Below are 526,372 nucleotides of genomic sequence, written 5' to 3'. Positions count from 1 at the left end.
CACATGCGCGCGTACACACACACACACGGCGCTTACACATATGCGCGCGTACACACACACACACACACACACACACTGGTCTGCAGGGCTTCAGCCTGGCCTTCATTCCCGCCTCGGCCTTATTTTCAATTAAGAAGTGATGCCACTTTAGGCAGAGTCTGCATGATCACTTCTGGGGTTGGAGTTTGAAAGCTGCCATCCCTGCAACTGCCCAGGGCCTGTATGTTTGGACCAAAACCAAACACCGCTGTCCTCCAGGTGGCTTTAGGCCTAGGGCAGGGTCCCAAGCGCCAGCCTTACAAATCCGACCATGACTGACATTTCTGCCTCTCCCCGGGCGGGCTGGGCCTGCCGGTAGAGGGCGCCCGCGTCCTCCGCAGCCGGCGCCGGCCTCCAACGCCCCAGACTCCCGAGCGGCCCCCCGAGCCTGAGGTTTCTCACGGCGTTCGGGATTCTCACCTCGGAAACTGGGAACAAAGAAGCAAGCAGCACCCCTTTAGAAACAGTGTTCTCGCTCTTCCAGCAGCTGCCTGGCCCGAACCTGGAGTCTGGTGCCAGGAGAAGGCAGAAGAACCCGGGCAGCTGGAGTGGGCTGTGGGGTTCAGGCTCTCACACAATGGACAAATTCAGCTTGCCTCTTGGGCCTTTGTCCCCGCTGTCTTCAGACAGGGGTCCCCTGTCCCAGCTCCCCTAGGAGGAGGGAGGGGAGGCAGGCAGGGATCCAGAGCCCGGAGGGGGACGCTTGGTGGCCGTTGCGTTTACATAACAATGGGATGCTTTTGTACCGTGGACCTTGTTCTAGCAGGACCCTTTCGGAATTGCATTTTTACATGTTGGGCGAATTTGTTTCCGTGCTGAAGTTGATTGAAGGAAAACAGATGGAGCCTTGGAGTTGCACGTGTGCATCCCTGCCTGGGAACTAGAGGAAGGGGGGCCACATACTCTGGGTCCAGATCAACGGACCCGAACGTCAGAGAAGCTGCATATGCATATGTGTCTATTGGAATCTTCTGAGTAAGCCAGAACTGCTGAGCCAGCCTATATAGGCTGTTCTGGTTTTTAATCATTTCCAGAGATTGAAAAGCCCAGACTACTATCCTTCCAAATAACTGCAGTGCTAACTCAAACCTCATATTTACCATTCGCTTTCTGGCAGCTTAGAACCTGCTGGGGCACAGGACCTAGTTTTCATCTTTACCAGAGTGGGTGGCCGGGCGCGGTGGCTCACGCCCGTAATCCCAGCACTTTGGGAGGCTGAGGCGAGTGGATCGCCTGAGGGCAGGAGTTCAAGACCAGGCTGGCCAACATGGTGAAACCCTGTCTCTACTAAAAGTACAAAAATTAGCCAGGTGTGGTGGTGGGCGCCTGTAGTCCCAGCTACTCGGGAGGCTGAGGCAGGAGAATCGACTGAACCGGGAGGTGGAGGTTGCAGTGAGCCAAGATCATGCCACTGCACTCCAGCCTGGGCGACAGAGTGAGACTGTCTCAAAAAAAAAAAAAAAAAGAAAAGAAAAAAAAGATAGGAGGACAAAACAGAGGTGCATATTCCCATTTTATAGATGACATAACTGAGGCCCAAAGAGGGGAAGTGAGTCACTCAGTGTCACAGTAAATCCAGGGCAGAACAAAATCTCCTGAGTAGCACTCTTCACTATCACATTACACTGTGGCTCGCAGCAGCCCTGGAAGCAAAGCCAGTTGGGGTCGCCAGGCACCTAGACCCTCACTGTTTGTCTGCTGGCAGAGAGCCGCTCCTTCTCGTCAGAGTAAGGGGTAGGGAGGAGGCCTTTGCCTGTGTGGACCATGGTCTGGTGACTCCAGCCAGCACAAACCCTTCCCTTGATGGTTGGAGGCTGGGCAAGGGCTTTTTGTGAGAGGCTCCTGACAATGTCTTGTTGTTACAGAGCACCTGCTGTGCCTAGCATTCCACCTGGGGCCAAGAGGCTGTGTGAGCAGGTGACAGCCACACAGGCTGTCCCCACACAGGTGGCTGGCCCCGCCTGTCACAAGCTGCTAGGGCTGCCCCCTTGCCACCCATGACAGGAGGTCTGACAAAGACTCCCCACTTGTGAGGTCTGTTCACTGCCTGTATTTCGAACAAGGCCTGGCTCTGCAAACCTGTGCGAACCGTTTTGATACAGGAGCCGACATGAGTGAGCAGAGGCTCCCCCGGCTCAGGCAGCCCCAGGCAGGGTTGGTCAGACAGCAGCCAGGCACGGGTACCCAGTGCAGGTCCTGCTACCCAGCACTGCTGCTGCCTCTCACCTGATTCTCACAGCAACCCTGGCAGGTGGGCAGGGTGGGGTTATCTTATTTTACGGAAACAGGCTTCCCCAAGTCTGTCACCAAGTAACGGGGAGAGCTGGGTGTCAAGCCAGATCTAACCTCCAGCCCAGAGCTGGTGATGTGGAAAATCAGGGCAGATGGCACCAGGATCTAAAATAGGGAGGGAAAAAGACCTCAGTTACGTAACAGCGAGGAGACTCTCAGCCTACGCACAGCGGCAGCCACAGGGTCCTGCCACTAGAGCCAGCCCCTCCTTCCCTTCCTTTTTGGGCTCTGAGCACTGCCCCCTGCAAGAGAATGTGCTGGAGGAGCCCCAGTATCTTTCCGGCGGGAAGTCTGCTCCGTCAAGGCCGAGGGCAGGCTCTAGAAATGCAGAGACCAAGCAGGCAGAGCCGGATTCTGGAGCTGCCCTCAGAGGGCTCGAAGGTTATATGAGCGCAGCGCTTGAGAAGTGAGTGATGATTTCTGCTCAAAGAGACAGAGCAAGAGGGCTGAGGGCTCTGGTGCTCTGGGGGAGATGAAACAATCCCACAGCATGAGGTCACTGTGGTGTTTGCGGGCACTAAGGAAGGGTGACCTGTGAGTGGCGCGTTCAGAGGCACAGGGTGGGCAGCTGTTGGGCAAGGGGCCAGGGCTGGGACAGGCTGCCAGGACCCCCACAACCCCAGGGGAGAAAGGCCACTCAGCCATCATTGTGCCTGACTCCCAGGCTCCCGCATGAGGCACCTGCTAGCCAGGGCTTGAAGCCCTCCAGTGACAGGGAGTGCATTACTTCCTGAGGCCATTTCCTTGGCTCAGAAACATTTATCCGAAGACTGAGCTGAAATCTACCACCTCACTTAATGTTTTTGGCACCTGGTTATGACCCAGACATGCACAGAATAATTTAACCCTTCTGATATAGACTTCCAGATATTTGGAAAGGCCAAGTCAGGTTTAAGAGCGCAGGTCTCCCATTTGACAAGATTTCCATCTCCTCGCTATCAGAACAGAAGGTTTCAGCTGTGGTTATCTAATCCCTCATTCTTGATGACACACACCGGGCTGAATGGTCATTAGAGTCCTCCTCAAGCAGCCAAGCGCTTTGAAACAGGTTTATTACCTTTGGTGAGATGCTGACGCTCCTCACATGCACGTGCCCCTCCCAACTACCCAAGTGAGTTCACGGCAAATCTCTCACCTGGTCCTCATAAACAGCTTATATATGTAAGGCAGTACTGTTGTCTGCATTTTACAAATAAAGAAACTGAGCCTCAGGGAGGTGAAGCAATTTGCCCAAAATCACAGAGCCAGGAAACGAGGGAGCCAAGATTCAGACCCTGCAAGATCCAGACCCCACAAGATCCAGACCCCGGCCATCTGGCTTCTCTTTTTTTTTTTTTTGAGATAGAGTCTTGATCTGTCACTCAGGCTGGAGCGCAGTGGTGCGATCTCAGCTCACTGCAACCTCTGCCTCCCAAGTTCAAATGATTCTCCTGCCTCAGCCGCTCGAGTAGCTGGGATCACAGGTGTGCACCACCATGACTGGCTAATTTTTTTTTTTTTTTTTTTTTTTGTATTTTTAGTAGAGATGGGATTTCTTCATGTTGGCCAGGCTGGTCTCGACTCCTGATCTCAGGTGATCCACCCGCCTCGACCTCTCAGAGTGCTGGGATTACAGGCATGAGCCACTGCGCCTGGCCCCATCTGACTTCTATACCCGCAGCCCCTTCCTTTACCCTCAGGCTGCCTCAGTCTCACACTGGGGCCCAGAGCTGGGCCGGACTGAGCACAGTCAGAACCTGGCCCTGTGTGTGGTGAAGGAGCGGCCGGCAGGTGGGGAGGAGTACCGCCAGCTTCCTCCTAGTCCACAGTTTTGCATAACAGCCTGGAAAGGGAGGCCCAGGCTTCCCTGTCTTGTTGCACGTGCGTCTGCAGTGTCTGTGCCGTCTCCCAGGGGCCTGGACGTCGATGGAAGGCCTGAGAGTGGAGAGAGCAGGGGTGCGAAGCATTTCCGGGGCTGTGGCTGCGGCCCACCCTGGCCTCAGCAGCTGTGGAGATGTGTAGACGGGAAGAGTGAATGGGGCCAACCTCAGGAGACGCTGGGTCCCAGAAGCGCCACGTGCTGCTCCTTTGGTGAGACTTAATTACTCTCTAAAATGTGAGGCTACTCCCACTTATCAAATTACAGATGAGTTTAATTACAGCGCACTGAGTAACCACACTGGGCTCCTTCAGAAATGGCGGCAGGCGGGGCTGCTCTTCTCAGCTTCAGCTGTAGCCACCCCAGTGTCAGGAGGAAGTGCCCGGGTTCCTGGGGCCTGGGAGTGCCGCCCAGCTCTGCTGCCAGACAAGAGTGGGTGTGGTGGGCTGCACTGGGTACACTGCTGTACCGGCCACCACCCTCCGGCCACGCTCAGCCAGTGAGTACTCTGCGGGGCCATCTGGCCACGTGTTCTGTGACTGGGTCATTTACTCTGCTGCAGCCTCTTTTTCTCCTGCCTACATTGTGTTCTGGACAAAGGTTTTGGGTCACAGTGTCCGACCAGAGGTGGACAAAGCGGCGTGGGACCTGCCGTAAGAAACAGAGAGGGGGCGTGGCGCGGGCTGAGAAACCTGTGCTTTATGGAGGCTCGGGGCACCCTCAGGAAGGGGGACCAAGAACAGCAGGCCACTAGGGAGTGGGGAGAGCTCGGGGGCATCACGAGGGGCATCAGACTCTTCCCTGCAGGCCGGCGGGACTGACAGGCTGTCGTTCCAATGGAGGTACAGTGGGACTCCCGGGGCTGTGATGGGCAGGGCGGAGGAGCTGCCCTTGGTCCCAGTGCTGGATTAGTGTCACATTCTGAGGTGTGGCCCTGTGTTGGACAGCAGCTGCTACCTCTCCCTCTGCCCCTTTATTACTTGCATCTCTGTGCCAGGCCCTGTCTAGGCACGGGCGTCCAACAGCAGGCAGCCGACTGCCCTCTCAGAGCTCACAGTCTAGCCCAGGGTGACCCAGGGGAACCGTGGCCATGACTTGGGCCAGGAAATGAGAGGCTCGATTCTGTCACATGTAAATACAAATAGTCGTTTTCAATCTACACACAGTCTGTCTTCTTCCCCGCACAGCCTAGGAGCCCCTCACGGACAGCTGATGCGAGCGGCGTGCATGGGCAGGGATCTCTGCTTACTTACGGAGTCCCATGACTTTGTCAAAGGAATAATAAACTATGAGGGCCCCTGGAAACCCAGACGCCAACAACCTGAGGCTGCCAAGCAAAGAGTACTGGGACTGCTTGGAGAGTAACCAGGCGGGGGGCTCTGGATATGTGGGACTGGGCACGTGGTGTGGAGGCTGAGGGCGGAACCAGACAAGAGGCTCAGGCGGCACCCAGATGTGAAAAACGCACAGCACTGCCGGCCTCACGACAAATCAGAGTTTTCAGCCTCAGGGCTTATTTTCCGTGCGGTTAAGTGTACAACAAAAGAAAACAGCAGAGCATTAAAAAGAGATAGATAGACTCTTGGTTTTCTGCAGCAGAGAAAGATGGGGCACATCTGGAGGGTCTGTGCTTCTCCTCCCCTCACCCCCTGAGGCCCTCCAATTCCCTCCCCTTCCCAGCCTCCCCGGGCCTTGCAGCTGGCAAACGCCTCCTGCTGCTGTGTGCTTAGTGACAGTGGGGCTCTGGTCACTGGGGGTTAGTGACAGAGCTGTGCGTCTGGCTTTAGTGCCTGCTGGTCCTCTCCTTGCCTGTGTGGATTGTACCTAGGTGGTCCCCGGGAAAGACATCCCACAGGCGATGCCCTGTTAGAGAAGAAAGGGACCTCAGAGACCCTGCAGCCAGAGGGATGGGACAGAAACAGGCCTTGCTGGCAACTGTCTGGGTGAGGTCAGGTAGAAAGAACAGAAGTTTTGGAGCCAGACGCACCTAACTTTGATCCTGCTCTGCAACTTCCTGGTTGCATAATGCTGCCAAGTTAGCTACTTTCTCTGAGCCTTAGTTTCTTTTTTTGGGGCAGGGTGGGGAGGGTCACTAACACTAACACTAGGGCTGCAGCCGGCAAGCATTGCAAGCCTCGGTTTCTTTATGTCTATGGTGGGGATAGCCATCTGTACCTTGCAGAGTTGTCGTGTAGACAGGCGAGTGGGTAAGTTCTCCAGCACAACGCCTGGCACAGCAGGGGGACACAGTAGGTGCCCCGGCTGGTGCAGTCACAGCCTAAAAAATCCTTTCCTGTCCCCACCCCAGCCTTTCTGAGAAATGCAGACACTATAGCCCAAGGGTGTTCTAGAGGCACAGACAGAAATGGGGACACATTCAAGGTTGAACCACAGCACCCAGAGCCCACTTTCCGGCTCATCCTAGAGGCCTAGGGCAGAGGAGACTAAGGCCTTCTGCAGGGCCCCTTCCTGACTGCTAAATGCAGAACAGACTCCACAACCCTGCAACACCGCCTCACGGGCAATCCCTGAAGATTTCCTGAGTGGATTAAGAAATGATTAGCCAGAAGGCCTTAAGCCTAAAAGCCTAGACAAGACTCTGTCCCAGACAAAGAAGGGGTTTTCTGTCTTTCTTTTTTCTGGAATACAAACCCTCAAAATCATCTGGGGAATCAGCCCTTTCATTCATTCAGCTTAGGGGAGGGGAATGGACCAGTTCTTCCTGCCCTGGCTACCTGTGTTTGGACTATTTATTTATTTATTTATTTGAGATGGAGTTTCGCTCTTGTTGCCCAGGCTGGAGTGCAATGGTGCAATCTCGGCTCACCACAACCTCCACCTCCTGGGTTCAAGCAATTCTCTGCCTCAGCCTCCCAAGTAGCTGGGATTACAGGTGCCCACCACCATGCCTGGCTAATTTTTTGTGTTTTTAGTAGAGATGAAGTTTCACCATCTTGGTCAGGCTGGTCTTGAACTCCTGATCTTGTGAACCACCCACCTCAGCCTCCCAAAATGCCAGCATTACAGGTGTGAGCCACCGCGCCCGGCCTGGACTCTTTCTGTTAGCACTCAGTTTGTCCTACCCAGGCCCTGGCTTCCTATGTTTTCTCTTTAAGCATTCAGGGTTAAGAGTGATCTATCATCAGGCTCAGGATGTCTATGGTAAGATTTGATTCCCAGCCTGGAGGAGTTCCCAGTCCTGTGGGGCTGAGGGTGTGAGGGGGTGGAGCAGATAGGATGCACCAACCTGGAGAACTCACTGTCACTCAGGACAGCCTGGGCTATAGTGGATGTACGAGCAAAGTTCATGGCAGCCCAGGAAAGGAGCAGGAAATTCTCACTGGGTAGGTTGCAGATGCTCCCTAAAGGAGGTTGTGTTTCAGCTGAGACTTGACAAGTGAAGAGGGTTCTGACAGATAGAAACAGGAGGTGGGGCACCCGACAGGACATTTCACAGTCAACAGAGCAGGCTGAGAATGGCTTAGCATCTCAGGAGGACAGAATCTGAAAGGAAAGTGAATAATTTGGGGGAGGTTTGAAGAACGCCAGCCCCTGGGAAGAAAGGGCTGGCAAAAGGTGTCCCCATCCTACGGGGCACTGCTCAGACAGCTCTGACTCTGTCAGAACCAGATCACTCTAAGTTGGACTGCAAAAGTCATCCAGCCCCTTGGATCCTAAATGCACTGCACATGAATCTCCTGGGAAACTGGTTCAAAAACAGAACGAGTAAGTCCTGAGTGGAGCCCAGGAACCTTATATCTAAGAAGTGACTCCAAGGCACAGCAAGGAAAAGGATGGTCAGAGAACAGGGGATGCTGCATCCCGAGTTAGTGACACATCTGGGGCTAGGCCTGGGAGAGGGAGAGCTGGAGCACCCGTGGCTGTGGTTTTGCCTGTCCCCTGGTGGCTACTAGTACTGAAACTCTGGGAGCAGAAAGGGCCTGAGGGCTTGTTTCAGAAGTGCCAGTGTGGGGAGATGCAGGCAAGTTTTCCTCCCCTTCTCAGAGACCTTTTTGGGATAAAAGAAAGCCCAGGAGGGAGGGGAGTCAGGTGTGCTGGGAGCCTGGCAAAGGCTAGATGGCCTGCTCGAGTGTTCTCATTAACAGGATGAAGAAGGGCGGAGACCCTAGTGCAGATGTATCCTTCCAGTTAAGCACTTGGATTGTGGCACTGGCTGGTGGCCTGGCCTCCACACAATTTGTAGTTGTGTGTCCTACAGTGGGCAACTCCACCAGGCTGTGCCAAACCTGCTAGATTGCTGTGCCCTCTGCCCCTCGGAGCTGCAGCTTTGCTCACTGTCCTCTCCTTGGCCAGGAGGGGGCAGTGAGCTGCCTCCCTAGTATCCCTCCTGCCTTTGGTGTTGAGGCTGGGACGCATCAGGGAGGTGGTTAAACAGGGCAGAGTTTTCTCAGACTCATGGCAAGAGGCCTAAGTTTCAGTTCCAGTTCCATGTTCTCAGTTGCAGACTGAGCCACTGGGGGTGGCTGAGGAGAAGCAACATGCCCCCATTCCCTGCTTTCTAGTGCTCAGGTATGTGGCTTCCAGGTGCCTAGCTAGCCTAGACAAGCTGGGACCTGGGGGCAGAGATTGCTGCATGTTCCTGATACTCATTTTCCCCTTCTATAGGGATAGATCCACCCACGTTCAGCTGAGCACATGGCTGCCATAATAAAGACTACATTTCCCCAGATTCCCTTGCAGCTAGGGGGTAGTCATGTGACTAGGTTCTGGCCAATGGGATGTAAGCAGAAATGGTGGTACAACTGCTTCCAGGAACCTTCGTTAAGGGGAGCTTACATGCATCTCCTTTGGCTCCTTGGGCACTTCGTCTTGCAGCCTGGAACTTGGGATGCTGCCCTCTTGGATCATAAAGTGAAGACATTTATGACATTGCAACAAGATAGTGTTTGGATCGCAGACACTGAGGAACCACATTCCACCTTTGACCCCTCATTCAGATTTTATGTGAGAAGAAATAAACTTCTATCTCTTTTTTTTTTTTTTTTTTTTTTTGAGACGGAGTCTCACTCTGTCGCCCAGGCTGGAGTGCAGTGGCCGGATCTCAGCTCACTGCAAGCTCCGCCTCCCGGGTTCACACCATTCTCCTGCCTCAGCCTCCCGAGTAGCTGGGACTACAGGCGCCCGCCGCCTTGCCTGGCTAGTTTTTTGTATTTTTTAGTAGAGACGGGGTTTCACCGTGTTAGCCAGGATGGTCTCGATCTCCTGACCTCGTGATCCGCCCGTCTCGGCCTCCCAAAGTGCTGGGATTACAGGCTTGAGCCACCGCGCCCGGCCAAACTTCTATCTCTTCTGCATTATTACAGTTTTGGAATTCTTCCCTCGTATGCAAACCAAATCCTAACTAAACCTCTAGCCCAGCTGGACAGGAGATGAGGAAGCCTCATCTGATCCTAAGTAATAAGCATTTATTAAGTGCTTCCTACACGCCAGGCCTTGGGTTAAGCACGTTATATGCATTATCCCATTTGATTCTCCCAGGGATACTATAAGACAAGATTTATAATCCTAATTTTATAGATGATTAAAATGAAGCTGAGCTTTAAATGTCTTTCCTAGTTAGAAAGTGACAGGATTCAGAACCAGACTGTCTCTAACTGCTGGGTGCAAGCACTAACTGTTCCTCAGGCAATGAAGAGGGCTCCTGCCGTGCTGGCCACAGCCCCCCTGACCTCACCTGGGCTACCCTAACCCTCTTCGATTAAAAGGAGAGATTCATGAGGTTGGGACTGAGCCAAAATTGAACACAAAACAGGCCGAGACAATAGGCAACCAGACTCTCATCCTTATTCTCTGAACAAAATCCTTAAATGTGAAATATTTTAGAGGGCGATTTCTCCTCCTTCTCCTTCCTCTTTTATTTTTGAGGTGGAGCCTTGCACTGACACCCAGGGCAGAGTGCAGTGGCCCAATCTCAGCTCACTGTAAACTCTGCCTCCGGGGTTCAAGAGACTCGCCTGCCTCAGCCTCCTGAGCAGCTGGCATTACAGGCACATGCCACCATACTTGGCTAATTGTTGTTGTTGTTGTTGTATTTTTAGTAGAGACGGTGTTTCACCATGTTGGCCAGGTTGGTCTCGAACTCCTTACCTCAGGTGATCCACCTGCCTTGGCCTCCCAAAGTGCTGGGATTACAGGTGTGAGCCACCATGCCTGGCTTAGTTCTTCTTAATGAAAGTGTCTTCTCGGAAGCATCCCCAGTGAGACCACCTCCTGTTTAGTGGCTGAGCTAAGAAGACTCAAAACTCCTTTTCTTCCACCTCCTCCTTCTATCCCCACCTTCCTTTCTCTCTTCCTCTTCCTCCTCCCCTCACTCTTCCTGCTCTTGAGGATCGTGGAGGTTGTACCAGAGGCCCCTCACATAGCATGGCCTGCCACCAAATGGGCTTTTGTTAATCTGTTTAGCTTCAAAGATATCCATGAAGCAGCAATCTCTAAATGTCCAAGAAATAATGGATTCCATCTGGGCAGCCGGAAACCTTGTTACTACTCCCTCTTCTACTACCCACTGGTCACATCGTCTAGGCAGCAAATGCCTTATCCTTTCTGGGCCTCACTCTCCTCATCGGAAAACAACAGTAATAACAATAACAGCAATAGCTAATTTTTTTTTTTTCTCTCACAGAGTCTGGCTATGTTGCCTAGACTGGCCTTGAACTCCTGGGCTCCAGCGATCCTCCCACCTCAGCTTCCCAAGGTAGCTGGGACTACAGGCCTAGGCCACCACACCCAGCTCATCCAGCAAACAACCTGTTGAGCCATCCAGACTCACTGTGTTCTAAACACTTCACAAGCGTTTATTCCCTCATCCTTAGGAGGACCCTATGAGGGAAGTACTGTTACTATTAGGGGTAGGGAACCTGAGGGAGGTTGCTAAGTGGCCCAAGGTCAGGTGTGCACCATGAAGTCAAAATAAGACTTGAAAGAGGACGTGGCAGCTATGTTTAGTAACATCCCTGGGTTAAATGACCTCTCAGGCAAAGTCTCAATGCAGTAAAGACAAAGTGGGGGTGCTTGGGTGGAATGGGGGTGGGGGTCTAAACCCTCGCCCTTCCTCCCCCAACCCGCCCTTAGGGGAGGGGCTCTCCAAGCACTGCTCCACGTGGAACATTCCGAGAATCCTCAGGGCCTGGGGCCGCTGAGGTGTGGGAGGGCGGGGAGAGAGCGTGCGCCCTGCGCAGCGAGGTCGTGGTGCCCGGCACCTGCCACCTGTGACTGGGGTAAAGGGCTTGATCAGAACCTGTCTGCCAGTTTCCCTGCGCGACGATTAACCACCGCCCCCTCCATAAGCTGTGTGTTTTCCAAGTGAGGAAAATCCCCACCCAGGAGAGCTGGGGCCTTGCGCTCATCGCCGGCGGGTCGTGCGGCCCCCTCGGCCACACCCCGCCCTCCCCGGCACCCGCCCCAGGCCCAGACGCTCCGCGCGGCTCCGCCACTCAGCCGCTCCCTGGAAGCCCCGGCCGCCAGGGCCTCCTCCCGGCTCTCTCCAGCCCTGGCCCTTCCCGGCCCCTGCGGCTGGCCGACCCTCCCGCAGCTCCGCGCTTAGGGACCTGGGCCCCGGTCGCCGAGGGTCAGTGGTGGCCCCAGCGTCCGGCCGGCCGCCCCCATCGGTCGTTCCCTCGCCTCTGCGGATCGTGCCTGCGTTTATGCACCTGCCCCGAGTGAACGCGGTGGAGGCATCTGGGGGTCTGATGCCCAGCCCTCAGCTGTCGGCGGAAAGAAGAGCCACGCCAAACAGTCACTCTCTCTGGCTCGTGGCTCATTCAGGTGTCCTGTGGCCGCCGCTGAGGCACCTGGGGCCCTTTGTGTGGATGGGTTAGTCTCCCGCTCCACCGGCCACTGGCAAAGCCTGGCCACCAGTGCTCTGGGCAGACTGGAGGTGGGCCAGGGCTGGCGCAGCTGGAAGGAATGTCCATTTGTCCTGTTCTGCTTGACCTGCTTCTGCTTTATTTCAGAAAGGGGCTCAGTGCCTCAGACACACACTGCCAAACGCCTCCATTTTCAAAGGAGACCATGAGTTTCCTGCTTGCCCAGTAAGATTTGTTTATTGCAACTGTGTCAGTAAATTGTCCCTGTTTACCTACCCTCGAGACCCTATGTGAGCCTCCATCCTCTGGCTGTGTAAAACCCCCTCGGTGAAGGAGCCTTTCCATTTTTCTCTGAAGCCGCACCTGTGCTGAGGGTTAGGCCTGCGTTTGAAGTGGGTTTGCTTATTTGTTTTAACCACTGGTTTCTTGCATGCCTTTGGTCACATTCCATCCCCTCTTTGAGCTTCATTTCCCCATCTGTGTAATGTGTCAGCGGTACTTCCTAAAGTCCCAGTGATCTTCAGTGGTATCTAGCCATCTAGCCTGGGCTTGGTGGCACCTGTAGTCCAGCTAGTGAGGAGGCTGCGTGGGCCCAGGAGTTTGAGGCTGTAGTAAACTGTGATCTCACACTGCACTCTAGCCTGGACCGCAGAGAGAAACCTGTCTCAAAAAAAAAAAAAAAAAAAAAAAAAAAGAAAGAAAGAAAGAAAGAAAGAAAAAGTATCTGATAAAGAAGAGTTCTGCTAAAAATGTTTAAGTTTGAGACCCACTGGCCTAGACGACTTCACACCTGGGCCAGGAATGTGTCTGCTTAGGTCTCTGAAAACTTTTCTCCTGGTTTCATCACTGTGATGCCGCTGAATCTGACACGTCTTCTCCTCTCAGAGCCGCTAGGCTGAGCCCAGCATGGCGGAACGGGGTGCATCATGAGGCAAAGGGCCTGCCGCCCCAGGACAGCCCAGATAGAGATGAGAGTGAAATCACTCTGCAGAGTTTTCCTGCCTCCTGGAGTGGAGGACATTTCCGTTACCATCCCCTCTCGCAGGTCCCCTGTCCAGGCCTCCTCTGTCCTGACTTCTTCTAGAGAAGAATGGAAATCCTTCCAGCATAACAATGCCCACCTGCACCTGCTCTCATCTGACCCAGCAACCCCAAAGTGTAATTGCTTCCCCCCACCCCTTCTTTTTGGAGACAGAGTCTCACTCTGTCACCAGGCTGGAGTGCAGTGGCGCAATCTCGGCTCACTGCAACCTCTGTCTCCTGGGTTCAAGCAATTCTCCTGCCTCAGCCTCCTGAGTAGCCACGCCTGGCCAGGATGGTCTCGATTCCTGACCTTGTGATCTGCCCTCCTCGGCCTCCTTAAGTGCTGGGATTACAGGCATGAGCCACTGCGCCCGGCCTCCCCTCTTTTACAGATGAGAAAAAGGCTCAGAGAGATAAAGGGACTTGGACCAGGTGACAAAGCAAGTGTTTGGCAGCATCGTGTGAGCATCCTGGCATCCTGATAACGTAAGGAGAATAGGGACTCCCACCAGCTGGGAAAATGGATCTGATGTGGTAGGAAGGAAAGAGGGTGACTGAGCTAATCCACCCTCTCAAACCTGCTGCAACAGCCAAAACAGGCACGAAAGGGTGGGAGGTGACTTCCTGGGGTTCCCTGGGGTCCTCTGAGTACTTCCCAGGGCTCCTGAGTCAGGACACTGTAAGAGATGGGTAGAGGGTCCTGGCAGTACCAGGCCAGATGCAGGAGGGCCCTGATCCAGTGACTCCTCATACCCCGCCCTCATCCAGCACACACACACAGACACACTCTCACACACACACGCCCCTGTGAGTGTCCTCGTCCTTGGCACCTTCCTGGACACAGGAGCATGAAGAAAACAGGCTGTGTGAGCAGAAGTGCTCTCCCTGCCAGCCAGCCCATAAGGCTCTGACAGTCTCCCCCGAGCTTTGCTGGCAGCTTCTTAGCTTCCTCTACTGTTTCCAAGATGGGCCCAGCATGTCCTCAAGGGACCCTGGGTGGAAATTAGTATTCTAATCACACCTCCAGTGTCAGTAATCCCTTCTGCTTGGGCAGTACTTGGGAGTTTTCAAAGTACATTCACATCAGAGGCCGGCAACGTAGGCAGGACAGACATCAGAGAGCAGGGCTGTCCCCATCTCATAAACTGGACAAAACTGAAACTCAGGGGTGGCTTGTCCAAGGTCACAGCACATCACTGGGAGACCCAGAACTGGAGCCTGGGCTGACGGCCCTGCTGTTGCCATTTCTGGCTTTGTCTATGGGGTTTCCAGCTCCACTAAGGCCACAGCAGCCTTTCTGGCCAAGATAAGCAGCGGGTATCTATTCCTATTTTCAGCATTTTCCCATGACAAGCAGCCCCTCTTAGAAAAGGGAGGGGGTGGCTCACATCTGTAATCCCAGCACTTTGGGAGGCTGAGGTGGGCGGATCATGAGGTCAGGAGTTTGAGACCAGCTTGGCCAACATGGTGAAACGCTGTCTCTACTAAAAGTCAAAAAATTAGACGGACATGGTGGCACACACCTGTATTCCCAGCTACTCAAGAGCCTGAGGCAGGACAATCATTGGAACCCGGGAGGCAGAGGTTGCAGTGAGCTGAGATTGTGCCATTACACTCCAGCCTGGGTGACAGAGTGAGACTCCATCTCAAAAAAAAAAAAAAAAAAAAAAGGAAAGGGAGGGAGCCCTGTAAGCGGACAAAAATCATGCAACTGACACTCTCCGTGCCCCAGCCGAGCCCTGGCCAACCTAGGAAAGTGGGTGTCAGGAAGCCTGAGGTCAGGGTTCAGCTCAGCAATCAATTCTCTGGGGGGCTTTGGTCAGGAGGAAATTTCTTTTTGAGTCTGTTTCTTCTTCTGTAAGATGAGATGAAGGATGAAAATCACTATATTTAAACAACTCACATGAGAATCGCTTGAAAAGTTTGTACAAAACCCAGATCCTGGGGCTACACAGCAGGCCGAGAGGATCAGCTCTGGGCTTGGGGAAATCCGTGGGAGCCCACGGTGTGAAGCAGTTTCCTGGGTGACTCTGAGGTCCACTGACATCTGAGACCACAAGACCCGATGGCCCCAGGGGCCTTCCCTGCTCTGACGTCCAATTGTTTGAGGTGTGGGAAGTGTGGCGAGTGCACTCTGGCTCTGATGATTTCCTCCCGTGTTTTCGTCTTTGTAGTGGACTCAGGGTCATGGAAGTGGAAAAATACCTTGAACAGATACTAGAGTGCAGTCTGTTCAGGAAAAGCGCGACAAGTACCAGAAGACCCGGGAGGGCTGGGGTTTACATTCCCATGAGGCGGTGAGCCAGCTGTGGGTTCTTGGGCTTCTGAGTGAAAGGTGCTTCCCAGGCCCCAGTCTGGGGTGTACCAGGTGTCCCGCCCACGGACATGTCTCAACAATAGAACGATTTCTCTGGTGTGGCCTCCACCCAAGTCCCTCTAAAGACTCTTCCTGGCTCCAAATGGTCACCTTTCCCCTGCCCCATTCCTAAGGAGCCCCTAACTTTCAGGCTGCCAAGGCGGCCCTGTCCACTCTTGGAGCATCTGCATGCGTGGCACCCACGTGCTTGGCTATGTGGAGAAGCCAAACATCACTTCCCTGCTGGCCCCAGACTAAACCAGTTATGGTTCTTGGCTGCAAACAAGAAAAACTCATTTTGGCTGACTTAACGGAAAAGGAATTTATTTAAGGATATTGGGTAGCATTGAGACCCACCACGAAGGCTGGAGAACCAGGTTTGAAAGACAAATTTGGCCGCCTCCCAGAAAGACGCATGCTGTGGGAATTTCCCTAAAACTAAAAAGGTGCTGTGTGTCCCATGAAATGACAAAGGCCTCTCACATGTGGGTGCAGCAACCTGGAGGAGCCTACACCCCAGAGAAACGTTGGTGATTTTTGCTGTGGCTGTTGCCAACAACTGCGTTTTCCTGTTCCTCCCTCCAGGTTTCAAATTCCATATGCATCTGATCTGGGAAGGGCTCTGCCAGGAACCACCTCCTTTGCTCCACTCCATTAATCCCTCCTGACACTATAATCATGTTTCCCATGCAGCCGGTGGAGCTGCCAGCTCCTGGCCTCTGATCCCAGACAAACCCTTTTCCGCTGCAGCCTCCACCACTCACACACAAACATCCTATCCCGTGTCTCCCTAGCCCATCCCACTTTCCTGGAAAAGGGACATTTGATCTCCAGAACCATTCACTGGGATCACATTTTTTTCTACAATAATTTTTCTCTCTAATTCCATCGATCAACAAATATTTACCAGGCACCTGCTATGTGCCAGTTACTATGCCAGGGATGAGGGGTGAAAAAACGCTATCTTCATGGAGCTTAGAGTATCATGAGGACACAGAGATTGATCAAAGAATCAATTATCTTATTATCAACTCTCAGTACTATGAAAGAAATGATCACAAAAACCTTGAATCTTTAGTAGGGAGATCTGATCTGGTCTGGGAAGTTTCCTTGGGAAGGTGACATTTGAGTTAAGATGTGGAGGATGAGTGAGAGTCGGTGGGAGGAAGGGAAAGGGAGGAAGGAAGGCTGGAAGAAAGGAAGGGTGGGCATTCTACACAGAGGGAAAGTATGGGAAAGGGTTCTGAGTAGACCTGTCTTCTCTGCGAAATCAAAGAAAGCGGGGTAGCTGGAGCTCACACTGTAGGTGAGAGGGATGGTGGTGCTGCCCCAGGCTGGGGAGGTAGGCAGGGGCTAGACCAGCAGGGCATTGGGCGTTGCACTGCAGCCTGAGTGACAGAGTGAGACTCCATCTCAAAAATTAAAAAAAAAAAAAGGAAAGGGAGGGGGCCCTGTAAGTGGACAAAAATCATGCAACTGACACTCTCCGTGCCCCAGCCGAGCCCTGGCCAACCTAGGAAAGTGGGTGTCAGGAAGCCTGAGTTCCAGGCTTGCACACACATGATGGATTTTAGTTTTTACCAAAGAGCAACAAAGAACTTTGTTAAAAATAATGTCAGGAGGAGTTGGGGCCTGCTGTGTGAACAGATTGGAGACAGCAAAAGTGGATTAGGGGGCCTGTGAGGAGTCCAGGTGAGAGATAATAAATACTGTCTTGGACTAGTGGCTGTATAATAGGGCCAAGAGAGCAGAGTCAAGACATAGTTCGGAAGTGAAATTGACAGGACTTGATGATAAGCAGAATATGGAGTGAGGTAGGGGTGAAGGAGACCGTGTGTCCAAGGTGACTCTGAGGTTTGTGGTGGATGGTGTTAGAGGAACACTTATTCCCCACTCCTCATATTTCCTGATGGAGGGTCTTCTGTTGGAGTAACAGCCCCTTGCTCCTTACATGATGGTGTGTTAGGGAGGAGGATCTGGGCTGGGGCGGCTCAGCGCCTTCTGGGTTTTTGAATCACCCCTGTTTGCCACGAACAGATGTGATCTCTCTGCTCTCTGGGCCACACAGTGAGCTTGGTGGGGCCGGCTGTATCCACCCCATCCCCCTGAGAAGCCTGCAATGTGGGAGGCAGTGTCAGCGAAGGGTGGCATAGCCAGTCTGATCGGGACCTGGAAACAGAAAAGAAGGCGTCATTTTCTCTAGACCTTCCCAGCACCTAGAGGAGTTATTTGCTAAGGCAGGGAACACGGGAGGAAAAGCAGGCTTTGAGAGAGAATAACCATGAATTCAACTTTGGAACCCTTTTCTGGCCACTTTGATATCTTAACTTTGACTTAAATATCCCATGAAATCAGTATATTTGCCCATGTACACGTTTTTTAAAAAATTAAAAGGGGCATTAACTAATCAAAGTAAGAATTTTCTAAAATTTTGCTTTGGTAGGTCAGCCTGGACTTACAAATCCAAGCCAGATGGAGTCTCCTCAGAGAGTCAGTGACCTGGCTGCATCCTGGGGGATACTAACAGTAATAACTACCATCATCAGGCACTTAACACACGCCCCGTACTGTGCTAAGATGATCACGTGTAATCTTTGCAGTACCCTACGAGAGGTACTTTTATTATTCCTACTTTTCAGATGGAGAAACTGAGGCCCAGAGAGGTTAAATGACCTCAGCAAGGCCATCTAGCTAATGAGAGGTGAATCTAGGATTCCAGAGCTCTTGCTCTTAAATGCTATGCTGAAAGAGAGGATGTGCTGGAAGATTTTTGACCAATTGTGTGAAAAGTAAGAAGCACAATTGTGGCCTTTTTGGCTTTTTTTTTTTTTTTTTATAGATGGAATTTCCCTGTGTTGCCCAGGCTGGCAGCATAGCGGTCCTCCCCACCTCAGCCTACTGAGTAGCTGGGATTAGGTGCGTGCCATCATGCCCCGCCAGCACACTTGTGTTTTGTGCTCTTGGCTGAGAGATTCTTAGGACCCACTGGCCCTATTCGTCTCTTCGTTCCTCTCCCCAATCCGTGTGTGTCCTGTGAGCCTTTGCAGCAGCCACCTGATCTCAGAGTTCTCTTCTTCCCTCTCTTCAGGCACTTTGCAGACATCCTCCTCCACTCATCTAACACGGAGACAACCTATCTGGTAAAGCCTCTCAAATCCAGCCAGAATAATCTGGAAGAGGTTAGCAGGCCGGCAGGAAGGCCAGCCTGAAATGGACTTAGCTGGGATTCTGCCCGGGGCCCTCACATTAGCTGTGCAATGCAACCTCTGCCCAGAGTGCAAAACAGAATGCTTCTGGAGCTGCTCGTGACATCACCTCGCTGTGGCCGCCACACTGTCCCCATTTGCTTTGGAAAGTAATGCCATTATGAAATATGGTATCCCCTGTAGCTCTGCATCGGAAGCAGAGAGGGCACACACGGACTCCCTCCCCATTCCAGCAGGCATGGTCTCAATGCCCCTGCACCTGGGCCTCTGGCCAGGGGCCTCCATAGCTGCCTGCAGGAGTGAGTACACTGCGGTCTGAGCACCTGGCCGTAGCCCTCCACCCTTACCCTGTGCGTCCCTAAAGCCTCCTGTGTCAAATGAAGTCATCATTATCCCCACCTCGTGAGCCGTCACAAGAATAAATAATTTAATATATGCAAGATGCTTGGCACCGAGTGTTATAAAACTCGATGACGATGATAGTTTGCTTCATCATCATCATCGTCATCACAACCACCACCATCCAGTACATGGTTTCCCGCCTTTGTACTTTTAAAGAAGGAAAACCAACTGCCATGTGTAATATGATTTATTTACTATTTCGTTGAAACCAACTTTAAATAAACTCACTTTTAAAACACAGCCTTGGCTGGGCACGGTGGCTCACGCCTATAATCCCAACACTTTGGGAGACCGAGGTGGGTGGATCACTTGAGACCAGGAGTTCGAGACCAGTCTGATCAACATGGTGAAACCCCGTCTCTACTAAAAATACAAAAAATTAACTGGGCGTGGTGGCACACACTTATAATCCCAGCTACTCGGGAGGCTGAGGCAGCAGAATTGCTTGAAACCAGGAGGCAGAGATTGCAGTGAGCCGATATCGTGCCACTGCACTCCAGCCTGGGTGACAGAGCAAGACTGTCTCGGAAAAAAAAAAAAAAAAAAAAAAAAAAAAAAAAAAAAGCCTCTTCCTAATTAACAATATCCTTGAAATCATAGGTTTAATGGTTCTAGTTGTATTGTTAAAAGCTCATTACAGTAAATACATGCCTATTAGCATTATCATTTAGCCTTGCAGCACGAGGTCACCTTGTGCTGACTGGTGGTCCTCACACCTCTCTTTGAAGCCCACCTGTGCAGGCCAAGGCCTTGCACATCTCTGGGTCTCCTTGTCTGTAAAACAGGTGCAGCGTGATGATGACACTGCCCCAGGACTGTTGTCACATACTGTGGGATGCTGGTTTTGACCATGCTTTGTAAACTGCAATTTGTCAGTGGAGTTGATATCATAGGGTCTCACACATCCGCCTCATTCCAGATGTCCTGGGATGTTCGTTCTCTAGAAGCTCTAGCAGCTCACCCAGGTTTGCAAAAGGAACAGCTTATAATGAGCCCTCTCCTCTCCCATCCCACTTCTCCTGGGAATTTGTGGGGCTGTCACTCAGGCATGTTTTTTTCCTCTCGTGTTTCCTCTCCTTGGGCTAGAACAGCCCCCAAAGCCTATTTTAATCCTTTGTCCCCATTTGGCATCCAGCCTTCCTCTTATCTTGACTTCACTGAGGGTTTTAGGTCCATTTGCTGTACTCAAGAGGTGGCACCCCCAAACCGAGGCCCGCCAGCATAGCCTCCAGCCTGGCTGGGCAAACTGCTCCAGGCTTCAGAAAGCAGAAACTCCCAGTTTTCTGTCCCCTGGCTGTGGGCTCTCCTCTTGCTTGCTTGCCTGCCCACCTAAATCACAGGTCCAGAAACATCTTTTCTCTGGACCTAACCAGCAGAGGCTCACATTCTGCTTCTTCCTTCCGCGTGGTAATTCATTAGGCATTCCCTCTGATCCGAGCTTCTCTTCCTCTCTCCCCATGAGCCAACAGGGTAAAATCTCCAGGAGAGGCCTTGGGGCACCTTCTGCTCCAAAAGGAGAAGACCGCAGCCTGGTGGGGCTATGATGTGGGCAGAGGAGAGGCTGGGAGTAAATTCCGGGGCTGGTGCCTGGAATACTTTGCATTTCTCTGACCCTGCCCTGCCTAGACGGCACCCAGAGCTTCACAAATGCCCATTTAGAAGGCCGCACACTGCTAGTGTGGTGAGGTCCTTGTGACTGGCTGGCCCCCATCAGACACAGGAAAAGTAGAGGCAGCTGGGGACAAACTTTAGAAAACTGATGACAACATGATTCCTTTTGTTTTATGAGAGAAAGGAAAAATGCACGTAAAACAAACCCAGAACGTCCACCTGAAGAGTGGAAGGGAACAGTGGTTTTCAGTTTATAATACAACTGTACTCTTAGCCTATCCATGCACCATTGCATCCAGAAGGATGTACAAAACAGCCCTCCAAGATTGACTTGTGTTGGGCCAGGCGCAGTGGCTCATGCCTGTAATCCCAGCACTTTGGGGGGCCGAGACGGGTGGATCGCTTGAGGTCAGGGGTTTGAGACCAGCCTGGCCAACATGGTGAAACCCTGTTGCTACCCAAAATACAAAAATTAGCCAGGTGTGGTGGCACACACCTGTAATCCAGCTACTCGGGAGGCTGAGGCAAGAGAATCGCTTGAACCAGGAGGCGGAGGTTGCGGTGAGCTGGGATCACACCACTGCACTCCAGCCTGGGCGACAGAGCGAGACTCTGTCTCAAAAAAAAGATTGCGTTGTGTCTTCCCGGTCAGAGTATGTGAACGTCGGGGGTCCAATCGAGGAATCCCTGGGCCCTCCTCAGCCCTAGGTCCTTCCAGCTTGGCCTGAGGGCCTCCCCGCACATTTGGTCCTCTCTCCTTTCACTCCGCACCCACACCCCAATTCCTGCCCCTTTGGACTTCTTCAACCTACTGCTCCCACTCCCAGGCCATGCCTTGGGTCCTCAGGCTCTAAGACAGGTCAGGCTTTTGGTCACATTGGGTTCTGCTTTATCTGAGCAGGGACTGTGCTGGGGGCTGGTGGGAGAAGCAGGCCGGTGGATTTTATAAGGCATGTTAACCTTGCTCTCTGTCCAGCTGGCCTCCCCTTGGTGCAGTTCCTGTACACGGAGATTCTTACAGAATCGCTACCCTCCCTCTCCTTTGAGCTGGCCTAGCTTTGGCTTATTATCGGCCCCAGGAAAGGGCAGGGGACTGGGGTGTGGGTTAGAGGGACATAAAAGTTCATTCTGCCTTATACGCTTCATTTTCTCACAGCATGTATTTCATTGTACTACTGGCAACTGTCATCTCTTATAAATGAGGTTCATAAATAGTTGTTCCAGCTTATGGAATTCTGGAGAAAAAAGCTGCCAGAACAGTGATAGGGTGGACTTCCCACAACATTAAACAAACTGAAGGTATCTGTGAGTGTCAGCCCACATCATGACAGCCTCATGTGGTGGGATAGTTAGAAGGTGATGCAGGGACATTCAACAGTGGATATTATAACGACAGTAAGATAAGAGTTACTACAATCAAACTACCGCCTAGCTACTCGGCCCCAGGTTGGACGGTGACGATTCAAAATTAAAAGACGTGGTCTCTGCTCAGGGGCTCCCGGTCTAGGCCACTTTGACGCAGAAGAATTTGAAATGACCCTTCAAATCCACTCTTCTGTCACCACTGACCTCAACTGACGGGCATCAGCATGCCATCAGACGGGTACACGTGTGATGAACGATCAGGCACCTGACCTTTTATTCCTTCTTCATGTCATGCCTAAATTTGGTGCGCACAGTACATGCCTGCAAGCCTTTTACGTTTTCATCCACATCAGTATTCATTTCTGCTTCTCAGCCACATTCGCAAAAATGAGAAGGAAGTGTGCTTATTCATTTAGATTTGCCATGAGCAGGGAATCTGCCCAGCCGCACACCTGGATCATATTTTGCTAATGATGTTGATGTCGACGTTGACCAAAGCTTGATAATTCAGTAACTATGTAATGTGTCTTATTTTTAAAGGAAAGCTTGGCTGGATCCCAACTAAAGCCATAGACAGAATTCAGAAGAGGTTTAAGAAAATAGTAAAAGAAAAAGGTTTGCAAACCCACCAGATGAGAGAACAGTGCTCCTCCTGGCAGTCTCATCTGCCTCTGGTAATGTTCAGGTCACCCCGTGAATGACACAATGTCCCTGTGGCCCTCATCCCATCTGCTTCTGTTTGTCATGGCCCAGGGCCCATCAGTCCCTCAATGCTGCCCTTCCTGCCTCCCAGGCAGGTCTGGGTTTCTGTGAGTCACTCTCACAGCAGCCGTGACCCGTGCAACATCTCAGAGTTTCTCAGCACAACAATTCATCATGTGCCTCGATGTTCATCCAGCAACATCAGGAGGAAACTGCCAGATATTGTTCTATGCCGAGTCGAAAGCTGTCCTGCAAAACAACAGTGCAATTGAAGAGTGAAAGTTGCTTCCAAAGCTAAAGCCAAACAAATGCAATCTTGAGATATTTTGTGGGTCGAATTAAATGTTTTGTTTGTTTTTTTTTGAGACAGGGTCTCACTCTGTCGCCCAGACAGGAGTGCAGTGGCGGGATCGCCACTCGCTGCAACGTCTGCCTCCTGGGCTCAAGCGATTCTCCCGCCTCAGCCTTTCAAGTGGCTGGGACTACGGGCACATGCCACCACACCTGGCTAATTTTTGTATTTTTTGTAAAGATGAGGTTTCACCACGTTGGCCAGGATGGTATCGATCTCTTGACCTTGTGATCCGCCCACCTCAGCCTCCCAAAGTGTTGGGATTACAGGCGTGAGCCACCGCGCCCAGTGAGAATTCCTTTCTTTCACATCCACGTCTTTCTCTCTCTCACACATGCCCCATACTAGCCATCCTAGGCAAATCTAACATCATCAGCAAAATATGATCCAGGTGTGTGGCTGAGCAGATCCTGGCACAAGACAAATCTAAAGGATTTTGCCATGTTGCCCAGGTTTGTCTCAAACTCCTGGGCTCAAGCAATCTGCCCTCCTCGGCCTCCTAAAGTTCTGGGATTATAGGCACGAGCTACCATGCCATGCCTAGATGCTTTGGTATCAGAGACATGACTGATACCCTGGGAGTCCCTCATAGAGGGCTTCTCTACTCCAGAGACCAGCGCTGATAGTCAGCTGATGTGCAAGATAAAAACAAATCCATCCTTCCTGCTTCCTTGAACCCTCTCATCTGTGGAAGCTCTAAGGGAAGGGACTGGTTTGGCTTCCACTTTGATAGAATGGGCAGCAGTCACACGGCCCATTCAGTGATAGAAGAGCTCTAGATCCATTTTTTATTCTAAGACCTCTGGTAGCTTCACAACTTCCTTTGAAGTTTGCCTGGTCATGTCTCTGTCTCTGGCCTGAGATACTCCAGCTACACAATGCAATGAGAACTATTTGGCAGTCTTTGTATCTCCGTGTACCTGAAAGGTGTGCCCTCCTTGGCCAGGAAACTAGAAATACCAGCTTGTGGGAGCTGGGATGGGCTAGGACCACCTTCTCTGAAGATGTTGCAAATGTAAGGCAAGGAGGTTGAAAACCAAATGTATAGGATGCCAAGCCGAGATGAGCGTGAAAGCGAAAAGAAAGGTGACCAAGACTGATGCATAACAGAATCGGGAGAATGACGCTGGTTCCCAAGAGTGGTTATTATGCCACTGGTTCTCATCGGGGGCCAAAGGCCCTCTGTGGGATTGTGAAGATTTGCAAATGTGTCCGATAACCTGAGTATTTTCTTTGTCTTTGATTGTGTTTCAATTTGAGAAACAGAGAGGAAGGAGGATGGCTAGTATGGGGCATGTGTGAGACACAGAAAGATGTGGATGTGAAAGAAAGGAATTCTCACTGAGTACGGTGGCTCACGCCTGTAATCCCAGCTACTCGGGAGGCTGAGGCGGGCGGATCACAAGGTCAAGAGATCGATACCATCCTGGCCAACATGGTGAAACCTCATCTCTACTAAAAATACAAAAATTAGCTGGGCGTGGTAGTATGTGCCTGTAGTACCAGCTACTCGGGAGGTTGAGGTAGGAGAATCACTTGAACCCGGAAGGCAGAGCTTGCAGTGAGCCGAGATCGTGCCACTGCACTCCAGCCTGGGCGACAGAGCAAGACTCCATCTCAAAAAAAAAAAAAAAAAAAAAAGAAGGAATTTCCCAACTAATATCTGAGATTTGCCAACAGCCAGAAAAACATATTAGTTAAGTACTACCCCGGGCCACCTAATTCCAGGTCCTTAGAAATCCTGTGGAACAGTTTTAACCTGACAGCCTCCTATTCACCCAGACATGTATTTCACATTTCTCAGTTTCTAGCCAAGGAAGGGAAGGATGAGGAGCCGGTGGAGCTGTAGAGAGCCTGGACCAACAATCAGAGGAGCGTGAGTTTCGTGCTGGCTCAGACACCGGCAGTATGATCTGTCTTTTACTTGGTCTGTCTTGGAGCCCCTGGACATGCCGAAAATAATCTTTTACAGCTTTCGAGTGCTTTGCTGGTGGCAGTAGCTGAGGGAATGGAAATTTGGAGAGCAAAAACCAAACCACAGCAATCTGTTGGCCATAGCAAGCCATACTGCAGACCGCCCTCAATGCCATTCGAGTCATCATTTATCACTGACTCCTCTTTGCGGGTCACCTGCTGACTGTGGCCTGCCACTTCAGCAAAGCTGGTGGGAAAAGGTGCTCTAATGTCCTGACAGCATCAGAGAGTAACACTTGAATTGAGAAAACTGGGGTTTGGGGGGGAAATACTCTAGTTATGGGTTCATATTTCTGCTTCTCCACTTAGATTACAAAGCTCTCTAGGGCAAGGACTATGCTTTTGAAGCCCCAAGGCCTAGCAGAGGGCTTGGCCCATGGAAATGCTCAACAAATGCTTGTGAATGAGAGACAAGGAGGGAAAGAGGGAGTGGGTTCTTTCCAAGGTCACACTGCAGACGTACCCCAACAGTGGAGGCCGCTGTCCCCCTCAGCATCCAGCTCTAGTCGATGTTCTCCGGCGGGTCAGGCTGGTTATGTCTATTTCCCAGAAAGTGTCACTGATACCATCAGACCCCAAGGCATCTGCTGTTCCGCAGCAGCCTCCCCTGGTCTGTGATGTGGATGATATCAGAGGAGCCAAGATTGTCTTTGTCTCAACTCTCCTGCCGGGGGCGCTAAGCCTGGGGTATCCACTCAGGCTAGGAATGGGTGGTCTAATGTGCTGAGAGCATCGCAGAGCAGATTCAAGATCCTCTTGAATTGAGTGGATCTGAGAGTATCAGGGCTGGGATGCTGGCCTTTTACAGATAAGAAAACTGGGACTCAGGGTCCGGGGCTGGCGGGACCCAGGGGTGGGGCATGGCCCCACAGGGAGGGGAGCCCAGGAGAGTCAAGGGCAAAGCCCTCAGGGTACAGGCAGGATCGAGCCTAACAGACCACCCTAGCAAGGCATTCATGCAATGGGGTGGCAGGATTCTGGAAAAGTCCATGAGAAAGGACCTGAGAAGCTGAGGGCCAGAGAGCACAGGGGACCCACTCAATCTCATCCAGTGTCAGGGGCAGAGACAGATGAAAGGCAGGATCTGGTCTCTTCACAGGAGGGAGTGGCTGGATTGGAAGAGAGAGAAGGAGAGGGAACCCATGTAAATCCCCGAGGCAATGGAGCCTCACCCCAAGTATGTTGGGAGTAGGGACAGAGGGTACTGGGGAGCTGTTAAGGGAGCCGAGCCCATCTGGATCATTCTGCGTTGTCCTAGACCCTGCTCCACTTTCTACCGGCTCTGGGAATTCACCTCTGCTCTGCCTTTTGCACAGTCCCCACTCTGAGAATGGGGAGGGGCCCAGAGTCGGGTATGACCCTCTTCAAAGCAACCTCCAGCGTCAGGGCCCTGTCAGTGATGTGACTTTCAGCAACATCCAGACGCTTACTGGGTATCCCTTGTGTCCCCAGTTGGTGCCGGACCCAAGCTTGGTCCCTGCCCCAGTGGTCTCATGATCTTGTTGGGGAAGTAGGGGGACATTTGAGGCACCCAGTACAAGGCACGCCAAGGCAGGCATGGCTCCTGGTATAACCAGTGGGTTGTTAGAAGAAGCAGAGAAGAGCCTCATGGGCATGCTGGCTTCTTGGAGGAGATGAGGCTGGAACTGGAGCTTGAGCATTACATGCTGGGTTAGGAGTTTCGAGTAAAACCACTGCAGTAAGAATACACACGGTTTCTCACAGGGGTAGAGGGAAGGGAAGTTGTTAGGGCAGCCTCAGAGTCATCAGGTAAAAGCCTGTGTTTTGTTTTTTTTTTCTTTGAGTTGGAGTTTTGCTCTTGTCTCCCAGGCTGGAGTGCAATGGCATGATCTCGGCTCACTGCAACCTCCGCCTCCTGGGTTCAGGTGATTCGCCTGCCTCAGCCTCCCTAGTAGCTGGGATTACAGGTGCCAGCCACCATGCCCGACTAATTTTTGTAGTTTTAGTAGAGACAGGGTTTCACCATGTTGATCAGCCAGGTCTCAAACTCCTGACCTCAGGTGATCCACCCTCCTCGGCCTCCCAAAGTGCTGGGATTACAGGCGTGAGCCACCGTGCCTAGCCGGGCCTATGTTTTTTAAACATTTTTAATCAGCACAGTAATCCTTTGCTGAAGGAATCTCTACTCAGAATGTGTCAACCTGCTGAAAGCAGAATTGCTCTATCCTCTCAGCTTCCCTCTTACCCCCGTGTTACACCTCAGCCCTGCGGGCGCCTCAGAAAATGAAAGGAACTTTACAGCAGGACTAGTTCAACCTCATTATTGGACCAGAGGGGAAACTGAGGCATAGAGCGCAGAAGGGACAAGCTCAAGCTCAGGGTTTTTTCCACCAGTCCTTGCTGCTTCCTGAATGAGGCGAGAGTGGAGCTACTTTCAGCAGGTGAAGGGATGTAGCTTCCACAAGATGGAGAACCTTGGAATGTGTTTGGACAAGGACATTCTTTCTGTCATTCCAGTTTGACGGACCAGCTAGTGCTGCAATCTCTTGATGTTTCCTTTTTTTTTTTTGAGACAGAGTCTTGCTCTGTTGCCCAGGCTGGACTGCAATGGCACAATCTCAGTTCACCGCAACCCCCACCTCCCAGATTCAAGAGATTCTCCTGCCTCAGCCTCCCGAGTAGCTGGGATTAAAGGCATGCCCCACCACACCTGGCCAATTTTTGCATTTTTAGTAGAGACGGGGTTCACCATGTTGGTCAGGCTGCTCTCGAACTCCTGTCCTCAGGTGATCCATCTGCCTCGGCCTCCCGAAGTGCTAGGATTACAGGCGTGAGCCACTGCGCCTGGCCTATGTTTCAATTCTTTCATTGAGAAGACTAGCATATTCAAATCACCTGAGAAATAGCTCTAGCAATGCAAGGTTATAAAAACTAGTGGGGATGGTGGTCTGGGATAAAGAGGGACATGTCATTCGGTTAAGTTTTGGTAAATAGCTGAACCGACAGTGAATAAGTTCCACGGAAGAATCAGTGCTGCCTTCAGCTGCAGCCCTACAGTGTGCCCATTCATTCCTTGGCCAAACGATGTGACTTTAATGAGGAACTCAAAAATAACCTTCAAAGCCCTGCCTTGAGCTCACAACTAATGCAAGGAACTGATCAACATCTGTGGAAGCTACGCAAGACCTTCTGCCTCTGTCTTTCCTGGGGTTTATCTTGGCCAGGGCTCCTTCTAGTCGGTTTCTGCCAGTTTTTGTGACAAATCTTAGTTTCAGTGACCTTGAGAAGGCTAACTGGGACTTGGGGTGAGGTGAAACATCTAAGAAAGGCAGGACATGCATTGATTCTTTCTTGCTTATTCTTTCATACACGCAAACCGAGAAATGCTATTGCAGAAAATCAGTCACTGAGGTCTCAGAGTCAAACTGCCCCGCCACAGTTGACCAGGAGAGCTGCTCTCCCGAGCCTTGATTCCCCTAGCACCACGCACCACAGTTCGTACAGATGCATTCTCTCATTTGAGTCTCACAAACATGCTGTGAGGCAGAGCAGTTAGGCGTTGTTCCCATTTGAGAGATGGGTCAGAGAGAGAAGGAGGCTTGCCCAAGATGGTGTTGCTAGTTAGCATGTCTTCAAATACTCATTTGTTTACACTTCTTTATGAATGATATTTGTTATTAGAGCATGGAGCCAGAGCTGCAGACTTGCTCCCTAGCACACTTTTGGCCCCATCAGGCTCTTTCACCTAAGGATATAAATAAAAATGGATTTTCCACTGGAAACAGGTCAAATGACTTAATACGGCCATAGAGAATTCAGAGTAAGCTGGTAAATCCTAAGTGAGTCATGCTTCATTTGAATAATAAACCAGACAAACGCCCAGGCCTGCAGCAGAAAGAAATAGGATTATACAGTTAGAGGAATTCGTTTATTGAGACCAATGGCGTTTAGACATTTCTAAGGCATGAAAACCATTCTCTCTTTTCTCTTCTCTTCTCTTCTCTTCTCTTCTCTTCTCTTCTCTTCTCTTCTCTTCTCTTCTCTTTCTTTTTTCTTTTTTTAGTCTTGCTCTTGTTGCCCAGGCTGGAGTGCAATGGCACGATCTCGGCTCACTGCAACCTCCGCCTCCCGGGTTCAAGTGATTCTCCTGCCTCAGCCTCCCCAGTAGCTGGGATTACAGGTGTATATCACCATGCCTGGCTAATTTTTTGTGTCTTTAGTAGAGACGGGGTTTCACCATGTTGGCCAGCCTGGTCTCAAACTCCTGATCTCAGGTGATCCACCCGCCTCGGCCTCCCAAAGTGCTGGGATTACAGGCGTGAGCCACCGCGCCTGGCCAGACATTCTTAAGATGAAGTCTTGCCAGGCAGTTGAATGGTAAACCCTATCAAAGCAGCTTTTCTGAAGAACACGAGGCCCCACTTAGCATCCGTGGGAAACCCTCTCAGTTACAGATGAGAAAACAGGCCCGGAGGCCCGGGGGGATCTGAGCTGGGGCTGGAACCCCAAGGCAGTGTCACTCCCATTGGAGGCTCCTCACGAAGAATCAGCTGATGGTCCCAACTCAGTTTTTGCCCATGTTTTCCTCTGTTCCCCATATTTCTAAATATATCTTACCCTTTCTATCTCCTTTGCTCAAGTTACTTCCTCTTCTCAGAATGCATTTTCACCTATGAAACTTGCATTTCCCCTCCAGACCCGGATCAAGGAGATCTCCCTCCCCCACTCTGCACCTTCCTTGCCATGAAGCTCTCCCTAAGGGCCACAGCTAGACAGACTTACAGTCCCATTTCTGAGTTTCGTTAGAACTTTTGGCGACACTCTTAGGACGTTCTGCTTTGTCTCGGAGTCATTTGAGACTTAATTTCACCCCCTGAGATTTCATCCTTCTTGGGCTCTGTGATACGGTCCTCATCACAGGGTCTTTTTTTGTAGTGTGCGTGTGTGTGTGCGTGTGTGTGCGCGTGTGGGTGCGTGTGTGTGTGTGCGCGTGTGTGTGCATGTGTGTGTGCGTGTGTGTGCGTGTGTGTGTGCGTGTGTGTGTGCGTGTGTGTGCGTGTGTATGGGTATGTGTGCGTGTGTGTGTGCATGTGTGCGTGTGCATGTGTGCGTGCATATGTGTGTGTGTTTAATGGAATCTATGTACAGAATCACTTTCCTTTCTGAATACCCAAGTTCTGGAGTCAGCCGAGCTTGGGTCCCCATCCTGGCCCCGCCATTTCCTAGGAAAGTCACGTCATTTCTCAGAGTTTTTGTATCTTCAGCCATTACACATGCCCACTCTTCTGTGAAGAGCCAGAGACAGGGTATCGTCAGGGGCATTTATAAACTACAGGCTGCCTTGATGGCTAGCGTATCGAGATCAGTAGGAAAAATTTTAAATTCAGTTCTAAGATCCTAAAAAATCGTGCAATGCCAAATAACTGGTTAATTTGGATGTTCTCTTTCCAGTGTGTTGCTTAGGCTTTATACGGTCTCAGGCTTCCTTCTACCTGTGTGTTCAGCCCCAAGTTCTTGTATTTGCTATTCTGGAAGTTAGCTCACTGTATTCTTACTGACTGAAACTGTCCCTTCATTTCTAAAATGGTTTTTGAGATCTACTATGCTACATTATTATGGGTTGAGTTGTATCCCCCCAAAAGATATGTCAAAGCCCTAACTCTTGGTACCTGTGAATTTGACTTATTTGGAAATACAGTCTTTGCCAATGTAATCAAGATGAGGTGATGCTGGAGCAGGGTGGGCCTGACTCCAATATGACTGAGCGTCCTCATAAGAAGAGGAGAAGAGACACAGTCATCGATGCAGAGGGAGGACTGCCATGTGAAGATGGAGGCAGAGGTGGGAGTGAGGCTGCCACAAGCCAAGGAAAGCCTGCAGTTACCAGAAGCTAGACAAGACAAGGAAGCCTCCTCCCCTAGAGGCTTCAGAGAGGGCGTGGCTCCACCAACACCCTGATTTCCGACGTCTAACCTCTAAAACTGCAACAAATAAATTTTTTTTAGTTAAAATTCCTGAGCTCAGGAGATCCGCCTGCCTCAGTCTCCTGAGTAGCTGGGACTACAGATGCATGCCATCATGCCTGGCTGAAGTTTCTGTTGTCTTAAGCCACCTAGTTCGTGGTACTTTGTTACTGTGGCCCTAGGAAATGAACACACATGCAAACTGGGAAATTAGCAGAGAATAAGACATGATCTGCCCTCATAAAACTTACACGGTCTGCCCTCATCAAATGAGGGAGGCGTGATGACAAACACAAATGAATAAGTATTAAAATGGCTGATTCTGCCAAGTATGCTGATGACATTGAACAGGGTCATGTAACATTTCAGTTCTTACCTGAAGGAAGAGAAGCCCATTGTGGGAGATGCAGACAGCAGCCAGATCGCCTAGGGTCTTGGGATGCTGTATGGGAAAATGGTTGTCACAGAGCCAGGGTGGCCACGGACAGACCAAACTGAATTATTCAAATGGATGCTGGTGGCTTGGAAGCACATGGCAGCAATGGAGAAGGAGTGAAGTGGACAGATTTGAGATACCTTGTGATGGTCGAGCCAGAAGATCCTGCTGATACGTTGGCCGTGGAGACGTGAGAAAGAGAGGAATCGAGGAGGAGTCTAGGTTTTTGCCTTAAGCCGAAACCATTTACTTTACTGAAATGGGTCACATTAGTGGGGGCTTATGTCGGGGATGAGAGGGAAGGAATCAAGAGTTCTGTTAGGGTTGAAATGCCTGTTAGATATCTTTTTGAAGATGCCAAGCAAGCCACTGGCTATGTGAGTCCAAAAGTCAAAGTCCGGTGTCCTTCACGCCGTCTGGTGATGAGATCTTTCCAAATATCAAGGCCTGCAGTGAGATTGGAGAGAGTTTCTTTCTTCCTATTGGAATATTTCTTTCTCCAGCGTTAGAGCTGGGTAGGTGCCCCCTGGGAGTCCCTGGATAAGTGCTAATGCCAAGAAACTTGCTAAGTAGCACTGAAGTTTTCAAATTTCTTCACAAAGTATATTGTGCTTCCACAGCTCCCTGCAGCATCTTCAGAGCGGTGTCTAGCTGCATCCGCAGAGCTGGGTCTCCTGAGGCTTCCAGGACAAGCCGGGTGGAAGGATGGGGAGAGCTGTAGGTGACCCTGGACAGTATTCCCAGGACTCCAGGCTCCCAGCTGTTTGCCAATTAAAGGAGAAACCTTTTGCTTTGTACAGACCCACTTTCCACACAAAGAGCTTGGGCGGGGGGTGGGGGAAAGAGCCAGCAACGCCTGCACTCTGGGCTGGCCGAGTCTCACGTGAGGGTGCTGACTCAGAAGCAGCAGTTGCTTGCCCTGGGAGCCTGCAGTCGTTGGCACAATCAAAGATCAATTAAAACATGCCATTCTGGTTTGCTCACCCTATGCCAGCCTCTCCAGGCACTTCCCCTCACTTTCAGCTCCTCCCAGAGTTCTTTGCTCCCTAATTAACTAGGAGCCCGATAGCCTGAGCAGGAGGCAAGCTGTACAGGCGTGAGGAGCACTGCGCCAGGAACCTACGCCCCAGGACCCGCTTTGACTCCACTGTAACTACTCCTGGGACCGTCAGCAAATCATTAAACTCCCTGGGCCTTGGGTGCCTCAACTAGGAAACGGGTGGTTATTGTCCACCTTCCTGTCAGCTGTTTCGGGGAATAATCTTGAGAGTGAAGAATGTATGGCCGGGCGCGGTGGCTCACGCCTGTAATCCCAGCACTTTGGGAGGCCAAGGCGGGCAGATCATGAGGTCAAGAGATCGAGACCATCCTGCCTAACATGGTGAAACCCCGTCTCTACTAAAAATACAAAACTGAACTGGGCGTGGTGGCAGGAGCCTGTAGTCCCAGCTACTCAGGAGGCTGAGGCAGGAGAATTGCTTGAACCCAGGAGGCGGAGGTTGCAATGAGCTGAGATCACACCACTGCACTCCAGCCTGGGCGACAGAGCAAGACTCCATCTCGAAAAAAAAAAAAATGTACGTGGCCACACTCTGTAAATTGTAAATTCCTGTTTAAATTTAATGGATTCTTTGATAGGTAACACATGCAATATGACAAAACACATTTTAACCCATATTAAAAGCAATTCTAAAAAAGTATTCCTTCTATTTTAGTTGCAAAAGTGTTCGGGGGGAATAAGTCAATAATCCACAAACTTACAAAGTTTCTCACAGCTGACACCATTTCTCCTTGGCCCAGTGGCCCAGAGCGGGAGCTCTAACTGGGTGCACCGGAATGACTGCAGTGGTGCATTCCAGGAGCCTCTAAGGAAAGGTTGCCAGGTTAAGCAAATAAAAATATGGGATGGGCCAGGTGCAGTGGCTCACGCCTGTAATTGCAGCACTTTGGGAGGCTGAGATGGGAGGATTGCTTGAGTCCAAGAGTTTGAGAGCAGCCTGGGCAAAATAGTGAGACTTTGTCTCTACAAAAAATAAACAAAATTAGCCAGGTATAGTAGTGCAAACCTGTAGTCCCAGCTACTCAGGAGGCTAAGGTGGGAGGATCCCTTGAGCCTGGGAGGTTGAGGCTATAGTGAGCCATGCACCACTGACCTCCAGCCTGGGCGACAGAGGGAGACCCTGTCTCAAAAACAAACAAACAAACAAACAAAAAACAGGATATCCACTTGAAATGAATTTCAGATAAACAATGAATAATTTTTTGTATGAGTATGTCCCAAATATTGCATGGGATACGTGTATACTACTTTCATTGTTTACCCGAAATTAAAACTTAAACCGGGTATCTTCTGTTTCATCCGGCAGCTCTGCAGGATGCCTGGGCAGCACGAAGCAGGAGACTCGGCCGCTTGAATCCCCAGTATGCCTCACAAAGGTCTCCAGGAGAGAGGCCTACCTTCAGGGGAGGGTCTCCTCGCACTTCAAGCTCTTTGGATTAAGAAATAGTTTATTGGCTGGGCGCGGTGGCTCATGCCTATAATCCCAGCACTTTGGGAGGCCAAGGTGGATGAATCATTTGAGGTCAGGAGTTCAAGACCAGTCTGGCCAACATGGTGAAACCCTGTCTCTACTAAAAATACAAAACGTATCTGGGTGTGGTGACGTGCATCTGTAGTCCCAGCTACTCAGGAGGCTGAGGCAGGAGAATCACTTAAACCTGGGAGGCAGAGGTTCAGTGAGCCAAGATCTTGCCATTCTACTCCCGCCTGGGTGACAGGCAAGACTCTATCTCAAAAAAAAAAAAAAAAAAAAAAAAAAAGTCTATCTTTAATAGCTCAATGAAATCGTCTATCTTTAATAACTCCACACATATATTTGATGATCGCCGATGTGCAGAAGAGCATTGTCTAAATGTGTAAGATGATAGGTCCGGCCACCAGAGACTTGAACCTCAGAGAGGTTTAAGAAAGGAGATCTTCTCCCTTTAATGGAAGAAGAGGACACCAAACTCACAGGAGACAACCAGAGAGACGGTTAGGGTGAGGAGGGTGTTCTCTGAGGGGGGAGGACGAGGAGAAAACCAGGTTCAGGGGCTCCTCATCCCACAGCACAGCCCCCTCCCCACTCACTGGGCACTCGGCACTCAGTTCTACTGTTTGTCTTGTCCTTACACAGTTCCTCCCGGCAAGGTCCACATGCTGGAGCCAGCAATGGGCTTTGGATGCAGGCTTTTCAGTGAGGGAGAGGGAAGCAGTGAGAGAGAATCACCCAAGACGGTGCCCCTCGGAGAGCAGCAGATTCACACTCTCCACTGTGACCTGTCATTAGCAACCCCAGACGCGCACACAAAGGAGAAGGAAAGAAAATCGTCTGCTGACCCTGTCATGTTCTGAATTCAGTAGACACTTGTCTGGGCCCATAGAGTCTCCCTCCTCCCCTTCTTTCCACTCTTCCTGCCTTTCCCCTTTGTTTCCTGACCGACTTCCATGAGCGGGGCCTTTTACCCGACTGACTAAGGGAAACTGGCCAGAGTCCCACTCGCAGGATGCTTACACTCAGAGGCAGGTAAGTTAGGAAGGAAAAGGACTGAGGATCGAGAGATCATGTCCAATTCGAGAACCCAGGAAGGCTTCCTGGAGGAGCTAGCATTTTGTTCTGAGTCTTGAATACATAGTATTTGTACATGTAGAAACAGGGGAGAAGGAGGGCACACCCACACAGAGGAAGAGGGAGGGCAAGGAACAGGGTTGGGGAAGGCCAGAACACACGAGAGTATTGGTGGTCAGAATGAGTGCCAACTCCCCTGAGGTTGGCTTCAAGATTCAAACCAGGGGTCCAAGGAAAAGGGAAGTGAGGTTTGCATTGTCCAGGGATACTCAGAGAAACATTCTGGCCACTTGTTTACCTCTTTTTCTCGTTTCCTTCTGAAAAAGAAGAACATTCAGTAGGCACTTGTCTGGGCCTTTTTCTTCTGAAAAAGAAGGAAAAGAGCACATTTTCTCTGTTGGAGGCTCATTTATAATTCAGGCAACCTCCTTCAGAGGGAGCAGGTGTTTCTCTGGGATGAAACACCTTGGGAAGCAGAATGTACAAGTAGAAAAAAAGCATGTCACAGCACAGCCAGGCAGAGAAAAGCTTGGGTCGAGGCAAGGGCAGAAGGAAGAGGAGGCATGAGAAGACAAGGTAGCAAAAGACAGCAGCATCCCTTCCCACCCCAACATGCTCGTGCTCTCCCTCTCTCTTTTCCTCTCTCTGCAAATCTGGATTGACATTACCCCCTTCAACCCCAGCATCCATAATTCCATCATTAGAATGCCTTTCTTTGAGTCTTAATAGCTCCTCCATCAAGACTAACCCCTCTCCCACGTTTTTTTTGGTTTTTTTGTTGTTTTTTTTTTTGAGACAGAGTCTCACTCTGTTGCCCAGACTGGAGTGCAGTGGCACGATCTCGGCTCACTGCAACCTCTGCCTCCCGGGTTCAAGCGATTCTCCTGCCTCAGCCTCCCAAGTAGCTGGGATTACAGGCATGCACTACCATATCCAGCTAACTTTGTATTTTTTGTAGAGACAAGGTTTCTCCATGTGGGCCAGGCTGGTTTCAAACTCCTGACCTCAGGTGATCCATGCGACTCGGCCTCCCAAAGTGCTGGGATTACAGGTGTGAGCCACCACCTCTGGCCAGTGCCACACTTTTAAACCATCAGGTCTCGTGAGCATTCACTCACTATCATGAGAACAGCAAGGGGGAAATCTGCCCCCATGATCCAAGCACCTCCCTCCAGGTCCCTCCCCTGACATGTTAGAATTCGACATGAGATTTGGGTGGGGACGCAGAGTCGAACCATATCACAGGCCAACAGGGAAGCCTCATGAACGGTGGTGAATGGCGTGGCCTTGAGGCCAGACACTGTCGGGTTGGGCTCAGGTGAAGTTTGTTGGCGCCTGCATGGAGCTGTCACAGGAGTGAAGGTGGGACTGAAACAAGCAGCCTTTGGAGAGACCAAAGAGTACCTGGAGGTGCCTAAGAGGCGTCTGGTTCAAGGGCAGTCCTGCATCTTATCATAAGCAGCTGTCCCCTTAGTTACCAGTTAGCTGTTCAGCCCGTGCCTGCCTGCTGCAAACCACCGACAGCAGGAGCCGGACACACATGGAACCCGGCCGTGGGTGGAGATGTTGGGAGGCAGTGGGGGCTTCAGGCGAGCTCGCTTCCCCACCCTCTGGCCTGGGTGGAGGTGTAGCTGTGGTATGACCCGCCGGAAAGCCCACTGGGACCTGCTCATGCTTAACTGGGAGGCAGAACCCCCAGAGGGCCTCAGGGAGCAAATATAATCCCAAGCAAAGGCAAGGCATTAAAGGAGTCCCCAGGACCCCGCCTTATTAATGGCCTCCCCAAGGTGGGGAAGATCAATAGCTGTTTAGAAAGGGCTTCAAGGAAGAAATGAGTTTAGATTTTTTTTTTTTTTAAAAAGGAGGAATTACAAATACTTGCTCTCCATGAGAATGAAAGGCTGAGGCAGAATTTCCCCCTAGATTAATAGTGTTTCTATAAACTGTGGATGGACACGTGCCAAGGAGGAGCGTCTGTAAGTAGAAATTAATGACTAGATTGATTCTTTAATCTAATTTTCTCTTACCTACCCAGAGATCCCAAATTCCAAAAGAGAAAATACACTGTTTTCTAAAACAGATTAGTACCTTCCATCCCAAAGCACTCAGGAAATGAAAAAGGCTTTTAAAGCTTTAGAGGACAAATTGGAAATGCCACATACTTTTATCTTGGCAGTGAAAGTAAAAACAAGCCGGGATTCCGTTTGAGCGGTACAGGTACCGTGTTTATCTCGTATTTTCTCCAGGAATTCTGAGCTCTGCTGGATGTAAACACTTTCTGCTTTCCCCCAAGAGAAAAGGTGGTCAGCATTATTGGCCCAGTTTGGCAGGCAAGGAAGCAAGGCAAATGATGGGGAATGATTTGTCCAAAAGAACACAGTGACAGTGTTAGACATAACTTCTCTCCACTGTCTGTCTTCTTGGCGAAGTTGCAGTTTCAGAATAGAAATTACTGTAAAAACCTTGGATGGGCTGAGCATGGTGGCTCACACCTGTAATCCTAGCACTTTGGGAGGCTGAGGGAGGCAGATCACCTGAGGTCAGGGGTTCAAGACCAGCCTGGCCAACATGGTGAAACCTCGTCTCTGCTACAAATACAAAAATTAACCAGGTGTGGTGGTGGGCGCCTGTAATCCCAGCTACTCGGGAGGCTGAGGCAGGATAATTACTTGAACCCAGGAGGTGGAGGTTGCAGTGAGCAGAGATCATGCCGCTATATTCCAGCCTGGGCAACAGAGTGAGATTCTGTCTAAAAAAAAAAAAAACCCTGGGTTAAGCACCACCCACTGGAAAGGGGGAAAAAGAGTGGCACCCTAGGTCACAGAGGGCCATTCCTTCAGGGCCTGGAAATGTGTTTTTTTCTTTCACTTGCTTTGCCCCCTCACCCTGCAGGACCAAAGCTGGCACCCCTCTGTGGCTGACAGGCCAGCACTCTACTCATCCTGCAAGGGCTCCCCCGGCCTCTGGTCACTACCTTTGTTCAGAATCAGGGTGTTGGCCTTTGCCCCAATGACCTGGTGTGGCTTGTGTCATGACCTAGTGATACTTGAGTTCAATTCTCCTTTGTTGAGAGCCTTCTATGTGCTAAGTCCTGAGGCTACACTTGGCAGAGGCAGAAGACAGAACCATCTGGTGCTGACTTCAGTGACTGTGGCCCTGGGGGCCGGTGGCTCTATGTTATTAGTGGTTTGGGCACGGGGCAGTCAGCATAGTATGGAGGAGAGATGTCCTAGCTTTGGTTTGAACCCCAGCTCTGCCACTCACAGACGCTGGTGTTGAGGTTGAAGAAGCAAGTTGTTGAGCCTGGCTGAACTTGGGTCTCCCGACCTGTAAAATGAAGGTAAAGGTCTCAGCCTCACAGTGGCAGGGACCAGGGTGGAATTGTATCGTATATGTGAATGCCTGGCACATAGGAGGCACACCATAGTTCTGGTCATTGTCTGATTGGTTGAGTTCTGAGTCTCTGCATGATTCTTGTGCATTAGACTAAAAGCTGTGCTTCCCTTGGCTTTGTTTGTCACTCTGGCCTAGGCTTGTAGCTGGCAGGGAGGGCCACAGGTGGAAAATTCCAGGCATTCTGGAGCATGCCTCGAAGCACACGCACTGTTCCCACAGGAAAATCAGGAAGCTTCCAGACTCCAGGGCCCAGGCCTCCCATGTGCAGGGTGGGGTGAGGTGGTGTTTGAGCACATTTGTTTTGCTTTGTGGATTTCTTTGGAAATCGGAAAGGGCAGAGGCTATTGCTAAGGAGACAATGTTTTCTATCTCTGTCCTCCCCATCTGATGTTGTCTGTTAGATTTGGGGCTGGGGGAAAGGGATCAGGTCTCCAGAAACTCTAGGTCGGCTTCCTGATTTCATAACTGGCTAGGATAAATTCCTTTAGAAAAAAAAAATTGTCAGGGGGAGGAGAACCCACAGGGTTTGTGGAAAAGCAGCATGGCCCTCTGCGCCCTATCCCCATTGCTTCCCACTGCTTCAGCAGTTGCTGTTCAGATGCCAGCACAGCTGAACTTGACCTTGACCTTGACAGAGAAGCCCCACCTCCTCTCCCACACCCACTTCCCATACGGCTGCTTGAATGGAAGGGTACTGCGCTGCACTGTTTGTGCCCATGCATAGGCCACACACAGCCCATGTCACAGGTGCGTGCAGTATGTGCAGGAGAAGAGTCTGAGTGTGTTTGTCTTTGGCCTAGTGGATGATATCTGTGGGCATTTTGTTTCATCAGAAGTCACATAAATACTCTCTTCCTCATATAGGATGAATTGTGTCCACACAAATTCATAAGCTAAAGCCCTAATCCCTGGTACCCAAGAATGTGACTATATTTTGGAGCTAGGGGTGTAAAGGAGCTGATTAAGTTAAAACGAGGCTGTTAGGGTGGGCCCTAACCCAATCTGACTGCTGTCCTTATAAGAAGAGGAAATTCGGGCACACAAAGAAACAGCAGGGGTGCACACACACCAAGGACAGGCCACATGAGGACCCTCGAGAAGGCGGCCCTCTGCAAGCCAAGTAGAGAGGCCTCAGAAGAAACCAAACGTGCCAACATCCTGATCTCAGACTTCTAGCCTTCAGAACTGTGAGAAAATAAATTTCTGTTGTTTAAGCCATCCAATTTGTGGCACTTTGTTTTGACAGCCTCAGCTGCCAAATACACTTTCCATTTATTTACAAGTTTTTGTGTGTGTGTGTGTTTTTTTAATTGGGAGTCCTTTTCTTGAGTTCAAGAGATATATTCGAAGGGGGCTAGTTTTATTGAGTAAGGTTTATTGCAAACCACCCCATGAAGCTCTTGGCCAATTTAGAAAAAGATACAAATAAAGCCCATACCCACTAATGTTGGTATCTTTGCACTGCAGGTCCTAAACTGTAGAGATAATCAGAGAAGATGGATCTATTTGTACTGACACGAAAGGTTGTGCATTTATGAGATTTGTCCTGCCAAGCAGTGCCAGGAAAAATGAGAGATTATGATAGCAAGTTATTTGTCTTAAAAATTGATTTATAAACATCATTAGAGAACTTGACATTTATCTCACTGAAAATATTCTTTCTTTATTTAATAAGAAATATGTTTCTGCCAGTTGTAATTCTAGTTAACCTAATACAATATGTGCTGGGCTTTACTTTTTCCTTCAGTTGTTGATAATTCGATAAACCTTTATTGCATCTGCAGTTCTTTCTGAGGCTAGAAGATTCTAGAATTTCTGACAATAACTTTCTTTTGAAGAGCACTCTCAAAGAAGACTCATAACAGCCCTGTGAGGCAGTACATGTATCATTACTAATAACTAGCACTTGTATAGTACTTTATCTTTCACAGAGCACATTTATACACACCATTTCATTTAATTGCCCAAGAGGGTAAATGCAGAGAAATTAAATGAATCAGTCAGATACATAGCAATTTTTCACGCTGAGCTTGGATTACAATGCAAGCTAGAGCTTTTTCCACAACACATCATTTTTCTTCACAAATAGAGGTTTTTTAAAATAATTAAAATGGTGAATTTTATATTTAGATTACTTTTTAATTGATACATAATAATTGTACATATTTGTGAGGTACCTGTGATATTTTGATACATGCATGAGATGTGTAATGATCAAATCAGGGTAAGTGGGATGGCCATCGCCTCAATGATTTATCATTTCCTTGTGTCAGGAATGTTCCAATTCTTGTAGCTATTTTGGGGTATGTAATAAGCATTGTTAGTCACCCTACTATGCTACTGAACCATAGAACCTATTCCTTCTAGCTAGCTGCATGTTTGCACCCATTAACCAACATCTCTTCATCCAGGCTTAGAGTTTCTGTTGTTCCACAGTTACCCAGTGGGAGGAACTGAGTGGGAGACAAATGGGTCTTAATGAAGGGGTACCATTTGTCAGCAATGGTTCAACTGCAACCCTGAAACTGAATCACATCCCATAGTAATCCTAGAAACTCTTCATGTGCGTGATTGTACAGTCCAAAAAACTATTATTTTGTGGGTGTCAACTATGCAAATAAATATCTCCACCTTCTTATCTTTTTAAGTAATCTGTTGTAATTCAGTATCAGAGCTGTCAGAAAACTGATTAAGTTTGACTTCTCTTTGCCCCTAAATGAAGGAGTCAATTGCCCAGATTGAAGCCTAGGGACAGAAGGAAGAGGCGACGGAGGAATCACGGGCAGACTGTCAGTCGCTCTGGGAAGGGACAGTCATGAGCCATCAGTGGCTGCTGCTGCTGCTGCTGCTGTTTGCATTGGCAGGCTCAGTCTTCGTTTCCACCCAGGACTTTGTCTAAGGACACGCTGTCTCTGCTCCCCGTTCTCACCTTCATCCAGAGCAACCCTGGGTTGCCAGATTTGTTCTCGTCCTGTGTCTTGTTGCTTCATTGCCTCTTCTCCAGCACACTTCAAGAGAAGGGAGCCGGCTAGAGAGGAAGGCTCAGCCTGGCTTTGAGTCGCGGCCAGAACGGACTGAGTCCCAGAGGGCCTTGTTTGCATGTTGGGTTAATGACCTCCACTGGTCTAAAGGTTCCATAACTTATGGCTACTCATCCTTCCAGGCCCTGTTAGATGCCACCTCTTCTGTGAGGACTCCCCCTGATGCAACATAAAGCTAATCTCCCCGTCATCTGTAGCCCCAGAGCACTTTCTTGGGTCCTTCCTCGCAGCACTCCTCCCCACTAGCTTATATTTTGGTTATCTATGTACCCATTTTATCACCCCAATAGACTGAGAGGAGGACTTATTCAGTGCAACCAACCCCAATGCCCAACCAAAAATGCCCAGTGGCGAGAGTGTGAAACTAAATGGAATTCACGTGCCCAAAAACGTCAGGGTCAGAGGTACTCCTTGGCCAAACAGGAGTGCGCTGCTTCCTTGAGTGGATGGGAATGTAAATGCTTCATCCACAAGAGCTAGATGCGTTTTTCCTGATGGGAGGTGCCTAATTCAAGCCACCTGCCCCTAAACCATCTTCCTCCTCCTACTCCCCAGCTGCATCTTTATTTTCTTAATCCTTTTTTCCCTCTTGGGCAGGTTTCAGTGGCTCTCATCACCCATCCTACACCCTCCTCCTCCTCTCAGCCTTGGTCCACAAACCCTGGACTAAACTCCAAACACAAAGCGGCCTTCACAGTGTTGACTCATTGACTTCCAAATTCCCGCCGGGGCCCGTGAGGGGCTTACCGAGCAGTCGGGGCAGCAAAGACTTGGGTAGACTGAGACCTGTTAATGAAGCCTGCTGCTCTGTGAACATCTTAGAAACGTTGCTACTGATGGGACACTCTTGAACACATGTTTCAGTTAGGGGCCAGGCACGATCGCTCATACCTGTAATTCCAGGAATTTGGGAGGCCGAGGAGGGTGGAACCCCTGAGATCAGGAATTCAAGACCAGCCTGGGCAACGCAGTGAAAACCCGTGTCTACTAAAAATACAAAAGTTAGCCAGGCGTGGTGGCGGGCATGGTAATCCCAGTTACTCAGGAGGCTGAGGCAGGAGATTCGCTGGAACTCAGGAGGTGGAAGTGGCAGAGATCACACCACTGCACTCCAGCCTGGGCGACAGAGCGAGACTCCATCTCAAAAAACAACAACAACAAAAAAATCAGTTCATAATTTTTAAGGATGGTGGAAGAGAACTCACAACAATCAATGTCAGCTGCTAAATATCGTTTATCCATGTAGATATTTGCCATAACTGATTTCTCCATAGTCCTTGGGTTCTCTAAAGGTGTTAAATAAACAGTGATGCTGGAACATACTCTAAATCTGAACAGTGCCGCTCCCAGGCCCCGGTTCCCCACCCAGATCCGACCCCCTGAGTTCTTCTCTCTCCTCACACTCTAAGCTCTCGATAGCTTCTTTGTTTTGTGGAAGGTTTCCTTGAAACTGCAGGTTGAGCTGCTGTGCTCTTGACGCATAGGCAGACAGCAGGCTGTGCACAATTCTTCCCGGGCAATTCACTCTGAGCAAGAGTGATCTTTTTTGAAGCTTGAGAATATCAATATGTGGCTGCTTTGCTAAAGTGCTTTCTGTCTCTCACAGTCAGAGAAATCTGCTTGCCTTGAGCTAGCCTCGAGTTTCTTGTTAAGAGCTAATTTTAGAGCTAATTTGGGTTCCATTAGTATATGGTTCTGTTGCAAATCTGACATTAACATTGGCGGCTTGATGAGTAACCAAGGGAGGAAAAGCCTTTTACCCCAACTGCAGCAGTGCAGGCACATATGGTGTCATTTTTCAAGGAACAGATTTTTGTCTTTCAGGCCATTTCAGAGCTGTTTCCCTCTGAAATTACCAGCTCTAATTTAATGCAGAACATGCCTGGATGTCACTGCAGAGATCTAGTTAAACTGAGAGAGCTGGCAGGTCCCACAAGTTTGCAAAAACAGTGTTCATTGGCACAGTGTAATACCTCCCAAACCCAGGCTCACAGGCTGGGAATCAGCCACCAGCAAGTGTGGGGGTCGGCTCCTGGGGTCTCCGAGCCTCTTCTGAGTCAGTGCTACCCAGAATCCCAGTCTTGGGTTGATGAGGAGGGACAGAGCCTTCCTTCCCTCCCTCTCTGCCTCTGCCCTTAGAATGAGCAGGATTTCGTGATTCTCTTCCTGCGGCTGGGACTCTGCGTCCACAGACGCTTGTAAGGGGAGGCTAAGGCATTTCCCATTTCACCCCATGACCAGCTGCCCACGTGCTTGGGGCCAGATGGCTTTAACCGAGATCGGTGATTCCAACTGTGGCTGTGGCGGGGAGGACAGGAGACCTGCTTGCTAATCTGAACTGGTCACTGGCTGGAGGACCTGTTTCCTGAGCCTCCACTTTCTCACCTGTGAAAAGAGAGAATTCTGAGAGTCTCTAATATCTCAGCTTAATAGCCCGTAACAGTAACTTGCATTTATCTAACTTTTTACATTTTTCTGAGAACTTTAATTTGTGTTCTGTCCTGTGATCATGACAACATCCAGTGAGGCAGGCATTCCTGTCTTCATTTGGGAAGTTCTGAGTCAGAGAGGTGAGGAAACTTGCCCAGGCTCACACAGCTGGTAAGAGGCAGAGATAGACTAGAACCTCGTTGGCCTCACTCCCAGTTCAAGGCTTTTAGAATCAACAGATGGTATCAGAAACTAAGCTTTGAACACTGCATTCCGTGACCAGGGGTCATCTTGGAGAGCAGACAGCCGTGCCCCACAGGCCTCCAACGGTTCAAATTTTCCAAGGTGAAAAGACTGCACGACGACCTGGGAAATTATATTCTTTCTGTGGGTCATGCAGTGTCAGGAATGAGCACCCCAGAAGAGGCTGAAAGATAGTAGGAAAAGTACGGGAACTGGTTCCAGTCTTGCCTCTGTCTCAAGTCGCTGTGTGACCTTGAACAAGTCACTTGGCCTCTCTGAGCCTTAGTTCCTAAAAGAGGCAAGTGGATAAGCTATTCTCCAAAGTAAGTTCCCTGTGGAGAGGTCTATGGTTCTATGGCAACAGAACCAAATAACACAGCAGCAAGTGTAAGGTCTTTGTTCCGAGAGCAGCCTCCATGCCCAAGATTCAAATTCTGAAAAAGGAAAATGCTCCAAGAAGTTAAAAAGTGAAGTTGTTCTAAACAGCAACCAAAGCAAGTTACTCCTGTAAGTGACCAGCCAAATCCTAAAACAGGGGTCACAAACTGAAATCCTACAGGAGCCAGGCAGGGTAAGAATCAGAGAGGCAGCCACAGCATAGGACAATGGAGCATGGTGGGGACTGAAGCAAACTGGCAAACGCTGCCTGACTTCCAAAGGGACAGTGACCACCCAACTCCAGCCAAATGTTGTGGGGTGGGAATGTAGATACAGGGTCAACAAGCTTCCAACTTTTCACGAGCATTGAGAATCCAAATATTCATGTGAAATATCCTGATTTTTAAACATTGGAAACAAACCCAAAGACTCAAAAACCCTTTCATGCCAGACAGAATGTGTCTGCCAGCCATATGCCGCCCGAGTGTGCTAACATCTTCTCGGGTGGTTTGTGTCTATCTTCGCCTTAAACAATTTCAGGGAGCCTGTTTCCTGGCCTTCCTTGGGAGCATGCTGCAGTGGTGACCTGCTTGAACCCTTGCAAGTCAACAATACTTTACATCACGCAAATCCTATTTTCCTGTCCGTGGCCTTTGAGGCTGGACCCCTGACAGGGGCCAGCATGCACACCCGGTTCCCGCTCTGCCTGCCTGAAAATAACCTTCTCCAGAGAGACAAACAACAGTGGGAGGAGAAAAGGACGATTTGGCCTTGCTAGGAGGGTAAGACAGATGAGGTTATTTTTTTCTGCCATCATGTCTACGTTATTGGATCACATAACCGTTTTTATTGTTCATTTAGGTACAAATTAATTGCTATACAAATGAACAGAAACGCAGATGAATCCCTCACCATGACTTGAGCCTCAAACGGCAATTACTTGGCTTTGTAAAATCTAATAGAGCAGGTATCAGTGAGCTGTGGCATCTTCTCAGGCCTAATCCGTGCTAATGGGAAGAGGGATGTCCCTGGAGATTCCTTAACAACCTGAGTAAACCTGGGGTAGGTGTTTCACAGATTCCAGGGCCCCCGTGTCTGCCTCGCTTCCTCTTTCCAAGCACAATTGAATAAAGGTATTAGATGATTTGACAGTATTCTCATGGACTGTTTTTTTCTCCCCCTGAAGGATTTTTTTTTTTTTTACCACACTCCTGTGATTCTGTACTTATTTTTTCTCTTCAGAGCCACATGTAAGACATCAGACCTGGCAGGCACTTTAGAGAGACCCGGGTCTTTCTGCCACCAGGCAGCATCCCCAGTCCCCCAGCCTGGGTGTGAGAGCCCTGCCAGGTGCTCCCAAGTACTGGATCCTTTAGGGGCCTGATCATGCTGGGCTGGAGCTGTCTAGTTATTTGACTGTGTCTTCAGTCAAATGGACTATAAACATCTCAAAAGCAGAGACAACATCTTCCCCACCTTATTGCCCTCTGCTCAGGGCATGGTGGCAGTGGTGCAAGGGTAGTGGTGTAAGCAGCAATGCTCAGAAACTGAATTAAAAAGCTGGCTGCACCGGGCGCGGTGGCTCACGCCTGTAATCCCAGCACTATGGGAGGCCGAGGTGGGTGGATCACAAGGTCAGGAGTTCGAGACCAGCCTGGTCAATATGGTGAAACCCCATCTCTACTAAAAACATAAAAAATTAGCCCGGTGTGGTAGCTCACATCTGTAATCCCAGCTGCTCGGGAGGCTGAGGCAGGAAAATTGCTCGAACCCAGGAGGTGGAGGTTGTAGTGAGCCAAGATCACACCACTGCACTCCAGCCTGGGTGATAGAGTGAGACTCCATCTCAAAAAAAAAAAAAGAAAAAGAAAAGAAAAAATCTGGCCAAGCCCCTCACTTTATCTGTACTGGTAGCACCCCAGTGAATCCTCCCACAGATATCACACAAGTAATTTCCTCCTTTGAGCCACAGACTTTTATAATTTCCTGCCTAATTTTGTCATCTTCCATGTAACAGTAAAAGCCAAAATATCCACCTAGAAATATTTTCTTAGTTTCCATTTGCCAAATCAATTCCATCTCTCTTAGAAAAAAAATATAGTTACTTTTTGATCAAATGAAAAGATATTGTGTAACTAATGAAATTGTACGGTATAAAAAAATCTTTTTAAGAAGAAAGAAAGTTCCTTAATAAACAGCAGTCAATTCTAGACTCTAGATTAAATCAAAAAAATATTTTTTTCCTTGCCCTTGGAATAGTTGTACTGAAAACTGTTTTGAAGATTCTATGATAAGATTTTAGATTCTCATCACAAAAAACTGAAGGTATTGTATTACTAGTTTTCTCTAAACTTTATAGCCATTCAAGAGCCTGTTATAATTCAGAGAATTTTTGACTCACTTGCAGGAAATGTTCTTAGTCTACATATTTTACATTCCAATATAAAAGTCCTTAACTTTTTATCAGAAGTGGTTTAAAGCATCAAAGGTAAGCTGGTCATAATGACTTTCTTGTTTTTCTTGATTTCCTTATACAGGTTAGCTACATGGTTGTATTCAATGGGCTTTTTCTGTTTTTAAGCCTGTGAACTGCACAGAGCCTAGTACAGTGCCTTATATGCAATCCATGTTGGTTGAATGAATGCATGAGTGAATGAATAAATGTCTCTTGAAAAAAGATAAAACATTATCCTAGAGAGTTCTTCCTTTGATGATGTTGGTAGAACCCACAGATTTAGACTAGAATATCAAAGGTAAAACTACCCAGAAATATATAATCTGGTTCAGTGTTTTTTCACTTTTCAGATTTAGAGACTAAGGTTCAGAGAACCCCCAGATCACCTGAAATCCTCATTGGGAATTTCAGGAAATTGTACCAAATATGAACCCAAAGGTAAACACGGGTTTCCATGGCCACCGAACAGGGGCTTGTTCATTGCTTTCTGTTTTCTTTACCTTCGTGAAATTCTCATGAACTAACTGGGATTCAGAAGTGCGTGAAATGACAAGTTCCTGAAAGCTCTTAAATACTTCCCGGCTCTCTTCATCACTAGTTACTACGGAGTAGAGTTTGGTATTTGGTGGCTCCGAGACCCCCCAAGGGCTCCATTACTAATTCAGGGGGAGTGGAAAGAGCTCTGAGCCCCGCGTCAGAGGTTGGGGCCCTGGCTCCAGCTATGCTGGCCATAGATCCTGAGACAAATCAGCTGCCCACGACGCGTCCTCATCCATAAATAGAAGTGGTAGCCTCTGTTCTGCCTTCCTCAATGTTTTGGAAATGGTAACGCACGCAAATACAAGGAGTTAAGATTGTCCCTAGGGGTGGATCAAGCAAGCACATGCCATGGGGGCTGGGGGTGGCAACCCTGGGGTGCTGAGCTTCCCTGCTCAAGAACTAGGAAATATGAACTTTAACCTTCTGAGAGTCAAACCAGTGGTTCCCAACTTTTTCCAGTGTAAATCCTCCTTTTTTTCCTTTTTTTTAAATTTTTTATTTTTTAGACAGGGTCTCACTCCGTTGCCCAGACTGGAGTGCAGTGGCGTGATCTTGGCTCACTGCAAAGTCTGTCTACTGGGTTCAAGCCATCCTTTCACCTCATCTCCCAGGTAGCTGGGATTACAAGCAGCCACCACCACGCCTGGATAATTTTTGTAATTTTTGTAGAGATGGGGTTTTACCGTGTTGCCCAGGCTGGTCTTGATCTCTTGAGCTCAAGTGAGACTCACACCTTGGCCTCCCAAAGTGCTGGGATTACAGGTACAAGCCACTGCACCTGGCTTAAATCCTGCTTTAGCCTCAAAATATTTTCCAGACCCATTTCCACATGATCATATTTATACTTTTAGTATTTGTGACCAAGAAATGCATATTGACAACAAACTATTAGGAATTATGACCATTCTTTACATTGTTTTACTTTATTAATTAGCATATCATATGTATACTTTTGACAAACAGTGGTGCTAGATTAGAGTGAACTATGTTTGTTCACAGATGCTCTAGACACTCACGGATTAGGTGGCTTCTCAAAATCACTCCCTCCGCTCTCAGATCCGGGAATTCCTGTATTAAACTATAAAATATAAACATAATAAATGGATAAGAGCCAAGCAATGCAACCATTTTAGGTGGACTCTGGCTCCAGGTGGAAGTCAGGTGGACATTAACACATCCAAAGCAAGAAGGTTAGTCACAAGAAGCTTGATTACCAGCAGAAACTTAGAAGAGGTAGTACCACCCAGGTGAACACTGGCAGTACCCTCCCAGTAGAGCCCAAGTCCTGGCAGACCTGGGTTCATTAGACGGCATATGACTCATGTAACTAACTCCTTACGCTCCACTCCTGGCTCCGCTGAGCATCCCCGTTGCCAGCACAGAGCAGCCAGACATCTGAAGGTTGTATTTTATTGCAGATGGATGTCCTGGCTTTATATCCTAGAACCATCCTAAGAAGATGAGTAAGGTAAAGTGCACATTTTTTTGAGATTAAAAAAATATACCCAAGTGGTGGATGACAGGGTAGGTCTCTGAGCGTGGCCCTGAGGCCTCTGAGTAGCCTCGGAGTGAACACCCTACTGGTCCCCACTGGGGTACAGCTTTGTGAGCTACCATGAACCATGGTTTCTCAACCTTAGCACTCTAGACATTTTGGTTCAGATAATTTTGCTGTGAAGAGCTGTTTTGTGCATTATAGGATACTGAGCAGAATCCCTTGGCCGCTATTGACTAGATGCCAGTAGCATCCCACTCCCCAACCCAATTATGTCAACCAAAAAGGTCTCCATACATTGCCACATGTTCCCGGCGAAGGGGAATGCCCCCGCCCCAGTTGAGAACCATCATCATGACCCATTCCCATCAAATATCTACAGGATGCGGCCACATGAGGTTCCTCTCAAAGACCAAACCATTTCTGGATGCTCAATACATTAAATTTATATACAGTGTCACCTTTGTCCGAAAGATGCTAGAATTCTTGAAAAATCAATTTCAAGGAGCTTGTAGTTAATTTAGAAATACGACCAGGCTCCACTTCACTATAATGCAAAGGAAATAGGGATTCTGGCTACTGAGTGAATAGAAACATCCTTTGATGACCTGGTGATTCAAGGGCCATCCTTCTGAACATCATTTGTTCTGTCGCAAGCGTGTAATGGCGTTGGACTGCACTGGCTATGTGTGGATTCCAGGGGAGTTTCTAGAAGCTGCTGGTATTTTGTTGTTTTAAAAAATAAATCCTTGATTTGTTTTTGATTTCTTATTAACCTCTTCTTCCTAAAAATAGTACAAAAAAAGTCCAGTCACCTAAGAAACTAAATTACTTTGTGCTCAAGAATTCAGGGGTTTTTTTGGCTGAAATTGTTCTAGCATTTTCCTTTTGAGGTAAAATAGACATCTAAATTTACCAAGTTTACTATTTTTAAGGGTACCATTCAGTGGTAATACATTTATATACATTTTTATGTATTAAATGGTAATACATTTATATATATATATATATATATATATATATTTTTTTTTTTTCCCCTTCATCCTCCCCCTCCCTCTACCCTTCCCTGCCTCTGGTAACCACCATTCTCTTTTCGACCTTCATGAGATCTGCTTTTTTAGCTCCCACAGTTCTACTGTTTTATAAAGGATTCTGCCATTGGAAACTCCTTGGTTTGAGGACAGCATTCCCCCCACAGTCAGGTCTCTCAGGAGCGTAGTGTCCATCACGGCTCCAATTATACAGAGACGTGTACACCTGGTTCGGATCCGGGTGAGGCTGTCCCTCCTGACCGCATCCCTCCTGACCTCACCCCTCCTGACCACACCGCTCCTGACCTCCTCCCTCCTGATCACATCCCTACGAACTGCATCCCTCCTGACCTCACCCCTCCTGACCGCATCCCTCCTGACCTCACCCTTCCTGACAGCACCCCTACTGATCACACCGATCCTGACCGCACACCTCATGACCGCACCCCTCATGACCGCATCCCTCCTGACTGCATCCACTCCTGACCGCATCCCTCCTGACCACATCCCTCCTGACCGCATCCCTCCTGACCGCACCCCTCATGACCGCATCCCTCCTGACCGCATCCCTCCTGACCGCATCCCTCCTGACCGCATCCCTCCTGACCACAACCCTACTAACGGCATCCCTCCTGACTGCTCCCCTACTGATCGCAACTCTACTAACCACACCCCTCCTGACTGCATGCCTACTAACCACATTCCTCCGGAACACACCCCTCCTGATCGCACCCCTCCGGACCGCATCCCCTCCTCACAACACCCCTCCTGACAGCAACCCTCCTAACTGCACCCCTTCTGACCCATCTCTACTAACTGCATCCCTCCTCACCACATCTCTGCTAACCATATCCACTCCTGACCGCATCTCTACTAACCACACCCCTACTGACCGCATCCCTCCTGACTGCATCTCTCCTGACCGCATCCCTAATGACCGCATCCCTCCTGACCGCATCCCTAATGACCGCATCCCTCCTGACTGCACCCCTCCTCACCGCACCCCTCCTCACTGCATCCCTCCTGACATCACCCCTCCTGACCACATCCCTACTGACCGCACCCTACTGACTGTACCCTCCTGACTGCACCCTCCTGACCACATCTCAACTAACCACATCCCTCCTGATGGCATCACCTCCTGACCACATCCCTCCTGACCTCACCCCTACTGATCGCATCCCTCCTGACCTCACCCCTCCTGAACTCACCCATCCTGACGACATCCCTCCTGACCTCATCCCTCCTGACCTCATCCCTCCTGACCGCATCCCTCCTGACCTCATCCCTCCTGACCGCATCCCCTCCTGACCTCATCCCTCCTGACCGCATCCCCTCCTGACCTCATCCCCTCCTGACCTCATCCCTCCTGACCTCATCCCTCCTGACCTCATCCCCTCCTGACCGCATCCCCTCCTGACCTCATCCCTCCTGACCTCATCCCCTCCTGACCTCATCCCTCCTGACCTCATCCCCTCCTGACCGCATCCCCTCCTGACCTCATCCCTCCTGACCTCATCCCTCCTGACCACATCCCTCCTGACCACATCCCTCCTGACCTCATCCCTCCTGACCTCATCCCCTCCTGACCTCATCCCTCCTGACCTCATCCCCTCCTGACCTCATCCCTCCTGACCTCATCCCCTCCTGACCGCATCCCCTCCTGACCTCATCCCCTCCTGACCTCATCCCCTCCTGACCTCATCCCCTCCTGACCTCATCCCCTCCTGACCTCATCCCTCCTGACCTCATCCCCTCCTGACCGCATCCCCTCCTGACCTCATCCCCTCCTGACCTCATCCCCTCCTGACCGCATCCCCTCCTGACCTCATCCCCTCCTGACCTCATCCCCTCCTGACCTCATCCCCTCCTGACCGCATCCCTCCTGACTGCAACCCTCCTGAACTCATCCCCTCCTGACTTCATCCCTCCTGACCACACCCCTCCTGACCACATCCCTACTGACCACACTCCTCCTGACCTCATCCCTCCTGACCTCATCCCCTCCTGACCTCATCCCCTCCTGACCTCATCCCTCCTGACCTCATCCCTCCTGACCGCATCCCCTCCTGACCTCATCCCTCCTGACCTCATCCCTCCTGACCACATCCCTCCTGACCTCATCCCTCCTGACCTCATCCCCTCCTGACCGCATCCCCTCCTGACCTCATCCCTCCTGACCTCATCCCCTCCTGACCGCATCCCTCCTGACTGCAACCCTCCTGACCTCATCCCTCCTGAACTCATCCCCTCCTGACTTCATCCCTCCTGACCACATCCCTACTGACCACACTCCTCCTGACCTCATCCCTCCTGACCTCATCCCCTCCTGACCTCATCCCCTCCTGACCTCATCCCTCCTGACCTCATCCCTCCTGACCACATCCCCTCCTGACCGCATCCCCTCCTGACCTCATCCCCTCCTGACCTCATCCCCTCCTGACCTCATCCCTCCTGACCTCATCCCCTCCTGACCTCATCCCCTCCTGACCTCATCCCTCCTGACCTCATCCCCTCCTGACCTCATCCCCTCCTGACCTCATCCCCTCCTGACCTCATCCCCTCCTGACCTCATCCCTCCTGACCTCATCCCCTCCTGACCTCATCCCCTCCTGACCTCATCCCTCCTGACCGCATCCCCTCCTGACCTCATCCCTCCTGACCTCATCCCCTCCTGACCTCATCCCTCCTGACCGCATCCCTCCTGACCTCATCCCCTCCTGACTTCATCCCTCCTGACCACACCCCTCCTGACCACATCCCTACTGACCATATCCCCTCCTGACCTCATCCCTCCTGATCTCATCCCCTCCTGACCACATCCCTACTGACCATATCCCCTCCTGACCACACGCCTCCTGACCACACCCCTCCTGACCACACTCCTCCTGACCTCATCCCTCCTGACCTCATCCCCTCCTGACCTCATCCCCTCCTGACCTCATCCCTCCTGACCTCATCCCCTCCTGACCTCATCCCTCCTGACCTCATCCCCTCCTGACCTCATCCCCTCCTGACCGCATCCCTCCTGACCGCATCCCTCCTGACCTCATCCCTCCTGACCTCATCCCTCCTGACCTCATCCCCTCCTGACCTCATCCCCTCCTGACCTCATCCCCTCCTGACCGCATCCCTCCTGACCGCATCCCTCCTGACCACATCCCTCCTGACCGCATCCCCTCCTGACCTCATCCCCTCCTGACCTCATCCCCTCCTGACCTCATCCCCTCCTGACCTCATCCCTCCTGACCTCATCCCTCCTGACCTCATCCCCTCCTGACCTCATCCCCTCCTGACCTCATCCCTCCTGACCTCATCCCCTCCTGACCTCATCCCTCCTGACCTCATCCCCTCCTGACCTCATCCCCTCCTGACCGCATCCCCTCCTGACCTCATCCCTCCTGACCGCATCCCCTCTTGACCTCATCCCTCCTGAACTCATCCCCTCCTGACCTCATCCCTCCTGACCGCATCCCTCCTGACCTCATCCCCTCCTGACCACACCCCTCCTGACCTCATCCCCTCCTGACCTCATCCCCTCCTGACCTCATCCCCTCCTGACCTCACCCCTCCTGACCTCATCCCTCCTGACCACATCCCTACTGACCATATCCCCTCCTGACCACACCCCTCCTGACCACATCCCTACTGACCATATCCCCTCCTGACCACACCCCTCCTGACCACACTCCTCCTGACCTCACCCCTCCTGACCTCACCCCTCCTGACCACATCCCCTCCTGACCTCACCCCTCCTGACTGCACCCGTCCTGACCACATCCCTACTAACCGCATCCCTCCTGACTGCATCCCTACTAACCACATCCCTCTTGCCCTCACCCCTCCTGACTGCATCCTTCATGACCGCATCCCTCCTAACCGCATCTCTCCTGAACGCACCCCTCCTGACTCCATCCCTCCTGACCTCATCCCTCCTGACCGCACCCCTCCTGACCTCATCCCTCCTGACCTCATCCCTCCTGACCGCACCCCTCCTGACCGCACCCCTCCTGACCTCATCCCTCCTGACCGCACCCCTCCTGACCCCATCCCTACTCACAGCCTCCAAGGCTACCAGGTGCTGTTCGCATGTGGCCAGCACTGTTGGTGGAGGGCGCCACACCCAGTAAACCCAGGTGTCTTCCTCCCATCCGGGCCCAACTGCCTCTTCCTGCTTCTGCAAACCTAGTTTTTTCTAGTCTTTGGGAGAGGAAAATCTGGTTTTGCAAGCACACTACCCAGTCTTTGTGCCTAGCCCTGGCTGTGTGGGTTCTGCGAGTGTTTCTGACCAGTCTGGACTGGGGTGCCCTTCGGTGCCAGCGAGAGAGCAGCGTGCAAGGGAAATACACAGATCAGCCCTTGGAGCTGTAATCCTGTCTGTCGTCCTTCCTACTATGTGAGATAGAAATGACTGTGTGAGATAGAAATGACTATGTGAGATAGAAATGACTGTGTGAGATAGAAATGACTGTGTGAGATAGAAATGACTGTGTGAGATAGAAATGACTGTGTGAGATAGAAATGACTGTGTGAGATAGAAATGAAGACTGAAGAGGGTAACCCTCAGGCAGCCCTGCACAGAAGCCCCTTCCCAGAGGACTACAGCTGAGGCACACCACTCCCAGGACAACTGGGCCTTGAGCTCCATTTAGTCTTTTCTTACTGGGGAAAAAAGGCCCTGCTTGGCTCTTTGTCCATAATACTAAAGAGAGCCTCCTGGGGGGCCCTGGATGTAAAGGCAGAGGTTCTGAGTTTAGGACTCCGCAAACTGCCCCAATGGGAAACCTGCTGGGAAGACGAGTGGTTACCAGAGCCCAAATGCAGGCAGGCCAGCCCCCTTCAAGGGAGCCCCCAGTGAGAAAACGGGAACATCACAACGGCAGCTATTCTCCGCCTCACCAAGGCCTCTGAGGACAAGCAGGAGAGGAGGGAACCTGGTCTAACTGTGAGGAAGGAGCAAACTACAAATACTTGCCTTCAACGTGCCATGCTTTCTTTCCCCGGCAGAGCGGGCTGGGTGCTGGCGCAGTCACCCGGCAGCCACTGCTGCTCTGCCTTAGGGTGCCCGTGTGCAGGAGAGACAAAGCCTTTGTGCAGAATGCCCCACCCTGGGCACTCGACAGGGTGAGTGGAGGGCATGTGGTATTTCAGCCCCCACCCGGCCACTGAACAGAGAGGCACACACTGAACAGCCTCGCCCGCCGCAGCCTTGCTCTCAAGCGTTCTGCTTTCCCCCGTGAGCGGAAATAAGGGGACCAATTTATCACACCGGCTGGGCGCCGGGTACTTTATATATCATCTCCTTTTTTTTTTTTTTGAGATGGAGTTTCGCTCGTCACCCAGGCTGGAGTGCAATGGCATGATCTTGGCTCACTGCAACATTTGCCTCCCGGGTTTAAGCGATTCTCCTGCCTCAGCTCCCCAAGTAGCTGGGATTACGGGCATGCACCACCAGGCCCGGTTAATTTTGTATTTTTAGTAGAGACGGGGTTTCTGTATGCTGGTCAGGCTAGTCTCAAACTCCCGACCTCAGGTGATTTGCCCTCCTCGGCTCCCAAAGTGCTGGGATTACAGAGTCACCGCGCCCGGCCTATATCATCTCCTTTAATTACCCCAACAACCATGTGAAGTGGGATTTTTATCCCCATTTTACAGATGAGGTAACTACGGCTTTGAGATGTTACGCAACGAGTAAGGCCTTGTGAGTCTTCACAGAAAGGGACCGGCGTGGAGGCTCCGAGCGGTCAGCTAGTTCCCGTCACTGTTCTCCCTGGGGAGTTGTGGATGAGCAGTGACCCAGGAAGGTAATGAGGACCCAAGAGGCTTTACCTCCCTCTCAGACAGGAACCTGGGAAAGGGCTTTGCCTGGGAAGGTCTATTGTAGGGATTCTCACAGTGAGATGGGAACAGCATCTCCTGAGACAAACTACTGATCTTGAATTTGAAAAGAATTCTCAAGTCTGCTTCTCATCCCTAATTCTTTCTACCACCGTGTCTTTTTCCCAGTTGGCATTGGCAGCAATGAAGCAGTTTGAGGGGCTGGGTGTGGTGGCTCACGCCTGTAATCCCAGCACTTTGGGAGGCCAAGGCGGGTGGCTCACCTGAGGTTGGGAGTTCGAGACCAGCCTGACCAACATGGAGAAACCCCGTCTCTACTAAAAACAAAAATGACAAAATTAGCCAGGTGTGGTGGTGCGCACCTGTCATCCCAGATACTCAGGAGGCTGAGGCAGGAGAATCTCTTGAACCTGGGAGGCAAAGGTTGCAGTGAGCCGAGATCGCGCCACTGCACTCCAGCCTGGACAGTAAGACCGAAACTCCATCTCAAACAAAACAAAACAAAACAAAACAAAAACAGCTTGAGGACCAGACAGGGCATCAAAATCGGGGAAAGCTGGGGAACTCTGTGTCCTCTGAATCCAGTTCAGATGGAAAGGAAGCCCAAGAAGGGGAACAGGTGGGGGCAGCTGGAAAGACAAGACCAGGCTCCCCTTCCTGGGCGTGGAGGGAGACAGTGGTCGGAACCCCCAAAGAGAGCAGAGGATGGGGCTGGCCAGTGGGGTGGGGTTCCCCGCAGGAGGCCCGTGCCGCCGGCTGTGTGGCCGCTGGCCTGCTGAGCCTGCTGAGCCTGCTGAGCCCCGCATCCGGTCGGAAGTAGGAGTCTGGCTCCGGCTGCTGCAGCTGTTTTGGGGATCTGCACAATTAAAATTCTCCCAGCTCTCGGTGGCCGCAGGAATCCAGTCACGTGGTAGACGTGGTGCCTGGGAGCTGGGGTCAATGAAAGCTCAGTCTGAGAGCAAACATGTTCCTTCCCTCTGAGACATGTCCCGTGCTGGGCGATTGCTCACGGCAGACCTCACCATACACAGGGAAGGAATCCTACGAGGCACCCAGCCTGGCCTGAGAGCTCTCAGGAGCATGGGTGGTGGGCAAGGACTCAGGGACACGGGAAAATCACTTCTCCTCCTGATCAGGATGTCGCCAGCCTACCATTTCTGTCCGAGGCTCCTTCCTGATACTTCCACTTCCCTTAGTTCATTTTCCTCTCTGCCACAATGCCACTTTCTCTGCAAGCATGCTCCGATCTGGTTCCCGGATAACTTCAGAACTACAGCCTCATGACATCACCTCTCTATTATCCTGTCCCCTTTGCTAAGAATTGGCAATAAATTCAGAGCGCAAAAGCTTTCTTTGAACTTGCTGAGTAAAAACCAAGGCTTTGTTATCTCTGGGTCTAGGGGATTGAAGAAGGACCAGATTTCCCTCTCCTCCCCTCCCTCCTCCTTCCTGCAAGCCTCTTGATGAGAATGTATTTCTTAGTCACCTATGCTCACACCTATTTTGTAAATCGTCTAGATACTCTCCCTCCAGCCCATTCAGCTCTGCCAAAGGAGACCTGGACCCCAGGTCTTCCCCAGTTTTAGCCTCCCCCAACCCAGCTTTTTATTCCTGAGGACCTCCCTCCACTATTTCCTGAAGGAGTCTGATTCCTCCCCCATTGTTTTTCAGTTTGTTCCGTGCTGCTGATTTTAGTCCTGCCTAACAGAAACCCTCATTCCTGTCGAAGACGCCCGGTCAGGAGTAACCCCTCTGCTACGTAATGGATACTAACGTTCTGTCAGAAATTCACGCTTTCCTATCAGCAACCTGTTTTCTTGTCAGAAATCATTGTTGTGTCAGAAATCACTTCTTTCTTTCTTTCTTTCTTTCTTTCTTTCTTTCTTTCTTTCTTTCTTTCTTTCTTTCTTTCTTTCTTTCTTTCTTTCTTTCTTTCTTTCTTCTTTCTTTCTTTCTTTTTTTAGATGGAGTCTCGCTCTGTCGCCCAGGCTGGAGTGCACTGGCATGATCTCGGCTCACTGCAAGCTCTGCCTCCTGGGTTCAAGTGATTCTCCTACCTCAGCCTCCTGAGTAGCTGGGACTACAGGCGCCCGCCACCTCCCCGGCTAATTTTTGTATTTTTAGTAGAGACGGGGTTTCACCATATTGGCCAGAATGGTCTCGAACTCCTGACCTCAGGTGATCTGCCCACCTCGGCCTCCCAAAGTGCTGGGACTACAGGTGTGAGCCACCGTGCAAGGCTGAGAAATCACTACTTTCCTTTTAGAAATCACTGCCCTGAGAAAAATCAGTTTCTTTCAGAAATCCTTGTTTTCTTGTCAGAGCTCCACGCATATCCCACTGGAGGCCAACATTTTCTGTCAGACATCCCCTTTTTCCTGTCATAAACCACTGCTCTCCTGTCAGAAAGCCTTGGTCTCCTGTCAGAATTTCCTGGCGGAGCTTCCAGTCCGAAGTCATTACTTTCCTGTAGGGAATCACTGTTCCTTGCCTGATCCTTCTTTCCCCAGAATATTCAGAGTTACTTGTCATCCTTTGACTTTGGTAGTTTTCTTGTGACCTCCTTGCTGGGAGAGGAGAAGGGCCACTGCCAGCTGTTCACACCTGTTTTGCCACATCTGTGGAAACTCAGTGCTGGCTCCAGAAACGGCCTGGGGTGCTGGACACAGCATGGGGGTGTCCACAGCCTCGTATGCCCCTGCTGGGTGATGACTGACAAGTCATTTCTGCCTGCTGGATCTTTCCCCATCTTTTTGTTGGGGGTGATAATATTACCTACTCTGCCTGCTTCATAGCGTCTTTTAATTTAGATCAAGACACTTCTGACGTCCAAAAAGTTGCTACTTTGTTTGAGACAGAAATCTCTTTTCCTGTCATTTTTACTCACTGTTGCTCCACAGGGCAAATCTAATACTTCATACCACAGCCCTTCAACCCTGCTCCGAAATCTTCTCTTACCTGCAAAAAATACCTCCAGTTCTCTAACGCCCAGATTCAACCTGCTCAGTTCCTTGCGTTGTGGGGCTGGCTTCCAGGTCTGTCGCCAGCCTGCTCCCCCGACTCCACCCCTGGTCCCACACTGTTAGAGTTTGTCTGGGTCTTTCTTGGAGTGTGCCGTGATCAGCTCAGGGGAAAGACGATTATCACCTCCCTCCTTCTACAGCAGATTGCATGGTCAGGTTGCATGAGCTTTTGAACTGCAGACTGAATGTGCCATTTACCATGCAGAATCTTCCCAGGCAGAAGCTCCATTTATTCGTTTTTCTTTTTCTGTTAGAGGTTTGTAATTTTCTCTGAATACATTTTTCATGTCCTTTTACATTAATTGCAAAATACTTAACTGTTTGGATTCTTCAGGGAATTAGCTCTTTCTGTTGCATTTCCTTCTAGTCTTCATCTCTGGAATCTAGAAATGGTGCATTGGTTTAATTTTTTTCTTATAATCTGAGATGTTGCTGAACTGATTTGCCATTTCCAAATAGTTTACCTGGAACGCTCTGTATCTTTCTTGGGGTGCTTACCCGTTCTGTCTTGTGATGGGGACAGCTTTATGGCAGGCTGTGTTGCGTGTTCCACCATTTTCTCCTTGGAACCACTCAAAATGGGTGCCAGCGCTTTTAGGCAGGAGCTGTGCTGGACACCAGAGTTCTAGGAAATGGTGATGGCATTATTTTATCATGATTATTATTATTATTTTGAGATGGAGTCTCGTTCTGTCACCCGGGCTGGAGTGCAATGGCATGATCTCGGCTCACTACAACCTCTGCCTCCCAGGGTCAAGCGATTCCCCTGCCTCAGCCTCACGATAGCTGGGATAACAGTCACCCACCGACATGCCTGGCTAATTTTTGTATTTTTAGTAGAGACAGGGTTTCGCCATGTTGGCCAGGCTGATCTCGAACTCCTGACCTCAGGTGATCCACCCGCCTCAGCCTCCCAAAGTGCTGGGATGACAGGCGTGAGCCACTGTGCCCAGCCTGGAAATGGGGATGGCATTATTAACAGGGTAATCTTTTGTTAATTCTGATTACCATTTTTTTGAAGTAAATCATTCTAGTAACTTTGGTAATTCAGCTATTAATAGCAACACATTGCTTACCACATACTTCCCACGTGAACACTGATCACGCCGAGGTTGGAAACACTTGGCCTGGTGACCAAACAGGTTTTTCAATGCATTATCCACTTTCAAATAGCGAATTTTAAGGTATATGAGTTAGTCCCTCCCCTGCTCAATGACAACAACAACAGGAAAAACTTAAAAATAGGCTTTGCAGACACATAGTTTATGTCCCAGCTTTGCCCTTCACAGGCCCTCTGGCCTTTAGGAATTATGGTACAGTCCTTGATTTCTCTGAATTTCAATTTCATGCTATGTAGAATGGGATTATGAATCGCCCCTCTTTCATTCCACTGATAAAAGAAACTCTCTTCCCACCCTATAGAGTGGCTGATCAAAATATCCCATTCTCCTAGACACAGTGATTGATGAAGACACGCTCACATGACCCGAAGATGCTCAATCAAGATTCTTGAGGAGGGGAAATGTGGCTACTGGGTCAAAATAGGGCTCTCTCCTTCTAAAATCATAAGATGTAGCCTGGGGCACAGCGGCTCATACCTGTAATCCCAGCACTGTGGGAGGCCAAGGCGGGCGGATCATGAGGTCAGGAGATCTAGACCATCCTGACCAACATGGATAAGCCCCATCTCTACTAAAAATACAAAATTAGCCGGGCGTGGTGGCACATGCCTGTGATCCCAGCTACTCAGGAGGCTGAGGCAGGAGAATTGCTTGAACCCGGGAGATGTAGGTTGCAGTGAGCCAAGATCACACCACTGCACTCCAGCCTGGGCAACAAGAGTGAAACTCTGTCTCAAAAACAACAACAAAAAACACAAAAAATTAGCCGGGTGTGGTGCTGTGCTCCTGTAGTCCCAGCTACTGGAGAGGCTGAGGCAGGGGAATCTCTTGAACCCGGGAGGCGGAGGTTACAGGGAGCGGAGATTGAGCCACTCCACTCCAGCCCAGGCAGAGCAAGACTCTGTCTCAAAAAAAAAAAAAAAAAAAAAAAAAAAGGCCACGCACAGTGGCTCACACCTGTAATCCCAGCACTTTGGGAGGCTGAGGCAGGCGAATCACCTGAGGTCAGGAGTTCGAGACCAGCCTGGCTAACGTGGTGAAACCCTGTCTTTACTAAAAATACAAAAATTAGCCAGGCATGTTGGTGGGCACCCGTAATCCCAATTACTCAGGAGGCTGAGGCAGGAGACTTGCTTGAACCTGGGAGGCAGAGGTTGCAGTGAGCCGAGATTGCCCCACTGCACTGTAGCCTGGGCGACAGAGTGAGACTCTGTCAAAAAAAAAAAAAAAAAAAAAATCATGAGATGTAAAGCTCAAGAAAGCCAGAGCTACTGGGTGTCATCTTTCCCAATACACGGAGAGAACATGCTGGAGAGTGAAGCTAACACAGCGGAAATGAAGGGGGACAGAGAGATTTCTGACATTGCCTTAACACACGGAGTCAGCCTAGTCGGAAGCTAGACAACTCCTGATATTTTCATTTACAGGCACCCGTAATTCCTTTTTTTCTTAAGCTTGTTTGAGTTGAGTTTCTGCCGTGAGCAACCCAAAGAGGCTTAATACAGAAATATATTTTATCAGGCTGTCGTGAGAATTACTTGTGGTAATACCTATAAAGCGTATAATGCTTAAATAAGCAGGGACTAAAAAATGGAAACTTACTGTTATTATTGATAGCATTATGCAATGGATAGGAACAACTTTGTGTATGCTGAATCTTATTATCCTATACTAGCAAAGATAGTACTAAGTACCACATAAAGTAGAATCTCAATAAACATATCCTTATAGACAAATTGGTATCTCTTTATCTTAGTATAGAATTTAAACATGAATTAATCTGAATTTCTCTCTGCTTTTTACTCTTAGGAGATAGAGATGAATCTACAAAATGGACTTGGGAGTCAAGAGACCAGGGTTCTAGTTCTGATGACGCCCTTCACATGCTGAATGCCCTGCGGAAGCCCCTTCCCTTCTCTGAGCCTTGGGTTCTCCGTGTGTCAAATTAGGCTGTGGAAAAAGGTATCAAGAGATACTTTTAATGGTCCATGATTTCTGGGGATTAAAATAAATTCAATCTCGTACCCCTTTTGCATCCTACCCACAGCCTCCCACAGTGACACATGGTTAGGGAGAGTCAGGGTACTTGCAAATGGCCATTTGCATGATTTTGTATGCTCATGGAAAGATGCAAGGAAGTCAGTACTCCTCACTTGCTAATGTAAAAGTGTTACTGAATACATCTTAGAATGACTTTTAGTGACAAGGTCTGAAATATAATTTCAAATCAGAAAAAAATCATTTGAAATAAACATTTTTCATTCATCAGGCATTCATTTAGGGCCTTCTGGGTACATCCTGTGCCCAGTACTAGGAGAACAAAGGGACTAAGGCTCTGTTCCTGAGGTCAAGGAGAGCCTTGGCTTGCAAAGAATGTTCCCTGAATATCTTGTTCATCAAAATTTCACTGGAGTTCAGATTGAAATAGAGATTTTGATAACCTTACTGGACCCGGCACTGGGTAGACAAGTTTGTTAACATCATCTTAGCACTTGATTATAACTTTCCTGTTCTTCCACCTCCCAGAAACACCAAGCTGGCAGAACAGAGACATGAGCCTCTGTAAACCGATTCTCCCTCCACAAAGGGGCCCTGACCCTCACAGCCCCATCCTCTTTCATCCTTGCTGCCTGATCCTAGGGAAGCCTTGCTCTGTGGTGGAGCCTGGAGCTGTGATGTATGCAGGCATTTGAAACCCCAGCTTTGTGGAAGACGTGAGACATAGATTTTTACTCTACCATTTGGAGAAAAGTCATTTTTATATTAATACAAATGTTGATAGACAAGGAGCAAAGTTTAAGGTTGGAATGACTTTAAGATTCATTCGTTTTTTAAACATTTATACTTATTGAGTGCTTACTATGTGCCAGCACTGTCCTAGGCCCTTGGGGACCGGTTGGTAAATAATACAGATAGAGTAGTCGATAATGCCTGATATAGTTTGGATGATTGTCCCCTCCAAATCTCATGTTGAAATGTAATCCCAGTGAAGGAGTGGGGCCTGGTGGGAGGTGTTTGGGTCTCGTGGGTGGACCCTCGTGAATGGCTGGGTGCTGTCCTAGAGGCAGTGAATGTGTTCTCATGAGATCTGGTTGTTTAAAAACATGTGGCACCTGCCCCCTCTCTCTTGCTTCAACTCTCACCATGTGACACCCGGCTCCACATTCACCTTCCACTGCGATTGAAAGCTTCCCGAGGCCTTCACCGACGCTGATGCCAGCACTATGCTCCCCGTACAATCTATAGGACCATCAGCCAATTAAACCTGTTTTCTTTTCTTTTTTCTTTTCTTTTGTCTTCTCTTCTCTTCCTCTTTTTTCTTTTCTTTTCTTTTTTCTTTTCTTTTTGTGATGGAAACTTGCTCTGTCACCCAGGCTGGAGTGCAGTAGCGTGATCCTGGCTCACTGCAACCTCTGCCTCCCGGGTTCAAGCGATTCTCCGCCCTCAGCCTCCTGAGTAGCTGGGACTACAGGCGTGTGCCACCATGCCTAGCTAATTTTTGTATTTTTAGTAGAGACGGTGTTTCTCCATGTTGGTCAGGCTGGTCTCGAACTCCTGACCTCAAGTGATCCACCCACCTCAGCCTCCCAAAGTGCTGGGATTACAGGCGTGAGCCACCGTGTCCAGCCAAACTCTCTTCTTTATAAATTACCCAGCCTCAGGTATTTCTTTTACAGCAGTATGAGAATGAACTAACACAGTGCCCTCATGAAGCTCACCTTCTAGTGGAAGGCAACAGAAAAAACATACGGTATTTCAGAGGCTGATAAGTGCTATAAAGAAAAATAGAGCAAGGTAAGGAAATGTCCAGCTTGCAGAGGACTCGTTCAGGCTTCACCATCAGAGTCCCTGGATCTCCTTCTTGTCTCTGCCACAAGGTTTACGTGGGCCAAGCATGGGGGGTGGGAGTTGGGGATGGGGGTGGGGATTAACCAGGAAATGAATTGGCTTAAGAAATGCATCCTGAGCACCCAGAGGGAGGAAATGCTGAGGGAGGGAGGCGGTGAGCTCACCCACCCCGTGGTGCTTCCCAGCTCAGAAGCCACACCCTCTGGGGCCCCAGTCAGTCCTTCAGCCTTCTTCAGCAGGCTTCTGTCTCTGTTTTTCTACCTGCTCACATAATACAATCCCCGCCTGAGTGTCTCGGAGGCCTAAGGGGCTGCTCTGGAGGGCTTCCTTCAGACGACCACTCGTTTTCAGTTGCAATTTCACCTCATCAGCTATTCCCCCAGCTCCGCCCCAAACCCTTTGCCCTTATAGCCAAAGGCAGCCGCATTCTCTGTCACGGGCCCACCTCCTATGCTATAGAGCTTTCAAGGCTAAAGAGCTTTACTTTGCCACTCTCCTAACCACACCCATGGTGGTTTCTCACGCCTCCCTCGAGCAAAGCCAAGGAGTCGTTGTAAGGCAGGTAGGTCAGAGAAGGGAGGTTGATGAGTGGTGGGATGGGGTGGGGTGGGGAGCTGGGAGGTTGGTGGCGTCTTGCACACGTCACAGGCTCTACGCCAGTGGTTCTTACACTTGACTATGCATCAGTCACTGCAGGGCTTGTTAAAATAGAGAGACTGCGGGGCCCCACCCGGTTTCCGATTTGGTAGATCTGGAGCGGGCTCCAGAATCTGCGTGTCTAACAGGATCCCAGGCCAGGTTGGTGCTGCTGATCCCGGAGCCACGCTGAGACCTACTGCTCTAGGCCAGCTGGCAAGGCCGGCCAAGCTCACCCTCTGAGCCCGCAGCCTCTTCCTGGGCTCTCTCCTCCAATCTATGGACCTTGCTGTTGCTCCGCGTCCTTCCCTTGTCAGTCATCCCATAATTTTCTCCCCCCAACCCCCGCCCCTCTGAAAAATGCTTCTGGATGTGATCTGAAAATACATTATACCAAGTTGCCAGTGACTGGTCATCACTATCATCCCTTCCAGGAATATTTGAATTTTAATGGTCCAATAACCTGCAAAGCTAAAGAAATAAAACTTGGGTGGTGGACTTCAGGGATCTGCTAATGAATGGTGGCTGCGTTCGGGGGCTCAGAGCCTCCGAAACTGTGTAGGTGGCCACTTATCATACCCTGTCTGTGTGCCTGTGGGGGAATGTCTCCTACCCAGCCTGGATAAGAATTTAAATTCCACGTCCCTCTTCTTCAGAAGCAGTGAGGCAGAGCTGCTGCTACTGAAGAGGATACCAGCTAATGTCAGTAATTAAATCCCCCAAGGAGACAGGAGTCTCTATGTCTTTTGTGTTCTGGGAGTGGCTCTTGCTTCGGAGGGAAGAAAGAAAATCTGTTGAGACAGACTCCGATTCTTCTGCTGAGGGAGGCCCTGCTGTGGTTGCATCAGGGTCCAGGGCTCTCCCTGAAGAAGACACTCAACCGAATTTTCAAAGTTAGGGCCACAGCTCCCCACCTCGGGTTTAAAATGAAAGAACGGGAGGGCTTAGAAGTTGGATAGGGACACAAAAGGAAGAGGCTGGAAAAGAAGGCAAGCTATGAGAGTTCAACCATGGCCAAATTGCCCATCTGTCCAGAATTTCTCCCCTAAGCACTTGCCCTCTAGCCTCTTATCCTACTCCTGAGAAGAAGCATCTCCTGGAAAGAATAAAAATGCTGGAAGGAGAAGGAGCAGAAGAAAGAAGGTCTCCTGGAAAGAAAGAAAATGCTGGAAGGAAGGAGCAGAAGAAGGAACAGGGGTGGGCAGCGGGTGTTGTCCATCCAAGTTGACTTAGGAGGACAGCAATGTGACACAGGTCGGCCAGCACTGGCCCAGGAGCCAGAGGCCTCCATTCTTGTCTTTGTGTGGCCTGGAACAAGTCACTGTCCTCTCCACTGCCCTCCAAGGCATCGGCTGAGACAACCTCTGGGTGTCCCTTCAGACTCTGAAATCTTACCACCTCTTCTACCATCATCATTTGCCATGAGAGGTGCATGAGAGGTAAGAGTGAGTTCATCCGAACTCTTCGGATGACCTTCATTTTTTCCATCTCCTCTAGCCTTAGATGGAATTGTACTCAAGGACATGTCTGCTTCAAAGCTTTTCTCCAAGTTCGTCTTCAGTTGCTATTTCTGAAGCCACATCACACACTGAGAAACTCCTCCCTTTTTCTCTACCCTGCTTCTCCCCCCATCTGTCTCCTTCTTGTCACTTTTAGTTGGTTTTGCAAACTCTGAGGCCATCCCAGCTGCCCTTGTCTGCCCGTGAGAATTCCTTTTCCACAGTGCCTCAAGAGCAGGATGGAAGTTCCAAGAGTATGAATTCATTTCACAACGTGTACGTTTTGCAGCATACCCCTGTAAGTGTGCGTGTGACAGTGTGCACGTGTGCGTATGCCACCCAGACATTCTGGACACATTATAAAATGGCAGTTAAGAGCTCAGGTTTGGCTAGGCGCTGTGGCTCATGCCTGTAATCCCAGCACTTTGGGAGACCGAGGCGGATGGATCACCTGAGGTCACGAGTTTGAGACCAGCCTGACCAACATGGTGAAACCCCATCTCTACTAAATGCAAAAAAATCAGCAGGGCGTGGTGGCGTGTGTGCCTGTAGTCCCAGCTGCTCAGGAGCCTGAGGCAGGAGAATTGCTTGAACCTGGGGGCAAAGGTTGCAGTGAGCCAAGATTGTGCCACTGCACTCCAGCCTGGGCGACAGGGCGAGACTCCGTCTCAAAAAAACAAAAGCAAAAACAACAAACAAACAAACAAGAGCTCAAGTTTTGTCTTTTTTTTTTTTTTCTTCCTTTTTGTGGAGAACGGCGTCTCACTATATTACCCAGGCAGGTCTCGAACTCCTGGGCTCAAGCTATCCTCCCGCCTCTGCCTCCCTGAGAGCTGGGATTACAGGCGTGAGCCACTGTGCCGGCAAGCTCAAGTTTTAGAGCCATTCACACCTAGTTTACATCCTGCCCCAGCCACTTAGGTAGCTGTGTGACGTTGGGCAAACTGCCTAACCTTTCCAAGCCTCAGTTGACCTACCTGCACATTGATAATATACACCCCAAGAGCTTGCCGGGGGCCACTGCCTGCTTCTTGAAGATAACAATGGTTTCTGAGAGGTCAGAAGGTTCCATCAGTGTCTTGGCCAGGCGTCCTCTCTTGTAGATAGTAGCACTTCTTTCTACTGTGGCTATCTCAGTGTAAGCCACCTTCCCGTATCCCCGACAACACCTGGAATTCTGAGCCAAAGGCCTCCAGAGAGGATGACATCTAAGCGGCCACTGGGCAGACGTGAGCCCTCTCCTCCAGACCCACTGACTCTTCAGGCTCCACAAACTCACACACCAGGAACATGCGGATTTCTTTCCTGAAGGATCAGGGTGATTTCAGAGAGTAGCGACAGAATCCAGAGCACGCGTCTACTTAGAATTTTTCCTGAATCTCACAAGGACAGACTTAGATCTTTATAAGGAGGGCCTACTTGGACTCCCCCTCCACTCCTACACGTTTGGACCTCAAGTACAAAGGCATGCTGTCCTCTTTGGTCTGCGCAGGGCCTGCTTTTGTGTTCATTATTTACGTGTTTATTCCTCCACGCACCCCGTCCATTCTCCTTCCCCCCATAGGCAATCATGGATTTAGTGTGTATCTTTTGTATACTTCTCGCAAACCATATGGTGGTATTTTCGTGTGTATTTGTTGTACCTAAATGGTGTTGTCTCACACATCTCACACAATGCATTCTTTCCCTCCCTCCTTCCACCCAGCACTCTGCCTTTATGATCCATCCACGTTGCCGTGTGTTGTTCTAGCCGGCTTTCCCCCTTCACTCTCCCTGGACGGACGCACTCTGGGTGACTTTCGATTTCCCCGCCACGAGTAACAACACGGGAATGAGCACTCCCCAAAAGCACTTCCGCTCCCTCCTAACCGGACTCACCTGCTTTCAGGTTGGTAAGTGCAGTCTCTAACTTTTGAGTCTGAAAACTCATAAAGAGCTCTCTCAGATTTGTCTTGAGTCATGAAGGCTCCAGTAACACCCAGGAGGCATAGAAATGAGCGTTCATGTTTGTTCCACCTTGTCCCCTGCGGCCCCAGGGAAGGGGCTTCTACACCTGTGTTCTCAGACAATAGGAGCCTCTTCTGTGAGTTTTCATATCAGGCTCAGGTTGCTTTCTTCGTTTGACTGATTAAAGAAAGCACATGTTCCAAAGGCAAACACGTTTCTCCACTCAGTACAGTCTAAATCCATAAGGAATCTATCCTTTGTTGACCACACAGTCACCCTGCCCTTGGAATCCTGTTGAGACCAGGGTCTCTTTTTGTCAGTGGGGGGTGAGGAGAAGGCTCAGGGAGTTCTGCTGGTGCTTCAGAAGAGCTACACTTGATTTTCATGGCTGCTCTGAGCTCACACATGGGGAAAGGCATAGGCCTCTATTAATTTTTTTCATCAGTAATTGTCTTCTAGTCAAGAACTTCACGATTTGCCAGCTCCTCACAAACAGGAGCTTTAATAGGACTGAATGCTATTCACTGGATGACATCTATTCCTAGTGGGCAAAGTTGCGTAGGTTTCCTGACATCTTCATCCTCCTGGTCCATCTTCTTCACTCGGGGCACTTCCTCAACTTTCTCAGTCAAACCGTCTCTTTTTGGGGGGCCCAGAGGTGCTGCACAAGACTCAAGGAGCTCTACACCAGGAGCCAATGGTCCTGGCCTGGACCCTGACCTATCTCCATGGCTTGTGTGATGCTGAACTGCTGGTTGAAACTCTCAAAGCCTCCATTTTCTTGTTAAAAGACAGGTGGAGTGAGGTAGGGAGTAGTGTTGGAGATTTAAGGCCTTCTGAGTTTGTTTTTGTTTTTGTTTTTGATTTTGTTTTGAGACAAGATTTTTCTATGTCACCCAGGCTGGAGTACAGTGGGGCAGTTATAGCTCATTGCAGCTTTGACCTCCCTGGTCAAGCAATTCTCCCACCTCAGACTCCCAAGTAGCAGGTTCTACAAGCATGTGCCACCACAACTGGCTAATTTTTTAACTTTTTTGGTAGAGATGAGGATCTCACTATGTTGCCCAGGCTGGTCTTGTACTCCTGGGCTTGAGTGATCCTTCCACCTTGGCCTCCCACAGTGCTGGGATTACAGGCATGAGCCACTGCACCTGGCCATCTTTTGGTTCTTCACGTCTGTGTTTTTGCAAAGGCTTTGGTATTCCTTTGCCATCTGCCTTCTCCCTCCCCACTTTAGCTATGCCCCTTTTTGATGCCAACCTGCCACCAGCCCCTCCTGCTTCTCTAGCTCCCAGCCCTCTCCACCTCTCACCTCTCTCCCCTGTTCATTCTCAGATGCCTTTCTCCCAAGAAACGTTCATACCCTGGCAGCCTCCTTCAAGGAATCGACTGTTCTGGGTCTGCAGGGTCTCCCCTCCTCTCCTGACCCTCCTCTCAGTCACACAGTCCTCTGAGGTTTTTATCAGGTAAGTGGAAGCCGAGTGCTTTGAAGTAACTTAATTTGCCCTGAAACCACCTCAAATTCTTGGGGGCTTCTCTTGATCAGGAGTAATTCTGGGCTACCCTGGAGCTCTCACAGTCATACAGGATCACAGGCTACCCTAGAGACTCTCAGATCTGTTTCTTAGGCTAGAAGACAGGAACCAACAAATCTCTTCTGTGGCAGATTGCTATGCCTCTTACCCTTTCCCCCATCAAATCAAGCCCACAGGAATTTCTTTTCTTCTAAGAACTATGGGCTACCACGGCTGCCTAGACACACTCATCTATCCTTTCTTTTTTCTTTTTCTTTCCCTCCCTCCCTTCCTTCCTTCCTTCCTTCCTTCCTTCCTTCCTTCCTTCCTTCCTTCCTTCCTTCCTTCCTTCCTTCCTTCCTTCCTTCCTTCCTTCCTGTCTTCCTTCCTTCTTCTTTTCTTCCTTTCTTTCAGACAGGTCTCACTTTGTCCCCTAGGCTGCAGCACAATGGCGTGATCTCAGCTCATTGCAACCTCTGCCTCCCGGGCTCAAGCTATCCTCCCACCTCAGTCCCCTAAGTAGCTGCAACCACAGGAGTGTGCCACCACGCCAGGCTATTTTTTGTGTATTTTTGGTAGAGATGGAGTTTCTTCATGTAGCCCAGGCAGGCATGCATCTTTTCATGCATTCACTTACTCATCAGCATAAGGGGAAATAGCTCAAGGATTCCGAGATGGGTATGCGCAAAGACCTGGCCTTCCAGATAATGATGACTGAAGATCTGGAGACAGGGCCCATCCCCTTCTAACACACACAGTGGTGGAAAAATGGGACTAGAGGCCGAGTTAGGGTTAGGAGAGGTTTTGCCTGAAACCTTTTGCTGAAGCTGTGATCACTCCATTGCAAGGTTGTTCACAAGTACACGCATTCCTTCACACACAGCAGCATACACGGCAAAGCATGAAAATCAATAGGATGAGAAAGACCGAGGATTGTGCAGTGATGAATAGGTGTATTTATCAGCTTGCCCTTCTGTCTGAGCTCCCTGTCTTTCCAGGCCACCTTGCCCTCCTTTTCTCTCTAGAACTCATCTTGCTGCAATTCACAGGGGAGAGTAAGAGGGTGGAAGACAGCCTTGAGGGGACTTAGGGCATTACACATGGGGACCCCCACTGTGGCTTTGCCTAAGTCAAGCAGCAACATGTCCTCTCTTCTTATGATGTTATAAGCTGAAGTACTCTTTCAAACTTGATGTTATCTTGGAACCACATCCATTTGCTAGATATCTTTTCAGTTTGTGTGTTTGTTTGTTTTTTGAGACAGAGTCTCGTTCTGTCACCCAGGCTAGAGTACAGTGGTGTAATCTCGGCTCGCTGCAACCTTCATCTCCCAGGTTCAAGCGATTCTCTTGCCTCAGCCTCCCAAGTAGCTGGGATTACAGCTGGCCACCATGCCTGGCTACTTTTTGTATTTTTAGTAGAGACGGAGTTTCACTATGTTGGCCAGGCTGGTCTTGAACTCCTGACCTCAAGTGATCTGCCCACCTTGGCCTCCCAAAGTGCTGGAATTACAGGTATGAGCCACTGCACCCAGCCTAGATATCAATTTTTAAGAGTTTTCTGAAGACACCCCAATTATTTGGTGTCACTAGTAGTCATAACACTAGACCATATTTTAAGGAAGTCTTAAAGAAAGATCAAATATTTGATAAATATATGTAATGCAGTGGCAAATGTATGTACAACTGCTCAGAGGTGAAAAGAGTATGTGGGGGTTGTTCTGTGACTGGCCTAATCTTTCTCACGAGTCCTCTCCCTGTTGTACAGTGCAAGTAAAGGTGACGGGCACTTGACAATCAACAGTAACTCATTCGACTTCAGCTTTGAGAGGCTCACTGGGGCAAATGCTCATAAGTGCTGATTTCTCTCCCATCCGCCTGTTCTGCCCCAAGATGGCGGCAGGGTGGATGCGGAGTAGCCTGGGAGTTCTTGCTTGTCCTGTGCCGGCCTCTGGGTCTTTGTGGGTTCCTGTTGCTGGCCAGGTATTTGATTGGTTTATGATTTCCACAGTGGACCTGTGGTACAGTCAGCGCCTAGCGCACCCCCTTGCTGACTCACACCTTCTGAGTCTCAGCTACATACCCCTCCACCCTAATACCACCCTATTCCTCATGGTGGATCCCCCGTGTGAGGCCCAGTGACTTTTGCCTCAATCATCTCTATTTCCCAAGGGCTGTGCAGGAACCTAGGGCTCTTCCCGTGTGTGAGCCTCGCGGGAGCATTGACACAGGCCTCTCCCCGCCTCACCACCCTATGTGACCACTTTTCACTCTTAATATGGCTACCCCCTCTTAGTGGTGGGCCCTGCAAGCTGATCTCACTAATGCCACCATGGAATGGAAGGCATGTTAAAAAAAACAAAAGTCTTTGCTTTTGGCTTTCCCCCAAGGCTATCTAACAACCCCTAATCCTAATCCACAGTCTTGGATTTCAAGCTTGGGGATGGGGCTGGGGGCCAAAAATCTCAGGTCTGTTTCCTTCCCCTATTTCTATCTCTTTTCCTTCTCCCAGTGCCCACTGGAGCAAGAAGGGGAGGCTCCCACCTCTTTGTTTTGTGTTATGTCTTCCATCTTCCATAGGACAGTGACCCTCATGGCCTGGCCACCACAAGACAAACGGATCTTCTGTAAATTATGGAAGAAATCATGAGGTGGGGCCCCCAGTCTTTTGTTATGGGAGATGCTGAACAAACAGGAAATACAGACACAATTGCACTGCTTTACTATCTCCCAAGTAGCTCCATTACGTTTTAATTTATGCATTATCCCTAGTCTTTCTCCAGATGAGCATTGTTGTTTAGGAAGACAAAAAGTTAGGCAGAGAAAAATATTTTTAATTTCTACTATCTGAAAGTCACTGTACTGGGGAAGGGGAAAACAAATGATAAGACACGGTCTCAGCCTCTAAGAAACTAACATTCTACGAACTGTGATAAATGTGAACCAGGAATGGAGCTGCAGCAGGAACCGTACGTGCTTGCACGGTGCAGGGCAACAGCTGACGCAAGAGGACTTGGTGTGCTTTGAATGAGATGCAAATTGAAAGGGGAGTGAAGAAGTCACAGATGACTAGAATGACTAGGGTTTCAAGACTGGATGTCAGGAATACGGAGGTTTTGAGGTGATCTGGTTTGGTTTTGTATGCTCCGCTGCTAGAATCGTAGCTCTGATTGCTCACCACACACCAGGCCTGGCTCCTGGCCGCTCCCCGGAGTTCAGTGCACGTGGAGCTGACGCATGGATTTGTCCCCTACATGCCCGACTGGTTTTAATGAGACAACAAGTCTGTAGCAAAACTTGACTCTTTCAGGGTTTGCCGAAGAGACAAAAATGGCTTTTGAAAATGGAACGTCTCCCAGAGGTTACCTCCCCTTTTCCCAGCCAGCTGCCTTCATCACTGACAGCAGCGGCAACAGCTACAGCTTAAGATGCAGCTATAGCTAAAACAGCCCCGGACATGGATTGTGGAGAGCCAACAGGGCTCCACGCTAAAGAGGGTACGGAAGATAGAAGAGACTCGAGCTGGTGGTGAAGCTAGGAGGCCCAGCACTGCGTGGAGGCCCAACACCGGCGGTGCATTCATGCAACAAGTATTTATTGAGTGCCTACTATATACTAGGCTCTGTTCTAGGCATTGAGAATACGTGGTAAGAGAGAGAGACAGAAAAGGACTACATTCTAGTAGAAAACATAAACAGTAAATAAGTAAAAAACAAATATAAACATGAACTGTAAACATATCAGAGTGATAAGTGCTACGCAAAAAAATTAAAATAGAGTGATGGGCTGGAGAGAAGTTGAGCGGCCCCTTTGGAGGAGTTGGTCAGCGAAGTTCAGCAAAAAATATAATACTTCTTGTGGGCTTCTGAATTGAGCATAAGTAACTCTATACTTATTATTGAAGTAAATTGTATTAATTGTCTCCACATGCCTTAGAGCATCTGTGTGTATTTTTTTTTCTGACATTTACAGTTTGTAAAGTATTTAGCAATAATTTAGGAGCAGGCCACACTTGTTTTCTCTTAAGCTTCTATTAGATTGGATTAAGATAGTCCAGTCTACTTCTAGGAGAAGTGGATGGAGTAAAAGAGGTGGCTTCTTTGCCTCAAACTGCAAAAGAAGTCTGATAACCTTGCATAGAGAGCAATTTCCACGAAGAAAAGTAGGGGAAGCAATCAATTCCTTAAAGGAGGGATCAGAGGAAAGGAAAGGAGGACGCTGGATCCAGGAAACAAGGACGGTAAGTTGGGAGCAATCTTCTCCTTCTACTTGATGGGAACATTATACCTCCTTTCTTGTCTGTCATTTAATAGAGCTAATACTCAGCCATGGGTCATTTACCCCTAAAACAACCTCTTGTGTTCTCTGAAAGGATCCTCTCAGGAATGCACAATGCTTAATAGCCTTACTCAGACGCTCAGTCTAATGGCGACACCCTGAAACAGCAAGCATATTGGCAATCGCAAACTAAGGTTTCTGAGACTTTACAGAAAGAATCACCAATAAGAGAATAACAAGCCCAAGGAAAAGGTCAGCTCATGCCAGTTTGGAGGCTGGCCTGGTACCGCTGAGCAGATGCAGCCATCTCCTCCCCCAGGGAGGATCACTCATTAGCTCTGCTCTGCGATTTAAAGAGCTATCGATTTGTCCGTGACATTCAAGTATTTCTGAAGAATAGGGTTTGAAATATGCTGTTTCGGAGCATTTTACCCCAAATGACCACATTGAATAGAGATTGGAAAATATATAGAAATGAAAGGAGCCATATTCCCTTAAACCTCATTATCCTTTTGATTAGCCAATTCACATTCTGTTCAACATTCTGCTTAATTTGCTTTTTCTGTATAGTGAGATCAATGACTTTAAGCGTTGTTTCTCCAAGTTCCTTTTACCCGTGGGAGACTCAACAAGTTAACAGCCACCACGTGTAAAATCAGTAGCTGAAGTGCACAATACCTAACCAGGCATGGAGGTGCGCACCTGTGATCCCAGCTACTCGGGAGGCTGAGGCAGGAGAACTGCTTGAACCTGGGAGGCGGAGGTTGCAGTGAGCTGAGATCGTGCCACTGCTCTCCAGCCTGCACAACAGAGCGAGACTCCACCAAAAAAAAAAAAACAACAAAAAGTACAATACCAAATGGGAGGGATCTGAAGTGATTCTTCCTTTTGTCTTCCCTGTGAGAGCGACAATTTGCTGACTTCCGAGGGGAAAATCTAAGGGAGGATTTGTAAAAGTCATCTTCTAATATAAAGAGATACTTGTGTTTTGGCTTCTCGGAGGACTAGGGCCCTCAGTGCCAAGCGGAGAGAGGAGACTCTGCCGAGAGAGGAGACTAGTTATGTGGAGAGAGGAGACTAGTTATGTGGAGAGAGTTATGTGGAGAGAGGAGACTAGTTATGTGGAGAGAGTTACGTGGAGAGAGGAGACTAGTTATGTGGAGAGAGATGTGGAGAGAGGAGACTAGTCATGTGGAGAGAGGAGACTAGTTATGTGGAGAGAGGAGACTAGTTATGTGGAGACAGTTACGTGGAGAGAGGAGACTAGTTATGTGGAGAGAGTTATGTGGAGAGAGGAGACTAGTTATGTGGAGAGTTATGTGGAGAGAGGAGACTAGTCATGTGGAGAGAGGAGACTAGTTATGTGGAGAAAGGAGACTAGTTATGTGGAGAGAGGAAGCTAGTTATGTGGAGAGAGGAGACTAGTTATGTGGAGAGAGTTATGTGGAGAGAGGAGACTAGTTATGTGGAGAGAGGAGACTAGTCATGTGGAGAGAGGAGACTAGTCATGTGGAGAGAGGAGACTAGTTATGTGGAGAGAGGAGACTAGTTATGTGGAGACAGTTACGTGGAGAGAGGAGACTAGTTATGTGGAGAGAGTTATGTGGAGAGAGGAGACTAGTCATGTGGAGAGAGGAGACTAGTCATGTGGAGAGAGGAGACTAGTTATGTGGAGACAGTTATGTGGAGAGAGGAGACTAGTTATGTGGAGAGAGTTATGTGGAGAGAGGAGACTAGTTACGTGGAGAGAGGAGACTAGTTATGTGGAGAGAGTTATGTGGAGAGAGGAGACTAGTTACATGGAGAGAGGAGACTAGTTATGTGGAGAGATGTGGAGAGAGGAGACTAGTTACGTGGAGAGAGGAGACTAGTTATGTGGAGAGAGTTATGTGGAGAGAGGAGACTAGTTATGTGGAGAGAGGAGACTAGTCATGTGGAGAGAGGAGACTAGTCATATGGAGAGAGGAGACTAGTTATGTGGAGACAGTTATGTGGAGAGAGGAGGGCTCGTTGGCTAAAGGAAGACGTCTCCTTCATGCCGTTTGGGTCAGTCAATAATAGGAAGAGTTTCTGCTTAGCAGGGAGCTAAAGCTGAGGTTCAATGTAGCAGAGCTGCCCTATGTGAAGATGGAGGTGGGGGTAGTGGCGGGCGAGCCCTCTTCCCAGCCCAGCCCACAGCCCCTTCTCAGAGAATGAACTCCCTGTCTCACTGCTGAGTCCCCTCAGCCCTCACTCCCTCACCGTCTGCAACAGCTGATTAATCATGAGTAGGCATGTAACTCCAGCTGGTCCAGTCAGACACATTCTGACCTAGGAATGTAAAATTGGGTCTCGGAAATTTAGATTTTTTTTTTTTTGAGACGGAGTCTTGCTCTGTTGTCCAGGCTGGAGTGCAGTGGCGCAATCTTGGCTCGGCTTACCACAATCTCCGTCTCCCAGGTTCAAGCCATTCTCCTGCCTCAGCCTCCTGAGTAGCTGGGATTACAGGCGTGCACCACCACACCCGGTTAATTTTTGTATTTTGAGTAAAGACAGGGTTTCACCATGTTGGCCAGGCTGGTCTTGAACTCCTGACCTTGTGATCCACCTGCCTTGGCTTCCCAAAGTGCTGGGATTATAGGCGTGAGCCACCGCGCAAGGCTGGAAACTTAGATTTCTAATAAGCGCTTGAACTATGGGTTGGTTATTGCTGTGGTTTGGATGTATGTGTACCTCCAAAACTCAGCTGTTGAGATCTAATACCCAACATGATCGTATTAAGAGGTGGGGTCTTTTGGGAAGTGATTAAGTCATGAGTATTCTACTCTCATGAATGGGAGTAATGCTCTTATCAAAGAGGTTGAAGAGAGCACCCTAATCCCTTTTTGCCCCTCCATCTCTTCTGCCATGAAAGAACACAGTTCAGCACTTTTGCTGCCTTCCACCACGCAACAAGGCTTCATCTTGGAAGCAGAGAGCGAGCCCTCACCTGACACTAAATCTGCTGACATCTTGATCTTGAACTTCCCAGCGTCCAGAACTGTGAGAAACAAATTTCTATTATTTACACATTACCCAAGATATTTTGTCACAGCTGCACAAACAGACTGAGACAGATAAAAAGCTAGTACCAAGGCACCCACGTTCAGACATGGTGAAGTAAGCAAAGAAAGATAATAATGAAAGCAAATGCTTGCAATGTGCCAGGCACTGTTCAAAGAACTTCACATATATTGATTCAATCTCGCAACAATCTTATGAGGTAAAAGGATCATTGTTATCTTTATTCCCACTTTACAAAAGAGGAAACTGAAGAACAGAAGCTTAAGGAACTTGCCCAGAGTCACCAATAACTAAGTCGTGGGGTTGGCATTTGGCACCCTGGCTTGGAGACTGCCCTTAACCACATACCACATGCTAAACTGTTCTCTGGGGAGAGAGAAAGAGAGAGAGAGAGAGATTTAGAAGGCATGTGCCTTAGAGAGCCAGAAATAAAAGACAATATAGCTCTAGAGAGAAAGAGATTTGGAGACACAAACCAGTCTGGCTCTTGTCAGCTTTGCAGTTTCTGGCATTAATTCCTATGAAGCCTGGCCTCATTTCCCGTCTTGGGGCTCCACCAGATCCTCTATTTCTAATCAATGTTCTTTTTTGCTTATGTTAGCTTGAGTGAGTTCTGTTCATTGCAACTAAATGCTCTCTGACTCAAGAAGTTGGAAAACGAAGGAACACATTTTCCAGTAGGGGGTCTGCTGGAATCGTGTTATGTTAATCAGCTAGAAAAGTATGTGAGAGATGTTTTAATTTTGTTCTTTTAAAAGTTCACACAGTATACTAAGCAAGGATAAGCTAATTGCTTCTATAGTCAAGAGTAAGTGATTCTAATTTGTCCTGTCTCTGTCCAATGACTGGGACCAATGCAGTCATGGCTGCCCTTTCCTCTGGTGGGCTGGAACTGAACTATAGGGATAGAGTTTTGGAATGGGAGTAAATTAAGAAGCGATCAATCAGAAGAAGGGTATAGATTATGTATTCTTAATGAGTCTTAATTATTATTTCTTAGTTAATGGATTTTAATTATTGCATGAGTTCTCCATTGCTGCATTACAAATCATCTAAAAAAAACTCAGTGACTTAAAAACTAATTTTATTATCTTTCATGGTTTCTGTGGATCAATAATTCAGACAGGCCAAAGCAGAGATGGCTTGTCTTTTCTCCACAATACCTGGAACCTCAATTGGAAAGACTTGAAGTCTGGGTGTGGCTGGGGGCTGGAATCATCTAGGGGCCACCTTCTGCTCACATGTCTCACTCTGGTTGTGACTGTTTGCTGGGACCTCGCTCGGGCCGTCATCCAGAATGCCTACATTGGACTTCTTCATGTAATTTCTCACATGACCTAATGGGTCTTCCCCATAGCATTGCTGCTGGGTTCTAAGAACAAGCACCCCCAGAAAGAGCCAGATAGAAGCTGCATCACTTTTCATGATCCAGCCCTGAAAGTTGCATAGCATTCCTTCTGCCATAGTCACAAGCCTGCCCACCTTAGGAGGTGGGAGTGTAGATCCCACATTTTGAGGGGAGAAATGTCAGAGTCACATAGTTAGAAGATAACGCTGGATGGGAGTTGCTGTTGCAGACATCTTTGGAAACTAGCATCAAGGCAAAATACAATGACGAATGTTGACTTAAAAAAAATACATTATGTGGAAGCCTATAAGCCTCCTTTTTCTTTAAAAAGCAGAGCATTTGGTAAAGTTTTAAGTAGCCTAATTATAATTTTCATCACTTGAAAGAAACAAGTAACAGCAAGAGGACCAGCAAAGAACTGTGAGTGATGTGAAAATAATAAGAACTTGGGCTAGTGTCCATCCTATTAAAGCAGGATGTGTGTCTTCAGACGTACAGACTTGAGGAAAGCAGATTTCAAAACATTCAAAATAGATGATCTCATAGTGAGAACCTCTGAAAGGGAGTATGGCTAAAAAAGGATGGCTCTAAAAATAAAATTCAGAACCTAAAATTGCAAATGATCCTAATGAGGAAGAAAAGAGGAGACATCCAAAGAAAACAGCATTTCTGCTGATGAGCGCCAATTTGAAGAGAACACACACAAAGATGGAAGGAGGGGCACAAAATCAAGGGTGTATACAGAAGAATGTCACAGACTCTTACGAATCTCAGAGGAAATCAAAAGCATAGAGAAGGTTGACGTTTCAAGGGTTGAGGGAAGCTAAAGATAAATCACCAAAAAGACCCGTTTGACTGTGTGCAGAAGAACAGGGAAAGAACAGGCACAATCCACGTTCAAACCATAATATCATCTGTTAAAACAACTAGTTAGCCTACTAGATGATGACACAATACGTCTGGAAGAAAGAAAAGCTTCAATGCAAACACAATTTTGTAACATTTCCTACAAGTGACAGAGAGAAAGTCAAATGAGTTCCCCAGCATCCCCGGAAGGACCAAACGCTCTAGGAGCTGAATTTCCTTGGTGGGGCAACGTATGCGGAGACCGAAGGCGGCAGTTGGGGTAGCAGAGGGTCCTTTTTTTTTTTTTTTTTTTTTTGAGACAGAGTCTTGCTGTGTCGCCCAGGCTGGAGTGCAGTGGCGCGATCTGGGCTCACTGCAACCTCTGCCTCCCGGGTTCAAGCCATTCTCCTGCCTCAGCCTACCGAGTAGCTGGAGGCTACCACCACGCCTGGCTAACTTTTTTGTGTATTTTTAGTAGAGACGGGGTTTCACTGTGTTGGCCAGGAAAGTCTCGATCTCCTGACCTCGTGATCTGCCCACGTCGGCCTCCCAAAGTGCTGGGATGACAGGCGTGAGCCACTGCACCCGGCTGCAGAGGTCCTGCTGAGTCAGGGTATCTGGCTTCAGGTTGTGGCTTGAGCAGGTGACTCTGGGTGAACTGGGATTGTCCTGCTTCTCTGTTTAAGATTCTTTTATACCACAGTGGGAGAGTCTTAGATAATTTTTCAAGTCCCTTCAAAGAAGAAGATGGCAGGATTTGGGGAACTTGTGTGTTTCATCTCTGTGAACACCCCTGTCATGGAGGGTCTGCACTAACCAGTGTGCTGGGTCCACGCTGAATAGAAGAGGGAAGGAGGCCTGGAGATTCTCAGAGTAACGGCGGCTTCCTGGTGCTCCTGCTCCTACCTCACTCTTGGTGTCTCCTTTCAGGACTAGGTGGGGAGTCTCTGGGTACTGAGGCACTTCCAGCCCTCGAATAAGTATTCCCAGGAAATGTACCTTGAACCCCAAGTCCTAAGCAGATCCCAGCATGCCCAGGAAAAAGTAGGGGATGGTATTGAGAACAAATTACAAATGGATGAGGCTGTGACCCGAATTGATGCAGCACACCTTGCAGCTCCTTCCGCCTCCCTCAGCTCACTGATGTCCGAGACTCAGAGTTTAGGGGGAGTTTCTGATGCTCTGGGTGGGGACTGCTGCTTGGGTGGGAGGGAAGGGAAGGATTATGGATACATAAACACGATCCTAACAACTTGTAGATGTTAACTAAAACTGGGCACAGAAGATCAGAGAATTTCTTTTTTGAAGGTTGGAGGGAAGAGAGACCAAGTTTGTCTCCTCTGCTGCCAGAATAGAGCGGGACACCCTGAGTTTATTCCATCTTTGTCCTGGTCTGTTCCTATTGACAAGAGAGGTTCCAGGTCTCACCCCCTGCAACCCAGGGAGGAGGGTAAGCCCACTGCCCTGGGGTTTCTAATTCTGGAGGTAATCCCTTCCTTCCATGCCAGGCAGGGGGTGGGGAGACCCCTCTATCCAATTCTTTGATCTGGGTTGGAGCAAAAGAGAAGGACTTCTATAAAACTGTCAGGGAGATGGGAAGGGGGCTTGAAGGAGAGGTTGTGAATGGCAGTTCACCTTTGATCGCCCGCCCCAGATCCTTTTTATAGCCCAGGATTATGGGTTTAGAAGTGCCCTTCGTGTGTCCCCAAAGGAATCGTGTGACTTAAGAACAATTACATTGTTCTGAAAGTTCAGAGAGACTGTACACAAAGGACTTTCGTTTTCATTAAAAAAGGAGAAAGAAGAAAAAGAAAACATCGGCTCAAACCATGCAGTTGATCTGTAAGTTAGTAATAAACTGGAAACTCAGGCTGCTTCTTTCCATGTAATAGGAACTCTCTGACTTGGTAATTCCACTAAAATCTATTAACTGATGAAGATGCAGGATATATTTCTATTCCCCATTCCCCTGCCACCCAGACAAAAGAAGGAATTTGCTGTCTATTATTGCTAGATTTTTATTTCCTGCTGTTAAAAGGTCAGAGAAACAGAAGCTTAATGGTCTGACTTTTGTCACTTGGGTATAAAGAGATATTAGAGCTGACTGCTAATTTCCAATTCGTTTAATGTGTGTGGTCAAATACTTCATAGACAAACTGATTCATCATGGCTGTGTCTCTCTGTGTTTCCACAAACATCTCTATCCCCTCCCACCCCCATCACCACTCAAAGAGAAGGAAAGTTTGCAATCTGTCGTTCATCTTAACTTCTGTTCAGTCTTTTGCTAGGAAATATAAACAGTTTCACGTCAGTGTTGAGGGAAAGTTTGTGATTTAGGAGAAGGAAGCGACTTTTCAGTGTGGCTGGTTGTAGCCACGGCCCTTCTCCTTGCTCAGTGAGCCCTGCTCTCTCAAGCTGCATAGCTGTGAACAGCCCTGTCCCCAGCCACACTAGTTGCCACACCCTGGGAACGCCCCATTTCCTGCCACAGCCCTGGCTTCCCCTGTGTGTGCGTGTGCATCAGCTGGAAGGCTAAGTCAGATCCCCGTGAAACTGGAAGGCTTACCTGGCGTCCGTCACATCTAAGCTGCCACCCAGGCCCATTCCAAGCCCGCCGGAGTCACGTGGAGCAATCTCTTTCTTGTCTAATAAGCACCTTTGTTCTACGATTCTTGGTACCTACCTCCTTCTCCAGCATCTTTGACCCTCACCAAGATGGAAGCAGAATCCAATCCTCCCTCAGCCAGTACTGAGCCATGGGGCCCAAATAGTGGGTCGGCAGCAGGTCTAGCCCCAATTACAGAATTACCCACTCCGTCATTGTCTCCAAGTGGGGACAACCAGCATCTGCCGGACAGTTAGAACATTCTTGCAGTGAGATGGTGACAGAATTAAATTCCTGCACAAGGCCCGGACAGCCAGATGCAAGGGTCCCAGAGCTGGGAAAGCAGACAGCAACCTCTTGAGAACTGGAGGGCCCATTTAAACTCACAGCAGGCTCCTGAAGACTGATATTGACAGCAAGGGACGGGCCCTGCTCACAGGAGCTGACCAGGGGAGTCCTCATAAAGACAAATATGGAAGACTTGAGATATTTTTCCATTACAGAATCATTTTCTCGTTTTTCCTGTCCTCGGCTACACACACTTATACACATATAGCACAAGTTCATCTTTCTCTGTGATTATCAACAAGCACCAGAGATTTTCTTCCACTCTCTGCCTAGCAGTGCACAGCCTCCCAGGGGACAAATCACAAGGAAATTAGTGAACTCCAGGTGTTTACATATGTATTTAATTATTCAATGCCTGGGTGTTTATGATTCCAAAATATCTGGTTGGGGTAGTTAAAACCTCAGGCAATTTGAGACAAATGAGTCTAAATATTCATGTATTTGTTGTTCATCTAACAAATAAATATCGAGTGTCTTGCATGAGCCAGGAAGTATCCAGGGAACACCGAGGGGAACAAGACGCAGACCATTGCTGTTTGTTGATGCATAGATAAGCCCTTGGTGGATTAATCAGACCTCTCACATGCTTGCTGTTGCTCTGGCTTTTTAAAGAGCCTCCTTCTGTGTCCTCGGATCTGTGTCAGCTATCTCCGGCAGTCCGCTCGTGTCTGGCACACACGCACTCTGGGCTGCTTGGAAATAGGGCATCATCTCCACTCACTCTCATCATGATGGGATCTGTGTGCATGTTGTAATTTACATTCTTTCTGCTGGAGGTTGCTCATCATCTGAAGACTGTGGCTGGAAAAGCAGGTTCCAGAATGGCAGGCTCTCAAAGGGCTGGTGGTGGTGACTGACAGTGGGAAGGCCACTGGGCCCGGTCCTGTGGGGAAGCAAATGGGAGAATATATTAGAGAAAGAGACTTCTAGCCGGGCGTGGTGGCTCACGCCTGTAATCCCAGCACTTTGGGAGGCTGAGGCGGGCAGATCGCCTGAGGTCAGGAGTTCGAGACTAGCCTGGTCAACATAGTGAACACCCCTCTCTACTAAAAATACAAAAAATCAGCTGGGCGTGGTGCTGCATGCCTGTAATCCCAGCTACTAGGGAGGCTGAGGCAGGAGAATCCCTTGAACCCGAGAGGCGGAGGTTGCAGTGAGCCAAGATCGCGTCATTGCACTCCAACCTGGGCAACAAGAGCGAAACTCTGTCTCAAAAAAAAAAAAAAAGAAAAGAAAAGAAAAAAGAAAAAGGGACTTATTTTTAGAGGCTATTATTTCTGCTGTGGCCAGATTCCTCTGAGCTTAACAGAAGTGGATCCTGGAGCCATACCAGTTCTGCCTTAGGTGGAGGTATTTTGCTAGACATCCAGGAAGTGGATTGTGACAGGGTGGAGGGACCGGGAATGGGAGGTGCTCTGAGCCCCATTCCAGGTGGAGGAGGCAAAGCTGAGTCTAAACCAGAGGGTGAAGCTGGACAAGGGGGACAGAAGCAAAGGCTTCCCATCCAAGAGATCCCTCAGGGCCCAACGGGACCAGCTTCTCAGGTTCTTACCCAGGAATGCTTCAAAGACCCTGAACTGTGGTTGGCAATTTCTCAGTCGCCCTGGCTTGGAAACTTGGACGCCCCACCCAGGGATCATTCCACAGCTCTTCACTGTGACCAGTTCCTCAGATCCGTATACTCTTCCACAGCTGTCCAAGGACCGTCCCCTGGGGAGTGGGGAACACAAAGGGAACCCAGGGTCCCTTATCTTTATCCATGGAAAACTAAACATGGAACTCCATCTTCCTCCATAAATTCAAGAGAAAAGCTGTATTCGTAACAGGATTCACAAGACTAATTATTAAATCGTTATTTATGGATTCAATTTTTATGGGCGTGGGCCAAGAAATATCTGCTGAGCTTCTGCCTACTGGACTAGGGGAATAAATCTCCTCTAATTCTCTTCCTCCTTCTTGGGCCTTTCTTTCAGTCCCCCCCTTTTTTTTTCTTGGCTCTTCACTTGTAAGAGAAGTCTTCTCAACCCCTCCCTAGTCCTTACACTGTCAAACCGAGCTCTTCCCTGTCGCTGTCCTTTACTGCATTGGAGACTTGGAAATATGTTCATTGGTTTGCTTCTCCACTAGACCATCAGCTCTCTGGAGGTGAAAACTCTAACTTATTTTTCTCTCATCTCCTTCAGTGCCTAGCCCTGTGCCCGGCACAGAGCGAGGAGCTCCGTAAACATTTGTCAGACAAGTGAATGAATGAGGGAATGAATGAAGGAGTCTGGAGATGCGGGTGACGGGGCAGACAGCAACAGCCAGGTGGGCACGAATGTGCTGGGTGCCCACTTGTGCCAGGCACAGTGCCGGAAGGACATCACTGCTGCGCCTGCACCTTCCTTCCAGCCAGAAAGACTTGTTTGCACCCCCGGGCTTGCTTCTGATAGGACACCCGGGTCCTCTGCATTTCCAGAGTCTAGACAAGCCCAGAAGGAACACTGTTTCAGATGGCATCCTCATCAGTTTACACTCCGATTGCCTTCTCCCAAAAAATTAAATTGCCTTTTCTTCCTCAGGAGGTATAATAATCCCCGCAACAGATTGTTTCCTGTTCTATAAAATGACTCCCTTCTGCTCGCCACATCCCCGCCGCGGCATTACCTTCTCTCAGTGTTTTCTATGCCCCTCTCTTAGGCTCCTTCTTCCTTTGCAAATAAGCCTCCTTGTCCCTGAGCACAGGTCCCCCAGCTGACCCTTAAACCCTGACGTGGTCTTTGGTGGATCTCAGCCCCAACTCAGCACCCCCTTGCCTTTTATGTAGACGACAAGAGTCTGTGCAATCTTCCTTTTCCCTGCCACTTTCCCGGCCCTTGGCTCCAGGAGTGTGTGGCCTGGGGAGTTTTTTCATCTAATTTTCCAGCAAACTTAAACTAGACAATTGAAGATTCAATTAGGGAGTGGAGCTCTGCGCGCTCTCCCAGGGGAGTCCACTCAGCTCCGGAAATCTTAGCTGACAGAGGTCACTCCCATCTTTTCCAGACTCCCCCTTTTCGTAGACTCACGATTTTTTTGGAGGGCACCAGGCACTTGTGTTTAGCCAGCAAGGAGTGGGGTGGAGTGGGTGGGAGGTGTGGGACTCATCTCAATAAAGCAGAGGCTGAGGACAGTGGAAATGAGGGCAGGATTCAAAGGAACCAGCTCATGGAAGGCACCGTGTTATACTCTCGGTCCCTATCAGCATATGCTTCCTTCAATCTTAACGGAGGGTGTGAGCCCCCGGGGCCTCTGTGCCTCTAGCCTAAGATTGAAGGAAGCATATTCTGATAGGGACTGAGAGCATAATACTCGTGCGTGCGCATGTGTGTGTGCAGACACACCCCACCAGATAGTGTCCTCTGAATCTACCTCAGGCTACAAACCCAGACAGGACAGAAGCATGGGGTGGGCTGCTCGGTGCATGGGGTGGGCTGCTCGGCACACGGGGTGGGGTGTTCGGTGCATGGGTGGGGTGCTCGGTGCATGGGGTGGGGTGCTCGGTGCATGGGGGTGCTCGGTGCATGGGGTGGGGTGCTCGGCGCATAGGGTGGGCTGCTCGGCGCATGGGGTGGGGTGCTCGGCGCATGGGGTGGGGTGCTCGGTGCATGGGGGTGCTCGGTGCATGGGGTGGGGTGCTCGGTGCATAGGGTGGGGTGCTCGGCGCATAGGGTGGGCTGCTCGGCGCATGGGGTGGGGTGCTCGGCTCATGGGGTGGGGTGCTCGGCACATGGGGGTGCTCGGTGCATGGGGGTGCTCGGCGCATGGGGTGGGGTGCTCGGCGCATGGGGTGGGGTGCTCGGTGCATGGGGGTGCTCGGTGCATGGGGTGGGGTGCTCGGCGCATGGGGTGGGGTGCTTGGCGCATGGGGTGGGTGCTCAGTAAATTGTGCCACTCGGTCACTGTAAGGATGAAGATCTGTTACATTAACAAGGAAATAGGGCACTTAGGCTATGACTTAGGGCAATGCTGTGAGAAAAAAGCGCAGACACCTCTTTTTTTGTTTGTTTGTTGAGATGGAGTCTCACTCTGTCACCCAGGCTGGAGTGCAGTGGCTCCATCTCAGCTCACTGCAACCTCCGCCTCCTGGGTTCAAGCGATTCTCCTGCCTCAGCCTCCCGATGCCCGGCCAATTTTTGTATTTTTGGTAGAGATGGGGTTTTGACGTGTTGGCCAGGCTGGTTGCAGTCAGCTCTTTGCCTCTCTAGATTCACCCCATCCTCGTACTCCCACCTCTGGCCATCTCCATTGCCTCCTGCACTGAAAGAGGACTAGGGCAACAGACTCCATCTCCTCCGGCTTCTGACTGGAGTCAGCCAATGAAGAGCCTTAGCAGATCGGGGGGAAGGAGAAAAGGGATTCCAGGCTGCTTATTTCCCTGGCTGCATTCCTATGACCGTGCCCTGGGCTGGTCGTTTTCTTCCTGTAAGTGCACCCCAACTCCGCACAGCTGCCTCTCTTTCCTGGTTCTGGTAGCCTACCCCTCCTCTGGTCCCTTCGGACTTAGGGATGGTCACAGGTCTGCCGCCGCCAGCCCTCGGGTTCTGAGTTATTTTTTCATTCTCCTCCACTCCATCCTTAAGTTTGTTATTAGTTAGCTTTTTATAAATAAAACCTCCCTGAGTTACCCTGATGTGACGGTGCCATCTGTCTCCTGTTGGGACCCTGACTGAGACAGATATAATTGTATTTCAATGTGATTACTGTTTTGTTTTTAAAAACACTGTTGGGAGGGCTGTGTGGCTCACACCTGTAATCCTAGCACTTTGGGAGGCTGAGGCAGGTGGATCACTTGAGGTCAGGAGTTCAAGACCAGCCTGGCCAATATGGCAAAATTCCATCTCTACTAAAATTACAAAAATTAGCTGGGTGTGGTGGCGTGTGCCTGTAGTCCCAGCTACTCAGGAGGCTGACTCAGGAGAATCACTTGAACACAGGAGGTGGAGGTTGCAATGAGCCGAGATCAAGCCACTGCACTCCAGCCTGGGCAACAGAGTGAGACTCTGCCTGCTCCCCCCCAAAAAAAGAAAAAAAATACTGTTGGGAGTTCAGCTAAGCTGGGAGAGAGAGCTGAGCTGTCAGATGTCAGAGTAGCTCATCACAGCAAGAATGAACCAAAACAAAAACAAAAACAAAAAAAACCAGTGCCACCTTTAATCACTTGCTATGATAGTCTTAATATAAATAGGAGGCTAAAGCCGGAGAAGCCACAGGCTCTCCTGTTTCATTTTCCCCATGAAACAGTGCACCCTTCAAGGGTCAGGTGGGTCGGTGCCAAGGTGGCGGACATCTCACTGTTGAGGGAGCCCCCAACCAAAGGCTCCAGCAGTTTTATGGCCCCTGGGGTGGGGGTGCGGGGTAGAGTGGGAAAGTCCTGGGTGCTGAGTCAGACTGGCGAAACAGGTCTTCAGGGCTCTCCCTCCTCCCCCTGGTAAGGAGGCCTCAGAAGAGGCACCTGAAAAAAACCTCAGCCCAAGGCCTCAGAGAAAGAGACTTAGGAATGAAGACACCGGGCTAAGAATGCAAACATGTGAAGAGCATAGCACAGTGGGGCTGAGTCCTTAACTCCCCTCAGAGCCTCCTGAGTGCTGGCTGGGCACCAGCTCTGGTGTGGGGAGGGGAGCCTCCCCGGGAGGCCTGCCAGGTCAAGCCTCTGTCATTGCTTGCAGTCAGACCTGAAAAATCACACATAGGTGTTTAACCAGGAGCCAGACTCTTCAAATATATATACCGCACAATGGAGGGGAGGTGCCAGAATGACCAGACTCTTCAATATATAAACCCCACAATGGAGCGGGTGTGCCAAAATGTTATCAGTGGTTTCTCTTGATCAGGGCTGTCCAACAGACATGTGATGTGAGCCATATATATAATTTTATGGTTTTCAGTAGCTTCCAAAAACAGTAAAAAGAAACAGGTCAAATTAATTTTAATAATATATTTGTTGGCTGGGTGCAGTGGCTCACGCCTGTAATCCCAGCACTTTGGGAGGCCGAGGATGGGTGAATCACCTGAGGTCTGGAATTTGAGACCAGCCTGGCCAACGTGGCGAAACCCCGTCTCTACTAAAGATACAAAAATTAGCTGGGCGTGGTGTCAGGTGCCTGTAATCCCAGCTACTCGGGTGTCTGAGGCAGGAGAATTGCTTGAACCTGGGAGGTGGAGGTTGCAGTGAGCTGATCACACCACTGTGCTCTCAAAATATATATATATGTGTGTGTGTATATATATATATATATATATGTTTAATCCAATATATCCAGAATGCTATCATCTCAGGCATGTAATGAGTATTTTTGAAAGTATTAACGAAATATTTTACATTTTCGGTACTAAATCTTCCAACTCCCGTGTGTGTTTTACACTTACAGTGCATCTCTGTTCAGATCAGCTGCATTTCAAACGCTCAGTGGCAACACCTGCTTACTTGCTACTGTGTTAGAGGCAGCACGGGGCTAGGCGATGGGTGGGCTTATGGATTCTTAAAATATCTATTTCCAAGTTTTCTACCATAAATATGCATTTAACATTTTATTTAGAAAATTATAGTCTGTAAATATGATCATATCTAGGTTTTGCTTATTTTCTATTTTATTTTAGTAGAAATTTCTTCTTTAAAAGCCGGGCTTTGTCTGCATCTGTGGTGGTCTAAGAACAAAAGGGGCTACTTCCTGTTCGAGAGAGTGAGCCCAGAAAGCATTGACTGGGCAAGGACTGCACCTGGCCCAACTGTGGAGCCTCAGGAAGGGGCCCTCATGGTGGCAGACGGAGAGGGCTGCACCAGGGTGGGTACCTGGGCAGGCTGAGGCCTCCTCTCTACCTGGTGCGGCTTCCCGCATAGGTCTGAACACTGCTCAGACCAAAGCCACCCTGGCCCAGAGCTGGGGTCTGACCAGACATCTCTCCCTGGACCCCACGTAGAAATACGCAACTCCTTCTTAGCAGATGCATGTCTTCCAAGGAATAGGTGGGACACTAGGCTTAAGTTCCAGAAACTGAAGCAGGACTCAGAAGCAGGCCAGCTCTGCTCTGCCGCCAAAGGTGAGTGTTTACTGTTTACTGTTGCATTTGGGAACAGTGAAAAAATAATTGTTTACAAAGCAGAGCATCAGAGAACGCAGAGTCCGAGGCGTATAGGAAATACGCACAGGGTGGTTAGCTGGTTGGCTCGTTGGTTGGTCGGGAAACCTCTGTGTGGGAAGGTAGATGAGAATCGGCCCTGTGGCTAGAGACAGCTTGGAAATGGGAAGAACCCTGCGCCAGCCTCAGGACCCAGTCCCCTGACCTCTGTATGTGACCTTGAGCAATGCACTTCCCTACCTGGGGTGTCATGTTCCTCACACACAGGGGATTCAATAGGTGTCGCGAGATCTCCTCACAGGGGATTCAATAGGTGTCGCGAGATCTCCTCACACACAGGGGATTCAATAGGTGTCGCGAGATCTCCTCACACACAGGGGATTCAATAGGTGTCGCGAGATCTCCTCACACACAGGGGATTCAATAGGTGTCGCGAGATCTCCTCACACACAGGAGATTCAATAGGTGTCGCGAGATCTCCTCACACACAGGAGATTCAATAGGTGTCCCGAGATCATTCCAGTGAAAGCATGTTGTGGTTTTTGCCTCTGGAGGAAGCATTGACAAGTCAGACAGTCCAAAGATGAATTTTAAAATGACTTCAAAGTCTGATTCCTGGGGCAGTTGGGGCCAGAAGAGGAGAACAACCTGCATTTACCATTAGGACCGACATGAAGTGGAAAAGCACTGCCCCAGAGCCCGGGACCTGAGTAGGCAGGACTCGATGAGAACTGCCGGGGCAGACGGCATGAGCAGACACAATACTGCTGATTTTTTTTTTTCCCCCAATGGAAAAGTCCTTTTTGTCTGAGGCAATGTTTTCCACAGCTCTAGCGGACTGTGGTCATTTCCTAACAAGATTTTTCCTATTTTGTGCAGCTGTGGTCTGGCATTTCAAACACTGAGTGTTTTCAAGCTGACACTCACTTAGGTCCTCCAGAACTAAAGGCTGGTGGGTCTGGTGCAGTCTGTGCTATAGTCCCTGCCCCTCAAACCATGGGGTACTGCCCTTTTCTTTAATACTTTGGAATTATAGCGTTCGATGCATAAAATTACAAAATATCAGAGCTGTAAAGACTTTGAGAGGCCACCTAGTCTAATCTTCTTATTCTATAGAAGGGGAAACTGAAGCCCAGAAAAGGAGAGGAACTGACTCCAAGCCACACGTTCAATTAGAGAGAAGACCACCCTCCTGACTCTTGATCCAGGTCCTCTGGACTCTCAGCCAACACCTGTCCACTACACTTCCTCCTTTGGGGATGTGGGGAGTGACGTGACCAGGAGAAGAGAAACTAACTTGCTATGAATGATTTCATGTTTCATCCTTATGCTTCTACCTCCTGGTTACCTGATGATACCGCTTTCTCTGTTTCCTGATTATTCCATCTTGTTCTTTGACTTTCAGTGTTTATTAGAGATAACAGATGGACTCCATGGACACGCAGGTTCATTCCGTCGACGTTCACCACGAGCCTTCCACTGCTGAGGTTGCAAGATGAGTAAGTTACAGGTCCATTGTAGCCTGGGAGAGTCACTTTCCCTGTCCGAAGTAGTGAGCACAGCAGGGTCCAAGGAAAGCACTGCTTAGGCAGCACAGAGAAGTGGTCTGCTCTGTCTAGCACAGACTGGGGACTGCAGAAGGAGATCGATTGGCAAATAGAGATCTAACTATACATCATCGATACCGATATTTTGCTTATTTGGTAAATGAGTTGAAATCAATTTCTAGCATATGGGTTGGTGTTTATGTTTAATTTATCATGACCATCAGACAAGGGCCATGAGAAACAGGGCCTCCCCTGGACTGAGCCTCGTATAGTTCTGCCTCAGGTGGCAATTTTGCAGCCCTTTTTTCTACTTTATCTTTTCTGGTATTCAGCTTACACTGTTGACTAAATGCACCTGGCGTGTTCATAGCCTAAAAGCCTCTGCCAACGTCTTTCTCATCCCACTGAAGACACAGCCCTCGGGAAGGGACCGCAGGCTAAGCCAAGCTGAGCCTGTGCCTGTGCCTTTGGCATGTTCAGGAACCACAGTGGGACTGGGGGTTCCCTTTCCACCAGGAGGCTGGGAAAGAGTATGATGGGAGTCAGTCTTCCAGTCTCTCTGAAAAGAAAGTCAGCTTGAAAATGTCAAACGCCTGGTTCAGTTAGACCTTTCTCCAGGTTGTCATTTACTTAGAAAAGGAGCACTATTCAAGCCTTAAATGTCAGCTTCTTGCCTCTAAAGCTGTGGGATCAGGTAAACCCCTGAGCATTTCAACCTGTACTCCTACACCAAGGGCTGGGCTCCCTGGCTATTAGTGGAGGGCAGCAGACACCCTGCCCAGGAAGCAGCCCCAGGGAAATGTCCACTAGGTACCAAAGATTTTGGGATTTTGGTCTGTCTGTGAGTTTCATGCACCTCATTCCTGAGGGCAGTTCCTAAATCTTTACACTTATATATTTGAAAGATGACAACTCTTTAAAAACACGACTAGACCTGAACTTTAAGTCCCAAGCTTGGGTCCCTTTACCTGGCAGCTCTTCCTACATCCAGCCAGCCGCCTTCTATGAGCTAATCCCTGTCTTGGCTCCTGCCTGTGAACTGCCTTCCCCATCCCTGTGAGGCACCATATGCTTCATGATATCCTCTAAAGAGGACGCATCTCCCTTAGCTGTCCTCTAACTTTTGGAATGTACTGTCCCCTCTACAGTGTTAAAACAAAAACAAAAACAAACAAAACAAATTTAAGTTCTAATGCAGCTGGAGAGCTAACGGGCCTCTCTTTCCCAGGAAAAGGAAAACAAAAATTCCAACCATTCCCAGCTCCTGAAAAATCCTGCTGAGAGATATCAGCCTCATTCCGGGCTAACTGCTAACGAGCTTCATTTCGCCTATTCAGGGATTGTCCTTTTTTCACTTCTCTGCTACCTGAATTGTCTTCCCACTCTGCCTTCAGACACACTGAACCGGAAGTTCAGGTCAGGGACAAGAGATGGCAAAATGTGAGCCTCGAATCATCAGAGATCACCACAGTAATGTCTTGAAATTCAAGGCAATACGAGTGTGTTACTGGCTTAGTAGCAGCCGGTATTACGAGAAACACTAGGGCATTTCCAGCGCAGATTATTTTAAATGGGAGATTTCTTTTTTATTGTCACTTCTCCATTCTGGTCATAGAATGATTATTGAATATTACTGGGCCCTAACCATATTCACAAAACGTGGTTCTCACCCAGTATTTCCACATTATTGCTCTAGATTGCTTTAAATGGAATATACATGCAGTAATGAGTCAGTTTTAGGAGAAGAGGCTTATCCTCAAACCTTACATAACTGCACTGTAATCTTGACTTTGTTCCTATCCAGCTACTGGGCTGAAGACTGACAAAACAAGTCAGCCAATTCAGTTTAACATCTCCTTTGACCCTGCGTCCCCCTGCCCCCACACACCAAATTAGCACATTTTTCAGGCATCATTCAGAACAATGGCTCTCAATTTTGGCTGCAATTAGAATCATCAGGGAGCTTTTTAAAAACAGAAAAAAAAAAAAAAAAAAAAAAAAATCAAGGCCCAGGCCCTACTCCAAATCAATTAAAATAGATTTGGGGGGATGGGCCTCAGGCATGGGAAGTTTTATAAAGCTGCCGTGTTTATACCAACGTGCAGTCATACATGGGAATCACTGTTTTAAACTTGACCAAAATTAATGATTATAGGTTTTGCTCGCACACCAAGCAGGCAAATTTAATATTTAATATTTATATAAAACGTAAGATCATCACTCTTTGAATCAAATAAAACCAACAGAAAGGTACATCTATATAGTGCAACCAAGTTGCACAGCAAGAGAACAAAAATAGAGATACTTGCTCTTCTTTATTTTTATTTTTGTTTTTTGAGATAGAGTCTTGCTCTCAGCTCACTGCAAGCTCTGCCTGCCAGGTTCAAGTGATTCTCCTGCCTCAGCCTCCCGAGTAGCTGGGACTACAGGGGTGTACCACCGCACCTGGCTAATTTTTGTATTTTTAGTAGAGACGGGGTTTCACTATGTTGGCCAGGATAATCTCCATCTCCCAACCTCGTGATCTGCCCGCCTCAGCCTCCCAAAGTGCTGGGATTACAGGCATGAGCCACCGTGCCCAGCCAAGATACTTGTTCTAATGCCACCTAACTTGGCCAGATTTTTGGAGGCCCTAAAGCACTAACATAGACAAATAACTTTGGACAAATAAGTTTCCACCGAGTATGCACAGATTAAGACTTAACTCAGGGACGAGGGAGGTCACAGTAATGAGCAGGATCCCGAGGTGTCTGGCTTTGGCAGCCAGTTCTCCCCAGACTGGGTCTTGCTTCATAGGTGCCCTTTAGATAAGAGGGCCTAACAGACTAATGGGAGCCTAATGGTAAGTGGGGCTAGACTCAGACTAGAAATGTGGCAGGACTGATGCCCCGGGACCTAGGCTGTTCCATTACTATTCCCAAAAGGGGAACATTGCTAAACAGAGATCTGAAGTAGAATCAGCTTGTCCCTGGGACAGGGTAAGGGGAGAGGCGGGAAGTGAGAGGGCTCAAGACAAATGAAAATACACCTTGTTCAGATCTCCTCTTCAAGGGCTCTGCAGACAGAAAAGGGCCATTCTCAGCATCCCCCGGGACAGTTCCACGTCAGGCTCATCCCTCCCTGTACCCACCATGGCCTAAAACGCAGGTTTGACTGTACTAGGAACCGGGGATGTTTGCACTCAGCTACAGTATATCTCAACAGCCATGTGTCAGTGACTTCAGCGTTCCAAAAACCTGGAAAGAAATCTGCTCTCCAAACAAATGTGAAATATTTGCAAGTTAAAAAACAAAAAAAAAACAACCAAAAAAAACCTGAGTCTGTTTTCTATAGGAGAGAAAAGGGACCTGTAAATGTAATTAGAAGAAGATATCTCCCCCATTCTTTTAAAGCAATGAAGGTGTTGTAAGGATTGCAAATCAGACGTCTCTATAAGAAGGACCATTTGGGGACACATGAATTTGGCAAACAAATTCAGGAACGAAGGCTCCGCCTCAGCAGGGAAGGTGCAGACCTGCGGCAGCCAGGATGCCTTTTCTGGAGCACAGTTGATGGGTCATGTCCAGTTACTACGTTGCCCTCAGGATTGGCCTAAGGTGTGAGTTTGGGAGGCGAGGAATATGGTGCGGTAGGATGGCATTTTTGAGATGAACACTTCAGGTTGTCATGGAATCCTCAAGAACAAGATGCCACAGTCTCCTGTGGTCCCAATATCAGTGTGAGGAGGTTGTGTCCTGGGCCTAATCTCAGCTGTCCTCATCCCAAGTACTGTCATTAAACCATTGGCTTTTATTTCAGGCACCCTCAATGGAGAGAATGAAGAATGGATCATGACCAGCTCCACCAGAAACATGCCAAACTGGAAACTAGTTTGTCATGGGGATTGACAAAATGCCGATCAAACTCACAAGGGATGGCAAGACTATTCAATATAGACACTAGACTGTTAGCATTTGAAAGAGTCGCTGGCATTATAGAGGGGACCATGAGCCAAGAGGAGCGACTTTCTCCATGTCACACACTAGTTAATGCCAACGGTAGAATGAGAACCCAGAAACCCTAACTCTCAAATCAGTACTTTTTCTACTACCCTTTGCTGTCAAATCTCAATGAGAACTAGAATATGTGTGTGAGATGTTCAATATATTCTTTTTTTCAGAAAAGAAGGCTACTTGGGGAAATAATGTCATTAATAGAAAGTTTTTGGAATGTGCAGAGGGCCAGTCCAGGGTATGTGCTGGAGAGAAATAGATGAAGCTAAAATCAGAGTTGCAAGGAGCCATGCTGGGAAATCAACCCAGAGGGACACTTTGCTCCCCGTAGTGGGAGTGAGGAAGACTGGAACAGCCGGGACAGTCAGCAGCTGTATGGATGGTCAATGAAGGAAAGAAGTGGGGCTCCAAGAGGAACCTACGTCCCTGAATTAGACATGGAACTATTCTGAGAAAGGACAGAGAAACCCACAGAGGGAAAAGTTAATCCCTGCTTAACTGTTCTTTGTTTCTGGACACAAGCTGAAGCAAGTAAGAAGAATTTCTACCCCAGAGCCCCCAGTGAGAAAGGGCTGGTCAGTTGATTCATTTAACCTACTGCCAGCTCCACAGAGGAGACTTGCAGGGAATTAAAGGGACACTGCCATTTTATGGGGGGGAAAGCCCAGCTACCAGAATGAAGCTGCAATTGTGTGCGTTCCCAGGTCAGTCCTGTGCCACCACTGGGAGGAAAGATTCCCTTGATACCAGACATGAGGCAGAGTTCCCAGGGGCTGTGGGTAGGACATGGCTGCTCCCTCCCCAACTCTCTGGAAAAATATAAGCAGGGAAACTTGAACTTGGCTCTTGAATACCCTCGTTTTGTGTATCAGTGTAACCTGAGCACCTAGCAACCGCCGGGGCTTGGTGTCTGGTGACTTCCCCTTCAGTAGCTCTGAAGACTGCCAGAAAGAGCTGACTGCTCCCAGCCCAAGTCAAGCTTCCCTCTAGTTTAAATCAAAGAAAAATTGGAGGGTGCCCAGAATGTGACGGGATAAAGGTCAACCCCGGGTCACAGCCCTCCAGCCCTCCACTCAACAGGAGAACCAGAGTCATGTTTGATGAAATTCTTGAAAGACATTCTTTGGAACAAAGAAAATGAGCTAAGAAGGAGATTTCTTAGAAAATGATGAGTTTTATATCAAAACAAGGGTGAGACCAGGTGCAGTGGCTCACGCCTGTAATCCTAGCACTTTGGGAGGCTGAGGCGAGTGGATCAGGAGTCTGAGACCATCCTGACCAACAAGGTGAAACCCCGTCTCTACTAGAAATACAAAAATTAGCCGGGCATGGTGGGGCACACCTGTAATTCCAGCTACTCGGGGGCTGAGGCAGGAGAATCGTTTGAACCCGGGAGGTAGAGGGGGTTGCAGTGAGCCAAGATCATGCCACTGCACTCCAGCCTGGGCGACAGTGAGACTATCTCAAAAAAAAAAAAAAAAAGGAAAAGAGGAAAAAAGAGTGAGCTAGAGGTCACTGAAGTGGAGAACCAGGGAGCGGCCCAGGAGCCACACAGTGGGTTCACATGGGCCCAGACCCTGGGGAGCCATCTGCCCCCACAGAGGGGGGGTGTGGGTCAACTCCCTGGGGACATCCTCCACTGAGGTTCCTTCCCCACCTCTTCACAGGGCAGGCTTCAGGCCCATTAGTTGCATTATAGACCAGGAATAGAAAACCAAATCTCTCCCTGTGTCCTTCATTCTGGCCTCTGTGCTGGGCAAAGCTCTTCCCACAACACCCTCTGTTCCTTCCCAGATCCTGAACAACAGAGCTGCGAAGCAAGATGATGAAAAGGCACAGTCACCCACTCATGGGCTATCTGAGGCTGGACTTGAGCAGTTCTAGAGGCCCACACGAAGAGAGGACTAGCAGATAAAAGGATACGGTGCCGGCACGCCCACCACTGAGGAAGTGGCAGAAGGTACCAGTTTCTTTCCAAACAAATCCTGGGTTGGAGAGGACTTGGTGGTGGCCCGAAGCTGTGAAGCTCTCTGCCCGAGGAGCTCCCGGAGCCCTCTGGGGACAGCACCTTGCTACCTGTCAGTGTGGATGTATTGAGCATCCACAGGCAGGCCTCGGGAGGAAGCACAGTCCACAGGTACAGAATTACCTTCTCATGGCAAAATGGAGTCAGTCAAAAAGTACAGGTGCAGTGAGCGTTGTGAAGGAGGCGTAAGGGAGCAATGGGGGCAGCTAATGGAGACTTGAGGGTCTGGAAAGGCCTCCCCAAAGAAGTGACATAAACTCGAGACCTGAGGATGTAAGGGAATTAGACAAACAAATAGGGGAGTTAGTGGGAACTTTGAATTGTCCCTCAAAGTCCATCTCTTAGGGCCAGGCGTGGTGACTCAAGCCTATAATCCCAGCACTTTGGGAGGCCGAGGCAGGCGGATCACCTGAAGTCAGGAGTTGGAGACCAGCCTGGCCAACATGGTGAAATCCCGTCTCTATTAAAACTATAAAAAATAGCCAGGCACAGTGGCAGTCGCCTGCAATCCCAGCTACTCGGGAGGCTGAGGCAGAAGAATGACTTGAACCCGGGAGGCGGAGGTTGCAGTGAGCTGAGATCGTGCCATTGCACTCCAGCCTGGTGACAGAGCGTGACTCCATCCAAAAAAAAAAAAAAGTCCATCCCCTCTTCTTTCATCACGGAATTTTCAGTCAAGTGTAGGCTTCCCAGAAAGCGACTGCACTTCCCAGCCTCTCTTAGAGCGAGATGTGATGAAGGACTCTAACAGGAAGAGGGAGGGAGTGTGTAGACAGTGCTGGGCTATGGCGACAGGGCTTGCCCTCCCTTGGCCCCTGCCGCTTCTGCCGGCTGGCATGTGGTCGTGGCAGGGAACCGTCTTGGAGCAGGCTAAGGAAGCCAGTAAGACAGAAGGAGCGGGGCTCTGAAGACCTCAGAGGCCAGAGCAGCCACACCAGCGTGGGGCTCAATGTGAGAGAAAAATACGTTGTTTTGTTTAAGCCTTTATTATTTCGGTGTCTATTACAGAAACCAAAGCAATGTCCTGACTAATACACAGTCTGAGGGAACAGCAAAGTGCTTCTGCAAATCTTCTTAACTGCATTTCATCTTCCCAAGAACGCAGTAAGTAGGAGATTATGATCATTATTTTAGTGTCACAGAAACTGATGCTGAGAAGGACGTTGTCTCGTCCAAGGTCACACAGTGGCAGAGCCTGAGACTCAGAACTCAAGGCTGCTTCATGCCCATCCAGGAGCATCCACCATGCCACGCCGCCTCTATTTTTCTAGGCTGGCTTTAGTTGCTTCCTCCATTAGTGAGATGAGTTTTCACCAAACCATCCTGTCGCTCAGGCCTCAACGCAGTGGCGCCACCTTGGCTCGCCGCAAGCTCCGCCTCCGGGTTCCCGCCATTCTCCTGCCTCAGCCTCTCGGTAGCCGGGATCACAGGCGCCGCCACCACGCCCGGCTAATTTGGTATTTTTAGTAGAGACGGGGATTCTCCATGTTGATCAGGCTGCTCTCAAACTCCCAACCTCAGGTGATTCACCCGCCTCGGCCTCCCAGAGTGCTGGGATTACAGGCGTGAGCCACAGTGCCCGGCCCCATCCACACTCTTAACTTGATCCGCCACCCCCCCCAACCCCCCACCCCACCCCACCCCACCCCACCCCACCCCACCCCCCCACCCCCCACCCCACCCCACCCTACCCCCACCCTACCCCGCCCCATCTCCACCCCCACCCATGCCCACCCCACCCTCACCCCAACCCAGCCTCCACCCCACCCTCGCCCCACCCCAACCCTGCTCCTACCCCACCCACCCCTCAACCCCGGCATCCACCCCCCCACGCACACCCACCCCGCCCCCACCCCCCGCCCCGCCCCATCTCCACCCCCACCCCCGCCCCACCTCCACCCCCCAACCCCCCCACCCCATCCCCGCCCCTGCCCACCCCACCCCCAACCCCCCCCGCCCCCACCCCACCCACGCCCACCCCACCCTCGCCCCAACCCCACCTCCACCCCACCCTCGTCTCCACCCCCACCCCACCCCGACCCCCTGCTGGTTGACACATGGCCCTAACAGCGCATGCACCAAGGACAGGAGGCTGAAGTTCCTGCACGAAGTGATGACTTAGGGGCAGGGATACAAGACTACTGACACTTTCTCAGAAAATATCTTACTTTTTTTTTTTTTTTTTGAGAGAAATATGGCTCTTGTCCCCCAGGCTGGAGCACAATGGCATGATGGCAAGATCTCCACTCACTGCAGCCTCCGCCTCCCAGGTTCAAACGATTCTCCTGCCTCAGCCTCCCGAGTAGCTGGGATTACAGGCACCTGCCATCACACCCAGCTAATTTTTGTATTTTTACTAGAGACAGGGGTTTCACCATGTTGGCCAGGCTGGTCTTGAACTCCTGACCTCAGGTGATCCACCTGCCTCAGCCTCCCAAAATGCTAGGATTGCAGGCCTGAGCCACTGCTCCCGGCCAATATCATACATTTTATTCTAAAGGTAGTGTCTGGAAGAGTCCCATTGTCCCCCATTCCCGCCCCACCCCTGCCACTTTACCAGCCCCACTTTGTGCAAAGAATGCAGGAATTCTTGAAGACACCAGCACTCGGAGAGCCCGGGGGGCTGCGGCTCCTTCATTAGTGCAAGTTTCTTCTCTCCTGATTGAGTCTAGGCTTCTTAGCAGGAGCAGCCTGGCTCCTCTGGGATCTCCTTGGGAAGCTGTGTAAGAACAGTTCTGTTATTTTATCTTTTGTCAGCCCTTTGACTGACTGCATATGGGAAATTTCAGGCTAAGCCATGTTCACACAAATCTTTAGCCCGTGTTCTCCTACTGAGGCACTCCTCAAGTTATGAATCACCTCTGGGGTATAGCATTTGAATAATTAAGGTCTTAAAATATTGATTTTATTCCTCACAGCCAAGAGATAGCTTTACACGTGACTTGGTTGATTGGGCCATCGTGTGGCTCAGGTGCTTGTAGCTTGCAAATTTAACAGAGCCTTCTGTCTGCAGAAGACTGAAGTAGCCAGGGAGACAAGGCTGCTCACACCCGCAATCCAAGCACTTGGGGAGGCCGACTAGCCTCAAGTGATCCTCCCACCTCAGCCTCCCAACGTGCTGGAATTACAGGTGTGAGCCACTGTGCAAGCCTAATCCATTTTCTAAACTGCTGTAAGAACAATCTTCTAAAATGCAAATCTGATTATCCTGGGATTTTTTAATTCTTTCAATGGCTCCCTCATGGCCTCATCACGGTCAAGTCCAAATTCCTTAGCAGTCCTATAAGGCCCTTCCTGATCTGGCCCCACCTCCACTTCTCCCCCTCCCTCCACTCCCTGCCCTCCCAGGTGCTATGCAGTACCTGAAAAAGGCCTGTCCTCACCCCTTCGGGCCCTGCCCAGGTGGCTGCCTCCACCCAGAATGGCCTTCCTTCATCTCCTGACCCGGACAGTTTCCTCAGGACTCCGTTCAGGCGCCTTCTCTTCCAGGCGGCTTTCCTGACCACCCCACCCTGCACGGCACCTTGTCACCCTGTCAGAGTCACCTGCGGCCTCGTGATTTCCGTGTGTATCTCCTCTTCTAGTCGGGGAGCACCTTAGAGGCAGGAGCTGTGTCTCGTTTGCCTTGACCTAGAGTCTGGCAGCGCACCTGGCACAGAGTAGGTGCTCATTAAATGTTGGTCGAAACAGAGAGGCTCTGTGGAGCCCTAGTTATCACGGTCATCTCCTCCCAAGATTTCTGTCACTTCTACTTCACTAAGTTTTTGTATTGGTAAAACGTCAGGCAAGACTAATGTAATCCCATGAAAGCAGTTACTTCAATTTTTTTTTTCCATGGGAGTGTTGATGTATTAATTCATTTAGCCATCCATCAGTCAGTCAGTCACTTCATTTAATGATTATGGGCCGGGCATGGTGGCTCACGCCTGTAATCCCAACACTCTGGGAGGCTGAGGTGGGCAGATCACTTGAGGTCAGGAGTTGGAGACCAGCCTGGCCAACATGATTGGTGAAACCCAATCTCTACTAAAAAAAATACAAAAATTAGCCGGGCATAGCGGCGGGCACCTGTAATCCCAGCTACTCGGGAGGCTGAGGCAGGAGAATCGCTTGAACCCAGGAGGTAGAGGTTGCAGTGAGCCAAGATTGCGCCACTGCACTCCAGCCTGGGTGACAAGAGCAAATAAATAAATAAACAAATAAATAAAATAAATATCTAAGTAAATAAGAAATGCATCCTCTAGGCCAGACCCTCTGCTAAGCATTAGGGTTATAAAGCTAAATAAAACTCAGTCCCTGTCCTCAAAGAGCTGACAGTTAGGAAACATAGACACGCAGACATACCATGACAGAATGATGTGACTGACATCACAGTGCATGAGGGAAGTGGTGGAGAAGGGAAGATAATGGATAATCCCTCACAGCGGAGAAGGGAAGGTAACAAATGCTGGGTTAGGGGCCTGTCCTTTGAGATTTTGCTACTCACATTCTCTCCCGGCTCCTAGATTAGAGTTGCCTGTAGTTCTGTTCGCCCACCCCCACTACACTAAGAGTTCCTTGAGGACGGAGACTATGTTATCCACCTTTGTATTCATTCATTTATTCAACAAATACGTATTAAATGCCTACTGCACAGAAAGCCCTTTTAGGTGCTGTGGTTACCACACATAGCAAGTTAGACTGATATCTCTGCCCTCACGGAGTTTGCGAGGTGCCTGTCTCAGTGCTGGAAACATGGCGGGCTCTAGAGAAACATTTGTTAAATGAATAAACAGTGGACTCAGGGATGTGAGCGAGGTCCTCAATCATCTGGAGAGCCGTGTGGGAAGAGGAACACACATGTTCGAGGATGTTTCAAAGGGCAGAGCGGGGCCAGTGCGGGGACATTGCATGGTGACTGGTCTGAGGAAATGAGGAAGAATTTCTGTTAGTAAAAGCTGTTCGATGTTATGATATAGCGACAGTAAATGATAACACAGGTTGGGCGCAGTGGCTCACGCCTGTAATCCCAGACTTTGGGAGGCCAAGGCGGGCGGATCACTTGAGGTCAGGAGTTCGAGACCAGCCTGACCAACATGGAGAAATCTCTACTAAAATACAAATTAGCAGGGCGTGGTGGCGCATGCCTGTAATTCCAGCTACTCGGGAGGCTGAGGCAGGAGAATCGCTTGAACCCAGGGGACGGAGTTTGTGGTGAGCTGAGATTGCGCCACTGCACTCCAGCCTGGGTAACAAGAGTGAAACTCGGTCTCAGAAAAAAAAAAAAAAAATGATAACACAGAGGCTTGTAGAAGAAATTTCTACAGTGAGTTCAAGGAGGTTAAGCCAAATGACCTTCAGGTCCTTTCCAAATGTGGAATTTTATTATTGAAAACATTGAAGTTTGTCCAAAATGTTCAGCCATCAAGATACATGGCAAACTGGCAATTGACGTTGGAACTTTTCTCCAGTAAGGAAAACAAGCAAACACTGTCACCTACAACAGTTTCACAGCAATTTGCCCTGGACATTTGGGTACACGGGACCTTCTCTATCTTACTTGTCACCTGAATCACAGCTCCTGGCCAAGTCAGACGCTCAGGAGAAAATCAAGGGGCAAGAGGATGAGCGAGTGTTCGCAAAAAAAAAAAAAAAAGAGAAACTTCACAATCTTCCTGGACTGAATTGTACGTCCATTTCACAAAATATGATTTAACAGTTATAGAGAATAAAATAGATTTATATATGTATAAAAATATATTGTTAAGTTTAAAATAAATTAGAGAATACTATTTGGGATATGACCAATTTTGTGTACTTTTTAAAAACAGGACATGTCAATGTATACGCATAATTTTTCTGGATGGAATGATAAGAAACTGTTAATAGTTTACTCTGGGAGATGGGAATGGGAGAAGGTAACTCCTCATTTAGTATGTTCCCATATTGATGCTATTTTCTTTCTTTCTGTTTTTCTTTTTCTTTTTTTTTTTTTCCGAGACAGAGATTCACTGTGTCACCCAGGCTGGAGTGCAGTGGTGTAATCTTGGCTCACTACAACCTCTGCCTCCCGGGTTCAAGTAATTCTCCTGTCTCAGCCTCCCGAATACCTGGGACTACAGGCACATGCCACCAGGCCCAGCTAATTTTTGTATTTTTAGTAGAGACAGGTTTCACCATGTCGACCAGGCTGGTCTCGAACCTTTGGCCTCAGGTGATCTGCCCACCTCGGCCTCCCAAAGTGCTGGGATTACAGGCGTGAGCCACCACGCTTCACCCTTGATTCTATGTTCTAATCATGTTCCTCCTCTCCATCTTTTAATGCCAACACATCTTACCTGGATCATGGTTAATAATAGCTTCTTATTTTATAGTTTTCTATGTAAAAAGTTAAAAGGTAATATTTTTCATTTTCCAGAGGCTAGAAAAAAGGAAGTGGGGACCAGGCTGGGTACCACCAAGATAGATGATACTACCTCCATTTCTAAACATGAGAAACCAGAGTCAGCGAAACAGAAGGCTTCAGGGAGGGAGAGCCTCTTGCCTAAGACCAGGCTGTAAAAAGACACCTGAGCCAAGACCAGAGGCCAGATCTCCTGGGTTCCAGCGTGACTCCTCAGTGAAAACAATGCAGGAGAAGGAAAATGGGGGTAGGGAAGGGAGCTAACATTTGGAGAAGGCCTGCACACAGGCATTTTATACCATCACCGACCAACTGCTGTCCTTAGAACGCCTTTCAGCAGCAAGACCCGTCGTACCCTGAGCTTTCCAGGATCAAGTATTAAGGCAGGCACAGAAGTTGATTTACTGGACCCAGAAGGAAAATGATTAAAAATTTCTACCTATACCAACTCCATTACCATGGATCCTGGGACTCTCCGTTTTCCTCAGGATCCTATTTATTACAGACTTATTTGTGGAATGCAATGCTGGTGTTCTAGAAGAGACCCTTTAAATAGTAATAATGTGTGGTTTTCACTATGATAGTGAGGAAAAGTGAGAGTTGGCCTGGGAGTCAGGGCCTGGGCTCGCCAGGGGGTTCGGCGCACTATTATGACCACTTGACTTTCTGTTTCCATCTGTGAACCCCAAATGTCTGAGACAGGTCTCAGTCAGTTTAGAAAGTTTATTTTGCCAAGGTTAAGGACGCGCCTGTGACACAGCCTCTGGAAGTCCTGACAACGTGTGCCCAAGGTGGTCGGGGATATCAGGGATATTGGGGATACAGTTTTTTTTTCTTTTGAGACGGAGTTTCGCTCTTATTGCCTAGGCTGGAGTGCAGTGGCGCGATTTCAGCTCACCGCAACCTCTGCCTCCCGGGTTCAAGCGATTCTCCATTACAGGCATGCACCACCACGCCCAGCTAATTTTGTATTTTTAGTAGACAGGGTTTCTCCACGTTGGACAGGCTGGTCTCAAACTCCAGACAAATGGTGATCCGCCCGCCTCAGCCTCCCAAAATGCTGGGATGACAGGCGTGAGCCACCGTGCCCGGCCTTACAGTTTGCTTTTATACGTTTTAGGGTGACACGTGACATCAATATGTGTAAGATGTACAGTGGTTCAGCTTTGTCAGGCAGGACAACTGGAAGTGAGGGCTTCCGGGTAGGAAGTAGATAAGAGGCAAAAGGTTGCATTATTTTGAGTCCTTGATCAGCCTTCCACTGAATACACAATTTAGTCTGGCTCAGTGAATCTGTATTTTTACATGAACAATAGGGCAGAGGAAGCTATTAGATGTGTATTTGTCTCTGGTGAGCCTCAGAGGGAGACTTCGAGTTCTGCCTGGGCTTCGTCCACAAGGAATTTCCCCATAGGCAAATTGTGAGGGAGGTCTGTAGCTTCCTGTCTTTGTAGCTATCTTATCTAGGAATAGAATGGGAGGCAGGTCTGACAGTTCACGGCTTGACTTTTCTCTTGGCTTAGTGATTTTTAGGTCCCGAGGTTTATTTTCCTTTTACACATTTATGAGCCTGAGTGGCAGGGCCTCCCTCACTCCTCCCAGCCCAGCTCTCCTCTGCACTCCTGGATCTCAATCTCTGTGTTCCTCACTTTGGACTGGTAACCTGGTCTTGGTTCTCAAATGCTTGTGGGATAGGGTTGGGGGTGTCAGGGGTAGCAGTTGGGTGTTGGAATAGCCACAGTGGGACGCAAGAACAGCTGGCAAGCCTCATGATTATTCCGGCTCTCTCGGGGCCTCCAGGGTTTCCGGGACTGATTGGTCAGGCAGGATAGATTTCATCAGAGGGTTCAAGTTCATTCTCCATCAGTGCAGAGAACCTGTCAAGCCAGTGTCACTTCACTGTTGTGGGCCCTCTCCCAGGTGGGCAAATTTTTTTTTTTTTTTTTGAGATGGAGTTTTTCTCCTGTGGCCCAGGCTGGAGTGCAATGGCGTGATCTCCTCTCACCACAACCTCCGCCTCCCAGGTTCAAGCGATTCTCCTGCCTCAGCCTCCCAGGTAGCTGGGAGTACAGGCATGTGCACCACACCAAACTAATTTTTTTGTATTTTTAGTAGAGATAGGGTTTCTCCATGTCGGCCAGACTGATCTCGAACTCCCAACCTCAGGTGAGCCACCCGTCTCGGCCTCCCAAAGCGCTGGGATTACAGGCCTGAGCCCCCATGCCCGGCCCTGGTGGGCAAGGTCTAAGACCTCACTCTGAGTTGGTTGTCTCCTCTGTCTGCCGTGAGGGTCCTGATCAAAGGGAAGCATTGAGGTCATGCCTATTGCGTTTCAGTCTGGTTGGTGACTTGATTGGGATGAGGTGGGAGAGTTCGTGTGAAAGAGAATGGAAAGCATCCTTCCCTGCAGCAAAGTCATTCTGCCTCGAGGGGCATGAACCTCTGTGCAGGTGCCAACCTTTTTAGCCCACTGGAGACCAGAGGTGGGCGTCATTTCATTGAGTAAGAGCGAGGAGTAATGTGTGGCAGCGTTCTGCCATTTTCCTTTGAGGGGAGATCTCAGAGACAGAGAAGGTGCAGAACCTGAGCTTGCTTTCTTGGGGCTCAAACGGCGGTGGTGTGGTGGTTGCTGCTGCTAGTTTTAGAAGTCAGATGTAGAGAACTGAGTTCCTCCCACTCCTTGGCTCATGGATGTCAGCATCGTTGGTCCCTGGGAAACCCCCTCCTGAATTATTTCCTTCCTTATTCCTTTTTCTCCCCATCCTGCAATTCCATTTCCTTCTCTCACTGCAGATGATTCCTAGGTGTATCATGTGTATCTTTTTGTTTGCATATTTTCACACAAATAGCATTTGCAGTATTTTAAATTTATGTACACATTCTATTTCATTCTTTCTAACCTTTTTCATGCTTTCCCCCCATTTTTCACTGTTCTTAAGATCCGTCTATGCTGCTATGTGTACATTTATGATTTTGCCTCAGTCCTGTTGCATTGTACTCCCTGGCCTGCATTCACTGTATTTTATTTCTCCATCTCAGTGATGGAAACTCAGGTAGTCTCCAGCTCCCACCACTAATTCCTGTGCAGGCAACGTTGGCATACACCTCTCCTTACAGAATTGTGTAAGAGCGGCCTGGGATGTATACCTCGTGGCGGCACTGCTAACATGTTCTACTGAATGTGACTAACGATGCCTGCGTGTGCCCCAGAACACTGCCAGTGCCGACTCTTCTCAATCTGTCCTCTCGCCAGCAGGGTACAGGGGTGGCTATGTCCCACATCCCTGCCAATACTTGGCATTACCTGTATTTCTATATTTTGCCAATATAAAAGGCATACAGTGACATCCTGCTGTTGTTTTAATTTTCATTTTTTGTTACTAAAACTTTTGAATCTTTCTTCCTGGTAGATGCATGGTATACCGCTCTGGTTCCAGCCCCAGGACTAAAACCTGTGCCTCCCCTCACCCCTCCCCGCCCCTTCCTGCCAAAGTGCTGGCTGTAAATGGCTCACAGGTGAGACCGTCCCCGGGAATTGCCCTCAGCCCCAGGAGCAGCTTCACCCACGCTTATGAGCTCTCCGTGGGGGCAGCTTCCATCCAGAGGCTAGTCACTGCAGGGGTACAAAGCCCCAGTCCCTTGCCTAAATTCAGGACATCTCTGAAAAGACATGCCAGCATCAGCATTCCCCCGTGGGACCAGCCAAGGCCTGTGCTGTACCCACATCACAGTTCAGATCCTCGCTCTGCCCAGCACCATGCTGATTTCCTCACTCCCTCACCGCGTTGCTGCTGAGACCGCTCCCATGTAGACCTCCTGCTCACAACTCCCCAGCTCAGAGTCTGCTTCAGCACAACTGACCTATGCCACCTTGTTAGCTTTTTGGAATTTCATCTTCTGTATAATGTCTGTTTATATCCTTTCCATATATATATATATATACACACACACACACACACACACACATACATATATATATATATATATATATATTTTTTTTTTTTTTTTCTTTTTGAGATGGAGACGTGCTCTGTCACCCAGGCTGCAGTGTAGTGGCACGATCTTGGCTCACTGCAGCCTCTGCCTCCTGGGTTCAAGTGATTTTCCTGCCTCAGCCTCCTAAGTAGCTGGGACTACAGGCAAACGCCACCACACCTGGCTATTTTTTGTATTTTTAGTAGAGTCATGTTTCACCATATTGGTCAGGCTGGTCCTGAACTCCTGACCTCATAAACTGCCTAAAGTGCTGGAATTACAGGCGTGAGCCGCACCCAGGCCCTTTCCTCATTTTTAATTACAGTCATAAATGTTTAAGATCCTTCCATATTCTTCATATCAATCTCTCATTGATTTAAATGTTATAAATATCTACCTCTGTTCTGTTAACAGTCTATTAACTTTGTCCATAGGGACTTTTGTTGATTAGAAACCCCTCATTTTAATTTAATTATATTTGTAAAAATTTGCCTTATGCTTCTGAAATTTTGTTTTAAGGAGGATCGATCACAAAGATATGTTCCTGCACTCTCTTCTACCCATTTTATTTCCACTATTTTTCTTTAACCTTTTATACTTAGGTCTTTAAAACACGCAGAGTCCTCTTTTGTATTTAGTGTTAAGTAGGGTCCAGTTTTATTTTTCTCTATACAATGAGCCTGTTTCCCAAATGCCATTTACTAAATAATCTGTCCTTCCCCGAGTGATGCGTGGGACCACCTTCATCCTGTATTAAGTTCTGACTTAAACAAGGGTCTGACTCTGAGCGCTCTGTTCTGTTCTGGTGATCTATTCGTATGGTTTTGACTGTTTTTATTATGATGGCTTTATAATATGTCTTTTGTTGTTGTTGTTGAGACAGGGGCCTCCTCTGTCACCCAGGCTAGGGAGTGCAGTGGCGCAGTCACAGTTCACTGCAGCCCCAACCTTCTGGGCTCAAGAAATCCTCCCATCTAAGTCTTCTGAGTTGCTTGGACTACAGGCATGTGCCACTATGACCAGCTAACTTTTTTTCTATTTTTTGTAGAGACAGGGTCTCGCTGTGTTGCCCAGGCTGGTCTTGAACTCCTGGCCTCAAGTAGTCCTCCTGCCTCAGCCTCCCTAAGTGTTGGGATTACAGGCGTGAGCCACTGCACCTGTGGCTATAATAGGTCTTTATATCAGATAGAGTAAAAGCCCCTCTTCACTCTCCTATTTTATTTTATTTTATTTTTTTGAGACAGGGTTTCACTCCTGTCCCCCAAGCTGGAGTGCAATGGCACGAGAAGCTCACTGCAACCTCTGCACCCCTAGCTCAAGCGATTCTCCTGCCTTAGCCTCCCAAGTAGCTGCAACCACAGGTGAATGCACCATGCCTGGCTAATGTGTGTATATATATAGGTAGAGATGGAGTTTTGCCATGTTTCCCAAGCTGGTCTCGAACTCCTGAGCTCAAGTGATCTGCCCACCTTGGCTCCCCCAAATGCTGGGATTACAGGTGTGAGCCACTGCGCCCGGCCCACTCTCCTTTTTTAAAGGTTGCCTTAGCTGTGGTTCTTTGTGTCTAACCCGAGTGTCTGTCTTTGTCCTGTACTGCCGTAGTTTTTAGAGTAAGTTTAGCTCAAGTGCTTTGGACTTTTTACGTGGGCTTTGTTTGGGTCAGAAGCCCTTGTTTGAGCTGGCAGCCGTGGGCCTGAATGGTGACTTGTGTTCCTGGCAGCAAGCACACAGAAGCACAGGGAGAAACTCAGGAAGAAGTGAAGCCAAGAGATGCTATCTGGCCTGCACTGGACACTTCGAAGCCCTGGCAATTCTCTGCGCGGTAGAATTCAATCTGATCCAAGAGAAACAGTGAATGGCACACAGATTTTAATGAGCCTGGGAACCTAATCGGAGGCTGTAATGAATGAGATTACATGCGGCTCTGCCAAGGAGAGCGCTCTATCTGGATCCGTGGTCGCTTGGCCCCTGCTCCCGAGGACTGCGAGGGCCTGTCGAAAGCTTAGCTCGTTGCCACCCTGCATCTCCATATTCCTTCCACAGCTCTTCTCATCCTGTTCCCAAAACCTCAGCTTTCAGGCATGTTGCATTTTCATTCTGTGATAATTAGGAGGCTGTGAGCAGGCCATGGTTAGTCATCCGTGGTGTGAAGATGACGGGTGCTCCTGCTCGGGAGGTGCGTGCGGGTTCAGACACGTCAGTGCCACGGCTAAAGACAGAAGCTGGTGAGGGGGAACGAGGTGACTCATCACCGAAACCTTCAGAACCAGGTTCAAGGAGAGGGCCCAGGCTTTCCAAATGCAGTATCTGCTTTCCTTGATGGTGCCGAGGCTTCACCCAGGCACGGTGTGTGCCATTAACTTCTGTTCTGTCCTCACCCAGGACCTTAAGGCCAAGACAGCCCCCGTGCAGTCCCAACAGCTCTCTGAGCACCGGCCAGTTCTGCTGCGGGCTTCTGACTGCTAGCGCCTCCCCCTTCTCCGTGCTGTTCTCATCCTCTCCTGCCGTGGCATGCTCAGGTCCCTTCTTTCTGTTTCTTTTTTTTTTTTTTTTTTTTTTGAGACGGAGTCTGGCTCTGTCGCCCGGGCTGGAGTGCAGTGGCCGGATCTCAGCTCACTGCAAGCTCCGCCCCCCGGGTTCACGCCATTCTCCTGCCTCAGCCTCCCGAGTAGCTGGGACTACAGGCGCCGCCACCACGCCCGGCTAGTTTTTTGTATTTTTTTTAGTAGAGACGGGGTTTCACCGTGTTCGCCAGGATGGTCTCGATCTCCTAACCTCGTGATCCGCCCGTCTCGGCCTCCCTTCTGTTTCTTCAAGGCTCTTCTTTCTCAGTTAGTAGTCTTTAAAAATAGACTTTTTTTTCTTTTTTTTTTTTGAGACGGAGTTTCACTCTTGTGGCCCAGGCTGGAGTGCAGTGGCGCAACCTCAGCTCACTGCAAGCTCCGCCGCCCAGGTTCAAGTGATTCTCTTGCCTCAGCCTCCTGACTAGCTGGGATTACAGGCGCCGGCCACCACACCAGGCTAATTTTTGTGTTTTCACTAGAGATGGGTTTCACCATGTTGGCCAGGTTGGCCTTGAACTCCTGACCTCAGGTGATCTGCCCATCTCGGCCTCCCAAAGTGCTGGGATTATAGGTGTGAGCCACCGCGCCCAGCCAAGAATGACATTTTTGATTGATTTATGTGGATGGTGTTTCTTCTGCCAAGTGGCTCTACAAAATGCCAGTTATTGGCTTCCCACATTTACCTCAAGAGGGGTAAACAAGTCTGATTGCTTGGTGATGTGGCTCTCCCTGCCTATCCTGAGTGTCTGTCCCCATCCCGCACCCATACTGACTCCCACACTGGTACAAGGAGGCCCGTGTCATCTGCTCCCTTTGGAGAAGAGTCACGTCTTGATGGGGGCCCCAGTGGCCTGGGCAGTACCCTTGTTTGACCTGTCTCTCTGCTGACCCCCAGAAAGCCTTATTGCCTTGCCTCTCTGCACATCGCAACAGGCCACATAGAATCACGCCAGGGGAGAAGCCTTAATCTCAGCATCATTCTCCTCTTTCTTTTGCTCCAGGCAAATGTCAGAGATCAAGGAAGTGCATCAACTATCCTTCTGTTTCCTTTAGCTCATCTTTAAATGTACTGGCCGGCAGTCAGAGCCTCTAGAGGCTGCTTCAGAGTCCAGTCACTGTGTCTTAAACAAGAGCAGGCTTGGCAGAAGGCCTTGGAGTGGACTTTTGGGATTTTTGTGCTGAAGGATATAAGGGGGCTTTATCCAGTGTTATCCTGCCTGGAGTCGGGGTGGATACGAAAGGGACGGGGAGCGGCTCCTTTTTTCAGAATCAGTGAGGAAAGGAAGCAGGCTGTGCTGTGCTAAGATGTGCAGGGTGGTTGTCTGGGAAGAGTCCCTTCAGAAGCCTTGAGACCTAGCAGGTGGGTCGGTAAAATATTCACAAAAGGAGCTATCTCAGTGGTGGGGATCAAGTTGTTGACTAATCCAATACTCCCTTGGAAAATTAGATCATCCATTGTTGACCCCCACCCTATTTCCTTATGAATTCCAGACTTTCAAAGGAAACAAGGATTACAGTGCAGCCCTCGGTCAGGCCGCTGGACAGGATCCTAGGCTGATTGAGAGGGTCAATCAGAGTGTGTTCTGATGCCAGTCAGATGCCGACCAAATCTAGCAGGATGCCAATGACTTGTTTAGGGCTGTTGAAGATTCTGGAATGTTCCTCTGACTCTTAAACCCTCTGCTTGTTCACATGTCTAATTATAAGACTAGAAAATCCATAGTCCAACTCTTAGAGGGCTAACGGTTTACCAAACACATAGGCAGAGAGGCTTCTTATGAAAATACAATTGTTTCTCACAAACTGGCTTTCCTGTGTTTAGTCTCTCCCAGGGATATTAAATATAACTTTTTACGTGCTGCAGGCTTCAAGGCACACCACATGGCCAATAGACTTCCTCGTGTGGGCTCTAAATTTAGCCTACCAGTCCTGAGGGGATCCCTGAAAATTAGGTTACACTAAGCTACTCCAAAAGCTGTTGTACGTGGGTGAGGAAAGGTGGGCAAAGACAGAAATGGGCCTGTGAAGCTAGATATTAGGGTTCTCTCTCTGGCCCATCATTTCTGCTCCCTGAGCCACCTCTTTCTCCCAGGAGCTTCCAAGGAGCTCAGTTCAGCTATTGGCAACTTGGCAGATCAAACTCCCAGAAAGGGCTGTTTTCCTGGGACACTTGGGAGCCGCCCAGCTTTCCCTTCTTATAAGCTGTGGGGCCCTGAATGAGGCGAAACTAGTGTGGAAGGTACCTACACCCTTTTGTGATTCAGGGGCTCTGACTTTTGCTTGCAAAGCAGAGAAAAGAGACCTTATGACAAGGAATCCAAGCTAATGCGCAAAAGAACTACACATAGTAAACTATCCCAAATGCACTGAAGATGGTAAACTATCCCAAATGCACTGAAGATAGTAAACTATCCCAAATGCACTGAGGATAGTAAACTATCCCAAATGCACTGAAGATAGTAAACTATCCCAAATGCACTACAGATAGTAAACTATCCCAAATGCACTGAGGATAGTAAACTATCCCAAATGCACTACAGATAGTAAACTATCCCAAATGCACTGAGGATAGTAAACTATCCCAAATGCACTGAAGATAGTAAACTATCCCAAATGCACTGAAGATAGTAAACTATCCCAAATGCACTGAAGATGGTAAACTATCCCAAATGCACTACAGAAAGTAAACTATCCCAAATGCACTACAGATGGTAAACTATCCCAAATGCACTACAGATGGTAAACTATCCCAAATGCACTACAGATGGTAAACTAACCCAAATGCACTACAGATGGTAAACTATCCCAAATGCGCTGCAGATAGTAAACTATCCCAAATGCACTGAAGATAGTAAACTATCCCAAATGCACTACAGATGGTAAACTATCCCAAATGCACTACAGATGGTAAACTATCCCAAATGCACCACAGATAGTAAACTATCCCAAATGCACTGAGGATAGTAAACTATCCCAAATGCACTGAAGATAGTAAACTATCCCAAATGCACTGAAGATAGTAAACTATCCCAAATGCACTGAAGATGGTAAACTATCCCAAATGCACTACAGAAAGTAAACTATCCCAAATGCACTACAGATGGTAAACTATCCCAAATGCACTACAGATAGTAAACTATCCCAAATGCACTACAGATGGTAAACTATCCCAAATGCACTACAGATGGTAAACTATCCCAAATGCGCTGCAGATGGTAAACTATCCCAAATGCACTGCAGATAGTAAACTATCCCAAATGCACTGAAGATAGTAAACTATCCCAAATGCACTGCAGATAGTAAACTATCCCAAATGCACTGAAGATAGTAAACTATCCCAAATGCACTACAGATGGTAAACTATCCCAAATGCACTACAGATGGTAAACTATCCCAAATGTGCTGAAGATAGTAAACTATCCCAAATGCACTGAAGATAGTAAACTATCCCAAATGCACTACAGATGGTAAACTATCCCAAATGCGCTGAAGATAGTAAACTATCCCAAATGCACTGAAGATAGTAAACTATCCCAAATGCACTGAAGATGGTAAACTATCCCAAATGCACTACAGAAAGTAAACTATCCCAAATGCACTACAGATGGTAAACTATCCCAAATGCACTACAGATGGTAAACTATCCTAAATGCACTACAGATGGTAAACTATCCCAAATGCACTACAGATGGTAAACTATCCCAAATGCACTACAGATGGTAAAACTATCCCAAATGCACTGAAGATAGTAAACAATCCCAAATGCGCTACAGATGGTAAACTATCCCAAATGTGGTACAGATGGTAAACTATCCCAAATGTGCTGAAGATGGTAAACTATCCCAAATGCACTACAGATGGTAAACTATCCCAAATGTGCTGAAGATAGTAAACTATCCCAAATGCACTGAAGATAGTAAACTATCCCAAATGCACTGAGGATAGTAAACTATCCCAAATGCGGTACAGATGGTAAACTATCCCAAATGCACTGAAGATAGTAAACTATCCCAAATGCACTGAAGATAATAAACTATCCCAAATGCGGTACAGATAGTAAACTATCCCAAATGCACTGAAGATAGTAAACCATCCCAAATGCACTACAGATGGTAAACTATCCCAAATGCGGTACAGATAGTAAACTATCCCAAATATGCTGCGGGTGGTAAACTCTCCTAAATACAGAGGCAAGAAGGAAAGAAACACCAAGCTAGAAACAGGTCATGAACTTTGCCACATATTTGTGAAGCTGGTGTCCACCCTGACCCTGAATTTCCAGCCCGGGCCAGCCAGTCACACACCCTGGACAGACGGTCGTTAACAATGAACCCCATTCCCTTGGCTCCACTTGGAGCATGTGTTGTAGCGTCTGTTCACTTCTGCTTCTTGGCTTCATCTCAGATCCTCTCCCTTGATACATGTCCTTCACTCCTAACTATTTCAACCTTCCCAGTTTGACATGGCAAAGATAAATATAAATGACAAAACTCGGTGGTAACATGATACATTTAAATGGAGCCAGCTGGGCATGGTGGCTCACACCTGTAATTCCAGCCCTTTGGGAGGCCAAGGCAGAAGGATTGCTTGAGCCCAGGGGCTTGAGACAAGCCTCGTCAACAAAGTGAGACCCCATCTCTACAAAAAATAAAAACATTAGCCAGCCATGGTGGCATGAACCTGTAGTTCCAGCTACTCGGGAGGCTGAGGCAGGAGGATGGCTTGAGCCCAGAAGCTTGAGGCTGCAGTGAGCCATGATCACGCCACTGCACTCCAGCCTAGGTGACAGAGTGAGATCCTGTCTCCAAAAATAAATAAATAAATAAATGGTACTGGAGATCCTACAAATTGGTTGCATCTTTCTGGAGAATAGACTGGCAAGGCAATAGCAAGAGCTGAGACCTCACCATGATTGAATCATTCTACCTACAGATACGGAAGCACACCCTGAATAAATAAACCCAAAGGGATAAAGGAGCTATGGATACAAAAATAATCATATTGGTGTTATTAATACTAATAAATTAGAAATACTTCAGATATTCAACCTGAGGCAAATTGGAAAGCAAATTATGATGCACTCACATAATGAATACAGTATTATAATTAAAACTCACAGGCCAGGCGCAGTGGCTCATGCCTGGAATCCCAGCACTTTGGGAGGCTGAGGTGGGAGGATCACCTGAGATCAGGAGTTCAAGACCAGCCTGGCCAACATGGTGAAACCCCATCTCTACTAAAAATACAAAAATTAGCCAGACATGGTGGCAGGCACCTGTAATCCCAGCTACTTGGGAGGCTGAGGCAGGAGAATTGCTTGAACCGGGGAGGCGTAGGTTGTGGTGAACCAAGATCACACCGCTGCACTCCAGCCTGGGTGATAGAGCAAGACTGTGTCTCAGAAACAAACAAACAAACAACCTCACAAAAATGAGGACTATATTCACACAGCAATTTCTGAATATGAAATGATATTAAAGAAAAAAACATAGCTGGAAAGTATTGACACTGGTTATACAACATGAAAACTTGAGAAGCTTCAAAAAGGAACAGAAGGCCGGGTGTGGTGGCTCACGCCTGTAATCCCAGCACTTTGGGAGGCTGAGGTGGGCAGATCATGAGGTCAGGAGTTCGAGACCAGCCTGGCTAACATAGTGAAACCCTGTTTCTACTAAAAATACAAAAATTAGCCGGACGTGGTGGCAGGGACCTGTAATCCCAGCTACTCGGGAGGCTGAGACAGGAGAATTGCTTGAACCTGGGATGCGGAGTTTGCAGTGAGCCAAGATCACGCCACTGCACTCCAGCCTGGGTGACAGAGTGAGACTCTGTCAAATAAAAAAAAAAAAAAAGGAACAAAAACAGAGACATTTACTCTGTAAAGGGTTTTCCTCTGGAAAAGTTGTGCCCACTCATAAGAAATGTGTTTACTAAATAAAATCAAAAGGTAGGGAGGTGAAGGTGTTCTCCTCATAGTTGTTCACATGCTGGCGTGGGGGAAGGACTGGATTCCTTTTCCTTTCTGCGTTTCTGTCCTGTGGATATTCTCACATCGAGGAGAAGATGGGAGGAGACTTTCTAAGGTCTCTCACCCTGGTGGCACTGCCCTCTGCTCTGCTGCCCAACAGGCTGGTCTGCAGAAAACCCTTGGCTTCCTTTTACTTCTCCTAATTCATTCTTCAAAAATCAGCCAAAGCACTGCTGGAAACCTGGAGAACACAGGCAGCAATTGGTAGGTGAGACGGCACAAACCAGGGGTCAGAGGACCATGGTTCTAGGCCTGGCTCTGTCACCACCTTGCTGGCAGCCTTGAGCAGGTCACTTCCAGACTTCGAGCATGTCTGGCCCTCAGTTTCTCCATCAGTAATGTGGCAATATAGGGCCAGTTGATTTCTAAAGTTCTTGAAATTCTGACTTTGTATGGCTCTATCTTTCTTGATCCAGGACTAGGGAAAGAGCCCTGGACTGGAATTCTTATCACTCTGAGGCTAAGAATCAGTTCCACCATCCAAAGTCCATGAGGCCAGGGCAGTGCTACAGTCCGCAGGGCCAGGGCAGTGCTGCAGTCCACGGGGCCAGAGGACAGTGCTGCAGCCCACGGGGCCAGAGGGCAGTGCTGTAGTCCGCGGGGCCAGGGCAGTGCTGCAGTCCATGGGGCCAGAGGACAGTGCTGCAGCCCACGGGGCCAGAGGGCAGTGCTGTAGTCCGCGGGGCCGGGGCAGTGCTGCAGCCGTGAGGCCAGCACAGTGCTACAGTCCGTGGGGCCAGAGGGCAGTGCTGTAGTCCGTGAGGCCAGGGCAGTGCTGCAGTCTGCGGGGCCAGAGGGCAGTGCTGCAGTCTGTGAGGTCACAGGGCAGTGCTACAGTCCGCGGGGCCAGAGGGCAGTGCTGTAGTCCGTGAGGCCAGGGCAGTGCTGCAGTCCACAGGGCCAGAGGGCAGTGCTGAAGTCCGCGAGGCTGGGGCAGTGCTGCAGTCCGTGGGGTCAGAGGGCAGTGCTGCAGCCCGTGAGGTCAGAGGGCAATGCTGCAACCCATGAGGCCAGGGCAGTGCTGCAGTCCACAGGGCCAGAGGGCAGTGCTGAGGATGGTGCTGAGGACGATGCTGAGGGCGGTGCTAAGGGCGGTGCTGCAGCCACTTTGCAGGTGAAAGGGACCCTCAAGGGCTGAATAGAGGAAGAAAAAGAAACATTCTGGCCGGGTGTGGTGGCTCACACCTGTAATCCCAGGACTTTGGGAGGCCGAGGCGAGCGGATCACCTGAGGTCGGGAGTTCAAGACCAGCCTGACCAACATGAAGAAACCCCGTCTCTACTAAAAATACAAAATTAGCCGGGTGTGGTGGCGCATGCCTGTAATCCCAGCTACTCAGGAGGCTGAGGCAAGAGAATTGCTTGAACCCGGGAGGCGGAGGTTGCAGTGAGCCGAGATCGCACCATTGCACTCCAGCCTGGGCGACAAGAGTGAAACTCCGTCTCAAAAAAAAAAAAAAGGAAAAAGAAACATTCTGCATATTTTGTGCCCTCATTATCAAAAAATAAAATAAATAACAGTTCAATGTTTCTTGAAAGGGTTAAGAGCTGGAACTTTCCAGTAGAAAGCAGATCTCGTTTGGAAGAGGACTGCTGAGACTCTTGCTTGACTTCAAGCTTCCCGAGCGAGACTCTGAAGAGCTCCGAATCAGACACAGAGGCTACGGCGATCAGGCTCCTGTGTCAAAACAGTTCATCTCCGTCACAACTGTACAGGGAACCATGCAGGCCGCACAGAAGAATCGTCACAGAAGCTTCGGCCAACTGTGAAAAGAACATTTCAAGCAAGTCAGAAATTCTCCCAGGTGTCTTGTAATCAAGAAGAAAAAGAGAGGCAAGAGAAAAATAGAACCTGTCAGAAAGAGTGGCTGGCGATGGTACGCAGAATGGGCTCTTACTGCCATTTCAGCCCCTCATTCTAATGAGCTCATCTCTCTTTGTTCAGTAAAAAGTGGATGATGAGGGAAGGACAAAGAGCTTGGAAGAGAGGAATGATTTTGTCTGCTTTTGGCAGAGATAGTGAATGGTCTCTTGGCTGCTTCAGTGGCCAGGCTATTATAAAAAAGTAGGTAAAGATTTTCTCATGAAGAATGATTGAATAGGACTATGGTGGGGCAGGGGTATCCTGTCTATAGCAGAGATCTTATGGGGACAATGACCACAGCATCTTTTATGTGGACCTGTATGAGTAACACATCATTCCAAAACATAGTGACTTACAACAACAGTCATTTATTTAGATCTCAGTTCTGTGGGCTGGCTGGGCAGGTCTTCTGGTCTGGGCCAGCTTGGCTGAGTTCTGCTGGGCTCTCGTGCACCTGCGGTCAGCTGGCAGGTCGGTTGGCAGCTGAATGATTGAGGATGGCCCCATTCACGTCTGGCCGCTAGCAGGCTGTTAGCAAGAGTTATGGGCTGGCCGGTCACATGTCTCTCAACAGCCAGCAGAGGCTAGCACAGGTTTCTTCATGCAGCAGCAGATTCCCAAGAGCAGCAAGGGAGGAAGCTTCAAGGCCCCTTGAGGCCTAGGTTGGGAACCTGTACACTGTCACTTCTAATGCACTCTGTTGATCAAGGAAGGCACAGGCCGACTGGGTGATCAACTATCCCGGTTTTCCCAGAACTGAGGGGTTTCCCAAGATGCAAGAGTTTCAATACAAAAACCGATAAAGCTCTGGACAAACCAGGATGGTTGGTCACTCTAGTGGCTCAGATTCCCCAAGGAGTGGGGAACTTATAAAACTCCCAAGAAGGTATATAAATGGCCACTAGCACATGAAAGTCTCAACATCACTAATTGTTAGGGAAATGCAAATCAAAATCTCACTCACTAGGATAGCTATTATAAACAACAACAGGCCGGGCGCAGTGGCTCATGCCTGTAATCCCAGCACTTGGGGAGGCCGAGGCAGGCGGATCATGAGGTCAGGAGCTCGAGACCAGCCTGGCCAACATGGTGAAACCCCGTCTCTACTAAAAATATAAAATTAGCCAGGCATGGTGGCGGGCACCTGTAATCCCAGCTACTCAGGAGGCTGAAGCAGGAGAATACTTGAACCCAGGAGGTGGAGGTTGCAGTGAGATCATGCCACTGCACTCCAGCCTGGGCGGCAGAGCGAGAACTCTGTCTCAGAAAAAAATAAAACTAAAATAAAAAATAAACAACAACAAACAGAAAATAAGTGTAGGCAGGGATGTGGAAAACTTGGAATGCTTATTGGTGGGAAATGTGACATGGTGCAGCCACTGTGGAAAATGGTATGGTGAATCCTCGAAAGATTCAACACAGAATTACCATATGATCCAGCAATTCGAGTTCTGGATGTGTACCCCAGGGACTGAAGGCAGGGACCCAGGTATTTGACATACACATTCCCAGTAGCATTATTCACTATCACCAAAAGGTGGATGCAATCGGCGTGTCCATCGACAGATAAATGGTTAAACAAAAGATGGTGTATACAAACAGCAGAATATTATTCAACCTTAAAAGGAAAGAAATTCTAATACATGTTACAACATAGATGGACCTTGAAGATACTACGCTAAGTGAAATAGGCCAGACACCAAAGGACAAATATTGTATTTTTCCATTTATATAAGGTACCTCATATAAAGAGTAGTTAAATTTCTGGAGACAGGAATTAGAATAGTGGTTGCCAGGGGCAGAGGGGAGGGGGACGTGGAGAGGCTGTTTAATGTGTGCAGACTTTCAGTTTCACAAGATGAGAAAGTTCTGGAGACGGATGGTGGTGACGATAGCACAACAATGTGAACGTACTAAATACCATGAAACGGTACATGCTAAAATGGTTGAGATGGTAAATGTTATGGGATGTATATCTTATCACAATTTTAAAAAAGGCAGTGGGGAAATAGGCTCCCCTATTGATGAGATGAGCTGAAACTATTGTGGCTATTTTTGCCATCTGCCACAGGGGCAAACAGGAATTTAATGAAATAAAGCCAAGCTGTTGCCGTGGCACACAGAATCTGAGTAAGTGTGCTCGGAGCCGGCAGGTGGCATCCAGAGAGTGACGATTTTGATACTCTTTCCTTTGGGAGCCACTCATTATTATTACTGGCTTATAAGCCATTACTGGAGAGCTTACGATGATTCAGTCAGGTGGGAAAAAGAGGAACTAAAGAAGGACCACGGACCGGGCGCGGTGGCTCACGCCTGTAATCCCAGCCCTTTGGGAGGCCGAGGAGGGCGGATCACGAGGTCAGGAGTTCCAGACCAGCCTGGCCAACATGGGGAAACCCCGTCTCTACTAAAAATACAAAAATTAGCTGGGCGTGGTGGCGGGCGCCTGTAATCCCAGCTACTCAGGAGGCTGAGGCAGGAGAATTGCTTGAACCCGGGAGGCAGAGGTTGCTGTGAGCTGAGATCATGCCACTGCACTCCAGCCTGGGTGACAGAGCAGAACTCCATCTCAAGAAAAAAAGAGAGAAGGACCATGTGGATGAGTGAATGAGGTGGTGAGGATGTGTGGTAAGACTTTGGAACTGGCTGGAAAAACAGAACGAAAACAACTCAGAGTCCTAAAGAAATTACTGAAATGAACGGAGGAACCCGAGCCACCTTTCCCTGACTTCCCTACACCCTGGCACAGGGCTGGGCTCAGAGCAGGTGCCAGTAAATAACAAGCCTGAGAGGCAGCAATAGAGCCTGGCTCACAGCGACCTGGCTCCGTGCTGCCTCTGCCTCCAGGCCCTCTCTGTTTGCTGTTCATGGGATTCTGTGTTTATGGCAAACTCTGAGTGTGCTTGAATGTCTAATTCAACGACAGGAGGAGCAGACGGCTGGGAGGAGTGAAGAGTCATCGGAAAGTGTGGATAGCAAGGCTGGGGTAAAGGCAGAGAGCTACTGAAGGAAACCATGAAGCAGATGACCATGGAAAAGCACCAGCCTCCCAGAATGTTGCAGCTGCAAAGGGCTCGGAGAACACGTCATCCCCTCCTCCCACTAGAACGATGAGGAGAACGAGCCAGGAAGCTTCAGGGACTTGCTTATGGCCACTCAGGAAGCAGGAAGTGCAGAGCTGCTACTTGGGACATGGTTTTCTCACTTCTGAGTTGATGCTCTGTCCTCTACATCCAATGACTTCCTTTTTTTTTTTTTTTTTTTGAGATGGAGTCTCACTCTGTCGCCCAGGCTGGAGTGCAGTGGTGTGATCTCAGCTCACGGCAACCTCCACCTCCCAGGTTGAAGCAATTCTCCTGCCTCAGCCTCCTGAATAGCTGGGATTAAAGGCATGTGCCGCCACGCCTAGGCAATTTTTGTGTTTTTAGTACAGACAGGATTTCCCCATGTTGGCCAGGCTGGTCTCGAACTCCTGACCTCAGGTGATCCACCTGCCTTGGCCTCCCAAAGTGCTGGGATTACAGGCGTGAGCCACTGCGCCTGGCCTGTATCCAATGACTTCTGAGTCTCTATTGCATCTTCTCCACACTAGTCACCGGAAGAGGGGGTGGTAAAGTCCCACCCAAACATGTCTCCTTTCCCCAGATCTGATGCCACAGGTGAAACCATGCCCTCCAGTACACAGGAGCAAGGCTTCCAGCTCTCCTCGCCCTAGAAAGTCTAGCACAGCGGGTGTCCCTGTCCTCTCATCAGCTGCTTAATTAAGGGGCTCCATTGTCCTTCCCAGTCAATTTTCCCACTCAGCTCCCCAGGAGAAGTTATTTTTAAGTGTTACCGGAATTACAGTACTAACCAAGTCTTTCTTCTCGGATCGGTGATTAAGACTTAACCTGCTCTGGGTGTGTTACTTAACACTTCGAGGTCGTAGGCGGGCATAGCGCATCGCAGGGAAGCTGAGGTGCCTGGGACTGAGTAGGACTGGATGCCATGACGCTCCCCATTTCACTGGAGAGAAAAACTTCTTGGAAGAGCCCCAGTTGGGAAGCACTTGGCAAGCTGATGTATTGATCCAATTGCGTTTTCCAGCTGGATAGGCTTCAATAACTGGGAAAAGCTAGTAATGAGCCCACAGCATTTGGCACCATTCAGGGCTCATCGTGGAGCTCTAGGAATCCCGGGATGGGGATCTATACACCTGATTAAGGGCCTGCTATGAGTAAGCTACCGGGACACCAAGCTGACGGGATGAGGGCTCAGGAGACGCGAAGTGCTTGGTGTCTAATACCCAAGGAGCAAGCGTGGAGCCAAAAGCAAACAGAATCTGGAAATGCCAGCCTGAGCCCCAGTACTCTCCCCCTGCCATGCCTGCCTGTCGGGGCAGTGCCAGAGAAGCCTCTCAGAAGGTCAGGTCAGGCCAAGGCAGGAGGGACAAGCCAAGAAGCTAGGAGCTAAGGCAGTGGGCCGGAGGGTAGAGAGGCGCGGAGAGAGGGAAGCCCATGGAGGCCAAGCGTAAAGTGGGGTGGGACACTGTATTCGTTAGGATACAGGCCCAGCTACGTGGCACAGACACCCAGAGTAACTGTGGTTTTAAAAAGATAGACATGGGCCGGGTGCAGTGGCTCACACCTGTAATCCCAGTACTTTGGGAGGCCAAGGCGGGCAGATCACAAGTTCAGGAGTTTGAGACCAGCCTGACCAATGTGGTGAAGCCCCATCTCTACTAAAAATACAAAAATTAGCCGGGAGTGATGGCACACGCCTGTAGTCCCAGCTACTTGGGAGGCTGAGGCAGGAGAATTGCTTAAACCCGGGAGGTGGAGGTTGCAGTGAGCCGAGATCATGCCTCTGCACTCCAGCCTGGGCGACAGAGCAAGACTCCATCTCAAAAAAAAAAAGACATGTGTTTCTTAAGTGAAGTCTGATAAAATGACCCTGCTCAGTGAAGTCATTGGAGGCTCAAACGTCTTTTCTCTTCTTGTTCCGACATGTCTAGATGGTCGCCCTCATGTGCCTTGTTCAGCATAGCTCACCACCACATCCACATTCCACCCGTGGACAGGCAGAAGGGAGCCTGGTTGGACAGGCCCCTTCCCCTTGCGGGCACGTTTCTCCTCACATCCTGCTGGCCAGAACTTGGTCACATGGCCATACCTAGCTGGGAAGGCTGGGATTCCTATTTTCTTTGAGTGACCTTGTGGTCTGCTAAAATATCTACTGCTGTGGAAAAAGGGAAGAATGGATGTTGGGTAGGCCACAGACATAGACTAGCTGGAAGTGGAACAAAATAGGGCCCACATGAGGCAAGTTCCAATACCAAGTGTGACACTCCTCTGTGAACGCAGTCAGGATGGTGGAGCTTGCAAATGATGGCTCTGCCCAGACAGAAGAGAGAAACACAGAGAAGACAGAGATTACTGTCGTCGGAAGAACTCAGGAAGGCATCATGTAGGTGTGCATTTGGGGGTTTCTTGTTTTGAGACAGGGTCTTGCTCTGTTGCCCTGCTTGGAGTGCAGTGGTGCAATCTTGGCTCACTGCAGCCTTGGCCTCCCAGGCTCCTATTATCCTGGATTCCATTCCTGCCACAATCGTCACACAACTGACCTGTCTTCTTGGTGTGCCCTTCCTCTTATCTATTGTCAGAATCCCGCCGCTACTTCAGGCCCGGGTTCAAATGCATTTGCAGGTATTTAAATGAGGGAAGAGATGGGGATATACTTCCCCCGCTCTCTCATGGGCCAGTAAAACAATGCTTTGATGCCGAGATAAGCAACGGAAAAGAACACAGGGTAAGATGAAGCTTGGGGCTCCAGACTGAGTTTATGCCTCCCCAGAAAGAGTTGAATCTCACAGGTTTTACATAAGCTGGTGATGTTTCCCACTGTGCGCTGAAAAGGCCAAAATCTTTGCCTTCTCCTCTCATGTATTTGTGGGTGAGACAGCTGTGCCCTCTAAGGTCCCACAGACACATCCTCCCTGTCTCCCTGAGCCCAGATGCTTAACACGGAGCCTTAACCCGATGCTCTCGTTCCCCATAGGCATCTCTATGGGGACGGGGAGAGAGGATGGGAGCCAGGCTGGCATCGTTATGCATATGTAATAGAGCCGGAAGAGTTGTGAAACCCAGGAGGTTCTGCTAAGCCGTCCCACAGTCAATAGTTGTTATAAAAATAAACTGATTCTGCTATTCAACAACAGTGAGCAATACCCTAGGGTTGCCAGCGCTGGAAGTACTCATACGTCTCTGGGCACACGGCTATGGGTGCCGTCCAGCCCACGCAGCACACACACAGACTCACCTCCCTCATGTTTTCAACTGATGAATCTGTAGCACTGCAACCAGGTATAGAGAAATATAAAGTCCCACATTTGAGTCAACAAAATAAAATGAAACAATCACCAACATAAGGGAAGCAGAGCTTGAGTGCGGCTAGTGTAAAAAAAAGATTGAAAGGTTTTTGTGGACTTCACATTTACTGTAAGTCAATGGTATAGAGTAAGTATGAACTTGCTAATGGAGTTCTTAACTGTATTCAAACCAGTAGCGTTTTACTGGCCAGAATGCTACTGATGCTCCTGGCTTGAGTATAGTTAAGGACTCCATTAGCAAGTTCATACGTCACTATGGTCTGAAACAGGATTCTGTAACATATGAAGAACACGCAGATAGGCTGGGAGTGGTAGCTCATGCCTGTAATCTCAGCACTTTGGGAGGCCGAGGCAGGTGGATCACTTGAGGTCAAGAGTTCAAGATCAGCCTGGCCAACATAGTGAAACCTCATCTCTACTAAAAATCCAAAAATACAGGCATCATGGTGGGTGCCTGTAATCCCAGCTACTCGGGAGAATGAGGCAGGACAATTGCTTGAACCCAGGAGGCGGAAGTTGCAGTGAGACGAGATCATGCCACTGCATTCCAGCCTGGGCGACTGAGTGAGACTCTGTCTGAAAAAAAAAAAAAAAAAAAAAAAAAAAGAAGTGCATGCAGATGAAAAGACTCCAGGATGATACAAGAACTCAAAATTGTGGAGGTAAAGTCAGAGAACTGAAACCCTACAGCCTGGAGGAGACTCAGAAGGCCGTAAGGACCACCTTCACATACCCAAAGGGTTGTCATGGGGATAAGAGAGCAATGCATTCCTGTGGGCCCAAGGAGGAAGTCATAGCCTGGCCAATTTTGTCTCAAAATGGAATTGTCTTAAAATGTAATGCTCTTTCTCACGAGACGGTGAATTCTCCCTTACTAGAATTTGGAAAAGAGCCTGGGTGAATCTGTAGGTGAGATGCAGTCACAGAAATGCACATGTTGGATAATGACAGGGCTAAGTGACCTCTTGAGTTTCTTTCAACTTTGAGGTTTTATAATTCCATGCATCTTTTTCTAATGAAACTTTCTGAGATAATTGTAGATGCATCTGCAGTTGTAAGAAGTAATCCACAGGGATCCTTTGTATTCTTTACCCAGTTTCCCTTCATGGTAAAACTTAGAGACTAACACAGACCCACAGCCAGGATACGGACCACTTCAGCGTGGTCTCATTCTTCTTGTGACTCAATAGTCCCTGCCCTTGAGGAGCTACCAGTCTAAAGGAGAAAAAAACACAGGCACAAGAAAAAATCGTGCTAGTTGAGCGTCAGCCAGTTGAGTGGAACCACCAAATGCTACTGATGACCAGAAGACAGAGAGATCACGTCTGCCTAGAAATACGAGGACAGGCTTTCCAGGGGAAGTAGACGGACTCTGAAGGACAAACAGGAACTCTACCGACAGAGATAAGTGTACTCAGTTAAGGACCTGTGGCCATCCAGGCTCATTATTCATTAAGAGCTAGAGAAAAGATACATTTCCTTGTGAATGGCTTTCTCTTGTTAGACTTTTTTTTTTTTTTTTTTTTTTTTGAGCCAGGGTTTCACTCTGTCACCTAGGCTGGAGTGCAATGGTGCAATCACAGCTCACTACAGCCTCAACACCCACCTGACCCCATGCTCAAGTGATCCTCCCACCTCAGCCTCCTGAGTAGCTGGGGCTACAGGCACGTGCCACCACACTTAGCTAATTTTTTAAAGATTTTTTTTTTTTTTTTGAGACAGAGTCTCGCTCTGTCGCCCAGGCTGGAGTGCAGTGGCGCGATCTCGGCTCACTGCAAGCTCTACCTCCCGGGTTCACGCCATTCTCCCGCCTCAGCCTCCGAGTAGCTGGGACTACAGGCGCCCGCCACCACGCCCGGCTAGTTTTTTGTATTTTTAGTAGAGACGGGGTTTCACTGTGTTAGCCAGGATGGTCTCGATCTCCTGACCTCGTGATCCACCCGCCTCGGCCTCCCAAAGTGCTGGGATTACAGGCTTGAGCCACCGCGCCCGGCCTTTTTTTCCTTTTTTTTATTTTACAGATGGGATTTCGTCATGTTGCCCAGGCTGGTCTCAAACTCCTGGGCTAAAGCGATCCTCCTGCCTCAGCCTCTTCAAGTGCTGGGATTACAGGCGTGAACCACTGTGCCCAGCCTCCTGTTACAGATCTAATACATAACCTGAAAGTGTCAAAGAAGCGAAGCTCAAAGACCCATTGGCAGCCTCTGCGCATGCTTCATCCAGTTCCTGTGCATCCCTAGGGCCCGTGTATGTAGGTGGTTAGCACCTGCTGAGTGAATGCATGAGCGGAGAAACGAATGAGCAGGTTACTGCCCCTGTTGCCGCAGTTCTGCTCTCCTACCCCCGAAGAAGAGCATGCAATAGCGTGGAAAGCAATGGCATTGCTTTTGATTGCCTAAACCCTGGTGGTTTTCTTGTGCTACTGAGGAGCATGTGATGCTGGTTAAGGCTGAGCTCACGGGTGCCCCAAACATCCCTGACCCAGGCCAGTTAATTTTGCTCTCCTCTGTGGCCACAGGTTCTACACTCTATCCAAGGTGTACCACGCTGTTCAAAGAAATCTCAGAATCCACAGTTGTTTACCTTTTCCTTAAACGTGTTGGTAATCGAGCCTGCAGAGCAAGTTTCTCTGCCTAGTTACCTTTGCCCCTGCCTGACCTCCCTCACCTCCGGGTTTGCGGTATGAGAAAGAAATGTGTTTCCTAGAAGCAAAGAATGGCAGAGCTGAGGGGTTTGGGGAGGAGGACTTCAAAATATGGAAACCATCTGGCTCCACTCCCTTCTTTTACAGACTAGAAAATGAAGGCCAGGAGGGGGCATGTCCTGAGCCCAGTGTCATCTTGGGAGCCACTGGGAACAGAGTCCAGAGCTGCAGCCTCCTGGCCCCTCTGTTGATGCTCACTCTGAGGCGTTCGGCTGTTTCCTCCTTCACGAAAGCCGGCCCCTCAAACCTCTTCCTGACGGCTGTGTGCCAAGAGTCTCTAATTCTTATGACAACACAGCATAGGAATTGGGTGTACTTGGTTTTCCTTATGTACAGAAGCATAAAAAAGATCAAAGCACTTACAGTTTGATGATGTTCCTAAATGCAAGTTCAAATTGCTGAGTGAAACAGCCAGCAATTCTTTTAGAGGCCTTTCTGGAGCAATTGCTCAAGATGGAATTAAATCGTATTTGCCTTTGGTTCCTTCTCATCCCTCCCTCTGCCTGAAAGGGGGAGGAGTGGGGACCCAACAAAGAACATCTTGAGAGACAATTGTTAATTGCAGATTTTTACCTGCCTGATGTTCTTTGGCTTTGCACATTAATTAAATCAAGACCAGGTGTCTTGCGATGGGTTAGCTGCCGGCTATGGTATGAGGTTAATAGATCCCAGCAAATGGGTAAGGGAAAAAGCTCTTGAGTTTTATGGGTCATTGATGCTGCTGCTCTCAGCAGAAATTACCGCAGAGAGAGAAAGAGCTCCTCGAGCTTGAGTGGCCTCGTTCATTAGAGAAGTGACCTCGTTCATTAGCGAGCTTCCACAGCTGCTCACGTGTTCACCACCTCCAGAGCCCGGAGAGTAGGCGGATCCCCTCTACAGTAGACCTGACTAAGCCATCAGCTCTGCAGGAAGTCAGACCCTCAAATGATTGATTATTCTAAAGGAAATTGGTTCAGGATTTCAAGGTTTGTGACCTGGGCCAGAAGCTGCCGACAGGACCCTAAGCAGCAGCTGGTAGTCGGTGGCGTGACCAGATGCTAGTCCCTTGTCTACCTACCCTTCCTCTGCTGGCTCCGATAACTTTTCTACCACTGCCAAAGCTGAGAAAGGGGTGATAGAAACAGAACCAGGCTTTTCTTGAGACAGAGTTTTGCTCTTGTTGCCCAGGCTGGAGTGCAACAGCGCGATCTCAGCTCACTGCAACCTCCACCTCCCAGGTTCAAGCGATTCTCCTACATCAGCCTCCTGAGTAGCTGGGATTACAGGCATGCACCACCATGCCCGGCTGATTTTTTGTATTTTTAGTAGAGAAGGGGTTTCTCCATGTTGGTCAGGCTGGTCTCGAACTCCCGACCTCAGCCTCCCAGGGTGCTGGGATTCCAGGTGTGAGCCACTGTGCCCGGCCAGAACCGGGCTTTAAAAGGTGCTCCGGCAGTTTAGTACACAGTTCTGCTCCTAAAGGCCAGGCCCCTTGCTCTGATCCCAATAAGAAGGACTTTGTATTTGAACACAGAGTGATGCCCCCATCCCAGCTCTCTCATGGCTTGGGGTGTCCAATTCCATTGGCAAGGCCAGGTCAGGCTTCCGTCTGGGGGATCCAGGGTCAGTGCTGAGGCCAGGATGAAGCAGGGGTAGGGGGACGCTGGGGCAGAGGGAAACAAAGGTCACTTCTTATTTACAAAGGACACATTTGTTCTAGCGTGTCAAGCCCTGAGCTTTTGCACAGTACTGGACCATTCACTGGAGCCCTGAGCTCACACTAACAAACTGAGCGGTTCCAAATGCTTCTCAAAGATCTGCCTTCCATGGTGACAATTCTGATTCACCACGGCTGGGACAGATTTCTGGACGGACAGACGATGAGTAACCAGGAGCCACACAAGGTCCCCCTGAGTCTCACCCACACGCTGTTTGGAGGCAGGCACACACGCCCTTTCTTTGAGGCTATAACAGATCATGAACACACATTGGTTTGTGTAACTTGAATTCCTTTCTAAAGAACCCTGGACCTAGTCCACCCTCCCCTACAGTCAGTAAACCAAAATGTCGTGGCTTTGGAGACCTGGTAGAAATGACAAAGCTGCATCTGGCAGCTAATAGTCATGCCATGTCATTCTCATCCCAGAAACCAGCAAGGCATCTAAGGCAGTAATTTAATGTGTTCATTTTTTGGTTTTCTGCCAACTCTTTTCCCAAACTAATTCCCCAATTGGTCCCTTGGCCCCACGACACTTTCATCTATACTCTTCAGGTGCCTTCCAAAGTCGAGGGACTCGTAGCTGGGGTTACCTCTAAAAATTGGGCCCAGGGGCCAGGCACGGTGGCTCATACCTTTAATACTAGCACTTTGGGAGGCCAAGGCGGGCAGATGCCTTGAGCCCAGGAGTTTGAGACCAGCCTGAGCAACATGGTGAAACCCCATCTCTGCAAAAAATAAAAAATTAGCTGGGCGCATTGGTGCGTGCCTGTGATGCCAAATACCCAGAGGCTGAGGTGGATGGGAAGATCACTTGAGCCCAGGAGGTCAAGGCTGCAGTGAGCTGGGATCATGCCACTGCACTTCAGCATGTGCGACAGAGTGAGACCCTGTCAGAAAGAAAGAAAAAGGAAGGGAAGGGTGGATGGGGAAGGGGGAGGGGAAGGGAAGGGGGAGGGAAGGGAGATAGGGGAGGGAAGGGGAAAGGAAGGAAAGGGAAGGGAAGGGAAGGGAAGGAAAAGAAAGAAAAAGAAAAAAAAGAAAAAAAGAAAAAAGAAAGAAAAGAAAAATTGGGCCCAGGGAAGGGACCCACCTGGAGCGGAGAGTGGAGCAGGCCAAGGCTGGATGAGGCAGTGAGGCACCTGAAACTCAAAGGCAAGGAGGTGATCTCAAGGTCCCACGACCACAACGCTTACATGACCTTGACAGTAAGTACATCTGTAAATTTTGCATCCTAGGTGCCTCACTTCCCTCACCTTCATCTTCGCCCTGGTGTGGAGGATATTTCTTTTTCTTTTTTTTTTTTTTTTTTGAGATGGAGTCTTGCTTTCTCGCCCAGGCTGGAGTGAGTGGTGTGATCTCGGCTCGCTGCAAGCTCCGCCTCCCGGATTCCCGCCATTCTCCTGCCTCGGCCTCCCCAGTAGCTGGGACTACAGGCGTGGCCACCACGCCCGGCTAATTTTTTGTATTTTTACTAGAGACAGGGTTTCACCGTGTTAGCCAGGATGGTCTCCATCTCCTGACCTCGTGATCCGCCCGCCTCGGCCTCCCAAAGTGCTGGGATTACCGCGCCTGGCCCGTGTGGAGGATATTTCTATTCCTGAAGGAAGTAGTTCACTTCACTGGTGTGTAAGCCCTGGACAGCTTTTTAAAAAGATACCAGTGCCAGGCCAATTCCATCCAAACCTTTGGGCGTGGAGCCTGGGCATCTGGGACTCATCCTCCGGGGAGTCAACTGTGCAGCCGGGGTTACCAGCTGCTGGCCCGAGGGCTCGCTCTGGGCCACAGGTAATAGATGTTCTGCTGCCCTCTGGCCCGGACTCAGTTGTCTCTGACTTGTCTCCTTCAGGATTTTCTCTGGGTCCCACCAGTCCTGAGGTCTGGCTGAACTTCCGGAGAGACGCACTCAGGCCGTCTGCTCTTGGCTACAGTACCAGGCACAAACCTCTCTCCCAACTCCCAAGATGCCAGCCGGGCTTTCAGCTAAGTTCCTTACCAGCCTCTAGAGCATGTAGAGACCCCCCAGTATATGCTGCATTCTCTTTGACGTGGCCACAGATACCCCCAAATACCTTGGCAAATAGACCAAACACCCTTTGCAAATAATACCCCAAATACCCGAGGTCAAAGTGCTCCCCTCAGCGCATTGAACACATCTCCTCCCAGACTGGAACCCAGGAAGACCCGTGCTTATCTGACTGCCCACCTACCCCTTTCCCACCATCCTTGGAAATAAAAGAGCTGGCTCCCCCTCCCCCTCCCCTCTTCCTGCCTGGCAGGGATCTCCCATACGCAAAACTCTGTGATCTAATCCTCCAGGCTTCTAGAAAATCCCCTCTCCTTAGCACTTGGCTTTTGAGCCTATTGTCAGGTTTGGGACTCACAAAAATGTAATCTGACAGTGAAACCTCAGCAATGGCAGATTGAGCTCCTCCCCTGAAGCACTGAAACCCCCTGCATGGGAAGCCCCAGAGCAACAAGGTTTATCGGAGAGAGAAACCCTCCTGAGACTTTCCAACATCATCTCCACTCTACATGTTTCGTGCCAAAGCTCAGCATTTGACACAGAGCCTTGGAACACACGGACTGCGTTCTGGGTCTCTACCCATCACTCTGTCAGCATTTGGAGCGGAAGGTAGAAGGCAGACGTTTTTATCCCATCTCATATCTGTATAATGAGTCAGAGGAGAGAACGAAGTGAGACCAGGGGCCCTCAGAGGGCAGGCGGTGGAGTGAAGGAGATAGAAAGTGAGAGACGAGGGTTCGGAAGTGGATCTGGAGTTTCTGTTTGTGGATTCAACTTACTAGGCTCTTGAGCAGGTCCTCATATATTTTATTGAGAAAATTGAAGTCTTTGGCCCAGTTATGAAAAGCTGAAAAATGCATAACCCATCTCTTTCTAGACCTGGGTGCACAGTCTGGACTGGCCTCATGCATATTGATTTACCTGACTCTCCCCCTGCCCCCACCCCACCCCCACCCAGGCTCTGTCTCTCTGTCAGTCTCTCTGCAAACACTCCCTTTGCAGGTTGGTGCGGCTCACTTCTCCCTCTCCAGGAAACTCATCCTGCATCTCACTCCTCTCTCCTGTCCTGCCCCACTGTCCTACCCTCTGGTCTGTGGCTCAGCAGGGCTTCATGCCAGCCCACAGGCCCTACTTCTGTAGCTGCGCAAACATCGCTAAGCCCTCCAGGCTCCCAGGAGCTGGGCCTGCCCTCCACAGGAGATTAAGAGCCACAGTGAGTCAGCAGCCCAGCTGGGCCTCTGTCAGCTGGGGCATTCCTGGTCTCCTCTCCCCTCTGGACCCCTTCTCCCCGTTCTGCCAGCCCTTAAGACAGCATCTGCCCCACACTGGGCCAGCAGAGTCCCAGCGTGGCCCCCTCCATGCCCCGATCCCAGCTCTGGAACTGTCCCGCCAAATGCCTTGGTCTTGATGGTTGACCGTGTCTACAAGGCAGAGCAGCCCGCAGCTGTGTGGTCACAGTGGCGTTCTGGAAGACTGAGGGAATGGGGTGTGGACGCCTCGTCTCGGTGGCTGTGGCCCTCTGGGTTCAAGGAGTGAGAACTAAGCAGTTGCCAAGGCTCATCCGTAGGCCCTGGGTGCCCGCGCTCTGAATCACAGCTACTGTACCGTGCTGAGTCACCGCCAGGAACCTGAGGAGACAATAAGGGACTAATTTTAAAAGATTTGCCAGCATACTCGGGCTTTTACAAATGCTTGATGATTATTGCCAAAAATAGGTATTGGTTTAGGGTCTCCAGTGCTGTCCCGGCAGCTCTGTTGATGAGGGGCCTGCACCACATATGCAGTCCAAACCTCGCCACTGAGGGGGCCTGGATGTCAGCAAGCTGGACATCCCTAGACTCCACAGGGCGGGCATTGTGGACCACGCCTTTGCTGCTCGAGGGGAGGCAGGGAAACCGCAGGAGGAGCTCTTAGTGCCAACTTTGAAGAACAGAGATTGTGTCTTTGTGCCAACTACTCTGAGTCACTTAATGCCATTCCCATTCACGAGAAGAGAAAAATCTGGTACACAGGACTAAGTTTGAATTTCCAATTTCTTGGCAATCCAAGAATTTCAGGCTTCTATAAATAACAAGTCCTCCAGTGCTCCCGCCTCTGACGAGGGCTGCCCCCTTTCCAACCTTGTGTTCATTCAGTGAGCATTTAGCGAGCTACAGACCAGAGGTCTCAGAGCCGCCCTGCACCTTAAAGATTCTGTCATGCAACTCCTCACTTAACTGACGAGCAGGGGTGGGACTGGTCCAGAACACAGAACTAAATACCAGGTGCCCAGCCCTGGGGTGAACTCTACAGAGAGAAAGATGGGTGGGACACAACCTCTTCTCTCAGAGTCCCAGATTACCATGAGAAGCAATCACTTGCTCATAGAGCAATGATTCAAGGGAAAATGTAATTCTATTCATAAAAAGTTGAAATGGCCAGGCACGGTGGCTCACACCTGTAATCCCAGCAATTTGGGAGGCCAAGGCGGGTGGATCACTTGAGGTCAGGAGTTTGAGACCAGCTTAGCCGACATGGAGAAACCCCATCTCTATAAAAATCCAAAAATTAGCCAGGCGTGGTGGCGGGTGCCTGTAATCCCAGCTACTGGAGAGGCTGAGGCAAGAGAATTGCTTGAACCCATGAGGTAGAGGTTGCAGTGAGTTGAGATCACACCACTGCACTCCAGCTTGGGCGATAGAGCAGGACTTTGTCTCAAAAAAAAAAAAAAAAAAGTTGAAATGAAGAATCGTGGGAGAGCAAAGACACAAGGTCATTCCTGCACAAGCAATCTGGAAGGATATCACGGGGAAGAGCATTAGAGTTGACGCTTCAGAGATCAGTTGGATTTAGACACTCAGGGGTAGAAGAAAAGCGAAAGGATATGCAGATAAAAGAAACAGCTTAAGACAGCAGAGATGGGATGCCTAAGGAACGCAGGCCAGTTTGGCTGTTATATAGGATGCTGAAACTGAATGATGGGGGTGGGAAGGGGAGTCTGTTAGGGGGCCGGATGATGGAAGGTATGGAATGACAGGATGAGGAATTTGAACTTCACCATCATTAGCATCTAAAAGCACCAGATGGCAAGGTGCCAGACATTTTACTGAGCACGATTACTCATGTATTGCAGAGTCTGCACTTTGTAGGAACTTGGAATTTAAGAAAGAATAAAATTATGGACAGATATTGAAGCTATATATTATACATAAATCAAAGCATTTAACACATAAGTATTTAAGTATAAGTAAAGGAGCAAGTGCATTTAGTGGACTAGTGAGGGAAGAAGGCATCTGGGAATTTGTTCCTGGAAGGGATCCCTCTATCCTCAGCCTCCCCTATGTTCTCCAGCTCTGGGGAAGGCCCAGAAAAGCAGAGATAGCAGTCTTAATATTAGCCACTGACTTAGTGGGGCTTTGTGTCTTCTAGATGGCTTATTTTTGAGATGGAACAATTCCTGGAGCCTCCCATCCATTCTTATTCATTGCTCTAGCTCTCCTTTAAGTCCAGTCCTGTGATTGTAGCCCATAGAGGAACACAGATTGGAGAGGACAGGGGATGGTGGCCAAGGCCCACTGAGTACAGTTGTATCTACTGCACAAGAAGTGGCAAGTAAGTATCGAAATCCAGACCTCCTCCTCTCATTGAGTCAAAATGAGCTGCGTCCATATGGCAGTGAGAAGGGTGCTTTTTCTAGTCCATGCAAAGGCATTTTGTGGGATTGTGGTCCTGACAGAGATGCGACCAAACAGCTTCTCTAGATAACGCTTTCCAGCCTTACCCTCCGACTACTTCCTACTATGGGACATGGGAAACACTTCCAGCCTGACGCCCTGGGCCAGGTGCCAGCACGGAGACGACTCTCAGCCACCCGGCTCTCTACCCTCACCCCTAGCTTGTTTATACTCCGTTAGGCTGGAGATCTGAGAAAGGGCAGAGGGAAATGTTCGCTAAACTAGATCAAAGACTAAGAAGAATCCACACACATACTCTAAGCAGCTATTGAGTCTGGCCCTGCCATCAAACTGTCGAACAGACCTCTGACTATCCTGTCAGACTGTGTCCAACACAGCACTCAAAACTCTAACGTGTCTGGGCATGGTGGCTCCTGCCTGTAATCCCAACACATTGGGAGGCTGAGGCAGGAGGATCGCTTGAGCCCCGGAGTTCTAGATCAGCCTGGGCAAGACAGTGGGATCCCGTCTCTACAAAAAATAAAAAAATAAAAATTGACCTGGCATGGGAGCACGTGCCTATGGTACCAGCTACTTGGCAGGCTGAGGTGGGAGGAGTACTTGAGCCTGGGAGGTCAAGGCTGCAGTGAGACTTGATCTCGTGACTGCACTCCTGCCTGGATGACAGAGCAAGACTGTGTCTCAAACAAACAAACAAATAAAAACCCACTTCAATGCAATGTAAGAGTTGGAAGCCCCTCAGAGCCCATGGACAGCAGCCCCCCTGCTGCCCCACCACATGCTATCCCTGACGGGAGCTACCCAGCTGCTGTCTGCGCACTTTAAATGAATGGCAGAGCTGACGAGCCCTGATAGCCTCCTCGTTGTGAGAGAGCTCTGGTGGTTCTAGCAATCTCCTCTTTTTGTGTAGCTGCAATTAGACCCCTGTAACTTCCGCTATTGATTCAGCTTCTGTCCCCTGTTGCCCTGTAGATTTGCAGGTAAGAAAAGAAGAAACAGAAAAAATAGCCCCTCCACAATAAGCTGTTCCTTTCTTGCCTCACTCATTTGTCTGCACCACGAGGTCAAACCGCGTAAGAAACACCCTCAATACTCCCAGCTCAACATTCCCCTATTGCCCATGTTATCACATTCTTTGCCTTCTTCCTGTTCCCAGCTTCTGACTCTTGGGCTGGTTTTCTGACCACAGGTTGGCGAGAGTCACTTGGATCTGATTCCCCTCAAGCACTGGCTCCTGACTTCCCTCCTCAGAGCCCCCCGCCACTTTGATCCTGCTCCTCCAGGCAGCTCAGGGTAAACGCGTCGCATGCGTCAGCTCCAGGGTCTTTATGAACAGTTGCGCGGGTTGTGCATTTTCCTTCTGCATTTCAGCCCCCAGACCGTACCTTTGTTCCCTTAGGTTCCTGCTGTGGCAGTCACTGTCCCTGCTGAGTTCACTGTGTCCCTTTGACGGGGCAAGATAGAGGTAGAAGAAAATGAGGCCTCCTTCTCTGGGGTGCCCTGGTCTCCCAACAACACACCTACCTTTCCCAAATGATTATTTGCTCTGAGAGGGCAGGATACACCTCTTACTTATCTCTGGGTCCTTATGACTGAGTCCAGCCCAGGGCCCTAGGCCAGGTGGAGGCTCAGGAAGTGTTACCTGAGTGAATGCATGAATAAATGTTAGGAGAGGAGGGTTTGACTTCTAGGGGTGAGAGGAGAGAACGATGAGCAGCAGGGAAGGATGAGAAGACCCCCGGGGGTCTCGCTCTCCCTGGCAACTGCTCAGATGACTTGCTCTCAGAAAAGACCTCCTGGTCATGAAGTCACTCTCCTGTGTCTGGCTTCCTCGCAGATGCCCTATTTCCTTCTCTACAAGGCCAATCTTTCCCAGACTGGTCCTTGGAAAAAAAAACAAAAACAAAAACAGGCCTTTCCAAGCTCCATCCCTTCTTTTCCACTAAATCTTTAACAAAGCCGGACACCCGTAAGTCCTCTCCTGCAACAGTAACGATGAGGCCCTGTCGTGCAGTAAAGTGCTGGCGGGGGAGGTGGAGAGAACAGGAATGAAAAGTAGTCTGAAGGCTAAATCAGGAGAACTTGACCCGGAGTGAGTGGTCAGTAGAGACACAAGGTGGAGAAGGGAGAGAGGAGTCAAAAGTTCTCCAAGAGAGGGTGGTGGTCCCATGGATGAAATACAAATGTAGGCTGGGCGCGGTTACAGGCTCACCCCTATAATCCCAGCACTTTGGGAGGCCAAGGCGGGTGGATCACTTGAGGCCAGGAGTTCGAGACCAGCCTGGCCAACATGGTGAAACCCCATCTCTATCAAAAATACAAAAATTAGCCGGGCATAGGGTTGGCACCTGTAATCCCAGCTACTTAGGAGGCTGAGGCAGGAGAATCGCTTGAACCCAGGAGGTGGAGGTTGCAGTGAGCTGCGACTGTGTCACCGCACTCCAGCCTGGGCAACAAGAGGGAAACTCCATCTCAAACAACAACAACAACAACAACAAAATAAAAATAAAGAAATACAGATGTTGAAAGGATGTGCCAACTGGAGCAGACAATTAGTTTGAGTTTGATTTTGTGCATTTTTGAGGTGTCATCTGGACGAACAGTCAGGATTGTACAACTGGTTATTGGAGGTATAAGACTCAGTCTTCGATAAGACTATTGTAATAGAAACATAGAAATCTGAGATGATGGTGAGCAAGTGAGGGTGGGAAAGTTTGCCCTAAGACTAGTTTCTGTGTCTTTCAGCTGTTTATATCAGGACAAAGGCCCAGCTGCCCCTGTCCCAGAACTGCGAGGAAGCAGAAAGAAAGAGAACTTAGTATGTTCTAGGAACTGTGCCTAATGTTCTACACAAGCCACATATTCAATTCTTACTAGATATCGAGACTAACACTATCCAATAGAAGTTGCTGTGATGATGAAAATGTTCTCCATATATGCTAATACTGCAACTACTAGCCCCATTTGGCTATTGAACACTTAAAATGTGGCTAGTACAACTAGGAAACTGAATATTTCATTTTATTTACATTTAATTCATTTAGGTAAAAATGTAAATAGCCATGTACAGCTAGTAGCTGTCATATTGGAAGAGCAGATCTATTTCAACCTCCTCAATTCATAGGTGAAGAAACAAAGTGACTTTCTCAGCAAAATTATTTTCATTAAAATATGAACTAATTTGCCAACATTCCATTTTCATGTACCTCTTTTTGTATAACTGAGGCTCTATGTGCTTAATATGAACCCTGACATAGTTAAAATTTAAAACCTGAATAGCAAAAAAGATCTTTTGATGAATGGAGGGTTTTGGTAAACTTTTACATTTGTTTTTAATGTTAGGGCCAATTGGATTTTTTTAGTGATTTAGATATTCATTAATATTAACACAGATAAAATAGTTAACCTTGATTGAGTACTTATTACATGTTAGGTACTTGTATTAGTTGTCTATTGCTGTGTAACAAGATACCCCCAAACTTAGCAGCTTTAAAATAATAAACATGTTGTATTAGTTCATTTTCATGCTGCTGATAAAGACATACCTGAGACTGGGCAATTTACCAAAGAAAGAGGTTTAACTGGACTTACAGTTCCACGTGGCTAGGGAAGCCTCACAATCATGGTGGAAGGCAAGGAGGAGCAAGTCACATCTTACATGGATGGTGGCAGGCAAAGAGAGAGAGCTTGTACAGGGAAACTCCCGTTTTTTTAAAACCATCAGATCTTGTGAGACTCATTCACTATCACGAACAGTGCAGGAAAGACCTGCCCCTATAATTCAGTCACCTCCCACTGGGTTTCCCCCACAACATGTGGAAGTTGTGGGGGTCACAATTCAAGATGAGATTTGGGTGGGGACACAGCCAAACTACATCATTCCTCCCTGGCCCCTCCCAAATCTCATATCCTAACATTTCAAAACAAATCATGCCTTCCCAGTGGTCCCCCAAAGTCTTAACTCATTTCAGCATTAACTCAAAAGTCCAGAGTCCAACAGCTCATCTGAGACAAGGCAAGTCCCTTCCACCTATGAGTCTGTAAAATTAAAAGCAAGTTAGTTACTTCCTAGATACAATGGGGGTATAGGCATTGGGTAAATACAGCCATTCCAAATGGGAGAAATTGGCCAAAACAAAGGGGCTACAGGCCCCATGCAAGTCCAAAATCCAGCAAGGCAGTCAAATCTTAAAGCTCCAGAATGATCTCACTTGACTCCATGTCTCGCATCTGGGTCACATTGATACAAGAGGTGGGTTCCCATAGTCTTGGGCAGCTCCGCCCCTGTGGCTCTGCAGGGTACAGACTCCCTCCTGGCTGCTTTCACAGACTGTTGTTGAGTGTCTGTGGCTTTTCCAGGCGCATGTTGCAAGCTGTTGGTGGATCTACCATTTTGGGGTCTGGAGGATGGTGACTCTCTTTTCACAGGTCCACTAGGTGGTGGCCCAGTAGAGACTCTGTGTGGGACCTCTGACCCCACATTTCCCTTCCACACTGCCCTAGCAGAGGTTCTTCATGAGGGCCCCACCCCTGAAGCAAACTCCTGCCTGGGCATCCAGGTGTTTCCGTACCTCCTCTGAAATCCAGGCAGAGGTTCCCAAACCTCAATTCTTGACTTCTGTGCACTCACAGGCCCAACACCATGTGGAAGCTGCCAAGACTTGAGACTTGTACCCTCTGAAGCCATGGCCCAAGCTGTACTTTGGCCCCTTTTAGTCACAGTCCCTAGGCTGCACACAGCACAGAGACCCTGGGCCTGGCTTATGAAACCATTTTTTCTTCGTAGGCCTCTGGGCTTCTGATGGGAGGGCTGCCATGAAAACCTCTGACATGCCCTGGAGACATTTTCCCCATTGTCTTGGGGATTAATATTCAGCTCCTCATTACTTTCTGCAGCTGGCTTGAATTTCTCCTCAGAAAATTGGTTTTTCTTTTCTATCACATTGTCAGGCTGCAAATTTTCTGAACGTTTATGCTCTGCTTCCCTTATAAAACTGAATGCATTTAACAGCACCCAGGTCACATCTTGAATGCTCTGCTGCTTAGAAATTTCTTCTGCCACTTAATCATCTCTCTCAAGTACAAGTTTCCACAAATCTCTAGGGCAGGGGCAAAATGCCACCAGTCACTTTGTTAAAACATAGCAAGAGTCATATTTACTCCAGTTCCCAACAAGTTCCTCATCTCCTTCTGAGACCACCTCAGCCTGGACCTTACTGTTCATATCACCATCAGCATTTTTGTCAAAGCCATTCAACAAGTCTCTCTAGGAAGTTCCAAACTTTCCCACATTTTCCTCTCTTCCGAGCCCTCCAAACTGTTCCAACCTCTGCCTGTTAACCAGTTCCAAAGTCACTTCCACATTTCTGGGTATCTTTTCAGCAGCACCCTACTCTTGGTATCAGTTTACTGTATTAGTCTGTTTTCACACTGCTGAGGAAAGACATATCCAAGACTGGGCAATTTACAAAAGAAAGAGGTTTAATTGGACTCACAGTTCCACATGGCTGGGGAAGCCTCACAATCATGGCAGAAGGCAAGGAGGAGCCAGTGACATCTTATGTGGATGTCAGCAGGCAAAAAGAGAGCTTGCACACGGAAACTCCCATTTTTAAAAAAAACCACCAGATCTCGTCCCCATAATTCAATTGCCTCCGACGGAGTTCCTCCCACAACACGTGGGAATTGTAGGAGTTACAATTCAAGATGAGATTTAGGTGGGGACACAGCCAGACCATATCACATGTATTATGTCACACAGTTTCTGAAGGTCAGGAGTGACTTAGCTAGGCGGTTCTGGCTTAGGGTCTCTGAGGTTGCAGTCAAAGTGTCATCTGAGGCTTCAGTCTTCTGAAGACCTGATGGGTGGAGGATCCACTTCCAAAATGGCTCACATATGGCTGTTGGCAGGAGGCCTCAGTTCCTTACCACATGAACCTCTCCATAGGACTGTTCATAACACGTGATCCAAGTGATCCCCACGAACAAGTGATCCAAAAAAGAGAGTGACCAAACAGGAAGCCTGAATGCCATTTTATGACCTAGCCTTGGAAGTGACGTATCATCACAGTTGCTGGATTCTATTGGTTACACAGACCAATCCTAATACCATACAGGAGGAGATCCCATTAGGGTGTAAATACAGGAGGCAGAGACTGTTGAGGACCATCCTGGAGACTGGCTATCTCAGTACTTCACATATACAACCTCACTTTATCCTCACAAAACTAGGAAGTAGAGGCCCTGCTTCTATAGATGAGGTGATTATGGCTCAGAGAGGCGAAGTGAATTCCCGACGTCTCTCCGGTAATAAACGGCAGAGCTGTACCTCCCCCAGGTCTCTCACACAAAGGCTGCCAAATCTACATGTTTGCACTAAAAACCACTCTACTACATCACTCCAACAGGAATCCTTCTTGATCCATGCCCCTGACTCAACGCATTTGGCAGCTGCTAAATCTTTATCAGAAAATGTTCGTTCCCGATGTGTTAAAGAAAGTTTAAACTGGGAACAGAAACATTTTTCCTTACCACAATCAAATGCAACTCATGATAGTAACAAATATAATACTTAGTTAGAAAATATTAGACATGGCCAGGCACAGTGGCTCATGCCTGTAATCCCAGCACTTTGGAAGGCCGAGGCAGGTGGACCACGAGGTCAGGAGATCAAGACCATCCTGGCTAACACGGTGAAACCCCGTCTCTACTAAAAATACAAAAAATTAGCTGGGCATGGTGGCGTGTACCTGTAGTCCCAGCTACTCAGGAGGCTGAGGCAGGAGGATCACTGGAACCCGGGAGGCGGAACTTGCAGTGAGCCGAGATCGTGCCACTGCACTCCAGCCTGGATGACAGAGTGAGACTCCATCTCAAAAAACAAAAACAAAAAGAAAAGAAAATATTAGACATATGGTCATACCACCCTGAAGGTGCCCAATCTTGTCTGACCTCAGAAGCTGAAACATTAGACAGTCTCGTTAAAATCAGGAACAAAAATCTCTACCATTACTACTATTATTTAATATTGGGAAGATCTGATTCATGCAATAAAATAGAAATAAGAAGTAGAATTATTCAAAAGAAGAAAAAATTATCATTAGAAATTCCCAGATACTCAACTGAAAACACATGCCAATATTAATGAAATTTCATCGAAGGACTGTATCTAAGACACACGGTGCGGAGCAGGTGCTTCCTGCAGATCAGCAATGACCAGCAACAAGACACAACAAATCCCTCCTCCCCAGCTCCCCTGTGCCACCCCGAGCCTGTGCTGCGGTCACACTCATTCTGTGGTTGGGCATTTGCACCTTGTCTTAGTCCCTTTGAGCTGCTGTAACAAAATGCACTAAACGGAGTAACTTGTAAACAACAGATATTTATTTCTCATTGTTTCAAAGGCTGGGAAGTCCAAGATCTAGGTGCCTGCAGAGTCAGTGTCCGATGAGGACCCACTTCCTTCTCACTGGAACCTCACATGGGCAAAGGGGCTAACTAGCACTCTGGGGTCTCTTCTATAAGGGACTCACCTCATCCATGAGGGCTCCCCTCATGACCTACTCACCTCTCAAAGATCCCACCTTCTAACACCATCACCTTGCTCATTAGGTTTCCCCTGTGAATTTTGGGGAGACATACAGTTCAGATCATAGCATGGCTTGTGTGTGGAGCAGGTGACCTGAATGTATGCAGCTGAAGGGCTGGGAGGTGCGATAGCTACATGAGGAGCCCTCATGCTGGAAGTAAGTGTTCTAGGTCATCCTAGGACTGTCCAACCCCCTGAGGCATAACACACAAGATCTCGCCTGCCGCTTTGGGTTTTCCTTTTCAGAGGAAAATAAAGGATGGGAGGTAGGATTCTGGCAGGAACCGGTCAGTGTCTCACCTGTAAAAGCTGAATAGAGTAGAAAGTGCTCCTGATTTTTTAATCTGGAAGATCTAGGTTGGGGTCCTGGCTCTGGCACTATTCACCCTGTGTCCTTGAAGAGGCTACCCACCTCTGTATTCTTCACTTTCTTTCCCTGTGTGGGGAAAGTTGAATTGCCCATCTCCTAAGGGTCGTGGGAAGAGTGGAGTACGATGATGAGGGGGAAAGAGCTTTGCAAATGAAAGTACAATGGAAACAGAAAGTGAGACTGTTAGCATCAAGGAGGGCTCCATGCCAACCTGCTGACAAAGCCACATTCAGTGCCAGCTCTCTGACTGGTCCCATACTCTGCATTTGATCCAGCTGTAACACTACACCCTGGTTCCACACAGGGCTTACACTTATGTGAACTGACCACAGTGAGCTGCTTCAGACTCTGTTGAGTCTCTTTTTTTTTTTTTTAAATACAGAGTCTTACTCTTGTTGCTCAGGCTGGAGTGCTGTGGTGTGATCTCAGCTCACTGCAACCTCCACCTCCCAGGTTCAAGTGATTCTCCTGCCTCAGCCTCCTGAGTTGCTGGAATTACAGGCACCTGCCACTATACCTGGCTTTTTTTTTTTTTTTTTTTTTTTTGTATTTTTAGTAGAGACAGGGTTTCACCATGTTGGCCAGGCTGGTCTCGAACTCTTGACCTCAGGTGATCCGCCCACCTCAGCCTCCCAAAGTGCTGGGATTGCAGGCGTGAGCCACCATGCCCAGCCCCATGTTGATTCTTGTGGGCAGGGAGGACAGGCACAGGAATGCAATTATCTTGCAAGATTATCCAGACCCAGTTTCCTTATCCAAGGATGAGCTTTGATTTCTCCAATGGCTTTGTTGATATTGTGATGTCTACTGTGAGGTCCCAGGGTCGAACAGGCAGCATTTTTTAGGTATCGCCTCCTTTTTCAACAGGGAGATGGTGGTACATCCCATCTCAGGGCAATGCTTGATGCCCCTCTTGGGCTCTAGGTCTGACCGGCAGGAGAGCTGGTGACCCAAGGTAGGTCCCAGGGGCAATGACAAGGACAAGCTTCTGAAATGTCTTGGGGTTCGAGTGGGCAAACGCCATGAGCGACGCAGAGCAGGGATGGAGGAAGGGCAGCCTCAGCAGTCATCAGAACATAGAGAGCAATGGGCAGGAGCTCAGAGAACACGGAACAGGCCAGGGAGCCAGGAGGAGCCCGGAGCGAGGCAGAGGCTTCGGGCTCAGGGCCCCTCGCATCTTAGGAGTTTGAGCTTGACTCTCCTGCTTACAGCCCCCACCTCGGTGGGCCTTCAGAAGTACCATGCTGGACCCCAGATAGGATTTCCCAGGTGAACGTCTCTCCACCTGACTTTCTCCTGTGTGTTGGGAAACACAGACGTTCGACGGTGGCTGACTCGTTACTGAGCCCTCTCTGCTTAAGAGGAGCTGTTCCCCCAGCAGAGAAGAAAGTGCATGTGTGTATGTGGCATGCGAGTGACGGGGACGGGGCTGTTGCTTAGGACATGGGGTTGGCTGCTCCCCATATTCCTGAAATGACAGCAGAGGCCTACATCCACAGCCAAGGCTGTGTGGGCTGCTGTGGAGTGCAGACCCCAGGACCCCTGCAGGCTGAGTATCTGCACTCGGATACTCCTCCCCCTCCACTGGGTCCGCCCTGGCCACAGGACACCGCGGGGTCCCTATTGTGGTCCTAGGGGGAGCTACCAGGGGAGCCTCTTGCGCTCCTCAGCTGGCCTGCAGGCCTGACCCATGGATTAAAGGGCTGGCCACTGTAAACCACAGCTGAAGCCCAGCTGTCCCTGTGAGTCTGCCCGGCCCACTTCCCGAAGCGTGTCGTCTGGAGACGATCCTCAGCTGTCTGCCGAGAGCTAAGAAACCACTTGAGTGTGAAGACTCCTGGTGCAAACGGTGCGTGTCCCCAGCTGGGCCACTGCTTTGTCCTGTCTCCCCCTAAGTCCGGCATTTCTCTTTAGCCTCATCTCCCCCGAAACTCTGTTTTCTCTCTCTCTCCGAATGTGTCTCGTCTCTCCTTCTATAGCTCTGCCTCTGTGTGATTTCGTCTCCATCTCTCTGCATGCCTGTGTATTCCTCTATATTTACATCTCTGTCCTGTCTGTGTGTCTGTTTCTGTCTCACTGTGTGTTTCTGTTTTTCTCTCTCTTTCTCTGCCTTCGGTCTCTCTGTTTCTTTCTGTCCCTTTAACGCTCTCTGCTCTCTGTGTCTCGCTTGCTGTCTCTCCCCCCTCATGTCTGTCTGTCTCTCCCCCTGTCTGTGTGTCTCTTTCAGTCCTAGTCTCCCTGTCTCTGTCTCCTTGTCTCTCAGACTGTCTGTTAGTTTCTCTCTGTACCACTGTCTTTCTGTCTCTGTGCATGTCCCTTTCAGTCTTTGTCTCTTTGATTCTCTCTGCCTCTCAGGCTCAGTTCTCTGTCTCTGTCTCTCGTTCCTTCATTCTTGAGTAAAAGTGCCCAGGGAAAATGTCCAGCAAGAACAAGACCCTCCCCGGGCTCCGCAGAACAGAGCAGGGTGGACTGCTAGGCTGGGTCCGTGGTCCAGGGCGGCTCAACGGTTTCGCTGGGGATTCCCCTCTGGCCACACGAAGCCAGGGCCAGGGAGGGAAAGTGTCCAGCGGTGGATTCTGGGCATGTGAAGCCAGGCTCCTTCTAAGCTCACTTAAGAGGCAACAGTAACACACATCCCCCTCGCCTTAGGGAGCAGCAGAAAGGTGATGGCATGCTGTGTCAGCTAATCCCGTGAAACCCTGTGTCTCCCTCCAAGAGTCAAACATTCTCGATCCTTGTATTCCTCCGTCCTTCCAAGTGGCAGGAAAGACCTTCAGAAACCAGTGTCTGAACAAAATGCCAGCAGGAAAACCACAGGTCTCTGCTCTATCTAAGTGAGTGGGAAGAAGGGCTGAGGGATGGATCAAGAATTAATGAGGATACAGTAAGTAGAACAATGTAGGATTCCATAACCTGAAAGCTTTGGAAAGGACAGCTGGAGCCATGTGCTTCTGGTTGTACATACCTGTGATCAAGTTACACCCTCTCCCCACAAAATAGCCACCTAGCCACCGATACAATATGAATCAGAGTAATAATCATGGCCATTTCTCTTGAATCAGGGGTCCTGCCAGCCAGTCTTCATGTATCTGCTTAGTCCATCCTACCAAAAACCCTGGGTAAATAGTCACCTCCCCATTTTACAGATGAAGAAACTGAGGCTCATAGAGATTAAGTAACTTGCTCAAAGTTACACAGTTAGTGAGTAGAAGAGCTAAGATGAGAACTTAGGACTGCCAGGCTCCCAGCCAGCCTGCTCACCTCACTGTCACCGTCACCTCACTGTCACCGTCACCTCACTGTCACTGTCACTGTCACCTCACTGTCACCGTCACCTCACTGTCACCGTCACCTCACTGTCACTGTCACTGTCACCTCACTGTCACCATCTCCTCAGTGTCACTGTCACCTGTCACTGTCACCTCACTGTCACCGTCACCTCACTGTCACTGTCACTGTCACCTCACTGTCACCGTCACCTCAGTGTCACTGTCGCCTCACTGTCACTGTCGCCTCACTGTCACTGTCACCTCACTGTCACCGTCACCTCACTGTCACTGTCACCTCACTGTCACTGTCAGCATCACTGTCACCTCACTGTCACCGTCACCTCACTGTCACTGTCACTGTCACCTCACTGTCACCGTCACCTCAGTGTCACTGTCGCCTCACTGTCACTGTCACCTCATTGTCACTGTCAGCATCACTGTCACCTCACTGTCACCGTCACCTCACTGTCACCATCACCTCACTGTCACTGTCACTGTCACCTCACCGTCACCGTCACCTCACTGTCACTGTCACTGCCACCTCACTGTCACTGTCACCTCACTGTCACTGTTGCCTGTCACTGTCACCTCACTGTCACTGTCACTGTTGCCTCACTGTCACTGTCACCTCACTGTCACTATTGCCTCACTGTTACTGTCACCTCAGTGTCACTGTCACCTCACTGTCACTCTGAAGAAACATTCTGAGTCAAGTGGAGATGTTCTTTTCACATCGGAGTGTCCTTTTCTGTAGGTGGATCAGAGTATAGAGACATCTGGACACAGTTAAGCAGCAGGTCAAGCTGACCTCCCTTCCCTGCCTTCCAGGCAGCAGGTGGCTTCTGAGCATGACCAGGAGCAATGCTGTTCCAATTAGTTCAGGTTAGCGCAGGCCCACAGTGATGTCTCGGGAGCTTCGGCAAAATAGTTCACTTGCTGTGCCTTCATCTCACCAGTGGTCAAAAGAAAGCCATTAAGAGCTTAAGAAAAACGTGAGAGAAAAATTTACAGTTGAGAAAATTCTATTATGCTGTGTTTCCTTTGAACTGGGATAAAACTGACATTCTACACGTCGTCATGGCAGAGCGCTTTTCCACTAGACTTGACCTCAAGGCCTGAGAACTGAGGGGAGAGTCCACCGAAGACTCCTCGTCCGGGGCAGCAGCGACTAGGAGGCGTGCACGTGCCTTTCAGGTCTCAGGTCAGAGAAAATTTCAGAAACAAGAAGGTAAAAGGAAAAAGGGAAGAAAGGCATTCAGTCCATTTCTCTGTGAATGCCCCACTCCTTCCTTCGGTGGCGAAAGGGGTCTCATCCCCAGTCATTGCTCCTGCAGACGGAGCGGGGGCAGGGCAGCGTGGAGGGAAGCCAGGCAGGGCAGCCTGCTGCCGCGCTCAGATGTCTAAACCTGCCGAGGCTCTCCGAGTTAATCTCCCCCAGCCATGACCTCATGGGGACAAGATGTGTGTGTTTCGTGCCAGGGTGAGACTGTGGCCTCACACAAATAAAAGTTTATGAGGTTTAAAATAATTCACTGCTCTGAATGTACAACAGTGACGCAGGGAGTACACACCCAGAGAGGATTCCGGCCCAATTGCCAAGTTGACGGTCTTTATGGAGGACATAAACAGGATTCCGTTCCATTCCTCAAATACTTCCCAAGTTCCTACTGTGTGCCAGTGCTGAGCTAGACACTGAGGATACGAAAATAAGTCCGCCATGCCCTCTGACCTGAAAGAGCCGATAACTCTAGGCAGGGAGATCAAACAGAAACTCAAACATCTACCTTCAGCAGATTTTTTTTTTTTTTTTGAGACACAGTCTCACTCCAGGCTGCAGTGCAGTGGTGCGATCTCGGCTCACTGCAACCTCCACCTCCTGGGTTCAAGCGATTCTCCTGCCTCAGCCTCCTGACTAGCTGGGATTACAGGCATGAGCCACCACGCCCAGCTAATTTTTGTGTTTTTAGTAGAGACAGGGTTTCACCGTGTTAGCCAGGCTGGTCTCGAACTCCTGACCTCGTGATCCACCCGCCTCGGCCTCCCAAAGTGGTGGGATTACAGACGTGAGCCACCGCGCCTGGCCCTAGCAGGTATTTTCTGAGGGCCTACTACATGGCAGACATTCAGAACTAGGGATTACTAAAATGGCACTCTAATGGCAAATTAGACTCTCTTTTTTGATCAGCTAAACCAGATTCAATTCCGTTTCATGGGCAAGTCCCTATCATTTAGAAACTTTTAAAAAAGATTTTTAATGCTGTCCTTCCTGCTAGACTGTAAGCTTCATGGGGGCTGGAGCTGCACATGTGCCTTGTCCACAGTGTGTCTTCAGTGCTGAGATGGTGTCTGGTCTGGTGAGTGGTCAAGAAATGCATGAACTTGGGGAAGTACCTGGGTTATGGGGGGAGCGTAAGATGGAGAAGGGATGAAGAACAAAGGGTTCACTCACAAGTTATCCTCTCTCTCTCTCTCTCTCACACACACACACACGCACACACACAGGCACAGAATCAATTAAGGACGTAGAGTGAGCTGTAGGCCTCAAGCTCCCATGGCTCACCGAACTTGTCATGGTTCCCAGGCTCTGAGCCATCGCGTGGCCGACAGCTTGGTTAGTTCTCTCAACACCCACTTCAGCCCCTTGCCCTTGCCATCACTACCACAGAGTCTAGAAAGCTGAAGTACTGAATTTCCCAGCCTCCCTGGCAGCTAGGGATGGCCATGTGATGTAGTTCTGGCCAGTGAGATGTTGACGATGCCTCTGGGCAGGGCTTTTCTTTGAGAATAAAGAGGCGACATCATAAGAAGAGGGTCTTTGCCTTTTGGACCTTCCTGCTGCTCCTCCTTGCTGCCCAGAACCTGGGTCCTGGGAGAAGCTGGTGAGTTGTCACACCAGCACTGGATTGCTCCCCGCTGGGCTTCTTGTTGTGGGAGTGGAAACATTCCCTTCATTGTCCAGGCCACTCTAGTGTTTCTGTTACTTGTATCTGAACACAAACCATATATATAAAAACTATTATTAGCGAGTTTCCATGTGCCAGAGGCTTTACACCCATCAGCCACCATGCAGAGAAGAACCAAGAGCTAACATTTGTTGAGCATTTACTTTGTGCCAGGCATTATTGCAAGTTATTTACTTACATGGATCTACTCTTTACTACTCACCTTATTATCAACCCCATTTTACAGATGAAGAGACGGGTTTAGCTGGTAAACACCTGATGAGGGGGCAGAAATGCTCACCAGCTCTGGTGGCAGCTCCCCTGATCTCTGTAATAAAGTGATTCTCAAAGGGCGACCTCCAGACTGCAGCATCAGCATCCCCTGGGAATTCTGAAAGGGGCAGATTCCCAGTCGCCACCCCAGACCTCCCGGGTCAGGTGCGCTAGGGTAGGAGCCAGCCCTCCAGGCGTCTCGGTTGTGTTTGCAGGCCTGAGAGCGCTGCCTCGTGCAGGTGGGGGGCCTCTCGCGCCCTCTTCTTCCCTTGTTGCAGCTCCTGGTAGACTCCTCCTTGGGCTCCAAATCTTGGGGTACTGGTTGAACTCTGCAGCTGCCTTTATGTAACAAGAATAAAAATTCTTTGCTGTTGTGGACCTAGGTCCTTGTCAGGTCCCCAGAGCTGCCTGAACTCAACGGTGTCCCAGGACACCATCTGTGCGACGTCATGAACAAATCTTTGTAACTCTGAGTTCACCCAGCCCAGCCCCTCCTCAGGCTGGATCTGTTCATTTGCCATTCCAAGCTCTCTGGCCTCTTTCTTCTCACACAGGTCACAACCTGACCTGGAGCTCCCATTCCTTCCCATTCTTTCTTCTCCATGTTTGACCCAGGCAGCCTTGAAGGGTCTCTGACATAGGCCCTGGAGCCACACTGGTGCTTCTCATTTCCATTTAGTTACTTTTTTTTCTCATAGACTCAGAGCTCGAAGGGGCCTGAGAGAGCACGCAGTTCAACCCCCTGATTTTATGGGAAAACCAAGGCTCAGGGAGAAGGAGGGATAGGTCCGTGTCCATCGGAGAGTTTGTGACAGAATGGTGTACAGCTCCACTCTGCAGTACAGGACGCCACCTCTCTGACACCCAAGAGCACTTTCATGTCACCAGCTCAGGACACACACCTACCGATTGCCCTGGGGACAAACAGGCACCAGACACTTCAGCTCCTGTGGGTCAGTGTTAAAGACCCAACTCTGGACTAACCCACACTCACGGGCGTTCCTCATGAGGTGTGGACAGAAATCTCAAACCAATGAGGTGGGAAGGAGAGAGGACAGGGCTACCGGCTGGCTGGGAGGAGACCAGAGAATTTCCATAGCAACAATTCCTTTTGGATGGAAGTCAGCCCAGGCTTGGGCTGTCCATGGGGAATGCTAAAGAGCTGTTCATGATGTTGATAGGGTTGAGGAAGAGAAAACTGAAGGTCATAAGGAGAAGGGCATCTAACGAAAGCAGAGAGTGACTGGGTTTGTTTTCTCCAAGGCCACAAAGGAGATAAAGACAGGCCCTTCCAGAATGGAAGGGCCCATTTGCTGCTGTGTTCCCTTAGCACGAGGCCCCATTTCTCAAGACGATGGAGGCAAAGGGACATCATGCCTCCAAGCTGAGTCTCAGACGAGGTCCTCTGCCTGCTCTGGAGGATGGCCTAATAGAGGCTAAGCTACTTTAATTAAATTGTGCCACATCCAGGTGCCCAGCATAATTTTCAAGTGATATGAACATCAGAACCCTTGTTCTGGATAGGTTATCTAGAGATGCCTCCTGGCATTCTCAGGCAGCCAGTTTCTTCCTGAGGAATTTCCACTAATCTCTTCTCCAGGAATAGATCTTGGCTCTTAAGGCAGTGTCAGTGAGTTCAAGGTGTAGCTTGGCTCCAGCTTTCATATCACCAAGCAAAGTGCCCTAGCTGTAGGCAAAGGCTGGAGATTTGCAGAGCCTTTTCTGGGACCCTAAAACGAGGATGGTTGCAGTGGTCTGGAATCTCTGGAGTCTTCCCTGCTTCAGGAACCTGAGGACTAAGTTTGAGGTGGAAAGAGGTGGCACTGAGGGAGAGCAGAAACTCATGTCCTTAGGATAAGCCTAGCTGCTCTCTGACCCACTTCTCCTTCCTCATCCACCCTTTCTCTCTGTGGCAGCCTCCCAACTTCTCTGCCTTCCATCTTCATGCCAAGCACATTTAAACGATTTGGGGTGGAATAGTATTTGTTAGTTTTGGGCTCTGATTCTCTATGGGAGTGATCTTCAACCAAACAGAAAAGGTAATGGTAAAATACCTCATTCAGATTTACTTCAAAATGATATGAAATGGGGAGGTGGGTGGGGTTACCGCTGCAGCAGGATTGGCTCTGAGTGGATAATTGCTAGAGCTGGGTGACGGCATTATTCACAACAGCCAAAAGGTGGAAGCCACGTAAGTATCGACAGACGAAGGGATAAACAAAACGTGGTATGCACAGTGGAACACTATTAGCCTTAGAGAGGAGGGAAATTCCAACACATGCTGCAACGTGGATGCAACTCGAGGGCATTGCACTGAGTGAAATATGCCAGTCACAGAAGGACAAATACTGTTTGATTCCACTTACAGGAAGTAGTTGGAGTAGTCAAATTCCTAGAGACAGAAAGTAGGATGGTGGTTGCCAGGGGCTGGGGAGGGAGGAAGGCGGATGTGTTGTTTAATGGGTGTACAGTTTCAACTTTACAAGATAAAAACAGTTCTGGAGATGGTTACAGAACAATGTGAGTGCAATTAACACTACTGAACCATATCCCTAAAATGGGTAAGATGGTAAATTTTATATCTATTTTACTTCAAGTAAAAATTTTAGGCCGGGAGTGGTGGCTCACATCTGTAATCCCAGCACTTCGGGAGGACGAGGTGGGTGGATCGCTTGAGACTAGGAGTTCAGGACCAACCTGGCCAACATGGTGAAATCCCATCTCTTCTAAAAACACAAAAATTAGCCAGGTGTGATAGGCACCTGTAATCCCAGCTACTTGGGAGGCTGAGGCAGGAGAATCGCTCGAACCCGGGAGGCAGAGGCTGCAGTGAGCCAAGAAGATCACGCCACTGCACTCCAGCCTGGGTGACACAGTGAGACTCTGTCTCAAAAAACAAACAAAACAACTCTGAGGTAGTGATACAGGGACTACCTGACTCTAGAGACCAGAAAACCTGAATAGAGTGTGAAGAAACAGGGATTCTGGACAGCAGCAGCTTCATGTGTCAACCTTCCCTCCACATACCATACCACTCCAGCCGCTACCCACCACCTCTTCCAAGCCAAGTTGTTAATGGGGCCAGCAGGTAGGCAAGAGCCTGAAGGAAATATGCTGGGTTGGCGAAGTGGGGCTTTCTCCCCTCTAAGAGAGCCTGGATGAGATTCTAAGGGAAGTATGGCTCTGGCCACATTCACATATTTGTCTCCCTAGCCCCCAAAAAGCTAAGGAGGAACTGAGCAGGTGAGCTGTGAGACCCGGGAGCAGCTCTTCTTGCTCAATGGGGAATGCCTACGGTCTTCCTGCTCTTACCTGGACCCCCAGGGACCAATAGCACCGAGGCCCCTCCACAACCTGTGGTTTTCTAGCTGCTGAGCCACAGGGGTCAGGCAAAGAAACAAAACAACATACCAAGGAGGCTGAAGGCACAAAGGGAGGAACGCACCAAAATTCCAGAACGGGCTTTCGCAGAGCTTCCAAGGAGACAGAGCACAGTGCAACAACAACAACAGCAGCAGCAGAACTCAACGAAAATGACCGGAAACTTCAAAACATTCTTTTTTTTTTTCTTTGTTTTGAGATAGAGTCTCGCTCTGTTGCCCAGGCTGAAGTGCAGTGGCTTGCTCTCGGCTCACTGCAGCCTCTGCCTCCCGGGTTCAAGTGATTCTCCTGCCTCAGCCTCCTGAGTAGCTGGGATTACAGGCATGTGCCACCACGCCTGGCTGATTTTGTATCTTTAGCAGAGACGGGGTTTCACCATGTTGGCCAGGTTGGTCTTGAACTCCTAACCTCAAGTGATCCCCCCGCCTCGGCCTCCCAAAGTGCTGGGATTACAGGCGTGAGCCACCGTGCCTGACCAAAACATTCTTTTTTAACCAAAAAGCGAAATGGATAATTTAAGTGGAAAGGTAGCCAGAGATGAGGCTTGAATTTGTGGCTTGACAGATGAATGTGAAGAATACTGCAAACCACAGAGCAAAATGCAGAGGGGTAGAAACTGTCGGGGAAAATGGGAGCCATTTGCAGGGCAGATTTAGGAGACCTAACAGGGGACCAATAACTGAATCGCAGAGGACAACAAGGACAAAAAGATACAGACTCCTGGGTTATACAGACTGCAGCCTTGGAATTCTGTACCTGCCAAGCCATCATTCACCCACAGGAGTGAAGCGCGCGCGCACACACACACACACAGATTCAAAAATTACATCACTCACATGCAGTCTCTGAAGAAAAGAGTTTTAAAGACCTCAACCAAAATAAGCCAGGTGCAGAGGCTTACGCCCTGTAATCCCAGGACTTAGGGAGGCCAAGGCGGGTGGATCACTTAGGTCATCTCAGAAAAAAAAAAACTTCAGCCAAAATCCAATGAATTCTAACAGAGAAGAAAAGAGGAAACAGAAGTGAATTATCATTCATCATTCTATCACATTCATGCTTAACTATATATGTGTGTGTGTGTATATATATATATACATATTTAACTATATATACCCACATATGTGTGCATATGTATATTTATGTATGTATTGATATATACACATGTATTGTTAAGTATAAATGAATAATGACAGACTGTCTGGAAATGTGTAACACTGAGGATTCTTAAAATAGAAGTGAAATACTGCAAAGGAAATTCTCAACCTCCCGAGTAGCTGGGATTACAGGCATGCGCCACCACACCTGGCTGATTTTATATTTTCAGCAGAGACGGGATTTAGAAAGAAAAGTGCTAAACAGTTTCAGCTGCACCTGGATGTTGGCAACAGGGCATGGGGAGTAAAAGCATCCCATAGACTAATTGGGGTGACAGGAAGAAATTTGGGAAAGTAACAGTATTCTGAATATCTCATTGGTGGAGGGAAGAAGCACCTGAAGGGGAGGAATAGTCAGAGAATAGAGTGTCTAAGTGGAGAAATCATATCTCGTATCCCTATAATACTAAAGAAATAAAGTTTGATTATGAACACCAGGAAAGGAAAGGTGATATAACCATTCATGGAATGAAAATGTCCACATTAATAAGGATGGAAAGCAGCCTGAGCAAGCCACTAAAATTAAGAAAAAAAAAATCATGAGAAACATAAGCTGGAAGGAATAAAATGAAATACAGCAGTTGCACACTAAATGTGAATGAACTGAATTATCTCTTTCAAAGTCAGAATATAGACTGGGCTAAAAAACCAAAAATGTATCTTTTTTTTTTTTCTGAGACGGGGTCTCTCATTGTCACCCAGGCTGGAATGCAGTGGTGTGATCTCTGCTCACTGCAACCTCTAGCTCCCGGGTTTAAGCAATTCTCCTGCCTCAGCCTCCTAAGTAGCTGGGACTACAGGCACCCGCCACCACGCCCGGCTAATTTTTGTATTTTTAGTAGAGACGACGGTTTACCATGTTGGCCAGATTGGTCTTGAACTCTTGACCTCAGGTGATCCACCCACCTTGGCCTCCCAAAGTGCTAGGATTACAGAGGCGAGCCATCACGCATAGCCACAAAAATCTATCTCAATCCTGTTTACAAGAAACAGACTTTAAATGGAGTGATAAAGGAAAGTTTAAAGTTGAGGAATAGATCCTTGTAGACAGGAAATTTTACTACATGGTAAGAGTGCTATTCACATGATCAGGGAATAGATTTGATTTCCACAAAGAATGCTGGCACAATCAGATATTCATTTGGAAAAAAGCAAATTTGGATCAAAAAGAAATCACCTGGGCCGGACACAGTGTCTCACACCTGTAATCCCAGCACTTTGGGAGGCCGAGGCAGATGGATCACCTGATGTCAGGCGTTCAAGACTAGCCTGGCCAACATGATAAAACTCCATCTCTACTAAAAATACAAAAATTAGCCTGGCATGGTGACGCACGCCTGTAATCCCAGCTACTCAGGAGGCTGAGGCAAGAGAATCACTTGAACCCAGGAGGTGGAGGTTGCAGTGAGCAAAGGTAGCACCACTGCACTCCAGCCTGGGTAACAGAGTGAGATGCCACCTCTAAAAAAACAAAAACAAAAATAAAGAAATCACATGAAGCAAAATAGACACACTCAAGAAAATTAAAAGACAAGCAACAGATTCAGAGAAAATGTTTCCAGCATATGCTTATTAATAATAGACAAAGAAGTAATAGCTATAATTTATAAAGATATCCTACAAATCAATAAGAAAAAGGCAAGCTACCAAATACAGCAGTGGGCAAATAATATGTACATATCACAGAAGAGAAAAGCCAAATGGCCAACAAACCCATAAAATGATATTCAGCCTCACTTGGAATAAATGGGAAAAAGCGCATTAAAGTAAGGCAATGCCTTTTTTCTCTCATTGGATTGATGCAAATGTTAAAGATTTATAATATCAAGTGATGGCAAGGGTTTGGGGGAGTATAAATCCAATCTCTGTGGAAGTTAATTTAACATCTAATATAATTGTTCTGCTTAAATCTAATAGGAGCTTAAATGTGCCTTTCTTTTGACTCAGAAGTTCTACTTCTTCTCTTTATTCTAGAAGGCATGTGCAAGAAGCGATGCACAGGATGCTTAGTGCAGCATTGCTGTAAGAAAACACTGGAAAAGCCGGGCACGGTGGTTCACACCTGTAATCCCAGCACTTTGGGAGGCCAAGCTGGGTGGATCACGAGGTCAGGAGATCGAGACCATCCTGGCCAACACGGTGAAACCCCGTCTCTACAAAAAATACAAAAATTAGCTGGCATGGTGGTGCGTGCTTGTAATCCCAGCTACTCGGGGAGGCTGAGGCAGAATTACTTGAACCAGGGAGTTGGAGGTTGCAGTGAGCTGAGATCGCTCCACTGCACTCCAGCCTGGCGACAGAGCAAGACTCCATCTAAGAAAAAAAAAGAAAAAGAAAAGAAAAGACTGGAAAAAGCTAATGTCCACCAATAAAGAAGTGGTTTAATAAACCTTGACACATACAGACGATGGTATCTTGCAGCTGTTACCCTCAGATACTATACATCGAATACATAGAAAGATTAAAAAGGTATCTTTGACATACTGTAAAGGGAAAGAATCAAGCTGCAGAATAATTTATACCAAATACCACTTTTGTAAAACACAAACTAAAAAACCCACAAAACTATATTACACCTGGATTTTATAGGTATGTAAATGGGGAGAGGATTGGGATTGGGGCTGAGCAAAAGGAACTTTAGCTTTATTTATATTGTTTGAGTGTTTTGCAGTAAGAATGTAATCATAAATTACATATGTGGAAATAAAATATATCTTTAACCCATAGCAAGAAGAAAGACCTTCATGCTTTGAAGGGCAAATGCATTCATTCACAACGGGGTGTTAAGTGCCCACTGTAGGCCAGTTGCTGTTGGAGAGAAAAACACGCTTGCTGTCCAGCTGTGTCCTGGAGGCTCTGTCTGTCTAGTAGAGGAGACAAGACTTGTAAACCAGTAAGCGAAATATGTCAGCAAAATATGTTCTGCGCCATGGGAGGCACACAAACAAATGCGTGGAACTTGTGAGAGGAGATTAGCTCCTGGGGATAAAAAGGGGGAGGAGAAAGAAGCAAGAAAGCCTTCATAGACAAAGCAGTGTGTGTGTGGGGGGGGGGGTGTGCGTGTGTGTGGTGTGTATGTGCAGTGTCATGTGCAGTATGTAGTGCGTGTGTCGTGTGCTGTGTGTATACAGTGTATATGTGGTATGTGCACATATGCATGTGGTCTGTGTGTTGTATGCTGTGTGCATGCATGTGTGGTGTGTGTGCAGTGTGCATGTGACATGTGCCCGTGTGTATGTGGTCCGTGTGTTGTGTGTGGTGTGTGTGCCGTGTATATGTGGCATGTGCCCGTGTGTGTGGTTTGTGTGTTGTGTGTGTTGTGTGTGCCATGTATATGTGGCATGTGCCCGTGTGTGTGGTCTGTGTGTTGTGTGTGCCGTGTATATGTGGTATGTTCTCATGTGTATGTGGTCTGTGTGGTGTGTGTATGTGGTCTGTGTGGTGTGTGTGGTGTGTGTGCCGTGTATATGTGGCATGTGCCCATGTGTATGTGGTCTGTGTGTTGTGTGTGGTGTGTGTGCCGTGTATATGTGGCATGTGCCCATGTGTATGTGGTCTGTGTGTTGTGTGCGGTGTGTGTGCCGTGTATATATGGTATGTTCTCATGTGTATGTGGTTTGTGTGGTGTGTGTGGTGTGTATGCCGTGTATATGTGGCATGTGCCCGTGTGTGTGGTCTGTGTGTTGCGTGTGGTGTGTGTGCCGTGTATATGTGGCATGTGCCCGTGCGTGTGGTCTGTGTGTTGCATGTGGTGTGTGTGCCGTGTATATGTGACATGTGCATGCGTGCATGCCTGTGTTCCCACATACACATGTGGCAGAGGCTGGAAAGCAGTGGCAGGGGCGGAGGGAAAGCCCTCAGAGTGGCACATGTGAACAGCACAGACGAGAGGTGAATTTGGGCACATGGGTGAGCAGTGAGCACGGTGGGTTTGACTGGCCTGATTGGGGAGGGTGGGTTGGAGACACAAGTGAGTGACGAAAGTAGAAAGAGGGGCCAAGGTGAAAGTGCTCATTCACTGAGCAGGCATCTCCTGGGTGCCAATCGTGCACCAGGCCCTGTCTCCTCCTCGAGAACTTCGCTGTCTAATGGGGAGTGGGGAGAAGCTTTTTGGGGGCAAGTATGTAATTTTATATTTTAAAATAACTGCAATACAACATGCATGCCTGACTACAGAATAAAAATGGCCAGGCTGAGAAGTTTGGATTCCATTTCTAAGGTAACAGGGAGCCCCAGAAGGTGTTTGAGTGGAGGAGTGACACGCTGTGTTTTAGGAATCTCACCATGGCGTTGTGAGTGGGGTGGACTCTCAAGGCAGGGAGCTGAGCAGAGTGGCTGCAACGGGTCTAGCCGGAGGAGGCTGAGACAATGGTCTGGCCAGGAGGGGAGTAAAGAGGAGAGAGAATGGGAAACAACAGATCTGAGCACTATTGTAACGGGAAGGTTGTCAGGATTTGGTGAGTTTGGTCTTGAATAGACTGCCTTTGAAGTATTTTTGGAACACCCAAGCAGGGGTGCGTCATAGGAAGTTGGATAAAAGGATCCTAGGAAGGCCAGCTGGCTGGAGATAATGGCAGATCCAGGAGTCCTTGCTTGTGGTGGAGGAAAGAGTGTGGTAGAGATCAGTCAAGGAGAGCGTTGATGGGATGAGAAGAGGAAAGAAGGTCACTCTGGAATCTCTCAGGATCCAACAGGACAGGAAGAGACCTGGGGAAAGAGGCCAGGATTTCGTTTCCCCAGGACAGTCACAGAAGAGTCAACAGAGGATTCGGTTCTGGCACCTCCACCCCAAACTTGGGCTCCTATCTTCCAAGGGCGGGAGGGCCCTCTGATTCTGCTTGTGCAGCTGGCACTGGCCACGCAGAGCTGCCTCTGGGAGTTGACTGGGGTGAGGCCGAAAAAAGAAAACAGGGCCTCAACTACAGCGTGGAGGTGGGTGGATGTACCTGGACACTCAGGATATCAGGGCTACTAACAGCATCAACGGACTCGTGGCAGCCTCTGATTGGCTTAGGGTGGTCATGTCCACGGTGGTGGTGCTCTGCCCCTTCGCCTTCATGTTGTTGTTCGCTGGCTTCTTCCCAATAGTTTCCTTTGGGACGCAAATTTTCCAGGCCACAGAAGAGGAGAGAAGGAGCAGACGCGTCCTCCGGCCTGCGTGTGAACCAAAGTTCACCCGTGGTGACTGGCAGGCATGTTCTACAACCCTGGATTAAAGGCTCGTTCAATGTAGATTTTTGTCTTTATGTCACTCAGATGTCATTTTTCCATGAATAAAGGGCAAGCTGAGTCTAACCTTCCAGGACTCCATGATTTGGCTCCACACTGCTGAGCTGTGCCTGCTAGCTGCAATGTGTGCCTCCTGATCCACTCTCCACCCTCTGTCATCCTGCTCTCCACCCAAGACTGACCTAGAGCAGCTCCCTGGCTTCTGTTGGGCTCAGCCAAAGGGAAGCTCTAGGACACCTGAGGAAGGGAGGACTGTGAGGTCGTGGGATCTCAGTGTGGATCCTGGTTTTATGGCCAAAGCTTGCAATATTACCAGCCCACAATTATGAACAAAATGTTAGATATGAAAGCAAATCTCTATTGAGAATGAGAAAAGAAATGGTGACAAATTACACTTTTTAAAAAGCTTATAAACAACACAGATATCATAAAATGTAGAAAAATAACAATATGTTTTCTTAATTGCCTAGAAAACTCTACAATACCTTTTTCCCGTATCTTTCTGCTGCATATGCTTTACCTCTCATACAATAACCGTGTAATATAATTGCCCACAGAAATAATGGAAATATAACCCAGTCTTCAGTAGGCTTGGTTGAAATTTTATTTTACTTTTTTATTTTATTTTATTTTATTTTATTTTATTTTTTGAGATGGAGTCTTGCTCTGTCACCCAGGCTGGAGTGCAGTGGTGTGATCTCAGCTCACTGCAACCTCCATTTCCCAGGTTCAAGTGATTCTCCTGTCTCAGCCTCCTGAGTAGCTGGGATTACAGATGCGTGCCACCACACCCGACTAATTTTTGTGTTTTTAGTAGAGATGGGGTTTCACCGTGTTGGCCAGGCTGGTCTTGAACTCCTGACCTCAAGTGATCCACGTGCCTCAGCCTCCCAAAATACTGGGATTACAGTACTGAGCCACCACACCTGGCCTGAAATTTTATTGTTTATCATTGATCATCTAGAACTGTTTCAGTTTCACCACTCATTGTAACATCATGTGGAATTTTGAGATTATTGTCAAATGATAGAACATCAAATGATGGAATATTATCATTTTCTTCCGTATATAACTAAGATTTAGGACATTTCAAATTTCCTTGTGCAGGAAGTAATCTTAATTACTCTTTGGGCTGATGACACTTATGTCCGTTTGTCTTTGGTGTCCCCATTGTAGTGACGTATCATGAGACACGTTATCATCTGTGGAGGGAGCTGTGGCCACTGCACAGATTCCCTCTTCAGGCCAACACAGCCGTCCTTTAGCTGCTGGGGATATCAGACTGGCTGAGGCCACATTTCTGATGAGCTTCTCCCAGTCCTGCCATCCTCATTTCCTCACACGTCTGTCTCCTGAGAGCATGCCACAGTCAGCCTCGGGCCCACAACTTTTCATTTCATGGTCAGCCTGCAGGGAACCCAATCTAAGACAGCTTCAAAGATGTCAGCATTTTTTATCAAAGTAGCAAGAAATGTAAAGCTTTTCCCAGTGAGCGAATATGCTTTACTTCCCTTCAACAACAAGATTACCAGCTGGTCCAAGGGCCTTTATTTCTACCTGCATTTCCTTGCTTCTTCTTAAAAAATTACTACTTTTGGTATGCTCTGAAATGGTGTTAGGCTTATAGGCTACAAACATGAAGTTTAAGAATTTCTGAAGGGTGAGACCCCATTTTAAAAGAAAATAGTATGGTGTATTTAGAGTTGCATGTACTACATGATATTTCTGACCATGAGAACTGAATTCTCCACTTACAATTGTATGTCTGATGATGGGAAGAATTTTCCATAGGCTATCTTCTGGTTCCGTACCTTACAAACCTCTGTTCTCTTCCACTAACCACATACACCTTGCAATATGACCTATCATTACCTTCAAGTCATGACACTAGGTGAGTTGGAGGTGAGAGTATTCCTAAAAGCCATTCTGACATCAGGACAGCTAGCGATGAATTAATTATATTCAGACGTGACTGTGGGCGGGTGCAGTGGCTCATGCCTATAATCCCAGCACTTTGGGAGGCTGAGGTGGGTGAGTCACTTGAGGTCAGGAGTTCGAGACCAGCCTGGGCAACATGGTAAAACCTTGTCTCTACTAAAAGTACAAGAATCAGCTGGCTGTGGTGGCAGGTGCCTGTAATCCCAGCTACTCGGGAGGCTGAGGCAAGACAATCACTTGAACCCAGGAGGCAGAGATTGCAGTGAGCTGAGATTGCGCCACTGCACTCCAGCCTGGATGACAGAGTGAGACTCCATCCTAAAGAAAAAAAAAGAAGTGACTGTGAGCAACTTGCATATACCCAACCAAACCAAAACCCATCTCCCCTTAACCAGATCCTAAAAATGCCCACAACGACTCCAAAGTCACCCAACCACGTGATGTGTGTAGTGGAGGGAACCTGGGATTGAAACTATCTTATTCTGCAAAATTTACAAATGTGTGACATACGAATACATTGCTAGAACTCCTCCCGGCTTTGGAAGTCACCTGTGCAAGCGTGGGATCCTGAAGCTGAAACTTCGCCAGCGTCACTCCAAATCCAGCTCTGCCTGGGTCTCTCCCTGCAAGGCTGCCTCCAGCTTGCTGTGCCCTTGGACTGAAGTCTTCTGCTCCGTCTAAGTCAAGTTGCTCTGCAGGACTCTCTGTTCTGGTCTTTGTCGCTTTGTGCCTAGAGGTGATAACACCTTGGCTCTTACTGAGACCAGTTAACTGCACTATTCTTTGTGGTTTCCCTATGATCACGCCTTTGCAAATAAACTCTCCTGGAATGATCCCATTTTAATTGTGTCCTCTGTTTGCTGTTGGGACTCTGACCGGTCATTGCTCACTCTTCCCCAACAAACACCCCTTTTTCCCTCAAGCTGCCCCAACTCTCTGCCTTCCTCAACCCAACCCCAGCTTACACCATCTGCCTCCCCAGAATGTCCTAAGCAAACCCTGCCCATTCCTCCAGGCCCAGCTGACCCTGTCCTCCCCAGCCAGAGTGGTGCTCAGGAAACCCTGCCGGCTGAAGGCATGTTTGAACATTATCTGGAATGTTCAACTGCCTGCAGAAGCTCCAGAGAAGGAGGAGGGGTTCCTGAAGATATCGATTTCATAATTAGGCCTCAGAGAAAGAGGCTCTTGGCAGCATCTTTCCTGGAGACCAGAATCACTGCTTACCCCGCCACGGAGGGAGACCCTGTCAAAATGAGGGAGGTTCCTTCCCTCTCCTGGGTGAGGGGCTGGGATTCCCTCTGTCTGTGAGTATGGGAGTGATTAAAAGGGAGACTGGCTGAGTGCCTTACACAAATTATTTCCAGCCACAGCACCCGAGGGACACTGCAGGAACGCACACTGCAGGAACGCACACTGCAGGAACGCACACTGCAGGAACGCACACTGCAGGAACGCACACTGCAGGAACGCACACTGCAGGAACGCAGGGCGGAACACAAACGCATCCTTCCGGCTGGGCCTGGCTCAGAAGAGAAAGTCATGTCAGATCCAGAGAAGGGAGCTTCTGGGAGAACAGTGGGCAGAAGGGCAGCGATCCGAGGCAAGCAGAGTCCAGGGCTCCTCCTCTCAGGCTCCATGAAGTAGCTCATTCAGGAAGAGATGGGAAACAGCCTCTGCCCAGGTTAACGGAAGCACGTCACGGCCAGCTCCCAGAAAAGGAGACTGGGAGAAGAGTAGGAGCCAGGCCTTTTCTTCCACAGGGCAGACAGTCTGGGGAGGCTTTGCTGCTGCCCAGGCAGGAGACAGCCATGGGGCCATGTATATTCCTGCAGTGATAAAAACGGAGGCCCAATTTCGGCCACAGAGGCGATTCCTATCCCAGAGAAGGCAGGAACTCTGCTTAGCATGTGGGGTACTTCGGGAAAAGTAGAGTGGAGCACGGGACCCACCTCTCCGCTCTGACTTTCTGAGTCTTGAGCCCCAAACTGTAGGTACTTTCTTTTTTTTTTTTTTTTGAGACGGAGTCTCGCTGTGTCGCCCAGGCTGGAGTGCAGTGGCCGGATCTCAGCTCACTGCAAGCTCTGCCTCCCGGGTTTTTACGCCATTCTCCTGCCTCAGCCTCCCGAGTAGCCGGGACTACAGGCGCCCGCCACCTCGCCCGGCTAGTTTTTTGTATTTTTTAGTAGAGACGGGGTTTCACCGTGTTAGCCAGGATGGTCTCGAACTCCTGACCTCGTGATCCGCCCGTCTCGGCCTCCCAAAGTGCTGGGATTACAGGCTTGAGCCACCGCGCCCGGCAACTGTAGGTACTTTCAAACAAGAAAAGTACTGAGAAAGAGTCTTTTGTAGTTTGTAAGTGCGATGGTTGGGTTCGAGAGGTGCCACCCTCAAACCTTTCAGACATTATCATCGGCACGTTACCTGCCTGAGGTGAAAAAGAGAAAGAAAAAAAGGCAGCAAATATCTGGGGATTTTCTTTCACTGGTTGCTTTTAAATGCTCTAAAATTAAAAGACATTTTTATCCCCTTCATAAAGCTGGAAAGATATGCCGGTCTAAAGGTAAGGAAGTGGGCTGGCACGGTGGTTCATGCCTGTAATCCCACCACTTTGGGAGGCTGAGGCAGGTGGATCACCTGACGTCAGGAGTTCAAGACCAGCCTGACCAACATGGTGAAACCCCATCTCTACTAAAAATACAAAAATTAGCCACGCGTGGGGGCGTGCGACTGTAATCCCAGCTACTCGGGAGGCTGGGGCAGGAGAATCACTTGAACCTGGGAGGCAGAGGCGGTGGTGAGTCAAGATTGCGCCACTGCACTCCAGCCTGGGTGACAGAATGAGACTCTCTCAGAAATGAAAAACAAAAAATAGAAAAATAAAGGTAAGGAAGTGACTGATTACCTCTTGGTTCCCACGTGAGTGTATGGGCGTGGGCGATGGTAGTGGTGATCACAGTCAGTGGAACATGTGTGTAGATATAGATATAGATGTAGGTGGAGAGAGAGATACAGATACACGTCACAGTCAGTGAAACTTAATATTAAACATTCGTGGAAAGAGCTGTCAGTGCTGACCATGGGCAGGTGATCTGTGACCTAGACCAGCCTCTACTGCTAAAATTATTGTGACCTTAAGCAAGTCAGTTTCCTATTCTGAGCCTAAGTGTTGTCGTGTATAAATGAGGTAGTTGGACTAGATGATATTACTATTGTTTCTGCCAGGTGCGGTGGCTCACGCTCATAATCCCAGCACTTTGGGAGGCTGAGGCGGGCAGATCACAAGGTCAGGAGTTTGAGACCAGCCTGACCAATGTGGTGAAACCCATCTCTACTAAAAATACAAAAATTAGCCAGGCCTGGTGGTGGGTGCTTATAATCCTAGCTACTGGGGAGGCTGAGGCAGAAGAATCGTTTGAACCCGGGAGGCAGCGGTTGCAGTGAGCCAAGATTGTGCCATTTCACTCCAGCCTGGGTGACAGAGCGAGACCCTGTCTTAAAAAAAAAAAAATCGATGTTTCTAGTAAAACCAATTGCAGCCCATTAAGAGAGTAAACAGTTTGTAGTGCTCCCATTAGGTAAGTGCGTTCTGCTTTGTGCAGCTCAGTAAGAGAGCCAGGAGCCATAATACTTGGGTTCCCAGGTTGACTCTGCCTGTTTCCATCTGATGAGCTTGGATAAAGACAACATGTCTCTTTGAGCCTCAGTTTCGGGAAAGGATCCATCACTTCTCCAAAGCTCATGTGCTCAGATCTGGTCTCTCATTCCCCGGAGAAAGGCTTTGTGGTGCAAAAACCAAAATGTCTCGGGTCTCAGTTTGTCACTTCCAGCTAAGGAGACAGATATTTCTGAGCCTTTCCCCTTAGGCGCCCTATCACAAATAATAAACATTAGTCCATCCTGTATCCTGACTTAAGAGGCACCTCAAAATAGAATCCGCTGGGGCTTCATGGAGCATAAATGCACAGCAGATGAACGCGTCTCGGGGCTTTCTGCATGGAAGCTCCCACTACCTTCTTAAGCCGAGTCACAGTCCCTGACCACATTCTCCTCCTGGATGGCTCAAGCTGGCCAGACTAGTTATGGGACCATTTGGGAGAGGAGAAGACCCATTTCCTTCTGGCAGTTTTCCATGATCTTGAATTCTAGAACCAAAAAGAGCACCCTACTGAGCCTCAATCCCTCAGATTGTGTCAAGGCCACCCCTCCTGCTGATTTATTGGTGACAGAACATGACACGTAACTTCCCTAAACACAGGAGCTGGAAAGAGGGGTGTTTCAATGCGGCAACGGGTGGAATAGGTGAGTACGAAGGCCCTGTCTCAAAGCATTGGCTTTGGATCAGGCAAACCCAGATTTGATTCTCAATGGATTACTTTCTAGCTGTGTGAGCTTGAGTAAGTTACTTAACCTCTCTGAACCTCAGTTTCCCCCTCTCTAAACATCTACCTCTCAGCATGATCATGAGGTATAGACACACTATCTAAAGAGCAGTAGCCTCGGTGCATGGGCTTGCATGTATCTGGGGCTCGATAAATTCTAGCTCCGCCTCCCTTCTCCTTCCTTTCACAAAATAATATTAGTAACATGACAAGTTGATGACTGTTCATTTGGTAGCATCGTGGACCCGTCATATCAGGCCTGTACCTAACTCTTCAGCCTGTTATTATCCCCCAACCCCTTATCTTGTCTGATCTAGTCATAGGTCAGAGAACCACCCGCCCATTCTCAAATCACACCCTACACTGTGCCATTGTGTTCCCAATTCTTTGCCTAGACTGGTATTTCTCATTTTTCAAGGCCCAGTTCGTCTATTTCTGTCTCCCCATTACCCTCAATACTGGCAGCAAGGCCCTGTTCAAATGCCATGTTATGAGGGAAGCACTCCCTGAATTCTAACAGGAAGTAAATGCTGCCTCTTCTAAGTGAATACAGAGGTTTTGCTGTGCCTCTCATCACTTTTCCCTGCTATAATAAAGAAGTAAGAATATTGGCCCCTGTCCCTCCACCAGCTGACTAGGAAGCTGTTTGAGAAGGATCAACATTGCCGATGCGTCATCCTGGAAACCCTCGGGAGGAAACCCTGGACAGAGCAGAAACCCAGCAAATACTACTGCCTGAATCAATGAATGGAGATTAATATATTTGGAGATGCTGAGAAAGAGAAATTGTACTCTTCAGACAGGGAGTAGAAGGGAAAGAGAAGTTACACCGTCTGCGTACCTATTGTGTGAGATGGATATCGCAGTTCCTAGCTACAGAGGAAGAAAATGAAGCTCGTAGAAGCTAAGTAATGAGGTTATGCAACCATTAATGGGCACAGCTACGTGCTGGGCACCGTTCCCAGAGAGCTGTGCACGTGTCATTTCGTTTAATGCTCACAACAACCATACGAAGCAGTCTTACTCTCATTTTGTAGATGAAGAAGCTGAGGCTCGAAGAAATTAGGTAGGTAACCCAAGTTTACAAAGTTCATGGAGTGAGGGCTGTCAGTTTATACCCAGCACATCAGATGTGGATAATTGGTGGGTACTTCATTTTCTTTAACTGATCATTTTGTCCCCTAGAATCCCAAATCCCACGGAAGAGCAAGAAACAAACAAACAAAAACTTGTCAAGTCAAAGATCTGATTGTTTTTGCAGGGGAAGGGAGGTAAAAGAATTTCGGGTTTTGTTTTTTCCGTTGTCTATTTCTTTTGAACAGTGCTGCGTTCCGATAATTCAAGGCTCAAACTTCCTTCCAGGCCTGTTTGTCCTTCTCTGAGCTTTCCCTCTTTCCCTCCTCCCCGCAGGAAGGCTAGTCCTTGTCCTGTCCCCTGGGTTCTCGCCACCTTAGGAGGGGAAGTCCCTCGCGTGCCTGCTCCCAGTGGCCCAGTTCACACCTGTAGCTGAAGTCCATGCCAGAGGACATGTCTGTTCTCTTGGCCCTGGGCTCATCTAGGGCCTGGTGTTCACCCTCTCTCCCCTTGCTTTTTGCTGCTGGTTCTGTGGCACCCCAGCATTTCCTAGGACAGCCGACCTGGGCCTCCACCTGGGCCTTGTGGTGCTGGCAATCTTCACAGCGTCTGCTGTGGGTCACGTCCCCCCTGCCATAGAGGCCTGTGGCAGGCCTGCTGCCCTCAGCTGACCTCTCAGTGACCTGCTTTCTCCACTGGGCCCTCAGAGGCTTCCAGATCAGGCTGGGGAGCACAGAGGTAAGGCGTAGTCCCGCCTCAGGTCAGCTCTCTCCACCCCAGGTCACTGTGAGGCCGTCCACAGGGCAGTCTCCTCCCAGGATTTCTTTAGCAGGAGGGGGATACAAACTACTCTTGGGAACTCCCCCGTACCGGCCCGCTGAACTCACTTCTCTTCTTCTCCCTTGTGGGTTCGGCCTGGCCAGTGAGCCAGGCCACAAGTATCTGGCCACTCGCCCTTCCTCCTTCCCTTCCCTCTTGCCTCCCACTCCCCACAAACCCCTTCTCCACGCCACCTTGATGTTGAAAGGGTTCCTGTCCCTTCTGCTATTTACAGATGTGTTACCTATACCACATTCTCCTCTTTCCCGAGATGCCATTCGTCATTTTCCCTTTCCTAGAGCCATCGTGGCAAAATGGATGCGAGGAAAATACATTAGGAAGCTGTCTTGGGGGCCAGGCATGGTGGCTCACGTCTGTAATCCCAGCACTTTGGGAGGCCGAGGCTGGTGGATCATCTGAGGTCAGGAGTTCAAGACCAGCCTGGCTAAAGGGTGAAACCCCATCTCTACTAAAAAATGCAAAAATTAGCTAGGCGTGGTGGCGGGCACCTGTAATCCAAGCTACTTGGGAGGTTGAGGCAGGAGAATTGCTTGACTCCGGGAGGTGGAGGTTGCAGTGAGCCGAGATCGCACCACTACAACCCAGCCTGGGCAAAAGAGTGAGACCCTGTCTCAAAAAAAAAAAAAAAAAAAAAAGAAAGTATCTTGAAAAATACTACTCTGAGTCCACTTGTAGCAGGAGGAATTAAACCCAAATACATCCAACGCTAAAGCTTTGCTCTTAAGTACCATTTTTGATACCCCAATGCTGCAGAACTAGAGTAGGTGGATCTGAGATTTGAACCCAGGTCTAAACCAACCTCAAAATCCAAGCTTTTCCAATTAAGCATTTTTCTCCTTCCTCTTTCACCCACAGACCTGCCGGCTCCAGGGTCTGCTGGGTCCCTACCGTGGTCACCTCCCAGCTGAATCCACTTCTAATCTTCTCCAGGGTCAGCTTCAGGGTGAGGGTCTAATGGTGGAAGAACAAAGAAAGACCCTAGTCTTCATCTTACTAGGGTTTCCATACTTAGCAAATCAAAGTATAGAATGCTGGGGTCTGCATTCTCTAACAGCCTGAGCAGGAGTCCTTGACCCCTCACTTCAGCACCAGCTCCTACTTCCTCCCTCCCTGCAAGCAGAGTCCACAAGTATCTCCAATGCTGACTTGAGAATGTTTTCGGAGCAGAAATGCAGAAGATCTTTCTTTCAAAGCACACGTGCATTTGCTTCCCTGCTTTGGATCACTTAAGACAGGCTTGAGCAGCCTCTTAATAGGTTTGTATTGCGGTTGGTTTATTCCTCTGTTGGGGTGAATAGATTTCACTTAGCTGCGTAAAGGAAGAAAGGCAGTTTGTAAGCCAAGTGGAGCAGCAAATGTCAGATCAGGCTGAAGGAGGCCGAAGTTTCCCACAGGCCTCAAAAACCCTCTTGAACAACTTACTCTGCTGGTTTAGGGCAAGGGTGGTTTTCTTTTTCCCCCTCAGCCAGACATGTGGGATCTGTTTTACTCACCTGGAAAGTTGCATAATCTTGACAAGCACAAGGCAATTAAGAGATTCCTAGCTGCTGCTGCTATACACTGGCGGGTGGAAGAAAGGACGCTGGCCTCTAGGATTAAAGACTCGGCCTTCACCGGTAAGCAGACATAGAGAGCAGGCGCGATTCCACAGATATTCTCATCAATGTGAACTAGATGTGTCCAAAATACGCTGGTCATAAATTTCAAGTAGACACAAAAATAATGCACCTCCTTGATTACCTCAGTTATTTACAATTGACTTGGAGAAATCCAGCCTAAGGATTTAATTTGGCAAAACATGTATTGAGTTCCTGATGCATAAAAGGAAGGCCCTGGCCAGGTCAGAGCTTTGATTGCAAAAATAACTAAGACATGGTCTTAAACCTCACATGGTTTCTGGCTACTGGTGGTGGGCGGGGAGGGGAGAAAATGACAATATGAAGTATCTGCTCCCCTTAAGAAAATCCTCCCTGTGTTAGAGGAGAACATCACACACTGGGGCCTGTCGGGGTGTGGAGGGCAAGGGGAGGGATAGCATTAGGAGAAATACCTAATGTAGATGATGGGTTGATGAGTGCAGCAAACCACCGTGGCACATGTATACCTATGTAACAAACCTGCGTGTTCTTCACGTGTATTCCAGAATGTAAAGTATAACAAAAGAAAGAAAGAAAGAAAGAGAGAAAGAAAGAAAGAAAGAAAGAAAGAAAGAAAGAAAGAAAGAGAAATTTCTCCCTGTCTTAAGCCTGTCCCCTACCCTATTGCTTCAAAGCCTGGTTTCCAGGAAGATTGACATGCATCACCTCCCAGTCCCATCCTACATCTGCTCCCTGCAGTCCTCTGACTTAGCTTTAACCACCATATCTACCTGCAGATTTTAGTCTTTCTCTCACTAGGGTTCCTATTCTCAGCAAGTCAAAGTAATAAACATACTTATACTTAAAAAGCATTCATTTTGAAGAAGGTGGGGATGGTTAATGGCTACAAAAATTAGAAAGAATGAATAAGACCTACTATTTGATAGCACAACAGGCTAACCATAGTCATAATAGCTCTATTGTACATTTTTTAATGACTATAAAAGCGTAGCTGGGTTGTTTGTAACACAAAGGATAACTGCTTGCGGGAATGGATACTCCATTCTCCATGATGTGATCATTTCACATTGCAGGCCTGCATCAGAACATCTCATGTACCCCATAAAGATATACACCTACTGTGTACCCACCAACATTAAAATAAAAAATGTGTTAATTAGACAGTATTTTTTAAAGTATTCATTTCTATCTGAATGCAAATTTAACTGGACATGCTGTATTTTATCTAGCAACGCTATGTCTTACTAGACTTATCTGCTCCCTCTAACCTAGTGACTGTTCTTTCCTTCTTAAAATGATCTTCTTCTTTAGCAGATGTAACATTGACGTGGCTTTCTCCTGATCATCCTCCCTCCCCCTGGGCCACCCACTCAGTCTCTTTCACAGCCTCCCCTTCCCCTCCATGATCCTTAAATGTTGATTTCCATCAGAGCTCCAGCCTCTGTTCTATGTTGATTTCCATCAGAGCTCCAGCCTCTGTTCTTCTCCCTCCTTCAGTCTTCCAGGACATCTTCAACACCTCATCTTCAATGACCTCAGCCAAGGTGGCATCCGCCTGATGAGTCTTCCTCTAGCTCGTAGAGAATACATTCTTGTGCTCACTCCAATCTCTGTGCTTCATGGTCTCTTGGGCAACTCCAAGCAAGATGTATCACAGGTTTCCCAAGATCAGCATCTTGCAAATTTTTTTTTTTTTTTTTTTTAGTGCAATGGCATGATCTCAGCTCACTGCAACTTCTGCCTCCTGGGTTCAAACAATTCTCCTGCCTTAGCCTCCTGAGTAGCAGGGATTACAGGCATGTGCCACCACGCCCAGCTAATTTTCTTGTATTTTTAGTAGAGACAGGGTTTCACCATGTTGGTCAGGCTGGTCTCAAACTCCTGACCTCGTGATCTGCCTGCTTCGCCTCCCAAAGTGCTGGAATTACAGGCGTGATCCTCCGCGCCCAGCCGCATGTTGCAAATTGTACTCATCTGTTCCCTCTTCATTTCTTCTCTTCGCAATCCCAGTGAATTTACCCCACCGTCCAACCCAATACCCAAGTCAGAAACCCTGCAGTGGCTCTTGATTTTGTCCTCTTCCTTCCCGCAACCCCCGCATCTAATTTGTCTCCTTGCAGGTTAGATTCTATCTTCTAAAGATTTTTCATCCGTCCCCATTTGCTCTCTGTCACTGCCCTCTTACAGACCATCATCATCTCTCAGCTAGACCGTGGCGGCAGCCTCCTAAGGTCTCTCTGCCTCCATCCCTCCTCTATAGTCTATATTCCACAACATCCCCTGAAGGATGTTGCTAATACAAAAGTCGTATTATAGCCTTCCCTTATTTCATTGGTTTCTCATCAACCATTGGGTAGCTTGACCTGCAGGACTCTTCACCACTTGGTGAATGCCACTTCTCCAAGTTTATCTGCTGACACGGAACAACCCCAGCCATACTGAAAATAGCCTCTCTTCCCCAAGCATATGATTTGGTCTCCGAGTCTGATTTTACATGTATCAGGGCTTTCTGCAGCACACTCCTACCTACACTGGAAACCATGGAAAACTACTCATCCTCCAAGCCTCAAGTCAGGCTTTGCCTCTTCGCAGAAGCCTCTCTACATTCTCCAAGGAGACGTGGAGGGGGAGTATACTCCATGCTCGGTGTTCCTGTAGCTGCTAGAGTCTAGCACCTTGTACTAACCTCTGTTAGAAAGCTCTCTAGAGGAAAGATCTGTTTGCAAGTCTTGAATTTACTGTAATTGATTACACGTGACCAGACCCTGCGCTCCTGGAACACGGAGACCATATCTTTTGTTTAGCTTTGTTTTGTTAATATTTAGAACTTTTAGAATATCTGTAAGAATGCAGAAACTAATACAACCAACACCTGTGTTTCAACTGACCAGAGTTGACCACTATTAATATTTTGTTGTATTTGCTTACAAGTCTCATCCGTTTGATCCTATTCTCTTCCCTCAGAAGCAAAATTGTAAGCAAAACAAGCAGACAAGGATCCTGGAGTAAGGGTTTGAGAAGAGCTGGAGGGACAGGTGCGGTTGGCTTACACCTGTAATCCCAGCACTTTGGGAGGCCGAGGTGGGCGGATCATGAGGTCAGGAGATGAAGACCATCGCAGCCAACATTGCAAAACCCCGTTTCTACTGAAAATACAAAAATTAGCTGGGCGTGGTGGTGCATGTCTGTAATCCCAGCTATTCGGGGTGGGGGCTGAGGCAGGAGAATCATTTGAACCCAGGAGGCGGAGGTTGCAGTGAGCCAAGATCATGCCATTGCACTCTAGCCTGGCAACAGAGCAAGACTCCGTCTCAAAAAAATTAAAATTAAAATTAAAAAAAAAAGAAGAGCTGGAGTTGGGTGGAGGACGATCTGTGAGGTGCAGAAATTAGACAAGTGGAATCAGTCAAAGCATTCTTTTTTTTTTTTTTTTTTTTTTTTTTTTTTTTTTTTTGTTGAGACGGAGTCTCGCTCTGTCGCCCAGACTGGAGTGCAGTGGCCGGATCTCAGCTCACTGCAAGCTCCGCCTCCCGGGTTCACGCCATTCTCCTGCCTCAGCCTCCCGAGTAGCTGGGACTACAGACGCCCACCACCTCGCCCGGCTAGGTTTTTGTATTTTTTAGTAGAGACGGGGTTTCACCGTGTTAGCCAGGATGGTCTCGATCTCCTGACCTTGTGATCTGCCCGTCTCGGCCTCCCAAAGTGCTGGGATTACAGGCTTGAGCCACCGCGCCCGGCCCAGTCAAAGCATTCTTGTAATGGACTTTGAAAAGGCAGAAGTTCACATATTTTTCTTGAAAATGCCCATTTTCTTTGTAAGGCCAGGGCGAGCGGATCACCTGAGGTCAGGAGTCAAGACCCGCCTGACCAACATAGAGAAACCCCCTCTCTACTAAAAATACAAAATTAGACAAGTGTGGTGGTGCATGCCTGTAATCCCAACTACTTGGGAGGCTGAGGCAGGAGAATCACTTGAACCCAGGAGGCAGAGGTCGCAATGAGCGGAGATCACACCACTGCACTCCAGCCGGGGCGACAAAAGCAAAACTCCATCTCAAAAAAAAGCCAAAAAAATTGCCCATTTTCCCATAGACTGATGGCCCACTTTAGCTGTATGTATACTGGCAGCAAACTGAAAACGTGAAATGAAAGAAAATCTTATTTTATGTGGTTTTAGCTTAACAAAAATATATTTTTAGAAGACAGCATCACTTTAAAACTCTGGCAAAACTTACTTTCAGTTTGTTTTGGTGCTTATTCCCAAAAAAAAACCCAATAAAGCAAAAACAAACAAACGAAAAACCTCTCTCAAACAGCCTGGAAGACTCCGCACCAAAATGTTAATTGTGATTATCTTTGGGTGCTAGAATTAGAGACCATTTTCTTCTGTTTGCCTGTCTGCCTTTTTCAAAGCAACAAAGAACAGTAATGCAGTAGAGCAATGAGGAAGAGTAATAGCAAATGAAGCAATGAAGACGAGAATCATGCCTTTAAAATATATTCTAAGTAATATTCAGGGAAATGTGAACAGTTTGAGAATTTTTTTCAGTATAGACATGGAAGATTTGAAGAGAGAGAGACAGTATTCATTGGCAGCCTAGAATTTGCAACTTGGACTTTAATGAGATTTCTCCCTATCAAGATTATGGATTGGCTGTACCACCCGGGGAACAAACAGCTGACCCCAAATCACATGCCGATATATTCACAGTTAAACAATCGCTGAAGAAGCTATAAAGCACAGAAAATGTGTAGTAGTTAAAAATAATAAACAAATGAAGCTTCTGTGTTTTCTCGCCTGAGAACAAGGGCCTGTTATTCTAGTCTTTATAATGAAATAGTGAGACTCTGTGGAAAAAAAAATACAGCAGTTGGTAAATGTTCTAAACGGAGCATTGCAAATGTGTCATAAATCCAAGTGCTTCTGACTTCACCTGTGACTGGGTAAGAACTCGGGTCTGGCTACGAGCAGGTGGCCAGTGAGCCTCTAGCTATTAATTCGCTACAGAAAGTGGCCATTATGAAATTTCATTTTTTTCTTTCTTAAAGTCAGATTCCTGAATTTGGTTTTTAAAACAGGAGAAGTGTTTCATATTGAGAAAGTGATTTATTTAGAGTTTTTCCCCATGTGTGACTGAAACTAGGTTGTGCTTTTTTTGTTTTGTTTTGTTTTGTTTTGTTTTGTTTTGTTCTGAGCCAGAGTCTCGCCCTGTCACCCAGGCTGGAGTGCAATGGCGCGATCTTGGCTCACTGCAACCTCTGCCTCCTGGGTTCAAGTAATTCTCCTGCCTCAGCCGCTCGAGTAGCTGGGATTACAGGCGCCCACCACCATGCCCAGGTAATTTTTATATTTTTAGTAGAGACAGGGTTTCACCAGGTTGGCCAGGCTGGTGTCACACTCCTGACCTCAGGTGGCCCACCTGCCTTGGCCTCCCAAAATGCTGGGATCACAGGCGTGAGCCACTGTGCCTGGCTGCCTTTTTTTTTTTTTTTTTAAAGGTAACATCCCTGTTCAAAGACAGATTACAGTTGATTAAAAACAAACAAACAAACAAAAAACACAGTTGAGAAAGCCTTGCAAAGTTTCCATTTTGAAAGCGGAACACCTTTCTCCATTGTGTTCGTTCCTGTGCATTTGGCATGGCGAGGTGAAAACCACCGTCCTGCTCCATTCTCCTAATTCGCTGCTCACTTCGGTTTCCATGGTTTTTGTTCCTCTTGCTACCTGAAGGAGGAGGGTTGTGCTAATGCTTACATTTTGGACATCCAGATAGTGGGGATGGTTTGTGGCAACCCCTCCGCTAGCTAGTTCTGAAATACCGTGTTAGTGTGGGGTCAGGCATCCACATTTCCCTGAGGAAGCTTCCCTGGACAGCTTGCCAGGGTGCCGCAGGGTGCAACCAAATACCAGAGTATGAAATGGAAGGGGCGGTGGCGGTATTTGTGCTTGATGGGCGGTGAACTGAGGATGGCAGGTCAGCCTGCTGGACTCTATTCCAACAAATGTCCTTGAGAGAGTTGACCTTCTCTTTGCTGGGCCAAACTCTACTAGACACCACGTGGAATTCTGGTGATAGGAGGGAAATAATTGAAGATGTTTATTTGTTCAGTCAATCAGTCGACAAATCTTTATTGGGCACCTGAAATGTGTTAGGTGCTAATAAATGCAAATAATTTTACAAAGAATAGAAAGTTAGACCCATGAAAGTATTTCATAATTTACAGTGAGTTTTCGTCTGTGCTACTTCAATGAAGATAAAACAGGCATGGTCCTTGCATTCAAAAATTCATAATCTAGTAGGTGAGATAAATATGTAGATAAATCTTTATATTACAGAGTAGAATACGATACAGGTCACAAAAGAAAGGGCCAGACCCTGACCGGAAAATGAACAGCTGTGCTGGAGTCACATGCCAGTGCTTGCACAGCTCAGAGCTCAAAAGAGGGAGAGGTCACATCCAGCTCTGGTTCCAGCTGTGTCTGAGTAAGACGTACATCATGGACTCTGGACATGTGAATAGAGAGAAGAGAGTGGTTGTACTTTCGTCACCTTCAAAGTACTTAAAGAGGCACACTGTTGGTTTTGATTTGTGGCTCAACATCTTCTGGACGATGTGCACAACCACCATTTGGTTGCCTTTGCAGAACCTGTACCCTGTACTTTGTTTGTTTGTTTGTTGAGACAGAGTCTTGCCTGTCACCCAGGCTGGAGTGCAGTGGTGGATCTTGGCTCACTGCAACCTCTGCCTCCTGGGTTCAAGCCATTCTCCTGTCTCAGTCTCTCAAGTAGCTAGGATTACAGGTGTGCACTACCACGCTTGGCTAATTTTTGCATTTTTAGTAGAGACAAGATTTCACTGTGTTGGCCAGGATGGTCTTGAACTCCTGACCTCAGGTGATCTGCCTGCCTCAGCTTCCCAGAGTGCTAGGATTGCAGGCGTCAGCCACCTTACCTGGCCTGAACCTATACTTTAAAGTTTAAAAACATTTTTGGAGCCCACAAGATAATCGAATTGTAGCTGATAATTCATGTGGAATTAGGCCAGGTGCAGTGGCTCACACCCATAATCCCAGCACTTTGGGAGGCCGAAGCAGGTGGATCACTTGAGATCAGGAGTTCAAGACCAGCCTGGCCAACATGGTAAAACCCCATCTCTACTAATAACACAAAAATTAGCCAGGTGTGGTAGTGGGCACCTGTAATTCCAACTACTTCGGAGGCTGAAGCAGGAGAATCATTTGAACCTGGGAGATGGAGGTGCAGTGAGCCGAGATCTGCCACTACACTCCAGCCTGGACGATAGAGTGAGACTCCATCTCAAAATAATAATAATAATAATTCATGTGAAATTAAATCTATTGACAGCGGTCTAAGTCTTTTAGGCCATCTTCTAAAGGATCACAATTTAGGGAATAATTTTTTTTTCAATTGGGGGGGATAATTTATAGACCTCAGTGACTTAGATTATTCACTTGGTCCTAAAATTTATAATTATTCAATACAAGTTCATAAATATTCATCATGGTGCCTAGGGGAGACCTCTCTTGGCTAAGAGATAGTTATTCAGTAAACCTTTTTTTGTTTCAACTCTTTATTCTGATAAATATTCTAATATGGTATGGAAGGATTTATTGCCTTGATAATGAAGATTCATTATTTTTTTCTTTGGTAATTTCATATCTTGTGGTGTCTCAAATTTCTTATTCTGAGTGCCAGTTGCCATTGAACAGGACTACAGATAAGGAAGATATGGGCATTATAAACAAATGTGGACTGACATCAGAAGCTTCCTTGAAAACAAGGAACTTACGAAATTTCCTCTGATATAAGTGTATGTGTGTGTGGTTCTTCTAAAAAGATAATTTAAAAAGAATTTTAAAAAATAGTAATTCAGTAGAGATTCTGATTAGTCTGATATTTTGTATTTTTGGTTTTGCTTATGATTTGCTGCATTCACCTGGTTTTATGACTCTCATGTCCTGATGGTCTGTGTCCAAGAAGGTAAAGACCTGCCTCAGAAGGTCTTCCACATTCATACGGCAAGAGAAATTAGGGAATCTGCCAAGTTCTTGAGCTCAGTGTATCCTTCTTTTCCCAATTGGTTGAAATGAACAACTAATATGCCTCTTAGGAACACATACAATAATCTGAATTCCTGGTTTGACTAAATAAAATATAGAAATTAATCACATTTATTTCAAGATAAAATCCACTAGTATCACCCGAAATCAAAAGCCACATACGATGAACTTGGTTTCAATGGGTCAAAAGATTTCTAATACGCCTCTGTGATGAGATAGAAATGAAGATGAGAAGCAAACTTAAGTCTACTGACAAATATAGAAAATGTTTCACGTCCTGAATGAGTGTGTCCGTGTTTTTCTGTTTCCATCTGGATCCTTTTCAGTGTGATTACTTATTTTTAGGTTGGCATTTTAGCAGGAAGATGAAATGGCTTCAGGAAATAATGTGAAAGGTTAAGAGGATGGGTGAGAAGTGTAAGTCGAGAGCTGTTATAAAGGAAAATATGGCCTCACAGTTTTATGTCCAGTGTATCTCTCAGAAAAACTAGATACCCATATTTCTGCTTAATTCCTATTGTTGAACCTTGTAAACTTGCGTAGCTATGCCGTAGTGCATTGTTTGAGAAAGGATTGTTAGAGAAAGTATGGAACTTGAAGACACGTAAGTATAGGAGAGGCAGTGTAACCAAATAATGAAGTGGAAAACAGGCCGTAAAATGGGATTGTGCTACTCTTTCTTTTTCTTTTTCTTTCTTTTTATTTTTTGGGAGACGGAGTCTAGCTCTGTCACCCAGGCTGGAGTGCAGTGGCGCAATCTCAGCTCACTACCACCTCAGCCTCCCCTGGTTCAAGCGATTCTCCTGCCTCAGCCTCCCGAGTAGCTGGGATTACAGAAACCGGCCCCAACGCCCAGCTTATTTTTGTATTTTTAGTAGACACGGGGTTTCACTGTTTTGGTCAGGCTGGTCTCGAACTCCTGACCTCGTCATCCACCCACCTTGGCCTCCCAAAGCGCTGGGATTACAAGCATGAGCCACCGCACCCAGCCGTGTGCTATTTTTTCTAAAAGCCTTTAGAATCATATGGGAGAAGGAGGTATGAACTAGAGCAAGCAGCAATTTGGTAATGTTATTCATGTTGAACCCAGGCAACCTACCAAAACTGAATGACATAATCTTCAAAATAGTGTTGAGGAAAGAAGCCCTTAGAATATGAATAAATGCTCATTTTTTTCTAACAGGTTGAGAAGTCCAGGCTATTTTAAAACACTTCATATTCTCCTCACTCCTTTATGTGGTGAGTAACCAATGAGGTAGTCAGCTCTGGCTATGCCTTTAGGGCAGCCACCCAGGAGTGCACCAGAACAAATCAGAGTGATGACCGCCTCCTGCGCTGTTTAGATGCCCCACGCTCATCTTTGATGCCAATCCTGGCCCCTTCTGACTCCTGATTTTAGGTTGCCCTCGGGTTTCACATCCAACTTCTGGACTGGGTTTGATATTTGCTCACACTTGGCTAAATCAGGGCTGTCAGTCAAGATTTCAACTCATATTCATCCTTTAAAATCTTTCCACTACAAGGCCAGGCACAGTGGTTCACGCCTGTAATCTCAGCACTTTGGGCGGCCGAGGCAGGAGATTACCTGAGGTCAGGAGTTCAAGACCAGCCTGGCCAACACGGTGAAACCCCGTCTCTACTAAAAATACAAAAATCAGCCGGGCTTGGTGTAATGTAATCCCAGCTACTCAGGAGGCTGAGGCAAGAGAATCACTTGAACCCGGGAGGTGGAGGTTGCAGTGAGCCGAGATCGCACCATTGCACTCCAGCCTGGGCAACAAGAGCAAAACTCCCTCATAAAATAAAATAAAATAAAAAATAAAATAAAATAAAATAAAAAAATAGTTTCCACTACAGGCTGCATCAGCGACTCTTTCTGGACTCCATTCCCAGCCTAGCTCCCGCCTATGCAGATGCAGCCTCAGCCAGAAGTCCTTGCCGTGGTGAAAGGGAAGTCCAGCAACAGTTCTTTTTTGTTGTTGTTTTTTGTTTGTTTGTTTGTTTGTTTGTTTGAGACAGAGTCTTGCTCTGTCGTCCAGGCTGGAGTGCAGCGGCACAATCTCGGCTCACTGCAACTCCCGCCTCCTGGGTTCAAGCAATTCTCCTGCCTCAGTCTCCCAAGTAGCTGGGATTACAGGCACCCGCCACCACACCCAGCTTTGCATTTTTAGTAGAGACAGGGTTTCACCATGTTGACCAGGATGGTCTTGATCTCTTGACCTCGTGCTCCACCCGCCTCGGCCTCCCCAAGTGTTGGGATTATAGGCGTGAGCCTCCGCGCCCAGTCGCAAGAGTTCTAACTCTCATTTTGTAAGGATGGAGAAGTGCGCACAGTAAGACCTTTCCTTCCTTGCCCGCGCTGCCTCCGCTATGTGGAGCTGGTCCTGTACACTGATTTGTCATTCACTGAATGCACCCTTCCTGCACAGACACTACAGAGGTCCTTTCCTGTTCTCCACCCTTATTTTTCCCTCCCTCCTGATTTTTCTTTCCTCCAAAAGCCTTTGCTGGACTGTTCCTATGAGCCAAAACCTATGTTAGGTGCTAGAATCATAAAGATACTGTCCCTGCCTTCTATAAACTCATATTCTAGTGGCTTCTGTCTTGAAGAGATAGGACCAATCAAGCACCACATATTCATAGACTTGTTCAACATTTTGGGGGGTTTGCCTTTGTTTAACATGGAGAGGAATATGAGTTCATTTGCTGTTTGTTTCATACTGGCTACTTAATTAATTAAAGGCATTTAGGAAGAGCTTTGAGGAAAAAGTGTATCTTTAAGGAGCTGTTGACTTTACCAGCCCAACCCAAAGTCTCCAGCAAAACTTTTTATTCCCATACTGTAAGTTTATTAATTTCAAAAATTTAACGTAAAACATGATTTAAAATAATTATAGGCTCACAGAAACTTTCAAAAATAGAGTCTATATGCTACAGGCGCGGTGGCTCATGCCTGTAATCCCAGCACTTTGGGAGGCCGAGGCGGGTGGATTACTTGAGGTCAGGAGTTCGAGATCAGCCTGGCCAATATGGTGAAACCCTGTCTCGAATACAAAAAAATTAGCCAGCCATGGTGGCATATGCCTGTAATCCCAGCTACTCGGGAGGCTGAGGCAAGAGAACCACCTGAACCTGGGAGGCAGGGGTGCAGTGAGCCAAGATCGCACCACTGCACCTCAGCCTGGGTGACAGAGCAAGACTCTGTCTCAAAAAAAGAAATAAATAAAGTATAGTCTCTTGAACCCAACTTTCCCAAGGGTGACATCTTGTATGATTGCAGTACAATATCAAAACCGACACTGACATTGGTACAACACTAGTAAGTATACAACAGACCCTGTTTCACCAGTTTTTACATGAACTCATTTGTGTGTATGCATGTGTATGTGTAGTTCTATGCAACTTGCAATTTAACCCTGTATATAGATTTTGTAACCATCACAACGATCAAGATACAAAACTATTCCATCACCAAAAAGGAACTCCCTTTTCTTTAGAATCACACCTCCCTAACCCATCCCGTTCCCTGACAACCACTAATCTACTCTCCATCTCTATAGTTTTGTCATTTGAGGGTGTTATGTAAATGAAATCATATAGGATATAACTTTTTGAGATCACCTTTTATCACTACACACAATATCCTTATGATCCTTTCAAGTTGCATGTAGGAGGAGTTCGTTCCTTGTCATTGCTGAGTAGTATGCCATTGTAGGGGCATACCAGCGTCTGTTCAACCATTTACCCACTGAAGGACATTTATGTTGTTTCCAGTTTTATGTTAATACAGATAAAGTTGCTATCAATGCCAATGTACGGTTTTTATGTGAATGTGTTAATTTCTCTAAGATAAATGCCCAAGACTGTAATTGTTCAGTATAATAAGTGCATGTTTATTTTGATAAGAAATAACCTGTTAGATAGGTTTTTTTGTTTTGTTTTTTGAGATGGAGTCTTGCTCTGTCGCTCAGGCTTCAGTGCAATGGCATGATCTCGGCTCACTGCAACCTCTGCTTCCTGGGTTCAAGTGATTCTCCAGTCTCAGCCTCCCGAGTAGCTGGGATTACAGGTGCACACCACTACGTCCAGCTAATTTTTGCATTTTTTATTAGAGATGGGGTTTCGCCATGTTGGGCAGGCTGGTCTCAAACTCCTGACCTCGGGTGATCTGCCTGCCTCAGCCTCTCAAAATGCTGGGATTACAGGCATGACCCACGGTGCCCAGTCTTTTTTTAATTTTTGAGACAGGGTCTCACTCTGTTGCCCAAGCTGGAGTGCAGTGACTCAATCATGGCTCACTGTAGCCTCAACCTCCCAGGTTCAAGTGATCCTCCCACCTCAGCCTCCTGAGTAATTGGGACTACAGGAACGTGCCATTGCACTCGGCTAATTTTTTATTTTTTGTAGAGACAGGTCTTACTATGTTGCCCAGGCTGGTCTCAAACTCCCGGGCTCAAGAGATCCTTCCTCCTGCCTTGGCCTCCCAAAGTGCCAGGAGATAGTTTTAAAAACAGCTTTATAGAAATAAAATTGACATGCAATAAACTGCACATATTTAAATTGTACATTGTAAGTCTTGGCAAAAGTATATGCCCTGAAACCGTTACCACAATAAAGATAACAAACACATTATTCTTTCCTCCCCGAAAGTTTTCTTATGGCCCCTTGTAATCTATTCTTCCTGCCCTTGCCTGCCCCCCACAACCCATCCCAAGGCAACACTGATCTGCTTTCTGTCACTATTGGTTAGTTTGCAGTTTCTAGAATTTGATATAAATGAGAGTTTGTTCTTTGGTGGGGGCAGGATCTAGCTTCTTTCACTAGTGTAATTATTTTTGTATTCACCCATGTTGTCATGTGTATCAGTAACTAATTCATTTTTATGGCTGAGTGGTATTCCGTTATATTGATGTTCCACGATTTGTTGATCCATTTATCTGTTGATGAACACTTGGGTTGTTTAGAGTTTGGGGCCCTTGCTAAAAAAAGCTGCTATGAACATGCCTAGTGGATGTCCTCAGAAGTAGCCCAACTCCCTGGAGCCTGAGGCAAAGACAGAGAAAGAGAGAACAAGGAAGAAGGAGGGGCTCTGGCTTCTGCCAGAGAAAGGTCCAGATTGTGCCAGAACAGAAGCACCCGCAGTAGCAACTTCATTTGTATGGTACTTTGAAGTTCACAAAAAATTTTCACCTTCATTGTCTTCCATAACTTACATAACATCCTTCCCTGGCAATTGGGACAGGTATTACTGTCACCAATTGACAGATAAGAAAACTGGTGTTCAGACGTACTGAAGTGACTTGGCTATATAAGCACCGACTTCACGTAAGCTCCGACGTCTACGGGCATTATTAATCTTTCTTACTGTCCTATGACCGCTTCCATTCCGGTGTCTAGGAAAACAGCTCAGCTTCTCCACCTCAAGAAATCGTGGCACACACACAAACCTGATTGACTCTCCAGAGTTCTTTAATGTACCTGAGTCCCTTTGTTAAATTGTTTACGGAAAAATAAAAGATATCTGCTACTACTACCAGTTTCCCCTGGAGTACGAAAGACCCTGTGCTATGGGTTGAGAGGATTCAGTAGTCTTTTTCTTATGAATATACTGGCATTTATAAGCAGGAAGTCCACCGATCTATTATGATGATCCTGAGACACCTCATTCTAAGAACCAAATGGTACTCTGTGGAGTGGGAATATGCAATATCCGAAATGAAACGATTATGATTTTATGTGATTGACAGCAGATGAGACATTGTAAAATAAAAGAATCAATGCGCTTAAAAACATAGTAATATAAACTTTCCAAACCAAAGCACAGAGAGGAAAAAAAAATAAACCAAGGCTTAGTGACCTATTAGACACTATCAAGCTGTTTAACATACTTGTAATTAGAGTTCGAGAAGGGAGAGCAGAAAAAGTATTGAAGAAATAATAGCCAAATGTATTTCAAATTTGATGAAAACTATAAACTCACAAATCTGAGAACTCGACAAGCCATGAGACATAATAAAGACAAAGAAAACTACATCAAGCCATATCCTAATTAAATTGCAGAAAACCAGTGAAAAAGAAACAAATCTTGGAAGACATATTATACAGTGGCTCACGCCTGTAATCCCAGAACTTTGGGAGGCCAAAGCAGACAGATCACCTGAGGTCAGGAGTTCGGACCAGCCTGGTCAACATAGTGAAACCCCATCTCTACTAAAAATACAAAAATTAGCTGGGTGTGGTGGTGGGCATCTGTAACCCCAGCTACTCGGGAGGCTGGGGCAGGAGAATTGTTTGAACCCAGGAGGCACAGGTTGCAGTGAGCTGAGATCGTGTCACTGCACTCTAGCCTGAGCGACAAAGCAACACTCTGTCTCAAAAAAAAAAAAAAAAAAAAAAAAAAAAAAAAAAAAAAGACATATATACAAAGGCACAAAGATTTTTAAAAATATTGATGACTTCTCCTCAGAAATAATGCAAGCCAGAAGGCAATGGAAAGGCATTTCTAAATTGCTGAAAGAAAACAAAAAATGGCGAACCCAGAATCCTAAAGTCTGTGGAAAAAATATATCTTAAAAACAAAGGTAAAATAAAGACGTTTTCAGATTTTAAAAAGCTGAGAGAAGTAACTGCCAGCAGATTTTTCACTATAATAAATGTTAAAAAGAATATCTTCAGGCTGAAGGAAAAAGAACCAGACAGAATCTCAGGCTTATCTAAGGAACGAAGAGTTCTGAAAATGGTAGATATGTGGGTAAATATAAAAGACTTTTTCCGATTTTTAATTTATTTAAATTAAAATGACCTGTTCTAAGCAAAGCTAATAACGATGTATTGTGGATTTTGCAATAAATAGGAATCTAAAATGTACAGCATTGATATGAAGGACCCAAGAAGGAAAATGGAAATATACTGATATAAAGTTTTTATACTATACTTGAGGTGCTAATATTATTTGAAAGTGGGTTGTGGTAAGTTAAAAATACATATTACAAGCCCTAGAGCAACCATTAAATCATAAAACAGATTATAGCTAGTAAGGCAGTAGTGGAGATAAAATAGAATCCTAAGAAATAATCGCTTATGCTAAAAGAGATCAGGAAAAGAAGAGGTAAAGGAACAAGGAACAGATGAGTCAAACAGAAAAAAAAAGTAGTAAGATTGTAGAGTTTCACCTAACTATATTATAGTATAGTATATTATATTAATTGATTTAATTATATTAACTATAATCAGTGTAATTATATTAAATGTAAATAGTCATAACATCCTGATTAAAAGGCAGATATTATCATAGTGGATAAAAAGGCAACATTCAACTAAATACTTTCTACACAAAAAGGAGTTTAAATATATGAAGACAAGTTGGTTAAAAGTAAAAAGGTGGAAAGAGATATCTCACACACTGACTATAAGAAAGCCGGAGTGACAATATTAATATCAGACAAAATAGATTTCAGGACCAAGAGTATTACAATAATAAATATGGATATTTCATAATGTAGACAAGTTAATTCAGCAAGATGTAACAATTCTAGATGGATGTGCAGTTAATAACAAAGCTTTAAAGCACAGGAAACAAAAGCTAACAAAGTACAAAGGAAAATTAGAGGAATTCACATATAGTTAGAATTTTCCACAAAGTCCTATTTCAATAATTGATAGGCAAAGTAAATAGAAAAACAATAGCAATAGAAAACATGAACAAGTTACAAAAAACAAGTTATAGACAACATGAAGAATACTATCACCCAATTGTACTCATGACATTTTCTAGAACAATATTTCCCAAAACAGCAGAATACACATTCCTTTAAAGCACACATTGAACATTCACCATCTCTGATCACAACAGAATTAAAATATAAATTAATAACTGAAGATATCTGGAAATCCTCAACCATTTGGAGTTTAACAACATAACTACTAAATAACCCATTGGTAACAGAAGAAATAACTAGGGAGACTTAACAAATGTTTGAACTGAGTGGTATGAGCCTACAGTTTACTAGAGAAACCTCTAATTACCTACCTTCCTTAATCAGCTGAGGGATCAGAGAAGGCTATTTTCTCTCTTAATTTGTTCACTAGCCCCTTTCATGTACCCTTATCCCCAGGATAAAACAGAGGAGCAGTATTACTTGGGTCCTTAACACCTAGTAGTAAGAATTACTATGTATCAGGCAGTGAGCCTGAGCCAGGTACAGTGCTAATTGCTTTACTGACATTATCTCATCCAATCCTCACAACAATCCACTGAGATGGGAGCTCTTGTTATACAATTTGCAGGTAAGGAAATGGAAGTGCAGAGAGGTTGACTTGTTCAGATCTCAAAACTAGTAGCATGGTGCCAACATTCCAGTCCAAGCAGGATGACCCCAGAGCCCACACGTTTGACACCACTCCATACCAGCACCACGAAGGGCATCGTGTGATTCTAGGGGGAAGAAGGCGTGCTATTTATCTTTCATATACTAGGTTTTGGCTACAGAATGGCCTCTTATTAAATCATATCTTTAGTTACTTTCCAAAAACCATGACTGCCTCTTTCTGGTTTGAAAAAGAAGCTTGGAAAAGTCTCTGCTATGCTTACTTACTGTAAGATCTCAAGGACTGGTAAAAATGAGTCATCTGCAACTTGAAAAGCAGTGTGCTTGGAACTAGAAGCCACTGATTATCAGCTCTGTGGCCTCAGGCAAGTCACTTCTCTGGGCCTCAATTTCTTCATGTGTAAACCAGGGAAAACAATAACGATAAGGAATTTGTACGAAAACATAAGTGGAAGTGGTTTGTAATCTGAAAAATAATATATAAATTTGAGAGAACTTTTTATGTTTACTGAGGGAGGATCATTTAAAAATGGATTTGATATTACTTATATTAATTTAAAATGTAAGCAGCAAGATCTGATCATTCATTGTGTTTATTGTGAATGATGACTTACATAACACTCTCACTTCTGAATAAGAATTTTGGTGTAAAGCTTTATTTTCTTTGAGGATAAAGTTTTAAAAGACTAGAGGGTACTTAAGCTTCCAGCCTTTGCCCTGCTTATACAGAGTGATGGCAACAGAGGATACTTCATAAAAATAAACCGTTAGAAGTTTGTACATGTACCGTGACACTATGCATCAACATTTCTTAAATGTATACCTCTTAATCCAGCAATTTCACTTTCAAGAATTTGTCTTATGGGTAAACATTTGTTTATCTAGCATGGTTTTTCATAAGGGAAAACTGGAAGCAACCAATTTAATAAGTATGGCCATTTGATAAAACACTCTATGGATAATAAAAAACTATTCTGTAAAAGATTGGTTTCTTACTTACCTGAGAAATTATTAATTTGGGGAAAATAAGTACTAAAAAGCAACGTTTTAAAAGGAGGCTACAAAAATAGAATTACCATCAGCAATTGACCCAGCAATTTCACTTCTGGGTGTATATCCGAAAGAATTGAAGGTAGGGTCTTGAGGAGATAATTTGTCCACCCATGTTTATAGCAACCAACAAGTAAAAACAACCCAAACGTCCATCAATGTATGAATGGATGAACAAAATGAGGTACATACATAAAATGGAATTTAATTCAGCCTTATAAAGGAAGGAAATTCTGACACATGCTACCACATGGTTGGACCTTGAGAACATTATGCTAAGTGAAATAAGCCAGCTACAAAAAAGACAAATACTGTATTAGTCCACTTGCAGGAGGTATCTAGAGTAGTGAAATTCCTAGAGATGCAAGGTAGAAAGACAATCGCTAGCAGTGGGGAGAGGGAGAATGCAGAGCCATTGTTTAATGTGTGTGCGGTTTCAGTTTTGCAAGATGAAAGAGTTCTGGGATTGGTTGCACAACAATGTGAATGTACATAACACCACTGAACCGTACACGTAAAGATGGGTAGGCTGGGCGTGGTGGCTCACGCCTGTAATCTCAGCACTTTGGGAGGCCAACGTGGGTGGATCACGAGGTCAGGAGTTCAAGACTAGCCTGGCCAAGATGGTGAAACCCCATCTCTACTAAAAGTACAAAAATTAGCTGGGCACAGTGGCAGGCACCTGTCATCCCAACTACTCAGGAGGCTGAGGCAGGAGAATCTCTTGAACTCAGGAGGCCGAGGTTGCAATGAGCTGAGATGGCGCCAGTGCAGCACTCCAGCCAGAGTGACAGTGAGACTCCATCTCAAAAAAAAAAAGATGGGTAAGATGGTACATTTTGTATCTATTTTACTACAATTTAATTTTTTTTAATTTAAAAAGATAATGAAGAATTAATGGGGCAGATAGGAAGGAGTGTTTTAGGCCCCCCAAAAAATGATGTTAAAAAATGTGACAGCACAGAAGAGCATGGTACATCCTGGGAACTGGATATGAGCTTTTACGGCTGGATGTGCCAGACAAGACTGGGACTTTATCTGGAGAAGCAGTATTGCGTTGATTTGCTTAAGGTCACTCATCAAGTTGTGGGCAGAACACCGACAGGATCACTCAGACCTGATTCCCAGCTTGAAAGGTGTATGTTTGCACAGACATGTGATGTATGTTTAATAATCATCATAAATGGGAAACATCTAAATAAAACACCGGTATCACAATATTTAACATTTGATCCGTTAACTGAATTGTAACATACATCTTCCAGGGGGTAAATATCCCTCGTATAGATCCTTAATCTTCTGTCATTATCATGCACCAAGCCTTTTTGAAGCTGCAAAATAAATGTAAATTCCTTAAAAAAGGGAGACTACAAAATAACATGTATGATACTATTTTTGTAAGAAACATACATATATGCATGGAAAATACTAGACATATCTACAGCAAAAGTTAGTTGGCTGTTATCTTTGGGTTGTGTGAGTTTGGTTAATTTGGTTTTTCTTAGTGCTTTTCTGTTTTCTAATGTTTCTTCACTGAGCACATAAACTAGAAGAAAATGTTATTAAAGAAAAAAGGATTCTTAGGTGCACCCCATAAAATGGCAGATCTTTAAAGAATGCTTTGGTAATGGTGTCAATCATTTCTTTTGATTCCAAGAAGTAATAATCCTTGTGTAGGTGAGCTTGAACCTGCAGAAGGAGCTGGGAATGTGAGACAGTGGCTATTAACCAGGAGAGCCCCAGTCCTACCACCTTCTTCCCTCTCTTTTTCTCTTCCTCACTGTGCCATCCATCCCTTTCAGTCTCCTTCTCAATTAGGGTGTCTTTCCAGTAACCCAACACTTGTTTGATGGAATCACTCCCCAGATAGCCTTATGCCAAGGTGTTTAAGCACCCTAGGAGCAGTATGCTGGGAACTGGAAGGTTTCTCATGAATGGGGCCATCTTAGAGACCTAAATTCAGCTTAGAATTCACTGTTTTACAAAATGAGGTCATTTTGCGTCACAGAAAAAAAAAAAAAAAAACCTCATAGACTATTACCAATACTTCTATGCACACAAACCAGAAAACCTAGAAGAAATAGATAAATTCCTGGAAACATGCAACCTCCCAAGATTGAGCTAGGAAGACACTGAAACCCTGAACAGACCATAATAAGATCTGAAACTGAATCAGTAATAAAAAGCCTACCAACCGTAAAAAGCTCTGGACCAGATGGATTCACAGCCGAATTCTACCAGACATATAAAGAAGAGCTGGTACCAATCCTACTGAAACTATTCCAAAAAATTTAGGAGGAGGAACTCCTCCCTAATTCATTCTATGAGGCCAATGTTACTCTGATACCAAAACCTGGCAGGGACACAACAAAAAAAGAAAGCATCAAGTCAATATCTCTGATGAACAGAGATGCAAAAATCATCAACAAAATACTAGCAAACTGAATCCAGCAACACATCAAAAAGCTAATCTACCACAATCAAGTAGGCTTTACTCCTGGGATGCAAGGTTCATTCAACACATGTAAATCAATAAATGTGATTAGAACCCAGAAATAAAGCTACACACCTACAACCATCTGATCTTCGACAAAGTCAGCAAAAACAAGCAATGGGGAAAGGATTCTCTATTCAATAAATGGTGCTAGGGTAACTGGCTAGCCACATGCAGAAGATTGAAACTGGACTCTTTCCTTTCACCATATACAAAAATCAACTCAAGATGGATTAAAGACTTAAGTGTAGGCTGGGCGCGGTGGCTCATGCCTGTAATCCCAGCACTTTGGGAGGCCCAGGCAGGTGGATCATGAGGTCAGGAGATCGAGATCATTCTGGCTAGCACGGTAAAGTGTAGGCTGGGCGCGGTGGCTCATGCCTGTAATCCCAGCACTTTGGGAGGCTGACAGGTGGATCACGAGATCAGGAGATCGAGACCATCCCGGCTAACATGGTGAAACCCCGTCTCTACTAAAAATACAAAAAATTAGCCAGGCGTGGTGGGCGCCTGTAGTCCCTGCTACTCAGGAGGCTGAGGCAGGAGAATGGCGTGAACCTGGAAGGCAGAGCTTGCAGTGAGCCGAGATCACGCTACTGCACTCCAGCCTGGGCAACAAAGCAAGACTCCATCTCAAAAAATATATATATTTTTTACAGAAATAATTTTAAGCAAAAAGAATAAAGCTAGAGGCATCACACTACCTCATCTCAAAATGTACTGTAAAGCTTTAGTAATTTAAACAGCATGGTACTGGCATAAAAACAGACATATTGACCAATGGAAGAGAATAGAGAGCCCGGAAATAACTTCATGTATTTACAGTCAATTGATATTTGACAAAGTTGCCAAGAAGACAGTGTGGAAAGCACAGTCTCCTCAATAAATGGTGTTGGGAAAAGTGGATATTGACATACAGAAGAAAGAAATTGCACCCCTGTCTCATACAATATGTAAAAACCAAATCAGAATGGATTGAACTGAAGAGCTGAAACTGGTAAAACTACTAGAAGAAAACATGGGGAAAAGCTCTATTATATTGATCTGAGCAATGACTTTTTTGGATATGACCCCCAAACCATAGGCAGAGTAGAATGGTGGTTGCCACGGGATATGGTGTGTGTAGGGAAAATGGGATAACATTGACCAAAGGATACAAAGTCACATTTAGACAGGATGAACAAGTATTTTACAGCACAGTGACTATAGCTAATAATAACGTTGTGGGCCGGGCGTGGTGGCTCACACCTGTAATCCCAGCACTTTAGGAGGATGAGGCAGGTGCATCACAAGGTCAGAAGTTCAAGACCAGCCTTACCAACATGGTGAAACCCCGTCTCTACCAAAAATACAAAAATTAGCCAGGCGTGGTGGCATGTGCCTGTAATCCCAGCCACTTGGGAGGCTGAGGCAGGAGAATTGCTTGAACCCAGGAGGTGGAGGTTGCAGTGAGCCAAGATTGTACCACTGCACTCCAGCCTGGGTGACAGAGCAAGACTCTGTCTCAAAAAATAAAAAAAAAATAATAACATTGTGTAGACTTGAAAATTGCTAAAAGAGTAGATTTTAAATGTTCTTGCCATCAAAAAATGATAAATATGTGAGGTTATGGATACTTTAATTAGCTGAAAGTAATTATTTCATAACTTGTAGAGCTATCAGGATATTACATTGTGAACTATAAATATACATAACTTATATTTGCCAATTATACCTCAATAATCCTAAAAAATAAAATAAAGGAGAAAAAAGTCACATTATGTTTCAAACGCTTATCCACATTGTTTAACGTAGCTCTGTGTCATCCTTTGTCAGTAATGTGACATTCCACTGTGCAAATATATATAATTTTAAAAATATTTTTTAAATGGGGTCATTTTGGTGAAGCCCAGGAGGAAGCAACAAAAAGGGAGGGAGAAACGTCAAATGATATGAGAACTTAAAGGGGGAAAAGGAAGGAAGAGAAAGATGAAGGCTAAACCCTTGTATAGGAAGACATAGTCAATGCCTCAGCAGGGACTTCAGTGAGATGCTGAATATGGCTTCTGATGATAAAGGTCATGACACTATCACATGTAAATAGAGAGACAGACTCCTCATTTCAGAAGCCAAAGAAATCGAGAATCCTAAATCTGTAATAGCAGGAAGAACCCTCACTGTAACTAGCTTTCCTCTGAGTTTCCCAGGCCTCATTGCTGCCTTTCATTCTCCTCTTCCCAGCCTGGAAACTTATTTCCACCCTTCTTCCTTTGACTACTTTATCATACCTTCAGGGCTCAGTCCAGGGCTTACTCTCTTATTGCCCATCAAGTTAGACTTAAATTATCTGTGTCTATTGACCTCCGTCACTTAACTGTAAGTTTCTTGAAGGCAAGAGCTGCACCATATTCATCTTTGTGTTCATTTGTGAATAGATGGTATTAAATATTGCTTGAACTGAACTAAACTGATTGAAGAATTGAGCCTTTCTTGTTCTTAAGGTTTTCACATTTCCTACTTGAAAGCAAGCAATTTTTTTTTTTTTTTTTTGAAGAGTTTCGCTCTTGTTGCCCAGCTGGAGTGCAGTGGTGCGACAAGCTATCTTTTCATCGATAACTGAGCTTGGTGCATTGACCAATCTCTAGAGCCTCTGGAGACTCAGGCTCCCTCTACAGCTACCAAGGACATTATCCATCAGCATTCTCCTCAATAGCATCCTATATGGACCCATTGGACAGGAGGGATTTCCTGGGGGCAGAGGGAATAACGCAGTAATGCTGCTGCTAACACTCGCTCTGGACTGGCTAAAAGAGTTTGTTATTCCTGTAACAAAATCTCTGATCTAATCACATCCCTAGAAAGCTATCTTTCACATTAAAGAGGACTGGAGTCAAGGATTTTAAAGTGCCAGGCACGGTGGCTCATGCCTGTAATCCCAGCACTTTGGGAGGCCAAGGTGGGTGGATCTCCTGAGGTCAGGAGTCTGAGACCAGCCTGGCCAAAAGGGAGAAAAATTAGCCGGGCGCGGTGGTGGGCACCTGTAGTCCCAGCTAGCGGAGAGGCTGAGGCAGGAGAATTGCTTGGACCCAGGAGGCGGAGGTTGCAGTGAGCCAAGATCGCTCCCACTGCACTCCAGCCTGGGTGACGGAGTGAGACTCCATCTCAAAAAATAAAAAATAAATTAAAAAAAAGAATTTTAAAGCAATTTCCTCCTTAAGAATGGTGATTTCTGGAGTAAAAACTTTCTCTGAATACGAGTTTCCCTTGCTCACTCCTGCACCAGCCTTCTCTACAGGTTATATAGAGAATTCATAAGGCACTCAGTGAGACTCTGTGCTCAGAGCCCAGTTGCAACACACAGTACAATTTTGCTGACCATGCCAAATACTTTGGCTTTGGAGAATAGATCTATTAACCCCTAGCAATCTGGTTGTGTTCCTTAAGCAATCCTAGCCTAAAAAAAGACATGTGAATAGCCTGACCTCAGAGTCAGGCTGGCCTCAGCTTGCTCTCAACCTGATCTGAACTTCCTAGCACTTGGGACCAGAACAGTAGCAGTCACACCTGAGTTTCCAGTATAAGGTCACAATGCAAAGAAGAGAATCAAAAACACTGGTCCAAGAAGATCTTCCAAATCCCTCCCTAAATGATGTGGTTAGATCAGAGATTTATGTTTGAGTTTTTATTCTCTCCTGATTTGTTCACAATTAACTTGCAAAGCTATGTTAATAGACAGCTTCATGAACAGAGATCCCAGAGGTTAGAGACCAATAAGAATTGTACAGTATTGCATCATTTCCTTGGGAAATTCTTCAAATTAAGCCACTAGCTGCATTCTTTTCTGGCTCAATTTAGAGTCACCAAACCATAGAACAAGAATGATTCACCAAAGAAACTTTTGCTTTTCCTTTTCTGGTGCTTCATTTAACTGCTTTATGCCTCGGAGTAAAGCTATTATAATGGCATTATCCTTCTAATGAGGAACAGTGCAATGCTTTCCTGATGGTAATACCCAGAATTATGCAGTGTTTAAAAGCCACCATGACTTTAGGGAATACAAAGAATATTTATTGCTGAGGTGCTCTCTTCATCCACTCCTTCATGTTTAACCAAGGAACCTCGAGAAATTGGAAGTTGTTTGCCTGATACAGACCATAAACAAAGACGGAAGATTTGAATCTTTAAGTCCCAAGGCTTCAGCTTTGCGATTTCCTTCTCAGACAAATTTTCCTAGAGAAATATAATTTGTTTTAGTTCCTGGCTCACAGTAGATGCATAATACATATTAGTTGAGTGAATGACCTGATGAATAAGGCTTTTATTAAAGTAGTAGACTAAACAGTTTTTCTGTCTGTTTTTAGGGACTTTTTCTTGTCTGTGGAAGTAAGTGATGACCACCTGAATGAGAGCAGAGGCTATTTATACAGAGCTTGCTATCGCGAGGGAGTGAGCCACCGTCACTTGCATTTGGCAGAGGCTCAAAGGCAGGCAGGGGAGTAGGAAAGCTTTATAATTAGAAGAAGAAAAGGAGATCCTCAGGTATGGAAAAGCTGGAGGCAAGATAACTAGAAGCAGGGCATTTTGTATGATTGATTTGGGGAGAATATTCAGCTTTCTCTGATTGGTCTTGAGTTGAAAGATGGCAAAAATTAGTGAAGTTGACAGTCATTGACCAAGTTCTGATTATTTTAGGCCAATTGCTGCAGTGGTTGCTGTCTGATTTCCTGGGTTGCTTGCTGCAGAGGTTGTGGATCAGAGAGTTCTGTTGTCATATATGGTCTGGTGTGTATTCAATCTTTCATCATATATAGCAATTTCTTGAATTACTTTCTCATCCCAATCCCCCTTGACATTTCAAAATGTAGTGGCATGCAAAGTGACTTACCAACTTGTTAAAATCCACTCGGTTTTTTTTTTTTTTTTTTGAGACAGAGTCTCGCTTTGTCGCCCAGGCTGGAGTGCAATGGCATGATCTCAGCTCACTGCAACCTCTGCCTCCTGGGTTCAAGCAATTCTCATGCCTCAGCCTCCTGAGTAGCTGGGATTACAGGTGCCTGCCACCATGCCCGGTTCATTTTTATATTTTTAGTAGAGACAGGATTTCACCATGTTGCCCAGGCTGGTCTTGAACTCCTGATCTCAGGTGATCCACCTACCTCAGTATCCCAAAGTGCTGGGATTACAGGCGTAAGCCACTGTGCCCAGCCTAAATAGTGATTTTACTTGGAGTTTTGTCATTAGGAGGAGGAAGAAACTTGACTTTTTCACTCTCAGAGGATCTTCTATTTGTTTCTAGGAATTTTAGGGACTCACATACATACTAAATTTGGAAAGGTTCTGAGAAGTAATTTAAAAATTGTCTATAAGCAGAACCACATTTAAATCTTCCTGGTGAGGCTGGGTGCAGTGGCTCATGCCTCCACACCCAGCTAATTTTTGTATTTTTAGTAGAGACGGGGTTTCACCATGTTGGTCAGGCTGGTCTTGAACTCCTGACCTCAAGTGATCCACCCACTTTGGCCTCCCAAAGTGCTGGGATTACAAGCCTGAGCCACCATGTCCAACTTCATGATGAAAGCCTTCTCAGAATGTCTGGTGACCCTTGGTTGACTCCTCCTGTTGAAAGTTGAGCTGATTGGAAGCTCTGTGTATATTTGAGATATTTGAGAGGCTCATTGATTGGTCTGCATTTATTTTTTTTTTTTTGAGACGGATTCTTGCTCGGTCACCCAGGCTGGAGTGGAGTGGCTCAATCTCGGCTCACTGCAACCTCTGCCTCCTGGGTTTAAGTAATTCTCCTGCCTCAGCCTCCTGAGTAGCTGGGACTACAGGGGCCCGCCATGACGCCCAGCTAATTTTTGTATTTTTAGTAGAGATGGGGTTTCACCATGTTGGACAGGCTGGTCTCAAACTCCTGACCTCGGGTGATCCACCCACCTCAGCCTCCCAAAAGTGCTGGGATTACAGGCCATGCCTGGCCTGGTCTGCATTCTCGAAGGGCAATGAAATGACCAGCTTGACATTTTTTTTTAAGCAGCTATATTGAGATATAACTGATATACCATACAATTCACCCATTTAAACTGTACAGTTCAATGGCTTTTAGTATAGTCACAGAATTGTGCATCCAAAACCACTGTTAATTTTAGAGCCTTTTTATTAAAATTAAAAAACCTCATTCCTTAGCCCTCACCTTCCAACCCCTTCCATCCCATGCTCCTCAGCCCTAGGCAACAACTAATCCACTTTTTCTCTCTCCAGATTTGCCTTTTCTGGATATGTCACCCAAATGGAATTTGCAGTATGTGGTCTTTTGTAACTGGCTTCTTTTACTTAGCATGTTTTCAAGGTTCATTCATGTCGTAGCGTGTATCAGTACTTCGTTTCTTTATATTGCTGAATAATATTATGTTACATGGACATACCGGTTTTATTTTTCCATTTACCAATTCATGGGTGTTTGTGTTGTTTCCACTTTCTGGCTATTATGAATAATGTTGTTATGAATATTTGTGTATAGACATGTGTTTTCAGTTGTCTTTGGTGTACACCTAGGAGTAGAATTGTCACATCATATGGAAATTGTATGTTCAATTGTTCAAAAACTCCCAGACTGTTTTCCAAAGTGGATGCACCATTTTACAGTCCCACCAGCAGCATATGGGGGTTCTGATTTCTCCACATCCTTTGCAGCACTTGGTATGATAATAACACCTACGTCTTTTTGATTAGAGCCATCCTTGTGGGTGTGACGTCTATCTCACTGTGGTTTTGATTTGCATTTTTCCGATGGCTTAGCCTTTTGTTGTAAGCCTTCCCACTGTAAGTATCTACTGATCTTTCGGAGGCAATTCCATTTTTCTCTCTGAAGGGTACTCCCAGCCATGGCTAGCAGGAAGAAGGAGGTGGGCGTGAGGGAGTTATCTCCGTTCAATACGCAGATTTTCCCTTAGTTTCCTGTACTATAACGCACCATCTTCCTCTGTGTCTAGTAGTTCCAAATCTAAACCTTCTCTTATTCTGCAGTAAATCAAATTCTTACCTTTTGGAGGAGTGAGGGAAGATGGTCACTTGTCTGAATATCTGAATATGTGGGAACCTGAGCATCTAACTTCTTTTTTTTTTGTAGATGGAGTCTTGCTCTGTCACCTAGGCTGGAGTGCAGTGGCACGATCTTGGCTCACTGCAATCTTCGCCTCCTGAGTTCATATGATTCTCCTGCCTCAGCCTCCTGAGTAGCTGGGATTATAGGCGGGCACCACCATGCCTGGCTAATTTTTGTATTTTTAATAGAGACGGGGTTTTACCAAGTTGGTAAGGCTGGTCTCGGACTCCTGACCTCAAGCAATCCACCCACTTCGGCATCCCAAAGTGCTAGGATTACAGGTGTAAGCCACCGTGCCCAGCTACTCTTCTTTTTATTAAGGATGGAGGAACAAGTTTCTCTTTGTTCTAATATTTTCGGAGTGTTTTTCCAAGAGAAAAAAAGAATAGAGATACAGCTTTATTCTGCTCTTTTGAACCCAAGCTTCTCCAAATTATTATGGTAGCATTTCTTATCAAATATTTGCTTCTCTCTTATTGTTAAATCGCTTTATTTATCTTCATTAGTAATTGGTAATACCCCATCCCTTTTAAATTATTGACTTATTGTCTCCTACTCCCTTTGAGCTTGGCTTTGTTTATTCATGTGGTAATTTGCAAGTTGAAATGATATCCAACTTGGGAAAATTTTGCAGGATTTTTTAAAAGCATATTTGGAAAAGTTTCTTCAACTGTCACCCAAATTATTTATAAAAGGCAGAAGATGTTTTAATCACAAATATTTAATCTCAGTTGATAAAATTGTCTTGGGAAGAAATTAATTATCTAAAGAAAATTTAAATAGAAAGCAAGATTTAAATGATTCATTATCGTTACCATTCTTGTGAGTGTGAAATAGAAGAAAATAATAAAGGAATTTAGGGTTATACAACATGAGGAATAGGAAAATAACAGCCCTATAGGAAAATAACAGCCCTAGTGAGTGTCACTTCTCAAAAATGAAAGACTGGCACACAAGTCTTCATTTTGGAAGCCTGTGGCAGTTTTCCATCCTAAATGAGATTGGTCACTGGACACAATCCACATATAATTATGAAGAATCTTCTGGCTTCTCCACTTACCAGAATTCTATCCAGGTCACATCTCAGAAATGGAATACAAATGACTTCCTAAAATTCTAACAGCATTTCTTCAAATTCCAATTAAGTTTCTAAGTTGATGTTCTCTACCTACATAAGGATAATCTGACTGAGGGGCCCTGGCCAAAGCCTTCTGTGAACAGACAATGGTAATTCTCTTGGCAGGGGGTAGGGTGAAGAGGTTGTTTCATGTGAGGAGATTTTAGTAGAATCCTGAGGATTTCCATATGGGATCCTATGGTTCTGTCAATACCACAAGTTCTTCAAAAGCAGGAAAGCAAATTTGGTTAAACTTAGAAGCATACCTCTAGAAAAGATGACTAATTTCTCCTTACCCCCAGCCCCTTCTCTCTAAAATAAAGATGGGTTGTTGTGGAAATGTCAGTAGCTTTCTGCCATCAGGGAAAAGTCCTCGGACAATGGTGTGCTGGTGCTGTCTGGGAGTTCTTCTGGAGCTTACTTCACATGCTTCTCAAACATGGGGATGGGAGTTGATGGGATCTAAGGGCACTTCCAGTTTGGATGTCCCGTGCATCTAGAAAACCTCTTTCATACTCAAGGACATGAAATGAAGGAGGGAAGGAAACTACAGGGTATTTTAAATATATACCTTTGCATTTAAAAAAAAAACAACTCCAAAACAAAAAACCAACTCGTTTAGTCATAACATATCACCAGGGGTGGATATGTATTTCTTCAAGGTCCTATTTCCATCAAAACTATGTGCATTGTTAAAAGCATTCAAATATATGACAAGTATACTGTATAACAGACTAGCCCATTACTTGTGCCTTATTTTATCTGAATCTTGCTCAGCCTCTCTCTTTTCTCTTTTGCTTAGTCTTTCTCTTTCTCTCTCTCTCTCTGTCTCTATCTCTCACACATATACACCACTCTGCACCCAGTTTTTTTGTTTTGTTTTGTTTAATTTAGAAAAGGAGCCAAGTAGAGAAAAAGCAGCATAGATTAATTGAAGAAACAGTGAACTAATGTTCAGCCCAGTTGCAGCCAGCTGTGGTGTCCTAAACTAAGTTATCTCAGTTTCTTCTTCCTCTGTGCCCTCCTTTGCAAAGTGGGAGATCATAACTAATGAGTTGATCTTATAGGTTGCTGTGGACCTGCAGTGAGTTAAACCTGTCTTTGAACACTCTATGAGGGGCTATACCACTGTCAGGATAGACCAGTTTACATGGGAGGCGGTTATTAGTCCTATACTGATGTAGTAATCCATTATACCATAATCCAGGAATTTTAGGGCGGCCCTTCCATTAAAAAGCATTAGTTCAGTGCACAACTACCCATCATGGAGATGGCCAACTGTCCACATTTTAAAGGGAATTGGTTTCAATGTGTAGACTTTATTCTGTTAAGAATTGTCTATGAGAAAGAGATCAGTCTTGGTACCACTAAAACTGGGTAGAATGAATTCTTGATGTAGACTAAAGGGTGCTAATACCATTTCAGTATTCAGCAGGGACTGAGGTTTCAACAGCTTAGAACTGTGGTCTCAGAGGTCACCTAGTTTAACCTTGTGTCCTGGATATCTACCACCCTCTAACACAGAATCCTTGCTGACTTCATTCAGCATCTTCCTGATAAAAACAAAACAAAACAAAAACAAACGAACAAACAAAAACAAAAAAACCTTCCACTACCTTGAGGCAGCTCTTTGGAATTTTGGACAGTTTCTGACAACTCATGTTAAGAAAGAACTTCCTGTGTTTGTCCATTGGTTGAATTTTCATCCATTGACTGTACTTGCCCACTGGGTACACAGAATAAGCCTGTTTGACGACTGAAGCTCCCTGGAGACTTCTCTTTTTCCAATGAAATGTCCCTAGATTCTACAATTGTTTCCTATTGCTGTGGTTACTCTCTCCTTTCCAGATGCTGGTTTGTTTAGATTCCTTTAAAAGTGTGCTGCTAAGCAATGCCCCCTAGGCTATCATGGAGGTCTGACCAATATGGCCACTTTCGTCATACTTGACACTGTTCCTCTTCTTGCAGCCTAAGCTGGCATAAGCTTTTTTTTTTTGACAGCATTAAATCCTTTCCTTTTAGTGATTGCCTTGGCACAGGCAGCATGCTGCTACTCTGCTGGAGTGAAAGCAAAAGATGCAGTAGAGTCTGGCGGGACCTGGGCACCTTTATAGACTTATAGGCTGGGGCCTGGATGGAGGAGAAGACAAAAACAGAGATGTGAAGCTGCAAAGGTGGCTTGGGCAGGATGTCTGGGAAGCAAAGGGCTGGAACTTAGAGACAGTATCTTTGACATTGACTGGCTAACATTTCATAAAAGAATGGGAAATCTGAGCCTTTCCCTGTGGTCATTTGACTCCTAAGCCTTTTAAACTCTTCAAAAGGCAAGTTAACTTGGAGCTGGAAAGTGAACAGCTTTACCCGCTAGTATTTTGTTGAAGTAACTTCTTCTATTCATCTATCGATCTATCGATAGACAAACAGAGAGGATAAATAGATAGATAGATGGATAGATAGATAGATATAGTGTGTGTGTGTGTGTATATATATATATATATTTAATGAGGAAGTTGGAAAATTAGATCCAATATTGTGTCCTATTCAATGGCAGCTGCTCACTGCACAAAGTAAGGCTTTGAGGAAATAAAAGTTGCTTAGAAAAATCCAGACATTGAGGCCGGGTGTGGTGGCTCACGCCTGTAATCCCAGTCTTTGGGAGGCCAAGGCGGGTGGATCACGAGGTCAGGAGTTTGAAACCAGCCTGGTCAACATGGTGAAACCCCATTCCTACTAAAATACAAAACATTAGCCAGGCGTGGTGGCGGGCGCCTGCAATTCCAGCTACTCAGGAAGCTGAGGTAGGAGAACTGTTTGAACCCGGGAGGCAGAGGTTGCAGTGAGTCGAGATGATGCCACTGCACTCCAGCCTGGCAACAGAGTGAGACTCCATCTAAAAAAAAAAAAAAAAAAAGAAAAGAAAAATCCAGATGTCATTGCTTTGTACATTGTGATGATGTGGTAGCCAGCTCAAAGAAGATGGCCTCCAGTGAGTCTTACTTTCTGGTAATCATATCCTTGAGGCTGATCTAAGTAACTGATAGGATATTATGGAAATGATGGAGTGTGCTATGGTCTGAATGTTTCTGTCCTTCTTAAATTAATATGTTTAAATCTTCACCTTCAAAGTGATCATATTAAGAGATGAGGCCTTTGGGAAGTGATTAGGTCTTGAAAGTGGAGCTCTTCTAAATGGGATTAGAGCCTTTATAAAAGATGCCTGATAGAGCTTGTTAGTCCCTTACACCATGGGAAGATGCAGCAAGAAAGCTCCATTCATGAGGAATGAGGCTCTTACCAGACACTGAATCTCTTGGTGTTTGTTTTTTTTTTTAGACAGAGTCTTGCTCTGTTGCCCAGGCTGGAGTGCAGTGGCATGATCTCGGCTCACTGCAACCTCCGCCTCCCGGGTTCGAGCAATTCTCTGCCTCATCCTCCTGAATAGCTGATTATAGGCACCTGCCACCATGCCCGGCTAATTTTTTTTATTTTTAGAAGAAACGGGGTTTCATGATCTTGGCCAGGCTGTTCTTGAACTCCTGACCTCGTGATCCACCCACCTCGACCTCCCAAAGTGCTGGGATTATAGGCATGAGCCACCACACCTGGCCTGTTTTTTCTTTTTTTAAAAAATTTTTATTCTCATTACTGTTAGATCACATCTGATGGTGTTTTGATCTTGGACTTCTTAGCCTCTAGAACTGTGAGTAATACATTTCTGTCGTTTATAAATCACCCAGTCTAAGGTATTTTGTTATAGCAGCCCAAACAGACTATGACAGAGTGTCACTTTTGAGACTAAGTGATGAAAGGCACTGTGGCTTATTCTGTCTTGCCCTCTTGAATCACTTGGTCTGTTGGACGTCAGCCACTATGTCATGAAGACACTCAAGCAGCCCTATAGAAAGGTCTTCATGGTGAGAAACTGAAGCCTCCTCCCAATAGCCAGCATCCGCTTACTAGCTGTGTGAATGATCCATGTTGAAAGAGCCTCCCTTAGTCCCACTGAAGCTTTCAGATGACTGCAGCCCTGGTAGGTTTCTTGACTGCAACATCATAACGCCCTGAGCCAGAACCACCCAACTATGCTGCCCCTGAATTCCTGACATGCAGAAACTGAGATACTATTTATCGCTGTTTAAGTTACTAAGCGAATACGTTTTATTTTATTTTTTAATTTTATTTTATTTTTTTTTTTTTGAGACGGAGTCTCCCTCTGTCGCCCAGGCTGGAGTGCAGTGGTCAGATCTCAGCTCACTGCAAGCTCCGCCTCCCGGGTTCCCGCCATTCTCCTGTCTCAGCCTCCCGAGTAGCTGGGACCACAGGCGCCCGCCACCTCGCCCGGCTAATTTTTTTTGTGTTTTTAGTAGAGACGGGGTTTCACCGTGTTAGCCAGGATGGTCTCGATCTCCTGACCTTGTGATCCGCCCGTCTCGGCCTCCCAAAGTGCTGGGATTACAGGCTTGAGCCACCGCGCCCGGCCGCGAATACGTTTTAAACTCTTAAGGTTTGAGGAATTTTTTAATCCAGCAATAAGTAACTAATAAAGATGGGTAGAAAGGAGGAATGAAGAGTAAAGAACCTTCACTCATTGCTCATATATGTTCATTTGCTAGGCACTCGCTACCGGCACCTTAGGTTAGCGGGTAGAACAAGTGCTAGGTTCACTGCTGCTTTTGGACACTGCTGACAACCAAACAGGGCTGTCGCACAGAATGACAAGAAAAAGGACATGTCCTCTTTCCTCCTCTTCCTCCTTTTTGCTTTTAGGGGAAGGCTAGGATGACATTGAGAACTCACACAAATTTTGTTTTTGACTCCTCAGTGTCCCCTGGGAAGACATGCATTGGCCTTTGTGCACTTGCTACGAGGCTGTGTATCCTTGAGAGCAGGACTTGGATCTTATTTATTTCTATCCCCGTTTCCTAGCAAGTGAACATATATGAACAATAAATGTCATCAAGGGAGAGGGCAAATTTCCCTCCCTCTTTCTCCTGAATTCTGAAGTGATTCCATTCTTAGAACGGTTTCTTATTGCAACCATTCCATTCACAGTCCATCAACGAAGTCTTGAGAGTATCATGCATGCCATGAGCCATTTTCACTATTAAACAACTTCCATCCCTCTGTTAAGTTCCTGGCTTTTAGGACACCCCTGCTTTCAGGACTGTTTGACCCTTCTATCCCATCTTCTCTATGCAATGTTGCTTTAACTGTTGTTCAAGATCCCAGGATGCTTGATCCGGGAAAGCACAGAGGTCTGCTGCCAACATACCAACATACCTCTCTGTCAAGTTGTCCAAAATCACAATAGAAAGAGCCCTGACTAGAGCTAGGAGACCTAAGTTCTGGGCTGCTCTGTTACGGATTAGCTTCTACGTCCTTGGACAAGTTGCTTCCCTTTTCTGGACCTCCGTTCCTTGTCCTAGATAGGTTCTAAAGTCGGTGGGTCCTTACAATAAGTTAGGATTCTAAGGTGCAATCCAAAATTCAACCAGTGGTCAGTATACCTGCGAGTAGCTTTAAGGTTACAATACGAGGTTCCTCGGCCTTCCCTTTAGTGGCCAATGGATACGGCCTCAGAGGCCGTCAGGCTTACTGGGAAGAGCCTTCCGGCTTTGAAAGACAGGATCTCCGGGTTTCCAGTTCTGTCACTCACTCGGGGTAACTTTGGGCAAGTTCTCTCTGGAACTCCGAATAGGGAGGTCCTTGTCACCCAGAGGAGGTTCGAAGACCTGGGCAGTGACTTGGAGAGCTTCCCGAGACTCCCCTTCTATAACCTGGGTGGCTCAGCCCGGGAGCGGGGTCCCAGCTGGCCCGTGGTTCCGCTCACAGGTGCGCTCGAAACTTAAACCTGCAGCGCTGGCCGAGGGCGGCTCAGCTTCGGAGGGCGCGACTCCAGGTGAGTTCTTAAAGGGACCGTCAGCGTTTGGGTAACACCTGCGATGCTGACCGGGCTGGGACGCAGGCTTGGGGGAATGAATGAATGAATGAATGAACGAATGAATGAACAAACCTTCTCTCCCCACCCTGAAGTATACCATACTTGGAATTTATCACTTAGGCTTAAAAATCTTGTAGTATAACCCTCAAACTCTTGCCACATTACCCAGCGTCTCTATTTTACATGTCCTTCTTTAATGAACCCCCTCCCGCCAAGCCTATTACTAAGGGACGAATAGGAACTTAACAAGCAGCCTGGAGCGGAAGGCAATGCAGAGTTGGCACCCCTCCCCGAACTCCTCCCTCTCCCTCTCCCAGGCCCCGCCCTCCCCGCCCCCTGGGAGGTGCAGTTGGCTTCTCCTTAAGGCGGCTTTTCCCCGGTGGGATCTACCCCTGGGGTCGCCAGGCGCTCTCTCCGCAGCGGAGTTGGAAACGGCACGTGTTGAATGAGGTTAAGGGGTGTCTCGGAATGTGCGCCTTGGCTCTGGTGTAGGCGAGGTCACGCCTCTCTTCAGACAGCCCGAGCCTTCCCGGCCTGGCGCGTTTAGCTCGGAACTGCGGGACACGCCGGTGGGCTCGGGCAAGGTAAAGGCGGGCTCCTCCAGGGCCACCCCGGGCCACCTGTGGAGTCCGCGTGTTAACTCCTTTGTTCTCAGAGCCACTTCAGCGGCCGCCCTTTTAAGCGAGGGGGTTCCCTCAGGATGCTCCCCGTGTCCCCCTTCCGTTCCCCAGCCCTCTCCCGACCCGCCTCCCCCTTCCAACCCGAAGGTAGCAGCGCGGGGAGCCCGGGGCTCGGCGCGAGCCGCCTCCTCACTTCCCATTGGCTGAGAGCGCCGGGAAGGCGGTCACGTGGGAGCGCGGCAGGCCAGCTCGGGGGCCGCCATCTTGGCGGAAAGTTTAGGGGGAGAGCGGTTGGGGGCGCGCAAGGAGGCGAGGTTCCGGGGGTGGGGCGGCCAGGCGGCAACTGGGCGAGCGGGCCGGTGGGCCGCGGCGAGCGGGGAGGCGGCGCGACCTAGAAGGAGGAAGAGGCCGCGGGGGTGCGGCGGCCCAAGGGAGCTCCTCCCCCGTCCCTTCACCCCCTCCGCTCGGCTCCTCGGGCCCCGGGCGGGGCGGGGGTACGTGGAGCGGGGCCGGGCCGGGGAGCTGCTCCGAGTCTGGCCGGAGCGCACCCCAGTTCCGAGCGCACGCTGCTCGCGGGAACTTTGTGGCGGCGCCGCAGGTGTGGGGGCCCGCGGAGGTGTGCATGCGGGGCGCGAGGGCGTCGCGGAGAGCGGCCGCTGCCCTGTCCGGCCCCCGCTGGAGCAGCCCGGAGGCAGCGAGCAAGGAGAAAGGCAAGCGGAGGAGGGGGCCCGGGCAGGGCGGGCGGCCAGTCCCGCCGGTCCCCTCTCAGCGCTCTGCGGCCGCTGCTGGCTCAGGGGCCAAGGGTCGGAGCGCTTCACCGGCCCGTCCCCAGTAGCAGGTGGGGAGCGTGGATACTTGTGCCGGGGGAAGAGGCGGCCTCAGGTCTACGCTCTTTGGGGAGGGGGACGCTTTCGAGGAGAGTTTGAACACCGACTTCTCTCTGTTCTTAATTTGGAGGGGTACCCACTCCAGGGAGAAGCTTTCCACATTGACAGACAACTGCTGCGTTTTGAGACTCTTTCTTTGACTTGGTAAAACTTTGGAACGTGGGGTTTTCCAATAGGGCTGCGAGGGTTTTCTATTTCGATAGGGGGAAATGCTAGTTTAACATGATTCTATCCTTTTTCCTTTCTGTTGTGTGTTTTTAAAGGTGTGTGCCCTCTTCCTGATTCTGGAGAAAAATGCCGGTCCGGAAGCAAGGTGAGAGTTTATTCCGTAACTCTGTTGATGTCACTTGGCTTTTCCGTATGTCAGTTTTTTGATTGCTGTTTTAGAATAGTTTGTGTAACTTTGATGAGACAGCACGGTCCTAGCTTTATTGGTTAGGGGATGTAAGTCTCACATCATGTCAGAAGATGGAAACAGGAAAATGTTTGTTAAACTTTCTTAACATTTCTCTGGTGATTAAGAGAGGCAATTAACACCCCCCCCCCACAGATGTCCTTAAAAACTCTGCATTGGTGTTTTAGTATTTCACTTCATCATTCTTACTAAGCACTATTCTGTGGGCAACCGTGGGATACTAAGAATTTGTATTTTGAAATGTTAAAAATTTGGATTTTAATGACAAAATGTAGATTATCTGCTTTTGCATATCAGGTAATCTGAAACTGTTGCTAATACTTTGATCTTTTACTTTGGCAAACTAACAGTACATATTTATTCCAAACTGCTCACTCTCCTCCGTTTTCTAATGTGATATATGTTTAAATTTTTCTTGTCTTTAATTTTTTTTTATTTTTTGGTCATTCTAAGGAATATGTGTACATGAACATAGTGACATCAGTTGACCTGAAGGATTTGGGGAACTGTTTAGGTGTCATGCAGAATTATTTGCACTAGTGTGTGATACTTTTTTTTGTAAATAGAGAGTTTTAATCAGGCTCTGCTTTTTCTTCTCAGATACCCAGAGAGCATTGCACCTTTTGGAAGAATATCGTTCAAAACTAAGCCAAACTGAAGACAGACAGCTCAGAAGTTCCATAGAACGGGTTATTAACATATTTCAGAGCAACCTCTTTCAGGCTTTAATAGGTGGGAATTAAAACTTTGTAACTATTATGCCAGCTAGGCTTTATGCACCTCTTGATTCAGTTATTTTAAACTTAAGAAAATGATGTACTTAATTCTCTATGAGGCGTTCGGTAACTTGAACATCTTCAGTGCGTGTGTGTTTTTCATAGGCCAGTATCCTTTCCTAAAATACCTAGTAACCAAAAAACTTTCAGTATCATTTCAGTGGCTTTTGAGAACATTGCTTCACAGCTTAATAACATTAACTGTTAAAAGATGTTGCAAAAATGTTTCAGGACCTAAAAGGTATGACTGAGTTACTGTTAGCTTGCTTCTGTATTTGACTTGTATGTCTCTGAAGTCATTGAAAGTGTGTGAAGGATTCTGCTGTGTGTAAGAACATTCAGTCCCTTAATATAGACTTCTGTTTAAACTTGGCATTCATGGAATCAGAATTTTAGACCTGGAAAATGATCTTAGAGGTGATCTTGTCTAATAATCGTATTTTACAGGCAAGAAAATGGAAAGTTTTATTCTTAATTGTAACTTAATTTGAAGTGGTGCATTGTTTGAAAGGAGAATTGGACAAATAATCAAGAGTCTTGAGTTCTTTTGCCACTAATTCAGTGATATTATAAAAGTCATTTAATCTTTTCTACGCCACCATATTAGCTGTAGAATGTAGCTGGAATGGCAAAATGGGTTTAAAGCCTTTTTTAAGTGGATAAATCATTTTTAAAAGCATCATCTAATATTTTGTGTGTAATCTCCCATGTATGAAACAAGGTGACTTATCTGGCTCTTTTGTCCAGGTACCTCAAAAAGCTTGCAAACTACTGAACTAGAAAGTTTGTCTCTTCCAATTCCAAGAATGAAGTTTTGTTTTTTTTTTTTTTAGTTATCGACTATATAGCATTTTAACGTAAGGAGACATATACTTAATTGTATTACATTTATTTTTTCAGTAACTTCCAGGCAGATATGGCCTTACATCTGTCTGTTGATAGAGTAATTGTTGGTGTGATTTGAAGACTACCTTCAAGTCAGTGTGTCCTGTCAAATACATTATTGGTAAACGGATGCTCGCTACTGTTTTAGAATGAAAGATTTTCGTAAAGACCACTTTATGCACCTGAACAATTTTTAAAAATTTAACATTTTTAGTAGACTTTTAAAAACGTAAGAATACAGAGCACAGTGTAATGAACTGCCTTTTAACTGTTACCTAGTTCCCGAAGTTATTAACATTTTGCCAGTTTTGTCTACATTGATGGACATTTTTTACACATTTGAATTTCTGAGGTTCAGGGTCAAAATGGATGATCAAATTGTATTCCTCTGGAAAAACAGCAAAAAGCATTTTTTAGTTATTTGTTTTCTGAATCAACACTGAGCCTAGTAATTCGGTGCGGTTACTGTTGCGGAAAAACATACATGTGTTTATATACAGTGTGTGTATATATATATAGAGAGAGAGATGGATAGATAGATATGGATAGATAGATAGACTCCAGACTTTGTGTGAAGGCAGCAACTTAAGAAAATTAAATCGTTAGTGAAATAACAGAATCTACATTTATATTTCTGTCTAGATTGGGGATGGGTTTGCTATATTCAGAGACATTTTTGACCTATTCTGCCTTGCCTGTTTTGAATGTGTGTATTCTTATGATAGAGTTTTTTGTTTTCTTTTTTTTTGAAATGAGTCTCGCTCTGTTGCCCAGGCAGTAGTGCAGTGGCGCAATCTCTGTTCTCTGCAGGCTCCACCTCCTGGGTTCCCGCCATTCTCTTGCCTCAGCCTCCTGAGTAGCTGGGACCACAGGCGCCCACCACCACGTCTGGCTAATTTTTTTTTTTTTTTTTTGTATTTTTAGTAGAGATGGGGTTTCACGGTGTTAGCCAGGATGGTCTCGATCTGACCTCGTGATCCACCTGCCTCGGCCTCCCAAAGTGCTGGGATTATAGGCGTGAGCCACTGCATCTAGCCTAAAATTAGCTTTCTAATTATTAAGTTTATATTTGTGAATCTTCTGCACAATTTCATTGGTTGTGAATTTACTTTGACATTAAGATTTACTTATATTTAATGTTTTATAGGATGTGGTACTATATCAGATTTTGGTGTAAGAAAAGTAATATATTTTAGGAGGTTTGAAATAGATACATTTTAATAGAGGTTCTGTGTGTTTCCATTCTATAATTCATTGTTGATACTACTGAATTATAAATGCATTCTCTCGTGTTTCCTGAATAGCTTTTAATACTTAATCTGAAAATGTTTAGTCTGGTAAGATTTTCTTTGTATTTTGCAACTCTACCATTGTTTTAAAAGTGTCATAAATGTACTGTAAGTTTGTAAATTGCCCTAAGCTAAACCAGTTCATCGTGTCCATAATGTTTGCAGAAAAATCCTACTCAGAAGACAGAGTGCCACTTACTGCAAGGTGTTTTCTCTCAGTAAGTGGCACTCTGTCTTCTGAGTTGGTACCTGTGGACCATTGGATTAAAGGAGAACAGGGGTCTTGACAGCCTGAGCTGTTTGAAAGTCAGTCAGTGCTTAGAGTTTTGACTTCCTTGGTTTGGAAGTCACTTGATTAGGCCGTAGTAAGTTACCTAGTTATCTGTTTGGGATGCCGAGTGTCTTTGAATTTGCAATCTGCATTGATCATTTATTGATTGATTCTTTGAACTGGTAGTTTATATTGACTTTTCATTCATTTTAAAAAGTTTGAGTGAGTCTCTAGGGGTTTTGGTGTTTTCCCCTGTAGTTCATATATAGATTAGGTTCCTGTACTTTTGGATTATTCAGAGGGACAAGGATGTACATACTGTATTATATTTGTTCTAAAATACCAATTTTTTAATATTTCAATATCTGGTATATGTCATTTTTAATTGACAGTGTTTTTGTGTTCTGACACATGAAATAGTGCATTTTATAATTGATACTTGCAATTTAAATACAGAAATCATTGTTCTAGTGTTGATACATTCTTGGTAGTATCTTTGAAGGATGGCTTAAAGATTTAAAAATTATTGAAAACAGAAGTTTTTATTAACTTTTGAGTTTCAGCTGATATATTGTTTCTTTAGAGCAGAATATTTAAAGTTATATCTTAACAAAAGTCCATGAACTGCACATTTGTTTAAAATGTACTCCCAAAACATACCTGCTGATTATTTTTGTACAAAGGAAGATAAAGTCTGCTTAATTTCATTCTGTGATTTAGGTGAGACCAATTTGAAAATTTGCTTTTGTATTCCAATTTTTTGTACTTAAGTTTGAAAATTTTGTGAGTAGACAGGGTATGGTTTGATTATAATCAGAGCCCAGGTGTTCAGGTCCATAGTGGTTTCATTTCATTCATGATTCTAAGGTGTCTGGGATCTGAGGTGACACTGGTAGTCCCTAGAGACTTCATACCAGTCTAAACCCCTGCAGTTATTTCTTACGGGATCAGAGAACTTATCTGCTTTCCTTGTGCACGAGAAAAATCAGTGTCCAAGATTAGGCTGGCTTTAGAGACTTGAGTAAGTTGCGTCATGTGATTTGCATATTTTGTCTGCAATAAAAAAGCTTATATTAACACAGTGTTTCTGCAGATTCTTCAAAATGAAAGTGGATTATGTAATAATACTGTCCATTTATGAGTTTTTTAGTTACCAGTTCATTTGTTGCTATTAAACTCTAATAGTTTCATTAGCCCTTATAAAAGGACCTTGCCCTATCTTTATTTGTGGATACTGGGTTTCAAAATATGACCCCTTTACCATCTTAACCATCTTTAAATGTACAGTTCAGGAGCATGAAATGTATTCATGTTGTTGTGAAACAAGTCTTCAGAACTTTTTCGTCTTGCAAAACTGAAATCCTGTACTGATTAAACAACTGCTCCCCTTTCCTCTCACTTCCTAGCCCCTTGTGGCCACCATGCTACTTTCTGTTTCAGTGAATTTGATCATGTTAGAGACCTCATAGAAGTATTTGTCTTTTTGCGACTGGCTTATTTCACTTAGTGTAGAGTTGGCAAGGTTCATTCATGCTGCAGCTGTTGACAGGATTTTCTTCGTTTTTGAGGCTGAATAATATTCCGTTGTGTGTATACACCGCGTTTTATCTAGCCATCCATTGACAGCTGTTGACAGGATTTTCTTCCTTTTTGAGGTTGAATGATATTCCGTCGTGTGTATATACCGCATTTTATCCAGCCATCCATTCATTGATGGACAGTTGGGTTACCTTCTCCTCCTGGCTGTTGTGAATAATGCTGTTAGGAATATGAGTGTGCAATTATTTCTTCAAGACCCTGCTTTCAGTTCTTTTGGATATTTGCCCAGAAGTAGGATTGTGGGATCATATGGCAGTTATATTTTTAATTATTTGAGGACCCGCCATAATGTTTTCCATAGTGATTGTACCATTTTACAATCTCACCAGCAGTACACAGGTTTCCAGTTTCTCCACATCCTTGCCAATACTTCATTTTTTTTCTTTTCTTTTTTTGATAATAGCTATCCTAATAAGTGTGAGTATGTGACTCCTCTTCAAGTGTATGTAAAACATAATAACTTTTATTGAGCACTTTCTGTGTGCTAATAGAAGTATATCATTTAGTCATTGTAATCCTGTGAGGTGTACATTCACCTGTTTGAGGTGTTTGTACTGTTTTATAGATTGGAAAACTGAAGCACTGAGAAATGACCAATCTTGCCCTTGGACCCTCAGATAGTAAATTGTGGAGCCAGAAATTGAACTCAACTAATCTGAATCCATAGATACTTCTCACCGTCAACCATTAGGATCTTCTTTATCATTGTTTTTCAGAACCAAGCGTTTTAATCTGATAAAGAATACTAAATGACAAGCATGTTTAAGACAGATAGTGATCTTTAGGGTTAGTAGTCTTTAAATGATTGTCACTCGGAAGGAAAATATAATGGTGAAATGATGTTGATGATGGAGTTCACACATTTTGAAAGAAGTGTGTTTAGTAATGAGGGTTTGAGGTCTTCCAATCAATATTTCTTAGATTTCTTTTGCTTTGTTTTGGTCCCACTGTTACATTTTAGTCTCTTGCTAACTCTGTGTGTGTGTGTGTGTGTGTGTAACTTTGCAGACTAGATTTGAGTAAGGAAAACAGGATATGGATCACATCGTTGGCTAAAACTTTATGAGATTGAAGGAGAATTTTATTAACTTTTCACTTGGTTTTGATTTAATTAGATTGAGTTATTTCTTTGCTGATAGTTTGCTTACTATTATTCTGAAGCAGTGTTTTGATTATGTTGAATCTGGTTGAATTCTCTTTAGAACCTTGGAATCAGAGTTGTAAAAGCATCTAAATATTTCTTCTAAGCCGTTTCCTCTCTGTAGGGTCATATTTTTCCTCAGTACAGAATTCATACTTGGACCAGATACTGTTGTTAATTGTCATGTCTCTTTACTCTGCTTAGGGCACATTATCACGGCCTTTCTCTTTCGTGAGACTGACTGGTTTTTTTTGTTTTTTGGAGACAGGGTCTCGCTCTGCCACCCAGGCTGGAGTGCAGTGGTGGCTCTCTGCAACCTCTGCTTCCCAGGCTCAAGCCGTCCTCCTGCCTCAGCCTCCTGAGTAGATGGGACTGCAGATGTGAGCCACCATGCCTGGCTAATTTTTTGTAGAGACGGGTGTTGCCCAGGCTAGTCTTGAACTTCTGAGCTCAAAGCAATCTGCCTGCCTCAGCCTCCCAAAGTTCTGGGATTACAGGTGTGAGCCACTGTGCCCAGCTGAGATTGATGATTTTGAAAAACGCAGTTCCTTCCACTCTTATTTTTTTAATATAATTTCCTCATTTTGGTTGGTCTGATGTTTGCTTGTGATTAGGTTTAGGTTATATACCTGGCTTAGGATTCTGCACATCCAGAGGTGCACAGAATCATCTGTTCTTCATTGATGATACTGATTTTGATTACCTAGTTGGGTGTTGTCTGAATTCTCTATCCTATATGATTGTTTTTTTCACCTTGTGGCTTATAGGCAATATGTGGGGGAGACACTTTAACACCATGTACATATCCTACTCCTTAGCGAAATTTCCACCCATATTTAGCATCCATTGATGATTCTTATGTGCACCAATTTATAATATGGTTGTTGAAAAATAAGATTTCTAACAGTAACACTCCTCTAGGATTACCAGTTAACACTTTGCATTTTATTCTAATCAAGAGCCTTCCTTCTTTTCTTTTTTTTTTTTTTTTCATGTGTATCTTTCATGAACTTGCAGATATCTGTTTTTTTCAATGGCTTATCATTTATTACCATCCTTAATGATATTTGTGCTCTGAGTGATCCAGTGGGGGCCCTTTCAAGCTTGCGTCCTTGTGGCATGCCCTCATCGTATTTTGGAGCACTTCCTTAATTTTTGGCATAACAAGATGTTCCAGGTTTATCTTGTACCTTTCCTGCCCCAGCCCTGGAATCAGCCATTTCTCTGAGAAGCTCTGATTCCTTTTAGTACACACCTTGTTTTACGGAATATGCTTGTGAGTACTGTATGATTGTTAGTCTAATAGTATGTAAAGTGTTGAAATAATTTATTTTTGCCTACTAGCTTGATATCTTTCCTTTTTTTAGTGTGTGAAACAGTAACACAAACTTTTAAATTTTATAGGATATTCTTTCTTCTGAGGATCAAAAATGACTTTTTAAATGAACATTGGTTTAGAAGAAAGAGTATTTGTGCTTGAGTAGATTTGACGATTGTAGTATATCTTAGTATGTCATCTACCCTTCTTTGATGATACTAATTTTGATTACTCAATTGGGTATTGTGTGACTAATCATACTTGCTTTTAGTCAATGAACTGATAGAATTTTTTTTCCTCTGAAATGGTAGGGTTATATTTCAATGTTCTTCAGCTTTCTAGTTGCCTTTCCTGCAACCCTACAAAATAAATTTATTATAACAATGATGCATGTTCTATATAAAACATTTGAGATCAGATTATTATATGTAAAATGCCATAAACAAGAAAATCCTCACACCAGAGGTTACCTCCTGCTTCATCCATGGGATGAATATCCTAGAGTGTTATTTGTATGTGTGTGTGTGTGGGTGTGTGTGTGTATACACACATATACCTACCTTCATTTTGCAAAACAAACTTCCTAAGTAAAACAGCTGTTTCCTGCGTGAGAATTGATATTTAAAATCAGCATGTAAGGTGAAAAATCTCATCTAGTTAAGATTATCCCTGAAAATCCTTCAGAAATTTAACACTTGTTAATTACAGCACAATTTTTTTTTTCCTCTAGTGGAAAGGAATGATTTCTTCACTTGAGCTCTAGATGAAGCCATTGGCTTGTTTGACTTCTTGTACTAAAAACACGTGATTATAGAATCACACTCAGCACAGTGAGATATATGGCATGATGCTCACATTTTGAGAGGCACATGAAAACTTAGACTACCTAAAGGAAGAATCTTCTTCCTTTTCATTTCTTTATTTGTGGCTGTCACTTAATGGGTAGACAGAGTTGCCCTTTTTTGTGGGGGAGGTATACTGCAGTTGTATTTGTATAAGTGTGAATAGTATGATTTCTGTGACTGTTTTTATCCTCCAAAGTGTATCAACAAATGTCTTTCCATGTCAGTGGATTTGTACCATTTTATGTATGTATGTATGTATTATTATTTTTTGAGACGGAGTTTTGTTCTTGTTGCCCAAGCTGGAGTGCAGTGGTGTGATCTCGGCCTACCACAATCTCCGCCTCCTAGGTTCAAGTGATTCTCCTACCTCAGCCTCCTATAGCTGGGATTACAGGCATGTGTCACCACGCCTGGCTAATTTTGTATTTTTAATAGAGACGGGGTTTCTTTATGTTGGTCAGGCTGGTCTCGAACTCCTGACCTCAGGTGATCTGCCCACCTCAGCCTCTTGAGGTGCTGGGATTACATGCGTGAACCACTTTGCCCGGACAGATTTGTACTATTTTAAATGACTTTATATAGATTTTCTTCTTTTCTCTTCTTTTTCTTTTTTTTTTTTTGAGATGGAGTCTCGATCTGTCACCAGGCTGGAGTGCAGTGGCACAATCTCGGCTCACTGCAACCTCTGCCTTCTGGGTTCAAGTGATTCTCCCGCCTCAGCCTCCCGAGTAACTGGGATTACAGGCGTGTGCCACCATGCCCAGCTAGTTTTTGCATTTTTAGTAGAGACGGAGTTTCACCATATTGGCCAGGATGGTCTCAATCTCTTGACCTCATGATCTGCCTGCCTCAGGCTCCCAAAGTGCTGCAATTACAGGTGTGAGCCACCACACCTGGCCTATATAGAGTTTCTGTAGTTTTTTAATGGTTTCCTGGGAGCTTTTAGGTTTGTAATTTTTGCGAATTATAAATATCGTATTTGCATATGCATTTTTGTTTCAATTCTTTACTATATCTGTAGGACAAACTCCTAGAAATGAATTGTTTGGTCAAAGGGAGTGTGCATTGTAAGGCTATTGATGTAATTTGTTAAATACTCTTAGGAATGTTGTATTTATTTTTTAGGAAGTATGTGGAAGAATGACTAATTCACCATACCTTAAACAATAGAGTATTATCCATCTTTTAAATATTTTCTACTCTGATATGTGGTATATACCTTTAGTCATTTTTATGTTTTATTGTGCATTTTGTTGATTAAAGAAATAACCAAAGATGTAAGAAAGTCTTTAATTATTTTAATTTCTTTTGTAAATTATCTGTTTAATTTGTGCCCCTTCCTCCTCCTTTTTCCTTTTTCTTAGAGTTATAAAATCTACATTAGGCATATCAACTCTGCCATGTAAATTGCAAATAACTTCCCTTGTTATTTGCTTTTAAACTTGGATTTTAAAGAAAACATGTGTCTATATACACATATGTGGTTAGATTTATCAGTATTTTTCTTTATCAGTATAGTGCTTTCTGCCCTTAATAACACGTTTGGAGACATCCCCGATACTCTAGGCCCCAAGATGATTATAATCTATTCCCGAGATTATAAAAACATTCACCTGTATTCATATTCTTTCAAGACTTTTTTAACATTGTAATTTTTAATACATTTGGAAATTATCTTGATGAAGAGTATGAGATCACCTTTTAATATAAATTTGTTATTTATCCCTCATGCAGCTTAAAACATTAATAGATTTTTTCAGCAGTTTTGAATTTACAGAATAATTGAGTGGAAAGTACAGTTCCCATATCCGGAACCCCCACTTCCCTTTTCCATCTTGCAGGTCATGTGTGGTGGCTCACGCATGTAATCCCAGCACTTTGGGATACCAGGGCAGGAGGATCCTTGAGCCCAGGAGTTTGAGACCAGCCTGAGCAACGTAGTAAGACCCTGTCTTTAAAAAAAAAAATTTAACCAGGCATGGTGGCATGCATCTGTCTTCCCAGCTACTTGGGAGCCTGCGGTAGGAGGATTCGTTGAGCCCAGGAGGTCAAGGCGCTACTGTACTCCAGCTTGGGTGACAGAGTGAAACTCTGTGTCTCTAAAAAAAAAAAAAAAAAAAAAAAAAAGACTGGGTTTAGGTGGCTCATGCATATAATCCCAGCACTTTAGGAGGCCAAGATGAGAGAATTGCTTGAGCCCAGGAGATCACAGCTGCCATGGGCATGATCTTACCATTGCACTCCAGCCTGAGTGACCCCATCTCAAAAACAAAAAGAAACCTTGCATTAGTGTGATACATTTGAAAAAACTGAGAAGCCAATGTTATTATATTGTTACTAGCTAAGGTCTATACTTTACATTAGTAGTCACTCTTTGCATTGTACATTGACAAATCTGATGTGCATGTTTGTTGCTTTGACACATGTATCCACTCTTGCAATATTATACAGCAGGGGTCCCTATTTCCTAGGTTTTCTTCTAGTGTTTTATAGTTTTAGGTTTTACACTTGTTTTTTTTTTTTTGAGACGGAGTCTCACTCTGTCGCTCAGGCTGGAGTACAGTGGCGCGATCTCTGCTCACTGCAAGCTCCACCTCCCAGGTTCACACCACTCACCTGCCTCAGCCTCACGAGTAGCTGGGTGGGACTACAGGCGCCCACCACCACGCCCGGCTAATGTTTTGTATTTTTAGTAGAGACGAGGTTTCACTGTGTTAGCCAGGATGGTTTCGATCTCCCGATCATGGATCTCACAATCCACCCGCCTCAGCCTCCCAAAGTGCTGGGATTACAGGCGGGAGCCATCGCGCCCAACCCGAGGGATGTGACTTTTGAAGCATTGTTTTGCTATAGTTGGAATTTGTTTTACATAGTGTGATGTAGGTGTGTGCGTGTGTGTATAGTGCGTCGTGTGTGTGCGTGCGTATGTGTGTATATAATATCCTTAACACCCCGTGAGGTAGGTTAATATTATCCTCACTGTACAAGCATTAGTTGTTACCAGCCCTTTACTTGGAAAGTTTTGCAATTCCACTGGTTATTAAAGCTGAAAGGGGGCTGGGTGCGGTGGCTCAGGCTTGTAATCCCAGCACTTTGGGAGCCTGAGGCAGGCAGATCACCTGAGGTCAGGAGTTCGAGAACAGCCTGGCCAACATGGTGAAACCCTGTCTCTACTAAAAATACAAAAATTAGCCAGGCATGGCGGCGCATGCCTGAAGTCCCAGCTACTCAGAGGCTGAGGCAGGAGAATTGCATGAACCTGGGAGGTGGAGGTTGCAGTGAGCCGAGATCACACCACTGCACTCCAGCCTGGGCGACAGAGCAAGGCTCTGTCTCAAAAAAAAAAAAAACAAAACAGAAAAACGCACACACACAACTGAAAAGGGAGTTAAGTTTGTCTCTATTTTGTGAAGTTTGTTTTTTAAAAGGACTAATGCTTTCAAAATAATGAGAAGTATAAGTTATTCTGTCTAAATGTTGTTTACAGTTATTATGAATTATTCTATACAGGATAATGCCCACTTTTACTGTTCCTTCTCTTTAAAAAAAATCCAAAATTATACAAGTTGGTGAATAAGGAACTGAGTGTGATGAATCTAAGTATAACTGCTACTTATAGCTTTGGAATAGCGTGAATAATTAGTGTTAATGTATTAAGTTCTTATAATTCTAGCTGTTTGCAAAGTCATTTGATCTTTTAAAAATCCTGGGCTATTATGAATTTATCATTTATTTTAGAGTTTTGTCATAACTTTTACTGTTTCTAAAGAATAAAATATTTAATTTACTGTTATAAAATATTCAGACTAGAGGATATCCGAAAGCCCTTCTGGTTCTTTGATTTTAATTTCCTCTTTTTTTGGCTTTGGCTTTGGCTAGAAGGGCAATTAAAACCACTTGAGGGATTTACATTCCCAGCTTAAATATTGGTGGTGAACAGTAATAACTCATATCTGTGGAATTCACAATAATGATATTAGCTACCGTCTGTTAGGAGCCCATTCGGTGCTATAGTGGTAGGCATTTTATATATATTATACTCAATCCTTGAAACAATTCACAGTGGTAAGAGGCAAGTTACCAGAGGTTAAGTAGTTTGCCTGAACTTGTAGCTGGTTGGTGATGGAGTTGGGATTTGAACCAAGCACTGACTTTAAAGTCTAAAAAGCCTATGAATTTTATACTGTGCCCTGCAGGTTCTGATATGATTGTGATGTAATGAAATAATATTCACTATTTAAGTACATTATACGATGGGAATTAATTTATGAATCTAGAGTAAAAATTGTGCTTTTGAGTTATGTTAAAGCATTGCATAATTTAGTTAGAAAATATAAATACTTTTGAATTTTTATTTTCCTTCTTCTAGATATTCAAGAATTTTATGAAGTGACCTTACTGGATAATCCAAAATGTATAGATCGTTCTAAGCTGTCCGAACCAATTCAGCCTGTGAATACTTGGGAAATTTCCAGCCTCCCAAGCTCTACTGTGACTTCAGAAACACTGCCCAGCAGCCTTAGCCCTAGTGTGGAGGTAAGATGGAAAATCTGTTCTGAAGCTGTTTGTTAGTGATCAGTTTATTTGTACTACTGTGTTTCTTCATTTTATTACAATAATATTTTATTTTGTGGAAGTATTATTTATTATAAAGAGAATGGGGTTAAAATATTTTTGAAAAGCAAAGCTCAGATTCTCTGTTGCCCCTGTTTTAAAATGTTATGAATGTTTGAGGTCTGAAATACTTGATTTAGACTATTAAAAAGTTCTTTGCATGATAGACCTCAACAAGGCTTCATCTGTGTGATAATTAAAATGGAAATGAAAATGGTACTTTGAAAAGATGGTTTTGCTCTGGTATTCTTTCCTAGAAATAGGATATAGTTTTGTGGTCTGGGCTGCTAAGTTGTACCCATTTATCTCAAGGAATCTCTGTTTATTGGCTTGAAGGATGGCATTCAAACTCACTACAGACTGAAGAGTAAACCTGAGCATCAGCCTTGGTTTCTACATTTTCCACAGTTAAAGCTATTTCTTTGAGTATTCATAACTGTCTTAGCAATACTTGTTTTGTGTGTTACACTGTTGCCCAGTTGGATATGGTATAGCGGAGGTATGAAGCATTTTGTAATGAAGATTCTGCCCAAGAAGCATCAGTCATTTGAAAGTGGTTATCTGTCTGAATTTGAATCTAGTCCTTTCTAGTTGGTGTAAGATAGTGGCAGTGCCTGGAAAATGCAGTGTTTCTGTTTGGTGACTAATCAGTCAGGGAAAAGTGGTGGTAGGCCGCAGCCAGATAGCTAGCACTGTGGTAAAGAAACCAGATGGTTTCTCAGTTTTAAGTAACATAGAACTATAGAATTTTAGAGCAGGAAGAATCAGAGCACATCTGACCCCTTGTCTTCATTTTAAAGATGAGGAAACTGAGATCCAGAATAAAACGACTTAACCCAATTTATTTAGCTGGTTTGGGCAATTCTACCTTTGAATTTCAGGCCTCTTAACACCCAGCTCACAGTTCTCTTTATTAATCCTAGACCTTGTATGTTTCTTTTTGATCAGAGAGTATAATGTTTATTGTGTATATCCTTATTTTCTTTATGCTTTTTTTTCCCTATCACTTTTTCCAGGATAATTCCTATTTCCATGGGTTAATACATCACTTGCTTTTATAATAGTTCATTTCTGAGGTCTACTGCAAATAGATTTTTAAAATGTCTTCAATCAGTTATTGCTATGGTTTGAATGTGTCCCCTCTAGAATTCAGGTGCTGCCAGTGTGAAAATAATGAGAGGTGGGCCTGTAGGAGGTGATTAGGCCATGAGGACTCCTCCATCCTTCTTGGGATTAAGGCCCTTATAAAAGAGGCTCCACAGCCTGGGGACGGTGGCTCATGCCTATAATCCCAGCACTTTGGGAGGCTGAGGCGGGTGGATTGCTTGAGGTCAGGAGTTTGAGACCAGCCTGGCCAACATGGTGAAACCCCGTGTCATGTCTAAAATACAAAAATTAGCTGAGCGTGGTGTCATGCGCCTGTAATCCCAGCTACCAGGGAGGCTGAGGCAGGAGAATTGCTTGAACCCAGGAGGTGGAGGTTGCAGTGACCTGAGATCGTACCACTGCTCTCCAGCCTGGGCGACAGAGCGAGACTCCATCTCAAAAAAAAAAAAGAGCCTCCACAAAAAGTTTAGCATTTTAGCTTACCTTTTTGCTTTCTACTGTGTTAAGATGCAACAAGAAGGCCCTTACCAGATCAAATGCCTGGATCTTGGACTTCCCAGCCTCCAGAATTGTGAGAAATTATTTTTTGTTTTTCATAAATTACCCAGTCTCAGGTATGCAGCTGTAGCAACACAAAATGGACTAAGACAGTTATTTCACATTTATTGTGTTAGTTCTCAGTTAGAAAATTGCTTATGTAAAAAATATGTTAAACTTTAAGAGAATTGACTTATTTAATTGTTTACTAGTGTTTTTTATTGTTTGATTTACGATACCTTTGATTATAAAGCCCAGAATGCTTATACTCGATTTACTTATTTTTATAGGAGATTGTTTAAGTAATGGCTGAATCAGTGTAATCATTGACAGTAAATATTTGACATTGTTGGTGGGAATGTAAATTACTATAGCTATTATGGAAAACAGTATGCAGGTTTCTCAAAAAAACTAAAACTAGAACTGCCCACCAGCAATCCCAGTAGTGGGTATCTGTCTAGAAGAAAGGATATCAGAATAGCAAAGGGATACCTGCACCCGCATGTTTATTGCAGCACTATTCACAGTGGCTGAGATATGGAATCAGTCTAAATATTCATCAACAGATGAATGGATAAAGTGTGACACATATATATATGTACACATACATAAACACACACACAATGGACTACTATTCAGCCATAAAAAGAATGAAATCCTGTCATTTCCAGCAACATGGATGGAACTGGAGGTCATTATATGAAATTAAGTAAGCCAGGCACAGAAAGATAAATATCACGTGTTCTCATGTGGGAGCTAAAAATGTTGATCTCATGGAGGTAAAGAGTAGAATGATAGTTACCAGAGACTGGGAAGGGTGGGAGAGGGAAAAGATGAAGAGTGGATGGTTAATGAGTTCAAAAATAGTTAGAGGGAATACATTCTACTGTTCAGTGGCACAGTAGGGTGACTATAGTTAACAACAATTTATTGTATATTTCAAAATGGTTTAGAAGATTTGAAATGTCCCCAACACAAAGAAATGATAAATGTTTGAGACGATGAATATTCTAAATACCCTGATTTGACCGTTACACGTTGTATGCATGTATCAAAATATCACATGTACCCTGTAAATACATACAATTATATATCAATAATAATATTTTTAACTGTAAATATTCATTAAGGTTGAATACTTGGACAGTTTTGTAAGCTTAAAGTTTTTTTCCATATAGATTTCATTCAGGAAGATCAGTAGTGCATTGAATTTCATCAGCAGTGACATTGGTAACACTTCAATTTTTATAAAATTACGAGGCACTCATGTCTAGAATGCTATTTGCAGCTCTGGTTTCTTTACCTCCTGAAAGATATATTATGAACATGATAAAACACTTCAAATGAATAGGAGAATAAGAACTTTCATATTGTGAGTGTCAGATCTTACTGGTTTGGAAAGTAGATGAGAAGAGAGTATGGTCACAGAGTGTTGTTTAGTGCATGGCACATGGAAATTGCTGTAGTAATGTTGGAAATCTGTTCCTATTCATGAATAGACTCTAAGGGAAACATTGGGATATGTCCATCAAGTCCTAGATTTTTAAAAAGTAGCAAAAAACTGTGTGTATCAAACTTGAATGAGCAAGGTCAATTAGTAGGAAGTACCGTCTTACAGAGATGTCAGAAAATCCTGACAAATGTTTGTCTGAAAATGTAAATAGTTTTGAAACACACTGATGGATGATATTTATAACGGTTTTTTTAAAAAACCTGGAATGTTTGGGGATTTAATTTCTACTTTTTGAGGGTGCTATGATAGAAGGTAAGCATATTCCTGTTCACCCATCCATTCATGCTTCATTTGGAAAACTTGGCTAAGTGATCATCTGATCCCTTGTTTCATTTGCTACTTTAGACTCTTGAGGCATGACGTTTAGGACTAAAAAGGGACTTACAGAATCTACTTACTCAAAACAAATAACTTAAAACTTAAAGTTTATTGTACTATAACTTGAAAAATTTGAAAATCTTAAAACTTTTTTGTCTTAAAGAGAATTTAGGTTATACTTGTGTACTAATTCTTGGATATAATAATCTTTTCCAACAAAATTGCATGCGACATGCCTCTTTGACTTCATGTTTGCTTTTGCAGAACTAAAAGAGGGTTATTTTTGCTAAAAGTATTTAAGATTACTCAATTTCCACAAAGGCTTGACTGTTATTCTCTTAAAATGCAAATCTTCATCTTTAAAGCATCTATCAGGTTTTCTTTGTCTTTCTTTTTTTTTTTTTTTTTTTTTTTTTTTAAATAACAGTTAACTGATCTAACTCTTGCCAGGTCATTTTCAGTTACTTTGTGACTTTATAACTTTGTTTCTTCTGTATCTTCTGAAGTAGTAAATATAAAGTGACAGGATTAGTATCCCATTTTCTTAAAATTTTCTTTTTGTGTATATATTATCTTTTACTTTGAGCATATGTCTAGTGAGATGTTTGGAATAATGTTTGTATAATATTTAATGATTGTTTCAAAGTGATAGGGATTTTTTTCTTTTTTGCACTTTTCTATATTACTTTTTTTGTTTTTTTAGAAACTGTGTCTCACTCTGTCGCCCAGGCTGGAGTGCAGTGGTGCCATCATAACTCACTGTATCCTCAAACTTCTGGGCTCCAGAGATCATCCTGCCTCAGCCTACTGAGTAGCTCGGCCTACATGTGTGCACCACCACACCCAGCTAAAATTATTTCTTTTTTTTTTTTGGAGACAGAGTCTTGCTCTGCCACCCAGGCTAGAGTACAATGGTACGATCTTGGCTCACTGCAACCTCCAGCTCCCAGGTTCAGGTGATTCTTCCACCTCAGCCTCCTGAGTAGCTGGGATTACAGGCACCCACCATCACACGTGGCTAATTTTTGTGTTTTTTGTAGAGATGGGGTTTCACCATGTTGGCCAGGCTGGTCTTGAACTCCTGACCTCGGGTGATCCGCCTGCCTTGGCCTCCCAAAGTGCTGGAATTACAAGTATGAGTCATCACACCCAACCCTAAAACCATTTCTTTAAACGGTTTTTTGAAGACTGGGTCTCACTGTGTTGCCTAGGCTAGTCTCAGACTCCTGGTGGTGGTCTCCAGCAGTCCTGCCACCTCAGCCTCCAGAGTAGCTGGGATTACAGGTGTAAGGCACCACACCCATCTCTCTCTATTAATTTTTAAAAATAACGTGTCATTTTTATAAGAACAGTTCTGTTCTAAAATAAGAGTGAATTACTTTTAGAGATTATAATGAAGGATATATGGCTTTTGAAAAAAGCAAGATTAAAGAGTAGGAGGAATTGCCTGATTTAATGGGATATTTCAGTAGAAAAGGGTTGATTTATAAGAAAGGATAGGTGACTCTCTTAAGAAGATGAAACCAGGCATGGTGGTTCACACCTGTAATCCTAGCACTTTTGGAGGCCCTGGCAGGCGAATCACCTGAGGTCAGGAGTTCAAGACCAACCTGGGCAACATGGCGAAACCCTGTCTTTACTAAAAATACAAAAATTAGCCAGATGTGGTGGTTCGTGCCTGTGGTCCCAGCTACTTGGGAGGCAGAGGCATGAGGATCGCCTGAACCCAGGAAGTGGAGGTTGACAAGGAACCTGGGTAGCCAGAATCATACCACTGCACTCCAGCTGGGTAACAGGGTGAGACTCCCTCTCAAAAAAAAAAAAAAAAAAAAAGCAAGATGAAAGAGTAGGAGGAATTGCCTGATTTAATGGGACATTTCAGTAGAAAAGGATGCACCCTACTCCGAACATCACAATATATTTTAACTAGAGCAGAGATTCAAAGGTTAAAAAAAAAAAAAAGAAACCATTAAAGTAAGATTTTGGGGCTGGGCCCAGTGGCTCATGCCTGTAATTCCAGCAATTTGGGAGGCCAAGGTGGGCAGATCGCTTAAGCTCAGAAGTTTGAAACCAACCTGGGCAACATGGCGAAACTCCATCTCTACAAAAAATACAAAAATTAGCTGAGCGTAGTGGCTCCCTCCTGTGGTCCCAGCTACTCAGAAGGCTGAGGTGGGAAGATCACTTGAGTCCGGAGGTTAAGGCTGGAGTGAGCCAAGATCGCACCACCCTACTCAAGCCTGGGCGACAGAGTGAGACCCTGTCTCCAAACAAAAAAAAAAGTTTAAAATTAAAAAAATATAAAAATTTTGAATTTTAATAGGAAAGGCTTTTCTAACCATGACCAAAAAACACCACAAAAATTAAAAGGTTAAGGATGCTGCTGACTTTATAGAATTTCTTTGTGGACTTTGACTTCAAATTTTGATTGTAGAACTTCTGAATCTTGAAAGATATAATACGAAGATAAATGATACACTAGGATGAAAATTTGTCACATATATGAAAAAGGACTAATCTTAATTTCCAATCCTTACAACCTAAGAAACCTCTTACAGATGCTGAGAAAAAGACCCATGTGCCATAGGAAACTGACTCAACAATGTGAATATTGTAGTTTGGAGAAAAAGAAATATATGTGGGCCAATAATCCTATGAAGAAATACTCAACCACACTTAAAAATGCAAATTACATTGACAGCAAGGATATTTTTAACAAATTTGATTGTCAGAGATTAGATAAATAGGAGAAAACAAGTACAGTTAGTAAAAGGGAGAATGCAGTAGTGCAACTAATTTGAAAGACAACTTGATAGTATATATTCGTATCCTTTGATCCAGCATATGCTACAGATTTACTCAAAAGTTATTGAAGATATTTGTACAGGGATGCTCATTGCAGCCTTATATTAGTAAAAATCGACAGGGAATATAAAAGATTATCAGTAAGAAATCGGTTAAACACATTATGGTAGAGCCATTTAATGCAAGATAAAGTAGCAGGCATAATATATTCTGTATCTACTATGTGTTATTAAATAAGTGAAAGCAGGTTACATATCAGGAGGCACAGTATGACTTAGTGTAAAAAGAAAAGAAAACCGTGAGGTTAGGCATATCTGGAAGAATATACACATAGTCTGCTTTCAATAGTATTCTTTTAAAATTGATAAATAATTATGCATATTTATATGGTGCATGTGATATTTTGATACATGCATACCATGTGTAATGATCAAATCAGGGTAATTGGGATATCCATCATCTCAAGCATTTATCATTTCTTTGTATTGAGAATATTCCACATTTTCTCTTGTAGCTGTTTTAAAATATACAATAAATTGTTGTTACCTGTAGTCACCTGCTGTGTTATTGAACACTTCTAATTGTGTTTTTGTACCTATTAACCAACCTGTCTTCATCCCCTCCTTCACTCTACCCTTCTCAGCCTCTGATAAACTACCGTTCTACTCTCCAACTCCATGAGGTCAGCTTTTTAGCTTCCATATGTGAGTGGCAACATGTGATATTTGCCTTTCTTTGCCTGGCTTATTTTTCATAAGATACCCTTCAGGCTCATCCATGATGCTGCAGATGACAGGACTTCATGCTTTGTTATGGCTGAATAATATTCTGTTGTCTATATACACTACATTTTATTTATTCATCTGTTGATGGACACTTAGGCTAATTCCATATTGTGGCAATTGAGAGTAGTGGTGCGATAAACATGGGCATGTAGAGATCTCTTTGATATACTGGTTTCTTTTCTTTTGGGTTTATACGTCGCAGTGAGAGTGCTGGATTAAATGGTGGTTGAGAAATGACCATGCTGTCTTCCATAGTAGCTGTACTAATTTATATTCCCATCAACAGTGTACCAGAGTGTCCCTTTCTCTACATCCGTAGCCAGCATCTGTTATTTGTGGTCTTTTTGATAATAGGCATTTTAACTGAGGTAAGAGAATATCTTTTTTCTTTTTTATTTTTGAGACAGAGTCTTGCTCTGTCGCCCAGGCTGGAGTGCAGTGGTGTGGTCTCAGCCCACTGCAACCTCCGTCTCCCAGGTTCAAGCGATTCTCCTGCCTCAGCCTCCTGATAGCTGGGACTACAGGTGTGCTCTGCCATGCCCGGCTAATTTTTTGAGTATTTTTAGTAGACACAGGGTTTCACTATGCTGGCTTGTCTGGTCTCGAAGTCCTGACCTCGTGATCCACCCGCCTCGGCCTCCCAAAGTGCTGGGATTACAGGCGTGAGCCACCGTGCCCAACTTATTATGGTTTTGATTTCCATTTCCCTGAATATTAGTAATGTTGAACATTTTTTCATACACCATTTAACCATTTGTATGTCTTTTGAGAAATGTGTAATCAGATCATTTGTGCATTTCAAAATCAGATACTTGCTTTTTTGTTGCTCCTTATATATTCTGGTTGTTAATCCTTGTCAGATAAATTGCTAATATTTTCTCCCATTCTGTGAGTTGTTTCATCACTCTGTTGGTCATTTCCTTTGCTGTACAGGATCTTTTTAGCTTCATGTTATCTCATTTACCTATTTTTGCTTTTGTTGCCTGTGCTTTTGAAGTCTTACCTAAAAAATCTTTGCCCTGACCAAACGTCCTGAAGCATTTCCCAATTGTTTTCCTATCGTATCATATCGTATCCTATCGTTTTGTATCATATTGATCGTATCTTTTCAGGTCTTAGATTTAAGTCTTTAATCTATTTTGGTTTGTTTCTATGTTTTCATATTGTGAGTGATGGGAGTCTAGATTCATTCTACATATGGATATCCAGTTTTTCCCAGCATCGTTTATCGAAGAGACTATCCTTTTCCCATTGTGTATTTTTGGCTGCTTTTCCAAAAATGAGTTGGCTTTAAATGTGTGGATTTATTTCTGCATTCTCTGTTCTGTTCCATTGGTCTGCGTGTGTGTTTTTAGATCAGTGCCATGCTTACTTGGTAACTGTAGCTTTGTAGTAGGTCAGGTAATGTGATGGCTCCAGTTTTATTAGTTCTGCTCAGGATTGTTCTGGGTATTCGGGGTGTTTTATGATTGTATATGAATTTTAGCCTTGTTTTTTCTATTTCAATGAAGAATGTCTTTGGTATTTTATTAGAGATTGTATTGAATCTGTATATTGCTTTGGGTAGTATGGATATTCTAACAATATTAGTTTTTCCAATCTATGAACGTGGGATATCTTTCCATTTTTTTTGTGTCCTCTTCAGTTTGTCTTAGCAGTGTTCTATAGTTTTCGTTGCTGAGATCTTTTACTACTTTGGTTAAATGTATTCCTAGGGTTTTTTTTTTTTTTTTTTTTTTGGTGGCTATTATAAATGTGATTGTTTTCTCGATTTCTTTTTTAGATTGTTTGGTGTTAGTCTATAGAAATACTATTTTTTTTTTGTATGTTGATTTTTGCATACAGCTTTTTAAAAGTTGCGCCTGTTATTTACAAGTCCCCCTTTTCAGTCCTTCAGTGTTTATCTTATTGGGAGGGGAGTTTGCTGACTGAATGGTGTTAAGGGATACTTTTCCCTTTTTCTGACCTTGTGTTTTAATATTTTAAAATAAGCCATCTGCTTTAATTTGAGTAGAGTTTTAGGAGGCAGTAGAGTTAAAAGTATATATTCAGCCGGGTGTGGTGGCTCACGCTTGTAATCCCAGCACTTTAGGAGGCTGAGGCGGGCGGATCACTTGAGGTCAGGAGTTCAAGACCAGCCTGACCAACATGGTGAAACCTCATCTTTACTAACAATATAAAAATTAGCCGGTTGTTGTGGCGCGAACCTGTAATCCCAGCTACTTGGGAGGCTGAGGCAGTATGCGTGGAGGCAGAGGTTGCAGTGAGCCGAGATTGCATCACTGTCTTCCAGCCTGGGTGACAGAGTAAGACCCTGTCTCAAAAAAAATTAAATAAATAAAATAAATTAAAAAAATTATACACACACATATTTATATATTCAGTGTACCAAGTTTAATCTGAAGTTCTCTAAACATTAACAAAAAATTTACTGAAATACTGTATAATCTTACATAAAGGTACACAAATCATAAAGGAATAGGTTGATTAATTACTGCATTGTGAATATACCAGGTCAAGAAAAAGAGCATGGAATGACTGCTAACAGGTTCTGGAATTAGATAGTGATGGTAGTTGTACAAGTCTATGAAAATATCAAAAATCACTGAATTGTACACTTCAAAATTTGGTGAATTTTATAGCATGTCCATTTTATCTCAGTTTAAAAAAGAAAAATACCAGCACCCCAGAAGTCTTTCTTGTACTCTTCCTATTTACTACCTGTCCCTCTTCCTCAGAGGACCATCCCAGTCTCCGTCATAGATTAGTTTTGTGTTCTTTTAAATTACATACAAACAGAATTACACAGTGTATATGCCCCCTTGTGTGTAGCTTCTTTTTTTCTTTTGTTTGGCATTTCATCTATGTAGTTAAAATTTTTCATCCTTACTGTTGTATGATATACCATTGTATGATATACCATTGTATGATATACCAAAATATATTTACACATTCTGCTGTTGACGGTCATGTGGGTTGTTTCCAGTTTTGGTTAGTGTTGCATTGAACATTCTTTTACATTCAGGTCTGCTGTAACACAACAGAACTTTCCTAAAAATCACCATACTATGAAAAATGGCACAATGAAAACCACAGGCGTTATTTGAAAAATGAGGGTAGGGGCCAAACACTTAAAACTTTGTGAGTGACGTATTAAAAGAGATTAAAACCTAATAAAAATGACAGCACAGTTTTACACTTTTTTTTTCCCCCTTAGAGGAGGTCTTGCTTTGTTCGTCAGGCTAGTGTGAGGTGGTGTGATCATAGCTGACTGCACCCTTGAACTAACGGGCTCAAGCTCCCCTCTGCCTCAGCCTCCCAAGTAGCTGAGATAATAGGCGTGAGCCACTGTGCCCAGTTTATGCATGTTAAATGGTGAATACTACAGTCAACACGGCATTTTACCTTGGAAAAAAAACTCAGCTTTGCTTGTGGGAGTGTGTTGCAAAGAGTTGCAGCTTGTGAGTTCCCGTGACGTGCTAGCTGGGGGAGTTATCTGAAATTGGATGAAAAGTTATAGCACCAGTTGTAGATGAGTGTGGATCATAAAAATCCCATGAACTCAAGTACCTGGTAGATGTCTGAGGTGTGTGTATTTTGTGTGTTCTTATGTGGCTCATACAGTCTGGGCGCAGTGTTTCGCCTTCACCTCGTCTTTCTCACAGACAAGAGTGTACCTAAGCAAACATGAAGTTTATTTTGTGTTCATATTGTTCCCTAATACATCAGTCCTACTAGAACAAGTGTGTGTTTTCAAAATGAGTTATAGCAGAACTGACTGTCATTTTTTAGGGGGCACCTATATACTCATTTTTGTTGCATATATACCTAAGCATGAAAATTGAATGCGTATGTTTAGTTTTAGTACTTAATGCCAACAGTTTTGCAAAATGATTATGCCTGTTTTCATAATTTTGGCCAGCATATGCAATATTTATTTGCTTCACATCTTTGCCAACATTAGTTAATAATTTTAACCATTCCAGTAGGTATGTTAAATATACTTTATATTGTTTTATTTGCATTTTCTCTGTCATTAACAAGATTAACAAGCACCTTTTCATATGTTTGTTGTTCATTTTGCTTTTCTTGTGAAGTGTCTGTTCAAGTTTCTTGTTTACTTTTTTCTTTTTTTTTTTTTTAAAGACAGAGTCTCGCTTTATCGCCCAGGCTGGAGTGCAGTGGCGCCATCTTGGCTCACTGCAAGCCCTGCCTTCTGGGTTTGCGCCATTCTCCTACCTCAGCCTCCGGAGTAGCTGGGACTACAGGCACCCGCCACCACGCCCCGCTAATTTTTTTATATTTTAGTAGAGACAGGGTTTCACCATGTTAGCCAGGATGGTCTCTATCTCCTGACTTTGTGATCCGCCGCCTCAGCTTCCCAAAGTGTTGGGATTACAGGTGTGAGCCATCGCGCCCGGCCCTCTTGTTTACTTTTTAATCTGTCCTTTGTCCTATTGATTTGCAGGAGTTCTTTATCTGCATATGATTCCTTTGTTAAATATATATATTGTAAAATATTTCCTTCCATTCTGAGAAATTATTTTCCTTATGATATCTTTTAAAGATGAAGATTTCTTAAAGTTAAAGTAATCCAGTTTATGGTTAATATGCTTTGTGCCTACCGAAGTGTTTTCCAACTCTAAGGTCTTTAAGCTACTCTAGTATTTGTCAGAAGCTTGCATTTTGCTTTTTCACCCTCACCTCTGTAATCGATGCTGCAATTTGTAAAATTTCACCTGAATCAGCATTTCAGTCCGTCTCCATCCTTGTCATTTAATCTAAACCACCCTCATTTTTTGACTAGGTTATTGGAATAGCCCCTTTAATTGCCCTATCTGCATTCACTCTTGCCTCTTTCAAATTTATCACCACTTTGCCTCCATGTGACATTATCTTTTATTTATTTATTAATTTTTTTTGAGACAGAGTCTCTGTTGCCCAGGCTGGAGTGCAGTGGTGCAATCTCTGCTCGCTGCAACCTCCGCCTGCTGGGTTCAAGTGATTCTCCTGCCTCAGCCTCCTGAGTAACTGGAATTACAGGCACGCCCTACCACACCTGGCTAATTTTTGTGTTTTTAGTAGAGATGGGGTTTCACCGTGTTGGACAGGCTGGTCTCGAACTCCTGACCTCAAGTGATTCACCTGCCTCAGCCTCCCAAAGTGCTGGGATTATAGGTGTGAGCCAACACTCCTGACCCATGTAATGTTATGTTCATAAAATGCAAATTATGTCATTACTCTTTAGTGGGTTTCCATTTCTCTTAGAATGAAGTAGGAAATTCCTAGTGAGATCCCCAATTCCTAAATTATTTCACCACTGCCTGTTTTTTCCACCGTCTTCTTTTATAACTTTTTTTTTTCTTGACCACTGTTTCCTCTTGCCTCAGGGTCTCCACATAATGTTCTTTCTGCATAGAAGTCTGTTTCTACTTCTTTTGCCAATTCCTCATTTTTAGCATCTCAGTTTAAATGTCAGTTCATCCAGCCATTCATTTTTTTCAGCAGATACATATTGAGCACCTGGTATGTACCATGCAGTGAACAAGGCACTTAAACAAAGCAAGCATTTCTGTCCTCATGGAGCTTACATTCTAATGGGGAAGCCGGCAATAATAAATTAGTAGATTATCTGGTATATTACAAGGGGAGAAGTGATGTAGGAGAGAAAAGAGCAGATGAAGGGGGCTCAGGAATGCCAGATTGTGGGGATACTTTGCAATTTTAAATAGGTTCAATGAGAGGTAACATTGTGTGAAGCGCTGGGAGATGCTGCGGCTTTCTGAGGGATAGCCAGTGCAGAGACTCTCAGGAAGGAGTGAGGCCGGAATAGATGAGAAATAGCTAGATGGCCAGTATGACTGGAGCAGAGTGAGTAAGGGAACGCGCAGTGCGAGATGAGGTCAGTGGGTAAGACTGGTGCAGATCAGGTGAAACCATTGCAGGATTTTGGAGCAGAAGGGGAATGTTATTTGACTTAACAAAAGGATCACTCAGGCTGTTGTGTTGAAAATACAGTAGGGAAAAGGGTAGAAGTAAGGGACCTGTTGGGAGGCTGTTTTAGTAATCCAGTTAAGGATGAATGTTGGCTTATCAACCAAAATGGTGACAGTGGAGGTGCTAAATGGCTGAATTATGGATATTTTGAATGCAGAGCATGAGGATTTGAGGACAGATTAGAAACAGGTTATGAAAGTAAGACTTGAGTCAAAAAATCACTACAAGACAGTCAAGGATCACTGCAAGGCCGCTTTCTGATGGAAGCCTTCCTTTACCTCTCAGATTCAGTCAGTCTTTGTTGTAGCACTTTGTACCTCTGCTTAATCATATTCATCACTGTTGTAGTTAAATACTCTATTATATATTATTTTGTGTGTATTTGGATCTCCACTAGACTGTAACTTTCCTGAGACTAGGAACTATCTTCTTCTTTTTTTTATTTTTTATTTTTTTATATTTTGGAGACAGGGTCTTGCTCTAGCGCTCAGGCTGGAGTGCAGTGGTGCCATTTCAGCTCACTGCAGTCTCTGCCTCCTGGGCTCAAGCAGTCCTCCTGCCTCAGCGTCTCGAGTAGCTGGGACTGCAGGCACATGCTAGCATACCTGGGTAATTTTCGTATTTTTTTTATAGAGATGGGGTCTCACTGTATTGCCCAGGCTGGTCTTGAACTGCGCTTAAGCAATCCGCTCGCCTTGGCCTCCCAAAGGGCTGGATTATAGGTGTGAGCCACCACACCTGCTAAACTGTCTTTCTTATTCACTGAAATATGTATAATACTTGCAGTAGTTGTTCTGTAAATATTTTTTGAATGAAGTGAGAGCTGTGGGTCTTACTGTAATTAAAGAATGGGCCAAAGGTGATTATGTTTCTTCTAAGTTTTTATTATACAGAATTTTAAAGATACAGTAAAATTGAGAGAGTAGTATAACAAACATCCATATAGATTCACTAGTTGCTAACATTTTGTCATATTTGCTTTTCCTGTATGCGTGTATTTTTTGGAACTATTTGAAAATCAGTTGTAGACATCATGCACTTAAACTATTAAAGCTTCGGCACACATCTCCTAAGAGTAAGAATAGTTAGATATTCTTCTGTGTAATCTTAGTACCATTAGCACATCTGAGAAAATTAGCAATAATTGTTCAATTTTCTGTCCAGTCTCTATTCAAAATTGTCCCCAATCTATTTTATGGGACTTTAAAAAAAATCAGATTAATCAGTACACATACCATTTATGCATTTGATTGTTAGGTATCTGGTTTTAATTGGGTTTTCCTAAAAGCAAAACCTGAGGAGGAGGGCTTAGGTGCTACTAATTTATTTAGAATTCATTCCTAGAGAGCAGAAGTGAGGGAAAGGGGGAAGAGATTATAGGAAGGGGAAAAACTAATACAAGGATGCTTCCTGCCACTAAATGTGACTGATTTTTGTATCCTTGGTATTGCGTCCCTGAGAAGCCATGTATACTGCATGTTAGGACTCTGGAAAGAAAGAGAAAGAATTTATCTACTGGCTTCTAGTGGGCGGCAGTTCCCCCACACTTTAGGGTTGTGGATTTGTCAGTGTAGGTGATGTGGTTGATTTGTAGTGTCCGGTGTTGTGGTTATCAGGAAAGCCCCAAGGGAGGAGGGTGAGAGGAGGAGATGTGGACTGGGGGCCACAGGCACAAAGTGTTGCTGAGGCTGCTCAGGATGAAAGATAAGTGTGAAGATCTGGGGGCGACTGTTGGAATGGGTTGGGAGTACACATACCACATCTGGTGCAGTGTCTCTAGTCTTTTGTCATCTAGTAGAATCGTCTTCCTTATCTTCTTTTCCCCCGCTTTAAATGACATTATCTTTTTGAAGAGACCATGCCAGTTGTTTTACAGACTGTCACACATTCTTTATTTGTCTAATTTGTTTCCTCGTGTTATTTAACTCATTCCACTAAGTCTTGTATCTCTGGTAAGAGGAAGTTAGGTGTAAAGGTTGATTAGACTCGCTTTTGGTAAGCAGACTTCATAGTGATACGCAGTGTTGTGTTTCGTATTGCATCATCGGGAAGCACACAGTGTCGGGTTGTTGCTCTTGTGGTGTCGAGTTGGATTGCTTAAAGGTGGGGACCTCCAGATCTTCCACAGGAAAGGTACGTTTTTCTTGTTGATACTATGAAGTGTGTGTGGGGATGTACTTTGGCACCTTGTAGTGAGTCAGTTTCCACCCATTGCTGATCATTGCCAAATCACTACATTTAAGGTTTCAAAATGTGATTTTTCTCCCCAATTTTATCATTCCATTTGTATTTATTAGTTGACATTCTTCTATAACACTCTTTTTCTTCATCAACTAGGGATGAACTTTCTGTTCCTTCTAAAAAGACAGGCTAAAGTTTACGTTACTTTCTTTGAATGATCAGTTATTTGAGTAGTTTATGTGATAATCCCCTCCAGAGATTGCGAAGTTTGCCCTTTTTCTGGATATCTCTCTTTACAGAGTTATCACCGTATACTGAGAAATTTTTATTGACTAAATGTTTACATACATTTAAGTTTGGATGCTCATATTACTTCGTATTTGACTAGACGAATCACTTGAAGGGGTATCTGTGTTTTCTTCGGATATGCTCTGCTAGTCAAGCATGTCCTTGCCTTCCAGCAATTTTCCCAAGTTTATTTTGAGTTTTCACTGCCCCTGAACTAGAATCCATGCAAGCGATGGTTTCCATTTTTCTATTCCTAGGGGTTGCTTTCTCTTTGAGGTGTTATTTTTGAGAGGTAAGAAAGTGGACAGGCAGGTGACACATTCTTCCAACTTTAGCCTTTTGCCCCAGAACTGGTAAAATAAAATTTGAGAAATACTGCGTGAGAAGAAAGCACATATTGTATTGATTTTAAAATATTAATATTGTAAAATATTAATACAATGTTTTGCATTAATATTTTAAAATGAATATGTTTTGTCTTCCTTTCTTAGACTCATGTGTTCCACAGGAATGGATTAAAATAATAACCATATCATTTTTCAAATAGCATAGTTTTAAAAGGCATATCACATACATTGCAGTAATTTGGGATGTCAGAGGAGCATGAATTCATTCTTGCTATAGCCTCCTAACATACATGAGGTGAGCCAGATTTTGGTTTTTAATATGTGGAGCTTATACTGTGTTTACTTTAGAATTTATCAAACTGTCATTCAGGGATGTTGGTACTGCCCAACCTTGTGGTATTACCCTATAGAAAAACTGATTAGAACTTCAGGCTTCAAGACGGATGTTTCTGTTTTTGTTTAGTAACTTTCTTGGCAGTTGTACTTACTACCTAGACAAAGGAAAATATTGCAATAAAGTTAAAATAAGGAGAGAAAGAACTAATTTTAATAGAGATAGAAATGTAATAGGCAAGTTTATTTTTTTTAAAAAGCTGTAGAAATACAGTAATATGTGGTATGATGATGTGTTGGCCAGTCACAGACCATGTGAAGTAGGATCCCTTCAGGTTATAATCCAGCTGAGAGCTGTGTGTCTCCTAGTGACTTCATCACTGTCATAGCATTGTCGTCCAGCGCATGTCAGGTGTTTGTGGTGATGCTGGTGTAAAAACCTGTTCTGCCAGTGATGTAAAAGCATAACATGTATAATTAGGTACAGTACATAATACTTAATAAATATTAACAATTATGTTACTAGTTTATGTACTATACTTTTAATAGTTGTTTTATAGAGTGTACTTCTACTTATTTTAGAAAAAAGTTAACTGTAAAACGGCCTCAGGCAGGTACTTCTGGAGGTATTCCAGAAGAAGACATTTATTGCTGAAGAAAGAAAAACACGTTTCTGTAAATTTAGTATAGATCAGCCTGGGCAGCATAGGGAGACCCCATCCCTACCAAAAAAAAAAAAAAAAAAAAAGGTGTGGTTGGTGGCTCATGCCTGTAGTCCCAGCTACTTGGGAGTATGAAGTGGGAGAATTGCTTGAGCCCAGGAGGTCAAGGCTGCAGTGAGCTTTGATCAGTCCACTGCATTTCCAGCCTGGGCAACAGAGCAAGACCCTGTCTCCAAAAAAAGAAATGTTATAAAAGAAGGGGAACAACTGTCATATTATGCCAAAAAAGAGAGAAAGCTGTTAATCTAGGAGAAAACTCAGCAAAACATTACACAGTTACTGAGAAAATAAAAGTCTGTGAAAGCTAAAGTACGTCACATTGGTTAGATCTATGTGTTCCAAGAAGACACCCCCAATTAGTTTTGAATTACGTGTTTTGATTATGTGACATTTTCAGTAACTCATCATTTAAATAATCTTGATTGCTCTATATCTGTATCTGCGCTTATGACTATTTTTAGTGTTAGAACAGTGATATCTCATGTGCTCCTAAACCTCCTCCCCACTCCTGTTTTTTGGATTTCCAGAGTGATGTGTGTTTATTGCAAAATTTCCTAACTTTATGTTTTCAATTATGTGAAAGTCATATCAGAGAACAAATACTAACAGCTTCTGTTATGCTCTTAATCCCTTTTTCTTGATTAGAATCTCATTCTTTTTCATTATGGAATATCTGTAACCTCTTTCTCTGTCTTGGGCCTCTGTTTCCCTCTTTATTTTATCCTGTAAATATATTCAAAGATTCCATTAGAAGAAAAAAGTACTTCTCAGTAGGACCCTAAGTAATAATAAACATATAGGATTAGCTGAACAAATACATACAAGTGGTTAAAAGAGGTTATCTCGGGAAAATAATACAAAAGAGACTTTCAACATTATTCATCTGTCTTTATAAGTGTGTTTAAGGTGTGCCTGAATTATCTGTGTAGTTAGATAATATTTTTTTAAAGTAAATAAAGGGAAAAAGAGAACAGTTAATGTGGAGAAGGAGGGTCAGAAGCTAGGTTACAGAATATTGGGAATGAGAAGAAAAGGAAGAAGAAAAGGCAAACTACGTTTTCAAGAAGATTAGCTAAGAAGAGAAGGAATGCTATAGGGTCTTACGAAGAAGTCCATTTTTCTCCCTTTTTCCTAATGGCATCTTTGAACATATTATATTTATAAGATAAAGAAGGGAACAGAGGCCCAAGATACAAAAAGAGGTTATAGACATTGTATGAAGGGAGAATGAGATTCCAAAAGAGAAAAGGATCAAGGGCATAACAGAGGCTGTTCGCATATGTTATCGATTTTTTGGTGGCATTTGCTACTGTCTACTCTGTGCTTTGGAAAATTTTTTATCTTCTTGGCAACTGTTTGCCCTGTTGGTTTTCCTTCATTTTGTGTTTTTTTTTTTTTTTTTTTTTTTTAAAGATTTTAATCATGGAGAAACTGTAGTGAATATTATAAATATCCATGTATTTACTAGTACCTTAAGAAGATAAAATAGTGTAAGTATAGTTGAAGTATCTTGTGTTTTCCACTGTAATGATGTTCTCCTGCCTTGTTCCCCAGAATTAACCTTTGTCTTGAATTTGGTGCTTGTCACTCACGTGTACTGTTTATCGTTACAGTTTTCTTTACCTTTCTTGTGCTTGGGATTCATTGAGTTTCTTGGATCTGTGGGTTTATAGTTTTTACCTAGTTTTTAGACGTTTTTCACCAATTATTTCTACAAATATTTTTTCTCTTCCCTCACCTTTGCTTTCAGGGATTCCAATTACATGTATATTGGTTTGATTGACTTTGTCTACAGTTCACTGATATGATTAATCTTTTTTCAGTCTTTTTCGTTGGTATGTTAAATTTTAGACAATTTCCGTTACTAAGTCTTCAGGTTCATTAATCTTCTGAAGTATCTAGTCTACTGTTAAGTCTCAGTCGGTTTTTCATTTCAGACAATTTAGCCCTAGAAGCTTGATTTAGTTTCTCTTCTCTTCTCCTCTCCCTGTCCCTCTTTTTGGAGACAAGGTCTCGCTGCATCACCCAGGCTGCAGTGCAGTAATGGAGTCATGGCCCACTGCATCCTCAGCCTCCTGGGTTCAAGCAGTCCTATTGCCTCAGCCTCCCAAGTACCTGGGGCTACACATGTTTACCACCAGACTGGGTCTCAATAGTTTCATTTTTGTCTCATTAACACACTCAAGCTTTTCTCTATCTTCATAAACATAAGGGACAGAGTTAAAGTAACTTTTAAAATGTTTTTGTCTGCTGATTTCTATTATGTGTCATTTCTGGGTCAGTTTTTATTGATTGATTTTTTTTTTCCCCTCTTCTCTGGGTTGTGTTTCCTTGCTTCTTTTCGTGCTTGGCAATTTTGATGAATTTGGCAGAAGGGTCCCAAGTGCAGGAGCTTCTATCCTGGTAAAGTTGGAGTTCTCAGCCTTCCCAGCATGCCTTTGCCAACCCAAAAGCACATCCCACGTTGTTAAGAGTTTTTATAGAGCTTGATATCCAGCCCCCCAACCCCTGCCCCTCCGGAGGTTGGTGGGTGGAGCTGAAAGTCCCACCCCTCTGATCCCGTGGTCTTTCCTTATCCTGAGGCTTTCTAGGGGTCTCACTTTAAGTGACCTCATGAGCATTAGCTGTTATCCAAAGGGCTTGTCATGAATAAAAAAAGACCTTCCCATTACTAGGAATTTCTAAGAGTTTTAGGCACTCTGTGACAGAAAAAAGACTGAATATATTTCGTATTATACCACAATAGATATATAGCTGTAGCTGGCATTTATTGAGCACTGTTGCCCTGTTTATTGCCACTATTGACTTAACATGTCAGCATTATTCTAAGTGCCCTGTGTATATTATTTAATCCTCACGTAACAACCCCATTAGATAAAGTAAGGTAAGGTCCCATTGGGCCTGTCTCAAGTATATCCTGTTAGGCTTTAAATAAAAGACTGATCTGATACATACTAATAATAGTAATAACAACATTGATAATGCTTACTATTTGATAGGTTCTACCAAATGGTATGTATGTATTAACTCCTTTTCATAACCCTTACAGTGAAATGTGGTTTAGTCTGTAAGTTGTTGGTGCAGTCCCTGTGTATTGGAAATGTTAGGAGGAGGAATAGGGTATAAGAGGCAAGTAGGAACAGTTCAGTTGTTTGAACTTGAGGTCATTCATAATATCTGTAAACTATGAGGAAACTTTGTGGACAAAAATTGCAAATGATGCTATGCATTGAAAATTTTTTAGAAATTTTTTTGGATTTTAAAGTTTTTTTATAGACAGGGGTCTTGCTTTGTTGCCCAGGCTGGAGTGCAGTGGTGCAGTTACAGCCTCACTGCATCCTCAAACTCCTGGGCTCAAGCCATTGTCCAGTTTCAGCCTCCCAAGTAGCTAGGACTACAGGCACAGGCCACCACATGTAGCTAACCTTACTATGGCATTTGTGTAGGGGCGTGTGGCTGGAAGCTTATGATACTGAAGGCCAGTTGCATATCCCTCTGCCATGTCCCGTTAGCCTGTCTAGCTCCAGTCCTAATGATCTTGGAGACAGGACAGGAATTCACAAAGTTAGTTGACTTAAAAATGAAGACTTCTTGAGTTTGAAAGGATACATAGTTTTAACTATCTTTTTGTGGTGGTTTTTTTGGTGTGTGGGGGATCAGTGAAATGGATTTAGTAAGGCAATAAAGTTAAAATTTGCCTTTGTTGGTAAAATGTTATTTATTCACTTTTTTAGCAAAGAAAAAAAAGGCAGGATTTAGAGATAATATTTTAAATTACTGTGTTTTGTTTTTCCTGCTCCCCTTCTCAAAAAAACCACATGGAATATTCCATTCATTACTGCTCGAGAAAGTCATTACTTTGCAGGCTGCAGTTGCTGAAATGGTTTAGTGGAAGAAATGTTTGCCTGCATATTTTTAGTGATTTTTTTTTTTTTTGGTAGTTGTCATTTGAGTATCCAAACTGTAGCTAACAAGGAGAAGCAGATTTAAATTTATATCAGGGAAGCCTCTTTGTGGAGCATTTCATCAGATGACTTCCTGTCAACCTCGTATCTTGAAAAGAGGGATTAATGAAACAGCCTCTGAAGAAGCAGTGGACTCTTGTGGAATAAACCCTGACATCTTCCACAGTGTTTTGTGGGATAATTTCAAGTTCTTCAGATACAGATTACATAAAGAAGATTGTAGGGCACGTGACAGACTCTGGTTTCTTGTATTTTAGATAGTAGAAAAATTGCTATCTCTAAGAATGGATCCTGGAGAGATATAGTTACAGTTATAACTTTTTCATTTATGATTTTATCTCACAACTTTATTTTTATTTACATTTTTTGTTCAACTAGGCAACTTAAAATAGTTTTGCTTTATGTATAAAATATTGTAATGGTAGAGTAATGGATTGCCTGTGCATTGTCACCACAAAGGTAAGATATAATATGCTTTTCTGTATTTCATTGTTAGTGACAGATGTGAGAGACCCTTTGTTCAGTGTATTTTAAAAATAAGGTGTAACCATTGTCATACATTTGAAAATAGATATGTGAATCCCTGTGATGCTTAGTTTATATCCTTTAGAAAAGGCAATCTTTTGAAATGTGTTTTAGATAGCTAAAATGTGTTACACAGATATTTTTTTCCCTGAGATTTTCAGGAAGCCTTTCTCCCAACAGCAAAGGTCTGTAAAGCCTTGATTATATTTAAATCTTCTAAATATATTCTCAGAGTTATTCTCCTCCTCTTTATTTTGTGTCCCAACATGCCATGCTAGTTGAAAGTATAACTCATCTTGAGAACATTTTCTGGACTCTTCCATCTATTATAATTATAGTTAATTTTTTGTATTTTTAAGAAGAGGAAAATAGTCAGGTGCTGATTGTGTTGTTGCCTTTAGAAAGATGTTGATTTGGATTTAGAATGATTAGACTTGTACAAGCACTCTTTCAGAGTACTTGTTTTGAAGTCTGTTTTGCTCATTGTCTTCAAAGTGCAGCATGCTTCACTTAATCTCTAAGTTTGGCTTCTTTTATTTTTGACCAGTTTGCAGACATTGTGTGATGGTGTTATTATACATTCAGTGTGCTTACATTTAAAATTTATCCATTGGTTTTTAAAATATGGAATAATTTACCTTTTTTATTTCTATGCACTTAACAATGTCTCATAGTGATTGCTAGACAAACTTGTTGAGATTTTAAAATTATGTTCAGTAATAAAAGAGTAGGTAAATTTGTAAATTCTAAAAATAGGCTGTTACTCTTCCTGTATAGTGAATTATTTTTCATAAGAGGAAAAGCAGGAAAATTGATGGAAATTAGTTTTCTTTTCTTGTTGCTCACAGAGTTCTAGTTCGAACAGTAGTTTCTGATCGGATACAGACATGCCCATTGTCTGTTTCCATCCTGTTTATAAGGAGATGTCTTCTCTGTGCCTCTAGGTAATTGTCATGTTGAAATATTCTTACTGAATGTTTAAAGGGCACAGAAGCCTGGAAAACAGGGTTGTTGCTGCTTTTTCCCTCTCTAGATTTTTTTCGTGGTTATCTGTGTTGGTTCTCCCCTGTGATTTACCTTTCATCATTTCATTCACTTTGGTTTTATTTCCAATATTATGGCAAGGTTATTTGAAATGATCTGTCTCCTCTCTCTGCTCCATCTTCCTTGATAGACTTAGACTTTTTTTGCATTGATCCTTTTTTAGCAAAAGAGGGTCTATTTTGCTTAAAAAAATTAGATGTAATCATTATCCTAAAGTATTTATAAATTTTTATTATGTAACTGTTAAAGCAAAAATAGAGAAGGATGTAGGTTGGAAATTAGAAGCCTAAAACATTGTTTGTAGTTGCTTTTGAAAAAGCTAAATTAAAATAATTTATTCTGTTATTAGAAATAAACCCTTTGAACATATTTAACCAATGGTTCTAGCAGGAAGAGCAGAATTCTTGATTTTCTTTTCAACTAAAGGCTGCAGTGTGTACCCCATCCCTTGTTCTTCTCTCCCTTTTCTGGTCTTACAGAGCTTTGTGGTTTTATATGTGTTTTAAAAGTCTGACAGTGTAGTTGATGTAATTTTATCATGTTAATACTAAAACACCTTTCCAAGTGAAATTTTTTTCATCATCCGCCTCCCCTCTCTCCCACTTGTGTAGGCACGGTGAACTAGGTAGGCACGCTGCATCATTGCTACCATGGATACCCTTAAGTACAGGCATGTGGGTTGAGCTAAAGCAATGATGATTAGTTTTTTGGTTGTCCCCCCCCCCCCCCCGTAACTATATGTTCTTCACAATGAAGACTCTTATTTTAAAACGTTTGCAAATGACAAGGTTGTGAGATGTGATGACTAAATCATCACTGCTACTGAGCTGCCAAGTCTTGGTCTCCATTTACTAATTTAAGACTGTCATAAATAGCTCTACATTCCTTTTCTGATTAATATGTTTTAAACCCAAGTGTAATGTTTGTTTTGTTTTGCCTTTTAGTGAAAATGAAAATGTACTTCTCTTTGAATTTAAAAAAAAAAAAAAACTTCTGGATTTAGATATTTTGTAGGACAAAAAGATGCTAGTGAGCATTTCTACCATGGCAGCATTTCTGATTATTGTTCGTACACTTATATACATTGTTATGTACTTTAATCAGCTTGGATACAGTATTTTGTGCTTTTCCACGTAGTGTCTAAGAGATATTTATTTTTGTGTTTGTAAGTTCTTGGTTCTTAGCTAGCTGCTTTGCAAACATGTCCGTTGAGGTGGAGTTAATATTGTTAGAGGCCAGGCAGAGAAGTGTCATTTTCGTCAGGCTTGTAATCACTGTAGGAAAATTAACTCAGAGCATAAAAGGCCCAACAAGAGTGATTTAGGATTATTGTTATATATGGTATATTTTCTTATGTTAGCAATAAAGCACTCTGCTTAAACTGCAGCTGAGGGCATTCGTGTTCTTTAGCATGGAGGATTCCCAGCTGTCAAGTAACTTCTGAGAGTTGCATAACTTTAGTACCAGAATTTCTGGTAGTAGGATCATATCTTTCTCCATCTTTTGTTATACTGCTTGCTGATCAGCTAAACAGAAAAGGGATGTTCTCTATCTCTCTTCATTTTAGGGTTGTTTAGCAGTTTAGGTAGCAGGAGAAAAACCTGAAAAGAAAAAAATGTTTCGTGTATGTCCTTAATTAAGAAAAGAGAAAATAAACATTCATATTTCAGGAGATTCTCTTACACTCAGTGCCAGTTGTTACATTTTTTTATTATTGAACTTATTTTCCAAAACCGTGGAGTCCATGTTAAGTGCCATTAGGGCAGTGTTTGAGGTATGTACAGTCTTGAGCATCTCTCCCAATTAAGGAATTGGCAATCCATATATTTTAGAAGCTGCAGACCAGGTTTTCATTATTTTTGTTAACAAACTTTTTTTTAGGTCTTGTGAGGTGTTTCCTTCGCTTTGAGTTTGAGATCTTTCCCACCCCAGACAGGGTCTTGCTCTGTCACCCAGGCTGGAGTGCAGTGGCGTGATCTTGGCTCACTGCAGCGTCCGCTTCCTGGGCTCAAGTAATCCTCCCACTTCAGCCTCCGAGATGCTTTGAGATCTTTAGGCAGAATAGTTTCCTCTCTTTGGAAGCTTTTTAGGCCAAATCTTACCCTTCAGATTCCAGTTTGTAGACTGCTTCCTCAGGGAAACCCTGTGATCCCCGTTACGTTAGGTTCCTCTGCTTCTGTGAGTGTGCCCGTTCTCCTTCCTTCGTGCCGCATAGCGTGCCGCTTATTTGTGCGATCCTTCAGGAATGTATGTGTCTCTCATTGGCCCGTAAGTGTTAGAAAAAAGTAAAGCTTTTGTTCTCCATGATATCCCTGGTGACGACCACGTGCCTGATACATAGTAGATACTTAGTCAGTTCACTAATTGTTAAAAGAATGAAGCTTTGGAGCAGATGGTAGAAATTTATGGATTAAAAAGTATTTTAGTTTTTAATGCATTTAAAGTCCCATTTTGAATATAGTTATAGATTGACATCCTGGAATATCATCATTAACATTTATCTATTATTCTGTATTTATAATGCATTCAAACGGATCGAGAAAGTGGCTTATCCTCTTACTGTTTTTCCATGTATTTCCTAGTTTATGGTGGAAAGGTAGTATGTCATCATGTCTTGACACATAAACATTTGACTGATATTTGACCGATATTTAACTTAAATATTTGGTTGATTTGTTGACTTTGTTGTGTATTTGTTTCTGGCTTATATGGGAGACTGAATCCTTTTTCATTTTATCGGGTGTGCTTCTGTCTGTAGACTCAACTTTAGCACTGTCCAGTAGAACTTCATACAGTGATGGAAATGTTGTCTATCTTTGCTGTCCTGTCCACTGGCACTTGAAACGGAGTGGCTAGTTCGACAGAGAAGCTGAATTTTAACTTTAATTAATTTAAATAGACTTAAGTTATTAGTCTATAACAGCCATTCCCACACACCAGCCAACTCTTCACTTATATTTTAAACAATTTTTGAGTAGATAATAAACTCACATAATTTAAAAATCAAAACTATCATATGAAAGTTTATGTCGATATGCCTCACTTCTATATCTTCCCCCCAACTCCTATAGGAAACTATTCTTTGTTAGTTTCTATTTATTTTTCTAGTCTTTATACAAATACAAGTATATAAGAATGCTTTTATTTCTGTCTTTCCTTACACAATAAGTAATGTGTTTTATATAATATTTTGCCTCTTGGTGGCTTTACTTGCAGTATCCTGAAGGTCTCTCCATTTTAATACGTAGAGCTTTTCCTCATCCATTTTTACAGAAATATATTTGATCATATGGATGTACCATAGTTTATTAGCCATTTTAAATAAATGACCTGGCTGGGCACAGTGGCTCACATTTGTAATCCTAGCACTTTGGGAGGCTGAGGTTAGGAGTTTGAGACTAGCCTGGCCAACATGATGAAACCTTGTCTCCACTAAAAATAGAAAAACTAGCCGGGCGTGGTGGCGCATGCCTGTAATCCCAGCTACTCAGGAGGCTGAGGCACAAGAGTCACTTGAACCCAGGAGGCAGAAGTTGCAGCCAGCCAAGATCACGCCACTGCGCTCCAGCCTGGGTGACATAGTGAGACTCCGTCTCCAAATAAATAAATAAATGACTGACCTGTAACAACCAGTTCTATTGGAAAAAGATGAAAGTTGGATCCATACCTAATACTGTATATCAGGAAAAAAAAAAAGCTCAAAATGTTCGAAAGATATATGCTATGGTGTGAATGATGGTGTCCCCTCCAGAATTCATGTTGAAACTTAATCCCCAGTGCGACAGTGTTGAGATGTTGTGGCCGTTGAGAGATGATTAAGTCACAAGTAGGATTAGTGCCCTTATGAAAAGGGCTTGAGGCAGAAGGGAGGGCTCTTTCACCCTTTGCTGTGTGAGGAAATAAGTGTTCTTCTCTGGAGAGCGCAGCAGCAAAGTGCCATTTTGGAAGCAGAAGCAGCCCTTGCCAGACGCTGGTCTTGCCAGTGTCTTGGTCTTGGTCTTCGCTGCCTCCAGAAACCTGAGAAATAAATTGTTATTGTTTATGAATTACCTAGTCTGTGGTATTTTGTTATAGTAGCGCAAATAGACTAAGACAATATAAATGTATTTTTGCTGGACAGTAAATTTCTTTCTCATCTTTTACACTTATAAGCTACTTCAGTAAACAACTTTGTATGTATGCCATTTTATATTTTTGCAGGCATTTCGGTATGGTATGGGATTACTGGTTCACAGAGTATATGCAGATGTAATTTTGTTACCTGTTGTCAGATTCCCCTCCATAGGAGTTGTGCCATTTGGTATTTCCACCGGCCGTGTTTGAGAATCTTTCCCTGCAACTTTATCGACAGAATGTGTTTTCAAATTTTATGTTTTTGCCAATTTGCTTAATGAGAAATGGCATATAAGTATAGTTTTAATTTTCATTTCTTCTACATATTTAAACATGGTTTATTACATATTTTTTTCTATTGGGATGTTGGTCTTTTTCATCTCAGTTTCTGGGAGCTCAGTATCTGTCAGGGAGATTAGCTTTTGTCTCTGATGTCAGTTGCAGTTTTTTTAATCCCACACTTTGTCATTTTTTTATTTATGGTGTTATCAGTGCTTTCTTCTCTTCTCTTCCCCTCCTCCTTCTCTCCCCTCTCATCTTCTTCTCCCCTCTTTTTTCTTTCCCCTCTTGGCTAGCTTCTGCATTTGGGTCATAGTAAGACCTTACACATTCCAGAATTAAAAAGAAGTCACCCAGGTTTTCTTTTGGTTACTTTATGTAGGATTTCACTTTTAAATCTCTGGACCATTTTCGGTTTATCCTGATGCATAGTGTTAGTTGTGTAACCAGTGTAATATTTTTCCAGATAGGTACCCATTGTTCCAATGTCTTTTTTTTTTTTCTTTTTTGAGACGGAGTTCCACTCTGTCGCCCAGGCTGGAGTGCAGTGGTGCCATCTCAGCTCACTGCAAGCTCCACCTCCCGGGTTCACGCCATTCTCCTGCCTCAGCCTCCTGAGTAGCTGGGATTACAGGTGCCCGCCACCACGCCCGGCTAATTTTTTGTACTTTTAGTAGAGATGGGGTTTCACCATGTTAGCCAGGATGGTCTCGATCTCCTGACCCTGTGATCCACCCACCTCAGCCTCCCAAAGTGCTGGGATTACAGGCGTGAGCCACGATGTCCGGCCCCAATGTCATTTTATTAAGAAGTCTGTATTTATTTTCCTCCTCTGAATTGAGATGCTACCTTTTGACAAATAATAAGTTCTCATGTGTATTTGGGTATGTTTCTGGATATTTGATTCTGTGTTTCACTAGTCTGTCTGTTCATGAACCAGATTGACAGTTCTTTACTTACTGAAGCTTTATATAGTATACTTTAACATCTAATAGAGTTATCCTCTATCATTGCTTCTCTGTCTTAGAGCTTTTCTTAAAAAAAAAAAAAAAAAAAAAAAAAAAAGATTCTTGTTTATTTTTCTGTATACACTTTAGAATCAATTTATCTAGTCCAAGAAAAAAGCATTTGGGCTTTAGGGACACCCTCTAAATTTAAAGTAGTACACAATGAGGAATGTTTCCACCCAGTAGAGCGAGGCAGGAGAGCTGGATAAGTTTATCTCATACACCTTCCCTGCTGCTAGTGTGACTCACCACTGGAGACTAGGCAGTAGTCTTCTCGATTCCCTATCCTGGGAGGCAGAGTTTTAAATTATTTCCTGTGGTCCTTACCAGTGGGTTTTTGTTAATAGGAGAAGGTAAGAGAGAGGAATCAAAGACTTATTTTAACAGATTTCGTTAGTTTTCCTAGCCCTTTGCTCCATGACTAACCGTTGTCTGAGTCAGACCTACCTTTTGACTAAATCAGATGGGTTTATTTCTGATGCCAACTCTGGTTGATGTTGGATGCCCAGAGATCTGTGTTGAGAATTCCGATAGCAGGTTACAGGAAAGGGTGTGCTGTGATTCATTAGTAGTCTTTGCCATGGCTGAGATTGGAGATAGGCGGGAGACTTGGCAGAAGATGGGATCATTTGTATTTAATATATTTTGAAAATCCTTAGCATATCATTGAATGTTTTCCTATAGCTTTTATAATGACTTCTTGATTTGAATATTTAATCAGTTAACATTTGGATTATTTATATTTTTTTCCTCTTAAAATGATATGCTGGATGCTTAATCTCTAGGTATAACCATGATTCTTTAGGTGAGGAATCTCTAATATTAAAGATGTAAAAATTTCTAATATTTTGATAAATACTGTGAAAATTTCCACAAGTTAATCACCTTCAGACTATTTTTCCAGTTAAAATATCTTACTTTATATAAAATATATATATTTTTTATATATATATTTTTTAGACGGAGTCTTGCTCTGTCACCCAGGCTGGAGTGCAGTGGCGCGATCTCGGCTCACTGCAAGCTCCGCCTTCTGGGTTCATGCCATTCTCCTGCCTCAGCCTCCCGAGTAGCTGGGACTATAGGTGCCCACCACTGCGTCTGGCTAATTTTTTGTATTTTTAGTAGAGACAGGGTTTCACCATGTTAGCCAGGATGGTCTGGATCTCCCGATCTCGTGATTCGCCCGCCTCGGCCTCCCAAAGTGCTGGAATTACAGGCGTGAGCCCCTGTGCCCAGCCTAAATATATTTTAATTAAATTGTCTCTCTATTTCTGTTTAGAAAGGGCTTATTATAGCTCCTAGTCTTATCCACAGTGATTGGGTTTCTTTGAAATTTCCATAGTATATTGTTTTATTATTATTTTTGTCTTGTGACTGAATCTTGCTCTGTCGCCCAGGCTGGAGTGCAATGGTGTGATCTCAGCTTAGTGCAACCTCCGCCTCCCGGGTTCAAGCGATTCTCCTGCCTCAGCCTCCTGAGTAGCTGGTATTACAGGCATCCGCCACCATGCCCGGCTCATTTTTGTATTATTGGTAGAGACTGGGTTTCACTCTGTTGGCCAGGCTGGTCTTGAACTCCTGACCTCAGGTGATCTGCCCACCTTGGCCTGCCACAGTGTTGGGAATACAGGTGTGAGCCACTGCGCCTGGCCTGTTGTTTGAATTCTAACTATTGTACCTTTTTCTTAATTTTTATTATCCTGTCAATATTCATCTGGTGTTTTCCTCACTGGGGACCTGCTGAGTTGAAATATTAGGGGTTGCTTTCAAGTGCTACCCTGTTTTTTGCTCACCCTTGTGCAGTCAGACAGAGGATAACTGAGGCTTTCATTTTTCCATAGTTTGTCACTCACTTTTAAAATTCCCCGTATTGTGATTTCTGTGGCATTCACTCAACTGAAGTTGTTCCACTTAGAATGAGCAGAATAAAGAATAATAGGCAAAAGCTCAGGCTCTGGAGATTGTCGAGGTTCTCGTCCCAATACTTGCTTGGGACTAGTTGCTTCTTATTTCAAAACTAATAATAAAAGTAGATTATAGAGCTGTGCTAATTCCTGGTCTTCTGAGACAGTTCCCTGAAACTTTGGTTGATGAAAGTTTATGACTAATAGCTATGCTACTTATTTTGGTGATTAGACAGATTGCTTAATATTCCTTCTAGGCTTCAGTTTCTTCATCTGTAACATGGGGGAAAATAATGGTATCTATATAAGCGTTGTTAAAGATTACTTGAGCTAATAATGCCTGTCAAGTATGTGAAACGATGACCAACACATAGTAAGGCTTCACTAATTGTTAGCAGATCTTTTTAATAATTTTTATTAAATAGTAAAATACAGCTTCCTGGCTGTACGGAACAGTCTTTTCTGAATGTCTTACTCTTTTCTCTCTTTTAGAGTTCTTCTTCTTTGCCTCTTATGACTAGTGTTATAGTTTTCTTTATTAGAGGTGTGGGTGGTTTTACGTTCAAGTGTTTCATTAAGGCAAGCTGGAGATAGGAATAAAAGGATTATGAAAGAGGTGGAGCTTGAAAGATGCTTTTACCCACACCTGTTTCTGCTTTATCAACCTCTTTTTGCTGCCTTTATTTTAGATTTTAGAGTGATGCTTTGCCTTGTCTTCTGAAACAGTTCCCTGAATCTGTAGTTGCTGAAAGTTCATGATTCTTTTGGTGATTCTTTATATGGGTAAAGAAAATATATGCCCATATGTGGGGGTGTTTGTCATTCCAGCTGGTGCCCAGCAAATAATTGTTTTAACTCTATAACTGATAGAATTTTAGGGATTAAGTCACCAGAGAGCTGTTGAATTGTTTTGGTTTATCAGTTTGGGAATTATGAATACAAAATTTGACTCTTTTGGGTAAAACAGCTATCTTTTATTTAAATATCCATATTTATATTAGGGCAATTTTACTTGTAGGTTGTATTAAAATTGTATGTTAGAAGCTTTGAAAGGAGTATTAAGTATTTTAAAAGAAAGTCTCAGTGCAGATATTTCAGGTTTTTTAGATTTTTTTAAGACTTCAAATTTTTTAAGTTTAATTTTAATAGTGAATAGAAATGCTGCCCTCTACTGTTGGCTGATTGTTTGGCTGCCATGTAAAAATGTTCAGTAACCTGTAATAGAATTTTTTAGTGTATATCATATTAACTACGTTGCAGTATAATTGTGTAAACAGTTTTCCTTATAATTGAGTTATTAAGTTATAATCAAGTGTTTCCTAATAGTGCTAACTACTATTAAATATATTCATCGCCATTTTGGCTTTTAGAAAAACTTGAGTCCTGGAGAAACTTTCATTTAGTCTTAGCTCCTCATTTTAGATGGTGAGGTTTTAGTACTTCCTAGATTGATCCCTTGTGGTTATGTGACTCAAAGTTTGTCTTGATAACTTATAACCAAACTGTAGGTAAAGATACATTTTTCTAAAATAATTATTTTTAGTTTATGCTATGTAAAATGTCTGAAATTTTGAAACTTCTGTTTTACATGCAAAAAAAATTGGAATTTCAATCACTTAAAAGTCTTTGCATGTTTATTAAAATGAGGCACTGCTTTTTTTTTTTTTTTGGAGATGGAGTTTTGCTCTTGTTGCCCAGGCTGGAGTACAATGGCACGATCTCAGCTCACTGCAACCTCCATCTCCCAGGTTCAAGCGAATCTCCTGCCTCAGCCTCCCTAGTAGCTGGGATTACAGGCATGTGCCACCCTGCCTGGCTAATTTTGTATTTTTAGTAGAGACAGGGTTTCTCCATGTTGGTCAGGCTGGTCTCAAACTCCCGACCTCAGGTGAGCCGCCCGCCTCGGCCTCCCAAAGTGCTGGGATTACAGACATGAACCACTATGCCCGGTGAGGCACTGCTTTAAACAGTGGTACTGTTGAGCAAATTTTAACCTCTGATTCATGTTTTTCGCTGTGAGTGGAGGGATTAGAAGAGATGATTTTAAAGATTCCTTTTAGCTTTGCTTTGCTGAGTGCCTACTCTATATGAAGTACTGTAGAAGATGAACACGGAAAACAAAGACTGTTGTAGTTCTTTAGATCAGGGGTTGTCAAACCATGGCCAGTGGGGCCAGATTGGGCCACACTCACTCATTTACTTACCTTGTATGGCTGCTTTAGTGCTACAGTGGCAGAATCGGGGAGTTGCAGCAGTGACCGTGTGGCCTGCAAAGCTGAAAATACTTACTCTTTAGCCTTTTACAGACAATGTTTGGATCTACCCTAAATGAACTTCTGATCTAGTGCAGAGGATATATCTAAAAAGAATCATTTTCAACAGTGTTTATAGGACACATAAACAGAATGCCAAATAAAGCTAGCATGTAACTAAAGAAAATATGCTTTCTTTATTAGCACCATTCTTCCTGTTCAGTAGTATCTTTACATCTAATAATTCCCAAAGATTCTTGTTTACTGGCCATTTGCAGATATTGTACCTCACAACTGGTTTTTTTTTTTTTTTTTTTTTTTTTTGAGACGGAGTCTCGCTCTGTTGCCCAGGCTGGAGTGCAGTGGCGCGATCTCGGCTCACTGCAAGCTCCGCCTCCCGGGTTCCCGCCATTCTCCTGCCTCAGCCTCCTGAGTAGCTGGGACTACAGGCGCCCGCCACCGCGCCCGGCTAATTTTTTGTATTTTTAGTAGAGACGGGGTTTCACTGTGGTCTCGATCTCCTGACCTTGTGATCCGCCCGCCTCGGCCTCCCAAAGTGCTGGGATTACAGGCTTGAGCCACTGCGCCTGGCCACAACTGGTTATTTTCATCATCATCATTTTTTCTGTGTGAAGTGCACAAATCTAAGTATGTAGCTTGATGCCTTTTTATAACTGTAATCACTGTCCATATAAAGACACAAAACATTTCCAGGACTCCAGAAAGACTCCCATTAGCTCTTTCCAAGACAGTCCACCCTCCGCAGAGATAATCTTTTTTTTTTTTTTAAACTCACATCACTGTAGATTAGGTTTGAACTTCATATAAATGTGATCATTCAGTGTATATGATTAACTGTGGCTTCTTTTACTCAGCATCTGTGTTACTGTGCCTGCTGGTAGCTTGTTCCTTTTTATTGCTGTGTAATACTCCATTGTGGGAATTTGAATTATTTCTACTTTTTGGTTGTTATGAAGAAAGCTGCGTAAAACATTTTGTACAAATCCTTTTGTGTACATATCCACTAATTTCTCTCAAATATATACCTGGGAGGTAGGATTTTTAATTCGTATTGTAGAGCCCTTACCAGAAAGTTTTTGTTTAATAGGACAAAGTGGGAGGCAGGAATCAATGACACACTTTCAGTTTATAAGTTCACCTAGTCCTCTGCTTCATTACAAAATGGTGACTTTACATTTCTTCCTAAGCACTGTGATTAAGGCAACCTACGTTTTGACTAAATCAAACAGGTTTTGTTTCCTATGCCACCTCTTATTGATGTTGGTGTCCTGAGTTCTTTGCTAAGAATTCTGATAAGTTGAAAGTGCTGTGATCGTCTAGTAGTCTCTGCCATGGTTGAGGGATTAGAGATGTGTGGGGGAGGCATGTGACCGAAGAATGGGATCATTTTTATTTAATATATTTTAAAAATTCTTACATATGGAATATAGTGCATTTAAAATTACCTAATTGCTTGAAAAGGTCCTAGACTTTTTTTTTTTTTTTTTTTTGTCCTGAGACGGAGTCTTGCTCTTGTCACCCAGGCTGGTATGCAGTGGTGTGATCTTGGCTCACCGCAACCTCTACCTCCTGGGTTCAAGTGATTCTCCTGCCTCAGCCTCCCGAGTTGCTGGGACTACAAGCATGTGCCACCACGACCGGCTAATTTTTTTTATTTTTTTATTTTTAGTAGAGGTGGGGTTTCACCACATTGGCCAGGCTGTCTCGAACTCCTAACCTCAGGAGGTGATCCACTAACCTCTCAAAATGCTGGGATTACAGGCGTGAGCCACTGCACTCAGCCTTTGAATAGGGCTTAGATTTCTTAATTTCATTCATTGTATTTTTAGCTTTTAGAATGTCCGTTTGCTCTTTTTAGAGTTTCTGTTTCTCTTAAATTTTATATTGCATCTAATTTGTACGTCTTTTCCTATATATTTAAAAATTGCCATTTTAAAGTTCTTTTCTGCTCTAATGGTTCTAACATCTGTGGTTCTGCTGTGTGGGTTTCCTTTTGATTGTTTTCCTCTTATTCATGTTATCCTGCTTCTTTACGTGTCTTACATTTTTTATTGTGCTCTAAATAACATATAAAAAAACCATTGAAAGCGAACCAGTGTTCTTTCCTTTTCAGGAAGCTGCAGTGAGGCTAATAAATTAGTAGTAGAATTTGTTCCGGGTGAGGTTGCTGCTTTAGTTCCTTTCACCTCGCTTCTGTTTTCAGATATCATAAGGGTCAGAGATCAGTTTTGTGTCTTTCTTAGGTTCTTTACACTAGCAGGACTTTAGGATCTATGAACTCTGAGACTGCAGACATGTTTCATTGCTTTTATAGCCCTGTTCTCAGCCTGCTGCACTGCGGTACCCTCAGTAAATGCCCCACGAAGGCAATCTAATGTGTGGGGGACAAATAACTCTCCATTTTAGGATCCTCCAGATTCTAACTTGTCATGCCAGCCCACGTCGTTAACGGCTCCACTCCCTATACCATCAAAGTTACTCAATCTGTGTCAGGTCCATTCCTTTGCCCACCAGAGTCTAGGCTTGTCAGATACACTATTTAGGTAAGTGTTTGCCTTCTTATAAAAGGCTTCTTTCTTTCTTTTGGGTTTAGATTCTTCGTGTGCAGAAATTTCCATTTCTTTTTTTTTTTTAATTAAACCTTTTATTTTGGGTTAATTGTAGATCCACGTATGTTTGTAAAAACATAATAATGCAGAAATCACATGTGCCTTTAACCCGGTTTCCTCTACTGGTAATTCCAGCACAGTACCACTAACCAGGATACTGATGTTAATAGAGTCAAACTACAGAACATTTCCGTCACCACGAAGATCACTCCTGAGGCTTTCTTCCTGCCACACCCGCTTTCCTCTCACCCCATCCCCTTCTTAAGCAACCGCTAATCTGTTCTCTATTTCCGTTATTTTGTCATTTCAGCAATTTTATGTGAATGGAATAATAAATATATAAACTTTCAGGATTGGCTTTTTTCACTGAGCATAATTTTCCAGAGATTGCCAGGGAGTGGAATTGATGGGCTTAACATTGTGATAGTCGCATGTTTGTCCATTTTCTTAAACTGAGAAATCACTTTCCAGAGTCGCTGTACAATTTTACATTTCCAACAGCAGTGCGTGAGTGATCAAGTTTCTCCACATCCTTGCCAGCATTTGGTGTTGCCTCATTTTATTTTAGTCATTGTCATCAATGGGTAGCCACATTTCCCTGATGACAAATGATGTTGGACATCTTTTCATGTGCTTATTTGCCATCTGTGTATCTTTTTTGGTGAAATGTCTCTTCGTGGTCTTTTGCCCATATTTGAATTGGGTTGTTTGTTCTTTTTACTACTGAGTTTTGAGAATTCTTTTTGTAATCTATTATAGTATAGTAGTCCTTAGTCAGATATATCATTTCCAAATATTTTCTCCCAGTATGTGTCTTGTCTTTTCATCTTTTCTTTAAGGATCTTTCATGGAACAAAACCTTTTAATTTTGATCAAGTCCAGTTTATGAAGTTAGGTGACAAATCTGATAACTCTTTGCCTAGCTCTACATTTTGAAACTTTTCTCCTATTTTTTCTGATTAAGTTCATAATCCATTTTGGGTTAGTTTTTCTTTATTGTGGTAAAATATACATAACATACAATTTATTATGGTAACCGTTTTTATGCAACTGACATGCTGCCCACTGTGCAAAGAGGACGATTTTTCTAACCATTTTTAAGTGTATAGTAAAATGGTATTAAATACATTCGTGAGATGCAGCCACTACCACTATCCATCTACAGACTCTATTCTAATCTTGCAAAACTGAAACGAGGACAATTATCCTAACCATTTTAAGTATACAGTTAAATGGTATTAAATACATTCGTGAGATGCAGCCACTACCACTATCCATTTACAGACTCTATTCATCTTGCAAAACTGAAATTCCATAGTCATCAGACAATAACTCCTCATTCCCTCATCAGACAATAATTCCTCATTCCCTCAGCCATCATTCTACTTTGTTTCTCTGATTTTAACTGCCGTAAGTACCACATTCTACTTTGTTTCTCTGATTTTAACTGCCGTAAGTACCACATATAAGTGAAGTCAGACAGGATTTGTCTTCTTGTGACTGGCTTGGTTCACTCAGCATCATGTCCTCAAGTTTCAGCCATGTTATAGTATATGTCAGAATTTCCTACCCTTTTAAAGCTGAATAATATTCTATTGTATGTCTATACCACATTTTTCATATTCATTATTTCATTAATGGACATGTGGTTTCCATATTTTAGCTATTGTGAATAATATTGCTATGAACACAGTATAATCTCTCTGAGACCCTGCTTTTAAAATCCAAAGTAAAAGCAGCAAAAGAAGAGGTTTATAAAGTAGAAAAAAAAACGGGTAGAAGCATCTTTAAATCTCCTCCCTTTCATATTCCTTTTATTCCTACCTCCAGCTTGTCTTGATGATAGACCTGTACTTAAACCATCCACCACCTCTAATAAGGAGAGACAACTAGCACACTAGTCATAAAAGGCAAGGAACAAGAACTATAAAAGAGGGAAAAGAGAAAGAATGATTCAGAAAAGACTGTTCTGTACAGCCAGGAAGCTACGTATTTTACTGTTTCATGAAAATTATTAAAAAGAGGCCGGGCGCGGTGGCTCAAGCCTGTAATCCCAGCACTTTGGGAGGCCGAGACGGGCGGATCACAAGGTCAGGAGATCGAGACCAGCCTGGCTAATATGGTGAAACCCCGTCTCTACTAAAAAATACAAAAAACTAGCCGGGTGAGGTGGCGGGCGCCTGTAGTCCCAGCTACTCGGGAGGCTGAGGCAGGAGAATGGCGTAGACCCGGGAGGCAGAGCTTGCAGTGAGCAGAGATGCGGCCACTGCACTCCAGCCTGGGCAACAGAGCGAGACTCCGTCTCAAAAAAAAAAAAAAAAAAAAAAGAAAAAAAAATTATTAAAAAGATCTTCTGACAATTAGTGAATCTTACCATGTGCTGGTCATCGTTTCCCACACTTGAAAGGTCTATTGAGAAATGTGTGTTCAGATCATATGCCCATTTTAAATTTGCCCATTTTAAAATTTGATGATTTGTTTTTTTGCTATTAAGTTGTTTAAGCTCTTAATATGTCCTGGTTATTAATCCCTTGTCAGATGGGTAGTTTGCAAATATTTTCTCCCATTCTGTGGGTTTTCTCATTTTATTTATTGTGTTTTTTTTGCTGCACAGAAGCTTTTTAGCTTGATGTAATCCCATTTGTCTATTTTAGCTTTGGTTGCCTGTGGTTTTGAGGTCTTACCTCAAAAAATCATTCATTCATTCATTCATTATGCATGTGGATATCCAGTGTTTCCAGCACCGTTTATTAAAGAGACTGTCCTTTCCCCATTATATGTTCTTGGCATCTTTGTTGAAGATGAGTTGGCATAAATTTATACCTGGATTCTTTTTTCTGTTCTGTGTGTCTATTTTTATTCCAGTACCATGCTTATTTGGTTACTGTAGCTTTGTAGTAAATTTGAAGTCAGAGGAGCATGATGCCTCGGACTTTGTTCTTTCCCTTGGCCATTTGGGGTCTTTGGTGGTTCCATAAAATTTTTAGGATTTTTTTTTCTATTTCTGTGAAGAATGTCATTGATAATTTAATAGGCATTGCATTGAGTCTGTATTTTATTTGTTTGTTTGTTTGTTTGTTTGTTTTTGTGGAGACTGAGTTTTGCCATATTGTCCAGGCTGTAGTCAAGCAATCCACCCACCTCGGCCTCCCAAATGCTGGGGTTATAGGCATGAGCCACCGTGCCTGTCCCTGAATCTGTAGATTACTTTGTTTAGTATTGTTATTTTTACAGTATTCTTCCAGTTCGTGAGCATGGAATAGCTTTCCATTTTGGGGGTCCTATTCAATTTCCTTTTTTTTGTTTGTTTTTTTGACAGAGTCTTGCTCTGTTGCCCAGGCTGGAGTGCAGTGGTGTGATCTTGGCTCGCTGCAACCTTTACCTCCCTGGTTCTCCTCCCACAGCCTCCCGAGTAGTTGAGATTACAGGCACCCGCCACTGCGCCTGGCTAAGTTTTGTATTTTTAGTGAGACAGGGTTTCACTATGTTGTCCAGACTGGTCTTGATCTCCTGACTTCAAGGGATCTGCCCACCTCGGCCTCCCAGAGAGCTGGGATTACACGCATGAGTTTGTTTTCTTTAGTTAGTGTTTTATAGTTTTCCTCGTATAGGTCTTTAACTTCTTTGGTTCAGTTGATTCCCATATAGTTTATATTCTTTGGAGCTATTATAAATGTGATTTCTTTTTAAATTTTCTTTCTTTCTTTTTTTTTTTTTTTTTTTTTTGAGACAAAGTCTCACTCTTTTGCCAGCGCTGGACTGCAGTGGCACAATCTCGGCTCACTGCAACGTCTGCCTCCCAGGTTCAGCCAGTTCTCCTGCCTCAGCCTCCCAAGTAGCTGGGATTACAGGCGCTTGCCATCACGCCCAGTTAATTTTTTGTATTTTTAGTAGAGCTGGGGTTTCACCATGTTGACCAGGCTGGTCTCAAACTCCTGACCTCATGATTCACCTGCCTCGGCCTCCCAAAGTGCTGGAATTACAGGCATGAACCATTGTGCCTGACGCTTTTTAAATTTCTTTTTCAGGTTGTTCACTGTTGGTATATATAATGCTATTGATTTTTCATGTTGATTTTGGATCCTGCAACTTTACTAAGCATATGTATCAGTTCTTGCCTTTTTTTGGTGAAGTCTTTAGGTTTTTCTAGGATCAGATCATGCCATCTGTAAACAAGGCTAATTTGACTTCTTCCTTTTCAATTTTGGTGCCTTTTATTTCTTTCTTTTACTTCATTACTCTGGCTAGGACTTCCAGTACTGTATGAAATAAAAGCAGTGAAAGTAGGCATTTTTGTCTTGATCCAGATCTTCAAGGAAAGACCTTCAGTTTTTCCCCATTCAGTATGATGTTAGCTGTGGGTTACTTATATATGGCCCTTTTAATTTTGAGCTATGTTTCATCTGTAACAGTTTGTTATGGGTTTTTATCACAAAGGTATATTGAATTTTATCAAATGCTTTTTTGGCATCTATTGAAATAATCATGGTTTTTGTTTTTGGTTCTGTTAATGTGATGTATCATGTTTATTGGTTTGTGTATGTCACATCATCCTTGCATTCCTGAGATGAATCCCACTTGATTATGATGAATGATCCTTTTAATATGTTGTTGAATCTGGTTTGCTAGTACTTTGTTGAGGATTTTGCATCTTTGTTCATAATCAGTGGTATTGGCCTGTAGTTTTCTTTTTTTGTTGTGTCCGTGTCTGGTTTTGGAATCACAGTGATGCTGGCCTTGTAGAATGAGTTCCAAAACATTCAATTTTTATTTTAAAAGAGTTTGAGTAGAACTGGTAGAACTTAGTAGTGAAGCCATTAGGTCCTGGGCTTTTCTTTGGTGGGAGACTTAATTTTTTGTTTTATGTTTAAAAATTTTCATATTTAGTGGAATGGGAGACTTTATTATGGCTTCAGTCTTGTTACTTGTCATCAGCTTATTGAAGTTTTCTTCATGGTTCAATCTTGAAAGTTATTATGTATCCAAGTGTTTATCCATTTCTTCTAGTTTTTAAATTTGTTGGCATGTAGTTGTTCATAATGTTCTCTAATGATTTTTTTTTAATTTCTGTGGTCTCAGTTGTTATGTTTTCTTTTTCATTTCTGATTTTATTTATTTGAGACATCTTTTTTTAGCCTAGCTAAAAGGTAGTTGATATTATCTTTTCAAAAAACCAACTTTTTGTTTTGTTGATTATCTGTATTTTGTTTTATTCTCAATTTTATTTATTACTATGATCTTTATTATTTCTTTTCTTGTACCAATTTTAGATTTGGTTTGTTCTTTTCTGGTTCCTTCAGGTGCATTGTTATTTCTTTGAAGTCTTTCTGATTTTTTTGTTTTTTGGGACAGAGTCTTGCTCTGTTGCCTAGACCAGAGTGCAGTGGAGTGATCATACCTCACTCTTGTCTTGAACTCCTGTGCACAACTGTTAGGAACAGTTTCTCTTCAAAGGGTTTCACTCTCCTTGTCCTTTGTTCTATTATATAAGTAATCGTTCCTGCCTTTAACACGCCCAGGCATGCTTCCATCCACTAAGCTTGTAGCCGACCCATGCCGCCTTACTTTAAGTTGTTAGGTACAAACAATAAACTTCCTGGTTCTTTGTCCTATTCTAAATGCTAAATCTAGTCAATCGGGATCAGTTTAGATTGTGTGGTCTGACCCCAAATAACAAGGGGAGGAAACAGAAACAGGAACGGCGTTAGGAATAAAAACCCCTGCTTTCCTTTGTTCAGTGTGCTGTTGGGATCGTAACTGATGCAGGCAGCACCCTTCTGAAATTTGCCTTGCTGAGAAGTCTTTTGTTTGAGTGTTCATTTTCTTTGCCACTCTGAGCTTTCCTAACAAATTTGGGAGCTCGTCTGGGATCCCATTCTTCTCTGGGGAAAGGTCTCCAATCATCTCATGAGGCGATGTGTCCCGCTGCCTTGTTGTGGTGGCCTCGGGGGTAGAGATTGAGACCTACCCGGCGTGACGAATAAACCCAGGAAGAAAAGTCCTACAAGTAGATACCGCGGCAACCAGGTAACTCTGTGCACAGATCAAGGTTAGAAAAGCTGTGGGGGCAGTGAAGTGTTTCCTTGGTGGTCGGGATCAAAGTAAGAAAAGCCACGAGAGTGGTGAAGTATATCTTGGTCAGAACACACCAAGGTAAGAAAAGCCACAGAGACGGTAAAGTATTTCTAGTGGTCAGGTTATCTTGGAGGTTGAAAGTGCGTGAATGAGATTCAAGCACATTAAGTCTAAAGTGAGTGAGTCCAATCTGCGGTTCTGTGGTCACCTCATATGGCTTATGATGGCAGCCCTCCTATAAAGGAGTCCGAGTCAAAGGCTTATACTGAACCCGGTAATGCTAAGAGGGACCTAAAGTCCCTCTGGAGAAGCAGCCGTAGAGGATGAAGCAAAAGAAGAGTGCAAGGGACCTCCAGTAGGTGGGGTTAAGCCTCTGGGGAGAGGGAAGGCAAGAAACCTCTAATATGAAGGATTGAGCCTCACACCAAACCTCCAGGATGGGGAATATCACAAGTAAGACAAGAAACAAAGTATAAAGCTAATAACATTCCCCTTAATAGTCCCTTAGGTCTCATGTTAAAATACTGGAAAGATAATGAGAGGACTAAACATAAGAGAAAGCAACAAGTGATAAAATATTGTTGTTTCATTTGGACCGAAGAACCCATCCTTGAGCCCTCAGTTTTCTGGCCAAGTGGTCAAATGAGGAGTAGATTTGTCAACTTTTAATAATGCATGTCAATGACAAAAGTCCCATCTCCCAGGAGAAAATAGATTATGCCCTGCTTTGGTGGCAGGGACCTGTCCTCCTTTACCCCCTGAAGCCTATAGGGGCAAGCCAGAAACCAGCTCCTCTGAAAGAAGTAAGGTGTCTACCCCTGAACAGCCCACTAACATCTGGGATCCACTAGACCACCTGCCTCTGCCAAATCCCCCACCCCAAGCCAGTGCACAGGAATCTCCTCACTCAGTTCCTCCCCCATATAATCCTGAATCAATGTCCTCTGCCCTCCCTAACCACACGCCTGAGTCTATGTCTCCCCCAAGAAGGCTCCAGCGTGAGATAAAACAGTGCAAAAAAGATATTCAGAACTTCCCTTTCCCCTCCACCTCTAAGGAATCAGCCCCATCTCTATTTCCCTTAAGGGAATTGCCCCTTGGAGAAGGAGGTGTTGGCTTTGTTAATGGTCCCTTAACTAGTTCAGAAGTCCAAAGTTTGAAAGAGGAACTCAAATCATTATTATTAAATGACCCTTATGGGGTAGCAGATCAAATTGATCAATTCTTAGGGCCACAGCTGTATACTGTGTGGTATATATACTGGGCTGAGTGAATGTCCATCCTGGGCATCCTCTTTTCAGGGGAAGAAAGAAGCATGATCCATAGGGCTGCTATAATATTCTGGGAACATGAACTTCCTCCTGGCCAAAACATTCCTGCAGCAGACCAAAAATTTCCAGCCCAAGACCCTCAATGGGACAATAACAATACAGGTCACCCAAGAACAGCCTGACCCTCTTCTGTGGCCTTCTGATGAAACCTACCAGGTTGAGGAGCTAAAACACCTACTCATCACTACTCCTGTCTTAACCCTGCCATCCCTAGAAAAATCATTTCACTTTTTCGTTAATGCAAACAAGAGGGTAACTTTTGGGGTGCTTACTCAAGAACATGGGGGCCACCGACAACCTGTGGCCTTTCTTTCAAAAGTTTTAGACCCAGTAACCTGTGGGTGGCCCAAATGTATTCAGTCTATTGCGGCTACCACCTTAACTGAAGAAAGCAGGAAGCCAACTTTCAGGGGAAACTTGATGGTGAGCACACCCTATCAGGTTAGGACAATCTTAAAAAGCAGGAAGATGGCCCACCAACTCAAGAATTCTAAAGTATGAAGCTGCCTTACTAAAGAGAGATGACTTAACTAACCACTGACAATCCACTCAACCCACCAGGTTTCCTGACCGGGAACCCAAACCTAAAAGGGCCTAAGCGTAAGTGCTTACATTTAATTAATTATCACACAGAGGTCAAGCCTGATTTAAGGGAGACCCCTTTCAAAACAAGACAACACCTATTCATAGACGGCTCCTCCCAGGTAATTGAAGGAAAAAAAACGTAATGGGTATTCGGTGGTTGATGGGGAAGCTCTCGCAGAAGTTGAGTCAGAAGGACTGCCCAATAATTGGTCTGCTCAAATGTGAATTGTTTGCAGTACATCAAGCCTTAGAACACTTACAAAATCAAGAAGGAACTATTTATACTAATTCCAAGTATGCCTTTAGGGTAGCCCATACCTTTAGAAAAATTTGGACTAAGCGAGGTTTCATCAGTAGCAAGCGCCAAGACCTTGTCCATGAAGAATTAATCACCCAGGTATTGGATAACCTTCATTTGCCAAAAAAAAAAAAACTATTGTCCATGTCCCAGGACATCAAAAAAATCTCTTTCAAAAGACGAGGGAATAACCTCCCAGACCAAAGAGCAAACAAACTGCCGTTTCCTCCGAAACGCCCATTTTCCACCCCTAACTCCTTGTCTTTCTCCTCCAACTGCCATTCCCATCTTCACTCCTGCTGAAAAGGAGAAATTAATAAAAATAGGAGCCAAAGAAAGCTCAGAAGGGAAATGGGTGTTACCAGACCAAAGAGAAATGCTAACCAAATCTCTCATGAGGGAGATTTTGTCTCAGCTACATCAAGAAACCCATTGGGGACCTCAGGCTGTGTGTGATGCAGTTCTTAAAGTCTATGGATGTGTAGGAATTTATACTCTAGCAAAACAGGTTACAGATAATTGTCTAATATGTAAGAAAACTAATAAGCAAACCCTAAGAAAACCATCTCTTGGAGGAAGAAACGAAGATTAAGACCATTTCTAAGTATCCAAATTGATTATACCAAAATGCCCCCAATAGGCCACCTAAAGTATCTGCTGGTGATAGTAGATCACCTTACTCAATGGGTAAATGCGATTTCTTTTTCAAGTGCAACCACCAACAATGTAGTTAAGAAACTCATACAAAATGTTATACCCAAGTTTGGATTAATAGAAAACTGATTCAGATAATGGAACCCATTTCACTGCACATGACAATATAAAGCTAGCCCAGATATTACCCCCTGGTACCCACCTTCATCAGGAAGAGTAGAAAGAATGAACCAAACCCTAAAAAGCCATCTAACCAAATTAGTTTTAAAAAGTCGATTACCATGGACCAAGTGCCTTCCTATTGCCTTATTAAAGGTCCGAACTGACCCTCAGAAGTTGGCTTATCTCCTTGTGAAATACTGTATAGCCTGCCTTACTCACACTTCACTGTTGACGTTCCTACATTTGAAACTAAAGATCAGTTTCTCAAGCGCTGTATACTTGGTCTATCTTCCACTTTCTCTTCCCTCAAAGCTAAAGGCTTTTTAGTACAGATGCCATCCTTGGAGTTCTCAGCACATCAGCATCAGCTTGGGGATCATGTTCTCATCAGAAGCTGGAAAGAGGGAAAACTCAAACCAGCTTGGGAAGGACCCTGTCTTGTGCTTCTAACCACTGAGACTGCAGTCCAAACAACAAAAAAAAAGATAGACCCATCATACCCCAGTCAAACAAGCATCGCCATCTTCAGAGTCATGTGCTATTGTTCCGAGACCAATTCCTACCAAGCTAAAGATAAAAAAAAGCTTAACCCTCTTATAGTGCCTTTTTTTCTTTCCCCTCTCTGCTGTCAGACAACTATCCTTTCCTCACCCAGTAACAAAACCAAAGTGGCCATCATAAAGGTAAAAGATCTGAAACAAACCCTAGTCATTGAAACAGGGTACCGAGATGCGAATGCCTGGCTGAAATGGATTAAATATTCTGTCCGCACTCTAAACAAAAGCGATTGCTATGCATGTTCGCACAGCAGACCAAAGGCCCAGATTGTCCCCTTTCCCCTCAAATGGTCCTCCAGTCGATCAGGCATGAACTGTATGGTAGTTCTCTTCCAATACCCCACATCCTGGGGTAGTAAGCCAAGCTCTCTCTGCTATTCCCTCAAGTCCAGCACCCTGCGGGTCAGCCCCCAAGGGCCATCCAGCTTCCATTTTCTGATGCCAATTTTACCTCATGTCTCTCATGACACGGGGAAAACTTGGCATTTCTTGGAGACCTAAAGGGATGCAGTGAGCTTAAGCCCTTCCAGGAGCTTACCAATTAGTCTCCCCTTGTTCATCTCCAAGCAAATGTATGGTGCTATTATGGTGGACTATTACCGGATACTGTGCCAAGTAACTGGAGTGGCACTTGCGCTCTGAGCCAATTGAATATCCCTTTCACTCTGGCATTTCATCAACCAGAAAAGATAAAAACAAAACATTGTAAAACAAGAGATGTCGCTTATGGGTCCTTTGTCTCTCATGTTTATATAGACACCATTGAAGTCCCACGAGGGGTACCAAACGAATTTAAGGCCCAAAATCAGATAGCTGCAGGGTTTGAGTCCATGTTATTCTGGTGGTCAACAATAAATAAAAATATAGTTTGATAAATTATATCTACTATAACCAACAACGATTTGTCAATTATACTAGGAATGCCATTAAAAGAATAGCTCAACAATTAGGGCCTACTAGCCAAATGGCCTGGGAAAATAGGATGGCACTAGGTATGATACTAGAAAGAAAAAGGTGGAGTCTGTCATGATAGGAACCCAGTGTTGTACCTTCATCTCTATTAGTTCAAAGACTTACTAGAACTTACTAGAAGGGGAGACTTATTAGAACAGTCCTCATTTCTTTTCCACCCTATTTTAACAAACTTTTACTTCTAGACAATGAGGAACAGCAAAGTCAGGTCATGTTAGATAAGTTTGAAGAAGAAAGTATATAAATTCAAGAGGGGAAAATTGTTAGGAGCAAACAGTTTCTCTTCAAATGGTCTCACCCCGTCTTGTCCTTTGTTCTATTATATAAGTAGTCTTTCCTGCCTGTAACACGCCCAGGCATGCCTCCATCCACCAAGCTTGTAGCCGACCCATGCCGCCTTACTTGAAGTTGTTAGGTTCAAACAATAAATTTCCTGGTTCTTTTTCCTATTCTAAGTGCTAAATCTAGTCAGTCGGGATCAGTTTAGATGTGTGGTCCTACCCCAATTAACGGGGGGAGGACACAGAAACAGGAGCGGCGTTAGGAATAAAAACCCCTGCTTTCCTTTGTTCGGTGTGCTCTTGCGATCATAACTGATGCAGGCAGCACCCTTCTGAAATTTGCCTTGCTGAGAAGTCTTTTGTTTGAGTGCTCATTTTCTTTGCAACTCTGAGCTCTTATTTCTAACACAAGGCATCCTCTTGCCTAATTCTTCAAGGAGCTGGGATTACAGCGTTGTCCAGACTCTAGGATCTTGAATTCCTGGTCTCAAGCAGTCCTCCTGCTGTGACCTCCCAGAGTGCTGAGATTATAGACATGAATCATCATGCCCAGCCTGTTTCTACTTTCTTGATGCAGGTGTTTATTGCCATAAACCTCCTGCTTAATATTGCTTTTGCTGTATTCCATAGATTTGGTATGTTGTGTTTCCATTTTTATTTGTTTCAAGTTTTTAAGTTTTCTTCTGAATTTCTTCTTGGACCCATTGGTTGTTCAGGAGCATGTTGTCTAATTTCCATATGTTTTTGAAGTTCTTGAGATTCTTTTTATTGATATGTATTTTTATTCTTTTTGTGGTCAGAAAAGATATTTGATATGATTTCTGTTTTTTAAATTTGTTCAGACTCATTTTATGGCCTATGATAATGGCCCATTCTGAAGCATGTTTTATGTGCTGATAAAAAGAATGTGTATTCTCCAGCAGTTGGGTGGAATGTTCTATAAATGTCAGTTAGGCCTATTGGGTCTAGTTTGTAGTTTAACTTCAGTGTTTCTTTGTTTATTTTATGTCTGGGTTATCTGTCCATTTCTGAGAGTGAGGTGTTAAAGTCTCCTACTATTATTGTATTGCAGTCTATCCCCTTGGATGTATTAATTTTTTTATATATACTTGGGAGCTCTGATGGGTGAATATTTATAATTGTTATATCCTCTTGCTGAATTGACTGACTCCTTTATCATCATATAGTGACCTTCTTTGTCTTTTTTTACAGTCTTTGATTTGTAGTCCACTTTATCTGATACAAACGTAGTCACTCCTGAGCTTTTTTGGTTTCCAGTTGCATGAAATACCTTTTTTCCACCCTTTACCTTCAGTGTATATGTATCTTAATAGGTGAAGTGGGTTTCTTGTAGACAGCATGTAATTGGGTCTTGTTTCGTTCTTTGCCTTTTAATTGGAGAACTGAGTTCATTTACCTTTAGTGGTATTATTGATAAGTAAAGTCTACTGCCATTTTGTTTCTTGTTTTCTGATTGTTTTGTAATTCTTCCTTTCTCGTGGTTAAGAGGTTTTCTCTGGTGGTATGTTTTAATGTGTTGCTTTTTATTTTTAGTGAATATGTCACAGGTTTTTGCATTGTGGTTACCACGAGGCTTACAAAAAAATAGCAAATTATTTTAAAGAGTTGACAACTTATCTTAGATCACAAAAGAAGAGAAACAAAGGAAAATTTGAAAGAACTTCCACACTTTAACTTCATCCCTCCCTCTAAGAATTCATTACAGGCTTTTAATTGTCTCAATTTATCTATTTTTGTATTATCTGCTACTTAACAGGTTGTTGTAACTGTTACTGGTTTTGATAGGTTTATCTTTTGGGCTTTATATAATACTAGAGTCATGAGTGGATTGCATACCACAATTACAATAGTAAAGTATTTTGGATATTTTCTGTATACATAATTTTACCAGTGGGTTTTATACCTTCAGATGTTCCTGTAGTTTTATTTTTCATGGTAGTGTTTTTTTTTTTCTTTCAGATTGAGTAATTCCTTTTAGCTTTTTTTTGTAATATGAGTCTTTTGGTGGTGAATTCTCTCAGCTTTTGTTTGTGTGGGAGTCTTTATCTCTCCTTCATATGTGAAGGGTAATTTTGCTGGATAATGATATTCCTGGATGGTAGTTTTGGTTTTTTTCTTTGAGCACATTAAAAATGTTGTTCCTGTCCCTTCCTGGCCGGTATGGTTTCCATTGAGAAGTCTGTTGTCATACAAAGTACAGCTTCTTTATATCTTATTTGTTTCTTTTCTGTTGCTGCTTTTAGGATCCTCTCTTTGTCCTTGACTTTTCACATTTGATTATTACATGCCTTGGGTAATCTTATTTGGGTCAAATGTGTTTTCTGACCTTCCTGTACCAGGATATTTATGTTTACATTACATTGTGGGAAGTTTTCTATTATTTCTTTGAATCAGCTTTCTACCTCATGCTTTTGCTCAACTTTCTTTGAACACTAATAATTCTTACATTTGTTTTTTTGAGGTAATTTTCTATATCTTATAGGCAATCTTTGTTGCTTTTCATTGTTTTTTCTCCTATGTGTGTTTTCATAGCCTGTCTCTAAGCTTACAGCTTACTTTGCTTGATCCTCTCTGATGTCAAGAGCCTCCAATGAATCTTTCAGTTCAGCAAGTGTATTTATCAGTTCCAAGATTTCTGTTTGATTTTTTTTTCTTTTTTTTTTTAATTAATTTTTTTTTTTTTGGTATTATGACTTGGATAAAAATTACTTCAATCTCTTTTTAAAATTTATCTGATAAATTTCTGAATTGCATTTCTGTGTTGTCTTGGAGATCACTGAGTTTTCTTAAAAATACTATTTTGAATATTGGTCAGAGAACTCACAGATCACTGTCTCATTAGTGTCAGTTCCTTGCTTTGTCCATTTGGGGAGATCATGGGTACCTGTTCTCTATTGTTTCTTGTGGATGTTTTATTCAGCCTTCTCTGTCTGGCTTGTTTTGGTTTTTATTGGATATATTTGCTTAGAGGTTCTTTACTGTTAGGTTGCTGCCTCTTTTTTAGCTCTATAGTTGCCTTAAGCCCAGGTTCACTTAGGTTCTAATAAAGAACCAGAGTACTGTTCTTCCCGAATGAGGGAGATTCCAAAGGGGATATCCCAGTAGTGTGGGAATGCTGGCTAGGGGTTCCTGCTCAGGCGACCTGTACAGCAAACCTTCTACAGATGGTGTTGATGAACATCTAATGAACATCTACTCTGATTTGGTGTCTTGTTTGGGTGAGTTACAGAGTAGAATTTCCAGAGCTGGAAATGGTAGTCTTGCCTCCCTTCTTTGTTTCTGCCTATCCTGCAGGAGTATTTTTCCCTTCTGGCATTTGAGATGCATCCTGTGGGCTGAGATAACGGACAGTCTCCTGCCAGAGAACATTAGTTGATGGGGAAGCATGAGCTCTACCTCACTCTCACTTTTTCCAGTGTAGAAACAGTGAGTTGTGGGAAATTTTTTTGCTCATTAGGTGCTGGCCAGAATGAGGGGAGGGACATCATGGATGTGGAAGTCCAAATCTTTTACCATCTGCTAGAACTTTTTTTTTTTTTTTAACTTTTCTGTGGCCCCTGAACTGTGTCATCTTCATATTTGAGTTCTGGGATATTCCTGGCAATAACATTGGCTCTGTGTATTTGTTTCTGGTTTTCTGTGAGAGGAGTGAAGCCAGCTTCCTTCTGTGCTGACATTTTGGAACTGAAAATCCTCTTAATTTTTGTATGTTGAATTATTCTGTATTCCAGGAATAAATCCCAATCCCACTGGGTTATGGTGTGTAATCCTTTTAATATGCTGTCAAATCTGATTTGCTAGTATTTTATTGAGGATTTTTGTATCTGTTCATGAAGGATATTGGTCTGTAGTTTTCTTTTCTAGTACTGTCTTTTTGTGGCCTCGGTATTTGGGTAGTGCTGGCCTAATAAAATGAGTTTAGGAGTATTCCCTCCTCCTTAATTTTTTGGAAAAGTTTGAGAAGGATTGGCATTAATTTTTCTTTAAATTGTTGGCAGAATTCACCAGTGAAGCCTTCAGGTCCAGGTCTTTTCTTTGTTGAAAGATTTTTGATTACTTATTCAGTCTTTCTACTAATTATAGGTCTATTTAGATTTTCTCTTCATGGTTTAGTCTTGATAGGTTTTGTGTTTCTAGGAGTTTTCCATTTCATTTAGGTTATCTAGTTTGTTGGCATTTACTTGCTCATAGGACTATTTCTCTAGAATTGACTGAAATATTCTCACTTTGATTTCTGATTTTAGTACTTTGAGTCTTCTTTCTCTCTTAATTCCATATGGCTAAAGGTTTGTGTTTTTATCTATTTAGAGAAACAACTTTTGGTTTCATTAATTTTTTTCTACTGTTTCTCTGTTCTCTATTTTGTGTATCTCTGCCCTCATCTTTATTATTTTTTCCTCCTGCTAACCTTGTGTTTAGTTTGTTCTTGTTTTACTAGTTTCTTAAGTTTTAAACTAGGTTGTTGATTTGAGATCTTTCTTGTTTTGTAATGTAAGCATTTAGAGCTATACATTTACTCCTTAGCACTGCTTTCACTATATACCATAAATTTTGTTATGTTGTGTTTTTGTTTTCATTCATATGTATTTTCTAATTTGCTTTTTGATTTCTTCTTTGATTGATTGCTTGTGTAAGCATGTGTTGTTTAATTTCCACAAATTGGTGAATTTTCCAGTTTTCCTTCTATTACTGATTTCTGACTTCATCCAGTTGTAGTTGGAGATGATAGTTCATGTGCTGTATCGATCTTTTCAAATGGATTGACATTCTGTATGGTGTCTCACCTTAGAGACACCATAGGATCCCTTAGGCTGTATTCATTTTTCACTTAAATCTTTTTCCTCTGTTGTTCAGATTATTTAGTGTTAGTTATTGTATTTTCGGTTCTGTCATTTCCATATAGTTCTTTGTGTCTTGTATTTCTTTGCTTAGACTTTCTATTTCTTTGCTGTTTTTATTATTTCATTAGTTTCATGTGTATTTGTAATTGTTCATTACTTTTTTATGTGACGCCTACTTTAAACTCTGTTAGGTAAGTCTGACATCTGTGGTGTCTTGATGTTGGCATCTCTTGATTGTCTTTTTATATTCAGTTTGAGATATTCCTGGGTCTCAGTGATTTTCAGTGGAAACTTGGACATTTTTTGTATTATGAGACTCTAGATCTTATTTAAACTCTGTGTTTTGGCTCATTTTCTCTGACACTGCTCTGACAGTGAAAGGCGAGGCACTGCTTCCTTACTGCTTAGTGGAGGTAAAAGTCCAGGTTTCTCACACTGCTTCCTTCCACACCTAAGAGAGAATACTTCTCACTCCTGTTGGGACAGGGTGTTAGTTCTAGTTCCCCATGTGGTCTCCACTAACCCTGCATGGAGGAGAAGCTTTTGTTACCAGTGGGTTTGGATGAAAGTCCAAGCTTCCCACGTGTCTTTCTTCACCTGAAAGCCTGGGATAGTCTGAGGTAAAAAAGAAAACTCAGGGACTGACCACCATGTCTTCCTTAGGTGTCTACATTCCTAGCTAGTCTGCTACCCTCTTTTCACCTTTCAGTCTTCTTATTTTTGTTTTATATATAATGGCCAAAGATTTTAGTTGTATGTAGCATGTGTCTGCTCTCTCTTTCAAGTGGAAGCCCTCATTGTCTTTAAAAGATATGTTTATCTTTTTTTTCTAGTCGTTATGATACAAGCCATTGTCTAAGTGACCTTCCACATTCTGATCTGAGCGGGAGCTCCCAGACGCCAGTTATTGTGGGTTGTTTTTGTTTTTTGCAGTCTTAAATTTTAGTCAATTAAATGGCTGCCTGTTCTCCAGTATATAAATTAAATAACCTTTCGTAATTCGTAGTTCCGTAGTAACAGAATTCATTATGGACAGCAAATGATGTTTGTTAACAGCTAAAGTATACTTAGCATTTGTTGATCTGCTTCCTGGTACAATTTTTCTCCCCCTCTGATTATAGATTGTCTACCACATCTGTTACCTAGTAAAACTGTGAAAATCAACTTTTCTTGACTTTGGTTCTGGAGCTGTAACTTTCCTCTGCCCCCCTTTAGGGACAGCCCACCTTTGAAACTAGGACTAGTGCTAGTGGAGAGAGAGTTAATGGGATTGGGCATTGAGTTCCGTAAACACTGAGCTGAGTAGTTTGGACTTTTATCCCATAGGCAATGTAGGCCCAGCCACATGATCATTTTGAAAAGTAGTTCAAATGAAGTTTTTAATATTCACACAGTGTTTACCATTTTTGATGGTCTTTATTTTATCTTGTAGATCACCTGATATATATTTTTTCAGCATGAAGAACTTCTTTAACATGTCTTGAAATGCATTTCTTCTGGTGATGAATTCTCTCAGCTGTTGTTTAACTGAAAGAAGTATTTTTATTTTGTCTTTTTTTTATTTTTGAGACAGGATCTCACTCTGTTGCCCAGGATGGAGTGCAGTGGTGCCATCTCGGCTCACTGGAACCTTTGCCTCCCAGGCTTAAGTGATCCTCCTGCTTCAGCCTCCCAAGTAGCTGGGAGTACAGGCATGCCCCACCACGCCCAGCTGATTTTTGTACTTTTTGTAGAGATGGGATTTCTCTACTTTTGTAGAGATGAGCAACATGGCGACATGTTGCTCAGGCCACTCTTGAACTCTTGGTCTCAAGCGATCTGCCTACCTCGGCCTCCCAGCGTACTGGGATTACAGGCATGAACCACCATGACTAGCCTGCCTTTATTTTTGAATGATATTTTTGATGAAAAAAATTCTGGATTGACAGGTTTTTTTTCCCCAGCATGTTTAAAACCTCATTCCATTTGGTATGTTTTTATTGGTTTCATTTCTGTCATGATATTCATGTTTTCCTTTAAGTCCTTGAGCATACTTAAGTTTTATAAGAGAGTTTTTGAGTTTTTGTCTGGTAATTCTGTCACTTTGCATTTCTAAGTGTATTCTTATGAACTGGCTTCCCTCCTGTGATGGCTCACAGTTTTCTGCTTCTTTGCATGTCTGGTAATTTTTCATTGGATCCCAGACATTGTGAATGTAATTGAGTGTTCCTAAGTACTGTTTTCTCTGGAAAATACTGTTGTTTGTTTTGGAAGCCAATTAAGTCATTTGCTATTGGGGAAAATTCACCCCGGATATTTCACGTGGGTTCTTTTCTATTTCCCTAAGCGTTAGCTGGTCTGAGAAATAAAGAGAAAGAGTACAAAAGAGAACGATTTTAAAGCTGGGTGTCCGGGACAGACATCACATGTCGGCAGGTTCCGTGATGCTCCCTGAGCCGTAAAACCAGCAAGTTTTTATTAGTGATTTTCAAAAGGGGAGGGAGTGTACGAATAGGGTGTGAGTCACAGAGATCACATGCTTCACAAGGTAATAAAATATCACAAAGGAAGTGGAGGCAGGGTGAGATCACAGGACCACAGGACAGGGCGAATGAAGTTTCAGCAGGCATTGTCATTGATAACATCTTATCAGGAGATGGTTTGAGAGCAGACAACAGTCTGACCAAAATTTACTAGGCAGGAAATTCCTCGTCCTAATAAGCCTGGGAGCACTACAGGAGACCAGGGCTTATTTCATCCCTTTGTCTTCGACCGTAAAAGACAGCTGCCCCCAGAGCGGCCATTTTAGAGGCCTACCCTCGGCTCATTCTCTTTCTCAGGGATGTTCCTTGCTGAGAAAAAGAATTCAGTGATATTTCTCCTGTTTGCTTTTGAAAGAAGAGAACTATGGCTCTGTTCCCCCCGGCTCACTGGCAGTCAGAGTTTAAGGTTAGCTCCTTTGTTCCCTGAACATTGATGTTATCCTGTTCTTTTTTCAAGGTGCCCAGATTTCATGTTGTTCAAACACACACGCTGTACAAACAATTTGTGCAGTTAACGCAGTCGTCACAGGGTCCTAAGGCGACATTCATCCTCAGCTTACGAAGATGATGGGATTAAGAGATTAAAGACAGGCATAGGAAATCACAAGCGTATTGATTGGGGAAGTGATAAGTGTCCATGAAATCTTCACAATTTATGTTCAGAGATTGCAGTAAAGACAAGTGCAAGAAATTATAAAAGTATTAATATGGGGAACTAATAAATGTCCATGAAATCTTCACAATTCATGTTCTTCTGCTGTGGCTTCAACCGGTCCCTCCGTTTGGGGTCCCTGACTTCCTGCAACAATTTGCAGATAAGGTCGATTGGTTCAAGGCTTTTTAAAGCTTTTTAGAAGTTGGATCTCAAGTAGCCTTTTCTTTAAGGCCAGCTTAGCCTTAATACTAAGGCTTGACTGTCTAGAGTGTCTACTGATTGCTCCAAGTGTTTATTGAGGCCCCTCTGCTCTGTATAAGTTTGAACACCCCTCAGCTTACTGTGAGCTCTGAAGCTCACATAAGTCCCTTACAGTTTTTATTTGCCTGGCCTTGTTGAATTTTATGTCTTTCGTGTGTTGATTAGTATTCAGACTGAAGTCTCAGGGGGACTCCCTGGTTGAATTCTGGAGCTCTTTTTCTGCTTAGCCGCCTTCTTTCCAGTATTCTGCCTTGCACATTCCAATGCTTCAGTGTCCTTGAACACCGGTCTTGATTTTTGTCAACCCCATAAGATGGCTGTGTTTGCTTGGGTTTCTCCATCATGTCCAAGTTCCAAAAAAATGGCCTCCAGGCAGGAAGCCAGGAAGCTAGTAGAGCTCACTTTGTTTTCCTTCTCTCAGGTATCATAGTCCTGTACTGCTTGTTGTCCAGTGCTGAAAACTGTGGTGGCATGTATTTTTTTCTAGTTTTCTAGTTGTTTTAAGGCAAAAGGTCAAGTTCTGTACCAGTTCGCTTCTTCGTGGCCTGACACAGAAGTTTTTCATATTTTGTTTATTTAGATCCTGTTTAATTTCACAATAGATTTAAGATGGTTACTCTGGAACAGAAACTACTACTTTAGTAGTTTCCTTAAAAAATGTAACTTTTGACTTGACTTTTTGGGACAAAGGAGATATAATGTATGTTCATTGTAGAGTTTAGAAATACACAAAAATGAACCTGAGTGTAAACTCAGACTCCATATCTTATCTCTATGACACTTGGCTGTGTTCTAGTCATTTTTCTGTGATCATATATAGCCCCTTTTATACATAATTATGGGCATAAACAGACATACAACCCTCTTTCTTTGTTCCCCCAGTTTGTAATTTGTTTTTGTTTGTTTGTTTTGCTCAAAGGCAAAATTTTAGTCCAAGGTTAGTTTTTCATGTTATTACATGTTCTTTAAAACTGTGCTTGTCTATCTGTATTATAATGGCAGTTTAAGATTTCACCACAGGAATATATCATTTATTCAGAGAATGTAAGATTGATTAGACATTTTTATTCTTTCCAAAAGTAAGATTTCCAGTAAGTTAAAACTCTGCTCCTAAATTCATCCATTATACTTTTTGGGAATGTTTTGTTCTTGTTTTATCCATTTCCTCCTCCCTGAGAAAAGCATTCTGTGTTAAAATTTTACACTCAATTTGGTTTGAGAACTGTGCTTTGCTTTTCTTAATTGGATCCTCTGGGGCTGTAAGCCTCTCTGTGTATTAGAACCAGATAGGGAGCTCATTAAAAATAAAGATTGTTAGGCTTAAATTAGACTAAATACCTGGGAATCTTCTTTGGATATCTCACCATTTGGGAACCACTATTCAAAACCTTATCTCTTGTATTCTAGGTTTCCTTAAAGACCTGTGTGTTGATTGGCTTAGTAGGACATAAGATGAGACTCACTGGCGCTCAGCCACAGCCTCTGTGTGTTCTTCTGTTTAGTTTTTTGGGGACTTCCACCTAAAATACTGTGTCAAAGAAGTTTTATGCTAAAAGCAAATGTGTTTACCACGGATATTGTTTTTATCAGAGCTCTGCTTCCAGTGTATAATGGATGGATTTCTTTCATTTCCTTGAACATGAAGAAGCCTGAAGCAAACTGTGTAAGATAGGAGTCATGGCTTGTTGAAGCTTACGTAAAACCTTTAAGGCTGGGCACGGTGGCTCACGCCTATAATCCCAGCACTTTGGGAGGCTGAGGTGGGCAGATCACTTCAGGTCAGGAGTTCAAGACCAGCCTGGCCAATATGGTGAAACCCCATCTCTAGTAAAAATACAAAAATTAGCCAGGCATGGTGGCTCACACCTGTAATCCCAGCACTTTGGAAGGCCAGGGTGGGCAGATCACCTGAGGTTGGGGGTTCAAGACCAGTCTGGCCAACGTGGTGAAACCCCGTCTCTACTAAAAATACAAAAAAGCTGAGCATTGTGGTGGGTGCCTATAATCCCAGCTACTCAGGAGGCCGAGGCAGGAGAATCACTTGAACCCGTGGGGTGGAGGTTGCAGTGAGCTGAGATCCCACCACTTCACACCAGCCTGGGCGATGGAGCTAGACTGTGTCTCAAAAAAAGAATTTTAAGTTTTTAAGAAACCTTTCAATAGAAGTAGTTGAAAAATGATAGTTGCTACTTTTACTTGGTAGTTCTTCTAATCCATGAATATGGACCATCTATTTAAATCATCTTTAATTTCTATTAATAATGCGTTATAACTTTCAGTGTATGAGTATTATACTTTTATTACCTTTATTACTAATTATTTTATGCTTTTAAATGTTTTTGTGCATGGAATTATTTTCTTAATTTTGTTTTCAGATTATTCATTGTATGTAATCATAATTTTTTAATTTTACTCTTGTATCCTGCAGTTTTAAATTTTCTGTCGATTCCGTAGGATTTTCTACATATTTTTTACTTCTTCCTTCCCAGTCGGTATGCTTTTTATTTTTCTTGCCTGGTTACACTGGTTAGAATGTCCAGTACAGTTTTGAATAGGAATAATGAGAGTGTAAATCCTTTCCTTGTTTCTGGTCTTAAGGAGAAAGCATTGTCTTTCACCATTAATTATGGTGTTAAATGTAGCTTTTTTGTAGGTGCCCCTTATGAATAGTTGTTGGATTTTGTCATATGCTTTTTCTGCATGTATGGAGATACTTAGTAGTTCTCAAATTGATTATTCATTTGGCACTGAGAAGCTTTTCATGGTTCTTTGTTTTGTTTTGTTTTGTTTTGTTCCCCCAGATAGTTGGTAATTTTAGGATCAGCTGTGCATCGCATATCGTGTAGCCTTAAATGAGAACCATGGCAGATCATTTAATATCATTTGTTGAACAAATATTCATGAAGTGCCTGCAGGATGCATTTCTAACAAGTTCGTTTACTTCTGATGAATGCTAAAGATTTGGATCTAGTAGGTTAGAGGTCAGAGTTTCAGACCCATAATAACAAAGTTTTGTTTCCTCCATGAATTTATTTCTTTAATGGTTTTAAATATTTAAACATAGAGCTATAAACCTAGTACTGAGCCCAGTTTCAGCTTTTTCTAAAATAATAGTTTGCTTTTTGTTGCCATGAGCAGTATCATTAGCATGACTCTTCCTGTGCTTTTTTTTTTTTTTTAAGAGACAAGGTCTCTGTCATCCATGCTGGAGTACAGTGGTGTGATCATAGCTCACGGCAGCCAGAACTCCTGTGCTCAGCTGTCTTCCTACCTCAGCCTCCCAAAGTGCAGGGATTACAGGTGTCAGCCACCATGCTTAGTCTTCTTTCACATTTTTGTCACCCATTACTATGACAAAACAATGCCACTCAGAGTAGAGTGGCAATCCAGATAGCTTTGTTTTTTGTGCTCAAATTTATGTGGTTGCGATTATAGCAGGTTTCCTTTTAGAACAGATTTATAAATAATTCACAAAACAAATTATTTACATTAATTTGTTGGTGCTCCTCTGATTCTTATGCTCTCCATTGTGACCATGTACATTACGGTTTCATGGTATGGTTTGTATCATACATGTTTGCCCCATTATTGAAATTGGATGTAGTCACAGTTTAATTTGTTCATTTCTTAAGTTGGCTGTCTTCAGCTGTGAAGCAGCTGAAATTCTATGGTTAATTGAAATCAGTCAAGGTAGTGCAGTTTGATCAAGAGTGAATGTTGATTGCATTTGATTTGACATTAATTTTAATTTTCATTCAACGTTTTATTTGGCAGAGTAGCATTTTAGTGGTTTTTGTTTTTTGTTGTTGTTGTTTTTGTTTTTGACAGGGTCTGGTTCTCTTCTCCAGGCTGGAATACAGTGGTGCAATTTTGCCTCACTGCAACCTTCACCTCCCAGACTCAAGCCAGCTTCCACCTCAGCCTCCCGAGTAGCTGGGACTACAGGCAGCTGCCACCATGCCTGGCTAAATTTTGTATTTTTTGTAGAGACAGGGTTTTGCTCTGTTGCCCAAGCTGGTCTCGAACTCCTGAGCTTAAGTGACCCGCCCACTCGGCCTCCCAAAGTGTTGGGATTACAGGCGTAAGTCCACACCCGGCTGTGTGTTAGTACTCTTACTCACAGCAAAATGTAATCAGTTTTATGGTATTTTTGCTAAATCAGCTTCGTCAGCCTACTTATAACAGAAATGTCCACATTCTTATGGGCCGTTCTTTGCCAGACAAATCGATGGCATTTCTTAGCAGATGTTACTATCGTTTTATTCTTGTTTTTTGGCAAGTGTGAAAATTAAATTCAGGTATTCTTTAAGATGTATACTTCTGGTCTTGAGATGTAACATCACTTTGTGATCTTACCTAAGTCCTCTGCTCTGTGGGAATTACAACTGTTTATATAAAGATGCTGTTACTCACTTTGGTATGAAACTCAAATATTTATCAATAGATTTACCATGATGTTTTGAAAGTCAGTGGGATTTGGGACAATGACATGTCAACATCATCTAGGAATTTAAAAAAAAAAAAGCACAACACTGCTCATTTAAGGACCGCTGGTCTACAAGTTTAGCTTCTTATGGACTTAAAAAATTTGTTATCTTACCCTTGTTTTATGATAACTTAATAACTCAGTGTTTGTTTGATAATGAGTTAATATATAATCAAAAAATTTCATGACTAAATAGTTTGATGTTTTTACTATACTATTTGATCTCTAGTTAATGTGACAGGTGAAGGAGTTTTGTTGGCTGTTGCTCTTGTATTTTAACTCCTTTATAAGATTTCATTTGACAGTGAAATCTTAAACATGGAACAGTGGTATGTAATATAGGTAGTATTTATTACCATATATTTACTTATAAATTCATATGTATAACATTTGTTTATTATATAAATCTAAACAAGTAGTTTTGAGTAATGCAAACGTTTTGATATTATTAATCTTAGCATCTTTTTTTTCCCTCTAATTTTGTTATACGGTATTGAGAAAAACCCCATTTAAACAGATTAGTAATTGATAACTGTTTTAAAGCTCGCCTTATAGCCTTAAATTATCATTCTAGCAGGTAGAAAGAATAGTAAGGACTTTGGACTTGACTCACCAAATATCTAACCTTGACTTGAATTTATTAATTGTTGAAAATAAGCTTTGTAGTCAGACATGATTCCCATTTCTGCTAGCTGTGACACCATGGATAAATTATGTGCCTCCTCCAAGCCCTGAGTTTCTCTCATTTATCAAATGGACGTTATAATACTTTTTACCTTGTAAGAGGTAAATCATATTTGGATTAAATAAGGTAATTACATGTGTTAAAGTATATCCAAATAATCATATTTGGATTAAGTAAGGTGATTATGCTTGTTAAGGTATGATTTTCCAAAAAACAAAGTTCTTAGGCAAATGTAGAATGAACGTGTCACAGATTGTATTCCACTCACTTGTTAATGAGAGAAATAGTAAGATGTTAAACTTGCCCAGAGTGTGTTTGCGTATCTAAGTATTTATAGGCAATGTTAATAGAAGATTGCTGAGTTAGATAAGAGACTGATTAATATCCAACAAGGTCAGGAATTTAATGTTTGTGGTTATCTGGGCAAAAATTATTTGCTTCTCTATTGGATAAAAAGCTACAAGTTAACATATATAACTTCACTGTCTAGGACTTTTTTTAAGAGACAGGCTCTCACTCTGTCACCCAGGCTGGGGTGCAGTGGCTCAATCATAGCTCAAGCAGTGGCTCAAGGGCTCACATGATCTTTCCACCTCAGCCTCCCAAGTATTTATTTATATATTTTTTAGAGATGGACTCTTGCTCTGTTGACTAGGCTGGTCTCGAACTTCTGCCCTCAAGCAGTCCTCCCACTTTGACCTCCCAAAGTGCTGGGACGGGACTTTTAGTAAATAGTGTGTTGAAGTGTACATTCCCCTAAATTAGGATTTCTCAACTTAGGCATCCTTGATTTTGGGACTAGATCATTCTTTGTTGTGGAAAGCTGTCCAGTGTGTTATAAAATGTTTAGTAGCATCCCTGACTTCTACCCACCAGATGCCCATAGACTGTTTTCCTCGACTGGGCAGCAGACATTGCCAAGTGTCCCTGGGCGCACACAGTTGTTCCATGTTGAAAACCATTGCCCTGGATAATCTTGAACAACCTTTGTCTCTATACGACACTGAATGTACTACCAATTTTTTTGCCTCTTTTTCCAAGCTTTTGATAATTTTTCTGATACGTGAAAGCACTCTGCACAATGCCTAGTAGTAGATAATTATTAAGTGACAATTGCTGCTGTTTTAATTATTTATTATTATTACTTATATATTGTTTCTTATGTAGTTTGATAGGTATTATTTGGCTGAATATATCTGGGATGTTGATTTGTTAGATAACGTCATTAAAAAGCAAAACAGCCTAAGACACTTTAGTGCAAATCTGTCAGATCCACTCAGAGTTTCAAAATAGTCAAAATTAGTCATTTTTCCTGATAAGTCCCAAAATCAAATTCATGTTTTTTATACTCTCTTCTGCAGTTTTAGGTATGGTAAATTCTGACCCAAAATGTATACATTGAATTCATTCATTCAGTTTACTGAAGAATCAGACAAGAAACTGGTTAATTCCTAATAATCGTTAAAATGATCATAGCACAATATTATCGTAGTGGAATATATTACATGTTTCTTGTGTAACCACCTGAATAAGGCAGACTGTCTTAAGAGCACAGGCTAAGTAGACATGCTTGAACTTTGCCTGACTTTTTGTTCTGTTGGACATGTGCCAAATAATGTGCTTGCTTATATGGTTTTAGGCGAGCTGACATGTCTGCGCAGAACTGAATTTTGTTAAGACTAGGCGTGTACAACCTACATGATCAATGAGACAGATCCCCCACGTGCACCAAAACTGGAGAAGTTGTATTTTGAGATTTACACAAAATGAGTTTACTTGGTAGTATGGGTAAATCAGTTGTTATAGATAAATACCAGTATTAAAACTTGTTACACATTTGTGCTTCCAGGTTTTTAAAATTAAAATTTGTAAATTTGAAAATGAAAGTTTTAAAATGAAAGAACGTTGGTGCCACCCCTGAGGCGCTGCAGTGAAAAAGGCTGAGAACCACAGCTTAACAACTGACTGTGGCTCTGACCTAGTAAATGTATTTTTAAATATAAAGGCTTCTTAGGAGCACAGTTCCCTTTTTCTTGTCCTTGTTACAGTTGACATTTGACTTTTCATTTAAGTTTCACAAGTCATGTGATTTGCAGTTTATTTACCTGTCAGGGTAATTAGATTGGAGAACCAGCTATTTCCTTTACTGTTTTAGAAATGTAACCTAGTTTTCTACTCTCTCTCCCCTTATACAGTTACATAAGTAGGAATGGAACAGAAGAGCGAATTGTGTAGGAAATTGGAATTAAAAGTGTTCTTGAGCAGGTTTGGAATTAGAGTAATGGTTGGTGATATAGGAATTTTTGTCTTTTGGCACACACTTTCTGGTGTATAGCAAAATATAGTATACCTTTCCACAAACAGCTTTTGCTTACTAAGCATATAGAGACAAGGTCGTTGAGTACAAATATATGAATTGATAATTTCAGTTTTGCAAAATTGTTCTCTGTGTGTGTGTGTGTGTGTGTGTGTGTGTGTGTGTGAGATATGGGGTCTCACTCTGTCGCCCAGGCTGGAGTGCAGTGGTGCTATCTCAGCTCACTGCAACCTCCATCTCCCGGGTTCAAACTATTCTCCTGCCTCAGTCTCCCAAGTAGCTGGGACTACAGGCGTGCACTACCACGCCTGGCTAATTTTCTTGTGTTTTTACTAGAGATAGGGCTTTACCATGCTGGCCAGGCTCGTCTCGAACTCCTGATGTCAGGTGATCCACCCGCCTCCTCCTACCAAAGTGCTGGGATTATAGGCAGTTTTGTGAAATTTGACAGTCTTCATTAGCAATTACATTTCTTAACTGCAATATAAATATAGTACTTAGAACAACCCAAATAATAGTGGAGGAAAGAAAAGATAATTACATGGATGAAGCAGTAAATATTCCTTTGAGTGTTATTTAGCATTTTGCTAGCATTTGTTAATTCAACTTTTGAGTTTCAATAAATATTGTCCATTTAAATTATAGTGAAGGTACTGCATAAGATACAACATTTGCAAGATTTTAAATATACTATAAAAATGACATTTTGACAGTATTTTATTTGTTGTTTTGGATGTAATTAGGTAATGAGAACTTTTCCACCAATGGGTTGATTAAAAAGCCAAAGCACAGAAAATAATATTTGAAAGTGTGGATGAATCAGGGATATGTCAGTGAATTAAATTGCTTGACTTTCCACTTTTAAACTTTTCATATGGTATAGATATACATCAAAATCAGTTCAGTAATGTTTTTCCAGATTTTAAGTTATTTTGATGTATTAGAAAATATTGAACTTTTTTTACTTCCAAGTTTCTTTTGTAATTATTCTACTTAACTTTGCCAGGTGATTGATTTTTTGTTGTTATTGCTTGAATTGTTTGTAGAGAGGAATCAAACTACAAAATATGACAATTGATTGAGGTACTGTTTTTACCATTAAAACTGTATTTTAAATCAGACTAGAATTGAAAGCATCACATGTGACAAGCTCTGGGCTCCTGTCTTCCTGAACCATGGAATGAATCCCTTGCTGCAACGTCTTGCCCCTCCCCCAAAGCAGCCGCATGTATTTGAGCATAGTGGCTCTGCTCGAGTTGTCTGATCCTCATGGAGGAGATGGCAGAGCTTGTACCGCAGCAGGTGCAGCTTCCGTGGTGAATCCGATGCTGGATCCAATTGTAAGGATATTAGCAAGGCCCTGACAAAGTGGTGCTAGATGAGCACTTTCATTCTGGGAATTTGACTATAATTTTATTGAAGCAGGTGTATTATGCAGGAAAAAGAAACAGCATCTTAATTCCAATCATAGTATGCCGACCTGATCTCTGCTGTGGGGGTGGAAACAATGAAGAATGCAACATTTTAATACAATTTTTTTAAAAAGAGTGCTTTGGATTAGATTAAATGTTTAAGATAGTCAGCAAACAACATGCACCAAGGCATTTTTCTGGAATTTCAGTCTTGGATCGATTTAAGTGCTCAGGGTCTGAAAAAATGTCTCCTAGCATCAAAAACTTGGATTGCTTTTCTCCGATGTTAGGCCACTGTAAAGTAGCATGCTCCAACAGCACAATATCCTTAATGTTTGGATGTAAGGTGGGTTTGAATAATACCTCCTTAAAAAGCTTGGGTTTAAAATCCAGTAGTATTTCAGCAAATAAATGTAATTCTGATGGTTTGATTGACTTTAATTCATATAATAGATTTCTTGTCCTTTGTGTGTCATGAGTAAAGAATTGGTCTGTGCACAGTTAAGTTATAGTAGAAACGGATCTGATTTTTATGAAAGCTGCATGTAAAATGTCATTCTCCATTAATGAGGATTAATTATTGACTTGGTTTTTATGTGTTGCTACTGTGGAGAATTAAGTATGCAGGAAACACCATTGATATGCAGGACTGGAGATGGTTTCTGACATCACTTTGATGGAAGAAATTGCTTGTGGCAGGTTTAATATTTAAACTAATGCCATAGACTTTGGTTTTGAAACTAAATTGTGTTGCTATTTTGATTGTATAGAGGAAAGAAAGTTTTTAAACAAAATAAACACCAAAAGAACCATGACTTTACTACTCATTTCCTGTAAATGAGACTGGTTAATTTAGTAATGCGTTCTATGTAAATAAAATGAATGTAAAGTTTGCCGTAAAGATAAATTTATGGTTGTTCTTTTATAAAATATTAAATGGAACAAAGAATGGGTGCATTTTTACCTGATTTCTGCAATCAAAAACAACATATGCTGAGGTGGGCGGATCACGAGGTCAGGCGATCGAGACCATCCTGGCTAACACGGTGACACCCCATCTCTACTAAAAAATACAAAAAAATTAACTGGGTGTGGTGGCGCGCGCCTGTAGTCCCAGCTACTCGGGAGGCTGAGGCAGGAGAATGGCGTGAACCTGGGAGGCGGAGCTTGCAGTGAGCCGAGATCGCACCACTGCACTCCAGCCTGGTGACAGAGCCAGACTCCTTCTCAACAACAACAACAACAACAAAAACAGCATATGGTTTAAAGCTATTTGTAGGAAGAGAGCCCTCTAATGTAGGATTTGGGGGAATAATTACTTATTTTGAAGTATTGTTTTGAATGAAACTTTTTTTTCTTTTTAGTTTTTGTAGGACTGAAACTTCTCAGTTGCTGATGTGAAGAGGTCTCAAATTGCTAGCTGATTAAATTAGGCTGAAAGGTTTTTACCCCTTTATTAAAGAATATATTGCTTTTCTGGTCACTCAAGCATTTTTCCCTCTGCACTTTAAATTCTTTGTTGTGTCAGAGAATTCTTATTTTCCTACTGAGATTTCAGAGATTTTCTGAAATAGGAAATGGAAATGATTGCACAAGAAAAAGTGTGCTGCTGATAGAAACAGATTTTTAACAAATTTAACATCATATTGATTGTTAAACTGTGAGCCAGTGTAAAATTCATATGCATTGTTTAAATAGCTAAGGCTATATATTTTTTTTCCCTGAGTGTTAATTAAGCCTATTTTTTCATGTGGTATATACAACAGAGTGTTTTAGGGAAAGGAATTTAAAATTTTTAAGGAATATTTTTGTAAAACTAATCACTGTAAAAAAAAATGTTCCTCCTTATATGTAGGTAAATTAAACATCTTATTAGGTATATAAAATGTTTGAAAATGCTACTCTTATTACAAGAGGTTTTAAGAAGTAACATGCCCTTGCTCATGACTAGTCCGATAGTCTCGGTGAACTCCTCCCCTATCCTCCACTCCTTTAAACTACTTCAGATGCTGTTAAATTCATTGCACACCACCACTTGAGGTTCTTGGTTGCCCTCTGGTGGGAAAACGAAGAAAATATTTTATTAGGAATGTCACATACTTGGTAATTAAAGATAGTTAAAAGGTCATCTAAGTTATGTTTACAATTTAGGAAATCATTAGATACTTTAATTTGGGAAATAAAAAGAAGTGGGTTATTTTGGGGCTTAACCATTTGTGGATAGAATTTTTAAAAATTGTTTTCCAAAATGTTTGAATTTTATGGCAGGTAGTATTGACAAGAGACATGTAGAAATATAGTTTCTAAGACCACAGCATCCTAGTTGCATTTTTCCTTAGTGTATTTTGATAGATACAAAATCTATTAAAGCTTTGTGGTGAAACTGACAGTAAATTAATTAAAATTTTTAATATGTGATTAAAGAAGAATGCCCATTGGGGGGAATTGTACCAGAATTATCCCACAACTTTTAGTTAAAACGTTTCAGAAATAGCTTGAGACAATAAGGGTAAACAAATCTTTCTTACAATCTAATAGCAATATTGCATGTGCAAAAAGTTTATTTTCTAATAGTACTTCTAATGTCAATAACTGTTTACTTCCTTAATTTGTAGGTAAACAGCCAGTAATCTTACTATATAATTTACAAATCACATTTAAAACTAAACTGAATATATTCATTTATGGCTATGAGCTTTTGAAAAGGAATAAAAGCACCACCTTGTTTGTTGGAAGTTAAATATCTTTTTAAAAAGTCAGGTTTCTATGTTACTAGAGTTTACCTCTTAACCATTCTATTCTTTACGAGACATTTATCCAAGAAGGTTACAGTAATAGATTATCATGAAGAAGCAATATGTTTACTATAGAATCTTGGAAGTCTCCACGTGTGTCAGAGTGAGAGTGTGCACGTGTGTGTGTAATTGGAGCATTATCACCAAAACATGAGTTAATTTCTAGTGTCAGTCCTTGTGGAAAGAAGCCTGTTTAATCTCTCATGTCTTGCGTTAGAACTCAGAGAAAGAACCTTGGGGAATGTAAAGAGAATGCAGAGGACATTCAGGTTCTTAATGTAGAGACTATGAAGCTGTTTAGGAGGCAGTTCTTTGGGGGTGGATGTGAACAGAAATTAGCAAACTCATAGTGCCTCTGAAGGTATGCCAACTCTTTAATGTAGAATTAGCTATTTCAAAATAGTAGGCATAGTAAGACCGGAGCCTAGGGTCCCTAGGAGGAAATGAGGTGTGTGATGATCAGAAACTTGTATTTTGTGAAGCTAAAGTTGTTTGTTTTCTTGTAGTATCAAGCTCTTGAAAGTTCTTGCCGTTACTAACTGCCCTAAGAGAAGCCATCAGAATGCTTTTTGTAATAAAGCATTAAAGTATGTTTGGTGACAGCAGTAATTGAAGTGAGAGAATCCCAGAGCGAAGGCAAAACACCCAGTATAAAGTCAGGAGGGTTTTTTTTTGGAGTCTTCTCTCTGCAGGGAAATAGTTTAAGGTGTTAAAACCTTGGCAATTCTATTTTATTAGAAAAGGTACTGTTCCCACTTAGCTGTGATTCTTGGCCAGGGATACAAGTAGCTTCAGGGACTTGTTCATGACTCCTTGTTGTGTTGCTTCATATTCTTAATGATTTGTTTTTTGCTGTTAAATGAGAATTGGGTGGAAAACGAGAAGACCTATCTTACAATTGTATCATTTGCCCCACTACCCACCCCACTTCTCCTTGGGTGAAAAAGTGTTACGGCATAGATTTGAACAGTATGGCCCATTTGCTTCACTTAGTTCACTCATGCTTAACATTGTATTTGCAAATAGTAAATACTAAACTAACAATGACTTTAAACAAATGGGCCCTTATTTTTTCCTCATTATAGTCAGCTTGGAAATATGCAGCTGCTACAGCTGCGGACATCTTTTTCTCTTGGCCTTTGCTTCATTGAAAGATGTCTGTTGCAGCTCTAGTCATAAAGACAGGAAGAAGAGGTGGAAAGGGGAAGGGAGTGTGGTTTATAAAGCTGGTAGTTGTCTGCATATATTTCATTGATTGAAACTGTCACACGGACTCTCCTAGTAGTAAGGCAGAGTTGGAAACCTAACTACAGTCAGCTCTTCGTATCCATGGCTTCTGCATCTGTGGATTCAACCAACTGTGAATCAGAATTCAGAGAAAAAAATTGTGTTTGTACTGAACATATACAGACATTTTTTCTTGTCATTTTTCCTTGAGCAATACATTGTAACAGTGATTTACATAGCATTAACATTGTACTAGGCAATGTAAGTACTCTAGAGATGACTTAAAGTATATGGGAGGATGTACATAGGTTATGTGCAAATACTACACACACCACTTTATATCAGGGGACTTGAGCATCTTCAGATTTTGGTCTCTTTGGGAGGTCCTGGAACCTGTCCCCTACAGATACCAAAGGATGACTGTACAGTATTTAGCTTTTATAGCCTCTATGTTAGACAAAAGCAAGGAAAACAGATTGTAGTGTTGTGTTGGGCAAAGCAATCTCCAGTGTCTGACCTAATGCATACGCACAGTATTTTTACTGAAGTCTGATTAATTTTAGGGCTTGTCAAGTAATGTGTCTGTTTAGCTGAAATAAAGCAGGAAAGTCCAATTGTGGCTCTGTCTTCACACATCTAGTCGGTAAAGTGTCTACATAAAGGTTGAAATGTAGCTTTATTGAGTATTTGCTTCCTGTTATTTTTTATTTATTTATTTTTTTGAGATGGAGTCTCACTCTGTCACCCAGGCTGCAGTGCAGTGGCGCGGCGTGGGCTCAGCTCAGCGCACTGCAACCTCCACCTCCCGGGTTCAAGCGATTCTCCCACGTCAGCCTCCTGAAGCTGGGATTACAGGCGCCCCCCACCATACCCGGCTCATTTTTTGTATTTTTAGTAGAGATGGGGTTTTATCATGTTGGCCAGGCTGCTCTCAAACTCCTGACCTTGGGTGATCCGCCCGCCTTGGTCTCTCAAAGTGCTGGGATTATAGGCATGAGCCACCATGCCTGGCCCCTGTTAATGTTTCTTAATCCTTCTCACTTCTTTGTTCAGAAGCAAAAGTAAACATTGCAAAAAACTGCCATTACACTGAAGTATAAGGAGTATGTCCCCTTACCTTTAGGTATGTGGTATGTAAGGTTTCCTTGAAACAGTTCACTGAGCACTAATAGGTAACTTAAGATATCCTTATTTAATAATGCTGTTTCAAAATAGCTTTCAAATTGAAAAATACTGTATAATAAATAATGACCAATAGCAGTTTGCTTGTTAGAATTGGATTAGAATAATTGTTAACAGTAATTAAGGTTAAATGCCTTTCGATGTTAAAAGCACAGCCCTCCTCTAGTATCTTCCTTCTTCTAAGATGAAATGTACTTTCTCATGTCTGTGCTACCAAACCTTTACATTGAGCCAATATCTTTAGGGTACTCTTCCACTTTGTAGTCCCTTGTTCCTGACTTCATGGTTTCTCCAAAGGAAAAACTATTCTTCCGTGACTGTGGGACTCTAGCTAGTTCCTCAGTCTTTCAGGATGGTGTATTAAACTCCTTTCTTTCTCTGCTGGATAGGGCGATACAAAGAAAAAAGCCCAAAAACTCCTTTCTTAAACTGAATGAATTAAATAATTTTTTCATGTATTGGTAAATTGTTTCTAGTAGCATTTGCTGATAGCAGTGGCCCCGTATGTCTGCAGCTAGAAATAGTTGATTATTGTTCTCCTCTATCCATTTAGAACTATACTGTGATATATATTATTAGGCTTTTCTTTGGAAATCTAGTATATTACATTTTGGAGTATAATTTTTCTTATCTTCCTTTAAGAATGTACTTATTTTTGAAATTTTCTTTTTCACACTTTGTATACTTATAAAATTTTCTTTTTATAAATGAAAGTCATAGTACATTTTAAAAGAACATTTTATTTTAAAACAAATACCACTTGGTTTAAATATATAACATTGAACCAGTGAAATAATTTCAGGAAGTTAAAATAGGGTATGTGTCTTTCTAATTTTTACAAAGAAGATTATTAATTAATTTATTCATTGATTCACTCAGTAATTAAGCATCTATGCACTGGGTATATAGCAGTAAACAAAGGAAATTTGCTCTTACGGCATTTATGTGCTAATCATGTTACCTAATGTGACTTTTCTGTTACTAATTTAGAAATTCTGTCAGTGGAGATACTGGAATAAAACTTTAGAGTATTAAATTCTACAGTGTACCTAGTAATGTTTTTTAAAGCTCTGTATTAGTTGGCTAGGGCTGCTATAACAAAAACTGCAGATTAATTGGTTGACTTAAACAAGTTTAAGTTCTCAGTGTTCTGGAGGCTGAAAGTCCAAGCTCAAAGCGCTGGTGAGATTTCCCGAGGCCTTTCCTCTGTGCATGGTGAGATTTCCCCTGAGGCCTTTCCCCTTAGCTTGCAGATGGCCACCTTCTTCTTGCCTCTTCTCAGGGCCTTTCCTCTGTGCATGCACATCCCCTCTGTGTCTCTCAGTCTGTCCAAATTTCCTTCTTTTATAAGGAAACCAGTCAGATTGGACTACCCACACCCTAATGGCCACATCTTAATCACCTTTTTGAAGTCCTTGTCTTCAAATAAAGATACATTCTGAGGTGCTGGAAGTTAGGACTTCAGCATATGAATTCTGATGGGGGGGTGGGGGACATAATGCAGCCAGGGCTTATTAGTAAAGGAAGAGCCAGGGCTTCTCAGTTGACAAGCATGTGAAAGAGGTTTTGAATCTAGGCTTTGATGATATATCACATTTTTGTGAAACATTTTATTTATAAAGTTCACTGAGCATTCGTAAATTAGGTTTGAACAAATCCTATCAAGGGAGATTGCCAAGGGTGCTGTGGTTTAAGAATATTCAATTTTTGAATTACTTGAATTTTCAGATTAAGAAAATCATTGTAGCCTCTGCTTCTCAGTTTGGCCACCCTGTGTCTATTTGCTCCTACCAAAGAGGAAATATCTTGAGCATGTGTTTGAGAATAGAAGTTAGGTAAGAAGACAGTGAATGTTTTGTAATCCAAGTTTTGATTTCCTTCCTTCCGTCCTTCTTCCTTCCTTCCTTTCTTCCGTCCATCCTTCCTTCCTTCCTTCCGTCCTCCCCCCCCCCTTTTTTTTTTTTGAGTCCGAGTTTCACTCTTGTTGCCCAGGCTGGAGTGCAGTGGCACGATCTCGGCTCACCACAACGTCTGCCTCCTGGGTTCAAGCGATTCTCCTGCCTCAGTCTTCCTGAGTAGCTGGGATTACAGGCGTGTGCCACCACACCTGGCTAATTTTGTATTTTAGTAGAGACAGGTTTCTCCATGTTGGTCAGGCTGGACTCGAACTCCTGGCCTCAGGTGATCCGCCCGCCTCGGCCTCCCAAAGTGCTGGGATTACAGGCATGAGCCACTGTGCCCGGCCGAGTTTTAATTTCAAAACACATTTGTGTGTGTTTGATGACTACCTGTGTTTGAATTAATATAGGTCTAAGGTATGTTGTGTTAAGTGGGCTTTTTATGGGCTGTCTTTAGGAACTTAGTCATAATTTACATTCTTATTTTAAATTGTTCCAAACAATCAGAAAGTACTAATTTTTGGAATATAGCCTATCCATCAATTGGGAACTGTCTCCATGAAAACATCTTAGACAGCAGGAGAAGTTGTAGTTCCTGATTGCTTACTAGTCTTGCAGAAGTAGAAAATAATAACTTTTGTTTGACAGTACGGTTTAAGGAGTGAAGCAGTTGACTGTGTTTTTCTGGACTTACGGTCCAGGAGTGGGTTTGTTCTGACAGTACAGCTGTGTTTTTTAAGAAAATGAATCTATTTTAAGCTATCTTTGACACTTGCTGGAGATAAAGTACATAAAAAAGAAATCTTCCCTTGAAGTTCATAGCCATTAAGAGATGTGATACACAAACCACTGGGAACTCCTGGCAGAAGCTTTTTTTTAGGCTTCCTCAGTTGGTTTTAGAGAAAAGAGCAATCCATATTTGACATATTTCACAAATTTGAAGTGTAAATTATGATGATTATAAATTTCATCATGCTCTTTTCATCATTTTTGTAAGTGTTGGATATTTGCTATACAGACTGCCTCAAACATTTCTCTTAGCTGACAGTAACTTAATTCACAGTATCTAGAAGATGGTTCATCATTCTTTGTCACTTTTTATCTTTCATTGCTGTTCTTTTTATTTTTAAATATTTGAAGTTGTTTGTAAATAACAGGAATAAAGGAGTAATGAAAAACCTTTGTTAGAAATTTTAATTAGAATCTAAACATAGCAAACCCAATTTTTTAAATCAGCATTACTGGGATATAATTCACATATAATAAACTGCGCATATTAAAAAAGTATAGCTTCTTTAAGTGTTGACATCTGTGTACACCTGTGAAACCATCACTGTAATCAAGATAGTAAATGTGTCCATCACCTGAAAACATGTTCCCAAGCTGCTCTTCAATCCCCACCTCCTGTCCTGCTGTTCTCTTCTCTCCCAGACAACCACTGGGTTGATTTGTGTCAGTATAGTTTGCATTTCTGCAGTTTTATATAAATGGAGCCATAAAATATGTTCTATGTTTAAGTCTGGCTCCTTTCAAATTATTTTGAGATTCATCTGTGTGTTTGCCTGTATCAGTATTTCATTCCTTTTAATTGTTGAGTATTCCATTGAAAGTTTATAACACATTTGTTTGTGAAGATGTTTGTACCCAAAATGTGCACTATCCTTTGAATGTAAGTAACCACTCATCAGCTGACCCACGTGAACGTGAAATGGATATCCATTTTCTACATACTGATTCCAAATTGTAATAGGTCTTGTTTTTTCCCTTGAAATCAAAACATATTTTACAAACTTTGATGGTTCATAATCTTGAAGTAGGGAGGACATTCATTGTTCTTGATCCATAATTGGAAAGCATTTCATTTTCTGATTAATCAGCAGCAGTTAGAATGATCAGTCCGTGAATTTTTTATTTTCGTATCATGTTTCCTTTCATCCACCTTTGTGTACGTATCTACCTTCAACAGTTGTCAACTTACAAATTATGGTGTATCACTATAAAAAATGAGAGAATACTCTCATATATTCTTAGGATACTGGGATGGTCCAAGTTCTTGTCACAAAAAAATTGCATGATTAAGTCCTGTTTAATGACTAAGTGGATGAAAATCCCACATTTCCTTTAAACCTGAGTTGTTCACTCATCTATTCTTGAATTTGAGAAAATTCATTTAGAATTTTGTCATGTGAAGACTTGTCTCCGATTTTACTTCTACAAATTCACCATTGCCATTAATCTACAGTGTTGCTATCTTTATTTTCATTCATATTTTCATCAGCTAATAGTTGTAAAATGTCTCTCCTTGTCAGTTTTCTTCTCTTTGCCATTAATGGTGGTGTGCAGAAAAAAAGTTAACCTAAACTGCGATTTTGGGAGGATTCCTACTACTAGCTGATCAAGTTGCTTACTGTGCCTAAACTGTACAAAATATTATTTATGCTGAATACCTCCTCTTGGGCGTCTGGAATTTTGTCATGTGCTAGGTGCCTATGTGACCAGCCCACAGTGAAAACCCTGGGTCCTGAGTCTCTAATAGTCTTTCTTGGTAGACGGCATTTCACATGTATTGTCACAACTTGTTGCTGGATGAATTCAGGAAATCTTATGTGACTTCACTGGGAGAAGATTCTGGTAAGCGGCTCCCGGTTTCCCCCAGGCTTTGCCCCACATGCCTTTTTTCTTTGCCAATTTTTGCTTTGTAGCTTTTCATCGTAATAAATCATGTCTGTGAATATGACTCTCTCATAAGTCCTACGAGCAAATCATTGAATCTGGGAGTAATCTTGGGAATCTTTCAACACAGGCCAAAAGTTAAAATTTTTGAGTTCTTAACTGTGTTCAGCAGAAGCTTAAGGAAAGACAAGGAGAGACCTAATCTTGAGAATCTTTCAACACAGGCAAAAAGCTAAAATTTTTGAATTCCGAACTGTATTCAGCGAAAGCTTAAGAAAAAAAAGGAGAAACTTACCAAGTTGGTATCTGAAGGATGATGGAATAGTGATGATTTATTTCCAGATAGAATGAACTTTATTCATATGTAAAAAAGTAAATTTTCTCCTTGTTATATGAAAGATCTTAAGAAAGAGTAACAATATTGGAAAAGCAATCATTAAAATATTTAGAAATGCTTTTAATTGCCACTCCCCTCACCCCATACAAACTAGAATTGGGTTCAGTGAACCCTGGTGGTATACAAAAGTTTGACAAATTATGGTTTCTTGGTCATTTGCATGGTATTTAAAATTTGCTTTTATTAAATATTGAGTAGATACAAACTAATAAGTATAAAATATATGTAGGTGTAAAGAATTGCTACATAACATTAAAAATAATAAAAGAATAATACCTATTCCCTTAGAAGTCCCCCGTTTGCTCTCCTCAGATTCTTTGCCTTTCCTTCCCAACTCAATAATAATTCTGAATTCTATATTTGGTATTTCTTGCCTTTTTAAAAAAATTCCTAAACAATAAATTGTTGATTTTATATATTTGTGAACCACTGGGTAATGCTGAATATAGTTGTTAGAGGGTTTTGTTTTTTGTTTTTTGTTTTTGAGACAGGGTCTCGCTCTGTCGCCCAGGCTGGAGTGCAGTGGCGCCATCTCAGCTCACTGCAAGCTCCGCCTCCCGGGTTCACGCATTCTCCTGCCTCAGCCTCCCGAGTAGCTGGGACTACAGGCGCCGCCACCACGCTCGGCTAATTTTTTGTGTTTTTTGATAGAGATGGGGTTTCACCGTGTTAGCCAGGATGGTCTTGATCTCCTGACCTCGTGATCCACCTGCCTCGGCCTCCCAAAGTGCTGGGATTACAGGCATGAGCCACCGTGCCCCGCCAGTTCTTAGAGATTTTATGGCTTGTGGCTTTTTGGTTCAGTACATTAGGATATGTTCATTTTTTATTTTTCTTTTCTTTTTTCTTTCGTAACTCTGTTAACTGACCATTATGTTATCTTCTGATAAATAGAATCAGTTGGTAATTTTAATGTCAAATTACCAGTGTTTTCTGTTTAGGTTTACACATTTCTTATCTTGTTTTGACTGTCCTTACATAGCCAGAAGTCATAATCTCCTGTGTAGTATTGTCTTCTAAAAATTTTATCTTTAGATCTTTTCACATTGAGATCTCAAATCTGAAATTTTTGTTTTGGTATGATATAGGAGTCACATTTCATTTTTTTCTAATGGATACCCAGTTGTCCCAGTCCCATTTATTGACAAATTCTTTCCATTTTCCCCATGATACATAATGTCCTTAATCCCCACATTTGAGTCTGTTTCTGAACTCTTACTTATGTTCCACTCATCAGTCTGGCTAACCCTGTGCCAATCAATACATATTATCTTAATTACTAAAGCTTTAGAATAATACCAGTTTTAATTGTTGGTTTATAGGTACCTAGTTTTATATTTTGTATACAAATAGTAATATCATTTGTAAATAACGAGTTTTGCTGCTATCAAAAAAATAAAATTCCTTAGTGAAAGGTTATATGTATTTAATATTTTGATAGTGTTAAATTGCTGGCAAAAAGTTATTTTCATTTATGTTTTTACCCGTATTAGAGTTTCTGTTTTCCCACACCTTCATCAAAACTAGGTATTGGGCATTTGTGGTTTTGTGGATCTGCCCAGATAAAAGTGATGGATCATTGTTTCAATGCATTTCTTCATGAGTGGGAGGATGAACATCTTTTCATTGTTTATTGAGTATTCATAATTCTTTATACAATGAACTGCCAGTCTGTGTGTCTTGCTCATTTTTCTTTTTTCATTTTTTAAAAACGGATTGATAAGACTTTATTATAAATTTCAAAACTGGCCCTTTTGTAACGTACTTGAGCTCTCCCTCCTCCTACCCTCCCCCCTAAAACTGGTTGGCATTTTCTTTTTAAATTGGTGTTACAAAAGTTAAAATTTATGTATTCAAACTTTAAATTAGTCTTTTTTGTTTCTGGATATCTTTTTTTTTTTTTTTTTTTTTTTAAGATGGCATCTCACTCTGTCGCCCAGGCTGGAGTGCAGTGGTGCAATCTCAGCTCACTGCAAGCTCCGCCTCCCAGGTTCATGCCATTCTCCTGTCTCAGCCTCCCAAGTAGCTGGGACCACAGGCGCCGCCGCCACACCTGGCTAACTTTTGTGGTTTTAGTAGAGATGGGGTTTTACCGTGTTAGCCTGGATGGTCTCAATCTCCTGACCGCGTGATCCGCCCGCCTTGGCCTCCCAAAGTGCTGGGATTACAGGCGTGAGCCACTGCGCCCGGCCCTGAATATCATTTCTTACTTAGACTTCACCATTCCAGCGGCAGGAACAAGTTTATTCATGTTTTGTTAAGTGTTAGGGTCAGTTCTTTATATTTAGGTCTGTGATCTAATAGGTAATTTTTTTTAAGTTACGCCATAAGAATCCTGATATTTTTCCCCAAATGGCCATTTACCAAATGCTATTTATTCAATAATCCATCATTCCCCTACTGATTTAAAGTATTATTCTTATCATAGCTATTACATTTGCATATTTATTTGGTTGCATCGTGGGCTCTGTGTTCTGTTCAGCGCTTTGTTTCTTTTCGTTTGTGCTGCTATCAAACTGTTAATTATTGAGACCTTCTGGTGCTTCCCTGTGAGAGAACTGGATAGAGCCAGTTGCCTCTCATGACTTAATTCAGAATTTTCTTAACTTCTCATGTGCTAGTTTTTTCAGAGTATAATTACTAGTACCCTGCCACATACTCTGACTCACCCAAATAAAACTGTATTGATATTTTGATTGCAAAAACATTATTATAGATTGTTTTCTTGGAAAATTCAAACTTAAAATAACGAGACTTTATCCAAGAATAACTAAGTAGTGTCGCTTTATTCACTTCAGTAGCATTTTGAAGTTTTCTTCGTAGAGATTGGCCCTTTACATTTAATTCAGGTTCTCATTTTTGTTGTTGCTGCTCTTGGAAATGGGATCTTTTCTAACAGATTTACAGATATGTACTATTTTATTTAATCATTTTTACTGAAGTATAATTTACATTTGTTAGGCTGTGTGTGTAAAGCGTACAGTTTGATTAGTTTTGACAGCTGCAAACCCCTGTGAAACCACTTCCATAGGTGACATACAGAATATTTTCAAAAAAGATTGTTTGCGCTCCTTTGTATTCATTCAACTCTCCACTCTCCACCAGGTACCACTAATCTGCCTTTCTCACCATAAATTATTTTATATTTTCAAAAATTTTATATAAATGGATTCATACAGCAAGACTGTAGTGTCTTTAAAAAAAAAAAAACTCAGAATAATGCTTTTGAGATTCATTGAGGTTGTTGTTTGTGTCAGCAATTTTCTTCTTATTGAAGAGGTGTATTCCAGTGTCTGGATATAAACCACTTTGTTTATTCCTGTCTGTTAATGAACATTTAGATTGTTAACAGCTTTTGGCTATTTTGAATGAAGGTGTTAGGGATCTTCATGTGCAAGTTTTTGTTTGGACATCTATTTTTATTTCTCTTTGATAATTGTCTTGAGGTTGTTTTCATATCCTAGGTATAAGAATGGTTATTTTCACGTTTGGGCAGTGGATGAGAGTCCCAGTCACTCCACATTTTCACCAGTGCTTGTCTTTGTCTCCTCTTTCTCCCCAAATTTAGCCATTTTAGTGGATATGCAGTGGTTTAGTGGGTATTGTGGCTTTATTTGCGTTTTTTTGATGACTTGTGATGTTGAGTATCGTTTCATGCTTTACATGAAATCTTCTTTTGTGAAGTGTTTTGGATTGAATTGTGTCTCCCACAAAAAAGATATGTTGGAGTCCTAGCCTCTAATATCTCAGAATATGACCTTATTTGGAGATAAGGTCTTTACAGAGATAGTCAGATTAAAATGAGGTTATTGGGGTGGGCTATTCCAGTATAACTGGTGTCCTTATACAAAGGAGGAATTTGGTCAAAGAGACATGACACAGCAAGAATACTATGTGAAGATGAAGGCAGAGATCAGAGTGATGCATCTGTAAGCCAAGGAATGCCGAAGACTGCCGGCTGCTAGAAGTTAGGAAGAGAGGCATGGAACAGACTGATCCTCACAGCCCTTAGAGGAAACCAATTCTGCTTACACCTTGGTCTCAGGCTTCGAGCCCCCAGGACTGAGACAATAAGCTTTTGTTGTTTAAGCCACTCAGTTTGGCATACTTTGCTGCAGCAGCTCTAGAAAGCTAATGCGTTGAGTTTTGTTTAAATTTGTTCCCTATTTAAAAGAACTGGATTGTTTGTATTATTGTTGAATTGTAAAAGATCTTTCTATATTCAGATATGAGTCCTTTATCAGATACTTTTATTGCACATATGTTATTTCATTCTGTAGCTTGCCTTTTACTTCTCTTAGTGGTGACTTTCAAAGAGCAGAAGTTTTAATTAAGCCCAGTTTGTCAAAAACTTTCATCATTGTGCTTTGTGTGTTTTGTATAGTAAATCTTTTCCTACTCTTAATTTGCAGACAGATTTTCTTGTATTTTATTCTAGAAGTTTTATAGTTTTAGGTTTTACTTTTAAGTCTGTGATTCATTTTAGATTAAATTTTGTGTCTGTTGTGAGGTAAAGGTTGATGTTAATTTTTTTCTACGTAGATATCCATTTGCTCTAGCACTGTGTTGAAAAACTTTTTCATCCTTCCTTGAATTGGTTATGCACTTTGTCAAAAATCAGCCATTCACACCATATGTGTGTGAATTTATTTCTGAACTCTTTATTCTGTTTCGTTGATATGTGTGTTCTTCATTTGACCGATACCAAACTGCCTTGACATCAGGTAATGTAGGTTGTATGTCTTCCAACTTCGTTCTTCTTAAAATGTGGTTCAGCTCTTCTAGGTTGTTTGCATTTCAGCATTTTAGAATCACTTTATTATCTTCTACAAAAATTGTGCTGGAATTATTATTGGGATTGCATTGAATCTATAGATTATTTGAAGAAAATCAACTTCCTAATAATATTGAGTCTTCCAAACCACAAATATATGATGTCTGTTTAGATCTTAATTTCTTTGAGTGATGTTCTATAATTTGCAGTGAAGGCATCTTGTACATCTTTTGTTAAATTAATTCTTAAGTATTTTATCTTTTTTGGAGTTGGTGCAAATGGAACTTTTACAAAGTTTTGGCTTCCAATTATTCACTATTGGTGTAAAAAACATAATTTGATTGATTAACTTGTATCCTGCAATCTTACTAAAGTCAACTGTTGTTTTAGTAGTCTTGTAAATTCCTTGGGGTTTTCGGTGTGAACAGTCATGTCATTTGCAAATAGAGACAGTTTTACTTAATCTTTACTGGCTGTTACACTTTTTCTTTCTTTTGCCTGCCTTCCAGCCACAGTTAGGGCCTCCAGCATAATGTTGAAAACAAGTGAGGCAAGTAAGCATCCTTTCCTCCGTCTTAAAGTTCAACATATCACCATTGCGTACGTTAGCGGTAGGGTTTTTTGTTTGTTTTTTAAAACTTTCAGGTTCGGGGTACATGTGAAGCTTTGTTACATAGGTGAACAGATTATTACATCACCCAAGTATTAAGCCCAGTACCCAGTAGTTATCTTTTCTGCTCCTCTCCCTCCTCCTCCTCTCCACCATCTAGTAGACCCCAGTGTCTATCGTTCTCTTGTGTTCATTGGTTCTCATCATTTAGTTCCCATTTAAAAGTGAGAACATTCAGTATTTGGTTTTCTGTTCCTGTGTTAGTTTGCTAAGGATAATAGCCTCTAGCACCATCCATGTTCTCGCAAAAGACATGATCTTGTTCTTTTTCATGGCTGCACAGTATCCCATGGTGTATATGTACCACATTTTTTTTTAGCCAGTCTGTCATTGATGTCCATGTCTTTGCTATTGTGAGTAGTGCTGCAGTGAAAGTTTGTGCACATGTGTCTTTGTGGTGGAATGGTTTATATTCCTCTAGGTATATAACCAGTAATGAGATTGCTGGGTCAAATGGTAGTTCTGCTTTTAGCTCTTTGAGGAATCACCATACTACTTTCTACAATGGTTGAACCCATTTATACTCCCAACAACAGTGTATAAGTGTTCCCTTTTCTCCATAACCTCACCAGCGTCTGTTTTTTGACTTTTTAATAACCATTCTGACAGGTGTGAGATGGTATCTCATTGTGGGTTTCTTTTGCATTTATTTAGTTCTGTTTATGTGATGAATTACATTTATTGATTGGTGTATGTTGAACCAGCCTTGCATCCCCGGATGAAGCCTACTTGATTGTGGTGGATTAGCTTTTTAATGTGCTGCAGGATTCAGTTTTTAAGTAGTTTGTTGAGGATTTTTGCGTCAATGTTCATCAAGGATATTGGCCTGAAGCTTTCTTTTTTTGTCGTCTCTCTGCCAGGTTTTGGTATAGGATGATGCTGGCCTCATAGAATGAGTTGGAGAGGAGTTCAGCCTCTTCAGTTTTTTTGGAATAGTTTTGGTAGAAATGGTACCAGCTCCTCTTTGTACATCTGTTAGCTGTAAGGTTTTCATAAATGCCCTTTATCAGATTGAGATTGTTCCTCTGGATTTTTAGTTTGCTGAGAGTTTTATGAATTGGTATTCAATTGGATCAGATATTTTATATGTCTGTTGAAATAATCATATAATTTTTCTCCTTCGTTCTGTTAAATATAGAGAATTACATTTATTTATTTTTTGGATGTTAAACTAACCTTACCTTCTTGAAATCATATTTGGTCATGATGTATTATCCTTTACAGCATCTTTTTCATATTCAATTTGCTATATTTTAAACAGGATTCTTGCATTTATGTTCATAAAAGATATTTGTGTCATTTTCTTTTTTTGTAATGTCTTTGTCAGGTTTTGGTATTAAGGTTATGCTGATCTCATAGTTGGGAGATGTTCACTCTATTTATTGAAAGAATTGTGTAAAATTGATATTGCTTCTTTCTTAAATGCTTGGTAGAATTTAGTGTATTTGGGCCTGGAGTTTTCTCAGTGGGAAGAGTTTTGGTAACAGATTGAATTTCTTTAATATATATTAAATAAGTATCTTTATATTTCTTATAAAGACCTATATATATAAATTTGGGAGGCCACTCAGATTTACTGTTTTATATTGTGTCAGAATATGGTGTGTGGTAAGATGTGTTTTTTGGGGAATTTCTTGATTTCATGTAACCTATTGGATTAGTTTGCCTAAAGTTTTTTATAATTATTTTTTATTATCTTTATAAGATCCATAGGTTTTTTTTTTAAGCAATAACCTCTCTTGCATTTTTTATTATTGGTAATTTTATTGGTAATTATATTCTCTATTTCCTTGATCTGTCTGGAATAGAGTTTATCTATTTTTATGATTATTTGGCTTTGTTAATATACTCAATTCTTTGTTTTCTGTTTCATTGATTTCTGCCTTTTATTATTTCCTTCCTTCTCTTCCCCTCAGGTTTACTTAGTCTTTTTTTTTTTTTTTTTTTTTTGTAGCTTCTCAAGGTGTATCCTTAGGTCAGTGATTTTAAACTTTCATTTTTAATATAAGCAGTTAAAGCTACAGATTTCCTTTTAAGTACTTGTAAAGTTTGTTAGTAGTTCAGAACCCTCAGGTTCAGTAATTTCCTAGAAGAACTCACAGAACTCACTGAAAGCTATTATACTCACGGTTATGGTTTATCACTTGAAAGGATACCGATTAAAATCTGTATTAAAATTAAAAGCCATGGGAGAGATACAAGGGACAGAGTCCAGAAAATTTCCGAATGAAGAGTTTCCAGTTGTCCTCTCTGGAGTCATGGATGATGTTAACCCTCCTGGCAACAATGTGTGACAATAAGCACTGAGTATTCCAACCAGGGAAATTCAGTCAGGACATTCCAAGGGTTTGGAGGGATTTAAAAACAAGGTTAAATTCTTTACTACCTAGTCCTGTTTAGCTTCATTATTCCTCCATTCTGAATTGTTTCTAATTCCCTTCTGGAGTTCTTTGAATCATGAGATTTTTAGAAGTATGTGTTTAATATTCAAATACTAGGAATTTTACTAGATATCTTGTTGTTTTTCAGTTAATTCCATTGTGGTTAGAGAATGGATTGTTTGTGATTTCAATCCTTTTAAATTTGTGACTTGTTTTGTGGCCTAGCATATGGTCTGTATTGGCAAATGTACCACATTCACAGAAGGTGATGTATTTTCTTCAGTTCTTAAGTGTTGTTTATCATAAATATTAATTAGGTCAAGACAGTTGATAGTTTGTTCAGTTTGTCTGTCTTATATTTGTATAGTCCTATCAGTTGCTAATCAAGGAGTTTAAATCTCTTACTAAAATTGTAGAATTGTCTATTTCTCCCTTTAATTTCCGTTGGTTTTGCTTGTGTATTTTAAGGCCCTGTTATTAAGTACACACATTTATGGTTCTTATAACTTCCTGGTGAATTAAATTTTTAGCTTTTTGAAATCTCTCTTTTTCTTTAGATAACTCTGTCTTGAAGTCTGTTTTATCATATGTTAATATAGGCACTTCAGCTTTCTTATGCTTACAGTTTATATACCTTTTTTTTGCATTCATATGCTTTCACTCTGCCTTTATTTACAAAGTATATCACTCCCTTTGCATGAAGTAAGATTCATGCTCAGATTCTCAACATCATTTAGTGGTGGCCCAAGTCATATGTTTGCCTTTTAAATATGAGAAATCTGATTCTTACTAATTATTAATTAAAATCAGTTAACATACTAAATTACTTTTATTAATTTTTTTAGTGGATTTGCTTGGATTTTCTAGCTGTGTACCAGTATCTCCTGTAATGATTGTTTTACTAACTCATTAAGATTTTTTTCATTTTAAAGGTAATTTTGTGAATGAATAATACATTCACATGGCTTAAAATTTAAAAGCTGTATGAAGATGAAAAGGTCTGCCTCTCGCCTCTTTCCCCCAGGTGTAAATCTCCTCTCGTCAAGCAGCTAAAGCTATTGGTTTCCTGTGCATCCTAGTTTCTCCATGTATAAGTAAATATGTGTATTTTCTCCTCCTCTTACCATCCCCCCAACTACCCGCACCCCGCCACACACACAGGAGTAGAGTCGACACTATTCTGGACTTGTTTTTACCACTTAACATTATATTCTGGAGCTTTTTCTGTTTCCATACCTGAAGACCTTTCTCATCATTTTATGGCTTATGGTATTCTCTTATTTGAATAAGAATGATTTATTTGACAAGTTCATTGTTACTAGATATAGTGATGGATGTTTTTAATTATTTGTTTTACAAACAATACAAACACATCGATTGTAAACATGGCAATATTTCTATAGGATAAATTTCTAAAAGTAGAATTATCAGGTCAGAGGTTATATATATTCATAATTTTGATAGAAGTTGCGAAATTGTCCTTTTATAGAGGTAGTACCATTGTATACTCCACCGATTCATATGAAAGTTCCTGTTTTTCCCATGTCCTCATCAGTATATAGTATGTTATCAAACTTAGATATTTGACAATCTGATAATGTGAGAAGTAGTACATCAGTGTAGCTTTAATTTACATTTATCCTCTTGGGAGTAGTAGATAAACGTATTTTTGTATATGTAAGAATTACTTGATTTTTTTTCTCTAAATTGTTTGCTTATTCTTGTTCCATGCATTAGAGAGAGGGCTGGAGGGTTTTACATCTTTTTCTTAGGGACTAGTAGTCTTTAAATGTGTTTGTGAAATTAGTCCTTTGGATTTAAGTTACAAATATTTTTTTTTCCTAGTTTTTAACGTTTTGACGTCTAGCCAAATTTATCAGTCTTTTTTTAATGGCTTCTCAGTATTATGTTACAGCTATATAGGTCTTTGTTGTAAAAGAATTTCTCTAGAAGAATCTTGTGTTATAGTCTCATTTAAAAAAATATTTGGGATATTTTTTGTTGTACTACCCATTTTCCCCCTTGCTATTTATTGAATAATCTTTTAACCAATGATATTGGTTGAAGATATAAACTTTATTAAAAATAGTACCAAAGTTCTGTTAATATACCGATTTTCATCTTTGTTTCACTGATCTTTCTGTTCTTGTACCAGTAACACCATGTATTAATCAAGGTTTTATAATAGATTTTAAAATTTGTTGAAGATTGTGCACACTTATTCCTTATCTGTAGACTTTCTCTTTTTCTTCCTGGTTTTTTAAAGTAACTTTAGTTACCTTTTCTAATTTCTGCATAAATATTTGAGTAAATGAATTAATTTTCTGTTGGCCTTTTCATTGGGATTATGTTAAAGATAAAAGTATAGATAAACTTAGGAAGGAGATGATATCTTTTGACTTGATTCTTTCTACCAAGAACATGGCCTGTCTTCTTTTCATTTGGTAAAGTTGGACATTTGGATACTTCAGTTTTATTCCTGGGCATTTTATCTTTTTTTGTTTCTATTTCAGATATGGCCTTCTATTTCCTTGTATCATCTAATTGATTATTATTAGTTTAAATCAGAGACCAGCCATCTTTGCTGTAAAGGACCAGATAGTAAATACTTTAGGCTCTGTGGGCCGTCTACTTCCCAGCTCCACCACCATATTACAGAGGCAGCTAGAAAGCAGCCACAAGTCATACATGAAGTGTGAATGAGTGTGGCTGTGTTCCACGAAAACTTCCTTTACAAAAATAGGTAGCAGGTCATATTTGAAAGTAGTCCAACAAAATTTCCAGCATACTTAGTTAAATGAAGGCAATCAATATCTATATATTCATTTTCTGCCTGGATACGTAACTGAAATCTTTTATTTACTGTTGGTATATTGTTCTTTATTTTTATTTATTTATTTATTTATTTATTTATTACATTTCCCTTGGATTTTCTAGATTTACCATCAGGTCGGTGGTAATTTTATTCTTTTCCTTCTAATTTTTTTTATCTCATAGTTTTTTTTCTTACATCTCCTGAAAAGTGTTAGCAGTAGTTATAATGATATGCTTATTTCCGACTTCAATGCGAATGATGTGTTTCCCCATTAGTCAGATTAATTGTTGACTTTTTGGGTGAATAGAAGGATACTATAAATCAAGGCTCATGCGTGTAATCCCACCACTTTGGGAGGCTGAGGCAGGTGGATTGCTTTGAGCTCAAGAGTTCGAGACCAGCCCGGGCAATGTGGTGAAACCCTGTCTCCAAAAAATACAAAAATTAGCTGGGTGTGGTGGCTCGTGCCTGTGGTCCCAGCTACTTGGGAGGCTAAGGCTGGAGAATTGCTTGAGCCTGGGAAGGGGAGGTTGCAGTGAGCCGAGATTACGCCACTGCACTCCAGCCTGGGTGACAGAGTGAGATCCTGTCTCAAAAGAAAAAGAAAATATCTTATATAATTAAGAGTTATTTTTAAAATCAAGAGTATATACTGATTTTTTTAAATGCCATCTTAAAAGAATCCTTAGAAATCATTTGACCCTTTACATCATAGTTTTCTCTGTTTACTTTTCAGTAGCATACTAATAGTCAGAATAATGCTCTGCCTGCCCACCGTCTGCCCCCGCAAAGATGTCTGTGCCCTATAGATAGCCCCTTGAGCATGTGAATACATGGCAAAAGGAAGTTAAGGCCACAAATGGAAATAAGATTTTTAATAAACTGATTTTAAGATAGGGAGATTATCCTAAATTATTTGGGTGGACCCAAAGTTTCCTTGGAAGAAGGAATTGGAAAACAGAATCCAGGAGTTGACAGCATGAGAAGGACTTGGCCTGACGTTGTTGGCTTTGAAGATGGGAAGCGGGCCCCCTGCCAAGCAATCTATATAGACAGTCCCCGGAAACTGGAAAAGGCAGGAAAAGAGATTCTCCTTTAGAGCCTCTGACACCCAGTGAAACACATTTTGGACTTCTCAACTACAGAACTATACAAATTTTGGTTGTTTTAAGCCACTGTGTTTGGTAACTTACTATCGCAGCCATAGAGAAGTCGTGTTCTCAGTTTTAGTGGGTACACTTCACCATTAATTGTAGTGTCAGTTTCAGTTTGATTTGTAGTAGGAAACTGTCGGGTTGTTACTGTTTTACTCCAAGAGTTGGCAGTGCTTGTTTTTAATCATAATGGATGTTTTTGTTTGTTGATTATTTGGTATTCATTAATTTTTTTTTTCCTTTTGACTTGTAATGAGGTCAGGTACATGAAATGCTTTTTTGATATTTGCCTATTCTGACATGTTTGGAATGTATTCTACTCGGGTTATAATATTTTGATGATCTGAGCTCTTTTGCTAATGTTTTGTTTTGGAACTTTGCATTTACATTCATAAGTGAGATTGGTTTCTAGTTTTTTTTGTCCTTTCTGAGGAATTATTTTTTTAGAATGTTGTCCTTTCTCATGATTATTGTTTCAAGGCTTTATTTCATTCCGTCATGGCCAGTTTTGGAAATTTATATATTCCTATAAAATCGTAACGACACAATTTTATTTGTATTGTATTTTGCTTCCCCCCTCCTCCCCCACCCTTTCCCTAATCCAGGCTTGATTTCTGGGGGAAGGAGTAAGTCCCAATATTGGTAAGGTATACCATTTTTCACATGTATAGCTTTATCATATGAAGGTTGAACACATTTTTATTTTTTATATTTTGGCATGTTCAAGATGGTTTGGTACGTGGAAATCTTATCTTGGTATATGACATTTCCTTCCTTAAAAAGCTTGAATTAGTAATTCTGTTCTTCTTGGCCCTTAACCTTTTGGCAATTGCTGTCAGTGGTTTCAGGGGTTTTTAATACTTTTTTATTCCAGGCAAGTGAATGAATAGTCATCTCCCTGTATCCACAGGGGATTGGGTCCAGGATAATACCGCCTGCTGCCCATGGATGCCAAAATCAGTGGCTGCTGATGCCCAAGTCCTTGATACATAAAAGACATAGTATTTGCATATAACCTGTGCACATCCTCCTGTATTTTAAATCATCTCTAAATTACTTACAATACCTAATTCTACGTAAATGCTACATAAATAGTTGTTACACTGTATTGTTCTTTAGTTGTATTATTTTTGTTGTATTTTTCCCCCCAAATGTTTTCCATCTGCAGTTGTTTGAATCTGTAGATATGGAACTCACAGATATGGAGAGCCAACTGTAGTTGGGAGAAATTGTTTAACCACAGGCAATAGTTTAATTGTACCTAAAATACTCATTCCAGCTCCCAGAAAACAAGCAATCTAACATCAATTATTATAGGATTCTTCTGTTTCTATTCCTGTAGCTTCATATTAAACCATTGGGTCAAGAACAAAAACAGTAATGTTTCCTATGCATTTCTGTATTGTGGTTAGCTCATTTGAAATGTATAAGTAGAAAAATGAAGTCAGTGTAATGTGGAAATCACATTGATTCACATGGTTTTTCCCACACATGGGAGCAGACTGAGCCGTGGGAATAGGATTATAATCTTTAGCTGGAGAATAGAAAAGCTCTTGGCTCTTGAGCTACCTGTGAGCAAGGTGTTCTTTGTACTCTCTTAAGTAAGTTAAAGACAAGCACCTCCACCGAGGCCTTCGGCCACAGAGATTCATTCCTAACCCAGTATGACTCTTTGCAGATGATAGATTTCGTTGTCTTCCTTACCCTAAAAGTATCAGTATGGTTTGGGCACCCACCAGCCCTATTTTAATTACAGTGTTGGCAGTTTGTACACTTTTACTGCTTGCTGTGGCTCTTGCCTACCTGAGCAATACAATTTAATGACTGCTCTTTTTCCCTGACAGAGGCCATTTACTTTAACCTTGAAACCAAGAGTATAGTTTTGCTCTTGAAAGGATAATTTTTTAATTGTTAAAGATTGCAAAAGTGAAAGTAAGGATTTTGGAGAAGACATGTAGTAAATGTCTGTGGCTTTAAGGTATTTTATTGATCCTAAAATATACTTTTCTCTACTTTTAACCTGTCTCAAATTTGGAATTATTTGCAATTGATGTACTTCACAATTTATTTGGCAGTGTTTTTTTTCTTTTTTCTTTTTAGGGGGCTAAATATAATTACTGGGGCATCTTATAATTGATGATGTGTACTGGATTTGTGGAATACAGTATTTGCTAGTTAGGTAAATTTTAGAATTTAAAATATCCTGGTTCTGACTTTGAGAAAACCTAGTCTTCGAATGGAGATACTGTAATCTTTCGATTTTGGAACTGTTTTTGAAAGTTCATGACACAGACTGTGACAAAGTTTTCTAAGTATTTTACAAGATGGAGATGTTACAAATTTTATTTTATTTTGAGACAGGGTCTTACTCTGTTGCATAGGCTGGAGGGCAGTGGTGTGGCTCACTGCACATGGCATGCAGCCTCAACCTCCCAGGCTCAAGCAATTCTTCTACGTCGGCCTCCCCAGTAGCTGAAACTACAAGCACACTTCACCACGTCCAGCTAATTTTTAAAATTTTTTGTAGAGGCAGAGTCTCAAAAATGGTCCTGAACTCCTGGGCTCAAGTGATCCTCTTGTGTCCGCCTTCCAAAGAGTTGGGATTACAGGCGTGAGCCACTGTCCCAGGCCTAAAATTAACATTTCTATACACAAAATACACATTTTCCCTTCCGCTTCACTGTCACTTTTACGACAAATCTAACAGTGGTTAGACTGGATCATTCTCTGACAGGGACAGCATTCCTCCCTACCCCCCAGACTTATTTAAAGTAATTTTCCCAAATCCCTTTGAAAAACTGGCTAAAGTTGTGAACATTTCTTCAGAAGTAATGCTCACATCTCCTTAAAATGCTTTTACAATTTTCTGGTTTGCAGTGTTAGGCAATTACGCTTCTTGTTTTTGTTTTGTTTTGTTTTTAGCATATTGGTTAGAAACTAGAGAAGTGTTGAGTAAGATGATACTGCCTTGATTGCCACTTTAAGAATGCTTCTGTTTCTCCATCAAATATGATTGCTGGTAGATGCTTTAAAAGTTTATTTGTATTTCTGTATTGCTAAGAGTTTTTCTTCTCCTAAAATCAGGATTGGGTTTAAAATTTTGAGATTCTTAGGTGGTGGTTCTTAGAGCATTTATTGAGATGATCCTGTGAATTTTGTTCTTTGATCTTTTCATATGTTAAAATACATGAATACATGACTGTCTTAAAATTGAGCCATCCTTATTGTTGGGATACATTTCACATCATAGTGTTGGATTCAGTTTGCTTTTTTTCCTTCCAAAACATTTGAATTCATATTCAAAGTGAGAGTCTCTTGTGTTTTCAGGTTCTATAATCTGGTTGAGAAATTTGGAAGGTTTTGTCTTCTTCAGGAAGGCAGCAATCAGTGTTTCCTTGATAGACGTGAAGTGCAGATATAATACATTTACATTTATCGTTATCACTCGTTTTGTAATTCTGCTCATCTTACATTTATTATGGTTTCCATGCATTTGGTTTATTTATGTATAATCATGGGGTACAAGTCCAGTTTTGCTACATTAATAAACTGCATTGTGGTGAAATCAAGGCCCCCAGAGCATCCATCACTAAAGCAGTGCACATGGTACCCACCAGACTGCCTCCTGTCATCCACCTCTCCACCCCTCCACCCCTGCAAGTCTGCGTTGTCCATCATTCCACACTCTGCGTCCATGTGTACACATTATTGAGCTCCCGCTTACAAGTGAGAGCATGCGGTATTTGTCTTTCTGTGTCTGAGTAATTTCACTGAAGTGTTTTGGCTATTTGGGCTCTTTTTTGTTTTCATATGAACTTTAGGATTTTTTTTCCTACTTCTGTGAAAAATGATATTGGTATTTTACTGGGGATTACATTGAACCTCTAGATTGCTTTGGACAGTGTGGTCATTTTAACTTTATTCATTCTTCTGATCCATGAGCATGGGGTGTTTTTCCATTTGTTTGTGTCATCTGCCATGTATTTCATCATTGTTTTGTAGTTTTCCTTGTAGAGATCTTTTGCCTCCTTGGTTGAATGTATTCCTAGGTATTTTATTATTTTATTTTATTTTGTAGTTACCATAAATGGGATTGCCTTCTTGATTGGGTCTTTGGCCAGATCATTATTTGTGGATAGGAACACTACTGATTTCTGTACATTGATTTTGTATCCTGAAACTTTTCCTGAATTCATTTACCAACTCAGAGTTTTTTTTGTGGAGTCTTTAGAGTTTTTTAGATATAAGATCATATCATCAGCAAACGGGAATAATTTGACTTCTTCCTCTTTTCTAATGTGGGTGCCTTTTATTTTTTCCTCTTGCCTAATTGCTGTGGCAAGTCTTCCGGTATTGTGTTGAGTAAGAGTGGTGAGAGGGGCTATTCCGGTACCGTTCCAGTTCTTAGGAGGAATGCTTTTAACTTTTCCCCACTAACTATAATGTTGACTGTGGGTGTGTTATATATGGTCTTTTTTATGTTGAGATACGTTTCTTCAAAGCCTAGTTTGTTGTGGACTTTTTATTATGAAAGGAGGCTGAATTTTATTGAATGTTTTTTCTGAGTCTATTGAGATGAGTCTATTGAAATAAGGCTTTTGACCTTATTTCTGTTTATGTAATGTGTCACATTTATTGATTTGTGTATGTTGAACTATCCTTGCCTCCCCAGGATAAATCCCACAGGATCATGGGGTATTATATTTTTGATGGTGCTGTTGGATTCAATTCGCTAGTATTTTCTTAGATTTTTCTGTCTATGTTCATTAGTGGTATTGGCCTGTAGTTTTATTATTTTGCTGTGTCCTTTGTGGTTTTGGTAACAGGATAATACTGGCCTCCATTCCTCAACACATGTTAATCCTCATCTGTTTCAGGAATTTCACATTAAGCCTCACCGCTCCCTTTTATGTTAATGTGTTACTGTTTTTCCTAAAATGAAGTGTATTGGCATGCATGGAACAATATGTGGTACCAAATATTTCTTTTAAATTTACTACTGAAATAATAAGTATTTGAAGGGTAGATAGGGAGATATGTGCACACTAATAATAATTATATTTGTTCAACTGTTTGGTATTGATTTAAGAACCTTGTACTAAATATTTTATTAAATACTTAGTTTTTGGCCTTAATTTGGATTTTCTAATAGATTCAAGAATCTGCATCATTTCCATAATCAGAAAATTGTTTCTAAAGAAAGATATCTGGAAATTATCTAACAGCAGTGAAGTAGTAATTTAGTCACATTCCTGTACGTAAGTCATAGTAGTGAGTAAGTAAATAATATTGCTGATATTGTTAACCAAGATTAAGGGCAGCGTAAAGTTTTATGTCAAAGATAGTGGCCTGAAAAACGTAAACAAGGATGGGAAAATGTGTTTCGAATGTTCTTACTATAATCATTTAAAAATATGTTTCCTCCTTCATCCCTAATCCTCCTCGTCACCACTTTGTAATTCTTTTTAGTCTAAGTGTTAGGTAAGTTAGACTTGGACCATCCTTAGAGAGGCATTAGTTTTCTACATTCTACTTTATTGGCAAACTGGTTTTATATGAAGGTTTCAGTGTTACAAAAAATTGGAAATAGGTTGAGATAAACCTTTAGATAACAAGAAATAGAGATGAATATTGCTGTGTAATGTAATGATGGCCTTGAAAGCTACTTGGAAGTGCTTTCTCAATTAATAATTGTAATGAACCCAAGGTTTCTCTTTTTTGAATAATTACAGGTTAAGCATCCTTTATCCAAAGTGCTTGGGACCAGAAGTGTTTTGGATTTTGGAATTTTTCAGATTTGGGGATATTTGTATATACATAATGAGATATGTTGGGGATGGGACCCAGATCTAAACATGAAATTTGTTTCATGTACACATTATACACGTAGCCTGAAGGACTTCATATACACTATTTTTGTGCATGAAACAGTGTTGTGACTGCAACCCATCACATGAGGTCAGATGTGGAATTTTTCACTTGTGATATGTTGGTGCTCAAAAAGTTTTGAAAATTGGAGCATTTCGGATTTTGGATTTTTGGATTAGGGACGCTCAACCTGTAATAGAGAATAGACTTTAGATTTGGTAACTGTTTTTATAAAAGGTTTTCTTAAAGGTACAAGTATAAGGGAACTCAGAAACTTTAATAAGAGATTCCCATTGGCTAGAGATATGTCAATTTCAGGTTCAGAGAAGATTTTTTCAGTAGATTTTATCATCAGATATGTGTAATCCATCAGTTTATCATGATAATTTGTATAATAATTCAAAGATACTCATATACTGTAAAATTTACTCTTTTAAAGTATACAGTTATGTGTGCAGGGTTGTGCACCTACCACCACTAACTAATTTCAGAAGGTTTTCCTCATCCCAGAAGGAAATTCCACATCCATTAGCAGTTGATACCATTTCTCCCTCTTGAGTGAAATTGCTGGGTCTTAAGATACTTCATGTAACTTTTTGAGGAACCGTCAAACTGTTTTCCAGAGGGAATGTGCCGTTTTACATTCCCATCAGTAATGTACGAGAGTTCCCATTTTTCCACATTCTTGACAACACCTGTCGGTCTTTTTTTTATTATGGTCCTCATGTTGGATGTGAAGTAGTATCTCATTATGGATTTGATTTGCATTTATGTAATGACTAATGATGTTAAACATCCTTCCATGTGCTTATTGGCTATTCGTATATCTTCTTTGGGAAAATGTTTAAATCTTTTGCCCATTTTTAAATTGACTTGTTGAGCTGTAAATTGTCTTCTGGACACTAGACACTTATCAAATATATTATTTGTAGTGTTTTTCTCCTCATGCTTTGGGTTGTCTTTTTTTTTTTTTTTTTTTTTTTTTTTTTTTTTTTGGAGTCTGAGTCTCGCTGTGTCACCCAGGCTGGAGTATAGTGGCCCGGTCTTGACTCACTGCAACCTCTGCCTCCCGGCTTCAAACGATTCTCCTGCCTCAGCTTCCTGAGTAGTTGGGACTACAGGCGCCCGCCACCACACCTGGCTAATTTTTGTATTTTAAGTAGAGATGGGGTTTGATTATACTGGCCAGGCTAGTCTCGAACTCCTGACCTCATGATCTGCCCACCTCAGCCCCCCAAAGGGCTGGGATTACAGGTGTGAGCCACCGCACCTGGCCGCTTTGCGTTGTCTTTTCACTTTCTTGATAGTGGCTTTTGATGAACAAAAGTTTTTGTTTTTGTTTTTGTTTTTTTGATGAGTCCAATTTATGTTTTTTCTTTGGTTGATGATGGTTTGGATGTCATATCTAAGATACCATTTCCTAATCCTGAGGTCACAAAGATTTACACTTACGGTTTTCTAAGTGTAGGTCATATATAATTTTAGTTAATTTTGTGTTAATTTTTGTACGTAGTGTAAGGAAAGGGTCTAATTTCATGGTTTTGCATCCAGTTGTCCCAATATCATTTGTTTAAAAAAAAAAGAAAAGATTGTTTCTCCCTTGGCACACATGTCCAAAATCAATTTACTGTAAATGTAAGGATCTATTTCTGGACTCTTCAATTCCATTGATCTATATATCTATATTTATTCCAGTACCGTAGTCTTGATTAATGTAGCTTTGTCGTAAGTTTCAAAATCAGGTGTGAGCCCTGTACTTTGTTGTTCATTTTCAAGATTATTTTGGCTATTCTGCATTCCTCGCAATTCCATGTGGATATTAGGATCAGCTTGTCAGTTTCTGTGGGGGAAAAGTGCCTGATGGAATTTTGACAGAGATTGCATTGAATGCTATATAGAAACTAATTGATCACCTTAGGAGATGACAGGGAGCCAATTTTTCAAATCTGTCTTGGAAACTAGTAAGTAAAGGTATTTTTCCTGTTTCATCTGTGTGAACCATACCAACGGATAACCACATCGTAGGTGGAGTATCTCTTTATACATGTATTCCATTGCATTGGTGAAAAATAAATAGCGAATTAGTTTGTCACAATTTTTGCAAATCCCAGTGAATGAATTAGTTTAGGCATTGAATATCAAGAGCTGCTAACTTTACAAAACGAGAGACAAGCATATGCTTTCTGATAAAATAACCCACCACCACCTGTAGTCTCACCAAAAGGACGGAACGTGAGACTAATCAATTTGTTGTGTCCAGCTGCCAGTTTACTGGAAATAAGGAAGCAAAAGGACTACATTGAAGAACCCCATGATGTTGCAGTCATTTTACTGGAACCTCTTTAGGTCAAATGCCTTGAGTTTTTCCGTAATTATAGAAAATAAAAAAGGATCAAGAGGGAACTTATAGATTAAAAGCTACTTAAAAGACATAATTTTAAAATTATTTCTTTCCTTTTCAGAATGAGGCTTTTTTAAATTTTAATTCCTTTCACGTCCCTCCAAATTACATACGTACATTCATAGACATGGATACATACATACACTGTTGCTTTAAAATGTTTAAACAATGCATTTATATAAAATTTTAAGTATATTTAGGTACATATATAGTTTTAGGTAGAAAATACATATCATGTGTATATAAGTATAGCTTTGAAAGATCCTTTCCTCATTCAGTTATCTATGTTTTTTTTAAATTGTTTTTGTTTGTTTGTTTTTTTTTTTTTGAGACGGAGTCTCGCTCTGCCGCCCAGGCTGGAGTGCAGTGGCCGGATCTCAGCTCACTGCAAGCTCCGCCTCCCAGGTTCACGCCATTCTCCTGCCTCAGCCTCCCAAGTAGCTGGGACTACAGACGCCCGCCACCTCGCCCGGCTAGTTTTTTGTATTTTTTAGTAGAGACGGGGTTTCACTCTGTTAGCCAGGATGGTCTCGATCTCCTGACCTCGTGATCTGCCCGTCTCGGCCTCCCAAAGTGCTGGGATTACAGGCTTGAGCCACCGCGCCCGGCCAGTTATCTATGTTTTTTACTTTGTCCTATTAGAAGATGTAAATTTTTGATCAATTTAACTTCTATGTAGAATTTCCTACGATGGGTGTGTCTCATTTCTTTAGACATTTTGTTAGTTGATTGAAAGGCAGTTTATTGTCAGTTTTTTAAAATTCCAAACTGTAGTGAATATCCTTATCCGTGTATCTCTTCTAAAGTATATCCTAAGTTGTTGAGTACCTGTAGAGTTTCAAAAGACGGCACCAAATTTCCTTCCTTATATCTACTCCTGAGAGTACTTAACTTGTGCTGCCACTCCACGGAGTATGTAAACTGTGTTAGGTTTTCTGTGTTTATGTTAACTTCAGCCTTGCTTACAGGAGAAAGTTAGAGAACCTTTTTTTATTGGTTTTGAAAACACCTGTGAAAAAACTATTCTTGTATCATGTTGAATAAGGTAGTGTTGATATAAACCAGATTGCTGTTTTCCATGTGATTGTACCATTTTACAGAAGGATGTTGTTTAAAAAGTGATACTGGAGGTTGTATAGTAACTTTCAGCATTCAAGCCCATAGTTACGATTCTCTCTTTTTTTTTGGGGGGGTATGTATTTACAAACGTACATTTTTCCTCCCATCTATACAACAGATAACTGGTGTTCCTCCTTAATACTGCTTAATACTGTCTCTCAGCTGATGCTGGGTTTTTTGTTTGTTTGTTTGTTTGTTTCTTCTCACTAAAGAAGTTGAGCATTTTTCCCTCTAAGTTTACTGACCCATTTTTTTTCTACTTTTAAGTTCAGGGGGTACATATGCAGGTTTGTTACTTGGGTAAATTGTGTGTCACTGAGGCTTGGCATAGGAATGATCCTGTCACCAAGGTAGTGAGCATAGTACCCGATAGGTAGCCATCCACCCCACACCCCGTTCCACCTCCCCACTCAAGCAGTCCCCAGTGTTTATTGTTCCCCTCTGTGTGCCCGTGTGTATTCAGTGTTTAGCTCCCACTTACAAGTGGGAACATCATAATACTTTGTTTTCTGTTCCTGTGTTAGTTCACTTAGGATAATGACCTCCAGTTGTATCCATGTTGCCACAGAGGACATGATTTAATTCTTTTTTATGACTGCATAGTATTCTGTGGTGTATATATACCACATTTTCTTTATCCATTCCACCACTGGTGGTCATCTTGGTTGTTTCCATTTCTTTACTATTGTGAATAGCACTGCAGTGAACACGCATGTGTCTTTTTGATAGAATGATTTATTTATTTATTCATTTATTGATTGATTGATTGATTTTGTTCCCAGTAGTAGGATTACTGGGTACTGACCCACTTATATGCCTTTTTAAAAAACTATCACTTTATGTTTGCTATTTTTATTTAAATCATTGATAAGAGCAACTTAATAAACCTTGGTTTCTTGTTGAAATTTTTTTTTATTGTGCCTTGTTTTGTGTCTTTTCTTTATGAGTAGGTTTATTTCAGGGTGATGGGAAAGAGAATTTTTTTTTCAGTGTGGCTTTATTTATGCCATCGGCCTTCTCAGCTTGGTGTGAGGAACCTTTTTTTTAATTATAATAATTTTTTAGAAACAGATTGCATAGAGGTGTGTGAGAGAGAGAGAGAGATTATAGTTAAAATAAAAAATGCTATTGTCTGCTGAACTAATTTTCAGGTAGAAGTTAAAATGGCTGACTTTAAAAAGTTTTGTATACAAGTTAACGGAGTAAGAAAACCAGACTAAGGTGCATAACTTGGGCTTTTCACATTGACTTTATTTAAATAATTGTATCTTAGAGATACATGATTCAGCTAACATTGGGTAAGAAGTGAGCAGTCCAATATTCAGGCTTCTCTATCACCTAGCTTTGAGTCATTTTTAATGTTTAAATTAATTTTATTAAATTATTGGCATTATTTCTAAAATAAAATCCTATTTCTCAGATCTGATGTATTAAACCATAAATATACTTTTTATATTGCTAAATGTTGAGTATTTGGCTAGTTATGAAAACCATGATTTGAATTAAACTCACTTTGCTTATCAGAGCTTTTTCATATTTATTTTCTTTACTTTACAGAAGTACAGGTATCAGGATGAAGACACACCTCCTCAAGAGCACATTTCCCCACAAATCACGAATGAAGTGGTGGGTCCCGAGCTGGTTCACGTCTCAGAGAAGAACTTATCAGAGATTGAGAATGTCCATGGATTTGTTTCTCATTCTCATATTTCACCAATAAAGGTAGGATAGTATCTATTTCTTATCGTTATGAATTACATATTACTTTTGTCAGACATACAGCTCATGCTTGGAGAGAAGTTTTCTTTCATGTAGGTTCTCCCCACCCCCCACCCCCCATTGTAGTATCATAGTTATGGAGAATTTCAGGGTGCTCATTAGTACTCAGGAAAACTGAAAACATTTTTAAATATATATTTTATAAATGAATGTTATTCAAACACTTGCTTTTAAATATTAGTTGGTATAGAAAAAGTGTGTTTCCAGCACTTTGGAAGGCTGAGACGGGTGAATCACTTGAGGTCAAGAGTTTGAGACAAGCCTGGCCAATATGGTGAAATCCCATCTCTACTAAAAATACAAAAAAATTAACCAGGCGTGATGATGCACGCCTGTAGTCCCAGCTACTCGGGAGGCTGAGGCAGGAGAATCGCTTGAGCCTGGGAGGCGGAGGTTGCAGTGAGCCTAGATTACGCCACTGCACTCTAGCCTGGGCGACAGAGCAAGACTCCATTTCAAAAAAGAAAAAGAGCGTTAACATTATCTTTAAATTCCAAATATGTGACCTTTCCTGATCCTGTCATCTCTCCCCTCAGAAGTAACTACAATCCTGAGTTTATTTACCCTTCTTATTAAAGTTCTACTATATATTTAGATGGCTAATTGTTTTGCATATTTTGGACTTTATGTAAATGGACTCATACTGTATCTTACCTTTAACTTGCACTTTTTACTCAGTATCACATTCCTCAGGTTGATTAACTTTACTGCTTCAGAGTTTTCTATTTTATGAATATACTACAATTTATTTTACTTTTGATGGATATGGATTTATTTTCAAGTTATTACTAGTATAGAAAGTGCTTCTAAAAACACAGGTTATATATACATCTTTGTGAATAATGCCAGAGTGTTTCTCAGTAGCTGTGTCATTTCCATTTTCAGCAGCAACATCTAATGTTTTCAGTTGATCCATGTTCTCATCAATTGGTATTCTTATTTTTGGCATTGTTTTGGTTTTGAAATGGTATCTGATTGTGATTTTAATGGGAATTTTATTAGGGAGGTATGATATATTTATTGATCCTTTAGGTTTCCTTAGTGTTATGGGCCCATTTAAGATTTTTGCTCGTTTTTGTATTGGGTCATTCTTTTTATTAATTTGTATTTCTTTATATATTCTGAATACTAATCCTTTGTTGGTTGTGTGTATTTAGCTTAAGGATCATTTCTTACTAGTAAAATTCACCTGGATTTTGTAATTCTCTTTGAGGAGTGTTAACATACTACTGGTTAAAATTTTTAGTGATTATAGTACGATTCAAATTTTCTATCAGTTAATTTTGCTAGGCTATTCTTTTTTTGAGTAATTTTTAACATTTCAGATGTATTTTCAAATTATTATTTATGATATCCTGCTAATACCTTTTAATATCTGTAGCATATGTAGGCATGGCCCCTTTTTTATTCATAATATCGTTTATTTCAGACTCTTTGTTTTCCTTCACCATTCTTGCCAAAAGTGTCCATTTCAAAGATGGTCTTTTCAAAGAACCATCTTAAAAAAAATTATCTTGAGTCCTTGCCCTGTGTGCCCACCCTTATCCCTCTGTTCTTTTACACACATACACATACATATAGACGTGTTTATGTATGTACATGCATATGTGTATATGTAAATATAAATTACAAGTAGGATAGCTGAGTATCAATTAAAGATTGTGTTCAGTATAAGTAATCTCATCTTCCCTTGAGGAACTAAAAGAGAGTTAGGGAGAGTAAACAGCCAAAAAATCAGTTGGCTGTTTACCAGTTAGTGGCAGAAACAGTTCTTTTATCTTTTCTTCCTTTCTCTTTCTATCTTTTTTTTTTTTCTTCTTTTTCGGTTTCTTTGAGTTTATTCTGTTTTCTTGTTTTTCTAGTTTCTCAAGTCAGTTGCTTATTGCACTGATTACCAGCCTTCTTTTCTAGTAGTATTCATTTATAAATATTTCTTGAAACAGGATTTTTAAATGTATCCCACAAGTTTGAATATGTAATGTTTTCTTTTGTATTTTTTTTAACGTCCAGTGTGATTTGTTTTTTGTTAGCCTCATGAGTTACTTAGAAGTGTGTTTAATTCTTAAACATTAGGGACTATTCCTTTTGTATTGTCTTTTTTGTTTTTGTTTTTCTGAGACAGAATCTTGCTCTGTTGCCCAGGCTGGAGTGCATTGGCTATCATAGCTTACTGCAGCCCCAAACTCCTGGGCTCAAGTGATCCTCCCAGCTCAGCCTCCCAAGTAGCTGGGTCTACAGGCACACGCCACCATGCTTGGCTATTTTTTTGTTTTGGTCGAGACAGGGTCTTGCTTTGTTGCCCAGGCTGGTTTTGAACTCCTGGCCTCAAGTGATCCTCTTCCCTTGACCTCCCAAAGTGCTGAGATTACAGGTGTGGGCCTCCACACCTGGCTCATATCTTCTTTTGGATTGTATTTTCTCATCTCATTTTCCCTTACTATTAGCTGGAAGTTAAAAATTGTTTCTCTTCCATTAGTGGTTATTGTAGAAATTTTAATATATGTTTAACTTAAAAAAGTCTAAAGTAAATAAATGCCTTTCACTCTTATTCCAGACAGCATAAGAACCTTAGCATACTAAAGCCCGAGCTCCCGTCTTGTTGTGTGGGCTGTTCCTGTCAGCCCAGGCCTGGTTTTATCTTGATTGAATTAATCTAATTTATTATTTTTGTCCAAAAACACTCCCGGGATATGTATACTTTTTAAATTTCTGATGTTTTGAATTTCTCGTCATCCTCATTGTTACAAACCAACCAAAGCCAATTTGCATATGGCCAACTCTGGTCTTTTGGTAGATCTTTTAGTAGTTATTTTGGTATGTTTGCAGATTATGACACAAGCAGACATTTAAACAGACAGTGAGCCAGCATGCATATTTTATGTAGCCTGTTCTTTAAATCTGATGAAACCCCAGCTTTCCGTTGTTGCCTTAAAAATGCTCATTCTAAGCAGATAAAACAATATTCCAGACACAAGATTTTGTTTACCCAGTGTCTCCACACGTCTTACGGATTAAACCTAAGGTGTTATCCCTAAGGGTTTAGGCCTCTCCAGAGTCTTCCCTTTCCTAAGCAAGGGTGAATTCTGTCTCTAAATTAATTCAACCAGTTCTCATAACTGGGATACTATGCATTTCACCAGCAAAATCCCATTTTGCTCTTTAATAAGCCACTACTTTCATCAGTGACTTACTTCATTATGATAATTGGGAAGACTTTTGGTGTAAATCAAAGATTAATATGACAAAACCCCCCTTTTTTGGTTGTTGTTTTGTTTGGTTTTGTTTGTTTTGAGATGGAGTCTCGCTGTGTTGCCCAGGCTGGAGTGCAGTGGCACGATCTCAGCTCACTACAAGCTCTGCCTTCCGGGTTCCCGCCATTCTCCTGCCTCAGCCTCCCGAGTAGCTGGGACCACAGGCACCCGCCACCATGCCCGGCTAATTTTTTGTTGTTTTTAGTAGAGACGGGGTTTCACCGTGTTAGCCAGGATGGTCTCGATCTCCTGAACTCGTGATCCATCTGCCTCGGCCTCCCAAAGTGCTGGGATTACAGGCGTGAGCCACCGCGCCCGGCCGACAAAACCCTTTTAGCAGCCATCTCCATATGTGATTCTTCTAATTAAATGCTAGGTGATCAATCTTGGTACGTGAATTGAAATACAGACTGGCCTTTGGGAGGTTTACAAGTTCTCCAGGTGTTTCTAATGTACAGGCACAGTTGCCAAGCATTGTCACGCCACTATTACTGCTACTGTAGTTGACCCTTGAACAACATGAGTTGGAACTGCACTGCTCCACTTATATGTGGATCAAACAAATGCAATCAAACATAAGAATATTTGTGTGTTGCAAAACCCAAGTATACAGAGGACTGACTTCGTATAAGCGCATAGCTGACTTCAGGACTTCGGTATGCGAGGATTTGGGTATACTCGGGCAGTCCTGGAACTAGTCCCCCGTGAATGCAAAGCTTGAGGTATTTTCCTGCACTACTGTGCTATCTGTGTTGAGCTATTAATATTTACAAGTAAATTTCTGACATCATTTGTCGAATCCTCCTTCTAGAGTGAGAGACTTAAATTTATAGTATTGAGAAAGAACACATTAATACTTTAAGATTTTCACTGTGTTCTTAATCTGATTTATTCATTCCTTAATCTCCTGACCATAAGTGATGTAAAGTCAATTTTTTGGTATCTGCTTTAAATTGCTCTTTTTCTTTACATGTACTTGCTTTTTGTTTATTATTACAATGATAAAGGATTATCTCCCTTACAGCAAATATTTTATAGAGGCTTACATAAAGGAGTATGTTATTAAAATTAAAATGTCCTTTATCATCAGTTGTAAGACTTACGTTTTCCACATTTACCATTTCTGAAATTGGTAAAAATCTTCCAGTTGTTGGCATTTTATCATTGCCTTACCTGAGTGGCAATCTTCGTGTAGTCATATGTAAACCTTTGTTGACATGACACATTTTGTTAAGATCAAGAAAGTACCAGCAGGCTCTCATGAGTCTTAGGGTGCCATGGTAATAGCTGGTTAATGAGAAGCAGCTGAAAACCTGGCCGTCTTTGTAGGCCATTCTCTTGCTCTGCCTTGTTCGTTTTGTTTTATGTTGTTGGGTATTAACAGAATCAATCTCTGAAACAATTATAAATAATCCTCTGGGGCTCTTAAGTGAAACCACTAGTCCCCTTTCCCTCACTTTGGTTTGCTGGCTGTCTGATTCATATTTGCAAACTGAATAGATAAGGATTTCCAATCCCAGTAGAAAAAAATTGTGTATATTCTCTATCATTTCTTTCTAAATCACGCTTTAATATGTTAATGTTTTTTCCTATTGTAAACTTGGTAAACACATTTTCTTGTATATTTCCTGTGTAATATCATGATGTATCAAGTACTTGATACATACTATTACCTGATATATTTGCACCATAATTTGATGACCATATCAGCTCTCTGATATCTGTTACCTTCATTTTTATTAGATTTTTTTAGATTGGTAAAAATCTTCCATTGTAAGGAAAGCTACAATGAGTGATCTTTGGACATGAAAAGTATTTAGTTTATTTCCTTTGGATGGATTACCAGAAGTCAAATTACTCGGTCAAAAGAATATGAACGTTTCTCAAGTTCTTGAAACTTTCTGACAGATTGTATTCTGATAGAATTGTAATTTAAGAATGATTAAGGCTGTTTGGGGAATTTCTACCTGCTTCCCCTCTTTCATTCATAGGTTACTGTGGCAGGTACCACGTGAAATAATTAATTGAGGGGTGTAATAGATTTGGAGTAGATAGGCATAGCAGAGTAGGTAGGGTTTCTTTAACTTTTTGTTAGAAAACCAAAATTGAAGGAGAACAACCCTTATTTTGACATAAGAAGGCAAGCTTTAATGTTTTTTTCATCTTAACTTTTAAAAAACCAGAATAAATGTTGTAAGAAGCTCAACAGTTTATTTAAAATACAGTGTCAGGTATTAGACTAGTAGTCTGTTTTTAAAATAAAAGCTAACATAGAGAGCTTTTCCTCTTACATAGTATTGTGGTTTAGAGTGAAGTGAACAGCTGTTATGCTGCATGTAGAAGGCAGGATATAAATTATTATTTTTATAATTTGAAAAAGTATCTTAGAATAACAGTGGTTTGCTGAATAGATTGTAAATTAGGCACAGCTTTAGTCTTCACAATTCTAATAAAAGCTAATGTTAAAAATAAAATTTAATAGATGCTTTAAAAATCAACTGCTAGCATATTAGTTGTGTCAAGCAAGTACATGCATTTAGCAAACAGTTATTAAACATCTAGGCTAGTAACTTTGTTAGACATCAGTGATTAGCATTCTTTAATGGAAAGATATGATGTAACATGAAAGAGGGAGAAATTAAATTCTTGGAGTTTTCTGAAAAAAGCAAGTTGACATTTGAACAAAGTGTTGAAGGATGTGTAAGATGCCAAGTCGGAGGAGGCAGTTACTGGGGTAAATAAATACAGTGGAAGTGTGATAATCACAAGAAACTGTAGAAATGCAGGAAGGTTTATGATATTATTGCTGATACTTAGGTTGCATGTTAGGAAATGAGGGCAAGATCTAAAAGACCTGTATGATGAATGTTATTATGAAGGGTTTGCCACCATGAAATATGCCGTGAATTAATCTATTAGATTATTGTGGTGGGATGGTGGCTCTCATTACTAGAATCATGAATAAAGTAAGATAGTGATTGGGTTACTTTATTCAGGACTTGAAGATAAAGTCCTGAATAAAGTAATTATGATTATATTTTATAATTTGATTATAAATAATTATATAATTATGATTATATTTTATGATTATATTTTATAATATAAAGTAATTATGATTATGATTTTATAATTTAAGACTCTGAAAGGGATACTTTCTTGCCAGTGTTGGGAAGAATAACAAGAAAGAAATTGGGGATGTAATAGTTTTTTTTTAATCTTAATGTAGAAGAGAAGGACACAGTGGGTAGATTTTGAGGTTATATAAGAATAGTGTCAAGATTCTAAAACTAAAAATGAACTGAAAATTAGGAAAAATTGTTAGAACACTAAATCAAACAAATAATAACCTCGCCTTTTCCCAAAAAGTTTGAAATGTACATGAAGCAACAAGGAGGACAGTAGGAGCATTATTGAGTGTATGGGAGGTTGCAGTGATCATTGAAGAAACAAAGAATATATATTTGGTTTTTGTCTTCAATGGCAAGGAAAATTATGTTCAAACTATCGTATATAAAGTAAACATTGCTAAGAGGGACTTGAAATCAAACCAAAAAAACAGGAAATAAGCAGATAAGTGTGCTAAATAAATATGTTTCCTAGTGTTTTATTTCATCCAGTAGTATTGAGAATACTGTGAAATGAAATCACTAGCAAAAAAAAAAATGTAAGAAATGGGAGTGGCAGAAAAATGGACACAAGCAAATACAGGCCTTTTGAACCAAATGCTAGAGGAATAGAAGTTTTCCTATTTCTAGTATATAATGAGCAGTTTTTGAAATCAACTTTATTTTTACATCTCTGGAACATATTAAAATATTATTGAATTTTTTCTGTTTTACATGGACCTGGTATACTAAGGTGAGCATATAGTTTGCATACATTGACCACTAGATGGTGCTCATACAGAAGGGATTTTGTGTGTGCGACATTCAGGGTTTTTCTAGATAAATAACAAATCTATGTTCTTGTCAATCTTCTCAGTCTTGTGTTATCTCAATACAGTTCTATGTTTTGAAATTTAATAGCCCACATTAGAAAAGAGTAATAAAAATGCCTGTTATATTGCATTTACATTACATTAGCTTTGTAGTTACTTTGTATTTTTTCTTTTCTTTTTCTTTTCTTTTCTTTTTTTTTTTTTTTTTTTTGTACTTTAGAGTTTCAGTATTGCTTATCCCCTTGTCCTTTACCTTTTTACATTTTTTCACTAAGATTATTTAGTAAACTGGGCATGGTGGTAACCCCAGCTACGTGGGTAGCTGAGGCAGGAGAATGGCTTGAGCCAAGGAGTTCAAGACCAGCCTGGGCAACATAGTGAGACTCCGTCTCAAAAACAAACATAAAAGATTATTTAGTACTTGCCTTTGTTTCTGTAACTAAAGACTGCTGGGTTTGTGACTTTAGAAACACACACAAATAACTGAGAGCCTATCCAGTATACATTTTTAACTGTTTTTACTTTCATTTAATATTAAAAAGTAAATATTCCTCATAGTCATAAATTTTTCATAATCCTGTTTTGAAATACATAGTAATCCACTGAACTAATCATATTTAGTTTACTAAATTAAGCTTTCTCCTATTGTTTAGGCTAGAATTCTACTAGATTATATTATCCCTCTGAAAAAGAAAAAACATTACAGAAAAAAGAATATTAATTCTTTGTATGTCATATTAAAATGTTAATAGTGGTTCCTTTTGGTAGTTTAGATTGCATACCATCTTTTAATCCATTGTTTTAAATAGGTTTTCCTGGTTTTTCTATAATGAACTTAAATTTGGTTTTAATGGAGTTTTATCTTTCATCTCTGCTGTGTAATGAGAGAGGATATTCTAAAGCAAAGAGTTGGTTGCCTTCCATCTCCCAGTCTAATCTTATGTGAAACCCCTCTTGTGATTTAGGTGTAGATTTTATGTGTGCATATACTGACTGCTGGCCAATGAATGAGGTGTTCCTAGATTTTTGTAGGTCATGTAACAGGACGTTTTCATAAAGAAGCCTTTCTCAAAACTTGAAGTTATTTTCTTGATGTGAATGGATTTGGATAGGAAATTCACATTGAGAAGTATTTCTTCCCTGTACATTGGGGAAATATGGGGGGCAGTGATCTGTCAACTTTAGATTGTACCCCTAAGTTCTTTGGCTCTGTAGGCTAAATACATGTACACTAAGAGCCTACTATTGTCTGTCTGTTAGTACTGTTTACAGTTTGAGGTAGGAGATTTGCATTCAACAGTTGTATTCCTGATCTTCATCCATACTAATTCAGAATAACAGAACTCATGTCAGTTCTTGGGTTTTCTCCTCCCCTTTTCTTAAGGTTTTCATCAGACATGGATCAAGGCACATATTTTAGGGCCAGACAAATTACTGTAGCATTTGTATAAACCACACTAATCAGGTATTTAGTAGGTACCTGGTCCATAATAAAACTTGAATTTTTTTCCAGGAGGTTTCATTTTTTCCTTCACAAGAGTATTATTAGTTACCTATCTGCCCTTAGTGTTTTCTTATATTCTCCTACTCCGAATTGGATAGGATCACTCTGTCTGGGGCCGCAAGTTGTCAGCTACTGCCTGCACAGTCCTTGGGAAGAAGCAGCATACTTTCTGGTATAATCTGTCACAAAATATCTTACCCTCAAGAGTCCCACGTGGCTCTCAACCCTTACTGAGCACATGTTCGCGTCTCAGCAGAGGTGTCACAGAGACAGGGCTAGCGTATTTTCTTGCTGAGTCAGGATTTGCAGTGGCCCTCAAGGTTGTAGCATATTTTCTTGCTGAGTCAGGATTTGCAGTGGACCTCAAGGTTGTCGTTTGACAAAAGGCTGCATCTAGTTGGTGCTGGTAAGCACGTAGACAAGCAAGATTTTGTCAGTCCACATCTGAAAAAATTCTGTGGCTGAGGTTGGGACTTACGACATGCTCTTATTAACTTAAAAATTGAATTATTCAACCAATAGTAAATTATTAAGTAGCGTTTTTGTTCACATATTGTTTTAAAATGACCATTGTTGTAATATTTACTAATATAGCACAGTGTTAAGAGGGCTTGCTTGGGAGTTTGTGATTCTCAAACTTGAAGGTACTTAGGAGTCACTTGGGAAGCGTTTTAAACATAAAAATTCCCAGGTTCCCCCTGCCCCTAACATTTTGATGGGGAGAGGATACACCAATCTGCATATGTAACTAGCGCCCCAGGCAATTCTCTGGCGAACTATTATGTTAACGTAGATGTTAGATGTTCCTTTAGCAATCAAGTAATAGTATTTGGTGAACCAGAGTAGTATTTATGTAGAGTTGGATACAACATATTTCAGTGATTATAAAACAAAAAATTTACCAGCGTTCTTTTTCATTTTTAGAAATTTATGACCTTGTAATCTGAATGTTTATAAAATACTAGAGAGATGATTCTGATAATTTCTTGAAAGTTCTTTTTTATCTTAAAAGTTGCAGAAGCAAAATATTTGTTTTAGTAATTAATCTACCTTGAGACTCAGTTATTAATCATTAAAAGCCAATACATTACATAAAATGATAAAGGAAAATCCATTTGTAATGAAGCGCTATCATTAGATATTCAGAGTTTAACGTAGGCAGCACCTTTGAATAACTTAGAGCCAGTGCCAGATGATGTGTAAGATCCTGCCTGGTGTAGAAATTTGGATATGAATGACAAAGATTCTTTTAGTGAAATCATTTAAACAGTCAGAACTATTTGCAGAGAGAATCCTCTTGTGTGTTTTAATTCTGTTCATATTTATAATTTATATAAGCAGTGAAGGTGCCATTGGGTTTTACTACAGACTGTGGTTGAAACTTGGTAATCCAGGGTTTTTCCACCCAGTGCTTTAAATCAGGCAGCCAGCCCCACAGGGTCTTGGTAGTCCAGTGTTTATAGCATCCTTCTTTACCTGCTAATCGACCTCACTTCCTGGATTTCAGTCCATCTAGTTATCAGCTAACAAAAGAACAGCTTTTGGTTCCTGCAGACGCTGGTGAAAAAATAATCATGAGAAAGAAATCCACCTTATGTCGTCTTTTTTGTCTGCAAAAATAAACTCAGCCATCATACAGCTAACAGGTACAGGGGGAAGATACGAGCTCTTTCATAGGAAGAAATCGCTGAGAAAATGAGCATCATTTCTCAAGGTTTTTATTTTCACTGATCTACAAGTGATGCTGCTGTAATTCTAGCTGCAGTTTTTACCGATCATTCACCACTCAGCAGCTGGTAGAGAAGTAAGCCTGCTTGGCAACCACCTGCAGGGCTGCAGAGATGAATTACATTTTCGGAAACAACACACTTCTATACTCTCGCGGCAGTCGAGGAGGCAATACTAGCTCTAGCCATGGCTCAGCAGGCCCAAAGCAGAAACACTGGGCAAAAAAGGGCTCGTCAGATGAACTGCAGGCTGAGCCAGAACCTTCACGCTGGCAGCAGATAGTTGCATTTTTCACTCGAAGACACAGCTTTATTGACTGCATCTCGGTAGCCACCAGCTCCACCCAGGTAACATACCACTTGTTGAAATTATTTTCAATCTATTTCTGTTTACATTTGCTTTGTAAAAATGTCTTAATATAGAGTTTTTGTTTAAAAAATAGTCTTATGGCTTGAAACCTTGGATGTGTAGAAATGTATGTTTTCTGTCCATCCATGCAGGTCTTTAGCACAAAAGGGGGAACAAGAAATATTTTTCCTTATGTTCTTATGTAATACCAAACAAAATAGCCTCATATTCAATTGAATGACTTTTCTAAAAATATAAACCCATTGATACATAAATTAAAATACGAATTAATAATGCTCATCTCCTTTTTAGACTGTGCTAAATGCTATAGAGTATGATGTCTGACCAAAGAAAATGCTGGGTTGTTTAGTTTTTGTATGTTATTAGATAACCTTAGGGAGACTATTATAGTAAAGAAACAGAAGATACTTTGAAATATTTTCATTTTTCAGTGTTTTGAAAATAGATTCAATTAATAATTGGCTAGTATTATATATACTTACATCTTAGCTATATTATGGCTTATTCAAGGAATTTAATGAATCCTTTTTTGTAAATATTATTTATCTAGCTTAATTTGAAATTAGTGAACTTGTGCAATTACACAGTCATGGAATATTTTTTCACATATTAAAATCACAATTTAAAGAGTTGAGCAAATACCAAAAGTCTCAAAATTTTTAAAAAATCACGTAACACCACTTTTTGAGGAAATGAGCTATTGTCTATAGGAGGAAAAATAAAGAAAAATTAATAATTGTTTGAATGAAATACCTATTGTTTGGTACAGGGGTGGTTTGGGGAAATATTCATATTTCTAAATATTTTTAAGCAGTCAGTTCAACTTTAGTAAAAATAAAAGGATTATAAATTGTCTAATTTAAAAATAAGTTGAGAATGCATTTGTCCTCTGACATCAGTGATATTTAAATTAAGAAAATACATACATACACATTCCTTAGGACCTTTTAAAATAAATTCCCTTAAAGCTATCTTTTAAAGAAAATAATAGAAGCAGCACAATAAATATAAACTATAACTGTCAACAGTTCTATATTTCTTTGTATATTTTTTATAAATTTCTTTACTGTTTTTGGTTACTAGAATAATTGTCTTTTAAAAGTGTGGATTTAAAATAACATCAGCTTTCTTAAGTAAGAAATTATGCTTATTTTTCTTAAATATTTGGGAGAAATAGAATTACCTAGGAAGGGGGAGTCATTACATAGGCATTGAGGTTAAGTTACAATCAAAACTTATTGAATGGGCAACCATTGATTTAACTCTTAAATTGAATACTGCCCCATGAATTTTACTAACCTTATTTTGACTACAATTATATATATCACAAAAGGGTGCAAAGACTAAAGGTTGACAGTGTTACTCATTGTAGATAATACTACGTGGTATTTTCCATTGTCAACAAAAAAGATATCTTTAAAACTTTTTTTATATATATGGTTTATGTAAATACACACCCTTCTATATATGTATACACAGATAACACTAGCATTGATGTATTTGTCACTCAGTTTATTAAAAGCATGCAAATGAAAAGACAGGAAAAGTAGTTCATGTATAAGCTGTTGAAACCACAGAATTACATTATAGTTACTTGGGAGTTGGAGCAAAACGTTGCTATCATTGCGCTAAAATAGTCATGACCTCTATTTGCTGATCAATTCTACAAAGCCATTTTAAATGTTATCCCCTTACCCACTTTGGTTCAGAGTATTCCTGCATGCTAATATGTGAGTTATTAATAGTTTTTATTTCTTTCAGATCTCTTTCCTGATTCTCATCCTGTCTTTTTCATTACCTTTCTATTTTATTTCTAGAAATACAGGTATTAGGGTAGAGGTTTTAGCTTCTGTTTTTCGTGCACTGGAGTACCCACATTTTGTTTTTCATTTTATACATTTTTATAACTGATACATTGGATAGTTTATATATCTAATTTTTTTATAACTTACTGGAGTTCATTTTACAAGTTAAAATATAGGACTGAAAAATAAGTTTAGGTGTAATTGGATCTTAGCTGATGCTAGAATATTTTTTTTAAATTTCACTTACTGACTCCTGGCTGGCGCTTTCTTTTGCAGCACCAAGGGATTTATTGTTAGAAACAATGTAGATTGAAATTTCATACTTTGAGCATATAATATATACCTTTGAATATAATAGGGTGATTTGTACTGTGATTGGTAAATAACAGAGGTCTCTTATTTCACTGGTGTCAAAAATACTCTTTAAGATTTGATAGAAAGATTACCTTTGAATCTAATTCCTTATGACTAAGCCACATGATACTTTTTGCAGATTGGAGAGTTGTTATAAGTCAAGTTCTATTAGTATGAAAATTATCTGGTTTAGTATCCCCCCAAATATAGTATAAAAATTACCTGGTTTAATATCCCCCTAAATATACCACTGTACATAAAAAGAACCTGTACTTTATAGATTCATTTAAATTGCTTGTCTGCTGGAGGTATTCATGTTCATAACTAAGATTGTGTGCCATGTTCTACTATGGTACCTGGGACTCAGTAGGAAGTCATTAATGTTTTTTGAATGATAAGGAAGTTGAGTGGTTATAAACTTTTGCAAGACACCTAGCTCCTCAGTTAGGGTTTGGCATGTAGTTGGTGTTAATAAATGCTTATAGAATTAATTTTTATTCCATTCACCTCAAATGTTATCTCCTGGCCTTCCAAAACATGACAACCTAATCTGATACCTCTTGAGTACCTGTATTGGTTGGATCTTCTCTCTTCCCTCACAAGTGTCTTTGGTTTTTCCCAGCAGCCCATCTCCTTTTCCACTGCCTTTTCCACAGCCTTTTCTTCCCCTCCATTCTTCATATTATCCTCCAGTCACACTTCCCGGATGCCCCTGGTTTCCTCACCCCTCTCAGTCCCCACTCAGTAGTGATAACCAAATAGCTTACAGACTGCCTCTAGGTTTTATCATTTGATTGTATCTCGTTTTACATTGTGAGTTTTTTGAGGGGTTATTTTGTTTTTTAATGTTAAATTAAAATGAGTTTCTTATGAATTACATTGGTGAAAACTTTTTCTGTTTGAGGCTTCATAGTGGTTTTGTCCTTAATTTCAAACCATTTAATATAGAAAAAGTTCTCTGTGCGTTGCCAAGCCCTCCTTGGTTCCTCACCCTCAGCATCCCTCCTATTCTTGTGTTTAGGATCACTTAATAATCTGCCCCGTCCTACTTAGCATACACAGTCCTGTTCCAATCTGGGACCAGTTTTTATATTCAGCAGGGTTTTAAAGAACGCCAGCGCAGTGCTTCTAGACTTTACTTGATTAACACCTAGGTGAAAAGTTTTATTTACTTAGTGATATCAACATTTATTAATGACAGTAGTAATCTTATGAACTTTAAATAGCTGTGAAGTGTTCGGTCATTTTGAATGTGTGTATAGCAACTCTTCATACATTTTGGACTACTTGAAAATCTCAACATATAAGATCATTATACATATTCAGAAAGCTCCCCCACCCCTCAAAAAAAGCAATTAACATGCCAAATTAAGCTAAGAGCAGCAGAGCTCTATTCCTAGAAACATGGAACAGACATAACTTGTCAGAATTGAAATAGAATAGTAAAATTTTCTTAAAGAGTAAATATTAGCTGAGTTGAATAATCTGCCTAGAGGAAAAACCCTGTCCTAAGTTAAAAATACAGGAAAACATTGTTCAAGTACCTGTGTGGAAAAATATTTAGGCTAATTTGTATACTTAAAAAATATTGTTTGTCCTAAACAGGTGCCTTCTAAGTTAAAGAGGATTTAATTTTTAGAGCTATGCATTGGATATATTGTCCAGGAGATAATAACAACAGTATCAGTGTCATTGAGTAACTTCTACCAAATTATTTAATGTATATATTAATAAAGTACTTAGAACAGCATCTGGCACATAGTAAGTGCTACATTAGAATTAGGTGCACCTGTTATTTTTGTATCATTTAACTCTAATGGTATATGAACAAATTCAGACATGGATTATTAGGAATTATAGCACCTCGGATAGTGCAGTACATTCAAACATTCACTAACTATTGTTGACTGATGAAGTTAACTTGTAAGTACAAGCCGTCCACTTTTTTTAAGAACCAGAGGTCTCAACACCTTTAGTTACAGGGTTTAAGGGAGGTGCCCCAAAGAGCCTTTCAGATTCTTGATGAGACTACCAGGTTTTTGACCTTTCCTCCCCTCCTAGCACTCCCTTCTACAAATTGGTAAAAACCAGTCACATGTAGATGACTAAATTTAAGTGATTATCCACTTCTTACCAAGCTCCCCTAAACATCCCCGAAACATATCATTAGGACTATTTTTAGATCCTACATCCCTTTTAGCCTCAGTCACTACAAAAAGTCCAAACCATCCAGATTGCAGCTCTGCCTTCTCTATACCAACTCACAGACTGCACATGAAACTTCTAATACCTAATTCCTGCTCTTATTCTCAAATAAATAATCTTGCTCTGTGTTCCAGCCTGTTAAAATAAATGAACTGTCTGTGTGCTTGAAACTCACCCATTCACTTCGGTACTAGATCTTAGTCCCTTTGGTTGTTTAAGAACTTCCAAAATCCCCTTCTCTCTTTACGGCATCATCTATCTTGCCTCTATACTGCCCCTAGACTTGCCTCTGTAAGTCCCATCAGGATATACCCCTGCTATAATATCTTTCATTAAAACAGCCAGCCAAAAAACCCTCTTTGTATGAGTGTAGATTATTAAATCCAATGGCCAGTTCTCAGTGTTCGTTTTACTTGACCCTACAACACTGTTAACACAATTGATTACTCCCTCTTCTAAATTCTTTTTTTCTCCTTTGACTTGTGGATAGTACTGCTCTTTTAATATTCTACCGGCCTCATTTTCTTTTATAGTATCCTCCTTTTTCCTGCTGCTAACTGTTCAAATGTCTCAGGGCTCTGTCTTTGAACTCTCTTTTTATACTCACATTTCAGGTGATCTTATCTAGTCCTATGCCCTTAAATACCATCAATATTTCTATCTTTATTCCGGAGTTAATCCCTATACATTAGACTTTTATGTCTAACTTTCTACTCGGTATTTCCACTTCGGTTAAGCATCTGAAAAGTAACATATTAAAAAGGGAATTTCTAGTTTTTTTGGTCTCAATCTTCTTTATTCAGTATGCCATTCACTAAGATGCTGAAGACAAAAACCCTTAACATTATCTTGTATTCCTTTTTTCTTTGCTCCATATCCAGTCTAATACCAAATCCTATTGGCTTAATATTCAAGATATATTTATGATCTGGCCACTTTTCAACACTTCTGCAACTACTGAGTCAATAATTTGTTGCCTGAACTGCAGCAGTAGACGTCTAATTTCTCTCTTGTTAATATTCTTTGCTTCCCCTAAGGTAGCACCCCTTCACTCCAGACATTACTCTGTCTTCTTACCTGATTCTTCATTATCATAAATTTTTTATCTGTCTTTTTACTTGGCTGACTGTTAGCTCCCTGTGGGTGGGGTTTTTCTGTTTTGTTTATTGTTGTGTCCTCAGTTTCTGTGACAGTGGCTGGCACGTTGTAGATAACCAGAAAATACTTGATGAATGAGTGAAGAGACAGGGACATACGAACTTGTGCTAAGGAGGGCGGAAGCAGATGGTTTGTCTTTTCCCTTAAACTTTCTGTGCAGCATGCATCACACTTTCTTTAGCATTGTAATAGTTCTCTAGCTGATGATTCTTACTTGCCCTCTGAGAAGAAATACACACAAGGAAATGAGGTAGGGAGAGAAGAGAGGAGAAACCATTCAATTTCCTCAAAACTGGGATAACTGTATAACTCAGACCAAACTAGGATACCTTAATGAAAAGAGGGAACCATTAATAATTAAAGTGAGACAACAGGCGTAAATACAGACTTCCCAAGTAAATAGAGGAATATGGGATCACTCTGTTGCAACCATTTATTTTCTGACTATTCCCACCAGGCAACAGATCTGAAATGCACACCAAGACATCTCCATCTTGGACCATCCTAGATTAATTGACCTAACCATTTTATCGATACATATTACATTCATTTTGTCTCATGTGTAATAGTAATAAAATATTTTGTGATAAAATTTTTTTTTCTTCATCTCCAAGGAATGGAATTGTTCATATTCATTAGTGTAGTGCCTTTGTACTAAAAAGTAGACTACATATACGGTAGGGTAGGTAGACAGTCTTCTTAAACTGTTTTGAAACTGCTAACTCTGATTGATAGGTTATTTTCCAGGGAAATTGGTGGAAATCGTCTCCTTTGGTATTGACTAACCAAACATTCACAGTTAGGATAGAAATGCTGTTGTACTGATTATGAGATGCTGACTCTTGGCAGACACATTTGTTTCTTAATTTTCTACTCACAAGGCTGCTAACTTTGTGAAATTAATACGATAACTCAGACTTGGAAATCAGTTGTTCCCCCTTTCACACAAGAAATGTAGGATCTGTTTTATGTTTCTATTTTTCTGGAAACTTTTACAGTGCACCTGCATGTACTGACTCAAAAATTGGTTCTTAAACTGTTCAAACACATTTTTATCATTTGTACAATAAATAAAAATAAATAAATATAAAAAATAAAAATAAAATTTTTATCATTTGTATGATAGGACACTCTAGAAAAGCATAGAGATGAAGATTAAACAAAAAGTCGTTGATTACAATGGTTATATAAGCTTTTTTGAATGACAAAATTGACCATACGATCCAGCAATTGTACTCCTTGGTAGTTACCCAAATGAATTGAAAACTTACATCCACACAGAAACCTGTACAGAGATGTTTATAACAGCTATATTCATAATTGCCAAAACCTAGAAGCAACCAAAATGTTCCTCAGTATGTGAGTGGATAAAGTATGGTACATTCAGACAATGGAATATGATTCAGCACTAAAAGAAATGAGCTATCAAGCCATGAAAAGACATGGAGGAACCTTAAATGAATATTACCAGGTGAAAAAAGCCAACCTGAAAAGGATACACACACTTTGTTTCCAACTAGATGACATTCTGGAAAAGGCAAAACTATGGAAACAATAAAAAGATCGTGGTTGCTAGGGGTTAGGGGAGAGGGATAAATTATAGAGCACAGAGGATTTTTAGGACAGTAAAGCTATTCTGTATGATACTATAATGGTGGAAACATCATTAAACACGTGTCAAAACCCGTAGAATATCCAGCCCCCACAGTCAACGCTGATGTAAATTATGGACTTTGTGATGTGTCAGTGTGGGCTTATTGATTGTGACAAATATACCATTCCAATGCAGGGATGTTGATAATGGGTAGTTTGTGTGTGTGAGCAGGGAGCTAAAACTGCTCTAAAAATATATAAAGTCTATTAAAAACTATAAAATTGGTATGTTAACGTAGATTAGATTGGCTTAGCTTGAAGACATTTGAAATTTATGATATAGTCTTTATAGTTAGGAAGTGTGTTGTACTCATCTTTGTAGCTTCTGTATAGTGTCTTGATTGTTTAGATGGCCTTTCTGTCAAGGATAGATAGGCAAAAAGAAAGAAGTTTCACAGACTATAATTTATATATTCTTAATATATTCAGACACGTTTTAAAGTTAACCTTTAAACTAATGTGTTAATAACAGTGCTGAAAAGTGACTGAACATGCTCATGGGATCAGGGCGAGCCAGCCTGAGCAATATTTTTCTCCTTTATTTTCAAGCAGTGTTTGTTTGCATGAGAATTGTACTTCATACCTCTTACCACAGCTCTAATTCAGTAGTCATTTGGATGACGATTTTGTTTAATGTCAGCCACTAAGTTTCACAAGAGCTGGTGCTACAAGGTGTGTGGTTTTTCCCTTGGTGTCCCCAGAGCCTAGCGTGGCAAATACACTTGATAAATATTTGTTGAATGAATAAACAGATGTTATACAGTTGTTAATTTTTATTTAATCTGCTGTTGGCTAAGTGGAGGTTTGGAACTTCTAAATAATATTGGATCACTGTAAATTTCCCAAGCCATTTTTATGTAACACTGTGGCTTCAAAACTAGCAAGTCTATGTTACTGGATTTTGTAAAGTTGTGAATTTCAGAAGTAATTCATATCCTTCTGTGAAAAAATTGTGAAGCATTTATACTGTTACATATCTGAAGAACTTAAATTTTTATCATGAAAATTTTACTTAGTATCAATTTCTTTAAAGACATTTTCTTAAATTATTCCTTGTACTTCCCGGCACTATTATTTAGATAACGTTTTCAGCCCTCCATTTTTATAGCAAAGTTTAGAATTTTGATAAAGGTAAAAATAGTTGTTCAGACTGTGTAGAGAACAGTAGCCTACAATTACCACCTTTTAACGAAAATTTTAAACCAACTGATGTGGTAATTTTACAGGCATATGCAAATACAAACCAAGTGGCAGTGACCCCTGGGAGCAGTGGAATTCTTGTAGAAGCCTAAACACAGTGTAAGCCCCTCCAGGCATTTATTTAAAGATTTCTCCCTCCGCACTTGGTAACAGGAGCACTTCCTGTTCATTCTTTTTCCTTTAAGCCCCAATTTGGTTGCATTTCTGAACAGTATTTTCAGTGTCTGTGAAATCAAACCTCTGACTTATGGACTCAAAAGTGAAGAAGTTACAGCTGTGACAGAATGGAACCAAAATGATTGCTTTACAATTTTTGTTGTTTTGTTCTGAGAAGAAGAATTGGAGATTATAACCTTTTTAAATTAAAACAGATCCCACCCTCATTTATCCATATATAAATCTGACTAATCTTGGTAGGATGATCTGATGTGTCAAAGGGTTATACATTTGGAAAGAAATCAGTTGAGAAGTATTTTGTAAGATAGAGGGAAAACAAACAAGACGTGTATCCATCTTAAGAATTAATTGTTTTAGCCAAACTAAGTACCACAGCAGGATTTTGAAGGGAGAACGAAGAAAAGAGGGAACAAAAATCATATCATTTTAATCATTTTTTTTCCAAACTGGAAGGCTATATTCAGTATAGAGGCAAAATCAAAATTTGTTCAGTTGTAAGAGCACAGCTTTATTATATAGACTTTTTAATTGAAACTATTTTAAAGAACTGTAGGTGAAACTTGAAATTTCCATATGTATATCTTGTTTGCTTGTTTTTTAAATTGTCGCTTTCATGGTTTTGGAGGAGAGGGAGTTGGCTTATTTTTATTATAGAATAATTGCTAGTTTTTAAGCCATAGTGTTAAAGAATTACAACAGAATTAAGCCAATTACAGTTTAAAGGTTAACATAGGTGTCTTAAAGCCATTTTCTGTTTTCTTCATTGACTTAGCCTTTTCTTTCCCCTTTTTAAAAAACAGCTAAAGCAGGAATCAGCAAGCTACAATCTGCAGGCCAAACGTAGCCTGCCACCTGTTTTTGTAAATAAAGTTTGTTTTGTTTTGTTTTGTTTTGTTTTTGAGACAGAGTCTCACTGTGTCGCCAAGGCTGGAGTGCAGTGGCATGATCTCAGCCCATTGCAACCTCCACCTCCCGGGTTCAAGTGATTCTTATGCCCCAGCCTCCCAAGTAGCTGGGATTACAGATGTGCACCACCATACCTGACTAATTGGGTTTCGCCATGTTGGCCAGGCTGGTTTTAAACTACTGCCCTCATGTGATCCACCTGCCTCGGCCTCCAAAGTGCTGGCTGGGATTATTACAGGCATGAACCACCACGCCCTGCCTTGCAAATAAAGTTTTCTTGGAACACAGCCATGCCTGTTTGTGCATTGTGTATGGCTACTTTTGAACTGCAGTAGCGGTGTTGGATAGTTGCAACAATTACTGCATGGTCCATAAAGCTTCTTTTTTTGTTGTTGTGTACGAAAATGTTTGCTAACCCCTGATCTAAGGATTGATGGAGTATTTCTTTCTTTTTACAGGTAATGTATATTGTCTTTGCAGTAAAATATAGTGGTAACAGTAAAGACAAAACTCTTTTTGAACTATTTTAAAGAGATAAGTAAAGTGTACTAGGTAAGTGTACTGTCTTTAGAGGATGGTGACCTGGATTTACATTTATATTCTGCCATATCGCCTGTGCCACCTTGGGCAAATTACCTCAATACTGAGTCTTGTTTCCTCATCTGTAGAAAATTTAATGAGAATTAAATGAGACAATATGTGCAAAGCACTTATTATAGTACATTACATCAGTAAGGTCATCATCATCTTTATCACTACCCTTTTATCCACCATCACCACCACCATTTTCATTTCAACAAAACATTCTGACCTTTAAATGAGGAATCTAGAGATACGGAGAAGAAACCATGTTTTAGCTAGAGGGTTGGTAACTTTAATAGGGTGAAGCCAGGAAAACAGAAACCACAGCAACTATTTTAACAGGAAAAATACAATACATGGGATTGGTTAGATAAATATTGGAGAACTGAAAAGGCAAAATGGGAATGCCAAGGTAAAATCGAGAGTACCTTACAGAAGTGGCTACCTGTAGGGAACAAAGGACACCAGCTGAGATTAGTGGAACCTCAGAGGAAGGGCACCATGGATTTTAAATATGTGCCCTCAGTGAGCAGTTGTACTTCCTAATGCAGTTTGAGTAGAAAAGAGATGAAAGTATTTTGAGCAAATATGCTTGACTAAGACATGTTTATTTTCAAATGGGACGTTATTAGGCAATTAGTTACTGCTAGAGAACAACATGAAACTGGTAATTTTTTACATTTTGAAACTTCTGTTCTAAGGTTACCAAACTGCAAAACATCTTGAACACCTTCTGATTGGTAGTGGCTGCCCAGAAACACAGAAAGAACCTTTTAGCAATGTCTGCTATGTATATTGCATGAAAGTGGGTAGGGGAAGGAAGACTGTACCTCTCCAATCTATTGCCCAAGTCATTTTAGAGTGCTGATTAAATTGATCTGTTTTGACAGTCACATGGTTTTATTCATTCAACAGATATATATTAAACACTTCCTATGTGTACTTTTCTAGACACTGAGCATATAGGAGTGAACAGAACAGAAATCTGCTCTTATATTAAAGTAGAAGGAGACATAATAAATATAATTATCCAAAACACAGTCACATGTCATTTAATGGGAATACAGTGTCTATTTATTTTTGTATATGATAAATATACAGAAGATGAAAAGTATACTATAATAAATATGCAAACCAGTAAAATAGTTAATTATCATTCTGAAGTTTTATGTACCATACGTAGTTATATGTATTACACTTCTGTACGACTGGCAGTGAAGTATATTTGTTTACACCAGCATCACCGCATGTGTAATACATTATACTACAACATTACAATGGCTATGACATCACTAGGCAGTAGAAATTTTTCACCTCCATTATAATTTTGTACATAGGGACCATCATTGACCAAAACGTTGATATGTGACGTGTGAGTGTATATGGTATTCTGGAGGAAAAATAAAGGAAAGAAACAATAGAAAATGTGTGTATTTGTGTGGCGGAAATAAAAGAAGACAACTCGAGAGAGTGGTAACGGACGTGAATCATTAGGGACTTGTAGAGGATGAATAATACAAGGCAAATCTGATTACTGGGAAGCATTAAGGGCCCTTTTAGATTATTAGTCATGAAGTCTGTGGTTGTGCTTATTTCTCTAGCCACATTCTGATAAAAATCAGGTAAACATTGCAAATGGTAATTTCATCCCCATTTGTCAATTATGTAACCATATCTTTAAGTTTTAGGTCTCTGTTTACTTTAAATTTTTAGTGTTTGGCTCATCCTTTACTGGGACAGGATTGTCATCTAAATGCTGATAGAATACTGTCTTTTCAGTATTCAGAAGGGATCAGAAACCTTAACTGAATATTATGAATCTCGCAAGTAGAGATAGATTCATGGACTAGATGATCTGTCTGTACTACCCAATTTATTGCCCAAGTCATTTTAGAGTGCTGATTAAATTCATCTCTGTCTGTACTAACATTCTTGTACTCATGTTTCTGTAACAGAATTAATTCCTAGAGGTGTTTTCCTGTTTACCCGTTTTGTTTTAAATGTAATGATTTACATTTTAATACCCTTAGTTATTTGTTTAAAAATGCATTTAGTTTTATAAGTGTTTGCTTCTGAGATACTTATGATATCGAAGTCATATGAAGCTGGTTCAAATGACATATTGTTGGGTTTTGACTGTACTGGCTTATGTGGAACATACCTGTTTGCAGTGACAGGGCAAAAGGGTATTTGAATTAAAAAAAAAAAAAAAAAAAAAAAAAACAGATTTAAACCATAAAAATCACCTTTATCTGAAGGTACTGGACCCCCGTTGAGTATAGTGATTCCTAAAGCAGAGTTTTTATAAATCTACTGTGCTGTATTTTATCCTTCTATAAACATTCAAAAGGCTTGCAGTTTTTTTTTTTAAGTTTCTCTCTTACTTTTAAATAACTTCTTTGACATTTAATCAGAGAAACATGCCACATTATAGCATAATACATCTTTAAACAAAGAACCAAAGAACTTAGATTAAGAATATTAATTATGCCATACAAAACCAAAATAAGATCCTTACTAACCCACAGTGACACGACAGTTGGTACTTTTCCTTGCCATCTAAGGTATTGGTACCAAAAGATTTGCTAGTTCATATATCTCATTTTCTCTAAAAATATGGAAGTACGTATACAAAAATTAACTCAAGATAGAGAAAAGACTTAAATGTAAAACCCAAAACTATAAGACAACCTAAGAAGACAACCCAGGCAGTACCATTCTGGATAGAGGAACAGGCAAAGATTTCATCATGAAGACACTAAAAGCAATTGCAACAAAAGCAAAAATTGACAAATGGGATTTAATTAAAGAGCTGCTGCACAGCAAAGGAAGCTGTCAACAGAGTGAACAGATAACCTACAGAATGGAAGAAAATTTTTGCAAACTATGCATCTGAAAAAGGTCTAATATCCAGCGTCTATAAGGAACTTAAAGAAATTTACAAGCGAAAAACAATCCCATTAAAAGTGAGTAAAGGACATAAACACACTTTTCAAAAGCGGGGCCAACAATCATGAAAAAAAGGCTTAGCGTCACTGATCATTAGAGAAATGCAAATCAAAACCACAACGAGATATACCATCTCACACCATTCAGAATGGCTACTACTAAAAAATCAAAACAACAGATGCTGGCAAGTTTGTGGAGAAAAAGGAACACTTATACCCTGTTGGTGGGAGTGTAAATTAGTTCAAACATTATGGAAGACAACGTGGTGGTTCCTCAAAGACCTAAAAACAGAAATACCATTCAACCCAGCAATCCTGTCACTGGGTGTATACTCAAAGGAATAGAAATTGTTCTATTATAAAGACATGAAGACACAGGTTAATTGCAGCACTATTCACAGTAGCAAAGACATGCAGTCAACCTAGATGCCCATTAGTGGTAGACTGGATAAAGAAAATGGGGCACATATACACCGTGGAATACTATGCAACAATAAAAATGAATGAGATCATGTCCTTTGCAGAAACATGGATGGAGCTGGAGGGCATTATCGTTAGCACACTAATGCAGGAAGAAAAAATGAAATACCGCATGTTCTCACTTACAAGTGGGAGCTCAGTGATGAGAACACGTGGACGCATAGAGGGGAACAATACACATTGGGCCCTGTCTGAGGGTGGAGAGTAGGAGGAGGGAGAAGATCAGGAAAAATAACTAAATGGGTACTATTCTTAATATGTGGGTGATGAAATAATCTGTACAACAAATCCCAGTGGCAAAAGTTTACCTATGTAACAAACTTGCACATGTACCCCTGAACTTAAAATAAAAGTTAAATTAAAAAAATACAGTAGTGAATCTTTGTGTATATTCTTAGATCAGTTTACTCTATTCATATAACATGTTAATGTGAAATATAAGCATTATTAGTTATCAGATAGTATGTTCATTTATTGTCTTTGGAGTTGCATCTTATGCTATGAAAGTCATTTTAATAATTATTTAGTGAGAAAATGGTTTTAAATATAATTAGATAGCCTTGCAACTCTTTTATGCCTGAGTCGAACTGTTGTATAAAAGATGATTTTTAGTGGCTATTGTGTTAACAGGCCTTCCTCACTCCAGACTTCCCATCAGTCACCAAGATATACCAACTCTGTATTCAAAATGTATCTTGATTTGACTACTCATATGTCCATTACCACCATTCGGTTCAAGCCAACAATAACCTTTCAGCTGGATTATTACAGTGGACTCCTAATTGTCCCTTCTGTCTCTTCCTGTATTAATCAGGATTCATATGCGCGTAATAAAAACCACTTGAGCTGCTTTAAGCAGAAAGGGCTTTAATAAAAGTAGTAGGCTCATTCAGTGTACATTTATTTTTCAATGAGTCGAAGTGAGGGAGGGCGGTACATGGTCATAAATGTGGACATGCAGAGCAGATGCATATGGCTGTATGTAATGAGTGTTCTGATCACTTTATGAAAATCTGTGTTTTAAATGCTGGTTTTATAATTTTAAGATCTTAAATGTAAAATATAAAGCTGTAGAGAAAATTAAGAATCTCTAAAAACAAATCACTTTAAACATTTTTTCAGATAGCCATCCATTCGATACTGCTTTTTAAAACGTACTTTAAAATAAGTACAATGTATCCAATTTTACAGAAATTTACAGTTTTCTGCAGTGTTCCTTGTGACAGTGTTAATATCATAGCCTCTGTTGCCATGGAAACAAGTCTCTGAAGGCAGCCGCAGAGGCTAATGATTCCATGGTGTTGCTATGGATAGAAACAACTGAGACCGTTGATAGTCACGTGGCCAAGATTTTTTTTTAAAACAACAACAGAAAAACTCTAGATCCGATTTTATTGAGTGATACAGATGGAGCAGAACAAGGATGATGGCATAACAGTCTCTGTCTAATGAAATAGTTATATAAGATTTTTCAAGTTTAAAATGCTATACTGAATTATTTTCAGTAATAACTAAAATATAATGGTTACTGTATATTGCTGCCTCGTTATTTGTATTAAAATCTTAAGTTTGACGTTTTCTAATTTAGAATCTTATACAGCTCCCCAGAGTTTTATCATGCTCTGAAAGCTGTGCCCAAAGCATCCTATTACCAGATCTAATATTGCAGCAGGATGAACCGCAGAGAACACCTCTCAGACACCAAGTTGTAGAAGGAAGGGCTTTATTCAGCTGGGAGCGTCAGCAAGCTACTGCCTTAAAATCCGAGCTCCCGAGTGCACAATTTTTGTCCCTTTTAAGGGCTCACAACACTAAAGATTTCACGTGAAAGGGTCGTGATTGATTGAGCAATCTAGGGGGTACGTGACAGGGTTTCATGCACTGATAGAAACAGAACAGGGCAGGGAGTTTCACAGTGTTCTTCTCTACAATGTCTGGAATCTGTGAATAACATTGGTTTCTAAGTTATGAGTTGATTCTTAACTACTAGGTTTATGCCAGGCAGGCCCAAGGCCCAGTTTTGGGCCTGGCGCTGGGCTGCCTGTCTTTGGTTTCACTTCCTTGTTTCTTCTTAAAACAGGTACTGAGTATAAAACAATGTGAGAGGGTCCCTCTCTTTCCTCATTTCCCCCCTTTGAGACTCATTATTAGTGAGAGTTCTCTTATTTCTGCTACTTATGTCTTTTTGTGCAATCGATTGATAGTGATTTACATAGTACACTTGGGCTGAAGCATTTTGGTGAGCTAAAGTAGCCATGAAGTTTTTTATCATTTGAAGAAGTACACATAGCAAACAAGGGAGCAGTAAGCAGGTTCTTATTACTATTATAACTTTTATTACCAGAGTTTTAAATCTTCCTAGTGCTAGAAACTGATTTTTAAACAAGGCTTCAGGGTCGAATTCGTGCTACACTTGTATGGGCACGTGTGTCAGGTTTGTCGTATTTTTAACTGTGTCTTGACTTGCCTTTGATTATCTGTATGTAGACAGTAATTAGTAAAGTTAAATGTCTTGTAGACCTCTCTTTCAGCTGATAGCAAGTAGTTGAGAGCCAGTCTATTTTGATAGATAGCATTTCTTATCTGAGTTTCTTGCCGGGCCAGAATAATCAAGGCTTGACCGGTTTTATTAGTGATGATTTCTAAAACAGCTTGTAACTGTATGATTTGGTTGAGCATGTAAATGGGGGTCCAGTATCCCCATGAGCCATCTTGTGTCTAAGTGGCGGGCCTATAGTATTATATAATTTTTTAGGAGGTCATTCATCATCTTTTCGGTTACCTGTGGCTATGCTTCGTTTTCCACGGGAAACATTGACAGGGAAGCCCAGGAGTTCACCTTTTTTTATGGGCGGTAGGAAGAAAGATGGTTTAATAGTGCCAACAACACAACTACCTGTCCACTGGTCAGGCAGCTTAGTGTAGGCTCTATGTCTACATATTTAGTATAACCCGGTGGGGGCAGTCCACTCCCAGTGGAATTGTGGGTGGACCCAGACAGTCTGCGACCTTGGAAATTTACTGAATGGATCTCTGTCTGTGTAATTGGAACTCCACCATCTAACTGTTTTTGTTGTGTTTTTTTTTGTTTGTTTTGTTGTGTTTTGTTTTGTTTGCGGTACCATTATATAGTTTTTGCCCCGGACAACTAAGTCATCTTACAGAATGAGTGAATTTTTTCCTTTTTCTAGCTATGCGATATTGTCCAATAATTGAGACTTTTAGAACTTAGAGATGATCAGGGTGATTTTTTTTTTTTTTTTTTTTTCTGGATCAGGAACTAGGTCTGTAGGCACTAATTCTCAGCCTTCTTATGGCCATTGATCTCTTATTACAGTTTTTTTTACAAACATAACATGAAGTGACATTTAGAGACTGGGCTACATGCTCGGCTAATTGCAAAAACAAATTTCTGGGTTTTCCTGGAGTTTCTGATACTGGCACATTTAGTTCATTATAGAAAGTCTGAAATACTGGTTGCAGAGAGAGTTTACGAACCTCCTCTTTTACTAAGATAGTTACTGTAGGACCTAGTCTTTTCTTATTGATGCCCAGAGATACGTGTTCTCCTTTTTTTCTGCCTTGGGTTCAAGGGATTTGTAATTATTAATTTCAAGGGGCTGCAGCTTCCACTCGTACAGGAGGTGCTGCCTTCTCCTTTTTGGAGCTAAATAGGATTTTTTCCCATCCATTTTTTAAGTAGTCTAGATGACACAAGACCAGTAATTACACACATTTGCACATGAGCTTAATTCATGGCAGATACACTTATTTCCTGCCATGTGACCTTTTTTATCTTTTTTAATTTAAAGAACTGCATCTTATTTTATGCCGATTGCTATTGATAGTGGCACAAGCATTAAATTTTAGGGTTATATGCTTGGAGACCCCTCTTTCTTCTGTCTTAGCTATTACTTTACTTGTGTCGCCTAGAAAAGGACCAGTCGTTAATTTTACTTTAAAAACTGTGATCATGGAAGGCTTAAAATGGGTCATAACACGCATCAGATTGGTTATTTCCTGGGCTACATACCTTGGATAGAATAGCATTATACAAACAGGTTTTTTTTTTAAGAGTCCTGGTACACTTATAATAACCATAAAATACTAGGACTGTAGCGATCTTTTGTCCTACCTCAGTGACTTCATGTATATACTGGGAACAGCCCTCAGTCTGAGGAAGGTCAGTCGAAGTCCTTACTGTACAAGTCCAAATTGTAAGGAAAATGAGTCCCGCGATGAGTTTCCTCATGGTTCGGCCGTGAGTGTGTCAGCTTCCAGGTGTGACTGAGGCAGGGCCTGTTGTCTTCTTCAGAGTCACTTTGCAGGGGTTGGCGAAGCTGCTGCCGTCCATGTACAGCTCCCAGTCTACTGATGTTTAAGGATGGTCTCGGAGGTTGTGCCCACTAGAATAAACTGAGTCCAGTGCTTTTACACAGTTAGTTTAACTGGGCTCTCTGATACCAGGAGCAAGGTGGCGCAGGGTTTAGGGTGTTGCAAACTTCAGTGGTTACACGAGGATTTTCACAGAGCAAGCTTTGGTGTCTAGTTAGTCTAGCATTCGTTAGCTAATGGTGTCCTTTGGTATTTATTAAAATCACCACAGCAAGGGAGGACTTTAGGTTTAGATTTTGCCTAAGAGTTAGCGTATCTGCTTCTTGTGCTAACAGGGCCGTTGCTGCCAGGGCCCTTGGACATGGGGGCCAGCCTTTGGAAACCCTATCTAGTTGTTTTGAGAGATAGGCCACCGGCCTTGGCCAGGGCCCTACAGTCTGGGTTAAAACTCCAACTGCCATTTTTTCTCTTTCTGGCACATAGAGTGTAAAGAGTTTTGTCAGGTCATGTTGCCTCAGGGCTGGGGCCGCCTTGAGTTTTTCTTTTTAACTCATGAAAAGCTCGTTGCTGTTGGTTGTAATAGATGTAGTTTAATCTACATTTTTATTGACTGTCATCTACCAAAGTATTGACTTAAATCCTGTAACTCTTTGATTTTAAGCTTTAAATTGATTTGGTATTCCTTGCGGGGCTCCAGTTGCATCTAAATAGATGTGAGAGTTGAAAGACCTGTAAGGGGCTTCTCTCACTTTACAATGTCTTATTTTTTTTTTCTTCTCCCTCTGGTTGATGAAGTGCCAGGGTGAAAGGGATAGCCAAATGGACTAAAGCACAAGTGTCACTCTAGTTATTTGGCAGAGTGCCCAGTAAAGGTCCACCACAGTACCACCACACATCTGCTCGGGGATGAACAAGGGCTGACTGATTGATAAGCTCTTGAAAATTCTTAAGCTCACTGCATTCCTTCAGGTCTCCAAGGAATACTTAGTCTCCTCCTTGCCGTGAGAGACACGAAGTGAACTTAGTGTTAGGAGACGGAAGCTGGATGGCCCTCGGAGGCTGACCCGCTAGGACTTTGGGATGTTGCAGAGAGAGCCTGGCATGACTTATTACTCCAGGCTGTAGAATCCTGGAAAAGAGCTACCATGCAGCCCACGCCTGGTCAACTGGAGGACCACCTTATCAGGGCCTCTGACCTGCCATATGCACAAGCATAACAATTGCTTTTGTTTAACGTGCAGATGGAATATTTGATCCATTTTAACCAGGCATTTGCATCTTGGTATGCTGTCTTAATTGCCAAAGTTTAAGTCTTTAACTTCTATGATCCTCTAGTAAAATGAATGTTTCCTTTAGCATCTGTCTTTATTAGTTTTTACACCAAAGAAAGCTAAACACCATTTTATATTTAATAATGCTGCTTGTATGATTTTTATAAGCTAAGTTTTACCTTTATATTAGTGTGTTATTAATGTTAAACTTAATTTTAATAAAACCTTGTAGATATATCTGTCCAATTTTTCATGTTTGACCATAAGGTAAGATTTTATAGACTCTTTTTAACCTTTTATAATTTTTGTTAAAGAGCAGGTTGATGCTTTAAGAAAAACCTGTTGCATTTTTACTTTAATGTCCAGTTCACAGAAAAACTGAATGATACCTGTTTAACTTTAGCTAATATGTTTACACACAGAATTTTCTTTACAATTAACATTTAAAAACTTGCTTAAACTTTTAAAACAATAATTTTTTAACCTTTTAATGTAGGTAGAAATCCACATTCTTAATGCCTCCTTATAATCTTTTTACCAAAGGTATATTTTAAGTTTCTTATACACCTTGCACATAAACTGTTTTTTCAATAGTACTAAGGGGGCCTTATTACTTTTAAATTATACAACATTTTTTGCATAAAATGTTTTATAACTTTTTTCTTTTATGACTTTTGCAGACAATTTTTCGACATGTCTTAGCTTTCTGACTTATTACAAACTATTTAAATATAAATTCTGCCTCCCCCCTTTTTTCTTTTCTTGAAACTTTTTAACATAGTTCCTAGTGGGGCTGGCTTATTTGTGCCGGACCCATGCTTCTTTGAGACAAAACACCACGCTCACACCACACGCACACCACAAAACAAAAAACAGGTAAAAAGGGCACACACACACTTCTGCTTTTTACACCAAACCAAAATCAGAGTATCCAGAAATCCAAGCCAGGTCAAAACCAAAACCATAGTATCAAGTAATCCAAGTCAAGTCAAAAACAAAAACCAAAGTGCTGGTACAGGCACCCCGTGGGTGATCAGGCCACACTTCCACTCAAATGGAGTAGGCAGGTTCCCAAGACCAGTCCCATCAGGCGATTTAAACCAAGTCAAAACCAAAACCAAAGTGCCGATAAAGGCACGCCATGGGTGATCAGGCCACACTTCCACTCAAATGGGGTGGGCAGGTTCCCAAGACCAGTCCTATCAGGCGATTTAAACCGAGTCAAAACCAAAGCCAAACCAAAGTACCGATAAAGGCATGCCGTGGGTGATCAGGCCATGCTTTCACTCAAATGGAGTGGGCAAGTTCCAAAGACTAGTCTTACCAAGTTTTAGATGTCCGAACTCCAAGTGCCAGTTCCTTCCCGGTGTTCAGCCACTGTGTTATTCCTCCGCGGGGGTCTGCTACGCACTGCTCTGGCGAGGCGTTCCACTGGGGCAATTGCCTGCCCAGGAGCGTTCTTTGGAACGCCCCACTCAGGCTGGCTGGAGTCCCCCGCAGGGATGCTCCACAGGGCAGGCCCAAGCCACCTAAGGGGCTGCCTTGGCTGTCCATCAGTTACCTTGCTTCCCTGTCAGGGAAAAAAGAAATGTATCAGGACGAGCCGCAGACAAAACCTCTCAGACACCAAGTTGTAGAAGGAAGGGCTTTATTCAGCTGGGAGCATTGGCAAGCTACTGCCTTAAAATCCGAGCTCCCCAAGTGCACAATTTCTGCCCCTTTAAGGGTGCACAACACTAAAGATTTCACATGAAAGGGTCGTGATTGAGCAATCTAGGGGGTACGTGACAGGGGTTTCATGCACTGATAGAGAGAAACAGAACAGGGCAGGGAGTTTCACAATGTTCTTCTATACAATGTCTGGAATCTATGAATAACATTTGTTTCTAAGTTATGAGTTGATTTTTAACTACTAGGTTTAGGCCAGGCAGGCCCAGGCCCAGTTTTGGGCCTGGCACCAGGCTGCCTGTCTTTGGTTTCACTTCCTTGTTTTTTCTTAAAACAGGTACTGAGTATAAAACAATATAAAACAATGTGAGAGGGTCTCTCTCCTTCCTCAATACCTTTGCTGTTCCTCATCAGTCAGCTTTCTTTGGATTATTTGTTTAGAGTTGTATTTTTGTTTCTAGTGAACTAAATGAATTACTTTGTTGTTCTGTAATTGTTACCAGAATTGGTTATCAGTTGTGGTTAGGGAATTGTGTGTGTTGATGCCTCGTTGACTTTCTCAGCAGTGTTGGCCTTAAGGAAGAGGCAGGGGCCTGTGTTCTGTTTCAAGGAACTTGGTCAATGCCCTGTAGAGAGTGGGATGGGTTAAGATGCTGTAAACTGGAAATTTTTTTTAATGGTGTTCACGTCCTCATCTAAAGAAGATGATTCTAGAAGAGGCTCAGAGACAAAGGGTTACAAGTGGGATTAAAATGTAATATTAATGGATTCATGGTTTATCATAAAGGCTTTTGGAGAGCAGCTACCCAGTGGAGAAAATTGTTGTGCTTTGCCTTGAAATATGACATAAGCATGTACTTTTATCTTATTTTGACTATCAAAGTAGATTATTAATCAGTTATCCTGTTGTTAGGGCTGGAGACTATTATAAGAAAATAAATTTAACATATTACATCTGTGACATTTTCAAACATTTAAAAAATAAACTTTAGTGTTCTTAAAAGAACCAAAACAAAACAGAAAACAGAGGCACAAGGAAGCTTTTAGAGGTGGTAAATACGTTTGTTACTTTGATTATGGCAATGGCTTCATGGGTGTATGCGTATGTGCAACTCAATCAAATTGTATACATTAAATATGTGCAGTTTTTTAATATCAGTTCTACCTGAGTAACGTCGTTTCAAAAAGAGAATAAAGTTGAATTAAAAAGTAACGTTAGACTTTCATGACTTTGACACTTTTGATGACTGCAGCCAGTTATTTTGTAATGTATCACTCAATTTGGGTTTGTCTGATGTTTAATGATTAGATTCAAGTTATGCCTCTTTGGTAGAAATATCCTGGAAGTATTATACTTTCATTACATTTTATCACATAATACATGATTTTGATTTTTCCCGTTACTGGTGATGTTAACTTTGATCACTTGATTAAGATACTGTCTGCATATTTCTCCACTGTAATTAATGTTTTGAAATGAAACACTTTTGTATGAGTATATGCCATTCATCCACTGAAATGGACGTTTCACTTAGCAACAGGAAGTTTTAACATTCATTAATATTTCTTGAATGAATTACTCTATTACTGTGATGGCTGCCAAATGATTTTATAATTCCATCATTACATTTTTAGTTAGCATTTTGTTATAAGGAAATGCTCTTATCTTCATTTGTTTATTCGTGTATTTATTTATATCAGTATGGGGTCCCAGATTCCAGTTTTATTCAGTGGATTTTATGCCATTGTTATAATTGAGTCACAGATAGTTCCCAGTCTGGCCAATGGCAGCCCTTCAAGCCAATTTCTTTGTCATTTGTCATCCTCTTTGAGTACTTCCCTTATTTTCTGGTACAGCAGGATGTCTACACTCATATTGTACTTGCTGAGCTCTAGCACTGGAATCAGCCATTTCTTCAAAGACCCATGGTTTGGTTTGCTTTTGTTTTGTTTTGTGGTTTTTGTTCCCCCCCGGGAAGGACTTTCACTCTTATTGGCCAGGCTGTAGTGCAGTGGCGTGATCTTGGCTCACTGCAACCTCCACCTCCTGGGTTCAAAATGATTCTCTTGGCTCAGCCTCCCAAGTAGCTGAGATTACAGGTACCCGCCACCACGCCTAGCTAATTTTTGGTATTTTTAGTAGAGACGGAGTTTCATCATGTTGGCCAGGCTGGTCTCAAACTCCTGACCTCAGGTGATCTGCCCACCTCTACCTCCCGAAGTGCTGGGATTACAGGCGTGAGCCTCCACGCCCGGCCATGTTGTGTTGTTTTAAATTTCAGAATGAGTATTTAGAAATCAAGATTTGAATGCCAGGTGTATTGGTGCTGTGGAGCTGTTAACTGCTCCCAGGTCCTCATACTTAGCAGAGTTATGCACATATATACACACACATTTATATCTATATTTATTTTTGTATTTATCTATATATATTGAAAACTGCTTACACTAATACCTCCAATTTTAGTGTAACACCATAGGTCTCATGCTAATTTTCTGTCTTTCCATATTTATAACTCCCTTTTCTGACACGAGGAACCTTGCTGTCAATATCCTTCGTGTATTTATTTATTGGATCAGAATGCTCTGTATATAAGCAATCTCCTGTCACTATTGCTGCCCTAGATGGATGCCCTTCTCCCTCTGCTCAGGCTCCAAAAGATCCCATTTAGTCCACTGACAGCGCAAAACCTTATGCCAGACCACATCTACTGCCTCATAGATACTATCTGTCTCACTCGGGTTCCAACCATACACGTCAGGCTGCCACCACTCCTCTGTCCATGTGGACACCCTCCTTGCCATGCTTAGGCTCCAACACCCTTTGCCAGGCTATTGCCTCCCTTCCACTCCCTGCGCACAGATGCTTTCCTCCCCCTGCTTGGGCTTCAGCAACATGCACTTTCCTTTCAAGAGGTCATCTACACCAAGGTCGTGATGATACTCTACCATATCATCCTCTAGAAGTCTTATATTGTTTACTGCTCTCAATTATGTCAGCAAACCAGCTAAAATCAATTTTATGTATAGTTTAAGGGTAGGAATCAGTATATGTTTGGTTTTTCCTTGTGTATATCCACTGGATCCAAGCACAGTTCTTACAAAATCACCACACTTTTCTTATACATTCATAAATCAGAAGTCAGAACCTATGGGTTTTCAAACATTCTTGGAAGGTCATGTAAGTATTGCAGTGAATATCAGTTACTATTGTTATTAATTTTGAGCTCATAATATGGAATTCAGAATTTTTTTGTAGGGTTTTGCCATGTTGGCCAGGCTGGTCTTGAACTCCTGACCTCAGGTGATCTGCCTGCCACATCCTCCCAAAGCTCTAAGATTACAGGTATGAGCCACCATGCCTGGCCTCAATCTCACATAGTTTCCATTTTTTACTTTTTTACTTAACCATTCTGACACCTTTGGGTATTTAAAATATTCCACAATTGACCAAATAGAAAATGTTCAAAAGAATATCTTAAAACCTTAAAACACCTTATGAGAATACCTTAAAACCTTGACTTTTAAAATTTTTGCTTAGAATAGAGTTCTAGAATTACTAAGTCAAAGAGTTTAGACTTTTTTTTTTTTCTTTTTTTTAGTAGAGATGGAGTTTTACCATGTTGGCCAAGCTGGTCTTGAACTCCTGACCTCGTGATCCGCCCACCCCGGCCTCCCAAGGTGCTGGGATTACAGGCGTGAGCCACTGCACCCAGCCAAGTTTAAACATTTTTAAAGCTCTAGATATTTACTGACAAATTAGTTTTCCTAAAGTTTGCATCAATTTGTATATCCAATAGCAGTGTGAGAGGACCAGTTTTCATGCATTTTTAAAAGCTTTTTTGGAATATTTTTATCGTATTTTTTTTGTTGGTAAAATATGTATAACAAAACTTACTAGCCTTTTAAGTGGAATCATGCAATATTTATCCTTTTGTGTCTGGCTAATTTCACTTAATATTTTAAAGGCTCATCCATCTTCTAGCATGATTAAGAATTTTATTCCTAGGGCCAGGTGTGGTGGCTCATGCCTGTAATCTCAGCACTTTGGGAGGCCAAGGTGGGTGGATGACCAGGTCAGGAGTTCAAGACGAGCCTGGCTAAGATGGTAAAACACCATGTCTACTAAAAATACAAAAAAAATAGCAGGGCATGGTGGCAGGTGCCTGTAATCCCAGCTACTTGGGAGGCTGAGGCAGAGAATGCTTGAACCCGGGAGGTGGATGTTACAGTGAGCTGAGATTGCACCACTGCACTCCAGCCTGGGCAACAGAGTGAGACTCCGTCTCAAAAAAAAAAAAAAAAAAAAAAGATTCCTTTCTAGGGCTGAATAATATCCATCATGTGTATATTATCACATTTTGTTTATCCGTTCATCTCCTGATGGACACTTGGTTTCTTTCCAACTTGGTTTCTTTCCACCTTTAGACTGTTGTGTATGATGCCGCACTGAACATTGGCATACAAGTGTCTGAGTCCTTGCTCTCACTTTTGGGGATGTGCCTTCCCAGTGCACATTTACCTACCCAATTGCTAGATCATATGCTGATTTTATGGTTGGTGTTTAAGAAACTGCCAAAGTCTTCCACAGAAGCTGTATGTACCGTTTTACATTTCCCACCAGCATTTTACCAGAGTTCCAGTTTCTCCACATCCTTGCCACTACTTGTTACTTTGATTTTTTTTGTTTTGTTTTAGTTAGAAACTTCCCTTGTAGTGGTGAAGTAATCTCTCATTATAGCTTTTATTTGTATTACCCTATTGACTAATGATGTTGAGCATTTTCATGTGCTAATTGGCCACTTGTATATCTTTGCAGAAATTATTCAAGCTCTTTGCACATTTCGTTAATTGGGTTGTTTTTCTTTGTGTTGTTGAGTTGTAAGAGTCTTTAAATGTTCTGGATATTAAACCCTTATCAGATTATGATTTCCAAATATTTTCTCCCATTGTGTAGGCTGTCTTTTCACTTTCTTGGTAATGCCCTTTGGTGCACAAAAGGTTTTAATTCTGATAGAGTCTAATGGTTTTTTTGTTTTTTTTTTTTTTGGTTTTTTTTGGTCACCGTATTTCTAAGACTCCATTACCAAATCCAAGGTCACAAAGATTAACCCTATGTTCTCTCATAAGAGTTTTATGTTTTCAAATCTCATATTTAGGTTGTTAATCTATTTTGAGTTAATTTTTATATATAATGTGAGATGGGGGTCTGTAGACCTTCGTCTTTTGCATGTGGATATCTCAGCACCATTGTTGAAGAGGCGCCATACATTTTTAATAAATCTTAATTTTACTAATTTGATAGGCAAAAAAAATTTGCCATTTTATTTTGTATTTATGAATGAAGATAAACCTTGTTTTTAGTCTGACAATTTGTTCTTCCTGTTTTAAGGCCTATGAAGGCAAGCTGTCCTCATCTACTTGACTTTAGTGTTTTCCTTACATATATAAGGTGTTTTATTTATATAGCCAACGGGTCTTATACAAAACAACTGTCCTGTGTTCCAGTTTCATCCTTTGAAAAATAACTTAAGCCAGATAAACATTACACTTCTTAGTTTAATTTATACCAGGGTTCTCTCTACATTGTTTTTTCATTGTTGCCGGATATGTCTGGCATATAATAGACAGTCAATGTTAGTTGAATTAGTTACGGGCATGTTGAGGCAGGTGATTACGGTTCTTGATAATAGAAGTTAATATCATGGATTTGTAAACTCTCTTATCTGCCTGATTGGGCTAATAAAATTACTTTTAGTTTTCTGAATGCATAGAGGAAAGCAGTCAAATGTATTCTGAGTACTAGAAAAAATATTTTGTAGTCTGTCTATGAAGCAATTGTCTTATTTCCCAGAGAAGGAAGGAATATTGTAAGTGATAATGTTTATTATTATCATTTAAACATCTAAAGAGTAGTCACTCATTTTAATTACAGAATCATTAAAATTATTGGGGGTGTAACTGTTTCTAAAACAATTTCTAAAGGGTATTTTCTCATTATTTATATTAGTGTAATGTATTAATATTTTACCTGTTGCATAGTTATTTCTGAAAACTAATTTATCTTTATGGCACAGCTTTTTGTTATGTGTTTCCCTTTTATTTTGGTGTTTTTCCTGATTTTTTGTCATTGATGATTTTTAGCCAACAGAAGCTGTTCTTCCCTCTCCTCCCACTGTCCCTGTGATCCCTGTCCTGCCAGTCCCTGCTGAGAATACTGTCATCCTACCCACCATACCACAGGTTTTTATTAGTTTCTTTTTTCTTTATAAAAATTTCATTTGCTTTTAATGTTTCATTTGTGTTCTTTTTTAAAACTGTTTGAGCTGTGTTTTGTAATTTGGTAATTTACTTTGGGCTTCCATTAGTAGTTTTAGGGACTTAAACATTTCAAATTTAATATAAATGGAGTCAAGATTTGCCATTTTATTAGGTTATGTGTGCAATGGAACACATTGTGAACTTCATAATATTGAACCTTAGATTTGTTTTCATGCCTTTGTACTTATGAATCTGCTTAAAACAGTTTTTAAACATTTTTACTTTAGAAAACTTTATTCTCCTAAAGTTAGTAAAAATCATTGTACTCCTGATTTTGTACCAGATGTATCATTTTATTTAGCACATTGTTTCCTATTATATATTTATCTTTGGAAATACTCGTTCTCATGTTATTTGATTAGATAAGACACTTCACATTTATTAGGTAAAAATAATAGCCAACATATCTGGATTATTTGGGAATGCTCTGTGCTATCTTCACAACTTTTCTGTAAATCTATTGTAAAATTTTACTTGTAAAAAATTATATGTAACAGTTTAAAAAAAAATAATAGCCAAATATGAGAGAATCTAATCATTTTTAGTTTTTCAAAGACTTACTACTTCCAAGGGATGACTCGAGACATTAACTGCCCTTCCAACAGTTATGCAAAGTCAAAATAATGGTAGTATTACTAAGAATAATAATAAAGATCTTTGGTGTGAAAGATCACGATCTCATTTAAAGTGTAAATAAATGAACCCATAGATTGTTTTTGCGAATTATTGATCTGTAGCATAAAATCTGGGTAAACATATTATGTTTGCTGTGTAAACAATTTCAAAATCAGCTCCATTGGGGGGAAAAAGATATCAACTGTGATTATTCACATCTCACTGCCCTTCCCCTCTCCTAAAAAGTGAAGTCAGTAAGAACATCCACACACCCGAGGATTCTAGGGGAAATTACAATGTTACAATGACTTCAGCCTTACTGTAATAAGACTGAATTGTAATCATTGTAATAATATTAGTACTATATAATTTTTGATTATGAAAATAATTAAAAATTAACTCATAAAACCAACAATGAATAGAGGAATCCAAATGGATATTCTTTCTATATTGCAGGAAAAAATTGAATTTATAAATAAAATATAATTCTCAGCAAGCAGTTTGAGGGTTATTATAACATCGTAATAATGTAACATCTTTCCAAATACACAGAGTTGATTAGTACAGTGTTTTTTTTTTTTTTTTTTTAAGTAGAATTGAAAGTTTATTTTACTCTTCTCACTTCAGTCAATTTTTTGGCATTAAAATAGTTTTCTGGAATCCTTTGAGAATTTGTACCAGTCTCTTTATATTCATTTGGGAGCCTGTCTTTTCCTATTCAGAATTCTCTCATTTATTTACTCCAGGCATCCCTAACTTAACATCACACTACATTTGAAAATTGTTGAGATCCTGCATAGTCTTATAAAAATACAGGTTTTGAAGTCAGAATGACCTGGGGTTGGAATTCCAGTCCTACCACTTAACCTATGTAACTACACACTTTACTTAACCACAGTGAACTTCCATTGACTCATCTGTAACACCGAAGATAGACAGGAGTACTAACTTGAGGTGTTTTACAGTGATTGAGAGGATACTTAATGCGTGTCAAGTACTGCCACATAATCTTGGCTGTTCATATTTTTAGTATTATCTCATATTTCTCTGAGAAAGGAAACTAAGGAACAAGTTTTGTTTTGTTTTGTTTGTTTGTTTAAATGAGGATATTTGAGGAGGATACACACAAAAAAGACCTATTTATTCTGCATAGCTTCACTTTAGGTTTTAAATATGCTACAGAAGTTCATGAAAGAGAGTTTTACCATTTTTGTTGTGTTATGTGAGAAGCCAATGAGTGGACCTCATTTTCCAGAATAAGTGTGTTCCTAATTAGTCAAGTACGTTATAAAATTAAAATAATGGACTAAAATGTCTGTCCCTAAGTAAAATTTAAAATCCATGCTAACATATAACCCAATTTCAACATATTAAGTGAATATGTATTCTTGAAAGATCCACTACTTTACATTTAGATGCATTAGTATGTATTAGAAATAAAAGAAGAAGAGAAGATTAGAGTCTAGTCCGTCTTTGTCACTCAAACAAGTTACCCTGTCTGAGTCTTCTCCTCCTTCATCTGTTAAAATGGGGGCAGCGCAACCTGACTCCTTTAAAATGGGTTTGAGAGTCAGGCAAATTAGAAAGATACATAGATAATAACTTTTTAAAAAGTATATAGTCTTTCATTGTAGAACACTTTTACACTTTTCAGAGTACTTGCATATTGATCATATTGTTTGTACTTTATGAAAGCCCTCTACAAATCAGAATTACACTTATCATACAGAGTGGCACAGAAAGATAATATTCAGTGGCTGCTTAATATTGCAGAAAGAGCATGAACTTTATAGTATAGTCATACCTGACTCCACCACTTCCTAGCTTCACCTGTTTCTACATGTGTGATGGTGTAGAAATTACTCAACTTCTGAGAACCTAGTTTCTCCACATAGAAACTGAGTACAGAGTAGGTAACAGTTACTAGTTGTTCTTACTGGGAGTGTAAACACATAATCTCTGTGATTCCAGCCTATTAAATCCAGAGGCTTATTTGCACCCTAGAGTAAATACTCTGTTTTAAAACTAGATGTTTTGAACCTTTATTTCTATCAGTTCTGAAAAGTTACCATGTAATTAAAATATTGTTGAAAACGCTTTAGAGCTAATTGTTTGTGCATGGTCTTTTTTGATGTTTGAATATGTGCTTTGAAGATGAAGAGAACATTCTCTGTCCTCTAGGAGCCTACTAGGTGTTTGTGCAAGAGACAAGTTTAACAAATAGCTCCCACATAATGTGGGAGTAATTACATTAGAGGTATGTCCAGAACAGAGCATCGTATTGCCTCTGGACCTTTTTTTGTTTTTGAAACGGAGTTTCGCTCTTGTTGCCCAGGCTGGAGTGCAATGGCGTGATCTTGGCTCACCACAACCTCCACCTCCGTGGTTCAAGTGATTCTCCTGCCTCAGCCTCCCGAGTAGCTGGGATTACAGGCATGCGCCACCATGCCCTGCTATTTTTTTTTTTATTTTTTATTTTTTATTTTTTCAGTAGAGACAAGGTTTCTCCATGTTGGTTAGGCTGGTCTTGAACTCCCGACCTCAGGTAATCCACCCGCCTCAGCCTCCCAAAGTGCTGGAATTACAGGTGTGCGCCACCGTGCCCAGCCGGTTGTAGCATTTTAAATTTCCACCGAAGTGCACAAGGATTCCAGTTTCTCCACATCCTCACCAACACTTTTTATTTTGTTTTCTTAATAGTAGCCAGGCTAATGGGTGTGAGGTGACATCTCGTAGTTTTGATTTGCGTTTCTATAATGATTAGTGACACATCTTTTCATGTGCTTATTGTCCATTTGTATGTCTTCTTTGAGAAAATGTCTGTATGAGTTCCTTGACCATTTTTTAATTAGGGTGTTTGGTATTATTGTTGGAGTTTAGGAGTTCTTTGTGCATTCTGGGTCTCACGTCTTGTCAGAGATATGACTTACCTATTTTTTCTTTTTTTGCCTGTACCTTTGTGTCATATCCAAGAAATCACTGTCAGTTCCATTGTCTCACTTTTAGCCTGTATTTTCTTCTAACAGTTTTATAGTTTTAGGTTTTAGATTTAGATCATGATCCGTTTTAGGTTGATTATTGTATATGGCATTTATTTCTGGATTCTGCTTTATTCTCTTCTATATGTCTGTCTGCACACCAGTACCAGACTGTTTCTATTACTGTAACTTTGTAGTAAGTTTTGGAATCAAAGTGTTAGCCTGCCGCCTTTGTTTTTCTTTTTCATTATCATTTTGACTTTCAGGGTACTGTGAAATTCTATGTGACTTTTAGGATGGGTTATTCTATTTCTTTAAAAACCCTACTGGAATTTTGATAGGAATTGCATTAAGTCTGTTGATTGCTTTGGGTAATATTGACATTTTTGCAATAATAAGTCTCCCAATCTGTAACCATAGATCCCTTCCTATTTATTTATGTCTTCTTAATTTCTTTCATAAATGTTTTATAGTTTTCATTTTACAAGTTTTTTACCTTCTTGATGAAGTTAATTCTTTTTTTTTTTTTTTTTTTAGCATTTAGGAGGCTCAGTGTTCTGAAAATTTGTACTTTTTGATGCTGTGATAAACAGAATTGTTTTCTTAATTTCCATTTTAGATTGTTCAATGTTAGAAGAAATACAACTGATTTTTGTGTATTGACTTCGTATCCTGCTACTTTGCTTAATTGGTTTAATTATTAACAGTTTTTGTGTAAAATCTTCAGGGTGTTTTACGTATAAGATCATATCATTTGTGAACAAGTAATTTTGCTTCTTCCTTTCTAATTGGGATGTCTTTTATTTCTTTTTTCTTTCCTAATTGCTTTGACTACAACTTCAACTATTCAGCTAGTGGTCACGTTGAGTACAAGTGGTGAAAGCAGACATACTTGCCTTCTTTCTTATCGTAGAGGAAAAGCTTTCAGTCTTTCAGCACTGAGTATGATGTTCACTGTGAGGTTTTGTATATGGTTTTTCTTAGGTTGACATAGTTTCCTTCTATTCCCATGTGCACTTGAGAAGAATGTGTGTTCTGTTGTTAGAGTTCTGTGTCTCCTTGGTATATTGTGTTTGTTCATCTCCTCTATTTCCTTACTTATCATATGTCTGGTTGTTCTGCCCATTATGGAGAATGTGGTATTGAAGTCTCCAGCTATTATTGTAGAACCGTTTCTTTCTTCAATTCTGTCTCATTTTTGTTACTTACATTTTGATGGCCTGCTATTAGGTGCGTTAATTTTTGTAATTGTTACATATTCCTATATTGAACCTTTTATTAATATATAATACCTTTGTTGTCTCATAACCTTTTTTTGGATTTAAAGTCTATTTTGTCTTTTATGAGTACAGCCACTCCTGCTCTCCTTTGGTTACTATTTGCATGGAATATCGCTTTCTATACTTCACTTTCAGCATATTTGTGTCTGGATTTACAGTGAGTCTCTTGTATACAGCTTGTAGTTGGAACATTTTAAAAAATTTTTTTCTGCCAATTTCTGTCTTTTGATTGAAGAGTTTATTTACATTTAAAGTAATTATTGGTAAGGAAGGACTTACTTTTGTCATTTTGCTGTTTGTTTTCTTTATATATATATATGCCTTGTAGCTTTTTTGTTCCTCATTTCCTGCATTGCTGTCTTCTTTGGTCTTTGATTAATTTTTTTGTAGTGAAACATTTAACTTTCTCATTTCCTTTGAGTCTGTTCTTTAGTTATATTTTATGTGGTTACCAAGGGGAACGTTTGACATCCTAGACACTTCTAATCTCAATTTATACAAGCTTAACTGCAATAATATACAAAACCTCTGCCCCTTTAACTGCTCTGTCCCAACCCCTTTCGATTGTTGATGTCACAAAATTACATCTTCATTTAGTGTATGCCCAAAACCAGAAACTAATAATTTTTAATGCAATAGTGTCTTAAATTATGTACGAGACAAAATATGAAGTTACAAAGTTACAATGTTAGCTTTTAAACTAATAATGGATTTTCATTATTTACTAATATTGACTTTATTTATTAATATTAGGCTTATTTATTTCTAGGCAGGGTCTCATTCTGTAGCCCAGGCTGGAGTGTGGTGGTGCCATCACAGCTCACTGCAGCCTCAACCTCTTGGGCCCAATCAGTTCTCTCGCCTCAGCCTCCTGAACAGCCATGACTGCAGGCATGTGCCCACCACACCTGGTTAATTTTTGTTGTTGCTGCTGTTCTGTTCTGTTTTGTTTGTAGAGATGGGGTTTCACCATGTTCCACAGGCTGGTCTTGAACTCCTGGGCTCAAGCCATCTCTGCCCGCCTCGGCCACCTAAATTGCTGGGATTACAGGTGTGAGCCACCATGCCTGGCTAGGCTAAGTTTTTTTTTTTTTTTAAATTTGGAAATGTAATATAGTCTCTTCAATCATGTGGAAAACCAAAAGTGAATTTACACAACCATTGTTACAACACTGCTAACTAGTGTTTATTATTACCTATGTATTTGCCTTTATTGAGATCTTTATTTGTTCATGTGACTTTGAGTTACTGTCTAGTTTTCTTTCATTTCAGCCTGAACTGCTACCTTTAGCACATCTTTCAGGGCAGTTCTAGTGATAACAAACTCCCTCAGCATTTGTTCATCAGGGAACATCTTAATTTCCCCCTTACTTTTGAGGGACTGTCTTGCTGGATACAGGATTTTTAGTTGACAGGTTTGGTTTCTTTTTCCTCTTATTTTAGCATTATTTCCACCCACTGCCTTATGACCTCCAGAGTGTCTGACGTGAAGTCCGCTGATACTCTCATTGAGGATTTGTTGTATGTGACAAGTCACCTCTCTCGTTGCTTTCAAAAGTCTCCCTTTGTTTTTGTCCTTTGACAGTTCTAGTCCTTTGACAGTTCTAGTATAATGTGCCTCAGTGTGAGTCTGATTTCATTACTTGTTTATTGAGCTTCTTGGATGTTTATATTCATGTTTTTCATGAAATCTGAGAAGTTTTGGCTATTACTTCTTCAAGTATTTTTTTCTACTCTTTTATCTCTCATTTCTCATGCAACTCCCACAATGCATTAGTTGGTCTGCTTGATGATGTCTCACGGGTCCCATAGGTTCTGTTCACATTTCTTTAATCTTTTTTATTTCTGTTCTTCAGATGCAGTATTTTCCATTGTCCTGTCTTCATGTTCACTAATTTTTTTTTAGCTACTTAGATATGCTTTCGAATCCCTCCACTGAATTTTCAGTTATTGTACTTCTCAGTTCCTGAATTTTATAAATTTTTATTTCTCCTTATTGGTATTTCCATTTTGTTCATACAGCATTTTCTTGCTTTCGTTCACATCTTTTAGTTCTTTAAAAAAGTCTTTGTCTAGTAGATTTGCTGTCAGGTTTTGGGGGTTGGTTGGTTGGTTTGTGTTTTGATGGAGTCGTGCTCTGTCACCCAGGCTGGAGTGCAGTGGTGTGGTCTTGACTCACTGCAACCTCCGCCTCCTGGGTTCAAGTGATTCTCCTACCTCAGCCTCCCAAGTAGCTGTGATTACAGGCGCCTGCCACCACACCCAGCTAATTTTTTGTATTTTTAGTAGAGACAGGGTTTCACTATGTTGGCCAGGCTGGTCTCAAACTCCTGACTTCGTGATTTGCCCGCCTCAGCCTCCCAGAGTGCTGGGATTACAGGCGTAAGCCACCACACCTGGCCTTATTTTTTTTAAGGGACAGTTTCTGTTGATTTGTATTTCTTTTTTGAATAAGCCATTTATTCTTGTTTATTTGTATGCCTTGGGATTTCTTTTTCCCATGAAAACAGCACACTTGAATTTAATAATTTGATGACTGTGAAAATCAGATTCTCCTTCTTCTCCAGCATTTTCTTTTTTTGTTGTTACTGTTTTTGTGATTGTTTTAGGCTGTCAAAGATCAGCCTCAGGTGTAAACGTAGGGTCTTCTTAGATGTTTTCTGAGCCTATCCTTCCCCTGGGCATGCACAGTGACTTTCTAATTTCCTCTATATATGTGGTTGGTTTTTAATGTCCTAGTCTTCAATGTCTGGCTCCCAAAAGGGGAAAAAGAAAATTGAATTGGTGTGTAGGAAGGGGAGGCTCCAGCTCTTTAAATCTCCTGGAAATCAGTTCAGCCTGGGAGGTTTGGGTGGGGTTTGCAACAGTGAGGAGGAGGTGAAACAGCAGTATCCATAGCCTGTTTGCACCTTTGTGATGAGAAGCAGCAGTTAGAGCACAGATCTCCAGTATTTGGAGAACATAATTTTCTTTGCCCACCGTGACTTGTGCAAGCATCACACAGTTGACTGAGGGATAGAGTATGGGTAGCTGCTCCTGTGCTAAACCTGCATGCAGGTGACTGAAATTAACTACAGTTTACTGTCCAAGCCTTCACCTGGAAGTTGCAAGCCTCCAGTAGACTCCAGGTTCCAAAATATTTACATCAGGCAGATGCTGCCACTGAAATTGTTTTCAAGGTGGAGAAACAGATTTGTGGTGCTTCCTACTCTACCATCTTTCCAGAATCCACCGCATTTGTTTTTACAGTCATTTTAACCTGCAGTGATCACCTCAGTCATAGCATTTAACTTTGAATGCAGTGTGTCTCAAATTAGGATCTAAGAGGTATTCTCTGGGGTTTGTGAGTTCTGCATTGGAAAAGCACTTGTAAAGCACTTGTTTATAATTGAGTAGAGGAGGAAGAAACATTAGACAAATAACATAATGAAACTTTGATCAGTGCTGAGAAGGAAAAATACAGTGCACATTGTAAAAGTGCATTTTCTAAACTATTTTGACCTATTTTAAAATAATTAGATCTTAGAATTTATTTTAACACAATTTTTTAAAATGTAATATTGCCCTCTGAAACTTTGTAAGGTTGCTTCAGTCTGTTACAGCAGCAAACACTACAAGATCCTTTGTTAATGAAATAGAATGGTAAGATTTGGGTGAGCCATGTACTCAGCCAATAAACTTGACTTAAAAAATCCTACCCTGGGCGACAGAGCAAGACTCTGTCTCAAAGAAAAAAAAAAAAAAGACTTTGGGATCCTTAACCAAGACAGCAGGTAGTAGAACAGGTAATGTGGAAAATCAGACAACTACAACTAAAAGACTTGGAAAGAGTCTACGTGAAATTATTTCAAATGAAGAAAAACCCTTCATTGCACCTTGGTTCAAGTGACCCTATAATCTCAGACCTGGTTCTAGGTCTCTCTATACCTCCCTCTACCACTCAGTGACATTTGAGTATAGGTAAATCACAATTATTATTGAAATTCATTTTCTCCATCTGTGAAAAGATAGCAACACCCATCTTCACCCAGGGGGACTGTGTGAGGCTCTAGAGAAGTAATATAAAAGAAAATATGTTGCAAACCATAGGAAGCTATGGAAATGCTTAGTCTATTACTAAAATTTATGTACCATTGTGTATATTTCCAACTTGGACAACAATGAAGCCCTATAATTCACTTAGAGATTGGGGGTGGAGGCAGTAAAAAGGCAAGGACATTCCAGAAGGCGGAGCTAAAAAGTTCCTAAATAATTTGACCCAAGCATCAGTAATAAGGCTTAAGAAACATAATTTTGCTCACCCCGAACTCCTGATTTCAAGTGATCCACCAGCCTCGGCCTCCCAAAGTGCTAGGGTTACAGGCGTGAGCCGCTGCGCTTGGCCTGAATGCCAGCATCTTAATAGCAACACTGACCCAGATTATTTCACAACTACTTTAGCTATTAACTGCTTTAAAACTGAGTACTTGGCTCAAAGTGATTTTTTGGTTTACTTTTTATTATGCAAACTTTCAAAAATACTCAAATGTAGAAATAATAGTACAATTAACTCTATGTATACCCATCACCAGCTACAGCAATCAACTCGTGTACTTCTATTTGATCCATAACCCCTCCTACTCCCAGCCTTCCATTGTTTTATTTTGAAGTAAATAAAACATCTCATGTCATTTTGTTTATGTGTATTTCAATATTAGCAATACTTTCTAAATGAATAGAATCAAAAGGTAACTTCTATACAGTGATGATGAGTTGGGACTGATAAGCAGCTAACATTATAATAATTATGGTATAAATCAGATTTTGATAAAAACCAACTTTCTCCACTGCATGTTTGATAAAAAAAATCGGCCGAGGGACCAAAAGACTTTCTTGCCATAGTGTTTTAAAAATGTAATTTCTTTTGTAACTTTAAATATCCTATTCTTTCTTGCCCTCTTCTTCTGTAATTGCTTAAGCAGAATAAAGTGAAGTTGTATTAATTTTTTTAGCAAAGTAAAATATTATGTTTGAGTATTCTCAATATGCCATTGGGAAATAAGTAATTTGAAATATTCATAAAATCTCAAATGTCTGTAAGTTGAGTAACTTTGCTTAAATAGCAATTTTATAAGTACAATTTTTATTTGTTAAGTGGACTTTCACTGAATTATTCAAAGGTAGACTGTTAATCAATGGTGGGACTAAACATGAAGTATTATATTTAATTTTATGTTTATATATAATGAAGTATTAGCTACTCATTTTTAACTTACTGCTTGATATAGCCCAAATGCATACCGTATAATTCTTTAACTATGAAACTAGGTTGTCTAAGCATTTTATCATATCATTTAGCTATAGCACTGTGCCGAAAATATTGTTATTTGAACTTTGAATATTCACCATTATTAAAAGCCTATATATTTGGAAGAAAGTGTTATTTTGTGTTATAATGTTCTTTTATACAGCTTTTATGTATAATTCTTTAGTTAATTAAGTAGAACTATTAATGTTTATAAGCATATCTTCTAAAGTTTGTTTAAATGATAGTCATCTTTTTTATTCTCTGAAACTTATTTGACTTGATACTTTTGTAACTAAATATGCAGAAGAAAGAAATTTGAGGGGAATTACATCAGTTTTTTAATATATTTTTCATTTGGTATTAATTGCATTTTATTCTTTAGTTTCATATACATCATAATTTCTAACCTAACCAGAAAACCAAGACTTTTTTCAATCCAAACTTAACTAGGTGTGTGTTATTCTGCTTATTTTTCTTGCTGTAATAGATCACTGTTAATTCTGTGAGTGGTCTAGAATAACAGTGGAAAGCTATCATTGCAGCTGAAAGTAATCAGGGGTTTTTACATTAAGAGTGTATTTTTAGTTTTCTAAAAGTTTACCATTAATTTCTGTGATAGGCTTATTTTTTTTTCCCCCTGTATGAAAACAGTTCACTGTGGGAAGAATTTTTTCCTGAGTGATGAAATGACTGAAATCTTTATGGTATCCTTGGGAATAGAAAACAATGATTTCTGAGCAACCTAGGAAGAGTTGTTGGTTACACTAAAGAATATTCATGGATTTTATGAGAAGGCTATGGTGATCTGTGTAAAACTTAAGAAAATCATGACTGTTTTAGCAGAAATAACAATTTATTTCTTAAAAGCAAATCTATTTTAACTGCTTATACATAATTTTTTCTGTTTGGGGCTGGAAAAAGGATATATTATTTAACATAAAAAGCTCATATAAGATTATAACTTAAGAAATAGCAAGTCTTTCATGTGCCTCTAACATTGTGAACATTAACGTGTAATGTTTTTGTTTTCTTGTTAAGCTAACACGTTTACAATTTTTTTTTTAAGGCAAATCCTCCTCCAGTCCTGGTCAACACAGATAGCTTGGAAACACCAACTTATGTAAGTTCCATTTCCTCCCCACGTTTAAGTAATTCTGCCTTTCCTGTTCAGTTTTTCATACAAATACGAAGACCATGGCATTTTCTCTAATACATTTCTCTTAAGATGTCCTATCACTATAATCTATAGCTGTAATAGCTACAGTAAATGAAATAATATGTCCTCCTCTGGTTTTTTTTTTTTTTTCTTATGTAAAGTAGAAATTTTTAAATAGAAATTTATAGTTTAATTTTGAAATTATGATGGCTAACTTTCACAAAAGGTTGTCTCTAACCATTGGTCACTTACACAGTGCCATATATTTAAATCATTTTAGAAGTCTAATTGAATGACTGGATTTTTAGTAACCAGGTTTTTTTGTGCATTCGGATATACTAAAATAATTAGTTATAACTTTGTCATTTTAAATTGATCATGGACGAAAGCCCACTTGTTGCGTAATTTTATTATATGAAAGGTCCAGAATAGATAAATCCATACCTACCGAAAGTAGATTAGCAGCTGCCAGGTGGTGGGTATAGGCAGAATGGGGAGTGACTGCTAATAGGTACAGGGTTTGTTTATGGGGCAGTAAGGATGTTCTGGAATTAGAGAGTAATGATGATGGCACAACTCTGTGAATAGACTAGAAACTACTGAATTGCATACTTTAAAAAGGTAGATTTTATGGTATGTGAATATCTCAACATAATTTGTTAAGATGAAAAAGTAGAAAAAGGTGAGTAATGACATAAATGCAAATTAAAACAGTTAATACATTTTAAACATTATGTTACCAAAGGATCAAAAAGTTTATCAGTACATTCTGCTGGTGACAGTATGGGGTAAAAATATACTGATACAGTTTTGTTGAAGTATAAGTGGATAAAACTTTAGAAAATGCAATTTCATGATAATGATTGAGTCTAAAAATCAATGCTTTTTAAAAGATTTTTTCTTTTGTAACTTTTTGTATTATACCTGAGAAGCCATTGCATAATCCAACATCACAAAGACTTATACTTAAGTTTCTTCTAAGAGTTTTACGGTTTTGCTTTTACATTTTGGTCTTTGATTCATTTTGAGTTGATTTTTGTAATGTGAAGTAGAAGTCCAACTTCATTCTTTTGTGTGTGGATAGCATCACTGTTGAAAAGACTCTTCTTTCCACATCGAATGGCCTTGGCAACCATATAGAGAATAAGTTAACTGTAAACATATGGGTGTATTTCTGTAATTCCTTTCAATAATGTTTTGCAGTTTTCTGTATACAAGTCTTGGAGTTCTTTTGTTAAATTTATTTGTAAGTATTCTCTCGCTCCTCTCCTTTTTTTTTTTAAAGATAGAATTTCACTCTGTCACCCAGGCTGGAGTGTGTTGGGACAATCTCAGCTCACTGCAGCCTCCACCTTCCAGGCTCAAGATGATCCTCCCACCTCAGCCTCCCAAGTAGTTGGGAACACAGACACGTGCCACCACAATTTTTTTTGTATTTTTGGTAGAGATAAGGTTTTACCATGTTGCCCAGGTTGATCTTGAACTTCTGAGCTCAAGTCATCCAACCTGCCTCAGCCTCCCAAAGTGCTGGGATTACAGGGGTGAGCCATGCCCAGCGAGTATTTTATTCTTTTGATGCTGTTATAAATGGAATTGTTTTGTTTATTTTTGGAGTTTTTATTGCTAGCATATGGAAATACAGTTGCCTTTTAGGTGTTTATCCTTGATCCCACAACCTTGCCGAACTCATTTATTACCTCTAGTAGTTATGTAGTTTGAATTTTCTATATACAGGGTCATATCATTGGCAAATAGAGATAGTTTATCTCTGGATGCCTTTTATTTCTTTTTTCTTTTTTTAATTTTAAAGGATGGGAAACTTCAGGATTTTATTTTTTATTTTTTGGATTTTTTTTTTTTAATTTCAGTAGGTTTTGGGGAGCAGGTGGTGTTTGGTTACATGAATAAGTTAGTGGAGATTTCTGAGATTTTGGTGCACCCATCATCCGAGCAGTGTATACTGTACCCAGTGTGTAGTCTTTTATCCCTCACCCCGCTCCCATGCTTTCCCCTGAGTCCCCAAATGCTAGTGTATAATTCTTATACCTTTGCATCCTCATAGCTTAGCTCCCACTTACAAGTGAGAACATACTATGTTTGGTTTTCGATTCCCGAGTTACTTCACTTAGAATAATAATCTCCAGTTCCATTCAGGTTGCTGCAAATGCCATTATTTCATTCCTTTTTATGGCTGAGTAGTATTCCGTGGTGTGGGGGTGTGTGCGGGTGTGTGTGTGTGTGTGTGTGTGTGTGTACACACCATATATTTTTTATCCACTCATTGAAAAATGGGCATTTGGGCTGGTTCCATAATTTTGCAATTGTGCATTGCACTACTATAAACATGCATGTGCAAGTGTCTTTTTCATATAATGACTTCTTTTCCTCTGTGTAGATACCTAGTAGTAGAATTGCTGGATCAAACGGTTGATCTACTTTTAGTTCTTTAAGGAATCTCTGTACTGTTTTCCATAATGGTTGTACTAGTTTACATTCCCATCAACAGTGTAAAAGTGTTCCCTGTAGATTCTGGATATTAGTCCTTTGTCAGAAGTATAGATTGTGAAGATTTTCTCCCACTCTGTAGGCTGTCTGTTAAGTCTGCTGATTATTTATTTTGCTGTGCAGAAGCTTCTTAGTTTAATTAAGTCCCGTCTGTGTATCTTTGTTTTTGTTGGATTTGCTTTTGGGTTCTTAGTCATGAAGTCTTTGCCTAAGCCAATGTTTAGAAGGGTTTTCTGATGTTATCTTCTAACATTTTAATGGTTTCAGGTCTTAGATTTAAGTCTTTGATCCATTTTGAGTTGATTTTTTTATAAGGTGAGAGATGAGGATCCAGTTTCATTCTCCACATGTGGCTTGCCAATTATCCCAGCACCATTTGTTGAATGGGATGTCCTTTCCCCACTTTATGTTTTTGTTTGCTTTGTTAAAAATCAGTTGGCTGTTAAGTATTTGACTTTCTTTCTGGGTTTTCTATTCTGCTTCATTCTGTGTATCTATTTTTATACCAGTACCATGCTGTTTTGATGACTATGGCCTCATAGTATAGTTTGGAGTCAGGTAATGTGGTGCCTCCAGATTTGTTCCTTTTGCTCAGTCTTACTTTGGCTATGGAGGGTCTTTTTTGGTTCCATATGAATTTTAAGAATTTTTTTTCTAGTTCTGTGAAGAATTATGGTGGTATTTTGGTGGGAATTGCATTGAATTTGTAGATTGCTTTTGGCAGTATAGTCATTTTCACAATATTGATTCTACCCAGCCATGAGCATGAGATGGGTTTCCATTTGTTTATGTCGTCTGTGATTTCTTTCAGCAGTGTTTTGTAGTTTTCTTTGTAGAGGTATTTCACCTCCTTGGTTAGGTATATTCCTAAGTATTTTATTTTCCTTTAGCTATTGTAAGAAGGGTTGAATAATTTTTGTTTTTATTTTATTTTATGTATTTATTTTTTTGAGACAGCGTCTCACTCTGTTGCCCAGACTGGAGTACAGTAGCACAACAGCTCACTGTAACCTCCAGCTCCTGGGTTCAAGTGCTTCTCCTGTCTCAGCCCCCACCCCCCAGCCCCTGCCCCGAGTAGCTGGGATTACAGGCATGCACCACCACACCCAGCTAATTTTTGTATTTTTAGTAAAGACAGGGTTTCACCATGTTGGTCAGGCTGGTCTCGAACTTCTGACCTCCGGTGATCCACCCACCTCGGCCTCCCAGAGTGCTGGGATTACAGGTGTGGGCCACCGTGCCCGGCCTAGGGTTGAGTTCTTGATTTGTTTCTCAGTTTGGTCACTGTTGGTATATAGCAGAGGTACTGATTTGTGCACATTAATTTTGTATCCTGAAACTTTGCTGAATTCACTTACCAGTTCTAGGAGGTTTTTGGATGAGTCTTTAGGATTTTCTAGGTATGCGATTATATCAGCAGCAAACAGCAATCTTTTGTCTTCCTCTTCACCAATTTGGGTGCCCTTTCTTTCTCTTGTCTGTTTGCTCTGGCTAGGACTTCCAGTACTGTGTTGAGTAGAAGTGGTGAAAGTGGGCATCCTTGTCTTTTTCCACTTCTCAGGGGAATGCTTTTAACTTCTTCCCATTCAATATAATGTTGACTGTGGGTTTGTCATAGGTGGCTTTTATTACCTTAAGGTTTGTCCCTTCTGTGCTGATTTTGCTGAGGGTTTTAATCATAAAGGGATGCTGGATTTTGTCAAATGCTTTTTCTGCATCTGTTGAGATGATCGTGTGATTTTTGTTTTTAATTCTGTTTATGTGGTGTATCACATTTATTGACTTATGTATGTTAAACCATCCCGGCATCCCTGGTATGAAACCCACTTGATCATGGTGGATTCTCTTGATAGTGGTTGAGGATTTTTGCATCTGTGTTAATCAGGGATATGTGTCTGTAGTTTTCTTTTTTTGTTAGATCATTCCCTGGTTTTGGTATTAGTGTTACACTGGCTTCATAGAATGATTTAGGGAGGATTCCCTCTTTCTCTATCTTTTTGAATATTGTCAATAGGATTGGTACCATTTCTTCCTTGAATGTCTGACAGAATTCAGCTGTGCATCTGTCTTGTCCTGGACTTTTTTTTTCATTGGCAATTTCTTAATTACCATTTCAGTCTCACTACTTGTTATTAGTCCGTTCAGAGTTTCTATTTCTTCCTGGTTTAATCTAGGAAGGTTGTATATTTCCAGGAATTTATCCATCTCAAGGTTTTCTAGTTTATGCATGTAAAGGTGTTCATAGTAGCTTTGAATAATCTTTCATATTTCTGTGGTATTGGTTGTATTATCTCCTATTTCATTGCTCATTGAGCTTGTTTGGATCTTTTACTTTGAGATGGAGTCTCGCTCTGTCACTCAGGCTGTGGCACAATCTCAGGTCACTGCCGCCTCTACCTCCTGGGTTCAAGCAATGCTTCTGCCTCAGTCACCCGAGTAGCTGGGATGACAGGCGCCCGCCACCACACCCAGCTAATTTTTGTATTTTTAGTAGAAATGGGTTTCACCATGTTGGCCAGACTGATCTCGAACTCCTGACCTCAAGTGATCCACCCACCTCAGCCTCCCAAAGTGCTGGGATTACAGGCGTGAGCCACCACGCCGGCCATTTGGATCATCTCTCTTCTTTTGGTGGTTAATCTCGCTAATGGTCTGTCAATTTTATGTACCTTTTCAAAGATCCAGCTTTTTGTTCTATTTGTCTTTTGTATTGTTTGTTTGTTTCAGTTTCATTTAGTTCTGCTCTGATCTCCGTTATTTCTCTTCTTCTGTTGGGTTCAGGTTTGGATTGTTTGTGTTTCTCCAGTTCCTTTAGTTGTAACCTTAGATTGTCTCTTTGTGCTCTTTCAGACTTTCTGATGTAGGCATTTAATGCTATGAACTTTACTCTTAGCACTACTTTTGCTGTATCCCAGAGGTTTTGATAGGTTGTGTCACTGTTATCATCCAGTTCAGAGAATCTTAATTTCCATCTTGATTTCATTGCTGACCCAACAGTCGTTCAGTAGCAGGCTGTTTAATTTCCATGTATTTACGTAGTTTCGAGGATTCCTTTTGGAGTTGATTTTCAGTTTTATTCCACTGTGGTCAGAGAGAGTACAGTTGATACAGTTTTGATTTTTCTTAAATTTACCGAGAGTTGTTTTGCGGCCTCTCGTATGGTCTGTCCTGGAGACTGTTCCATGTGCTGATGAAAAGAAAGTATATGCTGCAGTTGTCGGGTAGAATGTTCTGTAAATACCTGTTAAGTCCATTTGTTCCAGGGTATAGTTTAAGTCCATTGTTTCTTTATTGACTTTCGGTCTTAATGACCTGTCTAGTGCTGTCAGTGGAGTATTGAAAGTCCCCCACTATTATTGTGTTGCCATCTATCTCATTTCTTAGGTCTAGTAGTAATTACAAATTTGAGGGCTCCAGTGTTAGATGCATATGTATTTAGGATCTGATCGTTGGACTAATCCTTTTATCTTTATATAATGTCCTTCTTTGGCTTTTTTAACTGCTGTTGCTTTAAAGTTTGTTTTGTCTGATAGAAGAATAGCTACTCCTGCTCGCTTTTGGTGTCCATTTGCATGGAATATCTTTTTTCACCCATTTACCTTAAGTTTATTTGAGTCCTTAGGAGTTAGGTGAATCTCCTGAAGATAGCAGAAACTTGGTTGGTGAATTCTTATCCATTCTGTATCTTTTTTTTTTTTTTTTTTTTTTTGAGATGGAGTCTCACTCTGTTGCCCAGGCTGGAGTGCAGTGGTGCAATCTCGGCTCACTGCAAGCTCCGCCTCCCGGGTTCACGCCATTCTCCTGCCTCAGCCTCCCGAGTAGCTGGGACTACAGGTGCTCGCCACCTCGCCTGGCTAATTTTTTTTTTGTATTTTTTAGTAGAGACGGGGTTTCACCATTTTAGCCAGGATGGTCTCGATCTCCTGACCTTGTGATCCGCCCGTCTCGGCCTCCCAAAGTGCTGGGATTACAGGCGTGAGCCACCGCACCCGGCCTGTATCTTTTTTTTTTGAGACGGAGTCTCGCACTATCGCCCAGGCTGGAGTGCAGTGGCATGATTGTGGCTCATTGCAAGCTCCGCCTCCTGGGTTTGTGCCATTCTCCTGCCTCAGCCTCCCATCATGTAGCTGGGACTACAGGTGCCCGCCACAACGCCCAGCCATTCTGTGTCTTTTAAGTGGAGCATTTAGGCCATTTACCTTCAACATTAGTGCTGAGATGTGAGGTACTATTCATCCTGCTATTTGTTGCCTGAATGCCTTGGGTTTTTTATTTTTTTATTTTTTATTTTTTTCATTGTGTTATTGTTATATAGGTCCTGTGAGATTTATGCTTTAAAGAGGTTCTATTTTGATGTACTTCGTAAAACCTCCCGGCTTTACGCCATTCTCCTGCCTCAGCCTCCTGAGTAGCTGGGACTACAGGCGCCCACCACCACACCCAGCTAGTTTTTTGTATATTTTTAGTAGAGACGGGGTTTCACCTTGTTAGCCAGGATCGTCTCGATCTCCTGACCTCATGATCCTCCCGCCTCGGCCTCCCAAAGTGCTGGGATTACAGGCTTGAGCCACCGCACCCGGCCTCTTCATTTTTTAAATTCTTCTTCTTGTCTTTGATGGATTGGATTAATTCAAATGCCTTGTCTTCAAGCTCTGAAGTTCTTTCTTCTGGTTGTTTGATTCCATTGCTGAGACTTTTCAGTGCACTTTGCATTTCTCTAAGTGTGTCCTTGATTTCCAGAAGTTGTGATTGATTTTATTTATGCTGCCTATTTCACTGAAGGTTTTTCTTTTCATATCCTGTGTCATGTTTTTGATTTCTTTAAATTGGACTTCACCTTTCTCTGGTGCCTCCATGATTAACTTAATACTCGACCTTCTGAATTCTTTTTCTGGCAATTCAGAGATTTCGTCTTGGTTTGGATCCATCGCTGGTGAGCTGGTGTGATCTTTTGGTGGTGTTAAAGAACCTGGTGTTGTTTTATCACCAGGATTGTTTTTCTGGTTCCTTCTCGTTTGAGTGGCCTATGTCAGAGGGAAGTCAAGGGCTGCTGTTGAGATTCTTTTGTCCCACAGGTGCTCTCTTGATGGTGGTGTTCTCCCCCTTCCCCTAGGAATGGGGCTTCCTGAGAGCCAAACTACAGTGACTGTGTTTACTCTTCTGAGTCTGTCACCCAGCAGATCTACTAGGCTCCAGGCTGGTACTGGGGAGTGTCTGCAAAGAGTCCTGTGATGTGATCCATCATCAGGTCTTTCAGTCATGGATACCAGCACCTGCTGTGGTGGAGGGAGCAGGGGAATGAAGTGAACTCTCTGAGGGTCTGTGGTTGTGTTTTTGTTTGGTGCGCTGGTTTTGTGTTGGTTGTCCTCCAGCCAGGAGGTGGCACTGTCAAGAGTGCATCAGCTGCAGTACTGAAACTTGCCATACGGACGCCTGGTTAAGTTTACAGGTTTCTCAGGCAGTGGGCAGGGCCATAGAGCTCCCAAGAGATTGTGACCTTTGTCTTTGGCTACCAGGACTGGTAGAGAAAGACCACCAGGGGGCAGGGATACCAGGGCTGGTAGAGAAAGACCACCAGGTTGGGGCAGGGATAGACATATCTGAGCTCAGACTCTTCTTGGATGGGGCTTGCTGCAGCTGCTGTGGGGGATGGGGATGTGGTTCCCAGGACAATGGAGTTTCGTTACCAGGGGGATTGTGGCTGCCTTTTATGGCTGCTTCTGCTGAGACATGCAGGTCACCAGGGAAATGGGGGAAAGCTGGCAGTCACAGGCCTCACCTTGCTCCGGCACAGCCCACAGCCCTAAGGGCCTGTCTCACTCCCACCGTGCCCCCTCAACAGCACCAAGTCTATTTCCTGGCAGCAGGTGACCAGGGCTGAGCACTTGCCCCAGACCATGAGCCTACCCGCCAAGAAAGCAAGGAGACTCACAGGTTTTCAGTGTCTCAAGGAGCCTGCAGTGGTGATCTAGTGCCTTCAGAGGTGCTGTGGATTATCTCGGCTTTTCTGGTTATGTTCCTGTGGTAGTTCTTGGAGCAAAAGTTCACAATGTGAGTGTCCACAACTGCTCTGTCCATCCAAGCAGGAGCTGCAAGCTAATCCTGCCCCCATCTGTCATCTTTATCCTTCACCAACTTCTGGATGCGTTTTCTCTTTCTTGCCTGTAATTCCCCTGGCTAACTCCTCTATTACAGTATTTAATGGAAGTAGTGAAAGCAAGCATCCTTGTTGTGTTCCTGATTATTAAGGGAAAGTTTTCAGTATTTTGCCATTGTGATATATTATATGCAATTTTAAGTATTAATTGATACTATAATTTCATTGGCTTTGGGTTTGATTCTCCATCCTGTTCTATCCTTAAGTAGTAAAAACATCGAAAGAAGGCAGAATTACACACAAAAATTTGAGTTCTTACTGGATCCAGTAAAGAGCAGGAAATGAAGTAATCTGTTAAAAAAGTTCCAATCTATTCCCCTATCTTTATTTTCCTTGAGACAAAACATGAAGACTGAAGTTAGAAAAATTCACTCCATTGAACTTTGGTAGGTTTATTACATAATAAAAGCTTCAGTTTTTCCACATGTAATATAATTTATAGCTACAATATTTTTTAAGTGACCTATATTCATTAGTTAGGAAACACTTTTAAGTAACCTCTTTGAGGGCTATTATTTCGTATTTAGTTATGTTAATTTTTCATTAGAAAGTACATCTTCTTTTTCCAGTACATTTTTATTTTTAGAGCTTTGCTTTGTGATGGTATAGGCTTTGAAGGTTTTTTGTATTTTTGAGATAAGAATCTTGCTCTGTTGCCCAGGCTGGAGTATTGTGGCTCGATCTTGGCTCACTGCAACCTCCACCTTTGGAGTTCAGATGATTCCCATGCTTCAGCCTCCTGAGTAGCTGAGATTACAAGCCATGCACCACCATACCCAGCCAATTTTTTCTATTTTTAGTAGAGATGGGGTTCCACTGTGTTGGCCAGGCTGGTTTCAAACTCCTGGCCTCAAGTGATCCACACATCTCGGCCTCCCAAAGTGCTGGAATTACAGGCGTGAGCCGCTGCGTCCAGCTAGCTTTGAGGTTTTTAATTGCCTGTGATTATGCATTATTATTAACCATGAGTCATATAAATACTGATAAAATGTTGGATTTTGATATATTACTCTATAGTTAGAAAAGTATTATTTGAATTGAACCTAAACATAAGGAATTAGTAAATTAGGCTTCTTTTTTATCTTCCCTTGAACAAGTCTTATAACTTTAATGTAATTGGATTTGTCCTGTTTGGATATATTAGTGTTAAAATGATTAGAAACTTAAAATTCTTGGGCCAGTAAAGGACTGAGAATATCTGTCATAAATTTTTCTCTACTTCGTTATGACCTATAAGTACCTATAAATACAGGCTAAAATTTTAAAGGCTATACAGAAGCCTTTAATTATACTAAAAAGATAAACTCGTACAATTTAAAAGTTAAACAGTAAATGTTATTTTATTATACCAGCAACAACCAGTTGGAAATATGAGTCCATTAACTGTATTAATAAAAATGTGAAATATCTATCAATCAGCTAAAAATGAAAATACATAGTGTGTAGTAAGAAAACCATGAAACTTTACTGAGTGGCATGAAAGAGTACTTCAGTGGAGAACCTAACCTCAGGTGATCTGCCCGTCTCAGCCTCCCAGAGTGCTGGGATTACAGGCATGAGCCACTGCACCCAGCCAAAATTTAATAAAATTTAAAATTTAAATTTCATTCTGTTAATGTGGTATATCACATTTGTTGATGTTCATTTGTCGAACCATCATTACCTCCCCGGGTTAAATCTCACTTGATTATGGTGAATGATCCTTTTAATGTGCTTTGAATTGCTAGTATTTTGTTGAGGATTTTTAAATCTATGTTTATCGGTTATATCAGCCCGAAATATTCCTTTCTTATAGTATTCTTGTCTAGCTTTGGTATCGGGGTAATTCTGGCCTTGTAAAATGAATTTGAGAAGCATTTGGTATTTCCTATTCAGTTTCAGGGGAGAGTTTGAGAAGGATTGGTGTTAGTTTTTCTTTAAATGTTTGGTAGAATTCAGTCATGAACCCATCACACTCTGGGCTTTTCTTTGATAGAAGATCTTAGATTACTGATAATCAGACTAGTAATGCTCTATTCAGAATTTCTATTTTTTCGTAATTCAGTCTAAGCAGTTTTGTATTTCTAGAAAATTGTCTTCCTTCTTGGTTATCCAGTTTGTTGGCATGTAATTGTTCATAGTAGTTCCTTATGATCTTTTATATTTCTGTGGTAACAGTTTTAATGTCTCCTTTTCATTTCATGCCATTTACAATAGCACCAAAAAATATAAAGTAAAATGCATAGGAATAAATTTAGCCAAAGGTAAAATATCTGTACAGTGAAAACTATAAAACATAAATGAATAAAATTGAAGAAAACACAGATAAATGGAAAGATACCCCATTTCATGGTTGTGAGGTTAATATTGTTGAAACGGTCATACCACCCAAAACGATCTATAGATTCAGTGTAGTCCCTTTCAAGATTTCAGTGATAGTTTTCATAAAAGTAGAAAATATGTTTCTAAAATTGAAATGGAACCACAAAAGACCCCAAATAGCCAAAGCAATCTTGAACAAAAAGAACAAAGTTTAAGGCATCATACTGCCTCATCTCAGAATCTGCCGCAGAGCTGTGGTAATGAAAACAGCATGGTACTGGCACAAAAACAGACCGGCGCAATGAGGTAGAATTGAGAGCTCAGAAATTAATCTGCACATTTATGGTAAACTGATCTTCAACAAAAATGGCAAGGGCACACATTGGGGAAAGGACAGTTTCTTCAATATATGGTATTACAGTACCTGGATATCCATGTGCAGAAGAATGAAATTGGACCCTTATCTCATACCATATGCAAAAATCAACTTGAAATGGATTCAGGATTTAAACGTTAACTGACTTTGTAAAACTACTGAAAGATAACATCGGGGAAAAGCAGTGGGGCACAGAGGCTCACGCCTGTAATCCCAGCACTTTGGGAGGCCGAGGTGGGCAGATCACCTGAAGTGAGGGGTTCGAGACCAGCCTGGCCAACATGGTGAAACCCTGTCTCTACTAAAAATACAAAAATTAGCCGAGCATGGTGGCGTGCACCTGTAATCCCAGCTACTTGGGAGGCTGAGGCAGGAGAATCGCTTGAACCCAGAAAGTGGAGTTTGTGGTGAGCCCAGATCACGCCACTGCACTCCAGCCTGGGCGACAGGGTGAGACTCCATCTCAGAAAGAAAGAAAGAAAGAAAATATAAGGGAAAAACTTCTCGACATTGGACTGAGCAGATACTTTGAAACCCAGGAGCATAGGCAGTGAAAACAAAATAAGTAAATGGTGGGATTACAGCAAGCTTCTGCCCAGCAAAAACAACAATCAACAGAGTGAAGAGACGGCCTACAGAATGGGAGGAAATATTTGTGAACTCTAAGTCTGACAAGGGGTTAATAAAAAATTTATAAGGAACTCAAATCAATAGCAAGAAAACATTGTCAGGCCTGGTGGCTCACACCCATTATCCCAACCCTTGGGAGGCCAAGGTGGGAGGATCACTTGATCTCAGGAGTTTGAGACCAGCCTGGGCGATGTAATGAGACCTTGTCTCCAGAAAAAAATTTTAAAAATTCACCGAGCGCGATGGCGCATGCCCGTAGTCCTGGCTACTCACAAGGCCGAGGTGGAAGGATTGCTTGAGCCCAGGAGTTAAAGGCTGCAGTGAGCTGTGATCACACCACTGCACTCCAGGCTGGGCGACAAAGTTAAAAATACGAATAAATAGCAAGGAAACAAATAACCCATTTTTTAAAATGGACAAAGGATCTGAAAGGACATTGCATATACACAAAAAGACCAAATGTCCAGCAAGTATATTTAAAAATGCTTAACATCACCAATCATCAGGAAAATGCATATTAAAACCACAGTGAGATACCACTTCACACCCATTAGGATGGCTGTTATAAAAAAGACAAGATAAGTCTTGGCAATGGTGTAGAGAACAGGGATCCTTTCTATACTGTTGGTGGGAATGTAAATTAGTACAGCCATTGTGGAAAACAGTGTGGAGGTTCTTCAGAAATTAAAAATAGAACTACCATGTGATCAGCAATCCTACTTCTGAGTACATATCCAAAGGAAAGAAAATCAATACATCAGAGAGATACCTGACTCCAGTGTTCATTGCAGCATTAGTCACAGTTGCCAAGATACGGAAACAACCTAAGTGTCTGTTGACACATGAAGTAGGTGAAGAAAATGTGATATATATACAGAGTGGAATACTCTTCTGCCTTTAAAAAGAAGGAAATTCTGTCATTTATGACAACATGGATGAACCTGGATGACATGTTAAATGAAATTAACAAGGCACAGAAAGGCAAATACTGCACGATCAAATGTTAAAAAGTCAAAAAGCAGAGAGTAGAGTGGTGGTTACCTGGGGATGGTGGGGAGGGATTAAGGAAATGGTGGTCAAATGATACAAAATTTCAATTTACATGAAGTAACTTCTCAAGATGTGTTGTATAACATGGCAGCTAGAGTTAGTACACTTGAAAATTCCTGAGAGTAGATTGTAAATTTTCTCATCACACACACACACACACACACACACACATATGTTTTTGATAATATACTCTTGGCCCTTAGAAGCTTTAGTGTGAGTATGTTTAATGTTATAGAATTGTCTCGGTATTTGAAATTATCAGAGTTTCAAACAATTGAGGATTAAGGAATAAAGTTACTGGTGGTCTGTATGACCGCCTCATGTTTCACCTTTTTAAAAGTACTTAGTGCTACCTAAAAACCCCCCTTCTGTGTGATGAATTGGTGTTAAATTAAGCACCAGGAACATTTACTGAGCTCCTACCTTGTGAGGAGACTTAGAGGTGAAAAATCTAAGATTCCTGGAGGCAGAAATCTGAATTTTACATTAATGCCAAAAGGGCCATATGAGCACACTCATTTGGAAATGTTTTCCAAAATAAAATTTTAGATGATTTAGAAATAAACAAATGAACAAAAATGGAGCCCAGTGCAGCTAGCAGTTACGGGATTTGGCCTAATCCATATGCCAAGGAAAATTTGTAAACTTTGAGGCTTTTAAAAGCAGAATAGAGTAAGCATAAATTGAACATTCAACTCAAAAGTCTTTTTTAGAAAATCAAAGGAATAAGGAATTGTTAAAAACAAAGTAATACCATGAAATGTAATAGATTCGTCAATAACGTCAAGAAACAAGATGATACAAATGACCTTTAGAATAAGAAAGAGGATATTGCAGCAAATAAAAATTTTACTCTTAACAAAGGACTTCCAGTCAAGTGGGTGTGATATACACATGTGTAACCCTCCTATACTCTAGATGCACAGACATGCTTAACACATCTCTTGAAGTTACTCCTCCTAAGCTGAGATAAAGAAATTTTACGTGTGTGTGTGTGTGTGAGAGAGAGAGAGAGAGAGAGAAAGAGAGAGAGAGCACGCAAGCGAACACCTGGGCAACACAGACCCCATCTCTACGTAAAACAGATAAAAATAAACTTAGCCAGGCATGGTGGCATGTGCCTGTAGTCTCAGCTACTCAAGAGGCTAAGGCAGGAGGATCACTTGAAGACAGGAGTTTGAGGCCGCAACGAGCTATGGTTATGCCGGTGCATTCCAGCCTGGGTAGCAGAGTGAAATCCCAACTCTTTCTGTATAAATATATAATGCCTTTATAACATATAATCTATAAGAGGAAAATGTCTTTAGATGAGAAAAAGAAGAGGGAACAAAATAGTAATAGGATTTGAATCCAGGAGAATCACAAGAGTTAAGAACCCAAAAGGGTAGTAGAGATGGGCTTCAGAAGTTCTCAAGGAAGAAACTCCTGGTCCCTATGTTAGACCTGAACTAAGGGCTACTTTTTATGGTACGGTTAAGAAAGCAAAGTAGCTTACGTAGGTTTCGTTGTTTCTGTTGTGGTTATCTATCATTGCATAACAAACTACCCTGAAGCTTAGCGGCTTAAAAGAACAACAGTTCATGTTTTCTCATAATGAACTGGATGACTCTGCTTTACATGGTGTGGGTTAGGGCACTGGACATGGCTGGGAGGTCCAAACAGCCTTATTCACAAGGCTGATAGTTGGTGCTGACTGCTGATTAGAAGTGTAGCTGGAGTTTTGGGCCATGGGTTTTGGTTCTCCGTTGTTTAGATCTCCCTGTAGGCTGCTTGAGTTTTCCTCATGTTATAGCTGCTGGGTTCTGAAGAAAATACATTCCAAGCAAAGGCAAATACTGCCAGGCATCAGATGACCTAGTCTCTGAAATCACACGGCATCGTTTGTGCCACATTTATTTTCAGTCAAAGCTAGTCACAGGACTTGCCTGGATCTAATGGGAGGGGAAAGAGACTCCTATTGATGGTAGGGTGATTTAGTCATATTGCAAAAGAATGTCTGGAATGGAAGATGTGAGCCATCTTCAGAAGTAGAATTTACCACAGTCCCCATTTGATTTAGCTAGAGTTTTGCCCAGCCTCGTATCACGAGAAATGTTAAAGCAAGGATTCAAACCCATGTTCATCTGATTCCAGGGACTTGTTTCACCAGTGGCCTTTACTGTAGGAGTTAACTTCTTTGAGCAGAGACTAGGAAATAAATTGGAGGGAGATAAATTGTGACCAAGATATCTTGAATGGTGACTCTGATTTTGACATAAAACATGTAAGTGAAATTTGTGACCGAGGAAGCACAAAATTTCCAGATGTCGAAGTGGGAAATTGTAGGATGTGTAATGGAAAGAGCAAGTCATTCAGACTGGATAGTGTGTAAGGTTTATGAAGAGGTGAAGAATGAAGGTGAGTGGTACATTGGGGTCAGTTCATTCAAAGACGTGATTACCAAGCCCTAGAGTTTGGATATTTCGAGAAAGGGAGAGTTTTGAAAGTTTTAGAGGAAGTAGGTTATGTTCTTTAAAACGAACCAGCTGTTTAAAACACAGTGATTTGGGCAGTGGGGAACACTAATCTAAGCAATCAGGCAGACTGCATAGACAGTACTGCATTCCAGAGGAGGTTTAACAAGGCCTGAAGAAAGGTGTCAGAAATGAGAGTGAAGAGGTGATGATTTTCAGAAAAATTAAAGTGTTCAAATCAGGAATAGTTGGCAACTGATAGATGCATGGAACAAGACAGAGAAGGATCAGAGGTCGAAACTATTAAAAGCTGAATGTGCCTATTCTGGATTTGAAAGTCATGATACCACGAATGTTGTCAGTTCATTAATCACATTTGTATCCTTCCATTCCTTGAAAATCTTCCCCAGACTTATTAAAATGAATATTGTATTTGATTACTGTTGCATTTAACAGGTTTTCGTTAATAAATCATACAAAAATTGTGTCTTGCCATTTCAGATTTAACACTCTTAAGTTTCTGAGCTGCTTTTCTTTTCCCCTGTAGGTTAATGGCACAGATGCAGATTATGAATATGAAGAAATCACACTTGAAAGGGTAAAAACTATTACCTTAATCTGTTGTTTAAAGAACTTTGCAATATACTGCTTTTTCATATAGAATTCAAGGGAGATCTTTCAAAAACAGAACTATATGATATTTTCTAAGTTCCCAGTTCATAAAATTGGCCAAGGTATTTTCAAAACATGTGCCTTTTCTTTAGTAACCTTATTTTTTTAACAAACTTTTATTTTAAAGTAGTTTTAGATTTACAAAGAAGTTGTAAAGATAGTCCCAAGAGTTTCCATTTACCCTGGATTCGGCCACCTCTATTGTTGACATCTTATATTACTAGAGTACATTTGTTTGAACTAACACACCTATCTTCATACATTATATTAACCGAAGTCTCTCTTTCCTTGCTTTTTATGTTGTTGTCTCCAGAGGCGCATCCAGGAAGCCACATTACGCTTAGTTATCCTGTCTCCTTAGACCCCTCTAGATTATGATAGTTACTCAGGTTTTTCTTGCTTTTTAATTTTGTTTGTATTGTTTATATGCATATGATAATGAAATATTGTTCGTATTAAGTAAGTGGTATACTAGTAACATGGTCATTGTATCAATTTTCTTTTCTAGCAAAATAACCATACTTCTAACGGACAGAGCTGTATTAAAAACTTACTATGGTATACTCCCCCAGTCAGAAAATGACTTAAGGGTGTAATGCAGATGTGTAAATTTTCTTAAGATATGTTTTTTTCCTTAAGAACGTTTGCATTCAGGCCCGGCACGGTGGCTCACGCCTGTAATCCCAGCACTTTGGGAGGCCGAGGCAGGTGAATCACTTCAGGCCAGAAGTTCAAGACAGCCTGGCCAACATGGCAAAACTCCGCCTCTACTAGAAATACTAAAATTAGCTGGGTGTGGTGGTGCAGACCTGTAATCCCAGCTAGTCGAGTCAGGAGAATCGCTTGAACCCGGGAGGCAGAGGTTGCAGTGAGCCAGGATCACGTCACTGCACTCTAGCCTGGGTGACAGAGTGAGACTCCGTCTAAAAAGAAAAAAGAGTATCTGCATTCAATTTTTATTGTAAGTTATAATAGTAATGTCACCTTATCTGGCTCGCATTTTATGAAAATTTAGTGTTTCACACGAGCAGATTCTTAAGTAACTAAATGTGTGTATATTCTAGACTAAAATCCTAGATAATTAGATTTGTTTATATTGGAATCAAGTCTGAGAAAAATAAATCTGAGAGTCTTACATGTGTATCTTTATTGCCTTCTACTTAAATTCGTATCACCTGTTAGGTGGCTACTGAAGTAACATTCAAGTAAGCACAGTATTAATGTACTGTACATATTTTAATATAGTAGTTTGTGATGTCTCCTAACTTTTTATATTACTGATTTTTTTATTCTTTCCCAGGGCCTTTTAAATTCCTTTTGTTTAGTCAGGACTATACCTTGTATTTTTCACTGGTTGAAGAACTTGAGTACCTAAGTAACTTGGTAACCTCCCATAATCCACTGGTACTGTTCTTAAGATTCAGGTAATTCATGAAGTTAGATTGAAAAAACATTTTTTTATTAAAACAGAATTTTAAGACAAATGGTGGTAGAGTGAGTGTTTACACTGTGTAATACTACCAGTTAAATAATAGGTCCACATACATTTGCTTACTTGAGTTGCCTGAAATTCAGTTAAAACATTCTTGCAGAAATAAACATTTTTTAATACCATTGCTTAAATCAATTCTCTTTGAAGGCTTTTTGTGGCAGTCAGACCCTTTCTGTGAAGAAAATATTCAGAAATCTTGTTTCTCCAGTTCATAAAACAAGCAAAAAGTAGAGCTCCTTTGGCAAAATTTACTTTGCTGTCCAGAAAATTCACCAGTGTTCTCAGGTTGGACTTTAGTATGAAAAACTGGAAAAACGCCTTTTGCTAATCGGATGTGTTGGTTGAACATGTCATGGGTTGATGGCAGCTGTCACTTAGCGGCTACAATTCGGTCATTTAAAAATAAGCCGATGTCAGGTTAGCAGAAGAAAAGCACCATCGCCACCCCTTTTTTTCAAAGGCTAAAACAATATGTGTGTTTTGCCTGCTCAGAAAGAACAGCAGGAAGATCACTTCAGCGTCTGTCTCATAGGAGAGGTGTGCCCTACCACACATGGCCGAGGTGCAGTCTGAAAGAAACAGACTTAGAGTGGCGTCTGTCTCATAGGAGAGGTGTGCCCTACCAAACATGGCCGAGGTGCAGTCTGAAAGAAACAGACTTAGAGTGACACCTCTGCAGATGGGTGACTTAATCCAGCCACAAGTTGCACATACTTTTAAAGAAAGAACTGTGGAGTAGACTTCAGAAGTCCTTGGTATATTTTCTTGAACCTCACCTGTTCAGCAGTAATGCCTCTGAAAGGACTTTCCTTCAGAACATGTCCGTAATTCAGAATCTTTATATTTTACTCACCCATATACCTTTATTTGTTGTGTTCCTTATGTTAGTACAGTTTCTGCATCCTTTAATGACAGGAACCTATCAATAAAGATAAATCACATTCAGTCTCAATTTTTTTTCTTCTATCCTCAGGGAAATTCAGGGCTTGGTTTCAGCATTGCAGGAGGTACAGACAACCCACATATTGGAGATGACTCAAGTATTTTCATTACCAAAATTATCACGGGGGGAGCAGCCGCCCAAGATGGAAGATTGCGGTATGTTTTGCGATTTTCATTGTGATGCTGAATCCACTTTGTGTATTTTTCTTGAAGCAGACTGGATAAGGAATAAATACAAATAACAAACACTATCATAAAAACTAACATAGGGTGAATGCTTTAACAACATTCAAGTCAATGAATGCGATAATTATGCTCCAAATGTTGTTTTCCTGTGTTCATTTAGGACTCCAGTTTTATCTTAGATATTACAACATTTTGAACGATAAATTTGGTTGATGGTTTAAATGTTTGTGAACATATTTATAGAAATCATGAGTTTCCCTTTGTATTTTCAAATTTGCTCACAAAATATTTTCCATTTCCTCTCTGGTTGGGAAACATGTATATAAACTTATTTAAGATAAGGAGAATAGAGGATCACACATCCAAGTTGAATCCCACACCACAAAGACTAAAGTATATGCAAATTTTAAGTAATATATTTTCTTAATTGACTAGATGAAAATAACATTTGTCTCTGTTTAAATGTAGTGTTCCATTTTGGAAGATATATTTTGCAAACTTTGATTTTTTGGGGGGTCATAAATTACGGCATTTTCCCTATTTCCTTGTTTGTTGTTAAAATAGCCTGAAGTTTTAGGACTAAAGAGTTTATATAGTCTGTTAAAAACAGCATCTTATTTTAAGGATATTGGTACCTTATGCAGTTTTTCGATTTCTAAGCTTTAATTCTCACTGGATATGACAGATGGTATATTAATGAAATCAAATGGATATAAAAATCATTTAACAGTTCACGTAAATGTAGACATTTACTTTCTGATTCTGTTAGATATAGAAGCTTGTCCGGACCAGTTTTAATATTTTAATTATATTTTGTTTACCCTTTCTACCCAATTTGAGATGACCATCTTTTTTTCCTGATGGAATACCATGCAGTCAAAGAGACCAGAACTAGGGAAAACACTAAGACTAGGAACAAATCAAACTTTTAAAAAACATAACACTATGACAAATTTTAAGTTATTTACTTACAGAACTTTTGAATTAAGTGACCTAATCTTTATATAAATTTCAAAGAATAACTTCATTCTTTTATGTCTAATATATAGGTTGGAATAGACACTCAGAAAATTATATTTAGTTTATCTCAGTTTTCACACTATCTCTGTGACCTTAAACTCATGATGTGAGCCTCAGTTTTCTTATCTTTGAATCACAGCTATGTCACTTACTATCTGGGTGGCCTTAGGAAAGTTATTTAAATTCTTTTTGCCTCAATTTCTCCATCTGTAAAATACAGATTAAAATATATATTTAGCTTAGAGGTGTCATGAGGGTTAAAACACCAAGAAAGTGTCTAGCATGTCATTAGTGCTAAATAAATGTCTGCTATTTTTATAAAGTATATCTTAACACCGACACAGAATAAGCATGCAGTAAGTATACAAATGGTAGCTGTAATTATTGTTTAATATTTTTGTATAATCTATTATTTTCACTATTTCTTTTGTTCCTTTTGCTGACCCTTGGGAAATGTTTGTATTTGTTTATATTAGTTTTTTATATACTTTCTTCATTTGTGTTTTCTGGAATTACTCCAGAATTATTTATAATTCTCTTTACCTTAAAAAAAGTAAAAAATTTGTGAAGTGGAAAATTAATATTTACATTATATTTAATTTTTATTTTTTATATTTAATTGTTTTCTCAGGGTCAATGACTGTATATTACGAGTAAATGAAGTAGATGTTCGTGATGTAACACATAGCAAAGCAGTTGAAGCGTTGAAAGAAGCAGGGTCTATCGTACGCTTGTATGTAAAAAGAAGGAAACCAGTATCAGAAAAAATAATGGAAATAAAGCTCATTAAAGGTCCTAAAGGTATGTGGTAAGTCAAACTAAGATAAATTAAGAAATCTCTGAGTTAAGTATTCCTATGAACTTTATCTGTGACATAGATTTCAAGATGAACAATAATAGTAATATTCTATAAAACTTGAGTGGATTTTAATTTCTCTGTTATTTCTACTGATTTTTGTCTTACATTGCATTTTAGAATATTTACATTTCTACCAAGATTGCAGCATTTGAAAAGTTCCTATTTTTTGGGGTGGGGGGTTGTTTTTAGAGGCAGGGTTTTGCCCTCTCACCCTGGCTGGAGTCCAGTGGTACATTCATGGCTTACTGCAGCCTCAGTCTCCTGAGCTCAAGCGATCCTCTCACCTCACCCTCCCAGGTAGCTTGGACTACATGCACGCGCCACCACACTGGGCTGATTTTTTTAGTTTTTGTAGAGACGGAGGTCTCCCTGCATTGCCTAGGCTGGTCTCAAACTCCTGGGCTCAAACAGTTCTCCCACCTCAGCCCCCCAGAGTGCTGGTATTACAGTGTGAGCCACTGCACCTGGCCCAAAATTCTTATGTTTGTTAATGTATACATTTTATACATTTTACCTCAGTGAGCATATATATAGACTTATAAGTTTTTATGATTTTTATATTCAATATTTGCTCAGCACGTTTTTAAGAATTTTTAAAAGTAAGGAACAAAATATCTACTTGTTTTATAAGTGGATTTCTCCCTATTGGTATTAAGTATTATTACATTAAAGACTTCTAGTGTTAAGAGTGAAATATTTGTGTCCTGGAATACTTTGAAGTTAAGTATAGTATTGATATTAACTTGTGATAATTAATCTGCAAAGTACTTTAAATGCAGATACACAGCCTAAGTTAAAAGAAGAAGTGCTTTTAATATGTATTATAAGCAGTTACATCTGCAGTAAAGGACTGTTAAGATGTGATTTCTCTTTGGGAGACCGAGATGGGCGGATCACGAGGTCAGGAGATGGAGACCCTCCTGGCTAACACGGTGAAACCCCGTCTCTACTAAAAAATACAAAAAACTAGCCGGGCAAGGTGGCGGGCGCCTGTAGTCCCAACTACTCGGGAGGCTGAGGCAGGAGAATGGCGGGAACCCGGGAGGTGGAGCTTGCAGTGAGCCGAGATCCGGCCACTGCACTTCAGCCTGGGCCACAGAGCAAGACTCCATCTCAAAAAAAAAAAAAAAAAAAAAAAAAGATGTGATTTCTGAATTTTTAAAACATTGATGGATTGAGGATAAATGGAAATATTAGTTTAAATATGTGGCTTCATGGAAGAGGGAGGATTTCAACAAATGAAAAAGGAATGGAGAGCTGAGAAGTTTTCTGATGTTGGAGCTATGGGATTTAAGAATTACAGAAATTCCTTACTTAAAGTTGTTAATTCATAGAATATTGAAAAAGAGCCAAAGTATTCACATTTTTAAAGCCTGTTGGTTCTGCCCACCACCACCAGACGATCTTATTATTTCTTCTCAATTGTTTTATTCTAGTGAAAATAATGAGAGTGTAGGTGAGCGTAATTATGATGGAAACAAAAGTAAAACATAATTTTGCAATGTCACTTTGGAATAACAAGTGCATTTGCGAGAAGATACTAAGAAGGAACACGTGGGATAAAAGGAATCTATTCATAACTCTAGGAGCAGCTATATTTATAAGTGTCCCTTGATTGCAGAACATACACTAGTAGATAACTAAATGGATTCTTTTCTATTTTAAAAAATATTAGTGTGGTGGAATTATTACCTTGTAGTTTTCAACCATTTCTTTCTGGGCTTAAGTTCATATTTATAGAAGAGAATCTAAAACTAGTGTTTTCCAAACAGGTCTTGGGTTCAGCATTGCTGGAGGTGTTGGAAATCAGCATATTCCTGGGGATAATAGCATCTATGTAACCAAAATAATTGAAGGAGGTGCAGCACATAAGGATGGCAAACTCCAGATTGGAGATAAGCTTCTAGCAGTAAGTATAGAAATCTGTTGTCTTTTAAATCATTTTGTTGTCTGATTTTTCTAATAGATACTGGAATTTCTCCATACCAAAAAGGTCTAAATGATATTTAAATTAGCAAATCCTAGCCTTGCTGTATCAAATCCTAAAAAATGATTCTTGGTAATATCTTTATTTGTCATTTCTGTTTTCTCTGCCAGCTCCTCCTCCGTTTTCCTTTTATTCCTTCGTTGTTGTTGAAGGGTTGAGGGCTTGTATGCACAGAGTGTTTCATCATAATCCTTAGATTTATAAAACAGCGTCATCATTTGTTTATGTATGACCCTTTTGTGTTTTACTTCACTTAATAATATAATGAAATCTAGTAATTACCCAGCTCAAGAATTAGAACATCAACCATTTTGTGTTTCTTATTCCTTTGCTTCTTAAAAATTGTTTAATTAGGCCAGGTATGGTGGCTCACACCTGTCTGTAATCTTGGCACTTAGGGAGGCTGAGGTAGGCAGATTGCTTGTACCCAGGAGTTTAAGACCAGCCTGGTCTGCATGGCAAAACCCTGTCTCTACAAAAAATACAGAAATTAGCCTGGCCTGGTGATACACACCTATAGTCCCAGCTCCTCAGGAGACTGAGGTGGGACGATCACCTGAGCCCAGGATGTTGAGGTTACAGTGAGCTGTGATTGTCCCACTGTACTCCAGTCTGGGTGACAGAGTGAGAGCCCATCTCAAAAAAAAAAAAAGTTTAATTACATACATATGCCTAAATAATTTTGTTTAGTATTGTTTTAAAGGTTTTTCAGAACGCTATTGCACTGTATGAGACTTTCGTCTCCAGTATTTTTTTTGCTTAATATTGTTTTACTAAGACTTACCCATATCATTGCTTAGAGCTAAAGTTCATTCATTTTATCTCTATGTAATATTCCACTGTATGTCTATACTGCAATTTTTTTGTCTAATCTTCATCAGTGTATTAGTTTGTTTTCACACTGCTATGCAGAATTACCCGAGACTGGGTAATTTATAAAGGAAAGAGGTTTAATGGACTCACCAGCCTCAGGAAACTTACAATCATGGTGTTGGGGGTGGGGGAAAGCAAACACACCCTTCTTCACATGCCAGCAGGGGAGATGCCAGATGCTTATAAAACAGTCTCATCTCATGAGACTCACTCACTATCAAGAGAGTATCATCGGGAGCCACCTCCATGATCTAATCACCTTCCACAAGGTCCCTCCCTCAACACGTGGGGATTACAATTCAGGATGACATTTGGATGGGGACACAGAGCCATTCCATATCAATCAATAACTGTCTCAGCCCATGTTCCTTAGGGAAACAGAATCTGAAGAAAAGCTAATGTGCTAAGGTGTTATTGGGAGATGTGATCTCAAGAAGGCAAGAGTGAGTGGAAATGAGAAGTGAAGCAGAGAATGAATGAGAGCCAGTAGAAGGTAGAAAGTGTCTGAGCTGGCTGTAATTTTATAAGGTAGCTTGTTGCTTGTCATGTAGAACAGTCTTCCAGGCAGACACTGTAGAAACCATCCAGGCATCATAAACCTTACATCCAGCCATCCAGAGAAACGAAAGAAAGGTTTATCTGCTGGCCCCTTTTATTCTCCTTCTCTTGTCTACCCCCTAGGGGTTATTTGTCCCAAGCTTTTGGATTGTGTTACCCAGCTCCCCTGGGCACAGTTTCTAGGAAAGCCAACTCCTATCCTCCGTGGCACAGCATTCAGCCAAGCCCAAAAACGGTGGAGCTGCAGGGGTATAGACAGGGCAGACGTGGGTCTGTGACGTGCTGTGGCTCTCACTGTGTGGAACACATCAGCCATGCCCAGTCCCAGCCAGAAGGGGCTGAGAAAACTGGGAAGGGCAGGAGGCAAGATGAAAGTAGTAGTCAGGACTCTCCACTGAGCAAGCAGCCAAGGCCTAGCAGAATCTGAAAAGGCACAGAAACTGGTTCTGGCGTGGTAGGATGTTGGTTTTTAAAAATATACTAGCAAGTACTGGTTTTTAAAAATCTTATTTTAAGTCTTTTTTTTTTTTTTGGTATTATGAATAATTTTCTTAGGAAGAGGTGCTGTGTGTTCTGGTGAACGTGTACAAGAATTTTACTTGACTGTCACGGGATAGTTGATTATTCTGCTAGTAGCATTCTTTTTAAAAACCACCCTGTTGTTTTCCAGGCTGCTTGTAAAAATTTACATCAGCAATATATATAAGATTCCTTTGTTCTGCATCCTGTTGAGTACTGTTTATTGTTGCAAGGAGACTGTATTTTTAGTTAATGATAGGGAAAAGGAAAGAGCAGAACTTGAACTACGTTTCTCTAACTTATCCTTTCACAGCTAAGATCACCACTGTTTCCTCGAACTGTAACCAGCATCGTCTCACCATCACTCACACGCAAACGCAGAGTCAAGACAGCCATCTGTTGCCACTAATTTTCTCACTTTTACTTTTATCGTTTCTCTAGAACTGGTTTTGGTGGTAGGAGACAGCAACCTGTGCTGATACCACTGTGGCAAGACTCATTCTCTTTTAAATCAACTTTTAATGAGGCTTTTCTTCTCTTAATTACACTGAAATCATTCAGTGCTCAGTCCTTGTCTTAATTGACTGATCTGGCTGGAGCTTGACACACCTTCCTCCTCCTTGTAACACTTTTTCGTTTGCCTAACAGTCACCCTTTATCTTGGTATTTCTCTTCTTAGTAGCCACTCTTCAGTCTGTCGTTCTGATGTCTGGTGCCTCCTATCCCTAACCTCTAAACGTTGAAGTAATCCAGGACTCCCTCCTTGTACATTTTCTCCTCTTTACTATTCACTCCCAAAGTCACTGTTTTTTAACGTGTAGATCAAGACTCTGGTAAATGGTCAAATAACTTTTCTCTGGTCTAAAATATTGGGATCATCATCCTACACATTCCACATTGAATCCCTCAGCAAATTGTGTCAGCTCTTGTATCAGTTATCTAGTGACATGTGAGAAAACACAAAGATTAATGGCTAAAAAACACCACTCATGTATTTGTTTATAATTCTTCAGATTGGATAGGGCTTGGCAGGAACAACTTGTCTTTGCTTTACTAGGCCACAAAATCCACTGCTAGGTTGGCCCACATATATGGTGGGCAAGTTGGCGCTTAGCTGGGAACTCAACTGGCACTGTTAGCCAGGTGCTTAATTCTCCAGTGGCCTCTTAGCGTGGTTAGGTTGAGTTTCACACAGGATGGTGGCTAGGTTCCAAAAGTGAGCTTTCCAAAGAAGATAAGCACCGATGTATTGTTTTTATCAATCCTCTCTTTCCTTCGCAATTACTGTACCTCGTTGGCTAAAGCTGGTTATGTGGTCAAGCAAAATTCAGTGTAGAAAGAGATTTTTACAAGGGTGTGAATACCAGGATGCATGGCTTATTCTAGGCCACCAAAGAAACAGTATACCACAGCTATTGAATATGTTATACCACAGCTATTGAATGTGTATTTCAACAGTATACCACAGCTATTGAATGTGTGTTTCAGCAGTATACCACAGCTATTGAATGTGTGTTTCAGCAGTATACCACAGCTGTTGAATGTGTGTTTCAGCAGTATACCACAGCTATTGAATGTGTTATACCACAGCTATTGAATGTGTGTTTCAGCAGTATACCACAGCTATTGAATGTGTGTTTCAGCAGTATACCACAGCTGTTGAATGTGTGTTTCAGCAGTATACCACAGCTGTTTAATGTGTATTTCAAAATGCAGGCCGTCCTTGCTTTGCATGGTAATGTGGAGCCATAAAAATGACCATGCTGCTGAAACTCTGCAAAGCAATGTTCATAATCAATGAGGGGAAATTATTCTTCTGTGACCTTTAAATTTTTTTGTGAAAATATTAAAAACTGCTGTTGTCAATTACAAAGGTACAAATTAGGAAGATGAAAAATATATTAATATTGTTAATACAAGGTAATTTAAAACAGAAACATTGATAATGTTTTATTCATTTACAAAAAAAAATGTATCAAAGAGAAGAACAATCTAAAGCAAACAGAAGGGTGGAAATAAAGATTAGAGCAGAAATTACTGAAATAGGTAGTAGAAAAGGTGTAGAGAAGATAGATAAAAACTGAAAGTTGGTCCTTTGATAAAAATCAACAAAATGAAAAACTTCAGACCAGCCAAGTAAAAAGAGAGAAGGCTGAAATTTCTGAAAGCAAGAATGAAAGAGGGAAAACAAGAGACTGTTGTGAGTAACTATGTGCTAATACCTGAGGTAACTTAGATGAAATTGACAGATTGCTAGAAAGACACAAACTACCACTTCTAATCAGTCTTATCCTTGAGATTCTGTCCAGGGCAATAAGAAAAGAAAAAGGGAAAAAAAAATCAGATTAGAAAGGAAGAAATAAAACTATATTTGCAGATGTCATCATATTGTATATAGAATATCCTAAGGAACCTGCTAATAGACTAATAAATTAGTTTAGTACTGGTTGCAGGATACATCACTACCTAAAAATCAGTTATATTTCTATACAGAAGATAGATGAATGGCCAACAAATAATTGAAAAAAAAGTTCAACTTGAGTATTACAAAAGTAGAAATTTAAAACTGATGTATAAATTAAAACATGCATCATTTTACAGATTTTTAAAATTAGTTGATAATGTTTAATGTTGGCAAAGGTCTAAGTAGATGGGCACTCTCATATGCTGTGGTAGTGAGTATAAATTTACTAAAACCATGTAGGAGAACAATTTAAATATCTCACTTGTGTTCTAATAGTTTTCCTATTTAAATATGGGAATATTAACAGATACAATATTTAATAAATTATGATATAGCCACACAATGGGCTACTGTGCAGCCGTTTTTTTTTTTTTTTAACAGTGTAGTAATTCTGTTAATATGTGTCCAAATATGGAACAGTCTCTAAGGTACCTTACATTAAAAATCCTAATGTAAGAACAAAAATTTTAATATGTTTTCATTTCTTTAAAGAAGAAAAGGTCTAAAACGCATCCACACACATTTCTGAATGCCTAAGAATGAGAGAAAATCAAGACTGGGAGAATAGGAGGGATGGAGGCTGGAATCAAGATGGGCTATTCTGTTAACATACAACAACTTCACATGTCATGATAAACAACTTACTGAGATCATAGATGTCAAACATGGGTATTTTCTTTCTGCATACCTTTATTTTCCTTAAATCACTCTTATTTTCCCTTTCTTTTCGTGAAATTGTTTCCAAAACTCAGAAAACAAGTGAAAATGTCATAAATGTCTTTTGGGATTTTTTTTTAGGTGAATAACGTATGTTTAGAAGAAGTTACTCATGAAGAAGCAGTAACTGCCTTAAAGAACACATCTGATTTTGTTTATTTGAAAGTGGCAAAACCCACAAGTATGTATATGAATGATGGCTATGCACCACCTGATATCACCAACTGTAAGTCTGTTAGCATATGTTTGCTTAAATTTATCTTATTTCTTCAGTTGTTATGCCATTAGTGAAATGTTCTCAGTATAATAAAGTTTAAACATTATGCAAATATTTTTAAAGGAACAATTAAGCATTTTAATCTACTCTTTTTTTTTTTTTTTTTAAATCTACTTTAAGTCAAAATTTTTATAATTAGAAAGGGGGATCCTTTTTACCTTTATTATTTTATAGTAGTGATTACTCTTACATTTAAAGGGTTGATTTTCAAACTTTTATGTAAATAATAGTCACTAAAGAACACTTGCAAATACTGAAATTGTTTTGTTCTAATAGTTTTTCAGTTGAGCTCAGAAATTTGCTTTAACAAGCAGTTCATTCTTTTAACAAGCAAAGTACAGGCATACCTCATTTTATTGTTCCTTGCTTTATTGCACTTCACAGAGACTACATATTTTACAAACTGAAGGTTTATGGCAATCCTGCATTGAGCAAATTTATCCGCACCTTTTTTTCTTCAGTAACATGTTCTCACTTCATGTCTCTTAATGTCTCTGTGTCACATTTTGGTAAATCTCGCAATATTTCACACTTTTTCATTATGATTGTGGTATCTGTTACAGTAATCTGTGATCACTGGTCTTTGATGTTTAACTATTTTAATTGTTTTGAGGTGCTACAACCACACTCGTGTAAGACAGCAAGCTTAGTGGATCGGTGTGTTCTGACTGCTCCTCTGACGACTAGTCGTTCCCCTGTTTCTCTCGCTCTCCTCGGGCCTCCCTATTCCCCAAGATACAACAATATTGAAATTAGGCCAGTTAATAACTCTACAATGACCTCTAAGTGTTCAAGTGAAAAGACAAGTTGCATATTTCTCATTTTAAGTCAAAATGGTTTAACTTAGTGAGGAAGGCGTGTCCAATGGCAGTAAAGGGAGAAAGCTAGACCTCTTGCTGCATTTAGCCAAGTTGTGAATGCCAAAGAAAAGTTCTTGAAGGAAGTTAAAAGTACTGTTACAGTGAACACACTAATGATAAGAAAGTAAAGCAGTCTGATTGCTGATGTGGACAAGTTTGAAGTGGTCTAGGTAGATCAAACCAGTCCTAAGATTCCTTCAAGCCGAAGCCTCACCCAGAACTGTAAGTCTGAGAGAGATGAGGACGCTGTAGAAGAGAAATGTGAGGCTAGCAGGGGTTGGTTCATGAGGTTGAGGGAAAGAAGTCATCTCTATAACATGAAAGTGCAGGTAAAGCAGCAAGTGCTGATGTAGAATCTGCAGCAAGTTACCCAGAAGATCTAGCTAAGATACTGAATGGAAGTGGTTACACCAAACAGCAGTTTTCCAACGTAGATGAAACAGCCTTCTGCTGGAAAAAGATACCTTCTAGGACTTCCACAGCTGGAGAGGATAAGTCAGTGCCTGACTTCGGAGATTCAAAGTACAGGCTGACTTTCATGTTAGTTGCTAATGCAGCTGGTGATTTTCAGTTGAAGTCAATGCTCATTTACCAGTCCAGAAATCCAAGGAATTATGCTAAGCCCATCTGCCTGTTCTGCATAACTGTAACAAAACCTGTGCTCTGTAACTTAAACAACAAAGCCTGAGTGACAGCATATCTGTTTACAGCATGGTTGACCGAATATTGTAAGCCAACTATTGAGACCTACTGCTCAGAAAAAAACAACAAAAAAAAAATTCTTTCAAAATATTACTGCTCTTAGACAAGGCACCTAGCTGCCCAAGAGCTATGATGGCAACGTGCAAGGAGACCGGTGTCGTTTTGATGCTTTACTAACTCGTCATCCATTCTGTAGCCCATGGATCAAGGAATAATTTTGACTTTCAAGTCTTACTATTTAAGAAATACATTTCATAAAGCTATAGCTGCCATAGATAGTGATTCCTCTGATGGATCTGGGCAAAGTAAGTTGAAAACCTTCTGGAAAGGATTCACCAGTCTAGATGCCATTAAGGACATTCATGATTCATGGGAAGAGGTCACAATATCAACATTAACAGGAGTTTGAAAGATGTTGATTCCAGCTCTCTTGGAAGACTTGGACCAGGTCAAAACTTCAGTGGAGGCGGTTACTGCAAATTGGTAGAAATAATAAGAGAACTAGTCAGAAGTGGAGCCTGAATTGCTGCAACCTCATGATAAAACTTTAGCAACTAAGGAGTCGCTTCTTATAGATACTCAAAGAAAGTGGTTTCTTGAGATGGAATCTACTCCTGGTAGGTGAAGACAATGTGAACATTGTTGAAACAGCAACAAAGGATTTTGGAATATTACATAAACTTAGTTGTTAAAGCAGTGGTAGGGTTTGAGAGAATTCACTTCAATTTTGAAAGAAGTTCTACTGTGGGTAAAATGCTGTCAAACAGCATCACATGCTTCAGAGAAATCTTTTGTGAAAGAGTCAGTGGATGCGGCCAACTGCATTTTTGTCTTATTTTAAGAAATTAACACAGGCACTCCACCCTTCAACAACTACCACCCTCAGTATCAAGACCAGCAATATCAAGGCAAGATGCTCCACCAGCAAAAACGTTGCAACTTGCTGAAGGCTCAGATGATTGTTAGCATTTTTTTAGCAGTGAAGTATTTTTAAATTGAGGCCTGTACATTGTATTTTTAGACATAATGCTATTCCTTAGTATAGTGTAAACATAACTTGTACATGCACCGGGAAACCAAAAAATTCATATGACAGTCTTTGTTGCAATATTTGCTTTATCGCTGTGGTATGGAACTATAATATCTCTGAGGTATGCCTGTAATTCTGATGTTTCTGGTGCTGCTAGTTCTTGGCCTGCACTTTGAGAAACACTGACTTACAATATATCTAAAACGTAGGGTATTTTCTACGCTCTTAGGTACATGAGGACAGATACTATTTATCTTTGTACTTTTGGGTTCTAGTACTTACATTTGTATGCAGTTCAATTGTGTTGCAGTTGACTAAATTGTTCTTAAAGTACTTATGTATTTTTAGGTTTCTTATTTTATATTCTATATATGTATTTTTTTGTTGTTGTTTTTTGTTTTGTTTTGTTTGAGACAGAGTCTCGCTCTGTTGCCCAGGCTGGAGTGCCGTGGCGCAATCTCGGATCACCACAACCTCCGCCTCCCGGGTTCAATCCATTCTCTTGCCTCAGTAGCTGGGGGTTACAGGCATGCGTCACCACTCCCGGCTAATTTTGTATTTTTAGTAGAGACGGGGTTTTTCCATGTTGTTCAGGCTGGTCTCAAACTCCCGACCTCATGTGATCCGCCCACCTCGGCCTCCCAAAGTGCTGGGATTATATAGGCATGAGCCACCGCACCCGGCCCATTATGTTACTTTTCCCCCATCTGTTATTGAACTAATAAAGCATTATGAAAAACCTGAATTTCACCTTGCAGTTTCAACTTTATCTTAATGTTTTGCTTCCATTCTCTTCCCTTCTTAGACAACTATAGATGTTGGTTTTGTTGTATACTTCTGTGTATGCAATTCATAAACAATTTATTTGTGTTTTTTAAAAAGCACTTGTGTTTAAAATTTTTTTACGTGAGTGATTTTTACTTATCAGTTCTTCTGAAGCCCTCACTGTCACCCTGCTGTCAGGCCATTCAACTTACTACCTGTCCCTGGCTGCGGTGATCTAGTGTTCCCCTCATCAGTCTGGCTTTGGTCACTGAAGATTCAGCGCGAAGGCCCACTGTCATTTTGCCACTATTATTCGTGCTGTCGTTCCTGGTCATGTCCAGAAACCACACTGATGTTTCATCCAACACCCTGACTTTCTGGTTTCTTCGTCTCTTTCTGACTATCCTGCCCTCCACTTCAACTCAGTTACTTGCTTCCAAGATAATACTATAGATTTTATTATCTATAATTATTAACACTTTCATCACCTCTAAAATATCAATTTAATCGTCCCATTCTGTGACTACAACCCTCAGTTCATTCACCTCTATTCTAGCAATTCAACCTCATTTTGACCTTTAGTCATTTGACGTTATTAATTTGTTGCCCCTTGTCTCAATTTTTCTATTTGTATTAGCTTAGATTCCATGATTTATCATCATGTTCACTTCATTGCACATCTTCAAGTCCTTTGCCCCCTTCTTCACAGCAGAATCCCCCAACACTGGTGCAGCCAAACTCTTGCTATTTCATTTATGGTTCCTAAAAAGCAGAACGTGGCTGGAGAAGAGCACGAAACTATGCTTTTTACGTATGGCCATAAATCATAGATGGTGCCTTATTTGGTACCTTATTCTTGCCTGCAGTCCTACTACATTTCCCTAATTCACTCTCCCACTCTAAGAATTTTTCCCTCCCCTCAAACCTTCACTTGCCATCTACTATTCAGTCATAACTGATTTATCACTTCATATTTCATATAAGCACCCAGAAGAGAACTTCCTTATTTTTCCACTTTCAGATATACCTATGTAACTATATTTTTCCCCCAAAACTCCACTTTCACTTGTGTTATAATAGGAGTCCCTGTTGAAAACCAGGTCTTCCATTTGTGTACTGAATGTCATTATTTATTGTCTGCAGAGAGTATTGTTCTTGCAGCTGTCCCTTCTCTCTTTTGCATAATCAAATTCTCTGTTGACTGGATCATTCCCATCAGCACACGAACATATTTACATACTCCTTATCTTAAGGAAATAGGAGAGACCTTCCTACAATCTTAAGATACCTCTCTAACACTGCTCCTTTTCTCTATTAATATCACCAAGAGCTGATTTTCCTACCATGTTAAGACTTCTTCACATCAAAAAGGAAGAAAGCCAGGCACAATGGTGCGTGCCTGTGGCCCCAATTACTTGGGAGGCCGAGGCAGGAGGGTTTTTTGAACCCAGGAGTTTGGGGGGTATAGTGCACTATTATTGCATTTGTGTCGAACCACTACACTCCAGCCTGGGCAGCATAATGAGACCTATCTCTTAAAAAAGAGGCCAGGTGCGGTGGCTAATGCCTATAATCCCAGCACTTTGGGAGGCCGAGGCAGGTGGATCATGAGGTCAAGAGATCGAGACCATCCTGGCTAACCCAGTGAAACCCCGTCTCTACTAAAAATACAAATAATTAGCCAGGCATGGTGGCAAGTGCCTGTAGTCCCAGCTACTCAGGAGGCTGAGGCAGGAGAATTGCTTGAACCCGGGAAGCGGAGGTTGCAGTGAGCTGAGATTGCACCACTGTACTCCAGCCTGGGCAACAAAGCAAGACTCCGTAAGGAAAAAAAAAAAAATACCCAGTAAAGAGATGGGGAAAGTCTATAAAAGTATTCTTTTATTTGAGACAGGATCTCAGTTGCTCAGGCTGCAGTGCAGTGACACAATTGTAGTTCATTGTAGCCTTGAATTCCTGGGCTCAAGCGATGCTCCCACATCAGCCTCCCAAGTGTCTAGGACATCATGCCCAGCTAATTTTTAAAATTGTTTTGTAGAGATGGGGTCTCACTATGTTGCCTAAGCTCCTAACCTCAAGTGATCCTGCCTCAGCTCCCCCAAAGTGTTGGGATTACAGATGTGAGCCACTGCACCTGACCTCTTTATTTAATTTTTAATTGAATTAAAACATATATTCAGTAAGGGTACCAATTTTAAGAGTTTCGCTTAATGATCAGTCAGGTGGCTTCTTAAAATTGCTATGTATTATTCCATTGTATAAGTATATGACAATTTTTTTCATTTTACTGTTGAATCACTTACAGTTTTGATCTTTTATGAGTATAGCTGCTGTGGATATTTTTGCACATCCTTGTCAGACATAAGCACTCATTTCTCGTGGAGTGAGATTGCTGTGTTATAGGGTAGGCATATGTTTAGTCTCCAGCTGATACTGCTTAAAAAAAAAAAAAAAAAAACAAGCTGGGCGTGGTGGCGAGCACCTGTAGTCCCAGCTACTCGGGAGGCTGAGGCAGGAGAATGGCGTGAACCTGGGAGGCAGAGCTTGCAGTGAGCCAAGATCGTGCGACTGCACTCCAGCCTGGGCGACAAAGCAAGACTCCATCTCAAAAAAAAAAAAAAAAACAATTTCAACAGTATAGGAGATAATACCCCAGTTTTTCTACATCTCACCAACCCTTGGTATTATCCATATTTTTAATTATGAATAGTATGGATATGTATAAAGTTATCTCATGATTTTATTGATGATGATTATTTATTGCTGGTTGTTCCTGATGATTAATGATTTTCAGTATTTTTTGCCTGTGCTTATTGCTTTGACTCTCTTGTTCAATGCAATGTCTGTTCAAATCTTTTTACATTTTTCTATTGGTTTTATTCTTGATTTGAAGGAAGTTTTATGTATTTGAGAAATAACTCTAATCAGTTATATCTATTGCAGATGTCTTCACTGAGTTTGTTTTCCCTTTTCCCCTCAAAAAATGGTGTTTTTTGATGGATAAAATTTTTTAAGTCCTTATCAGTCCTTTCTTTTAAGGTAGAGCTTTTAGTGACCCATTGAAATTTTTCCTATCCTTAGGTCATAAGGGACTTCTAGGAGCTTTATTATTTTGCCTTTCACATTTCTGATCCACTTTGATCTAATTTTTGCATGTAATGAGAGATTTTTAAATATGCAGATATATAATTGATCCAGCATCATTTATTGAAAGACCATTTCTGCCTCTGAATTGCATTGGTGCGTTTAAGTGACCACATATGTATGAACCTATTTCTAGGCTCCTCTGTTTCATTGAACTATTTATCTTTGTGCCACCTGCAGTCTCTTAATTATCATAATTTTATAATAAATGTTGATTTAAAGTAAAGCTTAATTTTGTTACTGTTCAAGATTATGTTGGGTCTTTGAATTTCCTTTTTAATTTTAAGATCCAAAAATTACAGGTCAGTTTAGGAAGAATTAAATTGAGTTCCTTAATCAGTCCATTAATATGAATATCTCTTCATTTATTGAGGTCCTTCTTGCAGTGTTGTATAATAGAGGTTTTATATGTTAGATTTAGTCCTAGGTACTTGATGTTTTTCATGCTATTATAAATGTACTACTTTTTAAATGTTTCTAATTTTAACTGATATATAAGAAATATGATCTGTTTTGTATATTAATTGCCTGGTCAACAATCTTGCTAAATTTGTTAATATTAGGTTTTATAGATCTTTCAGATTGTCTATGTATATAACCATGTCATCTGTGAACAATGAATTTTACTTCCTTCTTTCCTATCTTCATACTGTTGATTTTCTTTGTTCTTGTCTGATGCATTGGTAAGACCTCCGGTTAGGTGTTGAACAGAAATGGTGATAATTAATATCACTGTCATGTTCACAAACGGGGGCAAACAGTATTTCACCATTGTATGTGGTGTTACCATCAGGCCTTCTGTGATAACTTTTTATATTAAGAAAGTTAACCTTTAATCCTGGTTTATGGGGATTAATTGAATTTGGTTAATTGAATTTCATCCAATTATTTATTGAGATGATTTTTCTCTTTTATTTTGTTAATGTGATAAATTACATTGATTTTCTAATGTTAAACCAGTCATTTGTTGTGGGGGGAACCCACATCATTATAATACATATTACATATCATTGATTTTGAACTGCTTGTATTTTGTTTAAGGTTGTACATCTGTGTTCACAAGCATGAGCTTATGATAGTGTCCTGAAATTTTTCTGTCTTGTAATGTTTCAGAATGTTATTTTATCTCTAGGTGTTTTTTTGAATTTTCCAATGAAGCTATCTATCTATCTGGCCCTGGAGTTTTCTTGGGAAGGATTTTAGTTCTGAATGCATTTTCCTTAGCAGATACAAGTGTGTTCAGATTTTCTGTCTCTTGTTACCTAAGAGGACTAGATAACATTTGATTTTTTTGTGTGGTGATTGTCAAGCACTGATGGAGGGATGTTTCTCACAGAGGCAACCTTGCAAGTGAGCAGATGTCAAAATTGGAAAACAATTTATGTACTAGTTTGAAAAATATTTTTAGCAAGAATAGTAAAAGAAATAGAGAAGATTATAGAAGTTATACATGAACTATAGAAGATAAAGAGCCACAATGTTTATAACCAAAATAAGGTAATTGAAATATACTCAGGAATAAAAGTAGAAAAAAAAGAAGTCTGTTGAATCTAACAGAGAATACAGTTTCTCTGCTGGCATTAAAATGCTTTTGTTTTTTACATTATGTATCTTCTCACTTTTAACTTATATTCTTTTTAGCTTCATGGCTTTGCTAAACTTCTGGTTTGGCCACCAGTCTTTTCCCATTTCCACTTCAAGCTCCTCTACTTGCTTTTCTATAAAATCTTAGAGGTGTTGAATCATTAATCTTAATATATAAGAAAAATGAAATAGGCATCCTTGTTTTGTGCTTCTCTGGGGGACCTTTTTACATAAGATTTGGGGCATAAGAAATAGTACTACTTTATCTGATCCTTCTTTGAGGCCGTCATTTCTTTCATAGGAACATTAATTTTTAGTCCCTGTTGTCTAAGAGTATGCGTTACATGTGAGATTAACTGCCCCAGCAAGGATGCATTGACACATAGTCTGGATGTGTCAGGGAAAATGTGTATTTGCTGGTTTGGGCATTTGACTGAATTTCTTTTCTAGTTGTTTTTTGTTTCATCTAAATATGAAAATGCAACAAAAGAATTTAAGAGTCAAAAAGCGATAAACTCTGGATTTTTAAAAGTAGAGGTTAACGTGGGTATCTGTTGTTTGAGGGCTACATACCAGTTCACTTGAAAATCACATATTCTTACCACCCAGGAAAGACTTTGGACTTTCAAAGTTAAGAGCCATTGGTAGAAAGTGCTTTGGCTCAAATACAAAAGAGCATCTTAGAGATGAACTGGGATAGGAAACAATTGCTGTTGGGTACTGCAAACCTGTGATATCAGTAGACATACTACATCTCTAAAACACCACGGGTTCAGTCATTTCCTGGTGTCTTTCATTCAGATCACTTTACTCCTTTATGTTATCTATCTGGCCACTATAGTAATTTGAACTAATGATTCCTGCATTTTTGTACTCCAGTGTGTAGTATACTGCTTCTCTCCATAGAAGATATGCTCTAATTTAATAAAAAAGAGATTTATGTTGGATAATTAAATAATACAGCTACTTTTGAAGTGCTTTGTAACTTTATCATAGTTAAAGCCTCTAGAAAGTTAAATATTGCTTCCTCTGTGTTTTGGTAATGATTGAAATAATTCAAGTGTCTTGTGTCTTTGAAAGCTACAACTGCCATGTGTTACCTACCTGGGTCTTTGGAAAGCATGGTCAGGAATCACTTCATAATTTTCTGTTATTAGCTTTTGCTAGAATGGAAAAGCTATATGTGGTATTTCTTACTATTGAAATGAACCAACGGATGGTTTTTTCTTTCTTTCCTTTTTTTTTTCTTTTTTTCTTTCTCGAGACAGGGGATCTCACTCTGTCACCCTGGCTGGAGTGCAGTGATGCGATCTCGGCTTGCTGCAACCTCCACCTCCCAGGTTCAAGAGGTTCTCCCACCTCAGCCTCCCAAGTAACTGAGACTGCAGGCTACGGCACCATGCCTGGCTAATTTTTGTATTTTTTTGGTAGAGACGGGATTTCACCATGTTGGCCAGGCTGGTCTCGAACTCCTGACCTCAGGTGATCCGCCTGCCTTGGCCTCCCAAAGTACTGGGATTACAGGCGTGAGCCACTACGCCTGGATGACGGTTTTTGCTTATTTTTCATTTTTGCTTTTTACCAGGTTTTTATTCTTCTATGGGTGAATTTAAAAGAATAGATGTAAATTAGGTTGAGAGATCTGAGATAGTAGGAGGACATAGTCTTTTTGCACTTATTGGAAAGCCTCTGGTTTTATTATTCACAATCAAATTTAGACTGTATGTAATTCTTTAAAATAGTAATCTGGGTGTGGTGGCTTATGCCTGTAATCCCAGCACTTTGGGAGGCTGAGGTGGGAGGATCACTTCAGGACAGGAGTTTGAGACTAACCTGGACAACATAACATCCAGTTTTTTAGCTGATGAATAAATTCTCTCTACCAAATTCTGATATACAAAGGAGTGACTATAAATTACACATTAATCACTCATAAATGGAATGCTGATTGGCTTGTTTCGTTTTTGAAGTATTTTTCACTTTCTTTATTTTGAAGCTTCTTCTCAGCCTGTCGATAACCATGTTAGCCCATCTTCCTTCTTGGGCCAGACACCAGCATCACCAGCCAGATACTCACCAGTTTCTAAAGCAGTGCTTGGAGATGATGAAATTACAAGGTAAGGAAGTTAACGTTCGTTCTTCTTACATAAAATCAACTATTAAATTGAATTTTAATCAGCCATGTAAGATAGCCACAAGTTTTAGGACTAAAAAAATTTATTGACAGTTAGTGAGCTTACAGCTTAATTTTTTCCTTTGGAGGATTCATTGAAGAGCCTGAAATATAAAAATGTTTTATTTTTCAAATAAATTACTGCTCCTTTTTTAAAATTAATACTGCTTTTCTTTAAGGCTTGGTAAATTGTTCTTAGGAATTAGCTTAGTAAAACTAAGTTAAGAAAATTCTCATGCCTATTTTAAAGTAACATTTTATATGTTCCTTATCTAACATATACCATAAAAATATTGCAGTTACTTGATTTGTGTTCAGAATTCCACAAGTGGTGGTTTGGTTTGGTTTGGTTTGGTTTGGTTTTAGCAGCAGTGTCTTACTGTGTTGCCCAGGCTGGAGTGCAGTGGTATGAACGTAAGTCACTGCATCCTCGAACTCCTAGACTCAGGCTTCCCTCCCGTATCTGCCTCCCTAGGTACTAAGATTACAGACGTGAGCCCCTTTGGCTGGCTGTTGGGTTGGTTGGTTTGTTTGTTTGTTTGTTTGTTTGTTTGCTGTATATCCTTGATACTTTGACACACAAAATTTACTTTCATCTAAAATTACTAACTGCACTGAAATTTATAGATTAACTATCTTTTTAGTCCCAAAGAATTCTAATGAGGTAGAAAAAAATGGGAGAAAAAGCATTGTAGATCTTTTTCATATTATTCAATATAGTAATAAGACACTGTACAGGTTGCTTTATAATTTGTACATGTTTTTTATATTATAGATTCAACATTAAAATATGTACAAGTAATGTCTGTTCTTAACATTTATTGGTTACATTATTGTTAGCATTATTATTATTTTTTAGTTATCAGACTCCTGATTCTAGGCAGTGATCTTAAGGACAGATAAGAGTGCTTTCTCTTTTCTTTCATAAATAATTAGCAATGTTGGAAACTTAATAGGTTGTCAGTAATTGTGTTTGGGACAAAAATTAGCAGAAAGAATAGTGTTCTAATTTGATTGTAACAGGAATATCCAAGGCTGCTAGTCTTCAGGCAGTGCTTCTAGAGTGACCTTTCATTGCCATTTATTTTTGTTACTTTCTAACAGTGCCTATTTAAGGCAGTAAAGAGAGAAACTATAATAGTGGATGGCTTATTTAGTGTTTAATCTCTTTGCATATTTTACAAACTAAAAAATAAGTTATATTTGCACCTTGATTACTGTTCCTCATGCTTCTTCACTTGAACTCTTGTCTAGAATATTGCATTGGACTTTGAAGTATTATTGCATAACAAGACGACCTGTTTTCATACTTTTCTGTGAAAATCAGGTGGTTCATTACTGGATATATCTTCTTAAAATGGTGTATATTTTGCCACTCCCTTTTGATAAGCACACTACTTTGTAATAGTGAAGTACAAAATCTTTCCAACATTACAAGTTATTCACAATTTGACCTTAAGCAGTCTTTCAGACATTACCAATATCAAAAAAGTAAAAAAAAAATTCACAATACTCCTAAACTTTGGTTCTAAAGTTTATTTTTTAACAGCTTTATTGATATATGATTGACATACCATAAATTTCACCTAGTTAAAGTATACAATTCAATTTGTGGTATATTACATCAGTTTTTAAAAATTGTAGTGAAATATATGTAACAAAATTTGACATTTTAACTATTTTTAAGTGTACAGTTCAGTAGTGTTAATTGCATTCACAATTTTGTGCACCCATCACTATTTCCAAAACCTTTTCATTACTTCAGACAAACTCTGTGACCATTAAGCAGTAATTAACCTTTGGTAACCTTTCATCTACTCTTTGTCTCTATGAATCTGCCTATTCTGGATAGTTTATATAAGTGGAACCATATAATATTTGTCCTTTTGTGACTGGACTGTTTCACTTACAGTAATGTTTTCAAGATACACTCATTTGTTAGCATGTATCAGAATTTCATTTGTTTTTATGACAGTACTGTTCCATTATACATATGTGCCACATTTTGTTTATTCATCTCATGATGGGCACTTGAGTTATTTTCACCTTTTGGTTTTTGTGAGGAATGCTATAATAAATACTGACATGCAAGTATCTGTCCAAATCACTGCTTTCAGTTACTTGGGATATATACCTAAGGGTGGAATTGCTGGGTCATATGGTAATGCTATCTTAGCTTTTTGAGGAACCACCAAACTGTTTTTCGTAGTGCCTACACCATTTCATATTCTCATCAGTAATGTATGAGTTGTAATTTCTTTACATCCTCATCAACACTTGTTATTTTGTTTTGTGGGGTTTTTTTTATAGCCATCCTAGTAGACCTGAAGTATCTCATTATTTTTATATCTATTTCCCTAGTGACTAATGAGGTTGAGCACCTTTTCATGTGCTTATATTATTTGAAAATCAGAGTGTATTTTCCCCTGGAAATACTGTTGAATTTCAGCTGAGTATTTTTTAATCAAGTATAATTTCCTAATATAAAATCCTAATTCATACACATTTTAAAGCATGATAGCAACACTAAACCCAGAATTCATCATCTAATACAGGAAATAAAACATCACCAATATGGTAAAACCTACCTGTGCCCCTGCAGATAGGTTTTAATTATTTCATATAAAAAGCCTGAAGATGGGCAATTCCCAGGTTGGTATAGCAACCTTAGGCCCATGGTGTCTTTAGTATACTCTTGGTTTCACCTTCCTGACTATAGTATGTCCAGACCAGTAAAGGGATTGTATTACTCAGTCGTGTGGGGTTTTGTTTGTTTTGTTTTGTTTTTTGAGGAAAGGAAGGTAGCAAAGACGCTTTGTCCTTGATAAGGTTTGTCTGTCTTTAGAAAATGACAGTAAAATTTCCCTTCGTTTACCAGAGGCTAGAATGGGGTTATACTCTCACCTTAGCAAAGGGGCATGGGATTGCAATGTCTCGCTTAGGTTGGTTACAGTTCATCCCTTTGAGACTGGAGAAAGGGCCTACCTTCTCTAAGACAAAAGGATAGCTGCCTTTTAAACATGTAAGTAGGGGGAGTGATTGCTTTGAAGGTAATAAAGTGTGTGCAACATCAGCTTTTCATGAGTATGTGTATTTCCTGATAGGCTCTTATACTATTTTTAAATTTCCACTTTTTTTTCTGTTTTGGTTTCATTTCTGTTTTATATAACAAGTTTTTTTGCTTTTATATAAAATTAGATTTTTTCCTTTGATTTTTAGGCTTAGAATCTCTTTATCCCATAGTTTTAGGAAAACCATTTATATTTTATCTAGCTTTCTTTGTAGTTTGATAACATAAAAATTATCAGTAGGTAGTTCTCACTGATAGAATGTCAGGTTTTATATAAAATTTCCAAGATACTCAATATTTTTTTAAATTTTAGGGAACCTAGAAAAGTTATTCTTCATCGTGGCTCAACGGGCCTTGGTTTCAACATTGTAGGAGGAGAAGATGGAGAAGGAATATTTATTTCCTTTATCTTAGCCGGAGGACCTGCCGATCTAAGTGGAGAGCTCAGAAAAGGAGATCGTATTATATCGGTAAGACGTGTTAGTCAGGATCATGTTTTTATTTTCACTGGACCTATTTTTAAAGCAAGGTCTTTTTTTTAACATCCTAAAGTAACGGGGTTAGCTTGGTTATCTTCTTACCATTTTACAGCTTAATTGTAGAATTGTAGTGTCAGAGAATATATTATTGTATGATAGGTTTTCTTTTGATATTTGACTCTTCTAAGGGGTCAGTTTTTATAAATGTGCTGGAAGAAATTATGTGTTCTCTATTCGTTGACTGGAAAGTTTGCTATGTGTCTATTAACTCAAGCTTGTTACTTGTGTACTTCTTTATACTTTAATCTGTTACCTTCTTGATCTATTGAGGTTTTTAAAGCTATCCAAATACGATTTTTTTAAAGCTACCCAAATACGGGTTCAGCAGTTGATCCTCATAGCACTAGCTTTTTTTAGTATGTCTTTTGAAATTGTGTTATTAGGTACACATAGTTTTATAGTCGTTATCATGTAATGAACATCTTGATTTATAATAGTGGTTTTGCCCTAGAATCTGTATTGTCTAATGTGGCTGATTTTTTTTTTTTTTTTGGCTTGATATTTGTGTCATCTTTTCTTCTCTTTTCACTTTCAATTTGTGTGCTTTTGTTGTTACCGCTACAATTTTTGGCTAAAACTTACCAATAGTTCTATGTGACACACAGACTTTGGGAAACTTTAATTCTAAATCATGCCATGTCTAGTATTTTACTTCTGTTTCATGTTTATACCCATAAATTGTAATTTTTATTTTTGTTTATTAAAAGTTAATCCACAGGTCATACAATTTTTGTTTACCATCCCATCTTGTATCTTCCTCCTTCTGTGTTTCTCAGTGGACTACTAACGGCATTTGGATTGGACAGTTATTTGTTTTGTAGGACTGTCTTGCTCTTTATAGAAAATTTCCCTTTACTTTCTTTTCTTTTTTTTTTTTTTTGAGATGGAATCTTGCTGTGTTGCCCAGGCTGGAGTGCAGTGGCACAATCTCGGCTCACTGCAAGCTCCGCCTCCCAGGTTCAGGCCATTCTCCTGCCTCAGCTTCCTGAGTAGCTGGGACTACAGGCGCCCGCCACCATGCCTGGCTAATTTTTTTGTATTTTTAGTAGAGACGGGGTTTCACTGTGTTAGCCAGGATAGTCTCGATCTCCTGACCTCGTGAACCTCCCACCTCGGCCTCCCAAAGTGCTGGGATTACAGGCGTGAGCCACCACGCCTGGCCAAAAATTTCCCTTTTCTCAAAGTTTTCATATACGTGCTAGTAGATATGCATGCTACATGCGAGTAAAACTCCCTAGTCATTGTAAAAAGCAAAAATGCCCTTCAAATATCTAAATGCACCATAGTGTGCAAGCCCTTGGTTTGTGCTTTCAGCAATGGTTCCTTAATCGTAACTATTCTAGACTTTATCTGAAAGCATCTTTATTTTATTTCACTTTAAAAGTTAGTTCAATCTAGAATTACAGGTTGATAGCTGTTCTCTCTCAGTGTTTTGAAGATACTATTTTATGTTGTCTGGCGTGTTTTGTTTCTATTTAACAAAAAAAGTCTACTCTCTTGTTTGTAGGTGATTTGTGAGGGGGTGGTTTCTGGTTGCTTTTAAGATGCTTTCTTTGATGTGCTGCAGTTTCACTAAAATGTGAAACTGTGTCTGTGTGTAGCATATTATTTGCTCTGTTTGGAATTCATTATGCCTACGGAATCAGAGGAGTCATGTCTTTCATCAGTTGTAAAAACTTCTTTCATCAGTTCTGGAGACTTAGCCATTGTCTTTTCAAATTTCGCCTTTCCCATGTTGTATGTACTCTGTCCCTAAACTCCTATGAGTGGATGTTAATCTGTTTTTCATGTCTTTTAACCCCAATTTCATAGTTACAACTCTGTCTCCTTGTAGTTCAAGTTTGTAAATTTTCTTTTCTTTTTTCTTTCTTTCATTTTTTAAGAGACAGGGCTTCAGCACATTGCCTGGGCTGGAGTACAGTGGCCATTCACAGGCACAATCATAGAGCACCATTATAGCCTCAAACTTGTGGGCTCAAACGATATTCCTGCCTGAGCCTCCCAAGAAGCTGAAACTGCAACAGCTTAAATTTTCTTATCTATATCGAATCTGAAGCTATATCTTATCTATATCTTACCTATATCTTATCTTAACTGTATCTTATGTATATCTAATCTGAAAGTATGCCTTATCTCTATCTTGCCTATATCTTAACTGTATCTAATCTGAAACTATGGCAGCTTAAATTTTCGTGTCTATATCTAATCTTAAAAGCCACAATTTTAAGATGCAGAAATTGTCAGCTTGGTTCAAAAAAGCAAGACCAAACTATATACTTTTTATCAGAAATTTGCTTTAAATATAAAGGCTCATGTGTTGTAAGTAAAAGAGTGAAAGAAGGTATACTCTGCAAATAGTATACTAAAGCTACTGTCTTAATATGGCACAAAATAGAATTTAAGACAAATAATGTTATTGTACATAGATTTCATAATTATAAAAGCAGCGAGAATTATGAAAGTGTCATTTCATCAAGAAGACATACCTAGTAATATTTTCAAAATACGTGCAGTATAAATGATCAGAACTGAGGAAGGAAATGGACAAATCTGCAGTCACATTTGGAGATTTAAATGCCCTCTTCTTTAATTGATAGAACAAGCAGACACAAGGAAAAGAAGAAGAATCTCATATCTTACTTCATGTCATATAGAAAAATTAACTTGAAATGGACCATAGAACTAAACTTCTAAAAGAAAACATAAAAGAAAATCTTAGTGAATGTGGATTAGATAAATTTCCTAAATAGTACCAGAGGGCTACCAAGTCAGTTCAATAGAGAAGGGAAGATCTTTTTAACAAATGGTGCTATAATACTTAGGTATCTGTATATAAGATTATAAACCTAAACCAGTCTTACTCCAGACATAAAATTTAATTCTAGATGGATTATAGATCTAAATGTAAAACTCAGAACCATAATCTTCCTAGAAGAAAATATCAGAGACTATGTTTGCAGGCCTAGAGGAGGTAACAGTTCCTTGAACAAAATGCATAAAACACTAACCATAAAGAAGATGACATTAAGAAACCAAGAATGTTGGGTGAGGTGACTTGCTTATAATTCCAGTGACTCAGGAGGCTGAGGCAGGAGGATCGCCTGAGGCCAGGAGTTTGAGACCAGCCTGATCAACATAGCAAGACCCATCTTTTAAAAAACAAATATTTTTTTAGCCAGATATAGTGGTGGGCACTTGTAGTCCCAGCTACGTGGAAGGCTAAGGCAGGAGGATCACTTGAGCTTAGGTGTTTGAAGCTACAGTGAGCTTTGATCCCACCACTGCACTCCAGCCTGGGCAACAATGCAAGACCCTGTCTCAAACAAAAAAGATAAAAAACCAAATAGGCAAACCACACAGTGGTAAAAAAATATTCTCAGCACATACATGACATACTACTTATATCCAGAATATATAAATATCTCTTACAAATTAACAATAAAAAGATGAGTAACCCAATTAAAAATGCACAAAAGACTTGAACAGATACATCACAAAAGATATGTGAATGGCCAGTAAGCACATGAAAAGGTGCTTAACATTAGGCATCAGAGAAGTGCACAGACCACGATGAATGAAGAGGTTTGTAGGGATTCGAATAAGAGTGATGTAATTGTTCTATATTTTGATTGTGGGTGGCTGCACGAAATTCACATTTGCCAAAACTTAACTATACACTAAAAAAGATTGAATTTGCCTAGATAAAAATAGGTATTCTTGAAGTCATAATGAAATACGATATCCCACTTAGTTGAACCGCAAAAGAAAAAAATAGCATCATTCACTGATGAGGATATGGAGCAACTGCAACCCTCATTGACTACTAGTGGACATGTAAAGTTGTATATACCACTACAAGAACTTTTAGGAAGGTTTTTAAGGAGTTAAACATACATCTAATCTTATCACCCAGGTTTTACCCAGGACAAATGAAAGCGTATGTCGACAAAAACACTTTGACAAGAACATTCTTAACAGCCTTACTCATAATCATCTAGATCTTGAAATGACCCACGTTTCCATCAACAGGAAAATTGCTCAATTGTATGTTTACACAATATAATACTACTCAGCAATTAAGAGGAACAACTGCTGAAACGCAAAACACATAACAAAAATACATACCATATAATTCCAGTTACATGATCATCATGAACAGGTAACACTAACTTGTGCTGTAAGTCAGAAAGCGGTTGCCAGTGATTGGGACTGACTATAGAAGTGCACAGCTGAACATTGATGGAAAAGATACATGTCTTGTTGGGGATAGTGGTTTCATGATTTATATGGTAAGCAAAATCCTTTCAGCTGAGCTGTTCAAATGTCTACATTTCATTATAAAATATACTGTAATTTATTAAAGTAAGTTACAGTATGATAAGGAAAAGTTAGTGGTAAGGAATGGACTTAAAAAATAAATATTGTTGAGCATATTACCTAGTTATTTAGGGAAATAAAATTAGCTTAGAGCCTCACTTCACACGTTATGTCAGAATAAATTTTCATTTAGCCTAGAGTTCAGTAATAGACGTTTTTAAATTGTCCATTTGGAACCACTTTATGTAGGTCATTGACACAGTGCTAAAGTGTGTGAGACCAACCATCTCAACCTAGTTCGCCCAGAACAGTCGTGGTTTTAGAACTGAATGCCCCATGTCTGGAAACCTTTGGTCTCAATTCTAAAACTGGAAGTCTCAGCTAGTCCAGGGAAGTAGCTCACCCTAATGTGAGTGCAGTTAAGTACCGCATTATGTTTAGCAGTATGCATCAGTAACCTTAAAATTTCAATGCTTACTGAACTTCTCTAGGGAAATGCCCTGAAAGCACTAGGGAATAGTAGACCAATCAGAAAATGTAAAAGGAAAATTGGAGGAATGAATTCTCCATAAGGCCTTTGAAAACCTCCAGTGTATTCCTTGGAACCAGAAGGCCACACACACGTTCAGGGCTGTGCGCATGCTCAGGAAAGACCAGAAAAGGCCTTAAACTGTCACGTCTGCCTGATCATGAGCTTCTGCGCAAGCGGTTTCAGGCAGTTGTTAACGCCTTATCAGAGTGTTACAAAGTGGGCCCCCGAAATGCACATGTAGCCCTTGTGGACGATTTATAAGTTTTAGGCATTTAAGGAAATATCTGTTCAGTCATTAACTAACCACTAAGCTAACCAGACAGAGACTTCAGTGGCCAGATACGACAAAGAATACGGACTTTGTAACATCAGAAAACTCACTAACAGACAGCAATGACAAGCCTAGATAAGAGGACAGTTCTGCTATCCAGAGTTGCCATATTATATTTATTTTAAATGCCTATTTTTCATCATAAAATTGTGAGGAAAGCAGAAAAAAAGGTATGGCCCCTGTGCAGGAGAAAAACACAATCAATGGATATTGTTCCTAGGGGAGGTCAGACATTGAACATACTAGACAAAGACATTAAACCAGGTATTTTAAATATGTTCAAGGAATAAAAGAAAACTATCCTATAGACTGAAATGAAAGTAAAGGAACAATATCTCACCAAGTAAAAAATATCAGTAAAGAGTTAGAAATTATATGTAAGAACCAAATAGAAATTCTGGAGTTGAAAAGTACAGTAACTTAAATGAAAAATTACCTAGACAAGGTCAACAGCAGATTTGAGCTGGCAGAAGAAAGAATCAGCAAACTTGAAGATGGGTCGATTGAGATTTTGATGCTGAAGAACTGAACAACAGCAAAAAAAAGAAAGAATGAAGAAAAATTAACAGCTTCAGAGACCTATGGGATACTATCAAGTTTACCAACATAATGGGAGTGTGTGAAGGATGGGAAAGAGAGAAAAAGGAAGAAAGAATATTTGAATAAATACTCTCCCAAAACTTCTAAAACTTGATTAAAACCATTAATCCAAGAACCTCAATGAACTCCAAGTTGAATTAATTTAAAGAGATCTACAACATAGACACATTACAATCAAACTGTCTCAAGCCGAAGGCAGAATATTGAAAGCAGCAAAAAGAAATAAGTCATCACATGCAAGGGATCCTCAACAAGATTAATAGCTGATTTCTCATCAGAAACCGTGGGGGTCAGAAAGCAGTGAAATAACATATTCAAAATTCTGAAAAGAAAAAAACTTTGTTGACTAGAACTCTATATCCAGCAAAACTGTCTTTTGGAAGCAAAGAAGAAATCGGGACATTGCCAGATAAACAAAAGCTGAAGGAGTTCATCTCTCAAAAACCTGCCCTATAGGAAATAATAAAGAGAATCCTTCAGACTAAAATGAAAGGAAACTAGAGAGTAACTCAAATCCACACGAAGAAATAAAGAGCATAAGTAAAGGCAACCACATGGGTAAATATAAAACAACATAAGGGTATTATTTTATATGCAACTTTTTTTCTCCAACCTGATTTTAAACAACTGAATAAAGCCATAATTACAAATTGATGTGCACACATTGTATAAACATATAATTAATATGACACCACCACAAGGGGGTAAATAAACTAGGTTCTCATAAAATGTTTGTTTGTTTACTTGTTTATTTTTAGAGGTAGCATCTCACTCTGTCACCCAGGCTGGAGTGCAGTGGCACAATCATAGCTCACTGCAGCCTCAAACTTACTCACTCGGGCAGTCCGCCTCCCTCAGCCTCCCGAGTAGCTGGGCTGCAGGTGTGCACCACTACACCCAGCTAAATTTCTTTTCTTTATTTTTTTAGAGATAAGTGTCTCTCTGTGTTGCCCAGCCAGGCCTCAAAGTGTTGTACTCAAGTGATGCTCCTGCTTCAGTCCTCTTGCCTGAGCCACCTGAGTCACTGGGATTGCAGTCGGGAGCCACCACCTCTGACTTTAAATTTTTACTTTACAATCCAAGATAACCACTAAGAAATAAATGACATGGGAATTAAAATGGTACACTAGGAAATATCTAATATAAAAATAATGCAATAATTGAGGAATAGAGAAAGAAAAGACATAGAACAAATCACCAAATTAAGTAAATTCTACATTATCAGTAATTATATTAAATATAAATGGATTAAGCACTCCAGTTAAAAGGCCAAAGATGTTGATAGAGTAGATTAAAAAACAGAATCCAACTATACAAGGTCTACAAGAGACACTTTAGACTGAAAGACACAAGGTTTAAAGTAAACAGGTGGAAAAGATACATTACACAAAAAGTAACCAAAAGACACCTACTGTGGCTATACTAATATCAAAGTACACTTTAAGAAAAAAATTATTACTAAAGGCAAAAGACATTTATAATATATATCATTATATAGTCATGATGATATGTATTTTATAGTTATATACTCTATAATACATTTCTAGAAAGACATAAACTATTGAAACTAACTCAAGAAGAAATAGAAAATTTTAATAGATTTAAAACAAGTAAGGAGATGGAATTAGCAATCAAAAACTTAAAAAACACAAAAATCCCAGGACCAGATGGCTACACTGGTGCGTTCTGCCAAACATTTAAAGAATTAACACCAATCATTCACAAACTCTTCCCCAAAAGGGAATAAGCAATGAGGAATGCTTTCCAGCTCATTCTGTGTGGCCAGTATTATTCTTATACCAAACCAAAGACATCACAAGAAGAAAAAACTGCAAATCAATATCCCATATGAATATAGATGTAAAAATCAACCAAATAACAACCTGGATCCAAACAGCATGAAAAAGGATGATGTACCATAACCAAATGGAATTTATTCAAGGAATGCATGGTTAGTTCAACGTAGAAAAACCAAAAAGACGCCATCTTAATAAGGACATAAAGCACATGATACCTCAGTAGACACAGAAAAGCAATTGTCATAAACCAACAGCTTTTCATGATAAAAACACTGAATAAACTGGGAGTAAAAGGGACCTTCAGCCTGATAAAGGGTATCTCTGGAAACCCCGTAGCTGACATCATACTAACTGGTGAGAGACTGAAAGCTTTCCCTCTAAAATCAGGAACAAGACAAGGGTATCTGTTCTTCCTGCTTCGATTCAACATTGTCCTGGAGGTTCTAGAATTTAGGCAAGATTTTTTTAAAAAAGGCTACCAGAATAAAAAGCAAGAAAACTATTTCTATTTGCAGATGACATGATCTTGTATAGCAAAAATCTTAAATACAACAGCAGACTATCAAGCTGATAAACGATGTCAGTAAATTTGCAGGATAGAGAAAAAATTCATTTATAATAGTATCAAAAAGAATAAAATAAATAAATTGAAGTATAAATTTAAGGACATGGGTAAGCAAAAGTGGCAAATGCATTTTTAATGGATTTTAGTGGAGCATTATTTAGCCATAATAAGGAATGAAGTACTGATACATGCTCCAAAGATGAACCTTGGAAATGTGTTAGTGAAAGAAGCCAAGCACAAGTGGCTCCATATTATATATCCCATTTATTTGAAATATACAGAATAGGGGAATTCATATGGTTAGAAAGTAGAATCGTAGTTGCCAGTGATGGAGAGGAGACACAGGAGTGACTCAGTGGATACAGAGGTTCTTTTTGGGGTGATGAAAATATTTTGAAATTAGGTGGTGATGTTGGTTGCACAACCTTGCGAATGTACTAAAAACCACTAAACTATATGCTTTAAAAATGAATTCTATGGTATGTGAATTATTTCTCCATTTTTTAAAAAATTGGTATAAAAGAAAAAAAGTGACTCTAAGGCTATTTATGCAAATACATCTCTCAGTACTGGAATTCTAAAATATCCTTAATAATATATCTTCAATTGAAATGTTCAGTGATAGTCTGGAAAGTCTTTAATATGTAGTTTCATTCAACAAATTATGCTCTTAAAAAGAGTTTGGTGCACAGAAATAATCATTAACATTTTTAATCTTTTCTACAATAATCTATGAAAATCTTTCTTTATATTTCTTGCCTGGCTTGTTCTCCCAGGAATTAGGAAGATTTTCTTTATACACTAAGTAGAACTATTTATAAATTGTATTGAGTTTTATATGGCCATCCTCTGCTGGAGATACTGTCTAATAACCACATTGTTACATTTGTTTATATTAAGATTTTTAGATCTTGGTTTTCGTTGAGGGAGTGGCAGGTGGTGGTTTGAGACAGAGTGTCTCTCTCTGTCACCCATGCTGGAGTGCAGTGGCGTGATCTCAGCTCACTGTAACCTCCACCTCCCAGGTTCAAGTGATTCTCGTGTCTTGGCCTCCTGAGTAGCTGAGACTACAGGCATGCGCCACCATGCCCGGCTAATTTTTGTATTTTTAGTAGAGACAGGTGTTTGCCATGTTGGCCAGGCTGGTCTGAAACTCCTGGCCTCAAATGAACTACCCACCTCAGCTTCCCAAAGTGCTGAGATAACAGGTGTGAGCCACCATGCCCAGCCTCAAGGGGTATGTATTTAAATTTAGTTGCATAATGGTTTCTTTTTAGATAATATAAAACATCAGATCTTTATATGGTTAAAATATTCTTTATGTAAATTTATGATCCCAAGAATTTCTGGGCTCATAGTCAAATTTTTTAAAAGTGATATGTGATCTTTAACAGATTTTAGATTAGTACTCAACAAAATAAGTTTTTATGTAAAAATTGCATGATGATCGTTCCTTTCCAAAAATTTTCAGTGAAGGTCCTGAACATTGCTGTATTCTATTCATTGTTGGTTCTTAATTTTTTTTAATTCAGTATTTAAAGCTTATTACATTCAAGTATAATGCTTCCATGAATGTCCTCTTAAGTTTGTCTTATTGTGGAAAAGGAACAATCTCTTAAGATAATGTACCTTGCACTATGTATATATATGCGCGCAAAGTATTGGCAACCTTTCAGAAATAAGAATTAAGTTGCCTCTTCTTCTGGAGTAGGATTGCACCTACTGGTAGAATTGGATAATTATTTCACCTGAGGAAGGGCTCTTTATTCAAAAACTGACTCCTGGTTCGTTTAATTAACATTTATTCTAATTAAACCAGTCCTTGAAATCTGAGCTGTTTTAATATTTCTAAATAATAGCTTTCCTATTATACCAAAAGAATGGAATAAAGTTTGTACAGGAAGAAAAATAATTGGAACTGAGTTGAGCAGTAGGCATGAGAATGTGGCAGGAGGTGAATGGATGCTACAAACAAAATGACTTTCCCTCCCATTACTTGAGTTCCTAGTAAAATAAAGTATGCAAAATGATGCCACTTGATTTTTCAGGTTCTCAAATTAAGGTGCATTTCTCAGTGGATTGATACTCAGCCTTCTGGGGGAAAATGTTTCGGTTTTACTCACTTGACAGTAAGCAAAGTGGTTTTAGTAAATAAAATAGCTTTGAATGATAATATTTTGTTTTAGTACACAATGTATTTTTAGTCAATCAGAACAGGAAACATTTTAGTGGTCAAGTTATTGCGACTAATTTTTTAATACATGCTTACTCAAAGAATAGACTCTTGTGATTTCTAATCAAAGTGATTCTTTTCTCCCAAATTAAAATTTGGGTTTGATTTACAGGTGAACAGTGTTGACCTCAGAGCCGCTAGTCATGAGCAGGCAGCAGCTGCATTGAAAAATGCTGGCCAAGCTGTTACAATTGTTGCACAATATCGACCTGAAGGTAATAACATTCTTATTGTCTGTAGTTATTGCTTATTTTAGTTTTTAAAATTCTTCCTCTTTAATAATGTTTAACTTCCAAGCTTCCTTTTTGGTGTTTGGTTTTTTTTTTTTCTGATTTGCTAATCTAGTATTTGTTTAGTCTGAACCTAGTTCTTTTTCGAAATCAAAAGTTGTTTGGTTTTTTGGTTTTTGAGTTGGGGTTCCACTCTTGTTGCCCAGGCTGGAGTACAATGGCGTGATCTCAGCTCATCCCAACCTCCACCTCCCAGGTTCAAGTGATTCTCCTGCCTCAGCCTCCCAAGTAGCTGGGATTACAGGCGTGCACTACCACATCCAGCTGATTTTTTGTATTTTTAGTAGAGACGGGGTTTCTCCGTGTTGGTCAGGCTGGTCTCAAACTCCTGACCTCAGGTGATCCACCCGCCCCGGCCTCCCAAAGTGCTGCGATTACAGGCGTGAGCCACTGGGCCCTGCCAAAAGTATTTTTTAATGAGGTGGGAACTGGCATCCGCAAGCTTAACCCACATAACCCCATTATGTGGGTTAATTTAACTGTTTATTTTTTTAAATCTGTTCTGTAACTGAAGACCTATCTTTTAATGTTCCTTTTACTACTTTATTGATCTGAAAAAATAATAAAAACCATAAGCAGAGATACTAATAATGCCCAAAAAATCAGATCACCCAGATTTTTTCTAGTTTTTGAATTAGGTTATAATTATTAATATCAAGATTTAAGACACGTTTCTAATAGCTGTTACTGCTGTTTAAAATAAAGAGAAGAATGCCAAGTTTGGGGTATAATGTGTGTCTAGATGGTAAAGTATCATGGGTGTGACCTTACTAAGTTCCTAGGGGAAGAAGGTGGTAATGGAAAATTTGAGGTCATGCCGTATTACACGTATGTAAGACTCTAGTGTACATCAGCATAACCACAACCCCAGTAAAACCTCAGTGGAATTTAAAAAGCTTAAATACCCAAAAGAATACATAGTGTATTTGTTGATGCTCGTAAACAACATAATGAAGAAGGAAAAAATGATGTGAGTAAAGGAGCTAAATGAATAATTCCATAATTTATCAACTAATTACATTTATTATTTTTTGAAGCAGAATTTGTTTTTTTAATCTAGTATGTTTTTTAGCTGATCACAGTAGCATGTTGAGCGTTGCTTGGTCTTTCTTAAGTATAGGAGGTTCTGTCTAAACAAGGGAAAATTTGTTTACTTGGGAGTAAATTCTGAATATTAATTCACATTAACCAGACAATAGGGACTAACATATGAAGTCAGAAGGTCAATTCATTAATTTTTGTGAGAAACAAATCTGCCAGTGGGACCCCATGTACTTTTATCTTCTGGCCAACACATTCCACCCCGTAGGTACACTATATGGAAGCCAAGTTACAGTCACTCGTTCCTTAGTATTATAGACAGCCTCTCATTTATATAAGGAATACAAACTTTTTAGGTGTGGTTACGGGTAACTTAATATCTGCTCCCTGACCTCAAAACACACAGAACCCACAGAAGCAGTAAGAAAAACAAAACATACACATATGCTCCTACCCACACAACTTCACTTCATATTTACTAAAACTAAGAAGGTCGGTATAATACCTGGACAACCAAGTGGAGGTAAAGACTCCTTAAGCAGCTGAGATCTTGCAGAAGCCACAAGGAAAGAGGGGAGGAGTTAAAATATGGAATGTTAAGAATGCTTCGTAGTGTCAGAAATTTAGGATATGGTATAAAATTGCACCTCTTAAAGGTGAGGGGCTCATTTTTGAGGTATAAAAACAGGAGCCTTTTTTATTGCAGGTCTTGGGAAGTAGGGTGAGCAGGCTGGAGCAGAAGCCACTCATGATGTGGTTTGGTTTAGAAGAGCAGAGGACCCATATTTGGATAAAGCAGCCTGCCTCTGTAGGATCAGATAATGTGACAGTATTTGGGTTTTAAAACCTCTAAAAATGTCCTGTGCCTCCATCTTTCCTGTGCCCATAGACTCTGAAATAGCTACTCTAGCAAAGTAGCAAAGTAATAAGTACTTTTTTTTTTTTTTGAGACGGAGTTTCACTCTCTTGCCCAGGCTGGAGTACAGTGGTACAATCTCAGCTCACTGTAACCTCCGCCTCCCTTGTAGGTGGGATTACAGGCACCTGCCACCACGCCCAGCTTATTTTTATATTTTTAATAGCAACGGGGTTTTGCCATGTTGGCCAGACTGGTCTCCTGAGCCTTAGGTGATCCGCCCGCCTCAGCCTCCCAAAGTGCTGGGATTGCAGGTGTAAGCCACCACCTCCAGCCCCAGTAATAAGTAATTTAAAAGTAGCCTCACATGCATACAAAGATAAGAAGAAGAGGTGGGGAAAAGCATCAAAGCTTAGTAACAGATTAGCTACACGCACATACAACACAAAAACATTAACACAAATCAGATTAAAATTTAACCTTAATGTTTTGCAATTTATGCATTCACTTTGAAAGAAGACCACAAAGTAGAAATGTAAGAACTATAGGAAAAGATGACTCAATAACCAAAAAAAATTACCTTTGAGCTGGCAGAACCCAGGAGAGAAGAAAGCAACCAAGTTAGTGAAATTAGACCACAAACACAGAGTCACTGCAGAAAACCAGGAGACATAGAAGATACAATAGAAAAAGTAGACAAAATGAAACCGAGAAAATCCGAAAAGATTAAAAGAAAATGTTAGCAATGGAAGGTAATTATTTGTACAATATATACATAATTAGACTTTCTGAAGAATAATTTTAAGGAAGAGAATAAATGTCTTAAATTATAATTCAATGCATTCAAGAAAACTTTCTTGAAATAAAAAGAAATAATCTTTGTATTAAAAGGGTACAGCGTAATATAGGGAAAATTGACTCCGAATGGCCAAAACTCAGACATTCTTGTTAATGTTTATTAAGAAAGAATTTTTTCGGACCCAGGCAAAAATACCAAGTCATGATACAGGAGGGAAAATTGGTTGATAGGAAAAACTACTCTAGTGCTTAGTGAGCATAGTACAGAACAAAAATAGTTAATTCACTTGTAATCCCAGCACTTTGGGAGGTTGAGGCAGGAGAACTGCTTGAGTTCAGGACTTCAATACCAGCCTAGACAACAAAGTGAGACCCCATCTCTACAAAAAAATCAAAAATTAGCCAGGCATGGTGGCACATGCATGTGGTCGCAGCTACACAGGAAGCTGATGCAGGAGGATCACTTGAGCCCAGGAGGTTGGGGCTGCAGTAAGCCGTGTTCGTGCCACTGCAGTCCAGCCTGGGCAGCAGCAGGAGACCCTGTCCAAAAAAAAAAAAATCATTAATTTTTACCATTTTTATAGTTAGTGGCTCTTAAGTTTAATTTACCCCTATATGCACTAGATACACTTTCCACTGATAGTTAGCAAGGGTGGGCTACTCTTATCCTAGGTTAGTTATTGAATGGGCCCAGGAATTTCCCTCTCACTATCTTTTACTGTGCTTGTATTGTTTGGTCTTTCCTCCTTTATTCTTTCTTTTTTGCTTCTTTTTGTGATTTCTGCACTTTTCTTTTGTATGAGCCTTTCTAGATGGTACTCTTTTTATTTAGTTTTATTCAATACTTTCACCTATTCTAGTATAGATGAAGCCATTTTTGTATCAAGGAGAATTTGCATTCTTTGATTATTTAAATAGCAACTATTTAGTAGATACATCTATGTTTCAAGGGTTACTCTTATGTTGATTACTCTCACATATGTGTCTTATTTCCAGACATCTGAACACCACACTTACATGTCCTATTTGATTTCTTTAGCTGTATTTCTCAATGTGTTTCAAATTTAACGTTTATGAAATTTAACTTTTTTTACTAGCTCAATAAATGGCACCTCCATTCGTGCTTAAACCAGAAGCTCAGGAATCATACTTGACTCCCTCCCCATTCACAACCTCTCAGTCACAGCCACTAGCCTAGCCAGAGCCACCATCATCCCTTACCTGAATTACTGTAAAATCCTCTAACATGTCTCCTCACTTCTTTCTTAATTTTCTCCAATACATTCCCTATTCCTCAGCCAAAAGAATCATTTTAAATACAAAAATTGGGTTGAATTATTCCCCATTTAAAACAATATCCATTTTACTCTTAATAAAACCCAAATCCTTTAATAGGCCTGCAAGTTTCTTTGTAATTGTACACAGCACAGCACATACGATTTTACTTCATGCCTTCCACTCTTTCCTTTGCTCCTTAAGCTCTAACCATACAGGCCTTTTTTCAGACCCTTGGCTGTACCAGATTATTTCCTAATTCTCTGCTCGTTCTCTTCTTTCTTAGAATATTTTTCCCCTGTTCTTTTGATGGCTAGTTTTTCTGTCCCATTCTCATGCTTCTATAAGGATGTACCCGAGACTGGGTAATTTATAAAGGAAAGAGGTTTAATTGACTCACAGTTTCAAAGGGCTGGAGAGACGTCAAGAAACTTATAACCATGGCAGAACGGAAAGCAAACATGTCCTTCTTCACAAGGCGGCAGGAGAGAGGAGAGTAAGAGCCAAGTGAAAGGGGAAGCCCCTATCAAACCATCAGATCTCATGAGAACTTACCGTCACAAGAATAGCATGGGGGGGGGAACCACCCTCATGATTGAATTACTTCCCACCGTGATCCTCCCACCACATGTGGGGATTATGGGAACTGCAATTCAAGATGAGATTTGCGTGGGGACAGAGCCAAACGGTATCAGCTAGTTCCTTCTCATAGCACTGATATTTTTACTTTATAACAGTTACACAGTTTATAGTTACATGTTTATTTAGGTGTCTATTATTTAAGGCTTGCTGTATTCTCATAAAATACGTAGCAATATCCCTATTTACAGAGGATGAAGTAGACTTAGATAACAAAGTTAGCAGTAGCTAAGATTCATACCCAGATCTGTTGCCTTCAAAGTCCAGATAGTTTTCACTGAGAATATCTTGATGAGTCTGGTGAAGTGATGTATGCTGTATTCTTTTACCACGGCTATGGTACTTTTGCCTAATGAAGGCAAAGTAAGTACCAGCGGAGCACAGAAGACAGGCATTGCCTTAGAAATTTAAAAGGAGGGAGATTATATTGCCTGGCTGATAAAAGATACCATAGAGTGGGATCGAGGCGTAACTGGGAACCTAAGAATGGATAGGATTTAGATGGGCAGAGAGAAAAAATGACATCGTAGGTGAAGAATAACAGACGACCAAAGATAGGAGAGTTAAAATTTTAAAGTATGTTTTGGGTACTTTAAAAATTTACCTGTCCTCATTGCTGTATTGCTGCTTACCTATGTCTGCTTATTAATCATTGATACTATGGCTTCATATTTTGTTTTAATATTATATATTTTTAACAGATTTTTTTTGTTGTACAGCACATTTTAAAGAAAAAAACATATTTTAGATTATCAAAGCATAACTACTATGAGGGCCGAAGATAGAAGTTGAAGAGTCAAATTTTCTTTCTCAGTGAGCTCGCTATTTTAAGAAATACAAAAGGAGTTACCTCACACTCTGATAATCATCATCTTGCAGTTAGTATCTTTCCTAAAGGCTTGGGATTCTCTACCTTATTGATAATCTTACATACATACAGACAGACAAAGAGATAAAGGTAAGCTTTTGGTAGAATTAAGTTTTTTATCTTTTAGGATCTATGGCTTGCCTTACTAGTCTTCCAAAAAAGTACTATTATGGGTTTTTGAGCTTATATACTTTGAACTTTCTTGAGTTGGATTCTAATTATGAGGAAAAATAATCTCTACAAGACATATGAAGGAACATTATCTTCTAACTCCTGTCAGTTTTATTAATTCCAAAGGCAAGGAATAATTCACTTTGAGGGGGGCCTTTACTGTTAATCTTTTTGTAGAATCGTTATCAGAAATTAGCTGGACGTGGTGGCTCATGCCTCTAATCCCAGCACTTTGGGAGGCCTAGGTGGGAAGATTACTTGAGCCTAGGAGTTCGAGACCAGCCTGGACATGGCAAGATCTCATCTCTACTAAAAGTTTTTTTAAAGTTTTTTAATTAGCCATGCATGGTAGTGCACACCTGTAGTCCCAGGTGAGGCAAGAGGATTGCTGTGATCTCACCACTGCACTCTCGAGCCTCAGCGACAGAGTGAGACCCCGTCTCAAAATAAAAATAAAGAAACATGGGAACTGGAAATATAATACTGTACTTGTTTTGGACTCCATATCCCAAAGTTATAAAATTTTATCAAATACTTCCTAGTCTATAGTTTAAGAATCTCTTGGCCGAGCACAGTGGCTCACGCCTGTAATCCCAGCACTTTGGGAGGCAGAGGCGGGCGGATCACAAGGTCAGGAGATTGAGACACCATCCTGGCTAACACAGGGAAACCCCGTCTCTACTAAAAATACAAAAGCAAAATTAGCCAGGCATACTGGCGGGTGCCTGTAGTCCCAGCTACACGGGAGGCTGAGGTGGGAGAATGGCGTGAACCCGGGAGGCCGAGCTTGCAGTGAGCCGAGATCGCGCCACTGCACTCCAGGTGACAGAGTGAGACACTGTCTCAAAAAAAAAAAGAATCTCTTGTGATAGAATATAATGGTAAAACTGTATGCCATGCATGGTACGAACCATGTTATGTTTATTAACTCTTAATTCCCAAGATAATCCTCTAAGTAAGCACAGTTATCCCCATTTTACGTAACAGTTGAATAAGCTACACCATAAAGAGACTAAGTAATTTGCTGGTTACACAGCTGTTAAATGGTTAAGATTTCTTCTAGTTCCTTTTAAGGGAAGAAAAACCTTTTCCTCCACCCTTGTATGTTCAATAACGGGGCCTGCGAATTAAACTGACAGAAAAAAACAGATTAACATGAAAAAAAAAGTTTCTTGTATATGGATGCAAGAGGCAACAAAAGAAATACTGTAGCTAGCTTGTGGATAAAGTTAAAAACTTGTATACCTAATCTAGTAGGGAAAAGGAAGGAGGGAGAAACAGCTTTTATTGGAAAAACACAGACATTTCTTTAGGAAAGACAGGTTTTTAGGAGAAGAGATGGGGGATAAAATTTGTGGTAACGTTCGTCTGAACTGGTATGAGGGGTCTTTCCATTCTTCAGGGCCATCAGACCCCTCAGAGAGGGTATTTATGGGAACAGCATTTCTCAGAAGCTGCACCTTTTGGTCAGTTAGAGGAACTCCAGGAAGGCTTGTTTTCTGCATCTGTTGAATCTCAGATATCTTCAGCTTAAAATAATCTCTGTGGCAACTCTGGGGTTCTTGGTGGGTCTCCATACCCTGTTCTCACTCTTTCAACTACAGCTAAACTCTTGGAGTCTCTAACCTCAAATATTTAATCTTATTGTTCCTCAAGAGTATTAGGCCAACTTTCAGAGCTTATATGTCAATCTTTTGTTCAGAAATCATTAATTACATTGTAATAATACCATAAAAGAAATAAAGCAGAAAGAATTAAACTCAATATATAAGTTAAACTTACTTTCTCTTTCCCCTAGGTTAGGTCTTATATTTGTGATGTAGTTTATTTTCACAAGAAAAAAACTGTTTGGTGTTATAATCCCTATTTTTGCAAGTGACTGAAGTCTAGAAAGGTTAGGCCATAGTCACTTAACTTTTCTGCGCTTCAAAGCTTTGATTAAAATCTTGAGTTACAGAGGTAGATTTCTAACACCCAGTGTCCTGACTTTATTTTCATTATTACTTCTTATACCAACCAAAGGGAGAAGAGGTAGAGATAATCGGGGGAGATTGCAGTGGACTAGTGGCATTTATTTGCAGGCATTTGTCATTTCTTATGATTTTCGTAGAAGATACGTCCTTAAATTTTTTTTCAGTCTCCTGCTTTCCCACTTTCCTTGCTGTATTTTTCTACACACCTGTGCTAAGTTGACCCTTCAGTCTCCTGCTTTCCCACTTTCCTTGCTGTATTTTTCTACACACCTGTGCTACAGCTGACCCTTGAACAACACAGGTTTGAACTGTGAGTGTCTACTTATGCACGTGCTGTTCAACCAAACTGGGATAGAAAAATACCATATGCCTATCGGATTCCACAAGGCCTCCTGTTAGACTTGAATATGCATGGGTTTTGGTATACGTGGGGTTCTAGAACTAATCCTCCGAGTATACCAGAGAGCTATTGTACTTAAAACAACTAACTTGCCTTCTTAAAAATCGTTTTCCTTTTTCTTCTGTAGGCCAATTTGTAGTATCCATCCTCTTGAGAGTTGTTTCTCTTGGGTTTAATATCTGTGTTTAATCTATTTTATTATAGTTATAAATGAATGTTTTCCTTTATAGGGATTGCATGTTAAGAGATTGAGGAAGTCCAATTTCCCCCATACCGCTTCTTCACTTTCCTCCACGTTTTTACTTCTAGTGTGGAGGTGAAAACAAAGGTTAAAATTTGAAAGGGGAGATCAAATGAAAAAATCAGCTTTTAAATATCTCTCCTTGTATAAGCGCACACATACTAACTTGTAGCCAGCAGTTCAGATACTTCCTAATATGTTTCATGACAAGAAATAGGTTTGAGGCCGGGCGCGGTGGCTCAAGCCTGTAATCCCAGCACTTTGGGAGGCCGAGGCGGGCGGATCACAAGGTCAGGAGATCGAGACCACAGTGAAACCCCATCTCTACTAAAAATACAAAAAATTAGCCGGGCGCGGTGGCGGGCGCCTGTAGTCCCAGCTACTCAGGAGGCTGAGGCAGGAGAATGGCGGGAACCCGGGAGGCGGAGCTTGCAGTGAGCCGAGATCGCGCCACTGCACTCCAGCCTGGGCAACAGCGTGAGACTCCGTCTCAAAAAAAAAAAAAAAAAAGAAATAGGTTTGATACAGGAATTTTTAAGATGTTGAATGGAGAAAATCTCTAATGTAAAATTACAGCTTTGCTGAGTTTTGATGTAATTTCTAGGAGAGGAATGTAAATGACAACTGGAAAAAGGGATGAAACTCTTCTGTCAAAATAAAAACTTAAGAAAATAGGTGTGGTGGTTAGCACTTTGGGAGGCTGAGACAAAAGGATCACTTGAGCTTAAGAGTTCAAGATCCCCTGGGTAACATAGGACACCCTGTTGCTGCAAATAATTTTTAAAATGAGCTGGGCATAGTGATGCATGCCTGTAGGCTCAGCTACTTGAGAGGCTAAGGTAGGAAGATTGCTTAAGCCCAGGAGGTCAAAGCTACTATGAGCCATGATCGTGCCACTGCACTCCAGCCTGGATGACAGAGCAAGACCCTGTCTCCAAAAAAACCTTAAAAAAAAAAAAAAAAAAAAAAAAGGATAAAGAAAAAATATATATTAGTGGGACTGTTTAAGAAAATATACACAGAGCCGGGCGCGGTGGCTCACGCCTGTAATCCCAGCACTTTGGGAGGCCGAGACGGGCGGATCACGAGGTCAGGAGATCGAGACCATCCTGGCTAACACAGTGAAACCCTGTCTCTACTAAAAAATACAAAAAAACTAGCCAGGCGAGGTGGCGGGCGCCTGTAGTCCCAGCTACTCGGGAGGCTGAGACAGGAGAATGGCGTAAACCCAGGAGGCGGAGCTTGCAGTGAGCTGAGATCCGGCCACTGCACTCCAGCCCAGACGACAGAGCAAGACTCCGTCTCAAAAAAAAAAAAAAGAAAATATACACAGAATGGGTAAAATGTGGAGATTGATAGGACTAAAAGTATCAATTGATTGAAACAAAAGGAAAAAGTTAGAATCTTAACTAGGTAAATGAAATAGAAGGTTTAAAGGAAAAGTAACTTTAAAATGCTGAAGTATGTTTTGAACATATAGAAAGGTGGCTGTGAGGAATTGTCAAGAGTAAGGCAAAGACTTGGCCAGGCGCAGTGGGTCACGCCTGTAATCCTAGCACTTTGGGAGGCCAAAGCAGGCAGATCCCTTTTAACCAGGAGTTCAAGACCAGCCTGGCCAACTTGATGAAACTCTGTCTCTACTAACAAAAAAATTAAACAGGCATGGTGATGCACAACTGTAATTTCAGCTACTGAGGAGGCTGAGGCACAAGAATCGCTTGAACCCAAGGGGCGGAAGCTGTAGTGAGCCAAAATTGACCACTCTACTCTGGCCTGAGCAACAGAGTGAGGTGGGGTAGGTGGGAAGACTAAGCAAAAACTGTGAATATGAAGATCTGAATACAGTGAAAGAAATAAGTCACAAATTTAAGAAATTATCAGGAATTGACTTAGCTCTTCAGTGTCTTAAATTTTTAATATCTGAGACTATGTTAACTGCTTTGTAGTAGCTTAGTTACTCATTAAGAAAGGATATTTTCTGCGTCACTGTAAAAAGTAATGTGTTCTTTTTACAGAAAGCTTTTAAATCTCTAAAATGTAGACTATTTTAAATCACTAGGACTTCTGTTAATCAGATCAGCGAAATTGCTAAAGCTGATAGCGCCGCATGAGACGTGATACGCATCTTATTTAAAACGCATCGCAGAGCTTCTAAAGTAGTAAGGAATTAGCAAGCAAAGCGTGAAGGGAAACGAGGAACTCAGGGCTAAGGAAGCACAGAAGTCTCTCGTTTCAGGCGCGACAGCGAACTGGCTTGGGAGAGCCAGTTAAATTTTCAGAAATTTTCCAAACTAAAACATAGCCTTTATTAAAAATAAAATTATACAGAAGTACAAATAAGTTACATTTAAAATAGTAAAATTAAAAACAAAGGTAATAAATATTGAAAAGTCATCACTTCCTAGTTGTCTTCTAGGAAGTAAAATAATAGAAACATAAACCAGTGGGACTAATAGAAAATACAAAAAGAGGGCTGGACGCAGTGGCTCACACCTATAAATCCCAGTACTTTGGGAGGCCAAGGTGGACGACTCAAAAGGTCAGGAGTTCGAGACCAACCTGGTCAACATGGGGAAACCCCCGTCTCTACTAAAAACACAAAAACTAGCCGGGCGTGGTGGGGCGCGCCTGTAGTCCCAGCTACTCAGGAGGCTGAGGCAGGAAAGTAGCTTGAACCCCAGAGGGGGAGATTGCAGTGAGCCAAGATCGTGCCACTGCACTCCAGCCTGGACAACAGACCGAGACTCCCTCTCAAAAAAAGAAAGAAAAAACAAAAAGAGGTAGATTTAAAGCTGAATCGCCCAGAACTCCTCCTCTCCCTCAAAAAAATTAGGAAAGCCAAACCAAAATTTGTTTAAAATCTACAATAAAACTAGGCAAAAAGATGAAAGATATCCTATGAACCCCAAATATAAGCTGATGTAAACAAGGTATTAACAGCTACAAAACCATCTGATATCAGCATCTGTGTAAGGGGATGTAACAGGAGAAGTCCAGTGTTAACCAGTACTCACGACAAAATGCAGTAGGTTAATTTGAGAACACCGAGTGAACTGTAAGAGTTTTTATACAATCTGCATGTTGAGTGCAAAGAATCTCCAGTAAGTTATGAAGGGGCCACGAGCAGTCTAGGCCCTACAACACAGTTAACCAACTATAGCTCCCTTTCCATTTAAAGCCCCACACTAAGGAAGAACTGCTGGGAATAAAATCCAAATTGAACAGGATAGGGATAATAGAGCCAAAGGAAATAGAAGGTTCAGATTAATGGGGGTAAGTGAAGTTTCAGGCAGTCTCACAGTATCTGAGATCATGTCTTTAAACACTTGAAAGAAACAAAATGGAGAGTTCTAGAGCTGTGAAGTGAGAAAACCTGTCTTGACTCGTAAGTCCTCTGTAAAAGTTGAGGAAAACTAATTTCATATAAAAATGAGCAACAATCGAATCCCATGGAAGCCTATTTGAAAATGAAAATAAGGATTAGTGTAGTATCTCCACAGACAGTAAAGCTGTACCAGAAAGACAGTTTATGACGCTAGTGTCAACTAAAATTAATATTTCAAAACAAGTTAAAGAAAAATGATAGAATATGTGGAAGAGCAACATCAATAAGTTGATAGAACTCAGAAAATTAGTAGAAATAAAGACACGGTCTTAAAAACTAAATTTAACTAGAAGAGACATCTTTCCTTAAACCAAGAAGGTGAAAAAGAAGAAAAATTTTTAAAGCAAAAATAGACCTTCTCTTTCTACAATTTGATCAGTTTAGTCCTAAAGCCATTAGGTAGAGCAGAGAAAAATGGTTTAATCTACACCTCAGGTCTGGAGAGGTTTCGGAGAGCTCTGGTGGCTCATTGGACTTACCCATGAGGATGGCTTCCATGCAGGGTAGTGCCTTGGTTCAGGAGTGAGAGCCCGAGGGCTGGTGAGGAAAGCACATAGGGAATGCTCAGAGCCCAGTCAGGGAAGTAGATGGTTGTTCAAATTGAGATTGACCAAATTAATATATTAGGTTATTGTTATTCATAATTTTCACTGTTGAGAAGAGTTACAAATATGGAAAGGAAGAAAACTTAAATATGAATCCTGTAATACTGCATTAGAATTGAAGAAATTGGTTTGAAGGGATGGTTTTCCACTGATACAGATGTAAGCACAATTATCTATATCAGTGAGTATGTATCTGTGTGTATGTAATTTTCCCTGGCTCTGCCCACTGAGAGGGCCTGAGCCTAGTGCCACCCCAATAGCAGTGAGCACCTGGCACCCAGATCTTGCCTTGCAAATATTATTCCCCACTGAAATTACTAAGGCTTTTTTGACAAATGGCAGGTTCCCCAGATGTCAGGCAAAGGAAATGCTAGATTGTTCTGTAATATCCTTTGCCAGAAAACAAGACTCAAGGAATATTGGAGACATGTCAAATGGACACAGAATCTAACTTCAAGGGACCCTCACTGGCCAAATCAGGAACAACTTCAGCGTTCATTTCGTGGTAATAATGGCGTATTATAACCCACTGAATAAAGTAGGAAATAATGAGTTTTTACTCATATAAATAAATGAATTAATTGAAAGTTTGATGAGAATGGAGAATTGTACGCAGTTTCCGTAATTTATTTGCAAAAGGGAAAAGTAACTTTACAGTAGAGAAACCTGACAGACACAACTTTAATCAAGTGATAAAGTTAATAACATTGGTAATGGGACAAATCAAAATGGTGTACCACCTGATACAGGTATGTCGGGTAGAACATAACATCTGTGATATTCCTGCCAAAGTTGGATAACCTCAATCTAATTGTGTGGAAACTTCAGGCAAACCCAAATTGAGAGAGATTCTACAAAACAGTTGACTTGTAATCTCCAACAGTATTAATATCACAAAGTCAAGAAAACACTGAGAAACTGCTGTGACTCAGAGTCTAAAAAGATACAACACCTAAATGCAGCAAATGATTTTGAATTGGATCCTTTTGCTATAAAGAACATTATTGGTGGCTCTTCATAGGGTTCCGAGCATTAAATGGTAGTAATGTATTAATGTTACTTTGATTTTGATGGTTTTGTAGTTATATAGGAAAATATCTGTAGGAAATACACACTGAAGTATTCATGGGTGATGAGACATCAAGGAGGCAAATTGCTATCAAATGGTTCAGGAAAAACAGTTGGTGATTGCTTTAGTCTTTAAAAAGATATTAGTAAGAAAGAAAGAAAAGAATTGAAAGTGACAGATATAGAAGGTAGGCAAAGAATATTCAACATGCTTGTAATAGGAGTCTCCTAGGAAGAAATCCAAAAACAATGCTAGAAAATGCCCAAGCAAGAAATCTTTTCTAAAATTAAAAAAGTTATTTCAAACTACTTATCAAAATGCCATAATAAAATGATTAGAATTTAAAGGAAAAAAAATCTGGAATTCCACTTCCCTCCCCCATCAAAAAAAGAAAGAAAATTCTGTTGTTCTTAGTTTATAGAAGACAGTGGAGTGAATATACGCAATAAAGAAAGAAGCTGAATCAAACAGACTTTCACATATAAAGAGTGGAATCAAATGTATCAACAAATAATTAGAGTTATAGTGTTCGTATAAACACTTCCTGGGGAGAGAGAACAATCTTCAGACATCCAAAATGATAGGAGGAGGGATACTGACATAAGGACTGGTGTTAGCATTAATGAAGATGATTATAAGGAAGAGGGTGTATAATATGAAAAAGCTATATACTCTGACAATTTTGATAAGGTACAGTTATTACAAAATGAGGGAAGAATTTGCAGATAATATGAAAACAGAATAAGCTTCCTAATTGTTTTAAAGTATTTAACTGGATATAAAAGTATAGTATTTGCAATCAGATCTGGGAAGATTGCTTGTAGGAGGAGACCAAAAGACAAAAGCCAAACCAAAGCTTGCCATTAGAACAGAAGGACAAGTGAGTCTGAATTTTTTTTTTTTTTTTTTTTTTTTTTTTTTTTTTTTGAGACGGAGTCTCGCTCTGTTGCCCAGGCTGGAGTGCAGTGGCGCGATCTCGGCTCACTGCAAGCTCCGCCTCCCGGGTTCACGCCATTCTCCTGCCTCAGCCTCCCAAGTAGCTGGGACTACAGGCGCCCACAACCGCGCCCGGCTAATTTTTTGTATTTTTAGTAGAGACGGGGTTTCACCGTGGTCTCGATCTCCTGACCTTGTGATCTGCCCGCCTCGGCCTCCCAAAGTGCTGGGATTACAGGCGTGAGCCACCGCGCCCGGCGTGAGTCTGAATTTTTACACACACACTTAAAAGAACAAACCATATAGTAAGACTGTGCTCTGGTTACTATTGCTTCATAAGATACTACCCCAAGCTTAATAGATTAAAACAGCCTTTTCATAGATTTTGTAGGTTAGGAATTCAGGCAGGATTCTGGCTGGATGGTTCTTGTTTTCCTTCTGGCATCAACTGAGGTCACTTAGTGGGACTTGGGTGGCGAATGAGCTGCTTTGGAGGGCCCAGTTTGGCTTTGCTCCCCTTGTCTTATGCGTTGGTGGTACTGGCTGGAAGTTTGGGCTCGGAGTACCATCATGTGACCTCTGCAGTGTGGTGGTTTTAGAACAGTCTTGTTACGTGGTACCTGGCTTCCACTGAACGAGCATTACAGAAGAACCAGGCAAAAGCTTCATGGCCTCTTCTGATCCGACCTTGAAAGTCACACGGGATTACTTTCACATTTTTTGTCATACAAATGACCCAAAGCACTAGCCCAGATTCCAGGAGAGGGGAATTAGATTCCGCCTCTGATGGGGAAATGGCAAGGTCACAGTGTACAAGAGCATGGGATGCGGGCATCTTTGGAAAATACAATCTGCTACTGGTTTATTTATGTTAAAAGCTTGAATAAATAAGACAGGATGATAAGAATAGAACTGAGAACAAACAATTTCTGTCACATCAAAAGTTAATTCATGAAAACAGACAATTTTCAGGCTTGCTAATAAAGCAGAATTTAACCCTGTGAAGTATATAAGAGTCATACGTACAACAAAGAAGTAAAGGTTAAAAACAAAGGACTGCATATAGCTGTATTTAAAAAAAAAAAAAAAAAAAAAAGCATGGATGACATCTTTATATACTGTGCAGTTATCTTCTGGATATACTTACCTTTTTTTTTTTTTTTTTTTTTTTTTTTTTGAGACAGAGTCTCGCTCTGTCGCCCAGGCTGGAGTGCAGTGGCCGGATCTCAGCTCACTACAAGCTCCGCCTCCCGGGTTCGGGCCATTCTCCTGTCTCAGCCTCCCGAGTAGCTGGGACTACAGGCGCCCGCCACCTCGCCCGGCTAGTTTTTTGTATTTTTTAGTAGAGACGGTGTTTCACCGTATTAGCCAGGATGGTCTCGATCTCCTGACCTCGTGATCCGCCCATCTCGGCCTCCCAAAGTGCTGGGATTACAGGCTTGAGCCACTGCGCCTGGCCCTGGATATACTTACTGTTAAGTGAAAAAAGCAAAGCAGAGAAATGTGTATTCTACTGTTGAGGAAAGAAGAGAAATGTTGGCTGGGCACAGTGGGTAATCTCAGCACTTTGGGAGGCCAAGGCAGGCGGATCACGAGGTCAGGAGTTCGAGACCATCCTGGCCGACATGCTGAAACCCCGTCTCTACTAAAAATACAAAAATTAGCTGGGCATGGTGACGTGTGTCTATAGTCCCAGCTCCTCGGGAGGCTGAGGCAGAAGAATCGCTTGAACCTGGGAGGCAGAGGTTGCGGTGAGCCGAGGTCGCGCCACTGCACTGCAACTTGGAGACAGAGCAAGACTCCCTCTGAAAAAGAAAAAAGAGAAATGTATGTTTGTGTGTATATATACACACATATATACAGATATAAAAATATGGAATAAATGTAAATGTATTTGCATGTTTGTGTGTATCTTTATATTGTTTACATGTTTACATATAAGGATCAGGACAGAATAGGATGAGAAAAAGGGATAGAAACTGGACTTTTAAATACCTGTGTTTTATAGATTTGACTGTGGAGTTATTTTACCTACTTATAAAATCAATAGACCGGGCGCGGTGGCTCAAGCCTGTAATCCCAGCACTTTGGGAGGCCGAGACGGGCAGATCACGAGGTCAGGGGATCAAGACCATCCTTGGCTAACAAGGTGAAACCCCGTCTCTACTAAAAAAAAAATACAAAAAATTAGCCAGGCGAGGTGGCGGTGCCTGTAGTCCCAGCTACTCGGGAGGCTGAGGCAGGAGAATGGCGTGAACCCAGGAGGCGGAGCTTGCAGTGAGCCGAGATCCAGCCACCGCACTCCAGCCTGGGCGACAGAGCGAGACTCCGTCTCAAAAAAAAAAAAAAACAATGAAAATTTTAAAAGGCAAATTGAAGTTGAAAATAAAGTACAAATGAATCTAAATGTGTGTCCACTTGGCAACAGTAATACTCAGGGAGGAACTATTCCAAGTAATTTTGAAATGGTAATTGGCCAGGTACAGAGGCTCGCACCTGTGATCCCAGAGCTGTGAGAGGCCAGAGCGAGAGGATTGCTTGAGGCCAGGAGTTCAAGAGCAGCCTGGCCAGCATAGCAAGATGCCATCTCTACCAAAAATAATTTTTAAAAAGTTAGCCAAGCATGTTGGTGCGCACTATGGTCTCAGCCACTCAGAAGGCTGAGGCAGGATTGCTTGAGCCCAGGAGCTCAAGGCTGCAGTGAACTGTGATTGTACCACTGCAGTCCAGCCTGGGCAACAGAGCAGGACCCTGTCTCTGAAAATAAAAAAAGAAAACAATAATTCAACCATACGTCTCTAGCTATGGCCTAAGGATTAAAAGCTACAGGAAATAGTTAACTGTTTACGGTAATCATATCATGGTAGTAGTGTTGGTGGTGTAATTCACTGTTGTAAATGTCATATTGGATAAAACAAGTAAGTCATTATGCCGATACTTTTGTTCTGCTGTCTCCACTATCTTGAGAACCAGAATTACTCATATCCAAGAAAGCAGATACAACGCTAAAATAGAAGAGATTGGGTATAAACCCAGTGATCCTAATTTTTCATTAGAAAAACCAGTATAAATTCATGATATATTTTTATTATCTCCATTCATCAATCTGTGGTTTAGCTGTGTCTACATGTACTAAAGACAACTTGCCATGGATTGATAATTATTTAATTATGATGGATACATTCTATTAAGGCTATTTGTTTTTTTTTTAAGTGTTTTATTATAATTTTGAAAGGATAGTAAAATATTTTGTTAGATATTAATGTGGAACTTTAAATGTTTCTAAGCTTTTTGATGAATTATTGCTTCAATTGAGCTTATTATCCATAAAATAAAGTTGATGATGATGGGCCGGGCGCGGTGGCTCAAGCCTGTAATCCCAGCACTTTGGGAGGCCGAGACGGGCGGATCACGAGGTCAGGAGATCGAGACCATCCTGGCTAATACGGTGAAACCCCGTCTCTACTAAAAATACAAAAAACTAGCCGGGCGAGGTGGCGGGCGCCTGTGGTCCCAGCTACTCGGGAGGCTGAGGCAGGAGAATGGGGGGAACCCGGGAGGCGGAGCTTGCAGTGAGCTGAGGTCTGGCCACTGCACTCCAGCCCGGCGACAGAGCGAGACTCCGTCTCAAAAAAAAAAAAAAAAAAAAGTTGATGATGATGGTGAAAGGAAGACTAACTCAACGATAAACATGCTTACTCTTACTCTGTCATCTTAACCTATACAAACTCCCAGAGAAGTTGTTTGCTGTAAGACAGGCTTGAAACTCAAATTGGAAATGACCTAGTTGTCTGCAATTTGTTTGTTGTAAATAGAGGGGAAAAAAAGATACGTCTTTATAACCATGTAACTGCAGTATTTTTAAAAAAGTGCTTAAACTTTTGTTATTAATAGATTTAGTAGTTTTTAATATGTAGCTTTAAATAGTTCATTTTCAAAATCATATTTTGGTATAAAAATATTTTTAATAAAAATATTCGTGAATGTTACTTCAGATTGCTTTTGTGTCTTTTGAATTTTGACAATTTATAAATTATAAAATGAGTTAAAATAAATTTTATCACTTGTTTAAGGCATATTTTTCCCTTTAGTGTTGACCCTGCACAAGTTCCATATTGAAGTATGTAAAATGAACTGATCGTCTCAAGGGGAAAAAGTCAATAATCAAAGCTTCTAGTGTATTAATTATTATTATAGGTTTCTTCCTTAATATAAAAATTAGAATAAATCCTGATTTTTAAAATTTACACTTAAATTCAACAGTAATAAGATTACTGCTGTCTGCTGTGTGGAAATTGTCATTTAATTGACTAAATGTGGTATAAACTTTAAAAGAGCATGTAGAAAAATTCTAACTCAGCCAATTCTAAATTATGGTACATTTAGGTTATTAATAATTTTTTTTTGAAATTTGTGTGTTGGGCAAAATCTTATGCATATTACTATTTTAAGGTTCTAACCACATTTAATCAGTTATAGGACAGTTTACCTATATAACATGTTATCTTCAAATAACTTATTTTTTGAAAATACATCAATTTATTTCTCTTTTTCTTCCATCAGAATACAGTCGTTTTGAAGCTAAAATACATGATTTACGGGAGCAGATGATGAATAGTAGTATTAGTTCAGGGTCAGGTTCTCTTCGAACTAGCCAGAAGCGATCCCTCTATGTCAGGTAAATTTTTTTACTTCTAATTATGGCAACTCTTAGTTATGAATGTAAATTGTTTTATATTTTTCACTATAACTTATTTAGTTTTACCGTAAGAAAATATATTGCAAATCAGTGTTGTTTTTTATTATTGATTCTCTGACAGTGTGTCTTTCAAGAATTGGAATATTGTTGAATTAATAGTTTTTTTAATGAAAGTTATGTTATCCTTGAGTAATAATGATATGATAAAGGAAAAAATTCTGTGGACCAGAAATTGTTTTCAGATTGATGTGTTAGTAGTGGCCACAAGGTTGATAATATCATATCTAACACTTAGATTTAACCTGTATCCTTTTCTAATATATTTTCCGTTCAAGTAACATTTAATTACCTTGGCAATTTCCATAGTAGCAAAGGAAGCATATGTAAATTATAATTTAAAATGTGAATAGCCTCAGTAAATAATACATATCCGGAAAATTTCTACATGCATTTTTTTTAAACACTTGGGAGAAGGCAAATATGTTATTTTCCTATAATATAAAGGTTAAATGGCAACATAGGTCTAATAAATAGGTGATATTAGTATATAAACTGGGGTTTTTTTTTTTTTCATTTCGTTGGCTTATAAGACTTAAAACAGAAATCCGAATTTATTTGTATTCTGTATACTTCTGGTAGAACTTTAACTGATGACTTTATTATACGTTATTGTAACATTAGCACTGTAAGTAATTGAACCATTCTTTATAAACGATCATCTCAGTCCTCCTGATTCTGTTGGGGGACCCATTCCTAATATGTTTCATTTATCCTTCTGATGAGAGAGAGATGTTACATATGTAAACCTGTATCCTATACACATGTATATCTATACACAAAAACAGGTACTCTGTGCTTGTTTACATATGATATGACTTACTGTCTTCACATAATCTTACTCTGATACATCATGAAAGGAAACTTTTCTCACTTTCTTCTTTCTATTCGTTTTGTCTTTTGCTGTAAGTTCTTTGCTACTTATAACCCTACCAATGATGTGGGAATCTTAAATCATCAGATTTTTTTCTCCCTTTGCCAGTTCTAACAATACTCATTAAACTCTTGTGTTCCAAATTTATTAAAAGTATATTATATATACAGATACATCGAAAATAGAACATGGATTTTTCTACTCTCTTTTTTACATTTTCTTTTTCTTTTTTTTTGCTTATCTACGTTTCCTAATTTTAGTATAATTAATAGGTGTTGCCTTTTGTTTGTACTTGATTAAATATTTACAAAGGCATAAAAATCACGACATAATAGGTTATATTTATTTTCGGTACATTTAGTGAGTCATCTTCACTTTTTATTATTTTTAGAGAAGTAATGCTCTCTTTTCTTTCTTTCTTTTTTAAGACAGGGTCTCACTTTGTCACCCAGGCTGGAGTGCAGTGGCACAATCTCAGCTCACTGTAGCCTCAACCTCCCGAGTTCAAGCGATCCTCCTGCCTCAGCCCCCCAAGTAGCTGGGACTGTAGGCACGTGCCACCATACCCAGCTAATTTTTGTGTTTTTAGTAGAGATAGGATTTCACCATGTTGGCCAGGCTGGTCTCGAACTCCTGAACTCAAGGGCCTCACCCACCTTGGCCTCCCAAAGTGCTGGGATTACAGGCATGAGCCACTGTACCCAGCTTCTGTTTTTTAAAATCATATATTATCAAAAGACTTATATTAATGAAAAATAACTGTCACTTGCACCAACCCCTAGTTTCATTCTCCAGGAACAAGCATCCTCCATTTTCCTAGCAAACTTCCTTCATCTCCTTACTTCTAAATATGAAGCCTTCACCTCTATATTTCTTTTTTTTTTTTTTTTTTTTTTTTTTTTTGAGACAGAGTCTCGCTTAGTCGCCCAGGCTGGAGTGCAATGGCGCGATCTCGGCTCACTGCAAGCTCCGCCTCCCGGGTTCATGCCATTCTCCTGCCTCAGCCTCCCGAGTAGCTGGGACTATAGGCGCCCGCCGCCTCGCCCGGCTAATTTTTTGCATTTTTAGTAGAGACGGGGTTTCACCGTGTTAGCCAGGATGGTCTCGATCTCCTGACCTCGTGATCCGCCCGCCTCGGCCTCCCAAAGTGCTGGGATTATAGGCGTGAGCCACCGCGCCCGGCCACCTCTATATTTCTAAATAACATACATATACTGCTATCTTCTATTTTACCAGTTTTATACGTTAGTCTTAAAACCATGGTAGATGAGAACTTTTCTCCGTAGTACCAAACCACTCATTCAGTCTCATCACCATCACCCAAACATAGCTGTCTCTGTTAATAAAACGAATAGCATTTAGAGTCATGTGACTATGTAATAGCTGTCATGACTCAGTCAAGTGGAACCCTATGAGCTGCCTCCTTTCTTCTGCACCCCTTCATTTTTCCTGGGCTTAATAATTGTCTTGCATTTTATTTGATCAATTTTTCATATACTTATTACTAACTATCTTTCTGTATCTTCCAGTAACCACTGTAGAGCTTTTCACATTATGAAAACATAGTCACACATATGGTCTGATAGTTCAGGTTTTTCCCATCTTTATGCTCCAGTCTAGACTAATTCCTCTGTAAACTTGCTGTATAGCTCTCAGCTGGGACTTCCCTTTGCCATTATTCTGTTCCCTTTGAGTGTCTACGATGTCACGTTTCCTAGATGCCATGTTTTCTTCTTTCTGAATTAATCTTCCTAGAGCACATCCTCCAGTAAATTCCTGCGAAAAGATGTGTGGGAGGTACCTTTTGCGTCTTAGCATGTCCGAAATGACCTTATCTTGCCTTCTCCCCAATAGAGAATTTGGAATGTTGGGGGAGGGAATGATACCCTGTTTTATTTTCCAGGAGCTCACTCATCTTCTATTTCTTTCGTGGACATAATCTCGTGTGTCTGAGATTTTCTTCTGCTTTTTGTATTCTTTGCTTTCTCTGTATTCCTTTTTTCTAGCCTATTTTCTTGGGGTTTTTTTCTGTAGTGTTTTATATAAGGCATTCTTTAAATAGCCAGTGTTCCTTTCATTGTTTTCCATTCTTATGAATAGAGAAATGAAGATAATGGATTTAACTAGAAGACAATGGGGTAAAGGGAGGAATAAATTGGCTCTTACATTTCTTCTGCTGTCCCACGTCATTCTGTTCTTTGGTATAATTAAATATCTCTAGAGAAGAACCCCTGTCTCCTGCCAATAGTATAAACCAAGTTGCTAGAATTTCATTTTCATCCATTTCAGTCCAACCATCTTCCCCTTCTCCACCAAGTTTCAGAGTATACAGCTCCTCAAATTCAGTTTCTCTGGAGACTCAACCTCTAGTCTTCTGTGGGTTTGGGGAAAAGGAACTTTGGTGGGGGTGGTGTAAGTGCTACATATAGTGTTTCTACCTTCTGTTTTTAGTACAGTAACTTATCCCTGCCTACCTTGGTACTAGTGTACACTTCTAATTTATGACCATCTCCAGGATTCTTATGGAATAAAACTTGTTTCTATAACCCTGTCTGCTGACACTCCATTTATAGCTTCTTTCATTCTGCTAAATTTAATTAGCATCATCCAAAAGTGTGTTAAAATCTCTCTTCCCCTGTTTTCTTCTCTCTCTTGTATTTTTCTTATTTTATTGTCATTTTAATGAGTCAGGATGGAAAAGAAATAGACGCAGTCTGCTATAGTTAATCAGAAGCCTTGTGGTTCTTTTTGAGATGGGGTCTTGCTCTGTTGGCCAAGCTTGTCTTGGACTCCTGGGCTTAAGGGATCCTCACACCTTAGCGTCACAAGTAGCTGGGACTGCAGGCACACACCACCACACCTGAGTCTTGTGGGGTTTTTTAGTCAATGTATTTTTAATTTGAAAAGCCAAAAAAAAAAAAAAAAAAGGCTACAAAAAACTACCTACAGTAACCTCTTTATAAAGCTCTCAAACAAGCAAAACATACATTATATTGTTTAGTCACTCACGTGTTATATGATCAAACCAACCAAAAAAGAGTGAGTCAAAGAAACAAACATATGAAGAATGATAGTTAAATCTAATAGTGGGGAACTCTTGCTCCAGGGGAATCAGGACAGAGGGAATATGTGCAGGTGAATGTGAATTACTGATGAAGGTTTCGTGTGTACTCTTAGGTTGGATAGTAGGTGAACAGATGTTCATTGCACTGTTATGATTAATAACTCACATGTATTCCATGGGCTTCTTTTTTTATGAATCAAATATATTAAAAGAGAATGTTAAACTGCTAACATAAGTAGAGATTGTGAGTGATTTCTTTTCCTTTGTTGTTCAATAATACAGTTAGATTTTGTGATTCAAAAGGTGAATTTTTATAATAATGTAGGAAGTTAATATTTTCCTTTTCTGAATGTCTTGACATTTGTATTACCTCTTAAGGCACTTTATTTTCTATTTTATATTATGCTTATTTGTCCCCTCATCTTCTCTGTGTTTGAAAGTGGGTTTAAGTGAGCCTTCCTACTTACGATTCCCCCTGCTTCCCTAACACCTTTAGCCCCATGAAAAGACTTGAAAGAACTCATTTGAAAAACCATTAACTACTAGTTTATTTATTTAGCTGTCAAGTAATTCCACCCCTCTTAAGTTTTACTTGAAGAGATAGGTTCTTTTTTTTTTTTTTTTTTTTTTTTTGAGATGGAGTCTCACTCTGTCGCCCAGGCTGGAGTGCAGTGGCCGGATCTCCGCTCACTGCAAGCTCCGCCTCCTGGGTTCACGCCATTCTCCCGCCTCAGCCTCCCGAGTAGCTGGGACTACAGGCACCCGCCACCTCGCCCGGCTAGTTTTTTGTACTTCTTTTTAGTAGAGACGGGGTTTCACCGTGTTAGCCAGGATGGTCTCGATCTCCTGACCTCGTGATCCGCCCGTCTCGGCCTCCCAAAGTGCTGGGATTACAGGCGTGAGCCACCGCGCCCGGCCCGAGATAGGTTCTTAAATGTTGGATAGTGTGAAAAAGATTATGATTTTCATCCTAATTTCCAGTTGCCAAATTAGAACAAAAGAATGAGTAAACTATGTTATAAATGTAATTGCTGTGATCCTTTCTTTCTTACACTCTTGAGAGAGCTTATTTGGACTTAAGAATTTGATTTATCTAAATATTGTACATAATCAAGTGGTAGGACACAATATTTTCTTTTTATCAAATTTTAAAATATTCTTAACTTTGCAATTACCATATTAAATTATTACTTTTTCCAAAGTATTTGGCAGCTGATGAAGTCATCTGTAATTAATGTTCATATTGTTACTGACTCTGAAAACCCTGTCAACTCTAGTATTGTGAACAAATGGAAGGAGTAATTAACTGGCAGAATAACCACTATGTTGAGCTGGTCTTACAGCCCACAACTAATAAATCTAATTTATCAGGGAATTTGTTTTCCTACATGTATCTAATGAAAGTAAAGAGAAGAGTGTATCTTAATAATTTTTGTTTATTAATTTCAAACTCTCTGGAGTGGTCTTTATTTTAGAATTCAATATAGCTTGCCATTGGATTACAAGCCAAGAGCGTTTTTAGAATTTTTCTTGTGATATTGAAAGACACAGATAATACAATACAGTATTTTCATAACAAGTTGATTTTACTATTTCTTTTTTGTCTCATATGTAGTGCAGAATGAACTGGGTGTTATTTGGCCTACTATGATATATTTAATTATCCAAATTAAATATACTTTCAGAACCCCATGAAAAGTTGATTAATATCATTATAACAAGTAATTATGGACTTTTTTCTTCTGACTCTAGAGCCCTTTTTGATTATGACAAGACTAAAGACAGTGGCCTTCCCAGTCAGGGATTGAACTTCAAATTTGGAGATATCCTCCATGTTATTAATGCTTCTGATGATGAATGGTGGCAAGCCAGGCAGGTTACACCAGACGGTGAGAGTGATGAGGTTGGAGTGATTCCCAGTAAACGCAGGTATGTCTGTTTCTTACCACTTGAATGTGGGGCAACATAAATAATTGATGTTCTTTTAAATTTCTTTTAATTTTTGACAACATGGATGGTCCTGGAGTGCATTGTGCTCACTGAAAAAAGCCAGACACAGAAAGACAAAAATTGTATGATCACATTTTTATGTGAAATCTAAAGTAGTCGAAGTCATCCAGAGAAGAATGGTGGTTACCAGGGATTAGGAGGATGGGGAAGTGAGGAGATACAAAGTTTCCATGATACAAGATGAGTGAGTTCTGGACCTCTGATATATAAGCATGGTGACTATAGGTAATAGTACTGTACTTGAAATTTGGCCGGGTGCGGTGGCTCAAGCCTGTAATCCCAGCACTTTGGGAGGCCGAGACAGGTGGATCACGAGGTCAGGAGATCGAGACCATCCTGGTTAACACGGTGAAACCCCATCTCTACTAAAACATACCAAAAAAAAAACTAGCCGGGCGCGGTGGCGGGCACCTGTAGTCCCAGCTACTCGGGAGGCTGAGGCAGGAGAATGGCGTGAACCCGGGAGGCGGAGCTTGCAGTGAGCTGAGATCCAGCCACTGCACTCCAGCCTGGGCGACAGAGCGAGACTCCATCTCAAAAAATTAAAAAAAAAAAAAAAAAGAAATTTGCTAAGAGGGTCGGTCCTAAGTGTTCTCACCACCCAAAAAAAAGGTAACCAGGTGAGGTAATGGATGTGTTAATTAGGTTGACTGTAGTGATTATTTCACAGTGTTTGTGTGTGTGTGTGTGTGTATATACACACATAAAATCATTAAGTTGTGCAAGTTAAATATATACAATTAGGCCGGGTGCAGTGGCTCATGCCTGTAATCCCAGCACTTTGGGAGGCTGAGGCAGGTAGATCACTTGAGGTCAGGAGTCAAGATGAGCCTCACCAACGTGGTAAAACCCTGTCTCTACTAAAAATACAAAAATTACCTGAGCATGGAGGCGCATGCCTGTAGTCCCAGCTACTCAGGAGGCTTAGGCAGGAGAATTGCTTGAACTTGGGAGGCCAAGGTTGCAGTGACCTGAGATTGCACCACTGTACTCCAGCCTGGGAGACAGAGCGAGACTCTGTCTAAAAATGTGTGTGTGTGTGTGTGTGTGTGTGTGTGTGTATATATTAAATTAATATATTAAAAATAATCACCAGAACAACTGAAAAAATAAATTTCTTTTACTAAAATGATTTTATGCTGTTTTTTATATTGTGTTTCACAGCCATTTAATTTTATTCAAATGGATTTGTAACCATTGACATAACTAGAAAATATGGGCCAAGCACAATGGCTCACACCTGTAATCCCAACACTTTGGGAGGCCAAAGTGAGCAGATCACAAGATCAGGAGTTCAAGATGAGCTTGGCCAAGAGACCAGCCTGGCCAATATGGTGAAACCCTGTCTCTACTAAAAATACAAAAATTAGCTTGGTGTGGTGGCGGGCGCCTGTAGTCCCAGCTACTTGGGAGGCTGAGGCAGGAGAATTGCTTGAACCCAGGAGGCGGAGGTTGCAGTGAGCCAAAATCGCACCATTGCAATCCAGCCTGGGCAACAGAGCAAGACTCCAACTCAAAAAAAAAAAAAAAAAAGCAAGTGATGCTTGCTGCCAAGTAGAAATTTATCTAAAGCTACTAGTTGCTGAAAACAAAATTAAGTATATATTAAGTCAATGTGCCATTTAGCTATACCAGTGAAGAGAAAACTGAAAGTGTCGTGGTTGATGTAGATAGCTAAGAGGACCTAAATTTTGTGTTTTTGGTGTCATGAATTTCTTCCTTCATGCCAAAATTTTTGGAAATATCCGGTAATACGCTTCACTTTTCTTTTTCCTTGCTTAAATTACGTGCATTGGTGCAGTACACTGGTCTTTTCTCTTTGCTTTTAATGATTATATATAGGTAGGTAGGTAGATTGAGTGATTTTGTTAAGAGACAGGGTCTTGCTCTGTCACCCAGGCTGAGTGCAGCGATGTGATCATAGCTCACTGAGCCTCAGACTCCTGGGCTCAAGCTGTCGCCCACCTCAGCTAGTAGCTGGGACTACAGGCACAGATCACTGCACTCAGCTTAGCTTTTTGTTTTTGTTTTTGTTTTTTTGTGGAGATGGGTTCTAGCTCTGTTGCCCAGGCAAATGTTAAACTCCTGGCCTCAAGCGATTTTCTCACCCTAGCCTCCCACAGCTTTGGGATGACAGGTGTGAGCCACTGCACCCAGCGCAAGTGATTCGTTTTAGTGACTCATGGGTGCATACTCAGCATATAGCAAAAGTAGTTAAGTACAGGCCCTCTTTGCAAAGGATGGTCCCAGCTTAGAGGACCCCTTCTAAGGCCTATAATGTGCTGTTGAATGTCTCTACTTTTGTGGGGAGGGTATTAAAATGTCATTTCAGAACTCCCCCAAGATAGCTTATTTATGAGATCTGCTTAATTCAAATCATTGTCTAGAGGTTCTTTTTTTTTTTTTTTTTTTGAGACGGAGTCTCGCTCTGTCGCCCAGGCTGGAGTGCAGTGGCCGGATCTCAGCTCACTGCAAGCTCCGCCTCGCGGGTTTACACCATTCTCCTGCCTCAGCCTCCGGAGTAGCTGGGACTACAGGCGCCCGCTACCTCGCCCGGCTAGTTTTTTGTATTTTTTAGTAGAGACGGGGTTTCACTGTGTTAGCCAGGATGGTCTCAATCTCCTGACCTCGTGATCCGCCCGTCTCGGCCTCCCAAAGTGCTGGGATTACAGGCTTGAGCCACCGCACCCAGCCTAGAAGTTCTTTAGGAGCTTTTTAAAGTAGTAAGATAGCCAGCAAAAATAGTTAGAGATAATAAAGAAATGTTTATTATAACTAGTTAATTCATTTTAAGTCAAGATTATGCTGTAATAAACTTACTCTTTTCTTATTAGTCAGATTTATACCTATTTTGTAACTATTTCTAGACCTTATTAAATATTAATTTACCTGTTTGTAGAAGTTTAAAAGTAGTAGTATTAAATTATAATCAAGATTTATAATTATGATTTTGGGGCTTATAACTGCTGTGGCTATATCCATATATTTAGCATGATCCAACTATTTGGCTAGATCTTACAGTTGATGGCAAATCCTCTTTTAGCAGTGCAGCAATCAGCATAACTTTTTTCCAGAAATAGAACATAGTCTGCTTTAAATTCGGAAATGCTTCCTCTATGCCTTGTTGAGTCAGTAGAAATCTTACATCTTAAATATCAAGGTCAGAGATCCTAAAAATTGTCTTAGTTCTTGGAGTCTCATACCTTGCAAAGGCTTTCTGTGCCTGCACCCAATAATAAACACTGTTGGCTTCATTGGAGAGACTTTTGTTTTCATTTTGTACAAAAATTCTGTGAGACTGTGTTTTAAAGCAAGAAATAATATAAGAAAGATGTCTTGAGACCTCTGCCAATTTCCAAATTCATGAGTAGCATTGCAGAATATAATCTTACTCCCGTGAAATACAATAAGAAACCACAACTAATTATGCCATTTGGTTCTTGAATGTATTCAAAACTTACCTTTTCTTAAATAGAACTATGTCTTTCTTAGACCTCTTCTAAAATAACATAGGAATTGTAATTCCTACAATTCTTGGCTTTCTTTCAGGAATAATATTTACAAATATAGACAATTTAAGTTGCTGAGCTGTGTACTAAAGAAGATAATGATTAGAAAATAAAATTGAGTTGTAAATGCTCACCCGCTAAATGCTAGTTTTGTGGTGCTGTTAATAAGTACTTAGGCAAGATTATAAATTATTCAGGTCATGTAGCCTCAGAATTGTTCTTGAATAGTAAAAATCATGAGCTTTAATTTTTTTTGTTTGTGGTGGGGACGGAGTCTTGCTGTGTCGCCCAGGCTAGAGTGCAGTGGCGTGCAATCTTGGCTCACTGCAACCTCCACTTCCTGGATTCAGCTGATCCTCCTGCCTCAGCCTCCCAAGTAGCTGGGATTACAGACACGCACCACAGTGCCTGGCTAATTTTTGTATTTTTAGTAGAGACAGGGTTTCACCATGTTGGCCAGGCTGGTCTTGAACTCCTCACCTTGTGATCTGCCCGCCTCAGCCTCCCAAAGTGCTGCGATTGCAGGCATGAGCCACCACTCCTGGACTTAAATTTACAACTTAAATTCATGAATGCTAAGGTCCTGCTGTACCCATAGTAAAACTAAATAGATAATAAGGAAAAAATAAAATACATTTATTCATAGGCTTGTTTTGGTAGGCTTTTCTGTGTTATACACTAACATAATTGCTGTGTTGAAATTGGAAAATTTATTAAAGCTTAATTTACATGAAATTTTACAAGATTTACATTAGTGTTACAATCTACATAAAAATTTGTCTCATTGTAGTTTTATTTGCTTGCTTATTTTGAATAGGTAAAGTTCAGAATTTAAAAGATGTGAAAGCTTTATAGGCTCTCTCTCTCTCACAACACCCATTTCACCTCCATAGGGGTAAAGATTTAACAGTTCTTATGTATCTTTCCAAAAGTACTTTAAAACTCTTACTTTAATAACTGTGACTGGTTATTTATATATTTACATACACACACACACACGTATCATTAGAATTAAGCTTAATTTTTAAATATCCCACCTTTTTATTATTAAAAGTTTCAGAGCTATAGAAAAGTGAGTACAAAAAAAGGCAATATACAATGAACATCCACATATCCTTGTCCCATTGTCACCAATTTTTAACGTTTTGCCACATTTGCTTTCTCTTTCTCAAGCTTAATTTTTAGCATATGTGCTTCATGCTAAGCTAATACTTAAAAATAAACAAAACTTGGAAAATTGTTAAACTCAGAAATGGTGCCGCATACTTTCATATAATTTTGTAACTGAGTATACGTATAAAAGTATACATGTCTGTACTGTGTATTGATACTCCTACACCTATGTACTGTGTATTGATAGGTCATAGCATCAGGTTTTGTTTCATAATAAAATGAGCCCTTTGTTTCATTTTTCAGCAATGCTAATTTGAGGATGCAAACCTAGATGGCTCCTAAAGGTTTTACAATATAAAAATGCCCATTTTAAAGATATCAATTCTGGTTATTTCTAGTAAGACCCCTCGATGTGTTTGTTTTACTTAAAAAAAATATTCTGTACTTTTGACAGAGTTGAGAAGAAAGAACGAGCCCGATTAAAAACAGTGAAATTCAATTCTAAAACGAGAGATAAAGGGGTGAGTATTTGAAATCTCTACATTTTCATAATTCCTGTTTGAGCTACATTGTTAAAATAAAAAGGATTTTGCTATAGGAATCAATCATGATCAGTTCTTGCCATGGTGCTTTACAATGGTAGATACTTAAGTAAGCATTTGTTAAATTAAAGCAACCATTTCACAGACCCTTCCAAATTATCAAAACTATCATTCAGTATATTATTAACGACATACTTTTGGTCAAGCTTACTTTTATAAATGAAATGTGGCCGGGCACAGTGGCTCAAGCCTGTAATCCCAGCACTTTGGGAGGCCGAGACGGGCGGATCACGAGGTCAGGAGATCGAGACCATCCTGGCTAACGTGGTGAAACCCCGTTTCTAATAAAAAATACAAAAATCTAGCCGTACGAGGTGGCGGGCGCCTGTAGTCCCAGCTACTCGGGAGGCTGAGGCAGGAGAATGGCGTAAACCCGCGAGGCGGAGCTTGCAGTGAGCTGAGATCCAGCCACCGCACTCCAGCCTGGGCGACAGAGCGACACTCTTGTCTCAAAAAAAAAATAAATAAAAATAAATGAAATGTATTTGACCTTCATTCAACTTCCAATTAGAAATTTGTGGCCAGGCGCAGTGGCTCAAGCCTGTAATCCCAGCACTTTGGGAGGCTGAGACGGGCGGATCACAAGGTCAGAGATCGAGACCATCCTGGCTAACACCGTGAAACCCCGTCTCTACTAAAAAAATACAAAAAACTAGCTGGGCGAGGTGGCGGGCGCCTGTAGTCCCAGCTACTCGGGAGGCTGAGGCAGGAGAACGGCATAAACCTGGGAGGTGAAGCTTGCAGTGAGCTGAGATCGCGCCACTGCAGTCCAGCCTGGGCGACAGAGCGAGACTCCGTCTCAAAAAAAAAAAAAAAGAAATTTGTGTTACTAGGCCGGGCATGGTGGCTCACGCCTGTAATCCCAGCACTTTGGGAGGCCAAGTCAGGCAGATCACCTGAGGTTACGAGTTTGAGACCAACCTGGCCAACATGGCAAAGCCAAAAATACAAAAATTAGCGGGGCGTGGTGGCGGGCATCTGTAATCCCAGCTACTCTGGAGGCTGAGTCACAAGAATCACTTGAACCCGGGAGGCAGAGCTTGCATTGAGCCAAGATCGCACCACTGCGCTCTAGCCTGGGCGACAGAGTGAGACTCTGTCTCAAAAAAGAAGAAGAAATTTGTGTTACTAGTGTTAATCATGGCAGATAATTTAATAATGACCCTGCTAAGAAAATAGGCATTTCAGAAATGCTAAGTCATAATCTTAAGTTTACAAGTTGTTGCAAGCAAATTTTTGGAAATTTTTTTGTTCTTTCCCCACACTATTCCTGCTTTAATTTCTTAAGAAAATCTGTGTTTTAAATGTTGGAATCAATATGAAATTTTATTTGGCAGAAACAAAGTGCTAGTCATGAGGAGAAGTTTGCAGGTGATCAAGAAAATATCCATTAGCCAGGCTTGGTGGCATATGCCTATAGTCCCAGCTATTTGGGAGGCTGAGGCAAGATAATTGCTTGAGCACCAGGGGTCAAAGCTGCAATGAGCCATAATTGCGCCTCTGCACTCCAGCCTGGGCAGCAGAGGGAGATCCTGTCAAAAAAAAAAAAAAAGAAAAAAAAAATATATCGAGGCTAGGCATGGCGGCTTACTCCTGTAACCCAGCACTTTAGGAGTCCAGGGTGGGAGGATCACTTGAGCCCAGGAGTTCAGTACCAGCCTGGGCAACATAGCGAGACCCAATCTCTGAAAAAAAATAATGTAAAAAATTAGCCAGGCGTGAAGGCTTGTACCTGTAGTCCCAGCTGCCCCCGTGGCTGAAGTGGAAGGATTGCTTAAGCCCAGGACGTCCAGGCTGTAGTGAGCCATGATCATGCCACTGCTCTCCAGCCTGGGTGACACAGTGAGACCCTGTCTCAAAAAAAAAAAAAAAGGAAAGAAATATATCACTTCTTTCATAATATATTTTAGAAGTGTATTTATTTTTCCTTCACTTTAAGTCCTGCTTGCATCTAAATATTTGGGCTGTCAATAGATGAGAAAGATGGTACAGGCTTCATCCCATATTGTGGATGTAATTGTTAATAATCCTGAACTCACTGCAGTGGAATATTCCAGCAGTAAGCCTGGAGACCAAACTGAATACATGTTATGTAAATACCATTTATAGCAATGTTTTATGTTTGGGGTTTTTTTTTTAATACTAAACAAAATTTTTTAATAAAAATTTTGATAATATTTGAAATGAATGTGGAATGTTAACTTAGCAAATAAATTTACTCTCTGAACATCTCTCGTATCACTAAGCACTCAGACTTAAAGCTTTAAAATTTAAAAGATGAGAAATATCTTTGGTTCAAGAAGTTAAATCTGAGAAAATTGTATGTTACATTCAGTTTTTTAGAAATGGTAAATTCCTTTAAAATTTACTTGTAGCTTTCAGAAAAATACCAAATTACATAGTGTGACCTGAAGTAATATTAAAATAGAAATTTGTATTAGAGGAAAAATCCCAGGTAAATGCTCAGGATTTGAAAAATGTGAATTTTTTTGCTCTTGTTTTATGTATATCTTTAAAAATGATTTAGTACAATATACCATCAATAAATTGAAAAAGGTTGCATGTTGTAACTTTTCTTTCACACTGTAAGAAGTTAACTGAATTAACGACGTGTTTAAATCTTAGTCTTGTTTGTTGACTGTAACCAACTTTATACAGAGTCACTGTGTTCTAACACAGCACCAAAACTATGCATGATACTGAGTGGGGTAAAAATACGCTTGCCATTGATCAGAACTGCATTTCTTTCTATAATACCATTTCCTCCTCCTCCTCCTCCTCCTCCTTTCCTTACATAGTTCTAGTGATTATGGACTTTATTTTTACTACAGACTTACAACATTTTAGTTTCTCACTAACATGTCTAACATTCATTTGGCTATTTTGAAATACTACATGTGGAAATTATGTATGTAGATATTTAATATATGTATCATGAATTTATGATATTTTATCAATTCTTATATTACACTGTCTCTCTTACAATATAGCGTTAATGACAGTAAGTATTAAATGTAGTACTTTTGATTGAAAATACAGAGAAACTGGAGATAGCAAGTCTTCAGTTTTGTGTTTTCCCTACACATTTTTGTCTTGGTTGCTTGTGCTATTTTTTTCACCTTTAATAAGTTCTTCACCAGGAGGATATTAAATGTGATACAATTAATACATTTCTTAACTAACAAGCATTTCTCTCTGTCCTATATTATGATATCTTTATGATATCTCATTTTGGCTAACTGCAAAGATAATAAGAATCAGACATTTTAAACTTCATGTTTCTTTTGGTGGTTTGCTGTGAAACTGACTCTGACCACTGTAGATGCAGTAAGAGGGATGAATACACTTTTATAAAAAACACATCAGTTGTATCAGATATAAAAATTATTGCTAAATTCAAAACCATTGAGTCTTATGAACGAAAAGATTTAGTTTTTCCCTAAATTAGATTACCATAATTTTTTCTGCTAAAACACTTTCTCCTCTTTCTCCTTTCTAAAATTTGGATTTGAACAAAGAATTTTATTCAAATAATGCTACTTGACAGTTTATAAAATAGTTACAAGCCCAGATTTCCCCACAATACTTTTTCTGTTGATTGAATTTTTAACTTCTACTTAGAGTTCTTTTTTATCTAGTTCCTCAGAGCCTTCAAACTTTAAGATTGATTTCAAGACAGTCTGCTTGGCTAATGAACTGTGAACTTATTAATCCTGAATTAATTATATGAAAAGGTAAAAATAAAAGTTTAACCTTGTTTTTATAAAGATCTTTATCAGAATGAGTCTTCTCAAGTCATAGAATTTGAGCTAAAAGTCACTTTAATCCACTTCACTTTTTTTTTTTTTTTTTTTTTTTTTTAAATTTAAAGAAAAGTTCTCACTCTGTCACCCAGGTTGGAATGCAATGGTGTGATCATAGCTCATTGTAGCCTCAAACTCCTGGGTTCAAGCGATCCTCCTGCCTCAGTCTTCTAAGTAGCTGAGACTACAGTCGCACACCCCCACTCCCAGCTAATTTTTTTGTTGTTGTTGAGATGGGATTTCGCCATGTTGCCTAGGCTGGTTTTGAACTCCTGGCCTCAAGCAATCCTCCTGCCTTGGCCTACCAAAGTGCTGGGATTACAGATGTGAGCCACTGCACCTGGCTACTTCACCCTAATCACCTGGCATCGCATGCGTAAAATAAGGACGTGCTAAAAACACGCTGTTCATGTCAATACCCTTCAAAATAATGAAAAATGCAGCATCTTAAAATGTGTATAAACTCATAAAGATCAGAACAAAAAAATTCTATTCTTTATATTTTTCTCTTCCCCCTCCAAAAACTAATAATTCTTAGTGTCACTGGTAGGTAAACCTGTTTCCTTCCAAACATGAACGCCTATGACAGAGAAATAACAAACGAAGCCATTTCTCTTTGATAGCCTCATCATTCTTGTGCCACATACTCTTAAATATATGAATGTACAAATGGGATATTCAAGGAAAAACTTATTTCCAACATGTGTGCAATAAGAGACATCAGATCAACTGCTCAACTCCCACATTACAATTACATATAAACTGTTAGAATCTTAATTGCCTTGTGGCTTGGGTGGACACCAGACTTTTTATTCCCTGTGAAGGACGTGGTGCCAATGATTGGATGTGGTTCTATGTTATTTATGTGTACTTTTTTAAATAAGTAGAGTAGAACTTAAGAATAAATAAGTCAGTACTGATAGCATTCACGTTGGTCAGGAGACTTCTGACTCTTCTTGCTTGGCTTGAGATGGCATTGATCAATCTCTTGCTGGACTCTGTGTGCTTGATGGGCCTTTTAGTTTTCTTCCCATTTTCTGGCTCATAAGCATTTAGTTACCTTTTATCCTCTTCCAAAAAAAAAAAAATGTGTTTGTTTTCAAATATTCAGCATTAGCAACTTTCTCATAATCATTTTGGTTTACTTTTTAAACAGTGACTTTTCTGTTAGCTCATCATAGCCAAAAAAAAGAGATAAAGGAATAACTATGGTCAGGCCAAAATAAAACGAAGATTACTTCCTAATGAATAAAACGTAATTGAGCAGCAAAGTAGCATTAAATATCTTTTGCTGTAGAGCACATAATACTTGGAAATTTTTCTGGAAAAATGTAGATTAGTATAAACAAATGTTAGCTTTGTTTGTACTGTAGTAGTAACTGATTTGCCTTTTTTTGTCAAGTAGCATTTTTATTTTTAGGTATAAATGAACTACGCTCTTTGAAATTCTTAAGTATTTTCAGTTGCAAAATGTTAGAATTTATTCAAAAGTAGAAATTCACTTTACATGAGATTAAAGTAAAAATCATATACAAACTGCACACTGTGGCCATAGGAGTCAGCTTCCACAGAGCTGCTGGGCTGGGCCTTTGTACACACAGACAGTAGACATCCCTTTGTTTTGCCCCTCCTTCTCTTCTTCAGCAGTCATTCAATGACAAGCGTAAAAAGAACCTCTTTTCCCGAAAATTCCCCTTCTACAAGAACAAGGACCAGAGTGAGCAGGAAACAAGTGATGCTGACCGTAAGTATGTGGATCCAGTGGTCAACTGAAAATAAAATGGAGAGGGACCTACTGCCCTGCAGTTGGTTGTTACCATGGAGACAGTTTCAAGAGCTGCAGCAGGTTGCTAATTGTCTTCAAGGGCAACTTAACAGATATAAATTAATTTGTATGCCTATCTTAACTTTTTCTGGTACCTTAGGAATTCTTAATTTAAAGCAAACATTATTTTCCAGTTATATGTTTATAATTTGAACATATAAATATGTATAAATCAATGCAATTATTTGAAGGAAAGATTTTTTTGAAAAACACTTCACATTCATACATTCAAAGAATATTTTAGAGGAGGAACATGAATACATGAGAAGCTACCTGTTGATTTCTAGGTATAACATTGCTAGTCTTTGATACTGGATTCTCTGGAATCATTCCATTTTATCCTATTTCTTCATTATATGTAGACCATCTGGATTTTACTTTTAAAATAGCAAGAAATGGTCTAAAATTTTGCTTCTCGCCCTGAATCAGCCTTCCTGCTAGAACTTTCATTCTTTTGGTAGGTTACAGTTAGCAGCTAGCTCATTTCAAAGTTCTAGAAATCTGTAAAAATGCTCTGTAAGATAGATGTACCTGTAATGGTCTTGGAACTGTCTCCTACTGTAGCACCAATTTCATGCATTACTGACAACTATTTTCTTTGATTATCTTTTTATTGCTTGCTCTCTGGGGACTACCCTCTACAGGAGATCCCTGACGACATGGGATCAAAAGGCCTGAGTAAGTGATCAAAATACTCCCAAGTTATTTTTTAACCTCCATCTACAGACCTACCTTATTCAGATACGTTTGGAGATTCATGGTAGTGCCTTTCTGGCATAAGGAGGTGTATGATTTAGATTGCTTTTAGAATTTGCATGTTTATCACATGCTTGGGACTTTTATTTCTGTAATACATAATTTTTGTTTTTATTTTTGTTTTTCACGTGTCATTTGAAAAATGCTCATAACTGTATTTTCCTTTTTGTAATTTTTATGACAGTTACTTTTGCTAGGAACTTTTAAAATATAAAAATTTTTAAGATTTTGTTAAGTGTACCCTCATTATTAGAATGTAGAAATATGCTTCTTTGGAGTTTTATGTTCCCCCTTTTTTTCTGTTAAAATAATTAAAATTATTTTGATTATGTGTTAGAAAAGCATTGCTATAATATAAAAACATAAAACACAATAGAATACTATGCAAGTAGCAGTTTATTGAGGGGATAAGTTGTGTATCTCTTTTTTTTTTTTGAGAAAGTTGTAAGTTACCACCGGAGTGTAAGAACTATTTTGTTTTTCCTTTAGCTAAGATGTTGCCTTTGTTTTTGGTTTTTGTTGCTGCTGTTCTTGTTTAATTTTCTAGCTAGTTACTTAATCTTCATGTAAAGCTTCACACAGGTTCTAGTATGTAGAAGTCATTCAATAAATGTTGGAATGAATGAATGAAGCAAGAAGCCATTTTAGCAAATAAAATTTTTAATTTGCGCGTGTTTTCAAATTGCTTAACTATGAAAATTTACCAAACATTACTGAGTAACTTGAGGTTACAGTGACTCATAGAAGTAATCTTTTAATCTCATGTTTTCTAAATGGTTCTTTCTGTTTAGATTATTAAACATTTTGAAACTTCTTTGTTAACTCATTGATCATTAAGCATATAGCCAATATCTTCTAACTTTCTAAGACCTACATTAATAAGCATTAAATTTTACATGAGGCATTTTTCTGATTTATGCTAAGTTTATACTGGAATTTTAATCTAAACTGTAGGTACTTTTATTTCAACCGTAGTGATTTAAGTTTGTATTAGATTGAGGACAGTGTGTTTATGTACAACTCTTTCTGTTAGACACACTTTGTTATTTCTGCAGGTGCCTTTATAGGATTTAGTAAGGACCACAGATTTCCTATCAGTAGTGGCACGCATTGTTTAATCTCTTACGTTTGGGGAAAATTATCAATGAGAACCTCTAAAACTGGAAGATACTACCACAGTTTATGTATGCAATAGAATTTATTTTGAGATTGATAACATACTTTAGAGGTGGTATGGATCAACAAATGGACCCATAGATTTTTCTTATCTGTTAAGTGAACAGAGACATAGGAAACTCTTAGAAAAAGAAACTAAATGAAGAATTTGGTTCCCATATTGATGTTACAATAGATGATAATTATACCTTGACCCTATATCTCTGGTTCTAATTGAAGATTGGGACTTTGGAAGAGAAATAATATGAAAAATAGTAACTGATTATCAGACAACATTATTCAGAAAAATATTTTATTTTCTGGAGAGTGACCTAAGATCCCTTGAATAATAGATTTCTGTGCTTCATCTCACAGGAATTAAAAGAATTTATTCACCTGGTAACTTGATCATCAGATCAAGATTTTATTCAGAAAATGTTGGAGAAGACAGAAAAATATCAGTAAAATTCTAAAACTGGATATGATGGAGGTTATCACATAAAATAGATGACATAAGGCAGTTGACAAGGTGCCCATCATTATATAGTAGTAAATACTGGGAAGAAGGATGTGTTCAAGGACATTACGTGAGGCGTCAGTTGCTTATATTCTAAAGTTAAGAATATAGGGCATAAACTAAGCAAAATCTTGAGAGACTTTAATATAAGAAAATAAATGCAACTTAATATAGGTAGTTATCAGGCCTTACTGGAACAAAACTCAAAGAACCCCAAGCAGAGGTTAAGTTACTCCAGGGAACCCCACCTATTGAAGAGACACAGAATAACACTAGAATATCAAGAAAAAAAATGTATATCTGCTGTAAATTCATACAACCTATGAAAAATGGGGTATTTAATTGAAGAGCAGAGAAACAGAAGCGATACCATAGAATGCTTTGTATAGACATGAATTCATTTGTTTTTTATTCTGAGAAGAGGAGAGTCAGGTAAATTATTTATTTGCCCTGTTGACAGTAGCAAAAACAGAGAAATTGTTTTATCAAACCTAATTTTGCTAAACAGAACTAATGAGAGTACGATCAAAGTTTGGGAGAATGCAACTAAATCATCATTTGTGAAAAGCTAGAAATAAAAGCCTGTACAGCTTTTATGCTTTAAAGGAGGTAATTTTGAAAAAGTTCAGGGGACTAAAACTAGGTAAGATTCCTTTAACAGAGACTGAAAGGAAACATAACTCAGTAAAAGATACATAAGGTACTCAGAAGTAAAATTATGACGTAAGATTTGAGACAAGGTTTGTTCTTATTACATGTAGCCTTTCCATTTTTACAACTTTCCATTTTGTACAACACCTCAAAAATTTCCTCAGGCACATAGGTTTCCTGCTACATATGTCTTTTCTTTCTTCTCATTTTAAAGACGTACACATAGTTGTGCAGAGCTTGTAAATGCCAAAAACAGACTTATCTTCATTTGCATTACGAATAGGATGTAAGAGTAGTATCATTGCTTCAGATTGATGATGTAGTATTAGAGGAGAGCCAGAAGAGAAACATGATATACTCTATCAGGAAGAAACGTTTGAGTACAATGATAAAACTCGGTTAGAGAGATTTGAAATAGATCTGTTCATCAAACATCATAATCAGTCTGGGCGCGGTGGCTCACGCCTGTAATCCCAGCACTTTGGGAGGCTGAGGCCAGCAGATCACCTGAGGTCAGGAATTCGAGACCAGCCTGGCCAACATGGCAAAACCCCGTCTCTACTAAAAGTACAAAAATTAGCCAGGCATGGTGGTGCACACCTGTAATCCAAGCTACTCAGGAGGCTGAGGCAGGAGAATCACTTGAAGCTGGGAGGTGAAGGTTGCAGTGAGCCGAGATCACGCCACTGCTCTCCAGCCTGGGTGACATAGCAAGACTCCATCTTTAAAAAAAAAAAAAAAGCTATCAAAAACAAAATAAAAATAAAAACTCAAAGAATGTGTTTGTATCATGTATGCCACAGGGATAATATCTTTACACTATTTAACAGGTAATAAGAAACAAGCTAACTCTCCATTAGAAAACTGGACAAGAATGCTCAAAAGATGAGCAGATGAAATAAGCATATAAAAAATGTTTAATTCCTAGTAGTGATAAGCAAAATGATGTTTTACCCGTCACTTTGCAGACTTTTGTTTAAAAGGAAAACCTGTGACGAAGAGAGTTCTGCTGAATGCCTGCTTTTAATGTATCACAATTAGGAGTGTAAACCGGCACAGCCTTTGTGAAAAAGCACATCTTTTGACCCACTAAATACTCTTCAAAGAATTTATCCTAAGGATGTAATTAGAGATAGAGATAAAGCCTTATATATTAGAATGCTTATTATAATATTATTTAGTAATAACAGCAAAATAAAAAATTAAAACCGTGGCAAAATGCCTTACAATTAGGAAGTGCCTGATAAAGTATGATTTATCCATACTATGTAATATTCTATAACCATCAAAAATCATATTTAAAGATAATGACATGGGGAAATGCTCACTATATATGAAAAAAGTAAAATATGAAACTACACATATTGTCTCAGTCTTATAAATAAACATACGTTTGGAGCTATTTTAAATAGTGTTACTTTGAACATTCTTAACGCATGTCTTGTGGTAAGCATATATATGCCTTTCTGTTGGGGAAATAGCTAGGAAAGGAATTGCTGGGTCATATAGATACACTTTTGTCCAGCCTTAGTAGATATTGCCAGTTTTCCCAAGTAGTTTTCCCAGTTGGCCCGTTCCTAGTATATGAACCCCCGTTGCTGCATATTGTTGTCGATGCTTGACGTGTCTGTTTTGTGTTTTCACTTTAGCCATTCTGGTGGATGGTAGAGACACCCTTTGTGGTTTTAATTTGCGTTTCCCTGACAAGTAATTAACTTGAACACTTTTCTGTATGTTTATTGGTTATTTGACTGTCTTCTTCGGGAAAATGCTTTTACAAGGAACATTTTCAATTATCAGAAGAAAAACATTTTATTTTTCTAGTAACATTCCAAACAATGATGATGATGCTGTTCCAAGGACCATACTTTGAGTAGTGAGGTTTTATTGTAGAAGAGCTAAGTAGGATGATATTTGAAAGAATTTGCAGAGTTTGATTGTTGTATAGCTTTTGGCAATCTTAGAGGGTTTAAGGTGAGTAGAAGAAATCCCAAAAAAAACAGATAGTGAAGAGATTTTGGTAACTTAAAGTTTTTATTATATAAATATCAGATACATTCAATAGTAGAAGAGTAGTAAAAATAAACCCTGCAAGTATTTGTTTATCCTGCTTTCATAATTGTCAACTGAAAATTTACCAATTCTGTTTCTTCGATACTCCCACTTATACTCCCCTCCCTTCACCCCATTGCAATAACTAATTTTTCTTTAGTTTACAAACTAGAGATGGCAGAGGGTGATACCAGTGCTAATATAAACAGAATAACTCTTTTTTTTAATATGGCGTGTTTCTGGGAATGAAATTTAAGGAAATAGGACAAAAAGTTAAAAGGTATATATAAATGAAGACATTCATAATTGTTGATACTTGTGAAAAACGGTTTAAAGCAAATAAAAATATCTAAATAATAAATAGCAAGGTAAATAATTTATCAATCTAATAGAATATTATACACCAATTTTAAAGTATTGCTATCAAGCCCATGTGGTGACATAGAAAGAAATATTTTAACATAAGCTTTTAAAAAACCTACCATTTGACCAGGTGCGGTGGCTCAAGCCTGTAATCCCAGCACTTTGGGAGGCCGAGTCAGGTGGATCTCCTGAGATCAGGAGTTCAAGACCAGCCTAACCAACATGGCGAAACCCGGTCTCTACTAAAAATACAAAAATTTGGGTGTGGTGGTGCACACCTGTAATCCCAGCTACTCAGGAGGCTGAGGCAGGAGAATAGCTTGAACCCGGGAGGCGGAGGTTGTAGAGAGCCGAGATCTTGCCACTGCACTCCAGCCTGGGGAACAGAGCAAGACTCCATCTCAAAAAAAAAGAAAAACCTACCATTTTACATGTGCTTACATATATTAGTGAATTCTTCTTGCAATTTTTAAAGTCCCTGCTTTATTTAAAATGTATGTAATCATGATTAAGAAAGTTATATCTTGTCTTTGAAAGTTAGAATAACAGACTTATTTTTCGTTATGATAGCAGTTCAAAAATCTTATTTAATTTGAAATCTTAAGTTCAACCATTCACTGTACGTTTTAATAGTGATACTTGATTTTAGGAGACTCTGTGAGTGGTATGGTATAGCAGATACTTATCTTCAAACTTTTTTCTTTTTTGTTTTTGTTTCTTAGGGACAGGATCTCACACTGTCACTCACGCTGGAGTGCAGTGGTATGTTCATAGCTCACTGCAGCCTGGAACCCTTTGGCTTGAGTGGTCTTCCCACCTTAACCTCCTGAATAGCTAGAATTACAGACATGCACCACCAAGCCCAGCACTTTTTTTTTTCCCCCCAGACAGTGTCTCTCCATGTTACCCAAGCTGATCTCGAACTCCTGGTCTTGAGTGATCCTCCTGCCTCACCTTCGCAAAATGCTGGGATTACAGGCGTGTGCCACCATGCCCAGCCTCAAACTTTTTTTTACCTTAAAAAATTTTATTTCCACCCAGGCGCAGTGGCTCATGCCTGTAATCTCAGCACTTTGGGAGGCCAAGGCAGACGGATCACTTGATCTCAGGAGTTCAGTATCAGCCTGGCCAACATGGTGAAACCAATCTCTACTAAAAATAGAACAATTAGCTGGGCGTGGTGCTATACACCTGTAGTGCCAGGTACTCAGGTGTCTGAGACACAAGAATTGAATTGCTTAAACCTAGGAGGCAGAGGTTGCAGTGAGCTGAGATCGTGCCACTGCACTCCAACCTGGGCAACAAAGGAAGACTGTCTCAAAAAAAGAGACTGTCTCAGAAAAAAGAAAAAAAGAAATTTCCAGCTGTGTGGTGTGGTGGTTCACACTTGTAATCCCAGCACTTTGGGAAGCTGAAATGGGAGGATCCCTTGAGGCCTGGAGTTTGAGACCAGTCTGGGCAACGTGGTTGAGACTTGTCTCTTTTATTAAAAAAACAAAATTTTAGCAGGGCATGGTGGTACATACCTGAAGTCCCAGCCACTCTGGGCTAAGATGGGAGGATCACAGAAGCCCAGGAGAGGAGGTGGAGGCTGCAGTGAGCTATAGTCACACCACTGCGCTCCATCACACCACTGCGCTCCGTCACACCACTGCACTCCTACCTGAGCAACAGAGTGAGGCCCTGTCCCTTTAATTAAAAAAAAAAAAAAGTTAAAATAAAAATGTCAGTTTCCCTGTCTCGTTGAAAGTTTTATTTTTGTTTTTTAGAAATAAATCTATTAGTCTTTGTTTAATGCAAGGGGGATATTTATTGAGAGAATACTTGAGATCACATTTACATGGATGAGGAGCGTGCCTGTGGTTTACTAAGCAATGAAATCGTGAAACGGGTAACCTTTAAGGAGGGGACAGGCAGTTTTTGGCTGGGTGTGTTTGTTTTCATTGTCTTTTTTATGTTTTGCAAAGCAGCCACTGTCAGTCTTATCAAAGCAGAGTTTCTAAGAAATATTAGTTGGTTTTAAAATGCAGTGCCACCATTGGTGCATTCCCTTCCAGCCAAGACATTTGAATTTATGACTTCTAAAATCCTTTATCTGTATGATCTCAGAAACATGGATTTTCATCTTCAGAAACAGGAGTGAAGCTGGACTGAAAATAAGATGATCTCTTTATTTTTAATTACAAAGACATCCCTTCATTAAAATGGGCATCTATCTGCTTAAATAGTTTGTCCCCTTTGCCAGTTACTGCCGTTTCAAAAACTGAAATAGTGCCAACTATTTTCTCCATTGGGTTTTATGTCTACATTTGGACTAATTCAGGATCACTTTGCCCTTTTGACATATTCTAGTTGCTATTTATAATAGATTTGTTCAGAAACTGTGTTGTACAAAAATAAGACATTGTCCTTAATTACAGGTGTTTTCCTTTGCTAATATTTATTATTTGAAAAAAATAATATTTTTAAAGAAAATAAAAAATGCTTTTAAAAAATTATTTTGTTATATATGGCTTATATCGCAACATTTTATTTTGATTATTTGCTTTTTAAACTCATGACACTGTTTTCTTTACTTTTTTTCATTGTCCTGCAATTTCAGAGCATGTAACTTCTAATGCCAGCGATAGTGAAAGTAGTTACCGTAAGTGTCTTAAGTTACTTGTTCTTTTGTAATCTCGAGTAATACATCCTCTGCGGGGGTGGAGGGATTCTTAGTGATACGTTCTAAAAACTTAAAGTTATATGATCTTTATTTTAAAATCAGGGAGAGACAAGTAAAATTCTGTACTTGAAAAATAAAATCATACTATATATGTAGAGGTTAATTTATAAAATTTTAATACAATACTAAAAACGGTTTAGTATTATTTGTGTACATGATACATATGTATATGTATTTTTTATAAGAAGCAAATAGTTAAATGAGGGAAAACTTGTATTTTGACATTCTGTTTAATAATTCTGTTTTTAACATGAGCACTAAAACAGTATTTTTCAGTAATGCTAAATTATCATTAGCTTTATTTCCTTTTTTATTCTTTGTCATCGGTACTGATCTGGGTCAAGTTATTGTTTATCATCAGCACTTGGTGAACAGAAGAAATAAGGGAACATTTTCAGTGATTGCCCGAAAAATAATACTAATTTCTCTTTTGCTGTTTTATATTCTTGGTTTTATTAAGTGAACTGCACAAGCATGTGATGTTTTAAACAGACTTGGGGCATGGGAGAAGGGGAGGGTACATAATATCAGTTGTAGCACCTTAAAAATTAAAATTGCTTTTCTAACTTTCTTTTTTTACTGCTGTCTAATATGAAAGTAATCTTGATTACAGATGAGTATGGCTGCTCAAAAGGTCCATCCTGTTAATATCAGTCCCTAATACTTTTTCATGTTGACAGTATATACTTTTAACCATCATTCATTTGGTTGATTATTTTTCTACATAGTAGTTACTTAATGATTTTTTTTGGTGTGGAAATGATTTCCTGTATTTCAGCATTTTATTGCTTATAACCAGAACCCACTATAGGGTAGTTGAGTGGCTTTCTAAAGAGGTAATGAAAGTATATACTGTCTGTCTTACCATTTGCATGAATTATTGAGGTGTGAAATATTCAAATTGCATGTGTTTGCTAGTATGTAAGCCATGTTTTACATCCAGTACTTTAAAAAGCAGCTTATAAAATACCAGTTTTATATACTTTAATAATAAAATTGAAAACAAATACACACTTTTAAAGCAGAAAAGAATGTTTATGCCAATGTATGGATTTAAAAGACCTACAGCTACATACATATAATATAAACCAATCGCAAAATTCGTGGTAAAATTGTTATAGGATCTTGGTAAAGAGAAAATCTTCAAATACATTATCCAATATTGATTACTTTCATTGAACCACTTGAGTTAACATAGTCTTTTCTAATTTTCAGTGTGGGGTGAGGGGGGTGTGTGTTATTTTAAAACTAGAGTTTTTGGCCGGGCGTGGTGGTTCATGCCTATAATCCCAGCACTTTGGGAGGCCAAGGCGGGCAGATCACCTGAGGTCGGGAGTTCAAGACCAGCCTAACACAGAGAAACCCCATCTCTACTAAAAATACAAAATTACCCGGGCATGATGGCGCACGCCTAATCCCAGCTACTCGGGAGGCTGAGGCAGGAGAACCGCTTGAACCCGGGAGGTGGAGGTTGCCGTGAGCTGAGATCGCACCATTGCACACCAGCCTGGCAACAAGAGCAAAACTCCATCTCAAAAAAAAAAAAAAAAAAAAAAAAACCAACTCTTAGAGTTTTTAACTCTTTTTCTTTACACTGAATTCAGATATAATTTGTAGACTCTTTCATTTAGAATATTTCCTAAGCTCTGAACCTTTGATTTAACCTTTAGAAGCTTTAACTTCTTGTGCTTTTAAGGTCAAAGCGAATATATTTATCTCCTTTACTATCACTGTGGTTTATTTTATTGGAAGGATTTAGTTTTATCTAAAGCTCTTTTTGACTCACATTAAATTTATTATTTTTTACAAAGTTGAGTTAGTGAATTTTTTCATCAGTGAAATAGTAACAGTAGTTTTACCTTTGCATTTATAATTTTTAATTTTATGATGTAATTATTTTAAAAATAAAATATACTGTATTCAATATTATAGTTGGTGGAACTAAAAAAGTAGCATGTTTTTAATAGTAACAAGTTACCTAATATGTATATAGATGATAGATAGATAGATAGATAGATAGATAGATAGATAAACTGCTCATTAAAGCATTAATCTTTAACAGATTTAATATTTCTTAGATTCTAAGTAAATATTTCTTAGATTCTAAGTAAACATAGCATCACAAATGAAGATTTTTAGATTTGATTATCTATAAAATATAATATTGATTAAATAGCCCATTTGTATTTTGTTTTACATTTAGCAAACTCACTTTTATGACTTTATAATTGGCCCCCCCTTTTTTTTTTTTTTTTTTTTTTAACTAAATCTTGCCATAAAGTACCTTTCCATATCTTTGCCATTTTCTCAGGAAAGTTGTAGTAATGTCTAACGTTGTTCATGAAGAATTAGATGAGCATCAATTATCTTGACACATTTTTCGTCTGTGCCTTCGCTTTCTAATAGGTGGTCAAGAAGAATACGTCTTATCTTATGAACCAGTGAACCAACAAGAAGGTTTGTGAAGACTATTGATGTTTTATAATCTTCTAGAAGAATATACTTTTTAATTTGGAGGAAAAAAGTCTAATACCCCCAAAAAATGTTATGTTAGAATTTTTTTTACTACATTTATATGCAGAAACTTACTACATGTGTTTATGAAACATAGGTTACTCCACAGTATATTAGAATCTAGTCATTTCATATTGACTTTTATATTTGTGTTTTATTTCCTAAGCAACTTCATTCCAGTGTTCTTGTTAGCATCACTATCTTCCAAATAACCCTTTTTTGAAAATCTTGGAAGCATCTTTGAGCCTTCTCCGTTCCTCCTCCTCATCCAGTTAGGTTCCGGGCACTGTTTATTCTACTTCTTTCTTATGTATGACCTTCTTTTCTTCCCTTCTCTCACAGTGTTAGTTCTCAGTCTCACTACCAATCTCCATTCTTCCAGCATGATCCCATACAACCCAGAGTTCATACTTCTGTTAGATCATCTTTTTAGAACACTACTACTGGGATTATATCACTTCCCACATCCAATTTCTTTTCTGCCCTTCTTTGCTCTGCTTCCTTACAATTTCTACTTCAGAGCCATCTGTAAAACACTACACTTTATGCTTTGATTTGCAATGTAAAGAAACATTATCTGCTAACATACCAAATTTAACTTGATTTATCAATATGACTTCTAACAAGACTGAGTAGAGTTTAAGATCTTAGTCAAGATCATAAAAGAGCAAGTTATGCATCTTTGGTTGATGGTAGAGTGAGATGGAGAAAGAAGAAAAAAAATATTTAAAACAGTTAAGGATATTTTTGTTCTGTAGTGAAATAAAATACATTGATATTTGTTGACTGTTTATTCCTTTTAACGTGCAGTTTATCTTTATAGTTAATTACACTCGGCCAGTGATCATACTGGGACCCATGAAAGACCGGATCAATGACGACTTGATCTCAGAATTTCCCGACAAATTTGGATCCTGTGTCCCTCGTGAGTAAACCAGACAAAAACATTTCATTGTTACTCTTAACAATGCCTGTCACTGTGTGTGGGAAAAATAGGTAGAACCATTTTTTAACGGTTTGTACCTATTTTATCAGTTACTCTTCCATCCTCCATATTGTTGTCCTTTCTCAGATTTAAATTAATCTGTTGAACTTTACAAAACAATGATATAAGTAGAAAATGGATTTATTGTGGGGTTTTTTTTTAATATTAAACACTTCCCCAAGTTTTTTTCTGTTAAAGATACAACTAGACCAAAACGAGATTATGAGGTAGACGGAAGAGATTATCATTTTGTGACTTCAAGAGAGCAGATGGAAAAAGATATCCAGGAACATAAATTCATTGAAGCTGGCCAGTATAACAATCATCTATATGGAACAAGTGTTCAGTCTGTGCGAGAAGTAGCAGAAAAGGTAAGCATCAGACTAATCCCAGAATATAGCTTCTAATCAGATATGCCTTTGACAGTATGAAAGAGTGGTAGGATAGATACAGCATTAATTAGTTTTATTAACGTAATGAATTTGCTTACCTACATGATTAATTTTTGGTGGCTCAGGAAAGTGCATACAAGATAAAACAGGTAAATAAGGTAGACAAAGAAAGTGAAAATAGGAATGGTAACATGAATGTAAGAGGAGAAGTTATTTTAAGGTCATTTGCTAGAGATAGACCTTTTGTTTAACCCTAGCCCTCCAGCATATATTATAAGGAGATAAGGGCCAGGTATGGCAGCACACCCTTATAGTCCTAGCTACTAAGAAGGCTGAGTTGAGAGGATCACTTAAGCCTGGGAATTTGAGGCTGCAGCGAGCTATGATCATGCCACTCAACTCCAGCCTGGGCAACAGAACAAGACCCTGGCTCTTAAAAAAAAAAAAGAAAAGAAAAAATCAATAAATCTAACCACTTAAAATTTTTAAAAACTTTTTTTATGGCCAAAGAACTTTTCCAAAAACTATTAGAAAACACCATTAACAATGTCAAAAGACAACTGACAGAAAAAATTTGCAAGAAGAAAAGGGCTAATAGTCCCAATATATAAAGAACTCATAAAAACAGGGAATAGAGACCAGAAACCCAATAGGGAAAAAAAAAATGGACAAAAGATGAGAATACATAGTTCACACAAAAATAAGATATAAAAATGGCCTTTGTACATAGGATATGATGTCCAACCATTTCAAATGAATAACTACATTGAAGAGGGGAGAAGGGAGAAGTCTTAATCCCAGAGATTCTTTAACACAAGCTGAAGACAGAAAGATCTGTAAACAAAATAAAATTCTAATTAGTAGGTTTGTTGGGTGGAGTGTATGGTCTTACAGTTCTGAAACTAATATATATTCTAGGGTTGAGCAAATAAACTAATGTAATGACAGTAGTGGGAGTGAGGTTTGACTGTCAGAAAAAGGGAGAGGATAAAATGAACTCTGATAATTGGATTGGAGATATTAGATAATTAGAGCTATGAATATGAACCCATGAATTGTAATAGAGTAGATCTAGAAAGATGTGTATTTACATATACACACACGTATGCTTATTTGCTCTATCCACTAAGAAGACCTAAAAATAACCCTGAATAAGCCATGAGAATATCTGGTGCCCAGGTCTTGGCTTCTAAATATAATTCGTTAATTGAAAGATCCAAGACTCCTTAGAGAAATGGCTGATTCTGGGGCCAGGACTGGAAAAGTGCAGGATGAGCCTGTAACATTTTTGCTGCCAGAAAAACAAGGGAGCAGTCCAAGAGTGATGAGGGTGTGTAAAAAGGCAAGGAACCAAGCTGTGGGGTCCCCCACTGGCCAAGTCTGAGATAATTTGAATATCAAGATAAATGGTAATCACAGATTATAATATATAGAGTAAAATTAAAATCCTAGACTCCATAATGAAATAAACACAGATGGCCCCCAACTTAGAATGGTTCAGCTTTACAGAGGCGCAGAAGTGATGCATATTCAGTAGCAGCCATACTTCAAGTACCCATACGGCCTTTCTGTTTTTCACTTGTAGTACAGGACTCAATGAATTACATGAAAAATTCAACACTTAATTATAAAACAGGTATGTTGGATGATTTTGTCTGACTGTAGAGTAAGTGTTCTGAGCACATTTAAGGTAATCTAGGCTAAGCTATGATGTTCAGTAGGGTAGGTATATTAAACGCATTTTCAATTTATAGTATTTTCAACTTGGGTTTATTGGGACATAACTCCCATCATAAGTCAAGGAGCATCTGTATATGAGTAAATAAGTGGATAGAAGGGAACACTTTGGACTGTCTACTAATCAAGGTAGAAGAAATGATTAGAAAATCTTTTGAAAACTGCATGGTAATAATTGTTTCAGGCAAAAACCATCAGTGTATTCTAAAATTAGTGAACATTTGATGAAAAATGGGATATCTATATAGTCTCAAAGTGTCCTCCCCCAAAATACTTATCAGTTACAAAGGCAAAAGTAATAATTTTACAGTGGAGAAACCTAGCAGATAAAACCTTAAACAAGTGATCAAAATTAGCATCACTACCAGTGGGACAAATAGATATAATATCACCTCCCAGATATGATGGACTGAGAAGGACACACATTATATCTGTGGTATTCCTGCCAAAAATGTGTAACCTGCCATCCGAGAGTGAGGAAACACACAAACCCAGGTTGAGGCATATTCTATGACATAATATTTTATACTCTTAAAAACATCAAGATCAAGAAAGACCAAGACTGAGGAATTGTGTCAGATTGATGGAGACTAAGGAGGCTTTACAGCTAACCACAGTGTGTGATCCTATGATCCTGAATTGGATCCTGGACCAGGAAATTTTTTTTTTCTTTTCCAATAAGGAACATTAGATGGCCACTTGGAATCATATTGTGATTATATAAGAGATGCCATTGTTTTTAAGAAATATGAGGTAAAGGAGCATTATGCAGTTTTTTCTCAAACTATTATGTACATACATAGAAAGAGCTAAAGCAAACATAGAATATTAATATTTCAGTATCAAGTTACTAAAATGTTTAAGCGATAATGTAAAATATTTATATCTGATAAAAGATAATGGATACATAGTGTCTGTTATTTACTTTTCTATATGTTTGGAGTATTTTACAGTATTAAATTTGTTATTTTAAGTGTGCCCACCAAATTGAAATTATCATGTATTGACTTGGACTCAAGTCCTTGGGTTAGAAGTTGCATTATGGGGCCAAGTGTGGTGGCTCACACCTATAATCTGAGCACTTTGGGAGGCCGAGGTGGGTGGATCACTTGAGGTCGCAAATTTGAGACCAGCCTGACCAACATGGTGAAACCCCATCTGTACAAAAAACACAAAAATTAGCTGGGTATGGTGGCGCACACCTGTTATTCCAGCTACTGGGGAGGCTGAAGCAGGAGAATTACTCGAACCCAAGAAGTGGAAGTTGGAATAAGCCGAGATCGTGCCACTGCACTCAAGTCTGGGTGACAGAACAAGACTTCGTCTCAAAAACAAACAAAAAACTGAAGTTGCGTTATGGGGGAGGGCCTGATTTCAAATGTATTAGAAGCAAATCTGTCATAAATAATAACTACTACTCTGCTTACCATGGAAATGCCCATCTGTATTAAAAACCTAAGTATCCTTTGTCAGTGAGTTTAAGCCTGTCAGAAAAGTTGTCATTTAAATCCAGAATTGGGTCCCATATGCTAGTTTATATGAGTTTTTGTCTGTCCCTAGTAAAATGAGAAATAGAAGGATTGAGTAGTGGTAATGAGGTTTCACACATTTGTTTATTTAAAAGGTTTGCCCTTACTCTAGGATTTTTTATCTTTTATGAAATGATAGCTATGGGGAGATGGTAGTTTGGGGTCTTTATGAATACTTTTTCTTGGCAGAATGAAAAATAGGAACCTGGGCCTGGCACAGTGGCTCATGCCTATAATCCCAGCACTTCCAGAGGCTGCGGTGAGAGGATCACTTGAGCCCCAGGAGTTCAAGACCAGCCTAGACAACAGAACAAGACCCCGTCCCTTAAATTTAAAAAAAAGAAAAGGGAGGGGGGGAGCTCTGGTTTTCACCATTTTGAGAAATTACTGATCTGTGAAAACTAGGAACTGTATTTGTTTGAAAATGGCAAATTATGCATAATAATTTCATTTCCTATCAAGTTTGCTGAGAGAAGTGACAAGTTTGCTTAAAGTGAACAAAGATCCAGACATACCACGATTTAGACTCTGGGCCTGTGGGAAATGTATCTTTGATATTACTGAGAATATTTGGTTCACTTGTTTTTTTTTCTTTGTTCCTTTTATTTTAGGGCAAACACTGTATCCTTGATGTGTCTGGAAATGCTATAAAGAGATTACAGATTGCACAGCTTTACCCTATCTCCATTTTTATTAAACCCAAATCCATGGAAAATATCATGTAAGTGTAAATGCCTGAGGCATAGCCTCTGTGTACAAATTCAGTCACTGTAGGGTAATTTATTTACTCTCCCTGCATCTCAGTTTCTATATCTATAAAACTGAGATATAGTAGTATGTATATTCACCTCAGATTATGTGGTGAGGATTAAATAAGCACTATGGGTTTTAAATTGTCATTGTAATCATCATCATTAATATTACTAAAGTTATAAGGTAACGTGTTAGAACTTTAAATAGCTCCATGTGGCTAGTGGCTACGGAAGTATGCAGCACAGCTCTCAGGTAACCATTAAGAGAATAGAAGAATGTGTAACCATTATGTAATACTTTTGGGGGACAAAAAAATAGAATCTAAGTAAAAATTAAGAAAGAGCAAATAGAAACAAACATAGAACATAGAACAAGAACAAACATAGAACAAACATAGAACATAGAACAAGTGAGGCAAAACCATATAAATAGTAAGATGGTATAAACTAGGCAAATATTAGACTACCGGACTAAATGTTCCAATTAAAAGACAAGGATTGTCAGAATGGGTGAAGAAAAAAGTAAATTATATGTTGCTTTCATCAGACGCACCTTAAAAATTAGGCTATGGGAAGGTTGAAAGTAAGAGAATAGAAAAAGCTATACCATGCTAAACTAGGCCGATTTTTATATTGCTGACGAAGTATACTTTAAGGCAAGAAGTACTACTGGCATTAAGAGTGACATTTCATAAAAGTAAAAGATTCACTCCAGCAGGAGGATCTGTTCATACATTTGTTTGCACTTAATAGCATTCTCAAAACATAAAAAGTACAAATTGACAGCTTCATAGGGGTGAAAAGGTAATTCCAAAATCATCGAGAAGGAACCTAACATACCTGTGAGGAAGCAATTAAATAAGAAAACAAATATAAAAAATCAGTGAAGGCACAGAATAACACAAATTAAAAACTTTACCTACTTGACATATGTTAAACACTGCACTCACCATCTGCAGAATACACATGGATTTCCAGTGTACATGAAACAATTACCAAAACTCATCATTTGCTGGATTACAAATTTCAAATGATAGAAAACAAATACTTTCTGACTATAATGCAATTTAAATGGAAACCAATAACTAAAAGATAACTAGAAAATTCTCATATATTTGGAAATTAAGCATTATACTTCTGAGTGAGTCAAAGAAGAAATCACAGAATAAATTAATGTTTTGAACTAAATAGTAATGAATTGCCAAGTAATGAGTTTGGAGGCTTTCATAGCTTTGTTGAAGGAATACACACAGCTTTAAATGTTAGGAAAGAATGTTGAAAATCAAATATTAGGAAAGTTGAAAATCTAAGATTTTGAGAAATTGAAAAAATATCAGTCAAACTCAAAATTATAGAAGGTGGGGCACAGTGGCCAGCCCCTATAATCCCAACACTTTAGGAGGCCTAGGTGGGCGGATTGCTTGAGTTCAGGAGTTCAAGACCAGCCTGGGCAACATGGTGAGACTCTGTCTCTACTAAAAATACAAAAAAATAGCCAGGCATGGTGGTGTGCGCCTGTCGTCCCAGCTACTTGGGAGGCTGAGATGGGGGGATTGCTTGAGCACAGGGAGTGGAGGTTGCAGCGAGCCAAGATCATGCCATCGCACTCCAGCCTGGTGACAGAGCAAGACCCTGTCCCAAGTCAAAAAAAGAAGAAAACAGTATTAAAAAATTTTAAAAATAAAAAATACGGCAGAGCAGAAATTAATGAAATAGAAAACAAACATAAAAGAGGATCAACAAAGCCAAAAGTGTTCTCTTTGAAAAGACAGTAAACCACTAGGAGTGATCAAGAAAAGAAAGAAGGCACATCAATATGAATATCAGGCATGAAAAAGAGGATATGACTCCACATGCAGCAGACATCAGGGAGATTGACAGAGGCAGCCCAACAGGAAAAAGGACAAAGGGCTTGGACACATCGCAAAAGAGAATCTCCAAATAATAAGCATGTGAGATAGTGCCCAATTAATTATGGAAATACAAGTTAAACCCTGATGTCTTATACTACCACCCACATACCAGAATAGTTAAAATGAAAAAGACAGAAAATATTTAATGCCGGCAAGGATGTGGAGCAACTGAAACTCATAACAGTGTTAGGGGTGCAAATTGGTGCATCTTCATTGGTAAACTGTTTATAGTATCATAATGTCTCCTAAAGCTGAACATACACATTAGTTATGACCTAGAAGTCATATTCTTAGATACACACTCAACAGAAATGCTTACATGTGTTTACAAAGACATGTACAAGAGTGATGACAGTACTGTTCAAGTAGCAGCTGTCAGGTGCAGTAGCTCACACCTGTAATCCCAACACTTTGGGAGCCCAAGACAGAAGGATTCCTTGAGGTCAGGAGTTGGAGACCAGCCTGAGCAACATAGCACGACCCTGTCTCTACAAAAAACTTTAAAGGTAGCTGGATGTGATGGTGCATTCCTATAATCCCAGCTACTCAGGAGGCTGAAGCAGGAGGATCCCTTGAGCCCAGGAGTTCGATTGAGGCTGTAGTGAGCTATGCTTGCACCACTGCACTCCAGCCTTGGTGACAGAGTGAGACCCTGTCTTTAAAAAAAAACAGTCAAATACTGTCAGCAGTAGAATATGTAAATAAATTATGACATATTCACAACGAAACATTGTATGATAACGAGTGAGAGTGAGCAATCTCCCGCCACATACAAAAGTATGGAAGAATCTCACAAGTACGATTTGAGTTAAAAACAAAAACCTCGACCTAAAGATATACATACTCTATGATTCCAAATTTAATAATTGCTTGTAGAAGTCAAACAGAGGTTACTCTGTGAGAAGGGGCTGGTGACTAGAGTGAGCACACCCCGATTCTGGGGTACTAGTGATGTTCTGTGTCTTGACCTAAGTACACAGGTACATGTAAATTTGTGAAAATGTAACAAGCTGAATGATACGATTTTTCTGATATTGCTCATCTGTGTTTGAAACATATACTTCAGAAAATGTTAAGGAAAAAATAGAAAGGGAAAAGAGAAATAGAAAACCTAAATAATCTAGTACTTATTAAAGACTTGAACCGATCATAAAAAACCTTTCCACAAATAAAATACTAAGCCTAGAGGACTTACTAAATTCTACCAAAAGCTAAGAAGCTATGTCAATTGTATACAAACTCTTCAACTAATTTATGAGCATTAATTTGATACCCAAAGCTGGAAAGGACTATATAGGAAAGGAAAATGATAAAGCCAGTCTTAATTATGACTATAGATGCAAGAACCCTTACCAAAATAGGAGCAAATTGAATCAAACAGTTTTTTTAATAAGGCAAAATATAACAACCAAGTTGGGTATGTTCCTGGTATGCAACACTGCTTTAACATTTAAAAACTAATCAATTACGGAGCTAGAGGGAAGATGGAAGAGTAGGAAGCTCTGAGAATCTGTCTCCCCACCCAGGCAACAACTGCACTGGCAGAATCTGTCTGATGTCACTGTTTTGGAACTCTGTTCACCATTTTTACCAGTTTTGGAACTCTGAAGTCTGTTGAAGGCTCATAATTTCCAGGGAAAGGTTTGAAAGGTTAATTTCAGCTCTTAACATGGTAGCAACTACCTGTTCCTCTACCCTCAGCCCCATAGCATGTAGCCATGCACACATTTTCAAGCGGCTTTGCATAGGGTTTGTGGGAGCCAGTGTGGACAATAAGGATTCTGTCCTCCAAATAGCAGGGATCTTTGCTGTGATAGCTAATTACTGCTTCTGATCATGGAGGTGCGGCCATACAGCCATAAAGTGAGCCATTGTTGCAGACCCCACTGCCACTGTTACAAGCCTGGAAGCACTGGAGGCTGAAGTGACTTTTAAAGATTTAAAGGGCCATTGCCTTCAGTGGTGATTAGTGAGGAGAGAGAAAGAAAAACAAAATCAAATGAAAACAAAGGGCTAGTGCCTCCCCCTTCCACCCGCACCACACGCACACACACACACACCTTTTTTCTTGCCCCCGTTTTGGGGGCCAGACCTGGACATTCAAAAGTAACCACGTATGTGAGGGGAGATTTTCATATCCATGGAAAATCACAGGCTTAGAAAATACCTGAAAAGACTGGCTGATTCCTGGTACAGAAACACCTTGCAACAGTAAACAATAAAATTAAATTTTAAATAAAACAGCAAACCCTAGGAAAGGAAAAGAATGTGATCTCCAGAGTTACCACATTGTAAGAGTTAAATGTGCAGTTTCCAACAAAAAATCACAAGACATACAAAGAAACAGGAAAATATAGCCCATTCAAAGGAAAAATAAACTATCCCTGCAGAAGACTATCCTTGAGAAAGAGTTAGACTTAGACTGTAAAACAAGATGCTAAATGAGCTAAAAGACATGGACAAAGTCTCAAGAAAATGATAGGCCCAGCGCAGTGGCTCATGCCTGTAACCCCAGCACTTTGGGAGGCCGAGGCAGGCAGAATACCTGAGGTCAGGAGTTTGAGACCAGCGTGGGCAACGTAGTGAAACCCCATCTGTACTAAAAATACAAAAATTAGCTGGGCGTGGTGGTAGGCATCTGTAATCCCAGCTACTTGGGAGGCTGAGGCGCGAGACTTGCTTGAACCCAGGAGGCGGAGGTTGCGGTGAGTGGAGACCACACCATTGCACCCCAGCCTGGGCAACAAGAGCAAAACTCCGTCTCAGAAAAATAAAAATAAACAAAAATTAGCTGGCCATGGTGGCACGAGCCTCTGGTCCCAGCTGCATGCGAAGCTGAGGTGGGAGGTTCTCTTGAGCCTGGGAGGTCAAGGCTGCAGTGAGCCAAGATCATGCCACTGCACTCCAGCCTGAGCAACAGAGGGAGACCTTGTCTCCAAAGAGACAAAGGAAAAAAAGTTGAAAAAGATACGTGAACAAAATGGAAATATCAACAAAGAAATAAAAAACATAAAAAGAAACCAAAAGGAAATTCTGGAACTAAAAATAACTGAAATGGAAAATTCACTACAGGAATTCAGGGAGATTTGAGCAGACAGAAGAGAGAGTCAACAAATTTAACTTGAAGATACAACAATGGAAATTATTTAGTCTGAGAAACAGAAATGATTGAAGAAAAGGGCCTATAAGACACCATCAAGCAGTCAACTCACATTGTGGGGGTCCTGGAGGAGAACAGAGAGGGGAAGGGCAGAGAGATTGAAGAAATAATGGCCAAAAACATCCCACGTTTGTTGAAAGACACGAATATAATCCAAGAAAATCAAGGAACTCAAAGCAGGATAAACTTAGATACCCACACGGAGGCACATTCTAATCAAACTGTCAGAATATGGAAAGAATCTTGAAAGCGGCAACTTATCACACACAGGGGATTTCCCAATAAGATTATCAGTCGATGTTTCTGTTTGTTTTTTGAGACAAGGTCTCTGTTTGTCACCCAGGCTGGAGTGCAGTGGCTTACTGCTTACACAGGTTACTGCTGCCTTAACTTCCTGGGCTCAGGCAGCCGCTCACCTCAGCCTCCCTAGTAGCTGGGGCTGCAGACGTGCACCACCACGCCTGGCTAATTTTTGTATTTTTTATGGAGACAGGGTTTTGCCATGTTTCCCAGGCTGGTCTCAAACTCCTGAGCGCAAGTGATCCACCCACCTCAGCCTTCCAAAGTGCTGGGATTATAGGTATAAGTAAATATCCACCAGGCCCAGCCATCAGCAGATTTTTTTTTTTTTTTTTTTTTTTTTGGAGACAGGGTCTACTCTGTCTCCCAGGTTGGAATACAGTGGCACAGTCTCAGCTTACTGCAACCTCTGTCTCCTGGGTTCAAGTGATTCTCCTGCCTCAGCCTCCTTAGTAGCTGGGATTACAGGCACCCACCACTGAGTCCTGCTAATTTTTGTATTTTTAGTAGTGACGGGGTTTCACCATGTTGGCCAGGCTGGTCCCAAACTCCTGACGTCAGGTGATCCACCCGCCTCAGCCTCCCAAAGTGCTGGGATTACAGGCATGAGCCACCATGCCCTGCCAGCAGATATTTTATCCAAAACTTTGGAGGCCAGAAAACAGTGGGTTCAAAACACTGAAAAAAAAAAAAATTTTAACTGTCAACAAGGAATCCTGTATCTGGCAAAACTATTCTTCAAAAATGAGGGAGAAATTAACACTCACCCAGATAAAAACTGAAAGAGTTCATTACCTGTAGTTCTACCTTACAAGAAATGCTGAAGATAATTTTTTAGGGTGGGATGAAAGAATACTAGACAGTAACTCTACAAAATACCAAAGCAAACATCATAATTAATGGCAAAATATTGAAGGCTTTCCTTTAAGTTGGGAATGAACTCTCATATACTCATCATCCAGCTGCAGCCATAATTATCCGCTTATGACCAGTCTTGTTTCTCTCCACTCACACCTACCTCCTTACACCTTCATTCCAGATTATTTTGAAACAAGTCTCAGACATTTCTATCATTTTGTCTGTGTAAATCACTGTGTATTTGTATTTCTTCAGTTTGTTGGAATAAAATTTTAAATAACATCTATTCATGGCAGTTGGTTAAGTTGTTTTTTTTTTTTTTTTGAGACGGAGTCTTGCTCTGTCGCCCAGGCTGGGGTGCAGTGGCCGGATCTCAGCTCACTGCAAGCTCCACCTCCCGGGTTTACGCCATTCTCCTGCCTCAGCCTCCTGAGTAGCTGGGATTACAGGCGCCCGCCACCTCGCCCGGCTAGTTTTTTGTATTTTTTAGTAGAGATGGGGTTTCACCGTGTTAGCCAGGATGGTCTCGATCTCCTGACCTCGTGATCCACCCATCTCGGCCTCCCAAAGTGCTGGGATTACAGGCTTGAGCCACCGCGCCCGGCCTAAGTTGTTTAACCTATATATTCTCTCTCCACATCTCTCTATTATGCCCCACCCCACCCCCGCACCACCTCCCGTTTATTTGTGATAGAACCCAGGTCATTTCTTGTGCAGAGGTTTCCCCACACTGTATTTTCTGATTACCTTCTCATGGGGTTATTTATATGGATGTTTGTCCCCTTATTTTCTGTAAACTGATACGTAGATCTCTAAGTCATTTTAATACGAAATTTTCATCAAAGCCAAAAGTGTCATAAATGAATGAATAGGTGTTTTGGCTACACTGAGCTGACGCAGAATTTGTTAAAGCCCCCTGTCATTCCAAGTGTATAGCAGCGTATTCAGTAGCAATCTAGCTTTTATTGTTTTTATTTGCATTCATTCATTCATTCATTCATTTATTTATTTTGTTGTTGTTGTTGAGACAGAGTCTCCGTCACCCAGGCTGGAGTGCAGTGGCGTGATCTCAGCTCACTGCAACCTCTGCCTCCCGGGTTCAAGCGATTCTCCTGCCTCAGCCTCCCGAGTAGCTGGGATTACAGGCATGTGCCACCACGCCCACCTAATTTTTATGTTTTTGGTAGAGACAAGGTTTCGTCTTGTTGGCCAGGCTGGTCCTGAACTCCTGACCTCAGGTGATCCACCTGCCTCGGCCTCCCAAAGTGCTGGGATTACTGGTGTAAGCCACCGTGCCCAGTCTATTATTTTTATTTTTAAAAATCCCAGAAACAGGCTGGGCTCAGTGGCTCACACCTGTAATCCCAGCACTTTGGGAGACTGAGGTTAGCAGATCACCTGAGGTCAGGAGTTTGGGACTAGCCTGCCCAGCTATGAAACCCCATCTCTACTAAAAATATAAAAATTAGCCGGGCGTAGTGGCGCATGCCTGTGATCCAGCTACTTGAGAGATGGAGGCAGGAGAATCGCTTAAACCCAGGAGGCGGAGGTTGCAGTGAGCCAAGATCACGCCACTGCACTCCAGCCTGGGTGACAGAGTGAGACCCTGTCTCAAAAAAAAATAAAATAAAATCCCAGAAATGGCCAGAATGACTCAAGTTTTTAATGACATTCATATTTTCAACAGAGTTCAACTTTTCATGATTTTCTATTTTATATCTTCTCTCCTTTGTCATCTTTTTTTAAAAAGTATTACAGTGTGGTAATTATCAATTTCTGTATTTATTTGCATAGGGAAATGAATAAGCGTCTAACAGAAGAACAAGCCAGAAAAACGTTTGAGAGAGCCATGAAACTGGAACAGGAGTTTACTGAACATTTCACAGGTTGGAACCACATTGTAACAGTCCTCTTTAAGATAGAATTTTGCTCTGAAGCCATGTGAACTGACCCATGCAAGTGGATTTTGAACTGTGCCTGCATCTACCAGTAGTAACTAGTACTGTCATTTTCAGAACAAACCCTTAAGATCAGTGGTTTTGTCCTGTGGGAAATTCATCTAGCCTAGGCAGTGGTGCTGGGGAATCTTTTTTGGAGACGGAGTTTTGCTCTGTCGCCCAAGCGGAGTGCAGTGGTGTGACTCGGCTCCCTGCAACCTCTGCCTCCCAGGCTCAAGTGATTCTCCTGCCTTAGCCTCCTGAGTAGCTGGGACTACAGGCATGCACCACCATGCCTGGCTAATTTTGTATTTTAAGTAGAGATGGGGTTTCACCATGTTGGCCAGGCTTGTCTTGAACTCCTGACCTCAGGTGACCCACCTGCCTCAGCCTCCCAAAGTGCTGGGATTACAGGAGTGAACCACCATGCCCTGCCAGGAATCTTGAGATTCAATGTTTCTTAGGTTATTGATTAGAACAGCAAAAACAGGAATAATTCATACTTGACCAGGGAAAGAGATTTAGATTTCATTTATTCTATGAAACTCATGATTTTTCTCTTATCCTTTATAAATTTTGATCCATTTTCTCTAGCCATGTTGAGGTATAATTGACAAAATGTGTATATATTCACGGCATATAATGTAATGTGATAAACGTATACATTGTAAATTGATTAACACAATCAAGTTAACATGTCTTTCACCACACAGTTACCATTTTGTGTGTGTAGGGAAGGTGCTTAATACTCTTTATTAACAATAGTAACTATTGCTGTAGATTAGATCCCCAGAATTTACTCATCTTATAACTGAAAGTTTGTACCCTTTCACCAACATCTCCCCATTTCTTCTACTCTGCAGTCCCTGGAAACCACCTGTGTTTCAACGAGTTCTACTTTTTTACATTCCACGTAGAAATGAAATACAGTATTTGCTTTGCTGTGTCTGGCTTATTTCATGTAGCATCAGGTCCTCCACATTCACTCATGTTGGTTGTTGCAGATGATAGGATTTTCATTTTTATGGCCTAATAAAATATTCCATTGTTGTATATATACCATATACATACATACATATATAGATATGTGTATTTGTTGTTTCTTGTTGTTAGTTTTTTCTTTTTTCGTTGTTTTTTTTGTTTGTTTTTGAGACGGAGTCTAGTTCTGTCGCCCAGGCTGGAGTGCAGTGGCGCAATCTCAGCTCACTGCAAGCTCCACCTCCCGGGTTCACACCATTCTCCTGGCGCAGCCTCCCGAGTAGCTGGGACCACAGTCGCCCACCACCGCGCCCGGCTAATTTTTTGTATTTTTAGTAGAGACGGGGTTTCACTGTGATCTCGATCTCCTGACCTCGTGATCCGCCCGCCTCGGCCTCCCAAAGTGCTGGGATTACAGGCGTGAGCCACCGCACCCGGCTTCTCTTTTTTTTTTTTTGAGACAGAGTCTCACTCTGTTGCCCAGGCTGGAGTGCAGTGGCGCGATCTTGGCTCATTGCAAGCTCCGCCCCCCGGGTTCACGGCATTCTCCTGCCTCAGCCTCCCGAGTGACTGGGACTACAGGCGCCGCCACCACGCCCTGCTAATTTTTTGTATTTGTTAGTAGAGACGGGGTTTCACTGTGTTAGCCAGGATGGTCTCGACTCCTGACCTCGTGATCCACCTGCCTCAGCCTCCCCAAGTGCTGGGATTGCAGGCATGAGCCACCACACCCGGCCTGTTTTTGGTTTTTTTGTTCATTTCTGAGACAGGGTCTTGTTCTTGCCCAGGCTGGAGTACAGTGCCATGATCATGGCTCACTGCAGCCTCAACCTCCTGGGCTCAAGCAATTCTCCCTCTTCAGCTTCCTTAGTAGCTGGGACTAAAGGCGTGCAGCACCACACCTGGCTAATTTTTTATTTGTAGAGACAGGGTCTCGCTATGTTGCTTAGGCTGGTCTCAAACTCTTAGGCTCAAGCAATTGTCCTTCCTCAGCCTTCCAGAGTGCTTGGATTATAGGTGCACTGCACCTGGCCTACAATACTTTCTTTATTCATTCAACTTTTCTTTTTTTTTTTTTTTTTTTTTTGAGATGGAGTTTTGCTCTTGCTGCTCAGGCTGGAGTGCAGTGGCGTGATCTCAGCTCACCACAACCTCCCAGGTTCAAGCAATTCTCCTGCCTCAGCCTCCTGAGTAGCTGGGATTACAGGCATGTGCTACCACGCCCGGCTAATTTTGTATTTTTAGTAGAGACAGGGTTTCACCATGTTGGTCAGGCTGGTCTCAAACTCCTGACCTCAGGTGATCTGCCCGCCTCGGCCTCCCAAAGTGCTGGGATTACAGGCGTGAGCCACCGGGCCTGGCTCATTCATCTTTTGAGAGACTCTTAGGTTATTTTCCTATCTTGGCTATTGTTGATTATGTTGCAGTGGACATAGGACTGCAGATTTCTCTTCAACATACCCATTTCTTTTCCTTTGGGTTTGTTGTTGTTGGCTTTTTGTTTGTTTGTTTTTATTGTTTTGTTTTGAGACAGTCTCGCTCTGTTGCCCAGGCTGAAATGCAGTGGTGTGATCTCGGCTCACTGCAACTGTCGCATCCTGGGTTCAGCTGATTCTCCTGCCTTAGCCTCCCAAGTAGTGGGGACTAGAGGCGCATGCCACCACACCCAGCTAATTTTTGTATTTTTAGTAGAGACAGGGTTGGCCAGGCTGGTCTCAAACTCCTGACCTCAAGTGATCCGCCTGCCTCAGCCTCCCAAAGTGCTGGAATTACAGGCGTGAGCCACCACGCCTGGCCCAATTTCCTTTCCTTTGGATATATATACCCAGTAGTGGGATTGCTAGGTCATATAATAGTTCAGTCTTTAATTTTTTGAGGTGACCGGGCACGGTGGCTCATGCCTGTAATCCCAGCATTTTGGGAGGTCAAGGTGGGCGGATCACCTGAGGTTGGGAGTCCGAGACCAGCCTGACCAACATGGAGAAACCCCCATCTCTACTAAAAATACAAAATTAGCCAGGTGTGGTGGTGCATGCTTGTAATGCCAACTACTTGGCAGGCTGGGGCAGGAGAATTGCTTGAACCCAGGAGGCGGAGGTTGCGGTGAGCCGAGATCACGCCATTTTACTCCAACCTAGGCAACAAGAGCGAAACTCCGTCTCAAAAAAAAAAAATTTTTTTTCGAGAAATGTCCACACTGTTTTCTATGATGGCTTTACTCATTTACATTCTATGATGGCTTTACTCATTTACATTCTATGATGGCTTTACTCATTTACATTCCACCAACAGTGTACGGGGTTCCCTTTTCTCCATGCCATTGCCTACTTGTTATCTCTTATCTTTTTGATAACAGCCATCCAACCAGGTCTAAGGGGATATTTCAGTGTGTGTGTGTGTGTGTGTGTGTGTGTGTGGTGTGTGTGTGTGTGTGTGTGTGTGTGTGTGTGTCAGTCTTGCTGTGTCACCCAGGCTGTGGCATGATCTCAGCTCACTGCAACCTCTGCCTCCTGGGTTCAAGTGATTCTCGTGCCTCAGCCTCCTGAATAGCTGGGATTACAGGCACGCACCACCACACTCGGCTAATTTTTCTGTTTTTAGTAGAGACAGGGTTTTGCCATGTTGGCCAGCCTGGTCTCGAACTCCTGGCCTCAAGTATCCGCCCACCTCAGCCTCCCAAAGTGTTAGGATGGCAGGCGTGAGCCGCTGCGCCCGGCCTCATGATTTTGATTTCTATTCCTCTGATGACTAAAGAGGTTGAGCACTTTTACTGATACCTGTTGGCCATCTGTATGTCTTCTTTGGATAAATATCTATTCCAGTCCTTTGCCCGTTTTTAAAATGGATTGTTTGGTATTTTGCTAATGAGTTTCTTATATATTTTGGATATTAACCCCTTATCAACTGCATGGTTTAGAAATATTTTCTCCTCTTCCATAGGTTGCCTTTTCATTTTGTTGATTGTTCCTTTGCTGTGTAGATTTTTTATTTGATGTCCCACTTGATGATTTTTTTATTTTGCTGCTTGTACTTTCCAAAAATCATCCAAGACCAGTGTCAAGGAGCTTTTTTCCCTGTTTAGGAGTTTTATGGTTTCTGGTTTTACATTTAAGTATTTAATCTATTTCAAGTTAATTTTGTGTAAGATAAGGGTTTAATTTCATTCTCTTGCATGTGGATATCCAGATTTTCCAACACCATGTATTTAAAACACTAGCCTTTCCCTATTGTGTGTTCTTGGCCCCTTGTCAAAGATTAGTTGCCCTTTGATCCGTTTTGAAATACTATTTGTTTAAAAAAAAAAAAAAAAAAGAGTAGGTAGCAATTCCCCAATATTCTTTTCTTACTCAGTTTGTCCTTTAACTGACTCCTCAAGTCTTTGGACATTTTTGTTGTTGTTACTTGTTTGTTTGAAATAATATCAGCCTAAATTTGACATTCACAGTGAGTATCAGTAAGGGTCATGGTTTTTGTAAGCCTTGTGCTTTCTTATTTTTTTCAAACTAATTTCAGACTTAAATAGAAGTTAGAAGAATAGTACAGGGAGTCTCATGTACCCTTCACCCAAATTCCTCAAGTGTTAACATTTTACCACATTTATAATTTTTTCTGAAACACTTGAGGGTAAGTTTCAGGTAGATGCCCCTTTACTTCCAAATATTTCAGTGTGTATTTTCCAAAAAACAAGGATATGCCCTTATATAATCATAGTTTTATTACCAAAATCAGGAAATTTAATAATTATGTCTCATCTAACTATAGATCTTATTATTATTTCACTATTCTTCTAATCTCTTTAGAGCAAAATGGGAACAAAATGGTTTTTCTGTTCCGGTGCAAGATGCAGTTCAGGCTCACGTGTTCCAGTGAATTACACATCTTTAACGTTCTTTAATCTGAAATATTATCACATCTTTAACGTTCTTTAATCTGAAATAGTTCCCAAGTCTTGTCACTCATGACCTTGACTGACATTTTTTAAGAGTAAAAACTAGGGGGGTTTTTTGTTGTTTTTTCTGTTTCGTTTGTTTTGTTTTGTTTTTTGAGCCAGGGTCTCACTCTGTCGCCCAGGCTGGAGTGCAGTGGTGCAATCTCAGTTCACCGGAGCCTCCACCTCCCAGGCTCAAGTGATCCTCCTACCTCCGCCTCCCAAGGAGCTGGGACTACAGGCTGCAGCCAACATGCCCAGCTAATTTTTGTATTTTTTGTAGAGACAGGATTTCGCCGTGTTGCCCAGGCTGGTCTGTAACTCCTCTGATCCACCCACCTTCACCTTGGCCTCCCGTAGTGGTGGGATTACAGGCGTGAGCCACTGCACCTGGCCCAGGCTGGTCTGTAACTCCTCTGATCCGCCCACCTTCACCTTGGCCTCCTGTAGTGGTGGGATTACAGGCGTGAGCCACTGCACCTGGCCCAGGCTGGTCTGTAACTCCTCTGATCCGCCCACCTTCACCTTGACCTCCCGTAGTGGTGGGATTACAGGCGTGAGCCACCGCACCTGGCCAGAGACCCATTCTTTTATAAAATGTCCCTCCCTCAATTTGGATTTATCTGACGTTTTCTCATAATTAGATTTAGGTTATGCATTTGGGGCAGGAATAGCAGTGAAGTAATGATGTATCCTCTGTGTGTCATACAAGGAGGTTTACGGTCTGCTTGTGCCGTTACTTGTGATGCTAATTTTAATCACATGGTTAAGGTGTCTGCAGCCTTATGCTCTCCCAGTTTCTTCCCAAGGAGTATCCTGGTTTACTAACCATGCCATTCATGAATTTACAAAGTAAGCAAAATATATATTTCCCAAGTCAATTCCTGACTCTTTTCTCCTAAAATAAATCCTTGTGTGCTGTTGTCAACCTAAACTATGAAATGCTCTGGGATTCTGTCCTGTGCTGTTGGAGTGCATCAAGATGCCAAACCCACAAACCAAGTATTTTGTCAATTGAACTGAGTCTTCAGGGACACTGAGGCATGTCTGTATTTAGTTCAAAAGGTAGAAGTCTCACAAAACTGATACTAGCGAATATTATGTTACTTAAAATTCTTGTTTACTCAGGCATTCCTAGCTACGTATAAGCCCTTCTTACCTATATATAACTTCTTTCTTCTATGCACATAATCTCGGGTACCAAATAGACAGTATTATTTAAAATCTCCCTTCGACATTTTATGCTCAGTTTTTCAGACCATGGAAATCTACACCTATGATGCTCTTCCAAGATCACTGGGGATTTTTTTGTAGTTTAATAAGTGACTTATTTAATGTGCAATTCTGAATTATTTCATTTATATGTAAACTTCTTTTGTGAGAAACAGGGTTTCACTTTGTCACCCAGGCAAATGGTACGATCCAATGGTACGATCATAGCTCACTGCAGATGTGAACTCTGGGCTCGAGAAATCGTCCTGCTCCCTCAGCCTCCCGCGTAGCCAGGACCACAGGCACACACCACCATGCCCGGCTCATTTTTTTTTTTTTTTTTTTTTTTTTTTTTTTTGGACACAGTGTCTCACTATGTTCCCCAGGCTGATCTCAAACTCCTAGCCTCAAGCAACCCTCCACTTCAGCCTCCCAAAGTGCTGGGATTGCAGGCATGAGCCACCATGCCCAGCCATAAACATTTTCTTTCCTCTTAAAAAGTGACTCATGCTTAGTGCTGTCTAGTGATACTTTGTTTTTGTTTGTTTGTTTGCTTGCTTTGTTAACTGACCCTCATCCCTCACAGACCTCAGGGGCTTCAGCTATTTCCAAAGAATTACTTATTAGTAATTGTTACTCTTTTTTTCACACATTATTTCAGGCAGCAAATAAACATTGATTGTTAAGTCTCTAAACACTAACAAGCTGGCTTAGATAATTCACCTACTCTACAGTAACTGACATGCCAGCTTAACTGAAACAAGTAGCATCAATCTGTAGCCAGCTCTTTTCTGCCGCGATCCTACCCCAAAAAAATAAAACAAAACATTATCCTGCATCATCCTGTCTGTGGGATTGTAGCCAGTTTCCTTTGTCCTACATGGTGATGGAGAAATCAGGACAGTTAAGAAAATAATTTGTTTTAAAATAATAAAGCTAATATATGCTCAGATGGTAAAAGAACAAAAGATCACCAAATCTTACTTTTTGATCCATTTTTAAGATAAAAATTTTATACTGTACAGGTAGGAAAATTAATGAAGTGAGCCGTTTTTTCTAAGTGAACAGTGCGTAAACGGTGATTCTTCCTGGATGAGTAACTTTCTCAAAGATACTCGTTTCTGCTATTTCACCAATAATTGTAATGACAAAATAGACAATTAATGGAGATTTCTGATTTTGTTTCTATCGTTACAGCTATTGTACAGGGAGATACGCTGGAAGACATTTACAACCAAGTGAAACAGATCATAGAAGAACAGTCTGGTTCTTACATCTGGGTTCCAGCAAAAGAAAAGTTATGAAAACTCATGTTTCTCTATTTCTCTTTTCCACAATTCCATTTTCTTTGGCATCTCTTTGCCCTTTCCTCTGGAGTCTTTTTTCAATAATGATTTCATGTTGAATTATATCCCACATCATGGTCTGCAGGTGCGCTTATTTTTTTACATGTAGTGTCTCCTTCAAGTTACATCATGTGTATTATTTAATGTCACTATTGGTTAGTGGCCATTTTTCACAACTGAAGATGGAATGGCCTGACCAGCTATTAAGAATTTGGGGAGACGCAGAAATTGTGGTAAAATTCCTTAATGTTTAAGGGAAAGTAACTTTAAGAGATTTTTGGAAAAGCTTTATATACATTCTTTTCAAATTTCAGTACAAATGAAAAAGTGGTTTTAATCAGTGATTTAGTAGACTTTGAGCAACTATGCACGCTTAAGTTTAATAGCATGGTTTGGCCAGTGTGTTACTCTCAAGTCCTGTTCTCAGTCAGCTTCTATCATCAAAGCAATTGTTTCATTATAGATAAATAAGGAAGACATGTTTTAATTTAAAAATTCATGTCTGAGTTAACTTTCATAAGGGATTTCATTTTTCCTAAGCATTCTTAAAGTCTTTTATTATTTGAAGGTTCTTTTTTCCCAGTACATTTGCTAGGAATAACAACGTTTTAATGTTTTTAATCTACTTGAGCAACACTATCGTGTCTTACAAAAGTTGTTCATATGTAAATGATCATCACATTCTGTGAATCGAGGCCATGTTCAGGTGCTAAGGAAGTTCGCCTTTTACACAGAAGGTTGAGAAAATTTCCTAGATATAAATACAGATAAATCAGACATTACAGTGGTGATGTAGAAACCATAATGGCAATGGAAAGGAGTCCAGTTCATAGCCTAAAACTTAAAAATGTATTCTTAGGAGTCAGATTTTACTGAATATTTTACCCACAATAGCTGCCTATTTTGTTATAATAAAATATATATAAATATATATATAAAACTTTCTTTAAACTCTGTAACTATGGGAATTATTTTCTTTACATAGTTGCGCACACACACAAACATATATATATATATATATTTAAAATATATTTTGTTTCTTTTGCCACCTACTCCTAACTTTTTGTTTGGTTTTTAAATTAAATATTAATTGAATAGACTTATCTTCCTTAATCCTGTGAACTGAAAATGGGGGCATGGTGATCATGAGGAGAAACATTTAGGGAAATTAGATTATAAGTAAAAGTATGGGCGTATTCTCCTCTTTTCTACAAAAGTTTTCAAATGGTTCCTGGGGTTTTGTTGTTGTTGTTCTTGTTGTTATTGTTGTTCTTGTCATCAGGTTTGATTCTGGTCCTTGCCCTTTCCTTCTAGTTCTCCTTTTATTAATAGGAAGGCAGGCAAAAGCCCCATTTATGTGTGTTTCCCCTCAGACAGCTTCATCCACTGCTCTGCACTAGAATTACACAAATCTTCATGGTGAGCAATTTTAAGAAATTTTAGTGAAAGGTAGAAATTATTTCAGAAATCAGTTTCTCTGGTCCTTTATATTAATAATAATATTTGGCTTCCCATTGCTCTTTGGAGTTGTTTATTAAATATGTGTTTTTGACAACCTCCTCATTACAGTTTCTTAAAGAAATGAGTACTGGTTTGTAAAGAATTATCAACATTATCCATTCCATTTATGAAGAAGAGGAGAACAGCTAATAAACTGTATTGTAAAATCCATATGTTAAATGTGTCTTGAATTTTGAAAGAAAAAAATATTTTGCAAGCTAACATTTTCTTGAAACAATTTGAGGCATCATGTAATTTATAACTGAATTCAAGAGCCATTAGGCAACAGAGTATGTTAACACATTGAAATACACACAGTATTGCTGTTACACTAAATATTGTAGGTTGTTAACAAAATAGAAATATACTAGAAGAAAACAATTGTAAAATCTCAAGAGCTTCAGAAATTGCCTTACAAGACCCCAGCATAAGCTGTTTTGAAGTATTTACCAAATAGTCACATGTTGTAAAATATCAAGTGGGTTATAAAAGGATGCCATTTATGTATTAAAATCTACACAACATTGTTTTCTGGATGTCCTTGTTAAGTGATTTTTTTGTAAGAATATATGATTGTGCAGCTTTCTAGCTTGTACAGGATTATCAATAATGAGATTACTAATTGCTGAGTATTATGCAATAGCCACTTTAGTATCACTTTAGTATCTTGTTTTTTGTTTTTGTTTTGGTTTTTTTTTTTGTTTTTGTGGGGTTTTGTTTTGGTTTTTGTTTTTGTTTTTGTTTTGAGACGAAGTCTTTCTCTGTCACCCAAGCTGGAGTGCACTGGCTTGATCTTGGCTCACTGCAACCTCTGGCACCCGAGTTTAAGCGATTCTCCTGCCTCAGCCTCCGAACTAGCTGGGATTACAGGCGCCCACCACCACACCCGGCTAATTTTTGTATATTTAGTAGAGACGGGGTTTCAGCATCTTGATCAGGCTGGTCTTGAACTCCTGACCTTGTGATCCACCCTCTCGGCCTCCCAAAGTGCTTACAGGCATGAGCCACTGCACCCGGCCCATACCTCTTAATTAAAAAAAAAAAAAAAAGAGAAGGTGGTGTTACTCGCCCCACTATAAGGTTTATATTAAATCACTTGCCCAAGATGACTTAGCTAGTAAGTGGCAGTGCTTAGTATTTGGATCCAAGCCTCTCTGCCCCAAGTCTACATTCTTTCCAATACACTTGGCTGCCTCATTTTTCGCCCCGTACTGTGTAAAGAACTGTAACTTAAATTATTAGTTTAGCAGTCCTTTACAAATAAGGAAAGACTCTTAGATGAAAATCCTTGCCCAAAGTCATACAAGTAGTAAGGACAGACCCATAGAACAAGTCACTCCCGTCAAAGCTGAAAAGAGTGTTTGTGGGAAACAAGTCAGCCTCGCCCCGCCACGGTGACATGCCAAGAAATAATCCTTTAAAACCAGAATTGAAACAATGTTTGTAAGAAAAGAGTCCATTATTGTAATGCACAGAGAATAATACAGTTTCAAATGTTTTGAAAGGCTGTCTTTGTTAACATGCCTCTTCATATCCTTAAGTTGGCAAAAGGAAAAGTGCCTCTTGGACTTGGCTGTCGCTGTCTGGTTGCTCTCCTGTTCTGTGACTACCTGGGGCTCTTCAATAAATAATAGAAGCAAGCAGGCCGGGCGCGGCGGCTCACGCCTGTAATCCCAGCACTTTGGGAGGCCGAGGCAGACGTGTCACCTGAGGTCGGGAGTTCGAGACCAGCCTGACCAACATGGAGAAACCCTGTCTCTACTAAAAATAAAAAATTAGCCAGGCGTGGTGACGCATGCCTGTAATTCCAGCTACTCGGGAGGCTGAGGCCGGAGAATCGCTTGAACCCGGGAGGCAGAGGTTGCAGTGAGCCGAGATCGCACCATTGCATTCCAGCCTGGGCAACGAGAGAAACTCCATCTCAAAAACAAATAATAATAATGGAAGCAAGCCTGCAGAGCTCATTCCAGCAAAATACACTCTGGTTAACAAATACTTGCTAAACACTATAGTATTTAAACTCCAAAGATGGCAATTAAGGAATTTTAGTAATTAGTAAAAAATTTTTTTTTTTTTTTTTTTTTTTTTTTGAGACGGAGTCTCGCTCTGTCGCCCAGGCTGGAGTGCAGTGGCCTGATCTCAGCTCACTGCAAGCTCCACCTTCCGGGTTCACGCCATTCTCCTGCCTCAGCCTCCCGAGTAGCTGGGACTACAGGCGCCCGCCACCTCGCCCGGCTAGTTTTTTTTTGTAGTTTTAGTAGAGACGGGGTTTCATTGTGTTCACCAGGATGGTCTCGATCTCCTGACCTCGTGATCCGCCCGTCTCGGCCTCCCAAAGTGCTGGGATTACAGGCTTGAGCCACCGCGCCCGGCGTAAAAATTGTTTTCTAACGTATTAGAGCAGTTACCTTCTAAGATTCTCTGCCTTGAATACTCTTAATTTACATGTGATAAAATAGAAGCCTAAAGATCCCTATGTCTTAACAAAGTTACACTGCAAATCAGGGACAGAGCCAGAATTAGAACTTTTAACTCCTGACTCCTAGAAAATAGTTTTCCTACCATACAAATTCCTTTTCCTCCCATTCTAAGAGCTGGATTTTGTGGTTTATTCAATCCCTGAAGGTTTGAATTTCTGCTGTTAAATATTGGTACATTTATGATATTACAGTGAAGAAGCTGCGTTTTAAAGATATCAAGGAAAAACACAGGTGTCACTTTCCCGACCCTAGTGTAGAGCATTTGATAGTTAAGTCTAATATTTAAGGTTCCATTTGTCTCCCTCCAGAATTGCACAGTATACCTCTCGCTGACACTGGCAGCAGTGCCCTCTGATGTGAAGAATGTGGGCTGTGGAATCAGCTTGATTTGAATGCCACTCTGCCACTTATGTAACTTTGGGCAAGTCACATAATCCCTCTTACTGTTTACTTATCTGTAAAATGGAGATCTATTGAGGATCAGTAAGATTACAGATAAAGGGAACTAGCACATAGAACACTCTAAAAGCTAATTCCCTTTTCCTTTGGAATCAGAGGCTTAGAATTCTTCCAGCTTCTCTTGTGGAGATTAACCTGACCCTTAATTTTGCCGTGTTTTAAATGGGATTTGAATGACTACCTTGCAGGATTGTTATAAGGGCTAAAGTGATGTATACAAAACACAGTTGGCTGGGCGCGGTGGCTCAGGCCTGTAATCCCAGCACTTTGGGAGGCCGAGGTGGGTGGATCACGAGGTCAGGAGATAGAGACCAACCTGGCTAACACAGTGAAACCCCGTCTGTACTAAAAATATGAAAAGAAAATTAGCCGGGCATGGTGGCAGGCGCCTGTAGTACCAGCTACTCAGGAGGCTGAGGCAAGAGAATGGCGTGAACACGGGAGGCGGAGCTTGCAATGAGCCCAGATCGCGCCACTGCACTCCAGCCTGGGCGACAGAGCAAGACTCCATCTCAAAAAAAAAAAAAAAAAAAAGTGTATATATATCATCTGATACTTCACACTTCTGTTCTTCCCCATACGAAGGGTTGTGGTTATGGTGGGTGGCAGACCCACAACATTAGTTGTGGAGAGTCTCAAAACAGGCCTGAAATAATAGTGTGAAAAGTATTACTTAAATCACCCGGATAAAATATTTTGTCTTTAATTTGACTAGAAATAGTCACTACTTAACGAACTTTCCAGCACTGGCCCTTTCTCCACTTCACCCAAATAGGGTTACCTGAGAGCTGGCAGAACAGGAAATCCTAGTCTACTAAAGTGTGATGAACAGAAATGGTGATCAGGTAGCTTTGTATTGAAGTATAACATATCTATGTAAATGTATAGATACACATAAGTGTGATACCTTAATACTTCTTTACGGATAGGCCGGGCGCGGTGGCTCACGCCTGTAATCCCAGCACTTTGGGAGGCCGAGGCAGGCGGATCACGAGGTCAGGAGATCGAGACCATCCTGGCTAACACGGTGGAACCCCGTCTCTACTAAAAAATACCAAAAAAAAGTAACCAGGCATGATGGCAGGCACCTGTAGTCCGTTTCAAAAAAATAAATAAAATAAAAAAGTACTTCTTTACAGAGAAACATCACCTGTGTAACAATCACGAAGCTCGGTACATAGAGCATGACCGGCCCCCCAGGTGGCCTCAGCTTCCGCCTGGTCTCCCACCGCGGGCAGGGGAAGCTGCTGTCTTCTATCTTTATTTTTTAATTTGTCTACAGTAAAGTTCACTTTTTTGGGTGTATCATTCTAGGTTTTGACGCATGCATAGAGTCATGCAACCACCACCACAATCAATACGAAACAGTTCACTGTCCCAAAGAAATTCTCGGATGCTTTTCCCTGTGTAGTCCAGACCTCGCAGCCCCAATCTGTGACAACCACCGATCTCTTTCCAGTGCCTACAGTTTTGCCTTTCTCAGACTGTCATGTGGAGTATAGTGTAGCATTTGGGGTGTGGCTTAGCAAAACGCATTGGAGAGGAATGCATGGTTTTCGTTGCCGAGCAGTGCTCCGGCACTGTCTGTGGATGCACCACAGACTGCATTCACTGCTGGAAGGACTTTGGGGCTATTTTCATTTTTTCCCATGATAGTTGTGTATTTCTTTGCCACCCTAGACCTACAGGAACAAGAGGCAGCAAGCAGAAAAGGGTTTCTGATGCTGAAAGCCATGAAGGGCCCAGCCCCACCCCCACCCCCACTTCATCAGTACTGTGAGGACCCACGTGCTTAGCCGGTTGCATAGGAGCCTGTCATCCTGAAACAAATTTTAAAGGCAGAATGATGGATCCCAAGAGCCTGTTTACAGAAGAAGTTTGTGTCTAAAGCAGGAATGACTGCGAGAATGAGCACATCAGAATTTCAGGCCCTCAGGAAAAAACACTAATGATCCAAAAGCCCGGTGTGCCAGTGACTGGTGCCTGACTCATTACTGATGCCCTCGGTGAAATAAGTGTAGTCTATCTAGGACAGCAGTGAGTGAGAAGAGAACAAACTGCAGACGGGCCGTTGCTGAAGATGGGATTGGCTCATAGCCGTATAATTCAGAAAACAGTCCATGCAGACAAAACCCTGATCTGTTCAGAAAATTGGGTTTGTTGGATTCCAGACAAAGGATTGTCGTTTTTCCAAATTATTGTTTTCTTTAGGTGGTAACCTCTACGCATTTTAAATATTACTTATGCAATTTCTAGTAATCTAACTCTAGTGCAGTGCACTTAAGGAGTCCTTGATGAGACCTGGTTCCACCAATGGCTGTGACGCTCAGCCTTTTCCTGCGTGCAGGTAGCACACGTGGCCTTGACAATCCCTTCATTTTAACCACAGTATGGCTGCTCACTTGTGTGAAAAAAACACCGTAGGTCCCTCCTTTCATTTGGTTCCAGATTAATCCTTAGGAAATACCGGTGTTTACCGAAAGTAGAAAGAAACTACTTGTGTTGCGCATATATCCTACTTCTGCCAGTCAACTGTTAATGACCAATTTCATTTGGACAGTTTATAACTCCAGTAGAGTGATTTTTTTTTAAACGAAATTACTCTGTTGCCCAGGCTGGAGTGCAGTGGCACGATCTCTGCTCACTGCAAGCTCCGCCTCCCGGGTTCAAGCAATTCTCCTGCCTCAGCCTCCCGAGTAGCTGGGATTACAGGTGCCACCACCACGCCCGACTAATTTTTGTATTTTTAGTAGAGACGGTGTTTCACCATATTGGCCGGGCTGGTCTCAAACTCCTGACCTTGTGATCCGCCCGCCTCGGCCTCCCAAAGTGCTGGGATTTCGGGCGTGAGCCACTGCGCCCAGCCGAATGAATTTCTTTATATACAAGTCAGTACAAAAGAAAAAAATTAGCATGTGAAAGTTGCTAATGAATTAATGATACAATGAATTCTCTGATGGTAGAAAAGATGAGAGAGAGTGATGTAATCTGTCTTCAGGATGTCTAAAATTGGGTACATTTACCTCACACAGATGGGATAGCTAAAGACAAGACGAAGTGTATGAAAGTCCCATATGTTCCACACTATTGAGTCTCCACAAAAAGGTTTTCTAAATCGCATGTCATCTGATCAAAAATATCTACTTCCCTAGTGGTATTTAAGACTAGAAAAGACATCTTTTGAAGATCCCTTTCTCTGAAAGTTCAGTGCTTGGTTCAGATTTAGTTTGTCTGACATACCCTTCCTAGGAAAAAGCTTTACTAAACTTTTAACTAATTTTCTACTTGTAGCCAATAATGGTTATACTTTATATTCTCTCGGTCACCTCCCATCAGACACCAAATGCTATTCTTCCTGAATGTGATCATTTTTCTTGCTCTCATTTCCACTGTCATCACTCGAATCCAGGTTCTCACTCACCCCACCCAGACCTGGATTATTACAGTGGCTTCTTAAATCATCTTCCAGCCGCTAATCTGCTCCCTTGCTGATCCAGCTACCCACCAGATGACTTTTCCTAAAGTGCAACTTTTATTTCCCTCTCTTCAGTGACCTTCGCGTATCCTAAATCCAAATGAATTGATTCACCTGTAAAGTATAGTTCCTGGAATACAGTATGTAATCAGTAAGTCCTAACCTCGCTGGCCATACCTCTTATTTATACACCCTCTGCGGAGCTTGTCATAGCTGCTTGTCAATGCAGATGCCTCCTTTGCCAACCCACCTCCCATCTGTTGTGTCCTCCCCACCCAAGTCCCCTTATCAAAGCTCTAGTTTCTTCAAAGCCACCCTAAGTCCCCTCACCTGCAGAAACCTGGCCAGTTACAGCCCTTGGTGTCTGAATTCCTGCAGTCCTTGGGTGTCCACTTAACACTGAGAATGTGCTTCCTGTGCTGCCTTTACTGCTTTAGATGCCTCCTATTAGGTGGCATTTTTTATTGTGTTCCTTTCTCCTGTGAAGTGTCAGGGCAGATTGGAGCACACGGCTCTACTGCAGAGCCTGCCGGCCACTGGCGTGGCCGTGTCATCACTGCGGTGGCTTTTTAAGGGTCTGAAAACAGTCTTAAGTGTTGGCAGTGGCTTCATTTGCAAATTGGTAGAGATGTGGGGGATGGGGGGGTGGAGAAGGGTATAAAAAGGTCTGACTATAGGCCGGGGGCGGTGGCTGACGCCTGTAATCCTAGCACTTTGGGAGGCCGAGGCCGGTGGATCACCTGAGGTCAGGAGTTCAAGACAAGCCTGGCCAACATGGTGAAAAATACAAAAATTACAAAATTAGCCGAGTGCAGTGGTGTGCACCTATAATCCCAGCTACTCGGGGGGCTGAGGCAGGAACCCAGGAGGCGGAGGTTGCAGTGAACAGGGATTGTGCCATTGCACTCCAGCCTGGGCAACAGAGCGAAACTCAGTCTCCAAAAAAAAATGTCTGACTATAAATCTCTAAGCCAAATTTTTTGTTCAATTATAGTCTTTCTTTTCTGATTCCTGTATAATAATCTCCCTTCTCGAACATGGTTTGTGATTTTATCTTCCTTGTGCATATATGTTTTCTTTATAAGTCAGCTGAAGCCCTCCTTGGAAGTAGCTGGGGTATAAATAATTTCTCTGAAAGTCTTTAGTGACAAAGCCAAATATAGTATTCTTGATTTTACTTCTTCACTCTTTACCCCCTTTTATACTGGTTTCTTCCCAGATTAACTCTTATATTCAATGAAGTTGATGGAGATTTATTAATGACTTTAAAACTATATATCCAAAGTTCATCTTTGAGTCTTTATAATCTTCTCCTATATATTAAATCTGAACTGCAAGTAAGTTTTTAGGAAAAGAAAGCTTTTGTGGTTTGATAATTAATAAACTGAGCTCAGCACTGAGAGACTTAAACTGACGGCAGGCTCAGCTCAGTTCCAGCCTTTCCCATCCTCCTCCCTCCCATCCCCAGGGAAGAAGCTTTGTTTTCCTTTCTTGGCTGCCCACTCTGCTTGTCTTGATCTTACTCTTCACAATCTGGTCAAATGTCTCCTATAAAAGCTTACCCTCAACGCTGAATCCCCTGAAAACAGCCCCTCTCCCTTTTTTAGCCAAATATCTTGAGATACTCTGTTCACTCTTCCCTTCATTTATTATAATATCATAATTATGTATTGAATCCAACTATATTCCAGACCTGATGCTAGACACTGGGATCGGTGGTAGACCAGACACCATCCCTGCCCTCATGGAGTTCGGGTTCCTGGCCAAGCCTCAGCCCTGGCCATGCCATTGAGACAGCTCTTTGGGGCCACTGTAGTCCCCAAATCCTGTGGCTCTTCTCATTCTTCCCCTCAGCAGCATCAGACACCAGTAATGATAGTTAATAACATCCTAAAGCATAATAGTTCACACTTAGAAATCATCCTCTATGTTCAAGACCCTGTGATGAGCACAGAAACGATCAAACATAGACTCTGCCTTTGAAAATCTTGCACGTAGAGCTTCACACAGCCCAAATGGACAGGACTTACCCTACATCTAGCTTCATAGGAAAAAATCCTTTCCTATAAAGAGGAAAAAAAAAACCACTTATTCCTAAAACTTGCTCAATATGTCTGCCATGGTTCTCAATATACAAATTCAGATTAAGTAGTCAGCAGGTGTAACACTCTTTGATATCACACTACTGCAGGTGCTCACACCCAACCAGTCAGCAAAAGTGTAACATCCTCTGATATCATCACACTACTGCAGGTGCTCACATCTCGCACCCCAACCACTCAGCAAGAGCGTAACATCCTGTGATATCACTACTGCAGGTGCTCACACCCAACCAGTCAGCAAGAGTGTAACATCCTCTGATATCATGACACTACTACAGGTGCTCACATCTCGCACCCCAACCACTCAGCAAGAGTGTAACATCCTGTGATATCAATACTGCAGGTGCTCACACCCCAACCAGTCAGCAAGAGCATAACATCCTCTGACATCATCACACTACTGCAGGTGCTCACACCCAACCAGTCAGCAAGAGTGTAACATCCTCTGACATCACACCTGCAGGTGCTCACACCCAACCAGTCAGCAAGAGCGTAACATCCTCTGATATCATCACACTACTGCAGGTGCTCACACCCAACCAGTCAGCAAGAGTGTAACATCCTCTGATATCATCACACTACTGCAGGTGCTCACATCTCGCACCCTAACCACTCAGCAAGAGCGTAACATCCTGTGATATCACTACTGCAGGTGCTCACACCCAACCAGTCAGCAAGAGTGTAACATCCTCTGATATCATGACACTACTACAGGTGCTCACATCTCGCACCCCAACCACTCAGCAAGAGCGTAACATCCTGTGATATCAATACTGCAGGTGCTCACACCCCAACCAGTCAGCAAGAGCATAACATCCTCTGACATCATCACACTACTGCAGGTGCTCACACCCAACCAGTCAGCAAGAGTGTAACATCCTCTGACATCACACCTGCAGGTGCTCACACCCCAACCAGTCAGCAAGAGCATAACATCCTCTGATATCATCACACTACTGCAGGTGCTCACACCCAACCAGTCAGCAAGACTGTAACATCCTCTGATATCATCACACTACTGCAGGTGCTCACATTTCACACTCCAACCACTCAGCAAGAGCGTAACATCCTGTGATATCACTACTGCAGGTGCTCACATCCCAACCAGTCAGCAAGAGCGTAACATCCTCTGACATCATCACACTACTGCAGGTGCTCACACCCAACCAGTCAGCAAGAGCATAACATCCTCTGACATCACACTACTGCAGATGCTCACATCTCACACCCCAACCACTCAGCAAGAGCGTAACATCCTGTGATACCACTACTGCAGGTGCTCACACCCCAACCAGTCAGCAAGAGCGTAACATCCTCTGATCCTCTGACATCATCACACTACTGCAGGTGCTCACACCCAACCAGTCAGCAAGAGCATAACATCCTCTGACATCACACTACTGCAGATGCTCACATCTCACAACCCAACCACTCAGCAAGAGCGTAACATCCTGTGATACCACTACTGCAGGTGCTCACACCCCAACCAGTCAGCAAGAGCGTAACATCCTCTGATCCTCTGACATCATCACACTACTGCAGGTGCTCACACCCAACCAGTCAGCAAGAGCATAACATCCTCTGACATCATCACACTACTGCAGGTGCTCACACCCAACAAGTCAGCAAGAGTGTAACATCTTCTGATATCACACTACTGCAGGTGCTCACATCTCACACCCCAACCACTCAGCAAGAGCATAACATCCTATGATATCACTACTGCAGGTGCTCACACCCCAACCAGTCAGCAAGAGCATAACATCCTCTGACATCACACTACTGCAGGTGCTCACACCCCAACCATTCAGCAAGAGCGTAACATCCTCTGATCCTCTGACATCATCACACCTGCAGGTGCTCACACCCAACCAGTCAGCAAGAGCGTAACATCCTCTGATACCATCACACTACTGCAGGTGCTCACACCCAACCAGTCAGCAAGACTGTAACATCCTCTGATATCATCACACTACTGCAGGTGCTCACATTTCACACTCCAACCACTCAGCAAGAGCGTAACATCCTGTGATATCACTACTGCAGGTGCTCACACCCCAACCAGTCAGCAAGAGCGTAACATCCTCTGACATCATCACACTACTGCAGGTGCTCACACCCAACCAGTCAGCAAAAGTGTAACATTCTCTGACATCACACCTGCAGGTGCTCACACCCCAACCAGTCAGCAAGAGTGTAACATCCTCTGATATCATCACACTACTGCAGGTGCTCACACCCCAACCAGTCAGCAAGAGCGTAACATCCTCTGATATCATCATACTACTGCAGGTGCTCATACCCCAACCAGTCAGCAAGAGTGTAACATCCTCTGATATCATCACACTATTGCAGGTGCTCACACCCAACCAGTCAGCAAGAGCGTAACATCCTCTGACATCACACCTGCAGGTGCTCACACCCCAACCAGTCAGCAAGAGTGTAACATCCTCTGATATCATCATACTACTGCAGGTGCTCATACCCCAACCAGTCAGCAAGAGTGTAACATCCTCTGATATCATCACACTATTGCAGGTGCTCACACCCAACCAGTCAGCAAGAGCATAACATCCTCTGACATCACACTACTGCAGATGCTCACATCTCACACCCCAACCACTCAGCAAGAGCGTAACATCCTGTGATACCACTACTGCAGGTGCTCACACCCCAACCAGTCAGCAAGAGCATAACATCCTCTGACATCATCACACTACTGCAGGTGCTCACACCCAACCAGTCAGCAAAAGTGTAACATTCTCTGACATCACACCTGCAGGTGCTCACACCCCAACCAGTCAGCAAGAGTGTAACATCCTCTGATATCATCACACTACTGCAGGTGCTCACACCCCAACCAGTCAGCAAGAGCGTAACATCCTCTGACATCACACCTGCAGGTGCTCACACCTCAACCAGTCAGCAAGAGTGTAACATCCTCTGATATCATCACACTACTGCAGGTGCTCACACCCAACCAGTCAGCAAGAGCGTAACATCCTCTGACATCACACCTGCAGGTGCTCACACCCCAACCAGTCAGCAAGAGCGTAACATCCTCTGATATCATCATACTACTGCAGGTGCTCATACCCCAACCAGTCAGCAAGAGTGTAACATCCTCTGATATCATCACACTATTGCAGGTGCTCACACCCAACCAGTCAGCAAGAGCGTAACATCCTCTGACATCACACCTGCAGGTGCTCACACCCCAACCAGTCAGCAAGAGTGTAACATCCTCTGATATCATCATACTACTGCAGGTGCTCATACCCCAACCAGTCAGCAAGAGTGTAACATCCTCTGATATCATCACACTATTGCAGGTGCTCACACCCAACCAGTCAGCAAGAGCATAACATCCTCTGACATCACACTACTGCAGATGCTCACATCTCACACCCCAACCACTCAGCAAGAGCGTAACATCCTGTGATACCACTACTGCAGGTGCTCACACCCCAACCAGTCAGCAAGAGCATAACATCCTCTGACATCATCACACTACTGCAGGTGCTCACACCCAACAAGTCAGCAAGAGTGTAACATCTTCTGATATCACACTACTGCAAGTGCTCACATCTCACACCCCAACCACTCAGCAAGAGCATAACATCCTATGATATCACTACTGCAGGTGCTCACACCCCAACCAGTCAGCAAGAGCATAACATCCTCTGACATCACACTACTGCAGATGCTCACACCCAACCAGTCAGCAAGAGCGTAACATCCTCTGACATCATCACACTACTGCAGGTGCTCACACCCCAACCATTCAGCAAGAGCATAACATCCTCTGATCCTCTGACATCATCACACTACTGCAGGTGCTCACACCCAACCAGTCAGCAAGAGCATAACATCCTCTGACATCATCACACTACTGCAGGTGCTCACACCCAAACCAGTCAGCAAGAGCATAACATCCTCTGACATCATCACACTACTGCAGGTGTTCACACCCAACCAGTCAGCAAGAGCGTAACATCCTCTGATATCACACTACTGCAGGTGCTCACGCCCCAACCAGTCAGCAAGAGCGTGACATCCTCTGACATCATCACACTACTGCAGGTGCTCACACCCCAACCAGTCAGCAAGAGTGTAACATCCTCTGATATCATCACACTACTGCAGGTGCTCACACCCAACCAGTCAGCAAGAGCGTGACATCCTCTGATATCACACTACTGCAGGTGCTCACACCCCAACCAGTCAGCAAGAGCATAAAGTCCTCTGATATCATCACACTACTGCAGGTGCTCACACCCAACCAGTCAGCAAGAGTGTAACATCCTCTGACATCACACCTGCAGGTGCTCACACCCAACCAGTCAGCAAGAGCGTAACATCCTCTGATATCATCACACTACTGCAGGTGCTCACACCCAACCAGTCAGCAAGAGTGTAACATCCTCTGATATCATCACACTACTGCAGGTGCTCACACCCAACCAGTCAGCAAGAGCGTGACATCCTCTGATATCACACTACTGCAGGTGCTCACACCCCAACCAGTCAGCAAGAGCATAAAGTCCTCTGATATCATCACACTACTGCAGGTGCTCACACCCAACCAGTCAGCAAGAGCGTAACATCCTCTGATATCACACTACTGCAGGTGTTCACACCCAACCAGTCAGCAAGAGCGTAACATCCTCTGATATCATCACACTACTGCAGGTGCTCACACCCAACCAGTCAGCAAGAGTGTAACATCCTCTGATATCATCACACTACTGCAGGTGTTCACACCCAAACGAGTCAGCAAGAGCGTGACATCCTCTGACATCACACTACTGCAGGTGCTCACACCCCAGCTTTCTCAGGGCACACTAGCCTCCTCCCAAGGGTTCTCCAGAATGAAAACTATTTGGCTTGTTCTTAAAGACATTGTGGGCCATAGAAGTAACAAATAGAAATTATGATTTGTTGAAAAATATTTTTTTCCTAAGATTTTGGGTAAAGGAGTTCACCTTTTGCTGGCTTATTAGCCACTACCTGCTGACGGACCTCCTCAACCTCCTGTCAAAGGCCCCCCCTTTCTGAGGCTGCCTGTAGTGCATTCCCTCCATGTGATCTACTGTTCCTCAATTCCCTGACAAGCAAGCTCGATGCTTCTGGGCACTCTGAATCCTTGGAGAGCCAGAGCTGTGTCTTTGGCAAGAGTGGAGAAGAGCTCCTTGTATTTCATACTATGGGGTAGGGCCAGGGAGTCAGGCAGAACTGCTTAGGCCCCAAAATCTTATCAAAGTGTTAGTGAAACAAGGTCCTTTAGTTTGTGTGCTCTCCCTCTAACCTCAATATGAGTCTAGAATGGGGACCAAACTAACCTCAGCTTCTGCTCCTCCAGAAGGCTGTTTGTGGCTTAAACTACTGGTTTATTACTCTCATTACATCACACCCATTTCTCTGGCACACTCAGGTATGTCTGGACCCCAGAAATGGCAGAATCCCGGCTCAAGCTGAGGCAGAGTTCCCCCATTCCACAAAGGTGATACACGTTCAGCCAACCCTGGGCAAATGGGCCCCATGCAGAATCCCCGAGAACCCAGAGGCAGCAAGTTCACTGATGAGTCACAGGTGACTGACACCCAAGAGATAAGGGAAGAGCCTCATTGTGAAAGAGCTCAGCAGACCGCTTAGGTTATGGTCGTTCTCACTCCCTATCAGTGTCACTTGGAGTTTTGCCAAAGGAAGGACTTAGTCAATAAAGATGCTGCCAGGAACCTGGTGGCTCCTGGAATGTGCCAAATGAGCCTTTCTATCCTCATGGTCAGGAGGATGAGGCTTGTTAAGAACACTTCTGTTTATTCTACCTTCTTAGGACAACCCGTGAGCCCCTCTGGCAGGGCTGCCTGCTAGTCCATTCGGCACCTTTGTGCGAACTGGGAAGAAGGGACCCATCTGCCGGGGATGGAGAAACGGCTTCCACAGCGCCTGCGCTCTCCAGAGCAGACAGGAGAGGGGAGTGGGCGTGCCAGGGCCGTCCTGACCTACCTTTTACATACGGGGAACAAGCCCAGAGAGGGCAATGGACTTGCCCAAGGTCCGTAAGTCGTTGGTTTTTAAAAAGTGGAGCTCGAGTCTCCTGACGCCCAGCCTATCTTCCTTCCCCGGATCCAGTGTGTGACAAGCAGTAGCTTCATGGCCCAACAGGAGGAGGGAGGGCTTCCTTCCCCAGGGCACAGAGCGAGCTCAAGGACAGACAGACTCACAGGGCTCTCCTCTCTCACTGTTTTACTGACCCGTGTCAGAGAGACAGACATCATTTCTGAGTACTCACGAGGGGCTGATGACACAGGTGAGACCTAAATGGAGGCAGATGACTAACAACGTCTTCAGTTCGTTCCCCACATCCCCAGCCACATGGGGAGCGAAGCTCTTGCCTGCCCGGAACAGTGGTTCTCAACATTTGCAGTGCCCCAAAATAAAAACAGATTGTGGGCCCCGGCCCCAGAGCTGTCGATTCAGTGTCGGAGGTGGGGCCTGAGAACTTGGATTTCCAGCAAGTTCCAGGGTGATGCTCACGTTGCTGGCCTAGGGACCACACTGAGAACCGCTGTCCTAGAAATATGGTCAACCCACCCTTTCCTCCTTCACCTTCTTCACTCTCTTATTCCCCTTCTCTGCCTGTTTCTCCTTTTCTGCTTCCTCCAATTCCTCTCCGGTCCTCTTCTCACCTGCCACTGACTGAATGCCTGACTCGGGCGAGTCACCTCCCGTCTCTAGGCCCGAGGAGAGGCCGTCGGCTAGGCCGAGATGCCCCCGGTAGCTGTTCGCTCGCCGGGCAGTAGGCCGGGGCTCCTCTGAATCCCTAGAACTCTGTGCAGGTGTGTGGGGAGGGAGCTGCTGCGGGAATGAGATGACCTCCCGGCTACCTCCAGCCCCGACCCTGGGATTCTGACCTCTTCTTCCCTCCACACCTGAGCTTTTCTCTCTCCAGTTAGACGTGGTGTTTGGAGTCTTTAAGGACAAGAGGAGGGGAGCATCCCTGGGATGCAGGCGAAGAGGCCGGAACCGCCGTGCCCGGGCCCGAGCGTCAGGCCGCGCTCCAGCAGGGGGCGCGCCGGGGCAGCCCAGGTGTGCGGTCCGGGCCCGGCGGGGGGCGACCTGCGCCCCAGGGCGGGGATTCGGCCCGGGAACTCCCGGCCGCACTTAAGGAGCTCGGGCCAGCGTGAGGAGGCAGCGGGGTGGAAGCCCGGCGGCTGCTGACTCCCTCGGACCTGGACCCAGCCCCAGCCCGGCCCCAGCCAGCCCCGACGGCGCCATGCGGGGCCCGAGCCGGGCCCTGTGGCTGCTCCTGGCTCTGCGCACCGGTGAGGCCCCGCCGTGAGCGCCGAAGGCGGGCGGGTCCTGGGCCTGGAAATGTGCCTGAGCCCGCGGCTCTGGGGGAGTGAGGAGGGGACGCAGGGGCTCGGGGTGGAGTGAGGACGGCGGAGGGAACTAGCAGCGAAGCGCAGACGGGGATGTCTGGAAGGCTTCTTGGAGGAGGCGGCCTTGAGCCGGGCCTTGAAAACGTCCGGCGCTCCAGGGAAAAGCGCGGGCCCAGGCGTGGCGGGGAGGCCGCGGATGTGGAGAGGAGCTCCCCGAGGGCGGCCCCTCCTGACGGGCGCGGGAACTCAGGACGACTGTGGGGCCAGAGCGGCTCTTTCCCCCGACCCCGCGGGAGAAGACTCAGAGGGACTGACCCGGAGGGGCGCGGGGTCCGCCCGAGGGGGCCTTGCACATGCAGGACGGAGGTGGGGGCGGAGTCTGGGTCCCCTCGCGTCGGCGCCCCAGGGAGTCGGGCCCGGGATGGTGGGACGGGAGGCGGGACCTCGGGGAGCGGCTCGCGGGGGTCGCAGGCGACGCACTCATCGATGCAAACAGTGAAGCCACGACCAGCCGCCGTCTGAACTTTGCCGTTTCCCGCCCGGGAGCTTGGAGCGCTGCGGAGGGGAGGCCAATTCGACTTTCCAGGGCGCCGCCGGGAGTGGGGAGGGGAGGGCTGTGCAGGAAGCTGCAGTCTCGGCCCTCGGACTGGTGGGGCTGCCACAGGAGGGTGACCTGGTTGCAAGGGGAGTCATGCGTTTCCCTCCAGCACAGGCCTCTGGCAGTGCTTGGCTGGGGCAGGGTGATTGGCAGAGGAGCTAAGGCCTGAAAGTCTTCAACCCCAAGGGGCTCCAGCACCCCTTCCTCTGGGGCCCTAGCCTGGAGCTCTCGGGGACTCTGACCCGGTCAGATCCTGAGGCATAAACAGAAGTCCCCTGAGGATCTGTGTGTCTTGGGCTGTGTGCGTTTCCTTTCAACACAGAAGGTGGGGCTTTTTATCTGCTTTATCGGAAGATGAAGCAGGCTCCGAGAGGCTTGAACCCACCCTGATGGGTCCTCAGCCTCCCCTCTGTGCCTGCCGCCTTCCCTTGGCAGGGCCTGGCACTGTGCCCACCGAGGGTGAGTTTGCAGCCAGCGTAATCGCAGACACTCCCCGAGGGTGCAGGGCTCCCGGAGGGCGGTCCATCCCACAGCCCCCTCACCTCACTCTCCTGTCACAGTTCATAAGAAAGGCCCAGGGACACTGCTGGGTGAGGGAACCCACACGAGCTCGCTCTTTGGGAGGCCTGGAGAAGGGAAGGAGCTTCCGCTTCCAGGGCCTGCCGAGAATCCCTAGCCAGTGCTCCCACCAGGTAGGGGTAGCTGAGAAGCGACCTGTAGACCTTCCCACACCTCTGTAAAGGGCCGGGTTCTGGGGCATTCCATTTGCCAGCAGCTGTGCCCCTGGTCAGAGAGGCCCAGAGCACAGGAATACCAGCCCTTCCCCTGTCTCTGTGCCTGTGGGAGGGCAGGGCGGCCGTAGAGGACTGGCTGTCCAGGCGGATGGGCTCACACAGAACTGCTGGAGCCCCCCTCCATGGTGGGCCGGGACTGGGCTTGGTGGGGGAGCTGGGCCTCACAGTTCCCTGCCCGCAGTGCTCGGTGGCATGGAGGTGCGGTGGTGCGTCACCTCAGACCCGGAGCAGCAGAAGTGCAGCAACATGAGCACGGCCTTCCGGGAAGCGGGCATCCAGCCCTCCCTCCTCTGCGTCCAGGGCACCTCGCCTGACCACTGCATCCAGCTCATCGCGGTGAGTCCTCTCCGTTCCGCCCTGCGGGAAAACAGGGCTCTGACTCAGGAGGGAGCACACAATAGCCTCATTCAGCCGGAAAGGAGCCGACCCTGCCCTGCCGGGCCCAGCCGATAGGATCTCCCGAGTCTCCCCGGCAATGAGGCCAACTCGCCTCCCGCGGGGCCCAGGCCAGGAGGTGGGAGCCTCAGGAGGACCCGCTGCTCAGAGGGGCGCCAGCAAGGAAAGGCGCCTGAGAGGCTTCTCTTCCACAAGGCCCCTGCCAGGGGGCCCAGATGGTGGTGACCCCTCAGTGGCCTCAGGTGGCTGCTTGCTCATTTTGCCATGGGGCTTTCCAGAATGGGGCTTGTGTGGTTTCTGGGAAGGAGGAGCGGGGGCTGGACTCCCAGGTGGGTGAGTATGGGGTAGGAAGGCAGGTCTGCTGAGACCGGCTGAATGACACTGACAGTCCTCAGAGGCACCATGAGGGAGTGGCCTCCCTCCCGGGTGGGCGCAGAGAGAGCTGGCTTTTCATTCCAGCTCTGCCCCCAGTATGCCCCCAAGACCTCATCCAATCATAGGCCCACAGTGGGGCCAAGGCTGTGGGTCAGGCTCCATGTGAGGGCAGAAACCGCAAGCACAGACCGTCTTAGAGAAAAAAAGCTGGAAAACCTAGGGTGGCCGTAGAGGCGCAGGGTGGAGGGACAGAAAGCGAGGGAGACTCACTTTTCACTGCCTGCCATTTTCTACTATCTGATTATTTTACTAGGATATCTGAGTCCTGCAAAACTAATGATTAGTATTTTTTTAAATAACATTATTAGGAAAACAAGGTGAATCCTTGGCCTGGGAAAGGGGGAGAGCCCTGAGCTCTGGTTGGGCTCCAGGGCCAGATAAGAACAGCACAGCCCTCCGGGCCTTGGGGTGGGGCCCCAGGCCATCTGGTTGGTGTCCCAGGTTCTTTGCTGAACAGGCTGGCTGGGCCAGGCTTGGCTGAGCCACGTTTCCTTGCAGGCCCAGGAGGCCGACGCCATCACTCTGGATGGAGGAGCCATCTATGAGGCGGGAAAGGAGCATGGCCTGAAGCCCGTGGTGGGCGAAGTGTACGATCAAGGTAGGAGGATGCAGTGGGAGGAGAGAGGATGGGCTGTGCTCCCCAGGCTGCCCTTGCTGGGCCTGGCCTGAGCTGACCATCAGCCCTGTCCACAGAGCAGTCCTGGAGTCCCAGCCAGACGAACGCCCTAAGTCTCTCTGAAATTCCCCAGGGGCGAGAGCTCGGGACAGAGAGCTGCCCCAAGTCTGCTCTTCCCCACAGGGAGCCCTGCAGCCCCCTAGCCTGTGCCCACTCAGTTCTTACTGCGGGCTGCCCCGGGCCTGGTGAGGTGCCGGGCGTGGTGCGGTGCCGGGCGTGGTGCTGTGCGGGGCGTAGTGCTGTGCCGGGCCTGGTGCGGTGCCGGGCGTGGTGCGGTGCCGGGCCTGGTGCGGTGCCGGGCGTGGTGCTGTGTGTGTAACTGCCTGGGGTGAGCAAGGTGTCCTTCATGCCGAGCCACCTGCACACTCAGGGCCTCCCTGTCAGAAGCTTGGCTCTGGGTAGGGAGGTGCTGCCTGGCAGCCGCACAGCTCAACAGACCCAGCGCTTCCCCTTCCCATGACTTCTGTGACCTTGGCCAACCGCCACTTCCCGGACTGTAAAATGGGGATAGTAACACCTGCACTGTCACCCAGACTAAATGAGCCAGGCCGTGTGTCCACCTGATGTGGTACGTGCTGGAAAGCGTGAGTTCCTTTGCCCAGTGCCCGCATCACACACGGGACCTGCCTCCAGCTCAGCCTGCTCCTGCGTCTTCCCCATCACCTCTGCTTGGCCGGCGCCTGGCCTCCATCACAGTCCAGCGCAACTGTCACCTCCTCCAAGGTGCTCCCTGAGCCCCTCCCTCCCTGGAGCGGGGCCTCTTGCCTGCACCCCCACGGCCTCTGCAAGCCTCTGCCTGCTCAGTCTCGTTAGTCCCCAGAGGAGGGTCCAGTCTTCCCCTGCGTCTATCCTCTGGAACTCCACACAGCGTCTCGCTTGGAGAAAGCACTGGCCGGTTCCTTGTTGAATTAATGACCATCCAATGACACACAGCACAGTCCAACCCTGCACACCCATCAGCCAGAACTAGCTCTGCTCCCAGGCCCCGCACCTCTTCCTCTTTAATTAACTCCATACCTCTGCTAAGCACCTGCCACCCGCTGGTCTGAGCATGGAGCAAACAGAGAGACCTTGCTGCTCTCACAGAGCAGAGGAAACACACACAACTCTACAGTGACACGTGTGGGGGTGCTGTGAGGAAAAGGAAAGGGCAGGACAGAGCAAACGAGGGTTGCGGAGAAACCCACTGAAATAGAGCAGGCAGGACGGTGCTCTGCAGAGGCGATGGGCAAGCTGAGCCCCGCAACGATCTCAGGCGGTCCAGGGAATGGGAAAGAAACAAGGTGGGTGAGTCAGAGGATGGCACCAGATGAAGCTACTTAGCTTGGTGGGGGCAGACCCTGGTGGGCAAGAAGGAACACTGACTTGATGTTCTAGAACCCAACTTCGTTCTGATATGGCCTCCCACACCACCTGGCAGTTTGTGCGTGCGTGTATGCCTGTGTGTGTGCGCTCGTGCAGTGGGAGACCCTCTGGTCATCAGTTCCCATAGCTGCGTCGTCTGTGTTTTGCCTGAACTGCCCCTTGGAGCCACCTTGGCGCAGGGGAACATTTCACAAGGCTGCAGAGCCCTGGCCCACCACACGCACCCTGCAGCCTTGAGGGTCGTGAGTGACTTGGGACCACGTTGCTAGGTCTCTCTGTCTCTCTGTCTCTGCCTCGGGTCACTCTCCTCCAACCCCCTCAGCACCAGGAAATCGCCTCTCCTCATCTGGGGAAGCCTCTCGCCTGCTCCCCTGCTCGTCCTAGCCACCCTTCTTCCCATGGCCCTGATACCGTTCCCTCAAACCCTCCAAGTTCTCCTAGGGGCCTAGGCTTTTGGAAAGCAAGGACTTGCTGGCTTCTTCTGCTTTCTGTCCAGCTAAATAACTCCCCTGATGTGAGCAAATGTGAACCAGCTAAGCACCAGCTGCTTAGGAAGAGGGGGAACTCAGTGAATACATCAGTATCTCAGGATCGTATCTACCTCAAGAGGCTAGAGGGCAGGGTCTCGTAGTACATGTGGATTAAGCCCACTTGCTGTCTTGGTAACGAGAATGCTATGCACACATCCATGATGTACAGCCATGCTCCGTGCACACACCTCTCCCACAGCCGGCCTCGGCAGGGTGCTGGTGCAGCCTCCCTTGAGGCCTCTCCCTGCTGCCCTCACCCGCTGCCCTCCCCTCCTAGAGGTTGGCACCTCCTATTACGCCGTGGCTGTGGTCAAGAGGAGCTCCCAAGTGACCATCAACACCCTGAAAGGCGTGAAGTCCTGCCACACGGGCATCAATCGCACAGTGGGCTGGAACGTGCCCGTGGGCTACCTGGTGGAGAGCGGCCGCCTCTCGGTGATGGGCTGCGATGTACTCAAAGGTAAGGGCTTTGGGCTGGGCAGGAGGGTCCCCAGGCCTCCCGCTCCTTTCCTTGGGATGCTTTCCTTTCCATGCTTGTCCCTTCACTGGGCAGCCTCCCTCCAGCCTCACCGCCATTCTTCATCCCTGGAAGGCGTAGCAACCTCCTCCGCCTCCCCGCACCGTCCACTCTGCCGCCAGCCCTGCGCGCCGCCACGTGACTTCCTGCTTGCTTGGCCCCTGTGGGCACCATTCTTGCTCACCCCTCACGGTGCCCCACATGACGGTCAGGCCCAGGCCCAGCCCATGAGTGGGAGGCAGTGAATCCCCCAGGAGTGCTTCCCACGCTGTCTAGAAATGTGTCCTCAGCTTTACAGGACCAGAAATGCTGTTTTTTCAGGACCCAAACAAGGTGTTGACTTGCACCCAGAAAGCCCCCAAGTGGCTCATCAGCCCAACCAGCCGTGTAAACCCACGAGAGCCTGGAAGCCGCACCCTCCCAGCTGGTGGCCAGGCGTGGGTGGCTCGCCAGGAACTTGGCATATTTATTACACACCTATCCTCTGGGAGGTCACAAAAAGAAGACTAGGAAGAGGGCTTACTCTGGAAAAGCTCAGTCTGGCTGGTGATGAGTGTGGCCCGATGGGCTTGGGTGCTGGCAGCAGGGCCTTCTCTCGTGTGGCACAGGATAAATATTTGTGAGTTTTGGTGCCGGCCGGGCCTGAAGAACCATGCAGGGCAGCAGACCCTGACCTCGTCCCCCACGAGGCCAGCCGCCGGGCGTTTGCCTCCCTCCCTGTGCTGTGAGAAGTGTCTGTCTTTATTTCCCCTCTGTCGTCAGTCACACCTCGCTGAGTTGGAAATGAAAGCCACGATGAGAAGAGCATCTAGTTGATGCTTAGTTATCCCGTGTGGTCATTTAGGAGGAAACTTGTAGTTCCCCCGAACCACTTTTAAATGACAGTCGCTCCCCAGTGCTCACTGCTCCCTTGGGGGACCCGGTTTGGGGTCACGGATCGGGTCCGGGGTCCGGCTCCCCAGTTTTGCTCAGACTGAAGCTGGAAGGTGGAACCGTTCTCAGCAGAGTCCAGATGAGACCCTGCAGGGCCCGGCCCCCCGCTGACCCTGGGGTTTTAACTTGGCTCTGAAGAAAGTTCTGAGTGACCTCTCTGCCTCCTTCCCACAGCTGTCAGCGACTATTTTGGGGGCAGCTGCGTCCCGGGGGCAGGAGAGACCCGTTACTCTGAGTCCCTCTGTCGCCTCTGCAGGGGTGACAGCTCTGGGGAAGGGGTGTGTGACAAGAGCCCCCTGGAGAGATACTACGACTACAGCGGGGCCTTCCGGTGAGCGGAGCGGGGGTGGGGAGGGCCGGGCGGGGAGGAGCTGAGTCGTGCGGGGCGGGCGGAGGCGCTACGGCCACGGATGCTGGGGAAAAGCACCTTTGCCCAGAGAGGCCGTGGAGGGGAAGTGGCGGTGTTGGCTGCCTCTCATCAAAGCGCGCTTTATATAGTTCTGTGCCCTGGTTAGTTTAAAAACATCCAACCGGAATATGCCAAACTGGATTTGCTCATAAAATCAACATGTTTGGTATATTTAGTGAGGTGAGGGCTCGGAGAGAAGAAAATGGAAAAAACAGCCTTTTGACCACTCCCATGTCCCCGTTCTCAGACCAGCAGGGACAGGGGGTTGGGGGACTGTGGCTTGACACTTGGGGCCGGCCTGTCTCTGCTGCTGGTTGGGGCTGGCACCTTGGGTAATCCTTCCGTGGATACAAGAGAGTCTCTAACAGTCTGTGGTCCAATTCCGTCTGCCTGCAGAGGAGGAAACGTGCTGAGCAGGACTGGAAGGAAGCTTCTGGGGCTCCTCTGGCTGCCTCACGTTTCCACCTGGAGCGGGGAAGCCTGCTGGTGTCCCACGCTCCAGATGTGATCTGAGTGGATGCAGTTTTTGGCATAGAGAGAGGAAACAGTACTCAGCCCCTCTGAGCGGCAGAGCCTTGCCCCTCCCCTGCCCCGCGTCCTTGGCCACGCACGCATTCTCTCTGACTCTCCTGGAGCCTCAGAGCCCTCTCCTGATGTCGTCCTCCCCGACCTGCTCTAATCCCTGCGTGTTTTCTGCCTGTGGGGACCTAAGCAGCCTCTTTGCCCAGCAGGTCTCACCTGCCTCCAACACGAGGCAGTGACATCAACAGAACATGTACAAGTCAATGGTCCCTCCCACTCAGGATCCTGCGGCATGGCATGAAAAGGCCTTCTAGTCCAATCCCCTGCCTCAGGGTAGAATGCTTTTCAAAACACCCTGAAAATTAGCCCAACATGGTGGCACACACCTGTCCTCCCAGCTACTTTGGAGGCAGAGGCAGGATGATCACTTGAGCCCAAGAGGTCAAAGCTGCCATGAGCTATGATTGTGCCAGTGCACCCCAGCCTGGGCGACACGGCGAGACCTTATCTCTAAAAACAAAATAACCAAAACCAACACCCTGAGAGTCAAGGCTGCTGGTATTATAACAGCAGCTGCCCTGGGAGTGCCTGCTCCCTACAGGCCTGAGCCAGGCTGGAGAGGGTCTGTACTGGGTTATAAAGAGCCTCTCATCCTCAGAGCAGCCCGATGGAGCTGCTTTCCCGCCCCCGCTTTACAGGTGATAGGGACTAGGAAGGGGCCACAACTCAGCAAAGCCGCAAAGCCACACAGACAACCAGCCAGGGAGCTGGAACCCAGACCACATGACTGGAAAGCCCATGCCGATCATGGCCACCCCTACAGCCCGAGCCAGGCCTCCAGAGGTGGAAGATGGGCAGGGGCCAGGGGCTCAGCCCATCCAGACCCACAGCTTCTCCACAGGTGCCTGGCGGAAGGGGCAGGGGACGTGGCCTTTGTGAAGCACAGCACGGTACTGGAGAACACGGATGGTGAGTGGGGGCGGGGCACGGGCCCAGAAAAGCAGCGTGCCAGGCCAGGCCGGCCTGGGGCAGGGCACCTAGATGGCAGAGTTGGGATCAAACACCCTAGTTCAGTGCTGCTCTGAGTCTCTGGGTGATCTTGGATAGGTCCCATAGTCTCTGAGCCTCAGCACTCCCAGCTGCAAAAGAGCAGAGGCAGGTGTCACCGGGGGAGTGCCCACTGCTCACAGGGCAGGAGAAGGGGGCCAGCGAGCAGCTCTGCTCTGCTCTGATCTGAATATGACATTGGGTTCTGGTTCCACCTGAAGATGGGGGTCTGATTTTTTAAAGAATTTGCAAACCTCTCCACTGGATCTCACCTACCAGCCCTTCCTGGCATTTTTCTCCTCTTGCCTGGAGAATCTGTCCCTCATCCCTAGGTAGGTTTAAAATATAGGTTGGTGTTGAGGTGGGGCACGCTGGCTCATGTCTGTAATCCCAGCACTTTGGGAGGCCGAGGTGGGCAGATCACGAGGTCAGGAGATCAAGACCATCCTGGCCAACATGGCGAAATCCTGTCTCTACTAAAATACAAAAAACTAGCTGGGCATGGTGGTGGTTGCTTGTAATCCCAGCTACTCGGGAGGCTGAGGCAGGGGAATTGCTTGAACCCGGAAGGCGGAGCTTGCAGTGTGTTGAGATCGTGCCATTGCACTCCAGCCTGGTGACAGAGCGAGACTCTGTCTAAAAAAATAAAAAACAAAAAAAGATTGATGTTATATATTAAGCCATCATGTCACTTAAGTTTTTTAATCTTGAAAGAACTGAGCTTTGGAAAAGTTACAAGAATAACTCAAAGAGCTGCCTTCTCTTCTTCACCCAAATTCTAACTGTTTAGCATTTTTCCACATTTGATTTGTGTGTGTGTGTGTTCTGACCCATTTGAGAGTATATTTGCCTATGTCATACCCCTTAAATACTTTACTATGTATCTCCTAAGGCAAGGAGATGTGTACCTAGCCACAGTAATCAAAATCAGGAAATGCAACTTTGATCCAATCCTGTTATCCAATCTATAATCAATATTGCAGATTCACTCACCGTCCCAATTCTGTCCTTCATACCCATTTTTTTCAGACCAGGACTGAATCTTTTACCACGTTTGGGGTTTAGTTGTTAGATCTCTTTAGTTTCCTTTATCTTGGAACAGTTTCTCAGTCTTTGTTTTTTATGACATTGGCATTTTGAAGCATCAGGCCAGTTATTTTATAGAATGTCCCTCAATTTAGATTTGCCTGAAGATTGTTTCTTTTTTTAAATTGAGATAAAATTTACATGCAGCAAAATTTGTTCTTTTTGAAGTATAGTTCTATGAGTTTTGCCAAATACATACAGTTGTATAACCACCACCAGAATCGAGATCTGGATGGGGCAGATGCTTCAGCCCAGGAGTTCCTCAGGCCCTGCTGGTTATCCCCCTGCACCTGCCAGCAAGGAGCAAACACACTGTTCTGTCTACAGTTTGGCCTCTCCCAGGACATCTGATGATTGGGGTTTTTTTTAAGTCATTATCATTCTTTACTGTTATCAATCGTTGCCTTTTAAATCAGAAAGTCCATCATGAAGGCAAACATGGACCAGATCCGAGAAGGAGGAAAACAAGTGGCCTGCACACGAGGAAGCGTGTAGGATGATGCGCTCTCGTGCTGGGCAAGCCTGGAAAGGGGCTCCTGTTCACAGGCCCCAAGACGAGTTCGACAAAGGAGAATTTGGAAAATGGGCAAAGAGCAGGGATATGTTGGGTTAAAAATCAGCTTTTTCAGACTTGGGTTTTTTGGTTTTTTTGTTTTTTTTGTTTTTGAGATGGGGTCTCACCATGTTGCTCAGGCTGGTCTCAAACCCCCAGCCTCAATTGATCCTCGCATCCCAGCCTCCTGAGTAGCTGGGATTACAGGCATGCACCTGGCAGCTTTTTCAAAGTTTTGACGGTAATCTAAGGCAATCTAAGGCAGTAATTTTTTTAAGTGACTTGATACAAAAAGATTGGTAAGAGCAAAAGGGTAGAAGTGGCATAAATGTCTAAAGCAGGGAAGTGACAGGACTTTCATTGTTCTTGGCTTTGAGAAGTGGAAGTGGCTGATGGAAGTACCTGAATGATGCATTTGTCTGTGGGAAGGCAAAGGATGCCCCAGAGCTCTAACCAAAGGCTTTGCAGCAGCCTGAAAACAGAGAAAAGTTGGGAAGTGGAGGGGGGAGAACTGCACTGAGTCATTAAGAGTGCTGTCAAGTACCATGTGGCCATTAAAAATGACCTTTACGGAGTTTTCCAAACTGTTACTCTGGTGTGGGTTTTTTGGTTTTGTTTTAAAATAGCTTTGCAATGAAAACTTTCGTGACCATACAAATTATCTTTTCTCTTCCTATTTCCTTGTAGAGGTTTTTTCCCTCCTTGTCTTAAAGTCATAAAAATATTGTTCTGTGGGACCATCTGTGGTTTAATTATAGTCCTTAATATTCATCTTCTCAGTATCCCTAGTTGGTGTTAATAGTTACTCTTGCAAATTTTCTTTTCTATTGAGAAACAAATGAATTTATGGAAAGTTTCCAATACTGTGGAAAAATACTTTGCCAAGTAGGATGCAAAATTGCCTGTCAACTATGTCCTTAGCCAGGTTAAAAGTGGTCAAAAGGGGGCTGGGCACGGTGGCTCACACCTGTAATCCCAGCACTTTGGGAGGCCGAGGCTGGCGGATCACGAGGTCAGGAGTTTGAGACCAGCCTGGCCAACATGGTGAAACCCGGTCTCTACTAAAAATGCAAAAATTAGCCGGGCGTGGTGGCGGCGCCTGTGGTCCCAGCTACTCGGGAGGCTGAGGCAGAAGAATCACTTGAACCCAGCAGGCAGAGCTTGCAGTGAGCCGAGATCACGCCACTCACTCCAGCCTGGGCGACAGAGCGAGACTCTGTCTCAAAAAAATAAAAAGGTGGGGGGATCAAAAGACAGGGAGTAAAACAGGAAAAAGGACTTGAAAGAAACCCATCCCAACGTGAATAGCTGGAGTTGCGGAGTTCCCCTTCCCTCTCTAGCCCGCGTGGGCAGATTCCGTCCGGGTTTGTTCCCACCTTGGTCCCTGCTCCTGGAGCCCTGACCCCTCCCCCTGCTCAGAGCCAAACGTAGTGCCTCATGGCAGCCGCAAGCTCATCCTAGACTCTTAGTACATTTATCTCTCTCACCCAAAACTGTTCTTATTTTCTTGCTCTTTTTTTTTTTTTTTTTTTTTTTTTGAGACGGAGTCTCGCTCTGTCGCCCAGGCTGGAGTGAGTGGCCGGATCTCAGCTCACTGCAAGCTCCGCCTCCCGGGTTCACACCATTCTCCTGCCTCAGCCTCCCGAGTAGCTGGGACCACAGGCGCCCGCCACCTCGCCCGGCTAGTTTTTTTGTAGTTTTTAGTAGAGAGGGGGTTTCACCGTGTTAGCCAGAGATGGTCTCCATCTCCTGACCTCGTGATCCGCCCGTCTCGGCCTCCCAAAGTGCTGGGATTACAGGCTTGAGCTGCTGCGCCTGGCCATTTTTCTTGCTCTTTTTATCTTGAATAGTTATTTATAAGTATTGTATTACTGTCAGATGCCTCCAATCCACTTTAGCAACAGAAGTTGGTGAGAGCTAGAAAATGAGAGTAACGAGATAGAGTCTGTGTAGGTACTTGGAGTTGGGTGCAGCCACCAAGCTCTGCCACCTTCTGAATGCTGGGTTCTCACGTCCATGACACCCAGCCACCCCCCAGAATCCCTCTTCTGGGCCTTCCTTGCCACCCCGCCCCAACCCCTGTCGTAGCTGGGTCAGCCCAGGCTTCCTTCTTCCCAGGGAAGACGCTTCCCTCCTGGGGCCCAGGCCCTGCTGTCACAGGACTTCGAGCTGCTGTGCCGGGATGGCAGCCGGGCTGACGTCACCGAGTGGAGGCAGTGCCATCTGGCCCGGGTGCCTGCTCACGCCGTGGTGGTCCGGGCCGACACAGATGGGGGCCTCATCTTCCGGCTGCTCAACGAAGGCCAGGTGGGCTCAGAGTCCCCCAACCCCCCTGCACAGCGTCCTGGATGGTGCTGGGCCTTGTGGTCGCTCAGCAGGGTGGGATCAAGAGGGGCAGGACCCAGAGACTGTCCTTGGGATGGACCCCAGCATTGGGCCAGGTCAGAGTGAGGAACCAGCCGGCTGTGCTGGCTGCCCAGGAGGAGGGCTGGCCAGGGGAGGGGGACCCAGAGGAGGGGGACCCAGGGACCCAGGCACCCTCAGAAGAAGCTCCTGATACTTGTGTCTCTGAGAGCTAAAATCAAAACATATGAGCCAATAAACGAAGTGACAAAACCAGAGCCTTTCAAAGCATTCACCATTCACCATGAATTACATGTGGCGAATAAGGTTTGGCCCAAACCGCTGCTTTTGACAGCGATATACTTCTGACCACTGGCGCCCCAGGCTCAGTTAGTTTTGTCCCATCCAGGCTGCCACTGCCAGCCCCACGGCGTGTCCTCAGGGCCGTCCCACCCCTGGCCACAGTCATGTGTCCAAACAGCTGAGTGTGATGAGGCCAAATGGACTCAGAGCAGACCCAGAACTGGCAGGGCCCAGGGGAAGGAGACAGCGGATCAGGGGAGGCACGGCAGAAGAGGGAGGCCTCGCCTGGCCCTCACAGTGGGCGCCTGCTCTGAGGTCAGGGAAGAAGGAGGTAGGGCCCGAAGTGGGAGGAAAAGATGTGGCCTGTCAGGACCCTCACCACCCTGTACCCACCCCCTCTTGACACACAGCGTCTGTTCAGCCACGAGGGCAGCAGCTTCCAGATGTTCAGCTCTGAGGCCTATGGCCAGAAGGATCTGCTCTTCAAAGACTCCACCTCGGAGCTTGTGCCCATCGCCACGCAGACCTACGAGGCGTGGCTGGGCCAGGAGTACCTGCACGCCATGAAGGGTCTGCTCTGTGATCCCAACCGTAAGTCCACCCGTCCCGACTGCTGCCAGCTCCAGCCCAGCTCGACCTCGGGCATGGCAAGGCTCTCTGGGAAAGCGGCTGGGGGAAGATGCTCGCCAGGGAGGCCTCTGTAGGAACCTGTCATTTCTGTCCTCTGCCTCTGGGGCTTTGGGGAGGAAGCCCCTCTTCAGCTGCACCGCCTGTCGTACCTCGGAAGCCCCACCTGGCCGCAGCGGAGTAGGATCCAGGCCCTCAGAATCTGCCTTGGGAAGGGTCTCCTCACCCCTCCATCCGTGGCCATGGCGTCCTGTCAGTTCTTCTACAGCCTCTCGCTCCTACTCCCCGCCTCTATCCCATGGCTACAGCCCTGGCTCAGGCACTGTCTTTTGCCTGGACTGGTGCAGTAGTCTACAAGCGAACTTCTTGCCTTTAGCCCTCCAGCCCCATATATCTTCCACCTACAGCCAGGGAAGTGGGTACCACACACTGAGTTAGATACACGACAGCCGTGGTCTTCCTCAAACCTCCCAGCTGCCCCTTTTCTGTATGAGGAAGTGGGATCTGATGGTTAAATAACTTATCCCAGCCACACCGGAGAAAGGCCCAGAATTTCCCTTGGGTCTGACTCCAAGCTCTTCCATGGCAGTACCGGCCTGGCAGTGACCGCTTGCTTGCCCCACCCCAGGGCTGCCCCCCTACCTGCGCTGGTGTGTGCTCTCCACTCCTGAGATCCAGAAGTGTGGAGACATGGCCGTGGCCTTCGGCCGGCAGCAGCTCAAGCCAGAGATCCAGTGCGTGTCAGCCAAGTCCCCCCAGCACTGCATGGAGCAGATCCAGGTGGGGGTCGCGCAGGTGCCGCGTGGGCCAGGTGGGCAGGTAGTGGCAGTGCCTGGGCGGTTCTTACTACCCACTCCCCCTGCTGCCTGGGGAAGAGAAGAGTGTCTACTGCAACAAGGCCACAGAGACAGGCGGGAGGAGCGACCACAGGGACCAGCACCCACCCCAGGGGACAAAGACGGGGGGGGGGCGGAGCAACTGCAGGGACCAGCACCCACCCCAGGGGACAGAGACAGGTGGAGAGGAGCGACTACAGGGACCAGCACCCACCCCAGGGGACAGAGACAGGCGGGGAGGAGGGACCGCAGGGACCAGCACCCACCCCAGGGGATAGGCAGATAGGAGTGAGTCCCCTGGAGAGCCTGCGAGCTCCTCACTGAGCGGGGGCACCAGCAGCAAAAGGAGCACTGGCCCAGCTGGGCGCTGACGCCCTGTAGCCTGGGGCGAGCCCCTTCCCCTTTCTGAATCTCAGCCTTCCCTTGTGCAATAGAGAGTGGGCGTGAATCATTGTTCAACCTTTTTTTTCTTTTTTCCTAATTTTTCTAAATAGACAAATAGTAATTGTGCATATTCATAAGATACATGGTGATGTTCCGATACATAGAATACATGGTGATCGGAGCAGAATAATAATTAGCATACTGTCATCTCAAACATTGCTCATTTCTCTGTGTGGAGAACATGCAGTATCTTCCTACCTGTTTGAAACTATGTATTATTGTTAACTCTAGTTATCCTACAGTCTATAGAACACTGGAGCTTATTCCTCCTCTCTCTTATTTTGTATCCTTTAACAAATCTCTCCTGGGCGTGTTGGCTCACACCTGTAATCCCAGTACTTTGGGAGGCCGAGGCGGGTGGATCACTTGAGATCAGGAGTTCAAGACCATCCTGGCCAACATGGTGAAACCTCGTTTCCACTAAAAGTACAAAAAAATTAGCCTGGCATGGTGGCACGCAGCTGTAATCCCAGCTACTCAGGAGGCTGAGGCAGGAGAATCGCTTGGACCCGGGAGGCGGAGTTGCAGTGAGCCGAGATCATGCCATTGCACTCTAGCCTAGGTGACAAGAATGAGACTCTGTCTCAAAAAAAAAAAAAAAAAATCTCCCTATTCCTCCTTTCCCCCACCCTTCCCAGTCTCCAGTATCCTCTGTTCTACTTTTTACTTCTGTGAGATCAACTTTTTTTAGCTTCCACATATGAGTGGAACATATGGTGTTTAACTTTCTGTGCCTGGCTTATTTCACATAACACAGTGTCCTCCAGTTCCATCTGTGTTGCTGCCAGTGACAGGATTTCATTCTTTTTTATGGCTAAATAGTATTCCACAGTGCATGCCGATGACATTTTCTCTATCCATCCTCTGTTGTTGGACACCTGGTTGATTCCATATCCTGGCTATTGTGACCAGTGCTACGATAAACATGAGGTGCAGGCATCCCTTCCACAGGCTGATTTCCTTTTTCCTTTGGACGGATTCCCAGTGGTGGGATTGCTGGACCGTACGGTAGTAAATAGTTCGATTTGTCATTTGTGGAGGGACTTCCATACTGTTTTCCATAGCGACTCTCTGGGTTTCCATCCCCACCAACAGTGTAAGAGTTTCCTTTATTCTGCATCCTCACTAGCATTTGTTATCTTTTATCTTTTTGATAACAGCCACCCTAACTGGGGTGAGCTGATACCTCACTGTGGCTTTGGCATGCATTTCCCTGATGATTAGTGCTGCCTGCTGGCATTTTGTATGTCTTCTTTTGAGAAACGTCTGTTCTGGTCATTTGCCCATTTTTAAGTCGGATGATTTTCTGCTGTTGAGATGTTTCCGCTGCGTGTATATTCTGGATATTAATCTCCTTCGGATGAGTAGTTTGCAAATATTTTGTCTCACTCCGTAGGTTGTCTTCATTTCACTCTGACGATTGTTTTATCTGCTGTGCGGAATTTTTTTGTTTGGTATAATTCCATTTGCTTATTATTGCTTTTGTTGACTGTGCTTTCGAGGTCTTTTCATAAAATCTTTTCCCAGACCAATGTCCCAAAGCGTTTTGCCTGTATTCTCTTTAGCCCTTTTATTGTCTTGAGCCCTGCATTTAGGCCCCTGATCCGTGATGCGTTGACCCCTGCGTAGGGTGAGGGGTAGTTTAGGGCCCAGTTCATTCTGCACTTGGACATTCCGCCTTCCTAGCAGCAGCCACTGAGGAAGAGACCACTCTTTTCCCAACGAGTGTTCTTGGAACCTTTGTCAAAAATCATCGGGCTGTAGACCTGTGGGTTAATTTCTGGGTTCTCTATTCTGTATCATTGGTCTCTATGTCAGTTTCTATGCCTCTATCTTTGTTCTTTTTGCTTAGGATTGCTTTGGCTATTCAGGGTCACTTGTGGTCCCATACAAAGTTTAGGATTGTTTTTTCTAATTCGGTAGAGAATGTCGTTGGTATTTTCATAGGGAAGTTCAACTTTTTTTTTTTTTTTTTTTTGAGACGGAGTCTCACTCTGTCGCCCAGGCTGGAGTGCAGTGGCCGGATCTCAGCTCACTGCAAGCTCCACCTCCCGGGTTCACGCCATTCTCCTGCCTCAGCCTCCTGAGTAGCTGGGACTACAGGCGCCCGCCACCTTGCCCGGCTAGTTTTTTTTTTGTGTGTATTTTTTAGTAGAGACGGGGTTTCACCATGTTAGCCAGGATGGTCTCGATCTCCTGACCTCGTGATCCGCCCGCCTCGGCCTCCCAAAGTGCTGGGATTACAGGCTTGAGCCACCGCGCCCGGCCGGAAGTTCAACATTTTTGACAGCACCATGCACTTGGAAATACATTTTACATTGACCACAATCTAGTGCACAAAAAGTTTTCTTTCAGATATAAATGAAAAAAATATATGTCCTTTATATACAGAGATATGACACAAACAGTACCCGCTACTTCTCATGTATTCTATTCTAATCCTTTTTTTGCTGACACTTGTCATGACCCATTAAATGGATTTGGCCCCCACGAACAGACTCACCATCCGCAGCTAGAAACACCAGCTGGCCCGGCCTCTCGTGCCTGTTCGGCTCCGCCCCAGTTCGCTTCTCTGCCTGGAGACTGACGCCAGATGCAGAGGAGGCCCCAGAGGCTCTGCAGTCCGGGAGGACTGCTGTGGTCACGGGTGTCCAGCCTTGGCCCAGAGCCCCGGCTGTCAGCCCCTGGGTGTCCACACTCCCCAGATTCTGTTTTTAGAGCAAGTAGGTGGGGTCTGTTCAGGGGGTCCCCAAGCACAGGCCCCTCAGCAGTGCCAACCCTGCCCAGGCCGGGGAACCACATTGACTGGAAGGCCACAAAAAAGAGACCGGGCAGGAATACAGGGTGACCAGGCCTAGGACAGTGACCATCGCACAAGCTGACACTCGCTGTGCGCCCCACACAGTGAGGGTCGTTGTGTGGATCATCTCATGTGACCCTTACAGCAGCCCTGGCAGTTGGTGTGACCATCGGCCCCACTTTTGGGTCTGGAGCAGGGAGAGAGAGGCTGGGGAAGTAACTTGCCCAAGGTCACCAGCCAGGATGGGCTGTGTGAGCTTCCCCACACCACTTTGCCTGAGCCAGGCCACAGCGCTGTCTCCAAACCTGTGGATCGCGAGAGTGGAGACCACCCCAGCCTCAGGCCAAGGAGTGCCCAGGCCCAAGGCGGGGGTGTTCCGGGAGCTTCCGCAGGCACTGATGGAAGCCTGTCCTTGTGCAGAGCTGAGAGCAAGTGTGTGTGACGCTGACAGGGGAGCCTCCGCTGGAACCTGGAATGGAGGGAAGGTCTTGGGGGAGGGTCTTTATTTCTTTGTTTCCCAATGCCTGGCAGGCTGCCCTATTGTTCCAAGCGCCCCAGAGGAGGGAGATGTGCTGGGAGGAAGGTTTCAGCTCCCTCTGAGTGCCAGCCTTCTCTCAATCTGGGCTCACAGAGGGCCAGGGGGCTGCCCTGCGGCCTGCGGGAAGAGGAGAGACCAGGGGCTCCTCAAAACCACAGCAAAGGTCTCAAAGACCCTCAGTTCTAGCTTCTGAGGTTCTCAGAGAGGTATCCAGTGTGGCCGTAACACCCATTCCTGCCCTGCCAGTTACAGGGAAGCCAGAGGGCCTGGGCTGCGGTGCATGGTCTGTGTCCTGCCCACAGCGCAATGGGAAGAAGGAGGTCTGGGCAGTGGAAAAAGGGTCCCGAGAGGTGCACCCTCCTGGCCCCAAATGTCAACGCCGCTGCCTGTTATTCTACCACCATCACTTCACGCCTCTTCAGGAATGGTGTGGGACACCTTCCTGGGGCACAGGTGTCCCCACTGTCCCCCACTGTCACCCCCTTCCCTTGAGGTTAATCACACTCTACTATGGCTTTGTTGCCGGTTAGCCCCTTGGCAGGGTCCTGGGGCCACCTGTCAAGGGGCTTCTGAATGGACAAGTGGGGTGGGTACAGGTGACCTGGAGGCCCCAGGAGGGTCCTGGGAAGAAGGCGCTGGGTCCTCCTGCTGCCATGGCAGGCAGAGCTCCATCCCTCAGCCCTGGAGCCTCCTCCCTAGGCCCTGAGACTGCCGTCGTTTCAGATCCGCCACTCTTCCATCTGTACAGGCATTTAACAGACAGGCATTATACCACACGGTGTGCTGGCCCTTGGCCAGGTGCTGGAGAGGTGGTGCCTGGCCGTCTGGGGGCTGGCAGTGCATAGGGAGGCCCATGCCAAGCATGAGGGTAGGGATCGCGCTTGCTTTGCTCAGAGCAGGGACACAGGGGACCCTGGGCAGCCACACGCAGGAGTGCTGTGTGGGTGTTTCAGCCCCTTGGTCCTCCAGACACCCCTCCTGGTCAGGCGTCTTCACAAGGAGAGGAAAGGGCAGGCTGCCAGGATGGGCTATTTCCCACCCAGATTCCCCAGGGGAAGGAAGCCTGAGGCCACAAACCCCTAGAGACCAGGCCCCACCACCTCCATAGGACCCCGACATCCAGAACCATCCTGGGTCCACCCTGGCCCAGTTGCTGCTTCTGTTCCCTTCAGGCTGGGCAAATTGACACTGTGACCCTGAGCGGCGAGGACATTTACACGGCGGGGAAGACGTACGGCCTGGCTCCGGCAGCTGGCGAGCGCTATGCTTGTGAGTGCAGGGCCTGCCGCCTGGCCGCAGCCAGGAGGTGGGGAAAGTGTTATAAATATAAAAGAGTCCCCCTCTCAGCTATTTTCACAAGCTCCCTGCCTCTCTCCTGGGGATAGTGACTGTCTATCACCAGGCCTGCCCCTCCTGCCCCAGGCCTCAGTTTTCCCAACTATTCCACATACGTCTCTAAGGGGCTGGCAAACTTTCTGTAAAGGATTGGAGGATAAATACTTGAGACTTTGCAGATGACAGTTGTCTTTCAATAACCCTTTCAAAATATAAAAATCATTCTCAGTTTACAACCCAGGCCATACAAGAGCAGGCGCGTGGTTTGCCATCTTGAACTACTGGGGCCTCCTCAGCCTCTTCTGGCCCTAACCAGCCATGGAAGGTGGCCCTTTGGAGTCCCCCTGCCAGCTCATTTGCACCTTCTGAGGGGCCTGGGCTGGGGCTTTGGCCTCTGTCCTCTTACTGGTGACCTCAGAGGCCTGGGTCCCTTCCATCCGGGTGTGAGCAATCTCTGGGCTGTGGGAAATGCTTCTGCAGCCTCAGCTGTGACTCCACTTTCCTCCCGGGAAGTGAGAAAAATACCACCTGGGTTTAAGGAAAGAAGGAAATCCCTGTGGGGAAGGACTGCTGGGGCCAGAGGAAGACAGGGCTGGAAAGTGGAGCCAGGAGGCTGCATCTCACAGGGGACGCAGGCAGGGCCCCTGCTGGGCCTGCTCCCGGAACACCTGATCTCAGGCCTGGGCACTGTTTGGCCTGCACAGCTCAGACAAAGAGGCAGGAAGGAGTGGGTTTGAAGGAAGGACCCCACAGGCCCTTGCCCGGGCTCTCAGCTGAGGGGCCCCTCGCATGAGTCCCTCTCTCCCCAGCGGAAGACAGCAGCAACTCGTACTTCGTGGTGGCGGTGGTGAGGCGGGACAGCTCCCACGCCTTCACCTTGGATGAGCTTCGGGGCAAGCGCTCCTGCCACGCTGGCTTCGGCAGCCCTGCAGGCTGGGATATCCCCGTGGGCGCCCTCATTCGGAGAGGCTTCATCCGGCCCAAGGACTGCGACGTCCTCACAGGTACCCCCCTTTTAGGAACACAGACTAGGGAAGCCTTCTCTGGGGTTAGCTAGGGACCCACAGCCAGTTCTGGAGGAGACCCTTGTTGGAAGGTGGCCAGGCTTCTGCATAAGTGCCCAGGTATCTCCACACGTTGGGGACAGAAGCACCTGCCATATACGGTACATGAAGCCCTTTCCGTGTGTTAGATCACACAACATTCATGGAAACTGGCAAGATCCTTGAGCTGACAGGCCAGACACCTCTGTCCTGGCTGTTAACTCAGAAAACATACAAGCACTTTTTTTCTAACCACTGACACAAGCACACGGAGGGCACTAGGATTGGCAGCTCCTACTCCCAGACAGCTGCACGGCTGCTCTGATTGGAACAAAATAGTGAGGTAGTGAGTTCCCTGTCCCTGAGGGAGTTCACGCGAAGGCTGGGTGGTGGTGTTCGGTGATGGGGTTCCTGTATCTAGACAACCTCTGCATTCCCCCCACTGAGATCCTCCAGGAGACACTCCACTCAGAGCCGAGGGGAGCAGAGCAGACAGGCGGCCTTGCAGCGTAGGGTCAGGTGGGTGGGCAGACCTGTGGGGGAGCGGCCTGCCCAGCTCCCTGCCATGCTTTCCACTGCTGGCCCCTCATCATTGCCCTTCCCTGCACCCCAGCGGTGAGTGAGTTCTTCAATGCCAGCTGCGTGCCCGTGAACAACCCCAAGAACTACCCTTCCTCGCTGTGTGCGCTGTGTGTTGGGGACGAGCAGGGCCGCAACAAGTGTGTGGGCAACAGCCAGGAGCGGTACTATGGCAACAGCGGCGCCTTCAGGTACTCAGGGGGCCTGGCGGTCTGGGGCTGTGTGCAGAGGCTGGGACCCTCCTGCCGACGCCTGCCCTGCCCTCTGTGTGGCAGATGCCTGGTGGAGAATGCGGGCGACGTTGCCTTCGTCAGGCACACGACCGTCTTTGACAACACAAATGGTAGGTGAGGGCCAGAGCAGGGCCAAAGGTAGGTCGGGGGGACTGTTCCCCATTCTCAGCACCATCCAGACACCATGTTGGGCTGGGGCCGAGCAGTGGCTCAGTGAGGCTGAGTCTAGAAGGCTGTGTCCCCGGGAAGCTGGGAGCCCCACGGGTCACAGGGTAAGACCAGACCTCAGACCACACATCCAGGGGTGCTGGATACATGACGGTCTTCACTGGTCTGGAATTCAAGTCCCTAATCCACCGAAACAGTAGAAACTCAGTCCCAGTCGGTTTGGAAAGACCCCCCTTCTGGGGGTATTTATGTAGTGCCAAGGTGTGAGGTGGGGTGGCGGGAGCCTCTGCATGGGGTCATGAGTTCAATCAGTATGTGGTCTGTGTTCCTGAGCAGGTCACTGCCTCCTGCAAGGAAATCTCACTGCAGCCCCCAAGCCACACCGAGGCAGGGCACACCTGACACACCACACAGGCAGTTTTCTTCCTGGAGTCACCTTCCTGGGCTCCACCTGGGGTAAAGAACTCAGGGACGCTCTGCTCCGGGACCCCCGCACACGCATGGTCCTATCAGCACACGCCTCCCCAGCTTACGTCACTTCCCCTCTTCTTGTTCTCCGTGAAGGAATCTGAAGCCTAGAGGCTGTTTTCCTCCAACACCAAAGGCTTGTACTTTCTACATTCCCTGACTACACCCCAGGCTTTGAAACCCAAAATGCTGGAGGCCCAGTCTTCTCCACTCACTCCCAACATGTTTCTTCCTAGAGACTTAGCCCAGAAAGGCACAACTGTGGCCCGGTGGGGAGGGGACTGGACAATGGGAAGTAAGACATGCAGGGAAAAAAACCCCAAAAACATCAGTATTTCAAAACTTGGATCTTGCCTCCTATGGGGGTCACCAAGGCGGTAGGACCATTTGCCCCAGCAGAGCCAGGGAGGGCTCCAGGCCCTGAACCCTTCCCCTGCACAGCCTCCTACCAAGAACACGTGGAACCCTCCCCCAGAGAGGGGCTGTGTGCTCCTGACTGAGCCCGGCGGGCCTGCCTGGTCCCAGACCTGTGCACGGTGTGGTCTGGGATGGGGTCGGGGAGGCCGGCAGGTGCTGGAGAGGCCTTGGAAGGTTCACTTGCAGTGAGTCACCCGCCTCCCGGGGCCGCTCCTTCCCCTTTGTCTTTAGCTCTCCTGGAGGCCCACCCGGATTTCCTGGAAATGGGAGGAGGATGGATACTAAGTGAAGGCAGAGACACGAGAATGTGATTCCTGAGAGCAGCATTTTCTCAGGCAGCCCTGGGACTGCGTGCTTTAGAATCACTGGGATGCTGGTTTAACATGCAGATTCCCGAGCCCGATCTGAGACCTCCTGAATGAGATTCTTTGCAAGCAAGGGCCCTTGAAGCTGCCTTTTACATCCACAAGTGATGCTATGCCCTGTTCTATTTGAGAACCTCAGCCTTTAGGGGCAATCACCCACCATCTTCAGGGAGCCACCCCACCCTCAGACTTGAGGATGTAACACATAGATGGGGTTCTCTGCCTAGGAGTGATTAACAGCCTCAGTTTGCTCACCTGTAAAATGGGGACAACACCACCTGCCCTGCGTTACTGTTGTGGGGATCAAGCAACACTTGTAAAGTGCTTGTCACATAGTAGGTACTCCCTACTCCCTGCTAATGGCAGCTCCTGCTAATGGCATTAACACAGCTGGGTTCTTTCACCCTGGTAACACAGCAGAGCACTTGGAGAATGGAAAGGGTTGGGGAGCTGGCCAGATGTTGCCACCTCCCTGTAGCGAAGGCCTTGGAGGACCCAGGATAGCAGCCTGTCTTTACACTTCTCCCCACTCCCTTGAACATCCCCACACACACTGCTTTACCCCTCTCAGGCCACAATTCCGAGCCCTGGGCTGCTGAGCTCAGGTCAGAGGACTATGAACTGCTGTGCCCCAACGGGGCCCGGGCCGAGGTGTCCCAGTTTGCAGCCTGCAACCTGGCACAGATGCCACCCCATGCCGTCATGGTCAGACCAGACACCAACATCTTCACCGTGTATGGACTGCTGGACAAGGCCCAGGTGAGCCAGGCAGGGCTACCTCAGTGAGGGGTGTGCAGCAGAGGTAAGCTGAGCCCCTGGGAGGCCTCAGTCTACCTGGAGCAGACCTCTAGAGAAATTGAGGAAGCCTGGGGGAAATTCGGTGATTTTCACTTACGCAAGGACATACCTCCAGAAACTACCCCCCTGCCTCCTGCATTGTTGATTTTCCCTTCTCAGTTGGACCATTTTCACCAACATGAAACATGCTGTGATTTCTGCCATCCTTAAAGAACAAACTAACCTCTTGCTCTCACATCCATCCTCTTGCAGCTGTAATCCTGCTTCCTTTTTTTTTTTGAGATGGAGTCTTGCTCTGTCGCCCAGGCTGCAGTGCAGCGGCGCGATCTCGGCTCACTGCACGCTCCGCCTTCCGTGTTCACGCCATTCTCCTGCCCCAGCCTCCCGAGTAGCTGGGACTACAGGCACCTGCCGCCACGCCCGGCTAGTTTTTTTTTTTTTTTTTTTTTTTTTTGGTATTTTTTTTTTAGTAGAGACAGGGTTTCACCATGTTAGCCAGGCTGGTCTTGATCTCCTGACCTCGTGATCCTCCTGCCTCGGCCTCCCAAAGTGCTGGGATTATAGGCGCGAGCCACCGCGCCCGGCCAGTCCTGCTCCCTTTCAAAGCAAAACACTTCCAGAGAGTGGTCTGCTCTGGAGTTAACAGTCCTCTCCTCTGGCCTCTCTTAAGGATGAAGACTGAGTTAACAAGTCCTCTCCTCTCCTCTCTCTTGAGGATGGAGACTACCCCAGACAGGCTCCCACCAGGGCCCTGAAGCTGTTCTTGTCAATGTCACAGTGACCCATGTTGCTAAACCTAGTGGCCATTTCTCAGTCTTCATTTCACTTGACCTCTCAGCGGCACTGGCCACAGCTCTCCCTCCTGCAGGCACCCAGTTCCTCAGCCCTGGCTCTCCGCTCACCTCTCTGGCCACTCCTCAGTCTTCTTTGCTGATTCCTTCTCATCTCCCTGACCTGTTAGCCCTAGGATTCAGTTCTCAGCCCTCTTCCCCGTCTACAGCTGATCCTTGATCTCATCCAATCCCAAGTCATCAAATACCATCTATCTACAGATGGCTTCTGAATTTACATCTTCAGACTTCAGTCCCAAACTTGCATATTTAACTACATACTTGACATTTTGATTTGTGTTTCTAACAGTCATCTCAAACGGATCAAGTCCAAAGTTGGACCCCCGTCCCTCCTTCAATCTTCCCCACTTCAATTAAGAGCAACTTTAGCTTTTCCATTTCCTTGGGAGTCATTTTTTACTCTGGTCTTCCTCTTGTGCTCTATATCCAGTCCATCAGCAAATCCCACTGGTTGTGCTTTCAAAATACACCTAGAATTTAAACCCAGGTTGTCTGACAATGGAGCCACTGGTTTCTAACCACTCCCCTCCCCCAACTTATGCTGAAATTGCCTTCTGCACACCCACCAGCACCACAGAACTCCAGAGCTGGCTGGCTCGCCAGGCCTGTTCCTAAACTTTGACATTGTGAAATTATGCATGTTCCTGTCATCTCCCCCACAGAACCCCTCTATCCCAGGAGTGCCATACTCCGGGTCCTTGGGCTTCCCTAGGGTGTTGCTAAGTTCTCTGAAGTAATGTGGGAGAAGAATCTTGGGTGGATGTGCATTTTTCTGGGGAGAAGGCTGACAGCTTTCATCAGCTCTTTAGGAGGATCTGCGAGTCCCTCCAAAAAGACTGAGCCACCTGACTCCTTTGTTCCTCCTTGATCAGTACTTACCACCTGACATAGACATTCATGCATGTTCTCCAGATGTCCTTTATTTATATTTGTATTCATAAGTTCTCATACGACTTCTGGTCTTTTTAGTAGCTCTTTTAGGGCTGTAGCCACAGAACGGTCATTGCAGTGATCCTGAGCAGGGTGGAGGAGTGCAGCATCCCTGGGCGGGTGGGTCAGTGAAGACACGCCCAGCTCACCTGTTATTCTGTGGCTGGTTGCAGAACACACATCTCTCTCGAAATTGTTTCGGTTTGTGCGGAGACAGCTGTAAGAGTGAAAAGCCTTATGGAAAAGGCCAAGAAATGCTGAGCAGGCCTAGCACAATGCTCAGGAATCGCACCCACACCATCCCTCATTTCTGGGTCTTTCTTTCCGAACATCTCAGGCCTTAGGCCTGCATCCAGGAGCTGGAGCACTGCAGTGCTTGTGAACACCTACCTCTTCCAGTGGGGCCTGTGGGCCTAGTGTCCCCACACCCCCTTGGGTGACAGAGGCCGATCAGTTGTCACGCTTATGACTTCCAGTCAGAGTCGTGGGGCCCTGAAATTACTTGTTCTTTGGGTCACTGTTACGTAAAGCAATTTGCAGCAAGCTGCACCTGGGCGGGTGGCCCTGCCTGAGCCCAGGTGAGAAGCCCAAAGCAATTTGCAGCAAGCTGCACCTGGGCGGGTGGCCCTGCCTGAGCCCAGGTGAGAAGCAGGTCTGCTTGCGGTGCTTCCAGGACCTGTTTGGAGACGACCACAATAAGAATGGGTTCAAAATGTTCGACTCCTCCAACTATCATGGCCAAGACCTGCTTTTCAAGGATGCCACCGTCCGGGCGGTGCCTGTCGGGGAGAAAACCACCTACCGCGACTGGCTGGGGCTGGACTACGTGGCGGCGCTGGAAGGGATGCTGTCTCAGCAGTGCTCGGGCGCAGGTAGGGCAGGCCCGCCCCGCCGCCTCCCCGGTGCCGTTCAGACCCCTTTACCGCAGAACCTTGAGGGAGCGGGGCGGGGGTGCTGCGGGTCCGGGGAGGCGGGTGGAGGCCGGTTCACAGCGGTCCGGGTGGGGTGTCCCGGGAGGATTTTGGCCAGGAGGGCAGGAGCCCGGCGGGTGTCCCAGACGAAGCTGGGTAGTGAGTGTAAACGCTCAAAACGCGGCGCGGGGAGGATCTGAGGCCACGGCAGAAACATGCATGTGGTGTGTTTTTGGAAGGAGTGAATATGTAAAGGCAGCAGGGAAAGGAGCGTTGCAATCCAGCAGAAAGAGGGAGGCTGGGGCGAGTTCGGTCCCCCCACGCCCACCCCAGAGTCGGGGCCTGAGGCGGCCACCGCGGCCCGGGCTTCGGGGCCTGACCTGCCGCGTTCGTCCCCAGCGGCCCCGGCGCCCGGGGCGCCCCTGCTCCCGCTGCTGCTGCCCGCCCTCGCCGCCCGCCTGCTCCCGCCCGCCCTCTGAGGCCCGGCCGCCCCGCCGGAGCCCGCGCCCTGGGAGACCCGCCGCGCCCCAGAGCTGCCGGAGCTGCGATTCCCGCCCGGGGAGTTTCCGCGGCGGCTTCGCGCTGGAATCCAGAAGGAAGCTCGGGAAGGCCGGGCCCGGCGCGGGCGGGAGCAGGCGCCTCCCCGGGAGCCCCGCCGCCCACGGGCGCCACCTGGCGCTGCCACCTGGCGCTGCTACCTGAGGCGCCGCCCCCGGGCCCGCGCGGCCCTTCCCGCCAACCGCCGCCTCCCGCCACCTGGAGCCGCGCGGGCCGCGCCGGAGGAGGCCGGTTGCCCAGGAAACCGCTGAGCCCGGGCTTCCCGCCGCCCGCCCCGCAGAGCCGCCGAGGGGCCGGCCCGCCTCCTCCGCGCAGCCCTGCGCCCCCGTCCGCGAGGCCCCCTGGGGACGCGGTGGCCACCGAGGCACCTACTTCCGGAGGCTGCAGCCAGGCGCTCCAAGGAGGCCCGGCCCCGGCGCCAACGGGACCAGCCCGTGGGACAGCGGCCTCTGCTGGCGGGGGAGGGAGGGAGGCCGAACCAGGGCGACGGGGAGAAACCCGCCGGGGACCCCTCGAGGAAGGGACCTTGTCCAGGGTGGAGGCTCCAGTTCCTCCGACCGCCCATGCGCTGGGAGGGAGGCCGGCCCCGGGGACTCTGTGCCCCGCCTCGTCCCCCACTGTGGCCGCGCCAGCTCCAGCCCCGGCCAGCCGTCCGCGGATCCCCCTCCTGAGTCTCCTCAGGCTCTCGCCTCCCGCACCCCCATGGATGCCCACCGCCCGCACCCACGCCCGAGCTGCCCC

The 526,372-nt window shown here is 42.6% G+C and overlaps 2 protein-coding genes, 3 long non-coding RNA genes and 1 pseudogene across 41 annotated transcripts; 5 read left to right on the top strand and 1 right to left on the bottom strand.

Moving 5' to 3' along the window:
* The first annotated feature begins 88,452 nt into the window (after positions 1 to 88,452).
* Positions 88,453 to 155,017, top strand: LOC105470796 (uncharacterized). Of its 6 annotated transcripts, none has more exons than XR_011619500.1 (6): positions 88,453 to 88,935; positions 90,380 to 90,473; positions 94,320 to 95,044; positions 96,308 to 96,473; positions 97,548 to 97,643; positions 154,770 to 155,017. It is a non-coding gene; the product is annotated as an uncharacterized lncRNA (long non-coding RNA). The 6 variants fall into 6 exon arrangements; XR_980754.2 differs by lacking the exon at positions 154,770 to 155,017 and adding an exon at positions 120,278 to 120,583; XR_003015686.2 differs by lacking the exon at positions 154,770 to 155,017 and adding an exon at positions 120,278 to 120,583 and having other exon boundaries at positions 94,320 to 95,217.
* A 7,282-nt stretch (positions 155,018 to 162,299) lies between these two features.
* On the top strand, positions 162,300 to 162,393 carry LOC112424806 (small nucleolar RNA U13; annotated as a pseudogene).
* Positions 162,394 to 202,336: 39,943 nt separating this feature from the next.
* On the top strand, positions 202,337 to 483,495 carry LOC105470793 (discs large MAGUK scaffold protein 1). Of its 32 annotated transcripts, none has more exons than XM_011723039.2 (27): positions 202,370 to 202,533; positions 203,720 to 203,769; positions 204,472 to 204,603; positions 216,365 to 216,531; positions 312,288 to 312,452; positions 350,185 to 350,283; positions 361,588 to 361,641; positions 377,697 to 377,747; positions 380,287 to 380,411; positions 382,093 to 382,262; positions 384,093 to 384,229; positions 389,520 to 389,664; positions 399,797 to 399,917; positions 403,357 to 403,513; positions 414,072 to 414,174; positions 433,070 to 433,184; positions 438,953 to 439,129; positions 444,287 to 444,353; positions 449,882 to 449,981; positions 458,159 to 458,200; positions 458,880 to 458,915; positions 460,688 to 460,738; positions 461,619 to 461,720; positions 461,979 to 462,151; positions 466,050 to 466,159; positions 474,216 to 474,307; positions 481,674 to 483,495. In XM_011723039.2, exons 2-27 carry the CDS (start codon positions 203,751 to 203,753, stop codon positions 481,778 to 481,780), a joined length of 2,817 nt encoding a protein of 938 aa, XP_011721341.1. In that variant the 5' UTR covers positions 202,370 to 202,533; positions 203,720 to 203,750; the 3' UTR covers positions 481,781 to 483,495. The 32 variants fall into 32 exon arrangements, with proteins under 32 accessions (XP_070946712.1, XP_070946707.1, XP_011721341.1 ...); XM_011723046.3 differs by lacking the exons at positions 202,370 to 202,533; positions 449,882 to 449,981 and adding exons at positions 203,143 to 203,279; positions 450,707 to 450,740 and having other exon boundaries at positions 458,895 to 458,915; XM_011723045.3 differs by lacking the exons at positions 202,370 to 202,533; positions 449,882 to 449,981 and adding exons at positions 203,143 to 203,279; positions 450,707 to 450,740.
* Positions 216,538 to 223,949, top strand: LOC139361821 (uncharacterized). Its single transcript, XR_011619499.1, has 2 exons — positions 216,538 to 220,018; positions 222,643 to 223,949. It is a non-coding gene; the product is annotated as an uncharacterized lncRNA (long non-coding RNA).
* Positions 483,496 to 498,946: 15,451 nt separating the features above from the next.
* On the top strand, positions 498,947 to 525,603 carry LOC105470789 (melanotransferrin). Its single transcript, XM_011723030.3, is given in 17 exon segments — positions 498,947 to 499,166; positions 500,797 to 500,951; positions 501,945 to 502,044; positions 504,295 to 504,477; positions 505,642 to 505,798; positions 507,300 to 507,367; positions 511,203 to 511,225; positions 511,227 to 511,391; positions 512,141 to 512,321; positions 512,986 to 513,137; positions 518,148 to 518,244; positions 519,120 to 519,314; positions 519,967 to 520,123; positions 520,208 to 520,275; positions 522,155 to 522,342; positions 524,836 to 525,034; positions 525,473 to 525,603. Coding segments are annotated over 17 exon segments (2,217 nt in total). The 5' UTR covers positions 498,947 to 499,117; the 3' UTR covers positions 525,553 to 525,603.
* On the bottom strand, positions 522,889 to 524,842 carry LOC112424772 (uncharacterized). The gene is made up of 3 exons (XR_003015684.2): positions 524,553 to 524,842; positions 524,112 to 524,379; positions 522,889 to 523,702 (listed from the first exon to the last, which is right to left on the bottom strand). It is a non-coding gene; the product is annotated as an uncharacterized lncRNA (long non-coding RNA).
* Positions 525,604 to 526,372: the final 769 nt, after the last annotated feature.

The sequence above is a fragment of the Macaca nemestrina genome, chromosome 2, assembly GCF_043159975.1.
Source record: "Macaca nemestrina isolate mMacNem1 chromosome 2, mMacNem.hap1, whole genome shotgun sequence".
Taxonomy (NCBI): Eukaryota; Metazoa; Chordata; class Mammalia; order Primates; family Cercopithecidae; genus Macaca; species Macaca nemestrina.
This window is presented reverse-complemented; position numbering and strand designations above follow the sequence as displayed.

What these genes read in the sequence shown, in the direction of transcription:
- LOC105470793 (XM_011723039.2), top strand. An exon ending in TCCTACCCACCATACCACAG is followed by an intron (nt 350,284 to 361,587) that starts GTTTTTATTAGT and finishes TTTTTTTTTAAG; the next exon opens with GCAAATCCTCCTCCAGTCCT. An exon ending in TGAGTATGGCTGCTCAAAAG is followed by an intron (nt 458,916 to 460,687) that starts GTCCATCCTGTT and finishes GCTTTCTAATAG; the next exon opens with GTGGTCAAGAAGAATACGTC.